We start from the raw sequence: 452,481 nt of genomic DNA, 5'->3' as shown, positions 1-452,481 counted from the left end.
GGCGAGAAGCGAAACAGCGGACGTGGCCGTCAGACGTTCGAAGGTGTGACGTTCAGCTCGGAAAAAGAAAAGGGACGCGGAAGCGCCCGACGCCATTTGCGGATGCAGCCGCGCATCTCCTCCCTCCACCATCACAAGGCGGAAGAGGCCTTCAGACGTTCGACGATGGTTCGGGTTCGCGAGAAACAATCCCATGGCAAGCCAGTTGAGGCAAGGCGAGCAGGCGGACGTCTCCATTTAGGACCGTTCGAGATCGTCGTCTATTGGGAGGGGCCGGAAGCGCCCGATGATGGCTATGGTCCGTGTGTGGTTTATTGCCGATTTTCTGGTATATGTGCACGTTCACCGAAAGGCTAAGCTCCAGCGATGGCGATGGCGGCGGAAGTAACCGGCAGACGTTCGAGGAAAGAAGAACGTGTGGTGATTCGCGGGCGGAAGAGGCCGAAGATGCGCGGAACAGAGAAACAGAGAAACAGAGAAACGACGAGCGTTTCTGCCTACGATGGCTGGTGGTCAGTGCGCCGAGCTGGAGCCCGTGACTAAGAAAGGCCCAGGTCGTTGGTGTTGACGCGTTTTGCCCAGGGAGAGCGTGCGCGCCACGGGGTAAGAAAGGTCGGTAAAGCTCATCGTTTTGAATTATGAAATTCCGGACCAGGGGTTCCGTGGCTAGAAGTTGGATCAGCGGGTTTCCCGATCGGGAAAGGCTATCCTGACCTTGGAGAGTCTGTTTCATCAGTCCATCTTGCTCGACTGGTGGTTCCACCACGATTGCGAAAGGAGTATGATGAGAGAGCGGTCAGAGCGTTGGTGGAATCGTCGTTGGTGCATCGATGGGCCCAGATGTTTGCTTCAACTCCACATATCCGGTACCTGTAACGTCGCAATACCACCGGAATCGACCTCGCAAACACGGATCCAGAAAAGAGTCGGCGTCTTTCTCGCAGCACGAGTGCCGCCGAGGAAGGAACCCGACGTTCGAGGATGCTCCTGTTCCCAAGGCAGTGGTAGGCTTGGGTCCTTTTCTCTCGCGGTGGGGGGGAGAGTGGTAGTTGCATGTCTGGGGCAGCGAGTGCGGGCAGGGCGGTTTTGTGGTAAGCTACGAGCAGTGGTGTTGGGCCGTCGCCTTGGTTCCCCACGTCATTCCTTGGTACGGACCCGTTTCCGCTTTCGGGTAGGCGTTGTGTGGGATGGCAGTGCCGCTAGCCCACCGGAGCTCCAAGCTGCAGCGAGCCGGGAGACGGGCGGGCAGTGGCGTAGCTGTGTTCGCTGTTGCACTCTGTCCGAGTGTTATCTGCGGCTGCTGTTGCTGATCGCTCACTACCCGCTGCGCTGATCGCCCGCTCCTTGCGGCTCATAAAGCAAGTAACATTAGGGTGGGAAATCCCTCGCTTGAAAGTCAGATTTCTCTGACTCGGAAAACATACTCGGCCCGACATGAGTGCATCTCGGGAGAGCCTTTGCCGTGTCGGGGATGTGAGAGATACGCACGTGAGAGACGTTCTAGGCCTTCGAGAATAACTCATCAGCGGCGCGGTCCCTTAGCTGCTCGGGTCCAGGGCACAGCCTCGTGTCTCGGGTGTCGATCAGCCAAGTGCGACCGCAGACGTCCAGCGCCCGGAACGTGAGTACGGCAATTGCTTTGGTTGGAGGGAAGCGTGGCTACGCCAGCTTTGTCCATGATTGTCAGAAGGATTTGTTCAGACGTTCGAGTGTAGCGTCTGGCGCAGAAGTCAATCTAAAGGTTAAAAACATAGGCCTCTTGGCAGGCCGAACGCTGTGGGCAATAGGGCAAATGTGCTCAGCGGTGACCCTTGTAGCTGTAGCGGATACCCCATGAGTAAGGCCGGCGGTGCAGATCTCTGGGCACCTGAATGACCGTTGCGGGAGCTTCCATGACGCACTGGGGCAAGGGCGAGCAGAGGATTTTTTGAGACGTTCGATGTTGTTGTTGGAGCGAACGGACGGACGTTGATGGCTTGAACCATTCGGACGACTGCCTCATGAAGTGATAGCGACGGTTCTACTTCACATGTATTCCACCGCAGGATTTTTCAGACGTCCAAGGTTGCTGGCTTAACCACAGATCGGAGAAGACCTGGCATGGGTCAAGCGCTCGTATTTGTGCACTGGTTCCATTCCAAAACCCACAGGTGGTCGGTCCATTCAGACTTTGAGCTTTAGTGCGTGGGAGGAATTCTTCAGATGTTGGATGTTGTCTACAGACTGTGAATAGAACAACCTATAAGGGCTTCTCGTCTCATCCAAGTTGCATGTTAATTGTGGTTGTACAGACAGGAGTTGAAGTTGTGCAAGTGTGCGCCCCCCTCTGGTTACGCCCGTTGTACAAGTATTCTCGACCGTGTCACTATACACTATACGCATCTCTTGTGCAGGCATCCGTACTGCCTTTCAGAACGGCCGAAGGAATCCCTCAGACGTTGGAAGTTGGCCGCAAGATCACGAATCGCAAAGGCCGGAGCTGAAGACCAAGAAGGAAAAAAGTCTTGTCTGCATGCACTAGGCCGGGGGGTGGGCGATGTCACTTGGGTGCAGGGTGTGGTGGAGCCCGCAGCTGGATGGCCACGGCGCATGAGCAAGTTCCCGAACGGGCAAACGCAGGGGTATTTGCGACGTTCGACCTTGAGTGTGGCCGCTGCGCCGCACCCCGGATTGCTGCCCCTTGGTTTCTTTTTCTTCTGCGGTTGTGGTGTGGAACTCCGCGGGGACAATGTTGTTGTCCAGGGGCGCGCGGAAGCAGTTGGCAGTGCTTATTTCCCCATGCGGTAATGCGTTGCGGAGAAACCGCCGTACCCGAGCCAGCGGTTCCTCCGACCCTTTTGTTTAGTAGGACGGCGTTAAAACAGACACAATATAGGTACGCACGTAAGGCGGAGAGCACCGGGCGAGACGGACTGTGCACCGGCGTGGCTACCTGAGGCAGCGGCAAGAGTTGCCAGCGCCCACCTGCCGAAGGATTCCACCAGACGTCCGACGTTGCGGTGCTGTTATCGTGCCTGGTTGCTTTTGTTGCAGGCTAAGATGCGGATGGTGTGGCACGGTCCCGCAAATCGTGGAGAACATGGTCTCTCTCGATGACTGCCGGATGCGGCAACTCCTTTAATCTATTAAGCTCGCAAGGATTCGATGCGACGTCCGAGGCTGCGGTTGATACGGTGTCGAAGGGCGAGGCGGATGGACTCCAAAAGGCAGCGGTGTGTTTGGGCGGCGCCAGCAGTGGCCGGCAGCAACCGTTCAGACGTGCGAACTTGCTGCGCTGCCACTCCACAAAACAGCCAGCTGGCCGCCTGGCTTGCATCGACGTGGCCGAGCAACGACGTGGCTCACGATGGCTTTGCGTTGTGGAATGGAGAGGCTTCCTCGGCGCCATTGTGGAGCTCGGCAGCCGGAAGGATGCTGCCCCTCGGTCAACCACACCTCATTCTTTCGTTCGAATCATGCCCCGAGCCGGGCACATGCCGGGACCTTGATGTCGAACCTCGTCACACGGAGGATTCGTCCCAGAGGAGCCACCACGCGAATCCTCCTTCAGGATTCCGGAGGTAGCTCCGCCGCAGACCTGGCCTGTCCATGCAGGAGCCATGGGAGCCCTCGATTGCCGTGCGGCAGAGCAGCAGAGCGTGCCATGTGGCCTCGACCACGGCCGGCACTCGACGGAAAGACTGCGCCTCGATCCTCAGCCAGAGACAGCCTCTGGGACCCAACGACGGTTGCCAACCAGAGCGTCGGGCAATTCCGTCAGCCGAGCACAACACCCCATCACAAGGCGCAGCCACCGGCAGCATCCGTCAAGCCGCAGAGCCGCCATGACATGGGAAGCTCCCTTGCTGCGTTCGACTGGAAAACGTCAAGCTGGGGCGAAGGCCGTGGCGCCGGGGTCCCCACCAAAGAGGCCACGACAACAGGTTACACAAGGCTTGCCGGGGGCGCCAGGAACAGGCCATGCGGTGGTGCTTAGCACGACCTCGAAACCAGGGTGGCCAAGTTTACTGCGTTCGAAGTTGTGATGCTTCGGCACTTTCTCTGCGAAACCAAGCCCTTTCTTCGCCCACGCGCACGAGCAACAGCTTGCACTGGTACCGTCAATAGCGCCGGCGAGCACCCAGACCACGCGCCGTTGTCACAAGGAAGCAGCCTTTGCGACGTTCAATCTTCCCTTTCGTCTGGAGCACGCACAAGCAAGCTCCTCCCTCTTCCCCCTTCTTTTCTTTCTCCTGCACCACGCCCACGCCCACCCCGCCAAAAAGCCTCGGCTCGGGCCTCCCTGGATGTGCTGATCTCCCAAAGCCCAGTCCACCGGTTACATCGTCGTTGCCTGTCCGAGTAAGCGCCGGCGGGCCACCTTCCCGATGCGGGAGCACCGTCTGGCCAGTCGTTGCGTTGAGTAGTAATCATCAACGTCCGCCCGCGATCTACGAGATCCCCGATCTTTGGGAAAGGATTCTTTGCTACGTTTGAACTTTTGCTCCTTCATGCATTGCTCTAGAATCCCTCCTCATCCCCTTTTGTCTCGTTCCGGGCATTCATCCCCATCCTTCGAGTCCTAGGCGGGAATGACCCTGCCAATTCGACCATGGGAGATGGACTGCTGTAGAAAACGTATAGGCTCAAGTTGCAATACAGCCGTCCGAGAAGATGAAGCCAGCAAAACACCCTCCCTGGAGAATTCACAAATGCGAGACTCCGGCATTGGGCAGACGGTGGGGGGGAGGGAAGAGTACGCTAGTTAGATCTGAGCGTGCACCCTGCACCCTGCACGACAGCGAAGCGGATCTCAAGAGCCGTGCTCCCCCCCCCTCGTGGCAGGTACCAGGCCCACGACACGACACGACACCACCACATCGGCGATCCCAAAGTCCAGGGTCCCGGAAAGGATTTTTTGCTACGTTCGATCTTTCTCTCTCCTGTTTGAATTTCCCCCTGACTTTCTAATATCGGGCACGTGGGGGATACATGTTGGTTGAGGTTAAGTTCCTTCGGCCATAGTCCGCCGGAAATAATGGCAAGCATCTCCCACCAGCTAAATGATAGGCAATGTTTAACCGGAGCGCGCACCGGGGAGGATTTTCCCCTACGTTCGAAGTTTCTTGGGTTCCAGAACACCATCGCTAGTGACGATTTCCCGCCGTCCAAGTCCACTCCCACTTGGAAAGACCCAGGGCTGGAAGGGGAGGGGTGAAGGAGACGGATGTTGTGGTGATTGGTCAGGCGGCAACGGGCCGGGGGACGGGGGAGGGGAAAGCAAGCATCCTGGGCAGCAAACGCACGCGCAAAGTCGTCCGGTAAGGAATCCGACCGACGTTTGAAGTTGGACTCGAAATAGAACGTGATTGGGTTATTTGCTTTGGGATGGTGTGGGTTGTAGAAGAAGCTTTTTTTCGGTGGAGGTAAGGGTTGTGGAACGGACCGAACAGTACGATGCTTTTCCCGTGGAAGCACCGGGTCCCGGCGACCACCGAGGTCCGAGTGTGCGTGATGGACATGCAAAGTATGCCCGTCAATCGTGCCGATTTGTTTTCGCCGTTTCGTGGGTGCCCCGAGTCGGTCTCTGCTGTTTCACTTCGTTGTATAATACCGCCGAAGGAAGATGTGGGGGCGAGGGGCGAGGGCCAGCATGCATGTATGTACACGCATCGGTCATTGTGACTTCAGCATCGTTCGGATCCTGCGGTTCAGAAGGATCAGGATTATTTCCTGCGTTCGAAGTTCCGACTGGCAGGGCGGGTCAGGAATGGTCGGTGAAGCGGTTGGATCCCATATGCTGGTACCGACGGCAGATCCAATATGTTGGGCATACGTAGCATGGCCGGTGCGTACGGTCTCAGATGGGCCAGCTTACGGCCCAAGACGACGACCGCCAGGGAAGGATTATTTGCTACGTTCAAACTTGCCCTGCAGGAACCATGAGACAAGGCCAGAACGTGCCAGGTGTGGAGGTGACCACCCTAGCCACCGCGCATCATGACATGGAAGGATCCTTTGCTTCGTCCGATGTTGAGCGAGACTCGAGTGGAGAGCTCCACGCCGGACGCCCCGTGCCCAATGGCCAGCCGCGCCTTCCTGACAAAGAGGACGCCGGGTGGAAGCGTGTGCGGCCATGGAAGTAGGATAAGCTGTGTAAGCGCGGCGCGCCATGTAAGCGGCGGCCGTGTGTCTGTCTTTCTGGCGGCAACCAACCACCAAACCAACAGCCGGCTGGAAGGATTTCTTGCTACGTCCAACGTTGCCCGCAACTGAACATGGGTTTGCGAGGGAACGGTGCGCAGAAGAATGGCCGGGGCGGAGACCGTGCACATCAGAACGTATACGTATACGCCGCCGGCTTAATGCTACGACAAACACCTACGCAACACTACTGATGAAGGATCCCTTGCTACGTTCGAAAGTCCGCCATAACCACCGCATCCTCCGCAACGCTTCAAACGCCCGTCGACCCTGCGCGGCCGCCGTGCTTTGTTCCAGAACACCCAAGTGACAAAGTCACCAGAAGCGACGAATCGGCGGGCGCCGGCCTGTCATCCGGAGCAAACAAGCAGAACAGCAGCACGATACGCGTCGTCGTCGTCAGGCCCCTTTACCTGACCCCGGTCCTGGGGGCGGGAAACCCGCAACCCAAAAGAAGGATCCGAGACGGCGAAGGTCGGTCTGAGGGATCCAGCACCACGTGCCTCGCATTCGTTCTCCATCCATCGCCCCAAATCCTGTCGGATCCCTCGAGCAAATAGAAAAAAAGGGTACGTAGGATCCGAGGGAAAGGAAAGAAAAAAAGAAAAAAAGAGAGCCCTAGGATCGAATCCAACAGCGAAAAAGACTGCGCCACCCACCAATCGCGCGGAAGCAGAAAGGGCGACGTCAGACGGACTGTTTCCGATTGGTATTTCCACCCCCCCGCCAAAGCAATCCCGCGCCGCCCCCAGCAGTCGTGTGGCGCTCGAGGGATTCCAGACCGCGAATCCCACAACTTTCGCTCCCACTAGCGTCCGCCGACTCTAACTTAGCCTTCCACTACCTACCACCGCAACCCTTCACGACCCGAGCAGCTGGGAATGCGAGCACGAGCAAGTTGCGATAACACCGCTACTTTGGGCTGCGTGGCAGCACAACAAAGTAGAGGGGAGAAGAAAAAGAGAAATGAGAGAAACGCCACATCGAACGACCCATCGAACGACGCATCATCCCCTTTCCAAGCTTACACCCCCAGGGCTTTCTATGCGAAACAACCCGTGGTTCAGTATCGATGACATTAGGTCAGCAACACCCCCCCTCCCGGATACACATCCCCAATCGGGTAATGCCAGGTAAGGGGAAACTTAGCGCCTGGAGAGAAGAAAGTTAACGTTCAACGCACCACTCAAAATTCCTGCTTCGTTCAACCAAGGGATATGAAAGCCTAATTCGCAATGGAAGGCGACTAAACAAGATGTGTGAAAGAACGCCAGTGACGCATCCCTCACCGAAACGCACGTGGCCTGAGGTCCCAGGCACACAACATACTAGCAACTGCCACACACCAAAGGTAGCAGCAAAGTGGCGTCTCGGAATTTCCGACATGTCAGAGAAAAAAACAAAGAACAAAAAACTAGCCCCGGACGTAGTTACCCTGGCCGGGCCGGTCGATCGATTCACCTCAAATGGTGGTGGTGGTGGGGGCCGGCGCCGCAAACCGTCATAAACGACCGACCCAAAATTGTTCTGGACCCTTCTATCGGCGTTTGGGCTACCCCACCACCACGCTGGACAGAGACCGAAAGCTGAGCAACATGGCCCCGCCGCGTCCAGCCCATATGGCTGGTGCACAAGTACAAATAGATGCGAGCCTCGGCAGCCTGGACAACCGGTCTGGTTCGGCTGCGGAGAATGCCAAATCTGCATTAGCAATAAGGAACATGCCATTGCTACGCTCCCTGCTCTGTACGAAATAGTTTTTTGATATCAAGAGTAGGTCCAAAATGCCCACAAACGTCAAAAGGAGAGAGGAAAAGGGGGAGAATCTTCTGAACGGACGACAACCCACAATACACACAAAGAAGACCCAAGCAGTAGCGGAGGAAGAAGTGGCAGCAGCCTTCTTTGCCTCGAAACGCCTAACCAATGCATACCAATCGTACATCAAGAGGCCGCGGCTTCCCGTCCCGTTACTCCTCGTCCGTGTCAGTGTCAGTGTCCGTATCGCTGGAATCCGACGGCACGTCTCCTTCCGTGTCGCTGCCGCTAGACTCCTCCACCTGGCGCTTGGGCTGCTTAGCCTTCTTCGTCTCGCCGCCCTTCATCGCCGCCATCTGTCCTGCAATCGTATCTGTTTGTCTGTTAGCCTTCTGCTCATCCATCACCATGGGACGCTTCCGCTTACCCTCATCCGGCTCGCTGATCTCCTCTTCCTCCTCAATCTCCACAGCCTTCGACGGGTGGTCGACCGACAGAATGACATCCATCTTAGTATCCATACCGACGTAGCTGTCGCAGACAAGATGCATGGTGAACTTGTACTGGCCAGGTTGGGGGGGCGCGCCGAACTGCATCTTCAGCGTCTGAACGTTGTAGGTAGGGTTCCCCTGCTCGTCGAACAGCGGCTTGTCGAACTTGGTGAAAGTGAACGGGGGAACAGCGATCTTGTTTTGTCTGCCGTCGGCCAAGAACACGTGCCATCTCGGCGAGTGATCTCTAGCAAAGTACGGAGCGTACGCGAGCGGGGGCTGACCGGCCAGTTCGGCTTTCTTGGCCTCTTCGGCCTCAGCGCCCGTCTTGCGGCCGTGGAGAGCGTCCAGATCGCCTTCCTTGGGATCAACGTCTTCAAGGTCCTTCTGCGTGACCGGAGGAACGTTCTTGGAACCGGGAGGAATGATACGGGCCTTGACAACGAATTGAACCAAGCTGCTAGGAATGATGACCTTCTCGCCCATAACCTTGAAGAATGCCTTCTCGATTTGCAGATGCGGGAGCTGACTGGCAACCTGCTCGGCGGTGGCGAATTCGCTTTCTGACAGCAGACCGGGACCGACTGCGCGCTTGCGCCTTTCGTCCACAGGCAACTTCATGTATTCTTGAACACTCAAGTGCGTCCTTGCACTTTCACCCTCAACTGCGCGAATGACGGCGGGAGTGAACCCAGGAAGCTGGAGAAGCGGCGAGGACTTGGGAGGGATGGCCTGGAGAATATTTTGCGAAGTCTGGTAAGAAGACAGGAGGGGCTGGCTGTTACCGTAGGCGAGGGCAATGGCAAAGAAGGCGTCGTTGAGCTTGTGGGCGATGGGTGCCATCTCGAATTTCTCTGCGTTGAGAGTCTGGTCCTCGAGCTCCACACGTCCAAGGTAAGCCCACAGCAAGGCCAGCACTTTCCTGCGCGCACCCTCATCGAGTTCTTCCAGAGTCTGGCGATCCTTGACAGTGAGTCCTCCGGCGAGTGATGATAGCTCACCCTCCTGGAAGAGCTTGGATTCAACCTTGGATAGACCAGCCTCGGCCTTGTGTCCCTTGAGCGCTTCTTCGAATTCAGTTCCGGTGCTAAGGGCAGAGAGGACGCCGCCTTCGCTGAGGTCCGGCTTGTACTCCTTGAAGATGTTGCCCGCACTGGACACCAAGACTTTCTCCTTCGTGACGCGCTGGGTGCCATACCACCACTTGCCGACCAGGTAAGGAAGAACAACGCCCAGGACGATTCCGTAGCCGAGGAGAACATATCTGCCGTGGCCCTCGGTGACAATCCACTTCGGCAGGGCAATACCGATGCTGAAGCTCTGCTTGCCGTCGGGGTGGCCATATTGCAGATAGTTGTTGCGGACCTCTTCGTCGGTAAGAGCCTTGAAAGCCTTCGTGTACTCAACCCATGCGTCGTTGATCGCTTCGCTGGTCAGGTTCTTCGCAGGGTCAGGCTGGAGCTTGTCGGGATGGTGAGTCAGGGAAAGCTTGCGGTAGTGAGACTTGATCTGCTTCTCGCTCGCAGACTATGGATTGTTAGCCAGATGCCCCCGGAACATGCTTCACGCGAACTTACCCTGGCGACACCCAAGACATCATAAGGGTCCCAGATCTTAGGTATGGTCCTCGTAGTTATGATCATGAGGTAGACCATCCATGCCATGACAATCCAACCGCTCAAGGCAAAGAGAAACTTTCCAAGCTTGCGCTCCTGCCGGCGCAGCTTCTTGCGCTGACCATCGATGAGGTCGCCATGCTCGGGAGTGAAATCCGACTTTATTCTCGGAGCGGTGTTCTCGAGATCCTTGCTGCGGGTGAGCAGCGAAATTGTTACTGGTATCGTAACCAGACCGGTGATGGTAGTGACGAAGTACGGGAAGAATTGCCCCTTGAGAGGAAGTCAGTGTGCTGTCTGCAGGCAGCCGCCGGGTGCCACCGGCGTCATTTGCGCGTACCTGTTCGTCATAGTTGTAGTCGGTGGACATAATGAACGGCGGTGTCCCGGAGGGACGACGAGGCGAAAGCGACGAAGCTCAGACGGGCAGCTTATTGAAGCCGGCGACGGTACGCGGATAGCTGTACGGAGAGGTTCAGGCGGTGTTGAGCCGGAGATGGGGCATGTTCTGGGCGTCGTGGTGACGGGGTCCAGGAAGTAGTCGCGCTCGCTTTCATCTGAACAGGTGTCTTGCGCTCGAGCTCGGGCAAGGACAGCCCTAACGCCAAGATCCCCCACGTGATGACGCGCTTAACACTGTCCGCGTCGCCATTGCCGCAACTGCAAACATGCCCTTCATGGAACACTGCGTGTGCTTGTGGAAGTAGAAAAGTACATGGGTTCGGAATGTCTTGTTTCCTGGCCGTGATTGGACGAAGACGTGAAAACAAAAGAGTAGGGCTTGATATTTTGCGCTGGCGCTCGCGATGTCTCGTAAGCACGGCCTCGCAGCCGCAGATCGCTCCACTCCCGAAGTCAAGGGCTATCTGGCTTCAGCTTGGTTGGATTAAGAAATTGTGAAACATGATTCTACATCACTCGGACCAGCTGGAATATCCAGTCCGTGCGAGCCTCAAGAAAGCGAGACGGATTTGAATGCATGCATCGCTGATCGACTTGCGAAAAGTACTTCGGAAACGTATGCAATAGTGCTCCAGTGGCTGATCCAATGCAAAGGACTTTATTTTTACTCGCGTGCTGCTTGCATGAGTCGTCATGCAGTCCTTGGTGCCAGGCTCCCCATTGCAGCTGATTTCAATGCTTCGCGACGGTGCAGGCCTGGCTCGCCAGAGTTGGAACTGTAATGGAATTCGATTGCAGCGAGAATTCTTTGCTGTGTGCAGGAGTAAAACGATGGGAGAGAAGCGTAGAGTGTCGCAGCCCGGACGGCGTGGCGACCCGAAACGGGCAAGCGCTTGGGCGAACCTCGGAAAAACTAAGCGGCCGCCCACACTTCTCCAAAAAGCCTCTCTTACTCGCCTCTGCTCAGCGACAACCACGACGACACACGACGACGACAAGTTGCCCATCATGTGTATGTGCTCGATGCACCCTCTCGTGCGCTCGCGACACCCTTCCGCTAACATGGATCGCAGCGCTCGTCTCGGGAGAGAAGAGCAACTTCCAGTACATTCTGCGTCTCCTCAACACCAACGTTGATGGAAAGCAGAAGGTCATGTACGCCCTGACCAAGATCAAGGGTGTTGGCCGCCGCTACTCCAACCTGGTCTGCAAGAAGGCCGATGTCGACCTCACCAAGCGGTAAAGCGCCTCTCCGAGCAACATGGGTAGAAAAGGCGGGAAGCTGATACGCGCAAACAGTGCTGGTGAGCTCACCTCCGAAGAGCTCGAGCGCATCGTCACCATCATCCAGAACCCCACCCAGTACAAGATCCCCACCTGGTTCCTCAACAGGCAACGCGACATTGTCGACGGCAAGGACTACCAGGTCCTGGCCAACGGTGTCGACTCCAAGCTCCGCGAGGATCTCGAGCGCCTGAAGAAGATCCGCGCCCACCGTGGTCTCCGTCACTACTGGGGCCTCCGCGTCCGTGGCCAGCACACCAAGACCACCGGTCGCCGTGGCCGCACCGTCGGTGTCTCCAAGAAGAAGGGCTAAAGCTTTGTTGTTTGGGAGTGGGATTATCGGCGTGGGCATTGGGTTCAGGTGGGAGTCTGCAATGGCTTTACGCATGGTGGCAACTGCGATACTGGCGAGGTTGCGTTGTTACGAGCAATGAGAGGCTGTCAGCCGGCTATCACGGCTGGAGATGCAATCCAACATACCTGCAGACATCCCTCGAAAAAATACTACCATTTTTGCAAGTCATCACAATCTGTGCGGGGCGCCGTCTGATCTGCCGGCCAATCTGTGTCCACTTCTGGAATCCCGAGCGGTGCAGGGCTGTTGAAACGTTCAAATAGGATGCGGGCTTGGCTCCAGCGGTTGCAGGAACGGTCCACGTCACCCCCCGGTCCGGCGTCAATATACACTGCAGCTCTCCCCAGAAACCCGCCGAGGCGCAACGCCGCAAGCCAGTCCCGCGGTTTTCTATTTCTGCGCGACCTGCTCTTCCCCGATGCCCCATCCCGAGTGATTGGCCTTCCGCCACCTTCAACAATGCACGCCTGCACCCGCTGGCCTCGCAGCGCATTGCATCCTCCACCGCACTATGGCCTGAGACGCAGCATGCGTTTACGATAAGTAAGTGCTGGAGCCCCACGAGCCGGCAGCCTTGCAAGCGGGCTATCTGCGTGCCCTTCGTGTACTACTGACCGGTGAACCCCATTCTGACACTCGATGTAATCGATCACATTTGCTCTTTCCTTTACCTTTCCCATACTTGAATACCCCCAGATCCCCGTTTCGCCATGTCTTCCCGGGGACTCGTCCTCTCCAAATCTCGGTCTCAGATCCTGAGACCGCTCTCACCAGTCCTCGATGCGGTGACGAGGCTGTTACGGCCGTCGTCGGCCCAGTCGACCTACTCCAAGACAGGCGCCACGGCCGCCTGGATCTCCAACGACTTCACCATTCCCTCCTCAGCCGACAACGACAACGACGGCTGCGGCGATGCCGTAGTGGTGCCCGCAATGCCGGCGGCACCACAGCCGCCGCGCACGCCGGACGAGGACAACCTCGTGCCAGTCGGCTGCTCGTCATCGCCTTCGACGTGCGGCTCGACGACGTCGTCCAACATGACCAACGGCGCCAACCCGGCGTCCTGGACGACGCCCCAGCGCACCGACGCCGGCATCATCAAGCGCCGCCGCCTGCGCCGCTACCACGGCGGCGGCTATCCCTCGGTCATGTACGCGCCCGAACCACCCCTTCCTCATCACCTCCGCCACCACCAAGCCGAGCCGCGTACGACAGTTCTCGAGAAGATCGTGCTCGAGCTGTTCGACGTGCAGCACCTGGACTGGATGATGATTGCGGAGCCGCTGCAGCGGCTGTACGGCCTCGATGTCGATAGCGCGGCCGTGCTCGGCATCTTGCAGGACAACGGACGCGTGCAGAAGACGATGTGGATCGATTAGAAAGCTCCCCTCCCCCCACATTTGGCGAACAACACATTCAAGAATAGGTCCTTTTGGGCTATAATGATACAACATGAGCGAAGAGAGGGACAGCACTGCTACGACGGCGAAGAAAGAGGGGGGGGGTATTGGGTAACCGGATTGCTTGTTTTTCTGCCTCCCACCAATCACTCCCCACCCGCTTTGACGAGACTTTGATACGGAGAAACGCCTGGATTGAGGGTGCGACGAAAGCTCTGGATTAGGTTTTGTCTTGCTCGCGTTTTCCTGACCCTTTTTCCTTTCTCCCACCATCCTCCATACCAGGATTGTTCTTTCTTTGGGGCGGCTTTGACGTTGAGAACAGGGGAAAACCAGCACGATCATGATGTTGACGATTCCACCCCTCGTTTTCAAGCGCTTTTGTGTCATTTTCCATCGCGCGCGTTTTTCTTTTTTGTTGCATTGCTTTGGCCATGCGCTTGCTCTCTGCTTCTAGGACTATTCGCTTTTTTGGGACATGCCAAAACTCTTCTTCCTTCGATTCTCACCTACCACTTGTTGGTTGTCTCTCCCGCGCTTTGCTGGCTGGACTGGCCGCGCCTCTTCCCTAGACCACCACCACCATCACTCCCCCCACCTCCTCCACGAAAGACGATGAGTCCACTGTAGATTAACTGGTTGGGGCTGGGGCTGGGGATTGGCATTGGGATTGGGGCCGAAGCCGGGGCCGGGGCCAGGGCCGGGGCTGGGGCTGGCTGGCTGGCTTTGCTGGCAATGACTGGTACACAACAATATTTCAACCGCGCTTGCGCTGCTGCAGCATGCAATGCACTTACACATCCCATCTCTTCGTCTGCCAGGAGCGCGCTTTTGTTTTCCCTGCGTCTTCTCCCGTACCAACCACACGAGTTGACGCCATCCTTGAAGGAGCGAAAGAGAGGGGAGAGTAGAGATGGAGTGGCGCAGATCACCTTTCGATCAGCTGTCGTATGCGTGGTGCCCTGGTCAAGCTGTCTCTCGTCCAAACACCACGAGAAGGGCCCGTCCCGGCCGTTTTGCCGGCCTGCAACCGCGGCCGCGGCGGGCGGGTATGTATGGCGCCTGCCGGGCGGATATGTGTGCGCGCGGGCGCCGCGGCATGTCAGATAGGCAGCATGCGGACCTGACCGCTTGCCGTCCGTCTGCAGTCTGCATGTACATACGTGGGAGCCAACAAGCAGCGAGTTCCTTTCTGTATCGCGTGCCGTGTTTCGTCTGTCGTGGCAGATGTTCAAGCGCGCGCCGTTTGTCGGAGCGTAGTGGTGGTTGGTTGGTTGTTCTCAAAGGAAGATATGCGTCGGACCCGGCGGGCTGGGTCGAAAGCCAGAACGGAAAAGAAAGCTGGCGGGCTGGTGAAAAAGAGGCCGGGGAAACCGATGGGATGGTACGATCGGTCACTCCGAGAGCAAGTGAGATGCGACACGGATTCGCGCGCCGGTTCTGGGGTGGTGGTGGTGGCACGACCGGCGGTGGTGTGCTGGTGTTGCGTGGACTCGAGAAACACCACAAAGCAATCTAAAGCCCCATGCATGCTGCCGAAATCTGCGCGCCCGCGGTGGCTTAGGGGCTGTTTGCTAGAACGGGACGATCGCGCAGTTCGAAACGAGAGAAGGTTTTTCTCGTGCTTATTTTTTGTGTGTTGAGTGGAGCGGTCGTGGGCAGCGCACCCCCGTGTCGTCGTGCTAGTGGTTGGCCGCCGTGCAGGCTGCCTACTTGGAGCCGCCAACCGGCACTGCATATGCAGGACAGCAGCAGCTAAGTAAGCCCCTCCTTCGGCTCTGCACGTCCGCCCGCTGCTTCATATGTCCGAAGGGGACGACTGGTCCTCAGCGTCCGGACGGGAGAGAGGTACGGTGCGAAAGCGGGGACTGGCCGGACGACGGGCTGGTCGCCGACGGTGGAACAGCAGCAACACTGCCCGATTCGGAAGTGCGTCTCGGGCTGATTGAGCGTTGAGCTGTGCCTTTCCTGGGGACACATGCCGTCCGCGGGCGAGCGGCGCGCATGCCGTGGCGCTGTGCAGCCTCTAGCGCCCGATGTGCTCCTTCCGCCGCGCCGCGGCTGGAGGCTGGGATGCATGTGAGGTGTTGAGCGGCAACAACTTTGGCGGCATCGCTTAGATGATCCCATCACCCCGGCCATGTGCACTGCTGGGGAATCTCGCATGTGCCTTCCACACGAAACAAAATATTTAGGTAGGTAGTTAGATATAAGATCTAGACGTAAATACACGAATTTAAAACTTATACTTATATCCGAATCTTATATTTAACTATCTATCCTATGTAGAATTACTCTATAAGGTAGATCCGGGTAGGCAATTTCTTTTTTCACCCACCGTAACCCCGGCCATGTGCACGGCTGGGGAATCTTGCATGTGCATGTACATACATAACTGTTATGCAGCAGATATGCACGCTGCGTAAAGATATCCAGATCAGTGGGTGCTTCCAAAAGCGGATGCCGTTGCTGCCCAAAACACTCAGCCACCTCGCCATTTCCTTCCTTCCTTCCCCAATCGACTAGGCTGTCTCGTCCGCACTCAACATCGACACTTGCCAGTAACACTGTTTAGAGAAGCCTACAAACACCATCAACTGGTCCTTTCCGTCAATTCCGCCTGGAAAGATACGCAGTACTTGCTGCTACGACTCGACTGTCCCCCGTCCGTCCGCTCATCTGCCGCCGCCCGACCCGTCTCGATTCGTCTTGCTTACCGGGCCTCTCTCGCTTCTATACTGAAGGTTCTTAAACAACGAGTGAGATCAAAGAAAGAAGATACAGTAATACAGACATGGAAAAGCTGGCCAAACTATGGAAAATACAGGGGCAATTGAATCCAATGCCTGGACGTGATTGTCTGCATTCATTACTCACATCTACGTCCGGCCAATGCATTCAACTTCCCACGTAGGAAAGAAGGGTATCGCGTCCTCGGTGGATATCAGATTCAGAACTCCTGGACTTCTACAGACCACCCGGTGGTCCATTGCCAGACCAGTTGTCAGTGACGGATCTTGAAAGCACCAGGGAACTGCGCAGAAGTGTGCAAGGAAAAGCAAGTCCCCGAAAAGTAAAGAAAGGCAGGCCACGTGGCAAACATGGAAGACAATAGGAGTTGTTGTGATTTCCCTGGTTTGAATGGCCTATTGTGCCAACGTGCACGTGTCGCGTAGGGCGGCAGCACTGGACCACATGATATTTTCAACATTGGCGACGCAGCCGACAAGCATCGAAGCAGATGAGGTGGTTTGCTATTTATTATTCGCGAGCGAAGTCGGGTCCAACTCTGCCCCTTCTTCACTCACTCGGCGCTTGCACGACCACTTGCAACAACCCAAACCTCAAAGGTACCTTACACTCTCACTACTCCACACTACAATCAACTGATATTGAGCACTGAGACCCATATTCGATATTTGCGAAAACCTCGGGTAGAGTCATGCACGTCTAAAGCCATGGTGAGGTGTCCATCATCTTCAGTAGTGCCGCAACTCACTTGATGGCTCCGCTAACATCTTGCAGGCAAAGAAAAGATCCCGATCCGAGTCTATTGGAGGTGGTGTGTCTGGTGAGCCCGTAGACAAGCGCCGGAGAAGTGACCGCGTCGCGAGTGCACCCGCGAGGCAGAATTGCCCCGTCACTTCTGCCTCGGACAAGTCAGCTCAGCCCGCGGGAAAGCGCAGGAGCAGAAAGCGCCTCGCGAGCGTATCCAGAAGTCACAGCGACCCCATCGTCTCTGCATCGGACGACCGTACGTCCATCGTTCATTGTGACGGCAACCCCTTACTGACCACTCATGTGAAGACATCTCAAGGAGTAATCGCCGTGGCCGTCAGTCGATGAAGGAGGCATCATACGCCGAGAGCGATCCGGAGAGCGACGAGGAGACGTGGGATGTCAAAAGCTGCATCTCCATCCGGCCCAAGGAAGAAGGCGCGTGGGACACCGGCGTCCTCCCCAATACATCTGAGTGCGAGACCCTCCTCGAGTGGAACACGGGAGAATTGACATGGGAGCCCATGTCCCTAAATCTCCACAACGACCATATTGCCCAGTACGTCCATGCCCTGAATGACCACCAGAGGCCGAGGGACTACACTTTTCCCCAAAGTTTCTCTCCGAAACTTCGGCGGGAGGCGACCAAAGCGGTGTACGCAGCAAGGAAGCGGATCGAAATCACACACCCCGAGCTTTTTGGGGAGGAGGAGCCTCATTCCTAACCCTCCTTTCTTCCTTCTTCTTCTTCTTCCTCTTCTCCTCCGGACGGAGACTCCTCGCTCTTGACACCAGAAGACGCCGACTCTGCATACTTGGACTTCCGCTGGACACCTCGGCTTGATGGCAGCCTCGGTCTCTCTCCACCGAAGTAGACGACGCGGACGAGGATGCCACGCTGGACGGCGACGACAACGACGGCGATGAACATGGGCGACCCCGTCAGCTCATTTCGGCACCATTTCTCTTCACCTTATTCTTCTTACTGCTTCCGGATGTTGCGAGATTCACGAGCGAAATATATTTGGCTGATAATTTTTTTTTTCTTCGCTTTCGGCAGTTGGGCTGGCATGGCGTTAACACGGGCTATACCGGACATTTTAAGGGGTATATAGGCACGTTTACGGGAGGTGAGAGAAGACCTATGCTCACCAGAGTCGACACAATCTTTCTACATGGACATCTGAATACAAGATCCAGACGTAAATGAGAATTTTAGATGCGTATATCAACGTCGGGATTTTGAGTTCAACTGCCCACAACTGAATCATAGCAATACGGTAGCATCCACGACAGAGCATCATCTGCAATGTCTTCACCGATTTCAAGTCTCGATATCAAGAAAGAAAGAAAGAAAAACAATTCAGCCATCGGGGTTGGGGGTTTAATTCTGGTATCAGCCATTTCTCTGTTATACATCTCGAAAAAAAAAAATCATACACGTAACTAACTACCAGTCCGGGGCGACGGGCACCGAGCACCACAAGTCGAACGAACTTGCCTCAAAGCATATCAAGCAGACCGGACTAGCAATATCCAGAGGGCATGGGGGGGGGGGGGGGGGGGGAGAAAAAAAGCTCACCCCTCAAAACAATTCTCGTTCAAATCATGAGACCATGTCAACGAAGTCACGGCGGGCGACAAAAAAAAATTACCCACCCCACCCCCCATCCGCCTTACACAGATGCATTTATAGGCAGTTGAATACTTTAATGCGTGTAAGGCAGTTGCGGGCGGGCAATTTCTTGTCAACCCGCCGTGGAGTCAGCCTCAGAACGCTTCATCCATCCATTCGTAAACATACCCCCCATGTTTCTCTCTCTCTCTCTCTCTCTCTTTCCCATACTATTCCCCACTTCCCTTACATCTTATCAAACACCCTCGTCCCCGTCAACCCCCTCACCGCACTCCCATGAAACTGCAAGCCGACGGGCTCATCGTTGCCGTCCTCGACCGCCGCATCCAGCAACTGGCTCGCCTCGGCCTCGGCCGCGTGCATGACGTCGAAGCTCTCGACGCTGTCGGCCGCCGAGCTGCCGCTGCTGCCGCCGCGCGGGCGGCGGGCCCAGACGGGCGGGGCCTGCTCGCCGATGAAGTCGACGCCGCCGGCGCGGCGGGGGCGGCGGGCGACCTCGCGCTCCTCGAGGGGCATGCGGGGGCACTCGGCGGCGGGGGGCAGCAGGACGCGGCGGTGCCAGGCGCCGGTGAACATGCCGTCGGGGTCGACGCGGCGGCGGACGGCGAGGAAGGCGTCGAGGTCGGGCCCGTAGAGCGAGGCGAGCAGCGCGTGGTCGACGTGGCGGAAGTTCTTGGCCCAGTGCGGGCGCGCGCCGACGTCGCGCATCAGCCACTCGAAGGCTTCGTAGTAGCGGGCGTGGCACGGCGGGTCGGCGTGGTAGGGGCGGTAGAGGGTCGCGTTGAGGTAGAGCGTGGGCCCGTCGGCGCAGCTGGGGTCGAGGAAGGGGCGGGGTTGCGAGGTTGGCCGAGACGTGTCGGCGACGCGCACCTCGATCGGGCAGTGCACCCAGACGCCGCGCGAGGGGACGGGGATGCGGGCCGTCTCTTCGTCGCCGTGGATCCAGGCTGATAGGCGCGTGATGGCCTCGGGGCCTTTGTGTAGGGGCAGCGCCCACTCGTTGACGAATTGCGAGTAGAGACAGTTCATGAGCAGGCCGGTGTGCATGGGCTCGACGGCCGAGGTGGTCGTGTCGTCGCTGAAGCCGTACTGCATGCCGAAGACGAACCACTCGATGGCGGGCAGGATGGGCGGGATGTAGTTTGCGAGCCACAGCAGGACATGGTAGGTGTGGAAGCCCACCGAGCCGCCGTACCAGCTGGAAACCGCAGGCCGCAGCGGCTTGTCGGTCTTCTCAGCAGACCAGATGATGGCGCGCTTCATGTACGGACACCACCACACCCTCGTGAATTCCTTCTTTGTCCACAGATCCTGGTCCCACTTGGCCAGCACGTAGCTGAGCGGCTTCAAGGTCTGTTCCCATTCGATCTTGGCCTGTGGTATCATCTGATACTCGACCTCGACGATGATGCCCAGCGCGCCGAGCGACACCAGCGCGGCGCGGAAAAGATCGACGTTCTGCTCAGCGGAGCACAAGACTACGGAGCCGTTCGCCAGGACCATGCGGAGGCTACGCACCGCCCCGGACAACAGGCCATGCTGGAGGCTGCTGCCGTGAGTGCCCGTGGCCATGGCGCCCACAATGGACTGCTGGTTGATGCTGCCCAAATTCGGCATGGTGAGCCCATGCTCCAGCGCGGCTTCGTTCAGCTGGTACAGACGGATGCCGGCCTGGACGTGCACGACGCCCTTCTCACGGTCGATGCGCTCGATTTTATTGTACCGGTCCAGGTTCATCATCCAGGCCGAGGTGCAGGTCAGATCGCTGGGCGAATGGCCGCAGCCGACGAGGGTGATGCGGCGGCGACATCGGCGCGCGAGCACGACGGCCTTCTGGATCTCGGGGAGAGACTGTGGGCGGATGTAGAGCTCGGGGTAGGAGTGGAAGGTGCGGGCCCAGGTGTGGTGGATGTGGGTTTTGGAGGCGCGGAAAGGTACGGCCGGGTCGAGCTTGGTGAGCTCGTCGGCGACGCGCTCGGGCAGCTCGTCGGACGCCATGAGCGGCAGAAGCTGGAAGCGATCGCTGGTGCTATTGGTTCTGGGGGCTGCGCGCTCTCCTGGCTATCGTCTCATGGTGGGTCGGGGAGCAGTGATGCGGAGGGTCGCGACATGTCGTGCGCGTGGACGGAAAAGCCGTCGCGTCGGCGATTTCTGGGCGTAGCGCCGTGGATTAGGTAGGTGGGGTGTCGAAGACGAGTCGACGACATGCACGCGGGAGCAGCAGCCCGGCTCACCGCCCGTCACCAGCGCGTCATACCGTCATACCCCAGACCCAGACCACCTCTCCGTCCCTTGCTCCAACAAAAATCACAGCCCTGCGTGCTCGTTCACTTGGCGCCATCATCGCAACCTCGCTATCGGCCCAGAGGAATGACCACCTGCCTTCCTCGCATCGCCTGCAGTCGGTCTACGTGACTGTTTCCTGTCCGCTCGTGATATTCAAATGCACCTCAACGTCAACTGACAAATTCCAATGGCAGAATGCGTGCCCGGTCGGTGAAGATCACGGGCTGTGTCAGCTTCACGGTCGAGGCAGGCTGATAGCGCGGCTCGATTGGCCGAGACAGGCTCAGTGGTAGGTGGGGACGCGCATCACGACAGCCACGACCTGCTGAAAGAAGTCAAACAACCCTGAAACGATGAGCCATTATGCTAGCCAGCCTTGCAAATGAGCAAATGGTTCTTCCATCCGTGCTCTCGCCTTTTCGCGCTATCGTCCTGCACGGGAGCGCCCGCCAATCACAATCATTGCCGCCCCCTCCCCGGAGATCACTTCTCTCGGACAACGCTCGGGGGGCTGTCGCCCTCGACGCAAAAAAACGGTGCAGCATGATGCGACGGCAACACATAAATTGCGTCCAGCCCAAGCTCCCTTCTAGTCCTTCATGATCTCCTCCAATTGTTGCTAGCCTGTCGATCAGCATCCTTTGCTCGAAAACCCCGCAAACACTCTCTCAAGACTTAAAAGTCTGCTCGTTGCTCACCAACTTCCCGGCACAACAACCAACTCTTCCTACAACCAACACTTCTCCACAAAACCCAACACACAATCACAAAATGGGTCTCAAGTCCTTCTTCGCCACCATCACCTCCGGTTGGGAGGATTGGCGCGTCCTGTTGGCCGCTCGCGACGACGATGATGACGACTACAACTTCACCTCCGGCCATCGCAGGGGTGCCGACTACAACTTCACTTCTGGCCCCCGCCGCGGCAGCGATCACCACCACGACGATGAAGTGCAGAACTACGATGATCGTTCCGACCGCACGCGGACCCCAAGCTGCTCGTCTTAAAACCTTCTCGGCTTTCAATCGGCAACAACACATGTGTGGATCAGCAACCAGGCATCATACTAGGGGGTGTTGGGCAAAGATGGCGTTAGGATCAGAATGTTTTGGAATTGCATGCGCGGAATAATACCCTGGAGGGCTGGTGGAAAATGGGACAAGGAAGGAGTATCTATTATTATGTCCGGAGCCGAATCTAAGAAAATTTGTGCTTGTTTTGCTCCGCGTAGCGGAGCAGTGTGCCAACCCATTGACCATTCGTGACTGGTCCAGCTGACAATGAGTGAGTCGGTCTACGGATGACTTTACAGATTGATTCAAACACTTTTGAGTCACTTGGATTCGCATTCTGATGTTCTGAATGTTCCATGCTTGAAGAAAATGGATTCGGATCATTGCTAATGCTAGCTGGCTGGGGTATCTTCGAAAGAAAAGGGAGACCATAGCCCGTAAATGCCCCTGAGTACTCCTTTCCATGCTGTTTCTCTTCCCAAGAGCGTTCTATAAAAAGTCACACCACTTTCGTCTCATCGCGAGATTTCCTTTTTTGAAACTCGCTCCACATGTGTCCAAGCTCCTCCTTCCCCCCCTTCCGAACCAAGCGAAAAGATCCAGCGACGCTCAAGCATACCCAAATGAGAAAACATTGGAGCTGCGTGCATCGAGCCGATACCTCAAAACTTCTTCCCCCCGTTCCTGCTGTCTTGTCTCGCCACCTCCTCTTTTTTGTTGCACACAATGCAGAGTAGTCCGGAGTCCCAAGGCTCGAGCACTATCGAACCGATCCAGCAAGGGCCACCATGGTGGCGGCCTGCCTTCACTGCTACAAGTCCTGGCTTCGAGTGTTGTTCCCACGCCTCCGGATGAGTTTTGGTACGTAGAAGAGAAACCTCTTTTGTCTTTTTTGATGATGAGGAGAAAAAAATGATTGAGCGGCGACGTCGTTGAATTTTTCGTACACGAGAAGAGAAAAGTAAAGATTTCCCAGGTGTTGAAGACCTGCTATAAATTGCGCCTTGTAGACTCCGTAAAATGATGATGTTGGTGGGAAGATGGTATCGGAAACGGTTTCCATATATAGACTCCCGGAACGCCCGTGATCGGTATCCGTGATCATGCGGTGCAGCGGCTATGAACAAGCTCGGTGGAAAGGCGGGCAGAGAGAGGGGGAAAGCAGGTGTCGTGGCGGTCATAAGGTCCGGAGCGGAGTCACATGGTGTGGAGATGTGGACTGATCGTGACGCCGGCTAGGGATCGATGTAGTCGATGTCGTCGAACAGGTCCATGACGACCTTGAGCATGGGACCACAGAGCTCCGCGCCGTCCGCCGCCTCGCCGCCGAACATGCGAAGGCGCTGGTTCTCCATGTGCTGCTGCTGCTGCTTTTGCTGGAGCTCCTGTCGGACGTGCCAGGCCGAGTATTGCTGGTGCCAGTGCGTCGCGGGCGGGTTTGAAAAAGAGGTGTAACGCTGAAAATGAGGATACGCAGGCTGGCTTGAAAAAGAGGACTCCGAAGCGAAGGAGAGAGAACTGTCGACCGAGGAGTCGCGCGCGTGGTTGTTTGAACGGCGGTTGCGCGGGCGACTCCTCGTGCGCTTTCGGTTGTGTCTTTGGCCCATGTTGGTTTTTATTTTTTTAGAGGTTGTTGAGAAGGAGAGGGGGGTCGGGTTGGAGGAAGGATGGAAGCATGCATTGCGGCGATCGCCAAGTGAATATATACAGCGGGGTATGGGGTCAAAGAGTGGGCGCGGTCTCCGATCGCGGACCACGCGATACAGTCACCACGCGCACCGCAGTCGTTGACTCACACGGCAGATGATCGTCGTCATTGTCCCCGTGGCTGACCAATTGTGGCGCCCCGAGTGGCGCAGCAGAGCCCTACCAACGCACCCAACACGTCGCTTTCGCTTTGACGGTGACGCCTGGCCGAGCCCCGCTGCCTGCTGCGTTTGTCCCTATCAGACGCCTAATATTCGCATTTTTCGACGCGCGCTATGGATCGAAACCGACGTGTTCTTGGGCTGCGAAGCGATGACTGGGCGCGGGACCAGACGGAAGCTTCGATCGGGTTCCCGCCGCCACCCGACCAAACGCCTGACCGCGGCCTGAGGCAGCCCTCAGCAAACCTCATCATCACCTCAGGCGCAGTCATCGTCATCCATTCTTGTTCTGTCATCAATGACTGCGAGACCGCTCGCTCCGCAACACCGGCCATCCCGATCGAGGCCACCTTCCCGCCCTTACAAATCTAGCAGGACGCAGCGCCAAGCGAGAAATGGCCGCGCCTCGAAGTGCGCCCTGTACACTTGGTATTCACACGGACGGACCAACGAGCACGCAGAACTCCTGTGGACGAGGCGATTGGCCGCCCACCTTGCTTCCAGCGTCCAGCGGGGTTCACGAATGTCACTCTACGCCCGTGGTACGTAACTCGCATCGTCAGGTCTCAGATCCGCCGCCTTCTGCCTCGGTCAGCTGCGGCCGGACGTGCTCCTAGTGGACGGTCATGATGGGACTGCAGCCATCACACGCTTCTCCGCGATCATGCGGCGATGTTTCCGCCTGTGTTCCCCTGGATTCTTCCCGCAAGGAAGGAGAGGGACACGATGCCACCACAGCACCCCTTTCCAAGGCCGAAGGCAAAATTACCGAATTGGGTCCGTGGCCATGTGACTGCGACCGGGGCGCTGGGAAACAACGTGCCGGAGCAAAAGCAAGAAGGGTAGACGTTGCATGCCTACTGCCAGTCCTACGGCTACGTGAGAGCAGTCGGTGTTCGCGCTCTCGCTCGTCCGGGTGGAAGGCGATGTGGCGCATCGTGGTTGCCTGCTCGGATGCACGCTTCAACCCGCTGGATGCTCTCACGAGACAACGGACCAGCAGCCTAGTCGTTTAGCGGGAAAGGCTGAAGAAACGCATGACACTACCGAGACAGCAGGATTATTGAAGATGCGTATTAGGTCGCGATCGATTCTGTACTAACTACGACAGCCGTGTCTCATCAAAGTCATGAAAATCACAAAAGCAGACGCTGCGTTCGCAAAGAATAAAGGAAAGCCACATGAGTGGCGCAAAAGCCTCCTGCAAGGCACCAGAGTCATCGACGGATCACCAAGCTCCGCGTAGCAACCGCCTTGGCTTCCCGCCACCCCTGCCAGCCTCGAGCGTGCAACACCTTCCATCCCCGTCGACTCTAGGCAATCATCGCGTATAAGGCGAGGTTGATAACATGGTCCGTCTTCAGGCTGTAGTGCTGCACGCCGGAGGTCTCTGCCTTGTATGAGAAGTCTTCGCGAACGGCCGTGCCGTTGGCGAAGGCGCGCGCGCCGAAGCTGGAGCAGCAGGGTCAGCTTGAAAGATCTGCCTCGGAGTCAGAAGGAAAGCAAGAAACGTACCCTCCAAGGCTAAAATCGTGCGTGGCTTCCATGGTCCAATCGATGACGCTGTTGAACTTCGAGAACTTCCATTGGAACAAGTCGTTGTTACACTTGATCTGCAAGGTTCCGCGTTAAAAAAAAATGTGCTATGGTGACACAAGCTTGCTCTCGCCTGGGTCTTACATAGTCCTGGGGCCAAACATTCGCGTCAACCTCCCACGAGGTGCTGCAGACGGTCTTGTTGTCGTGACTGTTGCCATCGGCATAGATGGTGAAGTTGATCTGGATCAGCTTGTCGGCGGTGACGTTGAAGCTCTGGAGCTTGTAGCAATCACCGGGGTTTGCGCACGCCATGTCGGACGGCCTGCGTTGATGGGCGAGGGGGATGGCACAAGCCATGAGAGCAAAGAAGCTCGCGAGAATAGTAGACAGGTACATGGTGATTGATATTGAGGGCAGTTCACTTGACGAAGCAACTGAGAGCAGTGGAGACGAGATTCCCAAGACGAGAAATGAGGTCAATTTATATGCGCATCCGGAAGGCAAGAAGCACCCACGCGCACACGGCGGGAATGAACCACGCGAGTGAACACGATGCTCTGTTGCACCTGCATCTCCCACACAAACAGAATTCGTGGTCGGGCGCGCCGAGAAGAGCGAAGAATTATAGATCTAGGTGGACAGATACTACCTGGTCGTGGCTGGCGTATCACAGGCGGGCTGGAAGAGGACAAGCGGTCGCAGCGCTCGGAATGCGGTCCCCGGCACGATCGGACCCCCCGCCTGGAAGCATGCGCAGAGCGTACCTGGACCGGTCAGGGACGGCGGCATCTCTGGCTCGAAGGTCGACCCTGGGCTCTCAAGCGCGCGTTCGCTTGCGGCACAGCCCTGCAATCCAGTCGGCGGCTGGCCGGACGACTTTCCGAGGAATCTGCGCAGAGACAAATCGGGGAGGTTCTGGTAGGACCAAGAGACCAGCGCGCAGCAACCGGTGAGTCGCGAGCCCTTTGCAGACGGTCGAACAGAGATTCTTGTGGGAGGAGCAGTGAGGATTTGGGGCTTTGGGCCGGATTGGGCGAGGAGCGGCACCTGCGTGCTGACGGCGAGTGGGTTTTAGGTTGCTTGGCCGGCCGGGCGCCAGCGTCTGCTCCGCACCGCGCGCAGCTAAAAATAGGATTGCAGAGGCATGGTCGCGCAGGCTGGGCGCGGGGCAGGGCGCTGGACGATGTGCAGGTGCTGGTGCTGGTGCGCGCAGGTTGCGAGCTGGGCCCGTGGACCACAACGCGTCGGCGAACGCGTGCGGCTCAGGGTCTCTCCAGCTTCGCTGCGGACGGGCTTGATCTACCTACACGGCACTGCCACCACCAAGGCTCGCGCATGGATTCCACGGCTCCCAGCGGTGGGTCTGCGGCTCTTCCGCGCCGGCCTGAAGCCTTCAGCGGCTGCCCGAGAGCCCTACACGTGCGGCTGACGGCGGCAGCGCGCTCGAGGATAGCTCATCGAGCTACCCACATCCCGCTCCATGTCCGCAGCAGCCTGTGCCCAGCCGGAGAGCTTCCTGTACGCCTGTCGTCGCCAGCCTGACCTCGCACACCTTCTCGAGAGAGCTTCGCACTGCGCGAGCACCGTCTGCCTCTCCGCGCGCAGCACGCGCCCGGCCTATCTTTAGCAGCGCCAGCGACTCTGCTGATCCTCTCGCAGCCCCACCCGCGGCGCCCGCCTTCGCAGTCCCAAGCCGCGCGCAGCGTCGTGTGGCTCCGCGAGCTCTGCAATGCCCTCGAAACCCTCCTTCTGGTCCAAGCCGAACAAGTCGCAAGCTTCTGTGGGCAGTGCCACCGACTACGCGTCGTCGGCCTCTTCAGGTACGTAGCAGGCCAGTCGCTGCCCGCGCTGCCAAGCCCCGCGCGCGACAACAAGGCACCTGGGCTCAGCGCTGACGGCCCATTGCAGAACACCGCTTCAGACAGCCAGACGACTCGCAGCAGCGCAGCTATCACTCGCCGCCTCCGCCCTCGCTCCCGAGCTCCAACCTGTCTCTCGACCGCCCCGTCACCGTCGGCGGCGCCGTCGACGTCCCCGCAACGCCCGTCGACCGCGCCAGCACGCAGCCCTATGCTTCCTACTCCCCGCAGCCCGACCGTAGCGTGAACCACGTACCCGAAAAGAAGTCGCTGCGCAGCAGACTCGGCCTGGGCTCCTCCAAGGACAGCCCCGATTCGCAATCCAAAGACAAAGGTCTCGGCAGACGCGTGTCGGTCAGAAAGAAGGAACTTCCGGTCCCGCGCCCACAGAGCCTCTCTGAGGACCACCGCTATTGGCAGCAGGGCAAGCAGCTGCCACCATCGCACGAGGTCGACGAACACAACCCGCACCTCGACCCGTTCCTGCAGGTTCAGCCCGACCAACGCTCGCCCGTCCCGCCCGCCAAAGACCCCTACTACGAGCCCAATAACCCCACCATTGGCCAGAACCCTGACCCCAACGAGTACCGCCGTGCGTCACTCGCCCGCGTCAACACCCAGCAGAGCTTCCAGCAGAGTCTGCGTGGCCGCAATTCGGGCGAATATCAACACGGCCCCCACCCGCACGGCAACGGTGGCTTGAGCGCCCATAATCCGCCCCCACCACAATACCAGCAGTCGTACGCCCAACAGCCGCAGGTACAGGCCAACCAGAATCAGCTTCACCAAGCCTCGAACCCGCATTCCGCCGAAAGCATCGACTCCCACAGTCAGCACCCACACGGAGCGGACACTCAGCAGGCCCAACACGAATACATCAAGCAGCAAGCCGACTTCCAGGCTTATCAGCGGCTCCAGCAGCAAGAGCAGCAGCATCAACCGCAGCACCAGCAAGGTCGCCCCGGTTCTAGGCAGCAGCAGGAGCAGGATCTCCAATTCATCCCGCCCTTGACGTCCGCCCCGCCGCAGCAACAGCAACAGCAACAGCAGTTTCAGCCGCACCAACCGGAAGCCTTCCGTACGCCAATTGTTCGTGTTCCGGCTCAGGCGCAGCCGCAGCGGCTTTCTCAGGAACAGCCAACGCCTCAGCAGCCTCAGCAGCCTCAGCATCCGCCGCAGATTTCCCCGTCCCCTGCTCCAAGCCACCAGAGCCAGAGCCAGAGCCAGAACCTGGCCCCGCACGTAACCCAGGACTTTGTGGTTACTCCAATACAGGAACCTCATCCGCAGCAGTCGACCGAGCAGATGCCTCCGGCTTCGAACAAGCGCTCCCCCGACGCCGCCAAGGGGAGCATGGCCCCTCCGTCGAGGGAAAGTTCCAACCTTGCGCAGCAACCTACCCCGAACCGCCAGACGTTTAGTGCGGATGTTGTTCCTTCTGGATCGCAGGACCAACGTTTTAGAGGTAACAAGAATGGTGGCAATGACAATGAGAGTGGCCGTGGTACTCCGCCGCCCAAGCGCGCCGTTAGTGACATGAGTGATGAAGAGGTGGCACAATTGGTGAAAGATCATGACGTTCTGCGTAAGTGCTACCCTAGCTTGTATGTCAACAGACTCTGACTATTTCCACAGGCGAAAAGTACCAAAAGGTCAAGCGGTACTTCTTCGAGCAGCAGTCTCAGGTCCATTCGCTACAAAACACCTTGGCTCACACGCGTCTTTCTCAATCGCGTACATCTCTCGATGACACCGAGTACAGCGCACGATTCGAGCGTCTTCACGGTCTTGTCAAGCAGGCTGCCTTTGCCATCCGAAAGATCTGGAAGGAAATCCCACCCTGGTTGCAGACTGCTGTCAATCATGATGCTGTAAAGGTCGGCACCCGTGAGATGACTGCTGTCGGACGTGCCGTCATTAGCAAGTGGCTGCTCGACGAAGTCTTCAACAAGTTTTTCCACCCCGATCTTGACCAACACCTCTCCAAGCAACTCAAGAGCTGTCACATCAACATCCGCAAGCACGCTCCCTTAGCAAGTAATACCGAGGAAGAGGAGGCGCTCACATCCAAGCTTATAAACTGGCGACTCGCAACCACGGAGGGCTTTGCAGAGCAGCTTCGTGGACCGCAGGCAACGGCCAACCGCGAACTTTTGATCAAGACCCTCAACGAGTCCCTGACTGCCACGATGGAGATGTACGTCGTGGATCCGAACCACGAGGACTTCCTGGAGCTGAAGGCAAATGTTTCGCCGATAATCGAACTCACCATCAACATCCTCTCGCATCTGCCGCTCGAGAGCCGTGAAATTGCTATCGAGCATTATCCACCCGGACACGGCATCATGGGCGAACAGATGACGGTCGAGAGCGGCATCCCTCCTCTGGCCCAGCCTTGCGCGGAAGGCGTTCTGCAGCATCGTGACAGCGATTCCGCCGAGCGTGCCAGTCTGGCCAGCGCAACGAGTGACCTGAAGGACATGACCACGGGATCTGTAGTGGTCGAGGACGAATCTCAACAGAGCTCGCCGCAGGGACCTCAACAGGAGGCCAAGCGTTCGGGTGGCCGGGGTATGTTCTCGAGCATCATGGGTGGCGGTGGCAAGAAGTTGCAGCAAAGCGAGGCTCGCCAGCGCGAGCGTGAGCAGCAACTGGGCGCTGCGCGTGCCGGTGACAACGGCGGCAGCCAGGTCAGCTTGCAGTCCGGCCCACCGAAGGAGGAGCTACCGCCGAGGGTGCGCATCGCGACGGGTTTGAGTGTGCGAATCTACGGCAAGGGCGTGTTGTTCAAGTCTACGGTGTTCCCGACCACTTGAGGTGTTTCTCGTCATTTGCTCCTTCCTCTTTTTCAAGCGTATTTGGCGGATTTCAGGATTTCGGGCGGCTTTTTTCGTCTCTTCTTCATGAATGATTGTCGTTGAAAGGAGAAATGAAGAGTAGGAAAGAGGGAGAAAGAAAAACCGGGAAGAAAAAGATTGGTCGGGCGAGCTTGGATCATGTTCATGATTTCTTCTTCCCTTTCTTGTTCATCTTTCGTATCTTTCTTCTTCTCCTCGTCTTTCTTCGCTTCTTAATCTTTGCTTCCACTTGGGTCCGGGAATTTGGTTCATAATTTTAGCCAATCCTAATTCGGGGAAAAAAAGAACATCCTTCAAGGCGGGTGAGAATGTGGGGGGGGGGGGGGGGGGGGGGGGGGGGGGGGGGGGGGGGCAGATGGTATACATATCCCACACGTACACATTGCTTGATCTTTGTGTGTGTTGGGTGGTGGATTGGGCGGCTACGGCTGGATTTTCAATGTTTTTCTTCTTGGCTTCTTGGTATTGAGAGTCTGTATACCGATACCCTCGTTTTCGTTCTCCTGTCTTCACGTTCTGGGTAAATGTTTGGATGTTGCTCAAATACTCACCTTAGATTCCGAAAGAAAGTTGGCCCGAGCGGGTGAAGGAAGCCGGTAAAAGAATTGCAGGCTGAGGTTCTGCTGTTCCAATTCTGTTCCATCCTCGTGCGGTCGAACACTGCCGTCACGATTGACATACGTGAGTAATTAAATCCCACGTCTGTATGTCTTTGTGGAGATTTAAAGCTTACATCGACGCCCGAACATTTGCTTCGACTACTTACATAGAAGGGCAGAGAATAGTAATGTCTAAGCTCGCTGCTTGGCTTATACACCCAAGCTAAACTCACCACTCCGACGCAGTAACCTGTGCCGTTGTATGAGCCGCATGCAACGTCATGTCCAACCTCACCTGTAAAGCCGCCGGTATTCCTCTTTACTCATTACCGACCGACCTCTTTCTTTCAACCACATCCTTCGGCACGGTGCATGCGGAATATGCATACGGGTATGTATCTACCTGTAAAATCTAGACGCGTTCAAAGACAACTGTACCAGGCTAAAAACAGACAGCAAGGTGACAACAGGCAATGCCAACTTGAGACAATGGCAACCAAAAGGGAACGATGATGGCCAAAACGAAACCTGCCAAAGAGGAAGCCAGCCACTGTACGAGATCTTGAGCGTTTGGTCCGGTGGCAATATATTTCTTTTTGCACACCTTGGTATACTTTCGCTACATGCCGTACCATGGGCTCACCAGGGCCCGATAACCCGCTGCCAACGTCTCCGTCGGGTTCGACAAACACGGGCGCTTTTGAACCCTTTCTCGAAAACGACGTACCCTTTCCCGTAGCGCTGGATGGACATGCATCTGATGGGATTGGCGCGGAGATTCAGAGCTAGAAGAAGGCACGTTGATGGTGAGGTAGGTAGGTAAACCCCGTCGCCTTCTCTCCTGGATCGACAAAGTGTCTCCCTGTAAGCCATTAGCCCCTCTGTTTCACCATTCAGAGGAAGACTTACCTCTTGCGAGTACACCGAGCTCGGACTCGGCACCATCGTCCCGTCGTGGCCACCCCGCCTTGCGTTACCAGCTTCACTCTTCTTCAATTTCCTCCTGTTGCTCTTCTTCTCCCTCTTCAAATCCTCTTTCAGAATCCTCCCCACCAACTCACTCTCCATGACCTTCCCGTCAAATAGCACCTTCGCAGCGGAATCCACCGCAACACCACCAAAACCAGCAGCAGTAGCCTCACGCACGCATACCCACCACAGCCACCCGTCCACCCACGCCAATCGCTTCGAGCCCTTAGCCAGCCGCTTCCACCGGCACCGAGCCAAAAGCGAGACGCGCAGCGCCAAAACAAGCGCGGCCGAACTGCCGATGCGAGTGAGGACGCAGGCAGAGCAAGCGTTGCCCGTACCATCCGAAGACGATCTCGACTGCGTTGGCGGCGTAGATGGAGACGGCAAGGATGAAGCCGGAGACGGGCTGGTAGCATACCACGGAGTTGCGTCAACACACTTCTCCCGCTCGCCCTCCTCTCCCGACACCTCGCCCTCATCGCACCCCAACCCCTCCTCCTCCCTCGCCCGCCTCAACACCTCCAACACCTCCTTCACCCGTCTTTCATCCCCTTCCTCCCTTGCCCCACCACCACCACCCCCCTCGCTCAACTCCGCCGCACCTCCAACCGCCGCCCACATCCCAACCTCCCTCCGCACGAACGCCAGCACACTGTCCAAGACCCCCGCATCCATGCCGGTATGCAAACCGCAAACCCCCCCTTCTTTTCTCCCGCCAACCTCATCCCCTACTCCTCCACCACCACCGGACTGCCGCGCCCGCAAATGCACCGGCAGCGTCACGATGCGCAGACGCGTGCGGACGCGTCCGACCGTGCCCATGCCCGTACCGCTCGCGGTCCGCGGTGTCGAGCAAGAAGGAGAAGGAGAAGGGCGAAGAAGCGGTTCCCTATCGTCGTCGTCGTCGTCGTCATTGGATCGCGACAGAGCAGCACCGCGGGCGGCGGCGGCGGTGTTGTCGGTTGTCGGCGCGGACGGCAGGAAGGCGCTCTTGATGGCGGCTCTGATGTCGTCGTCGTCATCGTTGTCGGCGGGGTCGGAGAGGGAAGAGGAGGGGGAGAGGATGCGGGTCAGGAGGTGCATGTCTGAGGGGGAGAGGTGGCGGAAGGTTCGGGCGGGGGAGGGTTGTGCTGAGAGGGGGGGTGGTGGTGATGATGATGGTGAAGATGAGGGCGATGGGTGCTGCGGACGATGGGCGCCGGGGTCGTTGCGAGAGGGAGCGAAGAAGCGGAATAAAGACATGATTGTGGTGGTGTTGGTTTGTCTTGTTGTGGTTCTTTGGGGCCGAGGTTTGAGTAGAGGCTCTTGCAGGAACAATGGGTAGGATAATGCTGTGAGAAGAGAATTGGATGGTCAGACCGAGTGAGAGAGGCATTTATACAGCCCCTTCGAAGTAGAGGCTCTTTACATCTGAAGGGCAGTCGGGTTGCTTGTTCGAGACACCTCCCACTGAGACAGGATTCGGAACAAAGATAATCTTCGTCGTGGCTCGGGACACTGTTTCACTCTAAGCCATTGTTCCGTTGAGACAAGTTCCAAACGTGTGAGACAAGGCTCTTTAATTTCGACACACTCTATCTACATAGGCAGCTGAATCCAAGATCCGGACTTAGTTACACGTATTTAAGTCTCGCAGCTACGTCCGGATCTTGGATTCAACTGCCTACAAGTATGGTGCAATACCTTTGCAATGATAATGCGGGTATGCTTAATCAATTTGTCGCCTGCCCTTCCCAATTTCAATGGCAGTTGAAGTATAAGTCCGGATGCATTTGTTCAATTTAAAAATGTACATCTACATACCGATCGTTTCTTCAACTGCCTCCGCGGATGAGCATTATCTGGCAAGACAAATTCGGGAGCGGTCAGTTTCTTTTTTTTTTTTGTCATTCACTACGAGACGACGGTAGCTGAAGCGTATATCTGGACGTAAATGCATGATATATTCGGAAACAAAGGCATCCAGACAAGATCTTCCACTACCTTGACTATGTTGCAATACTAATCAAACCATCGTCGAGCTGAAAAAAGAAATTTCCCGTTCGAATCTGTCTTACGCAGATGCCGCATCATTATATACATTTATGTAGGCAGTTGAAGACCAGATACGGACGTAAATGTGCTAATTTAAAGATTGTATGTACGTCCGGACTTTGTATTCATCTACCCATCCCATGAAGAATTTTCCGTGAGATACCGCCACCCATTCGTGCGGGTTGTGAGCCCACATCCCAATGACAGCATCATGCTTTTGCTCAGTGTCATTTTTTTCAATGCGGTTGCAGAAGTGGCATTCGTAGCTCACCTCCCATGACGGTGACGATCCGTTTTGTTGAAGCTCAATGTAGGGGCAGCTGTCAAAGACGCATCCATCTTTGTCCTTAAGCTGCGGGTTCGTGCTGTAGATAGTCTCGCATTTCAGTGGATCCCAAGGGGTTAGACCATCCGCATAGATGGTGTAAAGGTCCCACACAATCTCGCGGCAGGACTGGATGAAGTTCGGATCATCGTAAGCTGTAACCTTTCCGGGGAGGCAGACATCGACTTTCCGGAATTCGCCGGCGAAGAAGGTGTCTGTGGGCCACGTCACTTTTCCCGCCATCTCTAACCCCCACTGGGCACATCCGAACTTCGGATGCGCGGCTCTCAAGGCCTGCCAGTGCTCAGGTTGGCAAGCGTATGTGTGCATGCCAGGCGAAGGCACGTCCGCAAATGGTTGTGAGAAGTCCAATGACTGTGGCATGTCACCGCCCTTGGTGATAATCAGCGGTAGGCGATTCCGAGGCTGTCTCGTGGGGTTGCGTCGGATGTTGCTAACGACGGTCATGGTGTGAGGGATGCTGTTGGTGCCGCTTGCATCCTCGCTGTCATCGTCATCATCATCTTCATCTTCCGATCCCAGATCAATGATGCATGCCGCGTTCACTGTTTGGGGCTCCGGGCGAACGGCTTTGTCTCGGCCACCGGTCATTGGGACGCTGTTTCCAGACTGTGCCTTTGACCTTGTGGGTTGGTGTTTTGCTCCACGCTCTCGGCGTCAGAGCTGCCAAGGTCGATGACCTGAGGCATCGAGCAATCAGGTTCGCGCGCGACGGACGGGCCAGAGATATCTCGCGCCCGGGCTGGTGCAATGTCGTCCGTTGCTTTCCTCTTCTGCCTCTGTAGAGGTGGTACTTGGAGTGGTTGGTGTGGGTGGGCAAGTTGAGGTGGCAAGTTGAGGTGGCAAGTTGAGGTGGCAAGTTGAGGTGGCGGTTGCGACGACGGGAAGGTGCGACGACGGGAAGGCGCGATGACGGGAAGGCGCGATGACGGAGAAGTTCAGACAATGGACTTCATAGTGAAGTTACCACCGACCCAGAAGGCTTACGACACGCTGTTGACAATAACATGTAAAGCCACGAAGGAAATCCTGCTCATCAAAGGAAAGGAGGATTGGGCGGCGGAAGAGTGGGCGAACAAGTACACCCGAAAGGTGCTTGCCCACGGATGGGGTTTTCCCAGGGTTCAGATTACGGATCGGGACCCGAAGTTTACCTCGAAGTTCTGGAGATAGGCCTGCGAGAAACTCGGAATCAGGCAACATATGACGACTGCGTATCACCCACAAGCAGATGGACAATCGGGAAGGCGCGAAATTAGCAACACGGTGAAGAAGTTTGTGTGCAGCGTGCCTCGTCACTCTGAAAATGTAAATTCAGGGTGCCTCGTTCTTCTGAAATTGTACTTTGGTAGAAAGAATCGCACGTATCGAAGAGGGCCTGGAAGTAGAGTCGGTCGACATCAAAAGCTATCATCAATCCAGACTTACACTAGCCTTTTTAGGCAATGACAGGCTTCTGGAAAGTCATAGTGTTGCTTGTTTCGGGCACGAGAGTGAAAGAGGCAGGTGTGACTTCTCCAATATGGCTACTCTCACGCCGCCCCCATTAAGCGCCTGCCATTCTATTCTGTCGCATGCATTCCTCTCAGATTATATTGCCTAAAAAGGCTAGTGCAAGCCTGGGTTGGACTTTCCGGAGGCCCGTCATTGCTCTCTTTCTTCTCAATGTTTCCTGATTTGGACATGTCCCCTCAGCGCTCATGTGCCCACTCACACCGGCACTGACATATAAACCCCTCATCTCGTAATCCATCGCTCTCCACTCTTCATCCAACACAATCCACTACGTCCAAATATCTACATGGTTTTTTTGACATTAAGTCCAGCTCTACCTGAGAAAACACGACACCTACCTGGGCTACCTGCAAAAACACGAACACCTACGCGGCCCTAGTTGCAAAAACACGAACATCTACGCGACTCTAGTTGCAAAAACACGAGCCCGGGTTCTATATGCAAAATCTCAACTCTGACAACTACAACACCATTACAATCATGAGCTCCTCGGCAACCGCAAATAGCACGAACCAGGGCCAGCTCGAAACCTCCGCCCAAGATAACTTTGGCAGTCGTTCCGAGCTCTTGGAAGCCTTCAACTCCTTCAAGATCGACGTAGGTGAAAGACGGATCATTCGCACTCTTACTATTGCTGATATTTGACTAGGCCAACAAGAAGCAACAGGAGCTTCAAGAACAGCTCGAGGCACGAGATAAGAAGATCTCAGAGCTACTTGAAGCGAACGAGCAGTTGAGAGATGCGCTGCAAGAGGCGCTGTGGGATAGAGACTACGCTGAACAAGGCCAACAAGAGAGGCTGAGTGGGCTTATGGACGGCCAGACATGAGCCGGAGGACTTCAAAGAAGCGACGAAGCATCTTGTGGATGGCTTCATGTCAGAGCATCTGCTTGGGATACAACAAGATTGAAATCGGCTGTGCCCTAACCCAATGCAGTACCAAAGGGGAAAATGCGGTGACGGCAAGAAGTGCATGTTGGTTTTTGGCGATGCATGGGCGAAGTTGATAGGAATTCATCTACGAGGCAAGAGGTTGGCAATTGGGAAAAATGGCTTCATTCTGGGCGGAAAGGCCTACAAATTGGTTAAGATACTACCTGGACAGGCCTGCAGCAAAATCTGTTGCGGAAGCAAAACTGGCGCACGAAAACCGTGGTTTCACATAGGCACAAAATCTCATCCACGAACATGATTGGAGTTGCAGTTTCCCCCGCCCTATCGAGTGTTGTCACTAGGGCGGCTTCTTCCCATGACCGGTTTTGCTATTGACCAGACTCCGTGTAGTGAACAGTGACAACACGAGGTGTGAAAACTCAAGTGTTACTCCCGGCACCACACAGCCGTGTAGGCCTCGCCATGATGTCAACTATACAGCTCATTAGCCTATACAGTATATAAGCCTTATATTTACAGAACGGAAAAGATGGAAAGGCCGGGCTCTTCTCTTTTATCTTCGCTCTTGGATATGCGGCGTCAATGTAGAAGTGCAGAGTTGTTCCTCAGAAGCAACACAACACTGCCTTAGTGATGCGGGGTGTTCCGTGTGGCGCTCAATGTGCAGGGCAAGAACAAGCTTCCCGTGCAAGTGGGGCCCCGTTGCCGCGGAGGATGCCTAACATCCAGCTCGACGTTCCAGAACCCTGTCCAAACAAAGGGCCAGAACATCAGGCGCGCGGCAGCCCAATTACGCAACATTGCAGATACCTGAAGCACTTGGGTCGCAATGACGGAAGAACAGAACGATGTGGGCTGACTCCAGTGAACGCAGCTTGAGCAGTGAGGCTGCGATCGATCAGTAACATTGCTGTCGTCCGGACGCATGCCCGAGGGAAATGATAGGGTCGTCCAGACGAGAAGAGCTCTGCAGCCCGTCTGTCAGGCACCCGAAGCCCATGTCAGATCTGACTTGGTGGGACGAGTCAGCGCAGGAGAAGCTGACAGGTTCAAGAGTGACGTGAGACGATCGAACAGTGCTGGCGGCCGACGCCACAAGAGAACGTAGCGGAATTTCCGAACCTTTCATGCAGGAGTCAAACGTCCGGAAATATGTACTCGATTAGCCAATCAACAATTCCATCCAAACGACGAAGGGACAGCACGCCTTTTGTAGCTCTCACTTGCGATGATGGTCGTGAACCCCTGATTCCCTTCCCGCCTAAGCTTCCCAACCTGAATCAATCCGTCGATTGGGGGCGCCCGTCATGCACACAGGAAGAGAAAAAAAGAAATTCAGCCAGTAACAGGCCGTGGTCCGGCAGCGTGCGTGCAGTAGCCCGAACCACGCTACGAAAAACCCTAGCGCGACCAAACTTTGGCCGTAGCGCTGCGAGAATCGAAGCTTCTGTCGAGCTTCAAATCCCGTGGCTGGCTGGACATGGCCGATTGGCCGACGAATCGAACAACCAACGAGCCGTTTGTCTTACTGTTCATGCAACCAAAAGGGGGCCCGGGGGCGAGGTGGGTGGTTGTGATCCAGACCCCGACCCCACTAAAACACTTTGTCTTGCGTCCGTGTTTCGCAATCATGAGAAGTCGAAGTCGAAAAAGTGACGGGTTGCAAGAGTAAGTCGAAGAGCAGCAGCACAAAACAGACTTGACGTTGAAAAAAAGTGCGTGGAAGTCTGGACTTTCTCGTATTCCCAAACGCAGATGATCTGCCCCTTCCGAGGGAAGGAAAGAAAAAGAGTGGAGGCGAGAGAGCGAGCGATCAGAGAAGCAGCGCGGCGCGCCTCATCACCACCTCGTCTCGCGGAAGCAGCCCGCCCCGAACAGGGAAGTGGGGTGAGCATTCCGAAACAGAGAAGAGAACTAATTCACGCATGTTTAGGCGATTGATCGTCAGGTACAGTATTTAGCCGACGACTGATTCTGAAAATAGGGGAGAGGGGAAAGGAAAATAGGGCAAAAGAAGATGGAAAACTCCGACGGAAGACCGCCGCCGGGCCGGAGCAATGAGCGGAAGGGAAAAGGCGGGGGGGAAATGTGCATCAGGCGTGCATGAACGGCCGACAGGGAACGGGCGAATGTGGGGCTGCTCGCCTCGCACGCGCCAGGATGAAGCCTGACAATGCTGGACCACACATGCCGCAATCGCCGAGAAACGTCGGCGTTACGCCATCCGTTGCCGGCAAGACGTGAACGAAGCACGCAATGGATTTGTAGATTCGACGATTCGCACGAGCAGGCTATACTTGTGGGGGCAGTGGAATCCCATGTCTGGACGTGTTTACGTGTTTTGATATCTTGCATCTACGTCCGGATCTTTGCTTCAACTGTGTATGTGAGTTTTGTTCAATGACGGGCGACAAAATGAAACTGCCCACCTGCATCTGCCTCACTGAATTCTAACATGAGACGGGCAGTTGAATACAAGATCTGGACGTAAATGTATGTTTTCAATGCGCACATTCACGTCCGGATCTTGTATTCAAGTACCTCTCTCTATCACAATGCAGTATGTGTGTAAGGCAGATGCGGCGGACAATGTCTTTCATCACCCGCTGTGTCGTGATCCACTCTTCAATGAAGCATAGCCGTAAGAAGCATAAACATGAATATAAGCTCTAAAAAGCTTAATCACAATCACAACCAGCAAAGAAGACTCGAGGTTATTTTAGCGGCACAGCCAGAAGATTTTATGGATATATACTGGTAGGAAAAAACCAAAGTATCTACAAGTACAAGTCTCTGCACCTGTTCAGTCGGCCATCCCGAGAAACCAAGCCGGGGAGAAAACAGATGCCAGCGGTTAGAAAGTCGAAGGTGAAAAAGAATGTGAGTGAGAATCGCAGCAAACCACTCAGTCGACACCAAATAAATGTCTCGGGTTTTCCATGTTCCTTTTCCCTTCCACTTTCCCACCGCTTCCCTTTTCCCAGATTACTTTAAGATGCGAAAAAAAGATTGTCGAGCCGGGCATCAAAAAGTGCGAGTAGCTTAAGAGCTGGGAGTGGGGGCCGCGCCGGTAGGCTGAGCGCCGGAGGGGAAGGCGGGAGGCGTTCCGGACGGGTGAGCGGCACCAGGAGTTCCCTGAGGGCCACCAAATCCGGCACCAGGAGTGCCCTGAGGACCACCAAAGGCGGGAGGCGTGCCCGAGGGGAAAGCGCCAGTGGGAGTGCCGCGAGGACCGCCAGGACCGCCGTGACCGTGACCGCCAAATCCGGCTGGCGGCGTGCCTGAGGGAGCCGCGCCGGACGGGAAAGCGGGGGTGGGCTGAGCGCCTGAGGGCGTGCCGAAGCTGGAGGCGACCTTCTGGGCGAACTTGGCGGCCTGCTCGAAGTCGTTGGAGGCGCCGGGGGTGGGGACGGGGCCGAATCCGCTTGGGGGCGTGCCTGACGGCGGAGCGGCACCAGGAGTGCCCTGGGGGCCGCCGAATCCGCTAGGGGGCGTGCCTGACGGCGGAAGGCCAGTGGGAGTGCCCTGAGGAGCACCGTCCTGACGCTTCTGCTGGCCGCCAAAAGCGGGAGTGGCCTGAGCGCCACCAGCGGCACCGGGGGTCTGCTGGCCGCCCTGCTGGCCGCCCTGCTGGCCACCGAAAGAACCGGTAGGCTGAGCGCCGCTGGGGGTCTGCTGGCCGCCGAAACCACCAAATCCGGCACCAGGAGTCTGCTGGCCGCCCTGCTGACCGCCGAAACCGCCAAATCCGGCACCAGGAGTCTCCTGGCCGCCCTGCTGGCCGCCGGCCGCCGGCGTGGGGAAAGAGCCGCTCTGGCCCTGGACGTCGTTGGAGCCAGACTCGCCGCCGAAGGCACCGGGGGTGGGGAAAGAACCACCAGCGGCGCCCGAGGGGAAAGCGGTCGGGAACGAACCGCCGGGGGTCTGCTGGCCACCGAAACCACCAAATCCGGCACCGGGGGTCTGCTGGCCGCCCTGGCCGAAACCACCAGCGGAGCCGCCGGTGGGAGTAGGGAAGCTGCCGCCTGAGGGGGGAGTGCCGGCAGCCTCGCCGCCCTCCTGCTGGGGCATGGGGGCCGAGGCCACAAGGGCGCTGTGGGAAGAGTCAGTGACTGAGGGCCGGAGCGGCTGGAGGGGGGAGAAGGCTTACCTGGAGGCCAGAGCAAAGATGGCGTACTTGGAAAGCATTTTGACTTTTGTTCAAGAGATTGGTTTTTTTTGGTAGAGGGGATTAGGGCAGAGAGAGAGCAAGAGTAAAGACAGGTGAAGTGAGTGAGATTGCGTCAAGCAATGTGGGGGAGCGAAAAAAGCAAGAGTAGAGACCGGTCTACTTGGTGTGAGTGAATGAGAGGACTGCTGCGAGTGGTGAGCTAGAAGTGGCCGAGCCAGAGGTTCTTATACAGAATGGAGGGAGTAGAGCGGCGGGCATCCCTATCCGCATCGGGACAGAATGCCGGGGTGGCGGCTTGCGACGCCGCCTGTTGCAGCATAACAGAGCCGTTATTGTGGTACAGGGCACTGTACAGCGGTAGGGCGGCTGAGGCGTGGTGGAAAATAGGGGCCTGGGCGAGCCATAGTCTCCACCAATCGACCGCGTCGACCGGCGCTCCATGTTTCGGGGCCTTGCTGATGCAGATCGGCTACCACGTTCAGGGAAACGACGAGAAACAGGGCGTTTGGGTGTTTGGCAGATCGACGGTTGCGCACATGAGCCCACTGTTTCCAGCGGTCATGGAGTTGTGGACCAAGCGCCCAGTCGCCCGGAGGCTTACGCGTCTGCGCCGGCGCGCGCTACACAGCGGGGCGGCCGTTTCGAAGATTGCAGGAATGACGGGCCGCTGAGGCCAGACGCCTGTCTGGAAGAATGCAGCAATTGCAGCTCGAATTGCACCATTGGCGGGATCGGAGACGCGATGGCAAGGCGGCGGTGGTGATTGAATCCGGGGTAATTTGGCAGGGCTGGGAGCTGCAGGCCCCGGTGCAGAGCTGCATCTCGGACGGACAGATCGTGGTGGCCTGGCAGCGCGCCCAGTGAGATGTGCAGCTCAGGACGGCATGGTGTGGGGTGGGCAGGCGGTGGGTGGGCGGCGGGAGGGTGTTTGGTGGCGCGCGTTGAGGGTTTCACGAGGCGCGGGTTGGTCTGGCCTGGCGGCCGCTGCTGCCGGGTCCAGCCGACACCGGAACCACGACTCCAACAGCGGCAGGGCCATCTGTTTCAGCACCATCGCCAAACAAGCTTGGTTTAAGGTTGCTGAGTCGTCGTGGCGCCAAGGGGTCGTGGACTCGTCATTTGCATCGCGTGGCGGACAATCAACGCAAGACACTGTCACAGTGCAACTTTGTTTCAAAACCCTGCGTACGTCATCAACGCTAGTATAGACTACCTAGTACTGCTGCGGGAAACCCTTCCTGTTGCATCCAGTCATGCAAAAAGATACTTTATTTTCCTTTCGCCATCCGTTCACCATCGTGGCTTTTTCTTGCGCAACCGTGCCCGCCAATCTCGCGAGAGCCTGTCCTCATTGAGATCGCCCTGAGCGGGATCCCTACTTTGTGCCCTTAGCCACCGCCGCGGAAAGGTCCGCCAGAGCCTCGCGACGCTTGAACTTGGCGTCCTCGATCACTCCTGTAGGATGAATCGCCGTTAGCAGCTATACTCCCATGTCGGTCTGGCCCTTTTGCCGCTCACGCCCCGCGCCAGCTGGAGGCGCCGACGCTCGCCGACCTTAATTCGGAGAAATTGTGCTCCACATACCGGCATCAGCATCGCTGGAGAAATTGCCCGTCCACTGGATGAACGTGTGGCCTTCATGCTTGCCCGACGTGATGGGGAACAGCCGGATGGTACTGACCACCGACGAGTAGCTCAGCTCGGGGGCCGCCGTGATGACTGAGTAGGTGATGAAGTGATCGATCGACTGGCAGTACGCACATCAATTAGCAATCGCTTTCCCAGAACATGCATAGCGCCGCCATGCCCTTCAGCCGACCGCGCTTACCGAGTGCTCCTCCTGTTTGACCTCCAACACCTGGCCATCCTTGAAGCTCCACTTGAACACGTCCGTCTCCGGAGACGCGCCCTTGACGAACTCGCTCTTATCGAGCTTGGTCCAGAACTTGGCAAAGTCCTGGAGCTTGACCAGGTGCCAGACGCTGCTCAGGTGAGCTTCTACCACGGCCGTCTCGACGACTGACGTGGACGTGGGGATGCGGGTGGCCATGTTGTTTGCTGGATGATGTTGGTCGTGTTTGATGTAGAGTGTGCAGAGTTGATGTGTGGCTGGATGAATTGAAGCTGGACGATAGCTTAGGTGAATGTGGGAGCAGCTTCCAAAGTTGCCCAGCTATGACGTTATCCTTTGCAGCTACCTCAACCCCGCAGCCAAATGTGGCAAGCGAGGGCTTGCCTCAGAGGCGAACGCAGTCACGCCCGCCCAGAAATTAAGTAACTGAAATGCGGTTGCATTCGTAGTCACCACGCATCAATCCATGAGCGTCACTCTGCAAGGTTCCAATCAAGAATTATGCGCATCTAGATCATTGTGTAGCTCCGGTGCCGGGACACAGAAATTATGGCGCCAAGGACTAGCGATGTCGGTCTTCAGAGAGGGTGTAGGACTGCCACAAGCTTCTGGTCTCACAATTTCTCACTTCAAGCGCAAACATTCTCGTGTATGCATTTGGCCGTGTTTACTATGCCGGTCGACTGTGGTGACGCTGTCAAATATTCTGATCTGTTGCGCGTATTCCAACCAGCGTATTCGTTTACATTATTTCACCCCATAAAAACCGTGCGGCCATCACATTTAAGCATCATTGAGTTAAGCTTATTTTGTTTTCCAAAGGAAATCGAATTTTTTTTTCTTGGTTTCTCTTTTCGTGAAAGCAAGCAAGAAACTATCTAAACCTAAACGCCTGGTATATGCTCCCTATCCCTACACTTTCCTTTTCGTATTCACATTCATGCGAATATCCTATAGGATGTCGACCTTCTTGATCTCGACATAGTCCTTGTCGAGCTTGGGGACCTCGACCCTCAAGATGCCATCCTCCAGCTTGGCCGTGATCGCATCGTCGTCGACCTGCGCCGGGTTGGCGCGCGAACCAAGCCTGATCTTGCGCTCGAACGGCCCGACCTTCCTCTCGTTCAGGGCCAGCGTCTTGATGAACTCCTCGTCACCGGGCCTATGAACTACACCAGAGATGCTGATCTCGCTCTTCTCGGCGTCCCAGCTGACGCCGACGTCCTCCTTCTTCGCACCGGGCAGAGAGACGTGGATCACGTAGGCGCTCTCGGTGTCGAAGACGTCGGCTTCGGGCTTGAAGTCGCCCTGGGTGTTCTCTCTCTCCTCGTTGTCGTTGTCGTCGTTGTTGCTGTTTCCAAAGAGCTGCTTCTGGAACGCCTCGGCGAGGTCGGCGAGGCCGGAAGCACCGCCGCCGAAACCAAAGGGTCCTTGGCTCCAAGGGCCGCCGCCCCAAGGGCCGCCGCGTCCCCAGCTGCCCGGACGGCCGCCACCGCGGCGTCCGCAGTGACCGCCACGACGGCCGTGGTGTTGGTGGTGGTGTGGGTGGGGCGGACCGTCGTGGCGCGGCTCACCTTCTTGAGGAGACTGTTCGGCGGGATCTTCAGGGTTGGATCCCGGAGGCGGAGGCGGAGGCGGGTGGTGGCCTTCGTGATGAGGCGAGTGCGGGGGAGGAGGACCGCCGTGGTGGGGAGGCGGAGGGTGGCCGCCCTCGGGATGGGGGTGAGGACCATGTCCATGGCGGCCCCACGGCCCAGGAGGACCACGGTGCCAGCCACGCGGGCCTCCAGGACCCATCCAAGGACCGCGACCCCAGCTTCCGCGAGGTCCTCCTTCTTCGTCGGAGCTCTCACGGTTTTCCGTGGAGGGACCGGCGAAGGGGTGAGAGGGGCCTTGGTTCTCGAGGCTGGCGACGAAATCCCAGAAGGGAGCAGTCTGATTTACGTACCGGATTGAAGGCATGTTGATGATGATTGATGAGAGGGGATGAGTGATGAGATGATGGGCATTTCTGGGGGAACGTGGGGGGTTTAAATAGGTGGTGGCTCTATACAGCTGGGTCAGTGTAGGCAGAGCAGCGTACGTACTGCTTTCCGCCACCGCTCTGCACTTCAGGCAGCAAGATTATTCGGCCTCTGTATGGACCGACGCGCACATGTCATGCCTAAGCAGGAGAAGAAGCGGGAAGAAGCGAGAAGATGCAAGAGCTAAAGGCTGCCATGTGCCACGCACTACAGCGGGCTACGCACGACGGTTGGCTGGAGATGGGTAAGCGGTGCAGCGATGTGGCGCGGGGGGTCGAGCGCCGGGAGCGTCTAGAGGGCTGTGGCGCAGACGTGGCAACCGACACCGAACTCCGAGCCCAGTTGTGCTGCGCGTTGGCGACCTCGGTCTCGGTGATAAGCTGGCGAGTGAGTCACCGGCTGTGACAGACGCGTTGCGGCGTGCATGATTGCGCAACACAAGTGGCAGGGTTGCAGAGGCCGGCAAAGCGATGAGAAGTTGTCGGGACCTGCAATGTCTCGATGCCACGGATGGAACAGCCGGGCGATGACGCTCGGCTGGCTCGGCCCGCGAGCACGTGACGGCGGTCGGCCCTACCTTTCGCCGCCGCCCGCTACAAAGGAAAAAATTCCGCACACTTCATCAACACTCGAACAAAGACTCGACCCTGCGCGTCTGCACTCCGCCTTCATTGCGCCATCTCAAAATGTCTTGAGACCACGCTGCTCTGTAGCCATCTGCTTGCAGATGAGTGTGTACGCCTGCGGATCCGACTCCCAGCAAGTGCTGGGGTCTTTCGGGATCGCTTCTTTCGTCCCAACTTCCATCTCACCACTAACTCAGCTCTTCAGCTTGTGCTCGGCTTGACTAAGGTATGTTCACTTCGCTTTTCTATTCAACCCTTCTACCCAAATGATGAGTCTATTGCAAAAATTATAACAGACCTGTTCCGAACCAAATAATGTGGAGGAACTGCTTGGAGACCTTCTGATCTTTCAATTACACTATGGAATTCTATCTGCAATTCTTGGTTGCACATGGCTAATACATTGCCGCAACAGACATCCCAACTTGCTACTCGGCTGTTCCGCTCCCATGCGCTTTAGCCTCGAGTCGCACCCTGGAGATGGTCCCCATACCATCTCGTCCGCTTCTGCTCTCCCCTGTGATTTGCGAGCATTGCAGATCAGATGTCGAAGAAAGCGCACATGCGCCTCTTCAGCCACCGTGACTAAACATAGGCTCTCTTTGTTCGATATCAACACGTGCTGTCTTCACACTATGTCGAGATGCCATCCACGGCCATGAAAGACTTGGAGAGGTTCTCCTTTGTCAATTGCGTCTAATCTTGGAAAGAAACAATGGCGTCGAAGACGCTCAATCTCATTGTCCTCGAACCATTCGAAGTATTTAGTATAATATAAGTCCCAGAATTGTTGATCATCCTCATCCATCATCACTCTTGCATTGCATCGCTCGCTCGCAAGTGGCTCCAGTTGTTGACCAACTCGGTCCCACGCTCTTTCGCATTTGCATTTCCAACGTCTTTCCTTTGCGATAGTATCCTGGAGATACAGAACCAGTCATAACCATGACTAGCAATGACCCGTTCGACAACATCAACGACCAGGAGTGGAGCTATGATCAGCAAGGCCTGGGCCTGGACTTGAACGGGTTTGATCCTGTTCCTGAGTTCGACTTCGGATACACTGATCCCACTCAATTCCAGTACACTGACCCTGCTGAACAGCAGAACAGCAATCCGTACCCGCTTACGTTCAATCCCTCGACGAGTCAGAACACTCTGGGTTTCGACCATGTGGGAACTCTGGACGTGACTTCGGGTCTCCCCGAGACTCGTAGTTCAACGGCCTTGAGGCCCCCTGCCGGCCCGTCATCAACCATCGTCCCGCTCGACGCTGACGCTGACGATGATAACAGGCGCCGGTCATCTTCTAGCAACAGCGACGCTGTTGCAGACTTGGATGTGGCTAGTCGTAAGTTCACGCGGGAGAAGCCAAAGTACGATCCGAAGCACCCCTGGCACCGGATCAACACGACGACGCAGGGCCTGACCAAGCGGTCGGGAAAAATCAACCAGTACTCGGCGGAGGAGATGTACAAGCAGAACATTGCGAACCCCTTTGGGTCTTGGACTTCTCCCGCCTACCAGTTCGACTACTCCAAGCATGGAGAGTTGACGAAGCTGGAATACTCCATCGATGAGGTCAAGGACTTCATTTATCACCACCCCATGTCGGAGACCAGCAAGCTTCGCATCTGGATCCAGAAGACGCCGGCTGACTCCTGTCGCCGCTACCCCAGTGCCACTCTCTCCAAATGTCGGTTTAAGAAATGCCCTATGCGCAGGGCGAACCTGAACGGCACCATCCCCACCGGCCACATGCGCGTGGCCTTGGACGAGCGGTCGGCAACGTACGAGGACAAGGCGGATCCGTTCTACATGGCGGCCAACTTCCACCTGTACTGCTTCGAGCAGTTCCTCGACCTGCCTGAGATCTGCACGCTGAAGAACGTCGAGGTCCTGGCGGACACGCGCCAGCTGATGAACGAGCCCAACATGAAGTGGAACGCCTCGCTGTCCAACGTCAAGGAGGGCGTCGTGGCCAAGCTCTTCATCGACGCCTGCCGCAAGGGTCGCGCCACCATCAAGGGGTTTCCCAACTACCCTCGGCCCCAGCCTGGCGTGCGGCCGGGCAGCGTCATCAAGCCGCACGAGTTCCTGCTGAACTACCACATGCAACAGGCCAAGGAGGGCAACCGTCCGCAGTCGGCGGCGAAGGCGCTCGCCAAGCGTCCCCAGCGCGAGACGCAGCTCAACGTCAACTTCGGCGACCTGGAGATGCTCGTGGCGGCGAAGGTGGCGCAGAGGAGGCCGCAGCCGGTCAAGCCCAAGCGCCGCAAGGTTGGCGGTGAATGGTACCCGGCCTTCAGCGACGACGAGGACTCGGACAACGGCAACGGCGGCGATGGCTCCGTTTCGGACCCGGACTCTCCAGCAGAGCGGCCGAAGCGGAAGAAGCGCCGGACTGACGATGGCCCCAGCGGCGGAGCGGTGCCAGTGGAGGCGGACCCGGAGGCCAATGCGCACCCGCGCTCTGATTGGCCCGCGCCGCAGCAGCAGTCCAGCTACAACACCGCCGACGCGTCACTTCTCGGCTACGGCGGTGCGCAGTACGCGTGGCCCCAATATGCAGCGGGCGAAACAAGCTTCGACCAGCAGCTCCCCGATGGCGTCGCTTCAGCTCCAGCAGATGCCGTGGATGGTGATCCTTCTCACCTCACCACCACAGAGACGGCCGAGGCAGGAATTGCCGACGGGACTGAAATTTCCGCATCCGCATCCACGTTCCTCATCGACCCCAGCCTCGCCTTCCTCGACGACTTCTCGGGGGCGCCGGCCGTGGCAGAGGAGCCGGTGCCGGACTACCCGCCAATCAGCGACGCCCCGGTCTTCAGGGAGGTCTCCCCTCTGCCTCCCCTTCCGCACATGACTTCCCCTCCACCGCCCAGCGCGTTCCCCCTCTCCCTCTCCCGCCCCTCCATTCACAGTACCACTGTCACCCCCCCGACCGGCTACGTGCTCGACCCCAACTTTACACTCGCCCAGCCCACCAAGCGCTCCGCTCCGTCTGACGACGAGGACGTCACGCTCGCCCGGCCTACCAAGCGCTCCTCTCCGTCTGACGACGACGACGATGAGGACGACAACGACTACGTCAGGCTCATCAAGCGCCAGCGCTCATCCGCGGCCTCGGACAAGATCAGCCCCAAGAACATGAGGCGGCTGAGCCGGAAGGCGTCGATTGCTGCTGGCAAGAAGGCGGCGGTGTCGCCGCCCCCGGTCCAGACCCCCAAGACTCCCAGGAGGAGGAGCTCGCGGCTGTTCTCGAAGTCTACGAGAGGCGGCAGTGGCGGCTCGAGGTTCGGCAGCAGTGGCACTGGTGGCGGCGACGGCGACGACTCTGGTCGTGCGGCGTCGCTGGGCAGTTTGTTCGACTATGACTACTAAACGGCCGGACGGGGTAAGGTGAGTGGCGCATTCTCTGGTGAGTGGCGCGTTCTTCTTTGTACACAGGTTTTTTGATGTTCTTTTGCATTGCGTGGCATTCCCGGTTTTTGGCTTGCTGCTGCATCTTTGTCTGGAGTTTGGTTGCATGGCGCGCGGCATCGCGTCGTCTCTTTCTTATTTGCTCTTTCTAGATCTTGTCAATTCTCGCTTTTGCATTCTTTTGCCTGGCCCGCCGTGGCTGGGTTGCGGTAAGTCCTACCGGTGAGTCAGTGTTTCTTTAGCGCATCATACCTTATCCAATCATACCTTATGGTTTTATTCTTACTTGATCTCCCTTCTCTCTTTTGTGTTCTTGCTCTAGTGATATGCCATGAGGTTCCTCTACGGTTCCGATTCCGTTCCCATCCTGTGGTCTGAAAGATGGAATCATTGCCTCTGCTTTGCGTCTTCGGAGGTGTTCCTCAACTTCGACAGTCAATTAGTAGCTTCACTTATTCAGCCTAGCCAAGCACACATGATGTTTGCATCAAGGAAATGCTTCGGTAATCAATCCACATAGAGTGACGGAATCAACGATGAACGTCCACACAGAAATAGCCAATCAACCATACATCCTCTCGAAACGACAAGACAGCCTATCTTATTGCTCCCATGAGCGCGCGCGTCGATTTCGTTTTAACCTCTGCACCCCTTCACTTCCGTAGGACGATAACGAATGGATGATCATCTCGGTTAGGGAATCTCAACGCCAAGCATGCCACCTGATTGGTGATGACTGCATGCATTTGCATGAGCCGTCCCGAGATATGATAGGATCGGCTCCGCGCTCTCGAGTTACCGGGAGTTCCAAAGCGAAGCTGGAGCCTGAAGCACTGCTGCCCCTCGATTTTCAGCCTACTGTCACACGGCTGCTATCCTATGTGCGCAAGTCTATGTTGTCGTCTTCGCGCCCTTAACCATACATGTATGTGCATCTAGTCGTTAAATCCATTTACAGCTTACTTACCGCATGCCGTCACAGAAGCCCCACCGACGTCGAGAACATCGCGCACCGGTCCTGGTCACCATGGCTCTCGCAGAGCTTGGAGGCTATTTGCAACAAGCTTTAGCCCTCATTGGGCTCATGGCTCTTGGACTCCACTTTCTTCGCTTTGCCGCATCTCCACCTCAAAATAATCGCAACAAACCCGCCGAACTCGCGACCGCCGGAACAAGAGTGAATGCACACAGCCGAGCCATCACTCAACTTACTCAGATCCCACCAACGAGCACACTCCCTCACAACAGCTATACCATTGGCATTGTCACGGCGCTTGCGAAAGAACTGGCAGCAGTCCTCGCCGTGTTGGAAGAACGACACCACGCACCGTCGGGATGGACGAAATTGGTGGCCGACACAAATCACTACTCCTGGGGTAGGATCGGGGAGCACAACATCGTCATTGGCAGTTTGCCATCAGGAACCACGGGTATTGCCTGTGCTACCAATGTTGCGACCTCAATGGTCCATGCTTTCCCCTCGCTCCGATGGTGCCTCATGGTTGGTATCGGCGGCGGTGTCCCTGTCCTGGAAGGACAAGACACGGATGTTCATCTTGGCGATGTTGTGGTCAGCATTCCCGACGGCAACGTAGGGGGCGTGGTTCAATATGATTTCGGGAAAGAAAACCAGGGCTTCACCCGGACCGGATCGTTGAACGAGCCTCCAACGACGCTTCGGAATGCCGTGACTGCCATCCGAGCCCAAACCAACTCGACCTTTGCCAAAACACTCGAAAAAGCACTTTTGGAGGCTCCTGGTATTTATCCCGGTTCCCAACATGATCAACTCTACCAGGCTTGGTACGATGGCTTTGGTGCTTCTCAGCGGCTCTGGGGCTTCTTTCGAGAGAAACAATTCCAACGGCAAAGCACCAGGGATCAACTACCGGCAGTACACTATGGCCTTATCGCGTCCGGCAACAAGGTCATAAAGAGAGCTGCAAAGAGAGACGAAATCGTTACCTGGTTGAAGCAAGACACCAACGGTGGCAAGTGCCTCTGCTTTGAGAGGGAGGCCGCCGGCCTGATGAACCATTTTCCTTGTTTGGTCATCAGGGGTATCAGTGACTATTCAGACTCCCACAAGAACGACGAGTGGCATGACTATGCCGCTTTCACTGCAGCTGCATACGCAAATCAGTTTCTTCATGTACTTCAACCCGCTGATGTCACTTCGTTGGCGTCAGCTGAGAAACTCATGCATCAGGGTTAGTTAAACTCCCTGAAATAAAGTACTGTTTAGTAAATTTGTCCTAATATTTTGCAGATGTTCAAGAAATGAAAGCCGGCGTTCGGACTCTCACAAATTTGGCATCTGATAAAGCGATTCGCGACTGGTTAAAGCCTGCAAACCATTCAGCCGTTCTCTACCAAGTTGAAGATGAAGTGAAAGACTACAGCGCTACGAATACTTGGTTCTTCGAGCATGAGAACTACACCACTTGGCCATCGCGTCGCTCTAATCATCTCTGGATTTACGGAGCTTCCGGTTGTGGGAAGACCGTCCTTGCATCCAAGATTATAAGAGCACTTCAGAGGAATGGGCTATGCTTATTCTTTTTCTTCAATTTCCGCGAGGAGCAAAAGCTCAGGGATGTTCTCTGCTCCTTCCTCCACCAACTTCATTCTTCAATTCCACAAGAGTGCAAAGAGCCGCTACGAAGACTCTACGCAACAATCAATAATCCGACCGTGGGACCAACAATGGATGAACTCAAGAGGACTTTCGACGAGACAGTGCGACTGACAGGTGACGTCCGGATCGTTCTGGACGCTCTTGATGAGTCGAAAGGTGGCAGCCATAGGTCCGAGTTGTTGGAGTGGCTCCGGCGACAAATACAATCTGTGGAAACCAAACAAGGCAATATTCGGATCATCATGACCAGCCGCGACCAGCCAGACATAATCGCCAAGCTCGGTTCCTCAATACACAGGGAGTCAAAGATATCCATTGAGGACGAGCGGGAGAGAGTCGAACACGACATTCGCACCTATATCCAGGACCGTATCCAGTCAGACGAGAATTTCCAAGCATGGAAAGAGGCCGACGTGGACACCATCAATCTGATGGAGACCAAACTCTTACAGAAAGCGGGCACTATGTAAGCTGCGTAATTTTGTGTCAGAGTTAACTATTTTCTAACGAGGTACAATACTATAGGTTTCGCTGGGTTGCTCTACAACTCGATCGCTTGGCGGAATGCGCAGATATACACACGGTCAAGCAAGTTCTCCAAGATCTGCCCGCAGGACTACACGAGGTGTACGCCAGAGCTGTTCAACAAGTACCATCCATGTACAAGAAAGACGCTGTTCGGCTGCTCCAGGTTATGTTATACTCAGAAGTAGGGTTGACCGAATCCGCTATCCTGGAAGCAATAAAAGTCAACCCAGATGGTCCTCCAGGTCAACGCATCAATGATAGAGGATGGAAAATGGGCTTGACTCCATTCAAACCTTTATTCTCGAGCCTCATCAAGCGGGGTCCGCGCCATGGAAAACTTCAGATTGCGCATGCATCTGTGAGAGACTATCTTGTAGCCGACAAGCCTGAGCCATACCTGGGAGTGAGCTTCACAGCTACTACAACTAAAGCGGCTCTGGTGAACATCCACCTTGCCTGCTTGGAGACGATGATAGCCACCGATCCGAGCTACCATAACCACACTTGGTTTGCCAAACATTCGGCACAGGCGTGGTTAACTCATTCTCGCATCCCAGAAGTGGAAGAAATCTCTTACGACGCAATCTTACGATTTCTGGTTTACAACGGATCAAAGCTTCAATTTCGGACCGCTCAATCCTATGGAGAAATGTACAGAGGACCTCCGCTTTATGTCGCTTCCGCAATTGGTCTCATCAAGACTGTTGAACGCTTGTTAAAGGAGGGTGCCAGCGCAGACGAAATTGCGGGATTCGATGGATTCCTCAAATCGGTTGCATTGGAAGGCTCCTATTACAATAAGAAACTTATTGAACTCGGTGATTTTGGCGTTAAAGAGTTCATGAACGGCAAAGAAGACTACCATTTTGGAAGCGCTTTGCAAGCTGCATACTACAACGACCACGAAAGCAGAAGTCTGACTATGCTTTCCAAGAATCCTCCTGTCAACATGCAGACCCCGGATGAGTATGCGAATGATCTGCATGCTACGTGTTACGGCTTTAGTGATGACCACAAAAATCGTAAGGCGATAGTGGAGATGCTGCTCCAAGAAGAGGCCGACGCCAATGCGCAAGGATGGAGGTACGGAAACGCCCTACAAGCAGCATGTGCCAACGGATTCGAGGAAATTGTTAGGCTACTCATTGAGAATGGAGCCACTGTGAATGCTCAGGGCGGTGGATCAGGAACTGCACTCCGAGCTGCATGTTCAACCTCAAGACATAGCGTGGTCAAGACTCTCCTTGTCCACGGAGCTGACCCCAATCTCAGCGGGAATAAATCTGGCACAGCCTTGACCGACGCAGTGGTAGTACGTGGTGGATATGGCGCACAATCTGTCCGGCTGCTGCTTGAATATGGCGCCGACATTCATGCTTTGAACAGAAGGCCTGAAAGCGCCTTGTTCCTGGCGGCAACTGATCGGCATGATGAAATTATTGAATTACTTGTCAAGAAAGGCGCAGATTTCGTTGGGTTCTACAGGTGTGCCAATGGGAGGATAAGAGAAGATTACGTGTTGGCGGTCGCAAGGCGACATTGTTCTGCGGCTGACGTCCAGCGTTTAGAAATGTCCGAACATCGTTGCCGTCGGGCGTTAGTAAAATGGGTACGGCAACAGCGAGAAGAAAGGCGGCGCAAAGGCGTCGAGGGTACGCGAGCAGAACCAGAAGTAAACACGGACGGATGAAGGAGGCGAGGAACGCTGGAGCTCTTTCGAGATATTCTCGGATCCCTCATGTATGTTCTTTTGTTTTCTTTTGTTAAGTATCCTGTAAACCATGAATGCGCACCACCAATCCCACCATCCACCGCCCAGCTCACACGCCCCATTCTACAAAGGAAAGGAAAGGGACCGGAGACCTTCTCCGCCAACGAAGGGATGCCATCCAGCACGACCCCGAACGCCACGGGCCAACCGACGCAAGGCACACAACTCCCCCCACGAAAAAAAAAAAAATCCCATCATGCGCGAGCAAAAAAAGGCCGTCTCTGCTCGTTCACCTCACCTTTCTTTTTCCCTCCGCTTCTTCCCGCTCCCGATCCGCCATATCCAGGGAAAGGGAGGTAGGACACGCCGCCAAGGGGCGGCTCGATTGAGTAGTAGAAGAAAAAACGGGTACAACCGAAGCTAAGCTTCATTGTGAGATTGGGAGAGATCGAGAGCGCGAGACGCGCGCACGATGCGCACAAGTAAGGGCCTCGCAAGCATTCCATTTCGCTTTCTCATCTAAAAAAGCACACCATTGTCTCAGGATTTCTTTAGTTTGGAGTCGAACAATGACCTCACGCGTTCGGTTCGGGATAACGCCTGACTCCCGCCACCTGATTTGTGGCCGATAAGCGTTCGTTTTTCTCCCTCCGACAAACGTGTGCGGGTCAGTGGCTGTGTGGTGGACGTGATTGATGACGATGGCCCGCCCGCCCCCTTGTTGGTAGCATCCAGGCAGTCTGGACCCCCCCCCTTTCCTCTTTCGGGACAGCTGGCCGTTTTGTTTCGAGCAGCGATCCCGCCGCCCCCCAGATTGGGAAAATGGGTAGCTCGGCGTTTGTCGCCCCCCCCTTGGCGGCCGGCTCGCGGTGGTCTGTTAATTTCGTAGAACGCGTGTTCGACACGCGCTCTCATGGGCATTGCGATGGCAAGGAAGGGAGGGGGGTGTGGTTCAAGTCAGCGCTCTTTGGGCGCGGGGGCGCAAGGGAATAAACTCAACAGTTCGAAGAGCGAGTGAGGGTGGGAGCAGTAGAGGATTGGTGCAGGGAGAGAGGAAGAGAGCGAAGGAGGTTGATATCGGGGGCAAACGGATTATTGGGCTCTCGTATTTGGTTGTCCCGTGGAGGTGACTCCGGCGAGAGCAAGAAAAGAGTTTCAGTAGTCTGGATGACAGGTGGTCGACAGCTGCTCGCTTCCGACCGTTGGAAGCAAGGGAAAAGGGACGGGGGGAGCATGCGGAACTGCAAACTGCGGAAGCTAGAAGCGAGGATGCCCGTTTTTCCGCAGCGGTCCAACTTGGCCTCGACTCCGGAGCGGGGAATCGCTCGTAGAGGTACAACGGTGAAGTGTGGAGGGGAAGCAGGCAGTGACTGAGACACTGGCTTCGTGGGTGACGAGCGTTTGGGAGAGAGTCGAAAAAGTCCAAGACAGTTCGGACGGGACAGGAAAGACAAGTGGGATCAGCAAGCTTGCATGGACCGAAGCCGGGTTCGCGGGACTGCAAAAAGATAAAAATGGGCAGACAGTCGGAGATAATTTCTAAGACAGTGGTAAATGAAAGGAGCGCCGCATTGCTTCCCAAACCTACACAACCAGCGGTCGCACAAGATCAAAAGCACGGACGATGCCCGGAAGGGGAAAGTGCCATGGTCGTTTGAGGCAAGAGGGTCGAAAAGAATAGCTCGCATTTGCCGGCCAAAGACGAAACCGGTGTTTGAGCTGCTGGTTCATAGCATCTGTCTGTTTGGGTGGCACCGCTTGCCTGTCGTGGGCGCTTTGCTCTGTGCCACCCAGCGAGCTAGTCCCAAACCCGCGCCGGGTGTAACACAATGACGGCGTTTCATGTGGTCCGCGGGCAAAGCGGCCAAGCCGAGCAGGCTCGGTCGACGTCGAGGACCATGATCGTGTGCAACCGAGCAGGGGTCGGTGCCTGAAGAGACTGTCGACGACGGCGGAACCTTGGCCTGGACGAAGACATACAGCCGCAGGCAAAGTATGCCAGACGCAGGAGCGCTAGTCGTATGCATACGGCAGAAAACAGGGCGAGGGCAAACGAGCAGTAGGATTGTAACCTTTGCGGCACTGAGCGCTGCATTGCAACGGTGGGATTGTTCTTACATGGGCGTAGATCTCAACGACCTGAAGGCGTATCCGGAATGACGTGCTACTTCATTGCTAGTCGCCAGAAGCATTTCTCTACCAGTCTTGCCTTCTTCGGTCGTTGCACGATGACGTCAGGAGGGGATATTTGGATATGAGGTGGTCGAGCAGTGCAAGCAGATTAAGTCGGGCGGTTGGCGCAATGGTAGCGCGTTGGTTTTCGGTCACAGGATGCACCAAAGGTTGTGGGTTCGAGCCCCATGCTGCTCGTTGTTTTGCTTTTTTGCATGCAGAGCGGCTGGGTGCTGTTTTGCGCGCGTCGCGGATGGCGGTGGGCGTGGGGAGAGAGTTGCGAGATTCGCGGGTGAGGTTGGTGGTTGCGGGTCGGAAAAGCCGAGGCGGGAGGTGGCGGGTCGAGTCGGGCAGGCACGACCCTGCGGCTGATGCGGCCGGCCAAGCCAAACCAGCCGCCCGCTCGCTCTTTCTTTCTGCACATCGCCGAGACACGCTTTCCCACCACCTCAGCTCTCTTCGGCAGCTGCACCCGACGGACCAACGACAGCAGTGGCAGACATCTGAACATCGAACAGTGATACATTGGAGAATCCTAAAGCGTCGCTTGGGTATTGTTTCTAAGCTGTGCCCGCCCCGCGTCTCTCCGCGCGCGCCGTTGCCGCGGCCCGGCACTCGCCCACGGCGTCCCGGCGACCCGACTCCCAGCCGCTGCCGCTGCATTTCCTTTTTTTGTCCATGAAAGAAATACCCCGAACCCTTTTCATTTCGCCCGCATGCCGCGTGCCGTCGTCTGTTCATCACATGTCGTCGCCAAATCATGCCACTCACTCGTAACCGCGTGCAGCTAGACCGTCTACGTCGTACTACTGTCGACCGCCGGGCTGCCTCAGGCCCGGCGGAGGAAGAGGAGGAAAAAAGATGCGGCAGAAAGGAAGAGCCGGAAACAAGAAGAAAAAAGATACTGCCGCGGAACCAAAGCGAATATGAGTACAAGATTAAGGTCGTGGCCGAAGCACGTAAGTGGGGGGTGGGAAACGCGGGAATGAACAGAGGACAAGAATGCAGAAGACCAACGTGGAATACGACCGTCAGGATACCCGAAATGTTAGGTGGTGCGCCGCCCGCTCTCAAAAATGGAGCCGGCGCAGACGAGCAAGGAAACAAGATGCCATGGCCCGGAAAGGAAACGTTGCTTTTCGCCCCTTCTTCCTGTCAATCCCTCGACTTGAGCTTCGACTTCGGGTTCTGCAGCTTCTCAATCATCTTCCGTGCCTCCTCCTCAGGCTCGGACTGATGCAGGTATCTGCAGAGGTCCTCGAATGAAACGGGTGCGTTGCGCGCCTTCTTGCCGAGCAGCGCCTCCTTGAGGTGTGTCTCGTAGTGCGCCTTGCGGTTGTCGTTGCGGCTGAAGCGACGACCGCAGTGCGGCACCACGCAGGGAAACGGCCGCTCTTTGCTGTGCGTGTTCTCGTGGCGCTTGAGATGCTCTGGCCGCGCGAACGTCTTGACACACCCTTCGAACCGGCACCTTTGCTTCTTGGTCTCGCCCGACGCCGAGCAGTACCGGCCCGACTTGGGGTCGACCTGGATGTTGGACTGGTACTTGACCTCGACGTGGCATCCGTTGTGATGTGCGTCAAACGACTCCAGCATGTTGCCCGTGCGCATCTTTCTCTTGGTGATGCCGCTCGCTCGCACCTTGGAATCCCGGCGGCTGCCCTTCCGCACCGGCGTCATGTACTGCTTGGTGTCTCTGCGGTAGTCCGAGTCGCCCTCTTGCTTGATGAGGGGCTCCTCGGCTTGCTCGTATCTGGACAAAGGGCTGGTGTCGGAGCTGTATCCCTCCTCGTACGAGCCGCCGAAGCCGTCGTCGAGGCTGTCGGAACGCATCTCGTTGTACTTGTCGTCCGCGTCCACAATGGTGTCTTCTGGCTGAACCCCGGGTGTATCGGTGGGGAAGATCGGAAGATCGTAGGCTGCCTCGGGTTGAATCGGCCACTCGAAATTTGGGTTGAATCCTGCGGCCACGGGCGACGGCTCGTACGCCTGTGCCGGCATATTCGACATGGCATAGCTTGACGTGGGGGCAGTATGTTGCGTGTTCCAAAGCGATCCGCTGTAAATCTCGGCAGGGGGGTCTAATTGCCGCGGTGCGTGGGGAGCCATCTGGGATTCGCAGAAAGAGGGGAAATCGCGGGATCCGGGCAAGACCATGCCGTCACCTTCCGATGCGGATACTCTGAGGGCGGGATTCATTTGGTGCGGTTGGACCATGACCCAGCTGCCAGGCCGGCTCTGATGCTCAGGCTCGAAGGCTCTGGGCTTGTGAGGGAAACCTATGGGGTTAGGCCAGGCCTCGGAATGGAAGTCGTCGAGCTCATGGCGGTGGGCGTCTTGGGCTGTCGAGTGGTCGAAGGGGGCTCCGCCGTTCTGCTGAATGATCATCCAGTCCTCGAGGCCTTCCCGTGAAGAGTGGGGAGTGGGAGGCATCTGGTTGGGGTAATAGGAGGAGTTGTTGCTCGAGAAGCTGTGGGCACACGAAGCGGCCGACTGCATTGATGCAACTGAGTCGCGGCGGTCGTAGGCCGTGGAGGAGGGCGTCAGGTAACCCGTGCTCGAGTAGGCGGAGTGTGGCGGCTGGCTCATGTCCATTCCTTCTATCTTGAGGGCGTGGACCGACGGTTTCCTTGGCACAGCGCTGCTGGTGCGGGCTCGGAAGGCTGAGCCTGATATGCCGTCAGCCTTGCTCGTGGGGATCAACATGGCCACGACTGACGCGCAATGAGGGGCAGCGTCGACAGGAATGACGACTAGCCCGTTGGGTGACAGCTAAGGAACGTATGGGGCGAGGATAATTATGATGATATAGGGGAGGAAGTGAGAGACGCGCAAGGGCCGTGGAGCGGGAGGCCAGCCAGGGGCTGCTGGCGGCTTTTGAAGACAGAGGGCGTTCGGCAGCCGGGGCCGCGGCGCCGTTGGCCAGACGTTGAAGTCATAAAGCCTACTCACCAGGGTGGTACATGGTGCGCGAGTGTGTACGCGACGTGCACAGGGCGTTGGAATGGTGGCCAAACCGTCGCGACCTAATCTGATAATCGTCAACCGGGCCTGTGACAGGCCGGGCGTAATGGAGGGTGGCGCAAGATGAAGGCTGGAGAGCAGTCCCAACGAGGGCTGCGGATTGCACGCCGGGCTGCAAGGGGGGTCAGGAACAGGTCGAAGAGCAGTGGAAGCCTCGTCGAAGGCGCTGGACGAGTCAAGAGGTATCTGTCGCCTCTTTGGGCGAGCGCGGAGTCTTATGAGAGGCTAGTCTTCAGGCACTTACAACCTTGCAGGATCGTCAGCTGGGCACGCCCGCGAATCCGGACGAAGAATTGGACGGGGCCTGTCACTGCAACCTCACTCGAGCGCCGCTTTTATGGAATGAGACCTTGGCCTAGCACCATCTGTGCGCCACCAGGCCTCGCTCATGCCAGCAACGGCGCAGTGGTTCCAAGTTGTCGTGTGGTGCTGGAAATGGGCCGGCTGCCCGGCGGGATAAGGTTAAGGGACAGCGTGCAGCTGCGGAGGGTACGCTTGGGCTAGGGCCGGGAGGACCGCGGTCGCCGTCGCCCTGCCAGGACGCCTGTGGGTGGCCCGCCGCGCGCGTATGCAGCCATCGGGTTATTACTCGCAGCAGCGCGCCCGCCAACGCTCTGCACCCCACACCGGACCAGGCCATTCCTCTCCAGGCCCAGCGTCGCGCAAGGCAGCCCGGCCATTGCGGCAGCAGGCACGCAGATCCGCGCCTGGAATGGCAGCCTCGACTCCAAACGGCGCCAAGCCTGCGCTGCTGCTGTGCGCCGCCGCGGAGCCCTCTGCGATGCAAAGAGATTCGGCACAGCCAATGGCCGCGCAGCAGCAGGCTTGCCCGAAGCGGCTGCCCGGGCGCCGGCCAGCACGCATCGAGAGGCGCTTGATGAGATGGCCAGAGGGCCAGACGGCCAGCCGGGCAGGCGTCAGGCGGAGGACGGCCGCGGCGCGAGGCAGCAACCGCGGGCGCCGGCTGCCCGATGCGGCGCCCGGAGGCCCCAGAGGCCCCAGGGCCCTTGGCCGTGGGCAGAGAGAAAGAAAGAGGGCGGCCGGATTGGGAAGGCTCTGGACAGGCGGATCGCTGAGGTTGCACGGCAGCGCTTTGAAATTCCACTGGCCACCGCGGCAAGCGACGCGAACCACTGGCGCCCCGTCGGCAGCTTCGGCAGTCGCGGTGTTTTGAATGTTTCGCGATGGGGGCGCACAGCCGGCAAGAATGCATGATCTGACGCTGTCTGCGCGAGACACGCGGCGGCGGCGGGCAGGGTAGCAATCCGTATGCTCTGCTGGCTGCTGGCTGCTGTCCGCTGCCGTCATCACGGCCGCGGACGCGGACACGCTGCTGGGACGCGGCGCGGGTGCCGGAGCCGGGGCGGGCGGGCTCTGCGGGCTGGCGTCTGGCTGCTGGCTGCTGGCGCGTTGGAGAGGCGGCCATGGCGAACAGCTGCTGCTGCTCCGGCCCCTGCATGCGGCGCCAGCTAGCCCGGGTTGCCGACGGGTATCCGCAGCTGTCAACGCTCCTCCGCACTTCGCCGAAAGCTAAAACATACGCGCTTTGCGCCATCAGCGGCGGCGCTGTGGCTGACCCATGCGTCCCGCGTCCCGCAACCTCGCTCGAGTCCCGCCGCCGCCCTCGCGCCGCCGCCCACCGCGTCTGGCCGCCGTGGCCGTGGCCTGTGCCACCGACGCGCTCGTTGCGGCTGGCACCGCGGCAGGCCCTGCCAAGGCGCGTCTGGACGTGCCCCCGTGTCGGCTGATCGACTGAGCGCTGTGGGGGCCCTGAGTCGATCCTCCTGCAGGTCACCCTCCTCCGCGTCGCCCACGATGAAACGCTCTCGCAGTCACACCCAGCTTGATAAGGCCTGGCCTGGGTCCCACTGCCCCAATGCCCCGGGACGCACCAGCGACTCTGGCGACGCCGTGAGCAGCGTCTGACGCTCACCAGCAGGTCAGCTCAACCGCCGTTCATGCGTTGCGTCCCGCAATCGCACCAATCGCACCACCACACCAACGGCCTTTGCCTGATCGGGCGGCCCGTCTGCCGTCACGGTAGCGTCAGCGGCCCAATGGCGACTGCGCTCCTCGCTCCCCCCAGAGCAGCATCTCTACGCCCTCTGTTGCACCGCATTAGACGCGATTTCGCGCCCAGTTCGCCGGCTTGCCCACGGATCCAGAGCTCATTGCCTCTGACACGGTGCTGCTCATGCGGCCGTTGCTCAGATCGCGGCCGCATCGGGCATGGCATTCCAGCATCATCTCCCCTCCGGTTTCTCAAACAGGATGGCCTCCCGTTCGGGACGTTGGGGCTTTTCTCTGCTCAACACACATGATGCAGAAGCCTGCGTCAGTTCGGCTGATCGCCCGAGCTGGCCACAGCGCCGTGTCTTGCAGGCCGCACCGCAGTGAGCTTTTCCTGGCACTGCAAAGCTTCGCCACTGTGCCTGTCCGCAAGGGGCTGCCCGAGCTGCTCGCTGCCATCTGGCGGCCGGCCCATGACCAGCATATCGAATGCCAATGCGAAAACTCTGACTGCTCACATTCAATATCAGCAATTCGTGCCGCGTTTGCTGCTGGCTGCATCGGCTCTGCTGGCCGGTGCAGCCTGGGCAAGGTTGGCCTGCAGCACTAGGAAGCCAGATGCGCCGCAGCCCGCTGCGAGATGGAGCTTGCTTGCATCGGGCAGCGGGTAAGCGCGTCTGCCTAGATGCGCCAGCCCGTCTCCGGCCTCTCCCTGGCCCCGGCGCTGCCTCAGGCCGGGTATCTGCAGACGCCGAGATATCAGATCCCAGATCACTTCCCTCCAGCCTGCGGCTTCCCGGTTGCCGCCTCTCGCCCATCCTGGTCTTGCAACTCACCGCTCTTGCTGCTGCTCGCCGACCCATCATATTTTGAGGTGAGTGTGGATCCGCAAACGTCTGCCCACGCTCGCCGTCACGCCGTCGCATCCACTCTCTCTGCGGACCACCAACGGCGCAATCTCCGCTGATGATGACGATTGCTTGACCGACATCAGCTCGTCGTCTTGGTTCTTGATCCGCCTAGGGTCATCGCAGCGCCGACGATGGAGGGAGGTTTGTACGGAACACCGCATCGACGTTCACCATCACCGCAAACAGCCTCCCTCCACCGGTGGTACGCGCATGTCAACGCCTACCCGGTCGTATCCGGAACCGTCGCAAGGCCATTGTCGAACCGGGCCCGTTGTCCGTTGTTGAAAGTCCAAAGATAACTCATCGTGGGGCTGGTAAAGGAGTCTGCTCTGCACGAAGTGGGCGCCACTAGGGGCACAAGCCACCAGCTCAGCTCCGTTGACTCGTCAGGATGATGTTTGCTCCGTCAAGGTGCCTGGGAACGGCCCTCGATTCTTCCGTATGGTACAGTACGACCATCGCTACCACGACAGTTGACCTTGGGGGCTATTCTAGGGTATGAATCAGTCGCCCATTCAAAGCGCGAGCGTGCCGAGAAACCCGGGTAGTGTCCGGTAGAGCATACGCGGAACATTCCCCATCCCTGCCGCGATCCGTTGAGCTACTGGATCGCGAGCGAGCCGCGTGCTAATCTCTGTGGTGGCCGATCTTCTCTGCATCCCTGGCGGTATCTTCCAGCGTGGACAGATCTAGGCGGAGCGGACCCTCGACACCGGACGAATGCGAACGAGAGCCACTGCGCCATAGCTCCACCGTTTGCCCGAGCGCTATGGCGGACTCTACTTTGTCTTCCCGCCGCCAGTCAACCCCACAATCACTACCCCATCTCGTCCAAGTGAACCGCAACTCAGCCGTCTTAGGCGCACGAAACGAGGAAGAAGCCCGACACTACCATGGTGCCTCCGTTGGAACCGCAAATTGCCAAGGCGGCCTTTCTGTGGAAGCGGGCCGCTGCCTTGGGCCCTCGATTGCATGCGCTGTGATTCGGAGCGACCGATGCTTTGTCCCGCGCGAGGCGAGATGGCCCGACGCTTGTGGCTGACAACGTGGGCTCCTTCGCCCGCAATTGACGTCGACAAAGCCGGCGCCAAAGCGATAAGGCGAGGACAAAGAGTGGACAAGGTGAAGCACGCCAAAGGATGAAGGATCACCCACATGGGCGCGCGTGGGGCGGACAAAGAGCTTCCCACCCCGTTATCCACGTCATGCCAAGCGGGGTTGACGATGATGATTTGAATTTCTCTGCAGAAGGATCGGATGAGGTAGGGTGTGATGCAGCACCGAGGCTTGCTCGTGAAATGGCGTTGTGAGTTAACGCGCAGATCCCACCGATGCTCCGGACTTCACTACGGAACAGACAAAGCTGATTGCGTGCCCGTGGTATTGGGATCTCTTTGTCTCCCGTGGCATTGATCTGGGGGTTGATACAGAGCCGGCGACTTCTTGGCCTTTGCGTGGTTTTGTGTTTGTCGGCTTTGGCTCGTGAAGTGGCATGACGCAGTGGAGTGGATGCACGTGAAATTCGAGATCTCAAGGCTCCGCTCTTGGCCTCTGTACCGCCCTCGCTCCCGCTCATGGCCGTGTTCGCGTGTGGCTGCACGCATTTTGTCCCTCCTCTTCCCACCACCCCCACGTGCCCCCTTCCCGCCCCCGTTGACAGGTTGTTCCCCTGAAGATCAAGGCCACGTTCCTCTCGCAATGCTGTAGGACGTTTCTTTCCAGGAGTCAAGGAGTAGAGCATTCCTTTCGAACGGGACGTGTCTCCACGCTTACTTGCGAGAATCTGGGCTAGGCGATTCAACGAAGCCTCTAACGGAAAGGCTGCGCGATATAGTTGCTTCCGCCTTTAGCCCCTCGTCTGATAGGTCGGAGGAGTAGGTCGGAAACCTTTGTCAGCACTTAGCTTCCGTCCGCGTCAAATGCTATTGTTCTCATGACGCGGCTACCTCTCCGCCAGAAACACTACACACTACTTTTGCGGATGTATAACGCGGGACGAGCCCAGCCATGTACCTTTTCACTTTCCAACGAAAAGCTTCTGGTATATATATGGACGCCAAATCCCAGCCCAAGCCGCCTCTTTCATCATATTTTTCTCATAATGTCACTCACCACCAGAGATTTTCAGTAAGCCGCCCACGCGTCGGCCAGCCTTGCACTAACGTCGCGAATGGGGTTTTCCCGACATGCGTCAAACCAACGCACGTTACTGGAACCCGTCAGTCGTAGGGATCGAGTTCCAAAGACAAAGAGTCAGGGAAACACAACTGCTTTGACTCAGAGCCCAGTGTCGAGGTAGAACGCCTTTTGCGACGTAAAACGCCTTTGCGTCGTTGCCGGATCAACGCGGGTCACCGTTAGCTTCGCGCGCGTCTCTCAGCTTTGCGCAAGAGGCCGCATCCGTCGGCCCGTCGTCCACTGGTCGGCAGAAAATATCGGCCGCTTCCCAGCGCTTCCGCGTCACTGATTTAGAGCGAGCCGTGGGCCGGGTGTCCATCAGCGCGAGTATTTGTTCTCTCTTCATACGACGTTTGACGTGGTTTCTTGTACTTCAAATAGAGTATCAGCCTACTGCTCACTTGAGGTAAAAGGGTCTCACAGGGGACCAAAAGTACCGAAACCCCGTCATCCAAAACCACCGACCAATAGGACGCGAGGAATATTCGACAAACAAAAAATTCAGGGGTCATCGCCCTGAAGCCAAGCGTTTTTTTCCTACGCCACAGTGCCAGCTTCGAGGTGGTTGGGGAGGTTTGGTAGGAAGTGAAGTCTGGGCAACGGGATGTCATTGTGAGTAAGTTGAGCCCGGCGCACGGCATGCATGCGTGCATCTCGAAGCTTCTTTGACAAGTTTGCTTCTCCCGTTATCGGCACGCTTGATGAAGCGCCTCTGCGTTGTTGTTCTTTTTCTTTGGAATCTATAGATCCTTCCGCCCGTTCGGTCAAAATGCACCAGCACATCACATTCCGTTCTCTTGCTGTCCAAAAACCTTCCCAAAATCCGGGGATTTCATTCATTGCAAAAGATAAGCCTCGTCTCGCACCGGAGATGTTCAGACGAGAGTATTGAATGTTCGCACGGATTTGCCGAATTCGGAGGACCCTGTGAGCGCGCATTCATTCCATCCAAGCATACCTGAACAACACTTCCAGGAAAGCAATTATACTACTTGTAGGAATGAGAGAATATCCTTTGGAGTGCGATCCTCCGTCTTGCCCGACACTGTATTTTACATGGTACATGAGAGCCTTTGCATCACTTCAGTGAACACTGGCTATATGGCCTGTGTGTACTGCGCCTCTGGTACTAGCGTCAGCGTTGCTCGCTAATACTACACCAAGTAACTTTCAAGCGAGCCGCAGCAGAATTTTCCTTTTCTCTTTTTTCCAAGTGGTATTTTTCCCCAGCGCTGCTTAAAGGCCGGCGAGCTGCACTTCGAGGACAAGGTCCTGGGTGGCTGTTTGCGCGGAGCTCAGCGACCAGCCACGACATTTAAGCAAACTCACGTAGCGCCACTACATCAACGGTATAGTCTTTCGTTTCCTTTTCAGTGCAACGTGGCCCTCGACCGCATGGGCCATATAAGGGTCTGCGTTTTCCTCCAGTCTTTGTCGTCGCTTTAGTGTCCTTGCTTTGCAGCTTGCTCACGCTGAACGAATCAAATATTCCTATAAAATTTCCACCTCCCACAACCATACATGCACATTGTCATCGCGTCTGTTCTTCGCCTTCTCCCCCACGTAGCAAATATCTTGGGAAGCCGCGGCATCCCCCACGTCTTCAGTTTCACGTCCCCCACGCTTGTGAACTTTCCGCTGTTGCATGTTGCGCACTTTGCTCGAACCAATCTCTACCTGTTCACGTGAACCTGCTGGTACCTCCCGAGGCAGTGCTGCTGTTCCCGTGGATGGCGTTTAACCTCTTCTCCATCACAGTTTCGGTTCGGGTATGTGGTTCGCAGGCGATTGCGGCGGGTTGCGGTTCGAGGCGCAAAGGTTAAGTACTCCTCCGGTGGGTTTCGGGCTCCAAATCAAGACATGGTTAACTTTGCTCACATTTTGGTTGTAGGTCGGAGACGTTCCCGGGCGGGCTTGTTGGATGATGCCTCTGCTGGGGAAAAGATTGGTGTTCTTGGAAGACAGCACGGTCGTCGTAAACAGAAGTTTTTGTCAAATGAGAAGCGAGCACGCGTAGCAAGCCTTGGTGTTGGAAAACACTAGTCGCTTTGAGGCTCTTCAGGGTGTCATTGCGGAAATACATTCGGCCAAGTGCCGCCACGGTAAGTAAAGCTCCGTGTCGGCTCACCGGCGACCGGATCGGCTCAGAACGACGACTTGAAGAGACAACCACTGGTGAACACCACCCATTACCGACACTCTAGTAAAATATTATATGGGACACGTGATTCCACGGGTTTACTGGTAATAAACTATTTTCGAGCACCATGGTTAGCGACAAGCGGGCCGAAGTCCGTAAATCGGCACTTTGTTTCGTTCTGCTTCGAAGAATGGCGTCCATATTTGGACCCCGAAGAGTGAAGAGATCGGACGGAAGGGTGTGATGTTAGTTAGTGCCGTTGGACTACCGGTGGAGTAAATCCGTTGCTTATGATTCGTCGAGTGTTGTGTCATACGATTTGCTACGGTACCATTACGTGAAATTTTATCACGAATGAAAACCGAACCGGGCCAACAAGAACGTCTCTCACAATATATATACCCGTCCAGCTCGCTGAGAAGACTACAATACCAATGAAAGCATTCGTCTTGTCATTAGTGCCTGACATACATGGTGTCGAAAGACGACCAATACTCATACTGTGAGTCCTGTAGGCATCTATCAAAATCTTTGCTGCATCGTGTCGCTTTTCCTTGCTAAGGGCGGTTTTGTTTGCTTCCGGTCCCGTTGGAGAGCTGGCTGTCAGAATAGCTTCCAATATATTTTACATCCCCAACGCTGTTCCTGTCTGTTGCCCCAGACATTCTTACCTGTAATTCCGTATGTTGCACGCTGTTAAATCTCCGCAGATTCCACGCCTACAGGTTCACGTTCTCCATAAAAAGAACCCCGTCTTCCAGTTCTCGGTAAGGCCTACAGCACTCATAAGTTGATGTGCGGTAGCCATGTACCATGTTGAGCAAAGACACATTTGAAAGGCAAAAATCACGGAATGGAGCACTCTTAGAAGTGATGGATTCGAAGAGACGACCTTGCAGGCCAGGCCTTCCCGTCCTCGGTCAGTATTCTTTTCTTTCCATCAACACCCACGCTGCTTTCCATTTGACTCATCTCGACAGAGGCTTCGATGCCTACTTGCATCGTTGCTGCAGCCCTGCGGTTAGCCACGACGTCCCTTTTAAGTTCGTGATACCGTAACTGGCGTGGGTCTGACAGTGACCATGTTGCACCTCACTCAGCGCCAACCACCAACGCCGGCGGCCGGTCAAGCAGAAAGAAGACAAGCGAGATATGGTAATAAAATTGGAGGGTCACCACTCTACCAAAGAAATGGCCGATCCTTCGCGGGCTCCAAAGCCATCCTTCGACCCCTGATCCCCGCTACTGCACTGCGCTGCACTGCACCGCACCGCACTGCTGCACGCCAGCCGCGTGCATATCCCGCATCAGCAGCAAAGCAAACCACACCACACCAACGTACAGCAGGCCGACCGACCGACCGACCAGCCGACCCCCAAACCCCGCCTTCCCGTGCGCGCAGGACGCCAACGCACAGCTTACTTAGCGCGCAGCCTACAACCACCCATCACCACACCACACCACCACCATTCCGTCGGGACTCCTCTTCCCGTCCAGTGACGGGCGAGAGAGGCCCGGCACCCAGGCCGTCGGGATGGATGGGACAGGACCCCCCGCCCCGACCGCACGGCTCAGGTCCTTCGCTCCCGCAACACACGCCATGGTAAATCGTCATGTCAGCCGCGTGCGTGCCGCCATCTGGGGCTTCCCTGAAGAATCCTTCATCCATGCCGCCAACCAGAGATGTGGTACCCAATCGCTGCTCGAGACGGGCTTCGCTGGTACTTTTTGGGACGTACATACCTCTCTCTTTCCTCCCCTCCCCTCCCCCCTCAACCGCGCCTACGCGGTCGAGCAGATGGGACTCTGATCCTGCGGACCACACTGCACGCACACACACCCGTACTGCAGCCCTATGCTTCTAGCCCGAAGCGGCAAATGCACGCGGACTGTGCAGAAGAGACAAAAAAAAAACAAAAACTCAGGGAAGAGAGGGGTTGGAAGGAATCAGGGACGTAGACCCCCTTTCCCAAGCCCCCACATGCAAGCGCAAAATAAGAATCTGGACCAAAAAAGACACCATTCTACTAGGTACTTACATAAAAGTCCCCGTGATTCGTCGCTTGTCGGCCCGTCGTTGCCGCCACCTACTTGTCACTCACTCCCTCTCTCCCCCTAAGGCGTCGTTTTGTAATCAATCGTCACCGCGGATTGATTCGCAATCAATCGTAATAACGGGTCCGTTTGGTCAATCGTCGACGATTCGAATACGTGGATTGTAATCCACGGCAGCCCCCTGCCTAGCGCGACCCACCTGCTCTCTATGGCAGATAATACTGTCGATCGTCGTAGATTCGAATCGCTGGCTGCTGCCACGGTTTACGAATCCACGCCCGCGAATCCACGCCCGCCTCGTCCACGCCTACCACGCCTACTACGCCTACTACTACGTCTCGCGACGCTTAATTACGCGCATCTATATTTTATAGAAGGATTTTAAATAATATCGTACGCTACGAAGGTCGGGTATTATACGCCGCGAAGGTATTATACGCTGCGAAGATATATACGCTGCGAAGGTAATGCGCTACGAAGGTGTTGTGCGCTGCGAAGGTGTTGTGCGCTGCGAAAATATTAGCGAGTAATCGATTACCAAACGATAACCCGTGTGGATTGCTTCGATACGATTTACCGCTAACGAAAGACTAATAACACTTATAAAAACTATTAGGGCCGATCACTGACGATTGATTGCAAAACGACGCCTAAGCATTTTCGGTGCGCGCCGTCCGCCGACAATCAACGGCACATAACAATAAACTTATGCATGAAAAAAAAGCCCTGCATGCATCGATCCACTAGCTCCTACCCGATGACCTCACTGTCAATAAAACATCTTGATGATAAGTAATCCGGAGAGAAAGACGCGCAGCAAATGAGATAAGCGATGGAAGGGAAAGTAGTTCGGCGCGCGCAACAAGCGAGCGCAGCAAGGACCCGAATACTTACCTACACGATGGCAGGCCGGCAAATCAACCGCTCCCCGCGCGTCCAACTGCCGCCCCGTGCATGCTATTTTCTGCGCGCAACATTGCGCGCACGCCCTGCTATTATTTCACCTACTGCTTAGCTTAGCCTTCGGATTTCCCGCCTCATCAATGGAAACTTGAGAGAAAGCCGACCCGAGGCCACCACGGGGACGCGGAAGAAGCCATCTTTTGTTTCCTTGTTCCCTGTCGTCCCGTTTTCATTATCTCACCTCTTCTATTGTTTTCAGGCCACCACCCACTTCGCCCTACCCTCCCCAACGGCCGCAAAACGCATGAAATACAGGGTTTGTGACGGACGTGTGGCGTGCGCGCACGTGTGTTCCAAAAATAAAATGAATGAATGAATGAATGAGAAACAGGGCGCGGCGCGGACCCCCGGCGAGCAAACACCGAGACCGCCGTCCGTGTGTACGTGTGTGCGCGAAACAGAAGAGAACGAGTCCCGTTGCTCCGAGGAGAAAGGAGGGGCGGGTGGTGATTGTTTGGTCTCGGTCGATAATCAAGAAGTGGGCAAAAACAGGGAAGTGGTAGTGCGTCGGGTGAGTAGCACGTGTCGCGAATGCAAAACGCCCCGGTCCCAGGCTGGGACCGACGTCACGACTCGTCTGTTGTTTGCGACGACGCGAATCAGTCGAGACGACGAGATCAGGGGGAGGTGTGGAAGCTCCGAAGGTGGGTGCGCACTGCTCCTGCTGTGCGAATGCGCGTTATCTCTATTGGCTGCGTTCTTTTTCTTTTGTCTTTGGTCTAGTCTAGTAGGGCCGTGGTTCTAGACAAACTTGCAGAGTGTACGCGAGCTCTAATAAGGTGACATGCAGATCAAGTCAGGTGATCTGTCTAACCGTCAACGCCCAAGGAAAGGAAACAGGGAGAAACGAAACAGGAAAGAAGATGTACAGAGAAGTAGTACGAAAAATCGAAGGCAAAGAGATGCCAGTTGCCAAATGTTGATGCAGATCCATCCGTAATTTGCGCCTTGTAATCTTCCATATGTGATGAACCCCAACCGTTTATGTATATGCATGCTTGCGTTGAACGTATAGCCATGATCTGCCTGGATCAGTGCAGTTGAGCAGATGTACGCCGCCATGACGGGAGAACGCCGAAGCCAGGTGATCCAAAAATTTGTCCAGGAAAAGGGGACGTGTGTCCACAAGTGCCGTCGCGAAGAGGGGGCGCCACGTCGAGAGAGAATATTTAAAGAGAATCGACAGGTACCAGCGTTACGATTCAGTAGGCGGCACCTCCATGTTCGACCGTTTCAGAGCGAGGTTGAGTTCCTGCTGCGTAAACGATTGACCGAGGGCGCTGCTGCTGTTCGTGGTAGCCGTCTGGGACCGCGAGCTGGTCGAAGGGTCCGAGCCATTCTCCGAGCGCAATGCCAAGGATGTGAGCCGGGTGCCCTCACGTGTGCGCTGGCTAAGGCCGACTGGTCGCGAAAGTCTCAGCATCAGAAATCCGTCGAAGGAGAGGGCCCGTCAACACTCTCGGAGCTGGAGCGCGACGTACCATTGCCAACATCTCCAGTGTCGTTGATGTCTTCGATGACCTGCCTGCGCGGGGCGTTCATGCTCTTCCGGCTCGTCAGGCTGTTCCTCCGGCTGGGGATGCGGCTGCCCATGGGCGAGTAGATGCTCTGGTCGCTCCGCCTGCGCCACGCCTTCTCGAAGTTGAACGACTCGAGCTTCTCCTTGTGCTCTTTCGCGACCGGCCGACGGTACTTGGGCATCGGGAGCGGCTCTCCTGGCTGGTACCAGACCGAGCTGTCGCTCTTGGAGTTGTTCTTGGACAGCGTCGACGAGCTGGACGAGGACTTGGACGACGAGTTGCGGCCCAGGGCACGCTTGACGCGCTCGCGGAACGCCATGGTGGAATCGGCCGAAAGGGAGGAAAGAGCGTAGGGGGAGCGGAGCGAAAGTGAGGCGGGCGCAAAGGCTGCAGATCGGATCCGGCGAGCGTCAGGTGAGGAATCAACGGGAGGCGGCGACGTTGAGAGCAACGGCGGAGGGGCGCGGGCGGCTCAGCGGCGGATTCGCATGGAGGGGAGTTGGGTCGGACGGACGTTTTCGGTTCGTCTGGGGTCGGAGGGGAGAGAGTGGGAGAAGTTGGGGCTGGCGAGTCGTTAGATGTCATCGGGGACGGGTGCGCTGGGAGGCACGGCGTCTGGGCGCGGCGAGCGAAAATCCATCGGGTCTGGAAGGCCAAGCCGCGCGGAGTGGCTGCGGCTCGATTGCGGCTGCAAAGATTGCGCGATGCTTGTTCGCTGGAGACTGCCGCCGCAGACCGGGGATCCGGAGGGTCGCCGGCGGGGCCCTGACGGTGGTGGTGAGACCGGGCTGGTGGAGGTGAGGCCCGTTGCAGGTATTATTGGCATGCGAGTCACACACACCTGCGCATGCAGCAGCCGCGACCGTGCCCTGACCGATGCTCCCCCGAACGCCGCCGCGCCCTCCACCTCTCCATGTTCCTACGATGGCCGCGAAACAGCAGGCGCCGATGGCTGGCTGGGCTGGCGTGTTTTGCGGGCGCGGGCGGAGCGGTGGGCGGCTTCTGGGCCCCCGGCCGTAGGCGATCTGGATCTGCACAGGCTTCGGATGTGGGCTGGGCGACGACAAACCTGCCGACTTTGGGCCCAGTGGCGGTGCGCAATCCCCCGCCACACTGTGGGGAACCCAAGCCGATGATCGCGGCGCGCTCGACTGCGTCATGGGCGCTGCCAGCTGCGCAGGAAAGCCTGCATCTGCCCTCTAGCGTTCCGCGACGCGCACTGCATCTGGAAGAGCACAGCAGCCCGGTGCATGCGCTCGCAGCTCGCAGGGCTTGATGCAGCATGGTGTGCGCCCCGATCGAGAAATGACGCAGCGGGCGCGCCTGCCGGATGAGGTCACTTTCAGCTCAGTAGCCAATTTCTCAAAGACCCCTCTTAATCCGCCTGTCGCTCTCTTTCACCTTCGTGTCCGCTCGAAAACCCATCAATCACATTCTGCGAGCTCGTTCACCATGGATAAACTCAAGGATATCTTGTACGCCAAGTCCACCCCAATGCGCATCACCCGCGACACCCCTGCTGCGATCGCCTGCCTGTGCTGACCCTGCCTATAGCTCACCCGGCCACAAGCAGGACGCTGACACGCTTTACGGCTCTCAGCAACCTGCTGATCCGTCCTCCCGCACTTCCAAGGATGGCAGGCTGTCCGGCGAGGGCAGCCACTTAGGCAGTTCCAGAGACAACACCACCGACGTCGCCTCATCAGGCCTCACCAGGTTCGTCTTTACCTCCACTTGCGTCGCAGCAGCTCGCTGACGTGATTTCTAGCAATGTGGGCGCCGCAAAGGGCCATGGTAGAAACGACACCATGGGACCACATGAAACCACCTCAACCACAACTGCGCCCGATACTGCAACCGATAGGGGGCAAGGTTTCGCGAGGCAATCGGCGAAGCCTGATGACTCCCGGTACGGAAGGGAGGAATCGGCCGCCGCGGCAACAAGCTCATTGCCCGATCGTACCGCGGGTGGCGTCCACTCTACCCCAGCCACCGAGCAGGACACTAGCTACAGGCAGCACACTTCGTACGTTTTCTCAGCCCAATCCACCTTGATCATCGTAATATTTGGATTTGCCTGTACTGACCATTACTGCAGGAGCCTTGGAGGTTCCAATTATGCTGACCAACGCTACGACAGCAGTGCTGCCCACGAGCCAGCACCCACGCGTTTCTCCCCGAGCAGTGGTTTGGAACCTGTCGGAGGCGTGTCTCGCAGTTCAGAGCGCGGCCAGGGCATCGTAGGCGCCCAGCCCACCACAGGTAATCTCAGACCATCCGAATTCGCCGACGGGGACGACATTTCTGTAGCGAGTGTCAGATCCGGCGTCATTGGCGACACTCCCCATGCCAAACAGCTAACTGATTCCGACTTGCCAGCCGGGAACGATCACTCTTCGAGCGCGGGCCGTGGCCTTGGCCCAGGCGCTGCTGCTGCCGCCGCCGGCACTGCTGCAGCGCTGGGTTCCCGCACGGAGAGGGGCTCCGACAATGAGCGTGAATTTCCACTCTCGGGTGGCACTCACACCAATACTTCTGGAGCAAGAAGTGACTACACAAGCCGTAATGAGCCTTCTGCCCTTGGAAGTACTGCAGAAACATCTACCAGCGCCATGCCTACTCACGGACCTGATGACTCCCGCAGGGCCCTCGCAGCGGCCGCTGGTGCTACTCCGTTTGACATGCACAAACACCACGGCCACTACCACGAATATGAAGGTCCTAACACTGACACCACCGGTAGTGGGCTTACGTTCAGTCCCGGTCCTCATGCCACTGAGGCAGGGAACAGGCTCGATCCTAGCCTTCCCAGCTCCAGCATGCCGGGGGCTTATCCCGATTCAGCTTCTGCAACCCCGGCCACCGAAGAACCGAGCACTATCAATGATCCTTCATCTCACGAGCACCATTATGGACGTGATGCAGCTATTGCCGGAGCAGGGGCAGCCACAGCTGGGGGGTTGTATGGAGGCCACTCCAGAGGAAGCACGGGACTTGACCCAACAAGAGAAGCGGAGACGACTCACCGGGTCTCTCCTCAAGACCAAGAACGTGATGCAGCTACCGCTGGTGCTAGGGCTGCCGCACTTGGAGGCCTGGACCATACGGGAACCGGCCCGCCAGTAGAAGGCGACAGATCTCTCCGGATATCCTCACAAGATTACGGAAGTGATGCGGCTACGGCTGGGGCCGCCGCCGCCACTAGAGGCCCACACGGGACGCGACATGGCGAGCCTTCCGAATCTACTTCAGTGCCGAAGTCTCAGACCAGCAGGGATGCGCCCAGCCAGGAACATCACTACGGGCGCGATGCTGCTATTGCTGGAACTGGTGCTACAGCTGCTGCAGGTCTCTATGAGGCACGCAGAAAAGGCTCCACTGAGACAGACCCCGCGACCTCGACTCACGGCCCCCACAAGAGTAATGTGGCCAACATCATGGACCCGCGAGTTCTGCCCGATCCCAACAAGATGAAAGGCCACCAAGCTCAGTCTACTGAGACGGATCCCGCCTCGAGGACCGTTGGTCCTCACTCCAGCAACGTTGCCAACGTGATGGACCCGAGAGTGCTGCCCCAGCCGGAGAAGATGAAGCAGCACACAACAGCCGGCCCGCATCAGTCTGATACCCTCAACCGTATGGACCGAAAAGTGGATTCTGACCCGGCTAGTGAGGCGAATCAGCATCACTACGGCCGCGACGCTGCCGTTGCAGGTGGCCTTGGTGCTGGTGCTGCTGGTGCTTATGCCGCCTCGCAACATCACCAGGAGAAGAACCCATACACCTCTCATGCTGTAGACCCCAGGATTCACAACAGCTCAGCTACGTCAGGTTCACCTGCCAGGTCATCCTCGACTAAAGGAGGCTGGTTCGCAGGTCCAACAGGTTCCGCTGTTGACACCAACAACAATGCATCCAGGACTCCCACGCGTACGACTGGCTCCACTGGGGTCGATTCATCAGCTCAACCCGGTCAGCAACACCATTACGGACGTGATGCCGCTATTGCTGGTGGTGCAGGTCTGGCAGGTGCTGGTCTCGCTCACCAGTATGGCGACCACCAGACTGGCAATGCCGCTCGGGACCATGCTCCCGGCACTGCTGACACATCGGCACCTTACTCCTCTAATAACACTCAACCGATTTCTTCTACTACCCAAGCTACTCATCAACCACAGACGACTTCCACGACTCAGCCCACCAGCCAGCACCATTATGGCCGTGATGCTGCCTTGGCCGGTGGTGTTGGAGCGGGAGGCCTCGGTGCCTACGAGTATCAGAAGCGAGAGGCCGAGAAGGCTGAGCGGACACACCCTTATGGCTCTACTGCCTCCGCCACAGGACCCGTTCATGACCAAGCGAGGAGCTCCACTGACCCGTCAAGGGACCCCGCCAATGCCGATCAGAAGCACCACTATGGCCGGGATGCTGCGGTCGCGGGCACTGCTGGCGCTGCGGGTGCGGGTGCTGCACATGAATTCAGCAAGCATGATGCTGAGAAGGCTGAGAAGGAGCGTATCAAGGAACAGAAGGAGCATGAGAAAGAAGCGATGAAGCAGCAGAAAGAACTCGACAAGGAACAACAGAAGGACAATAAGAAATACCAGAAAGAGTTGGAAAAGGACGAGAAGAAGCACGAGAAGGAGCTCGAGAAGGAAGAGAAGAAACACGAGAAGGAGGAGAAGAAGAAGCACGGTGGTGGCCTCTTTGGCTTCCTTCATCGTGACAAGAACAAGGAAGGGGACAGGTCGTCGTTGTCGTCGTCGTCATCTGACGATGATGAGAAGCGCCATCGACGCGAAGCTGGCGCCGTTGCTGCTGGCGGCGCTGGTGCTGCTGCATATGAGCACGAGGATGGGAAGCATGAGCGCCACAGGCTCCACAAGGATCCGCCTGCGGAGTACGTGAAGGCTCATGGAGGAGAGCACTACGGCACCGACGGCCGTATTGGAGAAGCTGGTGCGGTTTCCGGTACTCAGTAAGTTTACTCCATTTCGGCTCTGCAAGTTGTGCCTACTAACCGTGTGAAGTCAAACACGTCCCGGCGAATACGGCGCCGTCAGACCTGGAGACCAAGAGGGCATCGTCATCGAGCCGCACACCGGCCTGCCGATGAACGTTGGCAAGTACGGTTCCGGCGCTGGTGGTACCGATGGCAACGAGACTATCGAGGGCTTCAGCAGCCATGGTGCTGGTGGTGCGCATGCTTCTGGACCTAATGTTGCCTCCCAAGGCAGTGCCCATGGCGGCAACATCGGTCCCGACTGGCAGGACATCAAGAAGGCCAACACACCTTACTAAAGGCAGTAGCGATTTTCTGTTGGTGGAGAAGTGATGGAAATTGTGGAGAGAGATCGAGTAGTATTCATGGCTGCTTTGATACCACGATCACGGCTTTTGCTTTCAGTATGGCTTTTTTCTTTTTTTCTCTTAATGCTTTTATTGCCGTTATGATAGTATGGAAATGAATAGTAATGGATTGATTATGCATGACGCCCCGCAGCCGCCGTGCTTCAAAACAGGAGCACCAGCCACCTACGACACCCATTTCTTCCTCTCCAGTCGCATCAGAGTTAGCTCAAAATGGCCCGGAAGATGAACTAGGTAGAATGCTGTAGCTTCGTTCGTTGCGCCGTTCTTCTAGCTTCTATTTCTTATCGGCCCAACGCTCTTCTACGTATACGCCGCATCCGAGGCGCACATCCGCCTGAAACGTCACCAACCGCGGTGCACATGGATAGCCGTCCTCGCCGGCCCGCTGTTGGTAGTTGGAGATATCTCTCGCCGCTTCGCCGGGCACGGAATATTGCGGCGTGGTGAGACGGCGTGGGATTAACCCCCCCTGTAATATATAATCCGCCAAAGCGAGCGTCCCCATCAACGAGCACCCCGGTACACACTGGGTGAACACCTTGAAGCAGGTTCCAGGTTCGATTCTCTCACGATGCCACAACCACGTTCAGTTGGGTCACTGCATCAAGCCAGGTTTCAGCATGCCCTGTGATGTTAGGAGTTTCACCTTTCCGAGGTGCTTGTTTTTTGCTTCTGTTTTGCCTCCTTCTTACTACTTACTTACTTAGGCCGGCCCACTCACTTCTCTCTCACCTCAGTCGCACGCATGAGCTCTGTCTCTCTCTCACCTCCGCAGCAGCTTGCCTGTCGGTGATGGTGAACTTACTTACTCACCCTCTCACCCACCCACCCCCCTTTCACCTCTCCCACTCACTACCAATCAACCGGCGTGCAAATTTGAGGGAATGCCAAATTCTACGTCTAGTAGGAGAGTCTACGTCTCTCGTGCCAATGCATACATACGAGTGAGTCGCCTGTACCGACGAGCCAACTCGGCTCAGAAAGTCTCGATTCGGGAACATGAAGCGTCCGTCACTCATCCCCAAATCAGCCACCCGTACCGCTACCACGACCGAGGCCCAATGTCCTTTTCTCTTTCCTATCTGTCCAGCCTTAGGCGCCTCTAAGACCTCCACCACCACCACCACCACCACCAAACCCACGCTCCCCTCACACCCCATTCATTCCTCCCTCAACCCCATTCCTCCAAACCCCAAAACCCTCAAACCTCCCCCTCAACCTCCCCCACCCACCCAACCCACTCCCCCACCTCCCCCACCTCCCCCCTCACCCCGCCCGCGCGTCCACCCGCCCACACAGCGCACTCACCAACAACACGCACAACACCCTCGACATCGCCCCTCGCGAGGCCCAAGCGGCGGAGGCCGCGCAGGTGCCACAGCGACGGCGGCTTCAGGCCCTGTGCGACGATGGCGCTAGCGGTAACGAGGCTGGTCTCGAGGGCCGACAGGACGGCGTCGTCGGACAGGAAGAGGCCGTAGATGACGGACTCCTCCAGCCAGCGGAAGTCGGCCTCGTGGCTGGCCCAGGTGCGCGTGATGGCGGGGAGGTGGTGGCGGTAGAGGCGGTGGAGGTGGGTGGCGCCGCGGACGGAGGTGGGGGTGTTGGGGGCGAGGTCGAGGGGGTTGGTGGATGTGGTGGAGGTGGAGTAGCGCGGGGAGAGGGTGGAGGTGGTGCCGAGGGGGTGGTGTTGGTCGTCGGGTTGGGATGGAGAAGTGGTGGTGGTGTTCCAGTCGGCGTTGCGGTCGAAGGTCGAGGCGGCGTCGGCGGGGAAGAGGCCGGCTTCCTTCTCGGCGAGGCCGAGCGAGGAGACGGCGGTGATGACGAGAGGGATGCCGGTGAGGGTCCATTCTTTCAGCAGCATGTCGCGCAGGTGCAGCGAGATGGTGCGCGTCTCGGCGGGCGGGAGCGGGGTTGTCGGTGCGGCGGCATTGTGGCCGGTGACGTGGAGGAAGAGCGGGCCGAGGAGGTTGGGGTGGCCGAGGGCGATGAGGGTGGAGGCGGGTAAGATGTAGGCGGCGCTCTTGGGCAGGGAAGCGGGGAGCATGGAGCGGACTCTGGATAGCAGGGCGGGCAGCGCCTGGGCGGATGGCGGTGGCATGTTTCCCGTGTGATGGCAGGTCAATGGGTTGTGTCAAGATACTTCGGTTTTTGATGAAACTTTGATGGAGTTCTCGATGGAGTTGATGCTGATGTGATGACAGTGACGAGATGCTGTCATCAACCCCACCTACCGTGTTGAGATGACCTCGGTACCTGCCGAAGGAATGTCTGCCGGGCCATCATCGTGTCAATCATCATCATCAGTAAACGTACTGTGTGAAGAGAAGGGGAGTAGAGTTCAAGGGGAAAAAGAGAAAAAAGCAGACAAGCCCGCTAAAGTATGTAATTGGGTGTGTGCGGTAGCCCGGTCCGGAAGGTGCGGCTGTCGGTCTTGCTCAGCCACTCCCCCCACTTTCCTTTCCCGCCCATCGCTCGCGCTTAGCCTCCATCATCTCTCAACCTCATACTCGCAGTCTTCCCGTCATCATCGGTCATCCTAGAGGCTTCTGATGCAGCACAGAGACCCGAAACTCACTACGGGCTGTACCGCATTGCCCAGAAACACCATAACCACCACTAATACCAGATACACGTCCATGCGCGGGAGATATCGCTCCACACGGCACATGGCATCGATGGCACTAACGTCCGGCTTGGATCCGAGGCCTGGTCTGGCCAACGTTTTTTGTCACCTCTACCTACCGAAAACAATGATTAGCTTGACAGTAGCGCACGCGGAAAGGAATCCCGACGGAACGACCTAGGCTGACCTCCGGATCCGGATGCGGGGAGACGTGCTGCCGCGCCAACTGACGAATCCAGATGCGCCCTCGGCCATGCGTCCAGACTCCCCTTCCCTTTCAGCTAGAGCATTATCCGGGTACAATACCACGCCGTCTTGCTGCTCTCGCATCGCCTTCCTCCGTTTTCTCCGGAAATGGCCTGGTTGCGACCCCGACGCATTATTGCTGACTACACCTCGATCGGCACCGTCGAGCACGTAGCCGTCGATCCTCACGATCTGCTCGCTAGCCTCCATCATGCCAATTCTTCAATCAACACTGCCCCCACTGTAACCATCCGATATCCGGAAGCAAGGGGTTTCTGTCGCCTCCACCCGTCGTCATATGCAATCATCTGGCTTTATAGACCGCTAACCTACCCTCGCGCATCTGGATGAACCGCTCGTGGGAAATAATCCCAATGTCTTCGCTACCCCCGGCCGACAGCTACTTCATCAATGACTCGCAAAGACACCTCCGCGCCTCTCTGATCATATGCCTGGCCGTTTCCGCTGTCTTTGTCCTCCTCCGCGCCCTGGTCAGGCTGCATATCCAGCGCCAATTCGCCTTGGATGACTATCTCTTGCTGCTTGCACTAGTAAGTCCTTTTCCACCGCTCGAGTGGCCGCATGCTGATGCTCTCCAGTGCGGCTTTTCCGTCATCACTGGTTTCCTTGTCCACGGCATCGAGACCGGAGGCTTTGGACGAGACACAAACGAGCTCCCCCCGGAGGTCGTCCTACGTGGCACCAGGGTGCGCCTGTCTAGCGTGTTGCAGGCTCGGAACCATCTGACGGGTTTACAGTTCCTTATATACACACAAACAGCTTACATCATGACGTTGCTCGCCACGAATCTGAGCATCGCACTCCTTCAATTACGCATCACGGGCAGAGCACACACCGTTTTCAACCGCCTCCATTATGCAGCTATGGGCATAAACACAGTCATCGCGCTTTACGAATTCTTCGCTTTACTCTTCCAGTGTTATCCGGTAAGTGTTTGTTTATGATTCGAACATGCACCTCACTAAGACCTTGTGCAGGTTAGCAAAGTCTGGAATCCTACGATGCCCAAAGGACACTGCGCAAACAAACAGGGAATCACAGTTGGCATTTACATCTATTCTTCCATGAATGTTGTGCTTTTCTGGTACTACGCGCTTGCTCCTGCACCCTTGATCTGGAAACTTCAAATCAAGCCGGCTCTCAAACTGTCCTCGACCTTCGTGTTGGGCGTCGGAGTTTTGTAAGCGGAGTCGTGGTCTTACGAGGGGCATGACTAACTGTTCTCAGGGCAAGCATCGCAACAATCATCCGGATGAGATATCTGGTTGGCTTTTCAAAATCTACAAACACGCTGAGTAAGTTACGAGCATCCTCGCCACTCAAGAGCTCCTTTTGCTGATATGCGTGTAGGGGTCTTCGCTCCCATTGCCTTCTGGTGCTGGATTGAGCTATGCCTGGCCATCTGTGCAGCATCGATATCTTCATTCCGGCCACTTCTACGCCTCATTCCGGGCTGTAGGGAGGACGCAGCGGACAGTGGCCCCCAAAGAATTGATCCCGGGGCAGATGGAAAGAAGAAAGTGCGGGGTGGCTACACTTACCAGTTGTCGGAGATCGACTCAATGAGTATAAAAGGCCAGGAGCTTCCAACCAAGCAGGATGATACTTGTACTCTAAGTACTTCTGTAGTGGCCACACCAGCCACGCTGGACGAAAACGGCAAATTGAGCTACTTCACGGGAGACTTGGGGGCAGGTTCGAATCACACATACGAATGGCGTCTGCCTGATGTAGAGAGGGGGTCTCAGAGTTAGACAAAAGGGACACTCACCGCTGTAATATTTTACGATACCCTGTAAGATGGATGCCGGAAAAAGCCACACGATAGTCATGTGCATCGCACTGCACAAATGCCACCCAGGCCTGTTAATAGTTGTACGCGTATAGTTGATCCGTTGGTTTCATTTTCATTGCTCCTTCATGTGTGACCCTATTCGATCCGAGATAAACGGCTGACCAGGGCATCCATGGCACGGCTGGAAGAGATTCCAGAAGAAATGACAACCACCGCGGTGATGCGGTTCCCTTACGTCGCCCTTGCATCAAAGATCAACATCGACAAACAACTCTGAGGCCATGATGCGCAGGAAACGCAACGCTGACGCCTGGTCCCGTGACACGCGTCAACGCCTAGAGTTTCAAACGTCATGACTTCTTCAAATCCCCAAATATTCCCCACCTTAGCCGTGCGTACCTGCAGCATCGATACACGCTAGAATCTGGCGATCGTAACTCATCGCACATCAATCGCATTCTCGCACCACTACTAATCGGATTTTGCATGGATCGGCAATCTGGGCTGTGTCGTCGACGTCAATGGCAACAGTGCTTCCTGCCGGCAAGCGCGACGCGTTGGAACTTCCCCACAGGTTTTTGGCTTGCCCCGATCATACATGCTCTAATTTCTCGATGAGCACGACTTTTGCATCAACCTCTCTATTTCCCCCTGGATCCAAGAGGCATTAATTCCGTCGTTTTTCCGGCCCAATGATTGACCACTAAAGATATATTCAGTCTTTTCATGTCACATCTTGTTTCTAATTTACCCCACGTATGGTCCTTCCGCCAGGGGAAAGAGCCAGCTGATGATCGAGAAGTGAAATCACCGTCGACCCCGTCGCGTCTGCCATGCGGCTAAGCACCAGGCGGTACGCTACTCCCCAACCTACCCACCAAAGGATCGGCAATGCCTTTGCCAGTCTCTCGTCACCCGTTGCGGTCACCCACCTTTCCTCGAAGGGGAAAACCGTTATAAATCCCGTGCAGAGGATGCAGCGTCGACGTATACGATGAGAAGAAACCGGCATAGGCCCTCTGCAGCCATGACTTCACCAACATAGCCTCAATCGGCGATCGTAAGCCTAGACTCGAGCGTCTATCTTGGAATCTCTCAGTCAAACATGTATATAAAGAAGACACTTTGCCCACCTCGACATATCTTTCCCCCACCACCACCGCCGCCGCCGCCGCCGCCGCCGCCATCACACAAAACCACCTCCCATGCATCGCGCCGTCCTCTTCAAGCAGAGCAGAGGGATCCTCACTCTCCAACGACACTTCAACACAACCACCTTCAGGATGTCCAACCCCGGCAACGTCATCGGCGGCCACAAGGCCAACATCAACAACCCCAACACCTCGGACGAGGCCAAGCAGCACAGCAGGCAGATCATCGACGAGAAAACGGAGAGCGAAGACGTGCCCCAGGCGGCCGATCAGGACAAGAATCCCGGTAATGTGTATGTTGAATCACCCGTTTCAATGCGGGTCCCGATTGCGGTCACTAACAGGTTGGACCGGGAATGCTGATGTTTGTTTTTGGGGAAACAGTGCTGGTGGTCTGAAGGCGACTGTCAACAACCCGAATGTCTCGGATGAGGCGAAGCAGAGCGCGAAGGAGAGGCTTAATGAGTATTAATTGATAAGGGGAAGGGACTGTTCATGCGATGAGTGACGGCTGCCTGCTCCTTTGATCACATGTAACGACATGGAAAGGAATGAGTATCTCGAACGGAAAATTCATCGTACTCTGATGTGGAATTGAGTGGGGATATCGCTGCCAAAATGCCGCTTCAATTGCAACATGTTGAAGGCACTCAAGACGTGCCTGATGAAGCTCATCAGCAACTTTGTTCGATGCTGACCAGTCTGAAACGTTGGGAAGTCATGTTAACCGAACCCCAGGACCGAAAGTGTCCATACCGTAAGCGTTCTGATACACGGGCTTCGTTAAAGCTGCCCAGCGTCAGCGCCTTGTTGATGTGTGATCTGGACGCGAAGTCCCGAGTCTTTTGTATGGTTGCCGGACGTGGTCCGAAACGCGCCGTGCACGGGACCGAGTGACTCGTAGCCACAGCAGCTGATACCGAGCGTTGCGTATCACATGGCTGAGGCTAAGCTGCTGCACGGAAGCCAATGGCAGATGGGCTGGGAGGGCAGAAACCTGCATCTGACCTTCCCCGGCAGAGTCGGAGAGGTTAAATTGAATAAGTTGATGCATGCGATACGAATGCTGGACATGGAGCATACGCTGAACAGTACTCGGCACAACCCAGAGATGGTACTGGCTGCGCTGCGAGACCCGTTTGCATTCAGCACTTTACCAGGCAAATGGACAACAAGGTGAGCCCGAAACCTACCAAACCGAGGTCCTGGTGCTGGATCTGCAGCAGAAGACTCGCATGTTTGGCTTTGTGAACAGAGAATAATGATTATCGGCAACATTTCCGTGTATTTGTGGCTCAGCATCATCTGTTGTTCCTGGCAACGCAACATCATCTTAGCAAGCATTTCGTTACGACAGCCACGCTCCGAACGGGTCGTGGCGAGAAAGTACCCTTTCGGAACACCAGGCCAGACACAAGTGCAGAATGTAGATGTAGCAGTCACAAATGAAATCATATGCATTTGGGAGGATGACTTTAGAAGGGAGGGATCGACGGCATGAGAACTGTCAATTTATACTGGGTCGAGCTCACCCAAGGGCCAGAAACAAATGTTTACACGTGGCCTACCTCGGAACTCAGGCAGAGTCAACGCCCATCATCTGCCTGCGTCAATTCCTTCATGAAGGGAAACACGAGTGGGAGCCAGCCAATCAGTGCTTAGAATGGTGCTGGCCGTTACGAGCGCCTGTCAGATGACTCAGCTTGCTGCAGTGCTTTACTTCGTCACCGACCATTATATAACACCCCAGGCAGCGGGTAGATATCCCGCAAGTATTACAGCCGTTGCAAGGCAGTCATACTGCATGATGCAGAGCGGAGATAACAGAGACACTGGCGCTGCCCTTCGGCTCCCAAGCCAGCACTGCTTCTGAATCTACAGAAGATTTACAATTGGACCAGCTTCATCAATTATTGGTGACGAACGTTAGCAGCATGTTTATATGCTGCGACTCAGCATTATCAGTTCCACTGGCTTGATGGTGCAACGAGATCTTAACAAGCAAGCCGTCACGAAAGCCACGCTCGGAACAGTTCCTAGTCGAAGGGTACGTCTTAGGACACCAGAGCGCAGAGTCAGAAGTCTTCAGTTCGACCTATAGTCTCATAGTTGAAGAAGTGGGTTTGAAAGGGAGAAGTCGATGGTGAAAGCACCGTTAATTTATACTGCGTTGAGATCAACACCAAGGACCAAAAAGTCAGCAGACATAGTCGGAGGGCACCGGGCTCACTGTGCGCTCATTGAGCCATGTTACCGAGCCACTGACGCAATGCACGTGTATCCATGCCGTGGTATAACCATTCTTTGAATGTTCCATAGTTCACATGTGGTCTTGCCTTCTCTCTCCTCTTCATTGGGTATCCATGCGTAAAAATTGTCTAGAGCAGTCGACAGTGAGTTCTCCGCCTTGAAATGGCGTGGCGTGGCACTTTGATTCAGCGTTCTCCCCAGGCGTTCCACAGAAGACCCTGAACCAAAGGGGGGATACGTAGTACGTAGCCGTGTGCCCACAGTCTCACGACCTCACATCCTTTTCCAGTACACCGCAGCGCCCTTCCCTTCCGCCGTCGCTCAAGCGCCTGCAGCCGTAGCAACAGCCCCATCCACCTTCTTCACCTCCTCCACTACGACCTCCACCACCCTCGCCAAGCCCTCCATCTCCTCCTCGACGTTCCCGCCACCACCCGCGCTCGAGAACGACGTCGAGTTGCCTACGTATGTCGGCCGACCCGTCCGCCGCGCCAGAATCTTCGCCAACCGGGTCGCCAGGTCCAGGGTCGGCGTCTGCGGGTAGAGCGCGGTGCTGAGCGGTTGGGCGGTGGGTTTGGTGCGCTGCAACCACGGGGAAAACACGTTAGCGCAACACTCTTTCGATATAAGAACACTCCAATCCTCCCCTCTGGTTTTTTGTGGTAATGGTTCTGGGATCCAAGCTTACGTTCGGCATGGCGTAGACGAAGCTGCCGACGGGCGCGGCGACGCCGGCGTCGTGCTCGGGCGAGGTGGTGGTGACGAAGAGGAGCAGCGATGTCGGGTGCACGGTCAGGTGCAGGTTGACGCGCGCGTTCGGGGCGCGCGGGAGCGGGAAGGAGAGCTGTGCGGGTTTCTGCTGCTTGCTCCGCTGGCCGCTCGGCAGGGCCGTCGGAGGTGCGGTTGTTGCTGCTTCCATTGGGGCCAGACGGGCAGCGAAATCGGCTGGTGTGTATGGATGTGGAGCTGCGGCGGGGCGTGTCTCGGACGGCAAGGCGGAGCGAGTGGGCGGCTGAAAGGTCTGGTGGTGGAAAAGACGAGGGAGCGCATGCGTGAGTTACGCAGTTACGCCATGATCGACACCAGGGAAAAGACGCGGCCGGTCTGGCGGGGCAGCCGCCGTCGGCACGAGCCTACGGTCAAACCAAACAAACGGCCGACGGCTGACCAAACCCTTCCCCGCGTCACGCTCCACGGCATCACACCCTTTCGGCAAACGGCTTGTCGGGTGACACCCTGACCCAAACCCGCCCTTGCCCGTCCACCTCTCGCGGAAGGCAGCCGCCACCCTGGCCAGATTAAGAGGACCCGCTCCGCTCGACTGCTTTTTGGCCGGCCAGCTGATGGGCCGGTGAGACCTGCTGCTGCATCCTTCCAATAGCTCCGGACATGAGCTCCGAGACTCATTCTGTTGCCCTCGAGGGCGAGTGGCAGGGAGAATTGGACCCGCAAGATGACGCCGAGGAGCAGAGAGTCATCCATGCCACCCTAGACTCGTTTCAGTAAGTGAGACTTCACTTCCTTTTTGCGTCCATACGCATTTCCTCCTTCGTCCATCAAGTATGCTCCCCCATCTCGCTCTACCCAACCCCCGCCATTCTGCCGCTAACCACCACTTCCCAGCAGAGTACCCGAGTAACTTCTTTCTTACCAATTGTCCACCATGTCCGCAAAAAAAGGAACTACCGCCGCATCGCCCACTACAACGTAACGCACGTCCGGCGCCAGAACTTCTACGCCATGCCGGCCGCGCACTGGAACCTGCTCGCCGGCCCGCCCTTCAACCTCCTCGACACCTTCAATGCCGTCGACGACGCCATCGATGCCAACGCCGACCTGGCCGAAGCCATCTTCCGCGCCGGCGCCCCCAACTTCGGCATCAACCCGGCCATCACCAGCCCCATCCGCGACCCGTCCGACCCCGCCCGCACCATCGCCCCCGTGTGGCACCGCGCCGCCACGCCCGCCGACTTCGAGAAAGCCCGCAGCACGATCCGGCAAATGTACCGCGACTGGTCGGCGGCGGGCGCGGGCGAGCGGGCCGCCTGCTGCGGGCCCGTCCTGGCCGCGCTGGCCGCCGAGCACGCCTCGACGCCGCCCACCGCGCGCGACGCCATCCGCGTGCTGGTCCCCGGCGCGGGCCTGGGCCGGCTCGTGCTCGAGGTGTGCGCGCTCGGCTTCGCCGTCGAGGGCAACGAGATCTCGTACCACCAGCTGCTCGCGTCGTCCTTCATCCTCAACCACGCCGCCCGCGCCGAGCAGTTCGCCGTGCACCCGTGGGCCCACGCCTTCTCCAACCACGCATCCCGCGAACACCAGCTGCGCGCCGTGCAAGTGCCCGACGTGCACGCAGCGTCGCTGCTGGACGAGGCGAGTAAAGGGTGCCGCGTCCACGCCTTCGAGCGCATGGGCATGGCGGCGGCCGACTTTTGCGTCAGCTATCGCGGCGACGAGGCCCGCGACGCGTTCGACGCCGTGGCGACGGTGTTCTTCATCGACACCGCGCCGAATCTGATCAACTACGTCGAGGCGATTGCGAACTGCTTGAGGAGTGGCGGGCTGTGGATCAACCTGGGCCCGTTGCTGTGGCATTTTGAGAACGATGCGCCTGGTGCGAAGAACAGGCGTGGGGAGAATGATGGCGAGGGTGGTGCTGGTGCTGGTGCTGGTGCGGGGCCCGGGAACCTGGGCATTGCGGAAAGCGGTTCCGTCGAGCTGACGGACGACGAGGTGGTGGCGCTCGTGGAGCGGTTTGGGTTCAAGATCGAGCGGAGGGAGTTGCCTGGCGGTGAGGCGGGTGCGGGCATCGAGACTGGGTACATTTCGGATCCGAGCAGCATGATGCAGCACGTTTACAGGCCCTCGTTCTGGATCGCGAGGAAGTTGTGAGAAGGAAACATAAAAAAACAGAAAGAAAGAAAAGAGGGTCGCGGACGCAGCTTGCGGTTGGGATCATTCGTGGAAAATGGTATAGAGAAACATTTTTTCCTATTAGCGGAGGTTCTTTTAAACGACGGCACGGGTTGATAGTGGCAGTCTGGCGGGTCAATCGGCGCTAGTGTCCGTATAACGATCGGAAGCAGCCGAATACGGAAGGTTGAGAGGAACAGGAAGGCGACTACTACAACACCATGCAGCTTCCCGAGCCCTTCCCCTCTCTCAATGCTTACGTAGCGAAGAAACTCTGATGAATGACAAGAGATGAAGCAATCGATCAATCGACCATCGAAAAAGCCAAGAGGCAAGAAAAAAGAATTTGAAAAAAACAAATTTACCGCATGTGCCGCTAAGTAGCTCGGCGTCGCCACGACGTCGCCGCTCTCGAAGGCGGAAGAGAAGAAAGGCAACATCATGAACATCCTCATCGCTTACCGCGCACAGACAACAACCGGTCGAAGCTGAGTGCCCAGCCCTCGAACAAATGACGAAGGGCAAAAGCGCGATAAAAAGCGCGATCGCCAGGATCGGTTCGCAGATCCGAATCATCATCTGGCCCCCGCCCATCATGCAATGCACATAAGCCACACAGACCACCCAACATCCCCGGAGGAGCGACGAGCCGAGCGTCTTGGTAGGCGATGCCATTCGTTAGCCGAGAAGAAGATCCAGGAGAAAGAAGGAAAGAAAGGGCAAGCAAGACACACAGAAAGAGGAAATAAAAAAGCCGCAACATGCATGACTATTTGCTTGTTCTTAAGCGAGCAGATGTGTGTGCCTGTGTGTGGTGCAACCTTGCATTGCATATGTGTATGTATGTTTCCATTTTACCCCTGGCCAGCAAGCAAAGCAAAGCACAGCAAAGCAAGCAGCCGCTTGTCCCGCCATCCCGCCCGCCCGCCCGCGAGCGTGTGCTGCATTGCACACGCGTCTTGTTGCGCACAAAGACGCACCGCACCCCTCCTTTTCCCAGGGAAACGAACGAGCAAGCAAACGCGCTCGGCCCGCTTTCTTCTTATTTGCCGTCATGCTCGCTCGTGCGACCGGGACCGTTTCGTCCCCGGTCCCGATGAAGAAGGGGGGGAGGGAGAGGGCCCTGCCTCCTCCCCCCGGAGAAGGGAAGAGGCGGAGGGTTAATCTCCGGGGGAGGAAGCTCAGGGACGCACATGCGGTTTGCATTGCATGCATGGGGGTGGGTGGGTCGAGATGCGGACAGACGAAGGAGGGGCCCCTTGGCGCGAACAACGCGTGCGAAAACATGTACGTAAGATGTTCATGCTTGCCCGTTGCTCATGCTTGCCCGTTGCTCATGCTTGCCCGTTGCTCATGCTTGCCCGTTGCTCATGCTCCCGCCCAACCAATGTTGAGGTGCGCGAAGAAGGTGGCAAGAGATGAACAGCCCCCCTCAAGCCCCGGCCCGGTAGGCGCAGCAGCAGTGCAAGACAACAATATTGAAACTCCATAAAAACTTTGGTGCCCGCAGTATGTACCCGGTCGACTGGTAAAGGAGGAAGGGCAAGGGTGTTGGGGCCCGGGGCAAGCCGCAACACATTCCAACGATTGATCGACAGCGGCTGTTTGGTTAGGCGGGAAGCTCCTCCTCACACATTGCTCACGCTCAACAGCCAGGGAACCTCGGATGGGCGCGGAGAATCTAGAATGTATTGGTCGTATCCTGCGCCACTTCTCGTGCATCTGATGCTACGGGATGCTATGCTCACTGCCAAACTATGCTCTTGGAATAAGTCCCATATGTACCAGTGAGAACCCGTCGAAATGCAAGAAGCAAGGAATCCATCACCTCCTGGCGGACAAAGGCTTGTTGCCACCATGGCTTTTCTATCCACCCCATGTACCTTTATGGACCAGATGCAAGAAAAGAAAGTCGTAACCCATCAGAAAACTTGTGTCATCCCTCCCGTTTGGGTATCTAACGTCGGGAAGGGTATTGAAGAGAATTGAAATAAAACACTAGAGCCAGCTCCACGCCAAAGAGTGATGCTCTCCAAAATCAGGAGAGCAGAAGAATGCTGCATAAATCTGTACAAGGGGTACGATACTGGGATCCATGGCTAGGAAATGACAGTATCCTGAATCGACTGCGTCGCGAACTCCTTCACCATGTGAACGAAGCTGTCTAGGACTCGGCAAAGTGGCCGATCGTAGCGCAGAAGTTGCTGCGGTTGTCGGCATCCTTGACGACGCCGTTGCCCTCGACCGTGACCATGTTGACCGACGCCTTGGTGGAAAGACCGAACAGCTGGACGTTGGAGTTGGTTCCCTCGTACGAGACCATGTTGTTCTGGCAGTTGTTGGCAGAAACGCACGTCTGCTCATAGTTCTCAAAGAACGAGTACAGTCCGGCACCGGCGACGAGAACGTCTTGGCTGTCGATGAAGCGGACACCCCACGCCTTCTTGCCAAGCTTTTCGGCGCTGCTGAAGTCAGGGTCAGACCAGGAGGTCTGGGTAGTGAATGGCTTCGTGGCGTCAGGGTTGGTCTGGTAGTAGGGCGTCTCGGTTTGAATGGCACCCAGGAAGACGTTCTTGGCCTTAACGAGCTGGTAGTTGTACATGACGCTGTGCTCCGATGCGGTACCCCAGAGCCACACAGGGTTCTGAGACTCGAGGAGGACACCACGGCCGCTGTAGATGTCAATCTGGTTGTGGTCCGAGAGGTCAAGCTCGTGGTCGGCAACCCAGAACCAGCAGTTCTCGACGTAGACACTGGCGGATTCAGTAGCGTGGAACATCAAGAAAACACCCTCGCATTCAGGGTTGGCGTCGTGGGTGGCGTTGGGGTTCTTGGCGCACTTGTCCGACTGGAGCTGGGAGCCCGCATAGCCGCCAACGCGGAAGTGGACATCCCAGAGAGCGCCGGCGCCTGGCTCAGAGTTCATGTTCCACTGCACGAGAATGGCGCCGGGAGCGGGGCCGTGGGTTCCAATGATGAAGTCGCTCATCTCAACGCTGCCAGTCGAGTTCTGCTCGCCGACCTTGATGGCGGGAATGGGGTTGTTCTGATCGCTGAACTTGTCGCCCGTGGCAAGGAGCATGGGCAAGATTTCACCGGTGATCTTGATGTTCTTGCTGCCGGGAATGGTAACGGTGTCGCTGATCAAGTAAGCACCGTGGTCGAAGTACAGGATCTGGTCATCAGTGAGAGCATCGATAGCCTTCTGAATGGCAGCCGTGTCATCGGTAGTGCCGTCACCCTTGGCGCCCGCGTCCTTGATGCTGACGAAAGCGCTGGAGGCGTAGCCACCGTACTGCGGCTTCGAGCGAGTGAAGATCGCGCCAGCATCGTTGAGGAGAGGAGTGGGTCTGGTGAAGTCCACCTCCTTCTTGATGCGGCTACCCTTGTCGGCAATGTACTCCTTGCCCTGGACCCAAGACTTGACCGTGGAGCCACCGGCGAGGACAGAAGCGCCAACAGACAGGACAGCGGTCTGGCTACCAGAGAAGTCAACGTTTTCGAGGACGAGAGTACCGCCGGTGGTAGGAACGCTGTTGTCGCTGAAAGAGGTGTTGACGCCGAGCGGAGTGCTGGTGAAAGTGCTGTCAAGGACAACGACCGAACCGACGGTCTGGTTGGCGGGGGAGTTGGCCATGTCAATTCCGACATCACAGTTGGTGATGCTGAGGCCGTGGAAGGTCCAGAGCCAGTTCCAGTTCATGAAGATAGCAGTGTTCTGGCCGTTGAAGGTCAGGTTGCGGGTGGTGAATTGCTGGCTGCCGAGGAAAGCACCGTAGTTGCCACCGTTGAAGGTCAGATCCGTCATGAAGCCACCGGAGCCGTTGTCCATGAAGATGCCCTGCTGCTTGTTGGTGGGGCTCTTGGGAAGCATCTCGAAACGGATGTTCTGGAGACTGGTGGCCTGGGCGACCTGCCAGTGGATGCCGGCACCGGAGCTCTCGGGCATTGCAGTGAGGTCGATGACAAAGTTGCGGATCTGGCGGAAGAAGTTGTTCTGGTTGGTGTACCAGTTGGAACCGTCATCCTCGTAGGGATCAGCGTCAATCAGAGCCATGCCAGCGAAGCCGGCAGCGCCCTTGATGACGGGGAGGTCCGTGATGTCACCAACAAGCTGGGTGTAGTAGTACTGGACAATAGGCTTGTTGACGAGATAGGTTCTGTGCGCGCGTTAGAGAAGCGTTGGGCAATATCGGATCAGGTGACTTACCCAGGGGGGAAGTAGACAAGCGCTGGGGTCACAGTGGACGAGTCACAGTTCTTGCCGCAGCGGTTACCGTCACTGATGGCCTGGTTGATGGCGGCGGTATCATCGGTAGTGCCGTCGCCGGTAGCGCCATAGTCCTTGACGTTGCGGAAGATCTTGAAGTCGGCGTTGCCGTAAGCAACGGAACCCTGGCGCTTGATGTCGGCAAGCCAGTAGGACGAGGCGGCGGCGGCATCCGAAACGGTGAGGTCGGCACCGATGCCCGCGACGGTCAAGCCGGCCTCAAGAATGGTGCCGGGCATGGGCGCGGCGTGGGTGGGCGCGGCGCTGAGAAGGAAGCGCAGCCCGAGGGCGAGCGCGGCGGTGCTGAAAGCGATCATGATGAAGAGCCTGCTTCGGAAAGTTGTGAGGAAGGAGAGTGTCGGGCGCTGATAAATAAAGCCTTGTCAGTGCACAGCACTTGAGCTTGGGCCGAGGGTTGCGCGGCCGCGAGGCTGGTGGCAGAATGTAGAAGGCCGTTTGTGTGAATGGAATGTGCGCGTCGAGGGAAGGTTGGCGCGACGGGATTTAGAGTGTCCGTAGTGAAAGAGTGACGGAGGACAAGAAGAAAAACAGTGTAGCTGTGAGCTACCACAAAAAAACGCTGTGGCTCGCACAGGTCTTGAGAAAGGCAGGTGGTGTGGCAGGCAAAGGGAGGGCGGTGGCCGCGTATGTTTTATAAGCGCGGCCGGCGGGCGAGAAACATGAAACAGATTTTCGACTCACTGCTTGGTCTGGCGGCTCCGTGCCAAAGCTTGCTGGGCGCGGTTTCAAGTGGGCCGCTGCCGTCTCCGCACCCGCCGCGGCGGCCGGATTTATAGGCCCATAGTCGTCGACACCAGTAGTGCTGTCCTCGCCCCAAGCCTCGCGCTGGCAGGCGGCCTCCGAGGCGGGCTGCGCCTGCCATGGCAGCTGCTCGCCGCCGCGGTCACGGCCGCCTGCCGCGTGCGCAATGCCATTGTCATCAGCGCCCTGCCTGGGCGGCGGCATGCCGCGAGGCATCGAGGCCGCGGCAAGGGGAGCAGGGGAGCAGCACGGGCACCCAGAGTCGGGCTGGGCTGGTGCAGCGCGCGGGCCGGTGGTGTGGCGCGCCGAGCAGCCGCGTTGTCTGTCAAATCAAGCAGCGCGCCGGGCCTGGCAGTGAAACATTCCACGAGTGGGCCGTCGCCAGTTGTTGGATGTCGATGTGCAGAGGTCGGCGCGGCGGGCTGTCCCTGAGCGGCCTGCGGTGGCCCCGCCGCAACCAGTCAAGCCACGCGCTCGCCCTGATCGGCCTGCGTTTGAAACCGCGGCGCCGCATGCGCCCAAGCTCGTCTCAGGAACACGTCCCCCGCGCCCTCCATTGGTCGTTCGCCCACGCTGCCCTGCCGCCGACCGCAGAGCGCAATCTGGCCGCGAGCAATCAGCGCGCGCACCGCCCCCGGGCCATGTCGGCCTGCACGCCGGCCCGTCGAGGTTGCGCTGCCGACAAAGGCTTGGCCTAACTTTGTTGGCTGGCTGCTATTGTCCTGCTATGCTTTGCTATGCGGTGTTGCCCTATAGCCGCTTGCCTGGCCGCCTATTCGCGCCCTCACGCACTGTACCTGTAACATCGTCATAATGAAGGACCTGCGTCGCTCTGGCGCCTGCCTGTTTGGATGGCGCAACCCGTTTCGGCGGTTGCACGAGCGCCTCTGCGGCGGCGATGGCGCTTTCGGTGCAGCATGACCGGTCACAGCAGCAGAAAAACTCAAAGCCAGCACGAGAAGAATGGAGCATCACCGTCACCGGGCGGTGGCCTGGGGTTTGCACGACCGCGACCCCTCCACCGCAGCCGCTGCCCCGCACCCTGCCGGTCGCACATGCTTCCAGAAGCCGGGGTCCTGGTGGATCTGCATGCGCAGGTCATAGGGCCGTCTTGTGCTCATCTGGCAGTCGCTTGTGGTTCGCTGGCAAAATGCAGCTCTATAGTGCTTATTCTAGCTCGCTCTTTTCGACTACTTTCTTCTCAAGGCCTCCATTAGCCTTCATCACCCGCCAACCTGCGTCGAGACATCACCAGTAATTTCCACTGCTTCCCTGTCCCAGCTTCCCGCTTTGGCCGCCTTCCGTGTCGGGTAGCATCGCGCGTTGCTTGTCCGCATCGTCGACCACGCCGCCGCGCTGCAGCTGATCGATCACTCGGGCCAGCCGCTCGATGCCTTCACCGAGTCGGTCGACTTCCTCCCAGCTAAAGCATAAGCGAACGTCACATGGAAAGTTCACCGTAGCCGAGTCGCCGGGAACCTCGAACAATGCACCTTCCGCAACGATCAAGTTCTCCTGTTCGCGCGCCAATCGCGCAACCTCGGCGCTCTTCAGCGGTGAAGGCAGCGAAAGCCACACGAAATATCCTCCGACCACTTCTCTGCCGGGCTGCGGCAGCCTGACGCCCCGCGGGACCAGGTGCTCTTCGATGGCCGACATCATCACGCGGTAGCGCGCCGCAAGGGCAGGCTGCAGCGTCCCATAGATGTGCTCCTGTAGGCGGCCGGATTCGAGAAGCTGCGCAACGTACGTCGAGGTAAGCTGCGATGGCGCCCCGCCGGACCGCGATGTGCCAGTCTGCGAAACCCCATGGGCGAATTTTGCGGTACCTTCGACCCAGCCCGTCCTGAGACCGGGGCCCGCTACTTTACTGAAGCTCCCGTTACTCGCGACATTGCCAAACCCGTCCGCGCCGTCTCCTTCGGCGCCTCTGTCTAGGAACCGGTCGATGTCAACGAGTCGAGGCAGCAGTGCTTTGTTCAATACCGGCTGGTCGGTGTCAGTTGCTGCGGGCCATTGCAAAAAGTCGTAGACGTCGTCGCATATGACGAGGGCGTCGTATTCCCGGGCCAGTTTCACCAACTCCTTTCGCCGCTCCAGTGGCATCGTGACGGACGAGGGGTTTGCAAAAGAAGGAACGAGATAGATGACGTGAGGGTAGATCTTGCGCCAGGGCCGCTTGGGCTTCACCGTCTACGTTGCGTCAACTCACACGCAGGCAACCATCGGGCGACGGGCGTCATACCGGCTCTGTGTTTCCATCTGCCCTCGCTTTCTCCTCGCTCTTTGTTATCTCACGTCGCAGAAAGTCGATGTCGATGCCGCCATCGTCCTCTGGCACGGAACGCAATCTCCCAGCGAATCCTGAGTCCTCGAAGATCCGGAATGCCAGGAAGTAGGCGGGGGAGCTGATCCAGACGTTTCGAGTGAAGATCGGATCGGTGAAGGTCTGCAGGATGCATCCCAGGTTCTGCGACGCCCCTCCCGTGATTGTAATCCTCTCGTCCGTCACCGGCTCGCTCGGACGATAAAAGTCCGTCAGCCACGCAGCAATCGCGGTGCGAGCGTTCGGGTCTCCCGGATCAGGGCCATACAGCAATCCCGGGATGGCGACGTCAGGCCGCGTCAGGACGCTGTCGACCGCCTGTTTAATGACGGCGGTAGGAAGCAGCGACGTGTTCGGCCAGCCTCGAAGGAGGTTGATGAGGGGTTTCGCGGCCATGGCTGCGGCGTTTGTTGACGGCTGCGCCACCGACGCGAATTTGCGAGCGTTCGTCAGCTAACAGCGCCAACGCCCTGCTCCGCACTCGCTAAGTCTAACGGGCTGCCTGCCGTCGGTTAGCGAGAGCTGCCGTTGACAGCCGGAGTGAAGTGCGTTTGCAGGGCGCTGGAGGCCCACCTGCAGCCTGGGGATCTGCGGTCTGACGGCTGTGCTCCGACTCCGGGCCAACAGCATCCATGGGTTCCGCACAAGCACACAGTGGTACAGTACGTACACGACTCTCGGCGGCCGCAATTCCGCTCTGCTTTGTCCGCAAGCTCGCCGGGCCCCGGCACGTACCGCAGCCGAAGGTCAGTGTGCGACTTTAGGGGTGCTTGGATGATGAGGGGCGATCGTGGATATTGTCTAAGATGAGCTCGCTGAGCAGAATAATGGAGCGGCGTGGGGCGCGCGGAGCACGGAGGCCAAGGAGGCGATCTCCTGTTGCGGTTGCACAGCGTGCCCAGAGCCGGACATGCAGGTGTGTGGCGGGCGCCCTCTCGGAAGTCGGGAGACAACTCGGGGCGTGGCTCGGCGGGGTGCTGTCAGCCAGTGCCAGCGCACCCGCGCGGCGTGCCTAGGCCGTTCGAGAAAAATGCTGAAGCGCACGCGGCTGCACGCAATGCTCGCCACCGTCAGCCTGCGAGCTTGCGCGCCTGCGTGCCTGCGTGCCTGCGCTGGGCCGGATCGCCCTGAGTGAGACGGCGCGCTGCACGACAGCTGTGAGGCTCTGGCTGGGTTTTATCGATAGGGCGCGATATAAATAATTCCAGCCCTGGCCCCGTGGCCCCGGGCCCGGATACGGCCAGGCGACGACGCCCCCTGGCGGCGGGTTGCACTGGACGGCGCCTCCGCCGTCTCCTCGCCGCCCACGGATGATGTCAGCCTTTGCGCGAGCGACAGTGCGCGCGCGCCGGTGTGGGATGGAGTGCGCGACCAGCCGCCCGCAAGCCCGCCGCCGCGCCGCAACGGGCCTGGTAACAGCAGATCGGTATACGGGTGCAGGAATACGGCGCTCGTGATTGATGACGGCGAGGCCAATGGCCGCCTGAGCTGCGCCCACTTGCCCACGCTGTCCAAGCCACCCCAGACGACGCAACAGATCAACCGTGCTGCCGAAGCTTGTCACATCGCCCTGGCGGTCCCTTAAAATTTACGTTACGTGTTTGCGGCCCCCGACCACCCGAGACTGCCGCTCCTATTCAACTGTGCTTCTCTTTCTGTTCCCTCCACTAGCCTGCGCAACCCCTCTCCTTTACCCAAATTCTCTTCTATTACGTTGCGCGGCGCGCGGGCAGGCCCTCAGATCACGCACAATGTCATCAGCTGCGAAACGCCTGACCTCAATCTTCAGTCTGTCCTCCCTGAACCTGGCCGAGGCAGCCAAGGAGGAACCTCCCGCTGCAGAGTCAGAGTCTGGTTCGAGAGGCAGACGCCGCTCCATTTCCGCTAGGCTCAGCAGATCCCAGAGCCGCGATCGCTCGTCGTCAGCTCAGCCGCCGCCTCCGTCAGCAGAAGAGCCGCCAGTCCCTCCCATTCCGCAGGGCATCGATCGCCAGTCGACCATCCGCAGCTTCACCGACGATGGCAGCGACCTCCTCCCTCCGCCGCCCGTCCGCGTCGATTCGGCATCGCGCTCTTCCTCGAGAAACTCGTTGCGGTCCGGCAGTGACTTCCGCCCCGGCAGCGTAGCCTCCCTCCGCCCCGAGTCCGTTCTCCTCCAGGTCACTGCAGATGGCCACCTCGACCCCGGCAACGCGGCCCAGGCGAACAAGCTCAAGAGAAAGTCGTTTTTCGGAAGAGTGAGAAAGAGCGAGGTGGAGCCGACTGGACCGCAAGCCTGGGTTGTGGGCCACGAGGGCAAGCCCGAATACAGCGTCTCCTTGCTTTCGAACGGCGAGAAAGTACCGGAGCTGTGGGACGAGCAAGGCGACACGTATGTCTACGTGTATCCGCCGACATCCGGCCGTGGACCCAGTTTCAAGGTCGATTCCACCATCTACGCCTCGTCAACGGTCCTCACGCAGCTTGCCTATGGCGGAATTTACAGCAACCCGGCCGTTGTGGCGGGTGACAGGAGGGGGACCCTCGACACGCAAGTCCAAAGCATGGACATGAACGCCCAGAACTCATCGCCGATCTCGCCGAACACCCCGCGCGCCTCCGATATTGAGAGCGAGGACGTCAGCTCCAAGGCCTCCAGGGAACTGATGAACGACTCCCTCGAACTTCCGGGCTCCGAAATCCATCTGTACCTCCCCCTGAAGCTCAGCAGCGATGGCCAGGTCCCGACTCCGGGCGGGACTCAGCCGCCGATGACCCCCGACGATCTGGAGACGCTGGTCGCCACACGAAACCTGTTCGCCTTCTTAGTCGGCCAGTCTTTGGTCGCGACCCCCACCCGCCAGTCCATCTTTGCCATTTTCCTACAGATCTCGGAGATGTTGAAGTATTACGAGTTCTCCAACCTGGATGGATCAACTTTTGGAGAAATCGCAGCGTCCAGTTTCGACAGCTACGTTGAGGAACTGCATCTAGCCGATGTCAGGGCCAGTCGCGAGAAGACCATCGAAGGCATCGTGTTGGGCGAGCGCATGCGCTCCGTCATGCTCTACAATGAGGCTTTCGTGCACGCTGTTGGCAAGTATGAACATATCAAGACCCTCGGAAACCCCAAGTTCAATATGATTTCTCAAAACACACGGGACCGCATGGAGAGAGCCTCTATGGACCTTGAGATTCGGTTCAGGAACTTCACCTCCAGATTGGTTGATTTCGACTTCCCCGGCGTTTTCTCTGGCATCATGAACAGCAAAACTGCGGAGGAGCGCAAGCTAGTCAGGTTCGAATCTTGGCGCATGGCTTTCATGAATACCCGGAAGCACATGCTCAACTACTACAAGTCCAAGTACGGCGCATGGCCACCGAAGGCGAACTCGAAGAAGAACAGCTTGGAGACGGACGGCTTGAACAGGATCGTCCTTCAGGACCTTTACCACGATTTCTCCTGCCTCTACGATCTTCTTGTTGACCGCGAGAACCTGACGACGCGCACGATGGATTCTCCCCCTACGGAGGAGGAAGCAGGCGAGCCGATGGTCCGCGCACTGCGCTTGGTGCTCAGTGAATACGACCGCAGCGTGCCGCCGTTCCAGCCGCCTGTTCCGTTCGATTGCCCCATGATTCCCGATCTGACCCTTACTCGTAGTGACTTTGGCACTGGAGATGAGAAGAAGGACACCAAGGCCCGCAAGAAGGACCTCAAGGAAGACGAGCGTGTCCAGTTGATGAAAAAGACCCACAACGAGGACGCTGATATTTCCACGCCTTTCCTGGACTCCTTCCGCGCGCTGGAGAAGTCATCCATGCACCGGAAGAACATCGAAGAGATCCGCGATCAGCGCATCGGCCACTGGCTCTTCATGTACGCCGTCATCCAGTCACTGCCCATGCTCGTTATCGACGCGCCCGGTGTCAAGTGGAACAAGGGTGTGGAGTACTTCCTGTGCGAGCCGCCGCGTTCCGGAGTACCGTGGGCCAAGGACGTCAAGAACCAGGGCCGCGCATGGTATGGCATTGCGGGCGGCTCCGGTGTGGTCGCACTGCCATCTGATGTGGTGGAGCACGGTGTCGAAGGTGTGTACCGCCGCAGCCACTGCTGGCAAATGGCGGAGAAATGGAGCATCGACCACATGGAGCAGCCGGGCAATATGATGATGCCGGCGGCGGTCGGTGAAGACATCAACGAGCCTCTTCCGGAGCCTGGCATGCCTAGACTCCGGGCGGGCTCGCGGGCCAGCAGCATCGATCGCCGGAGCCACGTTCGCGAGAGCGTGATGCTCGGCCTGGAGGCCTTGCCGCTGCCGACTGGGGTTTCGCCGACGGGCGAGATGCCTCGACCGGTCAGCAGCCACAGCAACGATCCCACGAAGACATTTGACGCCATCATCGGCGCGCCGCCGCCAAAGGGCAAAAAGAGGGAGAAGTCGAGGCTTGCCTCGTAGGCGGACGTGCAATGATGCCACGGCAATCAACCCAAAAGCGCAGGTTTGCCTTTATTTTTATTGTTCAGCTTTGATATTCATCATCTCCTTAAAATACCACATGGTTGTGGGCAGCATCTGGATGGCGTTGTCGGGATTAATTGCTAATGCTTTTTGGCTTTGTGGAGAAGGGGTGGGATGGCGAGCGGGTGCTGTTTGGAGCGCGTATAATACTGTCGAAAACTTGGACATATACCGGAAAAGGCGATTGGTTCAGAGCAGTCTATAGCGATAAATGCGATCTGCAGAATATGCTTGTATAAGGACCCTGGCCCGCCGCTATCGTGAGCGCGTAATTTTTGGATGCTGATTGGAAGCGTGCTCGTGTCGGCAACCCAGCCGTCGAAGCTTGGGCCGAAGTCGGCACACCTCCCGGTCCAAAAACGCGGGCGTACGAGCTAGCTACTCTGCCTCCCACCAGACTTCGGTCACACGCCCGGCCGCATTCCTTTCCCCCTCTTCGCCTCACCGCCGCGGCCAGCAACAAGCTCGGAGAGACGCGTCGAAGCTCGCGTAAAAAACCACCGCCCGCCGGCCGCCGCCGCCTTTCAATTGACACCGGGCGCCTCATTCCTCCTCCGTCCCACCCACCTCTGCCCGCAATCTTAAAAGCCACCACCACCGGGTTTCCGAAACCTACACACGAGCCCGAGCCCGAGCCCCGGGACAACACACACACCTTGGTGAAGCCACCGTCGCGACCCTCAATTTCGATCCTTCTGCTCGCAAGGCGGGCCACCGACGCACACACAAGTCACTCCTCCGGAAATCCTTCGAACGACCTTGCGAGATTGCGTATACGGAAAGATGTCGGCATCTCTGCCCGGCAGCCGCGAGCTGCCTGCGTCGCAGTATGACTTGAGCACGTACTGGGGCCGTGTGCGCCACTCAGCGGACGTGTCAGACCCGAGGTGAGGAATAAAACGAAATAAGAAGATAGATGCTTTTGTCACGGAGAGATTTGGGGAGAGAGGGCGCGCGCGCGCGCGTGCGCGTGGAACCTACATTTCCGTGGCGCGCACCTTTGCGCGTTTGCGTCTGGAGGGGCTTGCCTGGGCTATGCGCCGACTGGCGCAGACGCGGAAGGCTTGCGGGATTGCTTTTTTTTGTCCTTGCGCTTGAACGTGGGCGGTACGTGGCGTAGGGGCTGGAGACAGTGTACATGCGCGCGGATGGGAGTGGATGTTGCGGCTGCGATGGAGGAAGCATATCGGCGAGGGCATGAGGGAAAGAACTTGTGAGGGCTAATACGGCTGCTTGGCGCAAACAGGACATTGTTGACGGGTTCGACGGGGCTGGCGCATGCGAAGGACCTGGTGTCGGCATACAAGCAGGGCAAGATCTCGAACATGACGCCGGAGCTGTGGAAGGCGAAGAAGATAATCGACTCGACGCTTCATCCCGGTGAGTGCATATGTGCCCTCAAGCACGGATTTGGTAGACATTAAAGCTAATTGCGCATGGCAGATACGGGCGAACCGGTCTTCCTTCCTTTCCGCATGTCCTGCTACGTCATATCCAACTTGGTGGTCACAGTGGGCATGCTGACGCCTGGTTTGGGGGTACGTATACTTACCGCATCTGAGTTGGCTTGGGACTGATAATGTTGGCCTCTGTAGACTGCGGGAACCCTGGGCTGGCAAATCGGCAACCAGTCGCTGAACGTGGCCGTGAACAACGCCAACGCCAACAAGTCCACGCCACTCTCCATCGGCCAGATAGCCAAGTCGTATTTCATGGCCGTCGGCGCCTCCTGCGGCGTGGCCTACGGCCTCAACGCCATCGTCCCCCGCCTCAAGCGCGTCTCGCCGATCACCCGCACCGTGCTCTCGCGGCTGGTGCCCTTCGCGGCGGTCGTGTCGGCCGGTGTGGTCAACGTCTTCCTGATGCGCGGCGAGGAGATCCGCCAGGGCATCGACGTGTACCCCGTGCTCAACGAGCTGCAGAAGAAGAAGGCCGAGGAGGCGGGCGACGAGGAGGCGCAGAAGAGCCTGGGCAAGAGCAAGACGGCGGCGAAGCTCGCCGTGGGCGAGACGGCCCTCAGTCGCGTCGTCAACGCGACGCCCATCATGGTGCTGCCGCCCCTCGCCCTGGTCCGCATGCAGCGCACCGAGTGGCTGAAGCAGAGGCCGCGCTTAGTGCTGCCCATCAACGTCGGCCTGATCTTGACCACGTCGTTGGTCGCTCTGCCCTTTGCGCTTGCCGTGTTCCCCCAGAGGCAGGCGATCAGCGTGAAGAAGCTTGAGCCTGAGTTCTGGGACAAGGGTGGCGAGGGTGGCATGGTTGAGTTCAACCGGGGTATGTAAATCTCGCGAAACGGCGCGGCATCCTTAGAGAGGTCAAAGAGAAGAAAGAAAGAAGGAGAGTACCTAGATGGTTCGGAACATGAAAATCACGGGAAACGGCAGATCAGGCAACACTTAGCCAAGTCGGATCAGATCCGACGTATGACACAGAGAAATTAGGCTTCAGCGGAATAGAAGCCAGATGTCACGTTCGCACGGATTTTCGAAGTCGGTAGAAGCACGATGATGCGCGCCCAAGCTTCGGGGTACTTTAGGCAACGCCATTGGTGGTGAGCGGCGCCGGTGGTGCCGTTTCCGGAAGGCGGTCAGCCGCAAGATGTCCAGGTGTCCTCGAAATGACAATGTGGCCCTTGGCAACTTACGTTCTGCCGCCGAATCATACAATAGAAACGTCCGCCGTGTCCTCAACCACGCTTACCATTCTCTTGTGCATCCAATTCCCCGGCGGAGCTCGTGTCTTTTGTTTCTCTCTGTCCTCCCCTCCATGTCCACACTTTAATATAAAGACAACCCCCGCCCGCAAGCTTTTTCTTATCGAGGATTCACTGATATCCCACCCCGTCTGGAGCTTCGGAACAGCTTCAAAGCCAGCTCCCCTCTCCTTACCCACCCACACAACATGGCGCCACCAGGTCGCCGGCGCTATGGCGCCCTCACCATCGTCCTCGCGCTCTTCTGCGTCTTCGCCACCACCGCGCACGCCGCCTCCGCCGTCCTGGGCGTCGACCTCGGAACTTCGTACCTCAAAGGCGTCCTCGTCAAGCCCGGCATCCCCCTCGAGGTCGTCCTCTCCAAGGACTCGAAACGCAAGGAGGCGGCCGCCGTGGCCCTCAAGACGCCCCGCACGCCCCTGCAAGCGGCAGGCGCAACCTTCCCGGAGCGCGCGTACGGCGGCGACGCCCTCGCCCTCTCCGCCCGCTTCCCCGCCGACGTCTACCCGAACCTGAAGCCGCTGCTGGGCGAGCGCATGGCCGACAGCGCCGCGGCGCAGGAATATCAGCGGCTGCACCCGGCGGTGGAGATGGTGGGGGTGGCGGGCCGCGACACGGTGGGCTTCCGCAGCCCGAGCTTCGAGGCGGGCGCGGCGCCGTTCGGCGTCGAGGAGCTGCTGGCCATGGAGCTGCAGAACCTGCGCGAGAACGCCGAGGAGATGGCGGGCGGCGGCGCGCGCATCACCGACGCCGTCATCACCGTGCCCGCCTTCTACACCGCCGCCGAGAAGCGCGCGGTCGAGCTGGCGGCGGAGCTGGCCGGCTTGAAGGTGCTGGCCCTCGTCAGCGACGGCGTCGCCGTCGGCCTCAACTATGCGACCAGCAGGACTTTCCCCAGCGTCAGCGAGGGCGGGAAGCCCGAGCACCACATGGTCTTCGATATGGGCGCCGGCTCGACTACGGCGACGGTGCTGCGCTTCCAGGGCCGCGCGGTCAAGGACGTGGGTCGGTTCAACAAGACGGTTCAGGAGGTCCAGGTTTTGGGCTCTGGTTGGGACATGGACCTCGGTGGTGACTCGCTCAATGAGCTGATCGTCGAGGACATTATCGAGCAATTCGTTGAGAAGCCCGAGGCAAAGGCGGCCGGTGTCAAGGCTGAGGATGTCAAGAAGCACGGCCGCACCATGGCGAAGCTTACCAAGGACGTCGAGAAGATCCGTCAGGTTCTCAGCGCCAACCAGGAGTCCAGCGGCAGCTGGGAGGGCCTGTACCAAGACGTGGACTTCAGGTACAAGATCAGCCGTGCGCGTTTCGAGGAGCTGGCCACCCAGCATACCGTTCGCATCCTGTCTCCCGTCCAGCAGGCGCTTGACGCAGCCAACATGACTTTCGCCGATCTGGACTCCGTCATCCTCCACGGCGGTGCCGTGCGCACTCCGTTCGTCCAAAAGGCGCTGGAAGGACTTGCGGGCGACGTGTCGAAGCTTCGCAGCAACGTCAACGCCGACGAGGCTGCTGTTTTTGGCGCTGCCTTCAAGGGTGCCGGTCTTTCTCCCAGCTTCCGCGTCAAGGAGATCCGTGACAGCGACACTGCCAACTTCGCCGTGAACATGAAGTACATGTGGAACTTGAAGGAGCGCAACCAGAAGCTCTTCTCTGCTACTTCTCGCACGGGCACCGTCAAGGAGATGCCTTTCAAGATGCTTGGAGATTTCGAGTTCACCTTGAGCCAGGAGACCCGTAAAGACCACCAGGAACCTGTTCTGAGCGTTCGCACTGGAAACCTCACGGCTGTTGTCACCGACTTGATTGACAAGGAGGGCTGCAACCGGGATGACATCAACACCAAGTTCTCCATCAGGCTCGACCCCACCACCGGCCTTCCTGAGATTGTCAAGGCTGAGGCCAGCTGTGAGGTTGATGAGACCGAGAAGAAGGGGAGCGTCGTTGATGGCGTCAAGGGCCTCTTTGGCTTCGGCTCCAAGGATGGAAAGCAGGAGCCTCTCAAGGAAGGCGAGGAGGATGAGACTACCGAGACCGTTGAGCCTGAGACTTCGTCTTCTTCGGCTTCTGGCTCATCCACCTCGGAGAGCGCCAAGGCAAGCGAATCTGCGGAGGCCAAGGTTCCCAAGAAGAAGGTCGTTACCAGCAACATCCGCTTCAGCACTTCCCGTGAAGGCTTCGAGAAGGTTTCGAAGGAGGAGATGAAGCGTATGAAGGACCGGTAAGTTGACCATAAGTCTAGGTGATGATTAGAATGGTTTTCTGACGAGATGATAGCCTGGCCGCTTTCGACGCTTCTGACAGGGCCCGTATTGCCCGCGAGACCGCGCTCAACGAGCTCGAGGCTTATACCTACCGTTCTCGGGACCTTCTGGAGGAGGAAGGCTTCGTTGGCGCCTCCACTGACGCCCAGCGTACGGAGATCCAGGCTAAGCTTTCCGAAGTCAGCGAGTGGCTTTACGGCGATGGTTCCGACGCCGACACGAAGACGCTCAAGGACAAGCACGCCGAGCTGACCGCCCTCATCAAACCCGTCGTCACCCGCCGGGACGAGTCCCGCAACCGGCCCGACGCAGTCGAGAACGTCAAGAAGGCCCTCGACCAGACGCAGAGCATGATCAAGCTCATCAAGGAGACGGTCGACAAGGCCGCCGAAGCCAGCTCTTCTTCCGCCGCCGCCGCTTCGGCCGCATCCGCGTCCGCCTCTTCTTCCACCCCCGCCGCCGATGCCGAGGCTTCTAGCGAAGCGGATCCGCTCGCCGACCTCGAGGAAGAGGAGAAGGCGTCGTCTTCCAGCGCGGCCGAGGACGCGCAGGCGACGGAGCAGCCCGCGTTCCTGTCGCCGTACACGCAGGCGGACCTGGACGAGCTGAGCAAGGCCTTTGAGGACGCGAGCAAGTGGCTCGACGAGAAGCTGGCCGCGCAGGACAAGCTCGCGGCGACGGAGGATCCCGTCCTGTCGACCAAGGAGCTCGAGCGCAGGGCGGAGGAGCTGAACAAGGTCTCGGTGGAGCTGTTGCAGAGGAAGCTGAGGATGCCGAGTGCGAAGAAGTCGTCGGGAAGCAAGAAGAGTGGGGGTGATAAGAAGAAGAGCAGCGGTAAGGCGAAGGGGAAGAAGGATAAGAAGGCCGAGAAGGAGAAGGAGAATACCGAGAAGGCTGCTGCCGCTGAGGAGGAGGTGAAGGAGGAGGGTGCCACGCCTGAGCATGGGGAGTTGTGAGTGGAGAGAGAGAGAGTGAGCGTTAAAAGTATGAAGGCTTTTTTTGTGTCCCCTGAGACGGTCGTGATGGTGTGTGAGCGTTCGTGTCCGTCAGCCTCGTGTGTGTTGAGCGGGACTGGACTGGACTGGACTGGACTTGATGATGCTGCATATAGGCTTAGGAGTTTTGCTTTGCTGTTTTTCTCACTATCGCGGTTTGACTTTTTTTGATAAAAAAGAATTGACTATTCTCTTTTTACCTTTTGGGGATCGTTTGGGTGTGTGTAGGTGCTTGTGGTAGCTGCAGGGGCGTGTGACTGCAGGAATGGAACGTACTTCTGAGCGGCTGGTGATGTCAAGAGGTCACCTGTATCGCTTGGTTTCTTGGGTATCTCACGTATAAAAGCACTACGGTCTGTTCCACTTTTTCTGACAATGGCAAGCGCTTCTACTGTCTAGACAACAGCACACTCTGGGAAACGTTGTACTTCGGTGTGCCTTACAACTACAGCAAATTGGCTGACCCCCCCTCCGCTTGATTGACGTATCACTCTCCCATCCGGGCACCAACCACGAAAAACAACGGCAATGTTGAGCTTCAGCATCACGTATCAACGGTGCCGCTCGTCAGCAATCGAGAGCGATGCCGGCCCTCCGCATTGCGAGAAAATGGTGGAGCCGGTTTTTTCTAGGCGGGTGCCTGGCTTTCTGAGCGCGAAGAGGGGAGACGGGAGTGTCGAACAACAATTCGAAGGCAGGGACACGACGACCGAAGAAGTCGCTCAATTGGCTTCTCGTTCTCTGACGAGTATACTGCTTGATTCTCCATTGAGATAAACACTGCTGGAGGAGCTGCTTGGCGAGGAAAGCCCCTTCCTGCTGAGGGGAAGTGTGGGTTTTATACATCGGCGCCAGGTTGTTGTGAAATGCCGGACACGCGTGGTGTGCGTGGCACGTGGGAGGACCGCCGGCGGCGCTGCCTGGCGATCATATGCGCGGTGGTGTGCTCGTAGGGGAAGGGTTTAGATCGGGTGACCTTCAACGGCTGGGATCTGTGTGGTGGTTTGTGCGTCCTTTTTTAGTTTATAATAAGATCGAGAATCGAAGAGGGGTGGTGAGACTCCAACGGCATGGCGCATCTTTGCGGTTCTGTCCGGAGGCGGCAATTTGGACAATGACTGTATCTCTCGCCCCACTTGAACTTTCTCCCTTCACAACTCGCAGCTGAACTCCGCCGCGCGAATAATCAGCATGATGGAGATCACCACCATTATCACATTAGGGGTATGCTCAGAATTCCTTAGTTATGAAATACCACAGGCCTCATCACAAGGCAATGATGAACAGTATTTTCAAGCCACCCCATACTCTGGTGGCTGCTTTTGGCACATGCAACTGACTTCCCCGAAGTGGAATTTCCAATTGTGAGCACAAAAGAGACAGTAACGTGATTTTTCCATTCCTGCTGATACGGGCAGGTGCTGTGTTGCAGATCTTGAGATAGCACCAATAAACGACACTTTAATATTCGTGCTCTTAGAAAACCAGTTCGCTGGTGCAGGTGGCCAGCTCGATCCACGTGCGCAAATGTCGTGATTACTTGCCCAGCACCATTCCATGGCGGTATTGTCCTAGCAAAGATGGTCGGGTCCAGCCGAGCATCTTAGCCGAGGATGTAGATTCCCGGAGGTGTCTCTCGTTCGGCCTCTGAAAATTGGAAACAAGCAAAAATTCCGTGGCACTGCAGACGAGAATGTCGAATTAGAAACTCTACATATACGTCCAGACGATAGCTTTAACTACCCATGACATGAGCAAAAAACAGATCCACGCTAGCCATCGGCTGCGCGAAGGAGCTGTAGGTAGCAATGATCGGAATCATAGGCGTCAAGCTGCAGCATCATTCGGAATTCGGTGGTACCTAGTTTTATTCAAAGATAGGCGAATGCTGAGTGTATCGTGATTGCGACCGGAAAACTGTCGGGTGTCGAGTGCGTGTCAGTACAAAGTGAAGTGGACGTGAGAGGTGGAAGAGCGTGGAAGACGCGTCCGAACGTGACGGAGCAGGGCACAGGGACGGAAGGTGGGGCTCGCGTCGACATGCCAGACACCCAGAGTCGCTTGCTTATCGATAGCCGTAGCGCGAAAAATTACCCTCCGCCTTGACGATCCAGGGCCCGGCGCGTCACCTTCGCTCCAACACGCCGCCGTTCTCTCTCTTTCGCACTCCGCAGAACCCGTCTAAGCAGCGACAATGGCCGAACACGAGCACGACGAAGCCGATCGCCCCGTCAAGCGCGTGAAGCTCTCCGATGAGGGCGCCGCGCCCGACTCCGCAATGGCCGACGCGCCTGCGCCCGCGCCTGTCGCAGAGGCCGCCGCAAGCTCCGCCGAGAACGAACAAGCCGACAAAACGGCCCTGAAGGAGCAGACCGACAAGGAGGAGCGCTTCGGCATCACTGCCTTTGCCAACACCAGCATCCCCGGCTTCTCTGGTATTCTGAAGCAACGCTATGTCGACTTCATGGTCCATGAGATTCTCCCCAACGGCCAAGTTTGTCACCTCGAGGACGACATTGGCATGACTGCCACGAGCGCAAAGAAGGAGGGTGGAGACAACGGCGAGCCGCAAAAGCTGTCCGGAGAGCAGGCTGAGGAGGCTGCCAAGATCTCGGACGAGAATCGCAACACTCTGCACGAGATCTTTGGCGAAGAAAAGACCCAGAGCATAACGGGCCTGAACAAGACTGTTCTTATGAATCCAGGCCGCAAAGCTGCACAGTTCAAGCCTGTCTACTCCAACCCTGTCACTGACAAGATGGCACGTCAACGCGCCCACGAGTGCATTCGCGAAATCTTTGCCGGCCGCCTCGTTACTTCGACCCAAGACGACAATATCATAAAGGTCAGCGCAAAAGGAAGGGCTGGCCAGAATGGTGGCGACAATAGGAACAACGGCCCTCGCCGTCAGACTTTCGATGAAATGGGCGGGGACAACCTACACTTTACTCTGTACAAGGAGAACAAGGATACCATGGAGGTCATCAACCATCTGGCTGCGCAGTTCAAGACTGTCCCCAAGAAGTTCAGTTTTGCCGGGACCAAAGATCGCCGTGCAGTCACGGTTCAGCGGGTGAGTGTCAAGAGGATTCGCCCAGAGCATGTGGCCCATATTGCACGCGGATTATTCAATGCTCGCATCGGATCGCTTTCGTACCAGCCCAGGGATATCTCTCTTGGAGACCACAGCGGCAACCAATTCACCATCACCCTTCGCGATTGTCACTTCCAGGGGGAGGACGGCTTGGACTTTGCCCAACGCCTGGAGCTCGCCAAGGACATTTTGGCGAAATCCACCGCCGCATTCCAAACAGAGGGCTTCATCAACTACTTTGGGCTTCAACGTTTCGGTACCTACGACGTCAGCACGGACAGTATCGGAAAGTACATGCTTTCGGGAGACCTTGCGAAGTCGGTCGATTTGATTCTCGCGTATAGTGACGAAGCTCTAGCTGCGGCACAGAATCCCGAGAGCAAGGCTCGCATCTCGGAAGATGACAAGAAGCGTGCCCTCGGACTGCACAAGTGGAAGACGGAAAGGAATGGCAAGGCGGCACTCGACCTGATACCGTTCCGCTTCTCTGGCGAGCGCGGTATCATCAAGCATCTTAGCACGGTCAGGAAGAATGGCGAGTCTTACGCGAACGACCACCAGGGCGCTCTCGGAACACTGGCCAAGAACCTTCGCGGCATGTACGTTCACGCTTACCAGAGCATCGTCTGGAACGTGGCAGCAAGCGAGCGCCTATCCCGCCACGGTGCGAAGGTCATCCCCGGCGATCTCGTCCTCGTCTCGGAGCACAGAGACAAGGAAGTCAAGAAGGAAGAGGAAGTCCTCGACGAGGTCGATGAGTTCGGAGAGGTGGTGATCAACCCGCAGGGCGACAACGCCGCGTCGGCAACCAACGACTTTGAGCGGGCCCGCGCGCTGACGGCCGAGGAGGCGGCCAGCGGCCAGTACTCCATCTTCGACGTGGTGCTGCCGCAACCCGGCTGGGACATCGAGTACCCGAAGAACGACATCGGCGAGTTCTACGCCGAGTACATGCTCGACCCCGCGCGCGGCGGCGGCGTCGACCCCCGCAACATGCGCCGCAAGTGGCGCGACATCAGCCTGCCGGGCGGCTACAGGAAGCTCATGGCCAAGTCGCTCGGCGCCGTCGGCTTCGACGTCAAGCCGTACCGGTCCGACGACGAGGAGCTGGTCGAGACGGACCTGGCGAAGCTGGTCAAGCAGGGCAAATCGGTGACGCTGGAGGAGACGAAGAAGAAGGTGATGCGCAACTACAACGACAGACCCGCCCCGCCGCCCGCGGATGCGGACGCGCAGCAGAAGATTGCGGCCGTCTTGACGTTCCAGCTCGGTAGCAGCACGTATGCCACCATGGCGCTGAGGGAGCTGATGAAGGGTGGCACGGAGGCTTATAAGCCTGACTTTACTCGCTAGGCGATGGTGGCGGCTCGTCCGCTCGCGTGCATACAGTTGTTATGGTCTTTTTGCAAATCATGGCATACATGGGGATCGTGGCATAGGCATATGGCGTGGAAATGGAAATGGTTTGCTGTGGATGGCACGGAAATAGTTGCTGTGGATCGGCATCTCAATGGGGATATATCATAGTAGTATTCGCTCTGGCATTACATTCCAAGCGTTCACCGGAGCATATGAATGAAGGCTAATTATTTGCTCTCAAAACAGAAGCCTTGAATGTTGTTGTTCCTTCCGCTTTCTTCTCGGCGGTTTCTTCCATCCGACGACCTATCTATCTGTCCATAATCCTCTTCTGCCTCCGCGTCCACAAACCATCAACACCCACCACCACCTCCCAAAAAAGGAGATTTTCCATCGGCCTGCGATCTATTTCGACGGCCCAAAGGGCAAAAAGATAAAAGAAAGAACTCGCCAGTGGTATAACTGCCTCCACTGGGAGTTGAACCCAGGATCTTCGCATTGCATATGGTTGGAAAATACAAGTGCGACGCGTTACCACTGCGCCATAGAGGCCTGAGGAGTATGATTTCTCAACTCCCAGGATCAGGGCGAGCTGGCATTTCGGAAGAACTGGGGTACTTATATACTTCAAGGTACGTCTTCCTACGAGACTTGTCCGCGATGGCGACCGTTGCGGGGAAGGTGTGAAGGGGAAAACTGCGGAAGGGAGGAATGTGCGACTTGTGTAACTGCGTGATGATATGCAAGGGGGTGGTCTTGGGTGGGAGGGTGCGCTTCGCCGCGCCGGCTGGTACAGACGAAATGTCGGACGATGATCGAGCCGAGAGGCGAAAAAAAAGAGAACGATTGAAATGGGGGGCTGCGCAACCTCGCTCGGTTGCCTTCCGTCGTGCAACGGAGCCTCGACAACACTCGTCAACCTCGGCGCATGCATCGGTGGCTATACGCATCACCACGACGTTGTTTGTGAAGTGGACGTGTCGAAGGTGGAGAGGACGTCGCTCGACTGCCGCTGCGAGGGGAAGAAAGGCGATGATGATGAGGGCCGCGTCGCCGCAGATTGATTGCCAACGCGCGGCGCCTTTACCCGTGGCTGGTCGCCCGTCTTCGGTTTCCAACAGGACGGACACCCAGAATTGATGCGCGAGAGAGAGCAACAACGCATTTGATGATGCGAGAAGGAAAATCTTCCTTTTGCGAAACTTTGCGCTAATTAGCCCAGCTGTGGCGTCAACCGGAAAAGAGGCGGAATGGCCGGATTCATACGTGAGCCAGCTGCCGTCATGATGTCACTGGTATTGTTTGGCGTTTAAAGCATGTGAGTATCGACTTGTACTTTCTGTATTCGGGTGGTCTGGTTGCTTGGCTGTTCAAGGTGCTGGGCCTGAACGAATATGGAGAGGACCTGTCACCGCCTCCCCATTCCTGTCGTTGAGCTGGAATATCAAAGCAGCGTTACTCAACTTTTTCATCTCACTACTGGGAGTAGGTAATCCCCGAACATTCAACTTGTAGACTGTTGAGCACCACAGTCACGTATCCTGACCCACCGCTTGTACTGACATTCGTTTATCGCCGCATCCTTTCCTTTACGCGTGACAGCAATACCCAATCGCCAATGAACAACTTCCTTGACGCAATCGCCTGCTGTGCGGCGCTCCAGCTGGAAGGAGTGGCTGAGAAGGACGTGAGTTACGGAAGATGGAGAAGACGGACGTGCGCGGGCAGAGCATATACAGCTGACTGCGACGCCCCGCTCCTCTCACCTCTACGGACTGTAGTACGTGTCCAAGAGCGAAAGAGGCACGCGGTTGAAGAGGCGCCAAGAAGATGCCCGTGACCCGAACCAGAGCGGCTGCCTCTCGTTATAAAAGAAACCTCAACCGCTTGATTTTCCGAGACCGTCAGCATGCGTGCGTGTGTCCTGGGATCAAGAGAACCTCATTATGTCTAAGCCCACTTGGAGGAAGTACAGGGTCATTCAAGACTTTACGTGGAGACTCGCTGGGTTTGCAAAGCTTGGCTCAGAATTTAACCTTTTCTTTAGCTATGAGCTGGTGATTGTCTCCATCAATGGACGGTGCTTTTCAAGATCTTTATGCCGGCATGATGATGTGCATTATATGGAGTGATGCTGGAGATTGCAACGTGCGGGGCACACACTTACATGTGTGTGGGTGAGCGGCGCGCCAGTTGAGTGATCTTTCGAATTCGGCAGAGGAAGAACACCGCAAAGTACGACCATTGGCATTTGGTGAGATAAAGACATGCAGTGTGGTGTCGATAAGCCGATTTGATTTCCTTCTGGAGACGTATTAAGATCCAGCAAGAGCCGGAGGCGCATATTTATAACTGAGGGAGTTGTCATGCTGGTTGGTCATCTGTGAGCTTCAGCACATGCCAGCTGAGGCATCATCCAACAGAGTTAAGATAAAGCCAATTCCAGGACGAATCCTCTTCGAAGAACTCATCCATCTTCTGCTCTTCGAAAACACTCATGTCAACAGACGAGTTTACTTTGTTGTCGCTCATACACTGGTGGCGTAGAACTGTAGGTCAAATTAAACATGCTCCTGGCGTTTGTGCATCAGTACTGTACGGTGCTCCGCCCTACCAGGAAGTACCTCTGCTGCGTTCCGTGGTTCGAAAACAATGATGCGGATCGCACTAGTCATTCATGCAAAGCTGCATCGTCGTATTTCGCCGAAAACCAAACGATGCTACGCCAACGGTCAAGTCCCGGAATGCACCACTCTTCAATAATGCAGGAACAGCGTCGCTTATCTATGATTCATCACTCAGCCTCCAAAAAGTCACCCAAACCTTATTTCGACCCCGTCACCGCCCCGTCCGCCCCCCCCCGCCCCCCTCCCCCCACCACCCCACCCAGGCAGCGAGCAAAAAGCAAAAAGCAAAAGAGAAGGTCGTGCTGGGGCTCGAACCCAGGTCGCCGGAAGGCTCAATGCGCTGCATCAAAATCCGGAGTGATAACCACTACACTACACAACCGCACCGGTCGTGTGACTTCGCTCGGAATGTCGATTAGGTAAATTTTAACAAACAATATGTAGTTAACACTGAGTAGCCGAGATTTAACCGATTGGGTGGTGTGTCCTTGTCGTGGTTGAGGTTTTCTGGACGTGAGGCCATCGGAAAACTTTGCTTCATCTCTTACTTGCCATATCGGATCAAAGGAATGACCAGAAATCGAGGTGTAGATGATCTAGATTGTCGAGAGTGAGATACTAAGTAGGAATATGGCAGAGTCAAACGACTTGTCTCTCGCTTAACAACGTTTCAATCGGCTGCCACGTATTCACCACCACCATTCGCAACAACAATGCATGAAAATACTGCCAGCACCATGCGCTTCCCACTACTCAGCCCTCATGTACGACAACACACGCGGCACAGCGCTGCCATGCACCACTGTCCCACCGACGAGCCGCAAGTCCCCGTGACAAAGCGGGCGCCGAGGTCTTATCTCCTCATACAATCCGCCATTTGTTGAGCCTTTAAACATGCTATCCGCGTTAGTAAGTAAGGCAGGATCATTACAATCGATTCCAGATTGCACTGAGGCTGACTGTAAAAGATGGCGGAACCCCCACTGAGGGAACCGCCGCAGATCGACCATGGCTCCTGTTCGCTGTGCCCAGGACTTCTCAAGCGCGTTGAAGTTGGCGGCGGGCCTCGGAAACTGGACAAGGCGTTCTACCAGTACTGTTTCCACAGCCCATGCGACAGGTGCAAGCCAGAGGACCCTCTTCATCCCTCCGCCTGCGAATTTTGCCGACACCTTCGACTCGAGCACCTCGTGACTTGTGTGGTGCCCAGCCTTGAAGACCCCTCGGGGCCTCGCCAACTAGTCGACGTCGACATTGCGTTCAAGCCGTACTCACCTGGTCAAGAGGACTTGTGCGACCTATGCTGCTTGGTCACAGCTGTGTCCGGGGCATATGGCGAACATCGAAAATTTCAAATCCAGCACTACGCTGGAGAGGAAGACGACGGCCCCCTGTCTGGCTTTTCTATCGGTGGGCACCAAGGAGCGATCAACATACGGCCGTTCGGGCATGACTTCTCCAGTCCATCCGGAACTCTTACAGAGGAGGTGGACTGGGACGTCGTCCGACGCTGGACGACGCCACCGAACAACAAGGTGCCGGACATGATCCCAGGATTCAAACTGATAGACGTCGAGCAACTCCGCATCATCAGCCCCAAGACGCCGTGCGCGTACGCCACACTAAGCTACGTCTGGGGCCAGCCTCAACCGGACGAGGAGGACCAAGGCCAGAAGAACGTCGACGACCCATTCGACCTATCCAAGGCCATCCTCCCAGCCACCATCCAGGACGCCATGGCGGTCTGCCGAAACCTCGGCTACCGGCACCTCTGGGTCGACCGGCTCTGCATCGACCAAGACGACAACCCGCACAAGCTCGGCCAGATCGCGGCCATGGGCACCATATACGCCTCGTCGGCCATCACCATCGTAGCCGCGTCCGGCGACGACGCGCGCAGCGGGCTCGCGGGCGTCTCGCGCAAACGACCACCCGACCACATGACCGTTGCGTGGGGCGGCGTCCTGGTGCTGGAATGGACGCCGCCGGTGCCCATGCTGTCGCAGACACTGGACCGCGGCAGGTGGAACACGCGCGGCTGGACGTTCCAAGAGTGGATCTGCGCGTCGCACGCCGTCTTCTTCACCGACAGCGGCGTCTACGGCGAGCTGGCGGCAGACGACGGCATCGGGAAGAAGCAGTGGGCGGAACGGGCGCGCGGCGACGCCCCCGTCTTCGATTCGGACGAGAGCCCCCGCGACTACTTCGAAGCCGTGGAGAAGTACACGCGGCGCGCGCTCACGTACCCCGCCGACGTCCTGTCCGCGTTCGTCGGCGTGCGCCAGTGGTTGGGCCCGCGGTGGGGCGAGGCGCTGCATTTCGGATTGCCCGTCGAGGCTTTCGACGAGGCCGTTCTGTGGCGGCCGCTTCGATGGGACGGCGTGCCGAGGGCGCCGGCGCCGCGGGAGACCGAGCTTTATACGGTGTGGCCCAGCTGGGCTTGGTGCTCGGTGGCAGGCGCCGTCACGTACGGGCATGAAGGCTGGTACAACAAGCTGGCTGGCATCTGTGGCTCCCTGGCCTCTTGGGCGCTTCCATCCCCTACGGGCAGCGGCGGAACGGAAGAGCTGGTGCCGGTCCCGTCCATGCCGTTCATGACGGAGATGCCAGGCCTCGAGCCGTGTGGGGAGCTGGACTACCTGTCAACGAAGGTGATGGACTGGCATGTCCGCGCCATGTCGTTCGCGTGGGAGGAAGGGTTCTTCCCACGGCATTATTTCACCCGTGAATACAATGATCTGTACGCTGCGGTATCGGAGAGATGCTCAGCGCGGCTCAAAGAAGCAGCAGTGGAAGAGTTACGACTGCGCGCATGGGAGAGCGGGGTGCGACACGCCAAACGAAACGGAGGCCCGGCCTTCCTCGAAGCTTTCTCGCCGGCACATCGAGCAAAAGCGATCGAGTCTCCAGGCAGAATCCTCGTTCTCACGCATCGCGCCTCGCTCGACCTGGAGTACGTGGGGATCCTGGACGAGAGCCGGGTCTTTCTTCTCTGGTCGACCGATGGGCATTGGCTGGGCGTCATCCGGCTCGCAGCGAGCACGGCGGATTCGCTTTTCGAGGGGAAGAGACTCTCGGATCGGCTGCGCATGGACTTTCTGGCTCTTTCGGTCACGCTTGATCTTGACGACGTGATGCGCACCACCGCGAGCAGGCTTGGTATAGAGGTCCAAAAGCAGCCCGATGGAACTTTCTGGCCTCAGGTTGGGGGTATTCAGCATCTCCACGAGGAGATCGGCCGGGAACACGGCGACGGTAAAACCGAGGATGACTTCGACGATAGAGGCCATGTCGACGGCAGTGAAGACTTTGAGCGTCTCTGGGAGTACCATGAGGCCGAGGTCAACTTTCTGAATGGGTGCGGCATCCATCTAAGCCATGAGAGGTGTTTTCAATATGTTGAAACTCCGCCCCGGATCAACGTCATGTTGATTAGCAATGAGGACAAGGATGGCACAGTTGACGAAAAAGACAATACGAAGGAGAAGGTCAGGGTCGCCCGCCGTTTGGGGATCGGCCAAGTCTACATGAAGAGATGGAAAGATGTTGAGCGTAAGTTCTGCAGCACGGTATTGGAGTAGGCCTCAAACGCTTTCGGTAGTTCCATCCGGGGTACCATCATACGACAATACCGGTACCCAGGATCTTCCCAACCCACCACCGCAAATCCGGCTTCTACATCGAAATGGAGTGCATCCAAGGAAAGGACCTAGATTAACTTGACCCCCGAGCAGAAGCGCCTGTTGATAGGCAGCATCGCCAACTACAACTGGCAACTGCAAGCACTGCCCGCTTCTCTCTCCCCCAGACTGCCACCACCTTCAGCCCAGCGGTCGTCGCATGCCACTCCCGGCTATACCGGATTGGTACAGCCCGTTGGCAGATGCGCTGACGAAGTATGATGGTGAGCTGCAGGCCGAGCGGACCTTGCGGGCAAGGCCCGATTGGCTGGGAGATGATGTGTAGCGTACCTGGAATCACATGGAGCCTTGGGATGGCTCCAGTATGGATGCACACGGCTAATGAACAAAGCATCAGAGAGTAGTTTACAAGGTTGAAGCCTGTGGAACCGGGGAATTGCTGTGCTGTTCGAGTGCTACCCATTTTTCCTCAAGAATGTCCACGAGAGCGACTTGCCCGCAAGTAAGCCACTGTTGCACGAACTTCGCCACAATTGTTTTGCTCGGATGTCGAGGCATACATCAAGCTGCTAGAGCTTTGTGGCGACAACGTCATCGGCACGACTGCGAGAAGTGATCAGCTTTGTCACCAGCACGCAAAAGGACGCCGAGGTCACTGGCGGCTGAAATCGCCGTGTGCACAGTACATACCGTCTCATGGTCTGGCGGGCTCCGGCGCCGGATGCAGATCGACAGTGGATTACCCGGAGATTGACGAGCACAGTTGGCAGAGCCAGCGTGGCGGGCAGCTTGCGTTGCGCGGGCGAGAGCTGATAGGTGGTATTTCAAGGCTGACACGCACCATCCCAGCACAATCCCAGGGCCGTACGCCGCAACGAAACAAGGTACCGCATAGCCTTGGCATAGGCCAAAAAGAAAAAAAAAAAAACCGCCGACTGTCTGCGCCAGCGCGCGGGCGCGGCGCGCGGCTCACTGCGTGGAATGGCGCAGCTAAGTATGCAACCGCATGTGCGCCTTGCATGAAGGAACCTGGCCCATCGTAGCCTCCCGCCACGGAACCCAGATTGAGCCCATAAGAGATCCCCTCCAAACGCCTCTCTGGGCGCCGTGCATATGTTCGCTGACCAGGAATTGCTAGCGGGCGCGCGCGCCGTTGCACGTCAGCACAACCACCCGGGGCCGTCGCCGGTCAAGTTTCCGGAGGCCCTCTGTCCCGGCTAGGTAGCTTGTCTGATTTGTCGCTAGCTCGTTCGGACAGCCTGCATGCAACGGACAGCCTGGATTGCCGCTTTCCTCTGCTCGAGTACGTCCGCCCGCAGTCCATATGAGTCGCAGAAGATGACAGCCGCCCGATTGCTTCTTCACCGTGTCATTGGTCGTCAGGCAACGGCGTAAGCCCGTTACCGATGAGTGCTAAAATCGTCGCTGCGCTCTTCGGCTTGTGAACGGGAAATGAAAGGAAAAACAAAGGAACGAACGACTGTATTTATCCTTCTTTACTTGTGTGCTCTTGTACGTAGCCCTTTTTCTCTCCCTTTTATCATCGTTGAGCAATGGGGAGCCTTTCACAGTGTGCGGTCCCAATTGGGTGGAGAAGGTGGCACGGTGGATGGGAGGGCACGCAATCTCTGAAACCAGCACTGCCTATCGGCGCGCTCCAAACGGCGAACGCGCTGGGCGATTTATTGGCCGGCATGCGTAGTAAGGCTAGCCCTAAGAGAAAGATCGCTTGGTTGTAGGCTGTGGGCACGGTCACACACAACGGCCGGGTGTCTCACACGTCGAATCTTGGGGAAGCGCAGCAGCGCGCGCTGTTTTGCAGCGGCGTCTTTGGGGAGCGAATGCTGTGCTGTTGGCCCGTTGTGCCGGGTCCTTGGCGGGGCGCAGGCCCGGGATATTATGCAGAAACAGACTGCGCGGTCGATCCAGCGCTCGCGTGAAGGGCGGCGATCACGTAGGCGTCGACGTCTTCCAATTAACGGAAAGACAACGTCGACGTCTTCCAATGAAAAGACAACTTCGACGTCAACCCACCTCAGGTCCCATCTCAAGCCTCCCACACGACGTCGTCGTCGTCGTACAGGAGTAGATTTCAGCGCACATCGCGAGGAGGGAACACACTGGAAAAGAAAGGAAACTGACCAGCCCGGCCCCACGATGCATCGGCCTGGCTGATGGCACAGGGTGTGAACGAAGCCAAAATTGCGACGTCCCATGTCCGCACTTTTCCCCTCATATGCCCAGATTGGGTCACTTACAGCCCCTGATAGGCACGGATTAGGATCACCTACAGGCTAACCCTGGCAAGGGCCCCTGCAACAGTCGCTGCAACGCGTCGCTGCAATGGGCCGCTGCGCCAACGCACCCCGTCGAAGCGAGGTCGACCATGTTGGACGGCCAAGCGGGATGTCTGACACCTCTATCCTGATGTGACATAAGGCCAAAAATTGCCCGTCCGCCCACCTCTTGACTTTCCGACCGCCGCGCTGTCCATTCTTGTTTACATATAATTCACCAGGCCGCTGCACGCCACAGTCCTCTCCTTTCGCCTTATATACGGCCACTCACCCAGGTCCCGGTGCTGCATTCCAAGCTCGCTCCCCTCTTTTTCCTCTCGGACTCATCGCAAGCGTACCCGTCTGGTAGCTAGCGCTCGCGGATCCTACTCTGCGGCTCTTTTGCTACACTCTGCGCGTGCCTTATCCGCACTCTTCGTCACCGTGTCCTGCCACCGAGAGCCACAGCTGCGCCGGCTGCGCCGGTCAGTACTTAGCAGTTGACCACCACCGCCAGCGGCGACGGCAACCATCACTATCACGACCACCACCACGACGGCGACCACAACGGTGACCACAACCACTGCTGAGTTGGGACACGAGCTCTGGCTGGACCCGTCTTATGAGATATATCAGGCGAGAGCTGAATATGCTCTCCACTCCAACACATACACCTGGCGGCTTAGGCGACTACATGGGCTCAAGCGGTCGGTCCTCCACATCATCTCCAAGTCATACGGAGGCTTGCGCCGGTCCATCACCATCGTCACTGCCAGTCGCTGAAGTGACATCGTCCAGACAGTCCGTGGATCATTCATTTTCCCTTTCCGCATCGCTTCCACAATCTCGCCGCCATGCGTCGCCGTCTCTTCACGAGTCAACGAGTGGACTGGAAGGCTTTGATACCAACACGGCCCAATCCGTCTCCAACCATACCACGTTGCCATCTGGCAATGGCGTAATGAGGCATGTTGAACCTGTCGTGCGCAATGGGAACGAGCGACTCAGTGACGGGGCACACTCAACGAATGCCGTGATCGCCACGGATGACAACCAGCACGATGAGGACTTAGCTGGTGCCGCATCCAACATCAATACCTTGGAGGAAGAACCTTCGGACGTTGCCCCTCTGATTGCGAATGGCATGACATGTTCTATCGAGATCATCGCTCCTGACCAGAGCCATCACCGCTTCAAGATGCTGATAGACTCTGGAGACGCCCAGCAAAACCTCGTTAGCACTGACGTCCTAGACGCCCTCCGGCTTCCGCATGAATTCCGCAAGCGTTCCCGCCTGAGGCAAGGGCTGAGGCGAATTCTTGCCAGATTGTTTCCCAACAGTAAAAGGGCCACGGCTGTGAGGAACATGAATAGGACCCGGAACGGGGACAGAAGTGTCTTCCGCGGACAGGACGGTAGCACTGTTCCCATCAGCTGGTATGGCCACAATTCGAAGGATTTGAACAGACGGCAAGTCTTTTTCCAACCGAAACGCTACCACACCACACATCTCATCGTCGACGCCAAACATTCCACCTTCGATGTCGTGCTTTGTTGGGACGAAATACACCTGCTCGGACTTGATCAGCGCGTCATAAACATCCTCCCCAAACCCCCGACTCCCGAACCTGGTAAGTGAAGTGGATCCAGCACTGAGAATGTACATGCTGACGTGCAGTACAGACTCCAATGGCGAGAAGTACGAAGGCTACGAGAGACAGCGGGCGGCGAAAAAAGCGGAGAGAGAGGCGGAGAAAAAAGCGGAGAGAGAGACGGAGGAAGCCCGGAGACGCGCAAACGGACAAAGCTAGAGTGACCACCACGATCCGGCTGTGGTGAGCATTTGACCTTGTGGCCGTCCACTTCGCCTCGAATGACGAGCACTTGGCGATACCTTCTTGGCTTATGGAAGTCCGTGACTCGTCCAACCTCTGAGACGCCTGAGGGGATCTTCTCCTTCTCAATGAAGATGATCCTTCTTTAAATCTTTCTTGGCTGCATGGCCTTCGGCGTTGATTTGAAGAACGGCGCGATCGTGTTCCGGTTCCAGGGTACTGTTTCTGGAAATTATTGGAAGTGTGGCGTTATCTGGAGGATCAAAGTGGGTATTTAGTCCCTGCCGTTTCATATACGACCTGACGTGAACGAAAAGCGAGATCGGTGCATAAGACTCACGCATGGCGTTTGTATGGCATCGCGTAATGTATTCCGACTCTTCTTTCTTCTCTTCGTCTTTGGCACATTCGACGATTGTCCTGCATTTGGCCGAAAGGGTAATTGGGAGCTATCTGTTTTTTTTATACCCCAGCTGTTATTAGTCTATCATGTTCTCCTAATTGGTTACCTGTTGATCTCTCTTTCATTTGCTTGCCTCAAACTCTTTGGGGCATATGGAGATGGTGGTGGACAGGATAACGCCCTTTGTAGGCAAGCATTGGGGAATTGATGTACCGTTGATGAACATGATTGGCATGCCGACAGGAATCCCTGGTTCCTGAGGCCACGGGCGGCTTGTTTGCTTCTTGTTCGACCAGCCTTAGTGTAGTTTGGCAGCAGGCGGTGATATTACCCACCACCTGCGACACCATGAGATGAAGCACTTACATTCCTCTTCCGCCTTTCAACATGCTCCAATATCGTGAGCTCATTGTGATTGTGAAACGCCTTTTGTCGTTGTAGTTTCCAGTCCAAATGTGTGGGAACACTGGCCATTGTAGATTCGTGTACCCAACCTTGAGTTCAACTCCCGCATAGGTACCGGCTGGGTGGCTCGAATGAAGCTGAAGCACTTTAGCCTAACGAATGTCACAACTTTATCCTGGGCAAAGAAAACACGCTTCTTCCATACCCACACGCACTACTCGTGTGATGCCAATGAGAATAGATATTGGATTCCACTCAAAACTGCCAAGGCGAGGCAATATCTGCATGTTCCAACATTTCGTTGAACCGTCTTTTCAACCACAACCGTATATCCCACAAGGAACGACTTGGTGGCTATTCGCTCGATATTGCGTGGAACGGGAAGCCGGGAGACTTCATGCATTCCGAACTCAACCTGTGATTTCCATTCTTCTCTGCAGGTAGAAGAATGTTACTGTGCAAACGCAGTTTGTGCTCCTCGGCTCATATTGTCGATGAATGCGGTAGAAAGCCAACGAAAGAGCTGAGTAACCGACAACAAGGGAGAAGACCAGTGCAAAAGGCAATGGATGGGAGGATGTGATGTCTTGAGCGTATCCGATGAAGCTGTGAGATATCCATTTGTGACCGTCAAAACTGCAACCGAGCCCCGTCCCCATGAACAGCTGGCTGCCATCTGATACCGCCAATATATTGGCAACACGCGTACACGTTAGAACAGCATGACGCATCGGTGATGTGCACAAGCGGGGGTATCCGGTGAGCCCAGACTCACTGGGCTCAGATGCGTACCAGCAAATCGATTATGCAGCCTCCGTTGCGTGGTATAGTAGCACCTTGACAAAACCAAGCCCCCCAAGCCAAAGGAAGACAAAGGTGCTATGTTGAGAGATCGTCTGGGGGCCGTTGTGGAGTTCAGATACCAGTTCTGAAATATTTGACCATCCTTTGGTCATCATCCGGTCCAGAAGTAGAGCTGTGGTGGATTCTCAACAGCTCCCGGCTGCTCGGGAGATTTTTTGTCTGATAGAGATGAGTTCACCCACTGCGCGTTTCCGGATGGGCTCTCCTCAGAATCCCATCGGAGTGTCCCGATTGAGTTCTGTCTGCAGCGCTGGACTCGTTTACCACGGTCCACCGCAATGCGATACCCAGAGGCTGAGAGATGGATCCAAAGCAGCAGTCTAAGCCAGGGTTCCCGGTCTCAGCGCACACGTCGGGCCAGTGGAAAGAACTAGAGGTCGACCAGGCCGTATTCAACGGCAAGATTCCGGCTCATGACAACTTCGAAAGGCGGGTTTTCTGCTGATGCTACAAGAAAGCGCGTCTTGTGCGGCTGCCGTGATCGCCCAGTGCCCCATTGCAGCATGACGTGGCCTTTGATCTTCAGGTCTTCGCCTCTGAATTGCACAGACGTAGGGTCCTTCTCTGACTGTTGTAACTCCAGCCCAAAATGGTCGGTGACTAGCTTCGCGGAGACAATGTTGGTTGTGGGATTATCTTCTGGCGTCCACAACACGGCCAATCTGGACTTTGTCTTTGCCGAGTTTCCTCGTAGGTAGACGTATATGGGAAGCACTGGCTCGTCGTCGGACTTCAACTGTGTTCTGGTCAGGAAATGGATCTGATGGACGCAAGATGGGGAGCCGCGCAGACGGACACGACAAACAGCGAGATTCACCTTTGGCTGTGGGCGATAGCGTTCGAAAGGCAGACAGAAATACATGGCGCGGACTCTCAGAGCAACAGTGAAGAATCATACGAGAGATAGCAGACAGTTTTGCCATGCGATATTGAGCTGACGAGAATCGACCGACTGACGGAGTGGCGAACGTTGCCGGTAGATGAGGCAACCGAGGAGGCTTCTGCTGCCTTAATGCAAGGCGGACAGGTCAGCGTGCAGGTCAGCTACCACCCCATGTCGCGACCCGATGCTACGGCCCGCCAATCAAGCATGCAGACGCTAAGCACTATTTGCGCGCTACCCCCGACCCCTGCAATGTCCCGCCTTCCCGTCCTATCACCTGTAACCTTCTGCATCACTGCGCAGCCGTCTCGCTCCTTGGCGGCTATGCAGTAGGACAGTTCCGGACAATCGTGCAATTCGACGCGTTCCCATCACAACATTCAGGCAACGTGGTGGGGCTTAGCACGGTCAAAGCTACATATCCCTCTATCTTTTCATGAGCAACGCAAAAACCCTTGAGCATAGGTCGTCCGCTGCATATCCCAAGCCACGCAACAACGCGTGTGCCTAACAAAGTACTCCGACGTGTGCGACCTCGTCTATTGTTGATACAGGTATATGTAGCGTTTTCTGTCAGCTCTATACATGCTTTGCCCTTCGCCATCTCCGGACATCATCGCATTCTCATCTGCCTATACCACATATAATCTCGCTTTTCCTCCTTGGGGGCTTCAACTGGCTGCTCGCCCTGGTGATCTTGTGCAAATCTGGCACTTTCTCTCTCTGCCTTGCTGACCGTGCCCGCGCGCAGTACTTGCAAGCGAAGGCCACAGGAGCGCTGCATGCTGCGGGGCGTCGAAGCAGCTCTGCACCGCCTGGCGTCTGCCTGGGGAGATAGTTATGCTGGCCCGCATCGAGGCTGTGTGTTACGCATGGCTCCCTACCTATTTCCATTGAAAAGTCTGGCCTTGTCCACAGCAGAGGACCAGCTTCATCCAGCCTTAACTTTCATATATGGTCTATCCCATTTGGCGCCCTCATGAGCCAAGCTTCCAGTATTCCCCTGCAAAACTGCTCAAGCAGCACGGCGACGTCACCGACCGCCAATCAACATGGCGCGGCTGTACAGCAAACGGACCAGCAGCAAATTTCAGCTGCTGGACTGCCTCCAGGCTACCCCAAATTAGCCGAGCGGATGGGGCTCGTACCGGAGACTGCTGTGTTCCGACGCTTCGGCTTCCTGAACCAATTAAACCTGCTGTACCTGCAGGCGGAACTGATGGACATCGAAGACAGACTGAAGGACATGCAGAAGGCGGACAGCAGCAAAACCGGGTGCGAGAGATTCTACGCCACAGACTGGTTCTACCTGAAGGACGGCGACAGCCTGCAGCTGAGGCTCGTCCAGGAAGCCCGGGAGAAGCTGGAAAGATACAGTAAGCAGCACACGCTCGGAGAAATCAGGTAGAGCTGACCGTTTCGCGACTAGATACGGCGCTGATACAGCAGGCCCAAATCCTTCCCATGGAGCCGCCCGGCAAGTACGACTTGGAATACATCCAGAAGTTCCTCGCCTCTCGGCACATGGGACCATGGGCGCTGGATGGCCTCGACGCTGAGGTGTGGGGCACCACCAAGAAGCCCAAAGCCTACGAACCCGACATCATCGCGCTCCTGCCCCGCAAGAAGGAGGACATGTTCTCCAACCTCGTCACCACCGACGGCATGTCTAAATGGTTCAAGTGGGGCCTCGACCGCTTCCGTAGGCCGTCCCCCGTCCACGGCCTCGTCGCTTACGAGGAGAGCACGCTGCTGCGGCTCACGTATCTGTTCTCGACGGCGTTGGCGTCCTTGCTTCCGATTGCGTCCATCGTGATTCTGTACTTCGTACACTCGATGAAGGCACGGCTGGGCATCATCGCGCTCTTTAACGTTCTGACGTCTTGTTGTCTTGCGTTCTTTACTACCGCGAAAAGGACTGACATTTTTGCCGTCGCCGCGGCTTTCTCGGCTGTTCAGGTTGTGTTTGTGCAGGGAGAGGGCAACGCCGTTGTTGTTTGTCAATGAAGAATGGGAGGAATCTGTTCTCGGTCAATGCCAAATTTATCTTCATTGGATATGCCACTGTCGGGACAAACATTGACTCACAGAAGCGTCTCCACCCGAATTCACACAACCGTTCGTGATGAAATTCTATTTTCGGATACCAACCTCAACATTTTCAGAAGAAACCCCCAAAGAGCCAGAGAATATGAAAGATGAGACCCAAAGTCTAGCCCAAAGTAACCCCTGACACCGTGCCAAAATCCAACAGACTTTTTTTCTTTTCTTTTTTTCATCAAGAAAAGCCGTGTCATCATGATCAAGCAAAAATCACCACCGTCTATCCCCCAAAAAAACAGCCCCATATACCAAGCGCTCCTCTAGTCCCAGAATATGCCGTTCAATGTACCCAAGAATCATCCACATGAAGCCCCACGCCCAACCCCCTCACTCATCATCATCATCATAATCCTCCTCCCCAATCTCCTCCGCCGCACTCGCATACTCCGTCTCATCCCCATCCCTGCCCGCGCCGCCTCCCCCGTCCCCCCCATCGTCCACCACGACACCCCTCCCAAACCTCCTCTCGCCATCCCGCCCCTTCTTCGACGCGCCCCTCTCCGTCGCCCAGCCCGTCGCCACCATCGCCACGCCCCCACCGGCCGGCATCTTGATCTTCCTCGGCTTGAGGTTCGCCCACATGTCCAACACGACCAGCCGGCCGCCTCTGACGACGCTGGACGCCTTTTGCCAGCACAGCTCCCAGCCGGCCATGTGGAAGGCGAAGGCGCTGCTGACGGGCAGCCCGCGGCGGCGCTTGTACCGCCACTTGGCGCCGCACACGTGGTACAGGGCGCTGGCGCGCAGCAGCTCCCACTCGGACGGCACGGTGGGGACGACGGCGGTGGTGGTGATGTTGTTGGCGACGATGATGGCGTCGTCGCGCTCGATCTTGGCGTCGTGCTTGCGTTGCCAGCGCCGGATCACGGGGTGCTGGGAGGCGAGCTGCGGGCGGTAGGCGCGGAAGCGCGGGTGGCAGACGTCGACGGCTTTGTTGTACTGGTCCGGGTCGTTGAGGTCCTCGTTGATGCCGATGTTGTTGTTGTTGCTGTGGCCGTTGCCGTTGCCGTCGTGGTCGGCTTTGGCGTCGACGTCGGCGGCCATGAGGCCCGCCGCGCCGAACTTGTTCTTGTGCCGGTTGACCTCGACGTTCCACACGTCGCCGAGCTGCTTCATCTCGGCCGCGAGGAGCGCCAGCTCCTCGGCCATTACGGCGTCGTCGGTCTCGGCCGCCTCGCGCTGCTCGTCGAGGAAGAGATGCTCGAGCGCCGGGTCGACGTCGACGTCTCCAGCGGCGGCGCGCCACGCCTGGAAGCAGTCCTCCAGCCGCCGCAGCGTCTCGTGCGTGTGCGGCTCGATGGTCTCGAAGTACAGCTGGTCGAGGATGCTGTCCTTTTTGAACGCCGGGGAGGCGGCGGCCGTCGACTGTTTCTTGCCCGATTTCTTCTTCTTGGCCTTGTTGAGCTTCTTCTCGTCGCGGTCCTGCTCGCGGGCCTGCTCGTACGCCGGTATTGGCAGGTCCTTCGGGATGCCGAACTTCGCTTTGAACGCGTCGAAGGCGGCCTGGTCGAACTCGTAGCCGTTCTTTGAGTAGTCCACGAGCAGGTCGTGGAGGTCGGCAAGGGCCTCGGCCTTGTCCGACACGAGGTTGTTGTCGGTGTAGTACACCTTCTCGTGCAGCTTGGTCGCCACGCCGAGGAGGCTGGGCTTGCAACGGAACCGGAAGCTCTCGCGCATGAACTTTCCGATGGACCGCGGACGCTTCATCTCCTCCAGCGTCCTTCTGTCGACCTTGATGCCATAACGCTCCGGGACGGGATCGTCCAGCGGCGGCGGCGCGTTCTTGAACGGCGCAACGAGGTCGGGCTCCCAGCACACCCAGAACGTGTCGCCGTCGTAGTCACCGCCCTGCAGCTTGCCGGCGAGCGGGAAGCTGCCGCGCGTCGGGAAGACGACGACGTCCTTGAGGTGCGAGAGCTCGAGCTTGAAGCACGCTCGCACCTTTTGGATATCGGATCGCCTCAGCGCCGGGTTGCGGGCTACTATGACTTCGCGGTTGGACAGGAAGCTCAGGCACTCGCCGGAAGCCTCGTCGATGAAGCTTTTGGTGAACTGGACGTGTATCTCGCCGGGGGCGAGAATGCCGGAGGGGTCTGCTACTCCTTTGATGTACGTGCAACGCGGAAGTGGGACGCGGACGTTTTGTCGCAACAGCCGCAGGCTCCTGGCTACGAGCCGTTGCGTCACATTGGCCAAGTATTCGCAGGATGTCTCGAACCCGGATTCGAGGAGCAAGATTACCTTTTCCTGCAGCTGGAGAGGCAACCCACCTTGCCAAGACAATACGTCCTCTCGCGCCCGTTCTTCGGCCAGCGAATTCTGCTCATTGACCCATTTCCTGAGGTGGACTGGATTCTTGGTTGCTTCGAGCAGGCTGTATCGCTCCTTGTTGAGATGGTCCTCGAAAATCCTTCTCAGCGATTCAACCGGCACCCCGCGGTCGTGCAGGATCGGAAAGAACGACAGGTAAACACTTGAAGGTTCAGCCGTTCCCGTGGTAGAATGCAGATCGAAAGTGAATCTGAGCGGGTCATAATCACTATCGGTATCATCCTCGTGCGGTTCGAACTTGACCTGGCTGTCCGAGACCTCAATCCACGTCTTGCAATGGAACGCCTCCGTCGTGTCAGGCGATGCGCTCAGCATCCACATTCCTTTGGCGCCGCCAATACGACCCTGGAATGTACTTGGGATAGGCCCGTCCTTGTTGATGTTCTTCCACAGAAGCCGCGCAGCCCCGACCGAAATTCTGGAGCAGCCATCATTCATGACACGGCTCGTTTGCTCATCCACCGGCCAGGATACTGTCGTGTCGTTGAACTCACGAGCTTCGTGCTCATTGTTCGCCTTGATATCCCCCACAAATCGAACTTGGCTTGGCTTGAACTCCAGGGCTGGGAGTGTTGTCGTGAGACCAAGACTTATTCTGGCGAAGGCCTTGAGGTATCGTTGGTTGGCGTTCTTGTCCAGAGGCATGAACCAGTTCACCAGGTCGTAGACGGACATTGTCCGCCGGGTACCGGATCTGATTTTCCCTGTCTCTTTTGTTGAATCGATATCATTCCCGCTGGTCGCGAAAAGAATTACTCGATAAGCCCTCCCTTCATCCTGCGCACGGCCTTTGAACTTCTTTTTCTCCTTGATCGGCTCCACGTGGAGCGTCTCCCATTTTCTGCCCAGGAGTCTTTTTCCTTTGGCGCCCAGCCACTCTTGGAACCTCTCCTCAATGGCTGCCAACTGTCCTTTTAGGTGTTCTGGCAACCTATCTCCCCGAAACTCTGGCGTCTCGAGGTATAAGAAGCGATCGCCCCCAAAGGCTCGCTGAAAGCGGCAAGAGGCTTCTTCGAGTTGAAGAGGTTGGAGTCGAAGCTTGAAGATCGGCCCGTGGTTGTTATTGTTATCGGTGAAGGACAGTTTTGCCTTGAGAGTGATGTTCTCAAAAGCCTTGACGGTGCTGCCCTCAACGATTACCCCGGCATTGTTCCAAGCCTTCTCTGAGCTCCGCGCCATCTTTCCAAAGCTGTCAGCAAGGGCATCATGGTGCCGAAAATAATCCCACAAACACGAGTACTCGTTCCATTCCTCGTTGTGGTTTCGTGGAAGCAGTATGTCAGGCTGGATTCCTGCCTCGAGAGCAACACGCAAGAACTCCCAGCGGTATTTGAACTCCATCTTCATCAATTTTGCACCGATTTCGGGGACAAACAGGCCCTCTCTCGGCAAGGCCTTCGATTGATGGTGTTCTTGCGGTTTGGCCGAGCTGATGATATCCGCCGACGATGGCATAGATGCATACGTGGATTTCTCAATGAGCTTTTCAAGGGGATCGCCCCGAACAAAACGCGCCTCATTTGTTGGCTCGTTTATTGTCTCATCAGTCGGCTCATTTATCGTCTCAACAGTCGGCTCGTTTGCTGTCTCAACAGTCGGCTCATTTGCTGTCTCCTTCGCTAGCTCCAATTGCGACGGCCAGCTGATATCGGTATCAAGGGAGTAGTTCCCCGAACTGGGAAACTCTTGCTGAACTTTGTCCGGCTGGGGTGGGTGCTCTATCTCTGGCAAGGCTGGATATGCGTTTTCTGGCTGGGACAAGGCTTCCTTCTCGGGCTGGGAGGCGTCCACGGTCGTGGCAAACGACGTGTTCGCCGTCTTGTCCCCGTCGCGTGACCAGATCGAGTCTGTCCTGGACAAACCCGACCTTGTTGATGCGAATGACGTGGTTGAGTCATTCCTTGACATGGTTGCCGAGATGGTCCTGGACGATGATGACCTTGATGACTCCGCTTGCCTTCTCAGGGCCGGTGGATCTGGAATCGCAAAGGAGCCCTCTGATTTCTAGTTGCCGTCTGAGAAAGACTTTTGTTGCTTCGGGGACCGCTCGCTCTCCGTTGATGTGTCCGAGCGCCTCTTTCCCCGGCGTGTAGGTCTGGCGCCATGTTCGCCGTGACTGAAGAGTTCTTTCTTCCGTGTACTCGCTCCCAGCGAAGGTGACGGTGGTGCTTCACCTGGCTCCTCATCCTCGACGGCAGGTGGGGTGTTCGGTTGAGTTTGTGCGAACAGATCGTCCAGAGATGGATCGCTTGCAACGTATGAGGGTAAATTTTCATCCACAACTCGAGGCTTAGCATGGAGCTCTGTTGACGCGTTTGAGACGTTAGCCTACCGTTGAGGCAGCATTCCCGCAGTGGCTTCCATTTATCCAGAAATTCCAGCAACTGCAGATCAATTCTCTGCAGAGATGGGTGGCAGAAGTGAGAGAAAACAAATGAGACGGTAACGTACGAGGACGATTGAAAACGGATGAAGGTGAATGGCGGACATCAGGCCGCGGGGACGGAGCCACCTGCTCCAGCCTATCTTGGAAAGGCGTGCGGCTGACAGGGTCTTTGGCAAGAGCTCGCTTCAACCCTTCATCAAGAAGGTGATGCAAGTAGGGGAGGCGATCCTTGGCATGTTTTCCCCGTGCTTTGGCTTGGAATTCCTCGAGTACTCTGTCCAGCAGCTCGGAATCTTTAAAGTACAGTCTCCGGAGGACTTGGTAGCACCGGTACTGGGGGCGCGCTTCTCTCTTAGCGGCGCTGTGTTGCGGCGACCACGTTTGCTCGCGAGTAGTGAGACCGAGTCGCCAGTTCTGCTCGATGTTTTCCAGAATCGAATTGATCTGGTCATGGGCCTTCCCGCTTCTAGGCGTATGGGGTGAGGCGGTCTCTGAGCGCACGACGGCCCGGGCAGTCCGGGGCTGGTACATCGTCTTTGGAGAGTTGGTGCGTGTAGTCGAAGGCTAAGGTGTATTGAACTGCACAGGAAGGGACGCGTGGTGCGGGTGACGCGGGAACAGAAGCACGCAGCGTAAAAGACAGAAGACGATTGACCGGGTGACAAAGAGGGGGAGGACGCCCGCGTCGAGACGAGAGGCTGGGGGCGGCGGCAGCAGCTGGACGATGATAAGGCGACAAGGCAGCCCAGTCGAACGGCGGCGGCGCGGGGCGTGGCCCTTGGCGCGCACGCGGCTCGGCTCGCAAAACGCCAAGTCACGTGGAGCCCGCCTTGGACCCCTACCCGCCCGGCCGCTACTCGCCGCTCCTGTGCGTCTGCAACTGCCCGGAGTCATGCAACTGCTTCCCCGCCGCCTCGGCCGCCCACATCCCCCGTGTCCGCCCCCTCATTTCTGCAAGACATCCATCACGGACTTCACAATCGGCAAGGGTGCTGGCATTGTAGGACCATGCAAGGAACCGTTTTCGCCTGTTGCATGCAGCCCCCCGTCACATTGGCAGTCAGATCCCTGGTTTTGCTTCCCGATTGGCTGTTGTTTACATGATTCGATTTTTTGGGGCAGATGCGCCGCGAGGGATATTCATCATGCATTTGACTCGTGAAAACCAATAAGAAATCCAGCTGCCCTCTACTACCCGGCCCAAAGGCGCCGTTTACACCTTCATCTCGGTGAGGCCGTGCTTCCAGATGGTGACGTACGGGGTGACACCGTCCTCACGGTAGTTGAGGAGGACAACCCTGGAGAAAGAGCGTTAATCGACACATGCGCCACGCAGAGCCGGGTGAATTGCGACTTACATTCCATCGGGATCCATCGACTCGCCAATGAGGAACTCGTAGTCCTTGAAGTTGGCGATGACCTTCTTGGCGAAGGTGGACGCCTTGGTCTCGAAGTCCTTGACCTCCTCATCGCTGGCACCCTTAGCCTTGAGCGCCTCCTTGACCTTCTTCATGTAGCCTGGAGCACCAGTCAGACGCGTGCCTGCGCACCAAATCACGCCGGAAAAACATACCCTTGAGGTAGGTGAGGTAGGACTTCTTGTCGAAGGAGGTCTCGTTGAGACGGAAAGAGTGGACGACGTCGAGGACGGTCTGGGCCGACTCGTCGACATCATCACCACCCTCCTCAGCAGAGGGGTTGGCACCAATGTCTGTCCAGGCCGTCAGCAGTCGTCCGGCAGGCTGCAAGTCCCTGTGTACTGACCGATGTTGTCATTGCCGACGGTGATCTTCTTGCAGTCGGCCTCGTAGACGGTGCCGTCAACCTCCTTCAGGTCGTAGGAGTCGGAGATGAGCTCGTCATCGGTGAGGATGTCCTGGCTGGGGCGTCAGCTGGCCTTGATCTGAGCATCTCGCGGTTGTCTTGTCTGGTCATTCGAGGCGGCGCATCGCTCGCAGCACATGGGGCCACGATCGCGATACCCCGCACACGGCCCTCTCAGGCGGCCAGACAAGGAGGCGGGTCGCGCGCACCTTGTAAATGATCATTTTGGCGGTTGGTGGCGGTGGATGAAGCTGGGGAGAGGGCGCGAGGAGCAGGCGGCGAGGAGTGTGTGGCGGTCTAATTCGCGATGATTGACGGGCGGAGAAGATTTGGCTGGATGGTGGGGTTTGGTTTTTCCTTCAGCGGCCCCGAGCGGCGCTAAGCCCCGAACCGGGTTGGGCGCTAGGGCTAGAGCTCGGCGTCGCGCAATCTCCGTTTTCGCCACAGGGCAGGAGCGATGCGCCGCCAGCTCGCCGCCGAGCCGTAGTGGCCTGCAGAACGGGTGACAGCGTACGACGAGACCTAATACCAGGCGCCTCCTGTCTGCTCACTCTCTCTCCTGCACCCGACCCTCCTTCCGCCTTATTGCTTCGAGCCTCGCGCAGCTCCCCAGGCCTCTTGCCTTCCGCCGGTACCCGAATTCCGCCTTGTCCGCGACCGAAAACGCTGGGGCCCCTAGACACCGCCGGCGCCGCGCTGGTAGCTTTCTTACGCCGCGCTCATCCGCTCTCCTCTTCCTCACCACCATCGCCACCTCTGCCACTCCCTACGCCATGGAGAATGCGACGATAGCCAGCGGGCTGCCCCCGCTGCCCGATTACACCCTCTACCCGCTCCCGCCCCTCGTCCCTGGCATTCCGGACAAGTACCTCACGCTGGCCCTGCCCATCATTGCCTACTGGAGCGTCTCCATGATCTTCCACTTCATTGATCTCTGGGACCTGTTTCCGCAACACCGCCTGCATACCCCGGTCGAGCTCACCCAGCGGAACCACGTCTCACGTTACGAGGTCTTCCGTGACGTCGTCCTTCAGCACTTCATCCAGACCGTTGCCGGGGCCGCGCTCGCGTGGTCCGATCCGGAACCGACTTTCGGGCAGGAGGACTACGATGTCGCCGTGTGGGCACAGAGGATCAGGTTCGCCGAGAGGGCAATTCCCTACCTGCTCGGTGCAATTGGCTTCAACGCTCCCGCGTTTGCCAAGGACCTCTCGGAGTCTCGCCCCATGCTTGCCGGCGCTCTTGCTGGCGGAAGGTACCCCTGGTTGACTCAAGAGATTGTCTCCGGTGACCAGCTCCTTACCGCTCCCGCATTTGCCTCTTGGGAGCTCTCCCTCGCCAAGTTTGTCTACTGGATCGGCATTCCAGCCATTCAGTTCCTCGTGGCTGTTTTGATTGTGGATACCTGGCAGTACTTCTGGCACCGGGCGATGCACCTCAACAAGTGGTTGTACAGTAAGTCTGGCCCAATGACGTTATTCAGCCCCAGCTAATTCGGAAAACAGCGACCTTCCACTCCCGCCACCACCGTTTATACGTCCCCTATGCTTACGGCGCGCTTTACAATCACCCTGTGGAGGGCTTCCTCCTTGACACTCTTGGTGCCGGAATTGCTTACCTGGTGACGGGTATGAGCATTCGCCAGTCCATGTGGTTCTTCACCGGCTCTACCATCAAGACTGTCGATGATCACTGCGGCTACGCGTTCCCCCTGGATCCGCTCCAGTTCATCACCTCCAACAATGCCTTGTACCACGACATCCACCACCAAAGCTGGGGCATTAAGACCAATTTCTCGCAGCCCTTCTTCACCTTCTGGGATAAGCTTCTGGGAACCATGTGGACTGGCGGCGACGTCAAACACAAGTACGAGCGCGCCCGCAAGGCCGCCGAGAAGAAGGCAGACATCAACGTGTTGAAGCCGCAATTCCTGCCCCCTGCGCTGAAGCCCGACAACGCCTCCACCTCGGAACCCGCGTCTGAGGTCGAGAGCGTCAAGGAGCAGCCGCAGCCGGCCCTCAGGCGAAGCCCACGGAAGAAGGACCCCAGCGCTTCCCAGCAAACCGCAAACCTGAAGGGTCTTAGGGACCGCGTCAACAGCAACCTGCAGGGCAAGGGCCCTAACGTTCTCGGTGTCGAGAGCAGCCACTAGGGTGGATTTCGATATCTCAGAGCCCAGGGCGACATGAATTAGCTGCATAATGTCTATTTAGTCGGCTGTCCTCTTGGTTGGTTAGGCTATTCTCGCAACGACTTTGCTCTTCTGCTCACCTTTTTCAACCTGTATAATTGCAGCCTTTCATGTCTGGAGAGGCTTTGCCGTGTTTTTTCGCAGCGATTGGGGGGAGGCGTACAACTGAATGGTTTTTGGTGTTTCTTTCCAATTCCCCCTCTGGCAGCTGGGGCGTCTTTCGTGTTCTCTAGAGCTTCCTTAAATGTATCACTTACGCTCGCTCCAGGTTTGGTCTACCATTGAGAATATGTGCTGAATGAATGGAAGGGCGAAATAGGATATAAACACACACGCCCAAAATCATGAAGTGCTTCATAGCACGAAGGATATGCACACATTGACGTGTTGTTGATGTAAAGGCTCCAACAACTTTTGGGTTTCAACTAAGACAAAGGTATGGCTTTTGATTCTTATATGTTAGCGCCTCGGGGCACAGCAGGTGACAGAAAGGTCGAGCCCTTAGGTCTCCACTGAAGACGCTACATGCGTAGTTGAAGCCAATATCCGGAGGAGAACTTTCGATACTGATTGTATACAGTCATCGTTCGTCCACTTGACACTCTTATCCCGTTTGGTTCATAACAAGGTCCGTGATAAGTCTCGATGATTTGCATATGCTTACGTCATCTGCTTACTGGCTGCTCCACATGCAGGTTGTGCTGCATGCAGTTGTGGCGTGTTCCACCGACGGAGATAAGAACATTGTTAGAACAGAGCCGAGGCGTACAAAATCGAGCTTCCTCCAATTCCTGACAAATTTTTGCATTGGCTCGTTTTTACTTCAGATTCTCGTCAATTCCTCGATCTCACCATCTCACGACTGATACGCCATTACTCCATTATGGCTGAAGTGTCCGGGAGCCAGGAGCATGCATCAAACATTGATGCTGAGCATCGGAGCCGACCGGCCGTGGTAGAACTCATTTTCCAGGGAGAGACTTATTCTTTGCCCTGGAACATTTGCAAGACCTGGCCGGTAAGTCTATTATCTGTCACTGTAGCAGATTGATCGGCTAAATTGGTTTAGGGCATCGAACGGTTGATAGCCTCTGCGCATAGGAGAGAGGCTGAACGGAAGCAAAGTACGGCCGGAGGGTTGAGTCCTACGTCGGTCGATCAACCTGCCCTAAAATACGACTTGGTGGATTCTGATGGAGGCATAATAATGCCGGAAGTCTGGGAAGACACGGTTTCTCCCGGCATAACCGTAACCGTGCGACTGTGGAGTGACCTCGAGAACGACCGTTCATCATTAAAAGAGCACTTGGAGGGTAATGACCCCTCTGTCAGAAATGAAGATTTGGAAGATTTACTGGAGCCCGCTCCGCCTGCCGGCGAATCCGATTGTCCCCACGACTTCGTTGAAGAATGGGTCAGCGATGTCTCTAAGCGGGACTATTACGAGACGCCGAAACCGCAAACATCATCGTACATGGACACGTACACGTCAACCTCGAGCACACCATTCATTCGACTGGATAACCCTACAAACTTCCACCCTTTTCAAGTCCCGCGGGGAACCAATGGGAAGAAACTCTCGTTCGACGTTGAGATCGCAGCTGGCATTGAGACACAGGGCCTCAAAACTCCCAAGCTACATTGGCCTCAGAATCACTTCAGTGTTTCAGCCTTGAATACTACGAGTCTGGAAAGATTAGATGTGCATGCAGCCAGGGTATCTGGCGACAGCGGGTCATCCCTGGAACTACTGTCAATGCCTGGGCCGCAAAGAGACGAAAAGGAAGATTGCCCAGAATGGCGCTGGCTGTGAGAACCGAAAGTCTTTCCCTGTCTTACCCATGGACTAACTGACGTCCGGGCAGTCATATTCAGCGGGAGTGCACGGACTTCGATACACTCAAGGCAGGGAATACCTATACCAAAATGTAATCAAGTATACACTAACAGCGTCCAAGGCCTTTGCACTGAATACCCCAGAGTTGAAGGAAAGCATGATCAAGGTTATCCACGACCTGTTGGAAAAGGTGGAACAAAAGAACTTCGTTAACGGGAGATTCGTGGAACCAGCCACAGTCATTCGCGCCGATGGCCCAATCTCTGGAGACGAATCGGGGAAAGAAACAGCCGGCTTTGCAATATTTCTCTGCTTTCCGTACCTGGAGGCTTCTGAGCAGGAACGGAAGAGGAGTGTCGAAAATAGATCATCCGATCTGCACCCATCAAGAACTTTGCTTCAATCCTTCTACCCATGGGAGTCAACTCGCGAGCGAGATCGTGAGCAGGCTCTGCCGAAATACCACGGCGGATATTTCTCCGGCCAAGCTGTCCACGTGCCGCATCTATGGGCCATACAAATCAACGAAGGTTAGTTTTCGACCTTGTATAATCAATTGTAGCTAATACTTGAAGTAAGATGCACTAATAACCTGTGGTAAGATGACTAAAGATAGCCTGTGTGGGCCTTCCGTACACTCTAAAAGCATTGTTCCTTCATTCCATATCACAGATCAGCAGGGGCAACCGTTCTTGTTGGACTTTGGAGAGTACGAGACGCTTTTGGTAAGCTCATTTCTGAGGGACCTTTTTAGGGAACTGCAACCGCTTGCCGCTCCTGGCTCGTATGATAACATCACCTGTGACAGGAAATCGAAGACGCATTGCTCCAACATCTAGGGCCTGCCAAGTTGGAAACGGCTGAGGACTACTATCCTGAAGTGTTCAAGATGTTTTCTTCCAATAAGCCACAGATCCATAGGCTTGAGCTAAAGTCAACAAATAAACCCCCAATGGCTACAGGCGAAAAAATCCCGCACGACTCCACAACATTTGGGCAAGCTGTCCATTTGTCGATCGTTGACGAGAAGCTCTCACCAGAACCTTCCAAACTCGGGTCACGGCCATTCTTCACGTGGGATCGTGACGAAGATGACGAGAGCAAGACCATCATTCCAGAAGGGTGCATCACTGACAACCTGCAACTCAACGAAGCCGAAATGGTAGAAAGGCTGAACCGACATGACGCTGAAAGTTCGGTGTTCTTTCTCAAAGAATCCGCCAGCTTCGAGCAACTCGAGTTTTTCAATGCCGAGTTTGGTGGTGAACATTTCTACCAACGCATGCGGTCCAAACAAGGGGACCAAATCCAAGATATCCTTGCATTTTCAGAGTCGGCTGCGGAACGAGCTTCAAATTCGGCACATCAGCGGCTGCCAATATCAGAAGCCTCCTCTTGGTCTGCTATCTGCTTCTCGGCGCAGAAAGATTTGATCATGTCGAAGCAGAATCAGCTTTTGGCCGGACTTCAGCAATACACTGTGGCTTTACAAGGGCTCTTGGAAACCTTCGCCCCAAAAGCTTTCATATCGAAATCCGAGGTGTTTGGGAAAGTTTTTGGTGAAACATATCACCTGGCAGATGTAAGTTCAAGACGAAATTTGTGTAGTACCACTTCTAATCAAACCATTGTAGGTAGTCCTGAAGTCGCAAGTGGACTTTCCAACCGAACCGCAAGGCAAGTGGGTCATTCTGGCGGACTGCTCCACAATGGAAGCGTTGATGCAACTCCCCAAGGAGAAGAAGCCTCCGAGACGTCACAGTCGTTTCCAAATTTGCCGAAGCTCGGTGGAGTACGAAGAAGCAGACAAGGCCATTGAGCATTTGAAGAACAGACACTTTCCAAGATCGAACCCGATTCGCCTCCCGCTAATGGACACAATGCAGACCTCAGCGGAGCTGGCGTACTATGTCTCGAACACATGCCTAACCCCTGTCCATGACAGACTCGACCGCTTCAATGGTCTCATCGGAGCTTGTCTGGAGACAGTCGAAAAGTTAAGGTTGTTTGCGGAATCGATACATGTCAAGGTCTCTCAACGCAACGGTGGCAGATCACCCCATGCGAAACTTTCGGACTCTTTTTTCCTTTGCTTCGAAGTCATCATGGCGTTTGTCTTTGCTGCGCAGAAGGCAGCACAGCACATTGAGTCAATGTATGCGAATGGGAAGCTTGGCAACAGCGACGTAGAATTTGCACAGCTTCGAACTCGCCTCTCAGTCATGGAAATGTTCGGACGCGCTGCTCAGGATGATTTGTCAGAAGCACAAGAAATCTTTACGGAACGTTTGATCCCGAGACCGATGGCAGGCCTAAGCAAGCACATTGCCTTTGGTCCGAGCTTACTCGTTGCATGGATAATGCGCAGCCTGGTGGTACGAGATTTGAGCCCAAAGACCCCAAATACCCGCGCTACAGTGCTTTACACTGAATGCTTCCAAAAACTTGTAAGTCAGGCCCCGCTCGCGGTAAGTTCCCCGGCTGATGGCACTGATACAGCGTTACGAAACCAACCATCATCCGCGGAAACGCTTGCTGCGGGACATAAATCTTTTGGAAGAGGAGCTGAATGCCATTTTGCGGGTGGTCGACTGGCAAAGAGAAGCGATCCAAAGCTTCATGGCCGTGTTGGACCACCGGTCTTATCAGAAAGCCAACGGAAAACGCCAGGCACGCTACGCAGTCGAACAGAACGTCCTGATCAGCGCTTTGAGACCACTTGCAACATATGTCTCCGAGTACAGATACCTGGCCGGACTCTGCCCCTCGCTCTCCAAAAAGACAAAGCAAAGCACCGAGATCAACGAAGAAGATCACGGGAAAGCGATTCTGGTCTTCACAATCGTCACCGCCATCTTCCTGCCACTCTCCTTCGTCACGAGCTTCCTCGGGATGAATACTACAGACATACGGGACACGGGATACGACCAATCGCTGTTCTGGATAATCTCGCTACCGCTCACGGTCACCATCATGGCCTTGATCCTAGGCATAGCATACAACGGCGACGACCTGCGAGCCATGCTGTCCGATTTCCGTCGGACCGGTAGACTCACCCAAGGCGGCACGAGATACAAGGACGAACTCATCCAGGTCGGGAACAGGAGGGTTGCGAGCAGCAGCACCAACCCCTTTTCCGGCAACAGCGGGCAAGGCGACAAGTCCTTCGCGGGAGGGACCGAGTTCGAGTCCCCTTTCGTCGCAGAACAGAATCCATTCTCATCGACAGGCTCCCTGAACCGTCCACGCGGCCAGCATCGCTCACGTCAGCAACCCCCCCACCGGCCTACCTACGTCAAAGTCCACAGAGACCACATCGCGATCGAAACATTGACCTACTATAACCTTCCATGGGAATGGGATCAGGTAAGCCGTTGCAGCCTCAAATCGACACGGCGGGGCCGGGCCGCGCGTTGTCGTCGGCCACGCCGAACTTTGATTGCCCACATACACTGACATGTTTCCAAACAGACCGATCCGGACTACATCATAATCCTCCGCGAAATGGACGCGAGAGAGACGGACATCCTTTTCGAGCACACGCGACGCGTCCGCTCAAACAAGAAGACAAAAGGCACGCCTGCTCGGTTCTTCGGCAAACCGTGACCTCAACCGTAAACCAGCACGCAAGGGGAATGGACCGAGCAAACCAAACCCTTCAGGTCCGTTGGGGGCCATTGGTCGTATCGGGAGAAAGGGATTAAACTGTCGTGGTTCACCCGACAGCCACGACGTGGCCGGGAAGATTAAGAGTATTGGATACCACGGCAGGCCATGGAATCAGCTTTTAGGTAGAAGCTACATGTACCTATCATGCAGGCTAATAGCAAACGCAAGTATCACAGCACGACATGCTTTGACTTCCCGTGCCAAATTACTTGGAGTGCGGCTGCTATGACCAGGGAAGACGTCGGATTGCAAATGCGATTTGAAAGCCAAGAAGCGGCTCTGCGACGCTTGACAGGACCATTCTACAGACCGACGCGACAGGCTGCAAAAAGGAAAAGAGCACGGCATGGGAGAGACGTTGGAAACGGGCATTTGTCGGGCAAAAAGAAATGCAAAACGTACAACAGCCGGGATTCCCCAATGGTCACCCACTTGAGTACTAATCGGCCGGTTCGCAGCTTGAGTACGGCTGAGCGGACGGGAAGCCCTGTATTCTGCGACCTATGGTCGTACATGACAGAAGAAGTTGTTGAATTAGGTTATGACTGCAAGTAAACGGGTTGTTGACTGCGTGTCGACTGGAATTCTGCTTTCTCTACCTTCTCCTGTCCCATCCTGGTGTTCCTACCATTATATATACCTGAATTTCCTTCCCGTTTCTGAAATCGATCAGCCAAGCGGGGACATGAATTCGACGTTTTCCTGGCGCCAAGAACACCAAGAGCTCGTCCTACCGCACTGATAAGTTGGTGACGTCATTTTCCACCCACGTCACGAATTTGCCGTAGTGGAGATTTTGAAAGTCGTACAGACGTATGCATGATGCTTCTTCCAATATAAAATCGGAACGCGACGGTGGCACAGTCACACAGTGGAAGCTATGTTGACAGGCTGTCTTATTTCCTTCACAATATGGCCGAGTCATCCGAAAGTTTCCTCCAATACCATGAGCCGAGTATTGTTCAGCTGCTTATCCTTGTTACCTTCTTCTTCTTCCTTTCCTTGGCGGAGTGGGTGTCTTCGAAGATGATCCGAGCAGGTATTATCGGCCAAATCGCCGTTGGAATTATTTGCGGCCGGTCCTTGATCTTGGTATGCTCTTGGCCACAGCTGCCGGGACAACAACGTGAACGGTATTCGGCCTGTCCAGCCGCTTGTCGCTAGGTATCGGGATCTCGGCACTGTGAGAACCGCATACGCGCCTGCCAAGCCCAACCAAGCGGCTGGGTGCATGCGCTTTCCTCCAGACATTGACCGGCATGTGCTCGTCCTCAAGCTGACTCTTAAAGCCGCGCCCCTCCTCTGTGCTTCCACTCATCAAGTTCTTTTCCTCCCCGCTTTCGGCTTGCCTTCCGAGAATCCTGCTCCCTCCATTCCGTCCTCTGAACTCGGTGTCATGGCGAAGAGTGAATCCGAAGCTGCCTTCGCTGGGCATGTGTCCGGCCAGGCAAACAAACCTTTGTCTCGTCCAGCCCATGCTTTGTCTCACGCGGCCGTCACTGCCGAAATTGGTGCTGATTCCAACGACGGTCTCACCGCCGCCGAAGCCCAGAAGCGCGTTGGGGAGCACGGCCGCAATGAGCTTGGTGACGCCGAAGGCGTTGCGCCGGGGAAGATCCTTCTCCGGCAGATCGCAAATGCAATGACTCTAGTTATGCGCACCACTTCTTGAAGTCCCCAGAAGAATACACGGCTGATCCAACTCCTAAGGTGCTCATTCTCGCGATGGCTGTCAGCTTTGCCATCCAATCATGGATTGAGGGCGGCGTTATAGCTGCCATTATCATCCTCAACATCGTCGTAGGTTTCCTGCAGGAGTTTCAGGCCGAGAAGACTATGGACTCGCTCAGGTCACTCAGCTCGCCCACGGCCAACACCGTGCGCGACGGTAAGAACCTTACTGTTCCGACTGCTGAGATTGTGCCCGGTGACATGGTCGAGATGAAGACCGGCGACACTGTTCCCGCCGATGTTCGGTAAGTCCTCGTCGTTCTTCAGTCTCGCCGGAGCAGTTTGTTGACACACCCGTAGACTTGTCGAGGCTGTCAATTTTGAAACGGATGAAGCTCTCCTGACCGGGGAGTCTCTACCTGTCCGCAAGGATGCCGATGCCACCTTTGGTGATGATACTGGACCGGGCGACCGCCTGAACGTGGCATTTGGCTCTTCTACTGTTACAAAAGGTAGAGCTAGAGGCATTGTCTTCGCCACCGGCATGTATACGGAAATTGGATCCATCGCTGCTGCATTGAGGGCCAAGGGCTCCAAGCGCCGCCCTGTCAAGCGGAACTCGAAGGGAAAGGCGGGGCCTCATCGTTATGCTCAAGCTTACGCCATGTCCGGTTTCGATGCGCTAGGGAGGTTCCTCGGTGTTAACGTTGGCACCCCGCTGCAGAAGAAACTCTCCTGGCTTGCCGTCCTTCTCTTCGGCATTGCCGTCGTCTGCGCCATCATTGTTCTTGCCGCAAATGAGTTTAGCAATGAGAAGGAAGTCATTATTTATGCGGTGGCTACCGGCCTCAGCATGATCCCTGCCTCCCTTATCGTCGTCCTGACCATCACCATGGCCGCTGGTACCAAAAGAATGGTGGAGAGAAACGTAATTGTCCGGAACCTCAAGTCGCTCGAGGCCCTCGGAGCTGTGACAGGTACGTGAGCATTTGGCGCTCGTCCATGGCTACAAACTGACACATTGTAGACATCTGCTCGGACAAGACAGGTACACTAACCCAGGGGAAAATGGTTGCAAAAAAGGCCTGGATTCCTTCCAGAGGCACCTACTCCGTTGGCGACTCAAATGAACCGTACAATCCGACACTTGGCGATCTGTTCTTTGATGCTGATCAGCCTCGGAACATGAAGTTCGGAAGCAATGACCAGAGGAAAGGAAAGGCTGCTGAACCTACAGAATTTCTGGAAAACAACCAGCCCCTACAGGACTATCTAACGGTCGCATCATTGGCCAATCTCGCAACTGTCCACGAAAGCCACCCAGGTGAGTGGAATGCCCGAGGAGACCCGACTGAGATTGCCATCCAAGTGTTCGTCTCTCGTTTCGACTGGAACCGGCAACGTTTCACCGACGGCGACGCTCCCACATGGAAACAGCTTGCTGAGTTCCCATTCGACTCCACCGTTAAGAAGATGTCGGTCATTTTCGAAGAGGTCAAAGAAGGAAAAAGGCACGTTTTCACGAAGGGGGCTGTTGAGCGTATCATCGACAGCTGCACATCCATCTCTTTGGATGGACTTCAGACCATCCCAGTCGTGCCTGAGGTTCGTGACGATATTCTGGCGAACATGGAAGCACTGGCCTCCCTTGGGCTTCGCGTTCTGGCTTTCGCTTCTAGGGACTTCACGTTGAATGTTAAAAAGGACGAAGAGCTCAACCGCAACGAAATCGAGACGGATCTGACTTTTCGTGGACTGGTCGGTATGTGAAAAGCGGATCCTAGTGTGCGCTGCAAGACATGCTTACCATCGATAGGTATTTACGACCCACCGCGTCCGGAGTCCGCGCCCTCGGTGAAAGAATGTCAGGATGCCGGTATCGAAGTTCATATGTTGACCGGTGACCATCCCGGGACCGCGTCAGCGATCGCTTCCGAGGTTGGCATATTGCCACCTCGTATGCATGAATTCAGCAAGGAAATGACAGATGCCATGGTCATGACAGCTGGTCGGTTCGATAAGCTTTCTGACGCGGAGATTGATGATCTTCCGGTTCTTCCTTTGGTCATTGCACGTTGTTCTCCCACTACCAAAGTCCGAATGATCGAGGCGCTTCACCGTAGAAAGAGGTTTGCTGCCATGGTAAGCAAGAGAAAGCATCATTTTCATATGGTTACAAGGTTGCTGATGCATTTCCAGACGGGGGACGGTGTGAACGACTCTCCGAGCCTAAAGCGAGCTGACGTTGGCATTGCCATGGGCCAGGCTGGATCTGATGTCGCAAAAGACGCTTCGGATATTGTTCTCACAGACGACAACTTCGCTTCGATCCTGAACGCCATCGAGGAGGGTCGACGCATGTTCGACAACATCCAAAAATTCATTCTGCACTTGTTGGCAGAGAATATCGCTCAAGCCACTGTCCTTCTTGTTGGACTTGCCTTCAAGGATGATCAAGGCCTTTCCATCTTTCCACTTGCTCCTGTTGAGATCATGTGGGTCATCATGATCACGTCCGGCATGCCCGACATGGGTCTCGGTTTCGAAGTCGCTGCTCCGGACATCATGAAGAGGCCGCCTCAGAGCCTGAAGCGTGGCGTTTTTACCATCGAAGTCATGGTAGACATGGTTGTCTACGGCCTTTGGATATCCGCCCTTTGCCTTGGAGCTTTCTCGCTCGTGCTCTTTGGCTTCGGTGACGGCAACCTTGGCCAGAATTGCAATGCCTCTTACCGCAATGCCGCCGGCGAACCGGTCTGCGATACCGTCTTCCGCGCCCGCGCAACGGCCTTTGCTTGCCTGACATGGTTTGCGCTTTTCCTGGCGTGGGAGATGGTTGACATGCGCCGCAGTTTCTTCCGCATGCAAACCAATAGCGACAGATACTTTACTCAGTGGGTTTACGATGTCTGGCGCAACAAATTCCTTTTCTGGGCCATCATAGCTGGCTTCGTCACTATATTCCCCACTCTTTACATACCCGTCATCAAACATGATGTCTTCCGCCACGAAAGCATTTCCTGGGAGTGGGTAATTGTCTTCATAGCCGCTGGGCTCTTCTTCGCCGGCGTGGAGGCATGGAAGTGGGCGAAACGCGTCTTCTACAGACTTGGAGCCGCAAAGGCGAGTAAGCAGAGAACATCACCATCCCGACTCACGACGCGAGTAGACGAAGACTCAAGAGCGAAGGTCTTTGGAAACTCCAGATCTCTCCTTGAGAAGGCGAAATCAGGGGAAAGTTCTGGCGAAAAGGCTTGACAATCTGGGTTTTTTCTCAACAACATTCCTCGCAACAAGTCACTCGCTTTGAGCCATTTCATAGATAGCACCACGTAGCCAGATAGTCAAAAGGGTATGAGAGGCCCCTCTCTTATCCGCTTGCCTTACTAGGCCACACGAGATGCAACGCGTCTTTTCACCTCCAGTGCAACAGCTGATCGCCCCTCGCCCGACCGGTCTCGAAATCTTGGCCAGCACCGGTACAGACGGAACAGACATGTGCAACGCGAGGGCACGAGATGCTCTGTGGGAAAGTAGGAGCCTATTCCCGTCGACCTTCAATTGTATCGAAATAGGGGTGGCGGTGACAAGTAGAAATCCCGTATCTGGTCAGAGCTGTTGAGCACCGACAACTCTGTTGGTCGATCCAGTCCCAATCCAACCTATCGGCTGCAGTTGTCCAGCTCAGCCGAATTTTCTCGAACGACTCCCTGCACACATACCATCGCACGGACCGAGCATGGGCAGGCTGCAGTTTGTTTTCTGGAGAAATGCTTCTATCTAATTTTTTTTAGCGTGGCCCACTACAAATGCGACATTCAACGCTTGTATATCCTTACCACAACCTTGCGGCGATCAGAGTATTCGGGGAAACGAGGATAAAGATGATTATCCCCGAAGGAACGACGGAACAACAGGTAACATCGACACGCCACCGACGGTTTCTCGTTCAAGGTCACACTAAGCACAATGGATAGTGGCTCGTATTGCTGTGCCCCGTTGTGGCACTGCATGTAAACCGTAAGTCCGGAGCGAGGCCTTTGCGTTCCGGAAGTAGTAATGGTCATGTGGGGGCCTTACAACCTACGGGCCGAGCAAATACGAGCGGGCCGGGCCAGTCTTGCCAGCGCGCTCCAATGTTTCCGATGATCTGCGGTGCCCACGGGCCCAAATGCTTTGTATATAAAGAAAGCTTGCTTGCAATTCATTGTATCTCTCACATCCGCCAGCATCAACACCAACTCACTTCTTAAACCCTACCAATCCCTCAACACCACCATCACCAAAATGAAGGTCGCTACCCTCCTTACCTCCATCCTCGTCTCGGCCGGCGTCAGCTCCGCCGCGCCCGTCGACGACCGCTTCCCCGACCACGGCCCGTTTAAAATGATGGCGCTGGCCTACGAGTCGCCGATCCACTACGCCTACGTCGATGTCAGCGGCGGCTTCTTCTACATCTACAAGGACACCAACTCGACCTGTGGCAGCGATGAGCCGGTGCTCGACGGGCCCAACGACAGCGGCGTCCTGACCACCTATGGCGACGGCAAGCAGAACACCCAGGAGGGTAAGTTTTCTCTCCCCCTCCAAAGAAAGGAAGAAGACCGAATGCTGACACGACCAAAAAGCATTCATCAACATCAGCGGCGCTGGCGGCGGCATCTTCTCGCTCGCCCCCTCGCAAGACCCCGCCACCGTGGCCGACGACGTGACGGACCACTTCACCCGCGTTGCCGGCCCGGACATCTCGCAGCTGTACTACGACGGCGGGAACTGGCTGGCCTGCCCCACCGAGACGGATGGTCAGTACGCCGTCTACGCCGAGAAGGCTTACGGCCACGAGGGCAAGGACAAGTGCATCCCCTTCGAGATCCGTACCGACACGGTCAACGACCCCAAGAACTGCGAGTACTACTAAGCTAGAGGGTCATGAGAGGGCTGGATGGAGGCAGCCGCAAAAATGTATTTTGTAATGTGTATAAAGATAATTTGGCGACGCAACACTTTAATGTAACGACCACAGCTCGCATAAATATAAAATTCTCTACCATATTCCGAGTGATAAGTCTTCTCTGACGTGTTGCAACATTCTCCGGCAGGTGTTCAAGAACTCATGGTGGCCAGCTTGATGCTCCGGTCATAGTGAGAAAGCTCTGTACAATTTTGAAAATCCATATATTTACAAGCAGCATTTACTTTTTCCATCGAAACCAGCAGAAACCATTGCTTAACAGACATCCTGCGACGCGCTACCCGAAATATTCCAAGTGATGTTCTCACCGCAAGGAGACTCCCTAACGGAGTTGTCGTTCACTGTCGCCGTGATGGAGACGTCACTGGTATTGGGGAACTCGTCGCGCGCCGAGATGCGAACCTCGCCACCGCCCTCGACCGTCCCGCCCAAGATGGAGAGGTTGTAGCAGTTCTCGATCAGAATCGCGTTGTTCCCGTTATCCGCGAGGTCGATCTCGCCAATCTCGGCGCCGCCGGACTGCGACACGCAGAAGACGCCGCGGCCGCCGCCCCTCGACACGACGCGGTCGACGAAGATGTTCGTGTCGTAGCCGCCGTCGGCGAGCTGGCCGGCGTTGTTGGCGAAGCGCAGCGTGGCGTAACCCGTGCCGGCGCCGACGTCGTCGCCGTCGACGAGCCCGACGCGCGCGTTCGTCACCGTCTGCAGCAGCAGGCCCGACTCGCCGCAGTTGCGCGCCACCACCTCGTTGATCTCCAGGCCGTCGATGTTCCACGTCTCGACGGCGTGGCTGCCGGCGCCCGTCACGCGGATCGAGTTCATGGTGACGTTGGCGTTGGCCGCCTCGTCGCGGTCGAAGCGGATGCCCAGCCCGCCGCTGAGCTCCATGGTGACGGCGCCGAGCGCGAGCCCGGTGGTGCCCGAGAAGCGCAGCCCGAAGTACGGGTTGCCCGTCATGCTGAGGTACGGGATCTGGACGTCCGCCGTGTCGGTCGACTCGATGGAGCCGCGGCCGGCGGCGGTGCCGGTGTCGATGGTGCCGCAGCCCTCGAAGATGATGCCGCTGGGGAGCGTGAGGGTCGATGTGCCGATGGAGCCGGACGCGATGACGGCTACGCGCTGCCCGGCGCTGACCGAGTCGATGGCCGCTTGGATGGCGGCTGCGTAGTCGCTCCCGCTGTACACTTCTGAGGAGCCGCTGGTCGCGGTGAAGGAGCTGCCTGAGCCCGTGACACTGGCGTCCGGCGTGCCCGAGCCGCATTGGGCGTGGGCCAGGGAGCCGAGTGCGAGCGCTGCTGTGAGAATGGAGGATCGGGCCATGATGTGCATGTTCGTGGGGATGGATGATGGAGATGAAATGGAACCGCAGTTGTTTTATATACTTCTGAGCGGGTGGAGACAATGCTCCACCGGATGATGCGGAGACCATGGTCCGTCGGACGGTGCGCACCGCTGCGTTTCGTATGGGATTAACCCATTGAAGGAGAAACAAAAAGCTACAGGGTTCCCGCTAACGCCAAGAATGGCAGTGCCTCAGCACAGTGATGTGAGAGGCTGGATCTACCCGCTGCAGCCGTTTTAGGCAGTCGACAAGCCTCTGGCCTCCCCAAAAAAGAAAACGAAACTCGGCTGTGATTGAAGTACCCCGGCAAACATGACGTGACAAGAAACGACAAGAGACGGCAGGAAACCTGACACGCCGAGCCGCCTTGGTTGTTTATCCTTCGTTCATCTCGCGGGATGTTGTCCCGACGGCGTCGTCTGCAGATCGGACTGCGGGGTAAAGGGTCAAACACGAGGCCTCTTGGCCGAGTCTTGGCCACCGCCCCTAAAACACATCCCCGAATTAGAATGAAACAGAGTCCGACGGATGCCAAACGGAGCGGCGAGAGGTGGTGTTACAGCCGGCCTTGGAGGCAGTGCACACTTTATCCATCAGTATCGAGTATCAATTGGCCCTTCTTGGCCTGTTTCAACTCGGCAGAGCTCGCTTCGACTCTCATCCCGATTTCCGTCAGCCATCAGACAATTAATTATACATTGTGTTGTGAACCAGTGGCCTGCTGGCTCAATGCATTGTAGTGTGCCCCTTTCGTCGGCGCTAGCTATAAACGGAAAACATCAGTTAAGCGAGAATCTTAATGCTCCGCCGGATTCCGGGGAACTGTATGCAGATTGAGGGGATCGGGGTGAATTACGAGTATTGCAGGAAATGTATTCCAGGATATCGAAGTGTTTAGGACAATGCTCGTGCACCATTTAGCATTGCCGTGGAAGGATTCCCAATGCTGCTGCCTGATTCCTACCCCGCAGAGAACAGGGCCGTCACTTCACCATTCTCGATGCCACGAAAAAGTGAGTCACCAAAACAAATTCTGACATCAAAGCAATAGCTCCTCCACACACCTAAAACAACCACCACATCCCACACGACCGCAAAGGAAAAAAAAAACGAAAACAATGACAGAAACCCAACGCACCAACGCGCGCCTCTCGCGATCCGCCAACCTCTCCGCCCTCGACCTCTCCTTCCCCCTCTGGGTCTTCGACGCCGACCAGCCCGCCTGGCCGCGCAAGCTCGCCGCCATCCCTCCCGGCTCCCTTCCGGCAAAACTCACCGGCTGGTACGTCTGGCCGTGGGAATACGGCAGCGATCTGCGCCGCATCGACGACGAGCTGCCGGAAGGCGTGACCGCATCCGCAGAGAAGAAGAAGACGGGTGGTATTCAAGATGTGCTCGGCCGGCTGCGCTACGATGACGGGTTCGAGATGGAGGACTTTCGCGTGGTGTATGAGGCGGGCGACGACGGTGCGCGGGAGGGCGTGAGGGATTTCTCGGAGTGGGTGTTTGACGATGGTGGTGGCCGTGGAGAAGGGTATGTCGCGCCACGCCGCATCGTACGGATTGAGCGGAAGTGGGATGGTGTGCCGGTCTGGGACCGCAAGACGGGCGTTGATGTGTTGACCGGGTCTGAGGCTGGACCGCTCGTGTCGTACGGGATGGCTTCGTTGGTTCACGATGACGATGGGCTAATTCGGGCTACGGGGGTCGATGTACTGGATGCCGGAGACAAGATCAGGAAAGCTCAGTTTGAGTTTCTAAATGACGAGGGTGGGCAGGGCAAGGGGATTGTGTATCCGGCGAAGAATCATGAAGAGCGGGGGTTGTATGTCACACGCGGAGCTGACTGTGCGTGGAACAAGAGAGTTTTGGCGGGGACGGCGTTGGAGGGGGCTCTGTGGTCGGATGTGGAAGACTATGTGCATCAGAGAAGCAACGGGCCCCTTGTTTGAGGTCATCAGTTTATCCGAAAGATATCTCGAGATCCGCCGTAAGAATTCTGAGGTCATTATGAACTAAATGAGTGGTATATCCAACGAGACGTTGAGCATGTAGGACGGATTTCGGCGTAAAAACTTTAAGTCACCCCCATGTGCTTGCCGTTCCTGAGAGCGGCGTAGGCTCGTCAGGCTTCGGTGCCTCTACGCATCCCTCACACTCCCCTCTATGCTCACACTGCTTGAAGAGGGCAACAGACCAACATCCCCGACACTGCGCTCCTGCGGCGCCTTCTCGGTCTCCCGCACCCGTTCCCCGCCCGCCTCCTCCGCAAGCACCTCATCAAGCCCCACCGGCGGCGCCTTCAACCTCGGATGGTCCAGATCGGCGAGATCGAGCATGCCGATGCACTCGCCAGCTTCAGTGACAGGCACCGCATCGACACCGCCGTGCCAAGTGCCCAGGCCGAGCTCCTCGTGTGCGAGCCGTTGCAGCTGAAGCGTCTCGTTTGCGCACCACTCCAGTCGCGAGTATTTGTCCAAGCTGCGCCAGCGCTTCTGGGCACAGCTGACGAGCGGTTCGAGGGAGTACGAGATGACGATGATCAGTACACCGAGCGCGAGGGTGAGGCAAAGACCGAAGGTGTTGAAGTTGGTATAGGCGGTGGTGAGGATCTTCTGCGGGAGGGGTTTGCGCGATTAGCTGCTTCCGCGACGAGTGCGGTGGGGGAAAAGGCGGGTGAGGTTGCTTACTTGGTTGTGGCAGAAGTAGCGGTCCGCGGCGCTTTGTTGCGGGACGAGCCATTGCCGCATTGCCGGATCCAAAGGCCCGGTGGCGTATTCGACGAAGTTGGCCTGGAGACGTGCTAGCTCGGCTTTGAACCAATGCTCCATCTCCAGCTGCCACTGGTTGGCAGGAAGGGGCCCCTGGCAGCCCAATTCGAGGCCGTACCTTGAAGTCAGGGCCGATGCGCCGAGATCTGAAGCGATGACCTGAGGGCCGAAGAGGGAGAAGAGGCGGGCCATCCCATCCAACGCGTCTTGCTTATCTGGTTCTGCCCATAGTGCTCTTGCATTGTAGAATGTGTCCTGCTCACTGGATAAAGGCGTACATTGCTGTTCTGCTGGCAAGTTTGGGTTGCACACCTGGTTCTGCTGAACGCAACCGACTACCGATACCACTTCGTCGGAGCCATAGAGGTCATAAAAGTATGTGCGATTGTCTGTTGAAGATTTCGACATGGCTGAAAGTGTTTGATGGGCCGAGTACCAAGGATCGTCGGTTCGCTCACTGAAGGTGACTTCTGTGCCATCGAGGACATATAGGAAAACATCTGCCTGGGGGTTTCTTAGCGGCGCAATAGGCTTGAAACTGGAGGTCCGCAAGAAGAGTGACCCGCTTTTGAAATAGGCCCTGTATGTTCTGTATTTGAGATTAGGAATGATCCCGCATCACAGGTGGAGAGGGCTCTTACTTGATTTTGTAATCTCCCACGACACCGCGGTTGTAGCGAAATTCGTTCTCTTTGAAATAATCCCATCGCTCAAAGGTAACATCTTCGGGCCATAATTTAGGAATGTACGGGCCCAAGTAGACCCGCGCCAGCTGTGCTTCCAAGCCGTTATCTTGAGATGAGTTGTGTGTCACGTATTTGTCGATTGCCAAAGGCGCACATTTGGAAACACTGCGAAAGATGACACGCTTCTCGGGAGGGCTGTTCAGTCCAAGATGGTCATTGCTGTCGATAAAGCCAGTGTCGAGCTCGATGTTGTTGTAATCGCTCTTGCACATCTCTTTGGGGAAAGGGCAACTCGCATTCCGGTTCGACGTCCAAGGAAGTTGTTCTCGCACGTATACTCGGCAGTCTTCCCGACTCGACGAAGCGCTGTAGCATTTTTGGGCGTAGTTCGCGGCGTCGATCGACCTTTTCACGTAATAAGGTCCTTTCAACGTCATCAACTGGGATGTAGTGGCGTTGTAGGAGTCGAGTCTCCCGCAATGTTGACTCGACACCAGCACTTCAGTTCCAGTTGATGTTGCGATCTTGGAAGAGAAGATACCAGCGACGGCGAAAGAGCCAAGGAACAACATCGTCAAGAGGATTAGGGGTAGCATTCTGTAGTAGGGATGATGTGTCTTGTAACGACGCCAAGCCCAAAGGAGCTGGCCGAGTGACCAAAGGCCACTACCACCGTTGGCCGAGTTGCGGAAGATCGTTTGTTGTTGATGGTACAAAGCATCGCGAGGGGCCTCGGACGAAAGATGATGGTGGAGAGCGAAGCAAATGATTCTCCAAAAAGCGGTACCGACGAGAGTGACAAATAGTGCGATGAAGGAGATAAGAAGGCCGCCATCGCGACGGTTGAGGGTGACGGTAGATCCCAAAACTCTACCGCGGGACCAGTTGGTCCACACCCCCTCATAAACCGTGTAGTAATCTGCCGTGTCTGACATGGAGGCGGGGTGGGACGAGAAGTATAGAATGACAAGCTTTGGAGCTCTGGATGGGGCCCTTGATTTTCGGAACTCAGGGCTATTTGGCAGCTTAAGATACAGCTTTAGCGCCAGTGTTGCCTGAAACTACTTCTTCAGCCTTGTGCAAAAAGTGTGGCTGTGAAGTAAGATTCTATTGTAAGCTTTGTGCAACTCTTCCCTCTTACATATTCTGATTGGAGAGGGAGACCTATTTCCAGGCAGTCAACGAAGCTGAAATTACTTTGCGGTATTTTGGGCAAATTGTTTCACAGCATTCAAGCTACCTCATGTGCCGTAGCGTCAACGGACCTGGCTAAGCCATCTAGCTGTTGCACCAGCTGAACCTCAACCAAGTACCAGCTATGCATTTTAGGTCCCTGGGGTTGGCTGAGTAGAAACGGGCAAGCCTCGCTTCCAAACTTTTGTGGGGTTTGCGGAGAAGAGCTCTGAACATTGTTGCAATTTGGGGTGTTCTGGTGAGGAGTGTTGTATTGGCATGAGAAGCGGAGGGGAGGCGACCCGGGGGCTGTCTATATACCCTGCTCCTCGCTGACTAAGCCATTCCGCTTATATACCAACAAAAAGCGCCGCCGCAGCCTTACGCTTACCAGCTACATTTTGAAAGTTGATCTTCAAATTGGACCCCATTGGATATTACTTTTCAGTCCGTGAGTAATTTCGGTATCGACTAGCTAGTGTGAGCGGAGAATTCTGGTACCGAGAGGGGAGTCGAACCGGTCTATTTCGACCCAACCCACTGGGAGATTCAGCAGCCAATCTCAAAGCCCACCGGCACGCCCATCCAAAAGCGCAAGAAATTTCTCAAACGGCTGCACAGCATCCCCCACCACCGCTTCTACGAACTCTGCATCATCCCAGTCTGGCGTCAACCCAAAGGAACAATACAGACACCGGTCGATGACCAACGCCAGGTCGTCCCTGTACATCTCCTGTACCTGTGTCTGCCACTCCTTCGCCGTGCACAGGTCCGTGTACTCGTTCGAGCTGCTGTCCGGGTCAAGGTACTTTGTTCGAAGGGGCTGCGCTTCCAGTGTTTCGCCAAAGGACAGTTCCTGAAGCGTGATGCCCAGGGCGAGGAAGCTGGCTTTGCAGACTTTTGGGGTATGACTGTTGCAGAGGATTCTGCTGCCGAGACTCGTGCGTCCGCCTCAACAAGAACGAGAACAACTACCAGCTGCAGACGAAATAGGGCAATCGGGAGGCATTGGAATGCAGTCCTCAGGGATGGCCGAATAACATCAGGGTGCAAAAAAGTTGAGTTCAGATTATGGTATCTCCCTTCGCCCATATCAATCTTCACCCACCTCGCCTCGACGATCACTTGATACGAGGCCCCCGTTCCCATCCGGTACTGAACTTACCCAGCTCCATCCGCGGAAAGACGTGAGCTTCGGTATTGAAAACCACCTTGTCAAGCGGCAGCAAATCATCCGGCGAAAACAACAAGTACAAGTACTTGAGCGTCTCAGCCTGTCCACAATCAGCTCAGCACGACGACGCACGTCCGCGGGGTCCACTTACCAGCCAAAAGCTCTCCATGTTATCCCTCATCGGCGGTGGGACCGCATTCACATCATTGACCGACGAGTACCCGCCGGCGCCGCCCTCGACGGCGGTATGCTCCTCAAACGCCTTGAAGATGCGCCAGCCCCACTCTCTGTACACGGGGTCGCGCGTGATGCGCCACATCATGAACAGGCTCTCCACCGTCTCCGGCCGCTGCAGGTTGTGCGCGTCGAGCGGCTTGATCGTGTAGTCCCTCTGCCACAGCGCCTCGTCGTCCGAGCTCTTCGCCAACGGCGGCACGTCGCCCGGCTGCAGCACCGCGGCGCCGGCTTCGAACCACACGATCTCGGGAGCCAGCCCCGTTTTCGTGACTTCGTACATGCCCCAGCACGTCTTCGTCAGCTCCCGCGCGAGGGTCATCTGCGCGTCTTTCTCGGGCGTCCAGTCCGGCAGCTTCCTGGCGTCGGCCTCGGGGATCCCGCCGGTGGCGCCGAGCGCGATGGTGCCGGGCAGGAAGCAGACGAGGTGGTCCATCTTCGGGGAAAGGGGGCCGCCGACGCCGCGGGGGAGCTCGGCGACGAGGTTGAGTTTGGCGTTTTTCGTGGGGATGATGAGGTGCTGCTGGATGCCGGAGAGGGCTTCGCGCCAGAGGGTGGCGTAGATGGGCTCTTGGGCAGAGGTTTGGAGATATTGCTTAATGAGGTATTCTGAGTGTCGACGGTGTCATCAGCTCATGCCGTTGCACATACACCACTCGCGCGGTAATGGACTATCAACCTACCATAGTACGAATCTCCCCGGCTTCCCAGACGGATCTCCCGCGACGTGAACCTCCCCGAGTTCGGGTCCACGAAGATCGGCACCAGGCCGGCTTCCGCAGCGTTGTCATCGACCGCCTTCATGACCTTCTCCGCCTTGCGCCAGTACACGCCATTGCCGGTGATGTTCGACAGGTACTTCATCTCCAGCTGCAGGGTCGTGGCCTCGGCGGTCGACGAGGCGCCGCCGTCGGCGTGCGAGCGGATGCCGCGGCCGGTGCGCAGGTCGATGCTGGCGTAGGGGATGCCCGAGGGCGAGTCGTAGGCGCCGAGCAGGCGGCCGGCGAGGTCGACGGCTTTGGAGAGGTAAATGTAGTCGCGGCGGGAGGCGACGCCGGGCAGCTCCTTGGCGAGGTAGTGGGCGGAGAGGAGGCCGCCGAGCATGCGGATGGTGGTCTCAAAGGTGTTAACGTCCTGATCTTGGTCGTAGTCCAGATTCCGGCTGACCCATAGGCGGGCGGCGGAGAGCTGTTCGGTGAGGTTCATGATCATCATGGTGTCCAGGCTGTCGACGATGATCCAGCCCAGGCCGTTGGGACTCATCTGGGATCTTTTCTCGGAGACGGGGTGGAACCTGTCATAGCCTGGCAAATTAGTGAGTCGGCGGGCTGCAGGTGAGGTGGCTGGTGTTTATACCCCAGGCATGTCTTGAGTATGCATCCCAGCTGGTGACGAATGCTTCTCTCACTTCTGCTCTTCTGCTTTCCCAATCCACGGGCTCAGAGCTGTCGCTGCGCCAAAGAATCGGCTTGCGGTACTTGTAGAGCCAATGCAGCAGGTACAGGGCTAGTGAAAGGACACCTGCAAGGAATGCTGTGCGGATGATGGAGGTCAGAGTGAGCTTGGAAGACTTGCTGTTTGGTCGAGGGGAAGACTTGGAAGCCCTCGACGAGGAAGAGCGAGTTTTGCGCGAGGAGGCCATGTCGAGGTGGGCGGCAGAGGGGGTCAAGGCAAAGTGGGCTTTTATTGCAGTTGAGAAGTTGGTGCAAGGTCGGCAGGTGCAGGGCCGCAATAGCGTGACGCGTGCGGCACAGCTTCGAATGCAGAGCTTAAGCGCGCGCAACCGCCGCGACTGCGCAGGACCTGGCACACCGGGGTCGAGTGAGGTCGTCTCATTGAGTGCCGTGGTTCCGGGAACTTGGCTGCCTCCGAACCGAGTAGGTCAAGCGACGGTCGCGGCTGCCTCATTTGCTCGACCTGTAGCCGAAGACACAACCCCGGTGACGATTCTCCGCAGAAGCTCAGACCCTTGCACCCACAAACAACTTCCACACCTTGGGTTCGACAGCGTGGTCTACGCTCGGGTGGATGTGGCAGCTGGTGGTGGACGACTGATCGCATTGGAGCTCGCCGGGGTACAAGTCCAGGTGAGAGTGTGTCGTCTGTCACAGCAAACTTTCTTTTGACAGCTAGGCAACCACTGCGCCGCACTACGCCGCACAGCAGAGAGAACGTGGCTGGCGCTTAATCCGCGGTCCTGGTTCAGCCGCGCTCACGGCCCGCGCAACAAGGCCATGTGCGGCGATGGAACAGATAGCTGATTGATTCTTGCCGTCCACGCCGCCCGCGACCCGGCCTTTGCATATTGCATGCCTGCCCCGACACCATGTGAGAGACAACTGCTCATACTCCCCCTTTCTGTGCTGTAGCGAAACTGCAGCGTAACTCTCCCATGTCTGTTCTTCCAGAGACCAACGACGGCGAAGTCACTTCCTGGATCCCTCTGACCGCCGCTTTCACCCCGACGGAAGGATGTGAGAGTGCCTTCCGCCTCAACGGCCCGAGCCTGGTAGCATTTGATCCCGGTTACGGGCTCGACATCGACCAGCGAGTCAAGTGTGCACCCTCAGCCGTCACAACATGGTGGGAACAGGGCCGCCTTGGTGTTGGCCCCTCTGAGCACACCGCCGTCAGCATCCAGCCTTTGACTTGCCCGCACGAATGGTCAACAGTTGCGAGCTCGATCAAAGACGGAAGCAGCACGCAAGCAATGTGCTGCCCTCCGTAAGCCATCAAAACCCCTTAACTTCCTCCACTCACTAACGCATGAGCATCAGCGGATATTACCTGACGAGCGGTGTCCCGGGAAGCGTAGCCGGAGACTGTTTCTCAGACGTGAAAAGGGGCGACGTTTTGACGTACGCTTCAACCGAGTCAACCGCAACCGAAGTCTGGTACACAAGCACGACAACTCTATCGGCATCATCGCATGTTGGCGCCATCGCAGTTGTCGGATGGAATGTCGCTCGCGCTGCTACAAGTACCACACCGGCGCCGACATCTACCAGTGGCGATGTTAACGCCGCATCTATGGACGCATCATCGACCGCATCTCGCCTGCCTTCATCCGCATCCGCAACTACTCTCTCATCCTCTTCGCCGCGATCATCGAGCGCGTCTCTCCCCACGACGGCCTCTGCAGCTCTTGCTACATCCTCCACAACATCATCCTCGACCCCAATATCTCCGGGAGTCAAAGCCGGAATCGGACTCGGCGTTTCCCTGGGCGTGGTCGGAGTGGTTGCTTTGGTAATGGCCTTGATAGTTCTTCGTCGGAGAAGTAAAAAGACGTCGCAGAACGACCCAGCACCCGAGTCGGCCGCCTACTTGGAGACCAAGCCCGCACCGCCGCCCATGTACTCCGTCGAAGGGCAGCGTCAGATATTTGAACTCCCGCATCGGACCAGTCGGCAGGCTGCCGAGTTGCCGGGCCAGCACAGCCCGGTGGAGTTGGATACGGGGTTCCGCAGGAACAAGGGCTAATGGCTTCTTCAAGATCTCCAGTTTCATATCTGTGTTGTTTCTGTCCATGGCGCAAAGGCCGCTGCAGTGTCGGTTTTTCTAGCTATATTTTCGGATTCTTTATTCCACGAGGTTTACACAGCGTTGCAATAGTTTGATATTGGAAAGGCGTAGATAATGCTCTGCAGAGAGTAGCACTGATGTTCCCTTGACTTACAAGACATCCAACGTATGGCGCAGTTATAGTCACGGCCATATACAGAGTCAAGATATAGTGCCGTATTCCTTACGGGTTGAGGCGGTGGCAAATCGACCATGTCTCGCAGCCTGGCCCCTCTTTTCTCTCTTCCTTTTTAGAAGCTTGACTTTATGTGATTGATTGTCAACCAATGGTTAGGTTGCGCTGTTTGTTGATTGGAGAGGGTGGAGTTGACGTAGCAGGTAAGGCTCGTATCCCCGGGAGAAAGGGGAAAAGAAGAAAGAGCATTGATACAGAGAGATACAGATCCAACGCCCCTACTCATACAGCCTCCCCGCCCTCACCCTCCCCGTCCTCCCCACCGCCCCCTCCCCCACCACCGCCACCGAGATCCGCCCCACCCTCTCATCCGGCCTCACATCCCCCAACCTCACCCTCACGCCGCTCAACAACCTCCCCCTCTCCCCATCCCCCAACGCCGTGCCCCCATCCTCCTCCCCCACCGCATACGGACTCAACCGCACCATCGTCGACGCGTTCATATGCAACTCGGGCACCGTCGTCACCGCACTGATGCCAATCCCCGCCGCAGCCACCGCAAACACCACGACCGCCGCCGCCAGCACCACCGCCATCCAGCCGGCATGGCACCGCACCGCCCGATACCCCGCCCGCACCGTCGCCGGGCCTTTCGCAATCTCCGCCGTGCGGTTGCCGACTTGGTCCGTGTATGTCGCGAGGTCGTCGCCGGCCACGCGGCCCACCGGCACCAGGTAGTCCATGATCAGCGACGCCCACAGGCTGTTCATCAGCTGCGCGAGACGCAAGGCGAAGGCGTCGGAAGGGATGGAGGAGGTGTCGATGGGCGTCGTCCCGTTGTCGGCGGCGACGCTCCACGGCTTGTCCGGGTCCTGCAGGCAGTACTGCAGGTTGCTGAGCGGGCTGGGCGAGTTGAAGGCCGTGGTGAAGAACTTGGCGAAGAACCAGAGGTGGTCGCCGGAAAGGTTTTCGCGGAAGGCGGCGCGGTCCGACGGCGTCAGCGCGGGGGAGGACGTCTCGGTGTCGTTGCGCACGCGCAGGACGGTGGAGGTGGTGGCGGTCGTGTTGACGCCGACGACGACGAAGGACGCGGCGTAGCTGCATTCGGCGTGCAGGACGCAGCCGGGCGCCCCTTCGGTGCAGTTGCCCGTGCGGCTCTCGTAGAGCAGCCGCCGCCGCGTGCCCGTCGCCTTGCCCGTCGCGAACAGGCTGGTGGCGCCGGGGAACTCGTCGATGGGCGGCCCGAACCACTCGGCGTTGTCGCTGAGCTCGGTGAAGCGCGGTTGCGTGGTGAGGGGCGCGCACGAGACGGTCCAGTAGGAGGTGGCGAGCTCGGCGTACATGCTCGCGCTGGACGAGAGCTGCGGGACGTTGCCGAGCGGGATGCCGACGAGGGAGGAGTAGGAGGCGTTGGGTGGGACGGGGATCCAGGCCGAGCGGTCCTCGGTGTTGGCGAGGGGAAGGAGGCTTTCGAGGACCGGGACTTTGACGTTGCCCCAGAGGTCGACGCTGGAGTGCTTGACCGAGGCCGGGCTCATGATTGCGGCGGTGAAGAAGGTCGTTTTTGACGATAGGGCGTAGCTGTCGGCAGGGTGGCCAAGAAACAAAGACAAACAAAGATGGGGTTCGATCTTTGGTTGATTGGTAGGCGGGGGGTCGGAATCTTTGGTTAATTGCGAATTCTTTGCAAACAAGCAAAGATCTTTGCCTGTTTGCTTAGCATATGTCACGGGCCACTATCGTGAGATTCTTATGGTGTTTTGCCCCGATTGGGTAATACCCACCTGCCCCCCCCCCCCCCCCCCTCCCTCCCAACCTAAAAGGCCGCCAGCACTAGTAGCACTAGCATAGCACTATAGGCACTCGAAACGCTTGTTGGATACCAGATATACGGCCTGCTGAGCAGCATATACCGATGGCCATGGCCACCCACCCCCTTCCCCCCTCCTAAACAATTAAACAAGCATTTCGCAAACAACTACGCCTTACGATCTTTGGTTGATTGGTTTAGCTGGAACCACGATCTTTGTTTGATTGATTGGTTAAAACAATCAAAGCTTTGCAAACATGCTTGTTTGTTGGCCACCCTGGCTGTCGGATGCGTACCCTGGGTCGAAGGCTGCCGTGTAGTTCATGGTCGGGTAGTCGATGGTGATGGAGCTGTTGTCTACCTGCAGCTTCGTGTCCAGGATGCGCAGCGTTGCCTGCCCGCTGAGTGGTGAGATTATCCACAGGAGCATCAAACAAACTCCTACCGGCCCGTACGCCCTTAATTGGAACTGTGTGATGATGGTGCTGACGACGGAAGTACTGCCGAGAAGTTGATCCAGAACACCGATTTTCTGCCCCTTTTCCAGCTGCCAAAGCGAAATGGTGCGCAGGTTCTTTGCAACAACAGCAGCAAATACTATGGGGAAAATTGAGGGACCCTGTGGTTCAAAGTTAATGCGTGTTGTTAACGGGAATAGTAGAGACAAACGAGATTTGCGACTTCGCGGAGAAAGTCGTATGCAGGTACATCTTGCAGCCTGACCGAGTCAAAGTGCCGTACGAGGCTTGCGTATACTATGACAAACAAGGAGAAGAGGATGGCCAGGACGTTTCCAAAGTTCCCCCAGAAGAGGTTGGCGTACGAAGGTTTCAAGCGCTGAGGTCCATCCGGCCATCCCTGCACAATCTTGTTCTTTGTCCGGCTCGGGTCTATACCCTCCATGGGAAGTCGGATGTACTCTGGCATTCTGTCCTACTACAATCTGCGGAAAAACCCCTCGCAATAGGCCTTCGAACTGTCTCGGTGCTGCGGCTTCCTGATAATTAAGTGAGTGAAGGGTCGGTTTGCAGTTGAAGGAATCCGGCATATATACCGTTGCGTAGCAACAGTGTTGCACGACTGACGTGCTAAGCTGACATTGCGTTTTGCCATCGCAGAGTGGAAGAGGTTGTCCGCCAATGGCGCGCATCCTTCGCACTAAAAATAAGCACTCGTCTTACATTGGACGCAGAGATGACCCCGCTACTCGATCCTGCTTAGTCCGAGTAAACTTTACGTCCACTTCAGGACAGATCTAATCGCACTTTAGCCACGGGGGATAAGCCACCAACCACAACAATCGCTGATCGCGTGGCTGTGAGGCCCTGGCATCTCCCATTTCTAATTAGTCCGCCTCATTTTTGAGGCAGAGCTTCCTGCGGCAACTTTGATGTATGTTCATTTGTCCAGTATGCTACCATTGTGATAGATTTCTCAATCCTCAGCGATAGACGAGATCGCCGGTTCGGAGTCGTCATCGCACTCGAACATCGCCGTTGTTGCATCCGTATAGTAAGCGTTACCATAGCAGTGGGTTGTGAGAAAAGGCACTATCGGCATTTAACTTTCGTCTTCAAGCAGCACTCCAGGCAAATGGAACTGTTGTCGGATTTCCACAATTTTCTGCCTTTATGGAAGCGCTCTCAACGTCTTCCAAGCTGTATGCTCTGCAGTCTCTAGCGGCAGAAATAGGGTTTAGTGGGCCGGCCTTCCATACAGAGAACGTTTCCATACTGCCGGTTCAGGGTATCCAATTTTCTCTCCACAAATCATGCAAAGGATGCGGGGTCGAGGATCTGACGTGTTTGCCGCCTGCCCCGCTCGCTCGAACTGAGCATTTAAAACTGCGACCCACTTCCTCAACCACATAGGTATCGCAGCAGCGAAAAAGAAAGAGAAGAAATGCCAACAATAATCGACGCCTGGGCAGAGAAATGTCTCGCGGACCAACACCTCGGCGACGCAGCCCACGACCGCGAAGTCATCGAGACGCTCCGCGCGCTCCTCAAGCGCCGGATATCGCCCCAGCAAGCGGCCGCGTCGCTGGCGGCCGCCTACGACCCGCTCATCCGGAGCGGCGAGACGAGCACGGCGAACCTGTGGGGCATCTACTGCGCCGCCATCGCCGCGCTGGGCCACGACCAGTCCAACCTCGACCCGCTCGTCCAGACCCTGCTCTGCGTCGGCCGTCTCCCCGACGTCGTCGACGACGACGGCCGGCTCGTCGTCACGGAGAACGGCAGCGTCTTCTGGCGCGAGGTTCCCGGATTCCCCTTTTGGCTGAGCCGGGGGCCTGCGAGTAACCCGCGCCAAAGAACAAAATCCACCGCGTCCATCAACGCCGCCGCGTTCGGATCCCAGTACCTCCGCGCCCTCGACGACCGCGACCACGGCCACGGCCACGGCGGCCCGCGCACCGGCATGCTCGCCGTCGCCCACGCAACCCTCGCCGACGCCCTCGGCCGCGGCGACTTCGACCCGGCCGAGTCGGACGCGTGGGAATGCGCGCGCGCCTCGCTGCCGCTGGCCGCCACGTGGATCTTGACCGCCGGACGCAGCATTTACCGCGCTGCTCGCGACGGGTGGCCGGACGGTTCCGGTGGTCGTGGTGTGCCGCTGGGGTTGGAGGTTTGGGGGCTGTGGAGGGAGAGGTTTGGGGAGTTGGCGAGGTTGGATGGTGGGCGGTTGGGGGTGGGGAGGTGTGCGGGGGAGGCGGTGGGGGAGATGGGGAAGATTGAGGAGGAGGAGGCAGGGGGAGGAGGGGAGGGTTGAATGGGGGGAGGGTGGAGGGGCTGGTCGTGTGTTGTCTGAAATGGGGAGGGAGATGGAAGGGTGAGGATGGGAGGTTGTTCAGTGCGGGGGATGTGGGTGAGATGCCTGAGCTGCAAAAGGTTACGACATTGCTCGACTATTTATCATTTGGGCGAAGAGACAAAGAAGAAGAAAGAGACAAAAAAAATGCAAACAGCAAGTAGTCGTATGTGAGCTGGGGTGATTGGAGGCTGGTTGGTGTTGTTGTTGCGAGGTGCCATGAGGTTCCGCCGTGTCCACAGATATATTCCGTCACAGACAATGTCGACCAGCTGCCTTGAAAGCACGAGACAAGCCCAGGTTTGCCCAATTTCCACCCATTTCCTCCCACTGCCCAGTATCAGTCCAGTACATCGAGATTCCGCTTCTGTGCTGTCGTTGTAGAGGCCCATATCGTATGACGGTCCGGCGGCTGGTGGGCGGGGTTCAGGGCTTGCAGGTAGGCCTTGATCGCAGGATGTTCGAAAAAGCTTAACGATCCACCTATCTCGGCGACAGCCAAGGCGGCAAGCCGATGAAGTCGCTCCTCCTCCGTCTTAGAGAGCCGAGCAACAGGCGGTTGAGACTGCCTGAATTCTGGGGGACAATCTTCTTGCGGCAGCTCCCCCGCTTCAAGCTTGCGCTGGTAGGCAGGGCAGCGGTTAAGCAGGTGAGCCTTCAACTCGCTGATCTTTGACGCGATTCTCTCATAAGTGCGACAGTGCAAGCATCGAGCAGTCTCGTGTTCGCGACCCATCTGTTTGGGGCTCAGGATCTCGTATTGGCGCACGATCCACACGTTCTGGGCCTTGGGAGTAGGCATCTTGCCTTGAAAGAACTTGAAATGAGATCGTGGGGGGCAATGAGGGTACAACAGGACTCAACACCATGCGTTTGCGGCACGAAACACCATGAATTTTGGATGTGGGCGCGAGGCTATTGTGGGTGGCACTAGCCTACCGTGAAGCTTACAAAGCTATTGCCGCAGGCTGGCAATGCGGGTAATTACCCGGTACTAGTAATACCGGTATTACCGCACCCTACTACCAGAGGACCAAAAAAGCCAGCCAACGCACCGCGCGTACAGCATGTGGTAAGGCTTCGTTTGATGTCTTCGGCCAACACTTAAGATGGTAGTTGCGGCTCAGTCATGGAAAACTTTGCACTAACGGCTGCCATGTGGCTGCAGAGAATATGCAAGTGCACTCCAAGCAGTGGTACATATTTTCGCGAAAAGAGACTACACTGAGATATGAACGTGTGGATTCGAATGGCATATACAGTAAGAGGTATGGGGCTGGGAGCAGGTAGATCCAAATGGAGGCGATTTCTCATTCCTTTGTGGAAACTTTCCTTCCACTTCCATCCGCGGTAGGACAACGCAGAAGGCAAGTTTCAGCCTGAAGGCATGTAACGCCAAAGTAAATCATGCCATCCTACTAACATGAAACCACAAGACCGCTGAATTCTGAAGGCAAGCGATATGCTCGCCCCAGCCTTGCACTCCGTCATGATGACAGGCTCCACGCGAGGGGTAGGATCAGGTTGCACGCCAAGAATAGGTCGGAGCCTTGCATAGCCTCCTCTTTGTAGCGGAATGCATGATGACGTCTCGAAGACCCAAAAAGATGTCGGCTGAGCCTGTGTACTACAGGGGCCAGCCTAGGGATCCAGATCAACGCACTATGTGCAAGGATGACGTACTTAGATAACATGCTGAACCCCGCTTTCTTTCCCATTTTCACGGAGGAACTCTAAGATATACCTCCACACACTCAGGACCAATGACTCTAGCTTCTAAGCAACCATTAGCCACCTGCGGCCTCTGCCAATCCCTCGACATAGAAGGAAACGATCGCACATCTTGCGGGAAAGCATACGTCTGCGGCGAAGTGCTCAGACGATCAGCTAAGAGTTGCCCTGGATGCGCGCTTATATTTGCGGGCCTCCAAGCATGGCGTCTATCCTCTGTGGCCAAGCGCGATAATGAAGGGCAGCCGATTTCTTTGGACTATTTATTGCTCTGTCCACACTTACACGAGTCGGGGATACAGATCATTCAGTCAAGCAAGGAACATGTCGAAGATAATACGACGAACGACCTGGCTCATCGAGTCGACAAGATCAAAAGCGAGGAAAAGAAAACTCTCTGCCAGATGAATCTTCAAGTGCTACGTAAGGGATCTCATCCAGATATTGGGTGGTTCGCAGGCTTGGTAGAACCTCTTGAAAAGCTGCAGTTCTACAGAATGTGAGTAGCGCTACTTCATATGCTTCCCAGATACCCTCTCCCTTCTTGAAATATAGGCGCATTGACTGTCTCTTCCTCCAAAGTTCAGACAATGTGGAATCATTCTCTTGCTTGTCATCCTCTCGCCAATTGACGCAATCTACACTTGATGATTCCGTAATAAGTACCATTACCGCAATGTTCGCGCATTGCAAGAACAACCACAGAGGCTGCTGGGCAGATAGCAAGCCCTTCACTCCCACACGGCTAATCGACGTCGGCTGTCCTGGGAAACAAGGAACCACCATTTTCCTCCGAGAGCACCTATCCGAGCCACAACCATACCTCGCACTAAGCTACCGCTGGGCCAACAACCAACATGCGGCTTTGACGACAAATGCAAACCGAGAGCAAAGGCTGCGCGGATTCCCGGCTGCAGAACTCCCACAACTAATGCAGGATGTTGTAGTCATGGCCAGGAAGCTCGGAATCCGCTACGTATGGATAGATGCGGTCTGCATCATCCAGGACGACAAAGAGGACTGGGCCCTCGAAGCTCCCCTGATGGCCAGGCTTTATCGCGAATCCGCGCTGACGCTGTCGATATCAACTGCACTCGACGACAACGGGTCTGCATTCATCACGACCCGCCCCCCCGCCGATCTACCGTTCAAGCACCCCCAAAACGCCGAAACGTCCGACTTCTTTGTCCGCATCGCTCCCTCACACGTTATTCCCCACCGCTTATACAACTTACACGGCCGCGGCGGCGGGCGGGACCGCACGGGCAAAGACCGCCCAGCCGCTCTCGCCCAAAAACACCCCGTCTTTGCACGGGGGTGGTGCTACCAAGAGCGCCTGCTCAGCCGGCGCGTCCTGCACTACACGGCCGACGAATTTGTATGGCAGTGCCAATCCGCCACGTGGTGCGAGTGCGGCGCCGCCTCCTGTAATTACCATAGCAGCAGCAGCTGGCCCCGAATATATGGCATCCTCCAAGCCTCGCTGCCCGCCCCCGACCTACCACCCCTGTCCTTCGAGGACTGGCGCCGGCTCGTCCACGAATTCTCCTGGAACGCGCTGACGTTCGACTCGGACGTGTTCCCGGCCTTCTCGGGCCTCGCGCACGCCTACCAGGACAAGGTTGGCCGCTTCGCCACCGGCCGCTACCTCGCCGGCCACTGGGAGGCGGACCTGCCGCACTCACTGCTATGGCACAGCTTGGACGCGCGTGACTTCATCTACTTGCTTACCGGCATGTCCGTTACCATGATCAACAGCAGGAGGTCCCCAGACGTCGCGCCGTCGTGGTCATGGGCCAGCATCAAGGGCCCCGTCCGCTGGCCGATGGAGGGCATCTTTGCCGTCGTCGACGAGTACGAGTGCGGCCGGGCGGGGCTCGAGGTGGAGTACGCCGAAGTGCAGGCGCGGTGCACGCTGAAGACGGCGGACGAGATGGGTCAGCTGGCTGGGGAGGGGCAGTTGACGGTGAAGACGAGGGTCGTGCAGGAGGTTCTGTCGGAGTTCCTAAATTTCAGCTCGGAGCTGGTCTGGTGGGTCAAGGAACCGCCGTATGACGACGTGCTCTATGCGTCGAAGCTTGCGGGCGGGAAGGAGGCCTACATGTCCGTTTTCCTAGACACGGTGGAGGACAAGAATCGGTGGCGTGACAACAATGTTTGGTTCGCGCGGCTGTGTAAGGTCACGCGAGCGGAGGATGCGGAGCTCAGCGAGGAGGCAACAAAGTGGAGGAGACGGACTGGCACGGTTGCCTTGATGCTGCATCGTCGAGACGACGGCAAGTTTCGCCGGGTGGGCATTGCGACGAGCCCCCGGAAAAGGATCAACGAGGTCGACGTCGGCGTTTTGGCGCAAGAGGTCGGCGATGCGAAGGAAATGATTGATGGCCCAGCGGACAGCGCTTTTGATGAGTGGTTTGACTCGGTGGAAGACACTGAGATCTGTATTGTTTAGCCTGGATCTGTGATTCTATATGTTGGTTTCTGCTGTCAGTTCGCCTAATTAGCGGTCTGAGATCATCGCTTCCGGACGTTATACGCGTGACCAATTGAGCATATCTTGATTTTTGGGCAAGGCATTCCAGCCGACACGCAATCAACTTGTAGTTATATAGCTAGTTGACAACCAGTTCTTTCACGTACGACCATAGGTCGCAGAATACAGGGCTTCCCGTCCGCTCAGCCGTACTTAAGCTGCGAACCGGCCGATTAGTACTCAAGTGGGTGACCATTGGGGAATCCCGGCTGTTGTACGTTTTGCAATCTGTTTTGGCCTCTGTCCACTTTATCTTTTTCTTACTCTTTTGCTGAACGTACACGGGTCTCGCTAACGACCCTGATGGAGCTAGCTTTTATCCCATCCTTTTTCGCAGCCCCCAGGGGTCCATCCAAAGCGTGTCAACACAAACCCCATTCCCATCCATGACGAACAACCTCTTCATGTTTCTTTCCTCCCAGATGAACGTTTGTGGGGCGTTAAGCCAGTCCGGAGGAGAGGAAGAAGGCCGTGGAGAAGTTGACATTGTCTTTAGCCGTGGCCCTCGGGGAGAAGTGTACAGCTATTGCGTTGCGCTGCATACGAGTACTTGACGATAGTACTGCACCTCTTCGTCCCCGCGGGTCTTTCATCAGGCAAGTTGTCGCAGACCTTGATGATCTCTTTTTGGCAGTAGGGATCAGTAACTTTTAAACGCATGCAATTCTCATCAAGAGGACACAGCAAAGCGCACCTTTCGCTGACGTCTGTCATTTGATCACTTCCCCGCTCGCGCAGCTTGTTCAGCTCAATCGTTCAAGCAGTGCTCACACCAGGTGCATCGCCAAAACACCTTTCAACAAATGATTATCAAACGCCTGTTCCCCGTGTCTACCCGTAGATCCCCACCCATATTCTAACCAAGAACCATAAAGGGATTTACAATGCGCATCCCCCCGCCCTACATCGCACGAAGAAACCCCGGACATCAAACAGACCCATCCTCCTCCGTCCTCCCCCTCCCATACATCGACCCCCTCACCGCATCCACCGCGCCTCTCATGACGGCCTTCCTGCCGGCGCCCCAGCTCACCGCCGCCTTGAGCCTCGCGACGCCCTCTGCCAGCGTCTGGCTGGCCAAGTCGTCCTCATCGCGGCCGGCCGAGTCCCTGTCGTCCGCGCTGCCCCACCGCTCGTGCACCTCCTCGGCCTCCCTCAGCACGGCGCGGGCGCGGGCGATGGCCTCCCAGAAATCCCACGCCTCGGCGGGGCCCGCGCCGTCCACGTTCGGATCGGGGCGGGTGTAGTTGTTGGCGGCGGACGCGGTGCGCGCCGTGACGAGGGCCTTGGGGACGACCTGAACGGCATCGTCATCATCAGTCCCACTCGACGACGAGGAGGAGAAGAAAAACGACGACGACGACGCCGACCACCCTTTCCCCCTCCGCGCCTCGACCTTGCGGTCCTCGGCCACCCCGAACGGATACGCCCGATCCATGCGCCCCTTCTCGACCCCGGCCACCGCGTCGTCCAACCCCTTCCATCGCCGCCCGCCCAGGCTCGCGGGAAAGTGCTCCGCCGCGCGCAACCACCACCCGTCCTCCTCGCCCGAACCACTGCTCCCCGCCACACCCGCCGCGGCGCCGGACCACGCGTACCAGCGCTCGGGCTGCAGGACGACGTGCGCGAAAGCCGCGGGGTCGTACGCGTCGCCGGCGCCGACGCCGAAGGCGGCGACGTCGGCCAGGGTCTTGGCGAGGGCGAAGTCCTCGTCGACGACGTGGGCGTCGGGGTTCGGGTCGGGCAGCAGCGGGGCGGCGAGCAGGTGCTGCAGGAAGGCGGCGGTCCACGGGTGCACGCGCAGGAAGAAGGCGGCGGCGCTGACGGCGGGGAAGTCCGGGTTGGCGGTCGCGGGCGAGGCGGCGTCGTAGGCGCCGAGGAAGTGGACGTCGTTGAGGGCGACGGGGCGGGCGAGGGCGCCGGGGGTGCGCGCGCTGGTGAGGTTGGTGGTGAGGGTCGTGGGCGGCAGGAAGAGGGAGAGCGGGATGGTGGGGTCGGAGAGGACGGCGGTGGGGGAGAGGAACCTTTGGGATTGATTGTTAGTCTTCGGGAAGGGGTCGTCGTTGATTGCAAGGATGCAGGTAAGTAGGTAGCAACAACTCACATTATCCATTCAGCGGCGTCCTCGGCGTCCTTGTTCAACTCCATCGTCACCAGCGCCTGCAGCCACGCCCACTTGCCCCACCACCCGTCCACCAGCTTCTTCCTCAGCACCGCCGTCGCGTAGCCCCACCTCTCGGCGTGCTTCTCGTGCGTCAGCAGCGCGCGCTCCAGCAGCTCGTTGGATTCCTGCTGGTCGTCGTACAGCACGCTCGCCAGCAGGATCTTGGTCGGGTCCTTCCTGCCTGCCCACGGGTCGGTCAGCTCGCGCCATCGACTCTTCGAGGCCGTGCTGTGCCATCGGGGAGAGGACTGTTGTTGTTGCTGCTGCTGCGCGAGGTAATCTCTGGGCGAATGGGTGTGCGAGGGACCGAAGGCGTCGGTCAGGAAGAATGCGAATAGGATGAAAGCGGCGATGGCGCCGAGGACGAGGGCGCGGGTCTGAGGGAAAAGCAAAGGCATGGTTTTAGTGTCAGTCTACTCTATTTGCTCCGGACCCGGAATTCAAAACAGTGCGGTTTTGTTTAAGATGGCGTGAACATGGAAGGGAAACGCCGAGTCAAATCGCGGCCAGTGATGACGACGACTGTAGCAGATGCGTTGCAGCGGCGCAAGGGTGCAACATTGGAGCTCTGCTGCAACCTGGGAAGAAAAGAAGAAGGCAATCAAAGGTACAAAATGTGCAGATGAATTTGAAGCAAAAGCGTTGGAAAGAGCGCAGCTGGAGCTTGAGAACAAGCTTCCGATGACGCGTGGAAGAGCGACGCGGCGTTTGGCGGAGGGTAACGGCGTGGGCTGGGGAAAGTGTAAAGTGACGCGTTGCGGGGAGGCGCGTGCGCGGATGATTGCGAAACAGGGGGATTAAAAGGACGGCTCGTTGCCGAACGCACTTGAAACAGATCAGCTGCCTTGCCCTCGATTGCGCAACCCTAGCCGCGCTTTTCCATGAATAACAGGACGGGAGCAGCCGAGAAAAAGAAAAGAAATCAGGAACATGTGCATGTGCAGCCGTCACAAGCGCAAGGGACGCCGAGTGGATTTCGGTTGGCCGATAGACGGGGCACAGGCCGCCCGATCCATGCAGCCCTACGTCCCAGGCGTCTGTAACCGCGCGCTCTTCTTGCCGCTCAACCAACGCGCTGGTCCTCGACAGAATGCGGGGGACAGCGTGGGTACGTGGCAGCAGCTGTGGGGTTGGCACGCTCGGGGAACGAAAGCCAGGAAGGGCGGGATCCGGACGCCAGGCTCGACGACCACGACCGCAGAGGCAGCAAGAAAATAGAAACCAACGTACCCTTGAGTAAGAGAGGCATGGTCTGGGCGGTACCGGCAGTTGCAGTGGCGCAGGCGCTGGCTGTCTCATATGCGAGAAAAGTCTAAAGTTTAAATCGACTGTGGCCCAAGTCACGGCAAGGGCTGCGTCGTCGTCTGGGATGTTGCCTGTGTCCAAGGTGGAGAGAAGCACAGGGCGCGCGCCGCGGGCAGAGTCGCGCGCAGATAAGGCTTCTCGACCAGGGGACCGGTGACTGACGAAACTTCTATTTCTAGCGTCGCAGCAGGCAGGATCAAAAGCGCGTGTTTGCTGACGGGCCTTCGTGTTCGTGAAAACGAGATATACGCAGGTTACGAGTAGTCAGCGTAGCGCCCCTTGAGGCCCCCCGACTCTCCCTGCCCGCCTAGTCTTGGCTCAGCGACACCCGAATCCATCTGGATATCCCACCCGACTGCCAACCGGATGCCAGCGGAGCGGTGCGTTCTCCGGCCCCTGCCGTCCAGCTGCCGCGAATCTGGCCAGCTCGCCAATCACACTTGTACCGCAGATCTGCATCTTAAGATCGCCCATTGGGCATCCATCGTGAATCGTATTCTCATTTGTGTGCTCATGTCAGCCTGTCATAACCCATGTCGTCTAGTCATGAATAGTCTCTCAGCCGGATCCAGGAATTTCAAAGAAAGGCATTCCCGCCGACATTGCCACCAAATCCACCTGCATGTCTCCCATGAAGCTAACTCTGGTTGGTTGCACTGACTCAGCAAGACGCGCTCGCTGCAGGGGGACGAACTCTAGCACACGGCATGCGTCTTGCCCGACTTGCCCTGCAGCGAATGCTCCTCGTCCGTGTAGTGATCGTTGTTCAACGTCCAGCGGCGGGCCAGCTTGCCCGTGTGCTGCTTCACGTGTCTGGCCGTATCGTTAGTCTTCTTGCCTCGACCCTTTTTTTTAGACGTAGCCGTGACTTACTCCTTGTGCTGCTCAATCCTCTTCGCATCCATCTTGTCCAAAGTCTGAAGAGCCAGCTTGAAGTCCTGAATCAGGGCATCGCAGCGGCTGCGCGTGAAGTCCTCGCGAACAACCACGCGCATCAGCTTGAGCTTCTCGCTGTGAGGTGCCATGGTGTATGCGGGAACCACCCAGCCACGCTCACGTAGCTGATGCGCAACTGCGAACTCATCGTACTCCTTCTTATGCTCAGGATCAAGGCGGCAAGCGACCAGCGGAAGTCCCTTTCCACCGGTTTGAGACAGGATGATGAAACCCAGAGCCTTGAGGTTGGCTGCAAGGTAGTCGGAGGTGCGGGTGAGATTCCTGATACTCAATTAGTAACGTGCAATCAAGCCCTCCAAGCATGGATAGTCTTATGCGCACCGGGATGGGGCAACTTACGTCATGATGGACTTGTAGCCACGCTTGCCCAACCTAATCATCTGGTAGTACTGACCAATGATCTGAGAAGCTCCACGCGAGAAGTTGAGGGTGAAAGAGGCCTGGTCAGCACCAAGGTAGTTGATGTTGAAGATGAGCTCCTTGGGGAGGAACTCGGGGTCACGCCAGACGACCCAACCAACGCCGGGGTAAACGAGGCCATATTTGTGGCCCGAAACGTTGATACTGACCACCTTGGGCAAGCGGAAGTCCCAGACTAGGTCAGGGCAGACGAAGGGGGCGACGAAGCCACCGCTGGCGGCATCCACGTGGATGGGAACGTCCATGTCGTTCTCCTCCAGCAGATCGTTGATCTCCTTGATGTCCTCGTACTCGCCCGTGTACGTGGTACCGAGAATGGCGCAGATGCCAATCGTGTTCTCGTCACAGAGGTTGACGGCCTCGGCGGGGTCGATAACAAAGCGGTCCTTGGTGCAGTACGAGTACTTTTCCTCTACGTCAAAGTAGCGGGCAGCCTTCTCCCAGCACACCTGAACGGCCGAGTTCATGACGATGTTGGGCTTGTCGAACGGCTTGCCCTCCGCCTTGCGCCTGTTCACCCAGCGCTTCTTCATGGCGAGCACGGCGAGCATAATGGCCTCAGAGGAGCCAATGGTGCTGGTGCCCATAGCATTGGTGTTCTCATCGTGCGCAGGGATGTTGAACATGCGGGCGATCATGGACACGCAGCGGTTCTGGATGTCGGCCGAGACCGGGTACTCCTCGTAATCGATGAAGTTCTTGGCAAAGCACTCGGTCATGAGCTTCTCCGCCTCCTCCTCCATGTAGGTGGTGACGAACGAGGCAAGATTGAGAGTGGGGGTGCCGTCGAGGGAAAGGTCATCCTTGATCAGGCCTGGAAGCTGTCAGCGGAGGAGCGCGAGCTTGGGGTCAACGCGACGCGCACGGTAGGCAATTTCCTTGGGCATCTCCCGGTCCGGCATCTCATGCCTGGGGATGTCCTCAACGGCGAAGCGCGAGCCATAGACGGAGGCGGTGAGGGTGTCAGGCTCGATGTAGTCCTCGATCTTGATATCCTCGAGGCCCTCGACCAGAGGCCGCGAGGTGTCGAAGTTGGTGGGGATGCGGGCGAGGTGCACCATGGTGGCGATTGAGGTGTCAAGGTGGGTAACGATGGTGCAATTGAGGGGCAGAGCGTGCAGAGGCAGAGCAGAGCAGAGGGCAATGGTGTGGTGTTGCAGCGGAAGAGGGCGGGGCACAAGGTCAGCTCGGGGCGCGCGGGGCCAGCGGGTAGATCTTAGCACGGAGCTTGGTGAGCTTGTTTTCCCAGCCACCAGCTGGTCAGCGTTGCGTCAGCGTCAGCACCAGCGCCAGCAGCGGCGGCGTGCGATCGCAAGCGGCTCCGACAGGCCAGCGCGGCGGCCACCACTATCCTGACGTGGGCAGCGGTGGGTGGTGCGGCGACGCCGCGTACGTACGTGTGGCCCCTCACTGGAGCTCTGCCCCTCCACTCGATGGGCAAGCGAGATGCGCAGATCCAATCGCCGCGCAGCCGCCGTCGGCTGCCGCTCGCGTTCCTGGCGCTGCCCCTCATCGCAAGCCTGCTGCCCGCCCAGCTCCTGCCGATCTCCATCATCTGCCAGCCTCTCGATGTGGGTCGCCCAGACCAGTCTGCGACCGCCCACTCTGCATCCCACCGCGCTCCCCACCGATCAGCGATGCAGTCCGCGCACGCATCACGAGAGATCAACCGGTGCGACCAGAGCCGTCTCCGCCGCGCAATTCAGGCTCCCGCAAGCCCGCAATTGAGGCTGTGTGCATGCCGCAAATCGGCGGTGAAGCCTCCGCTCGCGGTCTGGCCGGACGGCTACGCACGGAAGAGCGTCGTAGATAATAAAGCTCTCGTCCCAGCGCCGCAGAGCTATTTTTTCTCGAGTTCCAGACGCGACCCATTCTCCATGGGTTGCGTAGATCGTTGTTTGCTGGCCGGGCTGGCGGCTGCTGCCCATTGGCCGCCTCGCCAATAACGCCCGCCTCTGCCGCTGCGAGCAGGCAGAGCCGACGCGAGCAAGGTATGTGAGTAACTGCGCTGTGGCGACTCAGCGCGCCCTCAACTCTCCACATGCACCCGACTCGAACCATCGTCTTCTCGTCTGCTCAACCGACAGCTCACGACTGCTGCCAAGCACGGCGACCTCCGCCCGGTCATGTCTCCATTCCCACTTACGAGTACACGAATGTACATCTCCATTTCACCGAGCCTACGGCCCCAGTTTCTCCGTGCCAAGAGCGTGGAGCCCTTCAGTCTATGGTACTCGTACATACAAGATGCGCAAACAGTTCCGTCGTCAATCGTAGTATCCTCTTTATGTGTGCACCGAGCGTCCCGACCCAAAATTTTGAACAAGTAAAATGAGAGCGGTATAAACAAAAATGCTGAAAGAAAGGAAGCGGAATTAAACGCAACTGTAGAGGATAGCCGAAAAAATACCCATCCGAGTGACGGTCGAAAAGGAAATTAGTCCGCTTAAGACACTCCAGCTCCACTCGCTTGCCGCTCGAAAGATGCAAAAGCCATACTCAAGCAAACAAAAATGCGGGTGTTTTGTTTCTCTTTCCGACGCCTTGAAATGCCAGATCCCTTGCCTTGTTGGGCTCGCTTTGGAGCCTGTAGATCGTTCCTACTGGTAGTGGTGCTTTTCGTTCGCTTCTCCGCAACACCCTCGCCCAATCCGCCTCAACGCGTGTCCTCTTGCCTGTCCGAGCACCGGAATCGTCGGTCCCGGCAACCGCCCAAGCCCACTCTTCTCGGTCTATACCGTCCCACGTCCTCTTTCAAATAATGTTCGCAATGCTGATTCTGCTCGTTCCGCCCGCGCTTGCCGAACTACCCGAGCTGCCTGGTGGCGGCGCCGCTGCACCACCGCTGCCCTCTGCCCCTGGTGGAGGCCCAGGTGGCAAGTTGCCGATATCCGGGGCCAACTGGAGCCTCTTGCCTGCAGCGTGCGGGCTGGGCTGATAGAACGCCGGTTGTTGCATCTGCGCGTGCACCTGTGCATGGTGTCTGGACCGCTGCTCTTCAAGGAGCGTCGCGATTTGCCGCTCAATGCGCTCCCAACCGCCCCACTCGCGCGATTCCTTATCTGTGAGCATCGAGTTCATCCGAGGCGCAGGGTACCGTTCGTTGTCCTCTTGCATTGGTTCGCCGTTCTCGCTGCTGCCGCCCGAAGCCTTGCGTGCTTGGGATGGGTCCTTGGCAACAGCCGCCGCATTCAAAGCATTTTGCCCCTGAGTTGTTGTCGGCGCGTTGAGCTTGATGCCCGTGTCGCTGCCCACCCAAACCCAACTATTCTCCGTGGATCCTTGCAGGTCACCGCTCACGTACGCCAGCATCTCCTCGTCCACCTCTAGCATGGTCTGCGATCCCGTTCCGCTTTGTATGCGCTCTGTGAGCCGGTCCAGGAAAAAGGACAGGTTCCGTCCGCACGCCATGTTGACTTTTCTCGCCGATCCAATGGCCGCGCTGGCGCGCACGCATGTCAGCGCCGCAACGTACTCTGCGCGGAAGCACAGGACCAACGTGCAGCGCCAGAGATGGGTGCACAACATGTGCTTCGCGGTTGCCAGGATGCGTGCCTGCCAGCTGTCGCCACGGAATCCCGGCTCGCCCGCTCCGTCGTGGAAGGCCGGCGGCGAGAGCATGCTGCGTGAGATGTATTTGGCTGTGTCCTGTGCGACTGCAAGGCAGCGGTTGAGTGCATCTATGCGCTCCGCGGGGTGGCACGCAGATGACAGATTATGCCTGGACAAATGGAAGCGCGCGAATGGCAGCACGAGGACAGACGTTAGAACACCTGGGTCCACGTAGCTCTCGGGCGCAAGTTGGTACGTCTCGGGGAAGGAAGACATAATGGCGCGGAAGTAGTCCTCATACGTCTGTAATGTGGCAGCCCCAATCGTCCTCGCTTTCAGCGTCTTCTTCAGCTGGCCCAAGAAGCGCATGACCGGGATGGTATTATGCAGCGTGATCATCATTGGCTGTCCGGGCGAGGGCCGCGAGATTCCGTGTGGTTGGATGTAGCTGTCGTCAACCGCTGCGGGCCAAGAAACTTCGCAGTCCTCATCGTCAATGAGGACCGGTCTGCCAACCTCAAGCGAGAGGAGCCTAGAAATCATCAGCCACTGCAAAATCCCTCCTAAAAATCATCGAATCTTACCTATCCCACGAATAAATTGACCACCACACCCGTCGACGCAATTCTCCCTCGACTACCGGCCAAGGCCCAGTCTCGCAGTGCAATCCTAGGTCCTGAGCAATCCTGACGGCCGAGCCAAGCCATACCCATCCCGCCGACTTGAGGTTCATTTCCGTGAGGAAAACACTGACGAGCAAGGTAGTCCGAGCGTGGTCGATTGTCATATCATCTGACCAGGTGTTGATACTGCGCGCCGCAATCTCCATATATGTTTTCCCCTCATCCTCTGCTAATGGAGCTCTGGAGGACGACTCGGCTGTCTGGAGACTCCCACAGGCCAAAACCGCAAAAAAGACAGCCACCCAGATCTGTGGTGCCCCTTGGAAAGACCCGGTAGAGTAAATCTCCTCGACTTCGGCCATGAAGGTCGGCCAGTGAATCAACGGTGCCCAAACGTGCGTAGATCCATAGTACTGAGCCAATAGTTGGTCGGTGATGTGTCTAGGTGGCAGCGACAGGTTGGCCGCTGGATAAGATGGCTGGGGAGCATTGTGTCGGTATGGAGGAGGCGCCTTGAAAATCCCGCGGCTGTAAATGCGAATGTTCTTTCGGACGTGGTCGAAGTTGCCCAGCGAGGGAGGGCCGTGCTTTCGCTCTGAGCTAGGGACTATGTCGGGGAGATTGAGGGTCGGGACGTCAACTCGTTGCTTGTCAACGTCCATGGCGCCTCCGTGCTGGAGCATGGTACGCAGTTGTGAGATTTGATGTTTTGCTTCCGCCAGCTGGCTTTGTAGGTCCTGGACTTGCTTGATCGAGGACATACGACGGTTGGTTTCCTACACTTCTGCGTCAGCATGCTGCAAAGTATTCATACGACACTGTGCGGAGATATTTGCCTTGGTGAACTGGCATCTCACACTCCTGCTGGAGCACTCTGAGCAACTCGATGTTTCGGTGGCGTCGCACTTCACTTTGCGCTCCCTGCAGGCGTCACAAGAGGGATCCTTCCTGCGCTGCCGGTACGCTCGCTTGGTCGCGGACAAGCCTCCCGAGAGATGTGTAGGTGAGATTCCCGAGGCTGACATGTTGGCGTCAGGGAGTGTTTCATGGATGCTGCCTGGGAGGCTGCCAGTGGCAGTGCTCGGCGAAGTTGACGGGTTTCCGTAGGGATAGGCATATGGAGTAGCACTATAGCTGCCGGGAGAGCGTGCTATCGTTTGATGGGGGAGGGTGGGTGTCTGGAGGCCATGGGGACGGCCTGAGCTCAGGCCGAAGAGGCTCGAAGCCGGGGGGATGACGGTCTGGGGGGAGGCGTTGGAGGAGATGGAGGAGATGGAGGAGATGTCGTGACTAGGGACTGTGTGAGATTGCTGCCGCGTGTAGGAGCTGTCCATGGTGACTAGAGGAGCAGCAGCGTGGCTGCTCTCGAAAAGACGACGGGTCCCAAGGCACTCGGTTGCTGCCGAGATCTCTGCGGGTCGCCTCGGACTTGACAAGACTCGGGCCCTTTCTGAAAGAGGGAATTAGATGGACAAACCCTTGTCGGCACCATACAGCCCCCAGTGGTGCTTTGATAGGACGATGGCGCACAGGTCCGGGTCAAAAATAGCGTCGGGGGGTCTGCGCGGGCTGGTCGTCTGCGTCAGGCAAGCACACAGACGGTGCGACCAGCTCGAAAGGATGCCGATTTGCTCGGAACGCAGGCGTGGATGATCCCGCGCTGAAGTATCGACGGGAAGGCCAGCTGCATGCGCGGCGTCAGCACAGGTACATGAACGGCTGAAGCCGGGTCAGGCCGACCGGGTAGGCAGTCAATTGACGAGAGAGCGGGTATCGCGCTGGCTGCGGTGCGCGGTCGGGACGGGCGAGTTTTTGCAGAGCTCCGCGCGTGACCAGGCGAGTGTGTGGCGGGACGGACGAGAGAAGAAAGAGGGATCAGGCCTACCTATCACGGCTGCTGCAAGTGCATGAGACCCCCGCTAGCAGATCGAGAGGGGCAGGCGAGGATGCTGCCGCCGCCGGGGAAGGATCAACGGCAGGCTCCCAGTTCGCCCGTGGGAGAGGAGGGGGCGGCGGAGGAGCTCGCGCGGTTGACGTCTGTTGAGAGTGCTCTGCCTCGGCCTCTGAATTTTCTGGCACGCCCCCTGGCGGCTGAGGCTGAAGCGCGCGGCCGCTTGGTCAACGCTGGTCGTGGAGCTGTTCTTGGTGGCGCCACGGCACGTACATGGATGCGGGCAACGGTCAGCGGTCAGCGGTCCGCATATTTGATTGAGGGCGGGAGCACAGCATGTTCGTATCGTTCTCGTGTGGTGCGGCCCGGGTGGGACTGCGCTGTGAGGACATATAGCAGGCTGGGCCAGGGCCGGCGATCAGTCGAGCGCGAGGCATCAGCGGCGGCGGCTGGCTCCATTAGGGAAGATGGTGATCTCGAGTTAGCTGGTACGGTGCAGGCGCGGGCGCGGAGACGACCCAGCGCGCAGGACAAGGTCCAGGAGGCTAATCTGGCCAGGGTCCTGTATTTGCCGCCGCTTCGACGGCGGGATCTAGGATCCTAGTGGGTAGGCAAAAATCTTCACCATTCGCAATCCCTGCAGGGGCCGCCTGCCCGGATTCGCCCGGGGGCGCGCTGCCACGGCGTGCTTGTGCCTGCTTCCGCCCAAGGATGCCGATGCGCCCATCTGGCGCGGTGGTGATGCGCGCGCTGCCTGCTCGATGCGGCGCCTAGCCCTACCCACGCTGCCCTGTCACGCAATGTGGAGCAGCCCGCGCCTGCCAGCCAACCACGGGGCCCGCCAGTCTGGAGAAGCGCGGCGGGTGGCTGGCCTGCTGCGCTGATGCTGTGGCGCGCGCCGGTGAGAACGTGGCTCGCGGGCCCGCGCTGCTGGAAGGCCGTTGCACGCTGGCTGGCCTGGGCCGGCGCGTCGCTCGTGGCCTCGGCCGGGCCCAGCTGGCGCAGTGGCCTGAGAGCCTGCTGCTGGCAATTTCAAGCCGGACGAGCGCCTGCTCCGGGCAGGTCGGCCGTGTGGTGGACGAGATGCTCACTCTACGCGAGGCTGTTAGCGTCGGCGCTGTCTCACCCTGTGCGCTGCGCGAGGGAGCCGCACGGTAAATTTGGAACCGCGCGTGCTCGCTGCCCGGCGGGGTGGGATGGCATTGGGGCAAGGCGATCTGCTGTTTCAAGGTCGACAATACGGCGCAGATCATCGCGCGGGATCTCCGTGCTTTCGGCAGTCGGATTCCTCCGCCCTCCCACAGGCGGCGAAACCAACCACGACGACAGGCATTGGCATCTTCCGAGCGCGCATCATCCTCCACGGCGTCCGGCTTTCGCACCGCTTCCCGTTAGGATTTGCCGCGCGTGCATGCTCGGCTCAGGCCTCAGCGCTCGCAGCGCCTCTCGGCCCGGCAGCAGCTTTCGGGGCACCGCGACGGCGATCTCGCGGCCGGCAGTCGCTGCGATGTCAGAGCCGCTCCCAGAAATTGCCCCAGCAGATCGCGCCTACTGAGTAGCCGAAGCCGCCACGGCCCACGCTACGCGGCCTTGAGCCCGCCCGCAGATCGTCGACCGCGCTGTACCGAGATCGAGCCCGCCTATTGCGCTGGCTGCGGCCTGCCTTAGGTCTGCTTTGCCGGCTGCCCGTCCGCACGTCCGGCTGCCCGCCCGCGTGGCCTGCCGCTGCCCGACTGGCCCCCGGCTCAACTCCCATCCGCCTGCAGCCCGCGCCAGGTTCGTTTTCGTGGGACGCAGCGAAGGATTGCGAGCCTTGCCCGCATCAGATCGCCCCAAGCCAGGACGCCCGCTGCCCGCGTCAAGAAGGCAATGATCATTGGAGAGGCACGTGACGACCCAGGCCGCGGTGTGGCAAATGCGGCAGGACGCAACGAGGTGGGCGCAATTAACGTCCCTTTGACATTAATCGTCACGATACCGATACCTCCATCATCGGCCCATCCTACTACGCAGCCGCCGGTTGCTGCTCGGCCGCACAGCCTCCGCTGTACGAGCGCTGCGTCTGCGGCATATGTCCCCTATCCGGGGCTCGGCCTGGAAGGGCCTGCTCGGCCAAGTGTTCCAGACTCCTTCCATGCCCGCTGCCCGCTGCGACACTTGCGAGGCCGGCGTGCAGCCGTCAAGCGCCATCAGCCCGTTGGCGGCTCCTTCTCGCCAGAGCGGAGACGGCGCCGTTACCCCTTTCTTATCTTCACGTGCTGTCCCGCCGCTGTTCCAAACTTCGGATCCGGCCGCCGCCCGCTTGCCGGAGGCCGCGATCCGCTTCTTTTTTTTGCCAAATCCGTGGCCGGCATCGCCCGGTAACTGCTCCGACGGCCATGCTGCGCCCTACGACGCGCGCTGCGGCCCTGCCATTGGCCGTGTTCCTGTCTGTTTTCCGGGGATTCTGCGGCCGCTTGGGACGATGGGCCTTTAGAGTTCGCGCAAAATTTCTAGAAAATCTCTTTCCAACGTCTCGACCTCTGCATAAGACGTTAAGCTTTCTGCCTCCTGCCCGAGCTGCCGCCTACCCGCGCCCGGCTTCCGAACAAGACCAAAATGTGCAACGAGCAGACTCACGCGTTCCTGAGGGCGCTGCCCAAGTGCGAGCAGCACATCCACTTGGAGGGCGCGCTGACGCCCGAGGTGCTGTTCGCCCTCGCCAAGAGCAACAACATCGCCCTCCCGAGCGACGACCCCGCATTTGCCTCTCCGCAGGCTCTCCTTGCCCGCTACGAACGGTAGGCTGCTCTACCACTCCCCCGGTTCCGCGCCCGCCCCTGGGCACACGTGACAGCGGGAATCCCAGTCTCACGCCCTGCTGATCCCGCCTGCTCTAGTTTCACCTCCCTTGATGACTTCCTGCATTATTACTACATTGGCATGTCCGTCCTCATCCACGCCTCGGACTTCGAGGCGCTGGCGTGGGACTATTTCCAGCACGCGGCCGCTGACGGCGTGGCGCATGCCGAAGTCTTCTTCGACCCGCAAGCGCACACTTCCCGCGGCATCTCGTACGATACCGTGTTGCAGGGCTTCAGCGCCGCCCGCGATCGCGCCACGCGCCAGCTCGGCATCTCAACCGAGCTGATCTGCTGCTTCCTGCGCCACCTCCCGCCGCAGGATTGTCTCGACACGTTCGAGCACGAGCAGGTGCAGGCTAGTTACATCGGCGGCAAGATCGCGGGCATCGGCCTCGACTCTTCCGAAGCCCCCTTCCCGCCGCAGCTGTTCGAGGAGCTGTACCACCGCGCCGGCAAGCTGGGCCTGAAGCGCACCGCCCACGCCGGAGAGGAGGGGCCCCCTAGCTTCATCCAGGACTCGCTCGACCTGCTGGGCGTGCAGCGCATCGACCACGGCCGCCGCCTGACCGAGGACCCCGCGCTGATGCAGCGCGTCGCCGAGGAGAAGATCCTGCTGACGACCTGCCCGCTCAGCAACGTCGTGCTGCGCGGCATCAAGGACGTCGCCGAGATGCCGATCCGCCAGTTTATCGACGCCGGCGTGCGCTTCAGCATCAACAGCGACGACCCCGCTTACTTCGGCGGCTACATCCTTGACAACTACGTGGCCGTGCAAAAGGCATTTAGCCTGTCTGTTAAGGACTGGGACTGGATTTGCAGGGGTGCCATTGAGGGCAGCTGGTGTAAGCAGGAGCGCAAGGATGAGCTGCTAAAGGCGCTGGACGCTGTGATCGGCGAGTACGAGGGAAAGCTGAGCGCCTAAAAAAGCAAGGTTTCTCAGCTGAGAAGGCGTGTTTGGCGTACCAAAACAGGGTGTAAAAAGTTGTGTAGAAACTCGTAAATAGACTTGCGATACCAAATAGAGTTCATGCTTGCTGTTTGGTCTTCTAGACCATCGAATATCGAGTATTTGCTTGCTAGTGAAGGTGATTTTCTCCGAATCCACTAGCATCTGCACGTACGGTCGGGGCTTGATGAGGAAGTAGGCGAATCAAACGGGTCCGCAGACACAGCTGAAACCATTGAACCCGCGACCAATAGGCCACATGGCTCGAAAACAGGACCAACGGCATTAGATATATATATGGTGACGTGATTCAGAGCATAAAGATAGATTCAGCTGCAAGCGCAATGATCGCCAGCCAAGCAAATTGACAGCTTTACAAGAGTGTCACCTCTAGAGGGCACCCGGGCATGTACGCCATGCAAAGATAATTGTCGACTCAGACATATGCAGCCCCGCTCTGAGCTGTTGGAGCTTGAACGAAAACTACCACTGAGACACGGACGTTGGCTTGACGGTCTGCACAGGTCGGATCACTGTACCTTCCCATTTCACGGTCACTTCCCTAAACGGCTTAGCGTTAGCACGACCAACTTCGACCTCATTCTTCCTTCCCCAGGGCAACCCGCACACCCCGAAGGAGACTAGCGTCCCCGCAATTCGCCCGTGAGGCAGCTGCCACGGCCGCTGCTTCCTCAATCGCCGGCGGACAGCAACCATAAATTTCTCTCGCTGCTGCCTCCTCCTCCGAACTTCTGCATCCACCGCCGACAACCTCAGCTCCGCCCCCCAAGTCCAACTCCCCTCCTAACGAGAATGCCTCATTCTTCTGACCGCCTACACGGTCGGAGAGCGACTCGTATCGTCAAGCTGACCGCACCGCACCTCACTCTCCGCAAAAAGTAAGTCACCTCGCCACCTCACCCTCACAACCAACCCCGTCCCCATGATGAATCGACGGAACCCGATGCGGGCCGTCGAAAGAACAGCTATCTGAGATCTACGGCCGACAGTCCCGCGTCTTGCCTGCGAGCCCTTCGTCCGATGACGTCTTCCTCTTGCCTTGCAATGGTTTATCCTTCGCGGGTGTAACCTCTTGGTGTGGTGGTCAAGGCTAGGTGAAGGTGCGCGCGGTGTGAGGCGAGGGATTCAGGTCCGGAGAAGAAAACAAACCGAGCTACCTCTGACTGGGGGAAAGATATTCTTCACGATTGAATTTTGCCACATTGATTCTTTCAAAATGTTCGTGCTAACAAGTCGTATTTCTTAGCAGGTACCGAATACACTGGCTGTTAGTCTGTGCGTGTTCTCAAACGAGTGCGGGTATGGAGAGTGAGGGAGGCGGAGGAAGGACAAGGGTTGGAGGAAGTTTTCGGTCGCGGAGAGTAGATACTTCGTTATTCAATCGGTCCCATTGTATCCATTGTGCTTCCTCCCTGCTGAATGTGTCAACTAGCTACACGGGTCAATTCCGAACGCGTGGGCTGTTAGAAGAATACAGTGTTCTCTTTACGGCTGTGGACTTGGTGGGCGGAGACAAGGTGGCGATATCCCCCTCTAGTAGCCTGGGATTGCAACAAAGGTTGGAATATCCGTATTCGTACCAATCCATGGAACATGGTCGCATATGTCTCCACCATCTTTCATGTCCCCAACACACCTGAATTGCGTGCACGCATATTGTTGAGCGCGCCGATCGCACAAGTTCAACGGAGAATCCCACCATACATACCCGTGGGCAAGAAAGGAATCGAGCTCGCCCGCATCTACCTTGTAGAGAAATTGCGCCATACATATGTAAGTACTTGGATCTAATACCTGGGCAAATTTGCGCAAGCTCCAGACTCGCATCTGTGGATTCCAACCACTTACGTAGGAAGTGTGTAACTTCGTGATGGGGCCAGAGGGCTTAGGTCTTCTGTCACCAGTTGTGTCTTCAGCCGAAATACAGCATCCGTCGTCGCAATTGCTAGGTTCTGAGACCCAAGGTTCGTCAACGCCGCTCCATGCTTCGTGATCAGCGCTTTAAGTCGGACGCGTTCCGATTAGCCATACACCCGCTCACTGCCGCAATGGCCTTCTTCTCACCTGCATCATCAGCAGCATTCTCAGCAGACGGTGCCACGCGGAAGCCGGGCGCAGCAGCGCGGGCGAGTGCGCCATGGCCTGATGAGAGAGGCGCGCCGGTGGAGAAGCCCGCGGCGGAAACCCTGCTGCAGCCGGCCCAGACGGGCTACGAGCGACGCGCGACTGATAACATCAAAAGTTTGTGCACCAAGCCAGGACACTAATTCTTAGCTATATAGTAATACGTGAAACGAAAAGCCGCATCGATAAGTTAAGCGTAGTAGTAGTTGGACAATCGAAAAACGATAATAAGAAAGACCAAAAAAGATTGCTTCCGAAGACCACGCTAATGAGATTACACATACCTTAAAGTAGCCTGTCTTGAGATCCGCCCTTGAGGGTGGGTTGTCCTGGTCGTGCTGGTTATCGGAAAGCCTGTCTGTCGTTGGAAGTGCCAAGTATTGGCGTGGAGAAGAAGATGTGGAGCAATGCCCACACCGCTGTTGGGTGAGTTTGTAGGTCAATTTGACCTGGTCGTGCTGGGAACTGGAAAGCCTGTCTCGGTCAATTGTTGTCTCGGTCTATTGTTGTTGAGTTGCTGAGTGTCCGGTGCGGACTATTTGGTGGAAAAGCTCGAGAACTGTAAGAATGTCAGAAAATATCTATTAGATTCGAACTCGTGGTCTTCGGAAGCTGGGTAACGCGGTGGAGACCACCCAGTGCGTCATGCATCTTTGTATGGTGCAGTACGCTCGTGTGTTTGAATTTATGGTCGCAGTAAAAAGGACCGCGACGAACATACCGCAACTGCGACCAAAAGTGGGAGTATTTTTAAACGGCGAGATCTTCAGACAATGCAGCGAAGCTGTTTTCTACCAACTTATGTACTGAGATGACATTCGTGTTACTGGAATGGATGTATGTGCCCTTGGCTTTTAAGTACGCCATAAGTGTATCTTCTTCTCTCCCGCGTCTGATGAGGTATTGCATACAGTTAAAGTACGAGCCCAATGCGACAGAGGCATGCAGAGATCTCACCTCAGGAAGGCTTCCAATGTTTAGATACTAACAACATGAAGCATTGTACTTCAGACGAACGCAAACATACAAGAATATTTTGCTTCCTCACCTGGCGCCTCACACCTACACTTAGTACTTAGTGAAGTCCTCCTTCGGCGCGTTTCCCTCTTCCTTCCCGGTCCCATATTTTCTCACGTGCTCCTTCGCAGCCGTCTTGTCCGCCTCGAACTCCTTTACCTCCTCGCTATCCATATGCTTGGCGACCTGGTCAGCCTGCCACTTCTTGAAGGTGAAGCCCAAGCCCTCGTGGCTGTAGTCCTTGTCGTTTGCCTGATCCTTGTGGTACTTGACCTGGATGAAGTCCGAATCGACCGTGTCGGGGTCGAGCGAGAGCGAGACGAGGCCCGTCACGCGGGCGGTTTTGGGGATGATGCGGAAAGTCCACGACTAAAGGAAAAAAATCAATCAATCAATAAGCAATCGCCCCCCACAAGCCGACACCAACATCCCGGGGGGAGAGGAGAAAGGAAAAACAAGGCAAAACCGCACCTGATCGTTTTTGAACTGAATGAAGTCCCTCTCGTTCTTGATGACCTGGTACCCGTTGTTGACGCTGGCGTTGAACAGTTTCGGCAGCGCGAACCACTGGCCGGCCATCTTGAAGCGGTCGTTGGCGTACACGAACTGGTCGTCGTACACGCAGTCGGGCGTGTAGCGGCGCACGCGCTCGACCGTCGGCGCGCAGCTGTACAGCGCGATGATGTCGTCGACCAGCGCCTGCCGCGGGCCGTCCAGCGGCAGCGACCTGCTCGGGTCCGGCGTGTAATCCTCGTCCGTCGCCGTCTGGCGCGGCTCGAAGTGCTCGCCGGGCTTGCTGCTGCCGGTGGTGGTGGTGGCCGAGGTGGACATGGCGGCTTTTTGCTGGTGCGTCAAGCTGTTCTTTCTGACGCCCTCGGGCTGTTGCGGCCGGTCGGCGCTCAGTCTTCGAAGCGGCGGGTTTGCTCTCTGCTCGGCGGCTTTGAGCCTTGCGGTGTAGACTTGCTGCGGGTGTAGGATGGATGCCTTGTTGAAAATCTTCTTCGCGCCAGACATCAAGAGGTTTGAATGCGTCGGATAGTCGTCGCCCTTGGATTTCGGTTCGGATGGAGGCGGCTGTGCTGTGGAATGGGCAGCATCACTGTTTGTGGCGCTCATTTTATCAATGCCTCGTAGTTTGCGGTACTGGTGCTACTGCCAGTTCAATTCAGTCTATGATCCTGGGATGACGTGAAAGATGACTTCACGAGAGAGCGGATTGGGGTGAAGGAGCAATATAAGTGCGTGAGACGGAGGAGACGGCCTCTCAGGAGAGACACGGATGCATCATAGGCCGGCCGCGCCTCCGCATGCGCATCACCTGGAGACGGCCTTGTCCGCCAGCGCTTGGCGGGGGATGATCGCGAGCAAAGACGTCAACGATGGACGCCTATGGCCCATGACGTAATTGATAAGATCTGTCTTATCGATAAGCACGTGCCCGCAGCAGCTCTTGGAGCTCTTTACAGTCTACGACACGTCCAGTGCGGCTGATTGAAATCCTGGGGCCTTTGGCCCCTCAAATTGAAATCAATTACTGCAAGGCTATCTACATAACCGCCACCCCCGGGCAGCTATGGGAAACAGCATAAACCCAGATGGTGAAAGCAACCTCCTGTACCTCGCCGTTGTCCCTGACGCCAGGAAGAGAAGAAACGCCTCCACCATGCTAATTATGCCTCCTCACTCCAGAGCATCCCAATTTAGCCGTTCTGTATGCGAAAAGCAACCCACCCGTACTGATTACTGAAACCTGGTCCGCGCCTCTGCTGAGGGCATGTGTGACTTTTTTTTTTTTGTAGTTTTGCAGGAGAAAAGCAAGTTATCCACCTATCTGGCGAATCTTTCGTTTTTTATCTTTCGAGTTAGTTCAAGGAGACGACACAAACCTGGAATCCAGTCGCGGGTCTTGATCCTGGGGCTGCTCAGTTCTCTATCGAGACGGAACGGACGCTCGGCGCGGGTGACCTGGGGAATGTGCAAACTGTGTGCGATCTGCTCTCATCTTTCGATCAATCAGGCATCTGCTCCACTCCACGCTCTGAAGAGGCGATCAACGCTCAAACTACACCTTGGTGCTGAGCTCAGCCGGCGGGAGTTGCCACCGCCTCTCCGTTCGACGAGTGGCGACGCTTTGCGGAATTCTGTGACAACGTTTCCTGTACCATGTAAGCATTGCATCAGCAAATGACCCGTGTGCTCGGAGCAACCTAGCCCGAGCGATTCAATCGGGGACTCTTCTCGGCGGAAGAGCTGCGCGACTTTCACCGGCGGCGCCCCACCAGACTCGGGTTTTCTTCCTTGACTGACCTCCATTCCGGCTTCGCGGTGAGAGCGCTTCTTCGTCGCCTTGGCCTTCTTGGCCTTGACCGGCTTCGTCTCGCCTGCGTCAAAGCAATCATCTGGGAGGTCGTAGCTGCTGCACATCAGTATCTAGGGGGTGTCTGCTACATCAAACCAATCCTTGGGGCCTACCTCCTCGTGTGCACGATGCGGATTGAATGCAGGTTTTGATCGTAGTTAGCCCACTCCTGGCACAGCCGTTTGAATTCCGAGACCGCATAGGAGATGTCGAGTGACTTGGCACCTGCAACTGTTAAGTAGTCGATTCTTCCCTGTGTGTATATGCATGGAGCTCTTACCTGGCTTCAGCTCAATGCCAATGTAGAATGTAGTCGTGTAGACAGTAATGGGGGTGTCGCCGTTGGCTTCCTTGCCATTGGCGTCGCCGTTGGACAGATCGAGCTTGTCTGCGGCGCCCCCAGCACCGATATCTTGAAGCATGCCGTTCGACTCATTAGTCGTATCGGTCTTGACTGAGTACTTCACACTACCCTGCAAAACTTCTTCCTTATCCTCTTCCGTCTTGCAGTGGTGGACGCGCTTGAAACCCTTGTTGAACGGTTGGGCCAGTTCAACGTCCTCTGCAGGGGATTGTTCGATCAACCCGACGAGCTTGCGAACCTTGGACTCCACCGAACTGCTCCAGTTGTCCTGTGCCTCCTTATCATGGCTCGCTGCCACAATGCTAAGGTAGTACTTGAAGTCCTGGGTGAAGAAGGTGTGCTTGTCGAAGAGCTCCCGCCAGCGTCGCTTTTCTGCGAGGATGTCACTGGTGATTTGGCTCGCACGCAGCAGTTCGCGCTTGATGACCTTCTGCGTCGAGTGCGTAATATTGTGGGTTGCGCACATCGAAGGATAAGCAGGAGTGATGATCGGCATCAAGTGGCGCTTGTCGCCGGGGTAGATCTGGGGATTCCAGACGCGTACTTGCAGCGGACCATCCTCGATTTCCTTCAGCATGATGGGACGTGGCCAAGGCCACGTGCTCATCAGGTAAAAGAAGCGGCCCAGGACAACGGCTGCACAAGCCATTGGGTACAGTTGGCATATACGCGCAACCATCATAGCCCAAGCGATACCTCCTGGGAATCCAACAATGTTCGCATAGATGGCGTGGCCTGTTCGATTTTGCGTCAGCTCTGTGGGATCGAAAGACATTCAACTGTACACATACGCTGTGCCCATAGCTTGACAGCTCTGGTGACCTGCCTGAAGATCTTAGGCTGAGGGACCAGGGAAAGCACCTCGTCCGTAACACGAGTACCATTCACACTGCGCAAATCCGTCTCATCCAGGCCACGAAGCAAGCTGTTGTCCTTCAAATCAAGGTCTAGGGGCACCGAGGCGATGGCAAGGCGAGCGAAGATCAAGTCGATGTCGATTCCCAGGAAGTCCATCTTGATGATTGGAGTGAAGGCATCGGGAACCGGAGAGAACTTCTCGATGGCGCCGGGAGGCGCAACCCGCTCGAGCACATTGATGAAATGCGCAAAGAAGTCGTCGCGGGTGACGTGTTTGGGTGAAAGAACGAGCGTATCGATATCGGAGCCTGGTCCAAGAGCAGAGCGTTAGAGGGGCAAAACTCGCGTGTGCGCACACGCAAACGGGAGGAATACATACCGGGGCCGTAGACACCCAGGCGATAGCTACCAAAGGTGCAGATCTTGCCACCAGCGTTCTCGATAACGGAGGGCGCAAGGCCCTTCACATGGCCAACGTGACGGACGAACTCCTCGACAGCCTTCTGCAGCGTCTGCAGAGCGGCGCCCCTACAACTCGTCAGCACGGCGCAGACGGTGGTGGTGGCGACGACAAACGCACCTCTTCTCCGTCTCCTCTGGCGCCTCAAAGGTGTTCTGGCCGCGTAACTCGTCCAAAAGAGCAGCATCCAGCGCCAGCTCGGCATCGGTCGGAGGTGCGCGTGAAATGGGATCTGTCACGCCCCAGCGCCTGGCGGATTGGCCGGCCATTCTGCCTCAGGCAGTGGGGGAGCGAGCAAATGAGTGGCGGGTGTGCAGCTGGGACAAAGGTACGTCGGGGTGGGCGGCGCGCGGCTTTGGAGCGGCAGGTGTGGGTTCGGAGTGGCTGGATTTAGGCGCAAAGCTGCATGCCGAGGCGCTGAGGACAGGCGACTGGATGGATGGGCTGGGTGGCCACGGTTTGGAGCGTGGGGGAGGCGATTAGGTTGTTGAAGCAGGGCAGAGTCGTGCGTGGAAAGCGAGCGAGGGAGCTTCGCGCCAAGGCCAAGGCACCATCTGTGGCCGCGCATCGCCGACCCGCCTGTGTGCCTGCGCCTTGGCCCTGGCGCAGCAGGCTCTCAATTTCCGCCGCACAGCCCGCCCGCCTGCCTGCGCGGCCAATATTAACGCCTAGTTCGACGCAAAAGAAACCGCTTCTCATTTCGGTGCAACAGTCTGCTACAGCATTGTATACCATCATTATACTGCAGAAACAGCACGGCGCCCGGGCCACCTATTTCCTCCTGGCGGCCCCTACCCGCTTCCAAACAAAGCCCCCAGCTTCGCGTCCAGCCACTGCACGTCGTCCTTGCTTTGGCCAGGTCCTGCAACGCGTTTCAGCACTCCGGTCCAGACACGCCGCTGTCGCGCATTCTAACTCACCTCCAGCCCAATGTCCCCAGACGGACGGGAAAGCCTCCATCGTACCTATCCCTGGGCGCATCGCGGCGACCTCATTGGCCGAGTCCTCGGGACTGTTTGTTCAGTCAGCTTTGTCCCGACGGGCGCTTGCTGATCTTACGGGAAGTAGAGATCGGTTCTGCCAGGCAGCACCAGCGCTTTGGCCTTGATCCCCTGCATCGCCTTCGCGAAGTCTCCGTTGTACGGCTCCTGGTCTGAGCAGTCGCCGGCCTGCCACGTATGGAGCATCACCATGAGGTTTTCCGGATCTGCATACATCAGCATCTGCATCAGCCTACACATCATCTGAGACAAACCCTTGGAACACGCCCAGGCTTCCCAAAAGTTCACCATGAAGTCCTCCAGGTTCTTGAAGCCCAGAGCCTTCTCGTAAAGCTTCTCCCTGTAGAACGCCTGGCTAAAGCCCCAACCGGCGTACCCACGGCCAAATGCTTTAAGACCAACGCTTTTCTCCTCAGCCGTCCATGGGCGATAGTCGCTAGCTTTTGCCAACGCTTCGCCCTTGGCTGAACCAGCTGACGACGCGCCCTTTGCGGCCAGGAGAGCCGTTTTCACGCCTTCAAGAAAGACCTGGTTGTGCAGAGAAGTCTTCGCAGACCCACAGAATGGAATAACCAGATCCATGAAGTCGGGATACTGAGTAGCCCACTGGTAAGTCTGGCCGGCGCCCATGGACCATCCCAGCACGGCCTTGGCATGCTTGATGCTCAGGTGCTTCGTTACTAGCTCGTACTGGGCCCGCACATTGTCGTAGAACAGGACGTCGGGGAAAGGCTTCAGCCCAGGGGTGTTTGAGGGGGATGAGGATTGGCCATTTCCAAAGAGTGCGGTGATGATGATGAAATACTTCTGCGGGTTTAGTGTCTTATCATCTCCAATGAGCCATTCGTTGTCGGAGATCACTATGAGTCTCAGCCGGAGCGGTTCTGCAGGCGCAACGCTCAGGTGCACACCTACGTCCAGAGTACCAAGTAGGGTAGATGACGGCAGGCAGGCCTGGTTCACCGAAAGTCTTGTATGCGATGAAAGCGTCCGGGATGAGGCCGCCGGACTTCAGCTTGAAATCGCCGAGCTTGTACGTGCTGTAGTCTGCCATTCTGAATCCGAGCAGAGGTGTAGGGCAGCACCGATCGCTCGATGGTTCGCAATCTTTAAGCGTTCGCGCGGTAGATAAGCGGGAGCTACCCCTCTTCGCAGGCCAGGGTGGTCCTTCCCCAAGCGGGGCAGTCGCCAGGCGGATGACGTGCACTGACTCTGCGTGCCCGCAATTGACCGCCCGCGCGAATCAGTCCACGCTTTCGCGCCGTCGGCTGTGAGCCCTGCCGATTTCCTTATCCGCGTCTTGCTGACAAGCCGATTACAAGCCGTGGCTGCATTTATAATCTTGGCCCAACACTACTTCACCTGCCCATAGACTTAATTCAGAACAACACATCAGCAACCATGGCCGACACCCGAGTCCATTTTGGCCCTCCCGACGGCCCCAACTCGATGATGGACAACGAGAAACAGATTCAGCGGAACCCGCACCCGGACTTTAAGAGTGTCGAAAACTCCCGCCCGGACTGGCAAGACAAGCCAATTGCGTGGCACAAGACTAAGAACCCCGACTGGAAGCTCGGCGACGGGCCCAACGACGGCGGCGAGAGCCTGAAGAAGGAGCACGTCGAGATCGATCCCTACGCCGACGGCCGCCCCGCCACCTTCAACTACAAGCTCCTGATCTCCGCCATCACCCCGCGCCCCATCGGCTTCGTCGGCACAAGATCAAAGGATGGTGAGTGTAGCACCGCCGTCTCGAGACAGGACCTGCTAACACGCCGCAAGGCTCGTCAACCAACCTCGCCCCCTTCTCCTACTTCAACATCATCAACCACGACCCGCCGCTCTTCATCATCGGCTTCGCCGGCGGCTGGCACCAGGCCAAGGACTCGCTGGCCAACCTGCGCGACAGTGGCGAGTGCACCCTCAACATCATCTCGGAGCACTACATCGAGGCCGCCAACGCCGCCAGCATCAACGCTCCCTTTGGCGTCTCCGAATGGGCCCTGACCGGCCTGCACCCGGCCCCCTGCACCGTCGTCAAGGCGTCGCGCGTCAAGGAAGCCGTCTTCTCCGTCGAGGCCAAGCTCTACAAGACCGAGGAGTTTGAGAGCCGCGCCACGCCGGGAAAGAAGACGGGTGTGCTCGCCATCGTCGAGGGCGTGCGGTTCTGGGCGAGGGAGGACGCTTTGAACGAGGAGCAAAACTTGATCGACCCGCAGGTAAATTCTTCCTTTCTTTTGTTTCTCATACGTTGGGGAAACGCAGCTTGCTGATTGGTGGCGTGCAGATTCTGCGTCCTATGGCCAGGCTCGGAGGTATCTCGTACGGACGCGTCGTCGAGGCGCTGGAGCTCCCGCGGCCCGATTTCGAGCAGAAGATTAAGTCTGATGATGCGGAGAAGCTAAAGCAGCCCAAGGCCGAAGGAGAGTAATGGGAGATGTTGCTCGTGGTGTGGGGCGTAGGCACTGATTCTTTAGTTGTAGAAGCGGGATACCAACGCCTTGGTAAGAGCACCATTTGAGACGCCATAAGGAGCATACAAGATTTCGTGCTTTTGGTATAAACCTCTATAGAACAAAGGAGGAAGGTTACGAAAGGTAACTTCTATAATGGTCCGCTATTGCAGCTACTCGTCGCTTCCTCCGTTCAAAATAAGCAGTAAAGATCAACTTCAACCTCAACGCTATCGCAACTCCCCTCCAGACATCTTGGATATATTTACACAATTGTAAAGAGCACATTGGTTGAATCTGAGTAAAGCCCGGAATAAGCACGTTCCAACTCCTTCTCCTCCTCGTTCTTGCCGGCTCCTGCCCCACCATTTCCGCAACCTCCTTCTTCAGGTTCTCCTCTACACACGGCCTCTCATGCTCCCCTTCCTGTCCTCCTTTCCGCTTCTCTTCGTCCTCCCGAGCTGCTGCCTTCTCACCACCCTTCTACTACTCTTCCTCCTACACGCCATCATCCGACTTCTGTTACTACTCCTCCACCGCGGCTAGCTCTACGCCACTCGAGCGCTCCTGTAGCCGCTTCCCGCTGCCGCTTTGGCTGCTTTTTGTTTTCGACCGGGCAATTACGTACCCAGTGATCAGAACTGTTGCAGTAAAAGCACCTGCCCTCCGCCAGGCGCCGCAGCCTTGTTTCCTCGTCAAGAGGGGGACCGGCACGAATGATATTTTGGAGGGCGATTCTCCGGTCGGTGGTGCGGGGGCGAGGAGGGGGACGACGGGGCGAGGTGTAGAAGGTTTGAGGCACGGGAGAGACGTACGCCGGCGCTTGATATTGATGCCACTGTTGTTGTGGTGGCGGTAGTGGTGTTTGCGAGTATTGTGGCCACATGACTGCTTCCAGGGGCACAAATGTGGGGTATTCGGGGTAGGCGAGCGCTCCCGTTTGGGGGCATAACAACATCGGGCTGTAGAAGTGAGGGTAGAAGGGCGGCGGCATACCTACCCAGAGTTGCAGCCACTGAGACTGATCCTGGTAGTGCTGGTGCGGGTAGAACCACCAACACCACTCCTCCTCCGGTCGCAGCTGTGGTGGCTGGGACTGATCCTGGTAGTGTTGGTGCGGGTAGAACCACCAACACCACTCCTCCTCCGGTCGCAACTGTGGTGGCTGGGACTGTTGCGGTTGCGGTTGCGGTCGCTGTTGCAGCTGCTGTTGCGGGACTCTTTGGACCGCGGGGACTTGATACTGCGTGTGGGTGCCTTGATCGTGGAAATCTTGGTGAGCAGTAACGGCGGCCGGAGAGGCTGGCGGTTGAAAGTTATTCATGTATGGGAAGAAGGGGTGGTGTTGTCGGGGAGGAGAACTGGCCGGGCGGGGGGTTCTGGCTACTACAGAGCCTTCCGGGCCCACCGGTATGGATAGGCTTGGCTGGTTCTCGTCATCTTCAGGAATTGGCATGATAGTTTTCTGTGAATGCTTATTTGCTAAGCCTTTTTAGTTGAATCGATAGAGGGTTGTCGAAGGGAAGTTTAGCGAAGATGAAGAAGAGAATTTCGATGGAGGGGTTTGTTTTATAAGTAATAAGTGCGGCAAATATAGATTCATGGCCTCTAGATCCTCAGTTGAGTCCGCTCACAGTACCATAGTTCAAAATCGAATATTTCGCCTCTAAACCGGCAATACAGCCTAGTAGGCAAAACGCAATACATAATGCTACCACAATCTAGCATTTAACCCATTTGACTTTCGTTGCCAGAGAGGTTGTCACGATAATTTATCAGTCAGTTTGGTGCAGCCTAATGCATACACACATGCGAGTTTGTCTCTCACAAGGCCCGCAGTTACTAGAATTCAAGCCGCTCCGAGGCAATTTCTTTAGGGACCGCTCTGAGTAAGGTACTAGCCCTTAGGTTAAATTTTCAGGCGGCTTGCATCCCGCTTGTTGCGAGCCAGGGTTGTTCACTTAAGTGAAGTCTCGGATTGCCTATTGGCATAACCTCCGAGGGGCCGAAATAGGGGTCCTCCTTGGACCGTGGTAACAGAAGCGCATGTACCTCGGGTCAGCCACAGCTGCGCCTTTGATGCTGCAGTGTGTGCACTTGAGTGGGAGGGCAGGATCACCAAAGGTGCTACTGGGAGTGTTTTCTTCGGCGCTCGGGCTCATTATTTCGACTGCTGTACGGCCATGGAGTTCAACACGCCAAGTTTGCGCTCTCAGGCCTGCGGGACGTCGGCCAGTCTCACGATGCAAAGAGTGGTTGAGACGTGGGCACGCAGCTGTCACATGGAGGATGTCAAACAAAGACTTGAACTGGTAGACATTCGAAAGAACGAGTTCGAATTTGTCTACTTGATAGTTGCATGGACACATTGCTAGCTGTATAGAAGGAGGACAGTAGGCAGGGACCTGCACAAGAGCGACAAGTACCACCGTTGAGGTTTTTGAGAAGGAGATTGGGAGTTTTCAAAGCGCGCAGAGAGATGGTAGACAAGTGAGGGATGACATCGGCGGAAGGAAGGGCAAGCCGCGGCCACGACTTTCTCACTCGCTACGAAGACCCCGCACAACGTCAACCTGCGCCTTCTGATCTCATCATCCTCTCTCTCCTCTCCTAGTCCATTGCCTCCGTCCTCGCTCGCGCTCGTCGATGGCTGTGACATGCGCGCTGGCATCCACCCATCCCGATGAAGCCTGTGTCTTGGTCCATGTACATCTCATCTTACCCTCACATTCCAGCAGCTGATGTCGTCTCCGTCGCGGCCTGGAACATGTGGCTTGCTGGATGCTGCAGCAAGGGCGTCGCTCTCAGCCTGGCCTCTCGCCTCCGCCGGATTCGGCCTCTTTCTGCGTGAGCCCGTTTGAGACAAGATGCAGCCACCTCGCAAAGCAGTCTACCCCGTGAAAGAGCTGGGGAAAGCTTGTCGTTTGCGTTGGCAAACCAGCCAAGAGGGAGGTGCTTCCGGCCATGAGCTCTGGCTCCGCGGAACGCTCGACGCCCTTCTGCCGGTTCTTGTGCAACCATCGGCGAACCGCTGGTTCATGGTTGATCCGACTTCTTCTGAGAAATCGTTTCAGTTAGTTGCCTATCCATACGAAGTGTGCGGCTAATACGGCACGCGCAGAGACCTGTAAGTCTTGGCGACTCCTGCTCGAGCTCTCTGCTTGATTGGATTATGTCTGGAATCAGAGTCTGCTCTCTAAGCCAATGCGGAAAATCCAGCAGTGCTCGCCGGCATTGTCCTCCGGCCTCCCAGTCGTCATACATCGCTCTTCGCAATCACGCTGGTCCTTCGTTCATGCTTGAGCTATAGTGACGACTGCAGCACAAGTCCACTTGGCAACAAACCATCCTGCCCAGCTTTCGCGCCTGCGAGCTTTCACTATGAGCCGGTGCTTGCGTTGAGCAACAATGAACTGCAGTACATCTCGGGACCGGGAGACCTACAGGTGATGCCACGACCCACAGATACCGCAAATACACACTGACAAGTCTGTTGGCCAGGTTCTACCAGGCTGCCATAAATGCACTCGAGCTTCGTCTCGTGGAGGACGCGCCGGGATGCACCGTGCCCCCGGCGGGCTTCGTCCCGCGGCCTTGCAAAGACACGGCTTTGACAGCCTTTGCGCAGCTCGGTGCCCTGCGTCTGAATGCCAACCGCGGCCTGATATCCTTGCTGGACGGCAAGTATCAATATATACTTGCTGAGGCGACCCGAACACTCTCATTGCTTCCGACTGTAGAGCCGGACCCGAACGACAATCTGTGGCTGGGGAGCGTCATCATTTCGCGAAGCAAAGGCGTTTGCGAACACGTCCTGAGCTTAGGAGATGTAATCCAAGGCCCTATCAGTATCGACTCCGACATTCCGGCAGTGGTCATCAACGATCTCGCCCAGGATCCGCGCTTTGTGGACAGGTCATACGTCCTCGATAATCCAAAGGTTCGATTCTATGCTGGTGTTCCCTTGCGTAGCCCTTGGGGAAAGATCATAGGCGCCTTCTGCGTCTTCGGACATGAGCCTCGAGATGGCTTGACGCAGGAGCAGCTCATCGCTCTCCAAGGAATCGCCACCACAGTCATGGCATATCTTGAAACCAGCAAAGCCAAGGAGGGCCACCGAAGGTATGAACAGATGCTACATGGCTTGACATCTTTCGTTACGGGAGATACGTCCATGCAATCGCTCGACGGTTCACAACGCGCCCCTTTTGGACGACCGCTTCCAGTCCAACAACATTCCAGCAGTAGCATCAATGCGGGCAGCAGCTCTGAGGATCCAGGAAGACCGATTGCAGTTGTACGAAACACGCCACCTCCTATGATTCCGAGCCCAAAAGGCAAGAAAAGACCTCGAGTCCTCAGCACATCCACTCTTACGGCTCGCAAAAGGTCAACCACGAGTCTTCAGGAAACCATGCTCCCGTCGGGTTCCAAAGACATGTTCTCGAGAGCTGCCAGCATCATGCGGGAAAGCATTGACCTGTGTGGCTGCATTATATTCGACGCTTCGGTTGCGACTTACGGCGCAGCCATCGATTTGCCCTATGCAGAACGCTCCGCTGAATCTCAGTTGGACTCGTCGCCAAAGACATCGCCAGCAGCTCCTAAGAACGATTACGGGAGCCACGAACTTTCACCAAATGAAGAGTACTTTAGGATCGGAACGCAGACATCGAGCTCGGACGGGGACGGCCTGTCCGATAGAAAGATGTGCGAGATTCTCGGGGTTTCCCTGAAGGAGAGTACAGGCATGCCGATCTACGACTCTGAAACGTTCTGTCCCGATCTTGCGGAAAAGGATCTCAAGAAACTGCTGAAGAAATTCCCCTCGGGGCACATCTTCAATGTTTCTTCGGCAGGAGAAATATCTTCGTCTCAATCGTCCGACTGTCCGCCAGAGATGGCCCCTAACTCGAAAGCCGCCGTCTGCACAGATCAGAGAGCGCGGGTGTCAAGAAGAGTTCCTGGGAGCAAAGAGAACCGCCTGCTCCAAAAGTTGCTCGATGTCGCACCACGGGCGAGGAGCATAGCTGTTCTGCCTCTTTGGGACTATCAGCGGAATAGATGGTTTGCAGGTTGTCTCTGCTGGACGACAGAGCCGAGCCGGCTCCTTTATCCAGACGTCGACCTTATCTATCTCCAGGCCTTCGGCAACAGCATTATGATGGAGCTCTCCCGACTTGATGCCATCACTTCCGACCGGGCAAAAACAACCTTCGTGGCGTCTATCTCGCATGAGCTCAGGTGCCCGCTACATGGAATACTCGGCGGCGTACAATTCCTGCAGGATACTTCTCTCGATACCTACCAAGCCGGCATGCTGGACTCTGTGGCCATGTGTGGGAAGACCTTGCTGGATACGATTGACCATGTTCTTGATTTTGCCAAGATTAACACTTTTACAAGGCAGCCATTGAAGGATTGCAGCAGTCGGCGACAGGATCCGATAGATCTGACGGTGCGCAAAGGCAGCCAAAGTCTGAGTGAGCCGGCGAACCTATTCGCAAACATCGACTTGGCCATGCTTACAGAAGAGGTTATTGAGGCTGTGTTTGTAGGCCATAGCCATCTGGGAGCTTCCATCAGACTTGAGAAGATGGAAGACCCAGCCAAGACGGTGAGTAACATCTGTCGAGAGCACATCAGAGTGATCACTAGTGCTGACTTGTAGTAGTGGCCGTCACCTGGGATGAAACCTCAGGCTGGCAACCTCAAAAGGGAGAGCGACAAGGTTGTCCGCTTAGTCCTGGACATCCCTCACCGACGAGACTGGTCCGTTACCACGCAGCCAGGTGCGTGGAGAAGAGTCGTCATGAACCTTGTCGGCAACGCGCTCAAGTACACCAAATCTGGATACATTCGAATATCGATGCGGACGAGACAAGCTGAGCTTGACCCCTGCCAAGAGTCCAATAGTATCGACGTCACGCTGGTGGTTTCGGACAGTGGGAAGGGTATGTCAAGCGAGTACTTGAGAAGCGGCGTGTGGCGGCCATTCTCCCAGGAGGACTCATTCTCACCCGGGACCGGCCTTGGTCTGAGCATTGTGCGTCAAATCGTCCAAGGCCTGAAAGGCACTATCGATCTGAAGAGTGAGGTGCAAGTGGGTACTGAAGTGAGGGTTAACCTCAACCTTCCGCTTACGGAGAGTCCGCGAGAAACGGACGACGACGACCGTTACCTCCTTCTTGCCGCTTCTAAAATGCGGAACCGTGCAATATGCATCCTCGAGACAGGCATTCCAGGTGATCTCGACCACTCGGTCCCTACGGTTCGGAAAGGCCGGCGCGAGCTTGCTGTTGCCGTATCAAAAACGTTGAAGGGATGGTTCGGAGCCAATGCGGTCGTCTCAAATCTGTTTACAGCGCTTTCCACAGACATCATCATTTGTCTTGAGCCCCAGCTGGAATTACTGACAACACTGAAAGGCATCAAGTCACCAGAAAACAAGCCGCTGGTTATATTCATCGTCCTACACGCTGCCGAGGCGACAGCGCTACGGTCCGACCCACGCGTCCTTAGCAGTAGGCTCACTGTTGACATAATAACCCAGCCGTAAGTATAACATCAAGAGCGTACAGCAGGTAGCTTTGGTCTGACTGAATCGGCTCGACTACATACAGATGCGGGCCCCGTAAACTAGCAAAAGTGCTCACTCAGGGTCTGGACCGCCGCGACAAGCGAACGCCCTTGACGAGCACGCCTTTAGATTCTCCAACAGGGAACGAATCGCCAGTCAGAGAATGGAAGAGTCCGAACTGGCTGCCGACGCACTTGGGAAACGCTCAATCCAGCTCTCGCGCAAGGTCGAACTCGTATGACCGTTCGCTCCCACAGACATGACTTCCTCACTAATCGAGGAAATGCCTCAGCATCATTGACCCCGACACGATACCGCGGACTCTTGTTGAGAGATATCCTACCGATACGTCCACGCAAGAGCCGCCAACCGCCACTCATCTTCGCATATTGCTGGTAGACGGTAAGACCCGGGCGTTTTGGCAGATCATTTTCCATTTATACTGATCCTTCCCACAGATAACCGGATCAATCTCTCCGTAGGTCGAACCGTCACCCGCGCAAGCATTACATTTTAGCACTTCGGGTGGTTGAGAAGTGATTCGTTAACACACAAATCAACAGCTGCTCAAGGCCTTCATGCGCCGCTACAACTTTGACTATCAAGAAGCCATGAACGGCCTCCAAGCCGTCGAGGCGTACAAGCGGGATGGCGGACATTTCGACTACGTGTTAATGGGTATGTCTTTGCCCCCCACCTTCCGCATTCCACCACCCGCCCTTCTCTAATCACGACATCACGTTTCCCCGCCCCACAGACCTCACGATGCCAGTCATGGACGGCATGGCGGCAACGCGCGAGATCCGGCGGCACGAGCAGCGCGAGGGCCTGCGGCCAACCATAGTCATCGCGCTGACGGGCCTCGCGTCGGCCGCGGCGCGCGTCGACGCGCTCAACAGCGGCATCAACTTCTTCCTCACCAAGCCCGTCAAGTTCCAGGCCCTGCACCAGATGCTCAAGGGCGTGGCTGCAGGCGCCGGTGCGGCGGAAACAACGTCGTCGCCGCCGCTATCCCCGCAGCAGCAGTCATATCACTGAACGAAAGATTGATAACGATGGACGTATGAGAGAGGGATAAGGACAGGCTATTTTTCCTATTTATGTGGATGGTAGAGGGAGAAAAAAGAAAGGGTAGCTGGGGGGACTACCGTAGGGTTTCTTTCTTTGGCCAGAGATTGGTACGCTTGCATGGGATAGGTGCACGGGTTAGTGTGGGGTGCGTTGCGCGCGTTGCAACACAAGGTAGGAGCGCAGCATAGGCCGGGGCCCTCTCGTTATCTACTCAGGCATTCCATGGGACGGTTGTAGATGTAGTCCCATTCTGTCCTTTGCCTTTAGTAATAATAAAGCAGTCAGATCTCAGTACTTTTAGTTTGCTGACGGGCTTTGAACTTGATTCGTGGAATTCTCCGGCAAAGCAGTTTAGTTCCAGTCCACCAAGGACATACCCACGTCATTATCTTCCACGCGTCTTGCTCTAGTAGTTTTCCTTGCGGAAACCCAGCAGGCGAGCAGGTTCGGGGACGACACAGAGAATCCAAACATGCAAGGACGCCCGACAAATCCTGAGGTAAACCATCGTCATCGTCACGGGAACGGAGCGTTCTCCATCTCCTTTCATCAAGCCAGGCTGGACCCTATCCCCCGCTCCCGCGCCATGGAACCAACTTGGCGGTACACTAATTCGGTCGGGCTCACCAGCTCCGTCACGAGCGCGCGTGCGCGAGCGTTACCAAGTACCAAGTACCAAGGCTTCATGAAGCGCTGACACCTCCCATCGCCCACACAAGTGCTGACTTTGAGGGTGATGCTGATGATGCTGACGACGATGGACCATTTCCCATCCTAAGCCCATACATACCCTTGGGTCGCATCGTCAAGAAAGCCACACACGCACAGGAGAGAAAGAGGGGGAGAGAAAAAAAAAATCCCCCAGAAAAGAGGTAACATCGGAGACAGCGATCAAGCAACCCTCCGCAACAGCAACGAGGAAGGGGGAAAGAAAGAAAGAGAAAAAACGCAGACCTCTTCAGCCTCAGGCAGCAAAGGTGGCACAGCCAGCCAGCCAGTCCCGGCGGGGTGGGTGCGTTGTTGGCGCAAAGCCCTACACACGCATGGGGCCAACGACACACACACGGCAGGGGAACCCAGGAGGCGGTCGAGGCTAGTACTCCCGTTTTTTCCCCCGGCGGGTGAGTGACACAAACACACACAATCCTGGTGGCACATCTGCATCCAGCAATCTCAAATTCCCCCGGAAAATACATATACCCCCATTGCGCCATCGGCACACAGTGGAAAACAAGCAATCGTGCGAGTCGCACCGGGCAGCAGCTGCAGCGGCAGGTAGCCGCTTTCAATCCGTTCCCCGCGTCCCGTTGTCGCACTCGAGGGCTGCAATGCAGGTCGCCGCCCTGCCATCGTGCTGTCGCTCCGCGGATGGTTGCTTCGGGACGGGGGAGGGGAGAGACAGACAGAGAGAGACAGAGAGAAAGAGGGGAAAAGCGGTGGATGGCTCAGGTACCCGGGTGCGACGCGACTTAGGGCTTCTTCTTTCTGCGAATCGCTTGGTTGCCTGGGATTGTTGTCGTGGGAAACCGGTGGCAGCCTGGAGAAAGAGAGGGTTGAGTGGTACTGATGCAGTTCAGCCAAAGTCACTGTTTGCACATTTCGAGCGGGGCAGAGAGGGGCGGAACGAAATGATCAGTATCTGTAAAGTGAGAGCGACACGAGAGCGAGAGCGAAACACTCGCTCGTTTCTTTTTTCTGCTTTTGAACAGCGCCATGTGGGTGACGGCGGATAGTCGTGGTTAGGTCATTCCGAGGGCATGGGTTCGTGGAACGTCGAAGGGGTTCGCGAAGTTTTATTGGTTTGGGACGGGGTGACTTTGTCTTTCTTCGATACTTCAGCTTTTGGTACCGTGAAGGGATGATGTCGAACGACATGAAAGAGTAGTAAGTGTGAGGAATGTACAGGTATGCCCGAGAGGACTTGGGCGGATGGACATATCGTGATCCGAGCCTAACATGGAAGCGAGGTTGTCCTGGAATTGAAATTATACGTTATGTTATCCTACTTAATTTACGGTATTTCGTACCTTTCACGCGACCGTTTATGCGTCTGCTCCACCGAATACGAAGTACGCCGTGCGGGCGCGCCCATGCAATCGCAGACTGCAGAGTGCGGTGTGGGCTCCTGTACAGAAAGAAACGCATAACCAAAAGAAGATCCGGCAGCAGCCGGCGAAAATAGCGACGAAGAAAGATCCATCGATACCGTGTGCACCGAACACCTCATCCCATCCAAGGCCAGAAACACCAATGAAAATGCCACCCAAGAAACGTAACCGGCATAAACTCCGTCCGAGATTGCTTAGGAGAAATCACGCGCGCGTAGCGTTCAGCGATAATTGCCCAACTCAATTTCTTGCCGCCGCTCTTCTCTGCTCTTCGCTCTTGGCTCGCCCCCTGCTGTCCTGTCATCGGGTCTCCCTCTTCTGCCATCGTACGAGTGTCCGTTGCCGTAGCTTCCACTTCTTGTCCGAGTGGTGGCATAGTATTCGTGCAGCGTCGGCGGCGGGCTCATCAGGATTCCGCGGCTATCCGAGTGCTGATGGTGTCTCATGGAGCGGTGGCGACGGGCATTAGGGCTGTTTTCGCCATCTGATTCTTCACCATAGGGCAATTGGATGCGGAAAGTGCTCTGGCTGGCATCGGGCGAGGGGCCGGGGTCCTTGTTCATGAGGAGCATGGCCATTTGTTGGTTGACCAGATCGTCTTCAGTGGGTGGTATGTTGTGCTGCTCAGGCGGCGGGGAATAGTTGGGCGAGACACGCTTGACACTTGGGAACATGTTTGCAATCCAGTTGTCGTAGTATGTGCTGTTGTGCTGCCACATGTTGTTGGAGCGAGAGCTCAGGCGCTCGCGCAGACGCGTAATACGGCGGTTAGTGTAGATGAGGGCAATGCCGTAAGTCAGCGTCATACCGCCGGACAGAGCGACGGCGATGACGGAAGCCCGGTTCCAGGCGAAATTCGCGTACACCAGCCAGTTGTAAAAGACGGTTAACAAGCCCAGGGCTGAGGACGCAAGAGCGGGCATGCATATAGACTCGGAACGGAATATCATCGACTTCACGGCGAAGCAGAGGAGGACGGTAAACGAGTATCCGGCGACCAGGAGGGCGACGACGAAGATTGTTAGAAGACGTGCATCGCATCGTAGCGCGACGTCGGGTTTGTCGTGGAAAAGCGGAGGAATGATAAGGTAACTGATCGGGCGCGTGAGCCAGAGAACAAACACAGAAAGCTATCGGAGACAACCCACCCTCCCAGTATCATCCACGACGCGAGTAGCGCAATGAGGCGCCAATACCACTGGATGCTGTCAATATAGCGACACAAGGCGAGCGGGGGGTACGCACGGCTATGGTGTAATGCTCATTGTTCAGGTCGCTGACGGTCATGTACTGATGCTGCTCCTTGGGCGTCATGGTCAAAGTCGCGACCGTGGTTCCCGACGTTCGCAGGTGTTCTGACAGTCGGGAGCGCAGTGCTCGCAGGTTTATGGCGCTATTCCCATGCAGCCAGAGTGTCGGCAGCTCGGCGGGCGATCGGGCAAGGCGGGCAGGAAGGATTCGCTAGGTCGGCGGCGTCGAGGCTGAGCGTCCGGGTAGGGTAGGGTAGGATAGGGTAGGGTACCAGGCGGACGTGGGCGGGACGAGGTCGAGTAGGTAGCAGGGCAGCGGCAGTCAGTCGCGACGCGCGTAATACGGCGGAGCGGCAATAGAACGGAAGGACCAGGCTGGGTGGTGCTGGGCGCGGCGGGGAGGTATATGCGGCGAGAGGCTGGGCGGGGTGGCGCACGTAACCAAGGACGGCAGTGGGAAAGGAAAGTCGGATGGCTGAGGGAGGAAGTTCTAGTGAAATACGATGCAGGCAGCGGGCGGCTGAGGCTGAGAGCGATCCTTCGAAGCGAACGGCTTAGCACATGGACGGCCCACAGCCGCGGTGATCGATATTGCAGCGAGCGGGCGCCTGGAAAATTGCAGCAAGCGGCCGAGATTGCGGTCTTGGAGCCGTCGGCGCGCGGATGTGACTTTGTGCGCGATGGCAGCGCGCAGTGTTCTTCCAACAACACGCGCGCCTTCTCCACGATAACCGGCGGGAGGAGCGGGTGGGCCGCAGCCGGTTTAGCGGACGGAGCTGCAGTTGGCCAGGCAGTCCAGCCACAACGGCGCAGCCAGATGATCGCATCGCAGCACAGCGCGGACGGACCACCGCCTGCCCGGCGCGCGGCTGCGTGTCGGGCGCCTGGCTGCTCTGCGGCGGCGCTGCGTCCATTGGCACTCGGCTGCCTTGGCTCCCCACGAGGGACTGCGCGTGGGCTTGGCCGAGTCGACGTCGCCGGGTGGTGCAGCGTACTAGGTAGCAGTAAGCTGGGCGCGGGCGTCGAAGCGGCGGGTAGTCGTAGTGACGGCGCACACGCGCTGCGCCCCGCTGCCTGACGAGAGGACCCAGAGCTCCGCCTGAGGCTTGCCTATGACGCCGCGACGCAGGGACAGATCCAAAAATGGCCGCGATGCCCCACCAGGCCCAAAGCACTTGCACTTGCAATACACAGCCTGCGCCTGCCGTGCCCGTACTCGCCGCTTGTCTGAGGCATTCGCCCTCCAACCCTGGCAGTGCCGCTTCGCACAGCTGCGCACAGCTTCGGCGGCAGTCCCGCTGCTCGGCAGTGCCTCGTGCGACGCGCTGCCCGGGCGGCAGTCTTTGGGCGACGATCCGGATCACGCCTAAGGCCAGTGGTCAGGCACCCCCGCCAAGCTCAATCCCACCGCCGCAGAAGCTTGACGACCGCTGATCTGGCGCCGACCTGTCAACGTCCATCCATCTACCCAATGCCGCCGTCGCTGCTAGCGCCCTCCGGCTTTTCTCAATGTGGGGTCTCCGGCTCTCTCACATGCCTCCGCTACGTAGCAGACCCTCTGCTCTGCGGTGCATGACGTAAATCGTGGCCGTCGCCCTACTATTTGGGCACTAACGCACCCCGTTTGCAATCCCGCCTGTAGCCCGGCGCCCATCTTTGTCAGCCCTATAGTATTCCCGCCATGTCTCGGACTCATCCACCTCGTGATTCACCTGCTTCCACGGCAGCTCCTGACCCTCCTTTTCCATCACCAGCACACGCTGTGGCACTGAGGTCTGCATCCAGCAATACCAAATACTGTCTGGTACCACCTCGGGGCCTCGACTCGTCCATCCGAAGCCAATCACCCGCCGACGGAGCCCCGCCACAAGCCTGCCGTCACACCCTGGCCCTTACCCTTCCCGTGAACCCCATCGCCCTACCGACGTCGCTCAAAGCAAAGCAAACCACTTCCCTCAACAACCCGATCTAGCGGTAAGGAAAGCCTCACCGACAAACCCGAGTAAACCGCAAACCTCATCGGCCGTACGTGCTTGCAGGGTTTCATCCCCTCCCCACGACGAGGAGCCCGAAGGCAAAGAGAGGGTATCAAATCAAGCCCTTTCGGTACGACCTTTCAATGGCTTCCATTCTCCTCGGCTGTGCCGCCGTCATCTCCCCCCGCGTGCGCGAGCGCCGCCGGGCCAAGGTCGAGCGCGAGCGCGAGTACGCGGACAACTTCGCCGCCTTGCAGGAGGAGAACGAGAAGCGCGTGAGGCGCCTGAGCATCCTGTCCGCTGCTGCCGCCGCCGCTGTCCAGCAGCAGCAGCAGCAGCAAAAGGAAGGCGAGTGCCTGCCGCAACAGCGGCCGCCGGGGTACGAGGACGTCGTGGTGGTGGAGCGGAGGAAAATAGGGGATGACGGCGAGGCGGACTCCGGCGGCCGTGGTCGGCGACCGTCGTTCGTGGCCGCCGGAGGGGAGCGAGTCATGGAGGAGACTAGGGTGAGTGGTGATGATGAGGAGGAGGAGCGCGCACGGTGTCTGAGGGTCAAGAGGAGCATGGTCGACAGGAGGGATTGGGTTGCTGTTGCGGCGGCGGGGGCGTCGTCGACGCCCCCAATGGGCTCGACGGCTGCGAGGCCTGCGGCTGCAGCGGTGGTCGCATGACCATGCCGACCCCCGTCCTCTTCAGAGGCGGTGGGCAGGAGAGTGAGGAAGTGGTCATGGCGTTATTGTGTCGTTCAAGCAAAGCAGTATACCAGTTTTCTCGGCGCCAATCGCGGGGCGCCGCGGCAAAAGTCTTTCGTCTTGTGGTTTAGAGCAATGGTTGGGCACGTCTGCGGGAGAATTGGAGGGGGATGATGGGCAGGAGATAGCGCGATGCACTTGCGTGGCCGGCTCGCTTCAGCTATTGTTGGAACATATGAAACACTTTATCGCGCCCAGGCGTTCGAGCCCAACTGGAGAGGTAAAGAAGTCTGCTGCTTGTTGCACAAGTGGTTCCTCACTTGCCTGACGACATGTGAACTGTGTATGTCCAGACCGAGTCTACTTCAGACGCCATCCCTGCTCTTCATGCAGAATCAATGCGGCCCCGCGTCACTGCCACTGCTCTGACACCCTATAAAACCCCTCAGCTATACATGACCAACCCTAATATTTTGATAAGCGCTAACCGAGAGAAGAAATTCCCACCCGGCCTCTTCACTACAACATACTTGCCCCTGGGGACAAGACAGCAACGCTCCCGATTCCCCAGGCGCGTTCCCGGTTCCCCAGGGCACGTGATGACGTCGACCGCGCAAACCCGGGCCTTTTACTTCATTTCTTTCTTTCTCCGAAGGTTCCCCGTCTCCACGCGGCGGCCGGCTTCGGAACGTACCCGACGGGCCAGAGAGAAGAACGCCCAAACCCGTTGGTTCGGTGCAAACGCGGCCCTGATCTCCACCCAACAAGGAAGCGGTAGGGGAAAAAAATGGGGATGGCCCCGCCGGTGAACCTCCGCCGGCAGTCTCTTCGTTCTCCTTGGAAATGGACTGATAACGATGGCGGTGTAGATAGTCTGAGATTGAGGTTTCCTCTTGATATGTTTGGCGAATTACGAATCTCCGATTGCGAGCGTATTCTCTTTCTCCCGTTGATTACGATGGTCCATAAGACTCTGCGCTCTTTGGCCCGACGACTCTCGCTTCCTGTTCGCATTCATGCCTCATTCGCACTTGCAGGGATATATCAGAAATCAGAAGGGCGAAGTCTTGAGCGTTTCATCCAATACATGAATCGAATGCATGGTATCTGGTATTAGTATATGTAGTGGTAGTAGACGTATATCGTGCGTTTTGATAAAAACAAATGAAAAAGAGGAGTTCAGAAGAAGCAAAAGGGGAGGGGGAAGCACTTTTGGCCTGCTTTCCATGACCATTGGTATAACAAACCGCAACAGCGCAATAAAAAATTAAAAAAAGGCTCCAAAATCCCACCGCTTGTTCTCCGATTCGTTTTCCCTCCCAAAAAAGCATCATGCCTTGAAGCGCCGCGACTCCAACGTCTCTTTCCCCGGAAATGAGATCTCTCTTGTCTGCTCGTGTCTCTTTTCAAAGGGCCGTAACAATTCGCGTTCATACCAAGCTGTCGTCCGAGTTCCGCCCGCCCATGCTCCTCTCGTCTATTCTCGACGGCTTTCGCCCATGCGATCTCGAGTTGGCGTGGTGGTGCCAGTTCTGCTGGTGGGCGTAGTTGCCGTACCCGTTCGGACTCGGCTCGGCCGGCTCGGTGACATGCGTCACTTGGACGCTCTTGCTGATGTGGATGTCGCTGGCCGAATGGGTGATGATGTGCTCGTCGCTCCCCTTGTCGCTGTCGTCGCGCCACGTCTTGTTCGTCGAGTCGCCACCCGTGACGATGACTGTCGCCGTGCCGCCGGTGATCGTGTCCGGCCGTAGCGTGTCCATGTGATGCGAGTACGAGTTGGAGCGCTGGTAGCCTGCTCCGGATCGGGCCGTGCTGCCTCCCATGCCGTTGCCGTAACTGGCGTAGTTGGATTTGTCCGGTGTCGACAGGCCGGTGCGATGTAGCACGTGCTGTAGTAGCGGCCGCAGCGTGGCGATGCATGCAGCGATCATGCCGATGCCCGGCTCGATGGTAGACCAGATGGCGATGTCCGTCGATTCGTCTGTGGAGAAAGGAGGGTCCCCGGGTCAGCGGAAAATCCTCTAGCGGCATTGCGGGGAATGGTGGGGAGTGGATCTGTATGATGTAAGGTGGTGAAGGGGTGCGTACAAAGGAAGTCATGGGTCGCCTTGAAGCCCTTGATGTATGGCATGCGGATGAGGGTCGCCGTGCTGCCGATGGCTGCGAAGGCGAGAATGCCGACGACGACTAGCTTGGTTCTCTTGTTCATTTGCAGGTCATAGACGATGAAGCCAGGAAGAATGCCTGCACGTGGAGGGGGCCGTTAGTCCGAAGCATGCAATACGTGTTGGTCTGTGAACTGACCGAAGATCCAATCTGACAGCGAACCGAGGGCTGCTGCGCCATAGGAGATACCCTCAATGGCATGGATGGAGAGACAGTGTTCGTTGTTCGGTTTGATAGTCCAGAACGAGGAGACGGGATTGCATTGAAAGATGAAGACGAAGAAGTAGGCAACACTCAGAACAATGTTGCACGTATTCATGACGTAAATGGTGAGCGTGTGGCCTCTTTTGACGGCGATGCGGAGAAGGAAGAGGCCCTGCAGGTTAAGCGAGGGTGGTTAGATGGTGTTGTGCGTGGTCACAAATTTGCGTGTGGGCGGCTTACGACTGAACACTTCAGCGTGCACGTGGCAGAGGAATAGAAAAGTTCACAGAACCACCAGTACCTAGCTACAGGGTCAACATAGACAGAGGTGGAGGCCGCGCAGGCAACGTACCTCAGAGCCCTCATCCTGTTCTCAGGCGAGATGTCCACGTCGTGGCGGCCAGTACCATAGGCGACTCCGCCGAGCTGGCAAATCAGGTAGCCAGTGAAGAGCAGCAAGGCGCCGACCATGGACCAGTCATCGGAACCGAAAGATTTGATCAGGTAGGCGCGCGTGTAGATGCGGAGCAGCATGAAGATCCATGCCAGGCAGAAGAAGGCGACGTTGACGGCCAGGACCTGCCCGCTTCGGTCCTCCATCAGTCGTGAAGGGGGCGGCCGTGAGGAATTTGGGCGGAGAGATGTTCGGGCGACAGCGTGTTCGACCGCCAGCTACATGTCTAGGGTCAAGGCGGCGGCGGAGGGTAGATATCGATCAGTCATCAGGAGGCAGGGATAGCGAATGGGGCGCGTCGCCAGGTGAAGCACAGTGGAGCGCAGGTTTACGTGCTGGTGGAGAGAGGACCTGTACGGGCCAGACCCAGAACGGCAACACAGGCCGGCGCGTTCGGGCTGACCGCGGAGAGGATGAAGATCGACGACCAGCTTTTCCATGTGCGCCGGCCCAGCAAACCAGCTCGCCCAGGTTGCGCCATCGCCCTGCAGCGAGCGTGCCCGGCGTGCGGTCTGCGGGCCCATCTGGCAGCAGGCTGGCTCGCTGCATCGCCGGCACCAGGTACGGCAGGTGGGCGCGCTCTGCTGCCAGCAGCGGCGGCGGCGGTGGGTTGCAATTGGATGCAGATCGCCGGGGTCGAGTTTCGAAGGCGCGCCACACCCACGCCCAAGGGGCGGCCGGCCGACCCGGGACCAGCACTCGACCCGCGCTCCGTCGCAAAGGGAAGGGTGCCTTGGCGCGGCCAACCCATTTGCGCTCGTCGGATTTGCCAGTGCTGCTATAGCCTCAGCTAGTCCGCGTAGCCGGGCCTCTGCCGCAAGCTCTGCCCACGCCCATCTGCGGCGAGGCCTGCAGTCGACCCATCGACACCAAACGCCGGCGAGAGCCGGAGCGCGCCGTTACGCTAGAACGTCTCGGCTCTGTCGAACACCTGGAGCGCTGCCGGACGGTCGGACGGCCGGAGTGCCGGTGGTCGCCGACGCCCCCCGGTTCTTTGCCGCAGGGTCGTCTGAGAGTCGTTCTCGTAGGATTCTTCACGAACACGCAGCGAGCTGCAGGAAGGAAGGGCGGCGGCGCGTGCGTCGCGGCTGCTCCGGCCCGGCGAGCAAGCGACCCTCTGGAACCCACCGCCACGTGGAAGAGCCAGTCGTCGAGCACCATGAGCGGCGACCAGCAGCGCTGACATCTCGATCGGCCGGAACACCGCAGAGCCACCGCAGAGCCTGCGCCGCTCGCAACTTCCGCGCCCACCCGCGCCATGCCCGTGATGCCCGTGATGCCCGGCGCCCGCTACATACGCCCGCCCGCCGCGTCCCTGGCCTAGAAGCAGCCCTAACGTCACTCCCGGGTAGCGACTCGTGCATCTCCGCAATACGACTCGCCGTCTCCGATCTGCAGACGCACTGCAAATCATCCATCCGCTGTCTATTCCGACCCGACCTCTGGCACGCTGCGTTGCCAAACCGCAGGTGTTTGGAAAGGGCATTCCTCGACACTGGAGCTGAAGCCCGCCCCCTCCGCTCGTCGTGATTGGTACCTGCCCAGGCATCTGCTAGTCTAGCCCCCAACCAGATCCAATGACCCGATACAGCCAAAAGCAAACATCGTAGCACCGCCCGGGTTGCCCGTTTTCAGCAACTAGTCGCGGCGGTAATATCCCACCGGACCTAGCTGCGCCACCAGGACTTGTTTCGATAGTGCTACAGTCATCTGTAACTGCGCCGGCGCGGGCGATGGTTTCCGGCTCGACTTCTGTTTCAACGACATGCGTCGTGGCTCGGTGGTCATAAGGAAGGTTTAGCTAGCGCGAGTGGCTGGACAAAGTGGCGGAAGGGCGCTGGCCCCATAGAGTTTGCATCGCTGTTTTCGGAGGCGACCGTATTGTTGCATCAAGATGATCTTGCATCCAATTGCCTGCTCGTTGACGTGTTCGATTGTTTCGAGAACTGAAATCCCCACATAGCTCGGCGTAGCGTCGTCGCTTACATCCATCGCGCACGGGAAGTCGGCATCTCTGGCCCGAACCGAAACGGGGGGGTCTGTTAGTTAGGTGACGAAAGGAACCATCTCCGCAAAGCCTACGTCCTCACTTTCCGCGCCAGAGACGGAGAGATGTCCGATGTATGAGCGGCTTTCGTCATCTTGGGGTAAGTTTCGCTCTAGATCTTCATATTTCTCCTGGAGTCGTCGGAGCTGGCCGTCGGCGTCCGGGGGCCCCGCCTGGCAGGGCTTTTGTGGACATTTTCATAGAAATTGTGGATGTTTAGTGGCGCACCAGCGATGTCCTTGGGGGCTACCGTTTTCCGCGTATCACGTCCAGAAGAAGTTTTGGCCTGCACATTCGACGGGAGACCGCAGCCGTCTTCTACTACCGTAGTTCTCGGTCCTTCCGAGTCCGCCAAGTAGATGGTAGATCCGCTCCAGTCGCACAATTCGGCCAAATCCTCCTCTTCCTTCGTCTGCTCATCACAATCGACAAACCGTCCAGAAGAGGCATTTGCATCGTCGCCGTCCTTTCTACCAGCCGCAATTGCTCGTGCTCCTCGTTCGCCAGGGTGGCGGCGCTAGAGCGCTTAGCAGATACTGCCTCACCCTTATCTTCTCCCCCATGCTTTCGCTCTTTCTTCAGCGGATATCTCTGCACTCCCCTCTCGTCCCTGCGTACAGAATCCTTCGTGTCTCTCTGCTCGAAGGTGGCGAGGTCGATCTCGACGATCCCGCCCCCAAACGACTTGGCACACTTGGGAAGGTGGCCCCAGTACGCGAGCTCAGCAGGACGGGGGCGTGTTGGCATGTTCCATGCATTCGAAACTTCGGACTGGAAGCTGACCATTGTCTTCGCTGTCTCGGCGTACATGCTGCGTGTCCAGGCCGCGTTTATGGTGCGCTCATGGGGAACTGGCGCAGGACTCGGGGACGCAGCCATGGTGCTTTTCTGCCCCGTTGAGAATGCAGGCGACCAAGAGAGGAATATTTACTGCGAATGTGAGGGATTGCATGAATGCATAGTGAGGAGTGGCTGTTGTCGAAAGTTCAGGTGAAGAGTATTTGAGATGTTCTGAAGAGGAGTGTGTTCTTGCGCATATGGGTACTGGGGGCCGTGGAGGAAAGAGCTACGCTGGCCTGCTAATGGGTGTGAAGTCGATATTCACAACAGTTCCTGGGTGACAGCGGCAAGTTTGATGACCGTACAGGCGAGGTGGAGGTTGACGCCACAGAAATGGGAAGCTGCGCAATGCTATGGAGGGAACACTTGGAAGACGAACGTGGAAGGATGACCAAGGTAGAGGAAATATGCTGGGGCGCGTTTGAGGCGCGTTCAAGCTCTGACACAATAGCTTCGCATGCTATATGCCCTTGAACTCTGTACGATATCCGGTGGCTGCCCGATAGATGACAGCGTACATCTCACTGTACAGGCGAGTGGGTCCAGATTGATCCTGGATAGATAGAAGATTAGATCCGAAGAAATTGAACTTGTGCAAGGACTTGCTGAGGTGGTATTGGGGTATCTAAACCACGCTCTTGACCCACGTCCAACTCACTCCCAGAACGCCATCTATCACTTTCCGTACCTGTCAGCTTTTCCACACTGGCTACAAAATTCCTTACCTTCTTCCGAACGCCATAAATGCAAAAAGAGGAGAAAAAGTTGAAACCATCCTGGCCGGAAGGTCCGACTGATAGCCCATGACTCGCCGGTGTTCTGCCATCAGTCCCACCGCGGGCAAATTGCCATCACCGCATGACTGGTGGTCTTCCTTCCTTGTTCCATTTTACCCTGCTACACAGCCAATCGACCGCCTCTTTGACACCAGAACCTGTCAACGCACTGCAGGGCAGAACACGGCTGTCCCTGATGCTCCCTCCCTTGCCGCCCTCAAATACCTTGCGCACCAGGCCCTCTTTAATCTTTACCGTCTCTACACAGTCCTCGCGATCTTGCTTGTTTGCCAGTATCAGCAACGGGACGCCCTCCGTTTCTTCGTGTTGTAACACATCCTCGAGTACCAAGCGGCACTCCTGCAAGCGGCCGTCTGTGTCCTCTTCCCTGCCGTTGACCAAATTCTCGAGATCCGCGTCGCCAATATCGGTGCTATCGATGACGAAGACAATGGCGTGGCAAGAAGCGTAATAGCTTTGCCAAAGGCCGCGCAGCGAGTGCTGGCCACCGACATCCCAAATCTTGAGGTACATGTCCGGAAGGGTGATGGTTGAAACATTCTGGCCCACGGTCGGGACGGTCTTGAGCTTCGGGACGTTGTTCGAGTGGACGGCCTTTATTTGTTCGAGGAGTGTGGTCTTGCCGGCATTGTCGAGACCGAGGAGCAGGATGGAGTATTCTGTGGAGTAGAGCTGTTAGTTTGTAGATGGCGGGGCATTGCAGCGGAGCCAGGAGCGCGAGCACCTTCTTTACTGGTTGCGTAGAGGTATATGCCTTTCATCAGATGGAACATGTTGGGCTGATGGTGTCGCTCAAGGGGTGCGACGACAGCGTGGTGTGGAAGAGATGCGGGAGTGGACGCGCGTGCGTTCCGCGGGAGCTTTGAGAGTGATGTGGTTAGATGGCGGGCCTGGCACCCCGGGCGCGACATGAGTCAGGTCACGCATGGCGCTTGACATCCCCACCATGCCGGCTTGAGCCAGCTCTGCCAACGCGAACATGACCGCGTTGTGACGCGCCTCTTCCAAGATCTCAGAGCGCGTCCATCCGCACAACACTTCTGCAGGCCCCCAAGCGCATACAACACTTCGCGCCGAACTCGACTCACCTCACCCACGGCTCCCGCTCACTACGCGACTTCTAAATATATCGACACCAGTTGCGTCATCACTAGCGACTCCTCCACATTGCGACCGACGCGCGCACCTACCACCATGGCACCCGTGGAGGTGGACGTACTCAACTCGAATCGCGAGCCTCTGTTTCAAATCACCAGCGCGGTCGTGCTCGTCGATCTGTGTCTGGTAACGGTCCTCAGATACATTAGCCATGCTGTTCGCGCCTTGCCCCCGGCGCAGAAGACGCGTTACCGCGAGGAGCAGCGCAAGAAGATTCTCACCACTTTCGGCTCCCTAGCTTTCGCAAGTATTCTCGTGCTGCTCTACCACTGGGTCTACGCGCTTATCGGTTCGTACGATGCCTGGGCCGACCAGCAGGGCGAAACGACACCCGGTGCTCTGTGGGACGGCTGGTACGCGGGTACGGATGATCAGGACTGGCAACTCGGAAGATGGTGGCAAGATGCCAAACCTCTTGACGACTTCAAGCGGGCGACGCTCGGCTCGAGCAAGGCAGTCTGGTGGACCCAGCAGCTTCTGGTTTCTCGCATCGCATTCAGTGCCTTCGTGGGAATTGAAGGTAAATTAGCAAGATGACGACTCCTGCGCATGCGAGATTCGCCGCTGACGATCAGGTTGTAGGCCGCAGACGCGACATTCCGGGCTGGGCGGTCGCTGCTGTCTGTGGTCTGGCCGAGTTCGCCAGCCTCAGCCTGGCCCAAAGCATGTTCTTCGTGATGCTCACAGTTACTCCGGCCCCCGCTACGAGGACGCAGCGTGGCTCGCGATGGGCGCCCCATGTGCTCGTCTACCTTCTTCCGATCGCGGCAGCTGCTACTCTGACCGGGCTTCAGCCTGGTCTTGCTTCTAATGATGCTGGTTGGATCGCAGAATACGGCTCTCGCCTGGGTGCTTTCTTCCTGGCAGCAGGGACCAGGGTAAGTGCCTTATCTTGAGTGTTGAATACGGGTTGCCTCACGCGGTTAGGTAGCAGCCGAACATCGCTAAACTCAATTTACAGTTTGTTCCAGAGAAATTCGGTCGGCAATACAAAGACGCGCATGCCGCACATCGTGCAGAAGCAAGAGTCTACAGCGCAATCTCCATCGTTGCCACCGCGTTTTTCATGCGCAGTACCTTCTGGGGTGCGTTGTTGAATTCGGGCGCTTCATATGAAAGACGCTACAATACCGTCTGGTCCACGCACCCCGCTTACGACAGGCCTATATGGTCAAAGCTTGCTTCTGCATCCATGAAGATCCTGGGTGCTATCAGCACGGATCCCATCATTGGTGTCATTGGCTGGGATGTTCTCTTGTCGGGCTTTGGTCTCTGCATCTGGGCTGCTTCTCGGGGACTTGACGTCAGAGATATGCTTAACAGCATAATCCCCTCACTGAGAAGAGAGAGCACCGAGGATAAGCCTGCTGTCAAGGAAGAGACCCCCACAAGCCCTACCGAGTCTCAGCGTTCTTCGCCAGCCGGACGTCGTGGCAGACCGAAGAAAAACCAAAGTTCTACAGCACAGGAGCCTGCTTCGCCGGCAACAAGGCGTAGCCCGCGTAAACGGTCCGCTACTCATGACTCCGACGCCGACGATGCTTCGTACGCCCCTCCTGCCAACATCGAAGCAGAAATCGCCGACTTGGAACATGATGAGGAGCGTGACGACACGGTGGCGGAGGATGCAGAGGCGTCTGCCTTGGCATGGGGCTTGTCCCTCATTGGCGGTCTTGGACTGATGAGCGCGGCAGTGATGGGCGCTGAAGTGCGCAGCGGATAGTCGACAGTGCCTCACGGCGAGTCTGGGTACAACAGAAAGACACCTTGTCTGATTCAAGGTCAGCTGCGGACGGGGCTCGTGGGTACTTGCTTTTGGTTTTCAGTCATCTTCCGGTTGTGTTACTTTCTGCTTTCTGAGGGAGAGCTTGCCGGCATCACTGGGCGTGGTGCATATCTCTTTGGTCATTGCTGGGGCGATATCTGATTTCTGAGCTGTCATCTGGCTGGTGGCTCTGGGAAGTCTCGTTTCAAGGGACGAGAACGGAAGGACGGGAGCAAGGACGGATGCGGCTGTAACGAGGCGACGACTAGGGACTGGACAAATCTCAAGATGACGTTTCATATGGTCAGGCACATGACGGTGCGAGCTGAGCAGTCGACCGGCAGACGGAGCGGGCAGCTTGTGGCATGTAATGCTGCATCAGGCGCCCTGCGGGCGAATCGAGGAGAAGGCGGATGTGATAGAACGTGGCGGGCCGGCGGCCGCGTCCGCGCGGAGGTGAGGACTGGCGCATAGCAGAGCGTGAGACGCATCAACTGGTCTGTCTCGACTCATTGGCCTCGACGGGTGCATGATGGGCGTGGGATTATGCTTTCACCGCTCTCGCGCCGCAGCAGGGATTGCGGCGCTCTGGCGCAGCGGTTCCTTGCGTTAGGGCGGCTGGAGACTGCAGCGTGGAGTGGAAGGGCGAAGGCTCGGCGGGTGTGACGCGACGCTCGGAAGGCGCTCAGAAGGACAGCAACTGGTCGCACGCTTGCCACGCTGCGTCTTCCTTGCGGCGGAGGGCCGTCTGATCGGCCTCCCGCGCAGCCGAAACACACCTTCCATCTCGCCGTCGTCCGCTCCAGCACCCTCGACAGCCAAGCAGGCTCAGGCTCAGGCTCAAGTCTCCGGCCAGGCACGCCCACGCACGCGAGCGCCATCGCCGCTCTCTCCCCGATCGCCCGTAGGCTCGCGCGCCCGCAGCGCGCTATCAGCAATCCCTGCCCTGCCCACGCCGCAGCCTGTGAGCTGGCCGCGACGCCTTGCTGGACGGCCTTCGCATCCCATCCAAGCTGTTTCGACCTTCCGCACCGCCCGCCCCGACCCGCTGCCAGCTGCCCTCTGCCCTCAGCCCGACGTCAGCGCCCGCAGACCTGCTCCAACCGCCCTGCCCCAGTCCGCGCGCCGCATCCACGGGCCGCAAGGGAGACGTCTGTGCTTTGGGCATCAGTCCGCGACCAGGAACGCCGTGAGGCAAGAGCGCCGCAGCTCTTATACCGCCCGCCATGAAGGTAAGCAACAGCCCAAGCCGTCCCTTTTGCTTTTTTCCTTTTTCTGCTGCTGCTTCGACGCACCGCCCCTTCCTTGCCCTGGCTCCCTGCTTCCCCCGCTGCTCCGCGCTCAGCCCTACCGTTGCACACCCGGCTCCTGGCGACATTCCCCGAAAAGGCCGCCCTTCCCGGATTGGCATTCTTTTGCTGCGCGCCCACCGTTACTTCCCTCCTCCACTTTGTTGGGCGCACTTGACGCTGTGATCCTGCTGCCTCATCCACCGCGGCGGGTGCATCGTCTTGGCCGCTGCGTGGTCCATCCGATCGTGTATCCACCGAGCTTAAGACATGATACCCAATCACACCCCTGCCGCCTCACTTCACCTCTGCTTCCCGGGGCCCAGCGTACCACTGCTGTAAGATCCCGCCTCCAGGACGTCTCTTCTGCCAAGCGCCGTTGGCCCTGCCCTGGTCGCGCTCATGTACCCGTCTGCCTACGCTGGAGCCACCTGAGATCCTGCAGCCTGCCGCGTCGGCCAAACATCCGGACGGACACCACGCCTCTCGTGCTGCTATAAGACACCTGTGTCGGCGCATCACGATGAAGGGCTGAGCCTGGGCATTTCACCGACGTTCTTCCTCTCCACACCCCACAGCACGACGGCCAAATACATCATCGCACCCACCATTCTCCAGTTCCTCTGCGCCTTTTTCGCCAACCTCACCCCTTTACCTTACCTCGACACCCGCTTCACCCGTCTCTTCTTCATGACCTCTTCTTACCTCTCCATACCTGCGGGCCGTGGGTCACCGGCACAGGAAATGGGAGAAAGCCACCGTGCCGCGTTCGACAAGTTCAAGCCTGCAGCAAAGTTAACTTTGATGCGCTATTTCCAGGACCTTCAAAATGCTGAGATACCACCGAGCCCTGTCGCTCCGCGCTTCCACACCGGACGGCTTCCGAACAGTAAGGCCGGAGATGGCAAACCCAGGTTGCTGTTGATGGGTCAGAGGCGGTGAGTCACGCGCCCTGGTGATTTCTGACGTGGGATCGTGGTAGTAGTGGCTGTGGCGAGGAGGGTTGTACTGCAGGAACAGGATATTGACTAGTGTTGCAGGAGTGGCAAGTCTTCGATATCTAGCGTCGTCTTCCATAAGCTCCCTCCAAGTGAGACGCTTTACCTCGAAACGACCACCCGGATCAAGAAAGAATCAATGCAGTAAGTCCAATGACCCCTTCCACTCGAGAGGGCGTAGGATTGATTCGACGCAGCTCTTTCATGGACTTCCAGGTGTGGGACTTCCCGGGTCACCTGGACTACTTCGACCCTGCCTTTGACGTGGACAACATCTTCGATGAGATTGGCGCCTTGATATGGGTCATCGATGCACAGGACGAGTACCTGGATGCCATTACCCGCTTGAACACCACCATCCTCAATCTGCAACATTCATACCCGAACATCAATGTTGAGGTTTTCGTTCACAAAGTAGACGGCCTCTCAGAGGACTACAAGAGCGACACGTACCGAGACATCATTCAAAGAGTGCAGGACGAGCTGTCGGATGCCGGTTACGAAAATGCGCCCGTCAGCTTCTACCAAACCAGCATCTATGATCATTCCATCTTCGAGGCTTTCAGCAAAGTCATTCAGAAGCTGATTCCCCAACTTCCCACGCTGGAATCTCTGCTCAACAGCCTCTGTTCCACCTGTCGCATCGAGAAGGCATACCTGTTCGACGTCCTCAGCAAGATCTACATTGCCACAGACACTAGCCCGACGGACATCGGTAGCTACGAGATCTGCTCCGATTACATCGATGTGGTTGTTGACGTAAGCGAAATCTACGGATGGGATCGTCCGGATGAGAATGGGTATACCGACGGAGACGTCGAGGAGACAGGCAACAACGATGCAGAGAGCTTGATCACCATGGAGAGGAAGGGGAACAACTATCTCTATCTGCGAGAAATCAACAAGTGAGTAGCGGGCGCAGACCTTGGGATTTTTTGGTTCTAACAGCAGTACAGGTACCTTGCTCTCATTTGCCTCATGGGCGAAGACAGCCCGGCAGAGAAGAAGGCGTTGATCGACTACAACGTTGGAGTCTTCCAGGAAGCTCTTGCGCAGGTCTTCCCCAGGTAAAAGACTGTTTCCACTTCCTGTACATGTCATGTCGCCTTTCTATTTCTCTGGAAACATTCAACGGTATCAACGATTGGAGTTAGAGGGAAAGCAAAAAAGATGGACGGGGAATGTCTTGCTTGATTCAAATACCCGGGAATCCTTGGGTTGGAAGGATGGTAGCAAACGAGTGGTAGCAAACAGAGGATGAAAAGGCCGCACGTGAGAAGCGGCTCGTCAGTGCCTCACAATGACGAAGTGTACGATCCTTTAGCAGCCAAAAAAAAAAAAAAAAAAAAGCCGTGGGCACGGAATTGGGGGTCATGTAGACAGGCGGGATCTCTGCGAGATGGTCTCGTCCAGTGATCCGCAAAGAATACATGGAAATGTAGAACTTGAAACACGGGTTTTGCATTGCTTCATTCCTATGATAACGTCTTGAATGACGAGAGGTGGAGAGAACAGGAAATCTCCGAACGGGCCTGGTACGGGCCGGGCTGGCGGAGCCCGCCCCCCGTCGATCGCCGGACGCCAGAATTCCCATTACCACGGTTCGGACACGGCCGCCCAATTTTTGTTTTCTTTTTTTTGTGGCTTGCAGGATGGGTGAGGAAACGAAACAAAAAGGGTGGGTGTAGTAGGCATGCTTATCGCCCAATCGGAGGCGAGCGATTAGAGTTGACGATGGGGGATGCGCGACGCGAGTCATCAGCCGCGAGGAAAAGAGGGGTGGGTGACTACATACTCGGGACGAGGGAAGCGAGATAAGTGTGTTTCTAGAAGCTCTGATGGCTGCCATGTACGTACCTGTCCTCGGGTTCGCCGGAGATAAAATGTCTCATCAGGGGAGAAGCGGATTCGATTGATGAAACGGAGACGAGGACAAGTGAAGGCGTCAGCGGGGTGCTGTGGGACTCCCGAGAGATGATCTGTCCACTTCTGCTACTTTTATGCTGCGTACTCTTTGGTTTCTTCAAGTCACCTTTTCTTCACAGTTTGCTTGTTCCTTGGGCTCTTTGATTGGACCGTTGTGGTTTGGTGGTTTATTTTTGGACTGGGGTTCCTTCTGGAAGCTTTCGGAGTCTGAAAAGCTCCATCCGCGTAGCTCTCCAGCTGCTTCTCGCAACACACCAGAACCAGGCCTCAGTGTCGCCTCCTTCCTCCTCCTTATCCCCCGAAATCCCGCGCAGCTAAAGGGATCGGAGTGCCGGATACTCGGGACTGGCTGCGCGGCGCATACGACGTGGTCTCTCCACATTCCTTCCACCTCACACCCACCGCCGCTGCCGCCGCAACCGTCCTCCGCCTGTGAGACATAAGCGCCTGGGAGCAGAGATATACCACGGCTCTCCCCTTCTCTTCGATACACGCGCACGAACATCGGTTCGAGGACAATTGCCGCATACCGGCTTCCACATATACCCACCTACCGCCTAAACCAAGAGACCACACGCGCAACCGTACGCGCACACGCACACACAAAAGACAAGATGGCAGACAACGCCAAGGCATCTCCCTCTCCGCCGCCAGGAGCAGCGGCAGGCAACAACAGGAAGGCACGAAGCAGAAGCAGAGGCAGAGGGAGAAGAGCGTCGCCGGAGGCCGATGACATCGGCAAGGTGACGGTGCTGGATGTGCTGCGCGTGCTGGGCGGCGTGCTGCTGCTCAACTTCGCGCTGAGCTGGTACATTACGGGCGAGTCGTTTCTGTGGGGCTGGCGGCCGTGGTTCGCGCGGCCGGACGGGCTGAGGGCTTGGATGGTAAGTTTTCTCCCCGACGTTTTTTTTTTTCTCCTTCTTTGGAGCTTGTTTCTTCAGTTAGTGGAAGGGTGGATGGAAGAGAAGAGCGGTGCGGGCGGGGAAGCCACTGGAGATAGCAATCTTCTATGTGGAAAGCTGGGGAGAGAGTGGGCGCGAGAGGGAGAGAGTAGACACAGTGAACAGCCATCTCTGACTGACGCCTACGGGGCAAACCACGCAGAAAGGACCAGTCCTCCTCACAGACGAGCAGCTCTCCGCCTACGACGGCTCCGACCCCTCGAAGCCCATCTACCTCGCCCTGAACGGCACGATCTACGACGTCACCCCGGGCAGGCACTTGTACGTTTCCCCCTCTCCCTTTGCCCTCTACCCACCCCCAGCCTTCCCTCTTCCTGCTTCTCTCTTCCCCTTCCCCGAATGCACAGAAAAAACCCGCCATAGACCAAAAAAGACCAAGCCGGCTAACACCCGCCAACACAGCTACGGCCCGGGCGGCGGCTACCACTTCTTCGCCGGCCGCGACGCCGCGCGCGCCTTCGTGACCGGCTGCTTCGACACGGACCTGACGCCCGACCTGCGCGGCGCCGAGGACATGTACATCCCGACCGACGTCGCCGGGGAAGACGAGGAAGCCGGGCTCTCGCCCGAGGACATCGCCGCCCGCGACGAACGCGAGCGCCGCGCCGCCCGCGAGAAGGTCGACGGCGTCATCGACGGCTGGGCCCACGTGTTTTCCGGCGCCACCGGCAAGGAGTACCTCGCCGTGGGAAAGGTGCTGCGCGAGGAGGGCTGGCTGGACCGCTTGCCGCGCCGCGAGCTGTGCGAGAAGGCGGCCGAGCTGAGGCCGAAGGGGAGGGTGAAAAGGAAGAAGGGTGCGAAGAAGGCGGAGGGTAAGCAGTGAGAGGAAAGTAGGGGATTCGGGGGGTGAGTTTAGTTGAGTGTAAATATAAATAGATCTTTGTACAGTAGTATCTGTAGTAGCATTTTGAGTACTGGCGAGCAAGGGTTACAAACAGCGCACTTTCAAAATTCAAATTACTATTACCCTGAAGACTGCGGCCTTGAAGGACGGATGAGCTTGTTGCACATCCAACGTTGATAGGCACGTGCCGTTTGACGCTACCATAAGCACGTTACGTCTTTGAAGTGACGTGCAAGCGGGGAAGCCCCATCACCCGTGCAGATCATCACGCACATTGGATCAGAACACATGTTTGACGGCGAAGAATCCCAGTCCCATTATAACATCGCGGCCTTATGTAGAGTATTGAAAAAGCCCCTTTGATACAGTCTTTTGTCAAACTCAAGCATGAATTCCCATCACGTTCTGGTATTTTCGTCCGTTCATCCCATCGGAGCTATTTATCACAGAAAGTAGTCCGAACTTTTTGTCCCCAACTTTCGTTTGGATTCTTCAAAAGTGATTTCCCGAAAGATTGGTAGACGCCTTCATAATGGAAAGACCCGCTTTGGATTCTGAACCGCAAAAGGAAACCCGTTCATCACGCCGCCATTTTCAGTCACACCGGTAACATTTACTCCTGGCCAACAGCGCGAGCTACGAAGCGCGTTAGCAAATGCGTTTATGACGTCGCCGAACATGTCTCAGCCACATCCTACCGCCGTCTGATTCGAGCCGAGCCGAGCCTTCCGAACGACGACCAGATGGGAGTGGCGAGTCGATGTAGCGGGCGTGGGGGTGGGGGGCTACTCACTGTAGACCTGGAGCTTGCTGTGGTGGACGACCTTCTTGATCTGGCCCTTCTCCTCAAGGTCGGCGAGCGCCTTCCTGGCGAGCGAGCCGTTGATCTTCAACCTATCGACGAGGATGGCGACGGTGATCAGGCGGTACGACTGGACATCCTTCTGGAGCTTGTCGTTGGTGGTCTTGTCGAGGACAACGGCGTGCTGGGCCTTGTCCTTAACTGCAGTGCGGAAAAGGTCATGTCAGCGCTGGGTTCCTGTGATTTCTGGCCTCATCCGCCGCGCTTCTGGGGTCTCGGCCGCGGTGCGTGTGCTGGGCGCGTGTGCGATGCGGGGTGGAAACGGGGGCTTGGGAGACGAGCGGCTGCGCGCCTCGCACGAGTGGAAGGGTTTTCGCGATGAATTTTGCTGTGCGGTGCGGTCGCGGGGATGGGGTTTGGGGCGGCGGTGGTGGTGAACGTACCCTTGCCCTTAGACCACTTCTTCTTCTGCTTCTTGCCTCCAGTAGCAGCGGGAGCCTACACGGGAGGTGGTCAGCATGGCGGGAGGTTTAGGATCTGAGGGCGCTTGGTGGGCGTACCATTTTGATTGATGTCGAGAACGGAGGTTGTCGAGGTCAGGTTCGGCCTGGCTGGGCGGGTTGTGCTAAAGTCGCTTGTCGAAATTCATTGTGGCTGACATAAGCGCGGAACAAGCGAGCGCCGGCCGCTGCCCTCGCCGACACCTCGTCACCTGCCTGTGATGCAAGAACCGTCGATCTGATCGCAGCCCGCCTCGCAACACCGGACGCACCCAGCCATTGCGGACGACTGCTGCGCCAATGCGGCGGCAGCCTGCCCTGCGCGGCTCTGGCATTCTTCCCGGACTTTTGCAATCGCGTTTTTGCTGCCCCTCGCGCCTTTGCCCGCCAATGGCGGAGACGTTACCGCAGAATGCTCCCTGGCAACGACAACAAAGAAACAGGGCGGGCGCCAGGAATCTGGCCGGTCGCGACGCAGCCGCCCACGAGGCTCGCGCAGTGCGTCGACGCGCCTGTCCGTCCGTCTGCTTATCGCTGCCGCATTGCACCCCATGACCCCAGAGCGACACACATGCAACCATGCACGCTGCTTGCCAAAGCCGCCACAACGTGCGTTAGGCCGCCCGCCGTGTGCATTGCGCTGCTCGCATTGGCCTGGCCATATATGTCTTGTATCTCACATGTCGACACTACTGCGCCAGCGGTGAGTTGGTCGCAGCAGCCGTCGTAAGCGCCATTGAAGCAGTTGTCAATCGCACCCTGAAGCATAGGTATACCGGGCGCGCGTGCGCACCCTACACGCACCTGTGTTGACAAAAGGAAAAAAAGGGGAGAAGACACCACGACATCGATCAGCTGCCCGATACGTCATGCGGTATGGCCCCATTCGGGATGGGGGGGAATACCCAGAACGGCTGTGAGGCAACCCAGGCGCTGGCGGATTGCATGCTTCATGCCGTCCGCACACCACACGAGGCCCATCCTCTCCACACACCACACCATAACCGCCCGCGCCTCAGCCTTCCGCCCACCCCATGCATCGCGCCTAGACGATCCGCCCACTCAGCACTCGCCAATCAAGCCACCACAGCATTGCCGAGCAAGTCGCCGGGCAACCGCGACAGCCACGCTGTATCATCGCGGGAGGGGGAGTGGAGTGGGAAGCACTTTTTAGTGTGGGCATCCAATCCACACCCTCAGCCTGGTGGTACCTCCCACGCCCGCCGCCCCTTTGCGATAAGCAGCCGTCTCGCTGCCCTCCTCCCCACCCCTCTTCTTCTCTGGTATCTCAATACGATCCATGCGATATTGATGTCTGATCGGCGCTCGAGCAAAAGGCGGCTGCCCCGGCGAGAAAGAAATGATGTCTGCGTACTCCGTAGCCTGGGCGGCCTCCCCCTTGGTCGCTTGTGCAAGCGCGCGTGCTCGCGTGTCGCATTGAAAAGCATTAAAGATTAACACCCCCCATTCGCCGAGCGAGCTAGTCCTCACTTTGGTATGACGGGCCGGCGGTTTAATATTCGGGTAGAGCGAGGGGGCCGACGGGATGGAAAAGGTGCCATTGGAAGAAGATCCGTAGACCCTGACTGCGGCTCCGATCCTCGGCATCTCGAAAACAAAAGGGACCCGGTGGGATCTGCCCCATGTACGGACATACGTGTGCATGTGACTAATGGCGTTGGATAATAAACAATCAGCCGTCAACAAACCGTTGCTCGGCAATTCCACCACTCTTTACCTATGTACCACGATACATACGCGCGTTTAGGCACGTACAGTACGTACATATATACTTACATGCTGCACGTCCCTCTCCTCCGCTTGGGTAACGCGAGAAAGAACGGGTGCGAGTCGGCGGCCGCTGGGCAGATATGCAAGATGCGGTTGCTGAAACTTGTGAGACGGCGAATTACCCCGCTCGCTCACCGATCGAGGCCCGGCAGCGTGGAGAGTACAGACGCAAGATTGAGAGAGGAAGGGACGACTCCTTGCCGCAATGCCTCAGGCCTGCATATTAAAACACCTGCGGCTAACAGTAGTATCTTTAGCCACGAGGACTGCTCTCCACCCGCCCCCGGTCAGGAAACAAGGGCGAACGGCACGCCTAACCCTGACGAAAAAAAAGTACGCCAATAGTTGCTGCGCTTGTTGCTCCTTCCTGTGAGACCCTCGTTGAGCCGCTTCGAAGGGGCATGTGGTTCCCTGTCCTACCAGGATCCCCATTGATTTATCGTGAGTACGAGGTCTGTCCACGCCATGGCCAGATGCAGGAGGCGCCCCCACAGGCCATAACTACAACACCAAACCATTCACCACTATCACGACGCATTTTCGATTTGCAAACATATTTTGGGTGTTGTCGGCAAATTCGCTTTTTGATTCCTGCTAAGGCTCTCTCACAAAAAAAAAAAAAAAAAAGCCAAAGTCCCACTCCGTAATTTCCAATGCCTGAGAATTAGAACGGTGTTCGACAAAAGGAATAGCAGACCGGAAAAGCACAGGATTGTGATGAACCCACACGAGAGAAAGCCTCCCCCCCCCCAAAAAAAAAAAAAGGAAAGAAAGGACACTGTGGCCAGCCTTGCCCTTGTTCTAATGCCACCTCGACTTGCCATACGAGCCCGCGATACGTTTGAGATGAAGGTTAAAGAGAAACCGGTGAGAGAAGAATAGACACGGAAAGGAAAAGGAAGAGTCATCCGCGCGCCACAACAACGACGCCCAGAGCTGCACCACCACTTATGACAAACAAAGAATACCGCCGACAAAATGGCGGATGACTCTTCAAAGGAGAGGCATGTGGGGAGAAAGACAGGATCGAGGGAAAAGAAGACATTGTCCGAGATGTCTATCTAGCGGTCTCCCTCCCAATCAGGATATCCCTTCTTTCTGCAGCCCAGCAATGTATCGCGTTTCCTTCGCCCACTCCAACTTACACGCACGAAGAATCGATAGAGAACTGTTTATGGAGAGACGCGATGAAGAATAAGGAAAATACCCTCGCTTGCAAAATAGGACCCAGTGACACAAAGCAGACGCGGAAAAGGAGAGAGAACTTTCATCGTACCCAGGAACGAAGAAGAAAAACACGAGATTGCCACTCGTAAATGCAGCTGGAATGGTCCCCCGAACAAAGTAGAAAGATGTTGCTTGTTTTCGCCAAAGACGCCCGAGTTCCTGGTGAGGATATGCGGTCATTAGAAGAAATGTGTGTGAGGCTTCGACATCTCGTGGACTTCCATTTCCTACAAAATGTCAGCGGTCGATCCATGGTCAGAAGGCAGCAATGATACACACCATCTTGAAAGTGTTGATCTCCTCCTTGATCTGTTGGGCAAGCAGCGGCGTGAGACGGTTGCAAGTCGCAATGTCTCCTCGCCTGTCATACTCGGAACTAGAGAAGGCGTCGTGGAATTGAATGCGGGGGCTAAAGCTGATGTTGCGCGGGCCGCCATGGGGCGTAGTGGGGAGGCTCCTGGAGCTTCCGGCGGCGAAACGCGAGCCGGCCACGAAGTAGTCGTCGCCTGCCAGAGCCAGGTTACCGGGTCTGTTGTCATCGCCGGGGGTGCTCGGTGCACTGGAGTTTGGTGTGTCGTGGTTGTGCGTAAAACCTGGGGCACCGTCCGCAGGACGAACCTGAGGCGAAGGGCTGTCTGTGCCGGTTCCTGTTTCTGGTTAACAGATTGCTAACGAAGTTGTGCGTCTTCTTTCCACTCACTCTTGAGAATTCCCTTTCTGACGGCAGCCAGGACCTCAGCACGTTCCCTCTCGCCGCCCATGATGCTCTTTCTCGAGGCATCGGCATTGCCGGTCGATGAAGGCCGCTCGGACACCGAGGCGACCTCAAGCGAGTTACGCTCAAGCTTAGGGAAACCAGTGCCGCCACCAGCCTGCTCCGCCGGGCTCGCATTTACGTTCACCTTTTCCCTCTCAGCCTCCACATTCACCATCGACACCTGGCCCACAGAGGCTTGGACAGCAGAGTCTGCAGCAGGAACGCCAATGACAGATTTTGGTCGGAACAATCCCTTCAACGAACGACCACTCTTCTTCATGCCCTTGCCCATTTTTCGGAGCATTACTGATGCAGAGGAAGCAGTGGACTGAATGGACAAGTTGTCGGTGGAGCTCGAGAAGACTCCACCCTGACCAGAGTAGATGCTGTTGCCAATGCCAGCAGCTTCCTGCTTCGCCGCAATGGCCGCATCTTCCGGATCAATCTCCTCCTGCTGTTGAACCCTTTGGTGCATTCGTGCCGACGAGGCATTCTCTACAGAAGCCTTGCGAAGTTCGGCTGCGCTGCCGAAAGAGAAGGCTCTCCGTAGGCGGGACTTCACACCCTTCTCCTTCTCGTTCAGAGCCGCAAGGTGTTGAGCAGCAGGACTCTTAGCTCCGGCAACAGCATCGGTGGCAGACGCTTTGCCAGAGCTACCGGGAGCTTCAGCATCGGAAGCTGTTTTCGAAAGAGGCGACGGGTTCGCGAGACGCTTCGTTGCGTCCGTAGAGGAGCCACGGGTGGGCACATTAGGCGAGCGAGATTGTTGCCCAACCTTGGGAGAGGATGGGCGTTGTGCATTCTCGCGCTTCGACTGGAAGTTTGTTAGCGTCCCTGGACCAGACGAGGCGAAATGGGACGGAAACATGGCATTACTTACGGAAGAAGGTCTTGTGGAGTTGCTTGCTGATGAGATGCTCTCGCCACTGTTGTTCTTGTGAGCGCCGAGCCTCGCATCCTGACGTTGCTGCGGAGCCCAAGACGGGGCTCCCTGCTGAATTGAGACACCCTCGAAATTATTCAAACTCCTCCGTCTATATCTCTTCGCCTGTTCCGAGTTTGCCCTTGGCAACACGCTATCATCCATGCTGGAAGTCCTGTTGTGACCTGGACGAGGGTTTGGTGCGTTGTTCTTGTAGAGATGGGCCACGCCCGCCATACCAGAGCCTGACGGCGCTGCCGACTTGGAATCCTGAGGCAATGATGGACTAGATGGTCCGGAGGAGGTGTTGCGGGAGCGACGGTATCGGTCGGGAGAGGACTTTGCGGGGGTGTCGAAGGAAGTGAGTGTAAGGTCCGGGACGGATGTCGACAGGTTGATGGCCGACAGTTGCCGTGACGAGTCGATGCTTGAGCTTGCCGACTTGGTTCGTTGATGCGACTGCGACAGCGCCGAATCGTCCTTGGAGCCAGAGCGCTGGCGTGTGGACGATTGGTTGGACGAGGACGAGGAGGCAGTCGAGCCCGACGACGACGAGGGGTGGGTTGCGTGGCCCTGCTTTGTCGGGGCAAGGGTGGTCGAGAATGCCTGGGCCTGCGAGTAGGGGTTCACGGGTGCAGAGGTCGAGCGGTTCTCCTGGCGCAGCTGCGGTGTCTGCTGGAAGGCGTAGGCCTGCACAGGCGTTGCCGAGGAGCCTCTGTATCCTATTCCGCCGCCGGGGGTGTTGTAGTACTGGGTGCGAGGCATGTTTGAGGATCGGGACGACGACGATTGGTGGTGAGACTGCGCGTCGCCCGAGGACGACGAGTGTAGCATAGCGATAGAGGTGTTCGGCTGGGTTATGGGCGCGAGTACTTCAGCCATCTGAGCGTGGAGGCTGGAGGGCGGACTCTTGTCTTCCTGGCACGATGCGTGGAGACGACGGTCGGCAGGCCAAGGATCGACTGCGCAGCGGTCTGGTTTCGGCGACGGCAACGTCAGCAGCGCACGCGACAGCGGGTAGGTAGGGCGGCGCGAGGTCGTGGGGAGGGCTGGCGTGAGCCGGACAGGGTGGGCGCAGGTGCAGGAGAGCGAAGGCGTGAGGCCGGCAGTGCGGTGGAAAGTGAAGTTTACGTACCCCTTTCGCTAGAACGCAACGAGCACTGTCGGGCGGGGATTACTCCAATGGGCGCAAGGAAAGGTTCGGGCAAGGTCTATTAAAACAGGTACAGAAGGCAAAGCGGCCGGCCGGTCTGGGGCGGCGGATTGAGGTGATCGGTCAACGAGAGCGAGGTGTGTAGCGCGTACGGGCCCCCGAAGAGGCAGCGAGGCTTGTCAGGCCTGCATTGGACGGCGGAGCGGGCGGGAACTCGGGCGGGCAAACAGCACGAACCGTGGGCAGCTCAGCAAGAGAAAACACAACGACAATCCAAGACGGGGGAGACGTAGGGCGGTGCGTGGTGGACGGCGGCGGGTGGGTTTGGGTGAGGAGGCGGCCGTCGTTAGGTAGAAGGGGTGAGAGGCCGACTAGCGCAATTCGAGCGCCGAGCTGGCTATTCGCGTTCGGTGAGGGCATGGGCATCGCAATTCTCGCAACGGCCGCCCTGCCCGGCCGTGCACCCGCGGCCGCGAGCAGCAGCAGAGCAACGCCAACGCCAGCAGCAGTCCCGCCGCCGGCCCAGCAGCAGCACATGCATGCGCAGCCATAGCCGCAGCCGCCGCCCGCCCGCGCCCAGCGCCGCTGTCTCGCGCCCGACTCCAGGAACGCATGAGGCGCGCCTTTGCTGTCGTCGTGCCACGGCGCAGCTGGTGCACTGGCCTGCCACCTGCGCTGAGGCCCGCCCGGCCCCTGTCGCGGCACTTTTGTTGCCCGCAGCCTACCTGGCTCCGCTCCGCTCCCGCGACGGGCACTCGTCACTCGTCCTGTGCAGCGCGCGGTACAGCAGCTGCAGCCTGCCAGCGAACGCCTCCACGCCCGTCCGCGGCCGCACACCGACACCGCCGCTCGCCAGGCCTGCGCCGTATTGTACGCGCTAAGAATTTCGTACAGCGGTGACGAGGGCCACTCGAGCCCTGCACCGCTGCTCGCCTGCCCGCACGCAGTGGGGCGCATGCCCGCCAATACGAGCCGCGAAAAGGGTCGCCAGACCGCACGTCAAACGCATCCCATCTTCATTCATCGAGGAGCCAGCCCAGCCGGTCAAGCTTTCCGCCAGGCGCGACCTGCGACGGCGGAATGCTGGAAGCGTGTGGAACCGCCGCTGGCTCCGCGCACCGCGGCCGCGCCTGGCAAGCGGCCTTCTGGAAGCAGGTCGAGGCGCCCTCGCCGTCGCAGCACCATCGTGCGGTGAATCTCGTCAAAGACCACGGGCCAATGCGCCTCCGCCCCATCCGCCGAGCGCCGCGATAGCGTTGCGCCGCGATGCCGACTGCGCGAGCCGTGGGAGGCGCCCGTTTTGCGGAGTCGACGGAGTCGACAGAGCCGCAGAGCCGATGAGCGCAGTATCAGTCGACCGCCCAGCGATCAAACACATCGCAATTCGCGCGAGTCGCGGAGTGGATTCTCATGCGCAATCTCATCAGAGGGGCGATTTCCTCCGCCTCATCTCCGCCTGCCTGAGCGCCGGCCGGCGCGCCCATTGAAACAGGCGCACAGATATGGCCCACGCCCCCAGGTATATTGTGCCTGGCAGCGTGGATATAATTAGCGGTCGGCCAGAGCGGGCAAAGTGCCCGGTTGATCCTCCACGGAGGGTCCCTTTTTTGCGGTGGCCTTGCGTCACTGGCGGGCGAGCACACGCTGCATCGACGAACCTCGCCACTGCTGCATCGCGGCCCAGCAGCAGCAGGCCGAGCCGGCTTTCATGTGAGGCTGTCTCTGCCTGCGACCCGTCTCCCAGACGCCGCCCGATCAAGCCACAAGCCGCGCGCAGGCCTGCGAGACGCCTGTGAAAACCCCAAAGCGCGTCGCAGCAGCGCCAATCAGAAGGCGCGCCGGGCTCCCCACGGCGGCGCGGAGGCGTAACATGCCCGAAGAGGCATCTGTACCTACGGGACGCCCAGCACCCGCGCCGGGGCGCGCCAGCGTGGGGCGCGAAGCATGTGCGGTGGCAAGCAAAAGACGGCCGGAGAGAGGCCTGAGGCGCAGCACGGCCGGCACACAGTCCTCAGCAGCAGCAGCGAAGGCGATAGAAGGAACGGAGGAGTTCTGGCCCTGCGGGCTTGACACGTCGTTACGTACATGCCGGCTGGAGCCGAAAGCAGAAACAGAGCCAGACACGCAAGGTGTTCCTTGGCTGGCCGCTCGATTCCCGCCGTTCCACGAGTCTTCGCTGGCTGCGGAAGCAAATTGCGTCGGCCGTGAACGGGCACTCGCAGTCGCTGTGAAACCGATCGACCGGCCCTCCGCCGAGTCGCTGGGTCGCAGCGGCTGGGATGGCAGGCGTTGGCCCCCGTCCTGAAATCTCCAGCTCTTCTTCTTCTTCGTCCTCTTCGTCACCAAACCACGATCCGCCCTGGGGGCACACGACACAGGCTGACTGGCAGCCGCCCGCCCGTCGACCCGGGTTTGTTCAAGGAAGGCGCGCTCCCTTGCGCCGTCTGGCCGCGTTCCGGCAGCGTGGATCCGCCCTAGCCCTCAGGATAACTTTCTCTCCGCCTCCACACGTCCGTCATCGACCATTCGGCTGCCTTCTCGCCCGCGCGCGACACGTAATGCTCATCGCGGGATCGGTCGTCAGCCGCAGGTGCAGCGTCTCGAACGCGCGAAAAGACCGCACCGCCCAAGAGCTGGCTGCAGCCCGTCAACAGTTCGCGCGGCTGGAGTGTGACAGCTGCTGGCGTGAGTGGAGGAAGACGCCTGGCGACTTCACCGTGTGCCGAAACGCAGGGATGTGTGCTGATGTCCCGCAGTAGCCTCGACGCCTCGCACACTCCGGAGCAGCACTTGGCGGCCCGCTGTCGAAACGGCACTGGAGCGTCGGGAGAAATCAGCTGCGGGACTCGGGATGTTTCTGAAACGACGCGAAAGGGCTCTGCTGCTGCCGATGACGACGGATCTGCGCGTGTCGCAATCAGCGCGGCCACGAGAAGCAATCTACGTTTGGCGCCGGCCGCGAGACGAATCTTTAGCCTGAGCTGCTGTTGAAATGGCAGGACAGCGCGCGCTCGACGGCGACGCAATAAGGGCAGCGGGACCCCGCAGCGGGCTCCCTGCTCGCCTGCCTCAGCAGGATTGGCTCCTGCAATTCCCAGTCGCTTGGCGGCTCGACTCTTGTTTACTTTTTGCTCGTTTGCCAGCGATCGTCGCACTACACTGAAGAGGACCCTGCAGCGGGCGCGGCGCACTCCACGAAAGCCATGGAAAGGCGGGCAGCCAACACCCGGGAATGCATGGCACATGGTCGACAAGCGCAGGTCTCCCGGCCAGCCCGTCTCCACGACGCGGTGTTGGACAAGACTCGGAACGATGGTTTGCCGCGCTGCATCTCTGTATTCCCTGGCGTCCCGAAGCCTTGCCGGGCGTTGCTGGTTAACGTGCGCGTTGCGTTTGCGGCGCCAGGCATTGTCCTGCGCTTCGACGAAAGCGGCCCACCTTGAGTCGCGACGCCTGCCTTCACGGGAAACGCGTCCTGGGCCTACGCCGTTCCGAGTCAGGCTCCATCGGGAGCCAGGCCAGATCGCGACCCGGTCACCGCTTATCTTTCGTGGTGGGTATTGTGTTATCCATGGCGCGGATCGAGGGACCCTTTTCCGTGGACGCCGTATCCATTTCTTCCGCATGACCATCGTGCGCTCCCGAGCCCGCAGACCCGCGAGACGCGCCGTCGCCGGTTGAGCTCGTTCTGCCGCGCGCCTGTCCCGCCGTGGACGCTTGCAGAAGGCTGGAGGCTATCGACGTCGTCGGGAGCGGCGCCGCCCTACACGCACGGGCTATTAATCAGGCACGATGCCTTCCTCGCCTCGTCAGCTCGGAGACGCTTGTTGCATCCCGATTCCCAAGCAATATGCTCAACTTGCAGGCGAACATGAACATGGGCCGCCGCTGCTTTGCTCCGATGCGCTATTGACCGTACCAACACCCGCCTCCTCCATGCAGGAAAGCATGCGCTGATCGCAGCAAGCATGCTGACTCGCAGGGCCATCGGATGAACGTTGTTGCTCGGCTGGGGTACGTCACCTTCAACATCAAAGCGCAGGCCTCGCTCCAGCAGCGCTCCCTTCGCCCTCTCGCAAAGTGAGGCGTGTTTCTCAGGGTCCGGTGTCGCAATCGCCGCCCGGCCGAGTCAGCGTCTCCACCCCTCCACACTGCTCAGCACTTCCGCTTTGTGGACAGCCAAGCCGCAGCCCGCTGGAGCTATCGACCCCTAGCTGTTTCTCTCGGCGCGACTCCTGTCCGTTTGGGGGCCGTCTCCGATGCCCGCAGATTAAGTGTGAAATATATCTCCCGCGTCGGTATCGCTGCTTGTTCGAGCTGCGATGCTCCTACCTACAGGTAAACACCTCGCACGCCGCTAGCAGCTGCACGGTGTTGCAGTCGGCCCTGCATCATCGAAGCTTCTGTCGCAGCTCAGATTTGAGCCGCGCCACGCGGATGCTGTCCCCACAGCCACCGGTGCTCAATGTCAGGCCGCGTTCCACAGATACCGCGCTGTCCTTGTCTACTGCAAGGGCCGGTGTTTCTCTCCGTCTGGCGGTTTGGTCTTAGGCCCGAATTCACGACATGGTCGTTGGCGCCGCCCCGATCGACTTTTCTTCCGAACCTTAATGCGTTGCCTGGGAAAGCTGATCCTGGAAGTCTTCTCTTAAGCTTACAACCCATGGTGTCACTACTGCCAGCGTCACGCCATGCCGCCAGGTTTGGCAACGTCCCATGCAGCCGGGCACGAGATGATGGTCGAGTTTGCGGGGATGGTTGCCTCAAGCAACATGCCGCTTTCTCGCCAATTAATGCTTGGGCAAGACTGTTTACATGCGGTGGAGGCGCGCTGCATGGCGACAGCCGTGCCAATGAGAAGTCGTGCCCTGCATGTAGATAAGCCACATGGAAGCAACGGCGCACCAATAGTGTCCGATGTGGTCACCACCGAATTCGTGCCCGATCATCCATACCAGGCTGAGTCTTCCTTTTTCTTCACCGCGTCGTATCTCGGTCCATAAGGCTAGCAGCCAAGCCTCGTATTGAGCTACCGAGACCCGCCGGCGCTGCAATCGCCTCGGGCACCAAATGATCGCTTGCCACGCTTCGATGCAACTCCATCTCTGGCGCTCTATCTTCAATCGTGATCGTCTCGGAGCCCCAACGTCGGTACTGGTGACGTAAAGAAGGCTATTCTTGGTAGCACAGCCTATAAGGAGGCGGAGGATCCTCGCGAATACGAAGCTATCCCTGGGTCCAACTTCGACTCAGAACTCCTGTGTATTCATGCTATAAGACATACTAATGCTGTGTACGGTGTCGAGAAGCGAGATCAACCGCTTTTGACCTGCTCTTGCCAGGCACAATTGGAAACAATGGAGGATGCCGACTTTTTCGGCGACAGCAGACGAGGCTCCTACTATTCTTGGGAACATATTCTCCACCAATTCTTTCAACACTCGAATACCAACGCGATATATCAAAAAATCCTGCTACATGCCATGCCTTTGCACAGCCCCCTTTTTTTTTCGCTCTCTTTTTGCCAGAAAGCAGGATTCAATGACAATAACCAATTGCATTCAGCAATAGTACACAGTATACCTGAATGCGGTCGATTTATTAACTCCACATCAAGTCCGCGGTCACAGGACTTTCGGCCATAGGAACATCCCGTGTCATGCCATTGGGGGTATTTATCGCGCGACCGCGGAGGACTGCGGAGTCAACGGGGCCACATTGATTACCTAGCGCCCCCGGAGCGGAGCGGATGACATCCACAATTCGCACAGGCTCCTTTATTGCTCTCTCGCCATACTGTACAGTGGGTTTCGCTCCTCTCCAAACCCTGCCTGGCGACGAATCAAGCTCAAAGGGAAGGAAAAGACTCCGAACGATTGGTCATAGCGCTCGTCCCGCACATTTTCCATCCGGACGACGCTCCGCCTCCCAGACCCCTCGTACCCACACCTCGGCTATGCCTTTTTTTCTTCTTCTTCAAAGCGAGCAATGTGTCTCGCAGGCAGGCTCACTCCTGGGAATCCCGAAGGCTGGAACCTACGTACTACGTAGAGAAGGAATGCCAGCCGAGGGAGGGGTCCGCCACGAGGCGCTTTTCTTCACCCACATCTTGCTTGAGCGTACCTAACCGCGAATTGCGGGCCCTGTCAACGCTGACAATTGGACTCGGTTCCGTCTCACGCTCGTGCAGCAGCGCGCGCCCGGCCGGTCATGCATTGAAAATCTGGTCTCCGTCCTGCATGCGAGCTTAGGGGATCCCGTTGTTTGAGACAAGCTGCGCCGCCGGCTGCCTTTCCCTCCGGGCTGCGTGCGTTCCCCGCCGCTTTGTGTAGATGGCTGACCACGTACTGTCTATCCTGCCCTTTGGTTCCTGTCGTCCTGCTGTGCGCATGTGCCGGCTGATGCTGTCGCGTCTCAGATGTCATGACGCCCTTTGTTGCCATGCTCTTTTAAAGGGCTGGATCCGTGTTCTGTGTGAGTGAGGGCGCGCTTGGTCAGGACCACGGTTCAAGTGACTTCGAGCAGACGACTGTCCCACCATGGACGACGCTACCATGTTCTGACGGTTTCGGAACGTCTTGGTTTGATTATACTGCCACAGGACTGTCACTCATTCTTGTTCCCATCTTCGCCTTCTTGGTCGTGGCGCTCTATCTCATGTTCCACTGCGACTCCAACCGGGGTATTGCACAGTAACTCCACAATCCTCCGAATGCCCCTCTTGCTGAGTTCCCATGTCATCTGCTTGATTCTGGGTGCATCTACTCTATCTCATCTTCCACAGTAGCCTCGAACGCGCCGGGCATTCTGAACTGACTTTGGACAGGTACGCTTCCTGATGCCTGCACGCCGGCTCCTTCGGCCTGCTCCGTCACTCCTGCATCTTGCGGTGGATATTCCGCGTATGCTGGACCGACCCCTGCGGCGGCCGCATCATGAGCCCTCTGTGTCGCGTCGCCAGGTCCAGGGTCGCTCGGTCTTCCGCTCCTCCTCCTTATTTGCCGTCTGTCTGGAACCCTCCCTCTCGGCGCTGGTCTCCGACTTTGCCCAACAGACGGTGTGGGTGCCAAATTCGGGAGGAAGCGCCGCACCCACCCCCTGCCCTTCTTCTCACTCTTCCCCTCCTTGGGAATCGAAGGGCCCCGCTCCTCGACATAAACCTCCTGAGGCTCCTGGTGCCTCGGTGCCGGCTGTTGGAAATAGCGTTGGCGTACGTCGCGATAAGCTCGCATCCTGTCCGCGGCGTCGCGCAAGTACCGCGCTCGTTGCGGTGCGCGGTGTTCGTTCATCGTCTCGATGAAGGTGGCGCGATTTTGCAATTGGTTTGTGTAGAAGTCGACCGATTCGACCCAGTCCTGGAAACTCGACTGATCTTGGTTTTGCGGATCCAACACGTGCTGCCACACCCAATCGACCTCTCGCCTCTCGCCCTCCTCTCGCATCGCGGGGGTCCCTTGGGCATGGTCTTGGGCGGTCGGCATGGGGCCTGGTTGAGCGTAACCGTTGAAGAGATCGGCAGGCGGTGATTGAATGATGGGTGCATTAGTATATCTCGGCGGAGCAGATGACCGATAGTATGGGGGCGGTGAAAAAGATGGACGCGGATGAGCGCTTGCTGGCCGAGTGGTGGATGGTCTAGACATGCTTGGTGGGTAGATTTCAGATTGAGCCCTTGTTGTTTGAGTGGTAGGCGTTCGAAAAACATTCGATGGGTAATAGTCAGAATGAGCCCTCGTTGGTTGGGCTCTTCTCCGCTGAGCTTCGTAAAACAGTCTGGTGGCTTGCTCATCTCCACGACGGTGGATTTCGGAAACGTTGCCTGTGTCTTGTCGAATGCGAACATGGTAAGTTCTTCCTCTCTTGACCGGTTTAGGGGCTTGGATTTCGGGCGCTTCTCCATTGGACGGCTGTCCCGGCGGTTGTTCTTGAGCTCCTTCCCCTGCTCCTGCTGGATCATATTCCGCTTGATATCGCTGACTTTCTTGCTCTTGGGCAAGCTCCTGTGCTCTCTGTTGAGCGGCCTCTACTTGGGCGATATTCCTCGATTCCTCTTCGCTGGCACCCGCTTCTCTTCTGCTCTCCCGGTCCGCGGCATCATCAACTTGGAAACTAACATGCCGCTCAGGTCTTGGTGGAGGCTGCTCTTCTGATGGTGGTGGAGGAGGAGGAGGAGGAGGAGGAGCGGGTGCTGGTGGTGGTGGAGGCGGAGGAGGCGGGACTTGGTTGCTGGGTGGTGCATTTTCGACAACTCCACCGTTGCCAGCTGCATGCCCGTGATCGTCTTCTGGTTGCAGTACTGTCTGAGGGGGTGCTGTCTGCGGCTGTCCCGCATCTTGCGTGTTCGGTGAAGGGTATAACCCTCCTGGTTCTGGTGTGGGTTCTCGATGATTCTCCTGTGGGGGGATCTCGTGATTGAAACTCTCTGGTGGCACCGAATCTCCGTGTGAGCCTGCGGCCGCAGGGGCTTGCATTGCAGTCTGGAAATCCGCGGCTCCTGAGAGAAAATTAAAGTGCGTAGATTCTGATACATGCTGTTCAGTGGCATCGGCAAAAGCTGGTTGATGTGCAGCAGGAGGATATTCATTGCCTCCCAAGGGATTCTGTAGTGGTCCTGTTGGTGAGTAGGGCCCAGGCCCTACTTCATTTTCGTTGTGGTGGCGCCTCCAGCAGTAGAACCACAGTAAAAATCCAATGATGATAAGCAGGAGCAAGCAACCAATGATGATGCCAGCCTCTTGTTCGGTTGACAGCTCCGGAGGGGTTTCAACAACTGAAAGGCCGTCCACAGTGGTTGTCACCGAAAGGGCTCGGGGCAAGGTTGGTGTATGCGCAGTGTTGTTTTGAGTCCGATTTGCCTTCTCAACAACGGAGGTAAGCGGAGAGGCTGGGCTGAGGTATGCATTCGAGCTGGACGAACTGACTGGCTCTCGGGGAGCACCAGTGATCACAGGCATATGATCCGCAATGGACAGATTGCTCGCGGCGAGCATGTGAGCCCAGAGCACGTCGCTGCTTTGACCATTTCCCAGTCCCGAAGCATGGGAAACATACAAAATCCCTCTCCTGCTTTACGCGGCTCATTATCGCGGGTCCAGCCTCGTTTCCCCTCTTCTTGCTGCATTGCATGAGGCTGCGCGAATGAGGAGGGCTGCATCGTCGCTTGCGAGTAGACGTACATGACCAGTTGTCATTGCCCTATGATGCATAAGCGCTAGCCGCTCCTGACGAACATCCAACAAGGATGCGCGCAAGATTGGGCGTCAGGCTTCTATCCTGAGGCACTGCCACGACAGCTCAGCCTTCTCGATCCGCGTACATACGGTATCGGTCTGGCCTCCGGCGCCTGCGATCTTTCCTTTCCGGCCAGAACCGCAAGCAAACATGGGCACCGACAGCACAATCGGCAACGGTGCATATGCGCAAATAACCTCCGAGTCGCTCATCCGACTGGCAGAGGATACAGAGGCACGCTTCGGAGCAACTGCTGCATGGACACTTGAACAACGCGACGAGGCTGCCAACAAGCTTACCGACGAAAGACGTTTCGCCCAGGCCAAGGAGTACGACGAAGAGAGCCTTCGACGACGCTTGAGCTTGAAGGAAGCAGAGCATAGTCGTGAGGACGAACCAACATTGGACAATCGGATGCGTCTGGCCCGCCAGTGTTCCGAGACAGAGAACTCCGAAGATGCCATCAAACACTTCCGCGCTGTGCTCCGCTCCCTCGAGGCCAGTGACCACTTGGACTGGGACAGGATCGTCGAAACCCGCAACGAGCTTGTCTACGAGCTATGGATCGAGGACCGACCGGACCTTGTTTACGAAGTCATCGACATCAGCATGGAGACGCTCGACCGGGCTGTTCCCATTTTCGGGGTCGACCATCAAGCCATGATCGACTGTCGCTACAATTTGGCTGAAGCACTTTTCAGTACCGAAAATTTTGAAGATGCTTGCGTTTATTTTCACGAGAATATCGGGATTCTGGAGTCCATGGCAGCCGAAGACAGAGCATCGAAGGGGCTGGACGAAGCTTTGATTGCGACGCGAGATCGTTTAAAAGAGTGCCACGTTATACTGCTGGGCTCTTCTACCTCGCAAAATACGAAAACGCAAGATGCTGGATCTGAGCATGAGGAACAATCCAACGAGCCAGACCGATTCCTGCATGTGGACCCAACCGGAACCACGCAACCCCATGTCACTGCAGATCAGATTGGAAGTGAGGAGGAACATGAAGAAGAACAGTTTTACGAAGCCAATGGAGGAAGTGATTCACAGCCAGTGGATACGCCAAAGAACAAGTCTGAAGACGCCTCTGGGCAAGGACCTGAGGAAGAGGAAGAGTATGCCGCAACTTCGGTCGTGTCCGATGGGCAAATCCTGTCAATACTTGAACCAGGATCAGAGCAAATCATTCATTCTGGGGACAGAGCTTCTGGAAACTCATCGACAAAGCAAACCACATCAAAAAGAGCCTGCGTGGGCGTCCTCACACCTCCAGACAGCCCACTCCACGGCGTAAGCCCATCTTTCTTGGACATCAAAGAACAGAACTGCGCCGAAGGTGGCCACAATACCAATGGAAAAGCCAACTTCAACAGTCCTGCAGGATGGCCCTCGGACATGGCCATCGCCGATCGTCACACGCAATCAACAGGTGATATTCCCTCTCAAGTATCGAGCAATCCATGCTCGAATGCCTTGGAAATCAGGCCAGCATCCGTAGCAGAGGTTGAGCGGACTGCAAATGATTGGTCGGGCCCCAATGACATTGGTATCGACCCGCATCCAAGCGATGCCTTCTTTCGTGAGCTCGAGCACAATACGCACAAGCTACTTGACAAGGATTTCCAGGACACAGGAGTCCGTCCAAAGCGGGTGAGGATTGCAATATTGGATACGGGGGTGTCAATGCCTCCATCTCATTCGGAAAGGGTAGATGCCCAAATCTATCTTGGAAAAACACTCGATGAGAGTCTGCCACCGGACCAGGATGAAAATGGCCACGGCACACACTGTGCAGGTATCCTCATGGAGGTTTGCCCGTACGCAAACATCTACGTCTACCGCATCTCGAAGGGCCAAGAGAAAGGGCTCAGGCCTGAAGTCGTGGCAGAAGCAATAGACCATGCAGTCTCGAAGAACAAGGTTGATGTAATAAGCATGTCATTCGGATGGAGGGAGGACAATAGCCCGAAGCTGAGGGAAGCACTCGAGCGAGCGAAACAGCGAAAAGTCCTCATGTTCGCTGCTGCATCAAACGAGGGTGAGGCAATAGCTTTTCCAGCCAGAGCTGACGAAGTCTTCGCTATCGACGCCGCCGGTATCATGGGGGAAGATCTCTCCCTAAACGCTCCCGCCGACGGCCATGGACCCCGTTTCACGGCCCTTGGTGATGAAGTTCTCTCGGTGTGGCCTATCTTCCCGGGCGCCAGGGACGCCTCTGGATACAAACGGATGAAGGGAACATCCGCCGCGACGGCCGTGGCAGCAGCGACAGCCGCTTTGCTTCTAACGTTCGCCCGCCAGCCACCTTTATGCTCCGACCCAGGTGTAGAAAGACATTTGAAGGATATGCGCGGGATGAGGCGCGTCTTTCATGAAGCAGTCGGCAGGAAAAAAAGGCCTGGCTCTGATTTCACACATTTAGACATCACAAAATTTCTCCGGGTGGACCGCGAGTACGTTGATGGTGGCGAATGGCACGACTGGAGTTCGCTAAGGATGGCGATCGCACGAAAGATTGTCGATTGCCTCTCCGAAAGGGAATTCGGGCTTGGTGTGAGGGGAGAATGGAAGAAGAAGTTCACCGAGTTTCGGCAGGAGCACCATCTGGATGGTAGCCCTTAGCCTGTACGTCGATAATTCATTCTCTTCACTGACGACTTGGATCCGAAATATCGCTGGAAGACACGATGTAGACATCAGTATCAAATTTTGCACAAAGGTTGAGGTTTACTGTGAAAACCATATATGAATCAGTAAGGCCCGTCGTATCACTTACCAACATGAACACTTCCACCTTCTCCAAGGTTTCCAAACTTTCCATCCTCCAATCCATCTACGCGAGCTGGGTTACTCCGCTTTATCCGGCAATTCCAACCGCGCCAACATGACTGGCCCACGCCCTGCATGATACACTGCCAACGCTGACAACAAAGCAAACCCCTCACCACCACCCTCCACACAGCCTCGCCCCGCCTCTCAGATCACCCTCACTCCACTCCACTCTACTCCACTCCCCACCTCACCAACCTCCCGCTCTCCCACTCTTCCCACGCTCCCAACCGACATCCATGGCGCCCCCCAAGCAGCAAAAACGCTGGATCCTCGCACCAACCCGCGACCTCCCGCCCAGCGGCCCCATCGCCCTCGGCGCCATCGTCACCTCGGCCAAACGCGCCGACCAGCCCCTGCACACGCCCTCCCTCGCCGACCTCCCCCCCTCCGCCATCACGACCCACGACGCGCACGACTGGACGCTGGACCACCAGCGCACCGCAACCGGCCGCGTCGGCCTCTGGACGTCCTTCTGCCAATCCCTGCTCGGCGGCGTCGGAGCCGACGCCGGCATCTCGTGGACGAATGGCGCGCGCGAGCGCTGGGAGGTGCGGCGCATGCGCACGCGGACCCTCGCCGCGCCGGCGCTGCCGGCCGGGTTCGTCGAGGCGGCGGCGGGCGCGGCGGCGGTGCGGGCGTATGTCGCGCGGAATCGGTTCAGACGGCGGGTGTACATGGTGACGGGTGTGAAGACGGCGGCGGGGGCGAGGGGGTTCGCCGAGGGCGTGCGGGAGCGCGGGGTCGATGCGAGGGTCGGGGTGGATGCAACGCCGTTCGGGGTGCCGGTGGCGGCGGGGCCGCGGGCGGAGGGGGGGCGGGCGGCGGAGACGAGGGTCGGGTTTGGGGGTGCGGAGGAGTTTGTTTTCGCGTTTTGTTTGAGGGAGGTGAGGGTGAAGCGGTCGGGGGAGGTGAGGCAGAGGGGGTTCAGGGATGGGGATTTCATGGGGGTGGAGGAGTTGAGGAGAGAGGAGCGGTCTGTGGAGCAGGTGGGTGTTGAGGTTGTGGGGCTTGCGGAGCGTGATGCCGGAGGTGATGATCTGGATTTGGAGGAGGTTGAGGCTGTGGAGGAGGAAAATGGGGAGGAGTGTGTGTGCGTCAAGCTTGAGGACTGACCATTTCAAGATTCACCGTTTGTCATCTTATTGCAGCAAGCCTGTCAATGGGAGCTAAGTTGTTTGTCACGTTCGCGGGGTGAACAAGGTTGGGGAATTCTCCACTATAGAAATATGAACATGGCTTACGCTGTCTGTGCTTTAACTTACTGACATCATCTTCAATTGATATGCAAGATACAAGACGGCTGTGTCTCGCCAGCTTAAGATGAGCATATGTAGAACAGGGAGTTTACTACTGCAGCAATCCACTCGAGTGGTAAGAGTGCAGATATATACGATCGTATCTACTTGGATGGAGTGAATCAGCCATTGGTCCTTATCTTCGAGAATGAATCGTCTCAATACAGGACTGCGTCCCCATCGGCGCCGATGGGAGTTATGCATCAAAGTCCCTCAAGTACGCAGACAAGTGCTCCAAACTGGACCAGAGAAACGCGCGGAAAGAAAGGGCCGTTCGTGACATGTATTGCGGAGACCGATGGAAGCTCAACAACAAGCACTTCTCCATCTGCGCCAAAGTTGACGGGAGCATTACGTGTGTGGATGATGGCAGCGTTCGGTCGAGTATGGAGGCTCCTTATGGTGACAAATTTCAGATTTGTGCATGGTTGCTTTGGGATCAGTAGCATTGGATTCAGCAGTTTGGAACAGGGATGCGGAAGAGAAGGTACTCGGACAGTTGATCTGAGGCACTCCCAGAAAAAAAAAAAAAAAACATGCACGACAACGCAGTAGATTCTACAATTCCTCTCTCAACCGTCATGGCCTCATCGAAGCCGTGCTTGGCTTATCATTCTTTCGTACAGGATGAACAGAAGTTCCTGCCGCTCGGGGCAAAAGGTGATCTGCACAGAGATGCAAAAAGAAAATCAAAACGTACAACAGCCGGGATTCCCCAATGGTCACCCACTTGAGTACTAATCGGCCAGTTCGCAGCTTAAGTACGGCTGAGCGGACGGGAAGCCCTGTATTCTGCGACCTATGGTCGTACGTGAAAGAAGCACTTATCAATTAACAATATAACTGCAAGTAAACGGGCTGTTGACTGGGTGTCGACCGCAATGCTTGATCACCGCCAGGGGGACAAAACTTTCCAAAGGCTACGAGAAGGGAACCTCTTCAAAGTTTCGTCTGTCTCCTCCATGTAATATGCCCTTCAATTCCCTAGCCTTACAATTGTGAAAAATAGTGCCGAGGACCTGGGCGATGTGAGGGCTCGAGTCGTACGTTGATGTGGCTTGTTTGCAGGATTGCACTAGCGCCAGCTTCATCTGCTGTCTATTTTTACCCGAGCTCCAAACAACATCACCTCCTAACCACTCAGCGCAAGCTATGATGCATTCAAACATCCGCGACCCGATTCTGGAGGGCCCCTACTCTGATCAAAGGAGCTGCCATCTGCTCAAGCTTCCTCTCGAGCTGCGCTTGTATATCTGGGAATGCGTTTGCCCTCCCGGCCAGTATCTAGGCCTGATCACGGACAACCAGGCCCGGGTTTACAACCGGAAGAAGAAGAAAACCCTGCACCTGCTGCTAAAGTGTCAGTCCTAACCCCCGCCGACGCCTCTCCTCCCGACAGACAGACAGCCAGCCAGAAAAAAAGCTGAACCATCCGGCCGGCATCAAAGCCCCAAACCACGGCCTCCCCGTATGCCACGCCGACATGCACAGCAGACAGCTCTCCTACAGGAACGGCAACAACGCGCAGGCGACGAGGACCGTTCCCGATCCGGGCGTCATGTCGCAGCTCCTCTCCGTCGCGCGGACGTGTCGCGCGCTGTATCGAGACGTCGTTCCGCTGCTGTACGGCAACGAGCACGTCTTCGCCTTTTCGGAAGAGCGGGCGCTCCTCAAGTTCCTCTCCATTACGCCATCCTCGCACCTCCGATGCGTCCGCCACGTCGCTACCCGGGCGGCCGCCGTGGTCAACGGCTGGCAGCGCCCGACTTACGCAGATGATTGGGCGGCCAGGGCCGAGAGGTTGGCCGACCTTCCGCGATTGAGGACGTTGGAAGTCTTGGTGAGTGGGTATTACCTGCGCGGCTTGCTCGCGGGCGATTTGGACGTGCCGCAGTTGAATGCGGCCATGGAAATGGTGCGACCGTTTGCGGGGAGGAGAGGGGGAGATCGGTTGATGATGGGCAGCAAGTGCACATTCGTGATACTGGCGGACGCATGGCCCCCAGCCAAGTATCCCGCGCTGTTGGCGGCCGCATTCCGCGAGGAGGAGATTCCCTTTGAGGTGGTGCTCGAAAACATGATAGAGATAGAAACGATCGACGACTAATCCGGACATTGTTAGTAAGGGCAAATGGTCAAAGGTGCTGAATTAAACGGCTTAGATTACTTTGGCCCAGTGTGGGTCCGTCCGATACAAAAGGTACGTGATGCGGTGCGATTATATTCAGGGTGGCCAACAAACAAAGACAAACAAAGATGGGGTTCGATCTTTGGTTGATTGGTAGGCGGGGGGTCGGAATCTTTGGTTGATTGCGAATTCTTTGCAAACAAGCAAAGATCTTTGCCTGTTTGCTTGGCATATGTCACGGGCCACTATCGTGAGATTCTTATGGTGTTTTGCCCCGATTGGGTAATACCCACCTGCCCCCCCCCCCCCCCCCCCCCCCCCCCCCCCCCCCCCCAACCCAAAAGGCCGCCAGCACTAGCAGCACTAGCATAGCACTATAGGCACTCGAAACGCTTGTTAGATACCAGATATACGGCCTGCTAAGCAGCATATACCGATGGCCATAGCTACCCACCCCCTCCCCCCCTCCTAAACAATCAAACAAGCATTTCGCAAATAACCACGCCTTACGATCTTTGGTTGATTGGTTCAGCTGGAACCACGATCTTTGTTTGATTGATTGGTTAAAACAATCAAAGCTTTGCAAACATGCTTGTTTGTTGGCCACCCTGATTATATTAATCCATCCCAACAGATTCCACCGTCACACCACACAACTCCTCCCTCACGCCTTCTTCGCGGCCGCCTCAGCATCCGCAATAATCACATCCGCCGCCTTCTCACTAAACATATACACCGAGCTCACGATAAAGAACCCATGAATCCTCGGCATCGCGCTCGCATCCACCACCCTCAACCCACTGACTCCCCTGACCTTGAAATCGCCATCCAGCACCGCCATCTCATCATCATCGCTCCCAATCGGCGCCGTGCAGCTCGCATGATGGCCCCACGCCTCGTCTTTGATGAACTGCTTCGTCGCCTCCTCGCCGTCGGGCGGCCTCACACTCTCCCACTCGCCAATCACCGGCGTCAACTTTTCGTAAATCTTGCGGGAGAACTCGGCGCCCTCGTAGGCGGCCTGCAAGTCCAACTCGTCGGCGCCACCGTCCGTCGTGCCCTCGTCGAACGAGTGGAACGAGATGAGCGGGGTGTCGAGGGGGTCGGCGGAGCGGAGGAGGACGGTACCCGCGTGGTTGCGCGTGTGCGCCTTGAGCGTGAGCCAGGTCCAGTGGTGGGCGTCGGCGACCGTGTAGTTGGAGTAGCCGCGGAAGTAACCCTTGAAGTTTGCGGGGACGCCAAGGAGGATGAGGTCTGTTGGGTCATCGGTCGCGGCCGCGGTCGATTTGAGCACGGCGGAGAGGGCGAGGCCCGAGGAGCCGTAGACTCCCTTGAAGATAAGGTTGTTTTCCCAGCGTTCGAGGCAGGGGTCGCCGGGCTGACCCCAGGTGCAGTCCTCGAGTACGGTGAAGTTTCCGTCAAAGTTGACCGTGGTGCCGATCTCGTAGCGGTCTTGCAGGTTGGTGCCGACGCCGGGCAGGTCTTTGACGAGCGGGATCGAGTGTGTGGCCAGCTCGGCGGCCGGGCCGATGCCGCTGAGCTTGAGCAGCTGCGGCGTGTTGTAGACGCCGCCCGAGACGATGACTTCGCGCGTAGCGTTGACGCGGCCGGGGACGGCGTTGGCGGGCTGTTGGCCGGACGGGGCGGCGCGCGGGTCGGCGCGGTACAGGGACTGGCCGTCGAGGAAGTCAACGCCGATGGCACGCGGCTGGCCAGTTGTGGTGTCGTTGTCGAAGCGGATCTTGGTGGCGAAGCAGTTGGTGCGGATGTCCAGGGGATAGCCCGAGTTGGCCACGGACAATACGAAGTCACGCGGCCCGTTGCGGGCGTAGTCCTTGATAGCCAAGGGCACCTGATACAGGTCGGTTTTCTGGTCGCGCACCTTGCCCGGGAAGTTGATGTCGAGCAGCAGCAGGCTGGCCAGGCCGGTCACGGTGGTGAGCAGGCTCTCGACGACATTGCGGCCCAGGGCCGTGGCTGCAGCGATGACCATCTGCAGCAGCTTCGCATCCTCGAGGACCAGCTCCAGATCCGTGGTGCCTATCGTGAGCCAGCCGCCGACGCCGTGGCCGACCAAGTTGTTGCCCAGCAGGTACTCGGCATTCTCCATGCGCTCGAAGTACTTGCGCATGTTGGCCGCGCTCCACGAGTCGTCGCCGGTGAGGTTGACCAGATACTCCCAGTCCTGCTCATGCGGGTAGATGTTGACCATGGCGTTGTGCGAGCCGCAGCCGCCCAGGGTGCCTGCGCGAGGATACAGAATTCCCTTCATGGTCGAGCCCTCGGGTGGATCAAATCCGGCGTAGAGGCCTCCCTCGGGCGTATCGTAGGTGCACTTGCTATCGCGCGCCTGTCGTGCATCGTCGTCGTAGTGGCGCACCCAGAAGTCCCATCGCATCGGCTCGTACTCACTCGACTGGGCGTGGAAGATTGGCACACGCTCCTTCAGATCCTCTCCCTGGTCATCACCGGCCTCGATCAGCAGCGTCTTGTAGCCGGCCATTGCCAGACGGGCTGCCAGTGGGCCGCCACCGGGCCCGGAGCCGATGATGACGTATTCGTAGTCGTCCAAGAGTGTGACGTTGGCATCTTGTCGCGAAGTGTGTTGGTGTTGAGGCGGGCTCGCCCGTCTAGATATAGTGTCAGCGTAATTGGACTATAGGGGCCCCGGGCTATAGCGAAGGACGACTTACACGACCGCTGCCAGCAACACAGTCCCGAGCAGGAACAGGCTCTTTACACTTCCTGCCTGCAGCATCTTGAGACAACCGTTACACTGAAGCCGATGCACGCGCGTGCTGCAAACGAGCAGTGAATGACAGAGGCCGGATCAAGAAAGTGGCGGCAAATGCAGATTCAGGGCAGCAGCGCTGGTGTATAAATGGCCGAAGGCGAGTCATCACCCGGACGTGCCTTCTGTGTTTTTCCCTCTGCGCAGAGGTGATCGACGCCTGCGCCCATGTCCGGAAGGTGCCAGAGACAAGTGTCCGCCGCCTCGCCGCCTTGTACCAGACTGCATGGTGAGCAGCGAGAGGGTTCGAAATTGCATGCTGCCCCGAAATTCTGTCGTGCATGGTGGTGTGCGTGCGCCATGCAGGGACAAGAAAGAGGGTTGCAGGGATGTGATGGAACCGGGCGCATGTGCTGTCCTTGTGTCTTCTGCCCACTCTTCTCCGATTAGGGCGAGCATCTGCGAAATAGGTTTTAGGAGCTGGTCTCTGGCCGCCTGCTGGCTTCTGCTTCCAAATATGCGTTTCCCTATTTGTTCAAGTGCGCCCGGTGGCGGGCGAAAACGGCGCCCTACTTGGCAACTGCTTGCCCCGGCCCGCACCGATTAGGGCAACACTGCATGCAAAATAGGTAATAGACAGACGGGCGAGCTGATTGGCGGAATATGCTCCCAGAGCTGCAACATGCCGCCGGCCATCACACCTCTTTCCGCTGTGATTCGCTCCCATGACTCGCTTGGAAAGGGAATGCGCTCGGCTCTACTTGTCAGGTACCGTTCTGTCATGGGGCCAGCGCCACTGCAGCCTGACTTTGTTATACACTTGTCTCAGCCCTTCGACCGTCGCATGCCCGAGCACATGTCCACACTCTTCTCATATCGTTATCCGTGTTGATTGGTCTTGTGTTTCTTCGTGTATGCACCGCATCCACACTATTGGTGTCGTATGGCGCCGTTAATTCTCTCGGGCTCGGCACGTTCCGTATTTGGGGGCCATCAAGGTTTTTCGACAACAGCCTCTGACTAGTGCCAATATGCTTTGTGCAACCAGAACTGGCATAGTGCCACCGGCAAAGAGCCCCCAATACTCCATTGTTTCTGGCTGATCAGTCGAGAGATAGCCATGATTCCGGTATTCTTGGCCTAGAAGCAACCCGAGGGTTTGGTTGACAGGTACTCATTATATGAAGCGCCACATGGCCTTCCGGATTTTGAGAATCGCCTCTCGACCGTTCGGTCCTCTATCGGTTTTTGTTCATTGATTTCTTTTGATTTTCTGCTTCATGTCCACGTCGGTATTCTCTGTCAGCAGGGTATGCAGCTCCATCACATGGTTGCCTTCAACATTGCATAAAGTATCGTAATTGTCTTCGTGCCAATAGTCCAATGCAAGCCTCTGGTCAGGAGATCAAGGTGCCGGGAGCGCACATCTGGCCGCTGCTGTCATAACAGAGAGAATGATTCTACTTCCGGCCGACTCATTCGATTGGATAGGTATTTGCTTCCACACTTTCACTAGTGAACCGTTCTCCTTGGTGAAGAAAATCATTCATGAAATAAACATCATTGACTATTGGATATCAAACCGAAAGAACTAAATTCTCTCCCCATCATACAGCGCCCTTGCTAGCGTCGTATCCCGGATACTTTTTGTACAAGTCATTGTTAATCTTCGTCAACTGGGGGCAACCAGCGCCCGAAATCCGCGACAGCAAGTTATTGCTCAGCGTCTTGAACGGGCTCGACGTCGTAATGCCGCCGCCACTGAGGATATCCGGAGCGGCGGCCAAGATGATCTGGAAGACGACGCACTCGAGGTTGTTCCCCTTGAGCAATTCCGCAGTGTTGAACACACCGCCGGTAAGGTCAGAGAAGTCGACGGCGAAGAACGAATCCGGCTCGCCCGTGTTGCCGCCAATGTTGATGAGGCGCGGGTCGCGCACGGCGTAGTCCAGCACGTCCGCCAGGAAGCCAGCAATGGTGTACTCGTCGCCAATCGCGCGCTTGTACCAGTTGTCGGGGATGCGCTCGTGGCCCTCGGTCCACGTCACCGCATTATCGGAGCCGCCGAGCGAGAAGAACGACTTGAAGATGGTCTTGGTCATGTAGCCCTCGGGATACGCGGCCGAGTGGTTGGACATGAAGGCGGGCGGGAACGAGTAGGCGGCGGGGGCGACGAGCACGCCGGCGAAGGGCGAGAAGAAGAAGTGGCCGTTGCGGTGCAGCGAGTCGTCGAAGCGCGCGATGCGGAAGTCGAACAGGCTGTCGTACCAGTCGGGCGCCGAGATGGGGTCGGCCGGCGTGGCGTCGACGTACTGCTGCGCCTGCGGTACCTGCACCCGGAACGCGTCGCCGTAGAGGTACTGGTCGCCGCGCGTGGCGCTCGTGTCGCTCTCGTAGCGGTTGTGCGAGCCGCTGAGGCCTTGCGGCTCGCCGAGGAGGCCGAGCCCGTTGCCCAGGATGTTTTGGCTGAGCGTGGTGGCGCCGCCGATGGAGTAGCCCGGGGTGAGGGAAAGGGGGTTGCCGTCGAAGACGGTGCCGTAGACGGCGAGGAATGTTGCGAGGTCCAGTGCCATGCCGTATGCTGTGGGAGTGTTAGGAGCTGGTTCGGCTGAGGGAGGACAATATCATACCTTCGTTGACACCGGCCAGAATGTTATTCCAAGTATCGACTCCGGTGTGGGAGATGTATCCGTGATTGGCGGCAGCATTCAGACCAGGACACGGTCCGCGTTGATCACCTGCGTCGAAGTTTGGCGGTACAAAAGCGTGGCTGCCGGTGACTGACACGGCCTGGGCTTTGGCATCGAAGCCAACATCGCGCTTCAGGTTCTCACGCTTTTCTTTCAGCAGCCTTGGGAGGTCTTCCCCGGATCTCTCGGCAAGACCAGCCAGGTGCTCGACGGCCATGCGCGGAAAGCCAAAGACTTCGGTGCTGGTCGCCAGCAGGGCCAAGGAAACGAAGGAGTACTTCATTCTGACGTGAAAAAGGAGATGAGATGGTTGTCACTGGATAGGAGATATGCACAGCGAAGGGTGGAGTTATATAGGATTGAAGACAGCTCAAGCTCAGCGAGACCGAGACATCAGCATGCCGATCCTCGAGACTGAGAGCCACGCACATCATTTTCAATAAAAGATTTCGGGGAACACTGCACCGATGGTAGATGTCCTGTAGCAATGACGACATTCTCGATGGTCAAGTAAGGCTAACACGGTGCTGCTGTGGTGTTCGGCTGCAGTCGTTGAGGGCTAAGGCCACCGGCGGTTTCAGCACCGGCAGCGATCTGCACTGTGGGGTCGACATTTGGGGTGTGAGATTTTGGCGTTTAGGCGTCGTCAAGGCACAACACGGCAGACGGAAGGGACCCGGGTCCGGAAATGGCAAGGGCGTCTTGGGCGACTTGGGGGATCTGCAGGGCTAGGCCTAAACGGGCCCTTGAGCAAGCCCGCGGAGCCTCGCTAATCTCAGCCGCCAGCACATCCCCCGCCGCTGCTAATTCAATTCTCGACGTTACTTCGCTGGCGTAGCCCACGGCCATGGCGACCCATCTTTATTATTTACGAGGTTCCTTGGCTCCAACCAGCCACTGACGATGACACTGATCCCCATTGCCATTGGCTCGGGTTCGGACACATGGCTAGCGGCCCCAAAAGTACTTTGCCGGACCGCGCTCCTGGCTCCGGCTCGGTACCACGTACGTCAAGCTCTTGCAGACCAGTGGCGCCGGGCTACGGCACTGCCTTTTTCGATCTCCATATTCCCAAAACGGCCGACATCCGGATCCTGCTCCTGCTGATCCTCAAGCCTGTCCGGTAGCTTGGTGATCTTCGCATCTCGCCGCCTCGGGATTGAACCTCGTAGCTGGCATTGCCCTTCTTGAGTCCAATTTATAGCTCAAAGTCGGTCCTATCTTAAACCCCCCATGCCTTGCCCATTGCCCTACAACTCCATCTGTCTGTCTGAATCATGCGCTTCTCACTGCTCTCAATCGTCCTGCCCGCCATCGCGGCGGCGCTGCCAACGCCGCAACCAACAGCATCCGGATCTGACCTCCAAACCTACCAAGTCCCGTGAGCAACCCATTCTGCCACGACACATACATGATTCTGACACGTAGACAGGTTGGAGGTTCCGCAAGAGCTGTCAAGCTTGATCAATCAAGGCAGCTCCATGTTCGTCAGCAACCCGAGCGGAGGTCTTCTGGGCCCCATCGTTGCACAATTCGGTCAGTTCGACACAAGCACCGGCCAGTCGACTGTGTCGAAAGAGTACGATGTTCCGTAAGTACAACCAAAACCATCCCGAACTGGGAACTGATAGCGATAGGCTTGCGCTCCTTCCTCCAAGCCTCCTTGACCGCACGCTCAAGGACGTCGGATTGCTCGTGGAGCAGGGTCCCGAACTTCTCACAACAATTGTAGTTGGTGCTCTACATTTTGATCATGTTGACAACTCTGGCAACGCACTGCTCAAGGAGCGTCAGGTTCCCATCACGGGCCCGATCGGGAACTTTATTGCGCAGCTCATCGGCGCAATTTGGTGAGGAAGGACGACTACTGCACTGTAGCCGAACCCAGAGCTATATATAGGCGTTCAATCATAGGACAAAATGCAAGACACACAAACCGTGGCCCTTCGCAGGTAATAAAGAGAAAATGAATGAACCTAATAGACACCGTGCCGTCTTCAACCGCTTCATCCGGGCACATCAGTCAAATGGAACTCGAAATAACAAGGAAAAAGCAAAGCAAACTCAAAAAAGTCATCGGAGATTCAGCCCCACACTTCCATCCCGTTAGCCAACACAGCCTTTTTGCTCTTGCCTCCTGTCCCCCAGCGGCCGGGACTACCTCCGACCCGTCTCTAGCTATCACAATAACGATCCCTCAGCTCCCGCTCCGACACCAATTGTCATCCCGGCACCGTATTCTTCACTGGCAAGCCGTTTAACTTTCAGGTTCGGCACCTCCATGGTCTCTAGGGATTATGTTCCGCTTCTGAGGCCACCTAAAGAATGCAGGGGCAAATGTCACTTTTTATTTGCTTTTGTTTCGGATACTCGTTGAGTTGGTCCAGACCAGTTTGCAAACTACGAATGGAAAGGGAAGACACAGAAACTTCATCAGAGAAGGATCTTCTTAGCTATACTACAGAGAACGCAGAATTACTTCTAGTTCTAAATTAACAACTTTTTTTCCCTCCTCCACGACCAACACTACGCACGTTCGAACTTTTAGGCCAGGAATCACTATAATACAAGCAAGAATGAAAACGGCCTACCATATTTATAGTTAGGCTTCCCCTTTATTCCCATTTCTTCCTGTTCTTGATCTCCCACTTCTTCCGGCTCGCCCACTTCTTGTCCATCCGGCGGTGCAACAACCTCCTCTCCTCCTCCTCCATCACTTCATCGTACCACTGCTTCTTACCCTCCTCATCCTTCTCCATCTCACCCTCCTCGTCACTCTCCATCTCAAGCTCCTCATCCCTCTCCATCTCAAGCTCCTCATCCCTCTCCATCTCACCCTCCTCATCCCTCTCCATATCCCTCTCAGCCTCCTTCAGCAATTTATCGTACCACTGGTCCCCAGAAAGATCGCTTTCCATAAGGGCCCTCGCGTTCGCCGCCGCCTGCCTCTCCTGGGACTCCTTTTCGCGCTGGACGGCCCACCTCCTCTCCCTCTTCGCCGCGATGCCCGTCAGCAGGGTCCACTCGTTGTAGTTGATGCGGCCCATCGCCCGCTTCAGGCCCGCCTTTTCCTCCTTCAGGAAATGCCTCTCCCTGATGCGGTGGGGGAAGTTCCGCTCCTGCACCCACCAGGCCATGGGGGTCGCGTCTTTCCTGAACGCGGCCCACGAGAGGCGCAGCGCCTGCCGGCCCGCCCTCGTGGCCGGGTGCGCGCCCACCGGCGGCTCCCACTGCAGGACGTCGCACGGGCTGGTGTGCTGGCCGATGGCCGCCGCCAGCTCGACCTTGCGCATCGCCGCGCGGCCCCAGCTGCGCGCCCGCTTCCAGTGCGGGCTGAACTTGGGCGAGCGCCGAGCCTGGTGGGCCAGCCGGTCCAGGGCCGCCAGCCTCTCCATGCGCTTGTCCCACACCACGTCGCGCTCCATGCGCCTGACTTCGTAGGGCATGAGCGGTTGGTCCCCACGAGGTGCTGGGGCGCTGATGGTGGATTTCTGCGCGCTGCGCGCCTCTTTGGAGGTGGGTTGGATGTCTGGTAGGGTGAGGCCGGTGCCTCTCGCAGCGTCGCGCTTGGGGAGTGCCGCGGCGATGGCGATGTGTTCGAAAGGATCATCGCTGTAACGCCGTGACTTTGTGGCGTACGACCTTGTGTTGATCTGTTTGAAAGGATTTGTGCTGTGACGCCGTGACTTTGTGGCGTACGATCTTGTGTTGATGACTTTCTTTGCTGCTGCTTCTTCCGTTGCTGCTGCTTCTTCCGTTGCTGCTGCTTCTTCCGTTGCTGCTGCTTTTTCCCTTGCTGCTGCTTCCTCCTCTCTTCGAAGTTTGGCTGCTTCGGTGTTCCTGATCCACTCTTCTCTCCTCTCCGCCTTCAACTCCACCTTCAACCGCTTCTTCTCTTCCTTACGCTCCAGCATCTTTTCCCTTCTCCGCAACTTTCGTGCTTGCTTCGAGGTCAACCCACTTTTCTCCATCTCCTTGTCTCTATCCTCCATCTCCTCCTGCTCCAGGATCTGCTCGTGCTGTTCTGTCTTCGGTTTCGCCTTTTCTGTCTCGGGTTGCTTCTGTTTCACCTCGGGCTTCTCCTGCTCCATCTCGGGTTGCTTCTGTTTCACCTTGGGTTTCTTATTCTGTTTCGCATGCTGCTGCTGCTCCTCCACTTCCGTTTTCAACGCCTCGGCCGCCCAGACATTGTGATTCGTCTTGCTCGGATTAACGTCGTCGGCGAAGATGTCCTGGGCGGACATTTTTCGGATCATCGACGCCGTGAGCCGTGTTGATCCCTGACCGTTGCCGGCGGCGTCTGTGCTGTTCGCGTTTTTCCACTGCTCCCGCAGGATTTGCACCGTCTCGCCGAGGCTCAGCGTAGAAGCAGGCTGGGTAGAAGCGGATTGGGTGGGAGGAGGTTGGGTACGAGGAGGTTGAGTAGGAGGAGGTTGAGTAGGAGGAGGTTGAGTAGGAGGAGGTTGAGTAGGAGGAGGTTGAGTAGGAGGAGGTTGAGTAGGAGGAGGTTGAGTAGGAGGAGGTTGAGTAGGAGGAGGTTGAGTAGGAGGAGGTTGAGTAGGAGGAGGTTGAGTAGGAGGAGGTTGAGTAGGAGGTGGTTGAGTAGGAGGAGGTGATGATGGTGGTGGTGATGTCGCCGTTTCTTCACCCGTGTTCTTGCTCTTTCGCTGCTTCTTACGCCCGCTCTTCTGCGCGTCTTTGACATCATGGACCGGCGGCTGAGTGACAACTTCGGGCTGTTCCTCCACATCGTCGCTTTCGCCTTTGTAGAACCTTTCCCTGCTTTCCTCCTCCGCCGTCTCCTCCTCCGGCCTCAGCGCCTCATCGAGAGATTCGGCGACACCGGCGTTTCCTTCACTACCTTCATTGTCTTCTCCACCAGCGACCTCCTCCCCACCAACCGCCTCCCCCTCCGCCGCCGGCCCCGCATTCCTCAACTTGATCCAATCCAGCAACTCCATCGCCCCCTGCTTGTTCCAACCGGAGTTCGTCAAGACCCAAAAACACTTCTTCCACACCTTCCGATTCATCTGGAACCGCTGCTCGCCGCCACTGCCTGCCGTCGTGGGCAGCGGCGGCAACACCACGCCCGCCTTTGCGTACAGCCAGCCCTCGTCGACCCAGTCGCCCGAGCGCCCGCCCGTCTTGAGCACCACGCGCGAGTTCTGCACGCTCATGGCGCGGTCGACGGCCTTGCACATGTCGAAGACGGTCAGCGCCGCGGCCGACGCCGCGTGCAGCGCGTCCATCTCGACGCCCGTGGGGCCGACCGTCTCGACGCGCGCCGTCAGCAGCACGCCGCCGTGCGGGTACGCCGCCGCGGGGTCGACGTCGGCAGGCACCGCGCGCGCGTCGCCGTGCGTCAGGTGCGAGGTCGCGATGAGGCGGGCGCGCGAGCCCGGCCGGCGCAGGGTGAAGCCCTGGGCTGCGTCCGGGGGGTCGTCGGCGTAGAAGTCGTCTTCGGTGGTGTTGTTGTTGTTGGCTTCGTCGGAGGAGGCGTCTTGTGACGAAGTTGTGGTGGCAGCGTCGGACGACGACTGTGGTGGCTCGATCAAGCCGGCCTCGACCTCGGCGTGGGAGATGTTGATGTTGTGGCAGAGCGGGATGATGTTTGCCGTCTGCTTGGCCGCCATGATGCCGGCGATGCGCGCGGTGCTGAGCACGTCACCCTTCTGGATGGCGTTTTTCTTGATGAGCATGATCGGCTCGGGACGGGAGAAGCGGATGCTCGAGACGGCAAAGGCGGTGCGGCGCGTGTTTCCCTTGTTCCATACCGATACCATGTGGGCCGTGCCATTCCGGTTGACGTGCGTGAGCTTGATGGGGCGGTCTCTTTGCTCCTCTTGTTCGTTGTATGTGTCGTCGTCCTCTTCGTTGGGCCAGTCTCTGGGAGAGGCGCTACGGCTGGAGGATGAGAAATTCCGGATTCCCATGCTTGATGATGAGCCAGCACCCAGTAGATGTGTCGGGACTGATTTCCATGGCTGTGATGGGTTTGATACGCCCGAACGTGCGGGCACTCTGCTCTTATACTGCCCGCTCGAAGATGAGCGGCTGGGAAGTTGTCCATCTGCAAGATCGATTAGCAAGCCCGATTCGCTCAATCCAGTTATGCGAGCAGTCGTGACATGGGAACAGCTTCAATTCAAAAGCGACAGTTGAGGACATGCCTCTGGATATGTGGACATGATACGAACGCCGATAGATGCCGCTCCCTGGTAGTATTCCAAGACCAGAAAACTCCTCATGGCTCGCGTCCAATCCAACATCATCAAATCATGTGCAGACAGAAAAGCCATTACCCACCGATTAAAATCATAGGCCTGTTCTTCATGTTTTCAAGCTCGCCCATACCGGCGTGCTTCTCCTTCTTACGCTTGACCGCGGCGCCAATGACTTCAAGAAGCTCACGTTCACGCTCGCTCCAAGCGGGGCTTGAGCTTGAGCCCTCGCCGAGGAGACCTTGATGTCTATTCATCTCGACCTCCTTGATTGCTTCGAAGGCGGCCTCATCGATTGGCTTGCCGTCGTTGTCCTTCCTCATGATATCGCGCAGCGAGACTTCGGTATTGCCAAACAAGCAGACCTTCAGATTGCCATCGCTCGTGATGCGCAGCCTGTTGCAAGTCCCGCAGAAATTGTGCGTCATGCTCGTGATGAAGCCGAACTTGCCGACGAAGCCGGGAATCTCCCACGTCTTGCTCGTATCATTCTTGTGGCCCTGCACCGGGCGCGCGCCGGGATACTTGGCGCGGATGACGTCCAGCATCTCCTGGTAGGACATCATCTTCTTCTGGTTCCAGCGGTTGCCGTCGAACGGCATGTACTCGATGAAGCGCACCTCGACGTCTTTCTCGCGGCCCAGCTCGACAAAGGGCACGATCTCGCGATCGTTCAGGCCGCGCATGACGACGCAGTTGATCTTCAGCTTGACCGGCGCCCCCAGCCGCTTCATCTCCAGCACGCGCTCCACACTCCGCATCACCGCGTCGAATCCCTTGCGTCGCGTCATCAGCGTGAACTGGAACGGATCCAGCGTGTCCAGGCTCAGGTTGATGCCCGTCAGCCCCGACTCCACCATGCTGTCCAGCTTGCGGTGTAACGAGATGCCGTTCGTGGTAATAGCCAGCTCGCGCAGGCCCTTGGAGCGGAGCGACCCGATGGACCGCATCAGAGGGACAATGTCGCGCCGCACCGTGGGCTCGCCGCCCGTCAGCCGGATTTTGTTGACGCCTTGGGACACGAAGAGAGAGGAGATGTAGAAAATTTCGGGACTCGTCAGGAGGTGGTCCGGCGGGGAGAGTGGCACGCCCTCTGCAAACGTAGCAATTAGCAATGGCACTTTTTTTGTTTTTCCGGCAGAGCTCGGCTGGCGGGAAAGAGAGGAACGCACCTTCCGGCATGCAGTACAGGCAGCGCAGATTACAGCGCTCAGTGATACTGATGCGCAGGTAGTCATGCTGGCGGTTGAAGGTGTCGGTCAGGAATTCCGAGAAGGGCTTTGCCTGCTTGATCGCGTCTCTGCGGTCCTGCTGCGGCGGCGGCGGGAACTCGACCTGCGCGGCCGGAACCTCGAGGCTGGGCTGAGGTGCGATGGCAGCGGTCGTGATTCTGCGCGTAGCAATGGTCCGGTAGGACGTGGCTGGCGGGACGAGCTTGCCACCGAGGATGTGCGGTCGTCTTGCGGCGGCGAGGCTTTGGGTGCGCAGCGCGTGGGCGCGGGCGCGCACAATGTGTCCGGCCATGGTGACGGAGAAGGTGGAAAGAGCACACTAGCTCGCGATTCTTATGCTCAGCCGTCCATCAGGTGCGGGCATGGTCCGTATGCGGGGGAGGGTTGGCAACTTTATCGCGGCACGCAACGTCGCGCTGATAGGTGGCGCGTGTTTTCGGTGTTCGGCGGCGTCAGGATTATCGAGGGTGGAGGCTTGACTAAGCAGCCACCCAAACGACTGTCATCGATAATCTGCGTCTCCGCTCACATCTATTAATTGCGCAAAAAGCCATGGACGGCTTCTGCTGCCGATGATAGCACACTACGCACCTTCACACGAAAGGTTTTAGCCGACAGGTACCTACAATCGATCATTCTGAGACTTTTGGCACTCTGGCGTTTCCCCGCTCCTTCTCGCAATCGAGCAACTAATCGGTCCCTTCAGATCTGAGTGAGCACCAAATTCCTATGTACATGCATGCAAATGTTAGGTAAAAATGCTGGGCATGTTCGAGCCAGGTAAGCACCAGTGGCACCTGACTTCTGCACATCACCTACCCAAATAGGCAATCCGATCAGCACCCGCCCTTCATGTGCATGCATTTCTGTAAGAAGAGACAGTGTCAGCTTCGACGTAATGCTCTGTTCACAGGAATAGCCTAGCAAGCAGCATGGCGGCGCAGCACGAACAGCCGTACATTTGAATCACGTTGTATGCCTACTTTTTTCGTCGCAGAACAAATGAGGTGAACCGCGAAGCTAACTACAAAGCAAGCAGCATCTTTAAGACAGACATTCCCCTCCCCTCGAAACTTCCAGCTCAGCTTTCCACGTTACTCCCGTAAAATAGCCTGGAAAAGACGACAAACCAAAGGCAAGCACGACATCAGCAACCCAGACGCCAATTTCAATTCCGGACCTCCCCCTCGACCATCCGGGGCACAAAATGAGTACCGAGAAACAAGTGAAGCTAATCAAGAAAGGCGACAACCCCATCCTCAGGGTTGAGATGAGTGAGACCGTGAACAAGGCCGAAGGCAACAGGCTATGGGTAAAGATGGGGCTGCCCCTGGGCGGCACAGGCGGGGGCCGCTGAAAAGTGGGACGGGAATGGGGGCGAAGAAGTGAGCGGGGAAACCGCATATGTAACGGCTCGCTTCGTCAAACCATATCGGGGTCGTTAGTATGAGGGGTAAAAAGTAAAAAATATGGATAAAAATCTAGTCTTCATATCTCGCGAGTCCTGTCCTGGTATATCATCAAGCAACTCCTCATCTAAAACCCATACTCCGCAATCATCTTCTCCGCCGCCGTCTCGCCCACCAGGTATGCCACGCTCACGACGTGGCAGTTGAGCACGAACGGCGGCACCGAGTTGTCCACCACGCGCAGCCCCTGCAGCCCCTTGACCCTGAACGCCGTGTCCACGCACGTCTCGTCGTCCTCGACCGGCCCCATCTTCACCGTGCCCGTCATGTGCCACGTCGTGCCGCAGCAGCTCTGGATGTACTTCCACACCTCCTCGTCGCTCTTGTCCCTGGGCAGCGCCGTGTCGGCGACGACGTGGCGCGCCAGCGGCTCCGCCTCCATGACGCGCCAGCTGCGCCGCACCGCCTCGATCATGTTGCGGCGATCGAACGGGTGCGAGAACAGCTTCGGGTCGCAGCGCGGCGGCGCCCGCGGGTCCGCGCTGGCCAGCGTGACGGTCCCCTTGGACTGCGGCACCATCTGCATCGCCAGGATGCTGAGGAACTCGCCGTTGGGGTCCGCCGCCGGGTGGATGGCCGGGCACAGCGCGATGTGCTCGAACGTCGGCACCGTCGGCTTGCGCAGGTGCTCCTGCACCGCCCCCGGCAGCGCCGCGAACTCGGACGACGCGTGCACCTCGGGCACCTGCTGCCAGCCCATCAGCAGCGTGTTGTAATACATGGACAGCGGGCCCGACTGGTCCGTCGCGAACTGCTTGCTCGCCGCCGCGAGCGCCGTCTGGTCGTTAAAGAGCTGCGGCCGCCCGCTGAGCCCGGCCTCGAACTGCTTGACCAGCGCGACGAAGGCGTGGTCTTGCAGGTTCTGGCCCACCCCGGGGAGCTCGTGGAGTTGCGGGATCGAGTGCTTGGAGAGCTCGGCCGCGGGCCCGACTCCGGAGAGCAGGAGGATCTTGGGCGTGTCGAGGGCGCCGGCGGAGAGGACGACTTCCTTCGAGGCGAGGACTGCGATGAGGTGTTAGCGACGAGTCCAACAAGTGAGTGATGCGGAACTTACAAGTCTCGCCAGCAGCGACCACGCCCACGGCCCTCTTCCCCTCAAACACGACCTTCTCGACGGGCTTGTTCGTCAAGATGGTCAAGTTGCTCGGCGCATCCGCCAGCATCGCCGTCTTGGCCGTGCTCCTGATGCTGTTGCGCGACGTTGACGGCACGACGCCAATGCCGAGCGGGTTGCCCGAGTTGATGTCGAGGTTGGGCTTCAAGCCAATGGCCTGCTGGGCCGCCTCGTAGTTCTCCTCGATGCTCCACTCCCACGCGCCCTTGGAGATCTCGAGCTGCAGCGGGCCCTTGTCGCCGTGCGCCTCCTTGCGCGGCGCGACGAACTTCTTGTACTTGGCCGGCACGTCCGTGTAGTTGTAGTCCTCGAGCGCCTGGTACCGGCGCGCCGCGTTGGTCCAGTTGTACGACTCGTCGCCCACCTGCCGCGCCCACTCTTCGTAGTCGTCGCGCGGGCCGACGGTGTAGCAGGCGAAGTTGATGCCGGACGAGCCGCCCAGCCCTTTGCCGCGCGAGTAGTCGACCTCGCGCCCGTTGAGGTGCTCCTGCGGCACCGTCTTGTAGCCCCAGTTCATGCCGTCCGTCATCAACGTGGTGAAGCGGTGCGCCAGGTACAGCGTCGACGGCTCCGTGTTGTCGCCGCCCGCCTCGAGCAGCAGCACATTGGGCTTCGCGGCCGTCTTGGCCAGCCGCGATGCCAGCGTCGCGCCGGCAGGCCCGCCTATGGAGGGGTCATTTCAGTATGCAACGGAGGCGAGGTTGGGGTGCGGGATGCTTACTGCCGACGATGATGAAGTCGTACTTCTCGCTTATGGAACCCATGGTCAGGAAAGGATTCAGTGGGATTATGGAGGAGAATTAAGGAATGGAACTCGACTATGAGCTTGAACGGAGAGTGCAGGTGCAGGAGAGCATGAGTCGGGGTGCAGGATTGCCCGAATAAATAGGTTCCCAAGCTTCAGTCAGTTCCAGGGGAGAGGGCAGAGCTCCCTCGTGAGCGCTAGCTAGCTCCCCGCCATGCAGAAGAGGTGCCCCTTCCATGTGCCACACCGGTGGGTACGGCCAAGCTTAGGAGGAGCAGAAGGACAAGCCCTATCCTTTCCCTGTCGTCCCAATCAGGAAATGGCAGGCCAATTGACGCGTTGTCTGCGGTGGATTGGCGTTTCCGCAGGATGGCCCAAGGCCGCGCCGTCGTCACATAGCGCGGGTGACCTTGCAGCTGCACTGAGTCGTAATGCATAAGGGTCCATACAAGCATATGGGCGTGCTTCCTGGCCCTGTTACTTGAAGGGTAACTCATGCGACGCTCTCCGTCATCTCTTTCCCGCAATTAGAATGCTAGTGTCAAGGTGAGCATGGCATCGTTCACCCTGCGCATTCGCGGTCTCACCGTTGGCGCTGAGATAAGGGAGCCAGTTAATGGACTCGCTTGGCATCGCAACATGGCCCGCACACCAGATCAAGCACAATGATGTGACGAGAAGCGACGGGCTCTGCAGCGCGGTGTTGTTACGCTTACGGCGTGGGGAATAAGCTCCGCTGCAAGCTTCATCACTAAGCCACACGTCTCCAGATGCGTTCGGGGTGGTTGCCGGGGAGGCTAGACGGCATCTAGGGGGGCTACCGGAAGTAACACCGCTTGGCAGCAGGATCCACAGCTTCCTGCTTGTTTGGGAAATGCCGCGGTCCATCGCGCGAGTTATTCGATGTGGAGTGTGGGAGTCGGTTAAGTGGCACACTGCCTCGTAAGATGCACGAGCCGGGGACGCGTCTGCTGGCTGCGATAACCTGCAGCACCTGCGGCTGGGGCAAGGGAGGGCCAACGGCAGCAAAACAGTCGACATAGTTCCGGATGAAGGGAAGGCGCGGCAGAAAAGCTGGCGTGGAAGGGATTCTTTGGGTGACGAGGCGAGGTGGATAAGCATCAGGCCCTGAACGGCGTTGGCGCGTCGCGCATGCGGGAGCGGGAACGCTGCCTACAGCCGGTGGAGCCAGCTCTGAGCTGGGACATTGTAGTGGCTGGCCTTGCGAAGATCAGCAACCGCCCGACTCAGACCGTTACCTTCTCTCTAACAGGACACCTCGCAACAACCTGTCTTACTTGAGCGTTTGTCAGAAAGTGCCTTGTGATGCGCATCGAATTGATCGTGGATGCGACGGTATCTTCGCCACAGCCCTCTTGATGAGGTGTAGACGCATTCGTGTCCAAAAAAGGATGGCGCGAGGTGTGGGCACAACAACGGGTGGAGAGGCCTGTGCGTTTCCCGGGGGCGCATCCCGGCGATCAGTATTTGGAGAGTAGAGCCACTGAATCAGCCATTTATTCACATGTCGCCTCACAAATCCCCTATATCTTTCAGGCCTGAACCTCCAAAGGATTCCGACTTGTTCCGACAAGGGTTGGTCAAGGATGCTTTTGGATCGAACATCGTTCGATTATCGTTCAAGTTATCGTACTAATAATACAGTGGCCTCCTGGCCTATGATATCGTTCATTCATGCCGTTGTCCGGATTGTGCAGGCACTCAGTGCCTGACCGCAGGTAAAGTGTCCCAATTAAATCTCCATTTACGCCTTGGGCTCACGGCCGGGAGCCTGGCGGACGTTCTCCATGATGTCGGCGTTGCCAGGGTTCTCCTCCCTGTACTGCCTCCTCTTGTCCTCGGGACCACCAGGGCCCTCGAAGTCGTAGTCCTTGGTCGGGCTGATGACATGTTAGCACGGGTATTCGAACTCTGCGCATTGTCCACCATGGAGCAAAACTTACCGGCCGGTGCCCTTCTGGAAGGAACCACCATCCTCGACGGGGATCTCACGGCCAGTCGCGGCCGAACCGTATCTCACTTCGGCGCCGGGGAACTCCTCCGCACGGGCGACATCGACACCAGATTCCTCAGCTGTGGTAACACTATTAGCTTGCTGTTCCGTTCTCATCTCGACCGGAACGCGTTCCGCGGGAAACATACTGCTGGTGGAAGCAGTCTGGCCAGTCTTCAGGGCGTGGCTGTTGAGGTTCGCCTCAGCCTGCTCGGCGAGCTTGTTGATGTCCTGGCCCTTGTATTCCGCAGACATGATGGTAGGTTTGAAGTTGAGGTTGTTGGTGGGTTTTGGAGAGAATTTGAACAAGAGAAGATGAGTGTTCGCGCAATGGGTATCTTGAAGGGTTGGTGAGTGAAGTGAGGAGAAACTCAACGGCTATGAGCTGGAATAGAAGTACTTATTCCTTCCATTCTCCTACGCCCATATGATGTAATGTCGATGATGATGTCACGGCATGAACCCGCCCGAGGAAGCCCCACCGCAACCCAAAATCCAGAGGCCCAGGCTGTGTCCCAATGATCGAACCGACGATTTCGATAGCCATCGCTGATTTGCGTGTTGCAACGACGTCAGAACACTTTGTGCGGCGGGGTGATGGTGGAGTCCCAAAAGGTCAGATGTGGGGAACTGGCTGAACGATCGCATCGTGGAATGTCATTTACTCTCGTTTTTCGGACCGCACAAACCGGTCTTGCGACCAACACACGCCAACACGGACCGGCTCTGATTGCAAAGCAGCTCGCTAAGGGAAGAAGGGAGAAAAAAGACAACTGGTTAAGTGAATATCCGACCAAGTCCCTTCCACTGTTTCCAAAACTAATTCCCGTGCGACCGCATCTATGCTCTCCTGTCCATGCCGGCCTGCAGCTCCTCCTCCAACCCCATGTCGTGTATCGAAGCCTGCGCCTCGTGCGGCCTAGGGTTCTCGTAGGCCCTGGGGTCGTAGTGCTCCGGAATCGGCACCTGAGGCTGCTGGTTTTGGGCGTGTGCACCAGCCTGCGGCTGCACACGAACCATCTGCCTGAACCTTTGCACCTCCGCCAGGATCATCTTCTTCATATCACCAATGTCCTCGACAACCTCGAAGTGGAAATCGAAAGTGGTGGGGCACGACGGTTCGTCCGACGCATCGTGCCAGATGTGGAGGTAGCGGTGCTCAAGCGCCTCCTCGACCGAGATACGTTGCGACGGGTCAAAGGCCAACATACGGTCGAGAAGGTCAAGGGCATCCGGGTTGGCGTTGCGGAAAAGCTGAGCAAACTGGACCTTTGGCATGTAGGGGAGGTTGCGGACGTAGTCCTGGGCTCGGGGAGAGCCGATCCTGGACAGCGTCTCCTCGTTGGGTGTACCGAGATAGTGCAGGATTTGGTTGAGCTGGTCGACGTAGTCCCTTCCCTTGAAGAAGGGCTTGCCGCCAAGCAGCTCCGCCAAGATACAGCCTACCGACCAGACGTCGACTTGAAACGATTAGAACCTACGTGTGGCACGATCGGGAGTGTATTAGAACTTACTGGCTTTGGTGTAGCTCTGGAAGCTCAACATGATCTCAGGCGCACGGTACCAGCGGGTGGCCACGTACTCCGTCATGTACCCCGCGTTCTCCTCCGGGTCCATTGAGAAGCCACGCGCAAGACCGAAGTCACAAATCTTCAGCTCGCAGTCGGCGTTGACCAGCAAATTGCCGGGCTTCAGATCACGGTGGAGGACATTGGCCGAGTGAATGTACTTCAGTCCGCACAGAATCTGGTAGATGAAGGACTGGAAGTGGGCATCGGTAAGAGGCTGACCGGACCGGATGATGGCCGCCAAGTCGCACTCCATCAGCTCTGTTTATCCATTAGCTCGGATCGCCGCAGCCCAGTGGCAGGCCTCGTACCTTCGTAGAGATAGCATTCGTTGAAGTTCTCAGGCCTAGGAATGTCCATGTCATAGAGGCAAGTAATCTAGCTCGCCAACCCATCAGTATAGTTCGAGAAGCCTTGGCCGAGGGCTCTGGTTCTAACGTACGTTCCTATGACCTGGAGGTTGTCAGCCTGGGGTCCTATTCAGCTGGAGCAACGCGCGCTGACATACCTCTGAAGTGCTGCAGCAGCTTGATCTCTCGGAGCGCACGCTTGGCCAGGATCTTCTTACTGAAGACATTGGTGACCTTCTTGATGGCGACGCCCTCCTGGGTCTGGTTGTTTTGCGCCGCGCTGCGAGCGGTTAGCAATGTTTACAGTGCGGGCGGGCCGCGGCGGGACGGGGCGCGTACCAGACAATACCGTAGGCGCCCTGGCCCAGCTCCTTGGTCACGGTGTATCTCTCGTCGACAATGAACTCCTGGTTGAAGACCTTGAAGATCTTGCGGCCCTGAAGGTCGGTCATGGTTGTGGTGTGGCGGATGGCGGGGTAATGTGTGCAGCAGCAACAGTGGACGCCTCGAGGCTGGAGCGAGAGTGTGAAGCAGAAGGCCCGCGATGGAGAATGGAGTTGATCAATTTACGCTGGCGCGTGCGTGTTCAACGGCGGGCGGGTGGAGGGGCGGTCGCTTGCGGTTGCGCCTCCGAGGCGTGGAGATGGGTGGTCGCGAGAGATAGGCGGGCAGCGAGCGAGGGCGCGGAAACCCGGTCAACAGGCGCGGCCGGAGGGCGGGGCTTGGAGAAAAGGCAACAGGCGGGTGGAAGCACAAAGGGGTATTCGGAATGCGCAGCGAGGCTCCAAAGGCAATGTCTTTGTCGACGGCGAGCGGAGAGCAGGCTGAGGCAGAGGGGTCTGAGTACCGTGCGCCCAGCGCGGCGGCTACAGAACACGGGCACACCCATGCCCACTTCAGCCCTAACGCCGCGGCCTCGCCAAACTCGCGCGCACCGCATCAGCAGCTGAGCCAAACCATCCTGCCCGCCTGCTCGGGCACAGCGATCCGCCTGCTGCATGCGGTCAAGACCCCTCGCCTGTATCAAAAAGGCCAGCGTGGCTGTCGGCCGTCAGCCGTCAGCAGGCAGAAGCCGGGCGCGACGAGGCTGAGGCAGCTCCGCCCCCACTTTCGCCCACCAGAACAAAAGCGTCAATACATCCGTCCCATCATCCATTATTTGTCCTACTTCTCCGTTGCCTCCCCCCAGCCCGTGCCGATTGTTCTCTTGGTATTGGTCTTGCCTTGAAGTCTGAAACCTGAATGCGCCCTGCCCCAAATTCCCACCGTGTTTTAAAACGCCCGCTAAATAGACGAAAAACAAACCGCTGCAAAAGCATGCTTATTCCTCAAACGAAAACCGCCGCCTCGACGGGCTTGGCTCGCCGCTCGACGATCCAGCCAGTGGCGAGAGCGGGGAGAAAGTTCTACCGCGCTCGCCCTCCGCGATTAGAGGCGACACCGGAAGAAGGTCTGCAGTGTGAATGACCCGCTTTACCTCCTCGGGCCTGACCGGCGAAGGCCGTAGCCGATCAGGCGCCGTGGGAGTTGTCGGCGATGGCTCAGGGTCCGTCCCGTTATACTTTTGTTCCCTGAACATGGCCGCCTGCTTTTCCGACAGCTCCCGCGAGTCTGCTTCTGAGGCCTTGGGATAGTCGCCGGGCATCTCGAAAATCCGTAGCTCGTTCGCCTCGACCTCCGAAGGGTACATCAGCGACGGTAGATTGTCCTTCTGATCTTTCTCCGCTTGTTGGGCCCTGGCGCCGGGGGTGGCGTCAAGCTCGGCTTTTGGTATCACCAGTGTGGATTCTTCGCCTTGGCCCCCCGCTGCCACTGCTGCCTGAGCATCGCTCGAGCCATCGCCGGTGCTCGCTGGACCTGATTCGCCCGATCCGAGCCTAGCCTTCAACGCCCGGTAGCGTCTTCTCCAGTAGAACAGTCCGATCAGAGACAGCACTGCAAGGATAACAACGACGCCACCCACTGCAACACCTGCGATCGCCCCCGTTCCAAGGCCGTTGTCGTCGTCTGACTCTTGCGAGCTAGACGTGATGGTACCGTTGTCCGGCACGTATATTGTCGTAATGTTTTGGTTATTGCCGATTTCGAAGACGCATTGAGAGACAGAAAAATTCGAGCGCTCGTGGTCCACGATGATATACGCCTCCTGGAGAAAGGTGCGACCAAAGACGTATTGACTGTCGTTGTGGCCACGCCGAATAGGGAAGTACGAAGTGCTTTCTTGCAGCCCGCGATACGGCGGTTGGGCGGTTAGGTCGAAAGCAGCATACGGAAGGACAATGTCAATCGTATCACCACCGCTCGTTGTATGCCCAAGTGTGAACGTCACATTGGCATGCTGGGCCACCAAGGTATCGTGCAAAGTGTCGTTCACAAGGTAGAGGTCCGTCTCGTTGTCATACGTCAATCCAAAGGCATCCTCAAAACGTTCACAGGCATCAACAGGCAACCAGATCTGCGGAACCGTCGAGTCGATATACATGGTGACGGCAGTTGGCAAGAGATCGACATTGGGCTTCGTCGCGGAGGTCATGCTGATTGCCTGCAGGCCCACAACAGTGTCTCGTTCGTTGTCCGGCGCGAAAGAAAAGCTCATGTTGTTCGGAGTGAACTTGGACGCGTCGTAACCTCCAAGGGTAAGGCTTCCCAGGACCTTATTCAACCCTGCAACAAGATCAGTAAAAAGTAAACGCGGACTAGGGCGGGTATGCATCCGTACTATATTGATTTCCCGCAGTGTACCCGTATGACAGTGAGGGGATAAGATCCTGTTCCTTGAGCAATGTCATGTAGCTTGGCGACGGGTCATTGAAGGAGCTGAAATTCGTTGGCTTGGGATGTAGTCCGAATACACCCAGAAAAAAGTCCAGATCCATCATGGCACCAACCGTGGCATTCTCCAGCGTGGGCCCGTTCTCTCCCTCTCCCATCAGCCCCACTGTCTCGTAGCCGTACATGGCAGCGGCATCGTAGCCCAGCTGCCGTTCTACCCAAGTTGAGTAGTTCCCTATGCTTTCCCAGGTCGACGATTCCGAGACATTGAACAACCACCCGCGCTCAGAGGCGCAATTGGTGTCGTCGGTGTATGCGCACCCTCCCGGTTTGACGACCCATACCTGCTGGCTGGATGTGGCCGGGAAAACGCGCACAAACTGCTGAGGACTGCCGACTCGTAAGGTAAAAGACGACCACTGGCCATCAATGCCGTCCCAATTTTGGTCTGGAGTGAAGACGAGAGGAGCCGTGACTGTTGCAGCTGCACGGGGCTCGACCTCGAAAGAGTCACACACGGGAGGGAGGAAGGCGAGAAGCGCGAGGGGCGAAAAGGTCAGCGCCCGCTTCGAGGCGCTGAAAAGGGTCATGTCGGCGCAGGTTCGAGGCTTCGATGAAGGCTGCTAAAGGAAAGTCGGCAATTTGCGGTCATGGTATCCTGTGCGCTCTCGTCGCGATGCTAGAGGAAGCAACGCGCGCGCATCGTGGCACAAGTCAGGAACGAAAAGCGGGTCGCACTGTGAAGAGGGAGACGGCCTGGTGAGCGGGAGAGCGCGGCAAATCGAAGGCGTGGTGTGGCTTGGTCCGGGTCTTGGTCCTGGTCCGTAGGTGGCAGACGGCAGGCGGGCTGTGTCCAATGGGTAGTGCAGCAGCGGGAGCTGTTCCGGGCAGTGTCATGCACGTCGTGCGACGGAGGCTGACAGACTTTTGCGACTTCAGGGAGATGCAGCTCCCGGCGGGGGCCCCGAGTTCTTGACGCGGCTCAACAGGGCTGCGCCTTCACGCGGCCTCGTCACTTGGCCGGCGCCATGGACAGCGCCGGCCGGTGCGGTGCTATATGAGGCCCAATCGCGCCGGCGCGCGTGCGCCAGCCCAGAGCTTAGCGTTCCTTCGGGGCCGGGATGCAACATTTCTCCCCGCTGGCGTTCGCCGACTCGTGCGACTGATAGCCCGGCATGCGCGTGTGCTGGGCGCGGCGACCCGACCCTTTCCAGAATGTGGTCAGGCCGCGGAGGGCGACAGCGCGGCCAGACCACGTTCAGATTGCGAGACCGACGCCGGGATAGCGCTGGTCGGCCGGGGTGCCGGGGTGGCGCTGGGGTGCGTCGGTGGGCCGGACGGCTTGCACTCGAGAGCTTGTCGGCCACGCCACTCCCTCCACACTTCCGCAGATGGCGGATTGCGAGTGCAGATACGAGCGCAACGTTTCTTGGGAGCCGTCGTCGTCCAGCGTGTCGGCGGCGGGCTGGCCGGGGCAAACAGCATAGGCTGACCCGGCACGCCGTTCTAGGCTGCGAGGATGCGCGCCGATGGACAGGGGACTCCCGCGCTGACTGCAACCCGCGCTGCTCTCACTGGCTGCGCAACACAGCATGAAGATCCCGCCTGCGGCTTCCCTTGACAGTTTCAGGGCATTGGCCGCAGCACAAGTCATGGCTATCTATCTCTGCATGCCGAGCTGCTCAGCTGAACCCGTGCTGCCTACTTACACAATCTGACCTGCCGCTGTGCGCTGCTGCACATGTTTCTGCTCTCCTCCGTCCCTCGTTGATCGCCGGTGCGACATGTTGCTTTCCCGCGTCGTCATCACGCTGCAGTGCTGCTGTGCCGCGTGGGCAAGCAGGCACCGAGTCAGGGATCCTGGCCAACTCTCCGACGGTAACCCTCCCTTCTCCGGCACTCACCTGTCATTTTCTGACCCCTTCAGCCTGGACCTTTTCCAATTCGTCCATCGTTATCAGCTCTACCAGCAGTCCTTCTTTGTTGCCCGAAACGTCGATAGCCTCGCCGGTGGTCAATGTCCAGACACTTCCAATCTCGTCGCCAGTGGAGCCGCTAAGCACCCAAGCGGCAACCAATTCGACCGTGACTTCTGTGTCCACCCCGGCCACCGAGCCAGTGTATACGCCTGTGAATGCTCCAGTCACCCCTGTCTCGACTACATCAAAAGGACCCACAGAAAGTGCACCCAATTCAACTACCAGTGTTTATACACCTGTGTACACTTCCAATACGCCTGTTTCCACCGCATCCAACGTCGCTGCAGACAATGGTCTCAATTCAACAGCCAGCACCCACACACCTGCGTACACTTCAAGCACACCCGTAGGCGCTGGACTCAATTCCACTGCCAGCCTCTACACGCCTGTCTACACGCCGAACACGCCCGTAGACAATGGACTCAATTCCACTACCAGCTTCCCCACTTCGCCAGGTGTGCTCCCCGCCAACCAGTCGAGTTCGATAACCCAAAGTCTCAATCAAACATTTCCAACCCTCACTGTGTTCACCCTTTCCACGCCTTTCTACGCTTCCGGCACCGGCAATACACCAATTGGCACCGGCACTCCAGCGAGGCCGACCTACGTGAAGCCCAGCAACGACTCCAGCAATGGCACCTGTGGCTGTACTGTCAACGTTCGCAATGCTGAAATTGGATACTGGTATTCCTTGGACCAGTATTTCCAGGTTGCAACTTTCTACTCAACCTCTGTCGGAACAGGCGTCACCTGGGGATACGAGATAGCAACCACCACCTTCAACCTCATCGAATCCGTGCAAGAGGGTCTTGTGCAATACGACATGACTTCAGCATGGGATCCTGCCACCAATCAGACCACTTACGACTTCATTTCCTTCACTCTGCCCATGCCGGCAGCAGCCACCACCTCAATCATGTCGAGGATTGAGTACTCTGCGGTTCCAACTACACCTCTTACGCAGCAGAACATCGTTGACTCTCTTTACATCGACCTACCCCCTGCCGAGGTTGCCTTCACTGGCCCTTCGAGCACAATCTTCGTGGCGCCTTCCGGGACGCCTTTCGTCGCATACTCGAGCTACGAAGTAGAGAAGGCTGAGCCAGTCATCGATGCCTTTGGAAAAGTATCGTGCAAGACATCCGTCACAACCTACGACTTGGCAGAACCCTATGCCTTTGAGTACGACGGAGATGCACTGGGAAGCGCCGCCGAAGCTTCGGGGGGAATCCCTGCCGACTTCCTGCAGTCGATCCCGCAATCAAGCTGTGTCGCAGGCACTTACCAGGGACCCGTCACCATAATTTACGTCCTGCACATCATTTACGGCACGCCGTGGACGCCTTTCATCGGCCACGTCGAGTCCTCGGTCGAACAACTCGAACTGCCAACCATCACCGCCGCCGCCTCCTCGACCTACAGGCCCAAATCGCACGTCGAGTCGTCTGCAGAAGACTTGCCGCCTTCCCCCACTCAAGGTACTTCCAAAATTTCCACTAGAAAAGGGTTTGATGACTACATTGCCCACATCGAGTCGGCTCTGTCGGAGCTCGGTCTCCCCACCGTCGTGTTGGTTAATACTAAAGCGTCTATCACAGCAGCCGGCCGAACGACTGATCAGGCCGCCCCGGGCGGTAATGGTGGTAACAATGGAGGTGCGACCACGGCCCTCGCCACCCGATTGACCCAGAATGGCGGCGACGATAGCACGAGCGCCGGCGGCGGCGGCGGCGTGCCCGGTCTCGGCCAGATCATTTCTGCCATCGTGTCCCAGGCCAATGGGAATGGAGGTTCGTCGTCCGGCGGGAACTCTCAGGACGGCGGGGCTGGCTCGGGCAACTCAGGCTCCGGTAACTCAGGCTCGGGTAACTCTGGATCTGGGAGCTCGGGAAATTCTGGTTCGGATAACTCGGGGTCTGGGAATTCCGGATCTGGAAGTTCGGGATCTGGAAGCTCTGGATCTGGAAGCTCTGGATCCGAAAACTCAGGGTCGAGCAACTCAGGGTCAAGCAACTCAGGGTCAAGCAACTCAGGGTCAAGCAACTCAGGGTCGAGTAACTCAGGGTCAAGTGGCTCAGGGTCAAGTGGCTCAGGGTCGAGTGGCTCGGGATCGAGCAATTTAGGCTCCGGGAGCTCGGACACTGGGAACTCAGGTTCAAGCAATTCTGGATCTGGAAGCTCGGGGTCTGGCAGCTCGGGATCTGGGAGCTCGGGATCTGGCAACTCGGGGTCTGGGAGCTCGGAATCTGGGAGCTCGGGATCTGGAAGCTCAGGGTCTGGGAGCTCGGGTTCCAGTGACTCGGACTCGAGTGGTCAGGGTTCGAGTGGTCAGGGCTCCAGCAATTCTGGATCTGGATCTGGTGGGTCTTCAAATGAAGGTTCCTCGAACAGTAACTCAGGGTCAAACAACGGAGGCTCGGGTTCAGCAAATGGAGGCACAGGGTCATCAAATGGAGGAACTGGATCATCTAATGGAGGGACTGGATCATCGAATGGAGGAACTGGATCATCGAATGGAGGGACTGGGTCTGAAAATGGCGGATCTGGCTCAGGTTCTGGGTCTGGCTCCTCAAATGGTGGCTCTGGATCAGGAAATCTCGGTGGTAACTCGCAGACTTTCCCCCCAGTAATTGTTGCAGGATCTCAAACCGCCACGATGGATTCCTCCTCTAAGTTTATTATTGGTGGGCAAACATTATCTCCCGGCGGCCAAGCCATTACCGTGGATGGCACAGTTCTTTCCCTGTCATCCTCTGCAACAGCAGTCGCCATCAATGGACAAGAATCAAGTCTCGCTGGAAGTTCGATCACGGAAGGCCAAGGACCAGCTGAGATAGGAAAGCCTCCGATCGTCACTATCGGTTCTGTCGCCTATACGGCCAATGCAGCTACACAGTATTACCTCGCGCCCGGCCAGACCCTGACTGCCGGTGGCGTTGCGACAGTGGACGGTACTGTTATCAGCCTCGGACCATCGGCAAGCTACGTTGTCGTCGGTGGTGCAACGCAGACGTTTCCTTCGGCTCTGATCACTCCGGCACCAAATCCGGCATTTGCAGCTGGTGCCGCGCCCACATTCTTGATCGCTGGGGAAACCCTTACGCCGGGAGGGTTGGTCGTGGTCAGCGGCACGACCATTTCGCTGGACAGTGGCGCCAATAACCTTGTCGTTGATGGAGTCACGAGAGCAGTCGGAGCTGGTGTTGGCATTGCTGGCCAACCTCTGATAACAGTCGCGGGCACGCCGTATCCTGCTGCGGATGGAACCTCCTTCATTGTTGGAGACCAAGTTCTCACACCTGGCGGGGTCATTCTCGTGGATGGTACTACCGTGTCACTCGACTCCACAGACAAGACGGTTTACTTCAACGGAGTTGCTTCGCCATTGGCCACCTCGAATCCCTTCAGCACATCTTTGCCCATTCTGACTATTGGTGGAAGCACCGTTACCCCTCAAACAGTCGGTGTCGGTGGCAGTGTCGAGTACGTCATTGGAGGGCAGACCCTTGTGCCAGGAGGCTCCATTTCGACGGATGGGACACTCATTTCGCTCGCCCCAGGAGCAACTGCGGTCGTTGTCAATGGTGTCACACAGGCCTTGAATCCCGTCATCGCCACCAGTCTACCAAATGTAGTGGTTGGTGGAATAACTATCGCTGGCATCAACAAAGTAGGTGGGACATACATTATCGGTGGACAAACCCTTGTTCCAGGCAGCTCGATCACGGTGGACGGCAAAGTCATCTCATTGGCCCCAGGGGGGACTGCGTTGGTGGTGGATGGCGTCACCCAAAGCTTGGATTCTGCGATGGTCACCAGTCTACCAGACGTAGTAGTAGGCGGCACAACACTCTCTGGTATTGTCGGAGCAAGCAACACCTACGTCATTGAGGGGAAAACCCTTACCCCGGGCGGGTCCATCACGGTAGACGGCACAATCCTCTCATTAGCCCCAGGGGGAACAGCGCTGGTGGTCAACGGCGTCACACAAACTTTGGGTGCGGGGATCGTTACCAGTCTACCGGACGTAATTGTGGGTGGGACAACCCTCTCTGGTATTGTCGGCGCAGGCAGCACCTACGTGGTTGAAGGGAAAACCCTCACTCCGGGCGGGTCGATCACGGTAGACGGTACCATCCTTTCACTGGCCCCAGGAGCAACCGCGCTGGTCATCGACGGCACCACGCAAGCATGGGGAAGCACCGCCAGCCTTTCCGACATCGTGATCGGCGGAACAACGCTTTCCGGTCTGTTCGGAGCCGGCAGCACATACGTGATCGACGGGCAGGTCCTCACCATCGGCGGCACCATCACCGTCGACGGGACGACGATATCCTTCCCCTCGGCCACCGCCGTCGTCGTCAACGGCATCACGCAGACCCTCGTCGCCCCCGCCTACACGACCAACGCCCCCGACCTCACCATCGCCGGCACCGTCTACACCGACTCCCCCGGCCCCGGCACCACCTACATCATCGACGGCGCGACCCTCACCCCCGGCGGCGCCATCACCGTCGACGGCACTACGATCTCGCTCAGCCCGTCGGCCACCGCGCTCGTCGTCGACGGCGCGACGCAAACGCTCTTCCCGGCCACAAGGACTGCCGCATCAACTGGTTCCCCCATCCTGACCATCGACGGCCAAACGTACACCGCGCTCCCCAACTCCGGCAGCGCGGGCCCTACGTATGTCGTCGGAGGCCAGTCGCTGACGCCCGGCGGGTACGTCGTCGTCGACGGGACGACCATCTCCCTCGGCGCCTCGGCGACCGTGCTTGTCGTCGATGGGCGGACGCAGACGCTTGCTGCGTCGGCGGGTGCGACGGCGACGGCGGGTGCAGGCGAGGCCGCGTCGGCTGGGTCGAATGCTGGGGCAGCGGCGACGGCGACGGCGACTGGTGGTGGTGGTGGTGCTGCGGAGTACACAGGGGCTGCCTCGGCGGTGGTTGTGGGTAAGGATGGCAGTAGTGGGGTTTTGTCGCTTTTCGTCGGTGTGGTGTTTTCTGTGCTGATAGGGTTGTTTGCGTGGTAATTTCTTCTTCCTTTTTATGTCTTCTTGATGGATTAATTGATTTAAAAATGGTTGGAGGAACTACGGGAAATCATGAGGTTATGACATTGAAGCATACGATAGTTAGTACTTGGGAGAGTCACGACACATATTGGAGACTGTAATATCTAGTAGATAGTTTTTGTTTCACACGAACCCACTCTCCTTGAAGCAGGAGTTGGGGTAACAGTTGGAGCTGTAGCCGGAGCCGTATTCGTTCACAGTATAAATATTTTGGCAACACAAGTCTTTCTCGTCCGCGGTACTACAAATTCTTCCATGGCATGCTCTACTACGCGTAACGAAAGAGTTTGCCCACCTGCATCTACCTTACATAAATGCCGCGTTAAAATACTTATGTAGGTAGTTGAACTCAAGGTCCGGGCGTAAATTCGTGCATTCACGTCCGGATCTTATATTCGACTACCAATCCCATGTAAATTTTTTTCCCCCATAAGGCAGATGGGGGTGGGCAATTCCTTTTGCCACCCACCATGCTCTGAAGATCTATGCGACGTCTGGTATGTTTAAGTGCAATGGCCGATGACTAACTAGGTAGATACACACAACACAGGCAGCGGGAATGATGTCACACACAAACACCATGCAGCAGGTAGGACGCCAGATCACAATAGCATGAAGACATTATAAATGACAGGCTAGCCTTTCGAGAGAGGAACGAAAGAAGAAAAAGTCTCATCGCTATCACCTCGTCTTTACCTGTAGTGTCGTCTGATAAGCTGGCGAGTAGTATCTCATTGAAAAGGATACCGAAAAAGAGCACGCTGTCGTCAGAAAAAAGATAGATGGTCCGGACCAATGACTCGAGTGTGTAGAGAGGCACCCGTCCACCATAATCCATACGCTCCAACCAACCCACGCGCCCGTCTCTTGATACGCAGCCAATTCGGCCGCATCAGAGCTTCGCCTTCGCCTCCACCGCCTCCCTCAGATCCTTCCGCAAGATCTTCCCAGCCGGGCTCTTCGGGACGGCCGTGATGAAGACGACGCCGCCTCGCAGGCGCTTGTGGTCCGACACGTTCTGCGCGACGTACTCTTCGATCTGCTTCGCCGAGATGCTTGGCTGTTTGTCTTGAGTGGTGTTTGGGGCGGCGACGACGACGTAGGCGCGCGGCACCTCGGTGCTGCCGTCTTCGGACTGTACGCCGATGACGGCGGCATCGAGAATGAGCGGGTGGGCGAGGAGCACGGCTTCGAGCTCGGCGGGGGCGACTTGGAGGCCTTTGTATTTGATGAGTTCCTGCACGGGGGAGGTAAGTGAGTGGTGATGGTTGGAGATTATTGTGGAAATGGGGGGATGGAATGTAAGAAACGGAGGAAGAAAGATAAGAGGAAAGTACCTCCAAACTTACCTTCTTCCGATCAACGATATAAAACTTGCCGTCCCTAAAGATGGCAATATCCCCCGTACAAAACCACCCATCCCGAAACGCCTCTTTGTTCGCCTCCTCATTGCCATAATACCCCTTCGTCACAACAGGACCCTTTACCAGCACCTCGCCCGGCTTCCCAGGCTCAACATCCCTCCCCTCATCATCGATCAACCGTGCCGTATGGTTAGCAATCAAACACGCAACGCTGCCTGATGTGTCGCTTTGGCCGTTGGGTAACAGGGTGATGCTGCCGGTCGTCTCGCTAAGGCCCCAGGTCTGCACAATGGTGGTTTTCCCTTTGCCCAGCTTCTTGCTCGCGGCTAGTTGCAGCTCCTTGCCTAGTGGTGCGGCGCCACTAACGGCATGTTGGAGGGTGTCAAACTGGTCGGTGACGGCCGGATTCTTGGCGATGGCCAGCCAGATGGGCGGGACGGTGAAGAAGGTGGTGATGGCGTATTTTTTGTTGTAGGCAAGGAAGGAAGGGAAGTCAAATTTGGGCATCCAGTAGACAGTGCCGCCCATGTAGCTTTTTGTGGGTTAAGTTAATTGATGTTATGTTTTGGGGAGACGAAAGTAACTTACAACGGGTTGATCAGATAGCCCTGGATACCAGCAATGTGTGCAGTCGGCAAGTGTGCCAGCGTGCGGTGCTCGAAGGTTGGGTTGTTAACTTTGTTGTACGCTTTCCAGGGGTCGAGCGCTGTGCAGGCTTCGGCAACGACGTTGGCGTGCGAGAGCTTAACGCCTTTGGGGAGGCCTGTCGTTCCGGACGAGTAGATGAGGATGATGAGGCTCTCCTGTAGTGTCTTCCTGTCGGTGATGACCTGCCATTCCAGGCTCGTTTGGCTGACGACGTTTTTGCCGTCGGAGGCTCGGTTGAGGGCATACTGGCCTCCATTGGGGATCACGAGGATGCGGTCAGGGGGCAGGCCAACGTCTTTGGCGGCAGCGATGGCGATGGGCTTGGTGTCTTCGTTGCAGATGAGAAGATTGCTGTCTCCTTGTCGCAGCTGCCGGGAGAGGTCTGCGGGCGTAGCAGAGGGGCTCGCAGCGGAGAAGACGCCGCCTGCACAGACAACTCCGTAGAAAGCCATGGGAAGAAGATGGTGGCCAGTAGAAATGCAAGTCACGACATCTTTGCCTGCTCCGGAGGATCCGATGTCAAAGTGGTTCCGTAGAGCGTAGCCGGTTTGCTTGGTGAGAATGCGAGCTTGGGATTTGGTGACAAGATGGGTCGGATTGGCGGCCGAGACATGGAGCGGTGCTTCTTCCTTCGCAGACGAGTGGTGGGACTCTGTTGGTGGGTTAGAATCGAGACGGAAGAAGTAAACAGGCGGGATTCACAGGCTGTACCGAACAGCAGGGTCAGAATATCCAGGTCGGGAATAGAGTAGGTTGCAGGACACCGATAGACGATGCCCTCAGGCGTCCTTTCGACGACAGTAGCCATTCCCCTGGGTTGCGAAGCCATGATCAAAGACACAAGGGCTACAAAGCCAAAGAGGAGAGCGGGAAGCTTATATCGTGCAATCCGAAGCTCAGACCTCGGGACCCTGTTCTCCAGTTGCACCCCGCATTCTCCGCAGACTCGGATTTAAGCCGACCCTAGACCCGGCTGTGTGAGACATTGGATAAAGAACGTCCGTTGCTCGACCATCTAATGAGCTGTGTGACGATCGCATGCTCCTTAAGTGCTGATTAATGTCAGGCTGCGTCATCGTTCAATCTTGACTCGCGCCTCATTCGGATGTGCAGGGCTCCACCAACCCCTACTCAGTCACCGAATCGTTCAATGGAGGCGTTCCTTGAGTGAGACTGAGCATCGTAGCATTTTTGGTGCACGGTCCCGGCGTGTGGCAGAGTTTGGGGTACGCAGCCACTTGTGAGGCTGTGGTGGTGCAGCAGAGAAGGCTCCGACCGGATGATTTGACGAAATTCCCGAGAAAGAAAAGCCGGCTTTTGTGCGGACAATCGTTGTTGCGCATCTAGAGCTCCTTCCCTTCTTTGCTAGAGCCGGCGGCGCGTACCTGGCGTGCCCCGCGTCACCCCCGCTTTCTCTGCTGATAGGATATCTGACCCTCAACGCCGACCCCTCTGGATAAGACTGCCCACCATGGATTTCCGCAACAATCTTCCGCTGCCGGATGCAAAATATCGAGAACCCCCTTGAGACACCATTCAATTCCCACTGACGTCATCGATCCCCAATGGCAGCCGCCGACGACACCTCGCCCATCACCACCAAAGCCCTCGTCGCCCGCGGGCCCTTCTCCCAAGGCAAGTGGGCCGTCGAGGACGTGACCCTCCGCGCCCTCAAGCCGGACGAGCTCGTCGTCGAGATCATCGCCTCGGGCATCTGCCACACCGACCTGCACTGCGGCAACACACCCGACGACCAAGGCGTGCCCGCCGTCTACTACCCGCGCGTCCTGGGACATGAAGGTGCGACAACTGCTTATCCATTTCCTTATATCTACACTGAGACCTGTTCCTGTGCTGCCCTCAACCAGTCTTCCACTGCTAACACAGCAACAACGAACCAGGCTCCGGCTACGTGCGCCGCGTGGGCAGCGCCGTGACAGGCGTCGCGCCGGGCGACCCCGTTCTCCTCTCCTTCTCGTACTGCGGCAACTGCCACGTCTGTCGCACCGGACCGCCATCGCACTGCAAGACCTTCTTCGACATCAACTTCATGGGCGAGCCCGTCTTCTTTCCCGCTGCTGCCGACGAAGCCAAAGGAGGAGACGATCCGAGTATCGGCGGCCGCTTCTTCGGCCAGTCCAGCTTCGCCAAACACACCATCGTCAGCGACAAGTGCGTCGTCAACGTCGCGGGGCTGGGTCTCGAGCGCGACGATCTGAAGCTGCTGGCGCCGCTGGGCTGCGGCTTGCAGACGGGCAGCGGGACGGTCGTAAATGTCATCGATGCTGGAGAAGACGATGAGATCGCGGTGGTGGGTATGGGGGGCGTGGGGTTGGCGGCTGTCATGGTACGTAAAGCAGGAATCCAAGCTCTCCCATCGTCGTTGCCCGTATATCTTTGCCTCATAATAGTCATCCCAACCTTTTCCCTCCCCGCTAACAAGAAGCCACCACCACCCACAACAGGCCGCAAAAAACCGCAGCTGCAAAACAATAATCGGCATCGACCGCATCCAATCGCGCCTTGACCTGGCCAAATCCCTCGGCGCAACCCACACGATCAACACCAGCACCCTTCCCCCATCATCCACTTCTTCCTCATCACCAGAGGCCGACGACGACGACCCGCTCATCTCCGCTATCCGCGCCGCCACGACGGACCGCCTCGGCCCCACCGCCTGCGTTGACACGAGCGCGCACCCGCCGCTCGTCGCCGCCCAGCTGGCGGCCACGCGCTACATGGGCCGCGTCGTCCAGGTCGGCACCGGCATGCCCGACGCCCGCCTGTCCATCCACATGCAGAGCTTCATGGTCAGCGGCAAGCAGTACCTCGGCGCCGTCCAGGGCCACTGCCGCCCGCGCGAGTACATTCCTCGCATGATCCGCTGGTGGCGCGACGGCGCCTTCCCCGTCGAGAGGCTGGTGGCGTTTTTCGACGTGGCCGACTTTGCCGAGGCGGTCGAGGTTATGGGGAAGGGGGATGTGGTGAAGCCTATTATTGTGTGGTGAGGATGGTTGGGTTGAGGGTGCTGGAACTGGGAGGTATGAGGTGTAGAGGGGAGTGAAGGGGGTTTCAAGGGGTCTCCTCGCACACGATACCATTAGGATATCTGAAAGGAGAGCATCTAGGAATTAAGAAAATAATAGCGCTTTCGTGACATATCATGACGATGCACAGAGGTCTATAACACCCTGTAACCCGTGAAACCCAAACAAGACCAGCCTACTCCTTCCGCACCTTCCTGTACACAACCACCCTCGTCCCATCTTCGAGCCTCTCGTGCTCCGGCACCAAAGCGTACTTCCCCTTCCACGGCAGAACCTTCCACCACACCGCCCAGTACAGCACGCCGCCCAGCAGCACCGCAATGCCGACGATCGGATACAGCCAGTACGGCAAGGTCTTGGTGTCCCCCTTGCCTCCGGGCGGCCGCAGGAACGGGGCGACAAGCAAAAAGCACTGGGCGAGCAGGTAGAAAACGGCGACGGGCCACCAGCAACGGAAGGGGCGGTGGGCGTGGGGCGCGGCGCGGCGCAGCCAGAAGAAGCCGACGACGACGAGGAAGTTGACGACGGAGCCGGGGTAGCCCTCGACGTCGAGGATGAAGGCGTAGGCGTCGCCGAAGGGCACGGCGACGATGACGAGGAGGGAGGGCAGGAAGTGCAGCAGCAGGCCGGCGCCGGGCGAGCCGAGGGGCCACGACGACGCCCAGAAGCGGGCGTAGGGCAGCACGCCCTCCTTGGCGAGCTCCTGGTTGACGCGCGACTGCGCGAAGGTGACGGTGAGGACGTTGCCGAGCGCGCTGAGGGCGACGAGGGCGCTGAGGGCGCGCGGGGCCGCGGCGCTGGCGAAGACCTTGGACATGAAGAAGGAGGCGACGGTGACGCCGCTGCGGGAGATTTCCTGCGGCGTCGCGGCGGCGAAGTAGGAGATGTTGGCGAGCAGGTAGAGGATGCCGCAGGTCGAGAGGCCGAGAGGCCCGGCGATTTTGAGGGTGCGGACGGGGTTGCGGACTTCGTTGAGGACGTTGGCGGCGTTGGACCAGCCGGCGTAGGAGTTGAGGACTTTGAAGAGCGCCGTGGCGTAGAGGTTGCTGCTCGTTGCGCTGCCGGCAAAGGCGTGCCGGAAGGAGGCGTGTGGGTCCGAGACTCGCGGGACGCCGCCGGATAGCACGACCCAGCCGGTTACGACGATGAAGAGGAGGGTGAAGATCTTGATTAGTCCGATGAAATTCATGCCGCGGACGCCGAGCTTGGGGAGGAAGGTGTGCAGGGCAGTCACGAAGGTAATGACCCCGATAGCGATGCTGCGCTTCTGCCATTCTGTCGCCGTGTGGCCGGTAGCGACGAGGATGTTGGAGGCGAAGATGATGCAACCGGATGCTTGCTCTCGGGTCAGTACTTAGAGCGTTAGAGGGGTAGAGGAGCTATATGCGTACCCGTGAAGCCGAGCAGAACGGCCTGGAAGGCGAAGACAACAGTGGCGAGTAGCTTCGGTCGCTTGTAAGCTGCTTCGAGATACACCTTGGATCCTCCGCTACGTGGGATCATGCATCCCAACTCCAGCCAAATGAAAAGGCCGGCGAAGGCCAACACCAATCCAAAAACCCACAGCAGTAACGCGGCACCCACGCTGCCCACACTGTCAGTGATGGAGGACGGCGTGGAGAAGATGCCGGTTCCAATAATTCTGCCGATACTGTGGAACAATCGAAGTTAGCTTCGGGAACACAAAGGGGTGCTTCACGAGGGACGTGCATCAAGAAGGTTGTGGAGACCAGGCCTAGGTGACGTCCCAGTCCTCCTGCTGCCGCTTCCTCAGAGCCGAGCTCTCCAACAGTCAGAGTGCTGGGATTGCCATCGGCTTTCACTGCCGGACCATCTGCGGATGACGTTTCTCCGGTGGTGCCATAGTCCGCGCGGAAGGACTTCGATTTCCTGAGCGCTGAGTTAACAGACATGGCGGTCGGGATGAAGCGATGCTATGTTGGCGTGCCGAAGTCATCCGCTCTTCGAGGAGAGGAGAGGAGAGGATGGAGTAAATTTGGACCCTCATGTTGGGAGGGAGGGAGATATGGATGGTACCGCATGATTACAAACGTGAAACGTGGGGTGCGCATGACGATGAGAGTTGGGTTGGCGTGGCAGCGAGGATTGATATCGCCATGAGCTTATGTGATTGCGAAGGCACGCCAACGATTGCGTGCTAGACCGCGGTCGTACGGGAGCGCGTACCCGCGAAGTGCAGATGGTGTGCCCACCACCTTGCCATCCAGCAGACGGCGAGGCTGACGTCTTTGCTGAGATGGCTGGCTTTACGGCATGCGATGAGTTTACGTCGATGAAGGAAGGGTCCAGTGCAAAACGAGGGATGCCGGCGTGAAACAAGCTTTTTGCTGGGCCCAACAGGGCAGGCAGCACTAGACGCGGGGCTCTATGGCGCGGCCTGCGGACCACCGCCAAAGCCGTTCATGCTTGCTCTAGCAATCTCCATGCATCTGTTTTGGTGATATAGCCCGCCTCCGCCACAGAGGCTCAGCGGGGTTTTCAGTCGTGATGGCCATCAAAGGAAACGGCGAAGGCGCCAACTTCATCCTCACCCCTTTCCGCAGATTCCAACAACACGCCTGATGAGCTCTTTCCGTCCGAGACACCCATCTGCCTGCAGGTCGACGCGTGCAAGCGCGTCTGGGATGACGTAACGCGACCGCTGCCGCGTGCGCACGCGTGGGAGGCGGAAAGTGGTGGCCGATGGAGACGGGAAGCGCGGACTCCAACCACCGCCTCGTAAGCCCACAAATCGGCGGTGCCGATATGCAACGCCCGTGGACTGCCGACGCTTGGAGTCCGACTATATATCGCACTAATCCTGCCCAGACTCCGCCGCCTCCTCCCCAGGTGACCGCATCTTGCTCTCGGCCAGCTCGCAGCGCTAACAACCAGCCAGCTTGTTGCCCACCACGTTCGCCACGTCCAATCTCTGACGCAGAATCTGTCCACTTCTCCCTATGACCCTGCTGCCTGGTGCGCCCGGGCCGAGCATCTTCTTGCCCTGGGATACCCTGAACTGGCCGTTGGAGATGTCTACAGAGCCTTACTCCTCTGCGACTACCCCAATGGGCGTGTCCCTGACTGGTCGAGCCTGTCTCCACCAACCAAAGCCGCCTCCAGCAAATGGCCTGCCGAATCAGCCAATCAGCCCTTTTTGAGTCCGGCATCCTACCGCACTCTCATCCAGGCCCTCTACGACTGTCATTGTCACCCCGAGGCCCTGGAAATCTGCCAGGTGGCCGGATCGAAATTCCCTGCCGATCCATTCTTCCACATGAAGACTGTTGAACTTTCCACCATCATGGAGAAGAAATCGCAGCACGTGGCAATGGCCGCTGGCTCTGCAGCAAGGCAAAGAGACATGCTGCATGATGGAGCAGTACTGACTGTACCCTACCCCTGGATGGAACCCCTTCCGCTTCAAAGGTCACAGGCTCTGATTGACAGTGTCAACAAAGAATTCCAACGGCATTCTGGCAGCTGTCGCTTGGGCTACAGCTCACTAGGGGAAGCCCCGATCCCAAGGTGGTCTGGCCGCGCCCCTCAAGTTCTAGGTGTTTTCGCAACCCAAGACATTGACCCTGGCGAATGCATACTAGTTGACCGAACAGCCACCGCTGCCTGTAGCTCTGCCTCTGGTTGCACCAATTGTTTCAGCAGAATCGCCGATCCGCGGTATGATGCGTCCTGCTGCTCGGCCGCTTTTTGTTCAGAAGACTGCTATCAAATTGCGCTTTCAACTTATCACAAGGTCATCTGCGGCAAGGATTTTACCTGGCTCCAGAACACCGTGGCAGGTGTATCAGAGAGCGCTGCTGCTATGCGGCCCGTCCTACTTCTCCGATATCTCGCTTCTTGTGTACAGGCAGGCACGGCCTTGAACCCTCTTGACCTCCCGCTGATTGCGCGCTTACAACCACAGCTGAGCGGTCGACACCTGGATGTTTTCACCTTGACCGAATCAGTAGTTCGTCCGATCCAGATCCTTTTGCAACTGGAGGTGGACGTTTTCGCCAATCCAAATTTCGATACTTGGATTATTCATACCATTTGGACTCGTCTTGCCAACAACAAGCAAGGGTTCTCGAGAGGACCGGAGAATGGGGGAGGGTGGATTGACTCCATCTCACCCCTGATGCCCTTCTTCAACCACAGCTGCGACCCAAACGTCGAATGCTGGCATGAAGACACGTCGACCGTGCACTTCTTCGCCAAAAGGCACATCAAAAAGAGCGAGGAGCTCTTTGATAGCTACATCAGCGTCGAAGAAGTTCCTCTTGAAGAAAGGGAGCAAATTCTCTGGCCCTGGTTCGAGGGACCGTGTCTATGCTCCAAATGCTCGAGAGAGCGTCGACATGCGTATGGCTCTGCGGGGAAATGTTCTGGCAACGAGGCGACCTTGACTCCCGGTCCTTCTGGACTACTTAGCTTGAGCCCACAGAGTCATCCCTCAGCATCATGACGAATTGTCCGGATCTCGTCAAATCAGCATGTATTGGGTTTCACGCACATCGTGGCATATGCTCTGAGCCCAACTCCCAAAATGAGGACAGGATGTTCATTCATTTCGAGCACATCAAGAATGAAGCTTAATGTGGTGTAGACTCGGCTGAGTGGGTTCCCTGTCAACTATGCCTTTGGCAACCGAATCGTTGGCTCTCGAAACCCCGCAAACCCCGCAAATACCAGGTCCGCGTAAGGAAAGCCTACATATGTACGTATGTACGACGTCGATCGCATTAGCTTAGATCCTGCACCCCTTGTTTCCATCGCTACTGCTGATTATAACTTCGAGGGCCCCTCACCACAGTCAGTCGAAAATCATCCGTACAGTCGTACAGCAGTATACATTTCACGTAGCTGAATCCATCAAGCTTTGTTCGCTCCCATTGCTAGCGATGTCGGCCCTCCTCACACGTACCGCCGCCACGCGAGCTGCGCGCCCGCTGCTTCCCCGCACCTTGCCCAGCAGCACCGCACCTCGCGCTCCAGCCGTCGCCATCCGCAAAGCGTCCACCGAAGCCGACTCCAAAAGTCGTCAGGCGAGAAGCCTGTTTTCACGCTTCGCGAGGCTGGACCCCGAATTATACGGCATCCTGGCCGTCACCGCGGGCGCTTACGGCGCCTTCGCGTACTTCTTCGGTACGGATGCTGCCCCGCTCGTACATGCAATAGTGATAGCATCGCTTTCATCTCCCTTATCCTATAGAGCTACCCAGTTTCAAGATAAGTATCGTTTAATCGTCATTTGCGATCTAGCCGGCAACCCGACCGGATCGACCGATGCCCGCGACGTCCCCGCCGTGCCCGGCTCGGAGCCTTGGCGGAAGGAGGGCGCCACGGCGTCCGGCATGTACATGTACTACCCTGGAGGCGATGTGCACAGAGATCCCAAGGCGGCGCCATCGGCCTTGAATACCGCGGTCATTCCGAAAGTCAACTTGCCCAAGGTGAGTGATGAGTGAGTTCGGAATCGCTGTTTTATGTAAAGAGAGAATGGTTATTGTGGATGAAAATGCTAATGCACGCCCTTTGGGTTCCAGGAGCTTCATGAGAAGTACAATAAGTGGGGGAAGGATGGGTATGATTTCTAATGTGTTTGAGTATTGGGAAAAGGGACTGGGAGGCGAAAAGTTGTTGTTGTCACATCACGGCAGCATTAAATGCCGTCAAATTGGAATGAATGAGTTTGCAGGAGTTGCACTCGGGCCTTCATACTGAGAGGGGCCATGCTATTTCCTTGCATGGCTCTTGTGGATATTGTCACCGTCTTTCATTGGCCTAATTACGCCATTCCTTACTTAGGCCTCCTTCGCTGGAGCTGGACTGCAGATTCTAAGCGATGCTGTCAACGATCGAGATTTGTTTCGCCATGTTCGCAGCATTTGGAATGGCCTTCGCATTCGGCTAGAAGCCGAGCAAGGGAGCCGGCAGCGTTGGCTGTACAATAAAAGGAGTGATGCGATGCATAGATTTGAGGCTCGGCAGAATGCGTGGAGTCCTCCAACAAAATCGTTTACGCGGCGTCGCAGATTGCCTACAACAGCACTCAATTGGTTCCGAGGCGGTAGCAGGTGTTGGTCGAAGTGGTGCTCTCGAGTCGAGGTTCCTCGTCAATTGAGCCTCATGACCCTAGCAAGCCAGGCTCGACGCCATCAGATTGAGTGATGATCAAACAACCAGATCACAGATCCCCCGTGGCCAGACGCCGTTTGTCTTCTAAGCGCATACGAAAGCGCCTTTGCCGAGTGCGAAGCCGCAATGCAGGCCTCCTGAAGGAATGGTCCGACCAACTCGATCTGACAAGCGTGGCTGTGATTTGCAGCAGGTATGTAGCAACTGCGAAGACAAGCGAGTACGTGCGACTCGCACTCGGCCCGACGAGCACGGGGAGCGTTGACATCTGGGGGTTGGTCACGCGGTGAATGAAAAGCCCTATAGGCCGCGAGAGAATTACGATGGTTCGCGAAGCTTGCTTCATCGGGGCATTCTGCATGAGAGGATTGGCGTTGACTTGTTGATGCCTGGTCGGTAGAAATGCTGTAAGAGGCATTAGTTGCGCAATTCACATGCGTTTCCAATGACGTTGGCAGTCTCCAATTGCTCCGCAGACCGAGGGACACTGGCGCAATTTGTCGATCATACAGACCGTTATTATGATTTTGTGGACCCGAGAGGACCCTCTCAAAGGTCCAGTTTTGGATAAGCAGCGCTTCGTTCGGCCGCAAGGGAAAGCGTCCAGAGATCTGGACCCGTGTCGTCTCTGAAGGGGGCTGGACTGGACCGTTATGACTGAGGAGCAAGAGTCTGGCCGCGTGGACGAGAAGACGTTACGGTTTGACGCACGGAACGTTCCGGGCCAAGGCAAGAAGTGGGCGATTCATATTTCCGTAGGGCGGAGCGGACGCTCGGATTTACAACCGATCGATAAGCTGCCGTGCCCTGACTCTCTGCACGACTTGGCAGTTGGAGCACGGAGATAAAGATGGCTGGTTGATGCCGGGGAAGGCTGCTCTGCTGTGAAGAGCGTGCGGTGTCTCGACTACGGAGTACCCAGCGAAATGGGGAAGGAGCAGATCGGGATTGACGCTCATGCATCGCCCAACATGGTGAAGTTTTTTCTTGACGCCTTTTCAGAGTCGTACAGCGACCACGTCAGCCAGCCGGTGGAAACTGCCGTCCATCGGGGATCCCGGGGATCTTGTTGGTTGGATTCCCTTGGGCGTGGTCGGCGAGAAAACATACATACACCGTATACGAACTGTACGACGGTTTCAGGCTGTCAGTTCATCAATCCGCGACACGAAAGGAGCCGCGGCCGATCATGCAGGTGTTCTTTTTTGAGGAGAAGCCAAGACAGGTGAACCAGAGTGCCGGGCTGGGGATTGACGGCTCAATGGCCGGGAGATTGACAGGTGATGCGGCGTGGAGCCGAGGGGCTTTAGCGATGTAACGTGCGTGTGCGCGCACGTTTGGGCGAGGCCGGCAGGTCGAATTAATAGATAACGCGTGCGTCTGGCTGCGCGCGCGACGGCTGCTTGCGGCTCGCGGGCATGCGGCGATTTGGGCTTGGGCGGATGCGCTGTGCAGCGCTGTGCAGCGCTAGGCTGGGAGGCCTGGATTGCGGGGATGACCGCGGAACCTCCCTGGCGGGCTGCGCAGTGGACGCCGGCGCACGCCCGCACTGAACTGCGACGCGCCCCGGCGGATGTGCAGGTGCAGCAGGCCTTGCCCATCAGCGACCGATCAGGACGGCGCGGAGGGATGGTGGGCAGTCGGCTGGCTAAACCCTGGCGTGATCACCGGCGGGAGCTTGCACCAGTCGGGCGCGGGGACCGTCTGTGGCCTCACTCATCTCCGACCGGCATTCTCCTTTTGCCTTCAGCCCTTCGAACCCACCACCAGCTCGCACGCAAGCATCAACCTTCAGCCTCCCGCCGCCGTCGCGTCGGCCGCCATGGCGCCCGGTAGCCGAATCCCGGAAGGCGCGTAGCCCGCTGCACGCCGGCCCCGGGGCGCGACCACCTGGCCGGCGCGCGCTCGCTCGCTCCTCCCCAGCTCACGAATCCGCTCCATCCTAATCCAAAGTGGCTAACCACTAGAGCCGCTTGCAGCGCCGCAAGTTGCCGCCTTGGCGCGCTGCTTACACCCTGTTATTTGATGCTTTGCCGTCCTCGCCAATCTTCCCAACCTCCGTTCGCTGCTCACTGTTGCCGGCAACGGCCATCATGGCTGCCATGTCTTCCGCCCTTGCCTTCCAGTCCCTCCTTGTGCTACCTCTACTTTCCCTTCTCGGCTGCGCGGCCCAAGCCCAGTTTTTCGCCATCCCGTCGGTCCGGGATGTGAGTAATGGCGGCTGCGACGTAGCGGTAAATTGTTGCCTATTCCGTGTTGATGCTCAAGACCCCCTCTCTGATCGCCAAGCAACTACAGTGTGCAACCCTGGCCATCCAATTCGGCTCTCAGCTGCACTATCCCGAGGCCGATGGGAACTTCACCGTCTGGGATGCGAAGCAACTTGCTTCCCACCGCGCCTGCCGTATCGAGCCCGCCACCACCAAGGAGGTCTCGGCCGTGCTCGGCGTCCTGGCCAGCAATTGGTGCAAGTTCGCAGTCAAGAGCGGCGGCCACACGTCCAGCAAAGACGCTTCCAACTCCGTTGGCGGCGTCACCGTCGACTTGAAGCGCATCAACCAGGTCGAGCTGTCCGACTGCAAGACGCAAACCCGCGTGGGCACCGGCGCGATCTGGGGCGATGTCTACCGATTTTTGGAGCCGCAGGAACTTTCGGTTATTGGGGGAAGGGTTGACGATGTTGGCGTCGGAGGTCTTGCGATGGGGGGAGGGGTCAGCTTTCTTTCTGCGAGGCATGGCTGGGCGCTGGATAACGTTCTGGAATACGAAGTCGTCCTGCCCAACACTACCATCGTCACCGCCAGCGAAGATTCCAACCCCGACCTCTACTTCGCTCTCCGCGGCGGCGGCAACAACTTTGGAATTGTCACTCATTTCACCCTCAACACGGTTCGCCAAGGCAAAATCTACGGCGGCCAGAAGTTCTACACCCCGGATAAGATGGACGCCTTGATTGACGCCTCGTATGAACTCACCTTCAGCACCAACCCGGACATCGGTTACTGGATTGGCTACATCTACATGGCGGACAAGAATGTCACATTGGCTCTCTCCCAGGAAATGTACGCGAGACCAGAGAAGAACCCTACTGTATACAGTAACTTTGACAAGGTTGAGCCTATGGGAAATTCGATGCGGACATCGGTCATGAGCGACTTCAGTATGGAATTAAAGCACGGGACGCCAGCCGGCAAGCGGTACGTGAGAAATCGTCGAGCGAAGCTCAGAGGGGTTAATTGATATGCTGACTGAAACCCGATAGAAACTACATGGCATCTCTGACCTTTCTGCCATCAAAGGAGCAGGACAGACGCATGGTTCAGTTCTTCCAAGAAGAAATCGAAATTTTGAAGACTCAAGGAAAGACGGCAACCCCGGCCTTGACCTTTCAGCCCGTTCCGCTGTCTTCCATCAGAAATATGAAAGTACGCGGAGGAAACGCAATTGGGCTTGAATCCGATTCTCCGTTGACACGTACGTCTCACAATGAGGGAAAAAGGGGTAGAAACTTTACTGATCTGATCTGCAGTCGCCAACGTGGCAACGAGCTGGACCAACGCCGAGGAAGACGACGCCATCTACGCATCCCGCGAGCGGTTCCTCGCAAAGTCGAGAGCATCAGCCCAGGAGCTCGGCGTTTTCCACAAGTACGTCTACATGAATTACGCCGACTCGGAACGAGACGACGTATTTTCTGGATACGCCGAGCAGAACGTAGAGCGGTTAAAAGAGATTCAGAGGAGTGTGGATCCGGAAGGGGTGTTTACGAGGGACGGACTTTGCACGGGTTATTTTAAGCTTATTTGAGATACCAAGGGATAATGTTTATGGTTTTCTGCTGACACAACGCAGCTTCCCCTCTTATTGTGCCGGCCATACGGGGCTCTTGACACGTGTCAGTTTAACGAGCCGTGAGGCGTCAAACACGGCTGTTTGGCGGGCTGACGCTCGCGTTGCATCTAATTTGGGCGAAGGACATGGACGGTTGCCTTGGTTTTGCCAGGAATGAAGCGCGTCGGCAATTCTCGTGGGACCGCTGCCGTGCTGCACCTTTTCGTGTTCTCGGCGGATACATAAAGGCTCCACCACGTATAGTGGACTTACGTCACGGCGATACTGGTCCCTGAACTCGAGTCGAGGTCTTGGGGCTGTTTCAGTATGGCATCCTGTCCAGGAATCAAGCGTTATCTGACTGGAGCCTTACACTAGGTTGTCCGCATGGTAGGATGGACGGAGAGCATTTCGGGAGCACAAGAATAGCCTCGCGACCAAGTGGGTCACAGAGGTAGCGGTAGATTGCGCGATGCATCATGACCTGGTCTGATCCAAGCGAGGACGCACTCGCGCTTCTGGCGCTTCGTTGACGCCCTCACCGCTCCGTTTGATCAGACCAAAACGTGGACGCCTATTCACTACTACACAGTACACATTACACTTCCGGGTCCACAGATCCTCTGATTATCTTCCTGCTTCAATTCGAGCGGTGACCGCTAGTTTGAGGCGGCTGATGCATGCGGGGTTCGGAGAAGGGAAGTTCGATCGTGTTCACGACGCCACTCAAAAAGAAGAGGAGGATATCTCACCACGTGTGCGATGTTACTTTGGCGACACGAAATCAAGACAACCATAATACGTGGTATCTGTACGGCTCGTATATTTCGCTGTGGCCTCCTCTCGAACGGGTACCCCTTCGGCTTTGCGCGACCAAGACGCCCGTGATAAACGCCCGCATCACGGATGTTCAGCTGCACGGACATCCAACGTTAAAGCAAGTGCACGGGGGTCGGTCTCCGTCTCGTTCCGTCTTCGGACGGACAATCGGGAAGAATGGAAACCGTCTGCCACGTGTGCCGCTCCGCTTGGCTGGCCTGGGGATTATCCATAAGATTCTGTCAGGTATAGAGTACATATCTGTGGCTATCACCTAGGGCACGGGATTATTTCAGAAGCATCCCGTCTGGCTATAGGATAAGAGAGGGTGGGTCCGAGAATTATCCTCGGCCGAGAGAGCTGTAGATCTATAGTGGTGTTTCTTGGTCACACTATACTTGGCTTGGAGGGAGTTCTCTGGACATATCACTTCAGACCTCGGAAATCTCCCCTTCTATTGCTCGAAGAGGTCGCTAATTTTTAATGTTCAAGGACCGGGTGCAATAGTTTCCATATCGCACGATATTGGTTTCAACATCGCGTTCACTTGCTCCATCTTTTACTCGTCTGCAGCATACCAAGTGTAGCATTCAGACAGGACGACTTTTCTTTTTCTTCCCTCACAGAAAGCTGCCAGCATTTACAGCTATGCGTGTTTGACAAAGTTCTATCGATTTGATGCACTTCACACTAAGTCTTCGTTTCGTCGTTTCTTCTCCGTTCCTTTCTTTCAACATGCGGTGCCCCTCCGATCCTGTCCTTCCTCGGTCTGCAAAGGTCATTCCTAGATGACTGTTAGAATCCTCTTGGCCGCTTCTGCGGCATGACACGTTTTCGTCAGACGTTTGGGAAGAAGGAACCGCCCTTGCTTCAATCACCTGGCGTGCCCGGCCACAACACTCGCCTGCCCCTGGCAAGAAACGCATGCCACATTCCTCATTCTCATCACGCAAAGAAAAAAAAAGAAACGGAGAATGATAAACCGGAATCGTTCCACTCCGCTCTTCCTTTTTCCCTCCTTCACCATCACATATCAAGCGCCGCGTTCCGGTCGGAGTACCACGCATTCCAAAACGCGACAATCTCGTCGGGGTAGCCGGTGCGGTAGAACTCGAGCTCCCAGTCGGGGGCGTGGCGCTCGGCGACGGCGAGCCAGTACTCCATCTCCTCGCGGCGGCGGGGGCGGCCGGCGAAGTGGACGAGGAAGTCGCCGCGGCGGACGCGCTCCGGGGCGAGCGTCTCGTTCTGGAAGGCGTGGTACGCGTTGAACCAGCGCTGCGGCACGTACGCCACGGCGGGCGCGAAGCGCGGCTCGAGCAGCAGCCGCTCCATGGCGCTCTGGTCGTTGAAGGTGAGCGTCTCGTCCGGCCGCAGCGGCCGGTAGCCGACGACGCCGGCGAACAGCTCGAGCGCCCACGATGACACGCGCAGCAGGAAGATGCCGTTGTTCAGCCCGTTCCAGTCGCGCGAGACGACGACGTTGATGGGGGACTCGACGGTGCCGCGCATGTGGTCGGGCGGCAGGAAGCGCGCCGGCGGCACGCAGGGGTTCAGCACCACGGTGTCGCCGTCGACCCAGAGCAGCCACTCGAGGCGGGCGGCCGCCGGCTTCTGCAGCTCGGCGGCCAGGACGGACAGGATGTACGCGGGCTTGTTCCACACGCCGTCGACGACCTGCTCGCGCAGCACCAGCCCGCGCAGCCCGTGGATGCGGTTGTGCAGCTCGTGCGTGCGCAGCGCCCGCTCGTACGTCGCGTCCACGTCGCCGTAGAGGACCGACACCTTGGCCATGCGCACCGGCGACTGCGCGGCCAGCGCGGCGTTGTAGTCGGACTCGTTGCGCAGCGACTGGTGCTGCGGGTTGCGGCACAGCTCCGGGTTTTGCTCCCAGATGCTGGTGGTGTCTTGCTGCCGGTTCTTCGACCTGGGCGAGCCGCTGCGGGTTTGCGATAGGCGCGGTCAGCACTACTTGCTTTCTCCCTCCGTTTTGGGGAGGAAGTGTGAGGGCAAGGGCCGAGGGACGTACAGGAACACGGTCGATCTGGTGGTGAAGATGACGAAGGCCAGCAGCGCCCACACCAGGAGCAGCGCGAGCACCGGGTGCTTCATGGTCAGCTGCGGAATCATCTTGCGGAGCGTCGACGAGGGCGAGTGGACATGGCGCTCCCCCAAAAGCCTTGCGCGACCATCTTTTCATCCTGTGTGGGATCGACACGTAGAAAGAAAGCCTTTGTCATGGGAGCTGTGTCTTTTCCTCTTATTGCCGTCTGACCGTTTGCAGAGGGGTAGGTAGCTTCTTAATGCACAGGACACGGGGAAACAAAGAGCAAGCACCACGGCAAGGAAAAATGATTATGAGTCTTGGAGTAATACAGTGACGCTTGGCTGTTGCGCCGAGCGTTCGTTTCTAACATCAACCTCTTTTCTAACATGCCCATAAGAACTAATTCTTCTCTGACATACTCGTAGGAAAAATCTTTATTTATCAACACAGAAAGAAGCGCGAGAAAGACAACACATCTAAGCGGGAGGAGTGCCGGAAGGAACGGCGCCGGACATGGTGCCGTTGCCCCCATCACCACCGCCGCCGAAGCCGGTGGCGCTATCCTCGTTCTCGTGGCCGCCGTCGGCCTGGATGTAGGCGGCGACCGAGTAGTAGTCGTCGTCGATGTAGTTGGCCGACGTGTTGATGCCGATCTGGATCCAGGCGAACAGGCCGTCGCTGACGTCGGAGCCGAGGTAGAGGTACTCGGGGAAGGGGTCGTAGTACGTGTCGGCCTGGACAATGTCCCACATGTCGTCGGCGTTGGAGGTGACGGCCTGCTCGTTGGTCGTGTACGGGTACGTGGCCTCGACGGCAGTGCGCAGCTCCTCGTTCCAGAAGAGCTGCCCGATGTGTGTGATGTTGTTCGTGTCCGAGATGGTGTTGTTGGGGAACACGGTCACGTTCATGTGCGCGAGCAGGTGCGTGTGCGTGGCACGGCCTGGCTGCGGCGTCAGCTGATATGTTTGCGCTTTGCAGTGTGGACGGGGTGCTACGAACCGTCGTAGTGGCCGGGGAAGATGGTCTCGAAGCCGACAACACCGTCCTGGTCGGTGACCTGGATACCACGGAGGTAGGTCGAGTTCAGGCCGTCGGCGGCGTAGTTGCCGTTGGTGGAGATGCCCGAGTAGACACCCGTGGCGTTGGCGTTCCAGATGTCGACGTAGACATCGGGAACGGGCTCGCAAGTCTCAATGTCGACGTACTGCACCTCGAGGTACAGGTCAACACCGTCCGAGTACTGCTCTTCCTTGACGTTCTTGCGGATCATCTCACCGACAACGTAGCTGTTCCCAAAATGTCAGCAATCACTTTCAAACCAATCATCAGCAAGGGAGACCGACTAGGGGCCGTCAGTGACCTCAGGAGCCAGGATGCAAGAGGTGTTGGCGCCGAAGATGGCATGGGCGTCGGTGAACTGGTTGTACTCGCTGATGCCGGTCATGTTGTGGTTGACGGCCTCGAACTCCTCGAGAGTAGCGAGGTCACGGCGGAACTTCTGGGGCTCTGTGGTTGTCTCAGCATCGTCTGCAGCCAAAGGGTAGTGCAGGTAAGCTCACTGTTCGCAATGCCGCGCTTCTCACGGAGATCGCGGGCAATCTGGGCACGACGAGCATGGGAGCGGGCGGTCAGAGCCTGGTGCTTCGAGGCCGAGTTGCAGTTGTCGAGGGCACGCTTGGCAGCAGAGGCACGGACAGCGCGGGCAGAGATCTCGCGCTTGACTGCATGGTGATCGTGATGCTCGCCGGGGTGGGCGGCAGCAGAGGCGAAGAGCCCGGCAGCAACGGCGGCGCCGGTGAATTTGGTGATGTTGACCATGTTGAGAGAAAGGCTGGAACTGAATGAGAGGGTTGGATTTCAACGAGAGCGATGTTGAGCTAGATGGAGACGGCAAATTACAGCAGCTATATACTCATCCCGTGTGCTTCGCCCTCCTAAGGTATCCCCCTTCGGGCATCCAGCTGCGTAAAACGCGTCGTCAACAAGTGGCAGGGGTGTACTCGGGCCAAGTCAGTATCGTCCTTAGCGTGCTGCTTCCTTCCTATCCAAGCTTCTGCCAAGATGAGAAAAAACACTTCATACGCTTTGCTCCATTGTCTCCGATCATTGCGATCCCAACGGATTTCTCTACCAATGCTCTTTAATGACTCTCGGCCCAAAGCACCAGAAGCCCCCCGACGCTCGCCATGTCGCGTTGACTCCAACGACAACACAGCGCGAAGACCTGCCAGCACCGCAGTAGGCGACGTCATCTACAAGGCCAGAAACGCGGACGAAGCTTCTCTTCTAGCCCGGAGTGTGGGGGGTTCAACGCCTTGTTCCAGCGCAAGGACGTTTAATCCAGATTGTCGAGCTGCTTGGCATTGGGCGGTGCACTTTCAACCACCAATGACCTCGCATGTATTCGTAACATGCACCGTAGCGTAGCCGGTGAGTGCGTAAGCTCTTTTCTCTATCGATGGGGTTTGGCCATGCACAGACCGGTGCGAGCTGTATGGACGCGTGGATTTTGGCTACTGTCCCAGACCACGACCCGCCGCTTAAGCAATTCCGGAGCGCTTGAACGCCTCGGGAGCCTCTTACAAGGCTCACATTCGTTTCGTGAAACTTACGGGCTTCATGAAGCTTTTAATTGGTAGAGTTCCTAGTGTTTTGGGTGAGGATGCGGACATATCGGAGAAGCCATTTCATCCCTCGGCTTTCAACATCCTCTTTGCCCTCTTCGCGGTATTGCGCCCCTGCAAATGCAGCACTTGATCCGAAATCAAAGCATCACCATCTATAGGTGCAACGCACTCGTTCTGCAAAGTTTGGTCTCGTTTCGAGTTCTTTCAGACGAGGTTTACTGCCTCGGACAATGAGCCAGAAGCTCGGAGTTGCTGCATTTGGCCTTCGGGGATATGAATTCCTCGGAGTTTGCAGAAATCCAGCGACTTAGGGAGCTGGATAGTGTCTTTCGACCAATGAAAGCCCTTGGAATAATCAATACTTCCCTTTAGAGCCCGTAGTTGCAAAGTCCGAGGTTCAAACGTTCAAACCCGAACCGTCCGCATGTAGTATTCAAGCAGGAGTAGACGTTGAATTTAAGTATCCTTAGCGCAACGGCTCTTATACTGTACTACGTAGATTGCAGGCATCTCACTGGTAGGTTCTAAAGGATCTCACGTCATCGTCAGGACCCGGAAGCCACCATAAAACCACTGTAACTCTCAATCCTTAAAGCAAACATCATCAAGATAGTGAGTGTATGACGAAGTAAATCTACTAATGTGGCATTAATCTCACATATAGATTGAAAGCGGTGTGGTTGGCGTTGATGTCACTCAGCGGAGTTCCGTGAGATACTTAGGTCTTGGTAGATCGGTAGTCGCCCACACTAACCCTAATTAGGAAATTCCGATGAAATGTTCATTGCAACGGCATTGTGGTTTTGAAAGCTTACTTAGAGTAGCTGATAGTGAATGCCCAATTATCGAATCGAGATTTCGCGCAGGACAGCAAGTCCTACCTCCAAGTGCTGAACATTTGGTCCGATTAAGGTACAACTCCGGTCTTTTGTTCATTTTTCATTCTGATGAGTGTGCACAAAAAGCATTGAGACAGGGGAGAATCAAGCTCGTGCTTCATAAGCAATGATTTTAATGCATTCAGACATACTTCAAGTAAGCCCTTGGCAAATGAGTGAAAGTAGCTTGAAACAAGCTTGAGCGACCAATTGCAGGCAGTTTTCGCCATGCAATGAGATGAAAGAAGAAGAAAAAAGTATATACAAGATCAAGAAACACACCAAAAAGTTTAGATGGTGTAAAGCAGCGTTCCAAAGCCCAACTGATCGAACCCACCGCTGTTCGGGCCGTAATCACCACCACCGCCCTCGGCACCGCCAGCATCGTCCCTCACCAGCTGCGCGTACTGCTCGGAGAAGGGCGCGTCCTGGCCCTCGACCTTGACGTAGTGGTTGTAGATGAGCTCCCAGATGGGACGGATGTTGCCGCGGTCCTGCTCGCTGATGACGTCCTGGGTCACGTCGCTATTGACGTAGGTCGTGTACTGCACGTCGTTGCCCAGGTTGTAGCTGGCGGCGTACTCGGCGCCGCGCAGGATGCGGTAGTCGTCGTACGCGAAGAGGTTGATACCTTGGTTGTACGCCATCTGCGCGAAGGCGCCGACGAGGCCAATGTCCAGCATGGTGTGGCCTTGGTCGCGACCCGCCTGGTTGATTGAATTAGCTTATTGAAGGACTAGGATGCTTTTTGGAAGAAGTTCCTACCTCCTGAACTTGGGCGGTGCCATCGTCGTACACGATCCAGAACAGCTTCTCGATGGCGCCGTTGCCCGTGCCGTTGTAGAAGTAGTTGATGGCTTCGTCGACCATGGTCTGGTTCTCCGACAGAATACCGGCGGAGAGCGCGGTCGCCATGTTGCACAAGTCCCAGTTGGCCCAGTAGTGGTCGTCGGCCGCGTCGTTGTGCTCGATGAAGAAGCGGTGGTTCATGGGATAGAAGACGTCGGTAAGCATGGCCGCCGCCGCCGCCAAATCATCGTCGGTGAAGCCGTCGAAGTCGCGGAGGATCTCGGCCGCGTTGGCGAACTGGTAGCCGTAGAGACCCGATGCGAGGTATTTGTCACTGTTGCCAGAGATCTCCTTGAGAGTGCTGGACCACGCGTTGACGACGTTGGCGGCAGCGGTTCCGAAGGCTTCGTCGCCGGTGACTTTCCAGCGGATGGCAAGCCTAACCGGACGAAATTGTTAGACTCCAAACTTACTCCCATGGCTTGACAAATACGTACTGGTAAGCAGCGGCAGCATCGTTGAAAGCACGGCTGTAGTTCTGTTCGCAACTGGCCGGAGTGCCCCGACAAAGAAGCTCCACGGGGTTTGCAGTGTAGGTGGATTGCGCATGCGAGTTGTTGGTCAGTTTGTACCAACCAGTCATCCAAGGCTCGTTGCCAGCATTGACATTGGTAGTGATGCGCTCGAAATCGTCGGCAGAGTGAAGCATGCCGGGGTGAACGAAAGCCGCCGAAGCGGACAAAGCAGAACCGGCCAGCAGTGTTGAATACTTCATCGTGACTATAGGATGAAAGACGAATCGAAAAAGAAGTGGAGAGGTGGTGCTGAGCGTCTAAGCTAGATGGGCAAGATGCGCTTTTATCTGTTCAGCATCCCCCCTCGATTATCGCAACCAAATACGAAGCATCCGAAACCTCTACAAGGTGAGCGCTAATTCATGGGCGAATATAGAGCAGGGGTTCCGGGTTCTGTGGCCTTGGGCAGCACCACCGGTTTGTGAATGGAGAACAGACTACGGGGCGGGCCAATGGCAGAGCAGGACGGCCGACAGTGCTTGATCTGCCGTGGATCTACTGAGGCCAGCACTCCATATTAGGAACCCCCTTTCACTGTTGGGAGCGGAGAACGAGTTTCTTCGGGTGTTTCTCGCCGCGGCATCGACATGATTAACTTGGAAGACGGATGCAATGGTGAGGCAGCGAAAACACCCTTCTCATTTCGGTTAAGGTTTGGAAGCACGCGTCGCGACTCGCTCTGTGATTTGTTTCCCCTGGCGCCCGCCGGGACTTGCCGCAGCAACTTCTCTGGAGAACCGGGGGTGGCGTAACGTGATGTGCAGTTTCCTCGTCCGCTTTGGCCCAAACTAGTAGCCCAGTGGTTTAGCTGATTGCCGAGATTGGTAGTTTGAACATCGCTTAAAGGAAATGCCTCGTCACCCGTATCCCGTCCTCCGGCACGTCTTCCGGACCGTATTCCGATGGATATCACCACCGGCCCTGGTGCCGGAACACGCCCGTGAAGCCGATCAGTGACCCCGTCTTACGCAACAGCGCGCACAATGAAGACCTACGATCCCCTTTCCATCGAACGATCAATATTAGCTCCGGTGGGAGAACAACACATCACTGCCTACTTTGTCTCCCCTACACATTGGGAAATTCCTCTATTGTACAAGGATTGTTTCGGGCAGTGTTCTAAAGAAAGCAACAGGCGGTGGAATGGGAAGCTCGGTCTTAGGGGTTAACGAAACGAGGATGTGGCATCTTTACCACTTCCAGGTGTGCTCTCGAGGCCATCCGTCTCTAACTCAACCGCAGTTGACAAGCAGTCAAAACGGAGTTTATATTCGTACCCCTTACAGAAGTCACTGAACTCCCCAACCAGCAAGTCGGCGTTGGCTCTGGCCACACGGGTGTTTGCTTGTTTCGAACCCGTATGATCGGCATCGAAAGATCCACCACGTTGCGCATACTGGCAAACCCCCAACCGCGCCCAGAGCGCGTCTCCAAGCGTCGTACCTCGTACCTCGTACCCCGTTTTGGCTCCATTGCTCACCCCACCACCACCGCCGCCCCCGCCAAGGCCTACTTCGCCTCCGGCGGCACCTCCATCTCCTTCCCGTTCATCTCGCCCACATCGAGCGCGACCAGAACCCTGCTCACGCAATTATACGCGGCCACGGCCGTCGTCAGCTCGACGACCTCCCTCTCGCCAAAGTGGCTTCTCAGCCCCTCAAACACGTCGTCCGCGACCCTGACCTCCGTCGTCATCGCATCCGCATACCGTATCACCGCCTTCTCCCTCTCCCCCAACACCCCGTCGTTCTCCTCCCCCACCGGCACCTTCTTCAGCACCCACTCCAACACCGCGCGGCTCACCCCCGCCTTGGCCGCCAGCGCCGCGTGCGCGCGCCACTCCCACACGGCGTCGGTCAGCGCGCCGACGCGGGCGACGGCCAGCTCGAGCGCGGCGGCGTCGACGACCGTCTGCGACCGGATCGCGCCCAGGAAGCTGTTCCAGCCGTCGGCCACGGGCGGGCTGTGCAGCAGCGCGCGGTCGAGCGGGATCAGCGGCCGCGGCCGCCGCCGCGCCGCGATGCGCTCGTAGATGGCCGCCGTCGCCGCCGGGTCCGGGTTCGCCGGCGACGCCTCGGCGGGCGCCTCGGCGGGCGCGTAGGGGAGGCGCATGGTGCGGGGCGCGGTCGTGGAGAGCGGTTGTCGTCGTAGGTTCTTTAGTCTTGCGTGGTGGTGGTGTGCGAAATGCGAAATGGATGGCCGGGATGGGGAGGTCCTGGGGAGGCCTGAGGTGTGGGTTAGATTGGTGGCTGGGTGGTTGCAGCGCTCAATTGGTGGCCGGCGGTTACCTGGTGCCTTGCAGAAACGCAATCTCATGGGCTCAGGCGAGATCGGGGGATGTCGCCCGCATATATGCTGTGGAAGGGACGCAATTGAGGGGTAGGCATCATGGTGGGGTAGCGTGCAGGACCCAAGCTTTCGGTAGCGTGCATGGCTCGACGGAACTTGGGTCGCGGTAAAAGACTTACCCACCATTCCAGAACCACAAAACAAGTCAATCACGGCAAAGAAACTGGCATGTATAATGTTCTCTCAATTCTCTCCGTGTGATATCATATCAACGCTGAAATATTCGCGTGCAGAGTGCCCCAGACCTCCCAGTAATAAAAACCAAGTATTTACAACGCCAAATATGCCCAATGAATCATCCCAACTCGTTTTTCCTTTAAATGGCCGACGAGATCTTGCCTGCGGCGTCCTTGGGCGCCAGGCGGACGTTATACTCGAGGTCGAGAGAGGCCTTGTCGTCGCCCTCCTTGGGGGTGAAGTGGATGATCAGGTCGTCCTTGACGGCGAAGACGGAGTCGTCGACGAGGTGGGGGTCGGTGTCGGGGTAGAGCTGGGTGACGACAGGCTTGTAGTCGGGGTGGCTGACCATCAGGTGGAGATGGGCAGGCCTCCACGGGCTGCGGTCCATCAAGCGGAGCAGGACACCGGCGGGGCCGTCGGTGGGCAGGGCGTAGGCGGTGGGCTTGAGCATGTAGAAGTGGTACTCGCCGTTCTCGTTGGTCCTGAACTTGCCGCGCAGGTTGTTGGGCTTCTGGCCCTCGGGGTCCTGGAAGTCGTACTTTCCGTTGGAGTTGGCCTGCCAGATGTCGAAGACGACGTTGGAGATGGGCTTCTTGGTCTCGATGTCGATGACCTTGCCGTGCATCAGGGAGACCTCGCCGTTGTGCGGGCAGTCGATGATGCTGCCGCCGTTCTCGCGGAAGGGAGCGTGGGGGCTCCAGAAGGGGCCGAGGATGGTGGACGAGGTAGGCGCCTCGCCGGTGGCAGACAGGTGCTTGTTGGCGATCTCGTCGACGAGACTGGACAATTTGGTTAGCTAAGAGCGCCACGCTCCTGAGTGTGCGGGGGAGCTCACGATTCCAGGCCGATGACGTCGGTGATGCGGTGCGTCTCGTTCCTCTTGCCCTCGCTCTCGGTCCAGAGCTTGCCGCACTGGTTCATGAACTCGACACCAGCCATCCACTCCTCGGTGGTGAGCTCAACCTCGCGGGCAAAATCGTGGATGTGCTTGAGCATGGCGCTAAGGACGAAGCGGGCACGCGGCGGGCAGGCCGGGCCAATCGCGTTGATGACATTCTCAGTGAACTTGGGGTCGAACTTCTCGGAAGACATGGCCATTGCTGCGGTGGGGTGGTGCCGAAGTTGGGGACTGGGTCTGCGACTGCGAATGAGGAGAAAAGTGAGTAGGATGAAGACTTGGAGGGTAGCAGTGTCGAACCAGGGCTGCACAGCTTATAAGTGCGCAGCGTGAGGCCTCATGGGGGCACGCGGCAGATCCATCGGCTGAGACCTTTTACTCTGGGGAAGCGTTGGTTGACGCCGAGCAGGGAGCCGCTCGTTGCCGGCGTGTTTCCCGTTAACCAGGGCCCCCGCAGCCCAGCCCCGCGCACGCCCCAGACCTTAGCCTCGCACGACCCGCGCTGCCGACCGTCGGCGCGCTGTTGCAAAAGAAGCCCCGCCATTGGCTGTGCAACAACCGATGGTAGCAACCGGCGCATCCCCGTCGCTCCGTGGCCCAGGGTAATCTCTCTTCCATCCCGCGCTATACCCAACATGGCATCGAGCTCTGGCCTCTCGCGCGCCTGTACCGGAGCTCGCAGCTGTCCCCGCCGCAATACTCATCGAGCTTCAGATGCGCGCGTCCTGCCGACTCTTCCAGCACCTCGCACAATCGCGACCCTTCGCCAGGATGGGCAAGCATCACTTGATGGTCGGCACCTGGGTCCGCCCGGGCGCCATCTTCACCTTTGAGTTCGACGACGAGGCGCTGACCTTGAGCCTCGTCAAGCGCACCGAGATCGACTACGACGAGCCCATCTCGTGGATGACCTTCAGCGTGAGCCTTCCCCAGGCGCAAGCCCCTCGACTTCGCCCGATGCTTTGACAGCGGTTTCCTTTTTTTTTTCGCGACGCATGCAAGACTGATTCGTGATCCGGGAGGCAGCATGACAGGAAGCAGATTTACGGCGCGTCCATGAAGACGTGGACCAGCTACTCCGTCAAGAGCCCGACCGAAATTGAGCGAAGCGCATCACACCCCATTACTGGCCACCGTACGTCTCTGCATCCCTCAATCGCACGGGGAACCCATCCAGGCGGCCTATCCTTCTCCACCTCAGGTGATCTAACATAACATTCTTCCGCAACAGCCCTCGCCGCGAACAAGGATACCAACACCCGCGCCATTTTCCTCCTCGCCGCCAAGCAGGCTCCATACAACGTCTACGGCAACCCCTTCTACGACTACGCTGGCTTTGGCAATGTCTTGTCGGTCAACGAGGATGGCTCGCTGAAGGAGAACATTCAGAACTACGAGTATGAGCCCAAGACTGGCATCCACGGCATGGTCTTCGACCCGACAGAGACCTACCTGTACTCGGCGGATCTGCGCGCAAACAAGGTGTGGACTCACAAGAAGGACCCTGAAACCGGCCAGTTGACCCTACTCGGGTCTTTGGAGGCGCCAGACCCAGGTGACCATCCACGATGGGTTGAGATGCATCCAAGTGGGAACTACATATACGTCCTGAATGAGGCTGGCAACAACCTTGCAGAATATGTGATTGACCAGCAAACGCATCTGCCCGTTTTCACTCACCGCACCTTCCCTCTCATCCCGCCAGGTATGTGAAATCTACCGTGTCGCCCGAAGCCTAATGTGACGGCGCTGATTCGCCCTGCAGGCCTCAGATATAACCTCAAGAACTACCGTGCCGATGTCGTCTTCACTACACAGAGCGGGAAGACGCTATTTGCGACGACGCGATCGAACACCATCGGCGTGCCCGGCTACATCAGCGCTTTCAGCCTGGCGGAAAACGGCAGCATCGAGAAGCAATTGTTCATGAACCCCACTTCGTCCAGTGGCGGCCACTCGAACGCGATCGCACCCTGTCCGTGGACCGACGAATACATTGCCATCACAGACGACACTGTGGGGTTCATCGAGATGTACAGGTGGCAGGATGGATTCTTGGGCAGGGTTGCGAGATGTGAGGTGACGGAGCCAGGGTTCGGCATGAACGCCATCTGGTACGACTAGACGTAGAGATTAGATTTCAATCACACGCTATTGGCCGCCGAGCTGTGTTCCTGCGTCCCTGACAGAACGTTCGCGGAAAAAGATAAATTTGGTGGTTCGATGCTGCGATGCGCGTGCAGAGAGTTCATCCGGATGAGATCTTGACCCAGAAAGGAAGTTTGACAACACACTGCGCGCGCGCAAGCACCAGAGTCGAACAATATTGCTACACATCTTTATCCGATGTATTCTCTCGATATTTTGAGTGCTTATCGGGCATGCTCATACTAGAAACCCCCAACACAATCTAAGAACCCTAATTTGAGCGTAAATCCACTTCGACAGCGCAGCGATGACCAAAACTCAGGCGTCGCAAAAAATCAGCAGGGGCACCCCGCTGACGTCGCTCGGCCATGGGCGGCTAAAGGCACATCCGAGGTCCAGTGCCGGGTTGTTCGACGGATCCACGCGGGGCGCCACATCCCGATCTCTCTGCCGGCGCCGCGGGGCAGAGCGAGCTAGGGACCGATGCGGGCGCCCACGTCGACACAGCTCGGCTTTGCGAAGGCCATAGTAGCTCCAAGCCCTCACAAATTATCTCCTGATGTTCGCGTTGTCACCCTCCACCAGCATCCGAGCCATTGGCCCCGCCACAGCGCAGAGACTCGTCGCCGTTTCGCTACCACCATCCGCCGCCGCTCAGACCGCATCCGTTGCCGAGCCGAGCACCCGTAATCATCGTCGCAACAATCCACAACAACGACGAGCAGCAGCCACAGCCGCAGAGGAAGCAAGATGGCGTCGCCGCCCGTGCCCGGCCTCCTGTACGTGACCATGCAGCCGCGCGCCGGCGAGCTGTCGGACGCCGTGTTCCACGACTGGTACAACAACGAGCACGGCCCGACGCGCCTGCGCCTGCCCTTCGTCGCCAACGGCTACCGCTACCGCGCCGCTGACCTCGATGATGGCGAAGGCTCCAAGGACAAGCCCGAATGGGTCGCCCTCTACGACATCCCCGACATGAACGCCCTCAACTCGGACGCGTACCTCAGCCTGCGCGGGCCGCCGCTGAAGAGCGAGCGCGAGGCCGCGACCATGAAGAAGATCCACGTCGACCGGCGCGTGTACGACGTCGTGAGCGACAAGAAGAAGGCGGGATACAGGGAGCTCGACGACGTCGTGGGCGCGGACGGTAAGGGCGTGCTCGTGTCGGTGACGTCCATCCTGAAGCCGGGCGCGGACGAGGCCGAGTACAAGCGGTGGGCGGAAGAGGAGCACGTGGAGCTGCTGTCCAAGGTGCCCGGCTGGCGGCGGTCGAGGCGCTTCAAGTACTCGTCCGTGGTCAAGCCGCTGGGGCCGGCCGACGAGGTGACGCACACCGAGTACATGGCGCTGCACGAGTACGATCCCGAGAACGGGCTGGGCTCGTCGCCCGAGTTCAAGGCCGCCACGACCACGCCGTGGACGACCAAGGTCAACGCCGACATCGTGGGCGAGAAGAAGCGCCGCGTCTACAACCTGGCCTACACCTTCGGCCCCGCGCCCCGCTACCTCTCCTCGCTCGCCGCCGGTGACGTGCCCGAGTTCAAGCACCCGGACGGCGTCACCAAGACCATCCCAGCCTCCAACGGCGCGTCCGCCGCAATCGAGTCCTACATCACCACCCCGGACGGCGTGAACCTCGAATACCGCCTCGACGGCGGCGCCTCCAGCTCCGACGACTCGCCCCTCGTCGTCCTCGTCAACTCCATCCTCACCGACTACCACATCTGGGACGCCTTCGTCGCCTCCTTCCTCGCCGACCCGGCCAACGCGCACTACCGCGTCCTGCGCTACAACTCGCGCGGCCGCAACAGCGCCTGCGGCAGCGCGCCCGTCACCGTCGACCTCCTCGCGTCCGACGCCATCGCCCTCCTCGACGCCCTGCGCGTCGCCAAAGCCGCTTCTATCATCGGCGTCAGCCTCGGCGGCGTCACCGCCCTCGCCGCCGCGCTGAACCACCCCTCGCGCGTGTCGTCCTTCGTCGCCTGCGACACCAACCCCGTCGCGCCCGCCGCCAACCCCAAGCTATGGGCCGACCGCATCGCCGTCGCGGACGCGGAGGGCGCGACGGCGGCGTCGTACGGCGGCGCGTCCGCCCTGCCCACCGTACCCTCCGACGACGCGCCCGTCGTCGGCGAGCAGCTCGCCGAGGCCACGGTGCGCCGCTGGTTCGTGCCGGGGTCGTACGAGGATCCTGCCCTGAAGCCGACCCTCGACGCGGTCAAGGCGGCCGTCGAGCGAAACAGCCTGCACGGCTTCAAGACGGCGGTGCGCGCGCTGTACAGCTACGACTACGCGGAGCGGATGAAGACGGCCGCCGTCGTGCCCGGCGCGTTCCTCGTGGGCGCCGGCGACGGAAAGCTGCCCGAGGGCATGAAGAAGATGGCCGGGGGGTACGCGGACGGCAAGGGCCCGTACTATCTCGTCCAGGATGCCGGGCATCTGCCCATGGTGGAGAAGCCCGAGGTCGTCAAGGGTCATGTGGTCGAGTTTTTGAGGTCGAATGGGTTGTAGACTGAGGTGGGTTGTAGACTGAGGACGAATGGGGGTTGTAAATGCCTGACTTTTTATTTTTATTTTTTAGGTGGGAGAGATGGGGGTTAGTTGGTGTGATGGAGCAACTGCGGCCGTAGTGCTGTACGGCCCCCGTCCACCAAGTATGATTATGACGATGATATGTAGATGTGTACACGCCAACATCGAGGAACATGAGATCCCCGACTAGCAGAAGTGGCCATCGCAGACTTGTCGGGTTGAGACTCTTTCAAATATTAAGCAGAGACCTAGGCGAGCAAGTGAGAAAAACGGAGGGTCCCTAAGGCTCGGAGAGGGTGTTTGTAACAGGCGTCCCAAAGTAGAATTATCTATGTTGGGATTCGTTATATTCGGCCACACGCACTTTCTTTCTCCTTCTCTGCCTTAGAACTACCCGCCATGCCTTTTCTACAAGCATACTGTCTCGCCTTGGCTGGGCATGACTTGATCATTTTCAAAGCATCTCAGACCCGCCGTGTATTTGATCTTGGATGACTTGCAACAACCCTTCATTATTCCTGACAGAGGGGCAGTTTCCGTCCAGTTGTGCAGTGTGTGTAGGAGAGTGGTCGACTGATATGAAATGATATACGGCGCCGCCGTTCAAGTTGGGATGGAATCCAGATTTTTACGCTGGTAGCGGCATGCTTGCAATGCTGGGTAGGTCAAAGGTTGCTAGTCGATACGAACTTGAGGAAGGCTGCGGTGCTGCCCGCATTGGAGGTGTCGGTTATCGTTGGACATTTGTCCGAGGCGTATGTCCGAGGCGCATATCTCAGTGTGAGAGGGTCAGGGATAGGAAGTCGGGGCGAGGGAAGCGTGGCATTGCGTTGCCATGGAAGCGCTGTGAGAAGGGTTCGTGTAGCTAGGTTGTTAACCGCGTGCTTGAGTGGTAGGTTGGCTGAAAGGTAGTAGAAAGATCGGAGAAAGAGTTCGGAACCATTGTGGCCTGAATATCGTGTATCGGTTAGTCATGTGTGGGTTCTGTTTCGGATCTCAAGAGAGTAGCTGGGTCCATGTCATGATTCCCTTCTGCGATTGCTTTCTAGACCACGAGACGATTTTGATCGATGGACAGGCGTTATCTTCTTCTCCGGAGGCTCAACCTCCAGTGAAGCATGCCAGAGACCACCAATATGTTACTAAGCCATGTCAGTGGCTAGGTATGAGTACGAGGTGGAGGGACGTTTGATGAAGTGCTGCACAGTTGCCGGCTATTGTTTAGTCGGCGCACTGATCCTGGCGTCAGTGGCAAGACGACACTAACAAAAAATTGTGCCGTCGAGTGCTTCAACCGCGCGTGCAAGACCTGATAAGGTAGTTCTTCGCGCAGAGCGTATCGTTCGCCATGTGAAGGGCTCCAGAATACCACTCTCGTAAATCGCCAATGGGAAGTAAGTAGTGTACGCTGCAAAGGGGGTAATTCCGCAAGAAGTCCGATGCCAAGGCTAGAGTGCGTGTTTGGTCAGGGTCTAGACATCCGAAAACCCGTCAAGACGATGCAACGCCGTTCCACTTCGGCACGGGCTAGTGACGTCTCGCAATCCGTCGCCTCATCTCGGGGTATCGTGAGCCCAGTCGGTGGCTCGTCCGTTCCGATTTTGCGTTACGTGAAGCGTTCAGCCGGTTACACGAACAGAGGAATGAGTTTCCGGTCCGCTCCTACTGCCGACTCGAGAGATGGAAGTGAGGAATGAGAAAGTCGAGGGCCAGGACAAGAAGAGGATAGCAGAGACAGTCCGAGGGTGTTCTCGCACGCCGCTTTGCGCCGTCACCCATGACTCTCTCCCTGCGTTGCTTCCATTGCGGCTCTTCCTGCCCAGAACGCTTGAAAGCTGCCAAGGAGTCTCAGCCCTTCTTGGTGCCTCGCCGTGAGACGATAATCTCGGCCGAGCTCAGTGCTCGCTCACCAGCGCGGAGCACGAGCAAGAAACGGAAGAGTCCACGATGAAAGGAAAGGAGAATGCCGCAATCGGTCGGGGAAATGGATGCCGAACGGGTGGGCCAGGTGTCGACTTGGGCGTCCCTTGCGATGCCTTACGTCGCCCAACCGAAAGTCAAGCTCTTCACTCTTCCTCATGGACGCCTCATCACGAGAGAAACGGCGGCCGCGAGGCTCTTCGGCAATGACGACGGCAGCTAGCCGCAGCGGAAAAGCGAGAATGCGGCGCGTCCGTTGGTCGCGTGGTACGGAAGGTTGATTCCTTGGCGCGAACGGAAGGCGGTCAAGGGGCGGGCCAACCCCAGAACAGGATTGGGAGCCGCGGCCGCTCGCACCACATCGCTCCTCCCCCAGTTGTGTGTCAGTGTCCCCACGGGGCGCCCGGCATTTGCCTTTCCCACCAACCGGGGCCCATCACCAAGGCGCGCCGAATTTCCCCTTACGACAAAGCCGCAAAAGAAAAAAGCCCGTGAGGCGCCTGCCCGGGTGCGACTGTGTGATCCCATCGAACGATCCCGCGCGCAAACGCACGAGGAATGACATCCCGGGGTGCCTTGCGTCCGATGCCCCTCGGTACATATGCACCCCGGGTTTTCCTTGATTTGCGCCGCCCACACTCTCAGCCGTATAAATACCGTCCGGGGCCCCGTCCCTACGCGCGCGCACGCAGGATGGGGAAGCCCAGGCCCAGGCCCAAGGTATGTCATCTCTCTCCACCTACACCAATTACCTCACTGCGTCCCACTCACCCTGTTTACCTCATCATGTCCCCCTCACCTTGTTTACTTCATCGTCCCACCCTACCCAGCCACCCACACCCACATCCCCCATCCACTCAATTCACTACTGCACCATGACGAAAGACAGAAGATCAGGTTTGGAAGCGAAGGGTGTTCGGCTTCTATTCATTAACTATATATATACAGACACAAGCGTGGGAATCATTATGCTCCCAGAGGGCACTCGGCGACCTCGGGATACTCCAAAAAAGAAATCGATCTTTTCCCCAATAAACACCGTCAAATGCGAACCCAACGGGACGAACACAACGCGTTCTATCTCTATTCGCCTTCTTTCTTTTTCGCTGCCCAGACCAGCTGAGATCAAACTGTTCCAAGACGGAAAGAGCATGGGAAAAAATTCATTCAGGGACCTCGCAACACATCTCCTCTAGTGGACGGGGTTGGTGAGCGTGGGCTCCACCGACGTGCCCTCCTCGTCGCTCATGGCCTCGTCCTCGCTGATGAGGGCGAGCTTGCTGCGAGCGCGCAGCGCCGGGCCGAACTTGAACATGACGAAGGGGATGAAGGTCAGGACGACGGCGACGAGCGAGAGCAGCAGACCGGCCCACTGCGAGCCCATGTTATGGAAAAACTGCGTCGCGAACAGCGGCGACACGGCACCGAGCGTGTTACGCATCAGACCCTGACCGGCGATGGCCGAGGACGAGTTCTGGCCGTAGCAGTCGGCCGTGTACGAGTAGCACGACTCGAAGATGAAGAAGATGCCGATGGCGATCAGGGCGAGGGCGATGACGGGGCCGACCCAGATGAGGTAGCCGTACTGGGTGAAGGAGTAGATGAAGAGACCGATGGGCAGCCAGACGGCGCCCCAGAGAGCACCGTACAGACGCGCCTCGGGAGCGACATTGCCGTTCTGCTCGACGTTCATCTTCTCGTACTTGCTGATCTGCAGGAAGTTCAGGCCGAAAGCGATGGTGGTGCCGACGCAGAGCGCGATGTAAGGAAGACCAGCTGCGGACAACATTAGTAAGAGCTAGGGAATACTGGGGGAATTTGCAAAGAGGTGGACTTACAGACACCCTCATTCCAGCCGTGCTTCTCGGTGAAGGTAATGGGGATAACCGAAAGGAAGAGGAAGGTCAGGAACCACGCGAAGGCGATCCAGAGACCAAAGGCAAAGACGACGGGCTCGGTGGCAAGCATCTTGACGGCCTTGACGGACGAGGCGTTCAGCATCTGCTTGATGTTCCTGGCCTCGAGATCCATCTGGGCCTTGTAACGCTCGTCGCCAGTCGCGGCGCGGAGTGCCTTGGCGCGCTTGTGGAGCGTCACACCACCGCGAGTCTCCTTGAAGAACACCAGGATGATGATCAGAAGAGGAACACAGGAGATACCCTGGATACCCTCAATCCAGCGCCAGCCGATCGCCTGGTCGATGAAACCAGCGTAGATGGGAGCACCGACCGTGCCGAGGATAGCGACGTAGGAGAAGAGGGCCATGGGCCTCGAGCGCTTCTCCGGAGGGTACATGTCGTCGAAAGTACCGCCGACCAGAATGGTACCAACGCAACCGAACAGACCGAGGAAGGCGCGCATGACCAGGATAGTGGCGATGTTCTGGCCGAGGGCAAGACCGATGAAGGTAATGCAGAAGCAGAGGTATGCTCCGACGTAGATGACCTTACGACCGACCAGCTCGCAGAAAGGAGCCAGGAACATGGGAGCCATAGCGCAGACGAAGTTGAACAGGAAGAGACCAAGCTGGCCAATTTCCGTCTCGACACCAAATTCCTTGCACATGCTGCTGACACCGGAGCTGTATGCCGTGGTGGCGAGACCAATGGTCAGGGTCATGAGGCACAGCAGTGCCGTCGACATGGATTTCCGGGCGTTGCTCCAGTTGAACGGGTTCTCGGCATCGCCAGGGGCGAATCTCAGCAGGATGAAATCCTCGCCCTCATGACGGTGGTGGTCGAAGTAGGTGAGGGGCATGTCGATCTCGACCTCGGTCAGCGGACCATGCGAGGCGCCCTTGTCCTCCTCGGCGTGGAGAGCCTGGAGGTACTGGCCGCCGGCAACGCATCCCTTGGACTTCTGGACCGGCTTCTCACCCGCAGTGGACGATTGGGAGGATTCGGGGTTGCTGTTCCCCTCCACGTGGGAGACATTGTTGTTCTGGTGGTGGGATTTGCGGACCATTTTGACTGTTTGTTGGAGAGGAACGGATGGAAAGGTACCAGCTACTTCGCAGAGCACTCCACGGGACGAGGGTATATAAAGGACGTGCCAAAAAGGAGCAGAGGGCAACGTTCCAGTCGGCCTGGCGCCACGGCGACGAGTGCAAGCGTGTCACTCGATGGTCCCCCGATGACGTTGGACTCCATCGGGTCCGAACGATGGCCAGGCCGATGCTGCGACGACCAGCAAGTGTATCCACCACGGACCTCGCAAGGTCCAGGAGCGGACCAAACGGCGTGGCGGACCATACCAGGATCAGGCGAACAAGCAGAGCGAAGAATCTCCACTGTCGGAGCTCAAACAGCACCGGGGAAACCGAGCTCGGCGAAACTTTTTCACAACCCGGCCGCTGGAATTGGCTTCCATCCTCAGCATTATTGCTCGCTCATCTCGATGTGCAGAGCCAAGTGCAGCCGACCAGCTGCTCCCAAGGCGCGGACCGCAGGCAACGCGGCGCAGACGCGCAACAGCAGAGCTGGCCTGGGAGGAAGGTGGACCGAGGCGGAAGTCAAATTTGTCGAAAAGTGGGCTCTCAACGGAAGCCGGGCCTGCCGCCGCAATGCCGCCGCGGTTCAGGCGGTGCCAGATCAACAGCCTTATCGATTATGTCAGCCCGACAGCCACTGCCATCCCGGCCGCAAGCCCTGTCGATCGGAAGATCCAAGCAGAAGAGCCGCTCGCGCATGCCGGCAGCGGATTAAGGACCAGCCATAGCCGTCGGGAGCGCGCGGTTCGTTGCGGCTTGGTGCCGAGCGCGAGTCGTCGGGGGCCTGGCGATGATGTCACGGCGGCGAGCTCGTAAAAGACGCCGGTCGCGCACTTCACCCCAAGGCAGCGAGAGTGGACTGGCTCGGACTGGCAGGCGTTGGAGGCCGCTGGCGTCGGTGGCGCCCAAAGCAAAGCCGGGCTGGAGCGTGCAGTGGCAGGCCTCTGTGCCTGTGAAAGGCGATGGCAGTGGGTCTACTGAGGGCGTTCCGCCAGCCGTGCCGCTAGCGCCGCGAGCCGCCTGCTTGTCCCAACTGCCCCTGCCGACAACACCACGCCGACCTCCGCAGCGCTCAAACACCTCTACCCGCGCCGCTGGGTGCGCATCACGACGCCGTCGTCTGACCGGCGTGGTCGCGTGCCTGCCCACGCACGCTGCATCGTCAAGCCGATTGTCGAGGTGTCGCGTTGCATTGCGTGCCGACTGCGACGCCGTGCAGCGCGGCTCCACTGATTGCACCACGCCAATGCCGCCTGCCCGCCTCGCGACGGACCATTCTCCTATCTGGCCAAGAGTGGACGCAGGTCGACAGCAGCAGCGTCCGGATGTGGAGGCTCGACGGTGGGTCGCTCGCACGCGTTCGTCGCCCCGACCTCACCGCCCACTCGATGCTCAGTGCTGTCGGGCCCATTGTGGGCTGATGGGGCTCAGCTCTCCCAGCTCTGAGGAAATTGTCGAGAGACCCATGGGGCGCCCGCAGCACCTCCTCATTTCCTCCAGCTTCTCTGTCTCCAATCTCCATGAAATCCCCGGCACGGAGAAGATGGAGTACTCTGGAGAAAAGCACGCCATGGGACGACACCTGCAGCGGCGCCCTAGACGCGCAACGGCGCGCCCGGTACCTACGCACGAGTGGTGGACAGCTCGGCCGGGAGCAGCAGACAGTCTGCCCGACGCTTGTTCAGCCGTGACGTCACAGGGTCCTGCACTGAATTTTACTCGACACATCAGCGTGCTTCTTCATGGCGGATTTCTTGCAGTCGTTCCGACTTGCTCCTGGCTTTGCGCGAGGCTACGGAGCGGATTCTCGTCGGAGCGGGTCTGCTGGCCCTGCCGCCGTCGGGATTGGCGTTCGTGGTCCAGCGGCAGCGCTCGGCGGATGCCGCTCTGTCGCAAGGCTCGACGGCGTCATCGATCAAAGCGTTCAAGCTAACCGTCTCAGACAGCCATCGCCCACCACACCGCCCGTCCTGAACAGGAGACTGTCAACACACGTGGTCCGATCCTGGGACGTGAAACCCCATCCGCTGTCGCGGAGCTCCCGCGTTGGCCCGGTGAATCATGAGGCCCGTCAAAATTTCCCTGCTTCTTCTCCGCGCTGGGAAGGCACGACCGCAAAGTCCCGCATGCGGGCGGAGTCTGGAGAGCGTCGCTTGCCTCCAGCTTTCTCGCGCGTCCCCATGGTCCCGATATCGCGGCACAGCGCCTAGAATCACACGCCGATGAGAGACTTTCGCTCGGCAATCTCGCCTTCGGCGCGTGGAGCAGATGGCTGCTTGGAGCAAGTGTTGTCCCCTTTGGGTCCGCCGCTCTGTCCTACCTCTGGTCACCCTGAGCCCGGTCGGGCCAAGGCAGCTGCACTCCCGTCCCACGAAACATGTTGAGGGCCGAACAAGCAGCTAGCCGACCGCCAAGCACGGTTCAGGCGCCTGACCTTCTATGCGTGCGTGCATCGCTTACGCGGGATCCGTGGTGTTCGGCATTCACTGCTGATAGGTCGTTTCCCCGTCCCAACTGGCCTCGGGCGCTTTCCCCTGGAGAAAGTGAGGCTGGGATGCTGCCCGAATCACGAAGGATTCGAGGCCGTTTGCGGTTGCACTCGTAGCCTCCTGACTAGATCCACTTTTGCCGTCTCCGTTACAGGCGCTACTTTGCTGGTCTCTGCACTGACAGTTGCCGTAATCAATAGTGGCCGATGTTGCCGCAGCCAGTGGCCGAGCGGTGAGAATGTGTAAGTACCTGGAGTCGCTTTGTGAATCCCCACAACCACCTCGATCCCCCGGTCTGTTTACTTCTTTCCCGCGACCGAGCGCCTCTTTGCCTCCCATCCTCTGTCCGCGTCGAGACCAACCGGTAGCCCCTTGACGTTCTAGCCAAATCTCTACCGCGGCTCATCAGCCGCATGGTGGTACTGCATAATGAGGCGGATTCCCACATCTAGACAAGCATTGAAGGTGCGGCTGAACGCTCATCAATAAGGGTCTGTACCGCACAGACAGGGTCTCGGCTTAGGACCGTGCAAAAAGAACGTGCAACTCGTCTCATGTACAAGAATGAGGCTTCTGTGATTTGATATAGGTAGGATGTTATGTGAGTGGCTCAATCTAACATTTGTTTCGCTTACGCCGTTCTGTTTCGCAAGCCCTACTGTGATATTGTCCAATATTGATGACCGACTTACAGCCATGCAACCGGCAAGGATCTTCCTCTGCAACATGGTGAACTGCTTGCTGACGACTGACGATAACTGGAAGATCAAGCGCAAAGACAATTTCGTACCGCTACGCCGATTTCCCGACATCCCGACTGCGCGTTTCCCATTGAGCACGCTACCCCAATACGCTGCCCATTCCATCCTAGCCAACATATCCTCTAATTGAATCACCCTCGGTGTCCCCAAACATTCTCCCGTCAGATTGAAAGATACTATGGGAGGAGAATACAACTATCCGCGCGCGGAATGGCGAGAACATCCGACACGCTTTCAACCACCATGCTGGACCGTCGACACGATTCCAATTTGCGTAGGGCTGTAACACGTCTAGCAGGTCTGGAAATTTTGTCTGGACGTCTTCGTGCACGATCTTGTCATACTTGAATATCCATATCAACGCTTCCACTGTCGTTCGGGTTGTCTAGTCCATGGCAGTCCTCGGCGAACCAAGCTCGCATTCACATCCGATAACCTGGACGCGGAATGGACGGTCTGATTATGACGATCAATTTCCAGCTCTCTTACTCTGTTCGGGGGTTCGTTGTCAAAGATTATCAGAAAGAGGTGAAACTTTTGTCGCGGCTCGGCAAGCCCACACTCAGGTTTTACTCAATTCCTCATCGAGGATTTGCGCATCCTTGATCTGCTTGATTCTTCCCAATATTACACGTTTGTATCTATGGTTCCATCTTGCGCACAATGCGAAGTTGATACCGAATAAGCTCCATCATGCAAGGTCACGAGATGAGTTCAAGAGTAAGTTCAAAGCCACCTCAATGCCAGCCATCACACAGAAACTTTCCTTAACTCATCACGCTATGCCTCTGTCCCGGCTGAATGTCTGGAAAGCATGTTCAAGCCTCCCAAAACTTTGTGGGGAGTTCGACCCGGAAAACTCTGTGCAAGCGAACGCGCACTGTCGGCCAGCGAGGTCAGACGGTGTGGCATGATATGCGGACAACGCTCGGATCGAATTGGTCAGAGTGTAACGCCTCCGTGGAGCAACTAGCGGGCTGCCTCTCAGACCGCTGGCGGTCCGTTCTGCATGGGGACAAGGTATACCGCAGCAACGTATATGGGTCCGGAAGCCTCGTTGTTGGGCACGCATGCATGCTCGAGGGAATGTGCACGCCCAGCGCGCTGAAAAGACCCCACTCCCCTGCGTTCGCGGCGATGTCGCGGGGCGAACAGTGTTGTTTTTCAGATAGGTTCCTCGGTCCAGCCTTCCGCCCCGGCAGCTGGGGTGGCAAAGCAAACGTTTGTTGAGAAAAAGGGGCGCCAAAGAGCGGGACCACTTCGCCACAGGCTAATCATGACAACAATGAAAGAATTTTGGAATGAACCACAGATTTATTGAAGGAGGCCTCTTGCACCAAGACGGTCCAAAAATTCAAAACTTCGGGGAGCTTTCAAGTCGAAGGCAGACGACCACTGAAGTGGGTGCCGTAGCTCCGTTGACGCCGAAGTTCTACCCTCAACAGCATAACAAACAACATGAAAGTCACGGTATGTCGGAGGGGAAAATTTTAACTCACTTCTCATACCTGAACTGTTGAAGCTTCAACTGTACTTACGTGGGTATTCGAAGGATATCTGTGGATACCCTAGTACGATTTCAAAGACTTATATTTGCATCTAGAGGTTGGCTTCAACTGCCTATGCAGGAAGAATGTAGTCCCTTCCGTAAGGTGTGGACGGGCTGTGAAAAGTCTTGCGACCTACTGTGATATCGTCGACGCATTTTTGGCACACACACATTGCACTACTCAGGCATACCACGCACTTGATCTTAGCTGTTGACGCAACAACTTTGTTTTACTAGTGAAGGTAAGTCAGGAAACCCGGCCGAAAATGACACTCATCTCCCACAGGCCCTAGAAAACATTCAACGACACATTCATGGGATACACCATCCTACAGGAGTTTCAGGAGCGCTGCTATGCAGCCACATCAACGATGACACGGTGTTCGACCAGAATCATGAGGCATTCTCTGTGGTCGTATGAGCTGCCCTTTTGAGCGGTTCGGTGTTGTGTATACTCCTTACATAAAAATCAGTCGTGGGTCAGGTTATGCTCATTAACTGATCAGTTCTTCACTTGACCTGGGAAAAGAGAATTTCTGTCCGATCAGAAGTCAATTAATATACTTCGAATTTCCATGGCTGAGCATTTCCCCTACGCTGCGGTTAATGTTGTGCTGATGCGTCCTCCACCCCGACTACTTCCTGTCGTACTCGAAAGTGAACAGAAGTTTCCCACAGAGCCCTGAACACCACAAAGAGTGTTGCTTAACAGAACCGGCCGCCGTCTATCATGTGCACAGCGCCGGTAGTGAAGCTCGAGTCTTTGCTGAGGAGGTGTATGACGAGTGGCACCACCTCCTCAGTTCTCCCCAATCTCTGGAGCGTCGTATCATGCTGCACCTCATCCGCTTGCTCCACGATCGACAGATCCCCAACCGACTCCAGCATCGGCGTGACAATGTGGCCCCTGCAGTATCCTCAACGTCAGCTCGACCGCACCTCACGCGACGCGTCTGACTGCCTTTCCCGGGAAAAAGAAAAGGGAACCAAGCATGACGAGCAAATAACGGAAACGAAGCAGCATGCATAGGGAGAATGGAGGAAAAGGGGGAGGGAAAAAAAAGAAGAAGAGGTAGTAGCCAAGGAAACCAGTCCAATACTCACGGACAAACCACATTGACCCTAATCGGGCCCTCCTTCCTCCTCCCCAGCTCCCTCGCCGCGCTCCTGCTCAACCCGACCACCCCGTGCTTGCTCGCCGTGTACGCCTCCCTCATCGCCACGCCCAGCACGCCCTGGATGCTGCTGCAATTCACAATCGACCCGCCACCTTCTCCGACAAACGCCCTCACCTCCGCCCGCATGCACTTCATGATTCCCGTCAAATTCACGCCGAGCACGTACTCCCAATCCTCATCCCCAACATCCGCCATTCCACGAACATTCATGTCGCGGCCAGCAACACCAGCAAAGTTAGCAGCGCCGTGGATGCCGCCGCCGAGGCTTTGGACCGTCGCCGCCATCCACGCGTCGACGTCGGCGGTGCAGCGCACGTCGACGCGGCGCGCGACGAACTGCGTGTCGGCGTGCCCGGCGTCGCGCGCGGCCGCCTCGACCGCGGGCAGGGCGGTGCCGAGGAGACGGGGCTCGTCGGCGTCGGCGAGCGAGACGTTGGCGCCCAGCTGCGCGAGGCGCGTCGCGATGGCGAGGCCGATGCCCGAGGCCGCGCCTGTGACGGCGATGGTTTTGCCTGCGAGGTCGGCCATGTTTTTTTTTTTTTTTTTTGGCGGGTTGTTGTTGTCTCTTGTCCTTGCTACTTTCTTGGTCCCTTCTCTTCTTATTTTTTTTCTTTCCCCCCGACTTGTGCTTTTTGGTATGGGGCTGAGAGGCCGGTGGGGAGGAAAGGCGCTAGTAGTGGCAGTGACGTAGCGGGTAGGAGGAGAGAGCAGTGACCGGATTCGGGAGAGAGAGCAAAATCGAGATGCGAGAGGAGTAAGGAAATGAAAAGCGGGATAGAAGAGCCAGCAATTTGACGACGTGTCGGGGAGGGCCCGGGTGTCATCTATAATAACATGGAGCGCGTTGCTTCCTGCCTAACACTTCCAAACACCCTAGTATTTCACCGACGAAGAGGCGGAGCGGCTGTCATTGCTCCGAAAAAAACCGACACGTACCCATCCGTACTTGCAAGAGATTGCAGATCGAAGGTCCCCCGTGCGTACGAACAGCCGTTAGCGTAGCTTCGTCCGTCCCTTCCATCTACTCGTTAGAAGTTCCAGTTGGCGATTGGGGGAGAGGGGAACAGGCAGCTTAGCGAATGTGACGCTACTGCGTCGTTCATACTGCCGACCGCCGGAGCAACTCCCACATCAGAAGCCGTCGTTGGCATGCTGCGAAGTCGACCTTGCAAGTGACTGCTTCAAAAGACGTATCTTGCCGAGGCCCGGCCGGGTAAACGGTTCGTTACAGGCTAGCGGCCGGTGCCCTACGGGATGCTTCGACCAATCGAGAGACTCCAGAGAAGAGAAGGGTGTGGTCGTCGGAGGAGTTTTTGTTTTGAGCGAGAGGCCGAAGGGACGTATTGATTCGCTGCAGTTGTCCGGATCCGGCGTGGAGGGGCTGCAGGAATGGCGGGGTCGAATCATGGAGTGAAACACGTGGCTCAGATCCATGATCTCCAAGATCCAGATCAGATCCCATCTCACATCGCAAAGTGGATATACGTAGCAGGGGAGAGAAATAAGTCACTCTCTACAAAAAACCTTCGCTGATGCATGAGACCTCGTTCCCTTGTAAAAAGATCCCCTGGCGCCATGTTCGAGGACGTCCGTATCCATTGCTCTGACATATGCTACATAAGGGGTATGAGAAAATCCATCGATCATAATGCAGAAAACCAAACAAAACCACTAATCCAACCTTTTCGACACCGTGGTCATGAGGAAGAATCCAGCATCCAAAGAGGCGTCTTTGTCTTTCGAAATTCGTAACACGGAAGTAGAAGGGATATGAAAACACAAGGCAGAAGTGCGAGAAAGCGGCAATCCGCATCAAGTAGCGGAACGCCCTGATGTTGGCTTCTTCGTTGGTATGCTTACACACCGCGGAACTAGTTGTTGATTAGCAATATGAACATGACATACGAGCCGTTCTTGAGGACTTACCATCCGAACAATCAGGAACCATATAGCGCCCGTGAATCTAAATGCACTGAGACCAGCCACACTCCAGAGAACCACACTCATGTAGATCTTGGCACGCTGCGACTTCGCTGCCGAGAGCTCGTCGTCTCCAACCGAGACATCAACGCCGGCTGCAACCAGCACGACGGCGCACAGCGCCAAGTTGCAGAACATCCAGAAGAGCACGACCGAAGAACGGAATCCCTTGTAGTAGTCTTCTTGTTTGTCTTCCGGCGAAGGGTCCTTCTTCGGCTCCACGTACTTGGTGGCAAATACACGTAGCTCCGTCTCGTACTGCGTGTTTAGATCGGCGTCGTCCGTGGGTGCAGATACGTCGACCTTGCCACCAGGTTTCGTCGTGACCGAAGGCAGCTTCTCAGGCTTCACGTCACCCTTGGTACCCCACGTGATGTCGTGCGTGTTACAGAAAGCGTACACGTTGAGGATGTTGATGTAAGTCGGCGTCAGCAGCAGGTACTGAATGAACGACGTGAACATGTGCCAAGGGTCCAGGAACAAGAACGACGCAACAAAGTACAGCAGGTACGTCGAGGCCATGGAGACGATGAGCGTGAAGAACAGGGTGTTCTGGAACAAGTCCGAGACCGAGAAGCCATCTGCGAGCTCCGACTTGACCGAAATGACGGTGATGTAAATGGACGCAAACATCAAATATGCCATGATGAGCACCCAGAAGTACACCATCGTCATGTAGAACTTGTTCGAACCTTGGGGTCGGTTACCCAGAGCCAGGACGAAACAGGTAACGACCGTTGCGATGTATGCCCATTCGAAGACAGATGCGAGAATGTTGCCAACCGTACCCAGGAACTCATCGTTGCCCAGGGACGAGGTGAGGATGCGGAAGACCAAGAAGAAGTTACCGAGAGCGAACCAGGCGAAGATCATGTTGATGGACTGGTAGGCGAACTCAATCAGGAACATCAGTTTGCGGATGAACGAATGGTCGCTCCTGAAGATCTGATGCGAGTGTGCAAGCGCGTAGACGGCAGCGAAGAAACTACCGTTGAGCCAACGACGACGCTGGAGAATGAAGTCGGCCATCTCAACCGGAACATCCGTCTCACCCGTGGCCGACTTGACGTACTGCAGGATCCAATGGCAGTTGCGCTTCGCCACGAGCTCGAAACACAAGATACGATCTTCGGCAAGGTACATGTTGGCGGTGAAAATACCGGCGTTGGCACCGTGCATCTTCTCACCAGCGAAGTACTTCTCCAGAGGGCCCTGTCCGGTCTTGTCGTTCTGCAACGCAACGTAGCGGTATGCAGAAAAGGCACCAGGAAGAACCGAAATGAAACCGAAGGCGGACTCCAGGGGCTTGTCCAAGATGTTACTCATCTTGTACTCGAAGTTCTGAGTCGCAACCAGGGGGTTGAGCAGCTTCTTGCCGTGTACCAACATGGCCTTGATCTCACCGCAAGCGCCAGCGCACATTGGCTCGAGATCAAAGGCCTTCCAGAGCTGATAAATCGAGTCCTTTCCGGGCTTCGTTCCAGCGTCAATGAGGACGCAAATGTTGGGGTCGAGGACGGCACCGAAGCCCTGGAAGAACCATCTGTGCGAGTTGATTTTCTTCTGGTTCTTTTCCTTCAGACAGAAGAGCATCTGAATAGGTACAGTACCCTTCTTGACGTTCACGACGCCCTTCTTGATCTCCATGGTCATTTGAGAAGTGTACTGCAAATTGTCAGCATTAACCCCAAACCCTGTTTCTCGGCATCACCTACCTCGTAAATGTGTGCCGTAACCTCCTTGCCGTTGACCTGTTGCTTGGCAATGCCGTCCTGATATACACCCATACCGGCCAACACAGCTCTTGTCCTCGGGTTGATCTTACCACGACCATCGCTGACAACACACACTACAATCTTCTTCCACGCATCCTTGCCCCAAGTCTTACTGTTCGTCCGCGAGCACATGTATTCGATGTTTTTGATTACACCACTCATAGTCCGCGCGAAAAGCTCGTCTTCTTCATTGTACATGGTAACCGCAATGAACAGCTCCGTGTGGCGGGGCTTTGCGAACAAGCGCTGGCGCAGGGTAAAACGGTCATTGTAGAAATCGGCCGGATCGCAAGTGGCAGCCGAGTATCTCATGTGCGTGAACTCGTCGCGCTCAGGCGGCTGAGCGTGAGGAACCTGGTTGAGGAGTCGGGGAGGAATAGGGCAGTCGAGGACGAGATTGCCGTTGAACAGCTGCACCTCCTTAACCGTCTTCCACCGCCTAATTGGCGCAGGGCTCGGCGTGGGCTTCGGCGCATCGAAGTATTCTTGCGGATCATTGCTGGGGCTCATAGGGTTCATGGGATCGGGCCCGTAAGCGTTATCCGGTTGGAGCATGGGGCGGTTGTCAGCCTCATCTTGCCAATACTGCTGGTGCTCCTCCCCCGGCGAGGGGTGGTAGGGCTCGTTGTAGTATGCGTCGTGGTGCGCGTTCGGGTCGATGACATAGGGTTCGTGGTAACCTCCGGGCGAATACTGGTGGGTGGACTCGTACTGCTCGTTGTGGCCGTACGTGTTCTGAATGTTCTCCACCGAATACTGCGCGAGCAAAGCATTAGCTGAAACCTGTTCGTCTCTCTTGTGCGCGAATTGTCCACCAACCGTAGGTTGTGCCTCTAAGCGGTCGCCTGGCGTGCCAGGACCAGGGCCAGGGCCCATGGGTATCTCCAAGGGCGCGCCAGGGCTGCCATAGGGGCGGTCCTCGAGCTGGTAGCCGTGGAATGGGTTGCCGGGCGACGGCGTCCGCTGGGGTCTCCGGGGATCCATGTTGTTGTAGGAGTAGTCGTCGTCGTCGTGGACGTTGCCCGTCGAGCCTGCGCAGGTTGGCGGTCAGTCTAGCTAGATAGGCGCTTGGGCGGTGGACTATGGCGGTGGAGCGGGCGTAGGCCCAGGAGTCGCTCTTCGTAGTCACAAGTCGCGCAGCACCAGGCGTTTGAAGCCAAGAGCGCAGGAATGTTGGAGAGGGCGCTACGTCTGGAGTAACCGCTCGGAGCGTCGTGCGCCGTGTAGGGCGGGTAAGGCAGTGTGCAATCGGCAGGGACTTACCGAGACGATTGTAGGACATAACGACAGGCGGCCGGGTAGGTTGGGCCTGATCTGCTGCTGGCTCTGGCTGTGGGCGCGGAAATGAGGGCAGGAGGCCGATGCCTGTTTGGAATGGGCCTCTCGGTGTTGCGAGTGGACGTAGGGTTTATCAAAATCTCTTGATTGTTTCACGTTGGTCGCGTCGTGGGGCGCGGAGAAGCGCCGCGGGCAACGACAGTCGGGGACGCGCGACCGGATGAGGTGAGGAAGAATGCAGCGAGCAAGCAAGTGAGGGCAGCGAGCGCAGGGTGAGGCTGACTGTTGTTATGTTTTCGCTGTGTCGGGCTGAGTCTTGTGGCTCGGCCAATGCGAAGGATGGGCAGCCGCTGCTGCAGGCTTCGTCGCGGGCTGTACAGGCCAGTGCGTCCCCCAGCTCTTTCCCCCGGCAACGAGCTTGCAGCACCATCCTGGATTAATGAGGTCATCTTAGCACCTCAGACACTGCCAACGGGCGAATTTACGCGTCGCCCTAGGAACCTCCCATGCGGCTCCATGTTCGATCGCCTTCCCCTCACGAACGCGCACTCCAATGTCTATACAGCGTGCCGGCATCCCCGTCCCGTCCTAGGGCGCCCGAGTAGCGCCGTGTTGCTCAGCTCGGCGACGCCAATCAACGCCCGCTTGCTCCTCGATCCTAGTGTGGCACTGCTGCCAACCGCAACACTGCCCTGTTGCTGACGAGGCCCGGTAAGTCCCACGTACCTCAGCGTGCGCCGTTCGCTCGTCATGAGATGCGCAGGGTCTGCCAGCCAAAGCAGATTTGAGCACACAGCCATTCTCCCCACTGTGGCGGCTGTGGCGCATCGAAGCTTGGCATCAAGATGCGGTGTATCCGTGTGCGCAGCGACTGCCACCATGACCAAACAGTCAAGGTTCTGGAAGCGATGCACGTCGTTCCACGGTTCTGCCGCAGCCTAGTTGCTTCTAAAGAAAGCCCGTCGGCGTGCGACTTCCCGACCACAGCCACCCGACGCCGGGTGCAATCAGCTTCTGACATGATGCTGCGCGCTCCTCGCAGTGGCTGCACGGCCATAACCTACCGACATGCCGGTTGTGCCCTCGAGTGTATCTACGCTTCCGACACTTCTTTTGCCTCAGTGCCTTTACCGAGGAATGCGGCAATATGCTTTGGCTTTGAGACCCCGGTCGTCTCAATGCAATGATCCGAGGTGCTTGCGATTTGCCCGCATACGTCAACTGTGCCCTGCCTGCCCGAGTCACCGGTGGCCACAGTCACCAGATCGCGATAATTTCCATTGGCCAAAGAATCATTGAGAGCAAACAGATTCCCTTGGCGTGATGCCGTGCATCGGCACACTGTCGTCAGTCGAGCCGCACCGATGCTGATTGAGGAACGCATCTTTCCAACAGAATTGCTACGCTCCCTGCTTGACAAGGTATTCCGTTACGCATCATGCTCGCAAGCATTGTGCGTGCTCTACTGCTGAGTTTCTTGTGTCGACCAAACATGATCAATGCGACATCTGTGATACTGAATGACTATGTAGAGTCACGAGCTGTTGAGGTGCAACGGGATTCGCCGCGTATAAATTCGAGGCTCAATTCAGAACGAGTGCCCACAGCCAACAGCAGAATCTCTACGAAGTCTACCGGATCTACTATGGCCAGATTGCAGGTGGAGCGTTCGCACTTGAAGGTATGGAACCGCTAATTAAGCTCGGTCCGCTAGCAGCAATCCTCAGAGCACTGAACCAGTAACACAGTCAGCTTTCCGTCGATTCAGCCGTAGGCGCCATCCATATGAACGCCAAAAATCTCAGCAACATGTCTATCTCGGAAACGAAGGATTCAATAGGCTTGGGCCTGTTGATGATGCTGAGCGGTAGAAAATTCTGGATCAAGCCATAATAGTTCTGCGAAATGAACCACTGATTGCTGTTTGTTTTAGGGGCCTCCCTGTACTCAAACTGCCTAAAGAGGGCAACACAGAAGGGTATTTAGCAGAGGGAAAGGGAGAGATTAGGAAGAAAGGAAGCGTTGGACCAGGTGAACTCTCAGACTCCTATTTCGGTCCTGGGGAAACCGATAAGTTGTGGATCCTTTTCATGATAGTCGTAATCACGCTGGTGCTTTTCATTGCTGGCCTATATTGAGATGATGGGTATTAGCTTCGGAGAATATGGCGTTCTGCGTGTGGGTAATTGGAGCCCAAGGTTAGGGCTGGCTGTACGATACCTTGATGTCTTGACGGCAACCAAACAGCATTCTCATGTGTCTATGTTGGAACCTCCAACGTTCGCCAAGTCTATGCCGTATGTTTTATGTCTATTGTTGTGCTTAAATCTATGCGGGTATCATCGCATCGCTCTATCGGCGATGTGTCTTGGCAGGGTCTCTAGCCTCTGTTCGAACCTCAGCCGCTCAAGCACTCTCTGCCTCGAGATGCTTCAACAAGCCCTCTGAGAACCTCATCGCCTGCTTATATGCAATCTCGAACCCGTTTCTACCACCGTAGTACGGGTCATCCACAACCTCGCCCTTCCTGCCGCCGAAATCCCCGAACAGCATGACCTTGCCGAGGCTACCGATCTTCTCATCCTGGCCATCGGCCTTCAACTTCTTCTCGTGGCTGTTTCGCAGGCGCAGCAGGTCGCTCAGGTTCTCACGGTCCATGGCCAGGATGTAGTCGAAGCGGTGGAAGTCCTCCGGGTGCGAGAACTTGCGCGCGCAGTGGTCGTAGTCGGTAATGCCGTGATCCTCGAGCGTCGACATGGTGCGCGAGTCCGGTCCGTCACCGACGTGGTATGCGCCCGTGCCGCAGCTGTCGACCTCGCCGACGAGCGGGTGGGGTGAGGATGACTTGGCAAGGTGACGGAAGACGCCCTCGGACATGGTGGAGCGGCCTGGGTGGAAACACCACGGTTAGGGATGATACAAAAGCAGTGAATGGGGCGAGGAGGGAGCGCAGAAAGGCGTACAAATGTTGCCCAGGCACACGAAGAGAATGTTGGCCTTGCCGTCGGCACCCATGGCTGCGGTAGGAGCGGAGAGGGTCGGTGCGATTGAAGGAGAGTGAAGGAAGTGCTTATCCGCGAAGGTCTATGCAGCTAGCTTGCTGCGGAGTGTGTCTCGTGTGGTTGGAGTGAGGAAGGTGATGATGTCGGTGAGAAACTTTGGTCGGTGTTGAGCCCGGAGCAGCAATCGATAAGGTGCCAGCGCCACAGAGGGTCTGTGTCTTGCGGGTGCCTGACAGGCTTGGCCCACGCATTTGACCGCAAACCATGCCACGATGCGAACATTTGCTGTGGTGGCGTACGGCGCTGGGAATCAAAAAAGGCACCTTGTGTCTTTTCCAAATACACCAAATGGCCTCGGAATGCTCGATGACAGAGCAGCCCGCGCCATAGACCAATTGGATGCCGCGGCAAGCTCTTTCGTATTGCGTTCGCCGGTTACCCGGTGAGCCTAGCCGCCAGGTTGCACGGCACGTTGCAGTAGTTCCCCTTCATGCCGTTCCTACCATGTGCGATCACTAGCAATCGCAGAGTAGCTTATGGCACGCTAGGAATAGTCACAGTAGTGAGCCCCAAGTGGCTGGAGGAAACAAGCTTTTGAGAACCTCTCGATGCGCGGCCGCACCTGTCTCACACGTCACTGGTGCACGGCCTCCCGCAGCTCCCCAGCTAGGTTTCCGACGTGCCTGGCGTCCTCTTCTACGCACTCTCTCCCGTCGCGCTGCCCAGCTCGCTCACCTCACAGCTTCTGTCTTACTTCGCCGTGGTCGCCTGTTGCCAATTCTACCGTCGCCAGCTTCCGAATCTTCGCCATGGATTGCATTCCTATCTGCATCCAGTGCGGAACGTAGGTCTCCTGCCCTAAACAAGCCTCTGGGGGAAATTACCGGCGCCGCGATGAATGCTAACTATGCTTCTCTCGCATCCAGCGACCAGAATCCCTGCCACTGCAAGGTCGTCGGTCCGACCCTCGGTTTCGGCGTTGCTGTCGTCATGGCCATCTTCTGCTGGCCCGCGTCCATCTTCTGCGGCTGCTGTATGACCGACGCCGGCAAAGCGTGAGGACCTCTGCCACAATGGCTGCGCGGGCGTATGGCTGATCAGGAGACTTTATATAGGATGCTCGCCGCACCGGCTGATGCCAGCGGCAATGTCAGCAACGCGATACCGTTTTAATCATGACGTGACGGCCGGAAGAATCCACGTAGAGCGGGGTCGGCCGTGGAATCCTTGGGACTGTTGAACTTTCTTGGCGCTGGACGGTGGCTTTTAATGCTGGAGTTGGTGCACAATTGGCCGTGGTCGGTATCTATATTCTTATCTGGCCGTCTCGACGACGCCGCTTTCAATTCCATCCTTTTTCCCATCCTCTGCGCGCCCACCTGCTCCTGCGGCCCTGATTGGACAGGCAGGCACCGGCGAGTCTCCTCCATTCCGAATACGACTCCCGCCGCGTGCCAATGAGGCTCGTCAAGCGACGACTTAGGCGGTGGTTCCGGGTACATGCGGCAGAAGTCAGGCAACGTAACATTTTGGCGCCCTCGTGAAAACAACCCGAGACGAAGTCCCGCCCGAGGACATCAGGCCTCAGGGTACGAGATCGTCGGCAGCTAGTGCGCAGTGGAAAGGAGCAACGGCCACCGGCGTCACCTGGCGTGATTGCCGTTCTGGGCCGCCAAGCCGAGGTGAGATGTCGATAACGCCTGCCACCCCGACGAGCCTGCCACGCCTGGTATCTTCCACCGTACCCATCTCCGACCCTTCTGCCCTCGACTGCTCCGACTGCGTGGCATGACACCCCCCTCTGCCGTGCAGCTGAAACGATTGGCCTCGTCCAAGGTCCCACGGAGTTCGGCACTTGCGTGTCAGCGTCCGAACACGTGCACCTGCAGCTTTCCGCTGCATCATCGCCAAGCCACACAACATATTCTATGGAAACGGTCTCCACTTGTCCGTTGAATCGGGACTACCCGGGCTTTACCGCTTTTGCGCGCTTGATGTCGTTGGACAAAACTCAAAGGTGCGTGTCAACGTCAATTGAAGCTTTTGGTGCCACCGAGAAGCGTCGGACCTCCACCATCTCATAGCTGCCCACTCTCCTTGTTCCGTTTGTCGTAATACGCGTGATTTGTACGCGTCTCCGCCGCACGTCACACGCTTCGGGTCATGTCCACCCGCCGGCTGGCATTGCTCTGGCAGTTGAAACGATGAAGATTTCCCCATACAGATCGCTCCCGTGGTTATCCTCATCCAGACCGTTTCCTTGGTAGCCATGCAACCCCTGTGGCTGACAACCTTGCAGTTTCAGTCGACCACGGCTTTACCAATAGCTGCCACCCATTTTCCGATCTGGACTGTTTCGATATTCTCTGAGCAGCCTTTGTCTAGCCACCCATTTGGGCCTCGATACTGCCGTGCGGTAGTTCGGACCCAAGTACTTCGCATCGTCACGGGCTTTTTCTTGGCGCCGCGGTTGCGCGTTTAAGAAAACACTGTGGCCTGCTCGATTGATGACCTGCCCACGGGACCTTCGGCTCAACCCTGTGGCTTGGTGATTGCAGTTGCTCGCAAAACAATCACAAGCCACATCGACATATAGACTTTCAGCCTGGCCAACCTCCACACTATTGCCAGATATTCCACCGAGGCCCCATAAGCAACCTCAACCATGGCGAACTCCTTCGGTTGGACTCCGAGCCGGAACCAAGACATATCCTTTGAAGATGGTCTAGCTCTCATCGACGCCTTTTATGAGGGCCCCAACCGCGATGCTCTACCCGGAACTGCGATGCCGCCGTCGATCTCCCCACCACTTCCCGATGCCGCCCAAGCAGCCGGACTTGCTCAAACCATCGATGAGGCCAGGACCGCCGCCGCCATCGCCCAACTGCCTGATTCCCCTGTTGACCGCAGTATCACCAACAAGCGTGCAACCCTGCCGTCCTCTCCGCCTCAGCAAGAAAATCTTCAGTGGCAGCCAAACTGGACTGCCGGGCTACCTCCGTCATTCACAAGCCCGCCGAACACCACCAATGCACCGCCTCCCTCACCTGCAATCGGCCTCGTAGCCACCAATCAGTCCGTGTCCTTTCCGGTTGCATCACATATCAAGTCCAGTCCTCCACCACAGATGTCAAGAGTCACCCCGCCAAGCGCATTCGCCCGGGAGGACGACTCGCCCACCGTGACTACATCCAAGGCTGGCTCATCCTCCCTCGCCACTTCCAAGAACACCTCGCCCGATCTCTCCACTCCGAAGATCGACTCGCCCATCCTGACCGCGACACCCATATCGATCAGCGCTCCCGCGTTTCCGAAAACCCCCATACCTCTGCCTACCTTATCCGCAGAGACCAAACTTCACGTTCCGACTCTTTCGGCTGGCACTGGCGCTCGCCCATCCTCCGTCGCGAAAGAGAACAAGAACCCGAGCAGCAAGGCCCTGAAGAAGAAGGCGACGGACAGTCCGGGCAGCGCGTTGGCTCCGCGCTCGGTCAAGAAGCTGCGCTGCGTCCGCTGCGTAAAGCAGCACGGCGCGTGTGATCTCGACACAAAGCACCCGTGCACACGCTGTGCGAAGGCGAAGGTGGCGCCGGAGGAGTGCGTGCCGAGGGACTACAGTAAGCGGCGTTCATCCACACCTGCCGTAGGACCTGCCGTAGGTGCAAAGCTGCCCGCGGCTGTTGAAAAACAGGATTACAAGGTGTAATCGAGTTGAGTCGGGTTACCCAAATGCCAAAACTTCGGAGAAAGCAGTGCGTGGTAGTGTGGTATATTATGACGATGGAACGGAAAGTCTCCTATGTAAGGTCTTGCATCAAGAGAACGGCGTTTACTGGGCGCAGAGAAGTCTAGTCGTAGATGGGGGTTTTCTCCGCATGTTCAAACTTAAAACGGGAAGGGATTATTTCGATTTCTGAGCATGGCTTTCTTTTTTCTTCTCTTCGGCATGTATACTGTCCTCTTTTACTTTCTTTTTTTTTTATACCTTTTCCTTTTCTTTCTCGGCCGAACGGCTCAGAACTTGCAATTCATCATCGATATGCCAATCATAGCTCTTGTGGCATAGATATATCTTGTACGATACCCACAAAAAACTTAGCTTCCTGTTACCTGCTCAGATAGGCTACGGCCTGTGCCATGACACTCTCTCATTCAAAAAGAAAAGAAGAAAAAGAAGACACAGTGCATCCATCAACTTTCATCGGCATTTCAAAACCGAAGGCTAATAAACCAACTACATCCAGGGGCCCACCCACCCACCGGCCCGCACGCCCACACGCAACACATACATTACCCCGCAACAACATCCTACCTACACAACCCCGCTCGACGCCGCCGCCGTCGGATCCACCGCGCACGTCGGCGCCGTGGTGGGCGGGTCGACGGCGGTCGGCGGCGCGGGCCCGGGCCGGGTCTCGGCGCGGACGAGGACGGGGATGACGGCGCCGGTGAGGAGGGAGAAGTCGCGGTGGCCGACGGCGGCGAGGACGGAGCGGATGGAGCCGGAGTGGCTGGTGAGGGAGATGAAGGTGTTGGGGTCGTGGGTGAAGATGTCGTCGAGGAGGGTCTTGAGGCGGGCGATTTGCGCTGATGTTGGAGAGGGGGGACAAGGTCAGTCGGCATTCTTTCTTTCCTTTTCTTTTTTTCTTTTTTCTTTTTTTTTACCCCTTGGGTAAAATCGGTCCCTTGTACATAAGGGTCCTGAGGTTTGGCTTACCGGTCGACGACTCGCGCAGCGTCGCGCTCCACAGCTCGTCGTCCTCGGCGAAGCCCGGCTCGATCTCCCACTCGGGGTACGTCTCCCGGATCCACGTCCTCGAGCTGCGGCGGTCGCACGTGTGCAGGCCCAGCGACTCGCGCAGCAGCTCCTTGACGACCGGCCTGAACGGGCGGTCCGCCGGCAGCTTCGCGTCGAGGCCGCCGAACGTGTAGTTGGCGGTGGCCAGGCACCTGGCGAGCGGCGAGACGTAGTAGCTCTCGGGCGCGGGGATGGCGACGGCCGCGTCGGCGAGGGCGGCGGACCAGAACGCGTGCGCGACGAGCGCCTGGTCGACGCCGGCCCGCGTGAGGCGCGCGTCGGCCCAGGTGCTCGTGCCGTTGCCGTCGAGCAGGCTCCAGTAGCAGTCCCACGCCGGCGTGCCGTAGTAGGACTCGGCGACGTTGTGGTCGCCCTCGCCGTGGCGGCCCATGATGAGGACCTTGTACTGCACCCCGGTGCCGTTTGCCGACGCGTTGCGGTTCAGCTCCGACACGTGGTGGGCGAAGCGTTGCCACTGCGTCTTCTGGCCGGTGGGGTCGAAGGTCGCATCGCTGGGGTAGGTGCGGTTTATGAGGCCAAGATTGACCTTGGTCTGATTATTGTTTGGGGAGTGAGAAGGGGCTAGCACGTGGGGAAACAGACAGTCGGACTCTCGGGTGCTGAGGCGTCGACAAACGTACGTAGTCAAAGGTGCTCGGATCCGTGGCCGGGTCATCTTGAAGGAAATATCCGGTGACAGTGGTGTAGTTGATGTGCGATGTGTTCGAAGACACGTACGATTGCGTTGCCTCGCCCATGCTGAATAGGAGGACAAGCAAGACGGTAGTAAAGAAAAGAAAAGGACTGGTTGACATGTTGGTAGAAACTCACGGGATTTGGAGGGAACAGGAGCGGAATGACGCCGTGCGATCTGAGCAAGAACGGCTGGCAGAGGGCAGCAGGAGGGCTTATGAGCGACGGGCGAGCACCTACACGACTGTCCTGATATTCCAAGCGAAACTGCACCGACGGAAATTAAGAGCTCTACGCAGCTCTCGCATGGTAGAGGTGCGGTTGAATAGGCGGCATGGTTAGGTGCATGCGACAGGTGTGGAGTCGCGGGCGGTGACGTGACGACAGCCCGAAGCCAATGGCTCAGGAACGTGATCTCGGCAGCCCGCGCCACAGCCGTGCAATCGTCGAAACGTGCCGTGCAGCGGGGCATCTCCTTCCGCAGCTAAATTTCTGGTATCTTGCTAGGAGGCAGAGAAGCATGACAACCATCAAAACCCTGCTTCTAATAGTGTATCGCGACTCTACTTCGAGCGCATTCCTTCCTACAGGAGCCACCACGTCATCCGATACTTTTTATGGGCTGCAGCTAGCCCAACCTCCCGCCGAACGCCTGACATGCTGATATCATGAGAACCAAGAGTGAAAAAGACTTCAGCAAGAACCCCTTCTACAGCCGTTTACAAGTTCGCCTGCTCCCTCTCCCTCTCGACCTCGTACAGGAAATCAAAGTACGGCTTGTCGAAATGGTGCACGCGCACGTAACCGTCCTCACCGCCCGAGCAGTACGCCGTACCCTTGGGGTGCACGGCAATGTAGTTAAGCGGTCCGAAATGGCCGCGCACACGACCGATCTCCTCCTCGAAAATCTTGTGGTAGAAACGGGCCTCGAATTTACCCTGGCGAGACGACGTGGTCGTGACATCCATGGCAGCCTGGCCACCACCAAGGATAACGTAGTCTTTGACAGGCGTGATGGCAGCGCTGTTCAGCGGCGTATCGGCAACGTACGTGTGGAGAACCTGCAGGTCGTCCGTGGAAATGAGCTGCAAAAAGAGCCGCGTTAATCTTCATCCTTCATGCGTCTTGTGGTGCAGAACAGTACTGACCTTAGCGTTCTTGTCCTTGCCGGCGGTGATGAAGTAGGTCCTGTCGGCAGACCACTGCAGGTCCGTAATCTGCGTGTCGATCTCGTGGGCCTCAATCATGTTAAGAAGATCGCCGGTCTGCCATCCAGGTTAGCATACCGGACCTCGTGCCTTCGCAGCCCACCATGCTCACCTTGGCATCAAACTGCGAAACGGTACCGTCCTCGTGGCCGGAAATGATATACTTGGCGCCGTAGCTGAAGCCAGCGACGGTGGCCTTGCTCTCCTCGCAGAGAATCCTAAGGCGCCTCTCATCCGTCTGCTCCGCCTCGACGTCCGGGTTGATGTCGTAAACGACAATGGTGGAAAGGTGGCCGGAGCGCTTCTCCGTCACGCCGAGCAGCTGGCGGCCGTCGGGCGAGAACTCGACGCGCTTGATGGACGTATCAAACTCCCAGGTCTTGAGCATGCGGCCGGTCTTGACCTCCCACAGGCGCATGGTGTTATCCGCACCACCCGTCGCGAGCAGCGTGGAGTCCAGGTTCACGTCAACGGTCCATAACGCACCGACGTGGCCGTGGTAGGTTCCAAGACGCTCGCCGTTGGCGCTGAACCAGGCGCACACGACGTGATCCTTGGAGACGGAAAAGATGATGTCGCCATCGGGGTTGAATCTGGTGGGGTCGGGGTCAGTTTCGCGGTGCGCGAGCGGGCATTGTGCGTGCAAAAGCGTACTTTACTTGGGTAAGGGCACGTTCCTAGGCTGCGCGTCAGTACCGGGTCGCATATGCCTGCTTCGAGCGGACCTGGGTGAGAGCTTACATGGCCGGAAAGCAAGATGGGTCTCATGGTGGGCAACTGGTGTGGAGGTGTGCTTGTGCGGGCTGCTCGCCTTCAAATGTCGACGCCCGCGCCGAAGTGGGTGGGATTTCGCCGGCTGTGCGCACAGACCACATTACCGGAGTCATGTCGGCCCTCCGCCACCGTCGGCATCAAAATGAGTGAGGATGAGTGAGAATGACGATTCCTTCAAATTCATGCTTTTCTGCCTGAAGCTTTGACTCACGTCCCATGTAGACTCACGGCGTCTAGGCCATTTGCTTGCGCCCACAATACTTGAATTTGCACGTAATTGATTTTGTTGTTTGGGCTTGGTATCTACAGAGATTTCGCCGGCTTCGCCAACTCTCCAGGTCATCCAAATGATGGAAATTGCTCATATACACCCATTTCGCCGCGCTGAACACCTCTCTAAGTCGTTACATCCGCCATATCGCGTCTAGTCCCTTACAACTTCTCCTTGAGTTGCTGCTTCAACCTCCTCTCGACGGCATCGAGGTAGCCGTTGGTGGTGACGTACGAGTCCCTGTCCTTCTTACCGCAGGCAATGGCCAGATCCTTGGTCATGATTCCGTCAACATCGACGGTGTCGACGCAGGCCTTCTCGAGGGCCTCGGCGAAGGCAACGACGTCGGGGGTACCATCGAGCTCTCCACGCTTGGCCAGACCACGGGTCCAGGCGAAGATGGAAGCAATGGGGTTGGTGCTAGTCTCGTTGCCCTTCTGGTGCTCGCGGAAGTGGCGAGTGACAGTTCCGTGCGCAGCCTCCGACTCGAAGGTCTTGCCATCGGGGGTGATGAGGACCGAGGTCATGAGACCCAGGCTGCCGAAGCCTTGAGCCACGATATCAGACTGAACGTCACCGTCGTAGTCTGTTGAGTGTTAGCGCGAGCAGCACTCTACGAGTTACAGTCACTTACTCTTGAGAGCAGCGACGAAGCCACCTTCGCTCTTGATCATCTGAGCGACCATGTCGTCGATGAGACGGTGCTCGTACCAGATCTTCTTGGCATCAAATTCCGACTTGTAGTCCTTCTCGTAAATCTCCTGGAAGATGTCCTTGAAGCGACCGTCGTACTTCTTCAGGATGGTGTTCTTGGTGCTCATGTACAGAGGCATGTTCTTGGAAAGAGCATACTTGAAGCAGGCGTGGGCAAAACCAGAAATGGACTCGGCAGTGTTGTACTGGGTCTGAGCGACACCGCCGCCGTTGGGGAAGTCGTAGACCTTGATGGTCTCGGGCTTGCCGCCCTTGGGGGTGAAGACCATCTCGAGGGTACCCTCGCCCTCAATGACGCGGTCCTTAGCGCGGTACTGATCACCGAAGGCGTGGCGACCGATGATGATCGGCTGCTTCCAACCCGGTACAAGGCGAGGAATGCGGGGGATAACAATGGGCTCGCGGAACACGGTACCGCCGAGAATGTTCCTGATGGTACCATTGGGCGACAGCCACATCTTCTTGAGGTTGAACTCCTTGACACGGGCTTCATCGGGAGTGATGGTGGCGCACTTCACACCAACCGAGTACTTCTGGATGGCCTCAGCAGCATCCACAGTGACCTGGTCGTTGGTCTCATCACGGTAGAGGATTCCCTAGCTCCTTATCAGCTACCCCGCTCTTGTCATTGCAGCTGCCATTGTACGCACCAAGTCGTAGTACTTGAGGTCGACGTCAAGGTAACTAGAAGTTGGTCAGGAGCTGCCGCGGACAGTATTGAGCGTTTACGCGGTACTCACGGGTGGATGAACTGTATTGCGTGGAACCGTCAGTCTCCTTGCCTTGCCATGGTCTGCGCAGCGGGGCTTACCTTGTCCTTGATAGTCTGCCAGATAATCCTAGTCATCTCATCGCCGTCCAGCTCGACGACGGGGTTCTTGACCTGGATCTTCTTGGCGGTCGCCATGGTTCTGGTCTGGCCTGAGAAACCTAGGGCAACGGGGGCAGCGAAGCTGGTCTGGTTGGCGGAGAAGAGGGTAGAGGCGAGGCGGGAGCTCGGAGTGGCGCTGATGGCGGACTTCGCGGCGGGACGGGTGGCGCTGAAGGAAGAGAAGGCCCTAGGGACGGCGGGATAACGGGAGGCAGGGACAGCGCAGCGGAAAGCCCTGGTGGCAGTGCTGGCGGAGAAGGTGGAAGGGCGCATGATGGGCTAAAAAGAGCGCAATGACGGGGGAACGGGCGGCTATTGAACGATATCCGACACCAGGGTTCAGCGCACGCGGCAATGGCACGCAGCGAGGGGCAGATAGCGGGTTCAGGCCTCGGGAAAGGTCACACAGCGTGGGATGGCGGAGCTGTTGTCGGCTTGCGCAAGAGGCTCCTAGCGCGGTCGAGCGGCGGGCAGGTGCAATTGGCCGAGGTAGCTTGCGGCTAAAGAGAGCTCGACTTGGGGCGCGGAGTGTTTGCCGTGCGGCGACGCGAGGGGATGGCGAAGAATGCGCGGCGCTTGGTGTTTATGACTGAGATCGCATCTGCTCGAGCTGCGCGATACAAAAATGTTTAAGCTTTCGACACCCATCCGATCCCGGAGCTGTCTGTTCCATGACGCCGCACGTCGGCGGAGGTGTCCGCTCCTCCGCCCCGCGCTCAGGCCTCACGCACGCCGCCGGCGGAAACAACCCACCACGCGACGCCTGGCACCATCCTCGTCCTGCTCTCACACGACGTCGCTCGCGCTGTGCTCGTCATCCTGGAATCGTGGACTCATACATATGCTTTTGCGCCAGTGTTCTGGCTCACAGGAGCCCAATCGTGCCTCCGTACCGTTCCTGCCTGATTTCGCATCCGACTCCAATTCTCGCCAACTCGCCAACGAGTGGCGTTTGACACGGGGATCAAGCATTTTCCAGCATGAAGAGCGCTTTCTAGTGCCCTTAGCATCCAATGGCAATCGCGAGGGTATCGCCGGATGAGGCCGATCTATCGGCTGAGCAGCCGGTGCATGTCATCAGAATAAGTAATATTTGAACCGCATCGGCATGGCATCCGAACTGCCCAAGAGTCCAAGCAGGTTCTGTGAGTCACAACGGAAACACAAAAGAAAGGCGAATCCTCAGTCTGTACTGAAGATCGACTCGAACGAGTATTCAATAACACTGCTCTAATCTTATCCATTGGACTCCCATCCCTACAACAGAAGAGGATGGCATGCTGAAGACCATATCTGTGTTCCAACCAACAGTAACAAAGTAAGCTAAGCAAATGATCTACGGAACTATCATGGAGGGTAAATCGCAGGCCGAGAGCATGCTCTAGTTTCAACGTTCTTCATCTTTTTTGAGATATGATTAACTAGGCGATCCGGCAAAGGCTCGTCAAGCGGGGAAACTGGGTGCATTAGGCGCTAAGATGATCATGAGGGGTGAGTTATTCGGACCTGCCTTCGCCAACTCACTGCCCAGGAAAACGATCGTTGTATCGAAGGAATCAGCATTCGACGCCCACATACGGACCTGTAAATGCATGGCTCACCAAGGTGTTGGAAAAGGAAATCACGTGAGGGCGCATGCAGAGAAGAAGTTTCGATAGACAGGAACGCATATCTGGTACGCGGCTTCGAACAGGACCAGTTGGACGATTCCAACGGCCAACAACGGCGGGATGACGTAGCTTGACGGCAGCCGAGGAGCATGTGAGCAATCGCCGACAAGCTCTGGGCAACGTGCTCTTCCCCGCCCAAAATCGATCTCCGCTTCTCCAGCGCACCAATGACCCGCTTGACCCATCGGCTACGTTGGTCATGTCACTTCCCGCGACATCCATTGGCTTCGCGTTCGGGTTCTGCTTGCTTTGGACAAGCATCTCACGCAGGGGACAAAGAAGCGAATAACTCTTCACGGATTCCATGCGAGCAACCGCCAAGCATGCCTAATCTGCGTCTTCCCATTCGCTCGTCCCTGGCCGGGGAGCCGGTCTTTGCAGCCTCGACTCCGCTCACACCCTTGTTGGATGCGCGCCGTGTCTTTCTACCCAGCTACAAAAAGGTGGGAAGTCGCTGCGTCCCGTCATGCTTCAACTGCAGAAGAACACCATGAAGCTTCACACGTTCGTTGTTCTCGGCTCGATTGGCACCGCGGCTGCCCGGTATACCGCCAATTTAAACTACGGCTCTCCGTCGGCCCATCACCCGTTTCTCGGCATCTCCTTGTACAAGGTGGTTCGCCGGCATGACACGGCCATTCGGTCCATTGGTGCATCAGCCCTGAACTTCACGCATGGCGTCGCCTCTGGCGACCCGTATGCCGACTCTGTGATCCTATGGACTCGCGTCTCTCCCGAGTATGACAACGACAAGAGCAATGGTGATCCCAACGCTGTGGTACCGTTTGACAATGCAAAAGCGACTAACGCATCCACCAGCCACCGTGTCGGGAACCGTGCCACTATTCAATCACGACATGCAAGAATACGGTAGCTAGATCTCGTAGCATTGAGCTTCGGCAAGAGCGCTTACAAGTCATCCAGTGCGGATTTCCACGGCTCCCGTGTGCGTGGATTACAACGTGGCAACAGACCGGAACATGAAGAATGTCGTCACTTCGGGCCAGGCTTACACCTCTTCAGATATCGACTGGACCATTAAGGTGAGCACGAGCCTGGAATCGTTGAACTGCCAGCTCACGGATTCTAGGTCGAAGCCACAGGCTTAAAGCCTTTCACGCAGTACTTCTACCAGTTCGTAGTCTGCGACTCAGACAATGCCAGCCCGGTTGGCCGGACCAAGACTGCCCCAGCCCCCGACGATGATGTTTCGGAGCTCTCCGTGGCCGTCTATTCGTGCTCAAACTACCGTGAGTCTTTGCATCATTATTCATTGACTGAATGAAAGAACACTGACTTTATCTCAGCCTTCGGTTTCTTCAACGCCTTCGGAAACTCGGTGCGAAAGGACTCTGTAGACTATGTCCTGCATTTGGGCGATTTCATCTACGAGTATGCTGAAGGTGCCTACGGCTGGGGCTGGGCCATTGATAGGGTTTCTCAACCCAACAAGGAGATCCGCACGCTCTATGACTACCGCAAAAGGCATGCATCCTACCGTGCTGATCGCGACGCAACCTTGAGCTTTGCGAGCTATGCCTGGATTCCGGTCTGGGACGATCATGGTGAGTTTCGACTTCGAAATTGAGCTGTACAGTGCTAATCATTGCCCTCAGAGGTGGGAGACAACACCTGGCGCGATGGCATGGCCGATCATAACAACACCGAAGATTCCTTCATTCAAGACGGACTTGCTTATGGCGGTGCCGGCTTAACATTCGACCAAAGAAAGATGAACGCCGTGCGCGCGGTACGTGCCGCAACATAAACCCATCCACCGAACCTAGCTAATACATGGCAAAGTATTTTGAGTGGATGCCCATACGCCAGGTCGAAATGGATGACAACCTCCGCATTTGGCGGTCGTTTTCCCTCGGCAACCTCGTGGATATTATCATGCTCGACACTCGGCAGTACGACAGATCGGTCACGGATCTTTACTGGAACACCGAGTATATCCACGAGATCCAGAACGACGCAGGAAGGTCACTCATGGGGAGTCGCCAGGAGAATTGGTCGGTATTCCTCTAGAAGATGTCCCCTCTTTCACTAACATCTGCAGGTTCTACAATCAACTCACGAAATCCAAGAACCGTGGAGCTGCATGGCGTCTGATCGGATCTCAGATCGTCTTCTCGCGCCTGAACCAATCCACCACTGGGAGTGTTGATGATCCTGTACGTGTAGCTTTCTGATGAGTTGAAAAGCCACTAACGTTGCCCTCAATCTCCAGTATAACATGGATGCTTGGGATGGGTACCAGGCCAATCGCAACCGCACGTTCCAGCATCTCTACAACAACAATATCACTAATAATATTGTCATGGCCGGAGACAGCCACATGTCCTGGGCCTCAGACCTCGTGTGGTTGGATGAGCACGACTACGATCCAGAGACAGGGGCTGGCTCAGTTGGAGTTGAATTCTCCGGCTCTGCAGTTAGCAGCCCTTGTCCGCATGGCCAGAACATAACAATCGATGTAGCGAACAAGAACAGTGCAGCTCTCGTCGCCGGAAACCGCGAGCTCCTCTGGCAAGACATGTATTACCGCGGATACTACGAACTAACTATAAGGCAAGCAAATCCCTCCGCTCTATTGCACCCTTAGGCTGACAAAGGCTGCTATATAGTCCGGAGGCCGTCCGCGCCAAGTTTTATGGCATTCCCACGCTTGTCCAACGTACCCCGCTGGAAGTGAGCCTGGCCAACTTCACAGTCTTGCGGGATGCCAATGCTGTGCAGCGGCCTGTTGCCGGTGGGGTTGTTGAAAGCGGAGCAGTGAAGTTTGGAGAAGTTCTCCAGACCAATTTGACGTACGACACCGCGACCGGAGAGTACTCTGTACACAACTTGTCGACATTCGGCTACAACCAGATCATCGACTAGATAGATCTGCGGGGCAATGCCAGCTTTTAGACATCTTCTCTGTTGATAGGTCTTGAAGTGGGAAATTACGGAGGGAAAGGTCTCGGCAGCAAATCGAACATTCCGGGCACGGCTCGAACCGACACGTTCTCATCACATGGCTGTCTCCTGTCCCGGTAACAGCAACTGCATTCCCGCACGCATCCTGTAGTTATCTTTTCGCACGATGCCATGCTTGGCAAGTTTCCAGGGGTGCAGAAGCCGCGGCAACCTTCTTCCGGTCGGGCTGACTGATCCAGTTAGAAGCGGCTTTTAACCTTGCTCGCAGACTTTCGGCCCTTGCATGAGATCACCTGGATAGGAAACTGTAGGTAAGGTATGTGGGGGATCTACTTGCCCCATGCCGGTAGTGATCCAGTGCGTCCCGGGCGAGAGATAAGGGATGTTGTGCAGCTCCGTGCCATCAACTTGGTCCACCAAAGCCCCGTGAGATGGCGTGCACCACGACAGTGAAACAGCGTCCAGGAACTCGTCTTTGGCAAATAAGATGATTGGAGAGCAAATCGTACTCGAGAAGGCAATAGGCAACCCAAGCTTGACTGGCCTCTTGGCGACAAGCACACTGTCAGCGTCTTGGGAGACGACCTTATCTGCCGCAGTGCATCCCAGTGCCTTGACAAGTCCAACTGCGACGTTTGCATCTCCACGACAGAGCTCCTCGCCAGCAACTTATCTTCTTACCACCCATGGCTCGCATCGATCAGCATGCTGGAATGCCTATGCCGGCGCACCGCAACCCTGTGTCCAGAAAAGATATTCTGGTCGTATTGCGATATCAACAAACGATCATCGTGGTCATGTGGTCTCGCTCGCAAAGGAGGTGCTCAGATAAAGAAAGCAGAGGAGGCGTGCCGGAACCGGCATTCCGACCGGGAAAGGCTAAATGCGGGTTCTGGAGAATGGGCATAGCCACACCAGCTCCCTTCCCTCCCGTCTAGTAGCTGCGTGCTAACCGCTGAGGGCCAAGTGTACATGTCTGACGAAAACGTGGGAAGTAGAGCAAGAGGCACGCCGGTCCGGTGTGCTGGAAGCGTTGTCTGTGTTACTGAGAAATTGGGAAAGGAGGCTGATTGGTGCGAAAGAGCCGGGGGGAAGGGCTGGACCTTGAGGACGCAGGATGCATGAAGTTTCGGCCATCGGGTTCGCTGATCTGCTGCTGGAACTGCACCGGGACCTTCTTTTTGCCCTCTTCTCGGCGCGCCACTCCATTATATCCCCATTCGATGGAGTGATAATGCGGGGATAGGAAGCTCCAACGTCTGCGCTGCATCATGCTCTGGCTCCTGGTGGCCGAATCTACCTTCCCTGGACTATCCTGCCGTAACACACCCTTTCTGTGCGACTCGACGCTGTGTTCCGGGCTTGGATGACACGCGAAAAGGTAAGTAAGCACCAAAGCACCTCTCAGCTGGGTCCTCCCCCGCAGCAGACTAACGCAGCACCGCAAGCGGGTAGGGACGACGAGGCTCGCCTTAGCTCCAAACCTTTTTTCTCAACCACACCCGGCCAAACTGTTCAAGCCCCGTGCCCAGGACGCCACCTTCCTGCGGGCCAATGCTCGTCATCGAACAACATCCCGACCTGCATCAATCCGCCGGCTTTGAGAGAACGCGGCCGCCGTAGATTTGTCCTCGTGATGACGCTAGCCTGTATGACTGCGGCGTCTCGTACCGCTTGCAGGCCGTTAGATATGTCCATTACGCTTGAGGCTTGCGGAGGCGCCACCAGCTCGCAGAAAAAGCAGGGGGGTTCTTCCCGTTAATGTGAGCTCTCGACTTCGGCCAGCAAAGGCATCAAACCAAGAGTAGGCTAGGCGGAATAAGACTTGGTGTGACAGCCTTGTCTCGTCATGCTCTACTTGGTCTTGACGAGCTTGGCCCATGCTTCGTCTCACTCAGCCGTTCCACAAAAGCAGCCGTGGCAAATTATGAGATGGGACGGCGTTGCACCAGTCATCTCCCTCCAGGTGTGGCAAGCGCTTTGGTTTATCTTAATGGCCGTTATCTGCCACGGAACCGCAGCGGCGAGGCTGCATATCACAACCCTTTCCCACCAACCAACCTTTATCCGCCATCCCAAGAGCGGGCCCCTCGTTTTGCCCAGCGCGTGATGGTGGTGAGTGACCACGGCGTTTCCCAATCCGTCAACGGTTCCATTCCTCCGATTTGCGGGACCGGAGCTCAGCTCAGCTCACTCATGGCGCTGCTCCCTGCTATATATTGTCTGTGCCGCCCATATACTGATGGTCTATTGGAAGCTGTAGGATCCAGTGAGCTGCACAGTCGGTCTTGCTGAAACTCAGCACGAACATCATGGACTTCAAAGAGGAGTGAGACATCCACGAGATATACTGAAGCGTATGTTGAGGCATGCTGACCATTCATCTAGTAAGCGTGACAGTGCCGCAGGTATCCACCATGAGCATGCTGTGACCGCCGAACATACGCGAAAGCAAAGCGTTGCCGAGCTTACTGTAAACACGTCGGGAGAGTGAGTGGCCATCGTTTACATATCAACTGTTCAACTGCTGACCGCACCTCCGTTACAGAGTCAAGAACCCTCTCGCCGGCATCCCTATCCCACAGCTTCTGAGTGAAGTTGACGCATGGGCCGAGGAGAACGATTTAAACGACATCCTCCCCCTACTCCGCAAAGGTGCCCTGGTCGCTCGCGACCCCAATGGCTTTGAGGAAATTGATGAGTTGGATGAGGCGGACAAGGATGCTATTCGACATGAACGCACACACAGGTGGAGCCACCCCTGGTCTCTTTACTTCACCATTATCCTGAACTCAGTTGCCGCTGCGATTCAAGGTCGGTACCTCCCACATACCTCTTTTGCATTCGAGATTCGCTGAACTGTTGATATAGGTTGGGATCAGACCGGTTCCAATGGCGCAAATCTTGCATTCCCAGACGAATTCGGCATCTCGACCAGGCCAGAAGTCTGCGGACCCCAAGGCACGTGTGAGCGGAACGAATGGATTGTGGGCGTTGTCAATTCAATGCCATACATAGCCATCTGGCTTTTGTACGTCTGTCCACCAACATTGACTAGCCCCGCCTAACAGCGAGACAGTGCGGCATGGATCTCCGACCCCTTGAACGACTGGATTGGCCGTCGCGGAACCATCTTCCTCGGCGCCATTTTCTCGCTCATAGCTCCCTTTGGCATGGCTGTTACCCAGAACTGGGGCCAGCTCATGGCCTGCCGTATTCTGCTCGGTATCGGTATGGGGTTGAAGGAAGTCACCGTTCCCGTGTTTTCCGCGGAGACTGCACCGGCTACAGTCCGCGGCGGCCTGGTGATGAGCTGGCAGCTGTGGACCGCGTTCGGAATCTTCTTGGGAACGTGTGCCAACCTTGCGTAAGCCCCCCCGAGGCCAACACCTCAACGTTTGGTGCTGACCACTGCAGCGTCTACCGCGTTGGACAGATTGCCTGGCGCCTGCAACTCGCCAGCGCCTTTATCCCAGCCGTCCCGCTCGTCCTCGGCATCTGGTTTTGTCCCGAGTCGCCCCGTAAGTGTCCACGAACACCCGCCCCGATTCATCCGCTCACAGCGCGCCCAGGCTGGTACCTGAAGGTGAAAAAGTACAGGCAGGCGTACAGGTCGCTCCTCCGGCTCCGCAGGACCCCGCTGCAGGCGGCGCGCGACCTGTACTACATCAACGCGCAGATCGAGTTCGAGGAGGAGCTCGTCCGCGCGTCCGGCCTCAGCGCCGCCAACAACATCGCCACCCGCTTCCTCGAGCTCTTCACCATCCCGCGCATCCGCCGCGCCACGCAGGCCTCCGGCATCGTCATGATCGGCCAGCAAATGTGCGGCATCAACATCGTCGCCTTTTACTCCAGCAGCATTTTCGAGCAGGCCGGCGCGGGGGCGTTCGGTGCGCTCATGGCGACCTTCGGCTTCGGGCTGGTCAACTTTTTGTTCGCGCTGCCCGCCGTGACGACGATCGACACGTTCGGCCGGCGCGGGCTGCTGCTGTTCACGTTCCCGCAGATGTTCTGGACGCTGCTGGCGGCGGGGTTCTGCTTCTACATCCCCAAGGAGAGCAGCGCGCATCTCGGGCTGATTGCGTTCTTCGTCTACCTTTTCGGGGCCTTCTACTCTCCTGGAGAGGGCCCGGTGCCGTTTACCGTGAGTACTGGCCGAATGTGAATCCTGCATCATCACTGACGGTTTCTTAGTATTCGGCCGAAGTCTTCCCCCTGAGCCATCGCGAGCTCGGCATGTCCTGGGCCGTCGCCACCAACAACTTCTGGGCCAGCGTCTTGAGCATCACGTTCCCGCGGCTTCTCGGCGCCCTCAAGCCGCAGGGCGCCTTTGGCTTCTATGCCGCCCTCAACATCGTAGCCTTAGTCCTAAGTATGTTTCCTCCCCCCTCTCCTCCTGATTCTGAAAAAAACCAAAAAAAAAAAAAAAAAAAAAACTACGGGACTCGCAGCTAATCGTCTCTCCACTCAGTCTTCCTCTTCCTCCCCGAAACCAAGCAGCGCACCCTCGAGGAGCTCGACTACGTCTTCGCCGTGCCGACGCGCACCCACGCCCGCTACCAGCTCTTCGAGGTGCTGCCGTGGTGGACGAAGCGCTACCTGCTCGGCCGCAAGGGCCTGCCCGCGCCCGAACTGTACCATTTCGAGAGCGATGAGTATGATGATCGGGCCGGGGCTGCCACGGCAACGGGGCGGCAGCGTGCGGGCAGCGGCGGCAGCAGCGACGATGTCGAGGCTCGCCGCTATGTGGCGCCGAAGATGGGTTGATTTTGCTATATGTATGAGCGTGTTGAGGGAGAGGTAAAGAGGTTGGTGGGGAGAGTTTGTCGTAGTCTGATTGCACAGCGTGGGAGGAATACCACCATCGAGGGCGGGTTTGATCAGGGTTGCCGGTCTGTCGCACTGTCGCTATTGTCATGAATTCATTCTTAGGTAATAAATATCTACCGGTTCCCTAGTACTTTGACCAAGACGTGCTCGCTCTAGATCATTCCACTGGGCTGACAACTACACTGTCTAAAGCGTGTGGTCCGAAGAGGAAACCCCTGGCGAATTCTCATACATGGCCTCCCTAATAAACGGACTCCTCTTCCTGATGACCTCACCCTTCCACAGCAGCAGCACGGGCGCAAAACTCAACGCGACAGCGACAAACGCCAGCAAGCAACTCGCCCAACGCAGACCGAGGTGCGTGTACAGCGCCTGCTCGGCGAGCGGCAGGAAAGCCCCCGTGAGGTTCTCGCCGAAGGCGACACCGGCCAAAGCGCTGGCGGCGTAGCGTGAATAGGCATCCTCGACGTAGTTGCTGGCGGCCGTGACGACGGTGAAGATGCCGGCGCCGACGAGGACGAGGCCGGCGGTGGGGGCGAGCCAGTGGATCGAAGGCAGGGCGGTCCAGGCATAGAGGAAGAGGCCGCCGGAGAGGCCGAGGAAGGAGGCGGGGACGGCGAGGTAGAGGCGAGCTTCCGGGAGGAAAGTCTCTTCTCCGTCTTCGGTTCCTCCTCTTTCCTTCTCGCTTTCGCTTCTGTTTCCCGTCTCGCTGTCCGAGGACGGCCAGTTCGTCTTTCTGGCCGACGAAGTCGTGCGATACCATGCGTCCTGCACGGGCGCGCCCACAACCAACCCGAGCGTGACGCCAACAAGCAGACCCGCCTGGACGACGCCGGCGCGCCAGCTCTCCCAGCCGTACAGCTCGCCGTAGACGCGCGGGATGCTCTGGGTGAAAAGCAGCGCATTGCCGAAACAAAAGGCGGACCACAGCGTGCTGCAAGCGACCAGCGGCTCCGTCGTCAGCATGCGCAGCGGGCGGCCAACGGCATCTTTAAGAAGCTCCGAAAGCGAGAGATGACTTTCTTCGTCTTCGGCATGGACGTCTTGACGGCCGGTGGAGTGCCGTATAGCGGCGGCGCGCCGCGAGAGGATGACGCCGCCGCGGGTTTCGGGGAGGAGGATGAAGGAGGCGGGAACTAGGGCTGCGTAGACAGCGAGCTGCCACCAGCAGATATAGCGCCAGCTGAGACCTCCGCGGCCAACTTCTTGTCCTTCTTCAACGTCCGCCCCCCAAACCGTCCCACCCCCTACCACTGGCCCAGCCATCAACCCACCCACCAGCGCCCAAATATACAGCGCCACGGGCAAGCTGCGCGCGCGGGGTCCGGCCCACACGTCGCCTACGATGCCACCGGTGACGTTCTGCAGCACGCCCGCAGCGCCGCCGCTCAGCACGCGGATGGCGACGAGCAGTGGATACGCTCCGCTTGGTGCGAGAGCTTGCGGGATGGTGGAGAGCGCGAGTACGAGTACGCAGAGTATATAGGGCGTGCGCACGCCGTAGCGCGTTTCCATGAGGGGGAGGAGCAGTAACGGGACGACACCGGCGGACAGTGTCCATGCAAAGATGGGATAGTAGGTTGGCGGAACGTCGCGGCTGGAGTCCGGTGCCAGGTGGAAGGTCGAGGTTAGGAGTGGAGCGGTAGGCGCGAGGGCGGTGCCGGACAGACCGGAGAGAAATGTTCTGTTTGGGGAGAAGGAGGTGTGAGGTTTTGTGGTGGTAGGGAGAGGGAATTTTTCAGACGGAGAGGAGAGCATAGGAGAATCACTCAGAGATGACGAAGGACAATAAAGAGGATGTCTACGCTGTAGAGAGCACGAGACAGGGAAAACGTACATGGAGCATGCGAGAATGGTAACCCGCCATTTTCTCGACAAAGGCCAGTTGAAGGGGTTCTCAGGGTCGGCCGGGCCGTCCCACGTAACGATATTCTTCTCAGAGTGAGACATTGGTGGACTGGGGAGGACGGGCGGCTGGCCGTTCTCGGGGTCGGTCCGGGAATGTAAGGGTACCTCTTCGCGGTCGCACGGATGGGGTAGCTGCAGCGGCTTTCCGCCTTGATTTCCCTGCTCTTGACGTGCCGTCGTCTCTTCTTTCCCGTCTTCTTGCGGGGCGAGTATTGCTGGACCTGTCATTTCTGTTGCTGCAGACCCTACATTGAGGCCCGGCGGTGCTTAAGTGCCAATTCCCCGTTGTCTGACCGCTATTCGAGGACCCATATGAGGGCGGGTCGCCACCTGTGTTAGCACAGCAGTACCCTGGGGAGGGTCGGAGAGTTCACGAAACAGACGCTGAGGCCTGAGAGCGCGGGACAGTGGTCATGGAGCGGCCTTCGGCCGGCATGGCGAAGAGGAGGGGAGCACCGCCATGGCGTGCCCTCGACAACCCGTTGACATCATCGGCTCTGGGCCGCTCTTAACGCGGCCGAAGCGATTTTGCGGCGATTGCGTAAAAGAAAATGCGTCGGCCTCCAGGCCGGTTCGAACGTGTCGGCGGGAGATCCGCGCCAAGGGACGTTGATGAGGTGATGGGTTGACAAACTGACCGGGGGCCATGTGAAAGCTGATTCACGAATGCCGCCGCGCTTTGCCGCTTGTGGAAAAACGTCTTGGCTCAATTAGTCATTGGAAACTTAGCCCGCTTTCTTTCTTGTGATGCCTCTCTTCAAGGGAGATGTTAAATTTTGTTAAACTGCAAAAGAAAATTGGGATGTGCCCACCGGCTCTTTTGATAGGCTTCCTGGTGTATATAATATCCTGAACCGCAAATTGTCCGTCATTTCCGTGAAGTTGATTCATCGACCACGCAAGTCGTCTTCTCTAGACCTTTTTCCTATCCCAAAAAGCCTTTTGTTGAAAACGCCCCGCCAACGCTCCGTTTCACATGCAAAAAGAAGCAACAAAAGTAGTCATACCTTTCTTCTCTCCAAACAGAGAAGGATAGAGACTTAGGCTCATGAATTTGTTGAAAACACGAGATCCTTAAACGGAAGCGCCCGTGCTGACTTTGGTCGATTTAGCTCAAGTAGACTTGGTGTAAGTCTGCTTGGGGAAGGGGTACGAGGGGCCGAGCTCCTGGATGCTGAGCTTGGCGAGCCACTGGCCCATGTCGATGCTGGTCTCGAGGTCCTTGCCCTGAACGACACCAGCAACGAAACCACCGGCGAAAGCGTCGCCGGCACCGTTGGTATCGTTGATCTGGTCCTTGTTGATGGCGTGGACGGGGAACTCCTTGAGCTCGGCCTCGCCGCCCTCCTTGCCGATCGCGACGACCGTGGGCTCGGTACCCTGGGTGATGATGACGGTGCGAGGGCGGGACTTGTTGGCCTTGGGAAGGGCAGCCATGAGCTTCGCGATGGCGGGGATGTCCTTGGTGTCGTGACCGTTGTTCTCGGCCCAGGCCAGGGCCTCGGTCTCGTTGCCGATAACGTAGTCCCAGTAGGGAGCGGTCTGGGCAAGCTGGTCCTTGAAGAACTGCGGGATGAAAGGAGCAGAGAGGGAGAGCATGAAGATCTACAGATTCAGGTTACGTCAGCATAACACACCCAACAAATGCTGTAGGCAACCGTACCTTGTTCTTCGCAGCAGCCTCCTCGGCCAGGGCCAGGATGGCGGGGACGGAGACAGTCAGGTGGTAACCACCAACGTAGTAGACCTTGGCGGCCTCAACAAGGCTCCAGATCTCAGGCGACTTCAAGTGCTCGATCTTGTAGTGGTTGGCAGCAGCCAGATCGGTGCACATGCTGCGGTTGTGGCCGGTGATGACGACGCCGCAGCGGCCGGTGGGCTGCTGCTCATCGTAACGGTACTCGACGCGGAGGCCGACCTGCTTGACGGTATCCTTCAGGGTCTCGGCGTACTTGTCCTTGCCGACGCAGCCAATGTAGACGGCGGAGTTGGGAGGGAGAATGTACTGCGAACGAGCATTGCGCGTTAGTGGAAAACGCTCCGAAGCCAAGTCAAAGAGCTTGCGTACCTGAGCACCTCTCGCCGTGTTCTGGGCGGCACCGCCAGCGATGAGCTTGGCATCGTAGTTTTGAAGCAGGTCGTCGTACAGACCCATGTGCTTCTCCTCGGCGAGGATGGCGTCGTTGGCCTTCAGGCCGTACTTCTCGAGGAGCTTCTCATCGCTGCGCAAAGGTCATCGTCAGCCATTGTGCCTGCGAGTACGTCGGGCATTGCTTACCCGACAGCCTGGATGTCGAGGAGAGGGTTCTCCAAGCAGAGGAGCTCGTAGTTGCCGGTGGAAGCCATTGTGTAGAAACGGGGTGTGTGGATGGAATGCGGAGAGAGGTGGATGGTGGGGTGCTTCGAAGAAAACGGAGGGGCTGCTGCCCGAGCCCCAAAAAAGCGCCGACGCCCCGCTCCGAGCCATTGCGGTGCTCGGAGCACTGGCGTCGTCCTCGACATCAGGGCGCGCGGCACAAGGACGCTTGTCATGTTGAATCACAAACACGGAGACTTTGCGGTCGAAAGGCGTACATCTTCACTATTACGTGCGTTTAAATGTTCAAGCAACCTGACCGTCCCGTGATGTCATGAGACGCTTCCTGCGGGGGTTCATGTGCACTGGGGCTTGACCAATGCTCTACGCCACGAATATCCCGAGCAGCTCTTACACGTCCGTTGTACCTGCATTGCCGTATGCCACCTTCCTTGGCATGGCTCTGCCGAAACACCCCGAGTAAAATGCGATGCCACATCTACTTCCTACAGGTCCCGCTTTATTAAATGTCACGGGCTACCGACGAGTGTTGCCTCATCATCTCAGTCGAAGATTGGTACTACTCAGATCAATTTGTCAAGTAAAAGCCAAGGCCCAAAGACCAAAAGGCACTAAAGAGTGATTTGCAATACGCGTGCAAAAGGCAAAGACTTCGTCCGCAGTCAATTTGGCTCTCTTCGCCCATTCCCAAGAAACATACAGCGGCACGTCCGAGTCCTACCGCCCTACAGGCGATAGAGCAGGGCGTGCTGACAGGTGCGCCGCGCGAGGCTGGCAACGTCTTCGTGGATAGCATCGACCGCTGCGCGCGCTGCTCCGATGCTAATCCCAAGTCGCGGGCCGTGATGGCTAACCACGTGGCACTTTACCAACCACCCACTTCAGAACTCGGTTAAACAGAGGCGAGCGGTTCATTTCTGATGTGGCGTCAAAACAAGATGTGGCTTCCGAATGACTCCAGCTACGTCTGTAGCGAAGGCCCATGTCTCCATCAGCCGCCATGTCCATTCGGTGGAGTGTGCGTGAATGATCCGCGGCTATGGCTCAGATCCGTTCCCCATACGCCACTGCCGGAACCCCAGGGGTCGTTGCCAAAGGGCAAAGGGCTCGCATTCTGGTCGTGAGGGAATGGACTCAAGTTCAGCTCGTGGGGCGCTGCTTGGACCTGGCACACGTAACCGCTACTGGATGCGGGAATATAGTTGCTTTGGAACTGGAAGTTGTTCGATAGAGGACTGTCGTAAGGCGCAGCGAATGGATCGGCCATTGAACCAGAGCGGCCCTGTTGCACCGGCCCCTGACCCCAAGAAAAAGTATTCATGGAGTTGTTGAGGGACGCGTGGCGGGAATGACTGATGCTGCGGCGGCCCAAAGCTGCGCTGGTTACATTCAAACCCGGAGGAACGGCAGGGGCTGTTTGCACAGGCTGCGCGTAAGTTTTGCTCCAGATATCAGACGTGTTCGGAAGAGACGGAATTGAAGGCAGATTTCGCACGACAGGGGACGCAGTAGAGTTACGGTGGTGCACCTCGGGAGTGCAGGAAGCTTGGCTGTAGTTCCGGACCATGTTGACAAATTCCCCGACAGTCACAGGAGTGATGCCGTAAGAGTGATCGTCGATCAGAGCCGTATCCTCGAACGTCTGCTCCGGTGGCGTCGGAGGTATGTTCTCATCCTCTTCATGGAGAGGGTCCAATCCATCCTCGGGGCCGAGAAGCTCATCCACCATGCGGTTCATTGCAGCATCTTTGGAAATGGCAACAGAAGCTGTCTCTGACGGGGCAACACCATGGGACATCTGGTCATCTGCGACCGGGCCATTGGGCTCTCCACGAGGAATTTCGAGTGGTATTTCTGCGGGAGCGACGGGCTCGGCCTTCTCTGGACTGGAGATGAGTTGAGACGGGATGCCGGCTTCTTGGTAAATAAAGCGCGTTCCCACGAGTGCCAAAGGTGCGGCCTGGTTACAAATTAACATTTTCACGACTTTGTTGCAAGACTTTTACCAACCTGGTCCTGCGTCAACTGAAGTCCATCGACCAGAAAATCGCGGATGCGCATAAGCATCTCGACATTGGGGTGGTTCCGTTCCAACCCTTCGTCGGACCACTTCGGCTTCAGCTTCTCGCCAAGATACCACATTTTCTTCGTTCTTTCGGTTACCAATGGTTGGAAGCCAATCGTATCAACATCCTCCTCCAGCATGTACTGCTCCATGGGAAGGCGGCTAGGTTCGAAGGCAGATACGAGCAAAGTCAATGTCTCAGCATAGGCTCTCCACATCTCCTGAACCTCCACCTTAGAGACGGATCCTTCAAAACCTTCGATGTCGGCCGAGAGGATATGCCAAGTGTTCATGAACCAGGCGCTGTACAGACGAAGTCCGGGCAGGATACGACGTGCGACTGCGGTAACTTTGTCGGACAATTGCTGGGATTGATCATCCTGATCTCCGTTGACATCTTCTCCAGTCAACAATTCGAGCTCCGGTTGAAGAGTCTGAAGCAGGGCAAAGAAAGTCTTAACGTTCAGACGGAGGAAGAAAAAGTAGGAGCGCAGATTGTGTGGTTCCGTGTGGCCATCTGTAGTGTGGTGGTCAGTAGAAGCTCAAGATCCTTGTAAAGTGCAACTTTACTTTGAAGTTGCTCCGACGCAAAATACTCGGCCGCAACATTAACCAAAACGAATTTCTGCAAGAGTCCGTCCAGAGACCTCTCCTTCAGCTCGACCGCCAGTTGGCTCAGGACTTCGCTCTCCAGTTCATCGTGGCCAGCGAATTCTTGTCCTTTGTAACACTTGCTGTGCAACCGCACGAACCAAGAAATCAGGGCGCGGTTGGCACCAGTTCCTTCGCGTTTGGCCTGTCTGCCGATAAGCTCCCCCTTATCCCAAGCCTGAATGACCTTCTTGAACTCCAGTTCCAAATTGTTTTTTGCAGCAGGGTGTGGTTCCTTCGTAGCAAGGGAGCGATAAAGGTGGTACGTTGCGCGGAAATGACTGCCATCGGCAAGCGCAATGACTGCTTGCTGGTTGTGCGAGATGCCAGATTCGGGGTATATCGAGGTTGCAAGACCGTAGTATCCAACAGCATAGCTCCAGTTACGGTCCTTTTCTTGTCGCTGAAGCTCGCGGTAGCGGGAAAGGTCGCCCAGCTGGATTATGGTCTGGTAAAGCGACATTTTGACCTGGTGCTTAATTTCTGCGGAGACATTCCGGACGGGACTTTCGCGGGAGACTGGATACGATTAGTGTCATGCGACATGATCACTCAGCAATCAACGCACTGTCGCTCTTCCATGTTCTTGCAATGTCGCGGAGTTCGGGGATTCCTCCAAAGGTGCGGTCCAAGCGGAGAATGTATTGACGGTAGAAACGCTGGCTGGCTTTGATAAACTCAAGGTATTGCTTCGTGACGAGACGTGTTTCAACGGCCTTGTTCTTGCCTTCCTTGTTCAGCTGTTCGCGTTAGCAGCGTCCGACGGCTCTTCGGCCAAGACAGGTTCGGCGCGCATACCGAGCTCAGCTGCTTCCGAAAGTTGACATTGACCTTGCTATGGGCAGCCCACAGCAGGGCCTCGATCTTCTGCTCGGAGGCGTATTTGAAATCGGCAAATATAGTGTTTTCACACGCGACGCGGAAGCTGGGGTCCGGTTAGCGGCGCAGGGAAATGGAAGGCGGACGGCGCACTCGGTGAGAAGCGAGGTTATCTCGGCATGACGGGTGTTGCGCTGGGCGAGCTTGGCGTTCAAATCCTGCTCAGTCTTACGAGCGAGCCTGTGACCAGTGTTCAGCGACATGGCTTTTGGCGTGGCAGTGGTATAGGGCGGCGCACGTCGCGGCCTGCTCGGCGGATGGGGCCATGCCTCGGGCGGTGGGGGTAGCTCATATATAGGACCTTGCGGTCGGCCACCTTTGGTCAAAAGTCGAGGGAACGGAACTGCGGGCGTGCGTGGCAGCCGTCACAATCCATGCCGCTGTCTCCCTGGAGCACGCAACAACAGGCAGCGGCGGGGCGTAGAGAGGCGAAGCGCGAGCGCAGGCGCAGGCGCGGCACAGGTGGCGGTCGGCGGGGGCGGGTGAGACAGCGGGGAAGAGGAGGGTGTCGGAGCTGCGCTGGGGGAGAGCAGCAGCAGCAGCTTTGACAGCGAGAGGAGCCGCGGCGCGGGCGTTGGGTCACGGACGTGGGTGAGCAGCGGAAGATGAATGAATGACTGGAGGAAGCGAACCAGAGCCGCGCCAAATGCCGGCGCCCAGCACTGGAACCACATCATCGCTCCGCAACCAGTCGCTGCCATAAATAATACACCACCCACGAGCCTCTGCTGCCGGCCCGGCGCTTGCTGCGAGCATCCTGCCCCCCTTCTTGCTTCTTCCCGCCGCTGCCCAACCCGTCTGCTGCCTGTCTGCCGCGCCGCGTCTGCTCTCTGCATTTCCATCCGAAACACCATTAATCTAACCCAACGGTCGCACCGCGCCGCGCTATTGACAGGGTCCCGCGGCACCGTCCAGTCCTTGTTACTCTCTGACCCGCCCCAACCGCAGCCATGGTCAAGCGTTCACGCGCCGGCTCTACCTCGCCTGAGCCAGACGCAGACGTACCGCACGCAGACTCGACCGCCTCTGAGCCCGTCGTCAAGTATGTCCAGGTCGACTCTGCCGACACCTCCGCCTCGGCGCCGTCCGTCATGAAGTGCCAGCTGCCGGGCCACAGACCGCTCGAGTTCGCGACGTATGAAGAGTACGATGTCCATTATCACAAGACTCACGTGAACCGCTGCTCAGAGTGCAAGAAGAACTTCCCCTCGGAGTTGATATTGGGTCTGCACTTCGCTGAGATCCATGATCCTATTAATGAGGCTCGTAAGGCAAGGGGCGAGAAGATCGTAAGTCGTAATTTCCAGGAACCACCTAGCGCGTGCTAACCTTCTCGCAAGTACGCTTGCTTTGCCGAAGGCTGTGACAAGAAATGCTCCACGCCGGCCAAACGCAGGATGCACATGGTTGCAAAGCACTGTTTCCCAGAGGTTGGTTTGAGGCGCCCCCTTCCTTACAGCGTTTATTTGACTGATAGCATGTTAGGATTATGACTTCGCCATAATCAAGGACGGCATCGACGGTCGCAGCTCCATGCTTCGTAGCAGCAGGAAAGACATCTACACCCGCAATCCGAAGAAGACGGCGGCTGAAAAGGCAAGAGCGAAGGCAGAAAAGACCAAGGCTGATGAGAAGAAATCCGCGAAGACTCACATCATCTTCGACAAAGATGGCAGCACCCCTCAAAGCTCTAAACAGGAGCCAGAGCAGAAGCAAGACCCATCGGATGCAATGGACGTCGTAAACTCGACCGGCGATGTGCCATCTACCCCAAACACTACCCAGGACGTAGAGATGGTGTCCCATGAGAGCGAGCACCCGAGCGGTCTGTTGGCTTCCGCACACGCTACCAAGCTTCCCCCTTCAAACTCGGTCAGAGATGTCCAGCAGAAAGGAAAGAAGAAGGACGTCAAGAACAAGGATGAGCAGGGCGGAAACGCTCCAGGTACAGACAGTGCTCGTGACGGTACCGTGTCTTCATCCCAAACTGCTGATGACGTTTCTGATCCTATGGAAGGCCTCACCAAGTCCATGTCCTCTCTCAAGTTTGTTCCGCCCAGTATTCGCTTTGGTCGAGGCGGCGGTAGAGGAAAGGGCAGGGGAGGCTTTGCCAAAGGCTAAGTACTACGTCAAGCCATGTTACACGGAAGCTCAACAGTTCATTACAGATTGTCTCACAAGCCCAACTCGAGTAATTTCTCTGCATGCTCCGACCTTGGTCGTACAGCATACTGGAACACACCCTGAAACCCATGGTATGTAGCACGAAAAAGATTTAGACGCCACGCTACTTGGTAGGGCTACGACAGTGACAAACACGGCCATAGAGGCGCAGAACAGAAAGCGCTCCGTGGATCATTGTCTCATTCGTTTTGCACTATCCTGAGAGGAAGAGGTAGTCTGGAAGGTCACATGTCTCCTAAGCTGAGTCAATTACTTTCTCATTGGTTCCTCCCCTCTTAGAAAAATATCTCTAGAAAATGCATTAGAACCTTTCATCAATCTTTTTCCAACCCACGCTATGCACTATGACGTTCCCAAACGAACTCCATGGCTTTCCAACCAGCCCGCAGAAATGCAAAAGTAAGATGTGTTTTTATGCTTCGCCCACCGTCGTTCCCTACAATAATTATTTTCTTAGTTCATCCCACGCATGTATGGTTGTCCATATCACCGCGCGCCCTCGACCCTCCGCGACCTCAGCCGCCCGCGGCGAACTGACTCTTCTCCCTCAGTGCCTTGCCGTATTTCCACAGTATCACCGGCGCAGGCAGGCCAATGACGACGCCGACAAGGCCGAGCAGGGTGTTTCCCCAGCCATTGCCGAGAGCCTGGTACATGTACGGGGCGAAGAGGGGGAAGCCGAAGCCGGCCAGGGAGCGCAGGACGGTGGCGGCGCTGATGGCGCTGGCGGCGAAGCGCGTGTACGAGTCGACCAGGTACGTCTGGATGCACTGGAAGCCGACGATGACGCCGGCGGCGAAGATGACGGCGCCGATGTTGGGCATGATCCAGTGCACGCGCGCCTGCGCGGACCAGCCGTACCAGAACAGCCCGACGGGCACGAGCAGCGCGCCCGGCACCATCAGCGGCACGCGGAACTCGGGCAGGCCGACGCCGCCGTTGCGGTGCTTGAGGCGCACGTACATCTTGTCGTTGAGGCGCGCGGCGACCTGGATGCCGAGGAAGAAGCCGACGGCGAGCGAGATGTAGTTGAGGCCGCCGATGCCGACGGTCTCATGGTAGACGCCGGTCCACAGCGAGGGGAAGGTGGAGAGGACGAGGTACATGAGGCCGTACAGGAAGGCCATGTACACGGCCAGGAACTGGATGATGGGCTGCGTGAAGAGGAGGCGGAAGGGCCGGATCAGCGCGATGCCGAGCACCTTGGAAATGGTCTTGTCCGAGTCGAACTCGGAGCGCAACGCCGCGTTGCCCGTCTCCTTGCGCAGTCGCGCCGCCTTCCACTTCAGCAGCACGGGCGCGTACGTCTCTTGCAGGTAAAAGAATCCGACGATTTGGATCAGAGCGTCGGCGATGGACGTTGCCCAGAAGGCCCATCTCCAGGTCGTGTTCTCGGCGATGAAGCCGCCAGCGATGGGGCCGGCTGCAGGTCCGATGAGGGGCGCCAGACTGTATATGCTGATGGCCTTTCCACGCTGTTCGGGCAAGAACATGTCGGAGAGCGTGCCACCGCCAATGGCGAGGGGAGCGGAGCCTCCCAGGCCGGACAGGAATCGGAAGGCCATCATCTGGCCCTTGGTCTTCGCGAAACCGCATCCAATGTTCCACGCCAAGTAGAAAGCGTTTGCACACTGCAGGACCAGCACTCGTCCGTAAACTTCTGAGAGGGGGCCGAGAATCAAGGGGCCGATGGCGTAGGCGAGAACGAAGAGAGACAGTATGAGAGCTTCTTCGATTTCCTTGTTGACGCCGAGGTCCTTTGAGATGGCGGTAAGGGCGGGAGCGACCATGGAGGAGGAAACGGGCGAGATGAATGTGAAAGAGGAGACGACCAGGCAAGCAGCCCATTTGCGACGGAGAGACCAGTTCTTCGGGTTGGCGGGATCGTCAGGCCCATCCCAGCTGACGGTATTGGGATCTTTTGGAGGGGCGTCGTTCTTTGCCTGTTCCTTGGCAAGCTCGGCCTTCTCGACGTCCCTCACGTCGGGAATACCGTCTCGCACTTCTGGGATCTCGATACTTCGGTCGTCATCTTGGTCGTTGTCCTTCTTCTCGGTCTCTGATTCGTCGACGGTGCGGTGGGAGGCTGTGCCGGGGCGGATGTCCTGGTCCGACTCGCCGGCAGCATGCTCGTGGTGGTAGATGCTGTGATCGTCGAGGTGTTGACCCGAGTAGACGCGTTCTAGGTTTTCGGGACCGGATGGGCGGCTCCTAGTCCGGGAGAGCGACAAGCGACGGGGGTCCTCGCTGGCCATGGTTGCTTGGCACAAATAGCGTAGGGCTGAAAGCTTAGCAGATCTCAGTCACTCTGAGAAAGTTTGAGCAGAGACAGGGGCAGCATGGCGTCAGAAAGAGTGACTGCCAGCGTATATATCAGGTTGGGTTATGCAAGTTGGAGCCTCGGCAGGGCGAAGAGCCGACGGGCTGCATATTTTTTCCCGCAGCAAAGCGGCAAGTGCAGCTCGAGGACCACCACAGCCACGAACAGGAACGGCGAACGGAAACTCCGGTGTGCACCAAGGCCGCCCTCTGGCCCGCAACACAAAAACCACCGTCCACGGCCGACACCGTTTTTGCGCAACCACGTGGGTTGTTTGCGGCTGAAACAGTCTCAGCAGCCGCTCACGGTTTCGGCACGTCGAATGCACACAGGACCTCCCGTTGGCTGCGTGCCCCGCAGGAAACAAAACAAAAGAAAGGGCCAATTGAGAGCAGAGGTACATGACGTACAGCAACAACTAGCCGTTTCCGGTCTAGCCCCGTCATGGAGATAAGCTATTTCCAGCGCCGAGACACCGCGTCTTTGAGGCAACCCCGCTCAGGAGTGGCTTTGTGTATCTCCGTCCGGTTGTGCACTTGGCTGTGCGATCATGCGGTGTGAGACGTGTCGACCGCTGACTACGGTGAGAGTAGGCCGCCAGGCCGTTGCACAACTGACAGATATCGGTGCCTGATTCCTTTAATCCACCTGAGTCATCCGCCCCCACGCGATCGAACGGCATAGCCAGCTTGTGACTCGACGGAAGCCCTGACTGTCCGGTGAAGCTTTATTCTGATCATTACAGCCACTATCATATCCCCTCGCACACCAAAGTCATCATCGCTATTTATTTACTCTTTCGTGTTGGCCAGTTCATAGCGCGCTCTCCCACCGTCTCATCTACCAAATGAAACAAGCTGTCCATCCAGGATGATCAAAGAAGAGCCAAGCGTAGACCTATTACTTCCACAGACACCTCAGCGTGTCGCCCTTGCCAATGATCAAGAACAACTTCTGCCCCTCTTTCGGCACCGCCGCCTTCCTCTCAAGTTCCTTCGCAAGCCTCGCGAACCTCTCGACATGATTCTCGAACTTCAGCACGAGCAGCTGCTTCTGCTTCGGTGACTGCTTCTCACTGCTCAACAAGGTCCTGAACGCGCTTAGCCTATGACGAAACCGCACGACGAGCCGCCTGCGGGTGAAGCGTAGTGCATACCTGCTGTTCGTCTCGCGTTGCTGCGGCGATGGCGACTCTCTCTTCACCTCGGTCATCTTGTTCCACTTCTTCTTCTCCACGCGCCCGCTCTGCACGGCGCCGCCTGTCCTCTTTCTCGTCTTGACCGGCATCGCGTTGCTGACGTGCAGCTGGCTGATCCGGCGCAGCTGTTCCTTGACGCTGCGGTAGCAGGCCGTCTTGCGGTACCGCAGTTCGTCCTCGCTGAGGCGGGCGGCGGACGTCGGCGCGGCGCTGTTGTTGTCGTCGTAGATGCCGACGGCGGGTTGGCGCAGAGTGCAGATGTTGCAGTGCGGCTCGAAGCAGGGTGTCGCGAGCGCGATTGTGTCTCTGCCGTAGCTGAACCGGTAGATGGGTTTGCCGCAGTTGGTGCGTCGGTTTGACAGCGGGTGCGTCGTCGGCGGAGGCGGCGAGATGGGGGTGAGGGCGGAGCGGTGGAGTGTCGTGGTCATGGCGCGCTGCGTTTCGCGTCGGGTTGTTTACGGGAGGGTGACGTGACGGGGTGGATGTGGTGGTGATAATGAGCGTGATGGTGATGGTATCGTCGCCGGCGAACGATGAGAGTGAAGCTGCCAGAGCTTTCCAAGGTAAGGCGCAGAAAGGCACAGAAGTGAAGCACGGAAACTGAAGGATGTAGAGTTTGCGGAAGTGAGGTGCGTATGTACGGCGGTTTCTATCAAGCATTGGGGCTGGGACCACAAAGCATTTGTCTCTACCATGATTGCTTGTCGCGAACGCGCTTTATCTTCTATTGTTGGAAGCTCGCCTTGAGGACAAAGAGAGTTAAACATAGAACCAGACACAATCAGCAGCGACATGGTTGTCTCAAAGAGAAACTGGTGGACGCAAAGTGGTTGTTACGCAAAAGGTGTATGGCTGGTGGCCAAACAGCCCGTGGGTGAAGCATGTCCGGCGACGACGAGGTGGGTCTCGAGCTGCCTACCAGTATCGCAGGCGGGCGAAACAGGCGGGCGTAATGGGTGGTTGTTGGGGGTGGGTATATATGCGTTGCAGGTGACTGCTTTTCTTGCCCACGGGCATAAGACAGATTCACTCGCCCTCGTGGCGCAGTGGTAAGTTTACAAATTTGAACCCGAAAGAACCGGCTAACCTTGATCGATGATAGCAAATGTGCACACCTAAAGAGAAAAAAAAACCCTCGGCGACAGTGTCTGGGGTTTTCTATAGCCAAATCCCTCGCTCCCTCATAGAATAAGGGCAAACGAAGCATGTGAGGGTCCTTTCGGGGATAACTATAGTTTTTGCCATTTTCTTTTTTGGTTCTTTGAATGGCTGAAAGATGGCTTGATGCTGCTCCGGGTGGGATTCGAACAGGGTGCGAGGGCAGGCTCTGGTGTAGGTCCAATGTTTTGGCGGGGAGACGGGCCTGCCCGCCTTCCGCTCCTGACACTTGCACGAAACGGACACAGCACGCAAAAGGCAGGCATATCTTTTACAAGGAAACGAAAGACTTGATTCCAAACGATGTTTATTTACCCTACGTGAACACCACGCGCTAAAATGAATATGCAAACAACACTTAGCCGTCCAGCGGCAGGCGGGCGGCCCTTTCCTCACTCCATCCACCATCCACCATCCACCTTCCTCCTCCACACCTCTCACGGACAACACCTTCCATGCCCGTCCCTCTCCTCCGCAGCCTCGCACGCCCGTCCTCCCAGCTCCTCCTCCACCCTCCCCCTCTCCTCCGCCATCTCCATAGCCAAAATCCTCTCATGCGCCTCCGCCACGACCTCGCGCTCGCCGTCCAATAAACCCTCCTTGTTCCGCTCCAGCAACCCGCCGAACGCGCCCATCCTCCTCTCCTTCTCCGCGCACACCGCCGCGTCGACGCAAACCGCGCACGTGAAGGGCGCGTCGACGACGAACGGCAGCAGCGGCGCGCGCGGCGTGGCGGGCGTCAGAACGGACGACGGCGAGGGAGATGGCGGGGGCTGGTTCGTGGCGACGAAGACGTGCGCGCAGTTGGAGCCGCAGGGCGTGAGGAAGGGCGTGCGGACGACGTGGGCGCAGGGCGCGAGCCGGTGGTGCGTAGAGAGCGGCGCGGCGCAGATCTGGGGCGGCCACGGCACGGCGGACGGCGGGCAGGTCCAGGGCGAGCTCGGGGCTGCGCTGTCGTCGTCGTCGTCGTCGTCGTCACAGTCGTTGTTTACGGTGGTCGCTGGGGTGACGGAATGGGTGGTTGTGGCGGACGAAGGGCAGGCGGTTGATGAAAGCGATTCGAAGCCGCTGCGGGTGGTTTCGGTGAGGAGGTGGAGTGTTGGCCGCGGGGCGAGGATGTGGGTGATTGCCGGTACCAGCGAGCGCAGGCCGGTGGAGGGCTCGTTGAAGAGGTCTTGGTTGCGGCGGAGGACGGAGAAGGTGTGGTGGGTAGTGTTCTTTCTTTCCCTCGTAGAGACGAGTCGGGCGATTAACGATACCATGATTCTGCGTTTTTGTGGGGGAACGGTTGCTTTGGAAACAAGGGCACTTATTGCCCGTAAGAGTGATATGCTGAAAAGATGCGCGTGCTCGCTGGTGAGGTGGTTTTATAAGAGCTGAGTGGATGGAGGCGCCTTGTTTGCATTGTTCATCTGCAATCCATCGCGCTTTCCTTTCAGCACCTTTGACACCTGCCTGCTTGTTCAAATGCCATTGTTGCGAAGCTGCAAGTCCCAAGCCCCGCAGGGGGAACAAGGTACCAGAGTTTGCCATCTGGCAAGGGTCTGTTTTGATGCTATTTTTGGCGTAGTATGTCATCGTGAACGTTTTCCCAACGAACTCGATACCGCGGCTCCGCGTACATTCTAGTATTCCGGATTCGTGCACTCGATGACTGCAAGACAACGGTTAGACGTACATGTATCTTCTGCGTTGTGCGAAGCACCGTCCATTTGATCGTTTCGAGATGCATCCTCACCAACTACGCCAGCTGTCATCTTCCTGTCCAGCACTACTCGATGTACCTCACGATTTCCCCTCTATTCAACGCTCGTAGCTTCTAACGCAGGGGGCAGGGATCTGGTTTGGGAGAGATGGCGGGGTGTGTGGATTGTGTCAGGCCCTGTGTGTCGTGCGAACACCACGACGAGGAGGGCGGCCGTCGACACCATCTGGACTGCGACCACGTCGTCGAGACTGTATACCGGGAGGCATGCGGCAGAAACTGCCTAAAGGCGTTTTTCCAGCAGGGCTCTTTCGAGACAGACGAATCACTTCCACCACTGCCATGTACGACATGTGCGGAAGCTTCCATCGACTGGCACACGATTGACTTCAAGAAAATCCTCCAGGAACCAGTTTCTCCAAGAGGTTGTGACGACAAACTTTCACTCAGCACAATAACGGGACTCAAGGCCAACCTGGTTCTTCGACGGGCAGCATTCGAAGCGAGCCTGAACGAGGGGCGCATTTGCGAGATGGTCGTCCATCCGGTGGACCCCATGGATTGGGATGAGAGGTTGAAGCATATAAGCATAGGGTCTGTCATTTCCGTGCGCGCCCAGAAGCTCGTCCCGCGGCTTCTACAGGATCCATTGCGACCAGCTCTGGAAACTAGTGTCCCAGAATGGTTCGAGACAGCTTGGGAGCTTCCAATAACAAGAGATACCATAATTCGCCGTGGATCCACGAAGCATGGAAAGCCGATTTTGCATATCTGGTCGGGAGCAGCACCGAGACATGCCGAGGCGGAGCAAGAGGCCGAGATCGTTCAACAGGAAGAAGACGCGCAGCTTGAGCACACACCTCTTGGTCGATCTTCAGCATATGGGTCGCTCAATGACGCTCCGGATCTTGGCCAAACAAGAGCAAAGTCTGGAGAAGTGGTCCAGTCTGCAAACGATACGCCCAAAACCAAGAAGTATGAGTATGTACGACAGCGGGAGACAGACCGAGGAGCTGAGCCTCCTCGCAATGCAGCGGAAGCACCAGCCAGGCTCATTTACTTGGAGGCATACAGTGAGGCATACATGGAGATGTTCCGGTCCAGGTTATTCTCCGAGTCAAGAAGAATTACGGAATTGACCCACGGTGGATCACAAGGACAACGAGCTGGACATGCCCATGCAGCCAACGAGAAACAAAATGGCAACAACCAAAACCCGGAAGAGAAGGAGACCACCCCAAAATGTTCATTTCAGGGAGAGGGGACAGAAATGGCAATCGTGCGGGCGGCGATGCAAACTAGTCGTGCCCCATTGAACGATCCACCCGTGCTGGAAACAGAAACAGCTCTGACAACCTTTGGATCCGACGGGATCTTGACCCGTGTTGAAAGTGCTCCCTGCCGCAAGGTCCGAGACAGGCAAGAGGTGGATTCAGCCATCGATCGGGCGTCATTCGATATGCCGGTCAGAAGGTCTGTTCGAGTACGCAAAAACACGCAATCCATCTCGACTAGCTCTGAAACCGTGGGAATTCCTGGCGGTATCACAGATGATCCCACTCTTCTCGGCCCTGAACCGTATCGTAGGGGCCCTAGACCCAGTGGCCGGATGCATTCGCCCACCCTTGTACGTACGCAGCGAACACGGCGCAAAGCCGGGTACGGAAGTTCGTATAGCTTTGATACCGTTGGCCCACAATCTGGAGGACGAACCTTGGATAGTAGCCAATCGTCAGTGAAGTCGGAACCTTTGCCTCAAAAACAAAGGACGCTTCGAAGGCTATGGCATTGGCTTAGGAGGAAACTCCAATCCATCTCGAACATGTCCTGTCACGATGATTTGTCTTAAGCAAGCAATATGTTGAGTAGTTCTTTGGCTTGAGATTGGTACAGTGGGGTTTCCCAATCTGACAAGGAGCGTAGCCCAAGACGTCAATCGGTAATGTGTAATGTGGCAGAATAAATAGGGGCGATTGATTGTTCGAGGGTGGATCTTCGATGGAGATCGGAACAAAAGTTATGTAGAACAACAAATTCATGGTATTTGCAAGCCGCGCTTTTGCGAGCCGGTGAGGTCATTCAGGGAGGTGGGGCGAGATCCAGACCCTCTACAGTGAGCTTGAAAGCATCGTTGCGAGCGTAGGAGCCCGCGACGTCGATATCCAGGCGGCCCCTGTCACACTCCTCGAAGTCCACCTCAACAGCCAAAACATCGTCTTCAACTTCCCAAGAAGGGCCTGCCAAAACATCTCCGTAAGGGCCAACGATGCAAGAGCCGCCCCTACAAACAAATTCCTCATCTGCGGCAGAAGAGGGATGAGATACCGGAAGGGCCGACCTCACGTCCTCGTCTTCAGAGATGGCTGATGAACTAGGACCGTGGCCATTGACCTCCGGGTTGGGGATGCAAATCTCGTGGCCTTCCTCAATCGTCAGTGTGGACCTCCTCCGCCCCGACGACTTGGGCTTCGCCTCCACGACATGACCCTGCTGCTCCTTCTTCCTCTGCCCCTGGTGATCCGTGATCCAAGCCGGCAGATGCTTCCGCTTAACGCACTGGTTGGAGGACAGGACATACGCCCTGCTCTCGTTTGCGATGGTCCGCATGAGCGGCAGCCACGTATCCCTCGCGTCCGCCGTCGGCGCGAGGTACAAGTTGACGTTCTGCGCATAGATTGCGAAGCGCGTCAGCGGCATGAAGTTCTCCCAGCAGATGGCGGCCGCGAACGTCAGGCGGACGCCCTTGATGGTCGCCGTGACGGCCTTCAGCGTCTTCGCCTGGCCCTGGGCCCAGATCAACCGCTCGGTGCCCGTGGGCATCAGCTTGCGGCGCTTCCCCACGGCGCCGCGCAGCGGGCACACGTACACGACCGAGCAGTACAGGCTGCCGCCGCTGCGCTCCACCAGGCCCGTCACGACGAACACGCCCGTCTCGCGCGCGATGCGCTCCAGCTCCTCGCGCGTGCCGTCGCCGCGCCACTTGGCGCCCTTGGCCACCGGCAGCCGGCGCTCCACCCAGTCGTCGCCCGCGTCCAACGGCGTGTCGCCGAGGTCGACGGCGTCGTGGAAGTACGCGAGGAATTGCTCGCGGCCGATGGGGTCGCGCGCCCCGACGCTGGCGCCGAAGCTGCACGTCCGCGGGTAGCCGCCCAGGTAAGCTTCCGGGAAAAGGAGCAGGTCGACGCCTTGCGCCGCGGCTTTGCGCGTCGTCTGCTCGAGCGCGCGGACCGTCTCGGCGGTGGTGTCGAGAGTGCGCGCTTGCGCGACAGCGAGCTTGAGCTTCTGGGGCCTGGGCATGGCGGGGTGTTGAGATTGAAAGAAAGGGAGGTACAATGTGGCGTGCGACTTGTGGAATCAAGGATTGAAGGGCTCAAGGGATCGGAGGAAGAGAGACAAAGAAAGGGTTAAGAGTCATCGTTGTTGAGAAGTGGAGTGAAGGCGCTGAATGCGGGGGCTCGTGGTAGCGAATCGAGAGCTACCGGAGCTGTCCGGACTCGGCATCTTCGGCATCCATCACGTCAACTGGTCACGAACAAAGCACATCCACCGACGCGTCACTGAGGTGGTCATCTGCTGCTGGAGAATTCATCGTTTATCAGTTCTGGCTCTCCATCTCCGCTGATCCCTGACTTCTTCGCTGGCCAGCAAAATGCCTGAACGCGTGCAATAAAAATGAAAGCCTTGGATTTGTCTAGTCGAATTGATTGCATTTCGTGTGTCTACCAAACAACCACTGCAGTCCAGCCAAGCTTGCCGATCATGTCACATCCCCCAACCAACATATATCGCTCACGTCCGAAAACCTTGATTTCTGTATTTCTACCGAGCACACTTTGTGCTCTCCGAAACCAGTCTTTTCATCTTCTCTTGGGTTTGATCAACTCGTTGAACGTCTGCTCCACCCCTCTCTTAATCTCCCTGTAGCTGACCACAAGCACATTCTGCTCGTCCCTGCTGACCAAGGATATCTTTTCATCGCTGCCCACGTCGAGCTTATTGAGACAGCTGATCACATGCCCGAGATCAACCACGGGATGCCCGCTTGCGTCCACCTGGTGGAAGACGTAGTCTCGGAACAGTTTAAGATAGTACCGCTCTCCCGTCTCAGACCACTGTGGGTTGTTCTCAAACTCGGGGCGCTCGTTGATCAGATTGAGCTTCGCCATCAGACGGACCATGCGGCCATTCTCGAGCTCGCGTCCCAGGTTGGAAGTCAGGGTATCCTCAGCGTGGAATGTATTATCAAGAAGAATCGTCATTTTGTCAGAAATAGACCGAATGAACGTAGAAATGTCTTTGCAAGCCACCCCCGGCGTCTGCACAACGGGCGGCGGGCTCAGGAGCCACGAAACGCTCTCGATGAGGTCTTTACTGTAGCTCCGTGAAAGTATGTCCAACGCCTTCTGCACATTGACCGGGTTGATCGAGTTGTTGCTTGCTATAGTGATGATGAGGCGCCCAAATTGGTGGAAATCTTCCTGTTGAAGGTCTTGCATAGGGCGAGTGTTATCAAAGTGGAGTAGATCGAGGATCGCACAGCTGTTCAGACGGATTCGATTTTTCGATGTAACCAGGACTTTGCTTGGGTGAATTAATCTTGCCGCCAGATTGTTGCTGTGGACGGCTTTCAATGCCGAAGCAATCTGTACGACGTATCCCCAGATCACCGCCTCCGGCACCGTGTGCGGATTGGCGCGGTTGTGAAATCCACGAGGAGCAACGTTGAGATGCTGCTCCGAAAGCGTCTTCGACAAAGGGTGATAGTCGGTTACGAAAATGAGCGAACTATCACCGAATGCGCGCGTGGTGAATGCATCATGGATGGCCACAATACTTCCGTTATCAATGCGTTTCCAGGGCCTCACTGAGAAGATCGCTTGCTCGCTGGTCAAGCGATACCCCTCGAGCCTCCGAAGAGTGTAGGTAAGACCGTCTTTGCTCGAAACGGCCTTGTAGACCCAAGTGGGATACCCAAAAAGTGAAGCATTCTTCTGGTTGTTTGTGTCCAAAGGAACAAGAGAGTGAAAGTGGTCTACGGCATTGGGAAGAGAAGAGTTGGGGAGAATTTGGCGGGTTGCTTCCGACTTGCGCTGCAAGTCCTCTCGGAGATGGTCAGGAATAAAGAAGTCGTGGGTCGTTTTTTGATAAGCCAGTAGGTTCTCCGGGTGTGGGCCCATGGGAGCGTAAAGGTGATATTGGATAGGCTGAGTAAAGCCAGCAGTGTTCTGGAAGAATGCAGCACCGCTCATCGCGGCCGCTTCCTGAGTATACGGATTGAGCTGAGCGGCATGGTTGGCCGGGCTTATGCCGCCTATGGCAGAAGATGCTGCGAAGGTTTCGTAGGGGTTCAAGGCAGCAGCTTGGACAGCGCTGTCGCCCTGGAAGCTGTTAGGTATCTAGAAAGAGTCTCAACTAGGCTGCACTATAGATGGTGTAGTATGATATGATGTAGCATTAAGGAGCAGGTTGGCAGGCGTCAGACATGAGCCACGCTGCCCGCAACACAGCATGTGACGTTGGCGATCTTCGAGCACAGCCTGAAACATGCTCAGGAGACGCATGCACGCTGCTTCAAAGAGACAGAAGGGACGCAACGCAACCAGGCGGGGCAGAGGGTACGGCCGAAGTGCACTCTAAAGATGGACTCACCGGTACGTCAAAGCCCTGGGGCACGAACTCCTGGAAGTCGTGCCCGTGCCACTCCGGTGTCGGTTCCTTCGCGAGGACGGCGAGGCTCGCCTTGGCCTGAGACTTGGGCGTAAAGATCGCGGCATTTGCAGCCTTGGGTGATATGGTCGTTTGGCGGGGCGAGGAGGCGACGCCGTTGGTGTTTGGTTGGAGGGGGGTGAAGGATGGGGAGTCGACGTTGAAGCGCTTCTTCGCGTTCTCGGCCTGCTGGGCTATCTTGGAGGGATCGTGCTGGAAAACGCAGCCGTTGTGCTCGTGGCGGCAATGACCGTAGATGGTGACATTCCGGCAGAGAATGTTGCTTTTGGGGTTGTAGTCTGGCGGGGCACGGTCAGCGGCGGGCGACGAACGGGGGCGGGTCGTCGCTCGGGGCAGTACCACGTCCTTTGTTAGGTCTCGGCGAAGCGACTGCCCGGCGGCTGTCACCCGGGCTTCCTCCAATTGCTGCCATCAGCGCAAGAGGACTTCATGCAGCATGGTCGGGCAGGCGCGCGGGGTGAGGAGGCTACAGGTCGAGCGAGCGGGAGCGGCGACCTCCTTCGGCGGCGGAGGCTGGGCCGGCGTGGCTGTGGCAGAGATGTCGCGGGCCGGACGAACAAAGCCCATCCATCGGGGACCAGTTGGCGGGCAGGAGGGTTGAGCGTCGAACGCCTTGAGCGTGGGCGAAGGTGCGCTGATGCCAGAGCAGCGCCCCCAGCCGCGCGCTCTCGCCCGCTTACCCGCTGTGATCGGAAGCTTCGAACACCCCCGGTCACCGCCTCCGGCCTGCGTCATATCAGCTAGCGCACCCGCAACCCTCGACCAGACACCTTGTCCGCTCCGCTCGCTCTGAACTCTGCAGCACCCTCGCTGCACTCTTGCACGCCTGCGCATTCTCCGTCTCGCTGCCGCTGCTGCTGTTCCGCGCGGTTCCTCGCCGCCCTCGCCTGCGCCATGGCTGCGCCCAGTGTCGACATCGGCCAGCTGTCCGAGGACCAACAGCTGGCACTTCAGCAATTCACCGCGGTAACCGACCAGAATGTTGAGCAAGCCATCCCGCTACTGCAGCGCTGCCAATGGAACGTCCAGGTGCGTCTGCGCATACCTTCTCCCCCTGAAACATTACATTGTTAACTTATTGCAAGATCGCAATATCTAGGTTCTTTGATGGCGAGCCCGCCGAGCCCGTCGTTCCAGAGGAATCTATCCCCGCGCCTCAGGACCCGCGACGCAGAGAAACGCTTGCCAACGGATTTGGCCCTTCATCTCGCTCTTCGTCTGTAGGCAGGCGGAACCTAGAACCCGCCCCGCGCATTGTGCCGCAGCCAGAGAATCAGGTTTCCCACCAGGTGCCGTTGCTGCTCTCCGTCATCATCTTCCCTTTCCGATTCGTCTACAGCATCGGCTCGCGCTTTTTCAACCTCTTCTCCTACCTGTTCCCTTTCCTTTCGCGCATGTTCGCAAGCCGCGCCGCCTCGCAAGGACGCAGGAGAGACACAAGCGGCCGTCGTTCGCTCAGCCCTCGGGACACGGCCGCCAGATTCATTCGCGAGTTTGAGGAGGAATACGGGAGCCACGAGCTGCCATTCTTCGAGGGCGGCTATGCGCAGGCGTTCGATGTGGCGAAGAAAGACCTCAAGTTCTTCCTGGTCATCTTGATCTCCCCAGAGCATGACGACACTGCATCACATGTGCGGGAGACATTACTGGCACCAGAGGTGGTGGACTTCTTGAAGGATCCACAGAACAATATCATCGTTTGGGCTGGAAATGTTCAAGACGCCGAGGCATACCAGGTGTCCAATGCGCTGAACTGCACGAAGCTCCCGTTCGCAGGCCTCATAGTGCACACACCCTCGGTCTCGTCCACGGCAATGTCCGTCGTTGCTCGCATTGTCGGCCCAACCCCGCCATCTACGTTCATGTCTAAACTTCAAACCGCCATCGCGCAAAACTCTGAACCGTTGAACCGGGTTCGGGCCACGCGAGCGGAGCACCAGGCAGCGCGCAATATCCGCCAGGCCCAGGACACGGCATATGAGAGATCACTCGCACAGGATAGAGAGAGGGCAAAGCAGAAGCGGGAAGCAGAGGAGGCCAGAAGGCGCGCCGAGCAGGAAGAATGCGAGAGGCAAGAGGCGAAGGAAAGGGAGGCACTCAACCTTGAGCAGTGGAGGAAATGGAGGGTGCAGTCTATCCCTTCGGAGCCTGGCAACGATGCCAAGGAAGTCGTTAGGATTAGTCTGCGTATGCCGTCTGGCGACAGAGTCGTGCGGAGGTTTGCACCGGACACGCCGATCGAAGAACTTTACGCTTTCGTCGAGTGCTACGACTTTCTGGAAGAAAACGCGGCAGGGTCCGGAGTGGAGAAGCCCTCGTCGTATGATCACGAGTACAAGTTCGTTCTCGTCTCGCCGATGCCGCGCGAAGAGTTTGGACTGGATAAGGGCGGCACCGTCAGGGAGCGCATCGGCCGGAGTGGCAATCTGATTGTTGAGAGGACAGATCTCGAGGATAGCGAGGAAGAGTCGGAATAAGACAGCTTTGGCAACTTGAAAGCATTGGATCGGCGTCAAGCAGTGATTGGTGTTCATGCCATCGAGGCTCGTCGTGGCGTCAAAAGGTAAATGCATGGTGTAGGATTTGGGTCGAGGACCCCTGCAATCAAGGATGCGTAGATTTGTTCTCCCACCGGCGATGCCACCTGTTTCTTGGTCCCACGAGCCGCCCGTCTCCGGTGGATCGATCATCGTTTAGCGCATCTGGTCATTTGCACCGGTATGCGGGGCCCCATCCGCGAGCCCGGTTGGCGCAGCCGAGCACGCGACTCGTGGAAAAACTTCCTGAAAGATGCCGGAGCCTCTTGCACCGACCACGATGTCTCTTGCATGCCGTTAGCGCGGAGGAGCCGTTCACCAAGGCGGCCGCCGAGAGGGCGGGCCACGCCCCAGCCGCGGAGCCATTACCCCAGAGCCCCAGAATTCTCCGCATCCAGTGCCGAAGACAAGGATTGGCCAATTACCCGGCGTCCATCCCCTCGTCATCCATCCTTCAAATCTAGCTGTGCCGGTCAGCCCACCGCGTGGCTCTCGTGTTTAACGCCCCGTACCTGCATCGCGCCCGTCTGATAGCGGCGCGTCTGCCGAGCCTCGTCCCCGCGTGTCGTGTGCCCCAATTTCCGCTCCGCACAGAATGTGCTATTTAGAATCGTACCCCGCTCTCGCCATGTCGCTCTCTGCTGCACTCGCTGCGTCTGTCGTTGCTGCCCGTCACCATGTTGAGCTCGCTCTCTGTGGGCCTTTTTGGCCTTGCCGTTCTCTTGCCATCCACTCATGCTCGCATTCCGCGTCTACCACGCCAGGTGTCGACTCCTCAGTTCATCAATGCTACGGCCACGAATGTCAGCAGTGTTGCGCTGTCGATCAACACCAAGGACACGTCTCTCCGCAATACTACAGCTCCATACCTATATGGCCTGATGCACGAGGACATCAGCCATTCGGGCGACGGCGGCATCTACGCTGAGCTTCTGACTAACCGGGCCTTCCAAGGTTTGTGATGACTTCGAGAAGCCATTGAACCGCTCACTGACGTCGACTAGGCTCAAACATCGAGCCAAAGGCAGTAGATGGCCTCGCCGGCAATGTCATTGTCTCTAGCGAGAATCCAGTCGTCCCTTATGGGCCGGTCCTGACGGGATGGGCTCCCATTGGGGATGTGAGGCTGACACTGGACGTGCTTCATCCGCTTTCCGACGCTCTCCCCACTGTTCTGCAGGTCGACATTCCAGCGAACGCGACTGGGGAGGTCGGTATCCTGAACTACGGATGGTGGGGAATGGACGTTTCCCCTCAGACATACAACGCCTCCTTCTACGTCTTGGCAAACGAGCCGCGATACTTCGACAATCAGACAACCTTCACAGTTTCATTGCGGTCCAACCTTACCGGCGAGACTTTCGTTTCGGAACAGATTGGGCCTGTGAAGGTCTCTACATTCGACTACACTCAGCTGAACGCTTCGATAGTCAACACTGTCACGGCTCCCAACTCGAACAACACCTTCGCCCTCACCATGGATGCTTCTGAGGTCGCTGGCCAGACGTTATACTTCGGCCTCTTCTCGCTCTTCCCCGAAACCTTCAAGCACCGGCCAAATGGTCTGCGGAAGGATATCGCTCAGGCCTTCTACGACATGAAGCCGCGGTTCCTGCGCTTCCCTGGTGGTAACAACCTCGAAGGCGTCTCTGTGGACACGCGCTGGAAGTGGTGGAAGACAATCGGCCCGCTCAAGGACCGCGCTGGCCGACCCGGCAACTGGAACTACTTCAACACTGATGGACTAGGCCTTATGGAATATCTTGAGTGGTGCGAGGACATGGAGATCGAGCCTGTGCTCGCCGTCTATGCCGGCTTCTCGCTTGATATCTGGGGTCAATCTGGCACTGACTGGCCACAGGACAGAATGCCTGAAGTTCTTCAGGAGGCGATTGATGAGCTTGAGTTTTGCATGGGTGATACCTCGACCAAGTGGGGTGCCAAGCGCGCCGAGTATGGGCATCCAGAGCCGTTCAACATCAAGTTCGTGGAGATTGGCAACGAGGATTGGTTCTCGTCCACCTATCCACGCAGGTTCACGTTCATGTACGATGGCCTGAAAGCTGCGTACCCGAACATCACCTACATCTCCACGGCATACAATGAGAACGCTGAGTACACCATCGACATCCCTGCTGGCGCCTATTGGGATACTCACCACTATGAGGTGAGCTCTCTGACAGTTCCCTATCTCACACACTTGATTGATTTATTATTTTTAGGAACCGAGCTATTTCCTTGGGAACTTTGACTTCTACGACAACTGGCAGACCGAGACCGACAACGAAGACGTGGGCGTATTGCTCGGAGAGTTCAGCGTGTACCAGCTTGACACGCCGGATGGTGTCGTGAACTTCTCCAACCCGGCGGATGTCCACGTTTTCTACCCGCGTATGATCTCTGCGATTGCGGAAGGCGTCTACGCGCTGGGTGGCGAGCGCAACCCAAAGACGGTCAAGCTCAGCAGCTACGCTCCCAGTCTGCAGAACCGCAACTGGTACAACTGGACCCCCAACATGATCAGCTTCGAGGCCGACCCCACCAAGACTGTGCTCAGCACCAGCTACTGGCAGCAACTGCTGTTTGCGCATTACCGGGGTACTGAGACCCTACCTGTCACCAACACGCAGGGCGACTTCAACCCGCTCTACTGGCAGAGCAGCATTGAGGAGGAAACTGGTTCAGTTTACCTGAAGGTTAGTCGACATCCTCACCTACATGACCTCGAATCCTCTTTATGATTCTATGGGTATCTGCCTGTATGAATTTCAGACTAACTCGTGGAACTGTAGGTCATCAATGCTGGCAACCAAACCATGCCCCTCAGCGTTGCCATCGACGCCGCCTACAGCAAGGTGAACGGCACCATCATGCAGCACGACAACATCAACGGCTTCAACTTTGTAAACAACCAAACGGCCATTGTACCCTACCCGCTGGGTGCCAACGGTACTGCGTTGCCGGCCAAGTCTTCCAATGGAAGCTTCATCTGGAACGTGCCCATCCACTCCATCACTGTTCTGCAGTTTGACCTGTGAGGTCGAAAGATCTCTGGCGGTGCGATGGAGGCTCGGGAAAGGATGTAATCGAGTGAAGGAACATAATGCAAATACTTTATCAAATGTATAATGCAAGATTACCATATAACATTCAAAATGCTTTCAGTAGTGGTGTGGAAAGATCGGATCTGATTCCCAGGTTCCACTAAACGCCTGCGCAGCGTATAAAGCCGGACATCATTGTTTCCTCAGCCGGCGTGATCTACGGGTAAACACGTCCACCGGTAGCATAGCATGGGTTCCTATGTAGGCAGTTGAATCTAACACCCCAACGTAGATGCGGATTATTACCCCGTACAAACAGGTCTAAATGTAGTATTTCATGACCAACGTTATTTGAGACCCGCCGTTGCACGGTACTACCAAGGTGTCTTCTTAGACATCCATCTCAAGACCAATCAAAGACCATCATCTTGAGTGCCGATGGACTTGCCCGTCCGTGGATTCCGTCGACCGAGAAGATATGAAGAAGAGTTACTTTTTGTACATTTGCTTCAAATGAAACCTAGGTGTCTGAGGATTTAATCCCAGCGAGCCGACCCTCTGCGGCATCTCTACAGAACAGTCACGATACTGGTTCTCAAGAATACAATGGACTCGGATCTATGCCTCGTCCTTCGTCGTCGTCTCGTAGCGCTTGCCTCTAAACGCCCAGAGGCCCCAGTTGCCGCAGCTGATGTCTTGCGGATCGAGGTCGTTGAGATCCCATCTCAGACTCCTGAACCTGTTCTCGCCGGGCTCGAGCAGGATGTCGACCTCGCCGCCCATCTTCTCCTGAACCCACTTCAAGTCGCGCTGCATGTCGAACTCGGTGTATCCCGAGACGAGAATGGGCACCTTGGTCTCGAGCAGCAGCGGCAACGTCTCCTCCCATTCGGCAGAGCTGGCTGGGTGGCCGAGACCGGGGTGGAAGAGCATGAAGCAGTCGAAGTACGGGTCGTAGGGGTAAAAGTGACCGGCGCGGTGCAGGGTGTGGTAGTATTCCACAAAGGTGCTGATCTTGAGCTCGTGCGAGATGCGGTCCTCGACGACGGCGCCGAACGGGTTGGAAGGCGTGCGCTCCGGGAGAGGGAACTCGTCATCGCGGTTGGCCATCGACTCGGGTCCGATGAAGTTCAGGTGGAACGAGACACGCGGGAACATGTGCGCCAGTTGGATCCAGACTTCACGCGGGAGAGAAGATTCAGCCCGCGCTCCAACGATGAAAACGCGTACCGGAGGAGGGTTAGGGCGGAGACCCTTGATGTCGCCGCCTGCGCCTGAGCGCGGGGGGTGAAGGGTGTATCGAAGCGCTGCATACAGTCAGTACGGTATTTTCCTTAACCCGACCGAAGCTTCAGTAGAAGAGTCTCACCAGACAAGGACTTGAGTCCCTCAACGGTCAATCTACCCCCGCTCTTGGCGTTGTAAGGCGAGAGCTCGTGCAAGACGCTGCCAATAGTGACAGGGTAGGTCAAGAGCCTTGTGGCCTGACGCAGACTACGGTCATCGTTGATAGCCTGGTGCTCTCGAGAATAGAGATAGGTGTCCCAATTGGTGAAGTTGACCAGGGCCTCCTCCATTTGCATTCCCGGGTACTCGAATTCGGGAAAGAAGCGGCCAGACCTCAAATCATGGTCATCCTCGTTGATCTCCCGCAGGGTGTCACAAATCTCCAGGTGCCGCTCATAGTCGTCCGCAAAATGTTCCTCACTACAGCTCACAGGAATGCCACAGTCCGGGCACTCATGTCGCACATGCGCGGGCGGGAGGGTGCCGTGGACAGTCTTTTGCGCCTCGGGGTCCTCGGGATCATTGACAACGCGGGTCTGACGGTGGCTATGGTGCGGGCAGTAGGCATGCTGCTTAATGAAAGCGGCGCGGCGGCGGATCTCGGGCGAGGGCGAATTGGAGAAGGAATGGAAGAGGTTATTCCGCTTCAACAGCACGTTGCGAGCTTGGCTAGCGGTGGTGGGGGCGCTCTCGAGGCCCGGGGGCGATGGCGGCATGCGGTGGGCTTCATTATTGGCGGCCTGGCTCTGAGTGCCCAGGGCGCGTCTCGTGGTGTTCGGTTGTGGCAGCGATGATGCGCGGCCAGTGCTGTTCCATCGCCGGGCGCCGGCCGTCAATTGCGGGACAGAAGAGGGTCGGTGAGGGCGGAGGCCGCGTTGGATTGAGGCCAGGCATTGCTGGCACGTGTAGCGGGAGCGCATGGCGGGTTTGGAGCAAGGCAGTCGGCGGGGCTGGAGATGCGAAGTGTAGAGGCGCATGAGGTGATGTATTCCTGCGCAGCGCGGGCCGCCGGCCAATCACAGCCGGCGCCGGAATTTCGACTTATCGAAGCTCAATTGAAGCTCCGCCGCAACGCGTCGCCGACCCAGCCAACACCACGTCCGCGCCTTCCACTCCTCGCCACCGCCCTCGCCGCTGCGTCGCCTCCGCCTCGAGCTTCCCCTGCGCTTCGATCGCCCTCTGCGAACCTGACCCTGCGATCTGCTCGAGGCCGCTAGGCCGACAGCATCTTCCGCCATGGCGACCACGTCCAACCTGTTCATGTACTCCTTGACCATCCAGCCGCCCACCGCTGTGCACCAGGCTATCCTCGGTCAATTTGCTGGCACCAAGGAGCAGCAGATCGTCTCCGCCTGCGGCTCGCGTCTGATCCTGCAACGCGCCGACGCGCAGGCCCAGAGGATCACCACCATCCTCACCCACGATGTCTTCGGCATCATCCGCGCTCTTTCTGCCTTCAGGCTGGCCGGCTCGTCCAAAGGTATGTTCTAGCTAGCACGCTTTATTCAGGGCTTTATAGTGATTATCCAAGTCCGCGACCAGCAACTTCGCATCGCGCTCCCTCAGCCTGTTGAATGCGACGCCCCGCAGGTGACTCGGGGAGCGACGGCCACCTTTGGTTGAAGAACAGTGCTAAAGATCGTTACTTGGAACACAGACTACATCATCGTCGCCTCCGACTCTGGCCGCATCGCCGTCCTCGAATACAACCCCCAGAAGAACATATTCGTTCAGCTCAAGCTCGAGACCTTTGGAAAGTCGGGCGTCCGCCGTGTGGTCCCAGGCCAGTACCTCGCCACCGATCCCAAGGGCCGCGCATGTATGATCGCGTCCGTCGAGAAGAACAAGCTCGTCTACGTCCTGAACCGCGACTCCAACGCCAGTCTCACCATTTCCTCGCCGCTCGAGGCCCACAGGCCGCAGACTTTCGTATTCTCGCTGATCGGTCTGGATGTGGGCTACGAGAACCCCATCTTCGCCGCGCTGGAGATTGATTATGACGACGTGGACCAAGACCCGACTGGTGAGGTCGCCGCAAGCAAGCAGAAGGAGTTGGTTTACTATGAGCTGGACCTTGGCCTGAACCACGTCGTGCGCAAGTGGGCCGACACCGTGGACAGGACTGCGAACATGCTGTTCCAGGTCCCAGGCGGCACAGACGGTCCCAGCGGTGTCCTGGTCTGCGGTGAGGAGACCATCACCTACCGTCACATCAACCAGGACGCCTTCCGCGTTCCCATTCCACGCCGTAAGGGAGCCACCGAGAACCCGCAGAGGAAGCGCATCATCACCGCGGGCGTTATGCACAAGATGCGTGGTGCTTTCTTCTTCTTGCTGCAGACCGAAGACGGCGATCTGTTCAAGGTTACCATCGACATGATTGAAGATGAACAGGGCCAGCCCACGGGTGATGTGAGCAGGATCCGAATCAAGTACTTTGATACTGTCCCCAGAGCTACTAGTCTCGGCATCCTGAAGAGTGGTTACCTCTACATCACAGTAGAGTCTGGCAACCACCTATTCTTCCAATTCGAGAAGCTGGGTGACGACGACGACGAGATAGAGTTCCTCAGCGACGATTTCAGCCCGGAGCCGGACGCACCGTACGAGCCCGTGTTCTTCCACCCGCGGCCTGCTGAGAACATCCTGCTGGCTCACAGTGTTCCAAGCATGAACCCGACTCTGGCATGCAAGGTCGCAAATCTCACGGACGATGACGCCCCACAGATCTACACCGTCTCCGGAACCGGGGCGCGCAGCTCTTTCAAGACGCTCAAGCATGGATTGGAGGTCTCCGAGATCGTTGAATCGGAGCTTCCTAGCGTACCCGAGGCCGTTTGGACGACGAAAATCCGGAGGGATGATGAATATGATTCCTACATCATTCTGTCCTTCTCCAACGGTACCCTTGTACTGAGCATCGGCGAGACTGTGGAAGAGGTCATGGATACTGGATTCTTGTCATCGACCCGTACACTTGCCATCCAGCAGCTTGGCGAGGATGGTCTAATTCAAGTTCATCCGAGGGGTATTCGTCATATCCAAGGAGAGGGCCGTATCAACGAATGGCCTGCACCACAGCACAGGACTATTGTTGCTGCTACGACAAACGAACGCCAAGTAGCCGTTGCACTCAGCTCTGGTGAGATTGTCTACTTCGAGATGGACACGGATGGATCTCTGGCCGAGTACGATGAGAAGAAGGAGATGAGCGGCACCGTTACATGCCTCAGTCTAGCAGAGGTGCCCCCGGGCAGGGTTCGCAGCTCATTCCTTGCAGTAGGATGTGATGATTCCACGGTCCGCATCCTCAGCCTGGATCCGGATTCCACTCTGGAGAACAAGTCGGTCCAGGCGCTGACCTCCGCACCTTCGGCGCTGAGCATCATGGCAATGGCTGACTCATCTTCTGGTGGCTCTACCCTTTACTTACATATTGGGCTGTACTCCGGAGTCTATTTGCGCACTGTCATCGATGAGATTACTGGCGAGCTGACCGACACTCGGACTCGTTTCTTGGGTGCCAAGCCCGTCAAGCTGTTCAGGGTCACTGTCCAAGACCAGAGCGCCATCCTGGCAACCAGCTCTCGTTCCTGGCTTGGATACTCTGATCAGCAAACTAAGGCCTTCACACTCACCCCTCTGGCGTATGCTCCGTTGGAATGGAGTTGGAGCTTCAACAGCGATCAGTGCCCTCAGGGCATGGTCGGTATTCAGGGACAACATCTTCGGTAGGTGCAGATCGAGCCACTTCTGCCTCTTCCGTGGTGATTTCTTTCACACTATGCTCTTCCCCAGTGACTCCTCATATTGGGACGTTATGTCGCCTGATTGGAGTATTGCTGCTATCCGCTTTCCGCTCGTCATCCTGTATGAAAAAGCTGAAGCTAACATGAACGATTCAGGATCTTCACCATCGAAAACCTCTCCACCAACCTTCTCTTTGAGAACGTTCCTTTGATGTACACGCCGCGCAACCTTGTTCGCCACCCTACCGAACCCCTTTTCTATGTAATTGAATCCGACAACAATACCTTGGCAACAAGCACTCGTCTCCAGCTGCTCAACGATCCCGCGACCGTCAACGGCGACGCAAAAGAGCTTTCTCCGGAGGAGTTTGGTTATCCACAGGGCAATGGTCACTGGGCTTCGGCAATCCAGGTGGTTGACCCGATCGAGAGGAAAGAGGTGGTCTACACGCTCGAGTTGGAGGAAAACGAGTCTGCAGTCAGCGTCTGCCTCGCTCCGTTCCAATCTCAAAACGACGAGACATTCCTTGTGGTTGGCACTGCCAAGGACCTGGTCGTGGCGCCCAGATCGTTTACGTGCGGTTACGTCCACATCTACCGTCTGCTGGAGAACGGTCGGGAGCTCGAATTCATTCACAAGACGAAGGTGGAGGCGCCTCCCATGGCTCTTCTACCGTTCCAGGGCAAGCTCCTGGTGGCAGTTCTTGCTGACCTCCGGCTCTACGATCTTGGTCTTCGCCAGCTGCTGCGAAAGGCTCAGTCTCTCAACGTCGTGCCCAACATTCTCACCGGCCTGCAAACGCAAGGCAGCCGCATCATCTGCTCGGACGTGCAGGAGTCTGTGACATACGTTGTGTACAAGCATCTCGAAAACCGGCTAATTCCCTTCTGCGACGATAACATTCACCGATGGACGACGTGCACGACCATGGTTGATTACGAAACAACGGCGGGCGGTGACAAGTTTGGTAACATCTGGCTTGTTCGCTGCCCGCCCAAGACGTCTGAAGAGGCGGACGAAGAGGGTTCTGGTCTGCATCTCATCAACGAGCGGCCATATCTTCAGGGCACGCCCAACCGTCTCGACCTCCTTGCCCACTTCTACACGCAGGACATCCCCACGTCGATCCAGAAGACGTCTCTGGTTGCGGGCGGACGCGAGCTTCTCTTGTGGAGCGGGCTTCAGGGTACGATTGGAATCTTCATTCCTTTCGTCAGTCGCGAAGACGTCGACTTCTTCCAGAGCCTGGAACAGCAACTGCGCACCGAAGACCAACCGATTGCTGGCAGAGACCACCTGGCATTCCGCAGCTACTACGTTCCAGTCAAGGGTGTGATCGACGGCGACCTGTGCGAGAGGTTCCTGCGGCTGCCGAGGGACAAGAAGGAGTCGATCGCGGCTGAACTGGACCGCAGCGTGCGTGAAGTGGAGAGGAAGATTGGCGACCAGAGGACGCGGTTTGCATACTAGGCAATGTCGACGGGCGGGTTGGTTTACTGAGTGGGTGAGTTCTTTGGAGCAGTGGTTTCTTCAGGCCTGGCGGTGCTCACGGATAGGGGCTATTTACTGTGATTAGCTATTCAGAAAAACGGCGAAAAGTAACGACGGGTTTAGGTCATGCATTGCAGCATGGCAGGTGTAGTTCGAAGAAAAAAAGATTGGATGACTGCTCTGAGTGCTGCCGCCTCGTGTCCAGCCTGGCACAATGAGGACTCGTCACCAGGATACAGACTTGCACGTGTGAGTATTGGCTGCTTATTGAGCTGCTTGTACCACATTTCTCTAGCCCCATGACGCGAAGGCAGACGCTTTCGGTTTGCCTTATGGATGCCTAACCAATCAGCATTGCCGACTCCAGACCCCAAGAATTTCGTCCTCTCAGCCGCATCCGCTCCTCTCAGCCCCCGCTTCGTGCTCTCCCTTCTCACCATGCGTGCAAATCCTACGCTGGCTGCCTCCCTCCTTCCAGCTTCCTCCAATTTCGTCACGATTGTTGACGATCAATTCGTCAGCCTTGTGCGAGGTCAGCAGCGATGGCTTGCCCCACTATCCGACAATCGATAATGGTGTCGCACAGGCATATCATTCACCTTTCCCCGCGAGCCAGTTTAGACGGCATAGCAACAATGGGCCTGTGTCTCACCTCGCCCCACCCCGCCGCCTTAGTCGTCTAGTGTCTCGTCGGCGCATATGCCCGCTTCCGGGGAGGCTGCTCGAGCCGCCAATCTTAGGAAAATACACCCACACCCCTTGTTTGCGAGGATCGTCGGCACATGTGCCATGCGAGGATAGGAGCAAGCATACACAGCCTTCGTTAGGGCTGAGCTCATCCGCTTGCCTGTTCTCTCTGCATTTTGCAACTGCGGCTCATCGCACATTCCTGCCCAGCCCGATCAACACGAAAGGCGAATCACCAGGGAGAACGCCTACTTCCCATGCATCGTGTACGACAGGCGGAGCCTCTCTCAGTGGCTGAGATGTTTTTTTTCTGGAGAGGTGGGGGATGCGATGACAGTGGTTTACTATGCGTACTTTGGCCCTATTGTGGCGCCGCCGCCGGCGGCCACCATTTCGCCGTCCGCTTGCCAAGACGGCCATTGTGTTCACCTCAGCTCGCCTGAGTAGGGGAAGGCTTGGAGCTGCGGACAGAGTGGCGGAGCGGTCCAGGAGTCATCCTGGTTGGTGGTGTACGGCAGGGGATAAAAGGTTGGGTGTTTGCCTCGCGCTTGCCCTTTCTCTCTCACACGTGTTGGGTTGTTGTAATTCTTGGGTTAGTGCTTCTTGCCATTTTCTTTGTTGCCAGACTCGACAAAGCTCCTTCTCTTGTACGAGGGACGTTACGCAACGGCATCCTGTCCGGCGACATACTTAAACCTCGAACTCCTGCGACCGGCAAAAAGGAGGCACGCTCTACTATCTTGTCCAACTATCTCCAGTGTACCGTCGAGTGAACGGAAATATGTCGACGTTGAACAGACCGAAGAAGTTGATTGTTTGCTGCGATGGTGAGTACAGCTTCCGCGTACATCGTTCGTCTATCCTGTCCGCTTCCTTACCTGAGCTTTCCGTCTACTTCCTCGTTCGATAATACCATATACAACGTCCCTCAGCTTGCGAGAGGATGTCGCGTGTTGGACAAGCTTAGGATCCGCCTCTATTTCCCATTGCTCTCTAGAATCAACACTTCATCGTCACCTCTCCTCGCAAGCTGCGCGCTAATAGAAGACAGGAACGTGGATTGTATGTCACATACCCGAAGCTTCCGTCCACGAGTAGCTCACATCCACCAAGGACAGCAATAATGGCCAGCTTGAAAACAATGGCACCCTCCTCCACCCCAAATGCGAGGTGCAGGACCCGTCCAATGTGACGCGAATCGGCCGGGCGCTGCCGTGCTCGGATTCGCAGCAGCGGCCGCAGATCGTCTACTACCAGGCGGGCGTCGGCACGGGGCCCAGCCTGACCGAGAAGCTCTTGGGCGGCGGTACGGGCAGCGGCGTGTCGGAAAACGTGCGCGAGGCGTACGGCTTCCTGGCGAACAACTACCAGCACGGCGACGCCGTCTACCTGACGGGCTTCTCGCGCGGCGCCTTCACCGCCCGCTGCATCGCCGCGCTGGTCGACGCCATCGGCCTGCTGACGAAGACTGCCATGCGCCATTTCTACCGCGTGTTCGAGGACTTCGAGCATGCGGGCGAGGAGGGTTACAGGACATCCATCACAGAAGAGATCCCAGAGTTCCATATTGAGTTGTCCTCGGCGGGCAAATCGTTGATCGAGAGGAGGAAGGAGTATCTTGCAGAGTACTTCAGGGAACTGAAGCGACTGCACAAGACACGAGAAATTCCGATCCAGGCAATCGGGGTGTGGGACACCGTTGGTATGACCCCCTTTCTCGACACTGCGGTCACTGCCGTTCAGTGATGACTTCTCCTTCGTCCTCCCTTTCGCCATCCACATAGCTTCCAAGATCCAGTTCGCGTCTGTCCATCACTTCTGCTGTTTTCTGACGCTAACCACTACCATCAGGCGCCCTCGGCATCCCCACCACCGCGCTCCTCCAACGCGTTGGCCTCCCCGCCTTCCTGGCCGACCCGCTCATGACGCCCAACCCCTACCGCTTCACCGACACGACCATCGGCAAGAACGTGCGCCACGCCTTCCAGGCCCTCGCGCTCGACGAGCGCCGCTCCAGCTTCTCGCCAACGATCTGGGAGCAACCCGACGCCGAGTCCGATCAGGCCCGCACCGTGCTGAAGCAGGTCTGGTTCCCCGGCGCGCACGCCGACGTCGGCGGCAGCGAGCCCGACAGCGGGCTGGCGGACGTGTCACTCGCGTGGATGATGAGCGAGTTGGAGACGGCCGGGCTGGAGTTCGACGAGGCGTACCTGGCGGACCAGTGGCGGCTGAACCGGTGGGAGTACGCCGAGAGAGCGGCGGCGGCAGCATCCTCCTCTTCCTCCTCCTGCTCCTCCTCCCTCTCCCTCGTCGCCTCCGCCGCTTCCAACACCCTCCTCCGCCTGCTCCGCTCCCCGCTATCCTTCCTCCTAACCGCCGCAAACCACAAATACGCCGACGACGACGCCGCCTCAGACGCCGACCTCACCCCCGCCGTCCGCGCCCTCGCCCTCGCCCGTCGCGACGACACCTCTCCCCCGGAACCCCACTGGGCCCTCACCCGCCTGCACGACTCAGCCGCCGACACCATCACCGCGCTCGGCGGCCTGGCCCCGCGCGCGCCGCTCGCCGCCCACCGCACCGACTACGCCACGGGCAAGCGGCTGCCCGCCGCCTCCGCCCTGCTGCGCAACACGCGCGAGTGCGTGCACGCCAGCGTCCGGGCGCGCGTGCAGGCGCGCGGCGAGGGGTTCGACGGGGTGGGCGTGTACGGCGCGGACGCGCTGCGGATGAATGGGTGGGTGGTTGAGAGGAAGAAGGACGTAGACGGTGGCGGATGGCGGTGGGTCAACAGGAACGGCGGGCCGGAGGTCAGGGGCAAGGTGTTGGAGGAGGCCGAGCTGGGCCGGTTCGAGGTCATGCTGTTGCAAGAGGATGCGGACATGGCGGCGTGGCTGTTGGGCGGGGGTCGGGGCGCGGCGAGGGTGGCGGTGGAGGTGGCGGATGGGTCTTCTTCTTCTTCGTCTTCTTCTTAGTCGTTGTTGATGGTGGTGGCGGAATCGGCGGATGATGAGTGATGGGGTGAGGGGGAATGGAGGAAGTGAGATTGCTGTGTACAGGTGGGGTATTAATTGTGTTTTTGGTCAAGGCGCCTTGCGTTTCTTTGCCTTTATCCTTTATGCATTCTTACTGGGCTTGCAGGAGTTAGCATCGCAATCATGAAGAACCAGGCATTTCTAAGATTATAACCCCCTGAATGGACAACACGGCGATATTGATTGAGTCTGGAAGATATGAGCCAAGGAAATATATCAAATGGAAAATATGCCTTTAGTCAGCGTGTACAAGTGAGCAGACGGATCAACCACTCCATACGAGGCCTCTCCTGTCACCTCCTTGGCAGACAATCAGTAGACACAATATCCATACGTTGTTGCACCAGATGTTGGACGTCTAATCCACTTCATAGAAAGTAATTCTATTCTGTACAAATTCGTGATCATATCAAAACAGCACAAGAGTATGTGCACATCGCAATACTCCGATCCAATGCCTGACCCATGCTACAGGAAAACAAAAAACGGGAAACAAATATCAACATCTAAGCCTCAACCGCGTGTTTCGAATCCGGGTCGAGCATGTGGTCCTTGTTGTCGCCTTCAATGCTGCCGGCCTGGCCACCAACCTTGGTCGCTACTATCACCTCCAAACCCTCGTCGATCTTGGGGCCGCGGTAGTTCTTTCTGCCATCGATGATCCACGTGATGCCGCTGATGATGATGACAATGGCAAAGACAACAATGCAGTAGTTCATGTTGGAGCCTGTGACGGGGAGCTCAGGCGGGAAGACGAACAGGACGGTGGTAACGATGACATATGCGACGCCAATCTAAAGGAGAAGCAACGTTAGTTATGTTCAATCGTTAGGAGTGAGGTAGAGGGAATGCTTACCAGGTTCGCAACCCACGCAACCGGCTCGGGCAAGGTCCAGCTCCGGGGCGGAAGCATCTTGCGACCGCGCATGCAGTTGATAGCGATAGGGAGCCCATACGAAATACCAAGAGAGACAACGGAGGCGGCGGTAATGGCGTTGAACGCGCTGTCAGAGCCAAGGAAGATGCAGCCGAAAATGATAACCCAGGAGGTAGTGAAGATCAGAGCATTGAGAGGGATATCAAGGCCGTGATGAACCTTGGCCAGCTGCCTGGAGAAGGGAAGACCGCCGTCACGTGCGAAGGCGTAGACCATGCGCGACGAAGTGGTCATGATGGAGGTGGTGGCGAAGAGCATACAGACAAGGGGGAAGATGAGCAGGCAAATGGCGCCAGCGTGGGAGTTGGTGGCGTTGAAGAGAATTTGGAGTAGCGGCCCAGCCGAGGAGGAGATGACATCGTCAATGTTGCCAGCAACGAACAGAAGGCAAACGAGGAAAACGAAGCCGGTGAAGGTGCCGATGGCGACGCAGTACACCATGATCTTGGGACCTTCGACGGCAGCGTTGGGGATTTCCTCGATCATGTGAGCGACGGCATCGAAGCCGGTGAGACCGAGGCCACCCTGCAGAAGACCAAGGAGCCAGGCAATGCCATCAGGCCAGCCTGTCTCGTTGATGAACTCGCGGAAAACAAAGTCGCCGGAGGAGTAGTTGGGCGAGGCGCATGCCAGGATGGTGATGCAAATGATGGCGAAGCCGGCAATGGACCAAGAAATGGCAGCCTTGTTGACATACGGCAGGGCCGAGTTGGCAAAGGCGTTGATGCAGAAAGCGAGGACGTTGTAGCCAATGTAGATGAGGAACTGGTGCCAGGCCTCCGGTTCGTAGTTGGGATTCTCAAGGGAGATGACGCCGACAACCAGCTGACTGCCCAGCAGGCCGCCAGTGCAGACAAGAGCAATCCAGCCGAAGGTGTTGATCCATCCCGTCACCCAGCTCAGGGCAGGCACCCAGGCCTTCCAACTGATGACGGCAACCCAGTGGTACTGGCCGCCGGCGGTTGGGTAGGCGGAGAGGAACTCGGCAAGCGAGGCGGCCAGGCAGAGGTTGCAGATGCCGGCAGTAATCAAACCCCAGACAACGCTAGTAGGACCGCCGGACGGCAGGGCCAGGGAGAGCGAGGTGGATAGAGCGGTCCAGGAATTGAGGATTGCGAAGGCAAGGCCCAGCATGGACAGGAAGGAGAACTGGCGCTTCAGCTCGCCCTTGTGGCCAAGGGTCTCGAGCTGGAGCTCGTCGGCGGTGAGGTCTGCGGAGCGCGCCATGTTGTCGAGCGCTGGGGCGGAGACGAGGAGGAGAGAGACGGCGGATGAAGAGGCCTCTTAGCGGGTAGAGGTGGCAAGTAAATACCTGTTAGGGCAGAGGCGCCCTACGAGGAGCCGGCGCTGATAGGCCCCCGCGTTCGGCGGTATGGGCGCTGTTTGTGCCTGGAGCTAGCGGATTTGTATCTGGGCCTTAGTGATGAAATTAGAAAGCTGTTACCAAACCCCTTCGCGCCGGAGCCAATCACGCGCGGCCTGGCTCCGCAGAGTTGCCGTTTGCAGCAACGCGCGGCTGGCGCTCTGGTCGAGGCGAGAGCGAGCACGGCGGCGGATTGCGGAGAGATGGCACGGGATGCGTCGAGGCCGTCTGGGGATGGTCTTTTCTGGGGCAGCGGCACGCTGACTTCACAGCAGCGCTCAGCGAGCCTTTGGGTCACCAGCGGTCAGCTGGGGGCCGGCCGGGTCGGTCAAATACGCCTGCTAGCTGCCGTCATGATCGCCCGGGCTAGCCTTCTTGTCAGGTAAGCAGCCGCCGTCTGCCGACGCACCCAATGGCTATCTTGGCCGCTCGTGGGATGCGCGTGTGTAGGGCTGCATTTAGGTTATCAGCTTGGCGGAGCGGGCCTTTTCGCCTCTGGTCGACCGAGGCGTTGACCCGGCTTGTTGTCACGTAACGAGCTGACACAGGTGCAGGGCGCAGACAAGGCGACACGGCGCACTCAAGCTTTTCGTCCAAGCACGGCAGCCACCGCGCCGCACTGGCTGCACGTGACATGACGCGGGCCGGCCATGTCTCCGAACTTTCCAGCTGCAGGTGGAGCGCTAAGCCCGCTGCAGCCGAAAGGGACTCGGCCGGGACCTAGTCGCAGTAGCGTCGCGCGCGCCCTCAACTTCACCTCAACGTCCGCATCGCCCAGCGCTGGCCGTCGAGAGCGTGTGTACGATTGCGATACCGCTGCGCACCCGTGACCCGCAGCTGCAAGTTTTTCTCCCTCGGCTGTGCGGCTCGCGCGTATAATGTTGCCCGCTTATAAGACGGAGCCCCTGAAACAGGCTATTGTCATGCATGAGGAAGAAGTCGAGCTGCTGGAATCGCGCCGCAGCAGCAGCGACAATGGCCATCAAGGTAAGTTTGGCTTCCGAGCGGGTGCGCGCCGGCGACGCAAGCCCTTCTCTGCTTCCTGTGCCGTCTCGCTTGGCCCAATCGCCTTGATCAACCCTGCACGTGCTGCGCCGGTGCCGGCCCCCAGCTGTTTGCTTTGTGCCTGAACCGACGCTCTTAGATCAACACCTGCCCCTCGTGGGCAGTGTGACCGGTGTCCGTCGCGTGTTTCAAGACCCAAATTCTCGGGTCCAGCGCATTATAAAATCTCTCTCTCCGTCGAAACACACTGGTCCACCGACCATCGGGCCTCGCACTCTCACTATGCTCGCCGTGCTTCTTCTCGTCCTTGGGTAGGCATCCAGCCATATCACGCAAAAAAAATTAAAAATCACTGACCTCGCCATGTAGCGCCGCCATGTGGGCCAATGGGGCCTCCAACGCCATCACTGCCGGCAACTCTACGTCGTGCGACTCCGTCCTCCACGGCTACCAGTGCTCCCCTGAGATTTCCCACTTCTGGGGCCAGTACTCGCCTTACTTTGAGGTCGAGTCTGACATCTCGGCCGACATTCCAGACCAGTGCAAGGTCACCTTCGCTCAGGTCCTGTCTCGTCACGGCGCACGCGACCCCACGTCCGGCAAGACGACGGTGTACAATGCCACCATCCAGAAGATCCAGGAGAACTCGACCTCGTTCGAGGGCAATGTCGCCTTCTTGCAAAATGTCGAGTATACCCTCGGCGCCGACGAGCTCACTGCCTTCGGCGAGCAGGAGCTGTACAACTCTGGCGTCAAGTTCTACCAGAGATACGCCTCCCTTGCCCGCTCCAACCACATGTTCGTCCGCGCTTCGGGCCAGTCTCGTGTTATTTCAAGTGGCAAGCACTTTACCGAAGGATTCCACGCCGCCATGCAAGATGACAAGTCAAACCTCACTGGAGACTATCCCTACGACATGCTCATCATCAGTGAGGAGGAGACCATGAACAACTCCATGAGCCACGCCATCTGCACGAACTTCGAAAATGAGGACGACGACATCATCGACGCCCGTGGCCAGGCTCCATTCAATGAAATCTGGCTGCCTCCCATCACCAGCCGCATCAACGATCAGCTGCCCGGTGCGAACCTCTCGGATACCGAAGTCACGTACCTGATGGACCTGTGTCCCTACTACACTGTCGCCGATCCCGAGGGCAAGCTGTCTGACTTCTGTGACGTGTTCTTCGAGGATGAGTGGAAGCAGTACGACTACTACCAATCTCTGGGCAAGTACTACCACTACGGTGCCGGCGATCCCCTCGGCCCCACTCAGGGCGTGGGATACGTCAACGAGCTCATTGCACGTTTGACCAACACGCCCGTCGAGGACCACACGTCTACGAACAGCACCCTCGATTCGGATCCTGCGACCTTCCCTACCGGTCCGGGCCACGTCCTGTTCGCCGACTTCTCCCACGACAACGATATGACGGCCATATTCTTCGCCCTTGGCCTGTACAACGACACCCAGCCCCTCAACAACACGCAGGTGCAGTCCGCCGAAGAGAGCGGCGGTTGGAGTTCTGCGTGGACGGTGCCGTTTGCTGCAAGGCTGTACGTGGAGAAGCTTGCTTGCAGCGGTGAGACAGACGAGTATGTGAGATTCCTCGTGAACGATCGGGTCATCCCGCTCAGCTGCGCCGATTCCGATGGAAAGTGCAAGCTCGATGCCTTCATCGACACCTTGGATTTTGCCCAGTCGGGCGGAAATTGGTCCGCTTGCTTTGACTAGATCCCCGACAGCGGTGAGGTAGAGAAGATAAGAAAAATGAAAGATCAACCATCTGCCGCGCTGAATTTGCCCCTCTAAATGCCAAAACTCTTGAATTGTTCGAAAAGGAAGCGCGGAGTAATCATGAATCAGCGACAAGGTTTCGAGACGTATCCGAACGGTAATTCCATAGGTTACTCTCAATAACACGATGGATTGCCAAGGATGACAGGACGGCAGTTAGCGACGCTTTACGAGCAGGCGCTAGTGGCTCGTCAAGTAGCAACTCAGAACCCCACCTATCCAAAACATCACATCAGCCTTGGCAGCATGGGGCGTTCTACAAGTACCATCAACGGAAAGCGCCGAAGACCAAGCGATCCACACGGGGAAGAAGGAAATAGATAAAAGGATGACCGCTCCCCTTCCTTTCCGTTGCTGCAAGTCCCAGCTACCACGCACAATTCCCAGGTCCCAACTCGAAAACCCATCTGCCCCACCTCTCCTTTCATCTCACCGCCCACCATCATGTCGTCGTCCAAAAGTAGAGTCATGCTCACCGGCGGCACGGGCTACATCGGCTCCGGCATCCTCCTCGCCCTGCTCCGCGCCGGCCACACCGTCAACGTCGTCGTCCGCAGCGAAGCCAAGCAATCGCAGGTCGCCAGCGCGCCCGCCCTGCTCTCGCTGCTCCGCGAGGTCCACGGCACCGCCGACGTCGACGCCTTCTGCAAGTTCTTCATCGTGCCGGACCTTACCGTCCGGGGCTCGCTCGACGCCGCGGCGCGCGGGTGCGCGCGCGTCATCCACGCCGCCTCGCCGCTGCCGCACTTCGAGTGCAGCGGCGCGGCCGAGCAGCGCGCGCAGATCCTCGCGCCCGCCGTCGCGTGCACGCTGTCGGCGCTCGAGAGCGCCAAGGCATCCGGCACGGTCGAGCGCGTCGTGTGCACGTCGTCGGTCGGCGCCTTCGCCGCGGGCGCGCTGCTGGGCCCGGGGTACGCGGGCACGGAGGAGGTGCACGTGAACGAGAGCAGCCTGCAGCCGCACGTCGAGCCGCCGTTCCCCGACGTGCTGACGGCGTACTGCGCGAGCAAGGCGACGGCGCTGCGGCGGAGCCTGGAGTGGATGGCCGCGGAACGGGCCAAGGGCCCCGTCGGGTTCGATCTGGTCGCGCTGGGCCCCGCATACGTGGGCGGCCGGCATCCGCTGGCGGCGAGCACCAAGGATCTTTGGGACACGAGCAACTTCCGCTACTTGCGGCTGATCACTGCTGCGGAGAAGGGGGAGGGGCCGAAGGAGGTGGCGTGCGCCGCGCATGTGGACGATGTCGTGGATCTGCACCTGATGGCGCTGGACCGGGAGAAGGTGAAGACGAAGGGCGAGGGCGAGGAAGGCGCGGGGACGGAGTTATTCACTGTGGCGGTGGATATGCTGTGGGAGGATGTGACGGAGGCGACCAAGAAGCTCTTCCCGGCCGAGGTCGAGAAGGGGGTGTTGCCGAATGCTGGGTATGTGGGCACGCATAGTCAGGTCAAGTTCTACAGCGAGAAGGTGGAGAAGGCGTTTGGGGTCAAGCTGAAAGGCGTAGAGGCGATAGTGGAGAGCCTCGTGTCGCAGTACTTGGAGCTGTTGGAGAAAGAGAAGTAGCTGGTGCCTTTGGGGGTTTGGCAAGGCCATGTCGGATAAAAATCCGCACAAAGCGGTAAAGGATAGGACAGACGGGTTGATGGAGCCGAAGGCTGCGAAGTCGAGTAACACTGCTTTAAGGAACAATTGGCATGCTGGACACTTTGGGGCACTTTGATCCTCACAGTGGATCTTGACGGCCCGGCGTATCGACACTGTTTTACTCGATTTGTGAAACACGACAGGTACCATCCGATTTTTGGGGGTTCCGGAACGCTGGTGGGCCCGTGGAAGCTGCACATCGCCGATAGCTGGAGGTGATCGCGGCCTGGATCAGTCGACCCGCGGCCCGGGAAGGCAAGAGTGCATCCATGCGGAAAAGCGCCAAGGGTGTGTTGTTGGCGGGTGTGGGGCATGGCCGGCGATCAGGCTACAACTCATCGTTGCCAGGCCTACTTTCCTCTTGAGTCAAGCCCACAACAGTCCGCACCTCCCCCGTCAGCTCTGCGAATGCCACCATGAAGGGCCGCCTGTCGAGGACGTCGTCTACGTGCAGCGTCGCCCGCCCAGAGTCGTCCTCGTCGTCGCACCCGTCCGAGGCGGACTCGCTCGCCGCCCTGCTATCGCGCCCGCCGCAGCTCCAGCGAGAGCGCGACCCGCTAGAAGTGGCCTGGCACTCGACCGTGACCACCTACTCCAAGCTCACCAGCGGCCTGCCCACCACCGCCACCCAAACCCTGCCCGCCGCCCCGCCCGCAGACCGCCTGGTCGCCCTGGCCGAACCCGCAGAATGCTTGTCCAGAAGAAGACCGGAATCTCGACTGCAAAAACCGCCGCCGTCGCCCGCGACCTCGCACTCTTCCTGCGCCGGTCTCTGGCCGTCCGTCCTGCCTGCCAGCCTGCTCTGGTTCGTAGTGTACGGAAAGCGCCAGCTGCCCGCCGGCACCGTGCCGTCATGGTCGTGGGCCTCCATCTCCGGTGGCTACGTCTCTTGGGACGCGCTTTGGCCGCGCAGCGAGGTGCCATGGCCGCTCGGCCAGACGCCTGAGAAGGCGGCAGCACTTGCTCACGATGCCCACCAACAGCGCGGCTTCCCGCGCCTAGACGGCAAGCTGCGGATCCTGCAGGCCCGCTGCCGGTCCAATGAGGACGATAGTGATGGCAGGAGCGTCGGCCTCTCCAAGGGCGTCATCACGCTGCGCTGCACCCTCTGCCCCGTCCTGGCCGTCGCCGACATGCGCGATTGCGACCGCAACATGACGGGCGGCCGCGTCTTCCAGGGCTGCATCATCGCCGACGCCCGGGCACGCAAGGCGGTCCGCGGCGGGCTCGAGCTGCCCGATCGCGACTGGGTGACGACGCAGCTGCGCGTGTGGGAGGACCTCGGCTGGCGGAACGACCAACTGAAGCTGCTGTTCGATCTGAGGCTCGAGCCGGCCGAGTTCGCCGCTGTCAAGTACGAGGTGCTGTACTGCGTCAAGTTCTACGAGTACGCACCCAGCTCCGTTTCCTGGGGTCATCACGACGGCCTGCTGGTGAGGCGGAGGGCGGGCTCGACCAACGACGAGTACGAGCGCGTGGGCTTGTGGAAGTGCACCCGAAACTCCATGTTTGATGACAAATACCAGGTCATCAATCTGGTTTGAGGAAGTAAAACTCTTGAGAAAAGGAGGAAACAAAACGACCAGTGATCTGTAGTATCTCGCAGGCACATTTATCAGACAAATTTGACTTCACGGTAAGTCACTTCCCAATTGAAGATACATAGCTAACTTTCCATCAGCCACAACGGCCTCTCGGATCTGTCAAACAAACCATGATCCCCTCTCATTTAATATCGGCACTCTTCACGATCGTCCCGAAAGCATCTCCCAACTCAGCCAGGACCCACTGCAGCGCATGACACATTAGCCTTTGCTCATCCACCAAGGAATCAATCCGCGTCAACGATGAGATATCGCAGCACGTCCCAAGCAGGAAGCGTAAAAAGAACAAAAAAATCAAGTAGAAAAGCGCATAACCCGAAAACAGCCACATACAACACAGAATCAAAAACTGTACCAAAGAAACCAAAACATAGAAGGAACAACCCCAAAGGAGAAAAGCAAGCAAGAAATCTGAAAGAAAAAAAAGAGCACCCTCAAAACTCACCTTCGTAACCTCGTCCCCGCTCCCGCCGGGAATGTCCCGATCCCCCACGGCGTCCTCGACGACGACGACCTGCAAGCCCCTCTGGTCCGCCTCCCTCGCCGTGGTGCTCACGCAAACATGCGCCATGTACCCCACCAGCACGACCTTGGTCTTCCCGGTCGACTTCACGAAGTCACCCAGCGCCGTCTCGGCGAAGGCGCCGGGGAACTTCTTGCCGATGACGACCTCGCGCCCGCCGCTCTCGGCCGTGGTGCGCGGCGCCAGCTCCTCGAACTCGTCGGCCAGCGCCGTGCCGGGCGTGAAGACGGGCGTGCCGTCCGGGACGACGTGCGTGACGTGCGCGATGTGCCCGTTGGCGGCACGGTAACGGGTGAGGAGAGCGGCGATGGCGGCGCGCGAGGTGGCGAGCGAGCGCACGGCGAGCGCGCCCGTGGCGTATTCGTTCTGCGCGTCGATGATGACGAGGATGGAGTCGGTGGGGCTGGCGGTCGTGGGAGGGATGCCGGCGAGGGTGCGGAAGGATTTGGCCATCTTTTCTTTCTCTCTTTCTTTTCGATAATTGATTTTTGGTATGAGATTAGATTTTGTCGTTTGTGATAGAAGAGAACAGGAGTGGTGTTGGCGGAGATCCTACGAGCTTCAACTGAGTTGTAACGAGGAACGGGGAGAGCGACTCAGTTTGTGGGGGGTTGTGATGAGTATTTCAATTGGTTTTGTTTTCCTTTCGGGGCTTTTTTTGTACCTATGTGGTCATGCGTTACCCACACGCCAGGGTCCCGCACTTGGTGCTAGTATATGGAAGCCCGGGACCCTAGTCGAGTATAGCATAGCATAGCTCGCGGTGGTGGAGACGGTCGCGGCGCCGTCGGTTTCTTGTTCTTCTTACCCCGCTGCGGGGCTAATATCATTGTCGGGGTAGCGGCTCCGGTCAGGGCACGTCATAAAATAATCTCATCACTAAGCAATCGCCCTTGGCCCGACGGATTACTTTACATATCAGAAAGCCTGCCGTATTCGTATATCTTGAGCTCAATGGCTGGTTGCATCAGAGTTGACTCGGATGAGATGATTCTCTGCTTGAGTAATGCCAATGGTATTCGAAGGCAAGTGATAGCGATTCGACGAATCAAACGCATTTGCGCCCCCGAGACTAGTGCAACCGACGGCGTATGAGTTGAAGCGCGCAGGCCATCGAGCAGCACACTGTAAGTATGGGGGTTGCAATTGTGTGTGTGTGTGTTTGTGTGGCGGTCCCGTGCCCATGATACTACAGGATGCAGGAGATGGTTTAAGTTGATACGCTGCCGTGGGTCCGGCGCTCGTTCAAGGGCTGATGGAGGGCGAGGATTGCAACGAGGACTACTTGCAACATGTTATGCCTATATGAGTCCACTGTCAAAAGACGGTTTCGTCTTGTTGTTGCTATAAATAATGTATAAGACTACGGGGAGGGTCTCCATTCTTGTTTTCGTGATTCGTCTTCTAAAGCAAATTTGCTGTTTTCAAGTGCATCTTTGAACAGAAGGAGGGCGGGAGGAAGACATTGAGCAAATGCGAACAAGCAATAGAGTTGAGAATACTCAGGGGGGAATTAAAAGAGCAACAAGGTGTGCCAAACGGGGGCTGTAGAGGAATGAGATAAGAAAAGGGACGACCATCCAGTCTGTTAATACAATTGCCGTCGCTCCACTGCCTGAAACACCAACGCTTCACAAATTGTACTTTTTTGCCTGCGAACTTGAAGACGAACTCCGTGGCTTCAAGAGAGCTCAGAAAATGTCTTCGCAACCCTCCCAACCGCTCTCCCCGTTGGCGACCCTATCCCTCATCTTCCAGTATTCACCATTGAACTTCCAGTACTCCTCGCCAGTCGTCTCGTCTTTGGCCCTGGAGAACCACTGCGGTTCAAACTCCTCGCCTGCCGCCTCGCGTGCTCTACGCGTCGCACGCTGTTTCTCTTCCACGCGGTTCTTCTCCGTAGCAGCGAGGTCATATTCGCCATCCTCCATGGCACGCTGGTCCGGCCTCAGACGCGTATCGGTCGGGGCAAGGATTGGCTTAAGGCGATCCGAAAGATCATTGAGAGTAAGTACGAAGGGAGTGAGGTTGAAAGGAATGCCGGTCGGGCGCTCATGGCACTGCCAAACAAGAGTAGCCTGCTTGTCCTTCTGACCGACGTTGTCGCCGTCTTCGTAGCCAGGTGTAAGGCGGGCATAAATCTTGTCGTTCCAGCGACCGCCGATGCTCCAACGCGTCTGGCCATCGGCGCCAACGACCTTTCCAGCGCATTGATAGGCAGACGAAGCTTTCCAGCCGCGAGGTTTGAAGTCGAGGAGACAAACTTCACCAGTCGTGTGGTTCTTGATCTCCATTAGGCCATAATTGTCCACGGTAGGGTTGCCGGTGATGATTCCAATGACGGAGGAAGTGACCTTCTTCCACGTGTACAGCTCTTCGCCACCGGAGGCGGGGCGCAAGCGCAGGAACCAGGTACCAAGGGGGTTAATATCGAAGGATTTGCCATAGAACTTAGACTTGACAGCAGATTCACCCTGGAAAAAGATTAGACAAACTCAAATATGGCGAAACGGAACTCATCGCTTACGTAGTAATCCCACTTGGCCGACTCTCCCCACGCGGCGCCAATCGGTGGGTGATGGCTGACTTGCTCAACGAAGAAGCGGAAACCCTTGTCCGGGCGGCAGTACTCGAAAGTCTCTCCCAATAGCGGATTGAATGGCTTCGCAACGCGCCCAATGGTTGAGGCATACTCACTTGCCGCAAATGCGGCAACGTAGACCATGCGTTCGCAGGAGTCTAGGCGCTCGGCGGCAATATCAAGCAAATCAACATACTCCATGTCTTCAGCGACACGCTGCAGCAGGGAAGTTGGCTCATTGAATGACACAGGCAGAGTCATCTTCGTCATGTCCTTGCCAATCATAGATTTCAGGATGCCCTGCCAGCTGTTAGCAACGTTTCAAGGACATGTAACGAGCACGTACCCATAGCGAAATCTTTGGTCGGTCATCGTCATCCAGCTTAAGACGGGTGCGCACAGGGTCTTCGTAGCCCTTGAAGGATGGTGCGATTTCGGCCGCTTTGGCTTCCCGGAGGTCCATAGCCGGAGGCTTCTCATCGCTTTCGTAAGGCGGCGGCGATGTCACGGGCAGTGATTCCACAACCTCCACCTCGCCTTCCTGAATGGCGTCGAAGAACTCCTCGTCATCGGACTCCGAGTCTGAGAGGTCAGCGAGCTCAGCCAGATTCGGCCGGTTTGTGACACTGTTATTGCGGCTGCGTGGAGCCTTCTCATCGTCCAAAGGCTCCTCAACTTCAGCAATTGCCTCCGTTTCAGCAAGAGCGCCCTTGATCTTGGAAGTTTCTCCCGTTTGAAGTCCTTGCAACGCATCCCGAAGCGCCTTCTTCGTCCGCTTGCGCTTGTCTTCAGACTCTCCGATCCTATTCTCGAGCTCCTCTTGCTCCCTTGCTACCTTTGCCATACTTTCCTCCCACATGCGACGGACGTTGGCCTCTCTGTCAAGCCTGTACTGCCAGTATGCATCTCTATCCCGCGCAATACGGAACAAATCACCAACAAGGCCCTTGAGACTGCTGACAGCCCCTTCGTAGGACGAGAAGGCCTGAGCTACAACAGGATCGGAAATTTCCATCGAAGGGTTCTTGGCCTTTTCTGCCTGCAATGCTCCAGACACTTGGGCAAGGAGGTCCAGCTGCAGCTTGGCCGACTGAGCAGTGATGTTGAAGGCATCTTTGCTAACAGGTTTCGCTTGGTCGCTGCTCACATCATCGCCGTAGTCATCATCGTCGTCCAGGTCGCCTCCGATTGATTTGCCAGTGCGGCTTTCAAATCGGCTAACCTCCTCTCCACCCAAGCTGGCATCATATGTGCTGTTGCCAAGTTCATCGTCCTCTGCAGTGCTTGGTCCAGTGCGCGAGCCGGTTTGTGGCACACCCAATGCTCCGCTGCTGACCGGGCTGAGCACCGAGTTCCTACCGTTCGGCCTCGAACTCACAGTGCTGATTGCGTCGCTCTCCTTGGAAGCCTGTTCGTTCTTTGCTTGGCGAAGTGCTTCGGTCTCACGAGTCTGCCGCTTCTCCTCCTCGCGCGCTTCGTCCTTGCTCCATTGGATTGCGTTGTTCAGTGCCCAAAACCATCGCTTGGCCTCGACCTGGTGGTTCGCCTTCAAGTGATATTTGACGGAGGACTTGCCGTGGATCTCGAAACGGAGCTTGTCCTGTGGATCCATGTGGAGTTTGGCGATCCTCATATTGATAGCCCCGCGGCACGCAGATCCAATGTCGTCTACAAATGATCAGCCGTGCATTTGCACATATTGACAATTTGGGCAAGCTTACCTTGGTGTTTGTAGTAGCTCAGAACCCCGTCCTCGAGAACGAACCACCGCAGCTTGTAGCCACCGGTGTAATTGGTCCACTTCTTCAGATAGCCCTTCATCTCGCGACTTTCCTTGGAGCCCAGTGCAACCTCGGCCGAAGCGGGCCCAGCGGCCTGGGCAGCGGAACCTAAGATTGTCTTCTCCTGGATGCCACGCTGAGCAGCAGCTGCGGCAGGGGACTTCTTCAAGATTGCCTTGGTCTTGTCGTCTTTCGTTACCTCATGAGGAAGCTTGCCTTTCCGATCTCGTCGGAAAGGGTCTGCGCCATTCAGGAGGAGGAGCTGGCATAGCTGAGTATCCCTCTTCCTGGCTGCCTCGTGAAGCAATGTACCTCCTGTCTCGATAGTCGAAGGGTCTGTCGCGAGTTCTGGGCCGTTGACGTCCAAAGTAGTTTGCACACGAGGATCTGTCAGTATACCCTCCAAAGACTTGTAGTCTCCCTGCAACGACAGTTCCTGGATTTTCTTGACATGAGTGTCAATGAAGATCGACCGCGTCAACTGTAGTTGTTGGAAAATGTCGGGCGTGCGCGCCAGATCGAGCGGGGTTTGACCATGGTAGTTTGCCAAAGAGTCATTGATACCGTTCTGCTCCAGCAACATCTTGACAATCGGCGCACGACCTAGTTGAGCGGCTAGATGGAGCGGCGTGTTGCCATCTCTGTCCCTCCCGTTCAAATCAATCCCGGCGCCGACGCTGGAAAGAACGAACTCAATGACAGGCAGCTCGGCGCATTGGATCGCAAGGTGCAGTATTGTAGTGCCCTCCAGCCGTGCCGTGGATAGGGACGCTACCGACGAGGTACTCTGCCTTGCGCCGCCCTGCGTGGAGCCCTCTTCCCTTATCGCTTTGGAAATCGCGGCAGTGTCACCGTTGCGGAGGGCCTCGAAGATGCGGAACAGCCGGACAGACTGCTCAATGGAAGCGCCTTTGGCGGTCGGGGAAGACGGCGACTGGGCGGCGTACGGGGGCGACAGCACCTCGGCGGAGGTCGCATTGGAATTGGACATGGTGGTGGACAGGTGCGGGCGATGGCGGGGGGCCTGGATACTCGACCGCGAGGCGTGCACCGAGGAGGCGGGAGGCGAGGTAATTGAGGTCTGCGACGAGGCAGGGTTGGAGGCTTGGTCGTCGTTGTCGTCGGTTACTTGAGCATCCTGCTTGGAGGAGACGCGGTGCAGAAGCGACCGCACCGAGGACTTGTTCCTCTTGTGTTGTTGGACGCTAGAGCTGAGTGATGTCAGACGTCAGCGGCTGCGGGCGGCAGTGCTCGGGGCTTGGGGAGGGCGTGGCCGCGCGGTGTTGCACCGCACGCTGCCACAATGGCTGGGCGGACGTTACCTCTCCATGGCCAGCGTATGGATTCCAGGGCCCCCAGCTGGGGCGGGACAAGAACGCGGCGACAGGGGTGGCGGCGCGGCAGGCGTAGCGCGGGTAAGGTTCTGGGCTCGTTTGCGGCGCGTATCAATCTGGGGCAGCTGGAAGCCCGCAGTCGAGACTTGCAACAGAACGAGGAGCCGGTTACACGCAGAGTCGAAGGTAGCAGGCGCGAGCGCGGAGGCGATTTAGGGAGCACATCACCGCACGTACATCGTCCCCGCGGTGCCACTGCGTCAGGCGACAGGGGTCCGCGCTGCTTGCCTGTACGTGGCTAGAAGCTTTGGGATTGCCACAAGTGAGACGCCTGCGATTGCGATTGCGCCGCAGCCCAACCCGCCAACGCGCTGTCGCCGTCGCCGCCCGCCCCTCCCACCTACGTAGCATCGCTGTTTCCCAGCTTCCTCTTGTAGCACCAGCGTCTGCCATGAGCGCCTCCAGCCCGCCGGAAGACGCCGCCCTTGCCTGAATTGCCAGCATCTTATCTTTCGAACATTCATCTAGGCTACACATACTATTTATACACCCGCAGCCAGACCTGGCCACTCTCTTTTTTACCCGTTGACGAGAATCACAACGCTGCCAAGCTGCCGCCGCAGATCCTCCTTGTCAACGTCGTGCGTATCCTCCACTTCTCCCCACATGCCCGTTTGCCAGGCGACTTCCAAGCTGCTAGCTTCAGCCGCCTCCTCGATCCCGAATCGACTGCCGCCAGGCTGGTTCTCGCGGGCATGAGCGAATTGGGGGCTCCACTCAGCCATCAGACGGGATGCTATCAGCAAGCTCTTGCTTGCCAGCACGCCACGTTCCACGCCCGCCAGCTCCCACGCCGGCAAAGAAGACAGCCACCCCTTCACTACATCCACCGTATTCTGCGGCTGCGGCACAGGCATAATGCTGTCAGGTTCCAGAATAGGCCTGATCTCGACACCCGGCCAGAGTTTGGTGGAAAGGAAGTTGATGATGGGCTGCGCCGTCTGAATCTGCACCTGGCGCAAGTTTTTCGCGCCCTCACTCAGGTCCTTCGGGTCGTGAATGTTCTCCGCCGGTGCCCAGCAAAGCAGCGTATCGGTGGTGAGGTAATTCATAAGCGATTGAATGATACCTGCTCGAATAGTTGTGTCGCCCGCGGCATCTTCCGCCTGTATATCAATCGCACGCGATGTCAGCGAGGTGAGAGGAATGTAGTGTTGCTTGAGGGCCTGCTGTGCATTGAGCAAGAGGTCCCATTCCAGCGCAATGGCAGCGGCGAGTTGTTGCTTGTTCGGAGGGATGGTAAGGACGTTCTTCGAAGCGGTCCGGACGGGTCGCGAATCGAGAAAAATCTGGTGGCCATCTACCACATCTACCCTCAGCCATTGTCACTCATCCAATGCTCAGCAATGCACCTACCGGATGTTTGCTTGACGTGCACGTCAGTCCAGAAGCGCTTCCTCAGGGCACTCCCCGGTTTTGACGCATCGGCCTCCGCGTTGCGGCTTTGCTGGAACTGCTCGGCCCGCTGGCGTTTGCGCGCAATCCGATCTTCGGCGGTCGATGCAGCAGGCTTCGGCGGGTCTGGCGGCGGGCCTGGCGCAGTGGGATGCGGTAGCGGGGTCGCAGGCTTGGGTGCGGAGCTGTGCAGACAGCGGGACGCAGACGTATAGCGCGCCGAAGGACGAAGAGCGCGTGGGGCGGCGCGGGCGATGGTGGAGAGGGACCGCATGGTGGGTGGCACGGGATTGCAGTCGCTGTGTTGGCGCGGCTCTGGAAAGTCGAAGTCGGATGGCCTGTGCAGGCGTGCTTGGATCAGAGGATCAGCCCTGGAGCCGGGTCGGGTGGGCGGTTGCAGGCTGCATGATGTGGAGGAGAGGGCGGCGGGTTCGGGGCGATCACGCAGCGAAGGTTCGGGAGGCGTGAGCCTGGCCGACTCCGCTTTTGGTTGTGAGGCTGGCCGTGGCTACTGCCAATGGCGGGCTCAACCATCAGCCTGTTGTCCGCTTCTACGCACCACGGCAACATGCCTCTCCCAGCTTCCAGCCCCAGTGCTGCGCCGTCGACTGCCGTTTCCGCCACGCATCTCGGGCGCAGGTCCTACGCGCGAGCTCACTAGCTGCCTGCTGACCCATTCCGCACGCACCTTCTCCCGGAGGCCTGCCATTGCGCCAGCTGCTCGGTAGCGCGGACCGCTGCGCTTGATACTCCTACTAAAGCTACAACACGCTCATCCCTCCCGCTCGCTTGAGCCGCACCTTCTGCTCCCTCGCGGCCATATGCTGTTGAAGCGCTCTGCAGCCCCAGCCTCGCGAGTCCCTTTGCCCCCGCATGGCCGCCATGGCCCCAGACCCGTCGACCGGCCAGTCTCTGCCCCAACCAAAGGCCATACGCTTTATCACCAACAATGACGGGCCTTATGCGAAGAGACGGAGAATCAATTCGGCCTGTTTGACCTGTCGCCGTCGCAAGACGCGCTGTTCCGGCGAGCGCCCCGCCTGTGAAACCTGCCTCAAGAACAATCACACTTGCGGGGGATATGGCCCGGACACAGAGCAGCCCAAGGACAGCTCAGGCTCCAGCTCTGTCGGCGATCACGTCGAGAGACGGGCAAGCGTTGCGCTGGATCACGGCAAGAAGTCGTCTGTGGCGTCGCCCCGAAGGCCACCACCAAAGCAGCTGCAGCAAACACAGCATCAGCAAGTCGAGAATGCGGGGATTGCACGCCCTTCTCTAGCTCACGGCGCGCCGACTGATGACCCGATCATCGACCCAGCTTTGGAATCCAGCTTCAATGGCGCTGCAAGCGCTGGCGGAGACGAGGGAAGCCAGGCTTCAAGTATGTCGTTGATATCATCTCGTAAACCGCCCTCTACTGACCCATGCAAAGGCCGGTTTTCGCTAAGCCTGAGCATTCGAAATCGCATGCCCTACTTCCGCTATTTCGGGCCGACGGCGATCATGCCAGGATTCAAGCAGATGGTAGTCAAGGTGAAAGGCAAGCAGCACAGTACAGCGGGAACATCAACAACTGATGGTAAGCACGCTCCCTAGTATCCTAAAGCCGTGTACTCAAAGACCAGTCAAGGCCTACAGTCCCCTCCTGCCACGGCAACTTCGCTCGGTCGCGTAACCTCCCAACAATCCACCACAGAAAACCCCGCTCCAGTCGAGCTTCCAATATACGACGCCTCGCCAGTTCCTCCGCCGCCGCTGATTACGCACCTGTGCAAGACGTTCTTCACACACCTCGGTTGCAATTTCCCCTTCTTGCAGGAAGTGCGGTTTATGCGCGATCTCGAGGAAAAGCAAGTGGACGCCATCCTTGTCGACTCGGTCTGTGCGCTAGCTGCACGCTTCTCCACTGATCCGATGCTGGTTGGCACGCGCCAGTTCGACGGTGACGCCGAACGAGCGGAGACGCCCCCGTCCGAATATGGGCAACAGTTCGCTTTGCGCGCCAAATCTACAATCGTTGATACCTTTGCGTGTCCGAGCGTTGCTGTCGTTCAAGCTGCTCTGCTGCTCGCATACGATGAATTCGGCGGAAGCCGTGACTCTGGTTTATGGATGTATCTCGGAATTGCCATCCGAATGGCCCAAGATCTCGGTATGCAAACCTTACAAGGGCTGAGATACGAAGGTAGAGACGGGCCCACGCCGGAGAGTGTCAAATCTGGTTCTTCCAAGAGAGGAGAAAACACGCAACGCGATCGGAGCGCAGCATCATCGCCAGAAGGGACCGACCCCAGGACTGTCGAGGAACAGAGAGCTGTGGAAAGAGAGCGGATCGACACCTTCTGGGCTGTCTTTTTCCTGGATCGCGTTGTCTCCTCCGGAACGGGACGGCCGGTGTCCTTGAGGGATAGTGATATCGAAATATCTTTCCCCTCTCTTGATTCCACCGACGAATCCACTGGTTGGCCGGTCCCCTTTCCTGCCCTAATCCGGGTGATCCATCTGTACGGCCGTGTTACGGACCTCTTGAACGGAATTAAAGAGGTATCGCACGTTACATCAGACGTGATCAAACGATTAGCATCCATGGAGAGTCTTTTGACGGACATTTACCAAAACCTCTCGTCACGTTTGCATTTCAACGTTCTCAATTTCCAGCATTACCTGAGGAACGGGCAAGGGACGAATTTCATCCTCCTCCACTTCTGGTTCCACACCCTCATTGTTCTTCTGCATCAGCCAACGCTTCTCAAGACTTTTGAGGGGGGCATTCAACAGCTCCTTCCGAACAGCCACGAGCTATCCATGTCATCTGCGAAGACGATTGCGGATATTCTCGCCTTTGCAGAGTTGGCTGACGCAAAAGCGGGTCTTGGCAATCCCTTCACCAGGTAGGATCCAATAGGCAGTCCCATGCTCTGCAACTAATAATGCATAGTCAACCAATTTATATTGCCGCTTGTGCCTTCCTGAAAGAGACTGCCATGCAATCTGCGTCGTCGAATCCGCATTCGAGGCAAGGGTCACCGCCAAATGGCCGGGCTCAAGAGAATAGTGGTGAGAGCAGTGTACATGGAGCAATTACCTCCAACGAGAACGGCTTCCGCAACCGATCAAGTGCGGGGGATGGAAGGGTCCAAGCAGGTGCATCCGAGAAGCAAATGGCCAAACATACGCTGCTAGCAGCGGCTGCCAACCAAAATTACCAGCGTTGCTATCGAGCCCTCCAATCACTCGAGACATACTGGGCTGGCGTGAAATACATTTTGACCGTCATGGACCAGAAGGCCAAGGGTGTTGTGGACCCGCTCCTATACACCAGAGAAGAGATGGAATGTGCGTTGGAAGTCCCTCAACCAGAGCCTTCTTTCGACACGCCTGGTTGGCGGCGCAAGCTATCTTGGGGGGCGTATATCGGGCCTCAGAACCATTCCGAGAAAGACCAAGACCCAGTTGCTGCTCTTAAAATCAGCAGGGGCCCAAATTTTGGCATTCCAGGGTCTCCTATGGCAGACCCAGGTCAAGGTTAGCTCTTATTTCAAGATTTAGGCCAGGGCACATATATTGACAAATCTCTCATTAGCCATTGGCTGGTCTCTTACTGGGACCATGAACTCACCAAACACGAGCCTAGCCGTCCTCTATCCTACCGAAATTCGAGACGGCGGTCCTCGCCGCCCACGAGAAGGCATGGACCCGTCCATCTCGTCGGTAATGGCGCAGGGTCCGACGTCGCCTCAGCAACAGCGTAATATTCTCACACCGCAAGGCTCCAACATGTCGACGGCGCCGCTCCCCCGTTATCCCAACAACACGCAAATTTTCGCCCAGCCCAACGCCGCTGCGAGCATGCAGCCTCCGCCCCCGCCCGGCGGCTCTTCCGCCTATTTGCCAGATTCCGCTCTAGTCTCCGACGCCGACCTCCTCCTCAACCTCCACTCCCCGTACTCGACCGCGTCATCGCCCGCCGGAGGTCGCCCACCCCCAGGAGGCGCGGCCAACGTGTCGTCTTCGGCCGTCAACCCACATTCCCCAACAGGGCCTTACCCGTCCCAAATGACCGGCCAGAACAGTGGCCCGATCCCGTTCGGCGATATGCTGGTCGAGAGCCAGGACATCGACATGAGCGCTCTGGGCGACAACATGGTGACGTGGTTGGAGTGGCTGCCCCACGAACTGGTTCCGTTTTACGATCAGGCAACCGGCACGGCGACGGCTGCGGACGGCGGCTTGGGGACGGCGTCGTCGGCCCAGACGCCCGGACAGACTGAGAGGAGAGATGGGTGAAAAAAGCATGCGCAAAAATCCCAACGTTTATAATGGGGAGGGAGGAGACGTCTTTCACGAAGTCATGATTGTGTTTTATTCGAAAATCCTTATCCAAAAGAACAACGAAAAGCGAGGTGTACAGTTTCGATTGCATCATTCTGGGTGCATGGGGTTAGCCGGGGGGAGGTTTATTTTATTTTTTATTTTTTTTGACGGTAAACCGGGTCCTAATCCCTTTCCCGCGTCACTGTGATTCCCACATCTGTAACTGCTCCTCGTTTAGTGTCGATACTTTCTCTATGCCTACATCAATGTACTATACCGCAGAGCAGCAGTGTTGCTTCGTAAATCAAGCGTGCATCGAGTGCTACAATGGGTTGTGGAAGATTTCGCGCTTCTTCTGTGGAATGGCTATGCTACTCGTGCGAGGTGGTCTGCGCAAACATCGAGGGGTAGATATAGGCTTTGAATCATACAAAATCATTGAGGCGTGGACTGCGACACATGTAAAAGGTAGATGTTGATATTTGATGATCTAGGTTTGACAAGGCTCAATTTATTTTGCATCCATCGCGGTGCTACATTCTTTTCCACAAGCCATTGAAAAACGTGTAGTTCTCCAATAATAGTCATCATGAAGGGGGCTCTATTTGTAGTAAGAGTACATTAATATCATAACTGGCCGCGTTGAGGTGAGCAATCGGAAATAACGCCATCGCTATGCGAGAGTCAGAGGGGGGAAAACAATGAGAAATCAATAGAAAAGGAACGCAGTGCGACATGAAGAGCTGCAGGTGCTTCTGGGTGAGTGAAATCATGATGCTGATCAGCAGCCGTTGAACCGAATTCCACTGATGTGCCGACAGCGGGACAATGCAGTTCGAGGGGAGTCTTGAATGGAATGAGGCAGGCAGCCGGTGTGTCTGCAAGAAGGTTGGACGCGCGCACAAGCCACCGTGTCTGAGGCAATCATTGCCCCCAAAGCCTCATCACCAACCATTCTCCAGATGAACGCTTGCCTCTTATCCCATGCCGCCACCTTGGCCGCGGCCCATGCCGCCCTGCCAACCCATCCCCATACCCATACCGCCACCCATGCCCATCATGCTCTGTTGCTGCTGCTGGGCCTGGCGCTGAGCAAGCATCTGCTGCTGGCGCATGAGACGGGCCATGTATGCCTGCTGGTTCTGCGGCTGGCCACCGCCATCGCCGCCGGCGCCGCCTTGCTGGGCCGCGGCCGCCTGCTGTTGCTGTTGCTGGAGGCGCATCTGCACCTGTTGCATTTGCTGCATGGTCATGCCACCGCCACCCATGGTGCCCATGCCGTTCATGCCCGCCGGTACGCCGCCGACGCCGCCGCCCATGCTCATCTGGCCGCCGCCGCCCATCGAGACGCCCATGCCCATGCCGCCCATGTTCATCTGGCCCATGCCACCTCCAATGCCCATGTTGTTCTGGCCGCCTTGTTGTTGCTGCTGCTGCTGCTGGTTCGCTTGCTGGGCCGCCTGTTGTTGGACGACCATTTGCCAGGCCTGCATGATTTGGCCGCTGCGGATCATTTGTTGGATTGGGGCGGGTAGGTTGCCGCCGTAGTGAGCCATCATGCGCTTGACGATCATTTGTGAGCGTTGGCGGTGGACCTGCTGCTGCTGCTCGGGCGTCATGTTCGCCATGTTCATCTGGCCCATGCCCATGTTGGCACCCATCATGCCTTGCTGGCCAGGAGGACGTTGTTGACCTTGCTGTTGTCCGGGGTTGGGAGAAGCGGACTGCGCCATTTGCTGACGCATTTGTTGAGCTAGCTGTGCGTTGTATGGCGTAGGTGTACCACTGTTGGAACCCTGGCCGTTGTGGTGCGCCATTTGTGCCTGAGCCTGAGCTTGGGCTATTTGTTGTTGACGGAAAATCTGCATCTGCTCTGGAGTCATGTTGTGGGGCGAGCCCGCCATTGCGGCATTCTGGTGCTGTTGCTGCATTAGCTGAGTGCGGCGCAGTTGTTGGATGCGCATGATTTGTTCCTGCGACAGATTCTGTGGCATCTGTCCACCTACAGGCATCATAGGTGTACCCTGCATGGCACCAACTGGGCTGCCGTGCTGGTTGACGCGACCGGGCTGTGGTGTCATGTGGCGAGTGACGGGGACAGCTTGGTTCATCTGAGGAGTGTTCATATGCATTTGAGGCGTTCCGTGAGCGCTTCCTGGATGCTGGCTGCTCTGCTGGCGGCTCATTTGCCGAGCCATATGCGGCGGGCCTGCTGAGTGGGGGACGGCAGAAGGCGGGCGGGGCGGGCTGCCTGCTTGACTTGAAGAAGTGGGAGCCATCGGCACACCCCCCATCGCGTGGTTCGCGACAGCGTTCGCGTTCATTACCGGTGAGGCTTGCATAGGAGTTTGCTGGCGGATCATTGGAGAATTCTGTTGAGCTTGACTGAATTGCGTGTGAAGAGGCGTTCCAATGGAGTTGCCGGCAGCTTGTGCCTGAGCTTGAGCTTGAGCTTGACGCCGCATCTGTTCTGCCTGCATAGCTTGCTGCTGCTGTTGCTGATGATGTTGATGCTGCTGCTGCTGATGATGTTGTTGTTGCTGTTGCTGTTGCTGCTGCTGCTGCTGCTGCTGCTGCCGTACCGCCAGGGCTCTGTTCTGTTCGGCCGCCTCTTCTCTCCTGCGTATTGCGTCCGCATTCGCCTGCTGCTCCCGCTTGAGCTGGGCCTGGCGAGCTTCCTCTTCCTTCTTGATGCGCTCGTTCTCTTCATGGGCAATCTTGATGTTTTCCAAAGTCTTGAAACGGGAGAAGCGGGGTTCAAAGGCGGCGGCTCCGCTGCGCATACCTTCACCATCTCCATTCATTTGCGCAGCATTAGAGGTCGATGCAGCACTGTCGCCGAACAGCATGAAGTTCTGGTCGGCCGCAAACTGTGCCTCGTCAGCCGCCAGCTCAGCGGTCGTCCGCTTCCTCGTCTTTGGTGGTGGCGGAGCATTCCTGTGCATCGAGTGGGTGGTGGCCTCAATTATATCCTGGCTTTCCAACAAGCTATGAACGGGTTCCAAGAAGAGTGCAGGAGCAGCTGCATTGATCACATCGGCTTCGAAATCGTGCACATTGGTCTCATCCAATATCATCTTCTGTCGTTTAGGTGCCGGACCACGAGCTGCAGAAGGTGTCGGGGGCATCGATGTCAATGGCGTAGGTGGATGCGCCGAGAGAGGAGTAGCTGCTGCGCGGGACTGTTGTCTTCTTGCTGCGGCCAGATCCGGCATTGGGGTGTTTGCCAACAGCTCGAGTTCGGTCTGGTAGGACAGCGCTGTTGGGAACAGCACCTTGGTTGTTACCCTAGGACTTTTGTTTGCAGCGTTTGCATCATCCGCTGACGGGCCTTCGGTCTTTGCCTTGATCTCGCCCGCAGACGAGGTTGGACGGTTTGCCTGCTCGGTCTTCGGTGGCGGAGACTCGTCGGAAGAGGACTTGGGAGGCGAAGGATAGGGCACCCATGGCGATGGAGTCAAGTACTCATTCCAGTTATGGATAGAGAACTGGGCGGTCTTTCCTTCTTTAGAACTGGTGTTCTGGGGCCCCGCTTGTGTTTTGGCATCGGCCGAGCGATGATCGACCAGTTGGACAATAAGACAGCCTTCATAGAACGTCACGCCAGCGCGCAGCATTTCCTCCAATATGAAGTGCGGTATCGTGCCATCGCGAATATGTTGCAGCAGAGGGCGCATGGGAGAATTGTAGGGGAAATTGCCGTCCTGCTGCTCGAAGCGGAAATGGTGCTGGTGGAGGTGGACAATAAGTGAGGGCGGCGAGCCCTTGAATTTCTTCAATATGTACTGCTCATTTATAACTAGTGTCAGGTTAGCTAGCCATCGTATGAAGCCATGACGGCTGCCAAAACATACCGAGTGGCTTTTCCACAACCTTGTCCGCCGCCGCCGCCTCTTCGGCATCACCGTGTGCATTCCTGGTGCTGCTGCGCAGCTGAGAAGGACGCTGTGATTCGCGGCGCTGGCGCAGAGCCTGCATAGGCCGTACTGGACCGGCAGTCGACATGGCAGATTAGTCGGGTAGTATTGTGCGCGTGTAGGTCAGGCAACAAAGAGTCGCGGCGTGATGCGGTAATCCCAACGGCGGTGCAGTCTCAGGGAGCTCCCGGGGCGGCCAGCAACCCAACGGCGAGTCGTAGAATGCTACCGCGACAGTGGTTAAACGAGGGGCGCCGAGCGAGATGTGCGATCCGCGATGTGCGATGTGCGGTCTGGGATGCGAGCGGGTGGTGGACCTAGATGATGTCGGGGGGTCGGGAAGCCATGCGGCTCCGCCCAACGCGCGCGTGTGCGAAGGCCCAGCGCGGAAAGGGCGCCGCCCCAGCCTTGGCAGCTTCCGCCCGCGTCCCACCCGGCGGGGCCCGCCGGGGGTCCCTGGAGCCTGCAAGGAACAAAGGCGCACCCACCTATGATGCAATTGCTCTCCCCGCACCCTCTCCCCAACACCACACTCTACTCACCATGGCTGAAATTGCTGCTGGAGCTGTCGTCGCCGAACAGGTCGTCTCGACCACCATTGAAGGCGGTGCCGTTGCAGGATATGCTATCGCCAAAAAGACCTTGCCGCTGAAGGCTACCTTCACGCGCATAGCCGTGTCGTAAGTTGCTGTTTCGCTCACGGACTGGCGAGCTCTGCTGACTGTCTGTGGAGGGAACTGATCCGTCGCCACTCTCATACCGTCAGTGTGGTCAATGGCAAGGCCTACATCTTCGGCGGCTTCACTGAAGCTGGCACCCTCGCCGGCAACGAATTTCACCAGTTGACCTTGCTTCACAAGGACGAGAACACCGATTACAAGTGCATTCCGGCGTTGCCTACGGATGATGCTTCCTCTGTTCCCCCACCTCGCGCGGGCCATTCTGCCTCAGTGTTCGGAAAGGACATCATCATCTACGGCGGAATGGACGAGGCTGGCAATTCAGTAGAGGATGGGTCCAAGCTCTGGTCCTTTGACACCGACACGCTCAAGTGGACTCTCCGGACATCTCAAGGCCCCAAGGACTGCCAGTTCTACCATGGATCTACCGTTCATGGCAACATGCTTCTACTGTATGGGGGCTACAGCAAGCCGGCTGGCACGAATGACTTACGAGCACTTCCAAGCCTCAGCTCGGTTGACGTCACAACTGGTGTCTGGCAAGCTCACGAAGACCAGGTATTGTCGCCTGTCGGTACGCCTTCGGGTCTTGCATTCTCCCAGGACAAGGTCTTCACTGTCGGCATCGATTCGAAGTTCCAAGCTCCAGTCCACTTCTACGATCTCCACGCCGCCACGGCCAATGCACGCTGGGATACCATTCCTGTGCCTTCGAACCCCCTAGTGCCTGGCCCTGATACCTCCAGGGACGGAGCTGGCGTCATCACTCTCTCCACCGGACAGGGTCGCAAGTATCTTTTGTACCTGTTCGGTCAGAAGCACGGTGGTGATCAGCTCACCAGCCTCCCACCCAAGTCTGATGAACTGTTCAGCGATGCCTGGACCTTCCAGCTTCCTTCCAACAACACTACTCTCGCTAGCGCCAAGGATGCAGCGAGGCTCAAACTTGGAATGGACTCTGGCGAGGATAGCTGGGCCGAGGTTGAGTTGAAGCTGCACCAAGAGGAATTCGCGCATGAAGGCAAGGTCCATCCTGGGCCCAGGTCATTCTTCGCCGCTTCCAACATCGATGACAAGACGGTGGTCCTCTGGGGCGGCCTGAACCCGAAACAGGACGTCGAAGGTGATGGCTGGATCATCAAGTTGGAGGTTTAGGGATCGGTTCCTAAAGATGGCTCACGAGAGTCGGATGTATTATATCACACTATTGCTCTTTGAGAGCTTATGCGCATGCGGAATGCAAACACTTACCTCGGCAACCTCATGTTGGTTGCCGCGAAGACATTTCATGACGAGATACACATGTATGGAATCACGATTATTTTTTCGGGTATTCTTCCAAAACGTGTTGATGCGACTGAACCTTTCCTGATGCTGTTCCGAATGCCTTTTTGATATACTTTCCTCTAATCACACTTTGACGCAGACAAAATCCAGTGGCGCTACGCCATCATATCATTCATGGGGTCGTCCTCTCCGAATGCATCCTCACCGTCATCTTCATCCAGATCTCCACCAAAACGCTTGAACTTTTCGTCCTTCCATTCCTCTGCAGGACTGTTAGCAAATCTCACAATCAGACATGGAGACCTCAGGGAACTTACTGCCCCACTCAACGACGTGGCTCTCTTGAACCTCACAGTCTTTCAGAATGGTCTTCTCCTCCGACTTCGCCGGGCCGCCCTCGATCTTACATCTCCTGCCCAAAATGCAGCCAGTGAGCTGGCAGTTCTCGCCGACTTCGGCACCGTCCATCAGCAAACACCGCTGCAGGCGCGCACCGGTGCCGATCTTGCAGTTTGCTCCGATGACTGACTCTTTGATGTTGCACTTCTCCTCGATGATGACGTTCTCGGCAATGAGGCTGTTCTCGGCCTCAACGCGGCACCTCTTGGGCACGGTGTCGGGATGCGCGATCTTGGCCGGGTGAGCGAAGGGTGAAGCAGCGCCTTTACCGGCTTCCTCGATTGATGGAAGCTTAGCCAGACGCAGTGAGACGTTCAGGAGAAGGGCTGCTGTATCGACGCGGCGGATGAACGGCGCAGATGGCTGAGTCGGCTGGACATAGGCAATGATGGGGGGGACTTCGAGGTTGGGTTCAACATCGGGCGGGGTAACTTGCAGGGACGGGCCATCTGGGTCTACTACTCTTGAGGCGAAAATGGGCTGTGGCTCGCCGGCGTTGACCTTGTGCTGGAAGGTACTGCTCAGACTTGCGATATCAATATCGTCCTGGAGAATGCTAGTGGCAGCCATGATATCATCCCCGTCCTCGCTCTCCGAGGGACGCAGAATCTCGCCGAGGCCGAGCTTCTCTCCCAGCCCGGACTGCCACCCAGCCTTTGCCCACCATCCCAGAGCATCGCTAAGAGAGTCGAACTTTTCGTTCTTCTTGATCATGTCCAGTACCCAGTACGGGAAAAAGTAGACGTGGGAGTCCCGGGTGGTCGTCAGCATTCTGACCCTACCATGCTTCTTGAGCAGCGTGTGTCTGATGGGGAAGTTTTTGGTTTCGGTAATATCGTTCAAAACGTCGGTGGGAATTGAGTAGACCAGGTTGGCAAGGCTCGGCCGTAGCGATCCAGAGTGCGGCGGCACAACAGACTTTGGTAGCGGGGTTGTTGCAATGAAATCGGTCTCTTCGCCCTTCACAGCGTGCTCGCCCTTGGTTTGGTACCACACACCCATGCCGCCCCTCCTTCCGCTCTTTTCACCCCCGGTGCTCATGGGAATGAAATTGTTGTTTCCCTTACCACCGGTAGCCCCGCCAAGGCCGCCCTGCTCAATCATCCAGGACTCCAACAAGCTTGCGCCGTCCAGCTCGCACACCAAATCACACGGCAAGACAATGAAGTCTCCTTCAATGATATCCTGGACTTCTTTTATCCTGAACAGCTCTCCGGTTCCAGTAGTCTGCGTCAGGTCCTCCGGGGCAAGGACATCGGGCTTCGGGGAAGGCAAAGAGGTCAAATGCGGGTTCTGGGATAAGGCGGCTTCAAGAGCTTCGGCCGACTCTGGAGGGGTGATCAAAGTGATGTCTGCGGAGTATTACTGTCAGATACACCTGGACCAGCTCCCACCAACGTATATCTACATACTCGTGATTCCCATGCGGTAACACCATTCCAGCGGATACCAGACCATGGGGCGATTGGCAATGGGGACCAGGGCCTTGGGGAAGTCCTTCGGACTGGAGGTGAAAGTGTCCAAAGAGACGCCAGGTCCGCAAAGAATCAGCGCCTGGAATCCTGGCGCAGGCATGTTGGCGTGAGGCATGTTGAAGAGTCACTGCCCCGCGGCGGTGGAATCGTTCGCTGATGCGGGTTTTGCTTGGATATATGTAGAGGCGCCGAGGGGAATTCCTTGGCGTCGGAAAGTGCTCCAGCTAGACAAGAAGTGCTGGCCGCGGGGAAGGAGGGGGATTGCCGGGTGGGCGGGCGCGGTGTTGTCGTGAAGCTCAAAAAATGCGCCGCGGGACGGGCTGTGACGCATCGGCCGCGATTTAGTTTAAGAACGGCGCTAGCACGGCGCGGTGAATTTCGGCCACCGTGCCACGATCTGCCAACTGAGCACGGCCACACGACCCTGCCCCAGGCCTCGGCGAGGAGCTAACCAGCCTCCACAAACAACAAGCAGGTGCCATCTCACAGCTCCCCGCCCAACTGCCCGCCCAGCCACCTCCGCGCCCGCGAAGCTTTCCCGAGTCCCGAGAAACGCGTCGCAAAGCCCCTCCCATCCCACGATCGCATGCGCAAAATAATGTGAGCAGCGATCATGTCATTCTCCTACGACCGCTACGACCGCCGGCAGCAGAGCTCGCGTCGATCCACCTTCGGATTCTGGGTCCCTCTTGTCATCACTGTTACCATCGCCACGGCAGGCGTTGCAGCATGGGTTTGGAGTGAGCGCAAAGACGGCGACGACGATGACGACGCAGACCTTAGCTACGGCGAGGAGGAGCGTACATACCGTCAGCCGCCGCCTCCAGGCTATGCCGAGGATACATACTCGGAGTCGGTCGGCGTGACCAGAGAACAGGATGAGAGCTTTGTGGCGCGCATGTCTGGAGCCATTCGTCGCACGCCCAGTCCGCAGCAGATGTTCGACAATGCGAGCAGAAGGCTAGCGCAAGGTGTAACTGCGGCCGGCACTGCATTTGGCGCTGCACTTAGCTCTATCCGCGAGGAGGACCGTGAGGATTATGGTGACCACTCCAGGTGGTCTGAAGAAGCTGCACGCCGACATGTCGAGGCGCAGTCATCACAGAGTGCTGGAGCTGTGGGTGCGCATACAGATGCGTTCAATGCGACGCTTCAACCTCCTGCCCAACCACCACGGCCAGGCGCAAGGAAGAAGACAGTCGTAGTTGTTGTCTCTGCGGACTCTGCCGTAGGAGATGACGACCATGCGTCATACCAAGAGATTCCGGTAAGTTATGTAGGTCTGGTCTGGAGATGTCCGCCTAACTTCTGTAGTCCATTCTTTCGCACTTGGCGCCGACCAACTTTGCAACCACCAATCTGTTTGTCCTCATCTATGCGCCGTCTCTTAAGCCTCGTTCCAGTTCCAGCAATCAGTCGGGCTCCCTCGGTTCTTCATATGCCGCCATCCCCACTCCCGCTCAGACTCCCGGAGACGAGATGTCGTCTCTGGAGCCGCAGCAATACGGTAGCGGCCACAACACGCCGAAGTCTGGGAACATCCCATCCATGGCATCTTCAACTTCTGAAAACGTGCTTTACAACAGTATCCATGCGCGTGCGCTCCGCTTGGTCAAAGACCGCACGATGGTCATGCCATTCACGACGCCCAGCGGACACGTGCACATGCTGCGTCATCTGGCGCCTGATCTAGTCTATGTGACCGAAGATCTTTCTGGCACTCAGGGGGAGTATGTCGAGCAGATCAGAAATTGGGTTGGCCAAGTCATGATTGTTGTTGGTGCTGGCGGCGTTGGTCTCGGGCTTGTGGATACTGAGGACGAGGGTGAGGGCGGTGGGAGAATCAACGAGAAGAAGTGGTGGGAGACTACTACCATGGTCGGCCTAGGCAAAGGCGTGGAAGTCGTGGATGCGTCAAGGCTGATTGATGATTTTGAACGACGGGTCGGTGGTAAAGAATGATTTGATGGGATCTACGGAACCCTTCCTGGTATATATGGTTTGACGACGTTATGGCGCTTGAAGCAGCAGTGGTATGACTCCCCGTACTATTATATTCTACACTTTCGAATTTGCAGAATGGTAGCACGCAGTTGGCTAGTTGGAGGTTATCTGCATGCTCCTTCAAAGGTGGACTAGGAGACTACAGAGCGGGTGGCCATAAAGTGATTAATCTACCCCATTCCATCACACGATGAAGCCAAAGACAAGATCTAGCAACCCCAATCGAAGCCAAAGTATAAAAGACGTCGAAAATCGACAGCAGTCCCGGAAGAACGCACACCTGCAGGGATGAAGTGGGATGAGCAGAAACCCGAAGAGGCAAGTCCTGGAGTATCTTGCCTTACCTCAACATGTACTAATGGGCCAGCAGGGAAATCGAATCCTTTCCACAGCGAAGATGAGGAGAAGCGCTCTCCATACACCAACTTCTCTACTATTTCCAAGCTAACTCAATACTGCTAGCAATGCTGTGTCTGGTACACTTTGAACAATGAGCACGAGGGGAAATGCTCTGGTGGTTTGTTTTAGGAAGGCTACAGCGATTGGATCTGAGCGTCCCCACATCGCGCCTCTTCATTCGTTCGCGCAAAGTGCCCCACATGCGGGAGAGCGCCGATTTGTTGCAGGCCTCCGGTCTCTTCTGATTTTGTGCCCAGCCGCGGCGCTGAAATCCGATAGCCAAGACTCACCGCCGGCCTATCTGCGACTGGCCCGCCAACAGCTGCCTCGTCTGCCAATAATGTGGCTAGCTTGATAAGCTGCACACTTGCCAACGTAGGGCGTGCATCTTCTCCGCCACCCCTCCTGACTGCATCACCTTTAAGCCTCGAACATCCGCCCGAGGTGTACTTCCGTCTCCACTTCCTAGCAACACTCGTGCAGTTCGTTTACTCTACTACGAACAATACAGTACCGAGTAATTCTCTGTTCTTATCTTCCTTTGTAACCGCACATCATCATGGCACCGGCAGCAATTGAGGAAAAGCAGGAGGCCGTCGTTCCCCTCAAGCCCCACGGCAAGGAGGACATGACGCCTCTGCAAGCTATCTCGCAGGGTGTCTCTCTGCCTGGCATTCCCCTCTACTCGGAGATTGACAAGCAACGCCACTTCATCCTTTCACACATGGCATGCGCCTTCCGCGTCTTTGCCCGCAAGGGCTTCACCGAAGGGATGTCTGGCCACATTTCCGTGCGAGATCCCGAGGTAAATCAAGTCCTTTTCTCAAGCCTAGTGGAGTGGATCACTAAATTGACCAAAAGAACCCTCATACCTTTTGGACCAACCCGCTGGGTAGGCACTTTGGCCTGCTCAAAGCATCGGACATGATCTTGGTCGACTACGACGGCAAGGCGATCGGTGGAAACATGTCGCGGCCCGCCAACGCAGCGGGTTTCCTGATCCACAGCGCGGTACACAAGGCGCGGCCAGACGCCAACGCGGCCTGCCACACGCACTCCAAATACGGTAAGGCATGGAGTACGTTCGCACGTCCTCTCGACATGCTCAACCAGGACGTATGCTACTTCTACGGCGATGCTCAGGCCGTCTACAAGGACTGCGGTGGCATCGTCTTCTCCGAGGAGGAGGGCAAGCGGCTGGCGGGCGCCTTGGGTCCCAACGGTAAGGGCATGATTCTCAGGAACCATGGACTGTTGACCGTGGGCCACACGGTCGATGAGGCGGCTTACTTGTATACCCTGATGGAGAGGAGCTGCGAGGTCCAGCTCATGGTCGAGGCGGCCGAAGCAAACGGTGTTCCTAAGGTACTCGTGCCTGATGACGCCGCGGCGTACACTTTCAAGATGGGCTCGGACAAGGAGTCGTTGTACTGGGAATTCCAGCCAGACTACGAGTATGAGGAGGAGCAGTGCAAAGGCGAATTCCACAACTGAGGCGGTTTGGAAATCGTCCTCGAAAACAGTCTCGGGCGGTTCTCACGAAGTTTAATGCACCGCATTTCGCACTCTTTCAGTAGCATACTCGACACAAGACAATGTTTCCTCTGATCAGCACGCGACGACTCAGCTGCTGCTTGGATCTCTTAAAGCGTGGCTGCTGACGCCGCGGAGGTTTCTGGTGATTTCTGAACACGGGCCTCGGCCGCTACGCGAGACGCGAGACGCGTTCCTGTGCGCAAACGGTGTGATGAATCTGCCCTGCACAAATTAAAGTACCGCAGCGCTGGGAGCTCACGCAAACCGTAGGCGCAGACGCAGGCACACCCCCACATAGGCCTTTTCGTGCGACGCACTTCCCGACGCATGGCGTGACAGGGGCTGGACAGCTGAAGTCAATGTCAGTGTGCTGCGAGATAATGTTGAGCGTCGAGCAAGACATCCGTGCGGGGTCATTCGACAGAGGTTGTGACCAGACACAGAAGAGGTCAGGCCGGAGATTTAATTGCTAGGCACCGGATCGCTAGCGCCCTGCAGAGCGTTAGCACGCAGCTGACGACGTCATGATGCCCAAGGCCTCTTCCGATGCCGCACAGTAAACAACCCACCAATATCGCCCTCTCAACATGCTCGGCCGCTGAATTCAACAACGCAGCGCGCAGGACAACATGCCGGGCCTCGTTCGCAAGCTGCTCATTTTCGCCGCCGTCGACGGTCTCGTCCTGCAGCCCGCCCCGCCGCGCAACCATCCCCCAGCCACCCAGCAGGCCATCAAGATCGACTACAAGGGCATCATCCAACCACTGCTCAAGGACCGCCGCGACGAGGACACTACCCCGCAGGCCCTAGAAGCCCATGGAATTGTTGGTGAGATCCTGCACCTCCACGCATTCTGAAGGCCGGCTGCTGATCGAGACGTCGTTTTCCGCCAGGTCTGCTACAAGTCGCGAAATCCTCCTTCTTGGTCGCCATTTCCCGCCGCGAGCTCGTTGCCCAGGTCCGCGGGAAGCCGATATATGCCATCACCGATGTCGTCCTCATCCCTCTCGCTTCGCAAGTGGAAGCGAACAAGGCCATCGTACAGGCGCGCGAAAGCATAAAGCGCTCGAGGGGCTCGGCTGCCAGCGGCGACGACTCTGAATCCGAGTCCGACTCGGATTCCGACACAGATACCTCGTCGGATCACCTCACGATTGACGAGTCGCTGCCGGACTCGCCGCCGCCGGAAGCCGAGAAGGATGCGACTACTGCGACTGCCAGGGGCCGAAGGACAAGCGTCGCTCAGGATGTGATCGGACGGAAGGGGGTGTACGGGAGATTTGCTCAGAGGTGGTTCTCCAGGAAGGGCTGGAGTACGGAAGGTCGGCGCATGCAGGGCATGAGCAGCGACGAGGATTTGCCTAAGAGGCCCGACTCCAGATCTCCGGCACCCGCTCCCCAGGACGATCCCGCAGCTGCGGCTGCAACTGCTGCATCCCCCGTTTCGCCACCGGCTTCTGGGTCTGATGCTGCAGTAAAGCCTGTTCCGGATCTTGCGGGAAACTTGCCTCAGCCCGCAGGCAACACCTCCGGAACTCTGTTGCCCAAGATTCTCAAGACAACCAAGCTTTACTTCAGTAGTAGAAGCTTCTTCTTTTCTTACGACCTCGATCTCTCAAGGAGTTGGGGGAAGCAGCCAGAGACGCATTCCTCGCTCCCTTTATTCAAGCTCTATGATCCTTTGGTACGTTTCCACATTCGTATCGCAGCAAAGAAATCTAGCTAATAGAGAGTAGTTCTTCTGGAACAGGCACATCATCGAGCCCTTCATAGAAGCCGGGCAGAACAGCTTCGTACTGCCAGTTATCCAGGGATTTGTGGGACAGAGAGTGTTCTCTGTTGACGTGGCTTCGGAATCATCCGGTGCTACCGTAGTAGGTGCAGCATCGGAGCCGGAGGAAGTTGTCGCTGCTCAGGAGAACGCCGCTGCTCACAGATCCACCTCCCCTCCGCCCCCATCAAGATCCAACACCAAATCAGGCCTGTCTCAGCCTCAAGTGACGCCGCTTTCTGTTCATAGTGCCACTAAGAAGGACTTCGTGCTAACATTGATCTCCCGGAGGTCTGTCCAGCGCGCAGGCTTGCGATATCTCCGTCGCGGTATCGATGAGGACGGCCATGTGGCTAACAGTGTCGAAACGGAGCAAATTCTGTCACCGCAATCGTGGGATTCGGCAGACGGCAAGATATACTCATTTGTGCAATTCAGAGGCTCCATACCTCTCTTCTTTTCACAATCTCCCTATAGTCTGAAGCCCATTGCCCAGCTCTGGGGCTCACCGGAGACAAATGCGACGGCCTTTAAACTCCATTTTTCTCAGCTTGCTGCTAGATATGGCGGTGTTCAGGTTGCCTCACTGGTGGACAAACACGGAACTGAGCAGAAAATAGGAGCGGCGTATGAGGAGTATGCAAAGGCCCTCAATGAGAGAGGTGGCATTGATGCTAGGGGCATGCTTCTTGGCTTCGAGTGGTTTGACTTCCACAACGTCTGCCGGGGAATGAAGTTCGAGAACGTTGCTCTGCTTATGAACGCTCTGGGAAAGAACATGAAAACCTACGGATGGACTGTCGAGGACCGTGGACAAATAGTCCAGATGCAGAGCGGTGTTCTCCGCACTAATTGCATGGACTGTCTGGATCGCACAAACGTCGTGCAATCAGCTTGCGCTCGAGAGGCTCTCGAGAAGCAGCTCGCCGATCAGAGTGTTAGCATCGACCTCCAGACCGACCCTCGGACTTCCTGGTTCAACACCCTTTGGGCAGACAACGGTGATGCTATCTCGAAGCAATACGCCGGAACCGCAGCGCTGAAGGGTGATTTCACCCGAACAAGGAAGCGTAACATTACCGGGGCCCTGACTGACTTCGGTCTTACCCTTTCCCGCTACTACAACAATATCGTCAATGACTACTTTGCCCAGGCCGTCATCGACTACCTTCTCGGACGCGCCACCGAAGACATCTTTTTCGATTTTGAGGACGACATGAAGGCCCAAGATTACGCCATCGACCTGCGTAAGGTTCGGCAGCTAGCGATTTCTCGTTGCGCCGAGCTTGTCATCGAAGACCCGCAGGAGGACCTTCTTCACGGCTGGACGCTGTCATGCCCTGCCAAATCCAGCTCCCTCCGTTCTCTCCCATTCGAGGAATGCGTGCTCCTTCTCACCGAGCGGGCCCTGTACTTCTGCCGTTTTGACTGGGGCACAGAGAAAGTGCGCGAATTTGAACGGATAGAGCTGGAGGACGTGAAGGGGCTGGCCAAAGGCACGTACATCACGAGCACACTGGCACCACGCCACATGGACGAGTCGAAGAACGTGGGCTTCGTTGTAAAGTACGTGCATGCAGGTGCAAACCTGGTGCGTGTAAACACGAGGAGCCTGGCGACCGAGAAGACTGAATCCGAGGCTCAGGCAGAGGCCGAGGCAAAGCAAGAAGTGGAGAGGAAAACCGCAGATGGAGAGCTTAAAGATCAGGCCAAGGAGCAGGGTGAAAGCGACAAGACCCAGACTGCACCTGAAGGCGACAAGCAACCCGTCAAGGACGACGCTTCGGCCGCGAAAGGAAACGAGTCGAATCCGCTGACACTACTGAAAAAGAAAACATCCATGATGAACACTGCCTCGCCTCTACCTCCTGGCGTTGAGAATCGCTACTTGGCCTTCAAGGCGCTGCCACCGAAGTCGAGCTTCGCCACCACCGGCGGCAGCAACGACGCAGACGCCGAACCGCCCAGCGAGCGCGAGCTTGTGGGTATGATCTGTGAGGAGATCAAGCGCGCGAAGGTACTGCGAGCGAAGTCTGTGCAAGAGACCCAAGGTGGAAGAGGCGCGGATATCGCGACGAAGGGCAAAGACGCCGACAGAGAGGAAGAAGCTCTGCAGATCGAAGACCGAGACGTTGTTTCGCTGGCAGAGGCGAAGAAGAGTACAGGATATCTCGAGCAGATCGGGTACTCGTTGAAGAAGCTGGTGTGGGCTTGACGAAGCAGGGACTGCGTTTACTAATTTGTTTGATTCCGGAGGGTTCGCGTTGCATTCTCGGTCTTCTTCAGGAGACAGTGCTTCTTTGATATATCCTTTTTAAATTCTTGTTTGTTCGTTAGCACACTCGGGTCTTTTGTCGTTGAGCCTACCTTTCCTACCCCATGAGCATCATAGAGATGATAAGACGGCTATTTCTCATTCGATAATATACGCGGAATATAATACTTGGTCTTCAGATAGAAATAACGCACACGCTTATGGAAGAATCATTGTAAAACAAGCTCACGCGTGCCTGTCAAACGAAGTATGAACAGCTGAACGTTTACGGATTTCGCAATTTGATCCACGGTGTCACGGCCCTGTCGTTTTCCTTCGACTACTGAAACCCCAAGCCCCTGTCTCATGGTGTAGTGACCCGAAGGTGAACCTTAGAGGAGTGCTGAAAGAGTTGGTTTCAGTGCGAGAGGGAGATGAGAGCAAGCACGCTTCATAGCTGCGGGTAAGATCACAGACAGGGTTGTCCCGACGACTGTTCCATTGACAAAAAAAGTGGTATCACAACCCGGCGCTCAAAATCAAACGAAACAATATACACGAATAGCCTCCTCCTCCTCCTCCTCCTCTCCATGCTCCCCGCTTATACCATCTCCTCCTCCTACTCGCCCATTTCCCCTCCCCGTCGCAAGTTAGACGAAAAAATCACTTGCCCTGCCCCGCATCCTTGACGCCCTTGGCGATGCGCGCGCTGCCGTCCTCGACGCCCGAGGCGGCGTCGGCCACGCCGCGCGCGACGGGCCGGCCGGCGCTGCCCGTGGCGCCTTCGAGCGTCTCGCCGATGCCGCGGCCCGCGGCGCCCACGACGCCGCCGACGGTGTTGGTCAGCCCGCCGACGGTGTTGCCGATGGTGCTGGTGACGAACTTGACGCCCGAGGAGATGCCGGACTCGTTGTTGCCGACGGGCATTTTGTAGATGTTGATTTTTTTATTTGGGTTATTGTTGTTGTTGTTATTGTTGTGTTTGGAGGATTGGAGGTTGGTGGACGTCGACGATGGTTTGGTGGTGGGGATCCGTAAACCTTTGCGGAGGGTCTTGTAGGCTTGTTGATCTGCAGAGAAATTATTATATGCAGGTAGTAGTTTAAATCATGGTAGGGAAGAGAGATATATATACGCTTATACACTCAGCCACACCATGCTTCGAGTCGAGGGGCTGGAAAACAGGATAGTTCGGGCATTGCGAGACCATGGGACGTGTGACGTGTGACGTCAGCCAACAGAACGAGTGGCGCAGAAGCGTCGACGTGACTGGTGCGTGGAAAAGCGAGCACTGCAAGGCTGTTTCGTGTTTTCCTCTATTGGCTGACCGTCAATTGCGCGAGACGTGGCCTTCATCAACCCGTCAGTGTGACTCAGCGGAGTATGATACGTGTTTCAGAGGGAAAGTGCTCGGATCTAAACGTAGATTTCTCCGGACATGTGATTCGACTACCAAAGTAGAAACAATCAAAGTTTCTCTTGTTGCGCATGCGGAAATATCTCTTGATATGGTTCCGGCTTGGGCTTCAGCGCCCGCTTCCTCGCCACAGCCTTCCAGAACTGATGAATGACGTTATCAGGCGAAACTCTCATGCCCTTCCTCGCAACGCCAACCCCCTGCTCGACGTCGTTCACGATTTGGTCGAACCGCTCCCAGTCGCCAATTTCGGCGAGCTTCACAACGACGTCCTGGAGCGCAGGCCAGCCAGGCGCGAGCCCTCGGTTGGACATGCGCTTAAGGAACACCATCATTCTGTCGACATCGTGGATGCGGGCGTACTGCTCGATCATGCGGTCGAAAAACACAATGTCAAGAACGGTCCCAGACGCCTCAATTTGGGCCCACAGCGCATCGACGGCCGCTAAGTCGTGGCGCTCGAAGTAGTGAGTCATGAGGGATGTGTAGATGTGCGGTGGAACTTGAAGTCCCTTCGCAACCATGTGGGCAAGGACTGCTCTGGCGGCTACTTCATTGTCGTGCCTCTTGAGCAAGCCATCAATCAACGTCCCAAAGATATGCCCGGTGACCTCGATCCCGTGGGTTTCGAGATTTCCAAGGACGGCCATGACCTTCTCGTGCTGCTCTTCCTGCGAAAGTTTGGTTGGGGCGCCGCTGCGGAAGATCGAGTTAAGAATGATGCTGAATGTCGCAACATCCGGTTGTACGTTGACTCGCTCCATTCGCTGAAGCAGATTCATGGCTTCTTCTGTATTGCCGCTTCTGAGTGACAGAGAAATCAAAGAGTTGTAAGTAATAATATCAGGCTGGATCGAGAGACTTTTGGCCCACTCCAGGACAGGGCCAAGAAAGTTCTCGTTGCGGCGCGGCGGCCGTGACGCCAAGGCCGTGATGGCTCCATTGAGGACGACTATGTTGGGTTTTGCTGGGAGTTCAGCTGTGTCCACCTTTGTTTTCCGTTTTTTTGCTGCCGATTGTGCACGCTTGTGCGCCAAAGTCCATATTTTTGCCATTTCGTCGAGAACCGCAAAACCTTGCCGGAGCCTGCCTGCACGCATCATCCCTGACACACGTGCAGACCAAGCATAAACGTCCGGCTGCACGCCAGAATTGAGCATTCTTACCCATATCTGTTCCATTCCTTCAGTGTCCCTCGCCTTTCCACAGCCATTGATCATGGCTGTCCACGTTTTGATTGTCGGCTTGATGCCGTTCTCGATCATCTTGTTCCAAACGTCGATGGCTTGCTCTGGCAGTCGACTAGCCATGAGGGCTTCAAGCGCCAAGTCATACAACTTAGGCGGCACCGGTGGGTCAGTGGGATTTCTCCGAGAAAGTGCCTGGTAAGCTTCCAACCAGAGGTCGTATATTATCAGTCTTTTATTTTCGGAGTAGGCGCGACCGATGCGTCCGTAATAAAAGTTTGCGAGACCTTCCTCTTTGGATTTGACTTCCCCGTCAATGCCAAGTATGCCTTCGCTGTCACGGTTCTCACCGTCAACATCAGCTGAGCTGTCGAAACGGTTATCCCGGCCAGCGTCAAGTGAGCGTCCAACAGAGGCGATGATTGGCATGCACTTGTCGGAAGAATCCTTTATTCGACTCAATAACGCCGCTACATCTGTTGAGCTGACGTGGGATCGTTCCAAGAGGTTGGCCATCTCATTGGGTGATTTATCATCCGGCCGCAGCGGAAGACGCGTAGATCCAGGAATGAGATGTGCGAGGAAGACAACAAAGGGCCTAGATTCCGTCAAGAGTTTTTCGTCCAGTACTGATTCAACATCGTCTCGTGTGAGGATATCAAAGGTGACTAGTGCGGAGTATGAGATGCGGTTGGACTTGTAAACATCGATTGCGGGAAGGAATTGATTGAGCCTTGTGCCGAAGAACCGGTGGGGCCTGGTCATCTGGCGCACCGTATTCCAGGGCAGTCGCAAAGACGACCACATGGGGGTGGATGATTCCACTCCGGTGGATGATTGTGGCTCTTTTGCGGCGGGCTCAGAAGAGGAAGCCTTGAGAAGCAGGTCCCACACTCTCATGACCTGGGCCATTATCTCAGCGGTCGACGGCCCTGGTCGTTCACCAGTAGCATCGTATTTAGTCAGCGCGTTCACGTTTAAACCCCAAAGAACGATGTGCCAGTTCTCCGGCTTCATTAGTCCCAGGTGAAGATATCGTTGTACGACCTCGACTGGACTTGGCAGTGATGGGTCCAACCTCCCGCCGCACCAAGCATGCACAAAATTATGCTGTAGCCTCCGAAACGGAAGTCCACTGACCAGCGCATGAACGTCCAGTAGAGAAGGAGACTTCAAGGCTGGACAGGTCGGACCCGTGTAATGACGCTGAAAGTATTCCCAAGCCTCTTTGTCTGGCTTGGCCTCATCGTCCAGTATCTTCTGCAACTCCGAGGCAGCTGGAACTGTCTGAGACGCTTTTGGCTGAGGTGCTCGGGGGGATTGTGGAGGTTTATCGAGGGCTTGGCCGGCGGTATGGGGGCGCGAGTAACGATCGGACGTCCCAATGACGCCGAAAAGGCTCGAAAGCGCACCTGCGCGGGATGGGTCTGCATGTTGGGGGGCCCTTTTCTGTGACTGCCGAAGGTCGGTTGAGGGCTCCGCATTCGACGCACTGGCGGGTTCCTTGGCCGGGGATTGGCGGGGATTGTTGGAGCGGAAGGAGATGAATGTTGCTTTGGAGGTGCGAGAGAGTCGGCGCAGGGCGCCCGTATGCTGGACTGCGTTGCGACGGCAGCTGGGGCAGATGTACGGGGCACTCATGGTGCAGTCGATTGAAGCGCGAGAAGAGCTCGCGCAAACTTCCATCGATGGGCCGGCTAGCGGCGGCGGGCGGCCCGGGCTCGGCATAATGAGAAGCCGATGCGGCGGCGGTCGGGCCATCGCGGCGGTGCCTGTCACACTGTGACGCAGCTCGCGGCTCGAGTCTTAAGAGCTTCGCTCGCCGGCTCGGTCCAGTCGCTCCACGCACGCTCCACACCCCACAAGCATGACGACTCTTACCCCTCGCTCACCCTACTCTCCGGATGAGCTTGAGCAGCTGTATCCCAAGGACCTCCAGCTGCAGCTCGTCCAAGTGGTATGCCCAAATCCCCACCGCTAGTAGCTCCAATTGTTGCTGATCGCTCCGGGAACCACAGCTTCTCCGCCATGGTCAGTCCTTGACGCACTGCGGAATTGACGCTCCCTAGCCTAACCATGTGCAGGCGAACGAAGCCCTGTCTCTCCGCGTTTCCGCAATGTAGGCACAACCATCCTCCCGTTCTTCTCCGGCACAGGCTAACGCCATATCGTACAGGCTGGACTGCCGCCGCGTACGCCCCCACATGAACATCCCTGTCATCTATACTTTTCTGACGTTGTACAGACTGGCCATACTGCAATGCTGCGCGGCGGTTGACGAGCGTAATCATGAGCACCAAGGACTCGGCACAGTGGGATGAGCTCAAATGGCGCAGGAGGCTGGAGACATTCGGTGCCGATGACGGTCCCGTGATAGCATCGGGTCCCAAGGGCGAGTTCGATGCCATCTGGTAGGTTGTCTAGATCCATGTTTGGGGATTTCCGGCTGATTGCTTGGAGCCAGCCTGGTGAGCTCACGGACAAGGGTCGAGAAACGACTCTCGCGCTGGGCCAGCGCCTCAGGCATCTTTACGTCGACCAGCTCGGCTTCATGCCTCGACTCGTTTCCGACGCCGACATGATCTACTTGAGAGCAACGCCTATCCCGAGAGCCCTGGAGTCGGTACAGCAAGCTTTCTGGGGCTTCTACCCTTTGTCATCTCGGACCGCCGACTTCCCCCCGCCCACCATCATCACCCGCTCTCCAGCCGACGAGACTTTGTACCCCAATGATGGCAACTGTCGCCGCTTCGCTCAATTGAGTCGCGCGTTCGCCCAAAGGGCTGCCGACCGCTGGAACCACACAGCAGACATGGACTATCTGAACACGAAGATATCCAAGTGGATGCCCGAAAGCTCTAAGCGCATCGCAGTCGATTCCCATCCCCGTCTTTCCGGCATCATGGACACTGTAAATGGCACTCTCGCCCACGACGAGCGGGTGCGTCTGCCAAGCGAGTTCTACGACCCGAAGCTGCGCGAGATCATCGACAAGGCCGTGGTCGAGGAGTGGTTCGCCGGCTATTGGGAGTCGGAAGAATATCGCACGCTCGGTATCGGCGGGCTGATGGGCGACGTCGTGAGTCGCATGACCGGCAACGTCGAGCAGAGCGGCTGGGACGGCGTTGTTGAGGTGGGCGGCGAGGACGGCGCCCTGGGCAAAGGCAGGGGCGGCGAGAAGAACATCAAGCTCGCCATGTCCGGCTGCCACGATACCACCCTCGCAGCCGTCCTCTCCAGCCTTGGCGCTTTTGAGAATGAGCACTGGCCGCCGTTCACAAGTCACATCGCCATCGAGCTGTTCCGCAAGCAGACTCAGAACGTCGTCCCCCCAGGCAGCACTTCAGCGCTCGGCAGCAGAAGGCTGCCGGAAAAGCCTCAGGGCTGGTTTGCATCGTTGTTTGGCAGCACGCAGGATGTTCAGCACGGCGGCGCGCCGCGGCCAGAGGGCATTGCGCGCAAGAAGATGGAAGAGCTGACGACTCAGCAGAAGGAGTCGCTGCAGGGCTACTACGTGCGCGTGAGATACAACGATAGGATCATGGAGGTGCCTGGTTGCAAGGCGACAGGCAAGCACCTGGAGGGTAACACGTCGTTTTGCACTCTGGTACGTTTTTTCCCACGCTCGATCATCCGGTCGATTGGTTCCTCACAAAGACTATAGGAGGCTTTCAAGTCCATTGTCGACAAGTTTACACCCGAGAGCTGGAAAGGGGGTTGCGCGAGCAATCTCGGACAGCCCGCTTTCCCAGCTAAGCCTGAGCCCGCGGGCTACGAAGGATAGATGTGTCCGCCTATCACTGAAAAATATCTGAAGACAAGGGAAGCATTGTATAGACCGGGATAAGACGGGGACTTCGACATCACAGAGCATGACGTTGAGTACAAGCAACGTCGTTACCTAAACTACAAAATAGCGGGTGCTAAGGGGTATAGAACGCAAGATTCCGGTATTGCACAGCTGACGCAAGATGTACATTATGTGTGTCTACTGGCGACTGTATGTATGGACATGTTGCAAATCTTCAAGACATGATCCCAGATGTATGGGATGTCTAGGTCAAGAAGCGGAAACCTCTGTCTGCAGCCTGGCCTGGTACGGCGTTGACGGCGCCCTCGACATGCTCGCCCCGATCCAGCTTCTTGTTCAGACGTACTAGGATGAACCGCAGTATTGTCGCGCAGATGGCGGCCAGACCAAGCATAGCGCAGTCGACAGAGAAGGCGATGACTAAGCAAACAAGGTCAGCATGCTGAAGCAAGTTCGTACCGTTACGAGATGCAAAAGAGGATATCAAGAAGCAAAACAGGAAGAAAGAAAAAATGAAGAAAAAGAAAGGATCCTGCGAGAGACTCACCATAACCCGGCGGGTTGATATACATGTACGACGTCCAGATGGACGAGCTGTTGGACACGGCGTTGATGAAGGCGAGGGCGGCGGCGCGCTTGGCGGGCGGACGCGGGATCGTGTTGGAAATCCAGCCCAGCACGACGACGTAGCCGGTGTAGACGCCCGAGACCATCAGCATCATGGCTACGTAGCGCGGCGCGGTGGAGTGCGTGGCAGCGGCCAGGATGAAGGACACAATTCCCAAACAGATGGGCAACACGACGTGCAAATAGCGTTCGCCGGTCCTGTCAGCGTGCCTGCAGTTGTTCATGGTAAGTCCTGCTGGCGAGAAAAGGAGGGGCGGGAAGGGCGAGAAGGGAGGGCTTACCATGCGTTCAAGGCAGTGGTGATGACGGCGAGGACATAGGGCGGGGCGGTCAGAAGAAGCGTCTCGACCTGACCGTAGCCGATAGTCTCGACTACGGAGGGGAAGAAAGTGGTGACGCTGCCTGCGCTGACAATGCCGAAGAGCAAGCCCATAAGCACCCACATCTTGACGTCCATGCACGCCAACTTGAAGCCAGTCCACATGCTCTGGTCCTCGGTTCCGGTCCAATCGTCCATGCCGATGTCTTCCTGCAGGCGCCAAATGGCCAGCTGGCGCTCCTGTTCGGTGAGCCACTTGGTGGTACGCGGGAAGTTGGGAAGAATGAAGAATCCGAACGAGGCGATGAAGATGGTGACAACTCCTTCGATGATGAACAGCCACCTCCACGCGCGTAGGCCGCGGTCACCATCCATGTTGCCCCTGATGCCAGCAGCGATCAGGCCGGAAAAGGCACCGGAGATGAGCGCACCGGAGTAGAGGATGGCGGTACGCAGGCCGAGCTCCCGACGCGTGTACCATGACGAAAGGAAATACAAGCACCCCGGGAAGTAGGCGGCCTCGATGAAGCCTAAGAAAAAGCGACAGGCGACGAGGCCGCCAAAGCTCTGGCAAGCTGCAGTGGCGGTGGAGATGGTTCCCCAAATAATCATGCAGGTGGGCAAGTAGATGGCGGGCAGGCCAATCTTGTTCAGGTATAGATTGGAAGGCACCTGCATGAGGAGGTAGCCGACGAACAGAATGCTGACGGAGGTCAAGTATTGGCTTTCAGTCAGGCCGAGATCCTCTTCCATACCGGACAAGCGAGCAGCGGCAATGTTGTTGCGATCGATGTAGTTGAGGATGTACCTGTTCAGCGGTCAGTACCTCAATTGGTCGCAGGGCTTTGGTGGCGTACATGATGATGATCATGGGCATCAGGCGCAGGTCGATCTTGCGGCGCAGCTTTGCCTCCATCTCTGTTCTCTGCTCAGGCGTCAGGTCGCGCACCAACGGCGGCGCCTCGCCTTTCGGGATATGCATGTGCTGGCCGAACTCCTCCTGGTCGATGGTTTCGACATCTCTCTTCTCGTCCAGCGTGGAAATTTCGGGGGCAGAAGCCGCCATGGCGGGCGATGTCACGCAGATGTTCGCTGCGAGAGGGGACTCGCACCAGTCAAGGTGAGACGGACGGAGAGTGAGAAGGTGGTGAGCGCAATGGACAGGGCGCACTCCACAAAAAAAAACCTGGGGAAGTGGGCGACCTTAAAGACCGGACGAGTGGGTCCGACGGGCACATTGCGGTGGGCGGTATTCGCTGGGGACCATGAGCCGCGTTCATTCCCCGAAAGGAGCGAGCTTGTCTGGCCAAGGACGGGCGATGTAACCGGGGCAGGCTTAGAGGGCGCGGCAGACCAATGGGTTGCGGCGCACAGCTTTCCCCGCAGTGGTGGCGGGCGTGAGCAGCACTCTCCATGGGGAAATCGGCCCGGTGGAGCGCGTCAGTCTGGGGTAAACCACGGCCCTTGTGTCTGTCGTTGACCAAGCCTTTGCAAAGCCCGACATGCGCCGATACTCGTTGGTTGCACGGCTGCGCTGTCATGGACGTCGCCCCCTTGCGCGCTCACTTCGGGAGAGCACCAGCCGAGAGCTCTGCCGCTGCCCTGTTGGATGTCCGCCTGCCGTCCCACTTCCTCCTTCTGCCAATCCCCGCCCAATCCCCATGCCCCGGCGCTCCGCTCCTGGTGTCGGCGCTGCCGCCTGCTGACGAACCTGCGCTCTTGGCACCGGCCTCCACCGACGCCAATGGCTTGACTCTCCTCCGCTCTCCGTTCCCGCGAGCTGGCGTAGCCACACCCACTATCTACGCCGTTGCCGACCAAGCTCTCTTATCCCCACTTCAGCCACGGTCAGAGCACCTCTCTGTTGGGTGCCAGTACTAGAGCGTCGCATCTGGCTGCCAACTTGTCTCACGGGAAATGCTTGCTCAAAGGATGCCCAAGAGACATTAACACGGTTCCGTCCCATCCCCGGCCGGATCGCAAAGCACCCGGCCTTATCATCTCATCCGAGCTCGCTTGTATCCAGATACACATGTTTTCCGCTTGTGTCACCCCATCTTCCCTTGACTTCTTCGTCTCGTTGGCGCGGCTTAGTCGTCGCAGGCGTATTCATCGTATAGCATTGGGCCGTTGGCAAACCCATCAGAAAGAACACGACCGCTTACATCACTCCAAGCAGTTGCGCAGAAGGCCTGCTGATTTCCTCAGTGGCTTTCGTGGCACTCCTGCAGCTGTACCTCCTTCCATGTTTCAACGCCACCTAGCCAGATCGGCGCTGAAGATAGCACCATCTCATTCTGCATCGTTCCAAGAAGTCCCATCCTGAATATATAGGCCGGGTGCCAACATGCGGATGCGGCTCGGCTCTCGAGACGCGACTTTGACTGTGCGGCTCTGCGTTTCAAACATCTCATCCCCGTCCAATCTCGCCCACGTTTCGAAACATGGCACCCGGCAGATAAACAGGCACGCGGAACTACGACCGTAAATGCTGTCGCCTCCACGCCGGAGTATCCCGACCCCCCAGCCCGGTTCTCCTAATGCAGGTGATTATCTAGCGCCCTATTGCCGCGTGGCCATTGGAGGGCGTTTTCTGATGGATGCATCCAGAACACGCTATCAAAACCACAATGCATCAACCGTCCTTTGACGTTCAACCAGCCAGCAGTAGTCGAAACGCTCGATCGTGAAATTTCTTCAACGCCTGCCCGGAGTTGTGAGCGCAGCAATGATTCGGGCGTTGTGCCTGGACTGCAGGCCAGTCCGCGTCGCGCTCCAACGTACAAAAGGTCGTCTGTATCCACCAGGCCTCCACCGTTACAGCTCCTTATTGTGGCTTTTTGGTCACCAGCCGGTCTCTGCATCCACGCTCCCTAAGTCGGCGCACGTACTGTCATTAACGCCCACGAATCCTCCCCACCTTCCGCATAGGGTTCGCCTGTTTTTGCCTTTTGTTGCAAATTCGTTGAACACACGGAGTCCAGAAGCAGTTGCACGAATCATTCGGGTTCCCACGTGGCGGTCTTGACGTCGGTGGCCTTGTTTCCGATATCACCTACCTACGCGGTCCTCGCAGCCCGGACTCGCCATAAGAACCAAGACATTGCCCAGGCTGCTTGGGGAAGAAAGTAAATTGATCTTCCTGGATCCTCACGGCTTCTTGTTATGGCCTTGTTCAAGAGATTGTTCGCCGTGCTCGCGCTAGTGTCTCTCGCTTCGGCGACGTGCTCAAAGCCTCCGGTCCGAAAAGAATGGTAAGTGAGCATCACTCGGGTTGCCGAACCCGGCCCGCACGTCACTCTGACAGTACGTCCTGTTAGGAGAACACTGTCCGACCATGAGAAGAAGTCCTACATTAGCGCAGTCAAGTGTCTCCAGGCCAAGAGCCCGAGAACGTCGTCGTACTTCTCTGGGGCCCGTACCCGGTATGACGACTTCGTGGCCGCGCACATCAACGCAACCGACTATGTTCACTTCGTCGTATGTACATCATTCCGATCGCACAACGCCGGGTGCTAATTGTACCGTCTGCCAGGGACACTTCCAACCGTACGTCAGCGAATCGCTGTTCTATGCCCATGAGACAAGATACTTACCCGCACCATACAGTTGGCATCGGTATTATGTGGCTAGCTATGAAAGAGCTCTCCGCGATGAGTGTGGTTGGACAGGCGGTCAGCCGTAAGTGAAAAGCCAAAGAGACTGAAGTGCGAAGACTAACTGGTTTTGGCAATAGATATTGGGGTCGGTCCATCCTTCGCCACTCGTCGAACACAGAGATCAAGTCAGAGCTGACAACAAGCTGCAGACTGGACGTTAGACGCCACAGAAGAAGAATTCCCGAAGGCACCTATCTTCGACGCGGTTACCGGCTTTGGCGGAAATGGATACTACATCGACAGCAGCAACGATACGAGCGTGCGACTTCGCATCCCCGGCAAGACCGGCGGCGGTGCGTTCGCAGCCCGTACCTTTGGGTTGAGCAGAAGACTGACGTGGCTCCCAGGATGTGTGACCGACGGCCCGTTCCGCAACTACACGGTCAACATGGGTCCCAACAGTGCGTACCGGTTTCCTTAATTTCGGCTGTGGCAGGTCAGGGCTGACGAAAGTAGACTCGACGGCGTACAACCCTCGCTGTCTCACGCGTGATTTCAGTCCTTGGCTCGCCTCGCAAAAGCTGAACATGACAATGGTGGACAAGGCACTCGCGGGCAAGACGTTCCAGGAATTCGACATTGCGGTCCAGGGACGGGTAGAAGTCGACGGCTTGACCTACCACGGAGGTGGACACCTGGGTGTTGGTGGCGAGCTGGGCGCGATTGGTGACTTGTACAGCAGCCCGTCGGATGTAAGCAGCCGCGTCGAGTCTCGACCATGCCGTATGCTGACCCGCTCGCAGCCCCTCTTCTTCTTTCACCATGCCAACATGGATCGCATCTGGAAAACGTGGCAAAGCCAAGGTATTCGCCATAGCGCCAGCCAATGTTCCCGGGCTGACAAACCCTAGATCTCGAGAGGCGCGTCAAGGACATCTCCGGACCCGACACGCAGTTTGCATACCCGTTCGATTTCTTCGGCGATGTTGCGTATCACAACATCACACTGGACTATCAGATGCACTTCGGGGCGCTGTCGAACTCGACTTGGGTCAGAGTGGGCGATGTCATGGACATCCAAAGCGGCGTGCTCTGCTACGGGTACGATGAGTTGTACGGATCCACCGGATAAGCAATATCGGTAGTAATATGGAGGCTGCACGTTGTGGCTTGCTTGTCAGATGGTCTGGAGTGACGCGGGGCAGTGTGACGCAGCACAGTTGCACGAGCCGAGCAGCAGCGCGGATGGAAGGAGCGACGGCATGGTGCAGGCGAGGGGATGGAGCAGCTTACAGTGGAGAGTGGAGAGGCTCAGGTCGACTGCGCCTTCTTCCTTGGCCGGCTCTCCGTCCGGCGCTAGTAGGCTCGGATTCTCGCTTTCCGTCCTCCAACTTCCATCAACGACACGCATCTCGATGCGGCTGCATCCCTGTCGCTGCTCACGCACGGCCCCGCTGTCATGAGTGAATGGCTCATCGCCCGTCATCGCCGCATCCGCTGCACTTGCGGGGTATCATCCTTACTTACTTCGCGCCTTGTCTAAGACGCATCAGTACAACAATCGAAGCTAATTAAGCACGCCCTTTCATCCCAGACCCTGGCGAATCCATGTCCCACAAAACAAGCAGTCAAGCGTTCCCAAAGTAGGGGTTGCTTCTGATCAACATGAATCATCGGCACAGCATCTATCCTTTGGGGATTCAGCGCTAGTCGCTTGGCCTCAGCCCGCTGGTGACACGATATGCAGACTAGCCCAGTACTCCTGAATCGCTCTGCCTATTCGCCCGCCCGAAAGCGTCTATAAGTACCCGTGAATGTCATCCACACACTCTTCAAGCACCATCCCTCCAGTTGCTCGCCATGATGAGGCCAACCACAGCCTCCATCCTCTCGCTGGCCGCGCTCGCTTTATCCGCCTCCGCAACCGATGCGCCATCTGCAGACCTGGGCTACGTTACATACACAGGCTTCACCAACGAAACAGCCCAGATCAACTACTTCTACGGCATCCCATATGCTCAGCCGCCTCTGGGCAACCTGCGTTGGCGGGCGCCCAGGCCAATTGAAGCTTCGAACAACTTCACCGGTCAGGTTATCAACGCAACCTTGCCTCGCCCCATGTGCTATCAATCGGCACCGCCGTGGATGGTGGCGGCCCCTGGCCCCTCGTGGGGCCGTTATGGCCCAGACTATTTTTTCCAGAGCATTCCGCAGTCAGAGGATTGCTTGGTGCTCAACGTAAAGGCCCCACAGAACCCTACCGGTAGTTCGCTGCCCGTCTTTGTACAGCTCCGTACGTATTCACCTCGGGCCTCTGCATGGATCTTCCCTGAAAGCTAACATGTCACACAGATGGCGGAGGATATGTCGTGGGATCTCCAGAACTTGTCTCACCAGGCGACGCAATTGTGCATAAGTCCAATGGTTTGTACTACAGTCGAAAGGCAATGTCGGATGCTGACGCTCCCCAGGAAGCCTCATCTACGTCGAGGTCCAGTACAGGCTCGGAGCTTTCGGGTTTCTGGCTGGATCTGAGGTCAAGGAGAACGGAGACCTGAATGTCGGCCTACTTGATCAAAGAGCTGCCCTCGACTGGGTGCAGCGGCATATCAAGGCCTTCGGCGGCGATCCCAGCCGGGTCACAATCTGGGGTGGTTCTGCAGGAGGCAGCAGTGTCACCCTTCAGCTGACCGCAGGCGGCGCTTTCGACCAGCCGCCTTTCTCCGCCGCCATCCCAGAGTATCCGTGGTGGATACCGATGTTGAGCGGGAGCACGCAAGAGCGGCAGTTCCGTACCGCGCTTCAAATCACCAACTGCTCGGATTTGACGTGTCTCCGAGGACTTGAGACGTCGGATGTGCAATTCATCAACCAGCGGGTGCTGAATATGACTTATCCGGGCCCGCAGTATGGGTTTGGCAGCACCTACTGGGGTCCTGTTGTCGACGGCAAATTCATCCGTCAGCTTCCGGATCAGGAGTACAAGCAAGGCAATTTCCACAAAGTACCGATCCTTCTCGATCACGAAGAGTACGAAGGGTACATATTCTCAAACGATTCCATCACCACCCTAAGCGAAGAAACGACGGACGCGATGAACGTGTTTCCCTCGGCTGGCCCGTCGTTCTTCAGCCGCCTCAACCAGCTCTACCCGCAGAGCGCATACAACTCAACCTTTTTCCAGCGGCAGGCCTGGTTCGGGGATGTCATCATGAAGTGTCCTACGTACTACGTGGCGACGGCGTTCACCGATATGGCGTTCAACACGTCGGCCGTCTTCAAGCTCGTCTTCGCGGCAGGCTCGCAACTGCACGCCTCCACGACGCCGTTCCTGACGTCGAAATCGATCAACTTTCCGGGTGCGAACAATGCGACGCTCGCCGACATCATGTCCGCCTACTGGATTAGCTTCGCGACCACACACGACCCGAATCCGTTGCGGGACTCGCGTGCGCCGTACTGGCCGTCTTACTCGAGTGGCGGGGCTGGCAGCGCTGCAGAGGGGCAGAGCGTTGGGTTTAGCGTCCTGCAGGTGAACGATAAGTCGATAGAAGTGCAGGCGGATCCGGACAATTCAGCAGCTTGCGACTTCTTCAGCTCACAGAGCCGCGTGGTCTTGGGTTGACGGGGAGGGGGACTCGCGGGGGGTTTGGACTTCTTACTTCCTATCCAGTTTATTTTCCGCCGTACGCACGTAGTACATTTACCCGCTCTTAGTTGAATCTCACGCGGAGCTTGAAATCTTTCTGCCCCCACGGCGTATTAAGTGGGGAAAAGCGAAAGCGGCAAACACTACCCCTGTCCGTGCATATGCAGCGGGACCATGCAAGATAGATACCCCGCGAAGCGCACAGGGAAGCGATTAGAAAGTCTTACGACCAGGATTGGAGAAGCACAAAGGTTGCGCGTCCGGGCAGCTGCTAAATAGAGGCTGCACCCTCCGCCCGACGCGTTGGATGATATCCGCTTTGCTAATTAATACTTTGAAGACTTCGAGCTACACCACGCTGTTCGCACCACACGGCTGCTACGTTCAAACCAACAGCGACCTCATCTTCGACGACCATGGGGAGTGTGAACGAGGACATATCCGTCATGGTGATTGGAGCCGGTATGAGAGGCTGCTCCGCCCCTTTCTGCTCCGCGTTTCAAACGACTGATTTGCCCCGTCTGTATCTAGGATCTGGCGGACGGCTGATAGCCCAGGGTTTGCGGAAGGTAAGCAAGCGCGTATCATCCGAAAGTATAAAGAAGGAAGAAAAAAGGAAGGTCCAAATTGGCTGACCATCCAACTCTTTGATTCCGAAACAATACAGACCGGCATTCCCTGCACCGTTTTCGAGCAGGACGAGAGCCTGGACCAGCGGTCGCGCGACTGGGACTTTGGCATCTACTGGGCGCAGACGCCGCTGGAGGCGTGCCTGCCCGCCGACGTGCGCGGCCGCATCCTCACGGCGCAGGTCGACGACGTGGTGCCGTCGGCCAACGCCTTTTTCCCCATGTTCAACGCCGAGACGGGCGAGGTGCTGCACAAGGTGCCGACGCCGTACTACTTGCGGTTGCGTAGGAGAGAGTTTGCCAGGGTGATGGGGGCGGGCATTGATATTCGCGTAGGCTTCTCCTCTTTCGCCCCCTCATACTTTTCACTATTGGGTGTCTACAATATCTTTTTGTGTTTTGACATCCCCACCCTTGCTTGCTTCTACACCACACACACGCACAAACCCCAAGGCTAACCAAACCACCCTGCCGCGGCTCTTTTCGAACCCAAACAGTACGGGAAGCGCCTTGTCAACATCGACACGACCTCCGGGCCCGGCGTGACGGCGACCTTTGAGGACGGCACGCAGCATACGGCGACCATCCTCGTCGGTGCCGAGGGCGCGCACTCGTTCGTGCGAGAGTACCTACTGGGGCCGGACAGGGGCAAGGTGCTGCGCTCGCCTATTGTCATGGCGGTCGTGCTGTCCAAGCTGCCCGTCGAGAAGGCGCGCGAGCTGCGGGAGAAGCACCATCGCGTGTGCAGTCTGTTCCATCCGAGCGGCGTTATGATGTGGATGGGCGGTAAGTGAACCATTCTTCCCTCCAAAACGCCCCCCCCCCCCCCCCCCCCCCCCCCCCCCTCCGATCTCAAGATTCTAAGAGGATAAACGAAAATGCACAGTTCACGACGCCTACGGCAAGGGGGACAACCTCGCCGAGGTCGAGTACATCTTCCTGTGCAGCTGGCGGCAGACGGGGCCGATCGACCTGCCCGACAGCCGGAGCATCATCCGCGCCATCAAGCGGCGCGCGCAGGCCTTCGCCGCGCCCTTCGGCGGCGTCGCCGCCGCCATCGACGAGGGCCGCAAGGCGTGGGCCAACTACCTGCCGTACTGGCCGACCACGGGCTGGGAGGGCCACCCGGCCCGGGGCAAGGTGACGCTCGCGGGCGACGCGGCGCATCCGATGACGCCTCGTAAGTTCGGAAGTTTTGACCCCCGGAAACCTCATCCATCCCATCCGTCCATCTCCTTCTTCTTCTTCTCGCGGAAATGATATTACTTCATTCTTGGCCCTTTTTCTTTGTGACTGACATATTGGGGGAAACAGACCGCGGCCAAGGGCTCAACAACGCCATCCTCGACTGCGATCAGTTCGTCAAGCAGGTCGAGGCGATGCCAGAGCGCTCGGGGGCGGCGCTGCGGGACGCCGTCGAGCGGTACGAGGCGGAGATGGTGGGGCGCGGCAACGAGGCGGTTCTGAGCAGCCTCGAGAACTCGCTCATGGTGCACGACTGGGACCGGCTGATGCGGTCGCACATTGTCACGGTGGGCGTGGCCACGCAGAAGGTTGGCGACGAGAAGAAGGGGGCGGATGAAAGTGCTGGTGGCGGGGAAACGGCGAGGGGGCCCGATGGGTTGGAGACTTGATTGAAGAGAGATTTGGAATGCGGAGAAGGGGATTGTTCATGGGGTGCAGGTTGTGTGGTCCAGGCTGAGCCGAAATTCGGACGAGAAGAAAGCGATGGGATCTGAAAGGGTGTATTGGAATCGAACAGGAAATTGTATGTTCGACTCGGTGCCGGCTGAAGGGCCATGCTGTGATTTGGAATTGGTGAGGGTCAGAGCATGGAGTTCGTCTAGGCTCCTGTCCCGGCTCTCGATATGGCTTGACCGTTGTATCCGGCCCGGACCGCTTACCGAGTTGGCCGGGCGGAAGGGTTTTCGGCACTTGCAGTAGAGCTGGCACGGGGTAAACTCGGATTGAGGATTGCGGAGTTGAGCTGGAAGATGAGGATTTGTCATGTCAAAGCGGAGAAAGCCCCGGATGCGGTTCTCCACGATGCGCGATTCAGCGTCAAGCGGCGGGGGATCGCTGACAATGGAAGGTACACGATTGTGGAGATGGTGCGGCTCCGGTCCAGGGCGTGCGACGATCCTCGGTCCCGGCGGGCTGACGGAGATGGAGTCTCGTAAGTATGTAAGGGTGACGACGGCAATGAGAGACGATCAACGATGAGCCCGGGATTGGGGTAAGATCGGCTTCCAGAGCCACGGCATCGGAGTTGGGCGGACATCTGATCGTGCAATCGTGAGGAGCGACGTCAATACAGGCTGTGGCTGGATCACGGTCAGGTGTTGCGAGAGAAGAGTGGGACTGGGCGACGCGTGATGCTGACGCCAGGCGTGGGCCTCGCCGCGCTCTCCTTTGCACCGACGTCTGTCCAGCTGCCAGCTGCCGGCCGCCAGCCCCGCGCGCAACCGCTGCGGCGCGTATCGCTGCACCTCGGCTAGGGGCTGCGCCTTGTGGCCTCAACAAGGGAGTGCATGCAGGGTCCCGGCACCATGATGGCTGCCTACACGCGCTGCGATGCGGGGCCTGAGGTCGGGGTTTGGCCTTGGCCCCCAGACGCCCCACTTCTCTCTGGATAGCCTGATGTGTGCTGACTGGCTGTTGTCGACCATGTTGGACGATGACTGCGCTGTGCCATTTAAAGCGAGGCGGCGTGCCTCTCAGCTCCTCATCCATCCTCCCTTCCGCAGCAGTCCAACATGGCCCCGCCTCAATGCCCCTCCATGTACACCCATATGGGTTCTCTCCCCTCCTCTCCCGACATGCCCGCTCTGCGCATTGCTCACGGCTACCTGGCCGCCCTGGACAGCCTCGACTTCGAGGCACACGACCCCTCTGTCTTCTTCGCCGACAACGCCGCCTTCTTCGACTCCACAGCCAACATGTACCGATCGTCCGACTCCATCTGGACCGCCATCAAATCCCGTTTCGGCGACTTCGAATTCATGCACCATCAGACATGCCTGACCCGAGTCTTCGGCCCAGACGTGCGCTCTCTCAGCCCGGGCGAGCGCCACGTTGTCAGCGTGCAGGCAATCATGCTCTGCCGGCTGAGGGGCTGGGAGGAGGAAAGGATCATTGAGATCCCACGCATGTTCGAATTCATCGTCGGCACTGTGGAAGAGCCTGCGCCCAGCACAGCACCCGACGAGGGCGTTGATGCAGACATCGACGCTGCACCGCGTCCGGCAAAGAGAGGCTACCAGGACCTTCACATCTACGAGGGGAAGGTGTGGTGGGACTCGGGAGTCCTTGCCAGGGCCATCGAGGAGAAGAAGAAAGAGGACGACCGGCGCAGGTTCCGCGAGATCATGACTTTGAACAACGGCTTTCTTGGCCAGAGACCCCGCGCCCGGTGAAGGGATAGACTGTACGTGCCTCGCCGGATGCCATGTAATGGCTTGCACTAACAGTGTTGAGCACAGAATCCACACCGAGTTTCTAGGCCGTAGCCGGATATCCCATGCAACGAGCGAAGCTTCCGTTCCTGGCGCTGCAAGTGGCGGGGCAAGAGCTCCCCGGGCGTGACATATATAGAGGTCCCCACCCCATCGTCCATGGATACGCATACAAGACGACTCTCCACCTTCGCATCCAAGCCCTCCTATTTCAACTGAACCGCCCTACCAATAGTAGTATTATCTCCGAAAATGGCATACCAACCGCCGTCCTCCGGAGCCGCACCAAGCACCACGGCCGCTGCTCCACTGGAGAAGCGCCAAGAAATACTCAGAGTGCGCAGCATGGAAGATGAGATCCGCCCTCTCCCTGCCGGCTGGATTCGACAGCTCGATTACGAAACCGATCACCAGTTCTTCGTCGACACGCGCGCCAATCCGCCGCGATCCACCTGGGATCACCCCTGGGACGACCGCACATACATCAAGTCCATCCCGAGGGAAGAGCGCAAACAAATCGTAAAACAGAACCGCCGCGACTTCGTATCAACAGACGCCGTCGCCGAGAAATACGATGATGGCGACGACAGGGCCGACAAGGAAGCAGCTGCGGCGGGGAAGTCGTCCTCGACCGGCAACGATGACGGAGAAGTCCACGGGCTGCTCAAGCTAGGGCGACGTATCAAGAAAAATCGCCAGCAGGCCAAGGCGTTGCGCGCCCGGGACGCCGCGCGCAAAGCCCAGCTCTTGGAGGCACACCTGGCCACCCGCCGCGCCGCCTTGCATGCCATGCGGACAGGCGAGCCGCAGTTCCTGCGCAAGGACCGCGATGGAAAAGACTTCTTCATTGTTCCGCCGCCCGGAATCGAGCAGCGGAAGCCGGTCCCGCTCGGCGCCCACTGTTACAACCCGTACGACAATGGTGATCCCAACGCTCGGTTTTTGCGCCCACGGAAAAAGTGTAAGAGGTCGGTGTTTCGATATGGCGCCGCACCTGCTTCACATAATGGTGGTTCTAACGGCTCCATTCCCTTTCTGTAGTGGGGCCTGTTCTGGTGGGACTTGTTGGCTGAAATGGCTGTTGGGATTTGGAGGATGTGCAGGGAGTGGTAGAAGGCTTACGAGGAACGGTTTATTATGAATTCGATACCCCTATAATCCAAGACTCATTCGATCACATAGGTTTATACTTCGTCCAGTTCCAGTTCCCCTTTGTCAATACTCCCGGGGGGTTTTCTTTGGTTCATTATGAAAACAGATGGATTGATAGTTTTGGAGGTTGTAGCTGAGATGGCTGTTGGAATTGGGAGGATGTGCACGGCGTAAAGAACGGCTTGTTACGAACTTGATACTCGTATGATCCAAGACTCATTCGATCACATGACCGTGAAGCTCGTTATGGATACTACCATTCTGTAGCCCACTGCAGTGCTTTCCAAAAACCGATGCAGACAGCGAGCGCTAAGCAAGAGGGACGAAGGGTCCTGTGCTGCTAGCATGGGCAGAGGTAGCATTAGCATAACGCTAAGCTCTTCCCCGCGACCCGCTTCCCCGCATCCCGGGCGCGAGAGGCGCTCACCCGCCCCTACATACGTAGCTTAGCCACGCGCGCACAGCTGACAACCGACCGACCTGCCCGCACTTTAACAGCAAGGAGCAAAACAGGGAACGAGCAAAGAAGCTTCCACAATGCGCCCCGTGGCTGTCAGCAGCAATCGAACCGACTGGAGTCTCATCTACGTCATTACAAATCACTGTATGGACAAAGCCGAGGGGGAAAAACAGCTGGGTCGGCTACGCCCTTCGCAAGCTGCGCCATGCAACGGCCAGATTGCGCCACACACGGATTACATCACTCGAGCCAAAATCCCCTTCCGAGACTCCCGCTTCCGCGCCGGTTCCGGGGAGCTTCGGGCCATAAGCAAGGCCGAACGAAGGCTGCATTTGTCAATAAAGACCGGGGTCGTGGTGTGTGAGAGCTGAACAAAGCGCGGCGGAGGCGAGAGGCGAGGAGCCACGCTTCCATCAGGCAGCAACGAGAATCAGGAGGGAGGGACGTGGGCGAGGCCGGTGTTAGTCATTGCCAATCCGATCTCACCGCATATCGGGACTATGCGCTTGCGCTGCTGCACATCACCGAGTGTCCCTAGAAGCGCGAAAGGGGGAGCCGGGCGCGGTGCTTCCCGTCGGCGTAGCAGGCGAGGGAAGAGGTAGGAAGGAGCATGTGTGATGAGGAGCCGCCATGTATATGCACCCGAATCACACCGCAGCCTGCACGATAAAGAGCGGCTCTCGTTAGCGACTTCCTTCCTTCTTTCTTTTTTTCTCGAAGCTCGCCTGAAGGCCTTGGCTCGTTACTGTGAGACTGCAGCCGTATCAGCATGCTTAGCAAATCGGACCGGCGTTGGGACGAAGGCCCGAAGGCCCGGCGAATGCTGGCGATTTCCAATTCTCGTCATCTTCGGCTGTTTCGAAGAAGGAGTGTGACGCGGTGGACTGCTCGCTCGCCCGGGAGCGATCCATGCGTCAGGCAAGAACAAAGTCCGGGGTAAGTTTTTAGCGTCTGGGAGCACGGACTGGCAGAAAAACGGCGGGCGATTGGCCGGCGCACACGGCCTCGATGGTCACGAGGAATGGCGTGATACGTGGCGGTCGCTGACAGGCGTGATTGGGCGGTTAAAGATTCCCGTTTTTGGCCTGGCGCAGTGCTTCTCGATGCGCTGTGTGGTCCTCTGCTCTCAGCTCGATTGCATGCGTGCATGCGTGTCATGCAAGATGCGTGCCGGCAGGGGGCCATGGACTCATCCACGACGTGCAGCCGTGCGATAACCACAGCCGAACAGCTTGGAGATGGTAGCAAGGCTGTGGGAAAAACGGTCCCGTCCTGGACTCCCCATTGATGACGTGCGGCGTCGTCGTTGGACGCATTTGAATCAGAAAGGAGGGGAAATGTGCCGGACACGACTCCGCTACGGCAGCAAACCAAGGCAGACTGGACACTCGTCTCTAAAGTCTTTCTCTTTGATCTCAAAGGTGCATGGCAATGGTATCTCTGTGGGCAAGCACTGCTTCATGCCTCGTCTGTTGCATTCGCCAATGTCTAGAGGCTGCTGCTGTGCGTGAGATGAGCCTCTGCTGCTTTTCGTTCCTGATCCCAATTTGCCACCTACCACCATGCGGACCATCTATCTCCTCCGTATGCACACCCGTCACTAGCCGTTCATTCCCTTCGCGTCTCGAGATGCCATCGGTTACGTACGCGGCGACGCAACGAGCTTGGCACAAGCTACAGTGTATGCAGCGCACGTCTCAGCAGTGGCACAGACGCCAATGACCATGCAACAAGGCTGCACATCCATCATTCTCCTTCAGGAGAAGTTGTCCATAATCGTTTCAATTCTGCTCCGCATTTATCAGTCGTCTGCCAATCGACGGCCGGACGCCTGGCTATCTGGCTGTTGCTGATCCTGACTCGCCACCCCCTTGGCTCCAGAACAATCAAGCGCTTATCTCGCACTACAGCCACCAAGAACATGAGACGCGGTTGGTTCGGACATCATTCCTTATTCATTTTACTACTAAAGATGCTACTTGGAGAAGTACGTGTATCATGGAAGTCATTTTGGAAGCGAAGAATCAACAGGAAACAAAAAGAACCGAAGCACGCTAATGGATGCACCGCTGTGGAAAGCTCCCTCAAAAATGTTCGGAAAGGTACCAGCAGTGAAAAGAGCAAGCATTTTCCATCGGAAATCCATTACCAACGCCTCGCTAAAAGCTCAAGCAAGCAGTACGACGAACGAGCCAAGTGCGAAAGCTTGCTCCAGTGGTTTGGTATCATAACGAGCCAATGTCCGTCCGGCCTGGCACGCTTGCGAGCGGGCAGAACAGTGTGTTGCAGCGGGAATTGCCGGGCCAGGGCCCAGGCCCAACGCCGCAGAGCTTCCCACGTTGCCAGTCTTGAGTGGGAGCCTACTGGCCCTTGGCCGCAGCCTGGCCGTGAGGATGCTGCGTCATGTACGGCTTGCCGTAAGCGTCGACCGGCGGGTAGCGGGCGCGCAGCTCGAGATCGTCCAAGGGAATGGTCGATCGAATGTACTTCTGCGAGGCGAGGTCCTGTGGCTGGTAGTCCCATGACTCGAAGCGACCCTTCTTCAGCGCGTTCCAGCAAAGTCTGCGCATGCGCTGCGATTGGAGCACGTCGTCATGGATCTTCTGCAGATCCCACCTGCGGCTCGCCTCTTCGGCGAACGCGGCTGCAGCCTCCTTGTACTCCGCCTCTTCCGAGTTGGCAACGTTGTGAAGCTCCTGACGGTCCTTCTCCAGATCGAAAAGCTGCGGAGGATCGACCAGGCTGCACGTGTACTTCCACTTGCCCCTGCGAATCATCATGACTGGCGTAACCGTGCCCTCGCCCATGTACTCGCCAATGACTTCGTCCCTGGTGCGGTGCCCGCAGAGGGCCGGGTACAGGCTCTCGCCGTCGATGCTGAGACCCGAGTCCATGCGTCCTCCGGCCAGATCAACCAAAGTGGGCAGCAGGTCCATGGTCGAAACCGACTCCTTGACGTGGCGAGGCGTGAAACGTGGCGGGTAGTTGATGATAAGCGGCACGCGGGCGCTGCCTTCGTGCCAAGACATCTTGTACCAGAGTCCGCGCTCGCCCAGCATATCGCCATGGTCGCCACTGAACACCACAATGGTGTTTCTGTCGAGCTTGCAGTTCTTCAGGACCTTCATGAGCTTGCCAACCTGGTCGTCGACGTAGCTGCAGGAGCCGTAGTACGCACGGCGAGCCCGACGGACCGCCTCGTCGGGGATTGGGTTGTCCCATAGGTCGATGCACTTCATCAAGCGTTGCGAGTGGGGGTCCTGGTCCTCCTGCTTGATGCGGACCTCGGGCAGCGGGATGTCCACGTCCTCGTATCGGTCCCAGTAGTCCTCGGTAATGGCGTACGGGTCATGCGGGTGAGTCAGAGATACGGTCAAGCAGAAGGGCCGCTCCTTATCGCCCTTACGCACGTGATCGTAGAGATACTGCGTCGACTTGTACATGACCTCCTCGTCGTAGTCCAGCTGGTTGGAGCGCACGCACGGCCCAGCCTGCATGACCGAGGACATGTTGTGAAACCACTCCTGGCGCTCCTCTGGCTTGTCCCAGTTCACAGACCAGCCGAAGTCTCCGGGGTAGATGTCCGAGGTCAGACGGTTCTCGAAGCCGTGCAGCTGGTCGGGGCCGATGAAATGCATCTTGCCGGCCAGCGTGGTTTCGTAGCCCTCCCGGCGCAGGTAGTGCGCGAACGTGGGCACGTCGGCGTTCAGATGAGAGGCGTTGTCGTAGGACCTGATCTTGTGCGGGAGCTGGCCGGTGACCATGACAAAGCGGGAGGGGGCACAAAGGGGAGCATTGCAGTAGGCGCTGTCGAAGACGACGCCCGTCTCGGCCAGCTTGTCCAGGTGGGGCGTCTTGATGGGCGAGTTGGGGTCGTGCATCTTCAGCTGCGGGGCAGACATCTGGTCGGCCATGATGTAGAGGATGTTCGGCTTCACCGGGAAGTGGTCGCCGGCGGGAGGAAGGTAGCCCGTCTCCTGCGGGCCATTGGGAGGCGTGTCCGGGAGCGAAGCGTGGGGAGCCATGGCGAAGGAAGAGAGAGGAAGGGTGCGGAAACAAAGAGAAGGCGCCTCGCAGGTCCTTATAGACGGTAGCGGCGGACACGTCAGCAGGGAGGATGTGCCGTCCTTTCTCCTGTCAAGTCACGCGACAGCCACGAATGGTCCGAGATGGCGGGCAGCAGGCTGGAAGGCGGGCAGACGAGATCGGCGGCAGATTCGAGCCGAAACGGAGACTTGGAGCGGGGTGAAGGCGGGCAGAGCGGGCGGTGGTGGACATTTTTATACGGGGGCGCGCTAGGGCGGAGGGCGGTGAGGTCGCAGCGCCAGAAATTGCGTGATGGACGCGGCTCCTCGACGCATCCTTACAGACCCTGGGCGGGCCTAGCGGCTCCTGTGTCAGAGTGAGGTAGCGGCCGAGCACGTCAGTTCGCGACAAAATGGCAGGATTGCCAATGACGGGCTGCTCTCGCACCAGGCGGCCCGCGCTGCGTGTGTGTGCAACGACTGACGGCCAAGGACGACGCGGCCGGCGGCGCAACGCAGAGCGCCGCAATCTCGGAGATCCTTGCGGGCGGTGACCGTGGTCGCAGGACGCGCACGTGAACGTCTCCCTATTCGGGGACCACAGCCCAAGGCCGGGCGCGCCTAGGTAGGGCCGGCGGACGGGGCAGGTCGGGGCGCAGCGAGACAGAAGGCAAAAGGCGACAGGCCACATCGCCCGATGCACCTGGATTTATACCTTGCGTGGCCTTGTCTCACAATCGCCCTCAATCTGCTCGTCACCCGGCACGCCATCAGCGCAAGCGATTGTGCCATGTCGCGACTGTCTGTGCCTGCAGTGCAAAGTCGCCGCCCACATGCCAAGCTTCCAAGCCGCGCCCTCCTGAATCCTCCCGCAGCCATCGCAGCTTCTGGAAGCCACCCTCCCTCTCCGCCCTCTCCTGCAACTCCCTGAACGGCCCTGACGTCGACTGTCGGTATTGATGATCGCCGCGCGCGTGGAGCTTTTGTGGGGGTGCGTCTCCACCGTGCAGGGGGCGCCCGCGGGCCTGGAAAGCCCGCCGCAACACAAGAATCACCACTGCCACCTGGTACTCGACCTCCCGTTTTTTCATTAGTCTTCTACATGCTCTAGCATCCTGCTGTAGCCATAGTGGCCGCTTGGGCTCTTCAAAAGGGCGCTTCAAAACGTCCAGCTCATCAAAGTGCAGGCACAGCTCCCGACCAATCCCTGTATATCCCCGTATCAAAACCAGTGATCCCAGCCAATGAGATCGCCAAGGAAGAAGCTGTACCTGAAGATCCCATCGACAACAAGAAAGCAGAAATGAAGAAATGCCGCCCGTGGTTGCTACTGTCAACGTCCAAGCCCATTGGGCCATTCAAATCAGTTGTCCACCTGCGTAACGAGACTCCGCGCTTATTTCAGACCTGCTGGTAGTTTAAGTCGCAGGAGAGCGAGCTGCACGCATGTGCGCCTCGGGAAGCTCCGACAGCGGGCTCGGTGTCGAGCTGTCGTGCTTGCATGCCTCCGTGCACTTGTGATCGCTCGGACCCGTTGCGTCGCTGCTCGTGTCCAGGTCATTGACGTAGCTATATCTTCAATCAGTTAGGTGATCTCACGAGCAATCCATCTCACCTGCTTTGCGAGCGTATCCACTTACCGAAGCCAGGTGTTGTAGAAGATGTCGTCTCTGATGACGTTGTAAGCATCATCGAACACGGACAGACTGAAGCCCTTCGGAATGGCATCGTAATCGTCGTGATTCTCATCCGCGCCAACATAGTGCAGCCTGGCTCTGTCGAACCCGTCCACTCCCGGGCTCTGCAACGTGCGCTCGTCCTTCTCCCAAGGCGCCACTTGCTGTTGGGCAGAGAAGAAACTTGTACCTTCTCCGGAGAGGTCATGTGGCATCACGTCAACAAAGTACTTGGAAATAGTCCTGTACGTAACGTCACCAATATTGACTGTTACCTTGGAGGTTGTCGGGTTGATGAAAGTGAAGAAGATGACTGCGGCATCCTCGAAGCGCTGACAAGCCTGATTCGGAGTGAGCACACGGTTGCGTCTGCCCGGGCCACCCCAGTGGTTCTTCCAGTTGCGGACGAAGACGAGGAATTTGATGTCGGCTGCCGTGAAGTTGCGATTGGCTGCCCAAACCAGCAACGGACGAACGTTGTTTTCCAATGCGTTCTCGAACGCAGCCATGGAAGTCAGGGCTTTGTTGAATTTTTGGTTGAGGGCATTGGTGGTGGAACTGAGGTTGTTGAGTTCGTGCTCTCCTTCCACAGCTGCCATGTATACAGGGGATCGGCATATATCAAGGAGAGGGAAGATTATGGAGCCCATCTGGATCGTCATGATCCCGGGGATGAACCTGAATCAGGTCAGTCCCGATTCTAGAAAAGGTAGCCTGGGAGCTTACCATCCGGTATGAGGGAACCAGCGATTGATAGCGATGACGGTCGGATTGTTCGAATACAAGAACGCCATCCAAAGGGGAGTTCCAGGCATCCTGAACCGTCAGCCGCAGTATCGGTTTTTTTTTGAGTCTGAATATCAACGTACCCGGCGATGAGGTTGATCTTCGTTTGAATGGACCAGTAGTGGGAGTCCTGAATGCTCCTAGCGTACCAAAGCGTGTATGGACCCCAAATCCAGCAAATGAGGAGTTGTGAGATGGCCGTTGGCACCCTAGCCGTCGTCAGCACAGACTGTGGACACGCCTGCTGGATTTCATGACCTACCATTCACCGTGCGGTCCGCGGTGGCAGTTTGCTTTTCCCGACCACTCTCCGAAGAATCCGTAACCCCTGTGGAAATTGATGGAGCCAATGTACATCAAGGTGCAACCGAAAATGGCGAAACACCAGGTACTGTAAACGAAAACGCGCGTTTTGTCCGCAAAGTCCATGTTCTTGTGGTATCTCAGGAACGCACGTGGGTGCGTGTACCAGATAGGAACCCTGCCTTTCTTGTTGCGTTTAGGCATCACCAAGAGTTCTTGCTGGGACTGGTAGTAGGAGATGATGCGGGAGTTGGAAACTATTGGCGATCAGGGTCCCACACAGGCTAGCAATATCACGGGAGTGATGGCACTTACGTTGGTAGAGACCCAGGCCGACCGGGAAAATAAGTGCCATAACCCAGAACTCGGCTGCGCAGACATACCAGAACCTGATCGGATACTCTATGAGAATCATGGTGAGGTAGACGTGCAGCGCAATCACGGACGTGGAGCTCAGCCAGTAACCGCGAATGCGAGCAGTATGGGTGAAGCGCTGGAAAAAGAGGGTCGTCATGCCAAAGCCAACGATGAAGGTGTAGATGACGGCGATCGGGATCCAGACTTTTGAAGGGCCGTCGAGGTGGCGACCATGGCTGCCGAAGACCGACTGCTCAAATCCCAAGGCCGCCTCGTACGAGGCCGGGGTCGGAGTCGGCTTCTGTGTCGACAGATCAGCAAGAGCTTCCGAACGTGACAAGCCTATAAGGCTTTGACGACAAGCGCTATGTGACACAACACGCGAGGGTGGAAAGGTTGGACGCGCGGGTGAGGCCAGAAGGTGACTTACGAGGTGCCAATGATGGTCCTCCGCGTCGTACTCCATCTTTTCGCAGAATGTTGCTTGGAGGAGTGGGGGCAACCTGCAGACAAACGATGGTACGGCACTAGCTGAGCGTTTTCAGGCTCATGCCAGCACAAAGTGCAAACGAATGGAAAGAGTTGATGCGGCAGGTGCTGCGGAGGTAGTGTCGGCGAAGATCGGCAGAAATGGGAGCGGGTGCGGAGGGAAGGAGCCATGGGCAACATGTCACGTGCCGGACCACAGGTCGGGTGGCGGGAGTCTTCGCGATGTCGCGCGTCGCGTCTCCCGACACGCCGAGCCAACTCTAGGCGCGAAGGCCCCGATGCCTTCCCCATGCATCACCCTCATGCCAACACAGGTAGTCCATTATTTCGCCTGTTCTCCGTACTTTTCACTGCTGCATTCTGATTAATCACCTTGAAAGTCCCAACTGGCAGCTCATATGGATGACAAACTGCAAACGAGTTTGCTGACTCCAATCCTGGAGCCACACATGAAGTCGCGAGCCCTCCACGGGTGGCTTGGGATCGCCAGCAAGGATGCTGCGCCAAACGCTGGCCCGAGCGCACATTGGCCCATAGGGCTGACACGGGCACCGCACCGTAGTGAGGTTTACAAATGTCCCACCGGAAGAACATCCTGGAGTTTCAAAAGCTTGCAATGACAAACGCTTTCAGGAATAAGCAGAAATGAGAAAAGGTCCGAGAAATCACTATGGTAAGATGCGCCGAGACCTACGTCTATCATTCAACACTACACCATCCCCCTGCCTGTTCCATTTCTCTTTCCGGTGATTTTGATCACGCATCGAGGAATGACCGTATTTGCTCTTCTCTCTTGATGCGATGACTTGCACAACCCTTACAGCTACGCATAAATGTAAGCCAGGCAAGTAGACAATGCGACATTTTAGAACCAGGACGTTGGGCTATGGACCACGGCCTGCGAAATATCATAGCAGGCGACAGAAGGTTTAAGCCCTTTGAGCTCACCGAAGATGACGCACTCTTCTTATAAGGGTAGTCGAACCCATTCTAGACAAATGTGCACGTATTCAAGACTCGCATTTACGTTCGGAAACTTGACTCAACATCTACATGAATGTCATGTGAAGTAGATGAGGACGGATTATCTTGTTACTTGCTGTGGTATGAAAAACTGCCCATAACGGCCCGAGCCGTACTTTCCGATTTACCGATTTTCACTAATACTGATAGGTCATCGAAAGCACGGAAGAATCAGCTAAAATGCAAGACCCACACCTTTCGATACTCGATCTCAATCACCCCGCAAAACCCACGCGTTCCGCGCTATGATTAGCCTCGGTGCGTCGGCAGCATGCTTGAATACGATAGGCATTCCCGGCACCAACCCTTCGAACGGCAGCATTTCGGACACCCTACGCGGTCGAAATGAGAAATCTCGAACGTTTGATCGACGAGATTGCGGGGGATGTACATGCGAGAGCAACGCTTTACCGGGTTTGGCAGTCTGCGGAGGCGGGAGACTAGCGCGGAGTGTTCTCCGATGCAAGCCTGGCGAGTCAGTGGGGACGTCCAGCCTGGCGGCAGCCGTGCATGAGCTGAAGACGACCAGACGCGGGGTTGGGGAATGAGTGCTTGAAAAAAGCGGGAACAAGAATGCGTTGCATGGCAGTCTTGGCTCACCATAACAGCTGCTAAACGGTTTGATAGCTTGTGATTTTTCTTTTTTATTGTAGTGTCCCGGTAGTGCAACCGTGATGCTCTGCAGGTAAATAGACTGCAACAAAAGCGAAAGTAACTAAGGGGGATATCTTGAATCGTGCCATCGTAACGGAGTCGGCGCTCAATTCCTAAGGAATGCGCACACCAACCTATTTGTCGGAGACTCTCCTCCACAAATTCTACTCCCGAAGCTTCAGGGTCAACCACATGCCAATGTGCATAATGCCTTCCTCGTCCCACTCCCCCATATCCTCATCCTTGACGAAGCCGAATCGGTTGTAGAATTTCTCAAGATGGACTTGCGCATGCACAAGCGTGAGACCGCTCCAGGAGTCGAGATCTTCGTCGCGGCCCTCAACTCTTGCCAGCTCCACCTCCTCCGGACGTGGCGGACTTAGAATCTGGTTGCTGTTCTGCGCGGCCCAATCCAGGGCGGTGCGCGTCAACAGGGCAGCCAGTCCAAGCTTACGGTATGCCGGCAGAACGGCAAGACGGCCCAACTTGATGTATGGCTCAGAGCCGGGGGTGCCTTTGGCCAGCGACGCGGTGGCCGGGGCACGTAGAGAATTGTCCAGCTTGTGTGTGTCGGAGGGTGCAGGGTGCGGCGGGTGAGGCGGTGGGACAAGGCGGATAGTGCCAACGGCGACGCGGTTGGCTGTGGGGTCGCTCTGGCGACGCTCCTCCTGGGGCGGTGGGGATTCGAAGTTGTCGGGCGTGCCACTGGAGAGTGGCGAGCCGCCGCTGCTACCGCAGCTCGATGTTCCGACCGATGCATACACGACCCAGTGGAAACTGCGAGGATCGTCATCGTCGAACTCGTTTTCCAGAGGCACGCCCTGTTCCTCAACGAAAACGCGCTCGCGAACGGTCATGGCATCCTTGAAAGTTGTGGGAATGTCGCGGGCAGGCTGGTCGGCGGCCAGCTTTGTCCTATCGTACGAGGTGGGCAGCGACGCCGTTGGCGGCAGAAGGGATATGAATTGCGACATGGCTGCGGGAGGCAGAGCGATGGATCGGATGACGGAGTGTTCGATTGCAGCGTTGGCAGTGACGGTTTTTTTGCGGCGGTGGTGAAGCGAGGCGCCGGGGATACGCAGGCGTGGCACAGGCCGCACTGAAGATGCGACGGTTGTTGATGGTCGGCGAGGAGCAGTTCACACGGGAGACCGAGGTGGGGCGAGCAACTGCTGATGCGATGGAGGTGCAGCGGGCGGGCATGCGGGTGGATTTATGCGACAAGCGGTGGAAAGCGCGCATGGGATCGAAGGAGTCGCGAGGCGGTGCAGCAGATGCGGAGACCCTGGCGGCTGGCATGTTTCTGGGACGGCTCTCGAGCTCATTGGGCTGAGCCAATGCGATCCGCGCGCCGCTGGAACCCGGCCGGCAACGTGGGCAGCCCGCAAGACACGGAACGGCGGCGATTGGCAGCCCAGGCACCGCACTGCGTGTGTGCACATCGGCAGTGGTGGTGAGGGTGCACGCACAGTGACGTCGCCCTGCTGCCTCGGCTGCCGCCGCGAAGAAACGGAGACCCTGGAATGCAACCACGCTGAAACACATGGAGCCTTGCCGGATGTTGGTTGCGCATCCGCTGGAGCTCTCAGATGCTCGTCACTCCAAGTCTCGCCACCCGGCCGACCGCAATGCGGCCTGCCCCGAGACAGCGCCCGCCCGCATGACGCTAAACCCCTCCACCTTTGGTCCCAATGAGGCAATGCCTGTCTTAATATTCAGCCTCACCCGCAAAGATCACGAGCCAACGCAGGAACAGTCGTCAGTGCTGCGCTTTCCCATCGAAGATGCTGCTCCATTTATTCACTGTTCCCCAGCAATTGCTTCGCGCTCGCTGCCCGTCGCCACTGTGACGCCGCGGTCACACCCTCGCCTATTGGCCGCATCATGCGACACCTCGACCTGTCACTTCCTCCCGGTCACACGAATAGACCAATCCAAGTCAACCACAACAACATGGCCCGCCTCGCTTCGCGCTTTCCCTCGGCCTAAAGCTTAGCAACCTCTTTCTCTCTTGCCATACGTGCGGATATGTTTCGCGAGAGCCAATCTGCGATACCTGTGGAATGGACTGCATTAGCACACCTTCACCCTGAGGATTTGCGAGACAGCACGCACCCATCACGGTTACCATCGGGTTGACACCACTGGCGCTAGGGAAGACGCTGGCATCTGCGACGTACAACCCCTCAGTCCCCCAGACTTTGCCATCAGCATCCACAACACTCGTCCTCGGCGACGCGCCCATACGGCAGGTCCCCATCTGATGCGCGCTCATAAACATCGTCTCAGGCTGAGGCAAGCCAGTTCTTCTGACATCCTTCAGCCACGCCTGGAACCTTTCGTTGTTGGTGCCCTCGGGGTCTTCTTCTTCGCTTTCTGTTTCTGTTCGTCTGAACGGAGGGCAGCCCGGAATCGTCGTGAAAATTTCACTCGCACCGGCGACGTACTGCAGTTTAGCAAGGCCAACAACGCCCTCCAGGAGACTCTTCTTGTCAAAGCGGGACAATGTATACGAAAGGCGACAGCGTCCATCGAGGGGATCTGGGTATACACGCCCAGTGTCGCGATCCCGTGCCAGGGCAAAGTAGCCCGCCATGTGCTTCATACGAGGGACAAGGTCCTTGTATTCGAGCCCGCCTACCCATGGCGCAACTGTGAGCCAGACGGAGGGAAGCATGGTAACGGCCTCAAGCTTGGCTCCATGGCCCTTGCCATCAAGGTTCTCGAACTCATTGACGACTGAAGTCAGGATTCCTCCTTCCCATGGATCCGTGCGCTCCTTGTGCACGGCTCCCAAGAATGACACAGGGTGCAAGTGGAGATGCCGTCCAATGTTCGGATTCTTGAGGCCCGATCGGAGGAGAAGGAGAGGGCTTTGCATCGTGCCGCCGGCGATAACCACGCGCTTTGCTCTGATGATCACATTCCTCCGGGTCTTCGATGCGCCAGCCACCCCTCCATGCTCGTCGCGCGACGCCCAAGTACCGCAAACGCCCACCGCAACCATCTTTCCTTTCTTTTTTTCAAACAAAATCTTCCTGATGTCAAGGCCTTCGATGAACTCGGCGCCAGCGCGTGCCGCATCTGGCAGAAAAGAAACGTGTGGACCTTGCTTCTCACACGATGCACAGCCCATGCTGCAATATCCGCAATAGTGTTCCGCGCCTCCGCTATTTTGGGGGACAGCCTTGTGAGACCAACCAAGCTTCCGTGCGCCTTCTAAAAGATGATTGTTGGACGGGTTGTGCTTGATAGGGTCAGTGGCAACGCCCATCCTTTGGCAAACAGCATCTAAGGATTTCTGGAACTCTGCTGACGTGAAGAACGGAAGGCCCTGATCCGCCCATTCTTGACGAACATACCCCTGGGTCTGCAGGGATGCTGACCAGTTCACGAAGCCCCCTCCTCCGAAGGTTTGGCCTGGTCCGCGTCAGTTCTTGCCAAACGGCACCTTCGCCTCGGGGTCGAGTAAAATAGCCGGGAGGCCTACCTGCAGCTACGCTGACTGAAGTATCGTCGGATATGACAAACCCGCCGTTCATGAAAAGATGGTTAAATCCGTCCGTTTCTTTCATCGGGAGATGCTCAGGGGGCCAGTAATACGACTTCTCCACCACAATGACTCTATGGCCGGCTTCAGCAAAGTTCTTTGCACATACCCCTGCTCCGCATCCACTGCCCACGATAACGATGTCTGTCTCAATGGTCTCTGGTCCAACTCCCGGAGGCATCTGGATAAACTCAAAGTTGAACCCTTTGCCAACAGATCCATGGACGGGAACGCGGGGAAAGCCCAGGACGCGCCCCAGGGCCGCACTTGACTTTGCCCAGTTCTGCTTGATCAAGGAAGTGAGCATCTTGTTCAATTGACGAAACATCGGCGTCCTTGCTGTCATCCAGTTCTGGAGGATTGCTATGCGGATATTGACGGGCTGTTCCGCAAAGGGCGTCGAGTAGCCCGTCATCACGAGCGCACCTGGCCGCGTACTGGAATTCAATTAGTTCAGCGTAGCTTCCAGTAACACACTGGACTAACTTCAGGACGCCGAAAATCGCCAGCAGCTGCTTCCTGACATCTGCTGGAATGTACTGGGCCATCAAGCGCTGAATATTCTCTCGAAAGGCTGGACAGGCCGACGGCGTTTCGGCGAGATACTGCGCCGAAAGCTCTGGGGCGACATCTGGACCGGCCAGTTGCTGTACATTGGCAAGTCTGGTCGCGTAGTCATTCGCACCGATGGCGAGCTGTGATGCCGGGTTGGCAGTAGCAGACGGCGCTATTGACGGCACCACAGCGTCGGCGAAGGCAAGGAGCGTGGCCCACTGCGCTGGCGATAGAGGATCATCCCCAAGCAGCGGCAATGGGCTCTCCTTGACCGTGACGGTCTCTACAGAGGGAGCCATCGGGGGCAGGGGGGCAATTGGAATGAGGCGGAAACGCGGAGGAGCTGGCACGGGTTTGCCACTGATGAAAACGACAACGACAAGCAACGACAAGCAACGACAACGCGGAAACAGGGTGGAGATTGCGCGCAGTGCTCCGCTGCAAGGCCGGCTGTGCTGCTATGTAAGAGGACTACGCTACAACTGCCCCGCAGTTTCACGAGACAGGCTCAAGAGTTGGGGAAGACGCGACGGATACCGAGGCGCGTTGCCGCCCACTTCTTCCAGAAGACGTCGGCATGTTTGCAGGGGCGCCGGAGAATGGGCTTGGCATGTTTGTTTGCCGCCTGGTGTGCCGCAGCCGCCATGCTTCCCGCCGCGCAGGGCGTAGGCGAGCGCGCACGTGCAGCGGCTGGGCTAAGCGGCGTGGCCGAGCCAATCAGCGATGCGCGATAAGAGCAATGAGGTAAAAGCAACACGGACAGTGACGCAGGGGTATCTGCGCCGGCTCAGACGCAGGCCAAGAGACCGCCGGGCGCGGAGGATGCTGGGGTCGCGGCCAGCCCGGCTTGCCGCTGCTTGCCACCTCTGGCCGGCGGGTGCTGACGGCGGCGGGCCACAGGGCGTGAAGAACGGCGCGGCGGCGCGCGCTATACGGTGGTGGAGGGCGAGCCCGCCAGCGACGGTTACGCGCGCAGTGTCCGGGTGTCGTGGCCGGCATAGCTGCTGGAAGCAGATCCGGCGCGGTGGGCGGAGAGATATGCGATGGACACGCTTGCCCAATCCAGCGCAGCCTTTAGTGATGGCGGCGTCCGTGCGCGCTCGGGTCCGCGCTCGGCGACGCTTCATGGATGGGGCCCGTGGCTAACGGCAACGGCTTCGAGGGCATCGTCAGCCTCCCTTCACGGCGCGACGGCTCTATTCTGCCACCCTCGTCCCTCTTATTAGTATCGCCGCCATGCCGTGCCGCTCTGCCTGCCTCCCATAGACGACCAGCGCTGCTGCTTTTGCTCTCACGACCCTGCTTGTACTACTAGAGGCTCCCTGCTGCCTCATCCCCGTCCAATCGCCCGCCTCCTCTATATCGTATCGCCAGCCGGCTGCCCTCTTATCGTCGCATCCGCTCCAGCGTGCTGCGCCGATCAGCCAACTCGCTCCCGTCCCCAGCAAACAAGCCTCAGCTATCTCTCACCGAGTCAAGGGTCTGCAGACCGCTTTCTGGCCTCGCATCCTACTTGAGTATCCACGGTTCTCGCTCGCTGCGCCGCAACACACCGCGCACGCGACCATCACCACGCACTTTTGAACACACCCGCAACCACCCACCTACAACTCAGCAGCCCGTCTGCCTTCTCTTACTCCACTTCGCGACCGCTATCACCCTCTCCGACATATCTCACCACCACATCTTTCTCAACACCGACACGATGGCTACCGGCATCCCGACCGCGACGAATTTCGTGCCGAACGCGTTCCAGCAGCAGCAGTACCCGTACCGGGGCGGCGTGCAGTACAACCCCTACTCTCCGACGAACTCTGGTGCTGCGACACCCACAAACGTTTCTCCGACGCAAATACCACACAACATGCACACGCGCCAGCTTCGCCCGCCGAAGTGTCCCATGTATGTCCCGGCCGCTCTGAGGCCGACGGAAAGGCCGCAACGCTCCTCGCCTCCCAAAGGCAGCGACATCGCCTCGCCGATTGAGAGCCCGGTGTCCGGGCTTGACCGAAGGGGAACCGCGGATAGCTTCGGCTCAACATACTCGGAGATTCAAAGGATCGCAAGTGATGAGGGGAGCACCATAGGACCGGTGACTGGACCGCCGTCGAGGAACCACTGGAAGGTACGTTATCTTTAGTTCTGTTTGCTGGGTTATTGGGTCTCGATGACTCTTACCGCCGTCATCATCCCTGCTTCGCCGCCTAGGTGCAGCGGGCTGCTGCTACAGTCATCTGGAGCAGTTGACGAGACAAATGCGCATGGAAAAGAAAGGGCACGAGTTGTATATGAGTCGGTCACGACACATACCTTGATGGCTGCGCCATTCCTGTGCGCAGTTTGCTCTTTCCATTGCGCCATTGCCTTGCGAGCTTGTTCGCGGTTCAGGCTATCCCGCTTTCCGCTAGCAGCACGCATATGCAAGTCTCAAACACGGCATCCCTTGCGGCACCTCTACACATTTCTCCTTCCGCTGGCGAAGCATATCCCTCTTGGATCCATTAACTAACTTTAACGATAGTCGAACGACGACACGCAAGCATGCAACGCCTTCGGCTGTGGGAGAGTCTTCTCCATGTTCTGCAGACGGCATCACTGCCGGCGCTGTGGAGACATCTTCTGCTACGAGCACAGCTCCCACGAAATCAAGCTCGACCAAGATGCGCTATTCCACCCCAGCGGGACTCCGTCGCGTGCCTGCGACAACTGCTGGTCCGCGTACCGGCAGTGGGAGGCGGCACGCAAGAGCCGAACCAACTCCGCAAGCTCTCAGGGCAGCAGCAGCACCGCCGGAGGGTTTGCACAGACGCGTGCAGAGCCTCAGGGTCTGCTACTTCCCCAGCCACGCGGCGTGGCGCAGGCCCATGCTCAAACCCACAAGGTCGGCAGCTATGTGGGCAGCGTGCCCCGCGATTGGAATTGGAGCACGTTCTAGTGGGCGGGCCTTGCCGATTCTCTCTCGTAATGGCCGACCTGGATGCGATCCCAAGGCTTCGTTTTAATTACCAACGTCGTAATACGACCGAGCTTGATCCGGCTCCGTTGCCCAGCGAGGGCGAGGCCTGCATGGTCGCCGGCGACCTCGATCCCGACCGCGCATCCTCACTGGCAATTGGCCACGCGACGTCTCTCGCCTGCGGCGGGTCTTCTCTTTCCCTCGGAGCCCCAGAGCACCACCATTTCTTCCAATAGCCGCGGGCCCCGCATAATGATTTGCTTTCGATTGCTTCGTTTGAGCGCATCATCTTTCAGCTACGTCTTTTAGACTCGCTTTTCATAGACCACTTTGGGTTCCTGCTACCGGCCGTCGATACCACTTTCTTGCCACGGCCGACGACTTGTTTTCAGAGTACGAATTACTTCGGCTGCTGCCGAATGGAGTTGGTGGGGCGTTTGTTCACCGGTCTTTCTGTTTTATTCACGTGTACTCTGGTCAACCAGCACTCGGCGTCGAGGATATGTTTTTTTCCTGTTTGAATGTTCATGGGACCTGTCGTGTACGACCAAAGCGCTTCACGCAATGTTGCGGATGGGTAATGAGAACTGTACCAATTACTCCTAGAAATCAGAACGACATCGACATGCTTCAACCACGGAGACTAGTTGTCTGTCACATGCATAAAGGTGCAGTAGCGGGCGATCTGAGTCAGTGCGCTTTGTCTCAGGCTTCAGCAGCCTCGCTTTGCGGTACGCGCGCTCGGGACAGGAGCTTTTGCCGAGAGGGGAGGGACCAACATTGGGGCCAAGGGCGCCTCCGTCTCCGCCGCCATCCTGGGGGGCCTGCAGGGTGTCGATGGGACTTTGTTGTTGTCCAGGTGGCATTTTCGATAGCCGCCGCCGCCTCATCAATGACGGGCGGTCGGCTATTGCGGCCGAGAAGACCCCTGCAACGCATCTCCGAAAGGAAGGGCGGCCTACTTTTGGGCATCCGATATTGGGAGATCTACCGCATGCGGCCGGTCCAAGGGCCGGAAGACCGAGCGCCGGGCGAAACACGACCACAAAACGACGCGTCCGCTACCCAAGCAGACACGCGTTTCAACATTAAACCTTTATCCGGGAAGTGGCGGAAGCGACCGGATTTATTTGCTCGGCGCTTCCATGGTAACGCATGCAGGGTTGAGTGCAACGGGAAAAGAATAGCGCGGGAGCCCGTGCGATGGAGGGGCTGTGGAGGGGCTGTGTTTTTTCTTTCCTTCACGCGTGAGAGCTGCAAGTCAAGAG

General features: G+C 57.3%; 132 protein-coding genes and 3 non-coding genes across 135 annotated transcripts; 63 read left to right on the top strand and 72 right to left on the bottom strand.

Moving 5' to 3' along the window:
* Positions 1 to 8,153: 8,153 nt before the first annotated feature.
* Positions 8,154 to 10,418, bottom strand: SEC63 (secretory subunit; the record flags this gene model as incomplete). Its single annotated transcript, XM_066776904.1, has 3 exons — positions 8,154 to 9,959; positions 10,010 to 10,321; positions 10,389 to 10,418. The coding sequence occupies 3 exons, from the start codon at positions 10,416 to 10,418 to the stop codon at positions 8,154 to 8,156; spliced, it is 2,148 nt and encodes a 715-aa protein (XP_066632746.1).
* A 1,040-nt stretch (positions 10,419 to 11,458) lies between these two features.
* RPS18 (40S ribosomal protein uS13) lies at positions 11,459 to 12,047 on the top strand (the record flags this gene model as incomplete). Its single annotated transcript, XM_066776903.1, has 3 exons — positions 11,459 to 11,462; positions 11,524 to 11,689; positions 11,750 to 12,047. The coding sequence occupies 3 exons, from the start codon at positions 11,459 to 11,461 to the stop codon at positions 12,045 to 12,047; spliced, it is 468 nt and encodes a 155-aa protein (XP_066632745.1).
* A 752-nt stretch (positions 12,048 to 12,799) lies between these two features.
* SLS55_005455 (uncharacterized protein) lies at positions 12,800 to 13,468 on the top strand (the record flags this gene model as incomplete). The annotated part of the gene is made up of 1 exon (XM_066776902.1): positions 12,800 to 13,468. One exon carries the CDS (start codon positions 12,800 to 12,802, stop codon positions 13,466 to 13,468), a length of 669 nt encoding a protein of 222 aa, XP_066632744.1.
* Positions 13,469 to 18,848: 5,380 nt separating this feature from the next.
* Positions 18,849 to 20,621, bottom strand: ALO1 (D-arabinono-1,4-lactone oxidase; the record flags this gene model as incomplete). The annotated part of the gene is made up of 1 exon (XM_066776901.1): positions 18,849 to 20,621. The coding sequence occupies one exon, from the start codon at positions 20,619 to 20,621 to the stop codon at positions 18,849 to 18,851; it is 1,773 nt and encodes a 590-aa protein (XP_066632743.1).
* A 4,483-nt stretch (positions 20,622 to 25,104) lies between these two features.
* Positions 25,105 to 25,726, bottom strand: SLS55_005453 (uncharacterized protein; the record flags this gene model as incomplete). The annotated part of the gene is made up of 3 exons (XM_066776900.1): positions 25,105 to 25,243; positions 25,307 to 25,404; positions 25,472 to 25,726. 3 exons carry the CDS (start codon positions 25,724 to 25,726, stop codon positions 25,105 to 25,107), a joined length of 492 nt encoding a protein of 163 aa, XP_066632742.1.
* A 1,333-nt stretch (positions 25,727 to 27,059) lies between these two features.
* SLS55_005452 (uncharacterized protein) lies at positions 27,060 to 30,005 on the top strand (the record flags this gene model as incomplete). The annotated part of the gene is made up of 3 exons (XM_066776899.1): positions 27,060 to 27,150; positions 27,239 to 28,774; positions 28,825 to 30,005. 3 exons carry the CDS (start codon positions 27,060 to 27,062, stop codon positions 30,003 to 30,005), a joined length of 2,808 nt encoding a protein of 935 aa, XP_066632741.1.
* A 5,988-nt stretch (positions 30,006 to 35,993) lies between these two features.
* SLS55_005451 (uncharacterized protein) lies at positions 35,994 to 36,342 on the top strand (the record flags this gene model as incomplete). The annotated part of the gene is made up of 2 exons (XM_066776898.1): positions 35,994 to 36,110; positions 36,163 to 36,342. The coding sequence occupies 2 exons, from the start codon at positions 35,994 to 35,996 to the stop codon at positions 36,340 to 36,342; spliced, it is 297 nt and encodes a 98-aa protein (XP_066632740.1).
* Positions 36,343 to 39,450: 3,108 nt separating this feature from the next.
* Positions 39,451 to 40,596, bottom strand: SLS55_005450 (uncharacterized protein; the record flags this gene model as incomplete). Its single annotated transcript, XM_066776897.1, has 2 exons — positions 39,451 to 40,501; positions 40,559 to 40,596. The coding sequence occupies 2 exons, from the start codon at positions 40,594 to 40,596 to the stop codon at positions 39,451 to 39,453; spliced, it is 1,089 nt and encodes a 362-aa protein (XP_066632739.1).
* Positions 40,597 to 42,134: 1,538 nt separating this feature from the next.
* Positions 42,135 to 42,629, bottom strand: SLS55_005449 (uncharacterized protein; the record flags this gene model as incomplete). Its single annotated transcript, XM_066776896.1, has 2 exons — positions 42,135 to 42,326; positions 42,408 to 42,629. 2 exons carry the CDS (start codon positions 42,627 to 42,629, stop codon positions 42,135 to 42,137), a joined length of 414 nt encoding a protein of 137 aa, XP_066632738.1.
* Positions 42,630 to 43,382: 753 nt separating this feature from the next.
* Positions 43,383 to 44,393, bottom strand: SLS55_005448 (uncharacterized protein; the record flags this gene model as incomplete). Its single annotated transcript, XM_066776895.1, has 1 exon — positions 43,383 to 44,393. The coding sequence occupies one exon, from the start codon at positions 44,391 to 44,393 to the stop codon at positions 43,383 to 43,385; it is 1,011 nt and encodes a 336-aa protein (XP_066632737.1).
* A 1,633-nt stretch (positions 44,394 to 46,026) lies between these two features.
* On the top strand, positions 46,027 to 48,468 carry SLS55_005447 (uncharacterized protein; the record flags this gene model as incomplete). Its single annotated transcript, XM_066776894.1, has 1 exon — positions 46,027 to 48,468. One exon carries the CDS (start codon positions 46,027 to 46,029, stop codon positions 48,466 to 48,468), a length of 2,442 nt encoding a protein of 813 aa, XP_066632736.1.
* A 3,854-nt stretch (positions 48,469 to 52,322) lies between these two features.
* SLS55_005446 (uncharacterized protein) lies at positions 52,323 to 52,971 on the top strand (the record flags this gene model as incomplete). Its single annotated transcript, XM_066776893.1, has 2 exons — positions 52,323 to 52,695; positions 52,946 to 52,971. 2 exons carry the CDS (start codon positions 52,323 to 52,325, stop codon positions 52,969 to 52,971), a joined length of 399 nt encoding a protein of 132 aa, XP_066632735.1.
* A 2,701-nt stretch (positions 52,972 to 55,672) lies between these two features.
* On the top strand, positions 55,673 to 55,754 carry SLS55_005445. The gene has a single exon. It is a non-coding gene; the product is annotated as a tRNA-Arg (tRNA).
* Positions 55,755 to 56,711: 957 nt separating this feature from the next.
* On the bottom strand, positions 56,712 to 58,055 carry SLS55_005444 (uncharacterized protein; the record flags this gene model as incomplete). The annotated part of the gene is made up of 2 exons (XM_066776892.1): positions 56,712 to 58,026; positions 58,051 to 58,055. The coding sequence occupies 2 exons, from the start codon at positions 58,053 to 58,055 to the stop codon at positions 56,712 to 56,714; spliced, it is 1,320 nt and encodes a 439-aa protein (XP_066632734.1).
* An 11,977-nt stretch (positions 58,056 to 70,032) lies between these two features.
* SLS55_005443 (uncharacterized protein) lies at positions 70,033 to 70,676 on the bottom strand (the record flags this gene model as incomplete). Its single annotated transcript, XM_066776891.1, has 2 exons — positions 70,033 to 70,238; positions 70,319 to 70,676. 2 exons carry the CDS (start codon positions 70,674 to 70,676, stop codon positions 70,033 to 70,035), a joined length of 564 nt encoding a protein of 187 aa, XP_066632733.1.
* Positions 70,677 to 71,809: 1,133 nt separating this feature from the next.
* On the top strand, positions 71,810 to 75,339 carry SLS55_005442 (uncharacterized protein; the record flags this gene model as incomplete). The annotated part of the gene is made up of 3 exons (XM_066776890.1): positions 71,810 to 71,832; positions 71,912 to 72,073; positions 72,126 to 75,339. The coding sequence occupies 3 exons, from the start codon at positions 71,810 to 71,812 to the stop codon at positions 75,337 to 75,339; spliced, it is 3,399 nt and encodes a 1,132-aa protein (XP_066632732.1).
* A 1,592-nt stretch (positions 75,340 to 76,931) lies between these two features.
* On the bottom strand, positions 76,932 to 78,325 carry SLS55_005441 (uncharacterized protein; the record flags this gene model as incomplete). The annotated part of the gene is made up of 2 exons (XM_066776889.1): positions 76,932 to 77,787; positions 78,321 to 78,325. The coding sequence occupies 2 exons, from the start codon at positions 78,323 to 78,325 to the stop codon at positions 76,932 to 76,934; spliced, it is 861 nt and encodes a 286-aa protein (XP_066632731.1).
* Positions 78,326 to 78,976: 651 nt separating this feature from the next.
* On the top strand, positions 78,977 to 79,807 carry SLS55_005440 (uncharacterized protein; the record flags this gene model as incomplete). The annotated part of the gene is made up of 4 exons (XM_066776888.1): positions 78,977 to 79,153; positions 79,202 to 79,309; positions 79,361 to 79,549; positions 79,601 to 79,807. The coding sequence occupies 4 exons, from the start codon at positions 78,977 to 78,979 to the stop codon at positions 79,805 to 79,807; spliced, it is 681 nt and encodes a 226-aa protein (XP_066632730.1).
* A 1,894-nt stretch (positions 79,808 to 81,701) lies between these two features.
* SLS55_005439 (uncharacterized protein) lies at positions 81,702 to 82,041 on the top strand (the record flags this gene model as incomplete). Its single annotated transcript, XM_066776887.1, has 2 exons — positions 81,702 to 81,862; positions 81,954 to 82,041. The coding sequence occupies 2 exons, from the start codon at positions 81,702 to 81,704 to the stop codon at positions 82,039 to 82,041; spliced, it is 249 nt and encodes an 82-aa protein (XP_066632729.1).
* Positions 82,042 to 82,506: 465 nt separating this feature from the next.
* On the top strand, positions 82,507 to 82,831 carry SLS55_005438 (uncharacterized protein; the record flags this gene model as incomplete). The annotated part of the gene is made up of 2 exons (XM_066776886.1): positions 82,507 to 82,660; positions 82,719 to 82,831. The coding sequence occupies 2 exons, from the start codon at positions 82,507 to 82,509 to the stop codon at positions 82,829 to 82,831; spliced, it is 267 nt and encodes an 88-aa protein (XP_066632728.1).
* A 1,309-nt stretch (positions 82,832 to 84,140) lies between these two features.
* SLS55_005437 (uncharacterized protein) lies at positions 84,141 to 84,516 on the bottom strand (the record flags this gene model as incomplete). The annotated part of the gene is made up of 2 exons (XM_066776885.1): positions 84,141 to 84,401; positions 84,508 to 84,516. 2 exons carry the CDS (start codon positions 84,514 to 84,516, stop codon positions 84,141 to 84,143), a joined length of 270 nt encoding a protein of 89 aa, XP_066632727.1.
* Positions 84,517 to 85,208: 692 nt separating this feature from the next.
* Positions 85,209 to 86,708, top strand: SLS55_005436 (uncharacterized protein; the record flags this gene model as incomplete). The annotated part of the gene is made up of 2 exons (XM_066776884.1): positions 85,209 to 85,321; positions 85,499 to 86,708. 2 exons carry the CDS (start codon positions 85,209 to 85,211, stop codon positions 86,706 to 86,708), a joined length of 1,323 nt encoding a protein of 440 aa, XP_066632726.1.
* A 2,185-nt stretch (positions 86,709 to 88,893) lies between these two features.
* On the bottom strand, positions 88,894 to 91,238 carry SLS55_005435 (uncharacterized protein; the record flags this gene model as incomplete). The annotated part of the gene is made up of 2 exons (XM_066776883.1): positions 88,894 to 90,889; positions 90,940 to 91,238. 2 exons carry the CDS (start codon positions 91,236 to 91,238, stop codon positions 88,894 to 88,896), a joined length of 2,295 nt encoding a protein of 764 aa, XP_066632725.1.
* Positions 91,239 to 93,009: 1,771 nt separating this feature from the next.
* YEY2_2 (Valine--pyruvate aminotransferase) lies at positions 93,010 to 94,483 on the bottom strand (the record flags this gene model as incomplete). The annotated part of the gene is made up of 2 exons (XM_066776882.1): positions 93,010 to 93,954; positions 94,007 to 94,483. 2 exons carry the CDS (start codon positions 94,481 to 94,483, stop codon positions 93,010 to 93,012), a joined length of 1,422 nt encoding a protein of 473 aa, XP_066632724.1.
* A 1,355-nt stretch (positions 94,484 to 95,838) lies between these two features.
* SLS55_005433 (uncharacterized protein) lies at positions 95,839 to 98,526 on the top strand (the record flags this gene model as incomplete). Its single annotated transcript, XM_066776881.1, has 1 exon — positions 95,839 to 98,526. The coding sequence occupies one exon, from the start codon at positions 95,839 to 95,841 to the stop codon at positions 98,524 to 98,526; it is 2,688 nt and encodes an 895-aa protein (XP_066632723.1).
* Positions 98,527 to 99,372: 846 nt separating this feature from the next.
* Positions 99,373 to 100,871, top strand: LHS1_2 (lumenal Hsp70 protein; the record flags this gene model as incomplete). Its single annotated transcript, XM_066776880.1, has 4 exons — positions 99,373 to 99,476; positions 99,836 to 99,969; positions 100,033 to 100,127; positions 100,185 to 100,871. The coding sequence occupies 4 exons, from the start codon at positions 99,373 to 99,375 to the stop codon at positions 100,869 to 100,871; spliced, it is 1,020 nt and encodes a 339-aa protein (XP_066632722.1).
* A 619-nt stretch (positions 100,872 to 101,490) lies between these two features.
* LHS1_1 (lumenal Hsp70 protein) lies at positions 101,491 to 104,525 on the top strand (the record flags this gene model as incomplete). Its single annotated transcript, XM_066776879.1, has 2 exons — positions 101,491 to 103,526; positions 103,583 to 104,525. The coding sequence occupies 2 exons, from the start codon at positions 101,491 to 101,493 to the stop codon at positions 104,523 to 104,525; spliced, it is 2,979 nt and encodes a 992-aa protein (XP_066632721.1).
* Positions 104,526 to 106,758: 2,233 nt separating this feature from the next.
* Positions 106,759 to 109,011, top strand: PUS7 (multisubstrate pseudouridine synthase 7; the record flags this gene model as incomplete). The annotated part of the gene is made up of 1 exon (XM_066776878.1): positions 106,759 to 109,011. One exon carries the CDS (start codon positions 106,759 to 106,761, stop codon positions 109,009 to 109,011), a length of 2,253 nt encoding a protein of 750 aa, XP_066632720.1.
* A 469-nt stretch (positions 109,012 to 109,480) lies between these two features.
* Positions 109,481 to 109,569, bottom strand: SLS55_005429. Its single transcript has one exon. It is a non-coding gene; the product is annotated as a tRNA-Thr (tRNA).
* Positions 109,570 to 111,938: 2,369 nt separating this feature from the next.
* On the bottom strand, positions 111,939 to 112,026 carry SLS55_005428. The gene has a single exon. It is a non-coding gene; the product is annotated as a tRNA-Gln (tRNA).
* Positions 112,027 to 112,652: 626 nt separating this feature from the next.
* Positions 112,653 to 115,225, top strand: SLS55_005427 (uncharacterized protein; the record flags this gene model as incomplete). Its single annotated transcript, XM_066776877.1, has 2 exons — positions 112,653 to 112,661; positions 112,688 to 115,225. 2 exons carry the CDS (start codon positions 112,653 to 112,655, stop codon positions 115,223 to 115,225), a joined length of 2,547 nt encoding a protein of 848 aa, XP_066632719.1.
* A 7,861-nt stretch (positions 115,226 to 123,086) lies between these two features.
* Positions 123,087 to 123,958, top strand: SLS55_005426 (uncharacterized protein; the record flags this gene model as incomplete). Its single annotated transcript, XM_066776876.1, has 2 exons — positions 123,087 to 123,327; positions 123,381 to 123,958. The coding sequence occupies 2 exons, from the start codon at positions 123,087 to 123,089 to the stop codon at positions 123,956 to 123,958; spliced, it is 819 nt and encodes a 272-aa protein (XP_066632718.1).
* A 423-nt stretch (positions 123,959 to 124,381) lies between these two features.
* Positions 124,382 to 127,533, bottom strand: SLS55_005425 (uncharacterized protein; the record flags this gene model as incomplete). Its single annotated transcript, XM_066776875.1, is given in 2 exon segments — positions 124,382 to 127,508; positions 127,526 to 127,533. 2 exon segments carry the CDS (start codon positions 127,531 to 127,533, stop codon positions 124,382 to 124,384), a joined length of 3,135 nt encoding a protein of 1,044 aa, XP_066632717.1.
* A 2,451-nt stretch (positions 127,534 to 129,984) lies between these two features.
* On the bottom strand, positions 129,985 to 130,819 carry SLS55_005424 (uncharacterized protein; the record flags this gene model as incomplete). Its single annotated transcript, XM_066776874.1, has 5 exons — positions 129,985 to 130,069; positions 130,130 to 130,289; positions 130,345 to 130,482; positions 130,536 to 130,647; positions 130,805 to 130,819. The coding sequence occupies 5 exons, from the start codon at positions 130,817 to 130,819 to the stop codon at positions 129,985 to 129,987; spliced, it is 510 nt and encodes a 169-aa protein (XP_066632716.1).
* Positions 130,820 to 131,368: 549 nt separating this feature from the next.
* SUR2 (Sphingolipid C4-hydroxylase sur2) lies at positions 131,369 to 132,747 on the top strand (the record flags this gene model as incomplete). The annotated part of the gene is made up of 2 exons (XM_066776873.1): positions 131,369 to 132,050; positions 132,101 to 132,747. 2 exons carry the CDS (start codon positions 131,369 to 131,371, stop codon positions 132,745 to 132,747), a joined length of 1,329 nt encoding a protein of 442 aa, XP_066632715.1.
* A 2,033-nt stretch (positions 132,748 to 134,780) lies between these two features.
* Positions 134,781 to 143,221, top strand: ENA2 (P-type ATPase; the record flags this gene model as incomplete). Its single annotated transcript, XM_066776872.1, has 12 exons — positions 134,781 to 135,153; positions 135,203 to 135,220; positions 135,296 to 135,348; positions 135,432 to 136,205; positions 136,258 to 137,091; positions 137,123 to 137,989; positions 138,095 to 138,225; positions 139,403 to 139,878; positions 139,974 to 140,268; positions 140,324 to 140,940; positions 140,991 to 141,725; positions 141,780 to 143,221. 12 exons carry the CDS (start codon positions 134,781 to 134,783, stop codon positions 143,219 to 143,221), a joined length of 6,615 nt encoding a protein of 2,204 aa, XP_066632714.1.
* Positions 143,222 to 144,250: 1,029 nt separating this feature from the next.
* SLS55_005421 (uncharacterized protein) lies at positions 144,251 to 144,881 on the top strand (the record flags this gene model as incomplete). The annotated part of the gene is made up of 2 exons (XM_066776871.1): positions 144,251 to 144,530; positions 144,592 to 144,881. 2 exons carry the CDS (start codon positions 144,251 to 144,253, stop codon positions 144,879 to 144,881), a joined length of 570 nt encoding a protein of 189 aa, XP_066632713.1.
* Positions 144,882 to 145,190: 309 nt separating this feature from the next.
* On the bottom strand, positions 145,191 to 146,255 carry SLS55_005420 (uncharacterized protein; the record flags this gene model as incomplete). The annotated part of the gene is made up of 1 exon (XM_066776870.1): positions 145,191 to 146,255. One exon carries the CDS (start codon positions 146,253 to 146,255, stop codon positions 145,191 to 145,193), a length of 1,065 nt encoding a protein of 354 aa, XP_066632712.1.
* A 1,140-nt stretch (positions 146,256 to 147,395) lies between these two features.
* On the top strand, positions 147,396 to 148,296 carry SLS55_005419 (uncharacterized protein; the record flags this gene model as incomplete). Its single annotated transcript, XM_066776869.1, has 2 exons — positions 147,396 to 148,047; positions 148,208 to 148,296. 2 exons carry the CDS (start codon positions 147,396 to 147,398, stop codon positions 148,294 to 148,296), a joined length of 741 nt encoding a protein of 246 aa, XP_066632711.1.
* Positions 148,297 to 148,418: 122 nt separating this feature from the next.
* On the bottom strand, positions 148,419 to 149,456 carry SLS55_005418 (uncharacterized protein; the record flags this gene model as incomplete). The annotated part of the gene is made up of 2 exons (XM_066776868.1): positions 148,419 to 148,892; positions 148,968 to 149,456. 2 exons carry the CDS (start codon positions 149,454 to 149,456, stop codon positions 148,419 to 148,421), a joined length of 963 nt encoding a protein of 320 aa, XP_066632710.1.
* A 1,764-nt stretch (positions 149,457 to 151,220) lies between these two features.
* MNS1_1 (mannosyl-oligosaccharide alpha-1,2-mannosidase) lies at positions 151,221 to 153,578 on the bottom strand (the record flags this gene model as incomplete). The annotated part of the gene is made up of 5 exons (XM_066776867.1): positions 151,221 to 151,243; positions 151,601 to 151,795; positions 152,073 to 152,181; positions 152,233 to 152,924; positions 152,999 to 153,578. 5 exons carry the CDS (start codon positions 153,576 to 153,578, stop codon positions 151,221 to 151,223), a joined length of 1,599 nt encoding a protein of 532 aa, XP_066632709.1.
* Positions 153,579 to 155,098: 1,520 nt separating this feature from the next.
* SLS55_005416 (uncharacterized protein) lies at positions 155,099 to 157,553 on the bottom strand (the record flags this gene model as incomplete). Its single annotated transcript, XM_066776866.1, has 2 exons — positions 155,099 to 155,226; positions 156,491 to 157,553. 2 exons carry the CDS (start codon positions 157,551 to 157,553, stop codon positions 155,099 to 155,101), a joined length of 1,191 nt encoding a protein of 396 aa, XP_066632708.1.
* A 2,174-nt stretch (positions 157,554 to 159,727) lies between these two features.
* On the top strand, positions 159,728 to 160,597 carry SLS55_005415 (uncharacterized protein; the record flags this gene model as incomplete). The annotated part of the gene is made up of 1 exon (XM_066776865.1): positions 159,728 to 160,597. One exon carries the CDS (start codon positions 159,728 to 159,730, stop codon positions 160,595 to 160,597), a length of 870 nt encoding a protein of 289 aa, XP_066632707.1.
* A 379-nt stretch (positions 160,598 to 160,976) lies between these two features.
* On the bottom strand, positions 160,977 to 161,438 carry SLS55_005414 (uncharacterized protein; the record flags this gene model as incomplete). Its single annotated transcript, XM_066776864.1, has 1 exon — positions 160,977 to 161,438. One exon carries the CDS (start codon positions 161,436 to 161,438, stop codon positions 160,977 to 160,979), a length of 462 nt encoding a protein of 153 aa, XP_066632706.1.
* A 1,867-nt stretch (positions 161,439 to 163,305) lies between these two features.
* Positions 163,306 to 164,819, top strand: SLS55_005413 (uncharacterized protein; the record flags this gene model as incomplete). The annotated part of the gene is given in 2 exon segments (XM_066776863.1): positions 163,306 to 163,310; positions 163,325 to 164,819. 2 exon segments carry the CDS (start codon positions 163,306 to 163,308, stop codon positions 164,817 to 164,819), a joined length of 1,500 nt encoding a protein of 499 aa, XP_066632705.1.
* Positions 164,820 to 165,828: 1,009 nt separating this feature from the next.
* On the bottom strand, positions 165,829 to 167,013 carry SLS55_005412 (uncharacterized protein; the record flags this gene model as incomplete). Its single annotated transcript, XM_066776862.1, has 2 exons — positions 165,829 to 166,944; positions 167,005 to 167,013. 2 exons carry the CDS (start codon positions 167,011 to 167,013, stop codon positions 165,829 to 165,831), a joined length of 1,125 nt encoding a protein of 374 aa, XP_066632704.1.
* Positions 167,014 to 169,064: 2,051 nt separating this feature from the next.
* Positions 169,065 to 170,807, bottom strand: SLS55_005411 (uncharacterized protein; the record flags this gene model as incomplete). Its single annotated transcript, XM_066776861.1, has 4 exons — positions 169,065 to 169,182; positions 169,243 to 169,587; positions 169,666 to 170,560; positions 170,612 to 170,807. 4 exons carry the CDS (start codon positions 170,805 to 170,807, stop codon positions 169,065 to 169,067), a joined length of 1,554 nt encoding a protein of 517 aa, XP_066632703.1.
* Positions 170,808 to 172,500: 1,693 nt separating this feature from the next.
* SLS55_005410 (uncharacterized protein) lies at positions 172,501 to 174,682 on the bottom strand (the record flags this gene model as incomplete). The annotated part of the gene is made up of 2 exons (XM_066776860.1): positions 172,501 to 173,830; positions 173,883 to 174,682. 2 exons carry the CDS (start codon positions 174,680 to 174,682, stop codon positions 172,501 to 172,503), a joined length of 2,130 nt encoding a protein of 709 aa, XP_066632702.1.
* A 3,728-nt stretch (positions 174,683 to 178,410) lies between these two features.
* On the top strand, positions 178,411 to 179,577 carry AAH1 (adenine deaminase; the record flags this gene model as incomplete). Its single annotated transcript, XM_066776859.1, has 2 exons — positions 178,411 to 178,592; positions 178,692 to 179,577. The coding sequence occupies 2 exons, from the start codon at positions 178,411 to 178,413 to the stop codon at positions 179,575 to 179,577; spliced, it is 1,068 nt and encodes a 355-aa protein (XP_066632701.1).
* A 3,237-nt stretch (positions 179,578 to 182,814) lies between these two features.
* PAP1_2 (polynucleotide adenylyltransferase) lies at positions 182,815 to 187,073 on the bottom strand (the record flags this gene model as incomplete). The annotated part of the gene is made up of 9 exons (XM_066776858.1): positions 182,815 to 183,132; positions 183,235 to 183,842; positions 184,650 to 184,728; positions 185,071 to 185,176; positions 185,236 to 185,347; positions 185,403 to 186,221; positions 186,278 to 186,652; positions 186,724 to 186,872; positions 186,925 to 187,073. 9 exons carry the CDS (start codon positions 187,071 to 187,073, stop codon positions 182,815 to 182,817), a joined length of 2,715 nt encoding a protein of 904 aa, XP_066632700.1.
* Positions 187,074 to 187,859: 786 nt separating this feature from the next.
* On the bottom strand, positions 187,860 to 188,859 carry PAP1_1 (polynucleotide adenylyltransferase; the record flags this gene model as incomplete). Its single annotated transcript, XM_066776857.1, has 2 exons — positions 187,860 to 188,716; positions 188,769 to 188,859. The coding sequence occupies 2 exons, from the start codon at positions 188,857 to 188,859 to the stop codon at positions 187,860 to 187,862; spliced, it is 948 nt and encodes a 315-aa protein (XP_066632699.1).
* A 347-nt stretch (positions 188,860 to 189,206) lies between these two features.
* Positions 189,207 to 190,239, top strand: SLS55_005406 (uncharacterized protein; the record flags this gene model as incomplete). Its single annotated transcript, XM_066776856.1, has 3 exons — positions 189,207 to 189,540; positions 189,591 to 190,027; positions 190,096 to 190,239. The coding sequence occupies 3 exons, from the start codon at positions 189,207 to 189,209 to the stop codon at positions 190,237 to 190,239; spliced, it is 915 nt and encodes a 304-aa protein (XP_066632698.1).
* A 3,430-nt stretch (positions 190,240 to 193,669) lies between these two features.
* Positions 193,670 to 197,879, top strand: SLS55_005405 (uncharacterized protein; the record flags this gene model as incomplete). Its single annotated transcript, XM_066776855.1, has 6 exons — positions 193,670 to 193,707; positions 193,763 to 195,878; positions 195,936 to 196,785; positions 197,300 to 197,319; positions 197,405 to 197,519; positions 197,599 to 197,879. The coding sequence occupies 6 exons, from the start codon at positions 193,670 to 193,672 to the stop codon at positions 197,877 to 197,879; spliced, it is 3,420 nt and encodes a 1,139-aa protein (XP_066632697.1).
* Positions 197,880 to 200,241: 2,362 nt separating this feature from the next.
* SLS55_005404 (uncharacterized protein) lies at positions 200,242 to 201,334 on the bottom strand (the record flags this gene model as incomplete). Its single annotated transcript, XM_066776854.1, has 3 exons — positions 200,242 to 201,112; positions 201,169 to 201,218; positions 201,266 to 201,334. The coding sequence occupies 3 exons, from the start codon at positions 201,332 to 201,334 to the stop codon at positions 200,242 to 200,244; spliced, it is 990 nt and encodes a 329-aa protein (XP_066632696.1).
* A 2,055-nt stretch (positions 201,335 to 203,389) lies between these two features.
* SLS55_005403 (uncharacterized protein) lies at positions 203,390 to 203,917 on the top strand (the record flags this gene model as incomplete). The annotated part of the gene is made up of 1 exon (XM_066776853.1): positions 203,390 to 203,917. The coding sequence occupies one exon, from the start codon at positions 203,390 to 203,392 to the stop codon at positions 203,915 to 203,917; it is 528 nt and encodes a 175-aa protein (XP_066632695.1).
* A 1,451-nt stretch (positions 203,918 to 205,368) lies between these two features.
* Positions 205,369 to 206,911, bottom strand: SLS55_005402 (uncharacterized protein; the record flags this gene model as incomplete). The annotated part of the gene is made up of 4 exons (XM_066776852.1): positions 205,369 to 205,922; positions 206,030 to 206,185; positions 206,246 to 206,451; positions 206,664 to 206,911. 4 exons carry the CDS (start codon positions 206,909 to 206,911, stop codon positions 205,369 to 205,371), a joined length of 1,164 nt encoding a protein of 387 aa, XP_066632694.1.
* Positions 206,912 to 210,503: 3,592 nt separating this feature from the next.
* Positions 210,504 to 211,222, bottom strand: ARL3 (ADP-ribosylation factor protein 3; the record flags this gene model as incomplete). The annotated part of the gene is made up of 2 exons (XM_066776851.1): positions 210,504 to 211,108; positions 211,174 to 211,222. The coding sequence occupies 2 exons, from the start codon at positions 211,220 to 211,222 to the stop codon at positions 210,504 to 210,506; spliced, it is 654 nt and encodes a 217-aa protein (XP_066632693.1).
* Positions 211,223 to 211,643: 421 nt separating this feature from the next.
* On the top strand, positions 211,644 to 213,330 carry SLS55_005400 (uncharacterized protein; the record flags this gene model as incomplete). The annotated part of the gene is made up of 3 exons (XM_066776850.1): positions 211,644 to 212,127; positions 212,190 to 212,485; positions 212,569 to 213,330. 3 exons carry the CDS (start codon positions 211,644 to 211,646, stop codon positions 213,328 to 213,330), a joined length of 1,542 nt encoding a protein of 513 aa, XP_066632692.1.
* A 2,075-nt stretch (positions 213,331 to 215,405) lies between these two features.
* Positions 215,406 to 216,730, top strand: GTR2 (GTP-binding protein gtr2; the record flags this gene model as incomplete). The annotated part of the gene is made up of 4 exons (XM_066776849.1): positions 215,406 to 215,599; positions 215,702 to 215,803; positions 215,857 to 216,564; positions 216,616 to 216,730. The coding sequence occupies 4 exons, from the start codon at positions 215,406 to 215,408 to the stop codon at positions 216,728 to 216,730; spliced, it is 1,119 nt and encodes a 372-aa protein (XP_066632691.1).
* A 1,736-nt stretch (positions 216,731 to 218,466) lies between these two features.
* SLS55_005398 (uncharacterized protein) lies at positions 218,467 to 219,370 on the top strand (the record flags this gene model as incomplete). Its single annotated transcript, XM_066776848.1, has 2 exons — positions 218,467 to 218,473; positions 218,712 to 219,370. 2 exons carry the CDS (start codon positions 218,467 to 218,469, stop codon positions 219,368 to 219,370), a joined length of 666 nt encoding a protein of 221 aa, XP_066632690.1.
* Positions 219,371 to 220,004: 634 nt separating this feature from the next.
* Positions 220,005 to 220,973, bottom strand: RPS25 (40S ribosomal protein eS25; the record flags this gene model as incomplete). Its single annotated transcript, XM_066776847.1, has 5 exons — positions 220,005 to 220,027; positions 220,185 to 220,394; positions 220,637 to 220,643; positions 220,925 to 220,931; positions 220,966 to 220,973. The coding sequence occupies 5 exons, from the start codon at positions 220,971 to 220,973 to the stop codon at positions 220,005 to 220,007; spliced, it is 255 nt and encodes an 84-aa protein (XP_066632689.1).
* A 2,917-nt stretch (positions 220,974 to 223,890) lies between these two features.
* Positions 223,891 to 226,155, bottom strand: BNI4 (bud neck involved protein; the record flags this gene model as incomplete). The annotated part of the gene is made up of 3 exons (XM_066776846.1): positions 223,891 to 223,938; positions 223,991 to 224,358; positions 224,412 to 226,155. 3 exons carry the CDS (start codon positions 226,153 to 226,155, stop codon positions 223,891 to 223,893), a joined length of 2,160 nt encoding a protein of 719 aa, XP_066632688.1.
* A 9,769-nt stretch (positions 226,156 to 235,924) lies between these two features.
* Positions 235,925 to 238,396, top strand: SLS55_005395 (uncharacterized protein; the record flags this gene model as incomplete). Its single annotated transcript, XM_066776845.1, has 1 exon — positions 235,925 to 238,396. The coding sequence occupies one exon, from the start codon at positions 235,925 to 235,927 to the stop codon at positions 238,394 to 238,396; it is 2,472 nt and encodes an 823-aa protein (XP_066632687.1).
* A 2,988-nt stretch (positions 238,397 to 241,384) lies between these two features.
* SLS55_005394 (uncharacterized protein) lies at positions 241,385 to 242,054 on the top strand (the record flags this gene model as incomplete). Its single annotated transcript, XM_066776844.1, has 2 exons — positions 241,385 to 241,963; positions 241,992 to 242,054. The coding sequence occupies 2 exons, from the start codon at positions 241,385 to 241,387 to the stop codon at positions 242,052 to 242,054; spliced, it is 642 nt and encodes a 213-aa protein (XP_066632686.1).
* A 639-nt stretch (positions 242,055 to 242,693) lies between these two features.
* Positions 242,694 to 244,787, bottom strand: SLS55_005393 (uncharacterized protein; the record flags this gene model as incomplete). Its single annotated transcript, XM_066776843.1, has 2 exons — positions 242,694 to 244,659; positions 244,723 to 244,787. 2 exons carry the CDS (start codon positions 244,785 to 244,787, stop codon positions 242,694 to 242,696), a joined length of 2,031 nt encoding a protein of 676 aa, XP_066632685.1.
* A 1,580-nt stretch (positions 244,788 to 246,367) lies between these two features.
* SLS55_005392 (uncharacterized protein) lies at positions 246,368 to 247,733 on the bottom strand (the record flags this gene model as incomplete). Its single annotated transcript, XM_066776842.1, has 2 exons — positions 246,368 to 247,341; positions 247,391 to 247,733. 2 exons carry the CDS (start codon positions 247,731 to 247,733, stop codon positions 246,368 to 246,370), a joined length of 1,317 nt encoding a protein of 438 aa, XP_066632684.1.
* Positions 247,734 to 248,394: 661 nt separating this feature from the next.
* SLS55_005391 (uncharacterized protein) lies at positions 248,395 to 249,304 on the top strand (the record flags this gene model as incomplete). Its single annotated transcript, XM_066776841.1, has 3 exons — positions 248,395 to 248,455; positions 248,879 to 249,041; positions 249,088 to 249,304. The coding sequence occupies 3 exons, from the start codon at positions 248,395 to 248,397 to the stop codon at positions 249,302 to 249,304; spliced, it is 441 nt and encodes a 146-aa protein (XP_066632683.1).
* A 761-nt stretch (positions 249,305 to 250,065) lies between these two features.
* On the bottom strand, positions 250,066 to 253,233 carry SLS55_005390 (uncharacterized protein; the record flags this gene model as incomplete). Its single annotated transcript, XM_066776840.1, is given in 2 exon segments — positions 250,066 to 253,212; positions 253,225 to 253,233. 2 exon segments carry the CDS (start codon positions 253,231 to 253,233, stop codon positions 250,066 to 250,068), a joined length of 3,156 nt encoding a protein of 1,051 aa, XP_066632682.1.
* Positions 253,234 to 253,748: 515 nt separating this feature from the next.
* Positions 253,749 to 255,195, bottom strand: SLS55_005389 (uncharacterized protein; the record flags this gene model as incomplete). Its single annotated transcript, XM_066776839.1, has 2 exons — positions 253,749 to 254,764; positions 254,844 to 255,195. The coding sequence occupies 2 exons, from the start codon at positions 255,193 to 255,195 to the stop codon at positions 253,749 to 253,751; spliced, it is 1,368 nt and encodes a 455-aa protein (XP_066632681.1).
* A 1,244-nt stretch (positions 255,196 to 256,439) lies between these two features.
* Positions 256,440 to 258,250, bottom strand: SLS55_005388 (uncharacterized protein; the record flags this gene model as incomplete). The annotated part of the gene is made up of 3 exons (XM_066776838.1): positions 256,440 to 257,374; positions 257,427 to 258,149; positions 258,208 to 258,250. 3 exons carry the CDS (start codon positions 258,248 to 258,250, stop codon positions 256,440 to 256,442), a joined length of 1,701 nt encoding a protein of 566 aa, XP_066632680.1.
* Positions 258,251 to 259,996: 1,746 nt separating this feature from the next.
* SLS55_005387 (uncharacterized protein) lies at positions 259,997 to 260,500 on the bottom strand (the record flags this gene model as incomplete). Its single annotated transcript, XM_066776837.1, has 2 exons — positions 259,997 to 260,132; positions 260,196 to 260,500. The coding sequence occupies 2 exons, from the start codon at positions 260,498 to 260,500 to the stop codon at positions 259,997 to 259,999; spliced, it is 441 nt and encodes a 146-aa protein (XP_066632679.1).
* Positions 260,501 to 261,085: 585 nt separating this feature from the next.
* tmk2 (mitogen activated protein kinase 2) lies at positions 261,086 to 262,615 on the bottom strand (the record flags this gene model as incomplete). Its single annotated transcript, XM_066776836.1, has 6 exons — positions 261,086 to 261,705; positions 261,760 to 262,074; positions 262,125 to 262,191; positions 262,256 to 262,266; positions 262,322 to 262,443; positions 262,503 to 262,615. The coding sequence occupies 6 exons, from the start codon at positions 262,613 to 262,615 to the stop codon at positions 261,086 to 261,088; spliced, it is 1,248 nt and encodes a 415-aa protein (XP_066632678.1).
* An 869-nt stretch (positions 262,616 to 263,484) lies between these two features.
* SLS55_005385 (uncharacterized protein) lies at positions 263,485 to 265,525 on the bottom strand (the record flags this gene model as incomplete). Its single annotated transcript, XM_066776835.1, has 2 exons — positions 263,485 to 264,827; positions 264,883 to 265,525. The coding sequence occupies 2 exons, from the start codon at positions 265,523 to 265,525 to the stop codon at positions 263,485 to 263,487; spliced, it is 1,986 nt and encodes a 661-aa protein (XP_066632677.1).
* A 2,021-nt stretch (positions 265,526 to 267,546) lies between these two features.
* On the top strand, positions 267,547 to 271,946 carry SLS55_005384 (uncharacterized protein; the record flags this gene model as incomplete). Its single annotated transcript, XM_066776834.1, has 2 exons — positions 267,547 to 267,561; positions 267,615 to 271,946. The coding sequence occupies 2 exons, from the start codon at positions 267,547 to 267,549 to the stop codon at positions 271,944 to 271,946; spliced, it is 4,347 nt and encodes a 1,448-aa protein (XP_066632676.1).
* Positions 271,947 to 272,880: 934 nt separating this feature from the next.
* SLS55_005383 (uncharacterized protein) lies at positions 272,881 to 274,829 on the bottom strand (the record flags this gene model as incomplete). Its single annotated transcript, XM_066776833.1, has 4 exons — positions 272,881 to 273,225; positions 273,338 to 273,884; positions 273,941 to 274,652; positions 274,712 to 274,829. The coding sequence occupies 4 exons, from the start codon at positions 274,827 to 274,829 to the stop codon at positions 272,881 to 272,883; spliced, it is 1,722 nt and encodes a 573-aa protein (XP_066632675.1).
* A 736-nt stretch (positions 274,830 to 275,565) lies between these two features.
* On the top strand, positions 275,566 to 277,008 carry SLS55_005382 (uncharacterized protein; the record flags this gene model as incomplete). Its single annotated transcript, XM_066776832.1, has 3 exons — positions 275,566 to 275,800; positions 275,902 to 276,347; positions 276,466 to 277,008. 3 exons carry the CDS (start codon positions 275,566 to 275,568, stop codon positions 277,006 to 277,008), a joined length of 1,224 nt encoding a protein of 407 aa, XP_066632674.1.
* Positions 277,009 to 277,222: 214 nt separating this feature from the next.
* On the bottom strand, positions 277,223 to 278,960 carry MUP3 (low-affinity methionine permease; the record flags this gene model as incomplete). Its single annotated transcript, XM_066776831.1, has 3 exons — positions 277,223 to 278,382; positions 278,439 to 278,531; positions 278,747 to 278,960. 3 exons carry the CDS (start codon positions 278,958 to 278,960, stop codon positions 277,223 to 277,225), a joined length of 1,467 nt encoding a protein of 488 aa, XP_066632673.1.
* Positions 278,961 to 285,278: 6,318 nt separating this feature from the next.
* Positions 285,279 to 286,992, top strand: SLS55_005380 (uncharacterized protein; the record flags this gene model as incomplete). Its single annotated transcript, XM_066776830.1, has 4 exons — positions 285,279 to 285,392; positions 285,484 to 286,382; positions 286,448 to 286,659; positions 286,715 to 286,992. The coding sequence occupies 4 exons, from the start codon at positions 285,279 to 285,281 to the stop codon at positions 286,990 to 286,992; spliced, it is 1,503 nt and encodes a 500-aa protein (XP_066632672.1).
* A 1,869-nt stretch (positions 286,993 to 288,861) lies between these two features.
* On the bottom strand, positions 288,862 to 290,273 carry SLS55_005379 (uncharacterized protein; the record flags this gene model as incomplete). The annotated part of the gene is made up of 2 exons (XM_066776829.1): positions 288,862 to 289,759; positions 290,266 to 290,273. 2 exons carry the CDS (start codon positions 290,271 to 290,273, stop codon positions 288,862 to 288,864), a joined length of 906 nt encoding a protein of 301 aa, XP_066632671.1.
* Positions 290,274 to 290,355: 82 nt separating this feature from the next.
* SLS55_005378 (uncharacterized protein) lies at positions 290,356 to 291,697 on the bottom strand (the record flags this gene model as incomplete). Its single annotated transcript, XM_066776828.1, has 4 exons — positions 290,356 to 290,819; positions 290,879 to 291,165; positions 291,223 to 291,385; positions 291,439 to 291,697. 4 exons carry the CDS (start codon positions 291,695 to 291,697, stop codon positions 290,356 to 290,358), a joined length of 1,173 nt encoding a protein of 390 aa, XP_066632670.1.
* A 1,977-nt stretch (positions 291,698 to 293,674) lies between these two features.
* On the bottom strand, positions 293,675 to 294,948 carry SLS55_005377 (uncharacterized protein; the record flags this gene model as incomplete). The annotated part of the gene is made up of 3 exons (XM_066776827.1): positions 293,675 to 294,091; positions 294,150 to 294,612; positions 294,647 to 294,948. The coding sequence occupies 3 exons, from the start codon at positions 294,946 to 294,948 to the stop codon at positions 293,675 to 293,677; spliced, it is 1,182 nt and encodes a 393-aa protein (XP_066632669.1).
* A 1,309-nt stretch (positions 294,949 to 296,257) lies between these two features.
* On the bottom strand, positions 296,258 to 296,860 carry SLS55_005376 (uncharacterized protein; the record flags this gene model as incomplete). Its single annotated transcript, XM_066776826.1, has 1 exon — positions 296,258 to 296,860. One exon carries the CDS (start codon positions 296,858 to 296,860, stop codon positions 296,258 to 296,260), a length of 603 nt encoding a protein of 200 aa, XP_066632668.1.
* Positions 296,861 to 297,413: 553 nt separating this feature from the next.
* Positions 297,414 to 298,375, bottom strand: SLS55_005375 (uncharacterized protein; the record flags this gene model as incomplete). Its single annotated transcript, XM_066776825.1, has 2 exons — positions 297,414 to 298,056; positions 298,113 to 298,375. 2 exons carry the CDS (start codon positions 298,373 to 298,375, stop codon positions 297,414 to 297,416), a joined length of 906 nt encoding a protein of 301 aa, XP_066632667.1.
* A 571-nt stretch (positions 298,376 to 298,946) lies between these two features.
* SLS55_005374 (uncharacterized protein) lies at positions 298,947 to 300,299 on the top strand (the record flags this gene model as incomplete). The annotated part of the gene is made up of 4 exons (XM_066776824.1): positions 298,947 to 299,093; positions 299,202 to 299,310; positions 299,407 to 299,880; positions 299,941 to 300,299. The coding sequence occupies 4 exons, from the start codon at positions 298,947 to 298,949 to the stop codon at positions 300,297 to 300,299; spliced, it is 1,089 nt and encodes a 362-aa protein (XP_066632666.1).
* Positions 300,300 to 301,073: 774 nt separating this feature from the next.
* On the top strand, positions 301,074 to 302,834 carry SLS55_005373 (uncharacterized protein; the record flags this gene model as incomplete). Its single annotated transcript, XM_066776823.1, has 1 exon — positions 301,074 to 302,834. One exon carries the CDS (start codon positions 301,074 to 301,076, stop codon positions 302,832 to 302,834), a length of 1,761 nt encoding a protein of 586 aa, XP_066632665.1.
* Positions 302,835 to 305,967: 3,133 nt separating this feature from the next.
* On the bottom strand, positions 305,968 to 307,739 carry SLS55_005372 (uncharacterized protein; the record flags this gene model as incomplete). Its single annotated transcript, XM_066776822.1, has 2 exons — positions 305,968 to 306,551; positions 306,614 to 307,739. The coding sequence occupies 2 exons, from the start codon at positions 307,737 to 307,739 to the stop codon at positions 305,968 to 305,970; spliced, it is 1,710 nt and encodes a 569-aa protein (XP_066632664.1).
* A 7,858-nt stretch (positions 307,740 to 315,597) lies between these two features.
* SLS55_005371 (chitin synthase I) lies at positions 315,598 to 318,778 on the bottom strand (the record flags this gene model as incomplete). Its single annotated transcript, XM_066776821.1, has 4 exons — positions 315,598 to 315,612; positions 315,668 to 317,386; positions 317,437 to 318,527; positions 318,760 to 318,778. 4 exons carry the CDS (start codon positions 318,776 to 318,778, stop codon positions 315,598 to 315,600), a joined length of 2,844 nt encoding a protein of 947 aa, XP_066632663.1.
* Positions 318,779 to 321,180: 2,402 nt separating this feature from the next.
* stp1 (Low molecular weight phosphotyrosine protein phosphatase) lies at positions 321,181 to 321,789 on the bottom strand (the record flags this gene model as incomplete). Its single annotated transcript, XM_066776820.1, has 2 exons — positions 321,181 to 321,662; positions 321,738 to 321,789. The coding sequence occupies 2 exons, from the start codon at positions 321,787 to 321,789 to the stop codon at positions 321,181 to 321,183; spliced, it is 534 nt and encodes a 177-aa protein (XP_066632662.1).
* A 3,114-nt stretch (positions 321,790 to 324,903) lies between these two features.
* On the top strand, positions 324,904 to 325,482 carry SLS55_005369 (uncharacterized protein; the record flags this gene model as incomplete). Its single annotated transcript, XM_066776819.1, has 2 exons — positions 324,904 to 324,912; positions 324,943 to 325,482. The coding sequence occupies 2 exons, from the start codon at positions 324,904 to 324,906 to the stop codon at positions 325,480 to 325,482; spliced, it is 549 nt and encodes a 182-aa protein (XP_066632661.1).
* Positions 325,483 to 326,437: 955 nt separating this feature from the next.
* Positions 326,438 to 327,332, bottom strand: PMU1 (putative phosphoglycerate mutase pmu1; the record flags this gene model as incomplete). The annotated part of the gene is made up of 2 exons (XM_066776818.1): positions 326,438 to 327,127; positions 327,216 to 327,332. The coding sequence occupies 2 exons, from the start codon at positions 327,330 to 327,332 to the stop codon at positions 326,438 to 326,440; spliced, it is 807 nt and encodes a 268-aa protein (XP_066632660.1).
* A 654-nt stretch (positions 327,333 to 327,986) lies between these two features.
* TIF34 (translation initiation factor eIF3 subunit) lies at positions 327,987 to 329,243 on the bottom strand (the record flags this gene model as incomplete). The annotated part of the gene is made up of 5 exons (XM_066776817.1): positions 327,987 to 328,352; positions 328,416 to 328,532; positions 328,588 to 329,068; positions 329,130 to 329,152; positions 329,217 to 329,243. The coding sequence occupies 5 exons, from the start codon at positions 329,241 to 329,243 to the stop codon at positions 327,987 to 327,989; spliced, it is 1,014 nt and encodes a 337-aa protein (XP_066632659.1).
* Positions 329,244 to 329,681: 438 nt separating this feature from the next.
* On the bottom strand, positions 329,682 to 331,141 carry IDP1 (Isocitrate dehydrogenase [NADP], mitochondrial precursor (Oxalosuccinate decarboxylase); the record flags this gene model as incomplete). Its single annotated transcript, XM_066776816.1, has 3 exons — positions 329,682 to 330,106; positions 330,155 to 330,830; positions 331,046 to 331,141. 3 exons carry the CDS (start codon positions 331,139 to 331,141, stop codon positions 329,682 to 329,684), a joined length of 1,197 nt encoding a protein of 398 aa, XP_066632658.1.
* A 2,124-nt stretch (positions 331,142 to 333,265) lies between these two features.
* SLS55_005365 (uncharacterized protein) lies at positions 333,266 to 335,661 on the top strand (the record flags this gene model as incomplete). The annotated part of the gene is made up of 10 exons (XM_066776815.1): positions 333,266 to 333,601; positions 333,650 to 333,698; positions 333,748 to 333,818; positions 333,866 to 334,025; positions 334,083 to 334,340; positions 334,392 to 334,525; positions 334,579 to 334,790; positions 334,838 to 334,952; positions 335,009 to 335,316; positions 335,406 to 335,661. 10 exons carry the CDS (start codon positions 333,266 to 333,268, stop codon positions 335,659 to 335,661), a joined length of 1,899 nt encoding a protein of 632 aa, XP_066632657.1.
* Positions 335,662 to 338,012: 2,351 nt separating this feature from the next.
* SLS55_005364 (uncharacterized protein) lies at positions 338,013 to 340,467 on the top strand (the record flags this gene model as incomplete). The annotated part of the gene is made up of 8 exons (XM_066776814.1): positions 338,013 to 338,029; positions 338,089 to 338,190; positions 338,249 to 338,514; positions 338,572 to 338,667; positions 338,776 to 339,067; positions 339,118 to 339,844; positions 339,895 to 340,072; positions 340,172 to 340,467. 8 exons carry the CDS (start codon positions 338,013 to 338,015, stop codon positions 340,465 to 340,467), a joined length of 1,974 nt encoding a protein of 657 aa, XP_066632656.1.
* A 249-nt stretch (positions 340,468 to 340,716) lies between these two features.
* On the bottom strand, positions 340,717 to 341,519 carry SLS55_005363 (uncharacterized protein; the record flags this gene model as incomplete). Its single annotated transcript, XM_066776813.1, has 2 exons — positions 340,717 to 341,464; positions 341,515 to 341,519. 2 exons carry the CDS (start codon positions 341,517 to 341,519, stop codon positions 340,717 to 340,719), a joined length of 753 nt encoding a protein of 250 aa, XP_066632655.1.
* A 2,032-nt stretch (positions 341,520 to 343,551) lies between these two features.
* ADO1 (adenosine kinase) lies at positions 343,552 to 344,784 on the bottom strand (the record flags this gene model as incomplete). The annotated part of the gene is made up of 3 exons (XM_066776812.1): positions 343,552 to 344,043; positions 344,102 to 344,660; positions 344,717 to 344,784. 3 exons carry the CDS (start codon positions 344,782 to 344,784, stop codon positions 343,552 to 343,554), a joined length of 1,119 nt encoding a protein of 372 aa, XP_066632654.1.
* A 962-nt stretch (positions 344,785 to 345,746) lies between these two features.
* SLS55_005361 (uncharacterized protein) lies at positions 345,747 to 348,553 on the bottom strand (the record flags this gene model as incomplete). Its single annotated transcript, XM_066776811.1, has 6 exons — positions 345,747 to 346,715; positions 346,766 to 347,337; positions 347,391 to 347,990; positions 348,040 to 348,211; positions 348,270 to 348,396; positions 348,444 to 348,553. 6 exons carry the CDS (start codon positions 348,551 to 348,553, stop codon positions 345,747 to 345,749), a joined length of 2,550 nt encoding a protein of 849 aa, XP_066632653.1.
* Positions 348,554 to 349,300: 747 nt separating this feature from the next.
* SLS55_005360 (uncharacterized protein) lies at positions 349,301 to 350,471 on the top strand (the record flags this gene model as incomplete). The annotated part of the gene is made up of 2 exons (XM_066776810.1): positions 349,301 to 349,639; positions 349,836 to 350,471. 2 exons carry the CDS (start codon positions 349,301 to 349,303, stop codon positions 350,469 to 350,471), a joined length of 975 nt encoding a protein of 324 aa, XP_066632652.1.
* A 578-nt stretch (positions 350,472 to 351,049) lies between these two features.
* On the bottom strand, positions 351,050 to 352,789 carry SLS55_005359 (uncharacterized protein; the record flags this gene model as incomplete). Its single annotated transcript, XM_066776809.1, has 1 exon — positions 351,050 to 352,789. One exon carries the CDS (start codon positions 352,787 to 352,789, stop codon positions 351,050 to 351,052), a length of 1,740 nt encoding a protein of 579 aa, XP_066632651.1.
* Positions 352,790 to 353,754: 965 nt separating this feature from the next.
* Positions 353,755 to 354,480, bottom strand: SLS55_005358 (uncharacterized protein; the record flags this gene model as incomplete). The annotated part of the gene is made up of 1 exon (XM_066776808.1): positions 353,755 to 354,480. The coding sequence occupies one exon, from the start codon at positions 354,478 to 354,480 to the stop codon at positions 353,755 to 353,757; it is 726 nt and encodes a 241-aa protein (XP_066632650.1).
* Positions 354,481 to 358,994: 4,514 nt separating this feature from the next.
* SLS55_005357 (uncharacterized protein) lies at positions 358,995 to 360,212 on the bottom strand (the record flags this gene model as incomplete). The annotated part of the gene is made up of 1 exon (XM_066776807.1): positions 358,995 to 360,212. The coding sequence occupies one exon, from the start codon at positions 360,210 to 360,212 to the stop codon at positions 358,995 to 358,997; it is 1,218 nt and encodes a 405-aa protein (XP_066632649.1).
* Positions 360,213 to 360,772: 560 nt separating this feature from the next.
* Positions 360,773 to 363,054, bottom strand: PAN3 (PAB-dependent poly(A)-specific ribonuclease subunit 3; the record flags this gene model as incomplete). Its single annotated transcript, XM_066776806.1, has 3 exons — positions 360,773 to 362,293; positions 362,565 to 362,920; positions 363,030 to 363,054. 3 exons carry the CDS (start codon positions 363,052 to 363,054, stop codon positions 360,773 to 360,775), a joined length of 1,902 nt encoding a protein of 633 aa, XP_066632648.1.
* Positions 363,055 to 363,536: 482 nt separating this feature from the next.
* Positions 363,537 to 365,119, top strand: ucp10 (UBX domain-containing protein 10; the record flags this gene model as incomplete). Its single annotated transcript, XM_066776805.1, has 2 exons — positions 363,537 to 363,671; positions 363,728 to 365,119. The coding sequence occupies 2 exons, from the start codon at positions 363,537 to 363,539 to the stop codon at positions 365,117 to 365,119; spliced, it is 1,527 nt and encodes a 508-aa protein (XP_066632647.1).
* Positions 365,120 to 365,856: 737 nt separating this feature from the next.
* SLS55_005354 (uncharacterized protein) lies at positions 365,857 to 368,217 on the top strand (the record flags this gene model as incomplete). Its single annotated transcript, XM_066776804.1, has 4 exons — positions 365,857 to 366,133; positions 366,184 to 367,346; positions 367,402 to 367,875; positions 367,972 to 368,217. 4 exons carry the CDS (start codon positions 365,857 to 365,859, stop codon positions 368,215 to 368,217), a joined length of 2,160 nt encoding a protein of 719 aa, XP_066632646.1.
* A 624-nt stretch (positions 368,218 to 368,841) lies between these two features.
* On the bottom strand, positions 368,842 to 370,226 carry MSS51 (translational activator for mitochondrial COX1; the record flags this gene model as incomplete). The annotated part of the gene is made up of 2 exons (XM_066776803.1): positions 368,842 to 369,497; positions 369,593 to 370,226. 2 exons carry the CDS (start codon positions 370,224 to 370,226, stop codon positions 368,842 to 368,844), a joined length of 1,290 nt encoding a protein of 429 aa, XP_066632645.1.
* A 520-nt stretch (positions 370,227 to 370,746) lies between these two features.
* On the top strand, positions 370,747 to 374,730 carry RSE1 (pre-mRNA-splicing factor rse1; the record flags this gene model as incomplete). Its single annotated transcript, XM_066776802.1, has 3 exons — positions 370,747 to 370,990; positions 371,141 to 373,241; positions 373,416 to 374,730. The coding sequence occupies 3 exons, from the start codon at positions 370,747 to 370,749 to the stop codon at positions 374,728 to 374,730; spliced, it is 3,660 nt and encodes a 1,219-aa protein (XP_066632644.1).
* Positions 374,731 to 376,262: 1,532 nt separating this feature from the next.
* SLS55_005351 (uncharacterized protein) lies at positions 376,263 to 378,413 on the top strand (the record flags this gene model as incomplete). Its single annotated transcript, XM_066776801.1, has 3 exons — positions 376,263 to 376,265; positions 376,552 to 377,140; positions 377,290 to 378,413. 3 exons carry the CDS (start codon positions 376,263 to 376,265, stop codon positions 378,411 to 378,413), a joined length of 1,716 nt encoding a protein of 571 aa, XP_066632643.1.
* Positions 378,414 to 378,979: 566 nt separating this feature from the next.
* On the bottom strand, positions 378,980 to 380,637 carry SLS55_005350 (uncharacterized protein; the record flags this gene model as incomplete). Its single annotated transcript, XM_066776800.1, has 2 exons — positions 378,980 to 379,267; positions 379,330 to 380,637. The coding sequence occupies 2 exons, from the start codon at positions 380,635 to 380,637 to the stop codon at positions 378,980 to 378,982; spliced, it is 1,596 nt and encodes a 531-aa protein (XP_066632642.1).
* A 1,517-nt stretch (positions 380,638 to 382,154) lies between these two features.
* SLS55_005349 (uncharacterized protein) lies at positions 382,155 to 383,513 on the top strand (the record flags this gene model as incomplete). Its single annotated transcript, XM_066776799.1, has 1 exon — positions 382,155 to 383,513. The coding sequence occupies one exon, from the start codon at positions 382,155 to 382,157 to the stop codon at positions 383,511 to 383,513; it is 1,359 nt and encodes a 452-aa protein (XP_066632641.1).
* Positions 383,514 to 384,020: 507 nt separating this feature from the next.
* Positions 384,021 to 385,139, top strand: SLS55_005348 (uncharacterized protein; the record flags this gene model as incomplete). Its single annotated transcript, XM_066776798.1, has 1 exon — positions 384,021 to 385,139. The coding sequence occupies one exon, from the start codon at positions 384,021 to 384,023 to the stop codon at positions 385,137 to 385,139; it is 1,119 nt and encodes a 372-aa protein (XP_066632640.1).
* A 769-nt stretch (positions 385,140 to 385,908) lies between these two features.
* On the top strand, positions 385,909 to 386,764 carry SLS55_005347 (uncharacterized protein; the record flags this gene model as incomplete). Its single annotated transcript, XM_066776797.1, has 2 exons — positions 385,909 to 385,988; positions 386,134 to 386,764. The coding sequence occupies 2 exons, from the start codon at positions 385,909 to 385,911 to the stop codon at positions 386,762 to 386,764; spliced, it is 711 nt and encodes a 236-aa protein (XP_066632639.1).
* A 2,274-nt stretch (positions 386,765 to 389,038) lies between these two features.
* Positions 389,039 to 392,700, bottom strand: SLS55_005346 (uncharacterized protein; the record flags this gene model as incomplete). The annotated part of the gene is made up of 4 exons (XM_066776796.1): positions 389,039 to 389,821; positions 389,875 to 390,228; positions 390,275 to 391,596; positions 391,650 to 392,700. 4 exons carry the CDS (start codon positions 392,698 to 392,700, stop codon positions 389,039 to 389,041), a joined length of 3,510 nt encoding a protein of 1,169 aa, XP_066632638.1.
* A 921-nt stretch (positions 392,701 to 393,621) lies between these two features.
* Positions 393,622 to 394,772, bottom strand: atp12 (ATP synthase mitochondrial F1 complex assembly factor 2; the record flags this gene model as incomplete). Its single annotated transcript, XM_066776795.1, has 2 exons — positions 393,622 to 394,403; positions 394,460 to 394,772. 2 exons carry the CDS (start codon positions 394,770 to 394,772, stop codon positions 393,622 to 393,624), a joined length of 1,095 nt encoding a protein of 364 aa, XP_066632637.1.
* Positions 394,773 to 396,412: 1,640 nt separating this feature from the next.
* Positions 396,413 to 397,393, top strand: SLS55_005344 (uncharacterized protein; the record flags this gene model as incomplete). The annotated part of the gene is made up of 1 exon (XM_066776794.1): positions 396,413 to 397,393. One exon carries the CDS (start codon positions 396,413 to 396,415, stop codon positions 397,391 to 397,393), a length of 981 nt encoding a protein of 326 aa, XP_066632636.1.
* Positions 397,394 to 397,659: 266 nt separating this feature from the next.
* On the top strand, positions 397,660 to 398,047 carry SLS55_005343 (uncharacterized protein; the record flags this gene model as incomplete). Its single annotated transcript, XM_066776793.1, has 2 exons — positions 397,660 to 397,834; positions 397,974 to 398,047. The coding sequence occupies 2 exons, from the start codon at positions 397,660 to 397,662 to the stop codon at positions 398,045 to 398,047; spliced, it is 249 nt and encodes an 82-aa protein (XP_066632635.1).
* A 1,742-nt stretch (positions 398,048 to 399,789) lies between these two features.
* Positions 399,790 to 402,726, bottom strand: SLS55_005342 (uncharacterized protein; the record flags this gene model as incomplete). The annotated part of the gene is made up of 2 exons (XM_066776792.1): positions 399,790 to 402,540; positions 402,718 to 402,726. 2 exons carry the CDS (start codon positions 402,724 to 402,726, stop codon positions 399,790 to 399,792), a joined length of 2,760 nt encoding a protein of 919 aa, XP_066632634.1.
* Positions 402,727 to 403,272: 546 nt separating this feature from the next.
* Positions 403,273 to 404,564, top strand: SLS55_005341 (uncharacterized protein; the record flags this gene model as incomplete). The annotated part of the gene is made up of 2 exons (XM_066776791.1): positions 403,273 to 403,409; positions 403,463 to 404,564. 2 exons carry the CDS (start codon positions 403,273 to 403,275, stop codon positions 404,562 to 404,564), a joined length of 1,239 nt encoding a protein of 412 aa, XP_066632633.1.
* A 287-nt stretch (positions 404,565 to 404,851) lies between these two features.
* Positions 404,852 to 406,670, bottom strand: GCD1 (Translation initiation factor eIF-2B subunit gamma; the record flags this gene model as incomplete). The annotated part of the gene is made up of 3 exons (XM_066776790.1): positions 404,852 to 404,966; positions 404,992 to 406,447; positions 406,508 to 406,670. The coding sequence occupies 3 exons, from the start codon at positions 406,668 to 406,670 to the stop codon at positions 404,852 to 404,854; spliced, it is 1,734 nt and encodes a 577-aa protein (XP_066632632.1).
* An 837-nt stretch (positions 406,671 to 407,507) lies between these two features.
* Positions 407,508 to 408,532, top strand: SLS55_005339 (uncharacterized protein; the record flags this gene model as incomplete). The annotated part of the gene is made up of 2 exons (XM_066776789.1): positions 407,508 to 407,837; positions 407,885 to 408,532. 2 exons carry the CDS (start codon positions 407,508 to 407,510, stop codon positions 408,530 to 408,532), a joined length of 978 nt encoding a protein of 325 aa, XP_066632631.1.
* Positions 408,533 to 409,532: 1,000 nt separating this feature from the next.
* SLS55_005338 (uncharacterized protein) lies at positions 409,533 to 410,467 on the top strand (the record flags this gene model as incomplete). The annotated part of the gene is made up of 2 exons (XM_066776788.1): positions 409,533 to 409,778; positions 409,835 to 410,467. The coding sequence occupies 2 exons, from the start codon at positions 409,533 to 409,535 to the stop codon at positions 410,465 to 410,467; spliced, it is 879 nt and encodes a 292-aa protein (XP_066632630.1).
* A 671-nt stretch (positions 410,468 to 411,138) lies between these two features.
* SLS55_005337 (uncharacterized protein) lies at positions 411,139 to 414,495 on the top strand (the record flags this gene model as incomplete). The annotated part of the gene is made up of 3 exons (XM_066776787.1): positions 411,139 to 411,337; positions 411,403 to 412,193; positions 412,246 to 414,495. The coding sequence occupies 3 exons, from the start codon at positions 411,139 to 411,141 to the stop codon at positions 414,493 to 414,495; spliced, it is 3,240 nt and encodes a 1,079-aa protein (XP_066632629.1).
* Positions 414,496 to 415,197: 702 nt separating this feature from the next.
* Positions 415,198 to 415,461, bottom strand: SLS55_005336 (uncharacterized protein; the record flags this gene model as incomplete). Its single annotated transcript, XM_066776786.1, is given in 2 exon segments — positions 415,198 to 415,440; positions 415,456 to 415,461. The coding sequence occupies 2 exon segments, from the start codon at positions 415,459 to 415,461 to the stop codon at positions 415,198 to 415,200; spliced, it is 249 nt and encodes an 82-aa protein (XP_066632628.1).
* Positions 415,462 to 416,001: 540 nt separating this feature from the next.
* SLS55_005335 (uncharacterized protein) lies at positions 416,002 to 418,050 on the bottom strand (the record flags this gene model as incomplete). The annotated part of the gene is made up of 1 exon (XM_066776785.1): positions 416,002 to 418,050. The coding sequence occupies one exon, from the start codon at positions 418,048 to 418,050 to the stop codon at positions 416,002 to 416,004; it is 2,049 nt and encodes a 682-aa protein (XP_066632627.1).
* A 1,377-nt stretch (positions 418,051 to 419,427) lies between these two features.
* SLS55_005334 (uncharacterized protein) lies at positions 419,428 to 420,922 on the top strand (the record flags this gene model as incomplete). Its single annotated transcript, XM_066776784.1, has 3 exons — positions 419,428 to 419,549; positions 419,599 to 420,745; positions 420,803 to 420,922. The coding sequence occupies 3 exons, from the start codon at positions 419,428 to 419,430 to the stop codon at positions 420,920 to 420,922; spliced, it is 1,389 nt and encodes a 462-aa protein (XP_066632626.1).
* Positions 420,923 to 421,193: 271 nt separating this feature from the next.
* SLS55_005333 (uncharacterized protein) lies at positions 421,194 to 422,961 on the bottom strand (the record flags this gene model as incomplete). The annotated part of the gene is made up of 4 exons (XM_066776783.1): positions 421,194 to 421,369; positions 421,497 to 421,786; positions 421,858 to 422,703; positions 422,753 to 422,961. 4 exons carry the CDS (start codon positions 422,959 to 422,961, stop codon positions 421,194 to 421,196), a joined length of 1,521 nt encoding a protein of 506 aa, XP_066632625.1.
* A 2,185-nt stretch (positions 422,962 to 425,146) lies between these two features.
* SLS55_005332 (uncharacterized protein) lies at positions 425,147 to 425,414 on the top strand (the record flags this gene model as incomplete). Its single annotated transcript, XM_066776782.1, has 2 exons — positions 425,147 to 425,153; positions 425,203 to 425,414. The coding sequence occupies 2 exons, from the start codon at positions 425,147 to 425,149 to the stop codon at positions 425,412 to 425,414; spliced, it is 219 nt and encodes a 72-aa protein (XP_066632624.1).
* A 134-nt stretch (positions 425,415 to 425,548) lies between these two features.
* SLS55_005331 (uncharacterized protein) lies at positions 425,549 to 426,626 on the top strand (the record flags this gene model as incomplete). The annotated part of the gene is made up of 4 exons (XM_066776781.1): positions 425,549 to 425,576; positions 425,704 to 425,955; positions 426,011 to 426,277; positions 426,406 to 426,626. 4 exons carry the CDS (start codon positions 425,549 to 425,551, stop codon positions 426,624 to 426,626), a joined length of 768 nt encoding a protein of 255 aa, XP_066632623.1.
* Positions 426,627 to 427,354: 728 nt separating this feature from the next.
* SLS55_005330 (uncharacterized protein) lies at positions 427,355 to 429,119 on the top strand (the record flags this gene model as incomplete). Its single annotated transcript, XM_066776780.1, has 3 exons — positions 427,355 to 427,787; positions 427,847 to 427,918; positions 427,966 to 429,119. The coding sequence occupies 3 exons, from the start codon at positions 427,355 to 427,357 to the stop codon at positions 429,117 to 429,119; spliced, it is 1,659 nt and encodes a 552-aa protein (XP_066632622.1).
* A 440-nt stretch (positions 429,120 to 429,559) lies between these two features.
* Positions 429,560 to 431,406, top strand: SLS55_005329 (uncharacterized protein; the record flags this gene model as incomplete). The annotated part of the gene is made up of 5 exons (XM_066776779.1): positions 429,560 to 429,568; positions 429,811 to 430,104; positions 430,270 to 430,558; positions 430,659 to 430,952; positions 431,087 to 431,406. 5 exons carry the CDS (start codon positions 429,560 to 429,562, stop codon positions 431,404 to 431,406), a joined length of 1,206 nt encoding a protein of 401 aa, XP_066632621.1.
* A 1,122-nt stretch (positions 431,407 to 432,528) lies between these two features.
* SLS55_005328 (uncharacterized protein) lies at positions 432,529 to 433,188 on the top strand (the record flags this gene model as incomplete). Its single annotated transcript, XM_066776778.1, has 1 exon — positions 432,529 to 433,188. The coding sequence occupies one exon, from the start codon at positions 432,529 to 432,531 to the stop codon at positions 433,186 to 433,188; it is 660 nt and encodes a 219-aa protein (XP_066632620.1).
* Positions 433,189 to 433,572: 384 nt separating this feature from the next.
* SLS55_005327 (uncharacterized protein) lies at positions 433,573 to 434,646 on the top strand (the record flags this gene model as incomplete). The annotated part of the gene is made up of 2 exons (XM_066776777.1): positions 433,573 to 434,149; positions 434,594 to 434,646. The coding sequence occupies 2 exons, from the start codon at positions 433,573 to 433,575 to the stop codon at positions 434,644 to 434,646; spliced, it is 630 nt and encodes a 209-aa protein (XP_066632619.1).
* A 2,553-nt stretch (positions 434,647 to 437,199) lies between these two features.
* Positions 437,200 to 438,864, bottom strand: SLS55_005326 (uncharacterized protein; the record flags this gene model as incomplete). The annotated part of the gene is made up of 1 exon (XM_066776776.1): positions 437,200 to 438,864. The coding sequence occupies one exon, from the start codon at positions 438,862 to 438,864 to the stop codon at positions 437,200 to 437,202; it is 1,665 nt and encodes a 554-aa protein (XP_066632618.1).
* A 1,636-nt stretch (positions 438,865 to 440,500) lies between these two features.
* SLS55_005325 (uncharacterized protein) lies at positions 440,501 to 442,452 on the bottom strand (the record flags this gene model as incomplete). Its single annotated transcript, XM_066776775.1, has 6 exons — positions 440,501 to 441,218; positions 441,267 to 441,356; positions 441,410 to 441,535; positions 441,589 to 441,886; positions 441,945 to 442,287; positions 442,417 to 442,452. 6 exons carry the CDS (start codon positions 442,450 to 442,452, stop codon positions 440,501 to 440,503), a joined length of 1,611 nt encoding a protein of 536 aa, XP_066632617.1.
* Positions 442,453 to 444,316: 1,864 nt separating this feature from the next.
* SLS55_005324 (uncharacterized protein) lies at positions 444,317 to 445,126 on the bottom strand (the record flags this gene model as incomplete). Its single annotated transcript, XM_066776774.1, has 1 exon — positions 444,317 to 445,126. The coding sequence occupies one exon, from the start codon at positions 445,124 to 445,126 to the stop codon at positions 444,317 to 444,319; it is 810 nt and encodes a 269-aa protein (XP_066632616.1).
* A 1,011-nt stretch (positions 445,127 to 446,137) lies between these two features.
* Positions 446,138 to 448,556, bottom strand: SLS55_005323 (uncharacterized protein; the record flags this gene model as incomplete). Its single annotated transcript, XM_066776773.1, has 7 exons — positions 446,138 to 446,208; positions 446,268 to 446,351; positions 446,400 to 446,528; positions 446,589 to 447,064; positions 447,515 to 447,572; positions 447,643 to 448,139; positions 448,189 to 448,556. 7 exons carry the CDS (start codon positions 448,554 to 448,556, stop codon positions 446,138 to 446,140), a joined length of 1,683 nt encoding a protein of 560 aa, XP_066632615.1.
* Between the last annotated feature and the right edge of the window lie 3,925 nt (positions 448,557 to 452,481).

The sequence above is a fragment of the Diplodia seriata genome, assembly GCF_021436955.1.
Source record: "Diplodia seriata strain FDS-637 chromosome Unknown scaffold_5, whole genome shotgun sequence".
Taxonomy (NCBI): Eukaryota; Fungi; Ascomycota; class Dothideomycetes; order Botryosphaeriales; family Botryosphaeriaceae; genus Diplodia; species Diplodia seriata.
The sequence above is the reverse complement of the archived record's forward strand: the minus strand, read 5'-3'. Positions and strand labels throughout refer to the sequence as shown.